The 566,276-nt window shown below is 40.8% G+C and overlaps 4 protein-coding genes and 2 pseudogenes across 7 annotated transcripts; 3 read left to right on the top strand and 3 right to left on the bottom strand.

Annotated features, from left to right (window-relative positions):
* Positions 1 to 8,035: 8,035 nt before the first annotated feature.
* Positions 8,036 to 87,002, bottom strand: VTCN1 (V-set domain containing T cell activation inhibitor 1). The gene is made up of 6 exons (XM_053592655.1): positions 86,888 to 87,002; positions 32,063 to 32,127; positions 20,521 to 20,868; positions 17,142 to 17,420; positions 12,132 to 12,301; positions 8,036 to 9,636 (listed from the first exon to the last, which is right to left on the bottom strand). Exons 1-5 carry the CDS (start codon positions 86,917 to 86,919, stop codon positions 12,177 to 12,179), a joined length of 849 nt encoding a protein of 282 aa, XP_053448630.1. The 5' UTR covers positions 86,920 to 87,002; the 3' UTR covers positions 8,036 to 9,636; positions 12,132 to 12,176.
* A 147,685-nt stretch (positions 87,003 to 234,687) lies between these two features.
* Positions 234,688 to 462,958, top strand: MAN1A2 (mannosidase alpha class 1A member 2). 3 transcript variants are annotated; one of them, XM_053590893.1, is made up of 14 exons: positions 234,691 to 235,483; positions 279,168 to 279,423; positions 282,215 to 282,311; positions 306,360 to 306,478; positions 313,358 to 313,438; positions 328,903 to 328,997; positions 355,696 to 355,819; positions 366,262 to 366,355; positions 404,296 to 404,411; positions 409,587 to 409,806; positions 419,451 to 419,623; positions 424,312 to 424,427; positions 457,255 to 457,367; positions 458,663 to 462,958. In XM_053590893.1, exons 1-14 carry the CDS (start codon positions 235,182 to 235,184, stop codon positions 458,671 to 458,673), a joined length of 1,917 nt encoding a protein of 638 aa, XP_053446868.1. In that variant the 5' UTR covers positions 234,691 to 235,181; the 3' UTR covers positions 458,674 to 462,958. The 3 variants fall into 3 exon arrangements, with proteins under 3 accessions (XP_053446866.1, XP_053446868.1, XP_053446867.1); XM_053590891.1 differs by lacking the exons at positions 457,255 to 457,367; positions 458,663 to 462,958 and adding an exon at positions 436,215 to 437,243 and having other exon boundaries at positions 234,688 to 235,483; XM_053590892.1 differs by having other exon boundaries at positions 234,692 to 235,483; positions 457,255 to 462,958.
* On the bottom strand, positions 258,514 to 259,190 carry LOC128585707 (60S ribosomal protein L13a-like). Its single transcript, XM_053590894.1, has one exon. It carries the CDS (start codon positions 259,159 to 259,161, stop codon positions 258,550 to 258,552), a length of 612 nt encoding a protein of 203 aa, XP_053446869.1. The 5' UTR covers positions 259,162 to 259,190; the 3' UTR covers positions 258,514 to 258,549.
* LOC128585706 (serine/threonine-protein phosphatase 2A catalytic subunit beta isoform-like) lies at positions 357,994 to 358,962 on the top strand (annotated as a pseudogene).
* LOC128586827 (uncharacterized) lies at positions 392,109 to 392,285 on the bottom strand (annotated as a pseudogene).
* Positions 462,959 to 544,418: 81,460 nt separating the features above from the next.
* On the top strand, positions 544,419 to 564,250 carry TENT5C (terminal nucleotidyltransferase 5C). 2 transcript variants are annotated; one of them, XM_053592634.1, is made up of 2 exons: positions 544,419 to 544,512; positions 562,333 to 564,250. In XM_053592634.1, the coding sequence occupies exon 2, from the start codon at positions 562,359 to 562,361 to the stop codon at positions 563,532 to 563,534; it is 1,176 nt and encodes a 391-aa protein (XP_053448609.1). In that variant the 5' UTR covers positions 544,419 to 544,512; positions 562,333 to 562,358; the 3' UTR covers positions 563,535 to 564,250. The 2 variants fall into 2 exon arrangements, with proteins under 2 accessions (XP_053448609.1, XP_053448610.1); XM_053592635.1 differs by lacking the exon at positions 544,419 to 544,512 and adding an exon at positions 544,536 to 545,265.
* The last annotated feature ends 2,026 nt before the right edge of the window (positions 564,251 to 566,276 follow it).

The raw sequence follows: 566,276 nt of genomic DNA on the forward strand, positions 1-566,276 counted from the left end.
GTATATTCTTTATCTTTGGGGTGGAGTGTTCTATATGCGTCTATCAAGCATAATTGTTCTAGGGTCTCTTTTACATCTCTTATATCTTTGTTTAATTTCTGTTTAGAGGATCTGTCCAGCTCTGTAAGAGGTGTGTTAAAGTCCCCTGTTATGATGGTATTATCAGATATCATATTGCTCAGACTGAGTAAGGTCTGTTTCAAGAATCTGGGAGCATTTAAATTGGGTGCATAGATATTTAGAATTGAAATGTCTTCTTGTTGTAGTTTTCCCTTGACCAATATAAAGTGACCATCTTTGTCTTTTTTGACTTTAGTTGCTTTAAATCCACATGTATCTGAAAATAAGATTGCAACTCCTCTTTTCTTCTGAATTCCATTTGCCTGAAAAATTGTCTTCCAACCCTTGACTCGGACCTTCAATTTGTCTTTTGAAGCCAGGTGTGTTTCTTGCAGACAGCAAATGGATGGCTTGTGTTTTTTAATCCAGTCAGCCAATCTATGTCTCTTCAGTGGGGAATTCAAGCCATTAACATTTATGGAGATAATTGATAAGTGTGGTAGTATTCTATTCGTCTTATTTGGTGAGAGTCCATTGCTTAGTTTTATCTTTTGCATCAGTGTGGAGGTTAGGTTCTGTCCTTTAATTTCTGAGTTCTTACTTTGCTGCTGATCCATTGTGGTGGTCAGTGTGCAGAACAGGTTGAAGTATTCCCTGTAGAGCTGGTCTTGTTGTGGTGAATTTCCTCAATGTTTGTATATCCGTAAATGATTTGATTTCTCCATCAATTTTGAAGCTTAGCTTAGCAGGGTACAGAATTCTGGGCTGAAAATTGTTCTGTTTAAGTAGATTAAAGGTAGATGACCATTGTCTTCTTGCTTGGAAAGTTTCATTAGAGAAGTCTGAGGTCACTCTGATGGATTTGCCCCTGTAGGTCAACTGGCGCTTACTCCTGGCAGCTTGCAGAATCTTTTCTTTTGTCTTGACTTTGGACAGGTTCATCACAATGTGTCTTGGAGAAGCTCGGTTAGAGTTGAGGCGACCTGGGGTCCGATAGCCCTCTGAAAGCAGTGTGTCAGAATCTTTGGTGATGTTTGGGAAATTTTCTTTTATAATATTCTCTAGTATGGCTTCCATTCCTCTGGGGCATTCTTCTTCCCCTTCTGGAATTCCTATAACTCGTATGTTGGAACGTTTCATAAAGTCCCATAATTCTGACAGTGAACGTTCTGCTTTCTCTCTCTTCTTTTCTGCCTCTTTTACTATCTGAGTTATCTCAAAAACTTTGTCTTCTACCTCTGAAATTCTTTCTTCTGCATGGTCTAACCTGTTGCTGATACTTTCCATTGCATCTTTAAGTTCCCTGATTGACTGTTTCATTTCCTTCAGTTCTGCTATATCCTTTTTATATTCTTCATATCGTTCATCTCTGATTTGATTCTGTTTTTTGATTTCCTTTTGGTTATTTTCCACTTTATTAGCAGTTTCCTTCATTGTTTCCATCATTTCTTTCATTGTTTTCAACATGTGTATTCTAAATTCCCTTTCTGTCATTCCTAACATTTCTGTATAGGTGGAATCCTCTGCAGTAGCTACCTCATGGTCCCTTGGCGGGGTTGTTCTCGACTGGTTCTTCATGTTGCCTGGAGTTTTCTGCTGATTCTTCCTCATGAGTGATTTCTTTTATCTGTTTCCTTGCCCTAATTTTCCTTTCACTTCCTCTTGCTCTTTAAGTTCTTGTGCCTGTGGACTAAGGGTTACAGGACCAGAAAGGTGAGAAGGTTGAAGAGCAAAAAAAGGATGAAAGAAAGGAGGACCGAGTGATAAGAAAAAAAAGAAAGATAGAGAAAGGAGAGGGGGTAGGGATAAGGAATATTGACAAAAAGAAGAGAGGCACAGAAAGAGGGAGACAGGGCAATATAGGTGTACAGTAGGGTACTTTGACACAACCTTAAAAAACCCCACCTTCTGGGGGTTGGGTGCCCAGTTGGGTGGTTCCCTTGAGGTCAGCAGCTCTTTGCTAACCTGGTCAGACACAGTACCCCACCTCCACCAAGTAGAGAGGAAAGACAAAAATGCTATAAATCAAACTAAAACAAGCAAACAGAAAACTTTATGGCGATAAAATTGGGTGAAAAACCAAGTGATAGCGGTAGAAACACTAGCAAAAATGAAGTTGTAGTTATTAAAAAAGGCAGCAATGGGAAATTATAATTAAACTAGAAAAATTGAGAAAGAAAAAGGGATCTGTATGGAAAAGATTGAAATTAAGAAACAAAAGAACATCAACAACGTCAAAATAAACAAACAAAAAAACCCAACCAAACAAAAAAAAAAGAAAAAAAAATACACAACCAAAAACAAAGCAGTTTGTATATGTTGTTGAATTTTGTCTGGGCAACACGTGGTCTTTTGGGGTATGAGATGTTAGTCACAGTTCTGATACGACTGGAGGCTGCTGATTTCTCAAACCCCAGCAGGTAGACACCCTAAATCTCTCTTCAGCCCACTTAAAAGGCACTTTGAACTTGTAAACTTGCTGAGCAGAAGCTTTCCCAGCTTTCTCGCTGGAATCACTGCTGAAGTGGCTATCCACTTACTCAGTGTGCCAAAACCGGTCTCACTCTGCCCCTGAGGGTTAGGGCTGCAAGGCGGCTCAGACCCCACCCTTAGGCTACTTGGTTGCTGGGTTACCAGCTCCCACCCGTTTCTAGCTCTGCTACCCTGAGGGCGGAGCTTGCCGGGGCAGATCACTGACAATGGATCCGTGTGACCCACCGCCAAACACTATTAGCTCCGTCTGGCTCAGCGGCTCAGACTGGGGCCCTAGACAACGGCCAAAGTTCTCCGCACTCCCACTCAGGCCTTCCCCAAGGCAGTTCAACTCAGTGCCAAGTCCAAGGACATTATAAGAGTTCACAGGTAAGGTCTTTCTGGTTTGCAGTCTCGCTGCTACTGAACTTACAGTTGTGGGCGGGTTTAGACGGGTTGAACACACGCGACCACTTGCCGGTTTTCCACTGTTTTAGTCCTCCTCTTGGGGTCCAGAAGTCTCTCGCTGACTCCCTGTATCCTCATAGGAGTGATGATAGGCAGTTCCCACCAGCCAGAGATGCCTGGAGTCCTATCTCCCCAGACTCACGGTGCCCAGATGCAAGGAAGCTGTTGCTCGGCTGCCATCTTGCTCCGCCCCCCTCATTTATGGTTTCTTAAAATTCATTTGCTGGGCCACCTGCACTTAATAATAACTAAGTTTGGCTAGTTTCTTCACATATGCCTGTGCTATAGATTGAATTGTGCCCCCCCTAAATTTATATGTTGAATTTCCGGCCTCTAGTATACCTCAGGTTGTGATTGCATTTGGAGATAGAGCTTGTAAAGGATCATGGGTGTGTTCAAGTCCAGTATGACAGGTGACCTTATGTGAAGAGTCAGAGACCCCAAGGGCACGCACACACAGAAAAAGTCCTGTGAGGACACAGCAAGAGGGCAGCTGTCGATGAGATAAAGAGAGAGGCCTCGGGAGAAACCAAATCAGACACCTTGATTTCTCAGCCTGCAGAGTGTGAGAAAATACATTTCTTTTGCTTGAGCCACTCAGTCTGTGGTATTTGTTCTGAAAGCCCTAGGAAACTCATACAGCCAATGGCATAGTAGCTGCTTGTTATGAATTATCTCATTTAACTCTCACAGTTGCCAAATGAGGCAGGTACCCCTCTGATAGGGGCTTCCAATATAAATTTTGCCCATAGCAGCAGCTCCGTGGAGAGTACTCTCTGGCTTTGACCCTGAGAGGAGATAAATAGAATATACCGCTTCACAGGTGGATGAGGTGGGGTGAGGAATTGGTTGGAGCTGAGCATTTTCCTGCACACGTATGTGCATATATCTGTTAACCCCTTGTTTGTTGAAGGAGAATTGTCACACTCTAATTTGCACCCGGAAAAAATTCTTAGATGGGTTTATTTATTGAATTGATAATTCCTTTTTGACTATTCACTATACTTTCTAATTTTTTCCTGTATTTTGTTTTCTTTCTTACACATCTTCAGGAAATAGCTAGGTGAATATATTTGCACATTTTTCCTTTCTTGTATATGCTGGCTAAACCTGTAGGTCTCAAAGGTTATCAAAAGTTGAGAAACAGAAATATGTGTAAGAATAAACAGCATAATAAAATATGTCATTTTAATGACAATTTAAATTGTCATTTTAAATCATCAGAAGGATGAATTAACTTACAAATAGTATTGGGGATCAATTGAACAAACAATAGTTAACTCTCTTACTGCATAGACTATACCAACAATTAATTTCAGATGGATTAAATATTTAAGTGTTAAAAATAAAACATGGAAATATTAAAGTGTAAAGATTACATAACGTAGCGGGTGTGGAGGTGCATCTAACCACATATAAACATAGGTATACTAAAGGAAGAAATCAAAATAGAGAAACACGATGGGTTTTACCACATAAAAGCAGTGTGGTTGGTCACGACAGAGTTGATAGGACCATATGTGATCTAGGTGTCAACATTAGTAGATTCAAGGAGGATTTTATTATAATTAAATCTGTTCTTTCTAAGTATAATTGATGTGGAACAACAAAGAATCTATAAACTGGTCTCAGTTTACGTCATCTGGTAAAGACTTCTATCTCAGGAAGTTACAGATTACATCTCAAGTCTTAGACACAGCCCCCAAGGAACTGTCTCTAAGGCCTGTAGTGTCCTTAGAGTGAGCTGAGGGGAGCTTACAATTTCCCTGCCAGCCCCTGTGTGTATCAGGGAAGACCCAAGCATAACTGAGGAACCATGGCTGTCATGAGCAAAGAAGCTGAAAACTCACAGCGAATCCTCATATTTTAATACAAATAAGAACAATGATAGGAAATGTCTATATAATGTTTTAGATATTTTATAGCACTTTTATACATGCTCACACTCTTTCAGAATTGTATGGGTTGTAATGATAGGTTTGGGTTTGAATTCTGGTTAACCTGTTAGCTATGTGCTGCTGGGTGAGTTCCCTACCTTTCCCAAACCCCTTTTCTTCTCTATAAAATGGTAATGGTGATGGTGCTAGGGTCAAAACTTATAGGATAAGGATTGAATGAGAGAAATCCCTAGTATGAGGTTTGACAAGTAGGAGGCATTCAATTCCCTTTCCTTCTGTAAAAGTAGTGATTTGCATCAGTGGACCTTGGATTTCCACAACGGTTATGCATTTATAGGCAACCCCTTGTGACTATCTCATTTTACACAGTCATTCCTAACCCCACCAGTGGGGTGTGGGTGTATAATGTATGTATTTCAGCTCCCTCCTCTCTGAGGATCACTATCTACACTGTGATACCCCAAGAATCTCTGACAGTTGGATATGTGTGATACCTTATCTTTTACACTTAATAGCTTTATTTCAATGAAGTAAGGATTTGCCTCCATGAAAGGGCAATGCATTAAGCTAATGAAAAAGTTAGTTGATAAACTATTTTCTCCTGTGTAGCTAGATGCCAGAGAGCATTTTGAGGGAAGGATGGGAAAGTTTTGATGGAAATAATAGTAGAAAGATGGAAACTACTCAGGGCTTAGAGGAGGGTCAATTGGGCCATACAGGGAAAATGGATAAAAGGGAAGGTGACAGGAACTAAAGACAATTGTCATTTTTCTTGCAGAGCCTCATTTAGCAGGGTGTGATGGGGCTGCTCTGGGAGCACCTGCTGCCTCTCACTAGACACTGCTGTATTTATTCTGTGACCCTGTCACACATCCCATCCCACCTTCCCTGTGTATGAGATGTAGACCCACCAGTTGAGTCATACACGGCTACCTTAACCATCTTATTTAAGTCAGATTAAATACCATAAGAACTTTTATACATGCTCATACTCTTTCAAAATAGTAGGGGTTGTGATGATAGTTTGGGTTTGAATTCTGGTTAATCTGTTGGCCATATGTCCCTGGGTGAGTTCCTTACCTTCCCCAAACCCCTTTTCTTCTCTATAAAATGGGATGGTGATAGCAGAATTTCTTTTGTTAAAATCTAGATAGTTCCTCCTACGATGATACATGAATGTTACAAATAAAGTGTGATAACTGCAAAGATGGAAGGCTACAGAGAAAGAAAGTGGTCTCAGTCTGCCATGAACAGCTCATAGTCTAGATTAACTGAAGATCATTTCTTTGAATTGTTCTAAGGAAAGGATGTATAGGACCAAAGTGTCCATAAAGTTCTTATTTAAAGTAATTTTTAGAGTTCAGAGTAGAGGATCTTTAAATTGAAAATACTAAGAATATCTCTTAGACCAGGCAGTCAGGTTTGAATTGAAGAGATACCATAAAGTTGAAGGTCAAAGTCATGGCTTTGACAAGAGTTGGGTGATACCATCACCTGGGGGAGTTATGCCTTCCAGGAGACAGAGGCTACTGGAATGACAACTGCAGAATCCCCTTTTCAAGCTGCAACTTCACTGCTTCGGTCTAGCAGACATCTTCAGTCAACAAGCCTTCCTAGGGGGTATACTTGACCCTCTTTGACAGAGCAAACTTCCGAAGACTCCCTGGGTCCTCATCCTTATAGTCCCATCATTTTCAAGGGAGTCCAAATGCACAGAAATGAAAAAAAATTGTGTGTGATTTTGTGCTCAGATGTATGTGTAGAATAAATGTAGGAGTAAGATTACGGTTATTGGACCACTCAGGGAGAGCTGCATGGGGAAAAAAGAATTTTTTTTGGACCTTGTTGGTGAGTTAAATTTAAAGAAAGATGGGCGAGAGCACAGCTAGCTTCTGTTTCTGTGACTCTGTTTATCTTCACTGATGACTGCCATATTGAAATTCGTGGGAATGAATCACATGAAAGAGGAAATTTGCCAACACTGGAAGGAGTAAGCAGTTCGGGCACATGCTCTGTCGGAATAAAAGCAGCACAGTGATGTGTGGACACTTCACCAGCTTGGACAGTGCAAGTTCCTTCAAGAAAGTCAAAGCACACTACATATGTCACAGAGTAGAGGCCTTATGATGTAGCAATGATGCCCAGCACACTACTCTCCCTCAATTAACAACACGCAGATTAAGATCACTGTGAACTTAACACAAGTCTTTGTGCCACCCGGGAATAGACATTTGTTCCATGAGATGTTTCTACTTCTGAAATGCTATGGCCTTTGGCATTTAAGTTTGAGCATCTCCAGATGTCTATGATGCACATCATATTCTAGTCCTTGCAGTTGACCCGATGTGATGTCCCTTTTTTTCTAATGCATCAGTGGTGTGCTCATGGGCAAAGCCAAAGAATTGACCTGGGCTGTAATTGTTTAGGCTTTCATAGTTTGCTCTCTCGATTGGATGCAGCATTGGTCTCCTCTTGCAAAAGGCCCTAAAGGCCTGGGACTAAATTAGGAAAGTTGGTGTGAAAGTCACTTGGCAATTGCATTTTCTATCGATTACCTCCCTCCACCAATTACTAGTGCAGCTTTGGAAGGTCATTTAACCTGTGGATAGCCAGTTACCCACACTTCACTGTGGGCCTCTGGGTCTATATCTAAAAAATTTAATAATTCCCTGGCAGTGAAAGGCAGAAGTTTGTCCACATACATATTTTCTCACCTCAAAATCATTGCCATCACTATTTTCCCAGATGGAGACATGCCAGGCTGGTGTAAGCCTAGGAAACTGGTCCCAGCCGCCCAACTCACCACTCACAGGCTTGATCTTTCCCTCCCATTCATTTCCCTATTCAGTTCAACAAGCATCTACTGAAGACCTGTTATGTATTAGGTGCTGATCTTTAGAAAGTGCTTTATAGATTTTTTTTTTTTTGCAGTTATTTTTTCGTTTGTTTGTTTTTGTTTTTCCTTTTTTGGCTGGGTGTAGGTTTGAACCCACCACCTCCAGTATATGGGGCCGGCACCCTACTCCTTGAGCCACAGGCGCCTCCTTACTTTATAGCTTTTTGATCCATCTTCTCTTTCACTTACTTTCTCTGAAAAACCAGGCCAACAACAGTGTAGGAAATATATATTTAATTGTTTTCTTGAATGGTTAGAACTCTAAAATCGAGTTTTCTGTAATACAGTCATGATGGCTTCAAAATGCCAGGAAGGCAGCAGTCGACACATGAACAGCATGGGAAGGGTTGGGAAGGGGGCTGGAAATGAAGCATTCTTTCCCATTACAATTTCATTCCTCAAGGTCTCGTTTCAAAGGGTCATTGTCCCTGCTTTCTGAAGGGATCTCTGAAATCTCTGTGCATTGGAAGGAAGGAACATGTTTGGTGCCTTAATTTGAATTTTGGCCAGGCAGGGTCTGGAGATGTTGAGTGAGAGAACTTCAGATGGAACTCAGGTAACTCTCTTACAGAACCTGGTTTGTAGGGGAGGGTGAAGGGAAAGAAACTTAGAAGCTCAACAAGCTGAATATAATCTCATCAGGAATTTCCCTCAGGCCTTGTCAATTCTATTCTCTGAAAGATGTTATCCTGGTTGCCCTACAGAATTCTGGCTCTGTGCGCTAAGGCGCAGCCAGAGACAGAATCCCTGCTTGCCTAAATCTGTTTGCTCTCCTCTTCTTTTCAAGTACCTTTTCTACTCTATGTCAGGGTTTCTTAACCTTGGCATAGATGACATCTGGGGCTGGGCAATTCTTTGGGAGACATCCTGTACACTGTAGGATGTTGAACCACCTCCCTGGGCTCCATCCACTAGATGCCAGTAGCACCTATCCCCTGTCCAATTTGCAACAACTAAAATCATCTCCAGACACTGCCAAAAGTCTCCTGGGAGATGGGGGAAGCAGAATCACCCCAGCTGAGTCCCACTGTTCTAGATGATGTTGAAGCTGAGGTCAGAGCTGTCCACGTAGGATAGAAAGCAGAAGCCTCAGACCTTGTGATGACATAAGGCCACTTAGTCAAGGTGAGAGGTCGTTCTCTGTACCATCCATGGATGAACATCATCTGAGAAATAAAATGGCTTTTGTTGTTTTAAAAGGAAAGGCTCAAATTATTTATAAAATCAGTGTTACCAATTATTTTATGATACAATTATGATCATTTTGTACATGTTTGGCATTTTTCAAGTGGGAGGATATAAGCCAAAGCTTATGATGTTTTGGAAACATCATAATGCAAAGTGAACCATTTGACCCACCACTGAAATGCAGCCAGCCTGAGTTGTGACGTGGCAGCCGAATCAGCTTCTCACACCATATACTACAGTAGTTTAATTCGTGGAATAGAAGATGTGGCCATATTGTGACTGAAACTTTCCAAGAACTTCATCAGAGCAACATTACAGAACGTATAATTAGGGATTCAGACACCACAGACATGCGGTGCCCCATCCTCTCGCTCTCCAAGAGATAACAGGCCAGGGCAGGCCCCTGAGACCTCCACGTGCATTTTACTTAACAGTCTTAACACACTTCTCTAGTTCAGATGAATAATTTTCATAACTTTTAATGTCCTTAAAGATAGATACATCTTTCATCCTGGAGTCTTTGATGGTTGCTTTTAGCTTCTTTTTGTTCTTTGTTCTTGTTTGTACACTCCAGACTTCCAGAGATGAATTCATTTTCCCACAGAAATATAGGTCATAGCTGGTGGTGAAAAAGTTCTGTAGATTCCTGGGATTCTGAAAATAACAGCAATAAGATACCATTAAGTCCATTCGGCAAACAAGTACTGAGCACTGAGAGTCTCCCAGCCACTGTGGGGGTGCATGTCTTATTTAGAAACGGGCTTATTTTTCTGTATTTCAATGTTGGTTTATTGAGGCCACTGGGTCTTGTGGGTTGCTGGGGGGAAGAGAGATGGCTTGAATCTCTCCACAAGGGTATCATCCAGGGACAGTCTCAGGGGTAAGACAGGTCCTCGGAGCAAACAGGAACTGAGAGAGGAATTCTGGGCAGGCTCCTGAGTAGAGGCGGAAAGACAGTTTCTGCCTCAGTTCCCAACTGAGAGCACATTTGATTTAAAATGCCCTGATTCATTATAATACATGTTGCAAATAATGATCTAATTTTTTAGTTAAAAAAAAAATCTACTTGACTCAAGGTTATTCCTCTGGGGTTCTAGGGAGAAAGAGGCGGAGTTGCAGCTCAGGGGTAATAAACGTGTAAGACCCATGCACTGCGTGTGAGCACCATCCATCACACACCAGTCACAGCTTTTAAAGAAAAGGCTGCAGGTTATTACTCTTAGGGAATCCAGGGTGACGATGAATCAGCTGTACTGTCTGGGTCATATCATCTAGATGCAGGTTGGTAAAAGCTCAATTACATTGTTGTGGGGAATCAAGGAAAGAAGAAAATGTTCCTTCTTCTCTGAGTAAGATCCCCGAGTGACAGTTTCCTTAGGGAAATCTCTCTCTACTGACAATCGCAGAGGACTGGGAATCATGGAAATGGGAGGGTTTCCTTACAGAGGCTACTTTGTGTACTGCACTCTAGTAAAGCTTGGGGAACAAGAAAAACAATGAAAAGAAGCAGAAAAGTAGATCTATGTCTGCCCCTAAGGACTTAACGATCTAGACAATGAATATACGCGCCTTAGAGGGTATTAAGATATAAATCATGTGTGCCAAGAGGATGTAAAACAGAAAGACTTGCCAGGCACGGGGGCTCACGCCTGTCATCCTAGCACTGGGAGGTGGAGGTGGGATGATCACTTGAGTTCAGGAGTTCTAGACTAGCCTGAGCAGGAGTGAGACCTCCTCTCTACTAAAAACAGAAAAACTAGTCTGGCTTCAAGGCAGGCATCTATAGTTCTAGCTATCAGGAGGCTGAGGCAGGAGAATCACTTGAGCCTAGGAGTTTGAGGTTGCTGTCAGCTACTGATGCCATGGATGACAGAGTGAGACTCTGTCTGAAGAAAAAAAAATCTACTTTATAAGTCAGGAACAGTGGCTCTTGCCTGTGGATCCTAGCACTTTGGGAAGACTACTTGAGCCCAGGAGTTTGAGGTTGCTGTGAGCTATGATGATGTCATGGCACTCAAGCCTGGACAACAGAGTGAGACTGTTTCAAAAACAAAATAAAACAAAAAAAAAAAAAAAAAAGGAAGAAAAGAAAACCAGAAAAACACAAAGACCCCCAGGAAAGGGCGCTATAAGCTAAGAAGCATTTTCCTGAAATGGATGAAGGAAGTAGCGGCTATGAATTGCCACAGGGTGGAGGAGATTTCCAGGAAGGAGCAGGGCGGGAGGGAGGCTGGAGCGGAGGCTGCACGCTGAGAGAAGGGGGAAGCTCAGGGAGAGACACTGAGAAGGGAGGGACTTTAACTTGGCTGCAGTAGTGCCCAGAGCGACTCTCCAGGGCAAAGGAATGCTGTGATAAAAACACTGTTTGAAGGCTTTGATTCTGGCACCAAGTTTCCTGTCAGCTGAGACGGGGGAGAGGGAGGAGCAAACACAGGGTCTTAGAGCTGGTCTGGGTGCAAAATGATGGAGGCTGGCTTAGGGGCCACCTGAGAGACAACAGGGGGTGGTGAGGAACTGACCTAGGAGGGGAGGCAAAGCAGCTCTAAGGCTGCGAGCCTGCAGGCATGGTGCGGATGCCCTTGAGCAATGTGGGAGCGTTGACAGGAACTTTCCCAGCTCCAGCTCAGCTTGCTACACATTTCGTATGCAGAAGAAGATCCAGAAGGAAATGTCCTGACAGTGACTGGAGCCAGGACTGGAGCTACAGAGTCTCAGCAGGAGAGCTAATTGGTGAGTCATCTGCCAGCAATCCTGTCAACAGGGGCTTTGCTGGAAGGGTGGGAGAGAGAGGTCACTTATGTGAGTGATTCCGGGCATGTCGTTATGTTTTATAAATAACAGTGAAACCCAGGGTAAGTCATCAGGGCTATCCATCTCTTTCTCCTCAATAAGATGCTTTTCAGTTTGTTGATGACTCAGGAAATTAAAAGGCATTTGAGTTTATGCAAATATTTGAATTGTAAACAGCTGTTTCTCCTATAAGTTTGCCCGTGAGGTCTACACTATTCGGTAAGCTAACAAATGATTGCCTTTCACGATTCGAGTGGAAGTATTTCTTCTTGTGGCTGATACTGAGGGCTACTTGACTCTTGTTACGGGCTCAGGCACACACAGAACCAGTCTCCTGCGCCACTTGTGATTCTTCTCACCTGTTGGACCAATGACTTTGAATTCTTTTGTGTGGCCAAGGTCCATTATCTGAGCATCAGGCAGGGGGAGAGAGGCAGGAGTACCCAGCAGATGACAAGGAAAAAAGAGGCCCGTGGAGAAGCCCTTGAGTTCAGTAACTGTAGGTGACTCCGCCTTTTGATCTCAGAGTCTGTAGAGGGAGAGAAAAAAGTTCAGGATCCTATAGGTGAAGCTTCATGGCTGTTCTTATGACTGGTGAGTAAAGAAAATTACCCCCAAACAGAACAAGTTGTTCCTAACACAAGGAACTTTTTACCCCTTTCTCCACCTTTCTGTAATTGGCTTAAAAGAAGAGCTTTCCCTTTTGTGAAAGGCAGTCCCATTTGTGGTCCATTCCAGTAAGCACTCAGCCAAAAGAAAAACTAGACTAATAAAAAGATAATAGGCTAAACAGTCGGCCATGACCAGTCCTTGGATTCTGATGGATTTTTCCTCTAGGCAGTGATCTTTTCAGCATCTGTGTCCTTAGTTTACATCATACAGCTAGAAAGTGGCAAGGAAGTATTGTTCTCATTTTGGAGTAGAGAAAGGCAGAAGTGAAGAAATGAAATTACTCTTCTTCTGATTTATTTCCTCCCCAGACAATCCTCTCATTTAATTTCAGCTCTGTCACTTACTGGCTGTATGACTTTAGGTAAGTTACTAAATATGCTCTCATTTTTTCTCCTATAAAATACAGCCAAAATAATTGTAACCTACTTCCTATGGTTTTTATGAGGATTAAAATGAGTTAATACATATAGAGCAATTAGATCAGTACCTGGCTCATAGTATGCACTCAATAAATACAAGTCGGACAAATAACAATAATGGTAACTCTACTCAAGCATAATGCGCATTACTTTTGTGCTGATTATTTCTAAATCTGCTTCCTTAAAGCCTGCCTTGAGGTCCACATTTGGATGTCCAGCTGCTACTAGATACGCCCGTTAAAAACATTCAGTAAATATTTCTCAGTTACCCACACTGGGGTTCAATTAAAGGAGCCCAATAAATAACACCCACTTCCTTACCTTGGCTCTGAACCAATTACAGAGAAGGTAATTGGAAGACCCAGATATCACCTTCATTGCTGAAAAATCTGATAATAAGGAACAAGGCTTTATAGCTAGGTAAGTGGGCACAGCCTGGACTTCCCCAGGGACAGACAGAAGCAGACTGGGGCATTCCCCTTTAAGGACAGATTCCACCCTTGCTAGACTCCTGGCTTGGAGGAGCAGAGCAGAATGTGTAAGTACCTCCTGAGAGTCAGCCAAAGAGAAAGGGAAGGCGCTGAGCTACCCATGTCCACCTTCCCGTAGTGTGCTCTCTGTTCAGATACATCACTCCTCCCCTGGGGAAGAGTGAACGAAGGAGGGAGAGAAAGGCCAAGAAGGTCACATGGAAGGAGACACGTGGAGTACAGATGTAGCCTTCTTCCCCAAACCTATCACGTCTGGGCACTGTGCTAAGCAGTGGGTGTCTCCACTTGTGTGTACCATGGGCATTTTATTTTATTTATTTTTGAGGTTAAGGGTTTCACTATGTTGTAGCTGGTCCAGGCTGGTCTTGAACTCCCGGGCTTACGCAATCCTCCTGCCTTAGCTCCCAAGCAGCTGGGATTACAGGTGTGAGCCACCACAGTAAGCACCGTGGGCATTTTAAACTCAACGTTTCTAAAACCCTCACCTGCCCCTTCCTCTTTCATGTTGTGCCTGTGTTTTCATTGTGTTGTGGGAGCATTTCTCCTCTCCTAAGCATCCTGAGTAGAAATAGCAAACCCATGCTGACTTGTTCTTTCTCTTGACCTTCACATTTGCTTCTCTAAGGCATGTACAGTATTTTGTTCAAGTAACTTTCGATTCTTCTCCCTTTTCTTTTCCAATACCACTGCCTAGTTAATACCTTCAAAATTTCTCCCTTGGACTATTGGACTTTCTATTCTATCAAAACTATTTTTTTCCCTCCTTTAAAAGCCAGCTTGGACTCCGCCTTATCTCCTGGTCCACTGCAGTCATAATTAATGGCTCTTCCCCTTAGGTACCAAACCTACACTGAGACTAACTTCTGCTGTGATACTTCCCTGTTCATCTCAGTAGCTTATGGGGCTTAAAAAGTGCTCTGAACATATCTGGTACATAATAGATCATTGTTTCGTGAATGGCCTGAATTAGCAGAATAGTCAGAAAACACAAGATGTAAATCCCATGACCCCATTTAATCATTTAAAAACATGCATGGGACACCTACTTTGTGCATGGAAAGAAGAAATTCTGTGATCATTTAAAATTTTGAGCTAATTCAAGTTGTCTTTTGTCCTAATGTTGACACTCGGAACACTTGCTTTGAAGTATGCAATAAACACGGAGGGAAAACGGTTCTGCTCACTGAAGAAAGCATGTGCTGACTGTCTTTGTTTTGTGCAGTTATTCGCTCTGCTCTTAGAAGACAGTAGTTACACAGTTTGGAATTTTTTATTGACATCAAGCTGAGATGTCAACACCCATTGTTTTAAATGACCAATGCTTTGTTCTCTGCTTCTTTTCTGGGAAGACCCTTCAGACACTGCCTTGCTGGGCAGCTGGCCCAAGTCGAACCAAAGTCCTTCTCGGGAAGTAGAAGGAGACTGCTGGTTGGAGGCTCAGTCTGGTCACTCTCTCAAGTGAGAGAGATTTTTAAATATAGGAGCTCTTGGAAAGCACATTTTGCCACATATACTAAGATGAGAGAATAAAGGAGGAATGCGAGAAAAAGAAAACAACTGGAACTGAAGTTACTGGGTCCCCGTTCAAGCTGTTCCTCGGCTCAATTCTACTTTCTGTTTTTGGTTCCATGAAACGTCTCACTATCCTTTCAATAAATCACTCTTTTAAGTTATTTGAGTTAATTTTCTGTCATAGGAAACTAAGAACCCTAACCAGTGTAGTCGCCACTTCATTCCTCGAGACGGTGGAAGATCTCTCTCTCTCTCATATCTATATATACTTTTTGATTAGCTACTAAAAATTGTAGTTAAAAACAAAAAATGTACCCCCTTAGCCATTTTTTCTTTAACCATTTTAAAATGTAACAATTCAGTAGTGTTAAGTATACACACGTTGTTGTAAAACAGATCTCTGTGACTTTTTTATCCTGCAAATCTGAAACTCTATACCAATTAAGCAACAACCCTTCTCCCCTCCACCCCACTTGTGGTAACCACCATCTTATTTTCTGTTTTTGTGAATTTGACGACTTTAGGTGCTTCATGTAAGTAGAATCACACAGAATTTGTCTTTTTGTGAATGACTTATTTCACTTAGCATAGTGTCCTGTTGTGGTAGGTGATAGGATTTCCTTCTTTCTCAGGATAATACTCCGTTGTAAGTATTTACCACATTTTATTTATCCGGTCATCTACTGATGGACATTCTGGGCTGCTTCTAGCTCTTGTGAATAGGGGTGTGCAAATATCTCTTTTAGACCCTGCTTTGACTTCTTTTGGATATATCCCCAGAAGTGGGATTGCTAGATCATATGCTTATTCTAGCTTTAATTTTTCAAGGACCCTCTCATGCTGTTTTCTACGGCAGTTGTACCATTTCCCCAACAGTAGATGAGGGCCCTAATTTTTCCACATCCTGACCAACACTTATTTTCTTCTGCTTCTTTTTTAATAGTTGCCATCATAATGGGTATTAGATGACATCTCTTTGTGGTTTTGATTTGCATTTCTCTGGTGACTGGTAATGTTGAGCATCTTTTTCATGTGACTTCTTGCCATTTGCGTATCATCTTTGGGAAAATCTCTACTCAAATCCTTTGCCCATTCTTAAATTGGGTTATTTCATTTTCTTGCTGTTGAGTTAAAGTTGTATGAAATATTTATATATTCAGGATATTAATCCCTCATTAAATATATGATTTGCAAATATTTTCTCTCATTCTATAGGTTACTTTTATATTTATATATGTACATAATTTTATTATTATTATTATTATTTTGTTGTTGTTGTTGTTGCAGTTTTTGGCCGGAGCTGGGTTTGAACCTGCCACCTCTGGCATATGGGGCTGGCGCCCTACTCTGTTGAGCCATAGGCACCGCCCTAATTTTATTATTTTTTAAAATTGATATATCATATTTGTACATATTTGGGGGGTTTACATGTGTGTGTATACAATTTTAAATTTAAAAATCTGATAAAGAATAGGGTCCATTCAGTTAAATTCAGCAAACATTTATAGGGTACTTACAATATGTAAGATATTTTCTGCTCAGTTCTAAGCTTGATACAGACAGCAGACTCCTAACATACTCTTACACTATAGTTTGAATCCAATTTAGCACCAGGAGGGATGATTTTAAAAGTTGTCATTCAGTGTATGCATTTTCTTGATACTAGCTCTACCTAGGTTTTGTATTCACTAAAACACTGCAGGGAGGTAATAGTGCTGGGCCATGTCAGCCTGTTCTTAGCCAGGATGCTGGAAGGCCAGTTCAATATAGAGATTTCAGATTAATCCAGGGCCAAAATTATGGGGATCATGAATTAGTCTCATAAGGGAGAAATAAGCCTAAGTCACAGTCCAGACCTTTAGACTTTAGATTCAAAGCCTTCTCAAATTTGAGCAGGCTAGAACCAAACCAGTTTTAAGGGGCTTAGGTTATAGTACACTAGCTGATATATCAAAGGTGTCGAATAATTATCACTTCCCCACTACTACACCAAAGTAGTCCTGCTGAGTTAGACAGAGCCTCAGAATCCTAAACTCTGCTCTCCAGACAACCAATCAATGAGAAGGTACGTAAGATGAGGCTTAATATGCCATACATGTTGTTTTTGTTAGCTTTTCTCTTAAGTAATGCAATCCCTACTAGAATTATGATCAGGGTCATAGGAAAGAAGATTCTAGACATTTTTTGCCTGGTATATATTAAAGAAATTGGATTTTAATTTAGGCTTTATTCTCCCCCCCATGTAAGTTCATACAAAAAGTATGGAGGAACCCACCTGTCACTTTGATATCCCCTGTGGCTTTGGCAATGCCGTTTTCAATCATACAGGAATATGTGTTGTTGATTGTGACATTGTAGAGCACAGACACAACCTTCATGGTCACGTTCTCAGAGTTCAGCTCAAAGCTGGTGTTGGAGACTTCTGAGAAGTTGGCTCCCTGATCCACTTGGGACGCCCAGACCACAGTGGGCTGGGGGAACCACCGGGGAGCCTCACACCGCAAGCTCTCTGAACTGGCATTATAGTTCACATTCACCTCTGGCATGCTGAAGGCTGCAAGGTCAAAGGTCAAAAGAGGCAGGTGAGATGTGAGGGTCAGACAGATAAGACAAGATAGCCTTTGAAGTGCTAAGGCTCACAACCACAGTCATTTCCACTGCTGAAGTAGCTCAGTACTTTCCCAGGAGTCCATGTGTATAAGGTTCATTGTATTGTAGATGAAAATAAGCATTTGCTCACAGTATTGGCAAACATTGTAATCCTTTCATCAATATCATAAATCCCAAGGACCTAGGAATATAATAATATACCAAGTTCCAGGTATATTATTGTTACAACAGATCATTTCCTCCAAGTAAGAGGAGCTCCAGTGATCACAAAAATGCTATCCTTCATGGAAATTGGGTATTTTCCAGGGACCTATGAAGCCTTGAGAATTTTATGTATTTTTTTTTTTGCCTAGAGAATAAAGTTAGAGAGGGAAAGGAGAGGGAGAAGGAAAAAATAAACAGCATTGAGCCATCACCCACAAAAATTCCATACAGCCCAGGTGCAGTGGCTCAAGTCTATAATCCCAGCACTCTGGGAGGCCAAGGTGAGTGGATTGCCTGAGCTCAGGAGTTCAAGACCAGCTCAAGCAAGATCAAACCCCTCTCTCTACTAAAAATAGACAAACCAGCCAGGCGTAGTAGTGGGCTTCTGTAGTCCTGGCTACTCAGGAAGCTGAGACAAGAGGATTACTCAAGCCCGAGAGTTTGAGGTTGCTATGAGTTTTGACCTCAGGGTACTCTCTACTCAGGGTAATAGAGTGTGAAACTCTGTCTCAAAGAGAGAGAGAGAGAGAAAATAAAAAAAAAATTCCATACACAAGACTTGTCATAGTGGGGACTTGGGTGGAGACTGTCCAGCCCTGGTATCCTGTTTTCTTCTAAGATAATTCTCCTCACTGGGGAGGTAAATTGCATTTTGAAATTAAGACTAGCTTCAGCCTATATCTAGGTAGAGAGATGCTTATGGAAAAAATGTGAAGGCCATAATGGCAAAATACAATTTATTGACTTACTAATATTTAGCGTCTTCTTTTACCCAGGATGTGGCTGGTGCTGACTGAGTGGTGAAAGGCAAGCCCTGGCCTTGCTCTTAATGAGCCTGTCATCTAGCGGGGGAGACAAGACCCACCTGCCGGGAAGAAGCAGGGGACAAGCTCCTGGGAGAGGATGGGAGAAACTAAGTCTACCAGACAGCGAGTCACCATTGACTGAAGGTGGTGCCCTCTGTGCCAGTGCTGCTTTGATTCTCACAATAATCCTGTGGATATTATCACCTCCATTTAAAAAAATTAACTTGTAATCTTAGAATAATTTTAGATAAGCAGCAAAATTGCAAAGATAGTTTAGCGAGTTGTACCCAGTTTCCCTAATGTCAACTTCATAACCATGGTGCACTGGTCAAAACTGAGAAACTATCACTGGCACATTACTATCAACTGAACTCCAAACATCATTGGATTTTCTCCAGTTTTTCCATTAAGGCTCTTTCCCTGTTCCAGGATCCCATCCAGGATACAACAATGCCTCCTTAGGTTCCTCTCCTTCATGACATCTTCTCAACTTTTCTATGTTTTTTATGACCTTAGCAGTTTTGAGGAGTACCGGTCAGGCATTTTGCAGGATGCCCCTCTATTGGAATCAGCGTGATGTGTTTCTCATGACTAGACTGAGGCTACAGGTTTGGGAGAGGAAGACCACAGGAGGCAAAGCGCCTCCTCATCACACGGTATCCGAGGGTGCCGGCTATCAGAATGACTTGTCATAATGTGGTAACCTTGATCTCTTGGCTGAAGGAGTATGCCAGCTTTCTTTGGAAGCTGAACTTCATTAAGTCTAACACACCTGAATGGAAGGGGGAGGTATTAGCTCCACCTCCTGGAGAGGGAGATAGCTAAATAAGCTATTCAGAATTCATCTGTAAAGATTTGTTTAATGTCCTTAATTTATTCATGTAAGTACGGAGTCATGTGGGTTTTTTATGCTTTGAGCTTTACCTCCATACTATAGTATTTCTTCTGTTGCTTACATTGTTCTAGCTCTTCCATTCTATTGCCAGTGGAAGCTCTTTCGGTTGGTTCCAGCGTCCCTGGATATCACCTCATTAATGCTCATTTTAAGATGAAGAAACTAAGGCTCAGAAATAAAGCCTGGCTCGGCCACTGTACTTACACAGTTCTGATTCTAGATCTGTGCTTTGAGTATGGGTAATTACATATCCATGTTATGAGGTGTCCAAGAAAGGACGGTGCGGGTTAAGTCAGGCTGGGAGGGCTGGGTGCACTTTCTCCTGTCCTTTGAGGCTTTCTCAAATGCCATCTTCTCCATGGTGCTTTTCTGACCTTCCCTCCTGTGTACTTGGATGTGATCCCTCTCTTCCTCTGAATCTCTGAGTCGCTCTACTCAGATTTCTCTTAAAGCATTTGATACGATTTACCAATTATCCTTCCATTTACGTGCTTTATCCCTGAACCAACCCTCAACTCTGTGAGATCGACACTGGGCTCTGGGAGAGGAGGGACGCTCATCTTTATATTCCTCAGGGAATCTATCTGAGTCCTTGCACACAAATTCAGAAAATACACATTGGGTTGGCAAGGAAGGGTGTATGTCATTGGGGAGAAAAGAATTAATGAGTTTTTAGAACAATGTTGTTTTGGTTAGTTCTCTTCAAACTTCTAAAATGAGCGCACTGCTGTGAATCTCTAGAAGAACTGACTTGGGCCTGGGCCTGCTTAGCAGGGAGACATCCCAGGCCAGATTTTTGAGGTTTCTTTCAGTGGTGGTATTAGGAGCTACTGTAAAAGAAACTACAATTATTTTCATGAAAATACCTGGAAATTCAGAAGCAGCAATAGCCCGGAACAAATGATTTTAAGGCCTATGTTCTAGTCAGCTACTTTGGGAGTCAGTGTGGATCTTGGGCAAAAAATGGCAAGAATCTATGCTAGCAGAATTGGGAGGGCCTTTGATATTGGTCATTCTTGAGTACCATATTTCATCCTAACTTTTATAAAAGCCTCAGAAAGGTGATGAGGCTAACATCGTAACCTTTGAATTCACACATCTTTTGGTGCTTTCTTTCTTTCTCTCCAAAAGTCACTCACCTCCGGTTTTGTACTCGAGGTCAGCGTTCCCCTTGCCTTTGGAAGTGCTGATGTAACACTGGTAGGTGCCAGCGTCTGCGAGTTTCACATTTTTCAGCCTCAGAGAGGCATTGCCAACTATCACCTGATCAGCAAACACTGCTGTCCGGCCTCTGAACGTTTCATCCTGGTCTGACAGGTCATCTTTACCTTCTTTAAACTCATGGACCGAGCCCGAAACTCCTTCCTTCCGCCATTGTATCACAATACCAGAAAGCTTAATGTCAGGTTCAAAAGTGCAGCTCAGGATTCCATCCTCCCCAATGTTCCCCGCTGAGATGAGAGTAGTGACTGTGATGAAGTGTGTCCCTGCAATCCAGGAAGCAAGGATCAATCCAAGGGAAGCAATGGAACTTTTGAAAGTAACTAAACCTTTCATTACTAAAAGCCAAACAGACCCCCATGATAAATCAGAAATACAGAACAACAGGAGAGGCATGTAAAAAATAAGCAGATAGCAACCGAAAGAGCAGGAAGACAATAATTTTGGCATCTAGAGCTGATCTGCCCTACACAACAGCTTCTGCAAGACCAAGTAACCAGAGCCTTGGGAGGCCGCAAGAGAACACATTGGATTTGGGGTTTGAAGATGAGATTTCTAGTCTTAGCTTTGTCACTTAATAGCTGGGTGACCTTATAAGGACGTAACGATATTGTTTTACCTACCTAAAGGGGTTCTTGTGAGGATCAAATGAAATGGACATGAACTTGATTTTCAGACTACAATTACACATGTAAGGTATTGTTATTCTTAGTTAACCAGATGTGGCCGAGAAGTAGAACCTTACGATAACTAAGTGTGGCTAGTCTTTCTGAAGAAGACTGAATTACTAACAATTGCAATCAGTGTAACTGGCTTATTGTACCCTCAATGAATCCCCAACAATAAAAAAAAAAAAAAAAAAGAAGACTGAATTACTGTTCAGTGCTGTGACTTTTATCTCCATTTGAATGATGAAGAAAATAAGGCATGAGAAGATAAGTGACTCGGTCAAGGTTACAGTGTTAGCTGTAGCAAAATGAAGACTGGTACTTAATTTGCTTACTTTTGGTGTAAGATAAAAGCGATCTCTTTTTCTCTGAACATACTAGCAGCAGAAATATTAATTATTGGTGTTGGCTGTGTCAAACTGCTCTTTCCCCACTTGCCCAGCAGCGGCCCAGTCAGGAAAGGGGGGCTGTGCACTGGGGGCTGCTGACTGAAGATGCCTGAAAGGTTTCTGTGGTTTGCATGTGAAGCTAAGGAGAGGATGGCCTTGGAGCCCACGAGGAGGGTGGACTAGACACAAAGTTTAGGGGAGAGACGAAGACAGAGAGAGTCCTCTATTCCAGAGCAAGGCGGATCCTGAAGATGTTCCTGTTCTGACCTCTGCACATCCTATAAACAAACATCTTATACTAAATGATCTGCACAGGCCTCTCTTCCTCACAGCCTAAGAAGCCCAACATGATGGGGCCTGAGCACTTTCCAACCGGACTCTTCCTCTTCCTCGTTGGTATTTCTGCCTTTCATCTTCACCTCCATCCAATCCCCCTTTTACATGCATTCATCTTCCAGGCAGACCTTCTTAGAGTAGACTCGCAGCATGTCTGTTTTTCTAATCACTGATTGGCCATGGCCCTGAGGGCTGTGGAATGAGCTCCAGGTTTTCCAGCATGGTCTTCAAAGCCCCAGACTCCAGCGCACAGTGGACACTTCCCAGAGACCAGCTCGTGCTGCTTTCTCCACACACTCTTCACTACATCCACTCACAGTCCATCCTGTCTTATCTACAGCAAATGCTTTATTTTTTGCCTTCAATAACAAATACATAAAGCATATGTATGGGTTTTTCATCCAAATGTAAAAGAGAAACATTATGAAAACAGGGATATTTTTGGCACTTCTCTTCTTCCAGCCCATTAGGAGTTGGAATTGTTTAACAGTCACATCTCAAAGGGGGCTGTCAAGGACTGACCCTACCAATGCTTTGTTTTACATATTGTTTATGCAGGACGATAGAACACACAAAAACAAAGTATCAGTGGGGTCAGTCCCTGACCTTCCCGCCCTCTGGGAGGGATGCAACTGTTGACTCTGAGACCTTTATAAAGCAGATGAGGGTGGCCGGGTGTGGTGGCTCATGACTATAATCCCAGCACTCTGGGAGGCCAAGGCGGGTGGATTGCTTGAGCTCAGGAGTTCGAGACCAGCCTGAGCAAAAGTGAGACCCTGTTCCTACTAAAAATAGAAAAAACTAGCCAGACATAGTGGCACACACTTGTTGACCTAGCTACTCAGGAGGCTGAAGAAAGAGAATTGCTTAAACTTAGGAGTTTGACGTTTCTTTGAGCTGTGACGCCACAGCACTCTACCCAGAGCTACAGATGAGACTCTGTCTCAAAAAAAAAAAAAAAAAAAAAAATGAGAGTAATGAATAAATAACAGGACTGGAGAAGCAAAGCTAGATGAATTTGCAGTAGAAAGAACAGAGGGCTACTGATGGAATAAAAAAATATAACTAAAAAAAGAGAGTGGAAACAAAAACACGTGCATAGCCTGGGTTAGGAGGATGTTTAGGAGGCCTGAGAGCATGGGGGATGAGACCTTGGGAGCAACTGCCGTGCATGGCCATTCATGTGGCAGATTTGGGAGAAAAATTGTAAAAGGTGGTACTGCAAGAGGGAGGAATGCAACATACCTCCAGACCCTGCCTTGGCATTTTCTTGAACACTGCTTTAAAGATGCAGTTTGCTTTTCGATCATCTTCACTTGACAGATGGACAGCCAAGGCATCCCCAACTAGCAAATAATTTATTCACCATCACATCCCTGCATTGTAGGTGTGTGTTGCACCCACACCTCACAGTCCACACCTCTCCTTTATCAAATTCTACTTATACATGTGTATTTGGGTCTGTTTGGACAGCTGCCTTCCCATGAAACCTTTTAATCCATCAAGGCAAAATTTGTAGATTCCCTCTTTACCCTTCCTTAACATTTTCTTTTACCTTTCTTATAGCAGCTGTCTCCCTCTATCTGGTTTCTCATCTATCTCTGGCACCAACTTGTAAGCTTTTCAAGGGCAGAAGTTGTATTATTCATATCTGTAAGTTCCTGTTGTGCCTAGTGCTATGTTCCTACAGAGAAAAAGAATATTTAGTGACTGCATGAATAAATGAATGAATAAATGAAAATCAGTAGAAATCAAAGCACTGCTTGAGTGCTCATTATCTAAAATGATTGTAGGAGTAAGGGACATTTTGCAGGATTACCACATGTAAATTTTGGGGAAATGTGAGCCGATGGGGAAAAAAGAGTAATAAAAATACACAGAGATTCTCAGTAGAATCATGGACAAAATAAATGTAATGATGTTAGAGCAAGGGTAAATTTGATGGTTGTTGATAAATTGCCATTAACGTTGAATTGAAAAATTACTTTCCAGAAAAAATAAATGATTAGTGCAGTTTACAGAGAGACTGAAATGGTAATGACACAACTTATTAATTGTATTAGTGGATTAATTTTAATGTGTTGACCTTGAGCCCACAGGTAGGGTCAGTCAAAATATTTCCTGGAGATCTTAATGATTAAAGTAGGCAGCTGTGGGTGGTGCCTGTGGGTCAGTGAGTAGGGCACTGGCACCATACACCAAGGGTGGTGGGTTTGAACATGGCCCTGGCTAAACTGCAACAACAACAACAAAAAAAAATAGCAGGGCATTGTGGCGGGCGCCTGTACTCCCAGCTACTTGGGAGGCTGAGGCAAGAGAATCGCTTAAGCCCATGAGTTTGAGGTTGCTGTGAACTGTGATGTCATGACACTCTACTGAGGGTTACAAAGTGAGACTCTGTCTCAAAACAAACACAAAAACAAACAAACAAAAAAGAGCAAGACCTCATATCGACTAAAAATATAAACAAAAAAACAAAAAACAGTCAGACATGTGGTAGGTACCTACAGTCCCTGCTACTGGGGCGACTGAGACAAGAGGATCGCTAGAGCCCAGGAATTTGAGGTCGCTGTGAGCCTGTGAGCTATGATGCCATGGCACTCTACCCAGGTTGACAGAGTGAGACTCTGTTTCAAAATTAGAAAAAATAAATAAATTAAACAGGATGGGCCAGGCCAGATAAGGGATACAGCAAAGGATGGTGTATGAGAATATGTCCCAGGTATCAGGCTATCTGGGTTCAAGTCCAGCTCTGCCACTTATTAGGCTTATGACCTTGGACAAACTTTTTATTCTATAATTTTTTATCTGTAAAATGAGGATGCTTCCTCAGAGGGTCCCTAAAAGGATTTGAATAGATTGCACATCAGAGTCCCAGGAGGTAGGAAAGGCATGCTTTACTTCTAGTGACACATTGGAAGCCATGAGATGTACCTGTTTTATGAATGAGGATGAAGAGGCTCCCTGAGTTAGATCCTTACCCAGTGCCCTCTATCTATCTAGCAAGCAGCAGGGCCCGGATCAAACTTGACTTGTCTGGCCTTAGGCCTGTGCTCTCCCCACCACATTCTGCTATTCATTTGTTCATTCATACTGGGGCCCAGGTTGAGACATTGAGAGCTCCAACCCACCAAAATGATATCCCTACTTTACTTAAAAATAAAAACAATTAAAAACCATAATATAATTGTAAGATAGGCTAACAACTGTTTGATTATTTTTTCAGATGACTACAATTTTGAGGTGGGGAATATCAAATACTCTCCAAACAACTTGTGCAATGCTCCTGTTTGGGTGCCATAAGCACACACCTGGCTGTCTGATATCCAGCGTCTGAAGACGGGGCATTATTGAGAGGCAGTGTCCTGATAATTGGCTTCCTGCCCTGACCTCCCTAACTTCAAAGGAGACCTGTCCTGGTAGAACCAGGAAGTCGTGCAGCTCCTAGGAGGTACTACATGAATACATCCCTAACAGGGGATTTTTATTAATAGCATTGATGGTATCAACATGAATACCATCTTAATTCTCCATAGTACCCTACCTATTTTACCAGTGAGGAAGCTGCTTCTGGAAAGTTAACTTGCATCCCAAAGGACACACAGTTAGGGTTAGACCTGAGAGCAAAACGTCTCTGATACTTTTTTTTTTTTTTTTTGGCCGGGGCTGTGTTTGAACCTGCCACCTCTGGCATATGGGGCCGGTGCCCTACCCCCTTGAGCCACAGATGCTGCCCAAAACGTCTCTGATTCTTAAACTCTTCCACTACCCGAGCTGCTCACGGTACCCCTGTAAGAGTGACGGCACAGGAACTGGGCTAAGTGTGGCCAGTGCCTTTCCACTCCGTCTCCTTCCCTTTCGGAGGGCCATGCGCACAGGCTGCCCTTTACCAGGGCTTGATGGGATCCCTCAACCTCTCTTCCAGAGGCTCCACTTCAGATGAACTGTATATTTCCCGGCGCCCTTATTTAGAATTTGTGAGGAGCTGAATAACTATGAGAAGGCAGCATGACCAACATCAAGAGAGTTCAAAAGCAATAGAATTGGCCAGGCACGGTGGTGGCTCCCTCCTGTAATCCTAGCACTTTGGGAAGTGGAGGCAGGAGGATCACTTATGTGCAGGAGTTCAAGACCAGCCTGAGCAAGAGCAAAACCCCTCACTCTACTGAAAATAGAAAAACTAGCCGTGTATAGGTAGTGGTGGAAGAGGGTGAGACAAGAGGATCTCTTGAGCCCAAGAGTTTGTGGTTGCTGTGAGCTGTGAGGATGCCATGGCACTCTACCCAGGGCAACAGAGTGAGACTCTGTCTCAAAAAAAAAAAAAAAAGAAGGAAGGAAGGGAGGGAGGGAGGGAGGGAGGGAGGGAGGGAAGGAAGGAGAGAGAGAGAGAGAGAGAGAGAGAGAGAGAGAGAGAGAGAGAGAGAGAGAAAGAAAGAAAGAAAGAAAGAAAGAAAGAAAGAAAGAAAGAAAGAAAGAAAGAAAAAAAGAAAGAAAGAGAGAGAGAAAGAAAGGAAATTCTGTATTTGGGAACATTTCAAATCTTTGAAAGCTGTGGTCTCAGGAATCATACCTACAAGGCGAACCAGAAAACACCCTTCTGTGCCACAACTCTGTAAATGCTATCATTGATACAGGGTGGTGGGTAGGACTGTGGGTCCTGGAAGCAAATTTCCAGGACTTAAAACACAGCCATATCCACTTGCTAGTTGGCCTTACCCAAGTTTCTTATTTGAACATAATAACATTATCTACCATTATCTACCTCCTATTTATTGTCAGTAGTAAATCAGGTAATATACGCAAAGTTATTTAGTATGGTGTACAAAGAAATGATTTGAAAGATCTTATCATCATCATCTACTTAATATCAATGTTCTGTGTATTAAACCAGCTAACATTTTATTAAATTCATTTGAAGTGTGATAATATGATACTCTCTGGTAAAGGTTATAGTCCTTTATTTAACAGAGGTAATTGAAAAAAAATCCAACTGAATTGTATTAAATTAAGAAACTGCCAGTGTTCTCCAAAATAACTGGTTTTCACTCTCTGAAATAGGAGGAAAATAGGGCGGAAAATTTTCTCACTGGCAGTAAGGTTTTGATGTTATTGGTGGCACATTGCTGGATTGAGTAGAATATAACTTGTGCCCATTTCTTTACTCTTCCTTGCATCCATTCCACTGTTCATTCACAAAACACTTGAAGTACTTCCCCCACAAATTCGGGCAACTGAACCTGTTACTTGAAGTCACTATGGTTGTGCAGCAGGAAAAGGTGCAACTGACGAAAGTGTGACTGACCCGGGAAGCTGTGGCCGTGTGAAGACGTTTGCTGGGCAGTCAAACCACCAGCAACCAGAAGGAGGCACCCACATGTAGACCAACATTTGCACCTGTTGCTGGTGGAGGCCCATCCCCTTCCAGAAACCACACACTCAACGAAGAGTAGAGGAACCCTGAGAGGAGAGTTACTGTGGGTCCATAACTTTCGGAAGCATGGAATATACATTTAAAACATGATTGCTGTGACTGGGCAAATTGGGCGTAAGATCTGCGCTTCTAAGAGGTTTAGGAAGTCTCACATGTGCATTGAGGGTCTCCGGGGATTACTGGCTCCCACATACTGACCCAAACACAGGCTTTGAGCCTCCAGTAAGAGCTCTGGTTGGCAAAGCAGTAGTTCTTTCTCTTCCTGCGGCCTGCACAAAGCAGCAGAGAGCTCAGTGCCGGGATTGGGAACCACGGCAACCGAGCTCAGGAGCAGGGGCTGGCTTCTGCTCTGCGCTGAGCGGGAGTTCAGCACCTGGGCGTGGCACTGGCTCATCACACAGGGAAACCTCAGGATCCTGTGGTCATAGAGCCCATGCTCTCAGGCCAGAGGCTTTTTCCACTTAAACTTACAGGAGACAAACTGCTCTAACTCAGAGATTGTAAGAAAAATGTAATGGTGTCATTACTTAAGAATTTCTGAGTAATACTGACAGAGACAATCTTGCACAGAGATCTTTTGGTTCTGAGGCCAAGCCAGTTAGCCTTAGGCCCAAGAAGGTTTAGTCATCAACGTTTAGAGTGAAGAACAAATACTAGGGTTTTCAAGATCAGGAATTAGGTAAATTGTAATTAAGAGAAGAGTTAAGCCTTAGTGAGGAAGGTATCAAAATGTACCTTAGCATTAATATATTTAAAAGTTTCTAAAATATTTACTTCATCAGTCAATATCTTATTTCCTTATAACAAATACATGTGAATATTTACACACAAATGTATATATACACATATATCTTTATAAATATTTGTTATGTGTAAGTCTGTGCTGAACTATAACATACGGATATGAAAATCCACACATCAAAGCCGTACAGCTTGAAGAATGATCATAACTTTATCCATGTAACCATCACCACCCCAAGAGACAGCACTTTACTGCCCTCTCCAAAGTGCCTTCCTGTCCCTCCTCATCAGTATCCCATTACTATTCCCCAAAGGTAAGAACCGCTGTTTTCCTTTTAACAGAGACACATCTGCCTGGTTTTGAACTTTATACCCATGGAATTATTCAGAACGTACTCTCTGGAGCTCTTCTGTCACTCAGCGTTATGTTTTGCACATGAACATGTGCTCAGATCAAAATAACAATGAGGTATCATCTCAGCTGAGTTAAAACGGCTTGTATCCAAAAGACAGGCAAGGATGAATGCTGGTGAGGGTGCGGAACACGATGGAATATTATTCAACTACCAAAAGGAATGAAATCCTGTCATTTGCAACAATGTGGGTGGAAATGGAGGACATAAAGTGAAATAAGCTAAGGTCAGAAAGATAAATCTCGCATATTCTCACTCATACATGGAGCTAAACATTAAAAATAATTGATCTCATGGAGGAGAAAAAAAAATGTACTCAGTCCTGAGGAAAAAGAAATTAAAACCACAAGATTCCACAGAAACCTGTGTTGGCGAGTGTGGGAAAGGAATTCTGGGAACCCTGATAGGACAGCAGCCATTGTAGAGAAACAGGCCAGAAGGCAGCAACCCCTCCTCCCCAGACGCCTGCAGTGCCTCAGGCAGAGTTCCTGGGAACACCCTACCAGCCCCAAATCCTGCCCCCCACTGGAGGTGAGCCCCGGGCTTTACCTGGCAGCCCTGACACAAACATCAATCAGAAGAGAAGGACTCCAGGAGTAGATCAACAAACTGGTACATATATAGCAAGGAATACTCTTCAGCTATAAAAAGACAGCAGCTTTACATCTTTTGTATTTACCTGGATGGAGCTGAAACACATTCTTTTTTTTTTTTTTAGACACAGAGTCTCACTTTGTGGCCCTTGGTAGAGTGCTGCGGCGTCACAGCTCACAGCAACCTCCAGCTCTTGGGCTTAAGTGACTCTCTTGCCTCAGCCTCCCGAGTAGCTGGGACTACAGGCGCCTGCCAGAAAGACCGGGTATTTTTTTGTTGCAGTGTGGCTGGGGCCGGGCTCGAACCCGCCACCCTTGGTATGTGGGGCCGGCGCCCTACTCACTGAGCCACAGGCACCTCTCTGAAACACATTCTTCTTAGTAAAGTGTCACCAGAATGGAAAAGCAAGTATCTAATGTACTCAATACTAATATGAAGCCAGTAGACAAACAACTACACGCCCACGAGAGAAAAACACAGTATGTTCAAGTAGGGGGGAAAGGACACGGGAGGGGGAGAATAGCGAGCTCTCACCTGGTGGGCACAGTGTGAGGGTGCGCAGCACAGCCCTGGATGAAGGGCTCAACTGCAACTTGAACTTTATCTAGAAACCCAAACAATGTAACCTAATCATCTGCACTCTCATATTAACCTGAGATTAAAAAAAAAAAGACTGAGAAGGACTTGGTCACTGCCATTCCAACTGTACAGACAAGGCTAGCAAAAGCCTTTTGCAGCTATGTGGAGCTGACCCGACTCCGGTCAGACTCCGCCCTGCTCTGTCCTCTCCTCCTGGCTTCCCTTCTCCCTGGACCAGCCTCCTCTTCTTCCTCCAGCCCCGGCTCACACCTCTCAGTGAGGACACGGGGCACCACCTCTCTCATGCGCTTCTGGCGAAGGGTGAATTTTGGTAAAAATTCCGCGTGGCAGTATCTACTGAAAGCTATTTATCAGCTTTTGGACATGTCCTTTTATGAAGTGTTTGTTTTAAGATAGTAGAAAAAGAATTAAAAGGTGGCCAAGGAAAGTGGGAAGAGGAACGTTAACAAAAATAAAAGCCAAAATTAGTGAAAGAGGACAACAAATCAGAGAAAGTATATATAAACCAGTAAAAGTTGGTTCCTTCAAACCTACTGGAAAGCTAACAATACCTGTAACCTTGGTACCCTATTGTAATATGTGAGAGAGACACAGAGAGAATGACTTCAGGAATAGGAAAAGAGAGAAAATAACATTAAAAGGAAGTGAATTTTAAAAGAATATTAGGATGAAACACACTAGTGAATTGAAAAACGGATTCCCGCACATGTGGACACTTGACTTATGACAGTGATGGCATTGGAGAGAGAAGTGGGGGAAGGATGGTGTTTTCAATACATGGCGCTGGGTTTACTGGATGGCCATGTGGAAAAAGTGAATTCTGACCCCTACCTTGCACCAAGCATAAAATTAATTCTCGATGGCTTACAGATTATAAATGTGAAGGGTAAAACAACAAGGTTTCTACAAAATAACGTAGGAGAAAATCTTCCTGACTGTAGGATAGGCATAGATTTCTCAAGCAGGTTACACCAAGCTCTAAGTATAAAGGAAAAGACAAATGAATTGGACTAAATTAATAACTTCTGTTCATTGAACGACATCATTAAGCGATTGAAAAACAAGTCACAGAGTAGAAGAGACTCAACGATACATTCAACCAATTTGTGTCCAGAATATATAAAGAATCACCCACAATCAAAATGAAGAAGACCCAACAGACTAGTGGACAAAAGATAAAACATATATGTTTGATGTTAAAGGAAAAGGGGAAGGGTGCAAACACACCTACAGCAAGTGTTCATAGCGAAGGCCTTGTGACCCTCCAGAGTGACAGCACACCCACACAGGAGGGGGGTGATGGGGAGGCAGCTGGAATTTTAAAAACTAGTTATGAAGTGACAGCTTTGGTCACAGACTAAGTTAAAATAGATGTATCAGCCTGAATCAAGTGGTGTATGGGAAATAAAGCAAACAATGTGCCTCAGAGAGGACAGTGGCTGGCCTTAACTCACTGTCATAATTAAAGTGGCATCAATAACAGATGCTTCAGGGAAACGGCCTACGCAAAAGAGGAAGGAGAAGGCTCTTCCTGAAACTGACATCAGTCAGCTGCATTTGGAAACTAACCATTCACACCCCAAAGGCATCTGTTTCCTACAAGGTACAACAGTCACGACTAGTTTTTTCTTGACCTACCATGCCTTTGTACAAAGACTTGCTATCCTCTCACACTTCAGCTGAAGCTTCATGCAAAGAAATCAAGTATATGGGTCAAGTGCTGACAGAATGGGTCACACACAGCACTTGCCCCCGACTCAGAATGACAACTTCAGTGCTGACTGGTAGATAGACAACTGATAACATCTCATTTGGTTCTCTCAACTAGCTGCTAAAGAGGCATCACTTCTGCACTCTGTTAATGAGGAACTGAGGCCCATGGTGTTACGTGAGTAACATAGTAAGAACACCTGGTAAGTAGGAGCGCTCTCTGAAGTCTTCTGGGTTCAAGCCCCACATGGAGCGATAAGGGTTTTATCTTTTTTTCTTTTTTTTTTTTGAGACAGAGTCTCAAGCTGTCACCCTGGGTAGAGTGCTGTGGCGTCATATCTCACAGCAACCCGCAACTCTTGGGCTGAAGCGATCCTCTTGCCTCAGTTTTTCTATTTTTAGTAGAGATGGGGGTCTCATTTTTGCTCAGTCTGGTCTTGAACTGGTAAGTTCAAGCAATCCACCTGCCTCAGCTTCCCAGAGTGCTAGGATTACAGGCCTGAGCCACCACACTGGCTGAGATGAGAGTTTTAATGGTGAGGGGTGAATGGGTCTTAGTAACACAAGAAATCACATACCTGAAATACCAAAGCCAATGATGAGAACAATTGCTCCAGCCAAAATAATGATGATGCTAATAATGCTATGGAAAGAGAGACAGAGAAACAGGAAATTACTTATTCATTCCATCTGACACACTGCTCTATGACCTGGGTCATGTATAGGTGTGCAACAGAAGGCTTCTCAACTCTGCCTTCCATATAAGTGGCTTCCTAGAAATAGGTACCTTGGAAAGAAATCACAGCCATTCCACCTCCGTTCCACTGGGGCTCCAGGATAGATTCGCCACCTCATCCCACTGGGGGTCCAGGATAAATTTACCACTCACACCCCACTGGGGTTCCAAGATAGATTTACCACCCCCATCTGCCTGGGTCTCCAGGATAGATTCACCACCCCCATCCCACTGGGGGTCCAGGCTAAAATTACCACCCTCATCCCACTGGGGTTCCAGGATAGATTTACCGCCCCCGTCTGCCTGGGTCTTCAGGACGGATTTACCAACCCCATCCCACTGGGTCTATAGGACAGATTTACCACCCCCATCTGCCTGGATCTCCAGAATAGATTTACCAGCCCCATCCCCCTGGGCCTCCAGGATAGCTTTACCACCCGCATAACCCTGGGGCTCCAGGAGAGATTTACTACCTCCATCCCACTGGGTCTCCAGGATAGATTCACCACCCCATACCACTGGGTCCCCAGGATAGATTCACCACCCCCATCCCACTGGGTCTCCAGGATAGATTCACCACCCCATACCACTGGGTCCCCAGGATAGATTCACCACCCCCATACTACTGGGGCTCCAGGATAGACTCACCACCCCAATCTGCCTGCGTCTCTAGGATAGATTCACCACCCCCATCTCACTGGGTCTCCAGGACAGATTTACTACCCCCATCCCACTGGGCCTCCAGGGCAGATTCACCACCCCCATCCCACTGGGGCTCCAGGATAGATTCACCACTCCCATCCCACTGGGTCCCCAGGATAGATTTATCACCCCCCTCCTACTGGGTCTCCAGGATAGATTTACCACCCCAATCCCACTGAGCCTCCAGGATAAATTCACCACACCCATACCACTGGGTCTCCAGGACAGATTCACCGGCCCCCCAACCCCCTGAGTCTCCAGGATGGATTTACCACCCCCTTCCCTCTGGGGCTCCAGGATAGATTCACCACCCCCACCCCCCTGGGCTCCAGGATAGATTAAGCACCCCCACCCCCCTGGGCTCCAGTATAGATTAAGCACCCCCACCCCCCACCCCCCGGCCTCCAAGATAGATTCACCATACCCATTCCTTTGGGGCTCCAGGATTTATTTATTTATTTATTTATTATTTATTTATTTATTTATTGCAGTTTTTGGCCGGGGCTGGGCTTGAACCCTCCACCTCCGGCATGTGGGGCCGGTGCCCTACCCCTTTGAGCCACAGGTGCTGCCCTCCAGGATAGATTTAAAGCATGGCCCTTTTATCTGCTCATGCAATCTGACTTTCCTATTTCCAGGTCAGAGCAGACTGTTGGGTCTACTCTGGCAGGTGCCACCTGAGAAGGGACTGGTCCCATTACTCAGCCGCCCTGAGCACCACCGTCCCCCTTTTCCTATTGTTTGTTTCATTTGTCTACCTTTCTTATCCTTTTCCACAGCTTTTTTTTGAGACAGAGTGTCACTTTGTCATCCTGGGTAGAGTGCCATGGTATCATAGCTGACAGCAACCTCAGTCTCATGGGCTTAAGCAATGTCTTCCCTCTGCTTCCTGAGTAGCTAGGACTACAGGTGCCCGCCACAATGCCCGGCTATTTGTAGAGACGGGGTCTTGCTCTTTCTCAGGCTGGTCTCAAACTCCTGAGCTCAGGCAATCCACCCTCCTTGGTCTCCCAGAGTTCTCAGGTTAGGCCTGAGCCACCAAGCCTGGCCCCTTCTTTCCACAGATTTTAAACTCTGCTAAGGACAATGGTCCTGTCTTCTTCACCTTGGGTCTTCTATAAGTCATCGGGGGGCGGGGGGGTTCTCTTCTTAAAAATAATACATATTTATGGTAGAAAGTTTAGAAAATGTAAAGAAATAAAAGTAGGACAATAAAATCACCTGTAATCCCATCAACCAAACACAAGCGCTGGTCACTTTTTGATGTGTGTCTTATCAGTCTTTAATTAATAGATTAACAAACGACACATGAGAAATAAATAAGGCAATATTGCTTATTCCTACTAAGTGCTGAATTATGTGGTCATTCCAAGCAGCATTTGTAATTTGTATCATTTATCCATTCAGTACCCTTAGGAAAAGAACTAATCTCTCGTCTCCATTTTATAGATAAAGGAAGCGATATGAGAAGATGAAGCATCTTCCCTAAAGTCACGCAATTGGCAAGTGGCAGAGCTGAGATTAGAATCGTCACTTAAGCCTCTCAAATCGTCACTTAACTGACTCCCATGCCACTTCTCAAGAGTCAGGACTCTGAGACAGGGCATTTCCCTCCTCTCTGCCTAGGGAACTCATGCTCCATGAGGGGACACCAGCTTCACCTGATGAGAGTGACTCAGGCAGAGCAGAGACACAGGTCAAAGGGGGCTCTTGGGAAGGCTGCCCCCGGCAAACACCATGTGCCACCACTGCTGCCTGCCCGTGGGCCTACGTCCTCCGCCGGCATCCTCAGCCACCCTCTCACGCTGCTGCCAGACCACACAGTCCCCAAACCCACACTGATGTTGCTTAACAGGCAGGACAAAGGAAAGACACAAGGAGGCAAAGGACACTACAGAGAGAAAAGGAAGGACGGGGCATTTCCCTTTCAGCCCTGAATAGGCTCATTGTACCCAGCTCCCCTAGGCTGGGCTGGGCCCACCAGACAGAAACAACAGACTTACAAGAAACAACTTAAGTAAACAGTTCTCCTGGAGGTTGAGCCCTCATGAGGTGTAGCCCTGAGGACAGCAAGTGGAGCTTTTCAGAATAGGACATCTGCCAAATTGATTCAAGAGAAGCCTTCCTCTGACCACATCCTGTCTCTGTGCAGCCTCAGTTCTTCCTGGTCCAAGTGTGTGAGAACAGCTAAGTGACAAACCCATGGCGAGAGACACCATCCGGCTCTCCGCACTGAGCCAGACAGCCGACTTGCATTTGTGACCCAGGGTTTTCACTGACTTTGGGGGAGTTACTTTATCTCTCTGAGACTCAGTTCCTTTATCTGCAGGAAAGGAATGAGAGGAATTCCTGCTTTGCTGCTCAAAGGTATTTATGGACGGCATGTGTCGTCCCCACCAGCGCAAGTCAAATGTTGAAGTCCTAAGCCCCAGTACCTCAGAGTGTGACTTTACTAGTAGAAATGGGGTCATTGCAGATGTAATTTGTTAAGAAGTCACACTGGAGTAGGGTGGGGGTGGGCTCCTAAATCAACATGATTGGTGTCCTTACACAAAGGGGAAATTTGACACATACATGCAGAGGACACCCGGTGAAGATGAAAGCAGAGGCCTACAAGCCAAGGAACACCAAAGTAAGCCCCTCAAAGTTAGAAGAGAAGGGCACGACAAATTCTTTTTTACAACTCTCAGAAGGAGCCGACTCTGCAGACAGCTAATCTCCAACTTCCAGCCTCCAGAACTGTGAGAAATGTGTTTCCATTGTTTAAACCACCCACGTGTCTGTGGTACTTTGTGACAATAGCCCTACCAAACTAATACAAAAGGAGCAAATTAGTTAATGTGGCACTATTCACAAAGGGCTATTCATATACTACTTTTTTACTACAAATAAATTTGACCTGTAAGCTATTTGCTGTGAGTTCATTACTAAAAGCTGTTAACTTTTATGGAGTGGGAGTGCTGGACCGCAAAGACACCAAACAGATAGCTGGACGCTCACTACGGGGAGGGGGACAACAGAGGTTATGGGTTTCAGTCAAAGCAGCTGACCCCTCCTTCCCCCCCAGGCCCACATGTCGTCCTTGCTGAGGAAGCAGAACTTGCCATCTGTCACCAAGTTCCCTATCCAAGCACGAATCACCTTGAGGTTTTCCCTTGGGAAACAGCTCAACCTTCCAGAGCCTTGGAAAGATTAGCAGGAACTATAAGGACAGCCAAATTAAATAATTCCTGTCCGTTACTTATTAATTTTCTTTTGCTCATTATTTTTTTTTATTATTATTATTATTATTTTTTTATTGTTGGGGATTCATTGAGGGTACAATAGGCCAGGTTACACTGATTGCAATTGTTAGGTAAAGTCCCTCTTGCAATCATGTCTTACCCCCATACAGTGTAACACACACCAAGGCCCCACCCACCTCCCTCCTTCCCTCTTTCTGTTCCCCCCCATAACCAAAATTGTCATTAATTGTCCTCATATCAAAATTGAGTACATAGGATTCATGCTTCTCCATTCTTGTGATGCTTTGCTAAGAATAATGTCTTCCACGTCCATCCAGGTTAATACGAAGGATGTAAACTCTCCATTTTTTTTAATGGCTGAATAGTATTCCACGCTATACATATACCACAGCTTGTTAATCCATTCCTGGGTTGGTGGGCATTTAGGCTGTTTCCACATTTTGGCGATTGTAAATTGAGCTGCAATAAACAGTCTAGTACAAGTGTTCTTATGATAAAAAGGATTTCTTTCCTTCTGGGTAGATGCCCAGTAATGGGATTGCAGGATCAAATGGGAGGTCTAGCTTGAGTGCTTTGAGGTTTCTCCATACTTCCTTCCAGAAAGGTTGTACTAGTTTGCAGTCCCACCAGCAGTGTAAAAGTGTTCCCTTCTCTCCATATCCACGCCACCATCTGCAGTTTTGAGATTTTGTGATGTGGGCCATTCTCACTGGGGTTAGATGATATCTCAGGGTTGTTTTGATTTGCATTTCTCTAATATATAGTGATGATGAACATTTTTTCATGTGTTCGTTAGCCATTCGTCTGTCATCTTTAGAGAAAGTTCTATTCATGTCTCTTGCCCATTGATATATGGGATTGTTGGCTTTTTTCATGTGGATTAATTTGAGTTCTCTATAGATCCTAGTTATCAAGCTTTTGTCTGATTGAAAATATGCAAATATCCTTTCCCATTGTGTAGGTTGTCTCTTTGCTTTGGTTATTGTCTCCTTAGCTGTACAGAAGCTTTTCAGTTTAATGAAGTCCCATTTGTTTATTTTTGTTGTTGCAATTGCCGTGGCAGTCTTCTTCATGAAGTCTTTCCCCAGGCCAATATCTTCCAGTGTTTTTCCTATGCTTTCTTGGAGGATTTTTATTGTTTCATGCTTTAAATTTAAGTCCTTTATCCATCTTGAATCAATTTTTGTGAGTGGGGAAAGGTGTGGGTCCAGTTTCAGTCTTTTACATGTAGACATCCAGTTCTCCCAACACCATTTATTGAATAGGGAGTCTTTCCCCCAAGGTATGTTCTTGTTTGGTTTATCAAAGATTAGGTGGTTGTAAAATGTTAGTTTCATTTCTTGGTGTTCAATTCGATTCCAAGTGTCTATGTCTCCGTTTTTGTGCCAGTACCATGCTGTCTTGAGCACTATGGCTTTGTAGTACAGACTAAAATCTGGTATGCTGATGCCCCCAGCTTTATTTTTGTTGCAGAGAACTGCCTTAGCTATACGGGGTTTTTTCCGGTTCCATACAAAATGCAGAATCATTTTTTCCAAATCTTGAAAGTATGATGTTGGTATTTTGATAGGAATGGCATTGAATAGGTAGATTGCTTTGGGAAGTATAGACATTTTAACAATGTTGATTCTTCCCATCCATGAGCATGGTATGTTCTTCCATTTGTTAATATCCTCTGCTATTTCCTTTCTGAGGATTTCATAGTTTCCTTTATAGAGGTCCTACACCTCCTTCGTTAGGTATACTTCTAGGTATTTCATTTTCTTTGAAACTATGGTGAAGGGAGTTGTGTCCTTAATTAGCTTCTCATCTTGACTGTTATTGGTGTACACAAAGGCTACTGACTTGTGGACATTGATTTTATATCCTGAAACATTACTGTATTTTTTGATGACTTCTAGGAGTCTTGTGGTTGAGTCTTTGGGGTTCTCTAAGTATAAGATCATGTCGTCAGCAAAGAGGGAGAGTTTGACCTCCTCTGCTCCCATTTGGATTCCCTTTATTTCCTTGTCTTGCCTAATTGTATTGGCTAGAACTTCCAGCACTACGTTGAATAGTAAAGGTGACAGAGGACAACCTTGTCTGGTTCCAGTTCTAAGAGGAAAAGCTTTCAGTTTTACTCCATTCAGTAAAATATTGGCTGTGGGTTTGTCATAGACAGCTTCAATCAGTTTTAGAAATGTGCCACCTATGCCTATACTCTTCAGTGTTCTAATTAGAAAAGGATGCTGGATTTTATCAAATGCTTTTTCTGCATCTATTGAGAGGATCATGTGATCTTTATTTTTGCCTCTGTTAATATGGTGGATAACGTTTATAGACTTGCGTATGTTAAACCAGCCTTGCATCCCTGGGATGAAGCCTACTTGATCATGATGAATGACTTTTTTGATGATAAGCTGTAATCTATTGGCTAGGATTTTGTTGAGAATTTTTGCGTCTATATTTATGAGTGAGATTGGTCTGAAATTCTTCTTTTTGTTTGGGTCTTTTCCTGGTTTTGGTATCAGGGTGATGTTTGCTTCATAGAATGTGTTGGGGAAGATTCCTTCTTCCTCAATTTTTGGGAATAATTTCTGCAGTACAGGAATAAGCTCTTCCTTGAAGGTTTGATAGAATTCTGGAGTGAAGCCATCTGGACCAGGGCATTTTTTGGTTGGAAGATCTTTGATTGTTTCTTTGATCTCAGTGCTTGAAATTGGTCTGTTCAGGAGCTCTATTTCTTCCTGGCTGAGTCTAGGGAGAGGGTGTGATTCCAAATATTGATCCATTTCTTTCACATTGTCAAATTTCTGGGCATAGAGTTTCTGGTAGTATTCAGAGATGATCTCTTGTATCTCTGTGGGATCAGTTGTTATTTCCCCTTTATCATTTCTGATTGAGGTTACTAGAGATTTTACTTTTCTATTCCTCGTTAGTCTGGCCAATGGTTTATCTATTTTATTTATTTTTTCAAAAAACCAACTCGTTGTTTCATTAATTTTCTGAATGATTCTTTTGTTTTCAATTTCATTGATCTCTGATTTGATTTTGGAGATTTCTTTTCTTCTACTGAGTTTAGGCTTAGATTGTTCTTCTTTTTCCAATTCCATAAGATCTCTTGTGAGATTGTTGATGTGCTCTCTTTCTGTTTTTCGAATGTAGGCATCTAAAGCGATGAATTTTCCTCTCAAAACTGCTTTTGCAGTATCCCACAGGTTTTGGTAGCTTGTGTCTTCATTGTTGTTATGCTCAAGGAAGTTAATGATTTCCTGTTTTATTTCTTCCTGCACCCATCTGTTATTCAACAGAAGATTGTTTAGTTTCCCTGCCTTTGGGTGGGGTCGAGCATTTTTGTTAGAGTTGAGTTCCACCTTTAGTGCCTTATGGTCTGAGAAGATACAAGGTAAAATTTCAATTCTTTTGATTCTGTTGATATTTGTTTTGTGTCCCAGGATATGATCAATTTTGGAGAATGTTCCATGGGGTGATGAGAAGAATGTATATTCTTTATCTTTGGGATGGAGTGTTCTATATGCGTCTATCAAGCACAGTTGTTCTAGGGTCTCATTTAAGTCTCTTATATCCTTGTTTAATTTCTGTTTAGAGGATCTGTCCAGCTCTGTAAGAGGAGTGTTAAGGTCCCCTGTTATTATGGTATTATCAGATATCATATTGCTCAGACTGAGTAAGGTCTGTTTCAAGAATCTGGGAGCATTTAAATTGGGTGCATAGACATTTAGAATTGAAATGTCTTCTTGTTGTATTTTTCCCTTGACCAATATAAAGTGACCATCTTTGTCTTTTTTGACTTTAGTTGCTTTAAATCCACATGTATCTGAAAATAAGATTGCAACTCCTCTTTTCTTCTGAATTCCATTTGCCTGAAAAATTGTCTTCCAACCCTTGACTCGGAGCTTGAATTTGTCTTTTGAAGCCAGGTGTGTTTCTTGCAGACAGCAAATGGATGGCTTGCGGTTTTTAATCCAGTCAACTAATCTATGTCTCTTCAGTGGGGAATTCAAGTCATTAACATTTATTGAGATAATTGATAAGTGTGGTAGTATTCTATTCGTCTTATTTTGGGAGAGTCCATTGCTTAGTTTTATCTTTTGCATCAGTGTGGAGGTTAGGTTCTGTCCTTTAATTTCTGAGATCTTACTTTGCTGCTGATCCATTGTGGTGGTCAGTGTGCAGAAGAGGTTGAAGTATTTCCTGTAGAGCTGGTCTTGTTGTGGCGAATTTCCTCAATGTTTGTATATCCGTAAATGATTTGATTTCTCCATCAATTTTGAAGCTTAGCTTAGCAGGGTACAGAATTCTGGGCTGGTAATTGTTCTGTTTAAGTAGAGTAAAGGTAGATGACCATTGTCTTCTTGCTTGGAAAGTTTCATTAGAGAAGTCTGCGGTAACTCTGATGGATTTGCCCCTGTAGGTCAACTGGCGCTTACTCCTGGCAGCTTGCAGAATCTTTTCTTTTGTCTTGACTTTGGACAGGTTCATCACAATGTGTCTTGGAGAAGCTCGGTTAGAGTTGAGGCGACCTGGGGTCCGATATCCCTCTGACAGCAGTGTGTCAGAATCTTTGGTGATATTTGGGAAATTTTCATTTATAATATTCTCTAGTATGGCTTCCATTCCTCTGGGGCATTTTTCTTCCCCTTCTGGAATTCCTATAACTCGTATGTTGGAATGCTTCATAAAGTCCCATAATTCTGACAGTGAACGTTCTGCTTTCTCTCTCTTCTTTTCTGCCTCTTTCACTATCTGAGTTATCTGAAAAACTTTGTCTTCTACCTCTGAAATTCTTTCTTCTGCATGTTCTAACCTGTTGCTGATACTTTCCATTGCATCTTTAAGTTCCCTAATTGACTGTTTCAGTTCCTTCAGCTCTGCTATATCCTTTTTATATTCTTCATATCGTTCATCTCTTATTTGATTCTGTTTTTGAATTTCCTTTTGGTTATTTTCCACTTTATTAGCAGTTTCCTTCATTGTTTCCATCATTTCTTTCATTGTTTTCAACATGTGTATTCTAAATTCCCTTTCTGTCATTCCTAACATTTCTGTATAGGTGGAATCCTCTGCAGTAGCTACCTCCTGGTCCCTTGGCGGGGTTGTTCTGGACTGGTTCTTCATGTTGCCTGGAGTTTTCTGCTGATTCTTCCTCATGAGTGGTTTTTTTTATCTGTTTCCTTGCCCTAATTTTCCTTTCACTTCCTCTTGCTCTTTAAGTTCTCGTGCTTGTGGACTAAGGGTTACAGGACCAGAAGGGTGAGAAGGTTGAAGAGCAAAAAAGGGATGAAAGAAAAGAGGACCGAGTGATAAGAAAAAAAAAAAAAAGAAAGATAGAGAAAGGAGAGGGGGTGGGTAAAAAGAATATTGACAAAAAGAAGAGAGGCACAGAAAGAGGGAGACAGAGCAATATAGGTGTACAGTAGGGTACTTTGATACAACCTTAAAAAAAAAAAACCACCTTCTGCGGGTGCCCAGTTGGGTGGTTCCCTTGAGGTCAGCAGCTCTTTGCTAACCTGATCAGACACAGTACCCCACCTCCACCAAGTAGAGAGGAAAGACAAAAATGCTATAAATCAAACCAAAACAAGCAAACAGAAAACTTTACGGGGTAAAATTGGCTGTAAAAACCAAATAATAGCAGTAGAAACACTAACAAAAATGAAGTTCTAATTATTGAAATAAGCAGCAATGGGAAATTATAATTAAACTAGAAAAATTGAGAAAGAAAAAGGATCTGTATGGAAAAGGTTGAACTTAAAAAAAAAAACAACAATCAACAACATCAAAATAAACAAAAAAAAACAACCAAACCAAAAAAAAAAAAACAAAACACAACCAAAAACAAAGCAGTATGAATATGTTATTGAATATTGTCTGGGCAACACATGGTCTTCTGGGGTATGAGATGTTAATCACAGTTCTGATACGACTGGAGGCTGCTAGTTTCTCAAACTCCAGCAGGTAGACACCCTAAATCTCTCTTCAGCCCACTTAAAAGGCAGTTTGCGCTTGTTCACTTGCTGAGCAGAAGCTTTCCCAGGGAAGTGGTTGTCGCTGGAATCACTGCTGAAGTGGCTATCCACTTACCCTGTGTGCCTAAACTGGTCTCCCTCTGCCCTCAAGGGTTAGGGCTGCAAGGCGGCTCAGACCCCGCCCTTAGGCTACTTGGTCACTGGGTTACCAGCTCCCACCCAATTCCAGCTCTGCGACCCTGAGGGCGGAGCTTGCCAGGGCAGATCACTCACAATGGCTGCCTGTGACCCAGAGCCAAACACTATTAGCTCCGTCTGGCTCAGCGGTTCAGACTGGGGCCCTAGACAAAGGCCAAAGTTCTCCGCACTCCCGCTCAGGCTCTCCCCAAGGCAGTTCAGCTGAGTGCCAAGTCCAAAGACACCAAAAATGTTCGCAGGTAAGGCCTTTCTGGTTTGCAGTCTCGCTGCTACTGAACTTACAGTTGCGGGCGGGATTAGATGGATTGAACACACGCGACCACTTGCCGGTTTTCTACTGTTTTAGTCCTCCTCTTGGGTTCCAGAAGTCTCTTGCTGACTCCCTGTATCCTCTCAGGGGTGATGATAGGCAGATCCCACCAGCCAGAGATGCCTGGAGTCCTATCTCCCCAGACTCACGGTGCCCAGATCGCTCATTATTTTTTTTAAAAGATGAATAAAGTATTTCGCATAAGGTGTTCTTCTTACATTGGTTTCTGGTATTTACTCCTGGAATAATTTCTAATAACTCTGCTACAGGAAATTTTTGATGCAAAACTATGTCCTCTAATCACTGCAGTGAAATTCACAGTGTGTGTCCATCCCCCACCTCCTACAAAAGGGCCCAAATAAAAAGCCATATTTGAGGAAGACTTGTTCATTTAGGAAATATTGATTAAGTACCTTCTATGTTAAGACACGGTGTTAGGCAAGAGGAAGGGAATATAGAGATGAAGAAAATAAAGTCCCTGCCTTCAAGCAGCTTATAGTTAAATTGAGGTAACACACACACACTCCTATGTAACAATACAAAGCAGAATGTGGTCAGAGCTCCAATATAGGGAATTCTGGGGAGGTAGGAAGTATTCACACCTGGGAGAATCTAAGTGTATTTTCAAGAAAAAATATTAAAGAAAGTGAAGAGAAAGACTTTTTTCAGAAATATATTCAGCTGGCTGCGTGCAGTGGCTCACGCCTATGAGGAGGGGAGGTGGAGGCTGGTGGATTGCTTGAATTCAGGAGTTTGAGACCAGCCTGAGCAAGACCCTGTCTGCTAAAAACAGAAAAACTAGCTGGGTGTCCTGGCAGATGCCTGTAATCCCAGCTACCGGGGAGGCTGAGGCAAGAGGATTGCCTGACCCTAAGAGTTTGAGGTTGCTGTGGGCTATGATGCCATGGCATGCTACTCAGGGCAACAGAGTGAGACAGAGGAGGAGGAGGAGGAGGAGGAGGGAGAGGGGGAGGGGAGTAGAAAAGAAAGAAAGAAAGAAAGAAAAAAAGAAAGAAAAGAAAAGAAAGAAAAAAAGAAAAGAAATGAACTCCGCTGATCTATGCCACTACACACTCTGTCCAAGGTGAAAAGGTGCTATTTCTGCTGTCCCCGGCAGGGGTGTGGGGAGTCAGGGTCACACACTTCAGTACTCTGGGCTGGGAGGTACTTTCAGAGGCTGCAGAATTCATAGCTTCCCAAGGGAGGGACCAGCTCTGCAGCCTGGAATTTTGTCCCCACCTTCACCATCTCCAGTTCCTCCACGTGTCTTAGCTGCCACTGTCTCAGGCAGCACTTGAAAGGAATAGGGCATTTGTTCAAATGTGTTATGTGTGTTCCTGAAAAATCTCACATTCTTCAAGGTTGCACAATAAAGGGAAAGGGCTTGTAGGGGAAAAGCAGGGTTAAGAGCAGACTGCTCAAAACCTATGTGGTGACGACTCTGTACTAACAGAAACAGTAATTGGCACCTGGAGAGATAACTGTGCTAGCCAAGGCAAGCAGCTCAGTAGGACCAGAGGCTCCTTCTGGGAATATTAAAAACGCACAAATATAATACAATAAACATGCTGGCTCGTGGGTGCTGCGACTCAGTGGGGTTGCTGTGAAGCTGGGCATAGGGGAAGCATGACCAGGGAAGTGCCAGGCTGGAATTTGCTTCCACAGAGTGGAAGCCCCAAGCATAGATGTTCATTCAAAAATTTTTTAAATGAAATAAAAACAGAGCCGAAAGCCATGCTGAGTCTTTCCCACCGAGGCTGTCAATCTATTCTGCTATTTCAGCCCAACTTGCTTTGGAAAGAAAGGCACCCATGTGAGCCCGCACAACTTCCAGGTTCCCAGCTGTTATTCCTCTATTTTCCAACCGTACATGAGCTAATTGGAGCTGAGCATTGCAGCGTACAGACTGTGCTGCTGTGGTACACACCAAGAAATAAACTAGGACAGAGACACCTGGCTCTGAAGGACAAACTTCCATTGTGTCAGAGGTCCCTGAGGCTGGTGACACCACAGCTAATGCTCCCAGGGTGTTCTGTGTGGCAGTGCCCCACACACGGACTCTCGTTCAACCCCTACGACAGCCTGGGGAGGTAAGCACCTCTCTCACTGCCCTTTTGTGTGTGGGGAAACTGAGGCTTAGGTTAAGTAACAGATGCAGCTCTCACAGTTATGAAGTGGGAAAGTCAAGTTTCAAACCCAGGGAGTATAACTTAACAAACTTGAGCTCTTAGCTCTTAGAAAAAGTCCCTGGGTGGCGCCTATGGCTCAAGGAGTAGGGCGCTGGCCCCATATACTGGAGGTGAAGGGTTCAAAATCTGGTCCCAGGCCAAAAACTGCAACCAAAAAAAAAGAAGAAGAAGAAAGAAAGAAAAGAAAAGGAAAGATAAGAAAGAAAAGGTCCCATATGGCAATAGGCCACAGGTTCAGAGGCTCCTCCCGCCCCACCCCTGTGTGTTTCCTCTAGCTCCTTTGCTGAAAACAAGGGCTTTATGCATCTGCTATGGTATGTATAGAACCCTCAGTCTGGAAAACATAAAATGCTCTTTGTTTTATTCAAACATGAATGGTTTCTATGTTCTCAAGTTTCTGCCTCCTTCTCAGACACTGACAGGACAGAGAGATACCACATTCCTTATAGATTATTAGTTTAGCTCCATTTGTGTAATTGATATATGTTTAAAACCCTGAAAAGAAGATGAGGTTGGTGAATGTGTGATCAGTCTGAATATCCCAGGTTGAATATTTGAGTAAACCAAGTTGCGGTAAGCATATTGCTTTGTTCACAAACTAACAAAGTGAAGGTTTATAAAGAATGCTGAAATTGAAGACATTTATTTCAGCGTATCCAGAAAGGTACTTTCCCCCATGTTTTAAAACACTATGTAAAACAAAGCATTGGGCTTCAAGGTAAAACTAGCCATTTCCTGGGTATTGAATAGTATAGGTTTCGGGTTTCTGAGAAACTTAGATTGTTGTCTACTCAAGTTTCCTGAAGAATCCAGGGTATGGAGTATGTTTTTAGGTCTCTAACTCTGTCTCCTGTCTCTCTTTAAGCTGGTAAAGTTAAGGCCAGCTTCATTCCAGGGAAACAAGAGCAGGAACATCAAGAATGGTGAGCGGAGGCTCAAGAACTTGGCAAAGAGGAGCCATGACATGGGGTTGAGAGGTGCACGTGGAGGAGAGAGGCTTCCTTTCTGGGCAGCCCTGCTCTGTCCATGTGTGGGGTGGGGGGCTTTAATGGCAGCGATGGCCATGCTCTGTGTTGGGAAAGAGATTCTAGGAGAGTGAATATAAGAGTCTTGGCTGATGAGGTATCCTTCCAGCTGCCTCCAAGAATCAGGACACAGTACTGTGGATTATTGCTCCATAGCAGGGGTCCTCAAACTATGGCCCGTGGGCCACATGCAGCGGTGTGATTTTATTTGTTCCCATTTTGTTTTATTACTTCAAAATAAGGTATGTGCAGTGTGCATAGGAATTTGTTCATAGTGTTTTTTTTAAAACGACAGTCCGGCCCTCCAATGGTCTGAAGGACAGTGAACTGGCCCCCTGTTTAAAAAGTTTGAGGACCCCTGCTCCAAAGTATAGGCACTGGGCTTACATCATGACCTGGTCCCAGTACCACAAACCCAGGGAGATGTGACCAGCAAATGTTGGATGCCACAATGTTGCATGCCAAAAATCATCCAAATAATTAGTAGTGGTGGCCTAGAATATTGTGTGGGAAAGTTGCCCCTGGGGTCACAGGGAAAAGTGGCTCCATGAGCACACAGCCCTAGGCACGCATCCCCGGGTTACCAGCGCCACACAAAAGGGTGCTTTATCTGACCACGAACTACAGAACTACTGTAATCTCAGGCTAATCTAATAGAAATGTAATGACAGTACACTGGGGGTGCTGGCTGATGAACTTCTGCGTACATTTGTGGCCCACATTTAAGAAGAACACTGACTGGGCAGCGCCTCTGGCTTAGTGGGTAGGGTGCTAGCCCATATACCGAGGGTGGCAGGTTTGAACCTGGCCCCAGTCAACTAAAACAGCAATGACAACTGCAACAAAAAAAGAGCCGGGCATTGTGGTGGGTGCCTGTAGTCCCAGCTACTCAGGAGGCTGAGGCAAGAGAATCGCTTAAGCCCAAGAGTTGGAGGTTGCTGTGAGCTGTGACACCATGGTACTCTACCCAAGATGACATAGTGAGACTCTGTCTTAAAAAAAAAAAGGAGAAGGACACTGATACTGGTTAACATGTATATCTAGGATAAGGTTTCTCGACCTCAGTGCTAGAACAACTCTGGCTGGGTAACTGTTGGTGAGGGGCTGCCCGTGCCTTGTAGGATATTTAGCAGCAACCCTGGCCTCTTCCTTCTAGATGCTGTTGCAACAACCAAAAATATTTCCAGACAGGACACCCCAGTTGAGAGCCACTGATCTGGGAAAAGTGAAGCTGGGGTGGTGATTTGATTAGGAAATATGTCTTCTGAAAAATATTTGAAGGAACTGGAGTGAATTCATTTAAAGAAGAATACATGTAATGATGTCATTTCATGCTTGAACGGTGCTGTAGGGGTCTGTTTGCCATCACTTTGGAGGAAGGGACAAAGCCACAGAATGAAGAACACACAGAACCACAGAAGAACACACCATGCTCATGGATGGGAAGAATCAACATTGTTAAAATGTCTATACTTCCCAAAGCAATCTACCTATTCAATGCCATTCCTATCAAAATACCAACATCGTACTTTCAATCATTTGGAAAAATGATTCTGCATCTTGTATGGCACCAGAAAAAACTCCTTATAGCTAAGGCAGTTCTTAGTAATAAAAATAAAGCTGGGGGCATCAGCATACCAGATTTCAGTCTGTACTACAAAGCCATAGTAGTCAAGACAGCATAGTACTGGCACAAAAATAGAGACATAGACACTTGGAATCGAATAGAAAACCAGGAAATGAAACTAACATCTTACAACCACCTAATCTTCGATAAACCAAACAAGAACATATCTTGGGGGAAAGACTCCCTATTCAATAAATGGTGTTGGGAGAACTGGATGTCTACATGTAAAAGACTGAAACTGGACCCACACCTTTCCCCACTCACAAAAATTGATTCAAGATGGATAAAGGACTTAAATTTAAGGCATGAAACAATAAAAATCCTCAAAGAAAGCATAGGAAAAGCACTGGAAGATATTGGCCTGGGGAAAGACTTCATGAAGAAGACTGCCATGGCAATTGCAACAACAACAAAAATAAACAAATGGGACTTCATTAAACTGAAAAGCTTCTGTACAGCTAAGGAGACAACAACCAAAGCAAAGAGACAACCTACACAATGGGAAAGGATATTTGCATATTTTCAATCAGGCAACAGCTTGATAACTAGGATCTATAGAGAACTCAAATTAATCCACATGAAAAAAGCCAACAATCCCATATATCAATGGGCAAGAGACATGAATAGAACTTTCTCTAAAGAAGACAGACGAATGGTTAACAAACACATGAAAAAATGTTCATCATCTCTATATATTAGAGAAATGCAAATCAAAACAACCCTGAGATACCATCTAACCCCAGTGAGAATGGCCCACATCACAAAATCTCAAAATTGCAGATGCTGGCGTGGATGTGGAGAGAAGAGAACACTTTTACACTGCTGGTGGGCTCTTTTTTTGTTGCAGTTGTCATTGCTGTTTTAGTCCCTTTCTGGAAGGAAGTATGGAGAAACCTCAAAGCACTCAAGCTAGACCTCCCATTTGATCCTGCAATCCCATTACTGGGCATCTACCCAGAAGGAAAAAAATCCTTTTATCATAAGGACACTTGTACTAGACTGTTTATTGCAGCTCAATTTACAATCGCCAAAATGTGGAAACAGCCTAAATGCCCACCAACCCAGGAAGGGATTAACAAGCTGTGGTATATGTATTCCATGGAATACTATTCAGCTATTAAAAAAATGGAGACTTTATATCCTTCGTATTAACCTGGATGGAAGTGGAAGACATTATTCTTAGTAAAGCATCACAAGAATGGAGAAGCATGAATCCTACATACTCAATTTTGATATGAGGACAATTCATGACAATTAAGGTCATGGGGTGGGGAAGGAAAAGCAGAGAGAGGGAAGGAGGGAGGGGGCGGGGCCTTGGTGTGTGCCACACCTTCTGGGGGCAAGACATGATTGCAAGAGGGACTTTACCTAACAAATGCAATCAGTGTAACCTGGCTTATTGTACCCTCAATGAATCCCCAACAATAAAAAAAAAAGAAAGTCCTAGGAGGCGGGGCATGGTGGCTCATGCCCATTATCCCAGCACTCTGGGAGGCCACCACGGGTGGATTGCCTGAGCTCAGGAGTTGAGATCAGCCTGAGCCCAGAGCCAGACCCCGTCTCTAAAAATAGCTGGGTGTTGTGGTGGGCACCTGTAGTCCCAGCTACTTGGGAGGCTAAGACAGGAGAATCACTTGAGCTCAAGAGTTTGAGGCTGCTGTGAGCTGTGATTTCATATCACTGTACCCAGGGCAACAAAGTAATACTCTGTCTCAAAAAAAAAAAGAAAGCTCTAGATTACATTTAGATTCAATATATAGAGAAACAAACTTTGCAACAGAGCTGTCTGGTACTGGCCTGACACTGCAGACTTTCCTCCCAGTGGAAGGGCTGGGTAACCAGCTCAGGGAGAGCAGTGTGTAGGGAAGAGTTTCTAGCACCGGATGAAGATTCAAATAATTTTGAAAGTCTCTTTCAATGACTTAGTTGTATGCTTCTGTAATTGGATATTCCCTGGGATTTGCTCTGGCCTTGCCCTCGACACAGTTTTATATTCCGTGTATGTCCCCTTAAACCTTTGCTAATAATCTAACAATAATAAGCGATATTTATTTGCAAGCTTTGCCTCACTGAATCTCCACAACAACTCTGTGAAACAGAGTTATCTTTGTTTTATCCAGGAGGAAGTTGTGCCCTAAAGGTAAGTAACTCCCCTGAGGAAAGAGCCCTGGGAAATTAGAGCAGGATTATGAGAACACATGTGATGAAAAAAAGACGGAGTCAGGCAGGCAGGCTGACATGACACAGGGTCCGGTTGGTTTAGGTCCCACACGGCCTTCACCTCCTGTGTCCCACCCTTACTGTTCTGTAAATTTGACTCCCTCCCTAAGGATGCCCATCTTGAATAGTTTAGGGAGATTGATTTAGAAAATTACCTTTTGCATTAGAAATATTGTAATAGGTTATCACTGAGTTGTGCTGATTATTATGTAACATAATATTTAATGTGGTCCTTACTTTGAACCTTTATGTATAAAACTGTGGCTTTGGAAATGGAAGAACAGAGCAGTCTTGGAGAGGCAACTCTTACTGTTCTCCAGAATCGCTGGCCTTCTGAAGAATAAAGTTTGGTGACCTGTCCCCGTCTCTGCATATTGGCTGACAGTGACAGGCGGCTGGACTGTCTTTGGTAACAATTAGACTCAGATCTAAAATGCCATCATAGTTGGTCTTTAATCATCATCTTGTATTTTATATAAATCCAAAGTATTCTAAATCTCGGGGTTCAAATCAGTTGCCAGGTGTGTGTTCTGTGCCATGGTCACCCACGGAAGGACAGGACGCACAGATGAAACCATTCATCCCCCCACACTCCCAGGCATCTTTTTTCTGAGGCTCTGGAAGGAAAAGTGGAAGGGGATATCAGCTGCAAAATTCCAGAATGTTGATAAGTAGATACCTTTCCTTAAACAATATCCAGTCTGCGGCAGAGTCATTCCCTGGGATCCTCAGCCGCTCTATTCATAACTGTCCCCTGATGGCCCCAAGCGCACCGTTTTCCACCGCGCAAGCAGAGCGCGACCAAAGTCAACGCAAGGTTGATTACTAGTCCTTTCCTCATAATACCTGTATTTCCCGTTCCTCCTTATTCTCACTGCAGAGAAAAAAAAAATTTCCAGAAGATTCTTGCAGCAGTATAACTGATCCCATTGTGTCGACTAACAACCACACTCCAAACCTTTTATGGCCCTCCCACAAAGCGCCTGCACTGTTAGAGAAGCCCTTGGCAGTCGGTGTGGTCTAAACTGAAACAGCCTGATTGTTTTGATTCCAGACTGCGGGGTAGGCGAGGTCTCCGCGGGCGCTCACGGCACCGCAGGGCGGGAGGTCTGGCTGAAAAGAGCTCTCCCTTTCACGACCCGCCGGCCCCAGGTTGCTCTGACGTTCACCCGACTCCTCCCCACCGCGGCCCGGCCTCACCTGGCTCTGCCACCCCGCTTCCCCCGCCGGCCCCAGCCCAGCCGAGGGTCAGGGCGGAGATGGCCCGATGGTCTGTGGACACAGAGCGGGCGCCGCACCCCTCCCAGCAGATCACCCCGCTCCTACCTCCAGATTCCACACTGCCTTTCCACAGGGCTGTTGTGAAGGTCCAAATAAACGATCCTTTGTAAAGGATCTGTAAAATGCTTCCTAAAGTGTAAAAATTAGCTGTTACTTTTAAACTGTAAATGTTAATTTTTACTTTTACCCCTCTCCCCAAATTTAAATGAATCCAGATTGCTTATAAAGTTCAAACTGAACTTGGAAGTTCATCCTAAAATGCCCCCAAGCTATTTTTCTAACCGTTCTCCCCTTCTTAACACCCTGTGTTCTCATCAGGCCTAGCTGTTCCGGGTCCCCTGGGGCCCTCTGCCTAGAACAGCCTTCCACCAGTTCAGCTCCACACCCACTGAGGACCAGCCCAGAGCTCCCCCACCCCACCCTCACTCTACCTTCCTTCCCTAAAAGATCTAAGGGAATGGGCCAGGAAAGTGAGCCTGGGAAAGCTGGACCTGTGAGAGAGGTGGAGGGAGGGCTAGCCCTGCACCGGGTTTAGGAAAAGAGCTGGGCCAGGGAACCAGGCACCAAAAGTTCTGAAGGAAGGACAGAACAGGCTCCCTCTGGGAGAGTGCCCATCCTCCCATGTCACCATGGTCGTGAGTCACTGTGGTCATAAGTCACCCCGATCTGGGCCTCAGGCAGACGGCTGGCCTGACAGAGCAGGTGATCTATAGTCTAGTTACCTTTGCAGCCCCCTAAAGCCACAGGGACTGTGGGGACTTCTCCTTCCTTTTCTTGCTTCAGGAAACGCAGCCTGTCACTGAAGAGATTCAGACAAGTGCTTGGGCTGGTTGCCTCTCAGAAAGCCTAGCCCTGGGATTAGTTTGTTGTTTATTCATTAATAAAGCTGAAAACAAGTATATCTGTTCCCCTCAGAGCTTTTCTCTGTCAAAGCACATGCACCTGTCTTAGGCAGTCTGGTTCCTTTATGTTCTGAAACGGGGCACACTGTCATACTTGTAGACCCCAAGGCTACTGTCATCACTCTTTTTGTTTAGTAATGTCAAACAGTCTTCCCAGTGAAAAACAGGTCACTGTATCCTGGACATCATCAGGGGATATATTGCTCAGTCGCCCAAAACTCCTACCAGGAGTCTCACTACAAATCCCTGCCTGCCGGGACCAAATTCTCATCTTTCAGGCTTGGGCACAGTCTGGCAGATGTGACTGTATAAGGCTTGTGAGAACTGAGGTGTCACAATCAGGCTGCCAGACCCATCCCTTAGGGCTGGGCTTGCCCTGGCCAATTACCCCACTGAAGGGCAGCTCTGGACTGTGTCAACCCCTGCTTGCCAGACCAAGGACAGTTCTGAAACACAAGGCAGGGAGATACTCCTTGTCCTAGTAGGACAGACAGTCGTCCTTGAGTTGAACCCTTCTGTGGGCCTCTCTGCCACAGACATGAAAGAAGCATCCCTGGCCTTCCAGTCTGGAAACTGTAGCCTCCCTACCCCTTGAAGTGGGCCTTCAACCGCGACATCAGGATTTCCGATTCTGCTAGTTGGACTTTTCTTTCTGATCCAACCTGATTTCTTGGGGTACTGATCTTACCTTTCTCCCCTATCCTGCCTGAAGGGACTCCCAGCCTGATGTCCTATGCCTGAGCCTACGTGTCCCCTTCTACTCCTCCTGTTTCAGGTCTCTGCCCCCCATGGGCCTCCCCATCCCATTGCAGCCCAGGGCCTGGCACTGATCCAGGGAAGGCTTCTGATTCACACAACTTCTGTTTCACTTTTTGACAGACTTCTACACATTCAGATACCGTTTTTTAGAGGATAAGATTACCAAGTGTGGCTTAAGCATAGAAAGTGAAGAATACATAATAATCTTAAAATTTTTTAAAGTTGAACACAAATATACACTCAAGAAGAGTTTATGTAAATTTGTGAATATTTTATGCTATTTTCTTTTTCCCATTTCTGGCCTGTCACATTTATTATAGACTTCTCTGGGTCTCTAAATGTGCCAAGCCACCGAGTGCAGTGACTCACACCTGTAACCCTAGCACTCTGGGAAGCTGAGGCAGGTGGATTGCTCAAGCTCAGGAGTTCAAGACCAGCCTGAGAAAGAGCAAGACCTTATCTCTAAAAATACCAGGGCGTTGTGGCAGGTGCCTGTAATCCCAGCTACTTGAGAGGCTAAGGCAAGAAGATCACTTGAGCCCAAGAGTTGGAGGTTGTTGTGAGCTATGACGCCACAGCACTCTACTGACGGTGACAAAGTGAGACCCTGTGTCATATAAATAAATAAGCCAAGCCATATCTTGCCTTTTTATGTCTTTGTTCCTGCTGCTTTTCAAGTTCTTAGTACATGGTAGGAACTTACTAAACGCTTGCTGAGTAATGCTCCACCTTACAGACTGCTCTTTGCTGAGTATTTAACTCATAGTCTTTAAAATAGGTTAAATTAATGAATAAATAAATATCTAGCCTCTGCTGCCAAGGGAAACAACACATTCTTAGCTTTTGAGGAGCTACTTATGGGAGAAACTATTATTTATCTTCCTCTGTAAAGAAAATGGTCTTTAAAAAATTATAGTATATGAACTCTTGCTGATATTATAACAAAAAGCTTTGGAGGATTGTAAAACCTGTATGACAGTAGTCAGGAAAGGAACTTGGAGAAGGACTTAACTGATGATAATGGCCACACTTTTTTTTTTTTTTTTTTGAGACAGAGTCTTACTACGTCACCCTCGGTAAAGGGCCATGATGTCACAGTTCACAGCAACCTCAAACTCTTGGGCTTAAGCGATTCTCTTGCCTCAGCCTCCCAAGTAGCTGGGACTACAGGCTCCTGCCACAACGCCCAGCTATTTTTTGGTTCAAGTTCTCATGGTTGTTTGGCAGGACCGGGCTGGATTTGAACCCATCAGCTGTGGTGTATGTGGCTGGCACCCTAGCCGCTGAGCTACAGGCACTGAGCCAATAGCCACACTTGATTATTTGTTAAGCTTGAATCCTCTTGGTCATTTCTTTCCACAAATAGAGTGCAAAATAGCAATGTCCTTGTAAAAGAAAAAGAACTTTGTAGGGAATGAAGAATTAAATTTCTAGCAATAATGCATACTAAATATCCATTTAAAAAGAACAACCTTACTAAAAAACACTAAAAGTACTGAATTAAAGAAAAAAACAACAGGACAAAACTACACACACACTTTTGAATATTTTGATTTGCTGGCAAGAAAAATAAGGACATTTGCATGGGTTAAAAAAACTAAAACATAGGCTGGGTAGTGACTCACACCTATAATCCTAGCACTCTGAAAGGCCAAGGCGGGTGGATAGCTTGAGCTCAGGAGTTCAAGACCAGCCAGACCCCATCTCTACTGAAAAATAGAAAAATTAACCAGGCATTGTGTTAGGCACCTGTAGCCCAAGCTAATCAGGAGGCTGAGGCAAAAAGATCGCTCAAGCCCAGGAGCTTGATGTTTCTGTGAGCTATGACACCACAGCACTCTACCCACTCTACCCAGGGCAACAGAGTGAGACTCTCTGTCTCAAACAAAAAAAAAAAAGCCAAAACAGGAATCCACACTGGTAAGAGAGTGCGGAACACACTGGCCGTGTATTCCAGGGGCCAAAAGCTTTTGTCTTAAGTGCCATGCAGAACACCAGAGGCAAAGCTAGGACCACACAGACTGGGGACTCCCAAGTTAGGCCCCCCTACCTCTTCATTGCCAAAAGGCCACGACCTCACTTGGTCTTTGTTCTGAGTGAAGGAAAAAAATATTGCTTGAAATTGTGTATAAATACGCCAGTCACCACACAGGTTTGAGGCCTGAATTCACAGCACCTCTAGTCCCAAAGAATCTTAAACCAAGAATTAACTGGAAAGAACTCCTAGTTGGGAAAGCTGCAATGTTTAATAGAAGCAAAACCATTCTCTGAAGAAATACACCCTGGATCCAGGCCTCAGAGAATTCCAATAGATAATCCCCTAGAATATTCATAAATTCCTAATAATAAAAATCACAAAGTTCACAAGGAGAAAGCTACCAGGAGCAGGAATTGACAGAAACAAGGAGCAGATAGGAAATGAAAAGGCGTAAGATGTTGAAACCTTTAGATACAGGCTACAAAATAAGCCTTTTTAATATGTGAGAAGAAATGAATGAAAGAATGGAAAGTCTTAGAAAGGAACAAGAGACTAAAAAACCTGACCAGATGGGGTGGTGCCTATAGCTCAGTAAGTAGGGCACCGGCCCCATATACCGAGGGTAGCAGGTTCAAACCCGGTCCCGGCCAAACTGCAAAAAAATAGCCGGACATTGTGGCGGGCACCTGTAGTCCCAGCTACTCAGGAGGCTGAGGCAAGAGAATCGCCTAAGCCCAGGAGTTGGAGGTTGCTGTGAGCTGTGACGCCAGGCACTCTACCAAGGGCGATAAAGTGAGATCTGTCTCTAAAAAAAAACAAACAAAAAAAAACCCTGACTAGATGGATTTGAAGAAGAATCAATCTGAACATCTTAGAAATGACAAATAAATAATTGAAATGTAAAACTCACTGGGCGGGTTTAGTCCATGGATGCGAGTGGCAGAGAGGATTTGTTAAGCAGGAGTAGAAGGTGAAGAAATCACGCTGGAAGCAGTGTGGAGACACAGGAGGGAAATGTGGTAAGACACACGAGGACCTGAAATGAGAAATTTTAGCTTCCATCTACTCAGTGGTCCAGAAGGGAACACTTGAGTATGAACGAGAAACAATTTTCAAAAGAAAAAGACTGAGTCTTTATGAAAGCTTCTACTCTTCAGATTCAGGAAGGCCAAGGAATCTCAAGTAGGATAAATAACTGAAGAAGGACAAAGACCAAAAAGATATTAAAAATAGCAAAAGAATAGACAGATTACCTAAAAAGAAGTGACCATCAGACTAATAGCTTACTTTCCAAAGTAACGAGAGAAGCCAGAAAAATGATGGGATTATATCTTCTAGATGCTGTGAGAAGAGGAAAAGTGAGGCAGGAAGTATGGATACCTACAGGGGCTACAGACACCCATACGACATGTGAAGAAGGTGTGCCTCCCATTCATTAAGGCTTTATGTCCATTAGATGCCACCATAAAAGCAGGACTTTCACCAAAGGATAGAATCGGTCTTGATGGCTGTCCAAAGAATCTGTGTCAGGAACATTGAGTAAGTTGGAGAAATGAGTCATGAACAAAGCTTTCCTGTCCAGGGGTCCAAACTATTGAGAACTTCAAGAAATGGACCAAAACAAGCATTTACTGGGCCAACCTAAGAGTCCAGGGGAAGCCTGAGCAGTTGGGCTGCCTGGCAGGCGGACTAAGTTTGTCCTTCCAGCCCCAGCAAAGCAGGGGTGGTAACCTGTACCTCTCACCAAGGCCAACACACTCACAGAACGAGGCCTGAGATAAAAGCTTTGGTGAACTCATCTAGACATTTATAAGCAGGAAAACTAGAAGGAAGTGGGTTTTTAAAATTGTAGGTTGTGTGTACATTATTTGTTTTATACTTCAGTTTTCTTTATACTTTGAATTACAGACTGGTTGGTGGGAGCATTGCTGGGCACTCCTACCATTTTCTTAATACTTAGGGCATATCTCTGAGCTTAGAGGGAAAATATGTAAGAAGGGAGGGAACTATTAAGACCTTCTTCACTTGGTGCTTCCTTCACGATGTATACACGGGATGTCTACAGCTGCAGTTCCCAACCCCCAGGCTATGAAGACCATTGGTCTGGATCCTGTTAGGATCCAGGCTCCCTGCAGGAGGTGAGGGGCAGGCAAGGGAGTGAAGCTTTTCTGTATTTATAGCTGTTTCCCATCGCTCACATCACCGCCTGAGCCCCATCTCCTGTCAGATGGCAGCACCATTAGATTCTCATAGGAGCTTGAACCCTACTATAAACCATACATGTGAGGGATCCAGGTTGTGAGCTCCTATGGCAATCTAACGCCTGATAATCTGGGATGGAGATGTAGTGAGCTTGAATCATCCCGAAACCATTCCCCCTTACCCCATGGAAAAAGTGTCAATGGAAGCCATCCGAGGTGCCCTCCAAACTGGGGACCATTGTGCTATAGAATAACAGTCCCTGGCATGTAGCAGATGCACTAAAAATGTTGGTTCCCTTCCCTACTACCAAGGGGCCAAGGCCCACAGCAGGAAGCAGGGAGACTACAGATACAAAATGTATGGAATTTCAAAGCCAAAGGCATAGAGGGTAGAGTTTAGGGAGGAAGGTCTCATCCAGAGACACTTAGAGGCAGATTCTGCTAGGAAACAATTCTCCTGCCAGCAATGCCAACCCTTTGGTTCTCCTTTGGTCTGGAAAGTGACAGCTTTGCTTCTCACTAACCCAGAGATGATAAAAGGAACCAATGCTGGTTTGATGCTATAATAGCTAAGTCAAATCTTGACTTGAATTTAAGAAACTGGGATAAGAAACTAGCTCTGTTAGTTTTATATTCTTAGTTCCTCCTGCTTTTAAGATATCTTACCCAAACCAAAGACAGAAATAATTTTTCATATTTCAGTCAAATACAACAGTTCTGGTGGCACTGGACTGAGAAACCCAGGAAGGGCGGCAAGATTATGTGGTGTGGACTGGGGCCCTGGAAGGAAAGAGCTGGCACTATTGGTCCTTTTCCATCCGGGCAATTTTCCTGCTGCCTTGTGGAAACCACCTACATTCTCTCAGAGGAAGTTTCCACAGTCTGTCATCAGAATCAGAATCTAGCTAGGCTGTGGATCTCCTGGTCATTACCAAAGTGGCATTTATTGCATGAAATTCTGCTTTATTGCTCTGAAATGTGGTCTGTAGTTATGGAAGCTATGTTTTCCCAAACCTGGAAATGTGGTTCAACAGCAGTCATGAGTGCTGCTTCCAGATGTGAGAGGTCTGAAAGGCACAGTTTGGATTCACAACTATTGGAATTTCTGGACTATTTCAGTGGTTTGGAGAGATGCTAGGTAAAATAACTAAAATTAGGACTGTGTTATTAAATGTGAGGCTCATAGTCATGGTGTGGATGGACCCTACAGGATGCAATTTTTTCTTAGTGTAAAGTAGATCATAATTGCTTAGAAAACCAGATGAAACATCCCCCAGATTCTGGGACTCAGCAGCATGAACTTCAGGTAAGCTCTGACTGGTCACAGCTTCCTCCTTCCTGCCTCAGTAGTGTAAGAGGCACAAGCTCATTCTTAGGCTTTTTAGTATTTTCTTTGCAATTTTATGATGCCACATTTTATATTAGGATTGAAGGCTGGAAAATGAAAGAAACTATTTTATTGCAAAACAAACTAAAGAATTGGATGGGAGCCAGAATGCAGGGAATGAGAAGGTGGGTGTAGTGGATCGGTCCCTTAATTTCCATCCCCACTTCAAGTCCAGATACCCCTGTATGTTCAAGGATGCCGTGAAGCCGTGGGCTCTGTAGGGAGACACAGGTGAATTATGCAGGGCAGTGAACTTCTAAAATCCTAGATTCAGAGAGGATCACTATTTTTACATTTAGCTGCTAAGATTTCTGATCCTCCTGTCAAACCCTTAAAAAAGGATCTTTTCCCTGTATACTTTAACCGATTAAACAATATTACTGAAAACCTCTCATTAAATTGTGCCTTCAGGCACTTGAGTATAACTGGGTGACAAATTAGTAGCATTTGTTCTGAAGCATGCATGAAGTTCCCAAAGACATACACATCCTTTCAGCTCACTTATCAGCTGCACAGAGTCCTCATTCTTTAGTGCACGGCCTTCCCTCTAGATAATTTTTGAGGGAAACTCCCCACAGTGTGAATCAAAACTGTCTCTGAGTCCTTGTTGTAGCCGGTACGTTTCCCCATCGTGGACTTTCACACTGTATTGAAATTACCTGGTTACACATTTGTGTCTCCCTTCATCTCCTCTACATTTCTCAAGAACAGGGATTATACCTCTTCCCTTTTGCGTGAAGGATGTTAAATTTAAAGTTCTAACTGAGGTTTCCAAGATACAACAGATACTGCATACCAAAGTGAGGTACCACGTCACTGGGCAGAGTTCAAAAAGGAAATCTTTGACAACCATTCCGTAATTCTTAGCCACCTCACTCACTCTGACAATCATTTCCATAGTTTGCAGCCACCTCGCTCACTTTGACAGTCATTTCCATAGTTTGCAGCCACCTCGCTCACTTTGACAATCATTTCCATAGTTTGCAGCCACCTCGCTCACTCTGACAGTCATTTCCATAATTCGCAGCCACCTCGCTCAGACAAAGGATATAAAAAGGAGCCAGAGTAGGAAGAGAAGATTTTTGAAGATATTTTCTTTGGAGAAAAAATTTTTTTCTGTGCTATGAGAACAGATTCCTCTCTCTCCCCATCAGACAAATACAAAGCTTAACTTGAAGAGCTTGTTGTATGCTCCTGCCTGGGAGAAGGCGGGGGAAACCATGGATTAGAGTCTACATCGTACTTGAGAAGTTCAGTGTGGTCTGGGACAGATGAGAGAGAGAGAGAGAGACAGAGAAAGGAAACACAGAACTGCATTTGGGAAGTCACTACTCTTGTAAGGCAAGGAAGGTGCTTTTCCGGCAGCGGACACGTCTCTACAGCCATTCTGAGTCCTCAGCAATGGGACGACCTGGGAGAAGGGACTTGAGCAGTGGCGAGTCACTAGTGAAATGGACTTTTGGAAAACCAGGGGCTGAAGCCACAGCAGGTAGTTAAAGGAGAAGCCAGATTTTCATTAGAGGCTTCCAAAGTTCCATCCTGTATTTCCCTACTGAGTGCACTTTAAAAGGTCAGAGGGAAATAAAAAGAGATTTTTGCTTTGATTATAACTACAGGTCATGCTGAACCAATTTATTAATCACATTTATTTCACTAGGTGTCAGACATTGTGTCTGACTCATCCTAGGCATTTAATAAATGCTAAACTGAGATGACCTGATTTTGGAACACATTCTTTTTCAACTGTATCAAAATATGTCCACAAGACAGCCCAACTGAATGGCAGTCCAGATTTTATCTCAGGGTTATAGCTTCTTAAATTACAGTTCGGGGCAGGTTTTATGTGAACTTAACGACTAAATATAAGCACACATTTAGAAATCAGCTCTTAATTATCATATGTAAGTAGAAATTAGTTTTCAAGCTCCAGAGATTTGATCTTATTGTTACCCACGCAGAGTCCAGATGTATGGTGGTCCAGTTTTTGGCAATGTCATCGTAAAAGAAATATCAGTCCAGTGGGACAGTGTAAGTAGAAAAATACCAAAGGCTGAATATGGATAACGCATGGCAAAACTTCCTTTTGGAAAAATCCTCTTTGCCAACTTCTACCCTCCTTACTAAGCCCCCAAACTTTTCCTTTCCTGGAATTTCCCTCACACTCTCTCTGTAATCCGCTCCTCACCTCTCCTGCTGCTTCTGTTCCTCTCTGTCACTAGCAGGCCCACTATCTTCTGTCCTTGTGTTGGCGAATAGGGAGACTTAGCTGGAAATGTCAAGATTTTCATAAGATGTTGGGTAGAGAAAGAAGAGGATGTGAATATCTCATTGTATTTCACCTTCATGCCATGAAAGGGAGACTCAATAAAGGGTAGTGTCAGGAATGAGACAAACAGATGACCTCTGTTTTAGTAGCTCTGAGACCTTTCAAAGGTGACCCTTCTCCACCCTGTAATAACTTTCATCTTTAGCTTGATAATAAACTTCTAAAACAAGAAATGCATTCCTTTGGTTTTGTTCCCAATTAAAGTATATAGTATAATAGAATTTAGTCTGATCTAATTTTTAAAATTTCATTAGTCACTGATATCTGGAGAAATGATTATACCTTACTAAGATTAAGATAGGATGGTAAATCAAGAGGAAGAAGGTTAAGAGAAATGACATCAGCATGATGGTGGAATAAGAGAGTCCCCACTCTTATTCCTTCATCATAATAATAATTCAGTGGCTATTGATGGACAAACACGCCTTTGTGGGGGCTTTGGGATCCAAGTAGGAAGTTGCAAAATCCCAGTGAAGCCCAATACTGAGGGGGGCCATTGAGAAGGCAGACTCATGCCTAGGTGGCAGGCTCATCAACCACAGTTAGTTCCAGCTATCAATCTGGGAACAGCCCAATCCCCTGTAGATTCAGCTACAACCCTATTTGGCCTTGGTCTTGACATGGCACTATCTGCCAAGGGACACAAACAAGTCACACACAGTAGTGCCTCAGATAATAAGCCCATGGACCTTGGTCCCAATTATGGACCCTAAATCAGCCTGTGATCCAGCTCTAGTTCCTCTCAGCCACACTCAGGGAGAAGTTCACCCAGAGACCTGGTAAGAGACATACCTGTCCACACCCCCAGATGCAAGCTTGCTGACCTCAGTCCAACTACAGATCCTGAGGGACACCTATGGACTGGATTCAGCACTTCTCAGCTGTGGCTTGGAGGCATAATGGTAGTACTGCCTACCCAGGAACCTGGCACAGGCGTGCCCATCCATGCCTGTGGAGGCAGGCCTGCAAACCTCGGACTCATTGTGGATCCTGGAGTAGCACTGTGATTTGCTTCCATCCTTTCTTGGCCATTGACAGGGCCAATCCTGCCTGCCTGGTGACTAGGCAGAAGTCCTCCCAGGAACACAGTAGGAGCCATAACCATTCACATACCTGGTAACAAACCTACCATCTATAGGCCCCACAGCAGACCCTGAAGCAAGCCTTTGTTCTACTGTTAGCCCTACTGACCAATGTCTAGGAGGAATCCAGTCCACCCAGGGACCAGATAGGAGGAGATCTATGACCACCTGAACCACTGGCAGTATGCCCCTAACCATGCACTTCACTGCAGATATAGTTGCAGTTATGTGAACTGGTTCCAAACCTGCTCAACTGCAATCCTGAAAGCAATCCTATCAGCCTTGAGAATAAACAGGAGAATGTCTTTACCTACCAAAACCAATCTGTAAAGAACAAAAGGGGTTGTTTTATCCTTTCAAAGCACAAACACCAATGCAAGATTACACATATCATTAAAAAAATAGGCATGGGTGGTGCTTGTGGCTCAAAGGGGTAGGGCGCTGGCCCCATATGCCGGAGGTGGCGGGTTCAAACCCAGCCCTGGCCAAAAACTGCAAAAAAAAAAAAAAAAAAAAAATCAGGCATGATACTACTAAAGGAAACTAGTAAAACTCCAGAAACAACTCAAAATATGAAAATCTATGAATTTCTTGACAAAGAATTTAAAATAATCATCTTAAAGGAGTCCAATGAGATGCAAGAGAATACAAATATAGACAGTGACACAAAAATCAGGAAGCCAAGGCATGAAAAAATGAGAAGTTTAACAAAGAAATAGAAACCATAATAAAGAACCAAACAGAAATCCTGGACCTAAAGAATAAATGGCAGAATTGAGACATTCAATAGAGAGCTTCAAAAGCATGTTTGATTATGCAGGAAAAAAGCATCGGCACATGGGACCTATGGGACACCATTCAGTGATCAAATATATTTAAAGAATAATAGCTGAAAACTTCCCAAATCTTAGGATATACATGCACATCCAAATTGATGAAGCTCAAAGGATTGGATCTCAAGCAAGATCAACCCGAATAAGACATATTATTATCAATTTGTCAAAAATCAAAGACAAAGAGAGAATTTTGAGAGCAGAGAAAACAAATGGACTGGTCACATACAAGGGAATCATGTATAAACTATTGGTGAATTTTCAGCAGAAATCTTATAGACCAGAGGAATGGCATGATATATTTAAAGTGTTGAAAGAAGAAAATCTGCCAACCAAAAATACTAAGCCCAGCAAAACCATTGTTCAGAAATGAAGGAGAGATAGACATTCCCAGACAAACAAAAGCTGAGGGCTTCATTACCACTAGACCTGCTTTATAGGAAATACAGATGGTTCTTGACTCTGGACAAGACACATTACTGAAATTGTCTTTGGGTCTGATTTGTATGGAACTCAGATCCCTGATGAACAGCACATATGCAGCAATAACAATAATAATAACAATAATAATGGTTCGTATGTGGTAATAACACAGTATAATAATACAATAATAATAATAATGTCCCTGTAGTGTAATAAGTTATAGAAACTATTGTGTTTTTTCTTTTAATTCAAACAAACAGGATATAAAAAGTAAACTCATACAAAAATAGTTAGACAAGAGATAGGAGAAATTTCAAAGAAGAATATTAAAGGTTAACACTCACCTAACGTTACACCAACACTAATTAGGCCTATAGGAATTTTACATTTATTTTAATGTCCTAAAAAATTAATAATAAATTATCCATTTCAATACTTAATCCACTATGCTGCTTAGTAATAAGTGATGTTTTCATTGGAGCTCTGACTTTCTCATATTCAATTATTCTCAGTTTATCCCTTATAATTGTTCTAATAGTTGAGTGACTAAAAACTAATGCTTTCCCAGTGGATGATGGCATCTGGTTGTTCTCCAAATGCTTAATTATTTTTACTTGGGTTTCCATTGTAATCATCTTTCTCTTCTCTGCAGGGTCACTTGGACTTGCAGTGGACTTTTACTTTGGAGGCATGTTCATAATTGTAAACACAGACTCACAACATCAAATTAAAAAGTTAAGATGAAACTGATGCTATTTGTAAGTGATCATATAAACAATGAGGCCAGATGCTAGTGTAAAGATTCTGGTGTAAGCACCAATGAATTGCTTATACCATGTGAGTTTATTTTCATTCATGGAAGAGACTAGTTTCTGAATTACTAATTTATTTAATTATAAATTACCCTTCTGGAAGCCTTGGAAGCCCATTCATAAGTGTGGAATGCCATTAAGTCAGGTTGTTCATAACCAAGGGACTGCCAGTACTGAAGAAAGTTCTTCAAGTTGAAATAAAAGGGTGCTAAGTAATAATGTGAAATGATGTTTAAAAAGTATTAAATATAATGATAGCTATAGTAATTTGTTAATGGACACATAACATAAAAAATGCAAAGTGTGATATCATAAATGTGTGGAGGTAAAAATGTATAGTTTTATGTGCAACTGAAGTTAAATTGTTGGGTTAAAGTGGACTGTTACATTTTATGTAAGACTTATTGTAACTCTAAAGGATAAAATTCTAGTAGATGCACAAAAGACAGAAGGAAAGGAATCAGACGACCACTGCAAAAAAAAGATCAAATTACAAAGGAAGACAGCAAGACAGGAAGAAACAAACTACCAATCAAAAATTAACAAAATGAAATAGTAAGTACAACCAGCAGTCTGTATTCACAGGCTTCACATCCATGGATTTAATCAACCATGGCTCAAAAACCTTAGGAAAAATAATAAGAATAACAATATAGCAATAAAAACAATGAAAGCTTTTCCTTTAAGGTCAGAAATATGACAAGGGTGCTCACTTTCACTCCTGCTACTTAACGATAGTGCTGGCAGTTCTAGTCAGAGCAGTTATGCAAGAAAAAGAAAATAGGCATCTGAATTGGAAAGAAAAGAGTTAAAACATCTTTGTTTTCAGATGACATTATTATACATATTAACAACTCTAAACATTTCACACACACACAAACACACAAATAAGCTGGTAGAACTAATAAACAAATTTAGTAAAGTTGCAGGATGCAAAATCAACATATGAAAATCAGTTGCATTTTTATATGCTAACAATAAATTATCTGTAAATAAAACCCTCTTATCTACAATAGTGTCAGAAAGAATAAAATACTCAGGAATAAACATAACCAAGGAGTTCAAAGAGCTATACATTGAAAACACATTTTGAATAGTTTTGATGAAAGATATTGAAGAAGACACAAATAAATGAAAAGTTATTCTATGTTCCAGGATTGGAAGAATTCATAATGCTAAAATTTCCATACTACCCAAAGCAATCCACAGATCCAATGCAATTTCTATCAAAATCCCATGGTATTTTTTTCGTAGAAATAGAAAACAATAAAAAAATTACTATGAATCACAAAAGACTCTGAATATCCAAAGTTCTTGAGCAAAAATAACTAAGCTGGAGGCATCACATTTCCTGATTTTAAACTATATGACAAAACTATAGTAATTGAAAGAGTATGGTACTGCCATAAAAACAGACATAAAGATTAATGGAATAGAATAGAGAGCCCAGAAATAAACCCACTCACACACAATCAACCAGTCTTTGACACAGGCACCAAGAATGCACGATGGCAAAAGGATAGTCTCTTTAATACATGTTACTAGGAAAAATAAACATCCACTTGTAAAAAATTACATTGGACCCATTTCTTACACTATGTACAAAAATTAACTCAAAATGAATTAAAGATTTAATATTAGACCTGAAAGGTTAAAAATCCTAGAAGAAATATTAAAATAGAGCTCCATGACATTGATCTTGGCAATAATTTTTTAGATATGACACTAAAAGCATAGGTAAAAGCAAAAATGAAAAATTAGGACTACTTCAAACTAAAAAGCTTCTACACTGCAAGAAATCAATCAGTTAATTAGTCAACAAAATGAACAGGCAACCTACAGAACTAGAAAAAAACATTTGTAAACCTGATAAAGGATGGACATTAAAATACATAAGAAACTCATTCAACTCTATAGCAAAAAACCAAATCACCCAATTTGTTAAAATGCACAAAAACCTGACAGACATTTTTCAAAAAAAAAAAAAAAATATATATATATATCTAAATGGCCAACAGTGTATGGAAAGGTGCTCAACATCACTAATCATCAGGGAAATACAAATCAAACTCACAATGAGCTACCTGTCACCTCGTGCCTGTTTGGATGACCATTATCAAAAAGACAAGAGAGGCTGAGTGCAATGGTTTCAGCCTGTAATCCCAGTACTTTGGGAGACTAAGCTAGGAGGATCACTTGAGGTCAGGAGTTAGAGACCAGCCTGAGTAACAGCAAGACCCCATCTTTACAAAAAAATGTAAAACTTACTGGGCATTGTGACAAGTACCTGGAGTTCCAGCTACTCAGAAGGCTGAGGTAGAAAGACTGCTTGAGTCCAGGAGTTCAAGGTTGAATGGAGCTGTGATGACAACACTGCACTCCAGCCTGGGTGATAGAGTGAGACTCGGGAAGGAAGAAAGGAAGGGAGGGAGGGAGGGAGGGAGGGAGGGAGGAAGGAAGGAAGGAAGGAAAGGAAGGAAAGGAAGGAAGGAAGGAAGATAGGAAGGGAGGAAGGATTTAAAAGACAAGAGATGACAAGTGTTGGTGAGAGTGTAGAGAAGAAGATATCTTTGTATACTTTTGGGAAGTGTATAGTCAGTATGGAAAACAGCATGCAGACTCCTTAAAAAATTAAAAACAGAACTACCATATATCTAGTAATCTCACTTCTGGATATGAAGTGGGTGTGTATCCAAAGAAAATGTAACCAATATCTGGAGGAGCTATCTGTAACTGATGTTCATTGCAGTATTATTCACAAGAGCCAAGATACAGAAACAACCTAAGTGTCCACTTACAGATGAATGGATAAAGAAACTGTGGTGCACATATACAGTGAAATTTTATCCTTAAGAAAGAAAGAAATCCTGTCATTTGTGACAATATGGGTGAAGCTGGAGGATGTAACACTAAATGACATAAGCCAGACACAGAAAGACAAATAGCAAACTATAAGCACATATTCACTTGGATACTGACATATAATATCACTTACCTGTGGAATCTAAAGATGTCGAACTCATAGAAGCAGAAAAGACAATGGTGGTTATCAGGGGCTGGGAGTTGGAAGAAATGGGGAAATTTGGGTCAAAGGGTACAAACTTACAAGTATAACATGAATAAGTTCTAGGGATATACAGCATGGTGACTATAGTTAATAATATTGTATTATGCATTTGAAATTTGCTAAAATGGTAGACCTTAAATGTTCTCACCACACACACAAAGAGTCAATAGATGTGTTGATTATGGTAATTATTTCACAATGTATATTATGTGAAATCATCCAGTTGTACCACTTAAATACTGTACATAGAATTTTTATTTATCAATTATACTGCAATAAAGCTGTGGAGAAAAAAAGAGAAAGGAAGCCAAGAAATTAAAAGGAAAATCTCAAATATTAAAAAAGATGGGACTGGCTTGGTGCTTGTAGCTCAGTGGTTAGGGTTCTGGCCACATACATCAAGGCAGGCAGGTTCAAACCCAACCCAGTCCTGCTAAACAACAACAACAAAAAAATAGCTGGGCATAGGGTGGGTGCCTGTAGTCACAGCTACTTGGGAGGCTGAGACAAGAGAATTGCTTAAGCCCAAGAGTTTGAGGTTGCTGCGAGCTGTGACACTATAGCACTCTACTGAGGGCAAGATAGTGAGACTCTGTCTCAAAAAAAAAAAAAAAAGAAAGAAAGAAAAAAGAAAAAGTGGGAGCATTAGACAAAAAATTTCTTGCTTTCTTCAAAAAGGGGTTTGTAGAGTCTAAATGGCTGGTAGGAGTGTTGGCTGGTACAAATTTTAGGATAGAGAGGGGACAATTTGGCTACATGTATGAGAAGACTTATATTTGCAAAGCCAATTTGATCCAGTCACCCTACTTCTATAAATTCATTCTAAAGAACCAACAGGATGCATTTCCAAGGTTATCTCTGGTGTTGGTTAAAATTAATGCAATAATTGTGGCAAATAATTGTAGGCACTTAAATGTCCAATTACAGGGAACTGAATGAGTGAATTAAGGTTCAACATTAGTGGAATAATATGATTTACTTGCATTTGTAAATCATATCATGGAATAATAACTCATTATGTGAAAAATGTTCATAAAAATCAGTAAGTGGGCAAGGTTTCCCATTGTCTCCATTGCTCTTTAACATTGTAATGGAAGTTTTAGCCATTGCAATTAGGGAAGAAAAGGCGATCAAGGGTATCCACATAGGGTCAGAAGAGATCAAACTTTCACTCTTCGCAGATGATATGATTGTATATCTGGAAAACACTAGGGATTCTACTACAAAACTTTTAGAAGTGATCAAGGAATACAGCAATGTCTCAGGCTACAAAATCAACACCCATAAATCTGTAGCCTTTATATATACCAACAATAACCAAGCCGAAAAAACAGTCAAGGACTCTATTCCTTTCACAGTAGGGCCAAAGAAGATGAAATATTTGGGAGTATACCTATCAAAGGATGTGAAAGATCTCTACAAAGAGAACTATGAAACTTTAAGAAAAGAAATAGCTAAAGACGTTAACAGATGGAAAAACATACCATGCTCATGGCTGGGAAGAATCAACATTGTTAAAATGTCCATACTACCCAAAGCAATATATAATTTTAATGCAATTCCTATTAAAGCTCCATTGTCATATTTTAAAGATCTTGAAAAAATAATACTTCGTTTTATATGGAATCAGAAAAAAACTCAAATAGCCAAAACATTACTCAGCAATAAAAAACAAAGCAGGAGGAATCATGCTACCAGACCTGAGACTGTACTATAAATCAATGGTGATCAAAACAGCATGGTACTGGCACAAAAGCAGAGAAGTAGACGTCTGGAACAGAATAGAGAACCAAGAGATGAATCCAGCTACTTACCGTTATTTGATCTTTGACAAGCCAATTAAAAACATTCAGTGGGGAAAAGATTCCCTATTTAACAAATGGTGCTGGGTAAACTGGCTGGCAACCTGTAGAAGATTGAAACTGGACCCACACCTTTCACTCTCACTGGTTAAAAGATCTAAAATTAAGACATGAAACTATAAAAGTACTTGAAGAAAGTGCAGGGAAAACTCTTGAAGAAATTGGCCTGAGTGAATATTTTATGAGGAGGACTCTCCAGGCAATTGAAGCAGTATTAAAAATACACTACTGGACCTGATAAAACTAAAAAGCTTCTGCACAGCCAAGAACATAGTAAGTAAAGCAAGCAGACAGCCCTCAGAATGGGAGAAAATATTTGCAGGTTATACCTCCAATAAAGGTCTAATAACCAGAATCCACAGAGAACTCAAACGTATTAGCAAGAAAAGAACACGTGATCCCATCTCAGGGTGGGCAAGAGACTTGAAGAGAAACTTCTCTAAAGAAGACAGACACACAATCTATAAACACATGAAAAAAAGCTCATCATCCTTAATCATCAGAGAAATGCAAATCAAAACTACTTTGAGATATCACCTAACCCCAGTAAGAGTAGCCCACATAACAAAATCCCCAAACCAGAGATGTTGGCGTGGATGTGGAGAAAAGGGCACACTTCTACACTGCTGGTGGGAATGCACACTAATACGTTCCTTCTGGAAGGATGTTTGGAGAATACTCAGAGACCTAAAAATAGACCTGCCATTTGATCCTATAATTCCTTTACTAGGTTTATACCCAGAAGACCAAAAGTCAAAATATAACAAAGACATCTGCACCAGAATGTTTATTGCAGCCCAATTCATAATTGCTAAGTCATGGAAGAAGCCCAAGTGTCCATCGACCCACGAATGGACTAGCAAATTGTGGTACATGTGTACCATGGAATATTATGCAGCCTTAAAGAAAGATGGAGACTTTACCTCTTTCATGTTTACATGGATGGAGCTGGAACATAGTCTTCTTAGCAAAGTATCTCAGGAGTGGAAGAAAAAGTATCCAATGTACTCAGCCCTACTATGAAGCTAAATTAAAGCTTTCACATGAAGGCTGTAACGCAACTATAGCACAAGACTATGGGGAAAGGACCAAAGAAGGGGAAGGGAGGGGGGAGGTTTTGGTGGAGGGAGGGTAATGGGTGGGGCCACATCTACGGTGCATCTTAGAATGGGTACAGGCGAAACTTACTAAAGGCAGAATACAAATGTCTACATACAGTAACTAAGAAAATGCCATGAAGGCTACGTTGAAGGGTTTGATGAGAAAATTTCAGATTGTATATGAAACCCGCACATTGTACCCCTTTATTGCACTAATGTACACAGCTATGATTTAATAATAAAAATAAATAAATTAAAAAAAAATTAAAGAAAACCATAGTCAAAAAAAATCAGTAAGTGGGAACTACTTTCTAAAATACTATGTACAGTATTATACTATTTATTAACTACATATTCACACAAAAACCCTGGAAGGACATATTAATTGCCTTTTTTTAGTTTTGATTGTACTCAAAAGTTTTCAGTTTTTGTCTTATCCTATCACTTCAGGAGAACTGTTTAAAGAAAAAGAGCCAAGATCTTACAACTTTGTCATATGAATAGTCATTATTTCTGGGTTAGAAATGAATAGATTTTTTTCTTTGTGTCTTTCTGTATATTCCAAATTTTCCACATTCATTGAATATTACTCTTATAAAAACAAACAAGGGAAAACACGTCTTAAAAAAACACTGCTTTATTTTATTTCAGAGTTTGACCTAATTCTCTTTTAGATGATGGGCAAGCAAGCATCTCTCAGGCTGATGCCCCCATACAGCTGTTAACTTAGAACAGTTTCCCTGGTTATGGTTTGCATTTCCAGTAGAGTTCTCACGGAAAGAGCCAGTGCTCTTGTGAATACGTACTAGAAATTATGGATAATTTGTTTTTCTTTTTTTTTGATTTTTGGCCAGTGCTGGGTTTGAACCCGCCACCTCTGGCATATGGGACCCGCGCCCTACTCCTTGAGCCACAGGCGTCGCCTAGATAATTTGTTTTTCTTCATTTAAGTGAGCAGACATGTTCTTCATAACTCGATACAATGCTCACAAGCTGCCCCTGGCAATGATTATTGGGCAGGCTCAGTTCCAGAGAGCCCAGAAGAGCAGTACCTGGTGCTAGACTTTTTAGATAAATGGAACACTTCCTTCACAGGGCGACGCCTCTGGGGAACTCTAATGAAAGCTGCCATCTTGCACTCACTTCCTTACAACTGTATTTGCCTTACGGGCAAATGGAAGCTAGCAGGATCCTTTACTCAACAGATTCTCTTGTACCTCCCATATTTTCTGCCTCAGAAAATCAGCATTCACATTCAGACAACACATTTATTAAGTAGAATATGAGATTGGACAACTAAGTTTGCAATCTCATCCTAGAAAAAGTGCTACTTATCTCTTTGCTGAATATCACGTCAGTCCGTCAGATCCCCTTGGCCATCTGGAGATGGTAGTGATATTCAGCAATGAGAAATATGGCATTTTTTCTAGGATGAGTGTAGGAACTCAATTGTCTGACCTTGGATATTGGTGAAACTATAAGTACTTTGCTAAGTCGGTAAAAGTCAAGTATTTCATTGATCTATTTATTTGTCTATTTGAAAATATCAGCCTAGAAATAGGAGAAAAATACTTATCGCTTTTTTCAGTTTTAGTTGTATTAGAAAGTTTCCAAAGATTTAGTCTTATTCCACAGCTTAAGCACAGAAGTTTTGGGGGAACTGTTTAAGGAAACAAGTCCTCTGGCTCCCCAAAAGAGTCAAGATCTTGACAGCTTTATAATATTAAAACACCCTCTTTGTCTTACTAATATTGCTCTCCACTAACACTTTAGAGTTTCACTTCTCAAGGCATTTAAAGAAAGGCAGTGGAACATGGCATCTTGGGTTTTGGCACTGAGACTCCGGGGTGGCCAGTTTCCCGAGCTCTTACAAAGTGTAGCTGTCAAGCCCAGGCCCCATAAGATCCACGTTGGCCCCAGGTCCAGCACCCCAACTTCCCAGCTACTCTGAACAATCTTTATATTGAAACCAAACAGTCTTTTTTTTCTAAACTAGAAAAGGGTGTACATTTTGGAGGCAGATGGACTTGGACTTCATTTTCAGTTCCTTTTGCCTACATTGTACTAAATTGATGTGATAATGGATAGCAGTGAAACTGATGACTCCCGCAAGAAAATGGTCAGTCAGGGCCCTGTGGGCCTAGCTGGGTCCTGCCACGTGCCAGTGGCCTCCTGACCGCACTGTCTCCCTTTGCTCATTTGGTGTTGTTCTCAAAAGTGATTTGATTTTGCCTGCTGGTTTGCGCACCTTCTGGTCATCCTCCTAGGTATACCACTTTTCTTTCACATAGTACTAAGCCTTTATTTACTCAACTGCAGAATCAGGAGAATGAAACTCACCTCACTCTGCTGGCAGGGAGATCAAATGTGGCTCATGCTAATCTCTGCAGCTACCATTTCCGGCCCCTAAACTGCCTTCCTCTTTCCCTCCAATGCCCACCCCACCTCACAGCCCTTTCCCTTTGCCTGGGTGTCCTTCCCACCTCTCCTCGCTTGGCTCAGATTAGAAGCCACCTCCCCCAGAAGTCCCTCTAACCACACCCTCCCATCACCACCACCACCAAGACTGGCTTAGATGTGATTCCAGAGCATCCTGAACCTGGCTTCTGGCGGCACGTAGCACACTGTATTATACCTGTGTGTTTATCTGTCTCCCTCTGGTCTGTCCTGTAAACGATCGCAGGCCCTGTATCTCATTCATGATTGTCACCCTAGGATCTATGGTGCCAGGTACATAGCACACGTTCAGTGGACATTTCCCAAATAAATAAATAATGTATGCAATATTCCTCAAGGATGCTCAATAAAGATTTGTTAAATCAATGAATAACGAGTGCAGAACTCCTACAAGAGAGCTGGCCCACAGGAGCCTGACACTGATTATGAGGTGGTGAGGCCATCAGGCAACCCCATAAAGAAGGCTGACTCCAGAACTGACCCGTATCATCGGTTCGAAGATCCAGACATCAGGCCACACCCCTGATATACACAGTCTCTCAGGAAGCTGAACTCAAAGAGAAATGTTCAGTGGGGAATGTTTGCTCATTGCTTTTAAGACTCCTGCCTATTTTAAGGCCCAAACTGTATGGGACTTGTTCTTCCTTTTTTTAAAATTACTTTATTCCAGTGGGTAAGGCAGTTGTCAAGTCAAGATGTAGATGCCTGTGTGTAAGAGAGCCACGTGTTCATCAGTGTCATTGCCACAACCATCTTTTGCACTTTGTCACCTTTGATCCTCAGGGCAGTTCTAGAGGCACGTTTGTTGTCCTTACTTAACAAATGGGAAAACTGAGGCTCAGGGAAATCGACCAACACAGGAGAACACACAATACATTTGGAAAGGGATGTCAAGTCGGGCCCTACTGATTGCAAATCTTATTCTTTTTTTTTTTTCTTTTTTATTGTTGGGGATTCATTGAGGGTACAATAAGCCAGGTTACACTGATTGCAATTGTTAGGTAAAGTCCCTCTTGCAATCATGTCTTGCCCCCATAAAGTGTGACACACACCAAGGCCCCACGCAAATCTTATTCTTATTCTGCCATCAGGGCAGTAGAAATGCCTAGTGCCCCTGCCCTTTTTCAGTGCTGTCGGATCACTCAGGATATATTACTATGATTATTTGACTCTCACAGATAGAGGGCAAATGACATATGAGGACCTGAAGGATGACAAGGCCTATTTGAGGTTTACCAGTATTTGCTCATTCAGTGAGCCTAAGTCAAGGGCTATATTTCCATTTACACCTTGAGGAATCAAAAGGCTTGTTCCTACTCTTCCTAATAACTCATGTTTGAGTGATGCTCCCCAAAGTGCAAGAATTTCATTCATCACACACTCACTTTGGGCAGTGCCTTCCCCACGGCAGGAGCACGGAACTGTCAGGGCTCCACTGAGGGCCACTTCGCCCAGCCATAATCAACCACTTTAGTTACATTAACTCTGCGCTGTCACTGGGAAGCCACATCCTACCCTTCAGCTCTCACCTTCAACTTTCCAGAAGTGTCACAGTGGTTCCTACCCACACCTAACAACTGCTAGATGACCAGATTTGCAGAGTGATGCCAAAATGCCTCCTCACTCCCCAGAGCTGGTCAGACGAATGAATGACTATTAGCAAGTGAATGATAGATACTCCTGTTGGAGTCTCCCTCCTGAAAAGAATTCCAGATAGTGGGAAAGTGGAGTGAAAAACAAAGGGGTGCAGCACTGGGGATTTTGTCTTGGCCAAGCCACTGTCTCACTGTGCTCTGAATCGAGCTCCACCTGCATTCCATTCCCTGTCTTGGACATTTGGCTCCAGGGGCTGCAGCAAAGTTAATTTACATTCTGGCCCTGTGTGGCTTTCAGTGTCCATGTCCCTTACAGAGGCCCCCAGCCAGTGCTGCGTGTCCTCCCTGTGTCCAGACCAGCTTAACTCACCTCGTGGCTGCAAGCACATTAAACAAACACCTATAAACACTGTAAACTGAGATGATAATAATGAAAAGATAAACTCATTAATAATAACAATGAGAGGGCAGTCAAAATAATACCCGTGTTTATTTATTATAGTATGTCATCAGAGAAATAGGGAATGAGCCATTAATGCCACCTCATGAATCCTCCCTACACTTTCATGAGAGAGGAGAGAACACAGATTAGCTATGAAAAAGCCAGTCTGGGACAAGGTTAAGCAAGGAGGAATTATTGGAGAAGGGGAAAGTCTGAAACGTATGATGACTTTGGCGATCAAAGCTGGATGGGCATTCCTGGGCATCTGCTGGGCCAGCGCCTGTGTCCAGTTTGAATGAGCAGGCCTCCACGCTGCTCCAGGGCTCCCACGTTAATGTGCTTTCTCCTACTAGGGGCTTCTATTCTTTCATAATTACCCCAGCCCCTAGTTTCTCAAAAATGTCCTAACGTGTATTAATAACCATTATTTTTTAAAGGCTTACCTTTGCATGCTACTTGATCAATTACAATAAAACAGATTTCTTTAACTATTTGGACCTTTTTCAAAGCCTTTAATATGCTAATAAGCATAGTGAATGTGAAGAGGAACATATATTAGGTTGAACCATTCGAAATTACCATTTTTATAGGTCGAAACAACTGAGCATTGGCAATTTCATCTGGTCCAACCTAATATTATTCAGCACTTCCTAATTTGCTTGACTACAGAGTTTCTCTAGGCAACACTCAGTTGCAGTATGGGTGTCCCAGAACTCACTTTGGGAACCACTGTCTTAAGTAGTTAAATGTAAAGACTGTCAGGTGCTTGAGTCATGCAGGCCGTTTGGGCTCCACGCTCAGTGTGAACTTCACAGCGGGTTAAGCAGAATGGAAAGACCTCCACAAGACAGAGAGGGAATCTCATCAGGCCCTGGGGCTGGGTTTCCAGGAACAGTGGCCCAGTATGGTATTACCCAATCTAATAAAAGGGCCAAGATGCACATTACTATATAGAAACACAACTATTGCAGTATTAAGAAGCAAGGATTTGGCTGGGGGTGGTGGCTCACGCCTGTAGTCCCAGCACTGTGGGAGGCCGAGGCGGGTGGATTGCCTGAGCTCAGAGGTTCGAGACCAGTATGAGCAGGAGTGAGCCAGAGTGAAACCCCGTCTCTAGCAAGACCGAAAAAAGCTGGGTGTTGTGGCGGGCATCTGTAATCCCAGCTACTTGGGAGGCAAAGGGAAAGAGAATCACCAAAGGAAGAACAGAAAATAAAAAAAGAAAATTAAAAAACAAACAAACAAACAAACAAAAAAAACACTTCAAACGAAGAAGAATGGACGAGCAAGCTGGAATTAAAAATAAAAAAAAATTAAAAAAAGGAAGCAAGGATTCTTTGAACTGTAATATTGCTTTCCAATTTAGTTTTAATACATGAAGTTTCAGTGGAAAAAGTAGGGTATAAATAAGCATGCATTATATTAATAATTCTATAAAAATTATTTGTCGTTCAGATTGAAAAGGGGCAAAAAACAAAAAAGAAAGTAATCATGTACAAGGACAGAACTATGGATGACTTTTGATATGCTCTTTGCAAAATTTCCTTAAATGTTGCTATGACATTGTTTCACGGGATAAAAAATCCTCTCAGTTACTCATTAGAGTTTGGGCTCATACCAGCATGTCCTCTAAGAAAATCCCAGTGCACCCCTCCCATTCTTCCTGAGTGGGGGGGGTAGTGACAAGGAGAAGGTGACCTCCAGGCAGGGCTTTGCTCAACTGTGTCCTCTGGACTGCTCATTGAATGAATAGAGACACAGACGTAAGGGACAAGTAAAGTGTTGCCCTTTGAACAGCTTCTCGGCCTCCTTGCCCAGGTGAACCCATCTGCAGGGATCCCCAGCTGACAGGCATTTATTTCCCTATGGCTCCTTTCCAAAAGTTGTGAATAAGTTGGTTATTTGAGGTTTCCAATAGGGTCCTGTAGCAACACTACTTGTAAATGATGTTTAGCTTTCTCAGCAGACCTCAAACCTGCTGAAGTCCAAGGTTTCAAAAATATTGTACATTTATAATGGGAAAGGAAAACAGAAAACATCCCTATCACAAACAATTACGATTACAGTACGGAATGCGCTTTGGTAGGCTAACTTGGGGATCTAGCTCCCATTGATAAAGTTGTGTTGTGGGAATATGTCTTCCTAGTCTGGCTTAGGTTACTATCCTGACAGCCCCTCAGCAGCCACTGTCCAAGAGAATTCCTCTGTCCAGGCCTGCAGGCAAAGCTGGCCCACAGGGGACACTCCAGGTGCAGGACATCACAGAGCTGCTGACCAGAAAGGAAGGGTTACTGAGGAGCATCCTTCCTCCCCAGGGCTGACCGGGGCGTCCCTCTGTGTAAGGGATATTCTGGCACCATCACTCTCTCCTCTGATCATCAAGGTAAGAGCAGAGAAGCAAACACTGAGTTTGGCAACACAAAGGTGATGAGCGATGTTGATGAGCATTATCTCGGTAGAGTGGAAACAAAATCCACCTAGAGGGACTTGAGGAGAGAATAACAGGAGGCTGTGCCTAAGTGAGTCCTGATCCCCCCCAGCCTGGCTCCCCAATGCAGTCTTGCTCCTAGGCTCTGGACCAGCAGTGATTTGCACTCCCAACATTCCTTGCATACCACCTTGTGAAGGAGCCAGCAGGAATAAGTCCCCAAGGCACAGCACTCTGCTTTGACTGCAGAGCTGGTCAAAGGCAAACGTCACCACAGCAGAGGACTGGAAAACTTGGCTGGCTTTGGCTAAATTTCTATGACCCCGTATGTGTATTAAGGTCATTAGACATCCCCTGACCTAAGGCCACTAGAGTAACACCATGACTTTTGCTGGGGGACCTAAGGCTGCCACACACAAGCCCTTTCCCCTCCTCCGCCCCCTCTCCTCCTAAGACAAAGACAGGAAGGCTCTGCCTAGCTCACTCCCTGAGAAGTTTGGGCCAAAAGACCCTAACTTTCCAGGCAAGCTGTGGAATTTACCCACCCCCTACAGCCCTGTATAAAAGGGGTCTCCAACTGCCTCTGGGGACAGACGCCATCTTTGCACTGCTCAGGTGGGACACCCTCCCCCTTTCAATAAACCTGGCCGAACATCTCTGCAGCCTCGACTCTGGACGCCATCGTTTACACATCTCAACTTTCCCATCCACCCTGGCTGCTTCTCTCTTAGCTGCAAGGAGAGTCACCAAGACGTGATCTCTTTCTAAAAAAGGGAAGAAAGAAGGAAGAGGACAGGAAGCTGTTCCCTGGACGGGTAGAAGCTGACATTGAAGATCAGCTTCTTGGCTGGAGCATCTCCTAATTCTATCCTGCCGCAGGGCTCTCTGCCCAGACCTGTTTGGAAACACCAAGCTTTAAGGGCATGTGGCTGGAGCTCCTCTGGATTCTAAAAGAAGTTCTGTCCCACGCAGCACTTGCTATTACATAACTTACCCTATCATGCCTCATAGGACTTAATGAAGCTTACGTCAACTGCTCTAAAGCACAATTATCCTTATACTGTTATATTCTGTTCTTGGACCCTGAGGTGTTTTGGCAAAGGGTAGAGTCAATCCTCAAATATAGGAAGTGAATGAAATGTTATGTCCTGGTACCAGAGGCAGGTGCCCTGGCTGCAGAGCCTGGTGAGGCAGCAGAGGAGGAAGCTGCTACAATTAGACCCGGGTAGAGAAGCAGGTGAAGGGGAGAAGCAGTGAATCAAGAGAGGTTAGTGTCATGGAAACCAAGAGGACAAAGTGTTTCAAGGAAGAGGTAGAGGGACATGTGTTGAATGCTGTTGTGAAGACAAGGGCAGAGAAATGAACACAGAGTTTGGCGACACACAGGTGACGAGAGACATTGATGAGCAGTATTTTGGTAGAGTAGAAACAAAATCTACCTCGAGGGAGCTGAGGAGAGAGTAATAGAAGGATGGGTGTGGTTTATAAGTGTCTGCTGAGTGAGCTGTATGTCGTAGCTCACTTAATTCTCACAATCATCTTGGGATGTAGATTCTAATGTTATTTCCATTTTACAGATGAGGAAAATCAGACACAGAGGGTAAATAATTTGCCCAAGGTCACATAGCTAGAAAGTGGCCAAGCTGGGATTAGATGGACACAGACAGCCTGGCTCTAGTCTGCACTGGGAACCCCCACACCACACTCCTCCCACAACACTGGGAACCAACAGATCACTCACCCCAGACGACACTTGTAGCAAGGTTGCTGAGAGGGGGGAGGAGAGGTGCTGTGGGTAGCTGGAGAGGTTGTGAAGCTGACAGAGGGTTTTCTTTTAAACAGAACATCTGAACACACGAATTGCATGCTGACTGAGACGATAGATGTGCGGAGGAAAGATTGATGATGCCAGTGGGAGGCGCGGTGCCTGAGCTGGGAGACGAGATGGATTCAGGGCACAGAGGGGTTGACCTTTGGTAGGAGCTGGGCAAATCCTCTGGTACCCAAGGGGAGCTGAGGAAAAGGGCACAGAATGGTGAAAAGATGAAGGAGTGCCTGTCAGCTGGCTTCTGTTCTCTCAGTCAGGGATGAACCAAGATAATCATCTCAAACTGGGGTGGGGAGAAGAGAGGGGTGTAAAAGGACCGAGGAGAGAAGAGAGGCATGAAATGTCTATTCTGGGGGGGGGGGGGAGGTGCCCAGGAAACACAGGAGGAGGCGAGGTAGGAAGCAAAGAGAGAGGACAGTTCAATAGCCTTAAATTTCACGGATGCTCTCATTGTCTCTCAAATCTTTCATGGTTTTTGTTTTATGAAATTTTTCATTATAAATCTGCAGAAGGAAGAAGGGGAAAACTGCTCTTTTCCCCATTACTGCCGCCCTGGCAGGAGGAGGAACACATTTGGAAGTGATGTGACAGTAAATCTAAAGCATTCCAGGCAGATGGCTTGGGATTGTGGAAAGAGAAATATAACCTGGGTTTCTTACTGTAGAAACTTTGTGGTTTTTCCTTTGTTTTCATCAAGATCCATCTGTTGCTCTTCCCCACATCTCTTAAAGAGAAACACGGAATGAGAAATGATCCTGGGTGAGATTTAATCTACCTGAATTGAAGCCCTTCCTTTTCCTGAGGAATGGAAGAGCCCAGAGAGAGAGAGCTAATGCAGTGTGTTTTGAACTGGGGGGCTTGTTAAACCACACGTTGCCGCCCCCGCCCAGGTTCTGATACAGTAGGTCTGGGTGGGGGGATAGAATGTGCATTCTGATGGTTCCCATGTGATGCTGATGCTGCTGGTCAGGAAACCACACTTAGAGGAGCAAGTCAGGTGAGGGAAAGGCCTTAGAGCTTGGCTAGTTCACCACATCAGGTGGCTAAGGGTTTCCCCATATCTCACAGAGGAAGGACTAGGAAGAAGATCGAGTCTACTGAAATCCCAGAAAATTCCAGATACAAAGTTTTCCTCAAACCCAGCTGCTACTGTCAGACTTATCATTCCTCTCCCTCCCCTCAAGTCATTCTGTTATTTTGTCAAAACATTGGAGGGAATAACTTCTATAAGTAATTAATACATAAAGTGCTGACTGTATGTGAGACGCTGCTGCTCTGAGCTCTTTACACATATTAACACATTTTATCATCACAACAGCGCAGTGAGCTAGGTATGATTATTAGCACCCAGTTTATTGAGCAGAAAAGTGAAGACACAGAGAGGTTAAGTAACTTCCTTGAGGTCACTCAGCTAGCAAGTGGAGCACTGAAATACATGCGCAGATCAGAGTAACTCCAGTACCATTTTATTTCTACATCTTCCTATGTCACAGTTAAACATGGTGAAGCTTTGGTCTGCTAGGGTTCAACAGCTTTTAAATAGGGTCCCTGGGAATACATAGGTCACTATGAAAGTTTTGAGACAGACTGAATTATGGTCCATTATTTCACTTCCAAGAAACAGTTGACAGCATCTTCTCTTATTCATCTGTGCAAGCTCAGCTTGCTCGGCTTATGGGTGCTGCTGGGAGGGCTTCATGTCTTTCCCTCTGTGTGGGTTTCATGTTTCTGGAGTTCTCAAAACTTTTGTAATGACCCACATATAAGATCATAAAAATCCCCTGTTCTATTCTTTAACTACATGACCCTTGGGTAAGACGCATACTTTATTTTGATTATTCCACCAATAAAATGATGGGTGTACTGACTTTCTGGATTTGCAAGGCACATAGTTCTTACTGAGTTTCATCCGTCTCCTTCTCCTGTGCTCATCTACAGCGGCTGTATGAAACGGCACAGACCCACGACCCACAACCCAGGGCTCCAGAACTCCCGGGACAGCTCCCTCCTCAGCCAGCCAAGAACTCTTGTGCTGTGGCAGTCGCTGGTCACTGAGGATGTGAGCTTGGCTGGTAGCGAGGGCAGGAGAATAAGGAGAGGTGATCATAGAGGTCCATGTAGAAGACTGGGTATTAACTTTAGTTCCTGCCGCTGGCTGGCTGGGAGACAGTGAGCAAGTTATCTTGCCTCAACATTTGCATCTATGAAATGGGGATAATTAGGAATGTGAGGCAGATTAGCTAATTAACCATTACCAAGTACTTGATCCTAGTTGCATAACCCCAAGTGCCCCTGGAGGCTATTGTTTTTGGTGTCAGCAGTGCCTCAAAAGAGTCTCAACAGAGATCTAGATGCTGTGCTAGTCCTCATAAGGACCTCCCAGGCTCAGAATGCCTCACCCACCTTCCCTGCTACCTTCTAATGCTAGACACTGGCAGAGCCAGTCATTTATAAGGAGATTAAACCCTAGCCTCCTCAGGTGTAGAGAAAGATTATGTCTCAGACTCATGACAACAAAAGGCAGGGTAGATTTAATTTTTATTTTAAACAAGAATTTGGACAGCCCCATGAATATTCTCCAGAGTTTTGTAAAAGTTAACTGCCATTATGACATCCCAGGTGCAACTGATCCAAAGTATCCCCTAACTAGAACATCTACTGTATTTTGCTGTGTATAATGTGCACTTTTTTGCTCAAATTTTTGAGTGAAAAATAAAGATGTGCATTATACACGGGTAGTACCCTTGCAGTGGGGGGGGGGCAGCAGGCCTCCTGGGGCCCACCATGCCCTCCTGCCTGGGCCCACCAGGAATACAGTATTTCAGTCCCAGAGGGATCTGGAATTCCGTGGGAACAAGCCGGAGTGCCCTCTGCTGAGCATTGCAATCAGAGGAGGGACCACTGGTAGGGCTGGCGAGGCAGGCCATGGCTGTGCGGAGTAAGGGCTGAGGGCCATAGCTGTGCAGAGGGAACTGGGAGCCCTGTGGGGGCTCCAGGGCCTGGCTGCCTGCAGGCTGAGCGGCCTCAGAAGCTCCTGCTCTGCTGGCATCATATGTGGCCATCTTGGCCATGGCCGCCAGCGTGGCAGGGAGGAAAGGGCTCCAGGGAGAGTGGGAAGGGGCAGCCTTCACAGAGTGAGGGGCTGCTGGAGGTGGTGCAATCTGCACATTTACCAGGGCAGTGTTCGCCTTCCCCAGATGTGTTAGTGGCTTCCCCAGCCACTTTCTCAAAGGGTGTTTTCCTGAGAGTTTGGGCCTAAAACATGGGTATGTGTTATAGACAGGAGTGCATTTTACACAGCAAAATACAGTATTTCAGGGACAAAAGAGCAGTGGAATCGCAGAATTGGAAATAGCACATTTTTATGGAGAGCCAACCATGTACTGGGTATTGTAGAGGAAGTTCAAAATAATGACTAGAGCAAGAACTAGCATTTATGGAGCTCTTAGGATGTGCCAGGCGCATAACTGTCACATGTCATTCGCACAGCCCTGGGAGCTAGGTGCTATTATCAGCTCCATGTCATAGGGAAATTGAAACTCATACAGGGTAAGTGTTCATGAAGGCCCAGGACTTGAACCAGGCAGTCTGACCCCGGAGCACAGAAGCACAGCCAGAGTGCTGCTTTGCCTCCCTATAACAACGAGCAAGACCAAGTCCAGACCCTCCAGAAGCTGACCTTGGTGAGGGAAACAGATGCTCACCAACACACTGGCTGAGAACATAAAAGGAGCAATTACGGGGTGGTGCCTATGGCTCAGTGGGTAAGGCGCTGGCCCCATATTTATGGCAGGTGGCGGGTTCGAACCCGACCCTAACCAAACTGCAACAAAAAAATATCTGGGCGTTGTGACAGGTGCCTGTAGTCCCAGCTGCCCGGGAGGCTGAGGCAAGAGTATTGCCTAAGCCCAGGACTTGGAGGTTGCTGTGAGCTGTGATACTACGGCACTCTACCGAGGGTGATAAAATGAGACTCTGTCTCTAAGGAAAAAAAGGGCAATTAACGGCAATTGGAAAGATCCAGTAAGATTTCAAAGTAGAAGTGGCTTTTGAGCTGAATGTTGAAAAAAATAAGTGGCATTGCAGCAGGTGGAGACAGGGAAGCATCAAGCCCAGAAAATACTGCGTCCCTGCCACCTGGGTACATCTACCTTCTGATGTATAATTTGTCTCTCCAGATTCCTGTTCTCCTCATAGGATGGATCTGAGGGCTCTGAGGACTTGGATTTTATAGGCTCAGGGAGGCCGAGAGATGGGCCCATCTTTTCTTATCTCAATGAGATTTCAAGTGTCAGTATGGGTCTGAACTGAGATGTCCTCAGCTCAGGTCCAGGCAAGATTTCCCCCCAGGAGAGCTTTCATGGTACTGACAATTTTCTGAGACCATCAAGTTCTGAGATATCTGAGCCAAGCACCAGCTTGAAAACTTGGGAGAAATGAGAAACCAAAATTGCAAAGCAACTACCCTGAGCTTCCTTTGTTCTAGTCTCTCTCGTTCTCTGGTGGAAAGATTCCTGCTCCTTCGTTACCCAATACTTTCCTTCCTGTGTTATGCCTTCATCGATCTCATTGTCCTGGTGATTTCAGATGAAACGGGGCAGAGTTTCTTGAACACTAGCCCTGGTGCTCCACGGAGGGCTTCTTCCTGCCCTCTGGCCATTTGTCCCCAGCTCTCTCCTCAACCCCCCTTGCTCTGCCCACCCTGAGTGCTGCTGCTCCTCGGGCTCCACCCCAGCCCCTGCCCCTTTCCCTTCATGCACCGTCCTTAGAAGACATTTTTGACCATCCCCGCCTGTGAGCTATTGATGGTCAGGTTTATATCCTGAGCCCTAACCCTTCTAGTGTTAACCTCATGCCTTCTGCTGCCCCCAGCAGCTCCATCTCCAGGTCCCAGGGGAATCTCAGTTCAACACATTAACTGGCTCTCTTCTCTCTTTCCTCTCCCACAAGCCACTCCTTCCAATCCAGAAACATGGAAGTCATCCCAGGAGCCACCCCTGCCTCATCTACCTCTACTCCTACATACCCCTCCAATCACTTATCAAATATCGCTAGTTTCAAGCCCTAAATGCTTCTTGAATCCATTTTCCTCACCTGGATCTGTACTTTCACTCTCTATTTCACGTCCTTATCATTCTTTACACTCTGACAACTGTTTCCCAGCTGTCTCCTTGCCTCCAGTCCTGCTGCTGACCTAAGTATGAAAACCACCAGAATTCCCCTGTTTGAGAGACTGTGAGCACATGACCATCAAGTTCCAAGGCCAGCGTAGCCCCGTGTGACTTCTCAGCCTCATCTCTCAGCATTCCCAGCCTCAAACTTCATGTGGTGATGATAATACAGGGCACCTTGCAGCTTTCCAACACTCATGAGTTTTATTTGATTTTATTAATTTTTCACCCCGGCTACAGGGCAATGGCATCATCATAGCTCACTTCAACCTCAAATCATTGGCTTCAAGCCATCCTCTTGACTTAGCCTCCCCAGTAGCTGGGACTACAGGCACCTGCCACCTAACCTACCTAATTTTTCTATTTTTAGTAGAGACAGGGTCTTGTTCTTGAACCCATGAGCTCAGGCAATCCATCCACCTTGGCCTCCCAGAGTGCTGGGATTACAGGTGTGAGCTACCACGCCTGGCTCATTTCATTTCATTTCATCTCCTTCTGTTTCTTCTAGCTAGACTGTGCTTTCCATCCTTCTTCACTTGGATTATACTAACCCATTTTTTTTTTTTTTTTTTTGAGACAGAGTCTCACTCTGTCACCCTGGGTAGAGTGCTGTGGCATCATCACGGTTTACAGCAACCTTAAGCTCTTGAGCTCAAGTGATCCTCTTGCCTCAGCCTCCCAAGTAGCTGGGACTATAGGTGCCCACCACAATGCCTGATTATTTTTAGAGACAGGGTCTTGTTCTTGCTCAGGCTAGTCTCAGACTCCTGAGTTCAAGCAATCCACCCACCTTGGCTTCCCAGAGTCCTAGGATTACAGGTGTGAGCCCCGTGCCAGCCCTGACTCATTTTTTCAGATGCAGCCTAGCTATTACCTGGCTGAGGAAATCTACAGAAGCCTCAGTGCAGGGCGTGGTCCTGGGCTCACTGTATCCAGTGCTATGTCTCGTGACTTGTGAAGGGCACACTGGAATTATCTGCTTGGAAGTCTCCAGGCTCTGACCTTGACAGTCGTTTAGTCACCTTTCTCCACTGTTCAGGGCAATATCTAGCACATAATAGGTGTTCAGTTAATATTGCTGACTGGAATTTCACCTCTCCAGAGCAAAGGTATTCTGCACTTAGACCCCTAGCAGGCACTCGACAAACATTCCAGGCTGAATGGCACTGCCATTGGCAGCTGTGATGGGATGAGGGGAGGAGGGATTTGATCTCACAGCTCTGACCCAGGCCAGGCACGGCAGAAGCTACACACTGGCGTCCCGGTCCTCAGCAGTGTGACTCTGAGACTGAAGTCTGCAGGAATTAAGCTCTCAGGTAATTATGTAAGAGAATGATGCTCTGGGTTTGCACAGGATGGCAGCCCGTCTCTCGAGTCTTCCCATAATCCCAGGGTTACAACCACCTCACTGGGAGGTGTGTATATGAATTAAGGAAATTGTGACAAAGGCAGAAGGTTTGTTAGGACCAAGAGTTCCCCCATCCCTGGGGATGGTCCTAACCAAGAGTTAGGGGATCCACATGCATCCCTGGGACAAGCTTTCGGGATCCTGCTCCCCAGTAAAGCTGCTCGTTGGCCTTTTCCTGGCATCCCCTTTGCACAAGGGAGCGGCCACCTATGTGGCTGGTCAGCTGCTGCAACTGCAGAGCAGGATAGCTGAGGAGGGGACTGGGGCCAACAAGAGGAGCCTCTGTTGATCCCAGTGGGTTTCTGGAGGGTGGGGGCTCTGAGTTTTGAACACCCACCTCCTACTAATCCTCCAGCCAAACCAGTCAGGCTGGTTACAGTGCATTATTAGAGAGCCCACGTTTCCTGTCCTGGGAACAACAGAGCCACTTACTACGTGAGGAGTGCTTCACATTGTTGGGACCAAGGCTGGAGGAATGGGGAGGCTGAGACTGAGACGGGTGGGAATGGACTTGGGGTTTCCCAGGGAGATGGAGCAGGTTTCCAGCAGCCCTGCTCCTCACAAGTGGCCTTGTGCAAATGAGTGAACTTCTCCGAGTCAACAAACCTTCACAGGGAGTGGTGAGCACGGAGGATATGCTACTCAAAGGCACCGTCTGCAAAAGCACTGGCCCCCCTGACCCAAGTGCTTCTCAGGGACACTGTCTCGGGGCCAGCAAGTTTGGATGGAAGCCCCCCACACACACCTGCTGCTTCTCCAGGCATCTGATGGAGCACAGCCTCCTGCCAGGAACGGGGAGGAGAGCGCTGCCTGGGCAGCCCTCACAGCTGACAGCATCCCCCACCCCTGCCACGTGACTGGTGATTTCAGATGAACCTTCAGTTTCGAGGAAATGAATTTCCTAGGTTGCCTCTGGGAAGAGATATTGTTCTCTCAGTCTCCTCACAAACTTTTCACTATGAATCTGAGGTTTGCTTTCTTCCTGCCTTCCCGCCATCCCTCCCTCCTGCTTTTCCTCTTATTGGAAAAGACACATGGGGACTGGAGGATGACCCTTCAAATAACCTCTAGACCCAGCAAGGGTCAGCCTTCCTAACACTGTCCTGAGTTGTGACTGACATTGGATCACCACCTATTCAAGATGACTCTTCACTGTCCGTCTCTTTTCTTCCAGGAAGGTTAAATGCTGTTCTGAGGAAAAGCAGGGCAACTAGAATGTAGCTCAGAGAGGAAGCCGAAGGTAGGGGAGGGGCTTGTTTCTTTCTCCCTCTCTGGGGAGTTAGGTGGCAGCAAAGTCTCCTGTCCAAGGAGCTCCCAGGAAGGTGAGGAACCCTATCCTTGAGCTGGGGGGCAGGGAGGGGTGTTGGTGTGAATTGTTCTGCAGTACTGAGAAATCACACCCACACAGAAGAGTCAAAGACGGTCAGCTCCTTCGCCGGGGGCTGTGCCATAGGGGTCCCCTCATCCCAGTCAATGCTTCCCTTCCACGCCATGGTGCCCAGTGCCCCCACAGTGCTCAGAGCCTGACACCTCAGGGGAGCTCCCAGCCTGGTACACATGCCCCCCCACCCATGCTACCCCAGCAGGTGCCTGCCCTCCATGGCAGGCCACTGACCAAACACCTCCCTCTCTCAGAACAGGTGCCCCCAGGGCTGGGGCGTGATGTTAGGACCAGTCCAGTTAGGCCCTTTGTCTGGCAGGCTCCTCCGGCTCTGTGCTGGATCAGATAAGGACACAGGTGGGGCTCTATGGGACAGCCCAGCAGTGCTCAGCTTTCTCCCCCCGCCAGACCTCACCCCTGCTGCCTTCATCTGTAAGGGCAGAGAGAAGAGTACGCTACCTCCAGAAGATGATCTGCCCCAGGGAAGCCATGGCCAGGGGAAGGCTCCTGTCGGTGGCGCAGCTGGGTGCAGGGTGAGCGGAGCTGCTGCCACCTTCCCGGGTGCCGTGACTCACAGGCACTCCAGGGTGCTGGCCTTAAATAGTGTGCTCAGGTGGGGGTGGTGCAGGCAGTGGGGACGGCTCAGGTATGAGGAAACAGTACAGCCAGCCACACAGAATTTCCTGCAGTCCCAGGGGCTGCCTGCTCTTGGCCAGCCAATGAGGCCAGGGGCACAGAGCTGCCTCTGCAAGCCTGGACCTCTGTGAGAGGTGGGACGAGAAAGCGTCCCAGGCCCCTGCTGCAGGGGTGGGATTCAGCACATGTCTTTTCTTCCTGACTGTGGAAGGGAGCCCTAGAGAGGGAGATTTAACCTCAAAATAAGAAAGAACTGGAGCAACTCCAAGTGCCAGGAGGCAGGGGAAGGGGGAGCTGGGAGTCACCATCCCTGCTGGTAGATGGTGGCCAGACAGAGATCGGGCAGCACTGGCGGGGTGGGGGTGGGCGGGGACTCTCATGGGGGCAGTTCAGGCTAACGGACCTCAGAAAGGACATAAAGCCAAAGTGACAAGACTGCTGAGTCTGTTGCTCGGGACTGGTGGCGATGCCCTGCTGGCTGGCAAATCCCTTCAGGGGCCAGCTCTTCCCACCTCACAGTTCTTTTTGGAACTCCAAAAAGACGCTGAACGTGCATTGCATAGACGCTACAGCTGCCGAAGCTGAGTGGTTTAGCAAAATGTGTCTCTGACACATTCAGCCAGCACCCAGATTGCAACTGGACGGACGCTTCTTAAGGCATAAACCTTGCTGTCTTGTGCTGTTTCCTCCACACGCCCAGAACCGAGCAGTGGGTGCAGAGACAGCGGAGGGAAGGATCTATGGAGCCAAACAGCCCACACCCTGGTCCCCATTTAATCATGTGGCTTTGGGAACATCACCTCACCTTTCTTCAAGGCACCTGTACTGGGCTGGAGTGAGGAGTGAGCCGGAGGGGTCTGTGCGCCTTCCCTTCCCAGAGTAAGTGAAGAGCAACATCTTGCGGCCTGTAAAGTGTCCACGTTGCCGGTTCCGCCCGGCCTGGGAAGCTGAGGGTGGTGGGAATAGTGGTTTCCATAATTCTGAGCAAAGGCACAGGGATTCTGCCCAACCCCTGGATGAGGCTCAGAAGAATAGCCCCCCCTCAGACCTGTAGTTCCTGTCCTCTGACCATGCATCATCACTAAGGGAAGGTCCAGGGAAGGCCCTAGAGAGGACACCAAGACTGCCCGGAGGCGTGTCTCTGAGTGAGAGAGAAAGTGACCGGCGGACAGCTGTCAGGAGGACAGCTGGAGGAGCCCACCTGCCACCAGGCCAGTGTTATCTGGCAGGGATATAGACCCAGAAAGCATTCTGCCTCCTCTGGAGAAGCAAATAGACAGTACCCTGGTTCTAATTCCAAACACTAAAGAGAGGTACACACAAAATAATGGAGGAAATCATTGCAGAGCAACAGACAAGCTTGTGTGTGGGTGTGTGCACGTGTGGAACACAGGAGAGCCTACTGGTGCTCTTCTTCTCCAAGGCCTTGCACCCAGGAGGACAGGGCTCCCGAGGTTCTGTCTTCTTCCTGCCTTCCTGCAGCATGGGCGTCCTGGCCGATCTCACCCACTGCCCTGCTTCAGCTGCCCTCCACCTGGAGATGCCACATCTGCATCCCCTGCTCAGCCTCCCAACCCTACTCCAGCCCCCTTCCCAGTGATGACATCTCTGCTTTGTTGTCCTGTAGGGACCAGGAAGCTAGAGCACGTCTTCTCCCACCACTAACCTCGCTGCTTCTCCCGGGCTGCACCTCTGGGACACAGAGCACCAGCACAGGACTGCACAGTCAGAACCCCAGAGTCACCCTTACCTCCTCCTCCCCGGCTCCCCACACCTCTGTGCTCACCAGGCTCCCGATTCTTCCTCTTTGTATTGGAACCTTAGGGCTGCTGTAACAAAGTACCACAGACAGAATTCTCAAAGAACTAAACACGGACCTGCCATTTGACCCTACAATCCCATTACTAGGTATCTACCCAGAAGAAAAAGAAATCATTTTACCACAAGGACATTTGTACTGGAACGTTTGTTGCAGCTCAATTCACAATTGCCAAGATGTGAAATTAACTCATGAATGGATTAACAGACTGTGGTATACGTATACCATGGATACTGTTCAACAATAAGGAAAGCTGGAGACTTTACATCTTTTGTGTTTATCTGCATGGAGGTGAAACACACTTTTCTTAGTAAAGTATCTCAGGAATGGAAAAAAAGTACCCAATGTACTCAATACCAGTATGAAACCAATACATAAACAACTATAAGCCCACAGAAAGAAAAACGCAAGGATAGTCTGGTGAGGGGGAGGGGAGAGGAGAAGAAGGGGAGGGAGCTGGAGAGAGGGAAATTAATTAGTGGGATCTTACCCAGTGTGAGGGTGTTCAGCACACCCCCTGGGTGAAGGGCTCAAGTATAACCCGAACTTTACCTTAGAAATGAAAACAACATAACCTAGACATTTATACACTCATATCAATATGAAATACATAAATAAATAATTACCATGGATGGGGAGCTCAACCCACAGAAATACCTTTTCTCACAGTTCTGGAGGCTACAAATCTGAGCTAGGATGTGGGCAGGGTTCCTTCCTCCTGCAGCCTGTCTCCTCGGCCTGCAGAAACTGGCTCCTCCCCGTGTCTTTAGCTGGCCTTGCATCTCTGCATGTCTGTCCTAATCTCCTCTTCATGAAAGGACACTGGTCAGGCTGGATTAAGGTCCACACCGATGACCTCATTGTAACCTAATTACTTCCTTTAAAGGCCCTGTCTCCAGATACAGTCACATTTTGAGGCACTAAGGGGTGAAGACTTCACCATATGAATTATTCTGGAGAGACATAATTCAGCTCATCACAATCCTATGTGCCTCCTAAATCCGACCCTCCTCTCTAGCCCCCATATTGTTGCCCAAATTCACTCCTTCATCATCCCCCATTGGAATTAAATCACCAAGCAGCCTCTCACGTCCTTGTCCTATTCCCAGTCTGCCTCTGTCTGTCCCAATCCACTCACCTCTGCTGAGGTGCCTTTCTAAAATGCAAGCCTGCAGAGGCCACTTTCCTGCTGAGAGTGAACAGTCACTCCTCTAAGACCCATGACCTGGCTTCTGCCTGCCTCTCCAGATGTTCCCCCTTCTCACTCTGCAGTCCAGCCATGCTGAGCTGCTGGTTTGCTCTCCCCAGCCACGTGCCTTTATATCTGTTGCTCTCTCTTCCTAGAATCCACCCCTGCCCTTTGCTCATTTTATGTAAAAATCTACAGGGAATGGTCCCAGTGACTTCCATCTGGCAGGTGCCATGCTCCGAGCTCCCACATGAACTTTGTGCTGACTTCCATGTTCCTAAATCGGGACCCTTGACTTGCCTGTCTCCTTTACCAGACACACCTTAAAAATGGAAAAGTTGTCTTATTATTCATCTTCGTATTGCACACCAGCACAAGGCACACACAGAGTAAGCGACCATTAAACCTATGTTGAATAAAGGTACATTTTTCTTGCACAGCACACAGTACTATTTTCTGTTTATGCATCTGTCTTATTGCTAGTCTGTGAGCTCCTGGAAGGTAAAAATATGCCTCATTCATCTTTTTTGTCACCAGGTCCTAGCACCATGCCAGACATAAAAACCACTCAGTAGCATTTGATGGATGGATGGGCGAGCAGGGATCAACCTGGGGTGTCATCAATCAAACATTTTCTGGAGGAGCTGTCTTATGAGCGGGATTGACACTATTAGAGGCAGGAGAGAATAAGTCACATTTGATATAGAGGAAAGTCTTGGGGTTAGGACAAAAGGGAAAGCAGATGTGTGAGACAAGCACAAAGTCTGTTTTCCTCTTGTTGATTTTGGAAAAGAGAGACTGAAACTGAAACTAACTTAACAGACCTGGAACCAAATGTGTCCTCATAGATTTTTTTTTTTTTTTTTTTTTATTGTTGGGGATTCATTGAGGGTACAATAAGCCAGGTTACACTGATTGCAATTGTTAGGTAAGTCCCTCTTGCAATCATGTCTTGCCCCCATAAATCCTCACAGATTTTTTAAAAATTAAACAAGCCGGTCACCTAGAGCTCTATTTTCTCATCGTGTATCTGCACATCCTCCGGGGGATCAGGCTTAGAGTTCCCCAGAATCACAGCACATCCCGGCTGTGAGAGGAAGGGCACCCACTCACGTGTGGGGCTTTGCACTTTGCACGAAAGGCCCCGACTTCATACATAACCCTATGAAGTTTTACAAATGTGAAATTAAGTCTCGGAGATAAAGAGATTTGTTCAAGGTTAATTAACTTGAGTTTCCCCGGGCCTTACTGGCTCGTGTGTATAAATAGAGTCATAGTAATAAAAATAACAATTTCACTAGCTCTTGAACAGGACTTCTAAGGCAGAACCCCTAGCCCATCTGCAAGTTTTACCTTTGCGAGTCTCAGGACATGATACAAAGGTTCTCAGAGAACCAAATTGTAGAAGATTGATTCTTCCACTCAGGGCCCCTGAGAATCTTGCTTTCCCATATTTGTGCCTTTGTGCGATCCACACCCATGCTGACTCAGCTTAGCATTTGTGAACATGACACCAGCAGAGGCATAAAAAGTGCTTGTGCATTTGGGTCACCCTCTCTAGCTGCAGAGGACCTTTCTGCCACCATGCAAAAAAGCCTGTGGAGCAGGGATGGCTCCCAGCTGAGATCCCTGGGTCAACCAACCTTACTCACTGCAGCCACATGAATGACCTCAGGTGAAGATAAGAATCACCAGGCTGAGCCCAGCCCAATGTACAGGCCCACATGATCACGAACAAGTAAAATGTTTACTGTTTTAGTCCACTATGTTTGGGGTGGTTTGTTACATAAGCAACAGAAGACTGATGCTCTGTCCTTTCACCTTACTCTGCTTCATGTTTCTGTCTGACAGTCTCTGCGGCCACTTCAGATAACAGGTCACATCTGCTGCTGGGGCTAAGTCAACTTTAGTAAGCAAAAGTGCTCTCTTGCTTCCCGGTTGGAATGGTATCCCACGGAGTACCCAGTATGCTAAGACATGTTTTACAGACCCACACCTCTGCACACACACGAATGCCTCAGAATTTGAAAAAAATGAAAAGCCCAATTTATTGTTCAATCCGTCTGCAGGCAAGAAATGAAGAGGGACCTTCACTTACCAAAAGCAAATAGCACCTACATCTCTGTACCTTTTCATTAATATTTCAAGTTTTCTCCTAAATACGAAAGAAAGCTAAGACCCTCCCCGAGAAACACTTTCTTGTTAGCACGGATTTGGAATCCTGTAAGAGGAGGCGAGATCTTTTAACACTCTGCAGAGCTGAGAAGAGCAGACCTTGCAGTCTTAATACAGCAAACTTCAAAAGGCTAATTGGAAGGGATGCTGACATCTAGTAAAATATTAAAGAGCTACCGTTTTGTCTGAGACCTTGACATTCTTCTGCTAGTTACTAGTGCTGCCTTATTAGGGAAGCGCTGATTGCTGCACCACTGGCCAGGCTGGGCCCAAAGTCTGAGGCAGATGCCATCCCTCCCTTCCCCTCCCCCTCTCTCACCCTCCAGCCAAAGCCCTCTGGCATAGATTGCTAGCAGCCCTGCTCACTGGGTCTCCAGTTTACAAATCTGTGTGGCCCCTGTGGTCATCACTAGGTTAGTATGTCTGGGTGCCTGGGTGGAATTTAATATTGCTCCCCACCCCATGTTCATAGAAAACATTGCTAATTGATGTTGGGTCCCTTCCCTAGTAGTCTGAATGTGGCTCCAAAAATCCTGTCAAAGAAGCATTTGAGCAACCCCTACCCAGCAATTGGACATGGCCCCTGTGTGATGAGCTTGCTAGGGCTGCTGTGACAAAGTACCACGACCTGGGTGGCTCAAACCACAGACATTTATTACGCATGCTTCCGGGGACTAAAAGGTCGAAACCAAAGTGTTGGCAGGGCTGGTTCCACTGGTCTGTGAGGCCGTGTCTACTGCAGACCCCTCTCCTTGGTTCCACCAGGCTGTGAGGCCCTATCTACTGCAGACCCCTCACCTTGGTTCCACCAGGCTGTGAGGCCCTATCTACTGCAGTCCCCTCTCCTTGGTTCCACCAGGCTGTGAGGCCCTGTCTACTTCAGACCCCTCTCCTTGGTTCCACCAGGCTATGAGGCCCTGTCTACTGCAGTCCCCTCTCCTTGGTTCCACCGTGCTGTGAGGCCGTGTCTACTGCAGTCCCTTCTCCTTGGCTTGGAGATGGCCATCTTCTCCTTCAGTCTGTTCATATCCTCTTCCCTCTGTGCACATCTGTCTCTGTGTCCATGTTTTCCATTTTCATAAGGTCACTGGTCATATTGGATTAAGACGCTCCACCTAAATCACCTCTTTGTGATTTGATTGCCTCTGTAAAGCTTCTATTTCCAATCCAGGTCGCCTTCTGAGTTACTGGTGGGGTTAGGACTCCAATCCATGTTTTGGGAGGCTACAATGAACTGAATTGTTTCCCCACAATACACATGTTAAAATCCTAACTCCCAATGTGATGACATTAGGAGGTGAGGGCTTTGAGAAGTGACTAGGTTTTGAGGATAGAGCCCTGGTGAATGGGATTAGTGCCCTTATAAAAGGGACCCAGAGAGCTCTCTCACCTTCTCTCTGCCACGTGAGGAAACAACAAAAAGTCAATAGTCTGTGTCCCAGGAGAAGGCCCTCACCCGAACCTGATCATGCTTGCACCTTGACCTTGGAATTCTAACCTCAGAACTGTTGAGAAATAAATGTTTGCTGTTAAGGCTACCCAGCCCATGATATTTTGTTATAGCAGTTTGTTCTTCCTCCTGTTCTCCACTCTACTGCTCCTGACTACACACATGCTTTCCGTCCTGAGCAGGATGCAGAATCTGGGGAGAAAGGCCGAGTGTGAGACTAATTGGGCTGTGACCTGCATAACTACAGGTGGGTGGAGATGTGCTGGCCCAGCGTGTGAGATGGAATCTCTAGCCTGCTTCAGGCTCCAGGGGTCCCTTTTCCCAGAGCTGCACATCAGCAGAAGGACAATGATGGAGGAGGAAGTGTTGCTCCCAGACATTTGCTCTCCCTCCTTGGGGGAGGATAATACTTCCCAAGCCCATTAACCCTGGGTTTGGTCACGGGACTTGCTTTAGGGTGGGTCTTAACCCAGTGTGAACAGAAAGGCCGTGGGTTACTTCTGTGAAGAAGCTGTGAGAGGCAGGACTGGTAATGTTCTAGAATCTGAGATGGAGGTGGTCCATCCGCCTGGATCCTGGAGTAAAGTTGTTGCGGAGTGGAGTTTGTGCTGAACAGGAGGGGCATGTGGCATGAGCCTGAAATAAACCGTGCTGTTAGAAGCCACTGAGATGTAGGGGGTGTTTGTTATGGGGCATAACTCTATGTATCCCGAATGATACCACAACCTCCCCAGATAGAGGAGAACTATATGTTAGTGAAGAATATGCATGTGGAGTGAACACGGAGATAAATTCTAAATAGATCAGACTTCATTTTTTTTTAATTTATTTATTTTTATTGTTAAATCATAGCCGCGTACATTAGTGCAATCAAGGGGTACAATGTGTGGGTTTCATATTCAATCTGAAATATTCTCATCAAACTGTTCAATGTAGCCTTCATGGCATTTTCTTAGTTACTATATGTAGGCATTTGTATTCTGCATTTAGTAAGTTTTGCCTGTACCCATTCTAAGATGCACCGTAGATGTGGCCCCACCCATTACCCTCCCTCCACCAAAGCCTCCCCTCTCCCTTCCCCTTCCTTGGCTCTTTCCCCATAGTCTTGTGCTATAGTTGGGTTATAGCCTTCATGTCAGATCAGACTTTAAATGTAATAAATGAAGCCATAAAAACACTGTAAGAAAACAGGAATTACCTTTGTAACCTGAGCATAGGGAAAGGCTTTCTAATTATGACTTGAAATTCAGAAACTGTGAAGGAAAAGACTTCATTATATAAAAATTAATCACCTAGAAAAATAAACTAATGCCACCACAATAAAAAAAAAGAACTAAAAAACAAAACAAACCAACAAAGAAACAAATGTCATAAGTGGGGTAGATTGCAAAAATGGCCACAACTTTCCTTTCTGTTATTTATGCCCTTAGATATTCCCTTTCCACCCTAAGCCCAGCCTTAACCATGTTACTTGCTTTAGCCATCAGGACAACAACAAATGTTATTGGGAGCCAGGGTTTAAAGCCCCTGGGCACTGGCACTGGCTCTCTGGCTGTTTGGGAACCTGTGACCAATGAGCAATGAATGATTGTTGTGTAAAGTCAAAAATATTGGGATGGTTTGTACACAGAATAAAATAACTGATGCAAAAAGAAAAATCAAAAGGCAAAAGACAAATCAAGAGTTATTTGCAACCCATACCACAAACAAAAGGCTATGTTTCTAATATGAAATATTCCTTATATAAATTTCCTTATTAAAAAATATAACACCCCCCCAAAATGGCAAAGATTATGAGCATATAGTTCACAGTAAAGAAAACACAAATAGTTTTTTTTACTATATGAACACATGCTCAATCTCATTTATAATAAGATGAATTCAAATTAAAACTGCAGTGAGACACTATTGTCACCTGTTTGATTGGCAGAGTTTGACAATACACTGAGTTGGTAAAGATGGAGGGAAACAGGAATACTCTGCAGATGAGTAAAACCTCATAGAGCACAATTTGGCAATAGCTATGAAAATTAAAAATGTAGTAATGGACTGATAACAATCTAACTGCCCATCCTCAGAAAGCCAGCTGAATGAATTATGGCACATTCATATAATGGAATAATATAGAAGAATATTCCTTATCAAGAATAAGGAAGCCGGTGTGTTGTTAAAAAAAATAAAGCAAATTGCAGAAATATCTATATGCATATGTCTAATTATACATATATTTATATATACACACAGACACTTGGATTTGCCTCCATATACTTAAAAAGACTGAGAAAAGGATATATAAAAACCTAATAAAGGATTCACAGATGGCTTACAAGTGGTATTGGAACAGGGCACATAACAGACAGGGTGAGAGGGAAATTTCTCATCATATAGCTTTTAATATTTTTTGATTTTTGAAACATTATCTATTCCCAAAATTAAATAATCAAATTAAATATTTAGGAAAGAATGTAGGTGTGGATGTAAGACATTGACCATAGACCATAAAGAAGCTGAAGCTCAGAAAGGTTGTGTCCAAAAGAGTAGGTGGCAGAGTTGGCTTCTGAGCTCAGCTGAATCTGTCCCTAAAGTTAGGAACTTGGGAAAACCAAGGCTTCTCTAAGCTTTAGTTTTCTAAACTGTAAAGTGGGAATCACAGTCATACCACCTTGGCTTACCCACAGGATTTCTGGGAGGCTCTCTCTGATGAGTATGTGTAAAAGTTGTGTCTGTGCCTTTACAAACCATGAAAGGCTCCAACCAAGGAAGCTCAAGCAATTTCCACATTTTTCTGGTTTTGCTATTGCCAGAACAAAGGGCCTAGGTACTCTGATAGACAGATCTAATCCTCTTGTCAACTCTAGGGATAAAGTATTTTATTCCCATTTTAGAGATGAAGAAATGGAGACTGAGACAGGTTTGTTAACTTAGCTTGCACATCATACCTGTGGGATTTGAGTGCAAGTTTGTTTGATGCTGAAGCAATTGCCTCTCAGCTGTTAGAGGGTGTCATCTCTCCCAGGACTCAGGAGTGGGTTCCTCGATGCCTGACTGACACAGCTGGAATTCATTCCCATTTGTAGATTTGCCTGTGTGATGCTCCTTTGGACAGCCTCCTTTTCCTCTCTCCCTGTCCAAACACCCCTTGCCCATCCTTCCAGGCCCGTATCAAAATCAGCCTTCCATTTTCAGACTTTCACGACCACATTCCTTAGTCATGACCTCTTCTTTCTTTAAATTGTCACTACTGTTAATGTCCTGAGTTTTAAACGTGCTTGAAATAATGTGTTATCCTTTTGTGTGTATTTGCCTTATTTCCTTAAATGATGTTCACTTTTGTATGGTTAGGAATTACTTTATTTCTTTGTAAACAGCCTAGTCAGAGCTTGGTACACAGAAACTATTCAACAAATGGGGATTCTTTGGGTTTCCCTCACGGCCCCCACAACAATGCCTGGTGCCTCCTCCACAAACAGTTGCTGACTGAAAACATAGCTGTCCTGAGGACCATGGTGCACATAATAGAGAGGGACAACTCACGGTGGGGAGGCAAACATCCAGGCAAAGGACAGACAGTTAGCTGGATTCAGAAGTGCTGGCCCCATGTTATCAGTTCCCAGCTCATGGCCCTCTCAGAAAACCAGGTTGCCACACTCTGCTGTGGCTTCCCAGTGTACCCAATTCTCAGTGGGAATTCTTAGGCACAGATGACTTTAGTCCATGTTTACCAAACCCAAATAACTGGTGGAAGGTGTGGCCAAATGACTGTGGAAAGACCCCCACGAACATTGGTCTGGGCAAGGACTTCTTGAGCAATACCCTCAAAGCATAGGCAACCAAAGCAAAATTGGACAAGTGGGACCACATCAAATTTTAAAGCTTCTGCATAGGAAAGGAAACAACAAAGTAAAGAGACAACTCACAGAATGGGAGAAAATTTTTGCAAATTACCCATATGACAAGAGATTAATAACCAGAATGTGTAAGGAGCTCCAACAACTCAATAGAAAAAAGTAAAATAATCCGATTATAAATGGGCAAAGGATCTAAACAGAAATTTCTCAGAAGAAGAAATACCAGTGGGTAACAGATATATGAAAAAATAATCAACATCTTTAGTCATCAGAGAAATGCAAATCAAAACTACAATGAGTTACCATTTCATCCCCATTAAAATGGCTTCTATCACAAAGACAGTCAATAAGGAATGCCAGTGAGGATGTGGAGAAAGAGGAACCCTCGCATGCTGTTGTTGGGAGTGTAAATTAGTGCACCTACTGTGGAGAACAGTACGAAGGTTCCTGAAAAAAACAAAAATAGACCTACCATATAACCTAGCAATTCTACTGCTGGGCATATATCCAAAAGACGGGAATTCAGTACATGGGGAAGATATCTGCACTCCATGTTTGGTGCGGCTCACAATAGCCAAGATACGGAATCAAATTGAGTTGCCATCGATGGACGAATGGATAAAGAAAATGTGGTCCATATGCACAATGGAATATTATTCAGCCTCAAAAAAGACATAAATCATGTATTTTGCAACAACATGGATGGAACTGGAGAACATTATGTTAAGTGAAATAAGCCAGCATAGAAAGACAAATCTCACATGTTATCACTCGTATGTACGAGCTAAATATTAAAAACAATTGATCTCAGGAGGACAGTTACATATACTAGAGGCTGGGAAGGGGGATAAAGTGGGATGGTTAACAGGTGCAAAATTATAGTTAGAATGAACAATATTTGATAGCACAGCAAAGTGACTATACTCAATAATAAGTTAGGTTTACTTTAAAACAATTGAAAGAAGGTCAAAGAACCAGGTTACTCAATGAATCCTCAACAATAAAAAAAAAGAGAAAGAAAAAGGGCAGAATTTACATTCCATTTATTTATTTATTATCATCATTATTATTATTATTTTGAGACAGAGTCTCTCTATGTTGCCCTTGGTTGAGTGCTGTGGCGTCACAGCTTACAGCAACCTCAAACACTTGGGCTTCAGTGATTCTCTTGCCTCCGCTTCCCAAGTAGCTGGGACTACAGGTATCTGCCACAACGCCCAGCTATTTTGTTGTTGTTGCAGTTGTGATTGTTGTTTTAGCTGGCCCAGGCTGGGTTTGAACCCACCAGCCTTGGTGTATGTGTCTGGAGCCGTAACCACTGTGCTTCGGGCGCCAAGCCTCCATTTGTTTTCTGTATTACAAATCTCAGCATAGGCTCAGTAAAATATGTTGGTTGATTACAATACATACAATTAAACTAATTTAAAAAATAAATATTTGAGGGCAGTAATAATCCAAAGAGAAAAGTATTTTGGCTTCTAAAAATCTTCTCTGAGTAACATTCTTTATTTTCTGATATATTCAATTTAATATTTCTTGAGTTTTCACTATAAACTTAAGGAAAACACATTCTAAAGTTTTCAGCTTTAAATATTTTCTTTTGTCTGACTTCAGATAAAATTGGGTATGCCATTTGTTTTGTTTTAATATCACGTATTATTATGTATACACATCTATTCAAGTGTCCCATCTAGACATGTATAAATGCCTATTTTTTTAAACCAATAAGTTTATGCTGCTATCATTGGGGATAAAAAGTTTTCTGGTGAATCATGTTAATATGCCTAATACAGAAATAAAATTTAGTGTTACTCCTGGCAAGACTATGCAGCATTTTTCTTACAATATGACTATTACTTGTAAACGAAGAAATCATAAAATATTTTTGTCTGTTTGACTTTAATATGTTATTTGCTATTCCAAGTCTCGGTTTCTTTATTTGAAATTGTAGAAAATAATTAGCTCTCCTTCATAGGTTGGAAAAATTGAATAATTAATGTGTAAATGCTTAGAGCTCAGTACAATAACTGTATTAGGTAATGGTTACACATAAAGTTAATGTACCTTACTTTTAATAAAATGCATATTATTAAGAAAAAAATAACTGAAAGAGTGGAATTGGAATGTTCCTAACACACACAAAAAGAATATTACATACCTGAGGTGATGGATACCCCAATTACCCTGATTTGACTAATTCACATTGTATGCCTATATCAAAACATTACTTATACCCTATAAAGATCTACAACTATTATGTGCACATAATAATTAAGAAAATGAAAATCAAAAAGAAAGACTCCCATGAATTCAGAATCACAGACTTATGGAAGGAGACCTGTTGTGCATCCAAGATGCTCACCCATGCCATCTAATGCAATCTTCCCAACAAGCCTTGAAGTCAGAATGATCATCCTCACCTTATATGGGAGACCTTAGTGCAGCTAGGCAGAGACCAATCAATGGTTGGTGCACCATGTAACTCCTCAGGGGGTCTCAAGGAGCTTCAGCTTAGTAGGGAAGTGACTTATACACATAAAAAGAAACTAACCATACCGAAATCAAGTACATTGCAGATGAAACACTTCCCAGGTTGAAAGGGAGGGAAAGAAAGGGGCAGAGGGAGAGGGAGAAATGAAGCCAGCTAGAGAGGAAAGAAGGATGGGAGTGGCAGCTCGGCAGCTTCTACGATGGAGCAGGATCTGCCGCCCTAGACATTTACGAGGGATCACAAAAGAGGGACAACCCAAACCCTCTTAGATTGTTTCCATGGCTGGGTTCATGGCATCATAAGACTCTTGGGTAAACTTGGGCACTTTCTGTGACTCTCTTCTTTCAATCCTTTCCTCTCTTTCACTAGTGGTCACAGCCAACCTGTTCTTCAACCTTATCTCCCATCATGCCTCCTTCCCCGTACTCCCACACCCCACTACGTCCCCCTCACCAAAACCAAAATGCAAACAAAGGCAGGCTACCTGGCACCTTGGCCTCATGGGATATTCTTGGCATGGGGGCTTCCCAAGGAGGGGCCATTAGGGTCCCAGGGTCTAGAAGGGAAGAGAGGTTGATAGCAACTGGTCCTGTTGAGTCTGCTTGCAACCACTACCCACAGAGGGTCCTTGGAGGAAATGGGTGGAGGGGAAGTGGAGGAAGAATGGCCTCTTGCTATTCCAGGCAGTGCCAAAGCCTCTGCACCTGCTTTTAGGAGGAGTGAGGACCAAGGAGTAGCACTGAGCAACAGGAAGCGAGGGACTCTCTCCTAAAGTAGCTCTCAGGCTCCCTGATGCCACTCTTGTCCCAGAGTCTGTCATTTGCAGGGCAGCAGCCACAGTAATGGAAAGCAGATCACATCACACCCCTGCTATCAACCCTGCCAGAGGCTCCTGTTGCAGTTAGCTGCCTGGCCTGTAAGTCCGCCTCGGTCTGGTGCCCGCCGACCACCTCACACACTGTATCCTCTCATCTCCTCATCTGTAAAGTGGGAGCTAACATGACAACTTTTAGGACAAAACAAGAAGATACATGTCACACACAGACACATACACCATCACCACCAGGCCACGTCTTGGTTAAATCTGAACATTAAGAAATAATTAAATCATGCAGGTTTACAGCCACGTGGAGAATGATAGGAATGGTGACCTAGTACTTGGGAAAAGGTCAAGTTACAGGTCTGGTTAATTCATCTTTGAGTAAGACAACTGGATAAAAGTTGGGCGTAAAGGAGCAAATAGCCAGAGAAGGTGGGATCGTGAAGGACTAACAAGTGATACAAACCTTAGTCCTCAAAGTATGACCTGTAGGGAGTGCCTGTATTAAGCTTTTTATGAAAGCAAAATTATTTTTACTAATCATCTAGCACTTAAGCTATTAGGCCACTGGTGTCTGATAAACTCCATCATACAGTCTCAGCAGCCGTGTAACTCTTTCCGCCTGTACTAACACTAGTTGGCTTTTATCCATTAATAATGGTGTTTGAGACTAACAGTGATTCTATAAAGTTGCATTAGTTCTACCCAAGTTTTATCTTTAAAGTGAGCATTTTGGAGGATACTGATGCATAGAATAATTGGTATCCACAAAGCGTTGATATGCACTTGGTCCCTGCCAGAACTTTTAGGCCAGGCTTGGACCATTTGAATTTCCATTAATTGTGAATAAAAGATTAATGTGGCTCCCACCCAGGAATTTGTAGTCATGTTCCTGCTGCTAAGAAAAACTAAGCCCCTCTTCACTAGTTAAAACATCACATTTGGAATAATAATAAACATTTACCTGCCGGAGATCTCACTTGTATAATTTCATGCAGGGGCTTGTTGAATCTTTCAGGCCCAATTTCTAACAGTATCATTTCCCATCATGGTTATTATTTCTGGCTGCAGCAACCACTGTTGGCACCCAGTCCTCATCTTGGTCCCTGGTCTGCTCACAAAATACCCCACACCTTCCAGGCTAACATCTGAGGTTGCCATTGAACAATTACAGGGATCTAGTTCCTTAAGAAATGCTGGGTCCATTTCTAGTATAAAAGGTGAGGGAGAGACTATTTCAGAAGCCTATCAGGAAGTTTCTATGCACTTTAATTAGACCAGAAACAGAAATTAGTTAACTGGAAGAAAAACACAAAGCCAAGTCAGAACCTTAAGCTGAAACCATGGTTTCAAGTAACTATTTGTCACTCTGTGAATTTGCAGCCTTAGAATCTTTTCTTTTTGTGTCCCATCAGAGCCAAGGTTGCTGACCTCTGCCAAGGTCTTGTAAAAATCATTCTCTTACTCCAACAATAAAGCCCAGAGTTTATTCCTGGGCTCTCCATTCATGAGCTGTGGGAAAACAGACTCCAAGCTAACTCCACTGCTGTCAGTCCTCTTTGGAGTGGTTATGAGGCCACGAGGGCTGCCACTTGACCTGGCAGCTGAGTTGGCCACTGGCTTCTATTGCTATTAATTAAAGAAGGGGGGAAAGCAGGCATCACCCAAGGAGCCCTGGCCAAAGATTTAGGAGGTCATTTAAGAGATGTAGGGACTGTGTGTTTATTGCTGGGTTCACCTCTGACCCAACAATGTCGTGTGCAACCTCGAGGAAGCCCCTGCACCTTTCCGTGCTTCAATTTCTCCCTCTGTAGGGTTGCAGTGGTGATGAGCTCTCCACCCACTTACTCGATTCTTTGATAAACCAGGGACTCAGCTACTACCCCATTGGTTTCTCTTCAGAGAGGTGTGGCCTTTTCCATACATACTATACTCTATTTCCCAAATATAATGGACTGTTTTATAGTTGTGATTATTGGATTTACTGGCTCATTACGGTTTCAAAAATAGAGTCAGTCACGTAGAACTCCCACAAATTACCCCCTGAGGCTGATGGTGTTGGCAGCAAAGTGGCAGCACTTTCCTTTTCTAAACTTTGACTTGAAGGCAAAGGTTCACATGCAATCAAAGTCCTCCAACCTGTATCAGAGTGGAGTGGCTTGGAATCCTGACATCTGGGCCTGTGATCCGCTACCTCCTTGACTGCCTTTCCCTCCCCTTTGCCCAACAAAATCTTAGCTCCCTTTCAAGCTCCCTTTCAAGGCTTCAAAAACCTCCTTACGTTGCCTTCCCCAAGCCTTCTGGGCATGCTCCTGGATGGGAGGCTTTCTTTCCTCTCTGTAAGCACTCCTCTGCGCTACCATACAAGTTATGCTCTTGAGCTGAGGGCACATTGTAACATTGCATCCCTTATCATCTAAACTGGCATTTGCCTACAGAGGGAAAATGAATAAACAAGCAAATGGGGAGAATTTGGGGCACGAGGATTCACTGACTGGTTCTAATTTTCTCTCTCTTGCATGTCATGAACCCTCACCCTGTCTGTTCTGTTTTTAGATCTCAGTAAGTTAATACATTCAGCCACCTTATTGGATGATCTCATGGGCACTATGATAGGCTACCCAAGCCCCCTTTAGAAATGAAGGATTATTTTCCCTATTCCTGGGGGTGCTTCTGGCAAAAAGTCCTTAGCTGTCAGTCCACTATACGATTGACTAGCCTAAGAGAGTCTCTCCCCTCGTGGAGCATCCAATCTGCTGGGAGGAGAAGAAAACAGACAAATATATAATAAGTTAAAAGAGGCTATGGTCAAAATAAGCAACCTGCATGAATGAATGATCTAAGTGGGTTCGTAAAAGTCCAGACCCCCTCACCCAAATATGGTACAAGTCTGAAGGCCCATGCTATCTTGGATTGGTGGGGGCCTCCATCAAGACTGTATCACAGCCCAACTTCTCCCTCTGCCCAGTCCTGCTTCTTTCCCATCCCTTTTGCAGTGTTTGATCCCTGACTAGCAGAAGTCATGAACATCAAGCTCTGTCCCAGAGTCTGCTTCCCAGGGAACCAACCTGTGACAGGTGCCTACTCTGTTCCAGGTCCTTTTCTAGCTTGTGATTTAGAGTGGTGAGCAAGACCAGGCCCCGCCTCCATGGAGCATTCACTTATTATAGTGATTTTCAACCCAGGTGCCGTGGCACACTGGTGTGCTGTGAAAAATTTTAAAGATAATTAAATTATTTTCAAAAGAAGCCCAAAGCACAGTAAGTATATTGTTTTTTACTCTTTTTCTTTGATCACCATAATTTAAGTGCACCACAGAAGTTTAACTATATATAGGTTCAAGTGTGCCACGAGATTTTAAAAGGTTGAAAACACTGCTCTGTCAGAAACAGACAATAAACAAATACACAGATGATAAGTTGAAGGGGCTATGGTCAGAACAAGCAAGCTGGAAAGGGCCTCAGGAACTGGGGGTGAAAGTTATTCTTAACAAAGAGGTTGAGGAGCCTACACTGATAAATAACAACCTTAATACAACGAGGAAGAGAGGCATGAAGATATCTCAGAAAAGTGTATTCAGGCAATTAGATTATCAACTGCAAAGACTTAAGGACAAAGGAACAACCAGCAAGGAAGGTGGTGGCAGCTGAGGACCTAGTGAGTCAGTCCCCTGGGGCCTTGTGTCAATGTTCTATTTTCAGTACTGGGAAGGAGAATTATAGATATTTATTATATTATTTTAAAAAATAAATAAAAATTTCAAAGAAGGTCAAGCATTAATAAAAAATGAGAATGTCACTGATCACAAGTTAGGATTCTATGAACTTGAAATTCAAAGGAAGAAAGAGAGATTTCTATTCAAAATCCAAGAGAAGATGTTGGATACATGAGTCTTGAATTCAGGGCCTGGATATGCATTTGAGAGTCACTGGCATGGGGACAGGATGTGAAGCACAGGAGTGAGTGTGAGAAAAAAAGACATCTGGGGGCAGAAACGGAAAGATTCCAACATTAGTAAGCTGGAGTTGAGTAGGAACAAGCACATGTGACTAACCAGGAGGGGCCAGTGTCCAGGGAAGGAGGGAGGGATTCCCTGGTTGAAAGGTGCTTGAAAGGTCAAGGGAGATGAGGCCTCAGCCCTGGATTTGGCAAGGTGGAGCTCACTGGTGATCTCCAAGGAGCAGTCACAGGAGAGCGGTAGGGATGAAAATGCATTGGAGTGAAATAAAGAGACCGGGAGAAGACAGTGAGTACACAAGCAATGTTCTCGCGACTTTGCTATGAAAGGGTGTAGAGAAACGAGAAAGGTAGTTGGAAAAGATGTGGAGTCCGGAGAGGGACAAATTTAGATGGGAGATAAGCCTGGCACAGTGGCTCATGCTGTAATCCTAGCACTCTGGGGGGCCGAGGCAGTGGAAGGCCTGGCCTTGGGAGTTTGAGACCAGCCTGAGCAAGGGCATGGCCCTGTCTCTACTAAAAATAGAAAAAACTAGCCAGGCAGTATAGTGCATACCTGTAGTCCCAGCTACTCAGGAGGCTGAGGCAAGAGGATCACTTGAGCTCAGAAGTTTAGGGTTGCTATAAGCTATGATGACACCCTGACACTGTAGCTGGAACAACAGAATGAGACTGTCTCAAAAAAAAAAAAAAGATGGGAGATAATATTCATTCTTCAGTGAATATTTATCAAGCACCTGCTAGGTGTCAGACATAGAACACACACCGGGCAAACTACAGTAAACTCCATCAGTGGACACTCTGGGAGCCCGGGGCCAACCAAAAGGCAGCTCTGTGGGCGGTTCTGTGCCATGTCCTGTCCACACCCCATGCACATGCCAGAGCACCTCTGCTTCTCCACCTCAGGGCCTCCTATAAAACCTCTCCCTCTGCTGATTGGAATTATCCAGTTGAGAAAAAAAAAGTGATGATGCAGGTGAGAGAAAGATCAACCGTCAGGAGGGGCTGGGACCAGTGCACAGGTGGGAAGGGTAGCCTTAGACGGCAGCCGGGACAGGCCATCCTTGTGCTAAGTGGGCAGGAGCCAGAATGGGTGAGGTTGTAGTGGGCTGGTTGACTTTGCTGTGGGAGTGTATATAGATTAATTCCATTTTTACAGTGAAATAAGGAGCAAGGCTAACAGCTGCGTGTGAATTGTGGTGAAAAACCTTGGAGCCCAAGGAAAGAAGAGAGTGTGAAATAACTTTCCATAACATTCGCTGTACCAGCTGAATGCCAGGCACTATTCCAGGCACTTGGGATAGCGCAGAGACCCCCACCCGCGTAGATCTCACACTGCAGCAAATCCACTGGAAATGTGCCCCGGTGGCCAGGCCTCCTCAGACCCACGAGAGGCTGCAATCAAGGCTGCAAATGAGAGTGATCCCGAGACTGAGTGCTGGGCAGCTGCTCGAGGTCCTTGTTGAGTGTTCAGCTAAATGGGTTCTGCTGTCCAACAGATAAATCAAAAATAATACCCAACGCTTAAAAATATCCATCTAAAACTAAAGAAAACCCAACTGTATTTACTGAATCTGCCTCCACTCGCACCTTCTTCATACCCCATCTCTGCTGCTCTAGCCCAAACTCTCTGTTCTTGACAGAATCGCCTCAGTCGTATTTTAACTGATTTCTCCTTCCCATTATTTTCTCCCTTTAAGCCAGTCTATAAAACCTTGTTTGATGTTTCTTCCACAAATATAGTGGTCAGTGCGTCACTCTCCTGCTCTGAAGCCCGAATGGCTTCTCACTCCCTCCAGGACAGTCTGGACTTCTGTTTTCAGAGCTCTTTGCAATCTGATTCCCAGCTTGCCTGTGTCATTCTCCGGTGTGCGTGTTTTGAACATCTTGCTCCATTCAGACTAGTTTACTTCAGTGCCCTCATCTTTGTGTGTTCTTGATCAGCCCCACGCTCCTCACTTGACACATGACCTCTCTGCCTGTCAGAACGGACTTCCCTACACTTCGAGGACCTGCTCAAGGAGCGTGTCTCTTCTCACCTAAGCCTGCGGTGAGCGCTCTCCCCACTTTCCATTCCAGCAATTGTTTACACTTAGTTCTCTTACGTGCTACCTAAACCTGTAATGGTCTTCGGTATCCCTTTCTCACCTCTGCAGGTAGATTGTAAGTCCTTAGCAAGCAGAAGCAATGTCTTAACTTCTCCGGCTGACCCACAGCGATTATGCACTTGGACAATCAACCCTTTTTCAGTATTTCATCTTGTATGCTGACTCAGAGGCAGAAAGGATTCCACCAGGGAGCCCTCAGGCTGATTCTCAGATTGGTGGTTCCAATTACAGGAAGCTCACAAGAGAAGCCACCTCCTATTTGTTTTCACTCCATTAGGAAATTCTTTGTGTTAATTCAACATTTTGTCTTATGACCCATTAAATATAGCTCTGTTGGAAGCAACTTAATTAAAACCCTTGTGATGTTGCAAGATTGCCAAAAATTCTAGCCTTTCGAGGCAGAACTATGGCTTATAAAACGCAACATTTTCAGATATCAACATAGCAGCTGGAAGCCCAGCAACTAAAGCTTGTTTGAAGATCAAGTTCTGAGATGTTCCTCCCACATTGGTTAAGGTCACTTGGCTGGTAGACAGATTTTGCAAATGTAGCTTACTGTCAAAAAGCTGTAGCATTCCAAATACAGCCTCCCTTACCCCACACATATACACACACGCCCTCTCTTTCTTGTCTAAATAAATATAATAGCAACCTTGGTGTGCCAGCATAGCCCCAGCAATTATAGTTAAAAACAGCAATTACCACTTCATAGCATCTCAAGTTCTTGGTTTCTCAAATGGAAAGTCACACTGCTTGAAGCTGAGTGTTTTTTTCCACCCAGAATATTCTTTCTTTTTTGCCCAGTAAAGATTTACTGGGGGCTTACTGTTTGCCAAATGTAAACAAGGTTGGGAAAACAATGCAAAGAACAACAAGCCTTGGGTTCCACTTCTAAGGATTTATAATCTAAAGATCGGAGGCAGGTAACATAAACTCGTTTAAGTCCTAGAAGAAATGTGTAAATTGGAAATAGTGGGAATACATAGAAGGGGTAACTTAGATGGAAACAGAAAGGACAGTCAAAAAAATCTTCAGAGAGGATGTATTAAAAGATGCTGAAATGATTAACAGTTCCTCAATAAGTTAGGCATAAAATTTCCTTATGACCCAGCAATTCCACTTCTTTGTATATACCACCCCAAACTGACAACAGGTGCAAACAAAAATATGTGCATATAAGGTCTTTAAAAACAGGTGGGGCACTTGTCTGCTGTGGTATTTACCTGTGCTGTTGTAAGTTTGCATAGAATAGGCAGGTTGACCAATTAAAAGTTATTACTTTATTACATATGGCATTTGCTAAAATTCAGGAAATTACATTACAATGATAGTTTGTTGTGTCAGGACAAAAAGTCTTTATGATATTTTTACTTAAAGATAGTTTTGTAACAACACAAACTTGGAATATCACCTTATTTTATGAGATACTTGGACTTAGTATCTGAAAAAGACAAAATGTTATATGCATATGGACTACTTCAAGATTTTATCTGTCAAGTGATAAATAGATGCTATTGATTGGAATGGGACAAGCATTTTGCCACCCTATTTTTGTACCAAAATATTAATATTTCCAAGGGGACACAGACAAAAGGAAACCCAAGGTTAGAAATACTTAGAAACACTTTCTCAAAGGGCATCCACCAAACTAGTGGTTAGAAAGTAGCTTCAGGCTCTTAAAACACATTTCAGGACAACAGTTCAGCTTGGAACACAGTATCCTTGGGCTTTGTTAAAGTATGTGATATTGGTCAGAATTCCTTTATTCCTTTCTTGCTTACCAGGATATTTAAATTAGACTCTCCTTCCAGGAGAGTATTTTAGCTCATTGATTGATTGAAGGTCTTTTCTTTTTTTTTTTTTTTAAGACAGAGTCTCATTTTGTCCCAGGTAGAGTGCTGTAGGTCTTTTCTTTTTTTTTTTTTTTAAGACAGAGTCTCGTTTTGTCCCAGGTAGAGTGCTGTAGCATCACAGCTCACAGCAACCTCAAACTCTTGGGTTTAAGCGATCCTCCTGCCTCAGCCTCCCAAGCAGCAACCACACACCAGAATAATTTTTCTAGTTTTAGTAGAGATGGCTCTTGCTCTTGCTCAAGCCGGTTTCAAACTCCTGAGCTCAAGGGGATCCTCCTGCTTTAGCCTCCTGCTTTCCCAGAGTGCAAAGATTACAGGTGTGACCACCTCACTGGCTGATTGAAGGTCTTTAAAAACAGGTGGCACATGGTTTGGGAGCTGTAGAGCAGCGCCCCGGCCCCCAGGAAGAAACACAAGGCACGTACCACCTTTGTGGGTTCAAATGTTCTTGTAACCATTTTTAATAAGTAAAAAGAAACAGTTGAAATTAATTTTAATAGTGTATTATTCAACCAATACATCCTTCAACATGTGTTCAATATGAAAATTATTAATGAAAAAACAGGCAGGAAAGAATGTAGAGAGCTGAGAGAGGGAAGGAAAAAGAGTGGTTGGGAAGGATGGAAGAGAGCTGTGCAAGAAACTGTGACTGCCGGCACAAATACACGGCTCCGGAGACATGAACACAATTTCCTCTTAACAGACACCACTCTCACAGGTCCAAACCCACACAAATGTGCAAACACACTCATCCGCACATACACACATGTCCCTACAAGCGTGTAAATCTCCTCATGCTTAATTATTAATTAGTTAGTTAATTAATTATTAATTAATTAGTCTGGGTGTCAGACGCCATTCGCTTGTTCTCAGTTACCACCCTCGGCACCAACTCTCCCTTTCCTTCATCTGTATCAGTTCAGCCCACCAAGGCCCTTCTCTACCACTGACGTTCCTAACCGCCCATGTGCGTTATTATCTTCTGGTTCCCGAAGGGCAGCTTCCTTTTTGTCCCTCATCTAGTCAATAATACCCCCACCCGCCCTGTCTGCCAGTAGCCTCTTAGTTACACTGTCTGATGGCTTTCTCCAGTCCTCACCTCTGTAGCTTTTCTGTAGCATTGAGCTATTCAGTAATTCATTCGGAAGACATTTGTTAAAAGTGTGCTACATGCCATCCTGGTGTGAGGCATGAGAAATACCCAGACCAGGAAGATTTAAGACCTCTTTTCCTTTGGTTTCTATGTTATTACATTTTCTTTGTTTCTTCAATGTTCACTCTTCTATCTAAGCAAAAAAAAAAAATCTAGAAGTTTCCCGTAAGCTCGTTATACCACTTGTTGCCTTCAAAACTCATGTCAGGCTTGCCCGTCTCTCCTCACCTCTCTTGTTCTCATCCACAACTCAAGCACCGTGACCTCCTGCCAGAGCCAGCACGGTGGCTTGTTGGCTGGTTTCTAGCTCCAGACTTGTTCTCTATGGTCCACAGCAGCAAGAAGGTCCTTTCAAAAGCAAGTCAGATTATGTCACTCACCTCGGAACCCGCAATGAGGTCCCCAGCGCACCTGAGAGTAAACTCCAAGACTCTTGCCACGGCCTCGGAGACCTCGGCCAAGAGGCTGCCCTCCGTGCCTGCCTCCTGCTCCTTCTCTGCCCTGCCCTCTTCTCACACCGCCCTCCTTCCCACTCACTCTGTTCCAGCCCCAGACACCACAGACTGTTTCTTTTTCTTTCTTTTTGAGACAGAGTCTCACTATGTCACCCTCAGTAGAGTGCTGTGGCGTCACAGCTCACAGCAACCTCAAACTCTTGGGCTTAAGCCATTCTCTTGCTTCAGCCTCCCGAGTAGCTGGGACTATAGGCGTCCACCACAATGATGAGCTATTCTTTTTTGTTGGAGTTGTCATTGTTGTTTAGCAGGCCCGATCTGGGCTCCAACCTGCCAGCCTCGGTGTATGTGGCTGGCACCTGTTCACTGAGCTATGGGCGCTGAGCGGCACAGACTGTTTCTCATCTCAGAATCTCTACTCATTTTGTCCCTCTGCCTGGATACTCTTCCTCCAGATCTTCTTAGGATTGCCTTCTCTCAGGTTTCTACTCAGATGTCACATCCTGATTCTCCTCATTCACTCAAAAAGTGCCCTTTCACCCCCACTCTCCTTCCCTCCACCCCCAAATTCTACCATCCTTAGCCCTTGTTATGCTTTATTTTCTTCATGGCATTTTAAAACCTTGTTATTTATTTAGGTAGATTATTTTTCGTTAGAATGTAGGCTCCAAGAAAGCAAGGCCTTTGCCTATCCCAGGACCAGTGCCGTCCCAGGCGGGTGGCACGTGGGAAGAGCTCCAGTGGGAACTCCCCCTCTTCCCACCACCGGAGGGGGGGCTTCATAGTCATCCTCAAGAACCTCTTGTTCTCTCTACACCTTCTTGATAACCTCTATTTCCACAGCAGTGTTTCCCAAAGTGTGATCATCATGCTACCTCTATCCAAATCTCCTAAAATGTTACTTTAAAAATGTAGATTTCTGAGCTCAACACTGAATCTTTCTATCCACGGAGTGGAGGTAAAAACTTGCATAAAGCTCTTCAGGTATTTCTTGTACTGGGTAAGCTTGAGAACAACTGTCTTTGATTGCAATAATTATCTTTACAGATTGCCAAATCTGTGTTTCCACCTCTTGTTCCCAAAGGATCCCCCAAGGCTTGTTGATCCAGCATCCTGTGTGCTTTAATAGCTTTCGGGTCTCTTACCTGGCTCAGCTATCACCACTTTATACGAATCACTGCAATGGCCACTGAGCTCATATTGTCTGCTTTCTAAACCACACAGCTCACCCATGTTACTTTCTTCTTTAAAATCATCAATAGTTTCTATTCCCTCCCCTCTGGGTCTCTTTTCATCACTTTTTAGATCCTGTCTCTCTGACAAGGATCGGTTTAGGTGTCAATATCTCCAGAAACCTCTCTTTTTTCTGATGAACATGATGTGCCCACACCCACACCCAAAGAGCTCTGTCATCTCTGAAGGCATTTATTAATATATCTATAGTAGAGTTATTTGTTTATCTGTTCTACTTCCTCAAATTCTTAAGTGTCATGAGTTCAGAAAATGTGACTTATTTATCTTTGTATACTCTGAAGCACTTAGCCCAATGGTTGGTACTCAATAATGTTTACTGAATGAATGATTGAGCTCATATTGGGTTCCAAATGTACTCTATCATTCTATGTTTTTTCTCTTTCAGGAGTTAAGAAAGAAACCCACAAGATATTAATTCAAAAATTTAGTTCATTCATTTCTGCTAGAAGGGAAACACTGACAGCCAACTGCTGACACCCACTTGCGATATCAATATAGATAGAATAATAAATTTCAAAAACAAATTTATTATAATCAAGGGACATAAAACCATTTACTAGGTATAACAAAGAACAAAAAAAACTTTGAGTCTTCGATCATGGTCACAAAACTAAATGAGACCAAAGACAAGCAACCCTCTTAGAATATTCCGTTTACAGCATGATTTAAACATAGGAATGGGGAGAGTTGGCACTCAGAAATCCACCCTTCAAGGTAGCTTTTCCTTGTTACCCAGTCTGCAACAACTTTGCCTGTCTCAGGCAGATGTAAAGTTTGGATGAAGTGAGTGACTGGGACCACCTGCCCTGATCCCTTGCCACAGACTGTCCCCACCACTGCAGATCTGTTCTACTACTGGGCTGAGAGAGATACATCCCTGGCATCGCAGCTGCAGATGCAGAATGGAGTTTTTCTCCCCCAAGAAAATGATGCTATTAATGAGGGAAATATATCAAAATAAAAATGTTAATGATTTTTTTATATCTAGGGTTAAACAGGCTCTCAGAATCTAGCCTGGTAACCTGACCATATAACCCTGATGCTTTGGACAAATGCATTTTGCATTCCTACCAATGAACTTTTGAAACATCTTCTTTCTGAGGCTGGGCGAGGTGGCTCACACCTGTAACCCTAGCATTGTGGGAGGCCAAGGTGGGTGGACTGCTTGAGCTCAGGAGTTTGTGACAGAAACTGAGCAAGAGTGAGCAAGAGTGAGACCCTGTCTCTAAAAAATAGCTGGATGCTGTGGCAGGTGCCTATAGGCCCAGCTACTTGGGAGGCTGAGGCAAAAGGATCACTTGAGCCCAAGAATTTGTGGTTGCTGTGTGCTATGACTCCATGGCACTCTACCCAGGGCAACAAAATGAGACTTTGTCTCAAAAAAAACCTTTCTGTACATAATGACCAACTGGAAAATGTCCTCTCCTCTTCTTCCTTAGTCACATTGCCTTGCAAACTGGCTCTTTGGTGCTATGGCTTTTGTCGTGGGAGCAATGGAAGAGATATAAGTAGACAAACCATTTGCTGAATTACACTTGAAACCCCACTCAAGTGTCATTTCTTAGTAAGAAAAATAACATCAAAATGAAACTGTACGTATAATAAAAACATGTAAGATAAATTTTGAAATTTTCTTCCTGAGATTTGTTGCCATGATGTTCTATCATCTGTGCAAAGAACAATTTATTTCTCACATAGTTCGAATGAAACCTGTACTGTTGCCCTCATCTCCCCAGAAGTCATAAACTCACAGGGTTGGAAGAGTCCCTGGAGATTATCTGGTTCAACGCCCTCATTTTGCCTACAGACTTAAGGAAATTACTTCAGTTTTATCTTTGTTGTAAATTCTACATGCCACAAATGTTCTGAATGCTTCCTATGGGTTATAAATAAAGCCTGTTGGGTTCTATTTTGAATAAGCTTCGTTTACAAAATCATACGGAGAATTAATAGAAGGTGTCTCTTTGGATAATACAAGACAGAAAACAATGTCAGAATCAATTCCATAAAGTGGTATTCTGGAAATAAAAGACCATAGATTCAAAATTTTAAAGTAAGACTCTGCATGCAGAAAGAATAAACAGGAGACGCTGCCATTTAAACGCAGGTGGAGTAAATGAGTTAATTGGTGGCTCACCTTCCAGCCTCCTTGAATACTTTGCAGACACATTTATTCTTGCACCTAAGCTTATTTTTCTGAAACTAGCTTAGCAACTTGAGCAAATAGTCAAAGGCCTCTTTATGAGAACTGCTTTTCTCTGCGGTTAGAGATTATTTGTCTAAAACCTTGTGTTGTTTTTTTCCATGATGGGGAAATTTTTATGACATAGGAAAGCTATGAGCAGGGCAACAAGCTTCTGGTAGCACAGAAGAGTTATTTTGAGGATATCTCTTGATACAGGAGGGTTATAGGTGCTTCTAACCAGGAAGAGGCCAATGGCGTTTTCATCAGGTAGTGGAGAAGATGGAGAAACAAAGGGAGGTGGCAGAAAAGCAAATCTCTTATACACAGGATGCAGAAAGAAAGCTGTTGGGAATCGGAATGGTAAAATAGCCTCTGGATCAAATGCACTAACTAAGTCTGAGCCACATCAGTTCCCCCTTTAGCTAACTTATGTATTGAGATTCCTTATGATTTTTGTTTTTAAAAAGAGTGGCAGTAAGGAGTATTCAAGAAGCCTTGACAATCATTGATCTATTTCCGCTCCCTCTATTGAAATCAATGAAACAGACATTAATTAAGCACCTGCTACATTTTTGTGAACTCTGCTGGTTTCTAGCGATATAAAGATGAATAAGACATACTTTCTGCCCTTCAGAAGTTTATCATCATATGGGCAAGACAGACTCATTCATCACAGCAGAGACGATAAGAACTGTGGCAACACGGATGAAGGAACAATTAATTCAGCCTAAGAGAGCCAAATAAAGATATAAAAAGGCAACATCCAGGGACCTTTAAATATGCTGGAAGTTTGCCAGGAGGACAAATAGGATAAAAGCTCTCAAGGGCAAATGTGCCTGGGGGTTGGGTCTGCTGAGAATCTCTGCAGGGGCCACTGGGGCCAGGCTGGGAGGCGCCACGTTCAACCGTCACCAGTTGTCCATACTGTTGTTTTGAGAAGGGAGATGAAAGGATGCCATCGATCGGCGCTTTAAACGCGTAACTCTGGGACAGCATGGACAGTAGAAGCGCAGGGACAGGCCGGCCGGGGAGGCCTTACGGGAGGCTGCGCGCTCAGCGCGTCTGGGTGGGAGAACCGAGGCCGACGAGCGTGGGGGCGGAACGCGGCGCTGGGCAATGGGCTGGGTGCGAGGAGGAAGAGGAGCCAAACTGCACTCACCGGATTATTTCTCGGGAAGGGTGGGATGGTTCCATTGCTCTCTGTGCAAAGGACAGAACCCACCTTGGGCGAAATGGTAAATACATTATCCTCAGAATCCACACCAAGGTGCAGCTGGCCATCCAGAGCTGGAGGGCAGGTGGCACTGGAAGTGACCCTCCTCCCCTTCGCTTGCACCCCGCGCTTCCGCTTCTTTCCGTTTGCTCCCCTCATCTTGGACTTTTTGATAAAATGAACTGGCACATCTCAAGTGTGCCATCTGCTAAGTTCTGAAACACGTACACACCCTGGAAACCGCCACCACTTCCAGGGCAGGAGGCTCATCCATCACCCCCCACCCCGCCCACTCGCCCCTGGGTCTCTCGTGCCTCCCCCGAACCTCTCCCCACCTCTGCCCCACCCCCTGCCCAACAGTGACTGATCTGATCTTTGTCACTACAACTCAGCTCTCATTTTCAAGAGTTTGGTGTGAATGGGCTCATCCAGGATGTATTTATTCGTGTCTGGTTCGTGTTGTCCTGGGCATCTGTAGTTCATCCCTTCTTGCAGAAGGGTATTCTGTTTCTGCTTTGTCCTCTTGTTTTAGCCTTTCATTCCTGCCTGGCTATCTCATGCAGAAGGAAATCCCACCAAGGTTTATGTTTCTGTTTTTGTTTTGTAATTAAATCATAGCTGTGTACATTGATATGATCATGGGGCATCCTTCACTAGCTTCACAGACCGTTTGACACACTTTCATCACACTGGTTAACATAGCCTTCCTGGCATTCTCTCAGTTACTGTGTCAAGACGCTTACATTCCACATTTATCAAGTTTCACATATACCCTTGTAAGATGCACTGCTGGTGTAATCCCACCAATCCTCTTCCCTCTACCTACTTCCCCCCTCCCTCCCCTCCCTTTCCCCCTTCCCCCTATTCTTAGGTTGTAACTGGGTTATAGCTTTCATGTGAAAACCCTGCACCACGAACTGGTCTCAAGCTCAGAAATCCCTGAAAAGGTCTCTGATTGGCTGTATGCTGGGTCAGAGTCTCAATCCTGAGCCAAAGATCTATGGTTGGAGGGGCAGGATCATGTGGGGAATGCATAAAAGCCAGAGGAATCCTCTGAATGTTTGATTCCCCAGCCTTCAGGCCAGTGGGGTACAGCCTTCTGACCTCCGTCCTCGCCTCACTCCCCAGACTCACACTGAAGTGGGGTACAGCCTTCTGACCTCCATCCTCGCCTCACTCCCCAGACTCACACTGAAGTGGGGTACAGCCTTCTGACCTCCGTCCTCGCCTCACTCCCCAGACTCACACTGAAGTGGGGTACAGCCTTCTGACTTCCGTCCTCGCCTAATTCCTCAGACTCACGCTGAAGTGGGGTACAGCCTTCTGACCTCCATCCTGCTCACTTTCCAGACTCACACTGAAGTGCGGTACAGCCTTCTGACCTCCATCCTCACCTCACTCCCCACACTCACACTGAAGTGCGGTACAGCCTTTTGACTGCCATGCTGGCCTCAATCTCAGACTCACACTGAAGTGGGGTACAGCCTTCTAACCTCCACCCTGCCTCACTCCCCAGATTCACACTGAAGTGGGGTACAGCCTTCTGACCTCTGTCCTGGCCTCACTCCCCAAACTCACACTGAAGTGGGGTACAGTCTTCTGACCTCCATCCTGCCTCACTCCCCAGACTCACACTGAAGTGGGGTATAGCCTTCTGACATCTGTCCTGGCCTCACTCCCCAGACTCACACTGAAGTGGGGTACAGCCTTCTGACCTCCATCCTGCCTCACTCCCCAGACTCACACTGAAGTGGGGTATAGCCTTCTGACCTCTGTCCTGGCCTCACTCCCCAGACTCACACTGAAGTGGGGTACAGCCTTCTGACCTCAGTCCTGGCCTAATTCCCCAGACTCACACTGAAGTGGGGTACAGCCTTCTGACCTCCATCCTGCCTCACTCCCCAGACTCACACTGAAGTGGGGTACAGTCTTCTGACCTCCATCCTGCCACACTCCCCAGACTCACACTGAAGTGGGGTATAGCCTTCTGACCTCTGTCCTGGCCTCACTCCCCAGACTCACACTGAAGTGGGGTACAGCCTTCTGACCTCCGTCCTCGCCTCACTCCCCAGACTCACATTGAAGTGGGGTATAGCCTTCTGACCTCCATCCTCGCCTCACTACCCAGACTCACACTGAAGTGGGGTACAGCCTTCTGACCTCCATCCTGCCTCACTCCCCAGACTCACACTGAAGTGGGGTACAGCCTTCTGACCTCTGCCCTGCTCACTCTCCAGACTCACAATGAAGTGGGGTACAGCCTTCTGACCTCTGACCTTGCCTCACTCCCCAGACTCACACTGAAGTGGGGTACAGCCTTCTGACCTCCGTCCTAGCCTCACTCCCCAGACTCACACTGAAGTGGGGTATAGCCTTCTGACCTCCATCCTCGCCTCAATCCCCAGACTCACACTGAAGTGGGGTATAGCCTTCTGACCTCCATCCTCGCCTCACTCCCCAGACTCACACTGAAGTGGGGTACAGCCTTCTGACCTTCATCCTCGCCTCACTCCCCAGACTCACACTGAAGTGGGGTACAGCCTTCTGACCTCTGTCCTCGCCTCACTCCCCAGACTCACACTAAGTGGGGTACAGCCTTCTGACCTCCATCCTCGCCTCACTCCCCAGACTCACACTGAAGTGGGGTACAGCCTTCTGACCTCTGTCCTTGCCTCACTCCCCAGACTCACACTGAAGTGGGGTACAGCCTTCTGACCTCCATCCTCGCCTCACTCCCCAGACTCACACTGAAGTGGGGTACAGCCTTCTGACCTCTGTCCTCGCCTCACTCCCCAGACTCACACTGATGTGGGGTACAGCCTTCTGACCTCTGTCCTTGCCTCACTCCCCAGACTCACACTGAAGTGGGGTACAGCCTTCTGACATCCATCCTGCCTCACTCCCCAGACTCACACTGAAGTGGGGTATAGCCTTCTGACCTCTGTCCTGGCCTCACTCCCCAGACTCACACTGAAGTGGGGTACAGCCTTCTGACCTCAGTCCTGGCCTAATTCCCCAGACTCACACTGAAGTGGGGTACAGCCTTTTGACCTCCATCCTGCCTCACTCCCCAGACTCACACTGAAGTGGGGTACAGTCTTCTGACCTCCATACTGCCACACTCCCCAGACTCACACTGAAGTGGGGTATAGCCTTCTGACCTCTGTCCTGGCCTCACTCCCCAGACTCACACTGAAGTGGGGTACAGCCTTCTGACCTCCATCCTCGCCTCACTCCCCAGACTCACATTGAAGTGGGGTATAGCCTTCTGACCTCCATCCTCGCCTCACTACCCAGACTCACACTGAAGTGGGGTACAGCCTTCTGACCTCCATCCTGCCTCACTCCCCAGACTCACACTGAAGTGGGGTACAGCCTTCTGACCTCTGCCCTGCTCACTCTCCAGACTCACAATGAAGTGGGGTACAGCCTTCTGACCTCTGACCTTGCCTCACTCCCCAGACTCACACTGAAGTGGGGTACAGCCTTCTGACCTCCGTCCTAGCCTCACTCCCCAGACTCACACTGAAGTGGGGTACAGCCTTCTGACCTCCATCCTCGCCTCACTCCCCAGACTCACACTGAAGTGGGGTATAGCCTTCTGACCTCCATCCTTGCCTCACTCCCCAGACTCACACTGAAGTGGGGTACAGCCTTCTGACCTTCATCCTCACCTCACTCCCCAGACTCACACTGAAGTGGGGTACAGCCTTCTGACCTCTGTCCTCGCCTCACTCCCCAGACTCACACTGAAGTGGGGTACAGCCTTCTGACCTCCATCCTCGCCTCACTCCCCAGACTCACACTGAAGTGGGGTACAGCCTTCTGACCTCCATCCTCGCCTCACTCCCCAGACTCACACTGAAGTGGGGTACAGCCTTCTGACCTCCGTCCTCGCCTCACTCCCCAGACTCACACTGAAGTGGGGTACAGCCTTCTGACCTCTGTCCTCGCCTCACTCCCCAGACTCACACTGAAGTGGGGTACAGCCTTCTGACCTCTGTCCTCGCCTCACTCCCCAGACTCACACTGAAGTGGGGTACAGCCTTCTGACCTCCATCCTCGCCTCACTCCCCAGACTCACACTGAAGTGGGGTACAGCCTTCTGACCTCTGTCCTTGCCTCACTCCCCAGACTCACACTGAAGTGGGGTACAGCCTTCTGACCTCCATCCTCGCCTCACTCCCCAGACTCACACTGAAGTGGGGTACAGCCTTCTGACCTCTGTCCTCGCCTCACTCCCCAGACTCACACTGAAGTGGGGTACAGCCTTCTGACCTCTGTCCTCGCCTCACTCCCCAGACTCACACTGAAGTGGGGTACAGCCTTCTGACCTCTGTCCTCGCCTCACTCCCCAGATTCACACTGAAGTGGGGTACAGCCTTCTGACCTCTGTCCTTGCCTCACTCCCCAGACTCACATTGAAGTGGGGTACAGCCTTCTGACCTCTGTCCTTGCCTCACTCCCCAGACTCACACTGAAGTGGGGTACAGCCTTTTGACCTTTGTCCTTGCCTCACTCCCCAGACTCACACTGAAACTGTGAAAAGTAAGTATCCCTGTGGAAGGCCCCACTTCGGCATCATTTTCATTTCCTAAATTTCTCTGTTGTTTAGCATAATTTCTGTGTTGGTTATCTTAGTGATTTATACAGTTTTAAATTTTGTTATTTGACAGATCAACAGAACAGAATTAAGAATTCAGAAATAGACTGATAGATACAGGGATTTATTATAGAGTTGCCCTCTCAGATCAGAGGGGAAAATGATAGACTATCCAAAAAAGAGTGGTGGAACAACTGTGGGTCCATTTGGAAAATAATAAAGTTGGATCCATGCCTCATGCATTATACTGGGATCCATTCCAAATGAATTGACTATTAAATGTAAGAAGTAAGTCATAAGAATAAGTTCCTATATAAATTCAGATTGGGGAAGGCCTAACTATGAGACAAAATCTAGAAGGCACACAGGAAAAGATATGAAAATCAAAATCTTTGCTTGGCAAAAACTACTTGAACAAAGTCTGGAGACAAATAACAAATTGGGAGCAAGTGTTTGCAATTCATATTATAGGCCATGTTTAATGCCCTTATAGTTTAAAGGCTTACACAGTCAGAAAAAGAGCTCCAGAATACATAAGGAGCTCAAACAACTCAATAAGAAAAAATAAAATAATCCTATTTATAGGCAAAAGTTTTGAATAGATAATTCTTAAAAGAAGACAAATGGCTAACAGGTATATGAAAAAAATGTTCAACATCATAGAGAAACGCAAATCAAAACCACAATGAGATATGATGTCAGCTCCAATTAAATGGCCTTTATACAAAAGACAGGCAGTAATGAATGCTGGTGAGGATGTGGAGAAAGGAGAACCCTGATAATATATTGTCCCATTTAATCTTATCATTAACCCTTTGTCTATTTTACTGTCCACATAAGCTTTTCTTGTCCAGAGTAACACAGTTGACAAGTTTCAAACCCTGGCAATCTGACATCAATGCTTGCTCTTCTTACCACTAAACTATACCGTGCTGTCTTCCCAGAGATGCAAAGATTCATGAAAAATACAGTAGACCCTTGAACAAAACAGGTTTGAACTATATCCAGACTTTTTTCAATCAAATGTGGATGGAAAACATAGCATTTCTAGGATGGGACACCCATGTATATGAAAGGCCAAATTTTTGTATATGTGGGTTCTACAGGGCCAATGTAAACGTGTAGGTTTTGGTTTGTGGGAGTATCCTGGAACCAATCCCTTGTTTATACCAACTGGATAAACATTTCTAAGTGGAAACAAACTGAGAATTGCAACATTCCCAATCTGTGAAAGCTCAGAACTGTCATGATTGTGCAGTTTTTTAAAGCTCAGTCATTTAATGCTCAATGACCTCTATGCCCTTTCTATGAAGACCTTTAAGGATCAGGTAGCTGGCACAATTACTCATTTAAGCACTCTTCTCCTTTTTTCTGCCCCCAAAGATTATTTGTCCATCAAACAGGCTGACGTGTCTTTGTATGTGTGTGTGTGCATGAAATTCTCTTCTGACTTCGCATGGGAGGATGCTTGTCTGCAGACCTACTCTCAACTCAACTGTGCCCAGATAAACCAGCCCCAATTCTGCCAGAAAGCCATTTTCAATTATCCCAGGGAAGTGATTCTATTTGTTCCCTATGTACAACAAAAATGCATTTTAGGCACATATACACATTTCACATGCCCACAAAATCACTCCTGAGTTGTACTTTAGGGCTAAAAGAGAAAGGGAGCTACTGCTTTTCCTTGACTTCAAATTTACTGAATTCTGTCCTTCTAAATTCACACCACTGACCTGCGTGTGTATATCAGACTTTACTCCAAGCTACTTAAAGCTGGGGACTATTTTGCATTCACCTCTACCTCCCATAGTGCTTTGCATATAATAGATGCAAATGAATATTATTTTTAGATTTAGAAAATACTTTTTAAAATAAAGGACTACTTATTATTTTTCCCAAAACTTTCTTTGTATCATCAAAAATTCTACTGTCCTGCCAGTTAGAATAGCCTGACCTATGTGAAACCCCTACTTTGTGCCAGGAACTTTGTGCCAGATGCAGAGTAGATTTTTGGATGAAATGTAATTCCTCCACTCCAGCAGTTGGGGTCTGTTCTTTAGCCTTTTCCTCTGAGGGAGGTGTCTCATTGGTCCCTTAAGAGAGACATGCTTCTGAACTATAGAATTCTTCCCTACGTTTCCATGTCACCAGATGTAAGAACAGAGAAGACAATTCCAGAAACCGGAAAACCAGGCATCTTGGAAAGGAAAGCCAGCCCGTCATGCCAGTGCTCACAACATGCTTCTTATTGTTCCAGGTGGAAGGCAGAAGATCAAGGAGCCAGAGGAATGGCAGATAAAGCCTCTTAATTTGCTGGCAATTAATTCTTTCACTTACTTTAAATTAAAATGTTCAGCCTTTCCCAGTCACCCGTCAACAACTGTTAACACCAGTGCCTTTTCCGCATTTGGAAGGCTCTGAGTATAAACAGCCCATTATCTTGCAATGAAAGATAAATTATAAAACCTTGATTAAGCAGAATCCTCTGGGAATGAGTTTTCCTGGCTTATTGATTATTCTACTTATTGGAGACTTAGGCAGAAAATTATTTCTTTGTAGCATTCATTCATATCCACTCATTGGTACATTCCATCAGTTAATCAATATAACATAGGACCCAAGGTAGGTGCAAGTGCTGGAGCCAAGCTGCCTATATCTGATCCCAGCTCCACCCCTGGTTGGCTGATTACCTGGTTCACCACCCCTGGGGAAGCTGATTACCCTTTCTGTGCTTCTGTCTCCTTATCTGCAAGATGGAGATAAAAATAGTTCTTATTTCATAGCATTTATATGACAATCAGGTCGACATATGTAAGATTCATAAGACAGCACATGGTAGGTGCTATACACTGTCACTGTTATTATTATTGTCACATTCTCTGTTCTATGTTTGAAAGGGCAATGAGCAGGAAAAGTATGCTCTCTGCCTCACTATGAATTCCTACCATTACAACAGTATTGTAAATTAAAACAATATGAAATTATACAGAGTAAAATATGAAAGTCTACCCCACCTCTTCAACTTCTAGTTTCTAGAGGTATCCTTTCAGACTATTTTTCTAGGCATATTAAAATGCATATATAAATATCTGTTGTTTATTTTTACCAAAAATAGAATCATTTTACCAATAATAATTCATGGACAGTTTTGCAGGTGAGTTGATACAGACATATTTTCTCTGAAGTAGCTGCTTTTCCTTCTTTTTGTTTTTTAGAGACAATGTCTCCCTCTGTTGCCTAGGCTGGAAGATGGTAGTACCATCATAGCTCACTGCAACCTCCAATTCATGGGCTTAAGCGATCCTCCTGCTCAGCCTCCCAAGTAGCTAGGATGACAGATTTGTGACACCATACCCAGCTAATTTTTCTTATTTTTTTGTAGGGACAGCATCTTTCTGTGTTTCACAGGCTCATCTTGAACTCCTGACCTCCAGCAATCCTCATGCCTAGGCTTTCCAAGGTGCTGGGATTACAGATCTGAGCCACCACAACTGGACTTGCTTTGCCTTCTATAGAAGGATAAACTGTGCTTCAGTTAATCTTCCTTATACTGATGAGCATTAGGTTGTCTTCCATATTTTGCCGATGCAAACCACAGCACAGTAAACATACATATTCATGTAGTTTTGCACTTTTGTGTGGTATTTCTTTAGGATAAGTTCCAGAAAATGGGTATTGTAGTCCATTTCTTACCTTACTGCCTTTACACCCAAGTAGAATCTTGACAGGTAGCAATGGGTCTTGATCCTTTGGTAGAGGGAAGGGGATACTTCTCTGGGTCCAGCAGAACTTTCTTATGATTTCCAGCCTCAGCATCTTTGGCCCAGAGACATGAGAACAAATCGTTCAAAAAATGCTGTTGCTACAATGATGTAAATAAGATTATTTTGAACTGACAACAGTTGAGTAAAAAAAAAAAAAAAAAAAACAGAAATAAAAGCTCTCTACTGTCCTCCTATTTGCCTAAAAGCAGGGCATAAGTTTCCCTTTGTGAAGATGTTCCCCATCCCCTCTTCATGTCTGGAAGAAGAAAAAGCTTAGGCTCATAATTTCTGGAGTCTGGGAGAAATCTCCATAAGAAACCTTACAAAAATACCCCTATCTTTCATTAGCTCCCTTCATATAGTTACCTTCCAACAATTTACTGCCCCTAACAACTCAAAACTCTTTTTCTTTGTCATGTCATTTTTCCAGAAATTTATTTTCTTTTGTTAGAATGGTGTATAGGCTTCCAGATCTAAAGCTTAGATTTTTTTTAGATGTTTTATTTCATTTCTGTGTGCTACTCTAAATTCATATAGAATAATCCCGTTTCTCTTATTAATCTGGTTCTTGACAGCTCAATTTATAGGGTTCAAGGCAGCAAACTTAAGCAGGGAAAGGAAAAAAAGTCTGTTTCCTTCATGGCACAGGTGCCAGATAAAGTTCAAGTGTCTGATGATTGATTTCAGGTTTGTAAACTATTGAAAAACTCTTGGATGAAGTCTTTCCCGAGGCCAATATCTTCCAGTGTTTTTCCTGTGCTTTCTTTGAGGATTTTTATTGTTTCATGCCTTAAATTTAAGTACTTTATCCATCTTGAATCAATTTTTGTGAGTGGGGAAAGGTGTGGGTCCAGTTGCAGTCTTTTACATGTAGACATCCAGTTCTCCCAACACCATTTATTGAATAGGGAGTCTTTCCCCCAAGGTATGTTCTTGTTTGGTTTATGGAAGATTAGGTGGTTGTAAGATGTTAGTTTCATTTCTTGGTTTTCAATTCGATTCCAAGTGTCTATGTCTCTGTTTTTGTGCCAGTACCATGCTGTCTTGACCACTATGGCTTTGTAGTACAGACTAAAATCTGGTATGCTGATGCCCCCAGCTTTATTTTTATTACTAAGAACTGCCTTAGCTATACGGAGTTTTTTCTGGTTCCATACAAGATGCAGAATCATTTTTTCCAAATCTTGAAAGTACGATGTTGGTATTTTGATAGGAATGGCATTGAATAGGTAGATTGCTTTGGGAAGTATAGACATTTTAACAATGTTGATTCTTCCTATCCATGAGCATGGTATGTTCTTCCATTTGTTAATATCCTCTGCTATTTCCTTTCTGAGGATTTCATAATTTTCTTTGTAGAGGTCCTTCACCTCCTTCGTTAGGTATATTCCTAGGTATTTCATTTTCTTTTCTTCTTCATGAAGAAGACTGCCAAGGCAATTGCAACAACAACAAAAATAAACAAATGGGACTTCATTAAACTGAAAAGCTTCTGTACAGCTAAGGAGACAATAACCAAAGTAAAGAGACAACCTACACAGTGGAAAAGGATATTTGCATATTTTCAATCAGACAAAAGCTTGATAACTAGGATCTATAGAGAACTCAAATTAATCCACATGAAAAAAGCCAACAATCCCATATATCAATGGGCAAGAGACATGAATAGAACTTTCTCTAAAGATGACAGATGAATGGCTGACAAACAAATGAAAAAATGTTCATCATCTCTATATATTAGAGAAATGCAAATCAAAACAACCCTGAGATATCATCTAACCCCAGTGAGAATGGCCCACATCACAAAATCTCAAAACTGCAGATGCCGGCATGGTTGTGGAGAGAAGGGAACACTTTTACACTGCTGGTGGGACTGCAAACTAGTACAATCTTTCTGGAAGGAAGTATGGAGAAATCTCAAAGCACTCAACCTAGACCTCCCATTTGATCCTGCAATCCCATTACTGGGCATCTACCCAGAAGGAAAAAAATCCTTATATCGTAAGGACACTTGTACTAGACTGTTTATTGCAGCTCAACTTACAATCGCCAAAATGTGGAAACAGCCTAAATGCCCACCAACCCAGGAATGGATTAACAAGCTGTGGTACATGTAAACCATGGAATACTATTCAGCTATTAAAAAAAATGGAGACTTTACATCCTTCGTATTAACCTGGACGGAAGTGGAAGACATTATTCTTAGTAAAACATCACAAGAATGGAGAAGCATGAATCCTGTGTACTCAATTTTGATATGATGACAATTAAGGTTATGGGGGGGAGGAAAAGCAGAAAGAGGGATGGAGGGAGGGGGGTGGGGCCTTGGTGTGTGTCACACTTTATGGGGGCAAGACATGATTGCAAGAGGGACTTTACCTAACAAATGCAATCAGTGTAACCTGGCTTATTGTACCCTCAATGAATCCCCAACAATAAAAAAAAAATTAATTAATAAAAGAACTATAGAATAAAAGAAAAACTCTCGGATGTACCAGGGGGTAGTTCTTGGGAAGACATAGAGAAGGTTTGATCCCTTTGGAAAAGTTGAATGAATGTTATTTTTTAGAGCTGTTTTTTTGGGAAGTACAATCTAAAAGTTTCAAATTCTTCAATTTGTTTTTACGTCTTCCCTTTTGAGAAGATCAGGTTAGTGAGTGGCTCACCCAGGACATCTGGGTAGTGAATGAAAGCTGTTTTATCAGAGTCCAAAGTATAGAATTCTGAAGCCAGTGGTCAGAGAATGACAAAGCATTATAATGCCAAATTCACCAAAAACTACCATGGCACACATACCCAATCTGTAATAATTTTACTTGATTTTGCCAGAAATTCTATCAGACAGGCAGAGAAATATGGGCACAGAAAAAGAAAAAAAGGAGCTGCCAAAAAGTTCACCTAGTAAGGTTGTCTTCAACAATTTTCAAGATAAATGTGAAACAGGACTGAATTTGATAGATTTAGCGAGTGTACAGATGGTGCACCTTCCATGACAGAAAAACAAAGAGTTTATTGCACAGATAAAATAAAGTATTAACAAATTCATACACTCTCATTTTTCCTTATATCTTACATCAGCAAAATCTCTATGCTAAAGCTACTTTAAGTGATACTTTGCAATAAGTTATAAGCATTGTTAACTACATTCATGCAAATATAACAGTGTGTTCAATTTTGCAATGTGGTAAAGATGAACAATGAACCATTCAGTGTGGATTTGTCATATCATTCTAAAGTGCGTTGGCTAACATAGGGATGGGTATTAGCTAAAATTTTTATCTCTGTGAGAATAGTTAAATTTTATGAAGAACAGAATCAGCAATGTGAGTTATTGAAAGAAGATTTCTGTAGGAATACAGCATTTCTATTATCTATGTGAAATCAAAACAACTTGAATATTTCTTTGCAAGGTAAAACCAAGACTACATATAATATGTGGCAAAAAAGAAAAAAAAATCCAAGCATTTGAAAAAAGCTATCTTTTCTCAAAACACTCTTTCTTCAAACAAATTTTGGATGAAGATTTTGCCCAGTTAGCAATGGTCTTTGATGAAGAGGATGGCATATACAAACACAGCTGTTATAGACCTATTCATTGGAGAATACAATGAAAGATTCACTGCCTTTGAGAATCATGACACTCAAATGAACATTTTAACCTCACCTGTTTGAAATTACCAAGGCACCTGAAGAACTACAGATGAAATTGATTAAGGGCACAGTGGATAATATTTTAAAGTCATTGTTTGATTCCAATTGAAATGTGGAAAAATGCAATAGAATATCCATGCTTTTGGCAATGTGCCTAAGAAATGCTTTCTTACTTTTCAACCACTTATCACTGCAAATCTACTTTCTCCTACCTAAAGCAAATTAAGACTCCTTAAGGTCACAAATGAGTGAGCTCATTTGTGAAGGTCAACTGAAACTGTGGTCTTCCATGCTGCAACTGCATAATCAAATGCTTTCCAACAAAAGCAGACACAACTAAGTCCTTGGAAGGTCAGTTAACTTTAAACTTAATGAATAGTCATCATTTTTTGAAATTATGAAGTATATAGTAGAGTTTTACAAAATAATGTACATTTTTTCAGTATACCCAATTGAAGGTTCTTGAATGAGGTCTTATTGGATTACAGCTAAATTAATGCAGCCTTCCAACATGAAAAGATTTCCCACTCCTGATCTAGCTAGGAGTCAATGGATTAAGAGTCAACTGTTGCATCATTGATGTTTTGTACTTTTTTGTTTTCCATCTTGTTTGCTCTGAGATTTGTTATTTCTTTTCTTCTGCTAGCTTTGGGTTTACTTTGTTCTTCTTTTTCTGCTTCCTTGAGGTATGACATTATGTTGTTAATTTTGAACTTTCCGCCTTTTTGATGTAAGCATTTGAGGCTATTAATTTCTCCCTTAACACTGCTTTTGTTGTATCCCATAGATTTTTATGTCATCTTTGTCATTCAGTTTAAAAAATCTTTTGATTTACATCTTAATATCATCATTGACCCAAAGATCATTCAGCAGCAGGTTAGCATTAGGGTATCTAGTTTTATTCCACTGTGATCTGGGAAGATACATGATATGATTTCAACTTTTCTGAATTTTTTGAGTTTTTTTTTTTTTGGTGAGCTAACATGATCTATTTTGGAAAATGTTCCATGTGCTGATAAAAAGAATATATATTCTGCAGTTTGGGGTAGAATGTTCCATAAATATCTGTTAGGTCCATTTGTTCTAGAATCTAATTTAAGTCCAGTGTTTCTTTTTTTATCTACTGCCTCAGTGATCTGTCCAGTGCTGTCAGTGGAGTGCTGAAGTCCCTAACTACTGTAATGATCCTCCCCCTTCCCCCTTCCTTCCTTCCTTCTTCCTTCCTACATTCCTTCCTTCCTCCCTCCCTCCCTCCCTTCCTTCCTTCTTTAACACAGGGTCTCACTCTGTCACCTGGGCTAGCATTCAATAGTATCATCATAGCTCACTGCAACCTCAGACTCCTGGGGTCAAGTGATCCTCCTGCCTCAGCCTCCTGTCAGTCATATTGGGTTAGGCATATCCTAATGACTCATCTTAACTTGATTAACCCTTCAAAGACCCTATTTTCAAATAAGGTCACAGTCACAGGTACTAGAGGTTAGGATTTCGATATGTTTTTAGGAAGGGAACATAATTCATCTCATAACAATTATATAGACAATGGTTCTCAAATGCTAGCATGCCTCAGAATCACCTGGAAGGTTTGTTAAATACAGATTGCCAGGCCACACATCTGGAATTTCTAATCCAGTAGATCTGAGGTGGGGATTAAGAATCTGCATTTCTTAGCTCCCATCTGATGCTGTTGCTGTTGGTCCTGACAGCAAACTGTGAACAACGAGGACCTTGATGTTTGAAGTGCACAGACCAACACCAGCAAGCAGCACTTGTAGAAATGCCAATTCTCTCCTGTCCCACACCCCAGACCTATTGAATCGGTCTGCAGTCTAACAGGTGATGTGTGTGCTCAGGGAAACCCCCTCCCCTAGCACAAGCTGGAATGTCAGCCAGCCCTGCGTAGAGAGGCCAGGTTCTGCAAAGTGAAGCCAGCAGGCTCAGTACAGTAGAGTAAGCCTTCTCATGAAGACCTCTGAGAGCCTTGCCTGGGATCCAGCTCTCAGGGGAGTCCAGACCTTTCTTATAGGTTCCCACCTACACCTCTAAGTCTGCCCAGTCTTGGAACATACCAGGAAGTAGTGACTGAGGTTAAGTTTTCAGAAAAGAAACTGAATATCAAGTTGCTAAGGAGAAAATAAGTTTTATTCTAAGAAGCCAATGAAAAATATACTCAGCCATGGTGACAAGCCAGAGGGAATTGCAAGACCCACACGACATATAAAAGAGCCAATGAGTAAAATGGATTATGAGAGTTTTTTTCTGGGACCTGTTGTGCTCGATCCATTGACTTATTTTCATTTCTCTTAGTGCAGTTTTTATTTTTATGACTACTCTAATTGGAAGGTTTACTTTATTGTGATAATGTTTGTGCTTTAAAAGACAGAATAAGCAGGAAATGGGTTCTTCTGAACACACTGAAATATTGTGAAATTCTCTTTAGTTTCCGCTGATACTGTTTTGGGTGAGTTGTTTGCTCTGGCAAATAATGTTTCCATGTTTCTAAATAAGGAGCCAAGCCCTGGCCTGACCCCCCCCCTGAACTAATGTAAAGGACAGGGCTGCTCTCCAAAACAGCTGCGGTGACGTGGGCTACACCTCTCTTTACTAGTCCATCTTTCAGCTGCTCCAGACATGAGCCAGCCAGAGTCATTTGCTACTTACCTATTCATCTGCACCCATTGTCCACTGCCAAAGCCATCTCTCTTGTGAAAATTTGACTTATAAGCAGTAGCACAGGAGAATTTCTGAGCCAACACCCACCTTTTCACGTCAACTCTAATCTCTCTCTCTTTTACAGGGGCAGAGAAGGAAAGTGACTCAACATAGCACACACAGCCAGATTGTGGCAGAACTTGGAGTCAATTCCAGGTCTATAGTAACTTCCCAGCACTTTCCATGCCACCCTTTTTCCTGCCATCTCCCTTGGAAATGAACTGACTTAGAAATTAATCATAAACTAATTATCTACCACAAACTCTCAGCAGCTCACATGTGTCTTCTCTGTTCTTCACCAACTCCAGGATGGCATTAGCCCAGAATTCTGTTTGTAGGGCCACACAAAGTCAGGGATATACCTAGTACCCTAAAGTCATGGAACAGGGGCTATATAGCCAGGCTGGTCAGTTCAGAAGCAGGGAAGTCATACAGGTATGTGAGCAGATCTAGCCTGCTGTACTGGGTCCCACGGGGAGCTAGGAGTACATGTCCTCCCAGCAGGGAAACTAGTCCTTACCTCCAGTAGCCAGGAGCCTTTGGGTTTGAGAGTCCAATGTAGCCAGTCATATCTGTTTTTAAGAGATGTTAGAATTTGCTATGTGTTTATGTGTGAAATCGTTTGCATTTTAAATATTGGCTCATAATTTTAAATGTCTTATAAAACACTGGCAGGCTAAACAAAATCCAACCAATGGACTGCCAATTTAGCATCTGCAGCATAGCAACAGTGGAGGCTGAATGCTAAAGCCAGGCAGACCACTGTGAATTCTGACTCAGCCCCTCTCTGTGTGGCCCTGGGCAAGATCCTCTATCATGGGAAGAGCCAGTGAGATGAGTGGGTGGAGCAGCTAATGTGCTGCCAGTCACACCAGTGCTGGGAACACTGTCAGCATTGCCAATGTTACGACACTGACTCATGAAGACCTGAATGTCCACAAAGCAGAGCCCAGAAAGCTCTTGCAAGTGAGTCCAGCACTGCTCTGGTGAAAGCTCACCAGTTTCTGGACCAGTGTCCTGCATGGCTCTATGATCCGTGCTGGGCATTCAATGTTATGATAACACAGTACCGTAGCATGTAGTTCCCTATAAGCTGTTTCTGTGGAGCCGGGCAAATGGAAAGAATGGACCTGGCGGGATGCTCAGATCATTCTGGAGAGCTTTGGAAGACATGGGGACCTGGCTAGGGTCTTTGAGCCAGTGCAGAGGAAAGTACAGACTCAGCCAGAAAGCCTCAGGGTGTTTGATCCAGGACACAAACATCCTTCCAGGAACAGCTCAGATCATCTGATAGAGGAAAGCGGCCTCTGGCCCAAGACAGTTTTCTCAGCCAGTCAGGCATAGTGAAGTATGCAGCCAAGATTGGGATCTGTCTTGGAGTAATTAATGGGGGACATGAGTGTTAAAATGTTGTTGAAAACTCTTTGGAATGCTAACAACCAACTAGTGCCTTGCCTATTACTTAAATTCCCAGCAAGGACAGAGAGGACTTGAGCATCAGGGCTGCTGAACTAACCCTTGTGCTTTGGCATAGGTGGTCTCACAGAAGTACAGGCATTTCACTTACCAGGGGCCACAAATGGATTTCTTCAGTGGGTACAACAGCTGCTGAAGTAAGCAGAGCTTTGAAGGATACAACCCACAGTGGCATGTTAGGATGTCAGAATATGTAGAGGGCTACGAGGCAGGAGGTACTGAAACATTGAAAATGGCCTTGATGGTGTAGGGGCCAATTTCCCTTGGCCCTCTGAAGTTTCACTGAAAAATCAATTCACAAAAAACTGATTAATTGGTGAAAACATTTACAAGTTTATTTGATTATAGTTTAAAGGCATCAGACCTTCAAAATGAAGGCCTCCCCCAAGTGAGGCATGGAAGTTTACAGAAAGAATGGGGGCTTGGGTCCTGGCATAATAGGTTATGTGGGGGTGGCAGCAGGGGAAGAAGAAGAATTCTGTTGAAGGGCAGTAAATGATTATTAGGGAGAGTTCAATGAGATTAAAGAACATATAATGGCTGGGACAAAATCTGTTGGGCCCTCAGAGCACACAGTGGTGTGTGACAAAATTCTGTCTAGATTTGTTGACACGTTTTAGTCTTCTTTCCAGCAGTATAGGTTCAGTTAATGAAAACTGAAGGGACCAGTGGTCACTCTTGTCTTCTTTGGTAGGTTTGGATTTTAGGCAGATAAGGGAATTTTACAGAACAACTTTATCTTATGCTTTGGGAGAGATGGTGGGGTCAAGGGCAGGGGGCCTGGTCATTGAGACCTTGAGGCTTATTTCTCAGCTCAGCATATACAAAGCACCGTATTTGGAACAACCACTTGCTGACCCCAACAATAGCAATACCTTTCTTTTAAAGAAGTTTTAAAAAAAGATCACTATAAGTTATTCTGTTTAACATTGTCTGTGTGAACCAAAGAGGGTATTGAAATTACAAATTGTCCTCTACCTCTTGGGCAATAGACTAAGTCTATTTTCAAGATGCATTTTTCTGTGAATCATACCATCCTGAATAATTTCCAAATTCCTGATGTATTTGAATATTGAGAAATACTTCACAGTCTATTTCTAGTTCTTTTCATGGACATCAAAGAAAATAGACAAAGAGGAAGGGATTTAATATTTATGCTACTACAAATGTTCTGTCAATTTAAAATCATGAGATCTATAAATTTGGAATGAAGAGCTTTATTTCTTATAAAGAGTTGCAGCCTGCAGGCTAGCCACTCTATGGACTGGGAAGTGTGGCCTTTGCCAGAAACTGAAAGCAGAAAAGGGTAGAAATAGGAAGTTATGCTGAATGGGTTGGCTAAGTTTATGTACAGTAGAACTTATGTAAGGTGACCACCTAAGGAACTGTAACGAACTTATCAACATACAGAGGTTGTCAACATAAGGGACTGGGCCTACTGTACTGATATATACATGCAGTTAGCGTCTGGTCTATGAAAATTAGGTCAACTTCAGGAGGTGATCAACTATGGAGGTGCCACTACATTCAACAGTTGATAAAAGGTGCCATGAATATTCATGAAGGGGCATGCACACACATAGTAAGCAAACATGCATGTCACATATGTCCTGTGTTGAATTTGGAGGGGAGACTTTACATTTAAACACAGTAAAATTAGTCTTTATACATCAAAACATGAGACAGAGGACACAGGGTGTGTGTCTGTGCCTATACTCCTTGGGCCACCCCAAGTTGTCTTTTATCAGGAAGGAACTGGTCAATTGTGTTGAAACCACAAGAAGGGAGGGAAGTCAGGTTGTAGTGTCAGGAAGCTGATTGAAATCAGTGGTGAAGTGAATCTTTTGAAGGGACTGGTTTTTGCCTGACTCTTAGGAAAGAAAGACTAATGGTGATTAGCCAGGGAGAGGGTACAATGAAGCATATTTGACCTCCCATCCCATCATGGCTGAGAACTCAGTTTTAGGGTTTCTCTAGGGTCCTCTTGGCCAGCAGGGGGGTCCATTAATTTGGTCAGGGGCTTAGAATTTTATTTGTATACCTCGGTCTTTTATTTCCCCTAGAAAAAATACTCCATCACATCCCTTCCCTTCCCTTTTTGGCAAATCCCATTCTCTTCTCAGTGCTACAGAAGAACTCAATACTTATAGCAAAGGAAGCATGCTCTAGTATAATTGCAAAGAATGGTTGTGTGGTTGTTAATTAGCCATATATATATTTTTTGAGTTGGACAGAACTCAGTTTCAAATCTTACCCCACCACTTCCTAGATGTGAACTCGGGCAAATTACTTAACCTTTCTAAGATTAGTTTCTCACAGCTATAAAGTGAAGCTAATAATAGTATCTATCCGTGAAGACTGTTTTTAGAATCAAAAGTGCTAATGGGAGTAAAGCATTTATCAGCATCTGGCACGTCTTAAGTGCTAACTTAATGGTAGCAATTGTTAAAATTTTACCCAATTTAACTTTTTTAAAAATGTGCATTTTCAAAAACAATGTTTTCCTAAAGTGAATTATACCTATTCTCAACATATGCTTAAATTTCTAGTCATGGAACATTGAATAAATCTCTAGTCTACATTGTTAATACTGCAATTGGGATACAGTCTCAAAGCAGTCTGGCTATGCAGTGCCTGACAGCTTTGTCATACTTCAACAGGAGTCATGAACCTAAATTTCACACTTTTCCTGAGTTGGAACCATGTATTGTTAGGGCAAATACAAATCAAAAATAAGAGGCTTGTTCTCCCTGGTGAAAGTAAAGGAAGAGAATTTTCCCCCATCTTCCTTTTATTTATTAGAGTTTTTTCCTCTATCCTTTGCAAATGTCTATAAATCTTGCCTGTCTCAGGACTCAGACATACTTCCTTAAAGACTTTGTAGCCATCTTTTGATATGCAAACATCATGTAAAATTGCTTCCCTATCTTCTAGTTTCTGCTAAAAAGTAACAGTCTGATGGGGCTCAGGACACATCACTCCAAAATATCACTGTAGGAAAGCAAAATGTCTTCTTGGCATATTGATTATATTTATTTATTTATTTTCTGGTTAATATACAGGTACATACAAATAGGTTATATTGTTTGCATTTGTTAGGAAAAGTTCGGGTTGTATTTGAGTCCTTCATCCAGGAGGTATGCCAAATATCCCTACATTGTACATACTGATCATTTAGAGCTGGTTATTTTGAGAAACTGTGGATATAGAAGTAGCTCTGAAAATTTTCTCTTTTGTTAGAGAAATTTATATTTATAAAGGAAGGTACCATTTTTAAGAATCTTTTCATCTCTGCAACAGGAAAAGAAGAAAGACCAAATCTCTAGAGACTCTTAGACAGTGGAGAAGTCATCTACTTAAATCTATATAACAAACATTACTTTTGTTTGAGGTGCTTATCCTAAGCACGTCATCTCCATGTGGCCCAGGGAAACATGGTATCTAAGCCTGAAGTTAAAGTTTTTCTTGGAGATACACCCTAGAGATTGAATCAATTCTCTGGATTTTCTATCTATGTCAGGTATACATGTCCATTAACTTCTTTTTGTATTTCTGTTGTTGAGCTGACTTTTTTTTTTTGTAGAGACAGAGTCTCACTGTACCACCCTCCGGTAGAGTGCCGAGGCGTCACAAGGCTCACAGCAACCTCCAGCTCTTAGGCCTACATGATTCTCTTGCCTCAGCCTCCCAAGCAGCTGGGACCACAGGCACCCGCCACAACGCCCGGCTATTTTTTTGTTGCAGTTTGGCCGGGGCTGGGTTTGAACCCACCACCCTCGGCATTGTTGAGCTGACTTTTGTTACAGGGAGTCCCAGTTAAAAACTATGACCAATAAAGAAAATTATTTTTTTCCTCCCCGTCAAGCCAAAGTTTAGTGAATACCTTGCTCCTGTTTGCAGTATTTCCCATCATAAAGACATGAGATATTTGTTTCTCCTCAGGATAAAACCAACACAAGTGATATTTTTAATTACCATGATAAAATTAGCATAAACTATATCTGACAAAAGGTACACAATTCCATTTACTTAAAAACTAGTTATTTATCTTGAAAACATTCATAATGGGTTGGATCTCCTTGGCTATTGCTATGGTTTGAATGACCCCTCCAAAATTCATGTTGAAATTTAATTGTCATTATGATTTCGTTAGGAGGTAGGGCTGGGCTGGACATAGTGGCTCCTGTCTGTAGTCCTAGCACTTTAGTAGGCCAAGGCAGGAGGGGCACTTAAAGCCAGGAGTTTGAGTCAAGCCTAAGAAATATGGTGAGACTTCGTCTCTATAAAATACTAGAAAAATTGGGAGGCGGAGCAAGATGGCAGCCGAGTAACAGCTTCCTTGCATCTGGGCACCGTGAGTCTAGGGAGATAGGACTCCAGTCATCTCTGGCTGGCGGGATCTGCCTATTATCACCCCTGAGAGGATACAGGGAGTCAGCAAGAGACCTCTGGACCCCAAGAGGAGGACTAAAACAGTGGAAAACCGGCAAGTGGTCGTGTGTGTTCAATAGATCTAAACCCACCTGCAACTTCCACAGGCACGAGAACTTAAACAGCAAGAGGAAGTGAAAGGAAAATTAGGGCAAGGAAACAGATAAAAGAAAACACTCATGAGGAAGAATCAGCAGAAAACTCCAGGCAACATGAAGAGCCAGTCTAGAACAACCCCGCCAAGGGACCATGAGGTAGCTACTGCAGAGGATTCCACATGTAAAGAAATGTTAGGAATGACAGAAAGGGAATTTAGAATACACATGCTGAAAACAATGAAAGAAATGATGGAAACAATGAAGGAAACTGCTAATAAAGTGGAAAATAACCAAAAGGAAATCCAAAAACAGAATCAAATAAGAGATGAATGATATGAAGAATATAAAAAGGATATAGCAGAGCTGAAGGACCTGAAACAGTCAATTAGGGAACTTAAAGATGCAATAGAAAGTATCAGCAACAGGTTAGACCATGCAGAAGAAAGAATTTCAGAGGTAGAAGACAAAGTTTTTGAGATAACTCAGATAGTAAAAGAGGCAGAAAAGAAGAGAGAGAAAGCAGAATGTTCACTGTCAGAATTATGGAACTTTATGAAGCATTCCAACATACGAGTTATAGGAATGCCAGAAGGAGAAGAAGAATGCCCCAGAGGAATGGAAGCCATACTAGAGAATATTATAAATGAAAATTTCCCAAATATCACCAAAGATTCTGACACACTGCTTTCAGAGGGCTATCGGACCCCAGGTCACCTCAACTCTAACCGAGCTTCTCCAAGACACATTGTGATGAACCTGTCCAAAGTCAAGACAAAAGAAAAGATTCTGCAAGCTGCCAGGAGTAAGCGCCAGTTGACCTACAGGGGCAAATCCATCAGAGTGACCGCAGACTTCTCTAATGAAACTTTCCAAACAAGAGGACAATGGTCATCTACCTTTAATCTACTTAAACAGAACAATTTCCAGCCCAGAATTCTGTACCTTGCTAAGCTAAGCTTCAAAATTGATGGAGAAATCAAATCATTTACGGATATACAAACATTGAGGAAATTCGCCACAACAAGACCAGCTCTACAGGAAATACTTCAACCTGTTCTGCACACTGACCACCACAATGGATCAGCAGCAAAGCAAGAACTCAGAAATTAAAGGACAGAACCTAACCTCCACACGGATGCAAAAGATAAAACTAAGCAATGGACTCTCACAAAATAAGACGAATAGAATACTACCACACCTATCAATTATCTCAATAAATGTTAATGGCTTGAATTCCCCACTGAAGAGACATAGATTGGTTGACTGGAAAAACACAAGCCATCCATTTGCTGTCTGCAAGAAACACACCTGGCTTCAAAAGATAAATTAAAGCTCCGAGTCAAGGGTTGGAAGACAATTTTTCAGGCAAATGGAATTCAGAAGAAAAGAGTTGCAATCTTATTTTCAGATACATGTGGATTTAAAGCAACTGAAGTCAAAAAAGACAAAGATGGTCACTTTATATTGGTCAAGGGAAAAATACAACAAGAAGACATTTCAATTCTAAATATCTATGCACCCAATTTAAATGCTCCCAGATTCTTGAAACAGACCTTACTCAGTCTGAGCAATATGATATCTGATAATACCATAATAACAGGGGACCTTAACACTCCTCTTACAGAGCTGGACAGATCCTCTAAACAGAAATTAAACAAGGATATAACAGATTTAAATGAGACCCTAGAACAACTGTGCTTGATAGACGCATATAGAACACTCCATCCCAAAGATAAAGAATATACATTCTTCTCATCACCCCATGGAACATTCTCCAAAATTGATCATATCCTGGGACACAAAACAAATATCAACAGAATCAAAAGAATTGAAATTTTACCTTGTATCTTCTCAGACCATAAGGCACTAAAGGTGGAACTCAACTCTAACAAAAATGCTCAACCCCACCCAAAGGCATGGAAATTAAACAATCTTCTGTTGAATAACAGATGGGTGCAGGAAGAAATAAAACAGGAAATCATTAACTTCCTTGAGCATAACAACAATGAAGACACAAGCTACCAAAACCTGTGGGATACTGCAAAAGCAGTTTTGAGAGGAAAATTCATCGCTTTAGATGCCTACATTCGAAAAACAGAAAGAGAGCACATCAACAATCTCACAAGAGATCTTATGGAATTGGAAAAAGAAGAACAATCTAAGCCTAAACTCAGTAGAAGAAAAGAAATATCCAAAATCAAATCAGAGATCAATGATATTGAAAACAAAAGAATCATTCAGAAAATTAATGAAACAAGGAGTTGGTTTTTTGAAAAAATAAATAAAATAGATAAACCATTGGCCAGACTAACGAGGAATAGAAAAGTAAAATCTCTAGTAACCTCAATCAGAAATGATAAAGGGGAAATAACAACTGATCCCACAGAGATACAAGAGATCATCTCTGAATACTACCAGAAACTCTATGCCCAGAAATTTGACAATGTGAAAGAAATGGATCAATATTTGGAATCACACCCTCTCCTTAGACTCAGCCAGGAAGAAATAGACCTCCTGAACAGACCAATTTCAAGCACTGAGATCAAAGAAACAATCAAAAATCTTCCAACCAAAAAATGCCCTGGTCCAGATGGCTTCATTCCAGAATTCTATCAAACCTTCAAGGAAGAGCTTATTCCTGTACTGCAGAAATTATTCCAAAAAATTGAGGAAGAAGGAATCTTCCCCAATTCATTCTATGAAGCAAACATCACCCTGATACCAAAACCAGGAAAAGACCCAACCAAAAAGGAGAATTTCAGACCAATCTCACTCATGAACATAGACGCGAAAATTCTCAACAAAATCCTAGCCAATAGATTACAGCTTATCATCAAAAAAGTCATTCATCATGATCAAGTAGGCTTCATCCCAGGGATGCAAGGCTGGTTTAACATACGCAAGTCTATAAACGTTATCCACCATATTAATAGAGGCAAAAATAAAGATCACATGATCCTCTCAATAGATGCAGAAAAAGCATTTGATAAAATCCAGCATCCTTTTCTAATTAGAACACTGAAGAGTATAGGCATAGGTGGCACATTTCTAAAACTGATTGAAGCTCTCTATGACAAACCCACAGCCAATATTTTACTGAATGGAGTAAAACTGAAAGCTTTTCCTCTTAGAACTGGAACCAGACAAGGTTGTCCTCTGTCACCTTTACTATTCAACGTAGTGCTGGAAGTTCTAGCCAATACAATTAGGCAAGACAAGGAAATAAAGGGAATCCAAATGGGAGCAGAGGAGGTCAAACTCTCCCTCTTTGCTGACGACATGATCTTATACTTAGAGAACCCCAAAGACTCAACCACAAGACTCCTAGAAGTCATCAAAAAATACAGTAATGTTTCAGGATATAAAATCAATGTCCACAAGTCAGTAGCCTTTGTGTACACCAATAACAGTCAAGATGAGAAGCTAATTAAGGACACAACTCCCTTCACCATAGTTTCAAAGAAAATGAAATACCTAGGAATATACCTAACGAAGGAGGTGAAGGACCTTTGTAAAGAAAACTATGAAATCCTCAGAAAGGAAATAGCAGAGGATATTAACAAATGGAAGAACATACCATGCTCATGGATGGGAAGAATCAACATTGTTAAAATGTCTATACTTCCCAAAGCAATCTACCTATTCAATACCATTCCTATCAAAATACCAATATCGTACTTTCAAGATTTGGAAAAAATGATTCTGCGTTTTGTATGGAACCAGAAAAAACCCCGTAGAGCTAAGGCAGTTCTTAGTAACAAAAATAAAGCTGGGGGTATCAGCATACCAGATTTTAGTCTGTACTACAAAGCCATAGTGGTCAAGACAGCATGGTACTGGCACAAAAACAGAGACATAGACACTTGGAATTGAAAACCAAGAAATGAAACTAACATTTTACAACCACCTAATCTTTGATAAACCAAACAAGAACATACCTTGGGGGAAAGACTCCCTATTCAATAAATGGTGTTGGGAGAACTGGATGTCTACATGTAAAAGACTGCAACTGGACCCACACCTTTCCTCACTCACAAAAATTGATTCAAGATGGATAAAGGACTTAAATTTAAGGCATGAAACAATAAAAATCCTCCAAGAAAGCATAGGAAAAACACTGGAAGATATTGGTCTGGGGAAAGACTTCATGAAGAAGACTGCCATGGCAATTGCAACAACAACAAAAATAAACAAATGGGACTTCATTAAACTGAAAAGCTTCTGTACAGCTAAGGAGACAACAACCAAAGCAAATAGACAACCTACATAAGGGGAAAGGATATTTGCATATTTTCAATCAGACAAAAGCTTGATAACTAGGATCTATAGATAACTCAAATTAATCCACATGAAAAAAGCCAACAATCCCATATATCAATGGGCAAGAGACATGAATAGAACTTTCTCTATAGATGACAGACGAATGGCTAACAAACACATGAAAAAATGTTCATCATCTCTATATATTAGAGAAATGCAAATCAAAACAACCCTGAGATATCATCTAACCCCAGTGAGAATGGCCCACATCAGAAAATCTCAAAACTGCAGATGCTGGCATGGTTGTGGAGAGAAGGGAACACTTTTACACTGCTGGTGGGACTGCAAACTAGTACAACCTTTCTGGAAGGAAGTATGGAGAAACCTCAAAGCACTCAAGCTAGACCTCCCATTTGATCCTGCAATCCCATTACTGGGCATCTACCCAGAAGGAAAAAATCCTTTTGTCATAAGGACACTTGTACTAGACTGTTTATTGCAGCTCAATTTACAATTGCCAAAATGTGGAAACTGCCTAAATGCCCACCAACCCAGGAATGGATTAACAAGCTGTGGTATATGTATACCATGGAATACTATTCAGCCATTAAAAAGTGGAGACTTTACATCCTTCGTATTAACCTGGATGGACGTGGAAGACATTATTCTTAGTAAAGCATCACAAGAATGGAGAAGCATGAATCCTATGTACTCAATTTTGATATGAGGACAATTAATGACAATTATGGTTATGGGGGGAGAAGCAGAAAGAGGGAAGGAGGGAGGGGGGTGGGGCCTTGGTGTGTGTCACACTTTATGGGGTCAAGACATGATTTCAAGAGGGACTTTACCTAACAATTGCAACCAGTGTAACCTGGCTTATTGTACCCTCAATGAATCCCCAACAATAAAAAAAAAAAAATACTAGAAAAATTAATTGGGCATCATGGTGCACACCTGTAGTCCCATCTATTTGGGAAGTTAAGGCAATAGGCTCATTCAAGCCCAGGTGTTAGGGGTTGCAGTGAGCTATGATGACACTACTGTACTGCAGCCTAAGTGACAGAACAAAACACTCACTTAAAAACAAAAAAAAGCAGTTGGGCTTTTAAGAAGTGATTACAAGTGGGTTAGTTATCTCGGAGTGGGTTCTTAATAAAATGATGAGTTTGGCCCTTTTTCTCTCTTGTGCTTGTTCACCAGGTGATGCCTGCTGCCATGGGACAATCCTCATCAGTTGCCACAGTCATGCTCTTGGACTTTCCAGCCTCCAGAAGCATGAGCCAAATAAACTTCTATTCTTTATAAATTACCCAGTCTGTTATCACAGAGTCTATACCAGTCTATACCCAGTCTATAACAGAGGTAAAGATCTAAAAGAGGGCAATGAAACGTTTTACAAGTTGCCTTTTTAAAAACCCTTGCCCTTTTGGGGAAATAAAACCTGCATTCCTTCCTCAGGCCAGTAATCAAAAAGGCAGAAAAATGTTATTTGCCACTTGTTTTCTAGTATCTTAAACTATGAGAGATGGCTCAGGAGAATTGTCATAAGATCATAGTCGAAAGAGATAAAGTCTATGGAAACCACCAATTACGGTTAAATAACAATAACCTGAAACCATGACACGTGAAAATGGTCACACAGACATGAGCCCAACTGCCAAAAAAAAAAACCCCAAAACAAAACCAAAAAACCCTGTAAAAAGACCTGTTTTTCTCCTTACAGGCAGGATGGTGGTCTTTTGAGACGCTAGTCTACCATCCTCCTCCTTTGATGGCAAATTACTAAACTTCTCTTTCCTTTTCCTCAAACCACTCATCCTCATTCTTTCTTCCACTAACGCAGCCTTGGGGAGAAGTACCAAACTTACGATAATGATTCCTTTCTGCCTTTGCAATCTCTGAATGGATTTCTTGTGTCTGTGTCACATTAAGATTTAATGTTTATTCAATAATAAAATTGTTTTTTTTTCTTCCACTACATTTGTGAGCAGCTTTTTTGGGCTGAGAGATTTCATTTTTAATTATATTTTGGCAGCAGTGGCAAGGCCTTGTTTTTTTTTTTTTTTTTTCTTCCACTACATTTGTGAGGAGCTTTTTTGGGCTGAGAGAAGATTTCATTTTTCATTATATTTTGGCAGCAGTGGCAAGGCCTTTAAGTCCACCCCCACTTCACCCCCACCAATCAGTCACTGGGTTTGGGCCACCTTGAGGTGGCAGGGGCACTCTGCAGTGGAAGCAGCTGAAGGTCATCTTCCAACAGCACTCCCAGAAACAAGCCCTCTATTGAAGGGTAGCTAGATAATGACCACAATTTTCACTACAGCTTAGTTGTACTGTTTTGTGTTGTTAAACAGCATTTCTCTTCCAAACAGTTCCCAACACTTCACAAACAAGCACATTTTTCTCATCCACTTGCAGAAGGTTCTTGAGAAGTAAGGTAGGTGCTTCTTGCCCTGCTCCTTCCCATTTGTCATGTAATGAAAAGTGGAAAATGGCAAGTTTGTGACAGAAAATCACACAGGTCTGTGTTTTTGCTGCATATTATTACTTGCTTCTGTGCTGCGAAGCCAAATCTGTAAGTTATTTTTGGCTTTGTCTTATGGAGAATGACTTCTTAAGGCTCTGCCTCATCACAAGAGTTTCACGAATTTTCTCAAGCATTTTTTACTTTCACATTCCAGAATTAGGATTAGGTATGAATGGATGAAAGTGTGTTAGTCCATTCTCCGGGGAAACAGAGCCAATAGGATAGATATTGATATTTATGGGAAGAGATTTATTATGAGAAATTGGCTTATACAATTATGGTAAACAAAATTCAAAAAGTATCTGCAAACTGGAGTCTCCAGTATCTGCAAACTGGAGTCCCAGGAGAGCCAGTAGTAGTTCAAGTTTGAAGGCCTGAGGACCAGGACAACAAATTGCATAAGTCTCAGTCCAAGTTCAAAGGCCCAAGAACCAGGAGTACTGACGTCTGAAGACAGGAGAAAAAGGATTCCTTAGCTCAAGCAGGGAGAGCAAATTTTGTAAATTTTACAGAATTTGCTCTCACAAATGCCTTTTTGTTCTATTCAGACCCTCAACAGTTTGGCTGATGCCCACTGTCATGAGTGAGGGGGGGTCTTCTTTGCTTAGTCTACCTAGTCAGATGCTCAGCTTTCCCAGCAAAGCCTTCACAGCCACACCCAGAAATAGCATTTTCACCATCTGTCTGGGCATCCCTTAGCTCAGTCAAGGTGACACATAAAATTAATCATCACAGACACCTCGAACCACGGTTAACCAACTTAAGCCAGAGAGGATCTGGGTTATAGAACTTCTAGCCAACACACCCAGGCCTTTCTACACCTTGCCCCTTTTCCCTTAGCTCTGTTTAGGAACATGCCTGGCTACCTCAAATCCTGGTCAGCACCAGGGACATCTTCTCAGAAGAGTCAATTATATAATCCAGCATGAATCCCAACTGCAGTTACTTTGGAGACAGTGTTGATGTCAGGACATCGTAGGATATTACTGCACTCCTGGGGATTCCCCAATGGGTCTCCTTTATATCTTATAAGAGAAGCCTTTCAAACACAAAGTGCATTAAATTCCCCTTCAGATTCAGCTGGCCCTCAGAGTATCATTTTATTCCTTTGTGCACATCCGGAAAGGGGCTCCTGGAGCAGCAGAGCTCTAGGCCAGGGGTTCCCAGATTATCTCTTCAGACAAACACAGACAAAAAGGGAGCTGTGTGGTTTGTTTCAGACAAATAAAATTCATGACAAAAAGCATTATGTGGGTCAAAGTAAAACATTTCATACTGAACAAAGGTACAATCCACAATAAAGATCTAATATCTGGAGACTTTATGTGACAATAAAGTTAGAATTAAAGAGTTAGAATTAAAGTTAGTATGTTAGAAGCAAGGAAAAAAATGCTTGAAACACAATACTTGTGGAAGACACACATCTCACTCTGAGAGCTCAAATAAACAAAAAAAATTAAAAATAGAAAATATAAATCATAAACAGAAATTTTCTTTATAAAGAGAAAATATGCTATCTTTCTAAGCTTTTGTGGAACATTTGCACAAAATGATCATAAATAGGACACAAAGATAAACTCAATAAGTTTCAAAGCATAAAACTTACATGAACCATTATCTCATACCACAGAGTAATAAAACCGGAAATGGAACAAGCAAATAAGCCCTACTTTAAGATGGAGGGCAAACTCCCAAACAGTTATTATAGCATAATAAAATAAAAATTATGGATATAGGCTATTTTTAAAATAATGAAAATGAGAACGTTTTATGCATTTATGTAATGAACACTATTGATCACCTATTAGTTGCTCTACACTGTTCTCAGAATAGGGTACACAACGCTGAAAAGATCAATTCTCTTCTCACGGGGTTTACCTTCTACCACTTCAGTGGGAAAGACAGCTTAGAAACAAGTGCATAAATAAATAAGAAACTATCAGGAGGTGACATTTGCTTTCATAAAAATAAAACACAGTGATGTGACTGAAAGTGACTGGCACCATACTACGTACGGTTCAGAAGGCCTCTCTGAGGCATGTAAACTGGGATCTGAATATCAGGAAGAATTCACCTACAAAGATCTGGGAAAAGAACATTCCAGCAGACAGACAACCCACGCTCTGCATCAAAATTAGAGAACTGGATGTGGTAAATGCAAAAATTGTTAGTTCTAAATTTTCTCATTATTGAAGAAAGAATGCAAATAATTTAATTGTTCATTTAAGAAGTTAAAATAAAGATAAAAATATCTTTGAGAAGGGGAAAGAAAATAATAAAGATAACTATATAAATAAACAAATGCAAAAATAAACCAAAAGCTACGATTGATACACAAACCCAAGATTTAGTTATCTGGGAGCATAAGTATAAAAGGTAAGCATCTAAACAAGACTTTTTAAAAATGCATATGAATACAAAAATAAATATAAAAAGCTACCCAATTTTTTGCTTTTATAAAAATAAAACAATGAAAGCAAGAACTAAGATAACTCTAATATCAAATCTGACAGAAAGAAAGAAAAAGAAAGGAAGGAAAAAATAAAGAAAGGAAGGGCAAAATACATCAAATTTTAGACCAATCTTATTTTTACATCTGGAATTATAAACCTATTAGATTGAACCCACATTCTATTAAGTGACTCATGCTTCATAACACAATTCTATATATAGAATAACCATTATTCTACATACACAAGGATAACTTAAGATTAGAAAAGAACATTAATACAATATAACATTTTACATAATTGTTTTTCATAGTGAATAAGACCTATTTTATAGTCAGAATGAATGAATAAAGTCTTCTTTTTTCTTTTTTTATTGTTAGATCATAGCTGTGTACATTAGTGCAATCAAGGGGTACAATGCGCTGGTTTCATATACAATCTGAAATATTCTCATCGAACTGTTCAACGAAGCCTTCATGGCATTTTCTTAGTTATTGTATGTAGACATTTGTATTCTGCCTTTAGTAAGTTTCTCCTGTACCCATTCTAAGATGCACCATAGGTGTGGCCCCACCCATTACCCTCCCTCCACCCTAACCTACTCCCTCCCTTCCCCTTCCTTGGCCCTTTCCTCATAGTCTTGTGCTATAGTTGGGTTACAGCCTTCATGTGAAAGCTATAATTTAGCTTCATAGTAAAGCTGAGTACATTGGATACTTTTTCTTCCATTCCTGAGATACTTTGCTAAGAAGAATATGTTCTAGCTCCATCCATGTAAACATGAAAGTGGTAAAGTCTCCATCTTCCTTTAAGGCTGCATAATATTCCATGGTATACATGTACCACAATTTGCTAGTCCATTCGTGGGTCGATGGGCACTTGGGCTTCTTCCATGACTTAGAAATTATGAATTGGGCTGCAATAAACATTCTGGTCCAGATGTCTTTGTTATATTGTGATTTTTGGTCTTCTGGGTATAAACCTAGTAAAGGAATTATAGGATCAAATGACAGGTCTATTTTTAGGTCTCTAAGTATTCTCCAAAGGTCTTTCCAGAAGGAATGTACTAGTGTGCATTCCCACCAGCAGTGTAAAAGTGTGCCCTTTTCTCCACATCCACGCCAACGTCTCTGGTTTTGGGATTTTGTTATGTGGGCTACTCTTACTGGGGTTAGGTGATATCTCAAAGTAGTTTTGATTTGCATTTCTCTGATGATTAAGGATGATGAGCTTTTTTTCATGTGTTTGTAGATCATGCATCTGTCTTCTTTAGAGAAGTTTCTCTTCAAGTCCCTTGCCCACCCTGAGATGGGATCATGTGTTCTTTTCTTGCTATTACATTTGAGTTCTCTGTGGATTCTGGTTATTAGACCTTTATCAGAGGTATAACCTGCAAATATTTTCTCCCATTCTGAGGGCTGTCTGCTTGCTTTACTTATTATGTTCTTGGCTATGCAGAAGCTTTTTACTTTGATCAGGTCCCAGTAGTGTATTTTTGATACTGCTTCAATTGCCTGGGGAGTCCTCCTCCTAAAATATTCACCCAGGCCAATTCCTTCAAGAGTTTTCCCTGCACTTTCCTCAAATATTTTTATAGTTTTGTGTCTTAAGTTTAAATCTTTTATCCAGTGAGAGTCTATCTTAGTTAATAATGAAAGGTGTGGGTGCAGTTTCAGTCTTCTACAGGTTGCCAGCCAGTTCATCCAGCACCATTTGTTAAATAGGGAATCTTTTCCCCCCTGAATGTTTTTAATTGGCTTGTCAAAGATCAAATAATGGTAAGTAGCTGGATTCATTTCTTGGTTCTCTATTCTGCTTCAGAAATCTACTTCTCTGTTTTTGTGCCAATACCATGCTGTTTTGATCACTATCAATTTATAGTACAGTTTCAGGTTTGGTAGCGTGATTCCTCCTGCTGTGTTTCTATTGCTGAGTAATGTTTTGGCTATTTGAGTTTTTTTCTGATTCCATATAAAATGAAGTATTATTTTTTCAAGGTCTTTAAAATATGACAATGGAGCTTTAATAGGAATTGCATTAAAATTATATATTGCTTTGGGTAGTACAGACATTTTTACAATGTTGATTCTTCCCAGCCATGAGCATGGTATGTTTTTCCATTTATTAACATCTTCAGCTATTTCTTTACTTAAAGTTTCATAGTTCTCTTTGTAGAGATCTTTCATGTCCTTTGTTAGGTATACTCCCAAATATTTCATCTTTTTTGGCACTACTGTGAAAGGAATAGAGTCCTTGACTGTTTTTTCAGTTTGGTTATTGTTGGTATATATAAAGGCTACAGATTTATGGGTGTTGATTTTGTAGCCTGAGACATTGCTGTATTCCTTGATCACTTCTAAAAGTTTTGTAGTAGAATCCCTAGCATTTTCCAGATATACAATCATATCATCTGTGAAGAGTGAAAGTTTGATCACTTCTGATCCTATGTGGATACCCTTGATCGCCTTTTCTTCCCTAATTGCAATGGCTAAAACTTTCATTATAATGTTAAAGAGCAATGGAGACAATGGGCAACCTTGCCTGGTTTCTGATCTAAGTGGAAATGATTTCAATTTAACTCCTTTCAATATGATATTGGCTGTGGGTTTGCTGTAGATGGCCTCTATTAGTTTAAGAAATGTCCCTCCTATACCAATTTTCTTAAGTGTTCTGATCATGAAGGGATGCTGGATATTATCAAAAGCTTTTTCTGCATCAATTGAAAGAATCATATGGTCCTTATTTTTTAGTTTGTTTATACGCTGAATTACATTTATAGATTTATGTATATTGAACCAGCCTTGAGACACTAGGATAAATCCCACTTGGTCATGGTGTATAATTTTTTTGATGTGTTGTTGGATTCTGTTTATTAGGATCTTTTGAGTATTTTAGCATCTATATTCATTAGTGATATTGGTCTATAATTTTCTTTTCTTCTTGGGTCTTTCCCTGGTTTGGGGATCACAGTGATGTTTGCTTCATAGAATGTGTTGGGTAATATTCCTTCTTTTTCTATATTTTGGAAGAGGTTTAGTAATATAGGTACTAGTTCTTCTTTAAAGATTTGGTAGAATTCTGACGTAAAGCCATCTGGTCCTGTGCTTTTCTTTTTAGGGAGATTTTGTATAGTTGATGCTTTTTAGAACATGATATAGGCCTGTTCAACATTTCCACTTCGTTCTGGCTAAGTCTTGGTAGGTGGCGTATGTTCAGGTATTGGTTGATTTCTTTCAGATTTTCACATTTCTGAGAGTAGAGTTCCTTGAATTTCTGAGGGGTCTGTTGTTTTTTCATCGTTACCATTTCTGATAGATGAAATTAGAGATTTTACTCTTTTTTTCCTGGTTAGGTTGGCCAAAGGTTTATCTATTTTATTGATCTTTTCAAAAAACTAACTTTTGGATTTATTGATTTGTTGTATAATTCTTTTGTTATTAATTTCGTTTAATTCTGCTCTGATTTTGGTTATTTCTTTTCTTCTGCTGGGTTTGGGGTTGGAATGTTCTTCCTTCTCCAGTTGCTTGAGATGTCCCATTACCTTATTAACTTCCTCTCTTTTTGTTTTCTTGAGGAAGGCTTGCAGTGCTATAAATTTCCCTCTTAGGACTGCCTTTGCAGTATCCCAGAGGTTCTGGTAATTTGTGTCTTGATTGTTGTTTTGTTCCAGAAATTTGGTGATTTCCTTCTTAACCTCATATATAACCCATCTATCCTTCAGCATAAGGTTGTTTAGCTTCCATGTTTTTGTATGGGTATGCAGGTTCTTGTTGTTATTGAGTTCAACTTTTATTCCATGATGGTCAGAGAAGATGCAAGGAATAATTTCAATTTTTTAAAAATTTCCTGAGGTTAGATTTGTGGCCTAGGATGTGGTCGATTTCGGAGTATGTTCCGTGGGCTGATGAGAAGAATGTGTATTCAGTTTTGTTGGGATGAAATGTTCTGTAGATGTATGTTAAGTCCAGATGTTAAATGGTTAAGTTTAAATCTAAAATTTCTTTGCTTAGCTTCTTTTTGGAGGATCTATCCAGGACTGCTAAAGGGGTGTTAAAATCTCCAACTTCTATGGAACTGGAGGATATCAAGTTGCTCATGTCTGTTAGAGTTTCTCTTATAAAATGAGGTGCGTTATGGTTGAGTGCATAAATATTAATAATTGAAATCTCATCATGTTGAGTATTACCTTTAACAAATATGAAGTATCCATCCTTATCCTTCCTTATTTCGTTTGGTTTAAAGCCTATTGCATCTGTGAATAGGATTCCAACGCCTGCTTTTTTCTGCTTTCCATTTGCCTGGAGTGTAGATGACCATCCCTTCACCTTTGTATTTGTCTTTTAATGTAAGATGAGATTCTTGTATGCAACAGATATCTGGCTTGAGTTTTTGTATCTCGTCAGCCAACCTGTGCCTCTTTAGAAGACAATTTAAACCATTCACATTAATTGAGAATATTGATAAGCCTTTTGAGAGTCTGGTGGACATTTTTAATCCTTTTGCAACTGTGGAAGTTGGAATTTGATCAAAATTTTCTGGGTGGGTTTACTTTTGTGGTGGAGGATTATGCTGGTCTTTATGGAGGATAGGTCTGAGAATATCCTGGAGAGCTGGTTTAGTTATGGCAAATTTCTCCAACATGTGAATATCATTGAAGTATTTAATTTCTCCATCATGAATGAAGCTCGGTTTAGCTGGGCACAGGATCCTGGGTTGAAAGTTATTTTGTTTTAGGAGATCAAAAGTCAATGACCATCCTCTTCTAGCTTGAAAGGTTTCAGCAGAGAGATCTGCAGTTATTCTACTATTCTTGCCCTTGTGGGTGATGGTTTTCTTTCATCTGGCTGCTTTCAGAATTTTCTCCTTCATATTAACTTTAGTGAAATTGATTATGAAGTGTCTGGAGGATGTCTTATTTGGGTTGAGTCGTTCTGGAGTTCTGAAATTGTCTGCTATCTGAATTTCAGAATCTCTTGGCATGTCTGGAAAGTTGTCCTTCATAATCTCATGGAAAAGAGACTTTGTGCCTTGTAAAGCCACTTCGTCACTTTCGGGGATCCCTAGACAAATATTGGTTTTCTTTGAATTATCCCAGAGCTCTCTGAGAGAGTGATCTGTTTTTGCCCTCCAATTCTCTTCCTCTTTGAGAGTTTGGGAGCGTTCGAAAGCTTTGTCTTCAATGTCAGAAATCCTTTCTTCTGCTTGCTCCATTCTGTTACTGAGGGATTCTACTGTGTTTCTCAGATCTTTGAGCAATGCAACTTCTTGATTCAATGTGTCAAAATCTTTGGTCATTTGGTCTTTGAATTCATTGAATTCTTGAGTTATCTTTTGGGTTACTGTTTAGAATTCTAATTGGATCTTACTTGCTATCCAGATTCTGAATTCAATTTCTGACATCTCGGCTGTTTGTTTGTGCATGGGATCTTGTGCTGTGTCTGCTCCATTGATCCTGAGGGAGTTGATCTACTCTGATTATTCATATTGCTAGAGTTTTTCTGTTGATTTCACCTCATGATTGTTTTTCACCGTTGCCTCTGGCTGTCCTCAGAGTTGGGGAGGTGTCCCTCCAAGATTAGACCCCAGCGTAGTTATGTAGGGCGTGACCCTGTGTAGTTCCTCCGGGGCTGCTCTAGCTAGGGAGTTCTGGTTGTGGAAGCAGCTCTGGAGTCTGACACACCCGGATCCAACAACAGGGTGGGAGGTGGTGTGCACGGTTCTGGGAGTGCCTGGTGCCCAGTGACTTTGGCATGGAGACCCCAAGGCTCCAGCAGTCTCTGGCCAGGAGAAGGGCTCTGCGCAGAGGAGGGAGGGCTCCAGAGGGCACGCGGCTACCAGAGTCCCTGGTCAGATGAGCGGGCCGGTGTGGAGGCAGGGAGGGTACAGGAGGGAGGATGCAGGGTTGCGCAGCTCCCGCAGTTCCTGGTCAGGGAATGTGGAGGCCTGGCAGGCATGGGTCTCAGGTCGGGGGTTGCAGTGTAGCTCTTATTGAGGTCCAGGCTGCACCAAGCCCAGGAGTTTGAGGTTGCTATGAGCTGTGACACCACGGCACTCTACCCAGGGCAACAGCCCAAGGCTTCAGTATGCCAAAACCGGTCTCACTCTGCTCCTGAGGGTTAAGGCTGTAAGGCAGCTCAGTCCCCGCCTTTAGGCTGCTCAGCCACTAGGTTACTAGCTCCTGCCCAATCCTTGCTCTGTGACCCTGAGGGCGGAGCTTGCAGGGGCAGATCACTCACAATGGCACCCTGAGGCCCACAGCTGTACACTATTAGCTCCATCTGGCTCAGCGGCTCAGTCTGGGGCCCTAGACAATGCCCAAAGTTCTCTGCACTCCTGCTCAAGCTCTCCCCAAGGCAGTTCAACTGAGTGCCAAGTCCAAAAACACCGAAACAGTTCACAGGTAAGGCCTTTCCAGTTTGCAGTCTCACTGCTGCTTGTACTTACGGCTGCTGGCGGGATTAGGTTGATGGAACACACGCAACCACTTTCCAGTTTTCCACTGTTTTTGTCCTCCTTTTGGGGTCCAGAAGTCCCTTGCTGACTCCCTGTATCCTGAAAGGGATGATTATAGGCAGATCCCACCAGCCAGAGATGCCTGGAGTCTTATCTCCCCAGACTCACTGTGCCCAGTTGCAGGGAAGCTGTGACTCGGCCGCTGTCTTGCTCCACCAAATTCTTTTGATAAAATTCAACACTTTTCTCACTAAGAATTACTCTGGCAGCTCAGAAAAATAAGGTAATTGTACCCCTTGCTTTGTTCAATATGGAGAAATGGTAGATAATGTATAATACACACTTAAAAGGTAAGCTAGGCTAAAGGAAAAAAGAAAAAGAAAAACAATAAATAAACAGCTAGGGAACTTAAAGCCAGAATTATGAGATGATATAGAAGTAACTTCAGGGATAGAGGATAAAGGTATCAAATCCAGATATTGGCACTAATAGCCACACTGTGTGTCCCTTCATGGATAGGATACATATGGTTAGGGGCTTGCCTGTGGTGGGAGGCTACAACTAAGGTCATTGTACAAGACAGGGACCCTGGGAAGTGCACTCCAGTGAACTAGAAACAAGAAACAGATTACCTGGCTCAGAAAAGTGATAAGGAAATTTCAATCTTTCTAGGACTCTGATCAGAAGAATTCTCTCTTCCTTGAAAACCCAAATCTCAAGCCTTGCTTTGCAAGAGTGTGGAGTTCAAAAAACTGTATGTTATCCAGATGGTATAGGCTTCCTCAAGTCAAGAAATTAACAGACAAATGGTCTGGTGCTAGGAAATCCACTCACCAGGGGGAGGCGCATATCCCAACACTTACAGCAAAGGTCAGCAAGCCAGGTGTGAGCCAACTACTGCTCATGGCCTGCTTTGCAAAACCTGTGTGTTAAGCCTGTAGCACAGTGATTTCAGTGCCAGCCACATACACCGAGGATGACGGGTTCAAACCCTGCCCGGGCCAGCTAAAACAACAATGACAACTGCAACAAAAAAATAGCCAGGCATTGTGGCAGGCACCCGTAGTCCCAAGTACTTGGAAGGCTGAGGCAAGAGAATTGCTTAAGTCCAAGAGTTTGAGATTTCTGTGAGCTGTGATGTAACAGCACTCTACCGAAGACCACATAGTAAGACTCTGTCTCAAAAAAAAAAAAAAAAAGAATGGTCTTTACATCAGTTAAGAGTTGTTTAAAGAAAAAAGGAAGAGGAGGAGATGGAGGAGGAAGAGAAGGAGGAGGAGACAGAGATTGAATGTTTAAAATATTTTGGCCCTTTATTGAAAAAGGTTGCCAACCTCTGATTTACAGCACAAAGAAAGTGCAAAGGGGGAAAACATCACCACTGAAGATTAGCTTGCAGGAGAAGAAATTACACGTGACAAAATGATCCCCTTTTTAGGAAAGTCAGTAGATTCAACTGGTAGGAATAAGCAGCTTTGCAAATTTTAGACAACAGCACAATTTGAACAGATCCTAAAATAAGTATTTTAAATATAATTAACCTATAGTCTCAGCTACTTGGAAGGCTGACGCAGGAGGATTGCTTGATCGGGGAGTTCAAGGCTGTATGTAGTGTGCTATTTCTGTGCCCCAGAATAGCCAGAGCACTCTAGGCTGGATGATATGCAAAACTCCATCTTTAATAAATAATAATAGCAATAATTACGGGGAAAAGGAGCTATATTTTAAAAGAACTTTTATAAATGAAAAATCAAGTAATTGGAATTAAAATTTACAGGAAAAATTAAATAGCAGATGTAAACACAATTGAAGAAGCAATTACTAGAAAGTAAATCTGAGAAGATTAACCGGAATCTCACACTAAGTGCTAAAGGGATAAATAATGTGAAAAAGAAGTAAAGAGTGTGGAAGGATAGATTAAGAAGGAGCAATTAGTTGTAGCTCCCAAAGGTAAGATTAGAGGAAATGAGAAAGAAGAAACATCTAAAGAGAACATTATTGTGAATCATTTGGAAATGATAAAAGCCTGAATCCTTATATGCAATAAGCACGTTGAGTCTTCAGCAGGATAAAAATAAATAAATCCTAAAACTAGACACATTATGATAAATTATTAAATACAAAAGGAAAAGAAAAAAATTAAAAGTAAGCAGAGAGAAAACAGAAATCTCCTTTTTATGGCAGAGGTTGCTCTATAGCCACCTAAATATGTTCCAAATCTTCTGGAAAAACAGAGTTATAGTTGGGCATACAGATTTTAATGTTGGTGTTCTATGAATAAAACATGTCTTATATATTTGACTTTAGAAGCATGTAATATTTTACATAATTCTGAAACAAATTTAAAGTTTAAAAGAAGCGATTCCTAGAAGTAGAAAATAAAAGGAAACAATTTGAATTTATATCTAAACGGTAGCATGACTGCATGGAAAGATACTAATTGAAGTGACTTTCAGACATGGTAATTTGACTATAATCTTTAGAGGTTTATCCTCTAAGGACAAAAGCAATCACATGTAGCAATTTTAAACTATTTACAATATTCATCTTGTTAGTGATGGCAATGCTACTATGGTACTTTATTAGTCTGTTAGGTGGGTGGCTTAAACAGTAGAAATTTGCGTTCTCACAGTTTTGGAGCCTGGAAGGGCAAGCTCAAGGTGCCATCAAAGTTGGTTTCTGGTGTGGCCTCCCTTTTTGGCTTGTAGACAGCAACCTCCTCACTGTGTCTTCACATGGCCTTTCCTTTATGCTTTCTAGGGGAGACCTCTCGCTGCTCCTCCTTAGTCTATGAGAGAGAGAGACTGTCTCTTCCTCTTATAAGGATATCAGTCCTATCAGATTAAGGCCTCTCCCTCATGACTTCATTTCCCCTGGATTCCCACCCTAAAGGCCTGTTGTGTGAAATGGCCATCTATGCAAAGCAACCCCCAAATTCTGAAGGAGCCAAGAAACCAAAGAATGAGGGCAGCAAATCCAGTTTATGGGTACAGGATTCACTGGGGGAAATCTTACAGACCTGTTACTTCCCAGACCTGGGGCTTATATATACCACATTGAAAGGGTGCACGTGCTCTATAGAGATGAGTAAAGGCAAGAACATTGTAGGTATCATAGCTCATAATGTGTGCATTACCATCAAGGCTGACATATTATTATGCTGGGCACAGTAAATAAAGTAGGAATCAGGAGGCATTCATGGGATCCGGGTTAATCAGAAGTCAACATAGTAGACACCAAGATGGAGTCACTTTTGTCTCCACAAGGCCTGATCTCCACACATAGTCAGCACTTGGTATCTATGGTGGGGTTCCAGGACCCCTTCCCATACCAAACTCTGCAGATGCTCATCCTTATATAAAATGTATGTTATATATAAGATAGTAGTGAATATAACCTACCCACATCTTCCTACATGGATTAAATCATCTCTAGATTACTTACAACACCTTGCTTACACAATGTAAATGCTGTGTAAATAGTTGTTATAGTGTATTGTTTTTAAAATTTGTGTTATTTTTCATTGTTGTGTTGTTATTTTTTTTTTCTGAATCGTTTTGATACCCAACTGGTTGAATCCGTGGACACAAACCCATAGATATCAAGAGCTCACTGTGCAGTCTCTTTGGGGGTGAAAGCTTCAGCATATGAATTTTTATGAACACAATTCAGTCTGTTAACAGCTGTCATTGCAAAGGAAATTTTGTATATAGGAGAAAGGAAATGCAGATGTAAGATCACTATAGCTAGGTAAAAAAAAGTCTGTAGTCCTGAATTGAAGTAGAAACTGTGGTTAAGAGCATGATGCATATGTATATAAAATGTAAGATACTATATGTGATAAAATGTATACGCTGCATCTATTCATTGAAAACGCCTGGAAATAACCAACCCCATAGCAATGAGACCATTAGTCCCCAGATTACAGTTTCTAAACACCATTTCCTATGCAAATGAACCAGAGATTCTTAGAAAACTGTCTGATTCTTAGCCTGAGAAGGAAAATATGCAAGCTGAGCATAGAAAATCTTGTCATCCCAGGTAGCAACAAAGTTATCAAAGACACCATTTCAATGACCTGAGTAGTTTTCCTCTAGCTAAAGATGGAACAATTTGATTTTTAGAATCTATTTTGACTACAGAATATCTGAGCTTGATATTGCCCATTCTGACTATAATTCTATTAGTTACCGGATATTCTTTTAATAAATTCCTCTTCTGCTTTAAGTAAGTCAGAATTGTTTTTGTTACAACTAAGAAACCAGACAGATAACTTTGGGAAAGCTTGTCTAGCACAATGCAATGTACGTGTATAACAGTTGTTCAGTAAATGGTGACTTCCTTTCTTCCTAGGAGTCAAAAACCTGTAATAATTTCTTTTCAAATACTAAAAACTATACAAGAAATTTCCTCTCTATGAGGACTTTCCTGGCCCAGGAGGGAGCCTCTGCCCCTGTTCACGGTCTCGTAGCTCCTCTTCTCTCCCCTACCCAAGGGGATAAAATCTGTAAGCCTCTACTCTTCCCTATCCAAGGGGACAAAATCTGTAAGCCGACAGGTCACAGTCCAAGGTTTCGAGGGGCCCTGGATACCGTGACAGCATCGCTATGTTAAACATCAGCACCCAGTCTCTGTTCTCTGGCACTTTCTGCTTCTTATCCCCCAGTGGTGAGCAGACATGGGATAAGATCTCTTATCTCTTCCTCAACATAGTACAAGAGGGTAAATGGATTTAGTACTTCCTTTAGGGCCCAGATCTCTCTATCAACCAATATGTCTAAAATTCCAATTTGAAGAAAAGTAAAAATCCCAAGTAAACACTGAGGCGTAAGCCATGTGCTCCAGCTCACTTTTTACCAGAAAACCCTGCATTGGAACTTAGCAGGTGCTGGCTCAGCTATTGATAGTATTATGCGTTGATTCCCGTCTGCTGCTGTCCCTTGCCCTGCACCGAATTCCCTTGGGCAAGATAGGACTTGGAAAGGGAAGAACTCAGATATTCCTGGGTGCCCTGCAGAGCGGAAGAGCAGCAATGCCATCCAGTAACACCAAAGTCCCTCTCTCATCCTCACGGAATCACCAGAGAGAGGAAAAAGACAGGGCAAAAGAATACACCATGGGCACCAATACAGTCAACACGGGGACCCCGATGTTTATATTTGGGGGCTCTGACAGGTAGAAATAGGGTGGGAAGGAGGAGAGGAGGCAGCAGGTGGGAGGAGGAAGAAGGCAGAGTAGGAGGACAGCTCCGTTCATGCCTCACTCTGTTCTTTTCGCCCACATTCCTCTTTCCCCCATTAATTCCCACCCACACATTCAAGGAAGAGAGTGATAAAAAGGCTCATGAGGATGAGTCAAATTCAAAGGTATTTTATTGGCCACATCATTTTCTTTGGAGCTCATGTCTTAGTAATTTCTGTTTTGTACTTCTAGTGCATTAAAAGCATGCTTATTCCACCCATGCTCCAGATTTTAAAGACAGACTCATTTCTCTCTCCTGTTAGCCTGGTTTCCCATGGATTCATCTGTTCTTGCTGTTGGAAAGTTCAAATATAGAAGGCCAAGAAAGAGGTATAAACCTAGGGAGAAAGATGCCAAGAAGGTCACTTGAGCCTATTTTTAATGTAGAATTTTACCTTTAGATTAAGCAAAAGAATCCTTCAACAGTTATCCCAGCTTCTCCATGGCCTATAGTAGTGTTTGAGGCCAGAGCATCATAATAATGTGCCTGTATTTGCCTGGCCCTATCCTCTGAGCCTGGTGTCACCCTTGTGGACCTCACGGGCAAGGGCACAGCTCTGGCAAAACAGTATTTGGGTGTTCAGAGCCTTGGGCTGAAGCCTGATATTTACATATTCCTCAATGCCATGACATTCAAAATAAATAACATGGGTGATAATAGACCCAGCATGCTGAGACCACGTTTGGCTAATGGCTTGGCAGGTGAATACTCCACTCTGAGCTCACATGAGCAGTGGCTACACACACAGCTATCAGGAGGTTGCAGCTCTTGGGAATTACTGCTGTGATCTCCAGGCCTGCCCTTTCACTGGCTTTGCTTCACTGTTTTCTGGTATCTCCAACAGACTTCTTTCTTATGGACTCCTGGTGCTTCCCAACTTCGAGGAAACCCGTTTCTTGCGGAAGATCTGGGAAATGCATTGTGGTATGAGGCAATGGCTTCCAACAAGGGACCCTCATATTCTTAAGATGATGTGGCTGAAATATGAATGAATCACTGTGCTTGGGAGAGGACCTTTCTAAGACAGGCTACTGACCTTCTGCTTATCTTCTTAAGAGCTGCCTTATCTTCTTAGGTTTGTTCCCAAGTCACAGGGGCTTCAGATGCCATCACAGGTCCTCTGCTTCCCTCTTCTGGTCAACTGAAGAGAATCTTTATAGCCACTTAGAGTTCAGGAGAAGGATTAATATGATAGTAATAGAACCAAATCATAGTCTGCTAGCAGTCACTGTTCAGTTCACTAAAAGCTATACCCAAGAAGCAGATAATTGAAGGTAACATTATTGCATTTCAAGTATGCTCACTCCAGGGCAGTCATGACCTCTGTTCTTCTGTGCAGACCTGGAGGGTAGATGGTAAACCAGAAGTTCCAAAACATGGTATCAATGTATATGTCTGCAAAAAGGGTTCTATGATATTTGGAAAATCTTAAGGTAAAGTAAGTCTCACAGGTTTACTTACTTCAAAATTGCTTAGGGCCTTTAAATTGCTAACATGCTCTGTGAATTCCCTAGGAGAATAGAGTATATAGTTTTTGATCAATGAATTCTTTACTAGAGAAGATCCTAAGGGCTAGCATTCCATCCAGCAGAATACTCCAGAGGAAATGAGACTAGTGATTAAAGAGGTCAGCTACAAAGGAAAGATTTACACATTTTGAAATGACAGGTGTTATCTCATCCAGGCCAACATCAGGTCCGGTGAAGCAAATGACCACCGATACCTCTCTAGTTAACATTAGATTCAGTTTTAATCATAAAGCTTGGAGTAGAAACGGACCCTAAAGGCTCTAAAAGTCCCTCCCAGACCAATCCCTCCATTTTATAGGTAAGGCAACAGAGACTCATGTAGCTATAAAGACAGTATAGTCTCTAAACCCAAGGAAGAAATATCACTTCACTGAGGCAAGAGAATCACCTAGGCCCAGAGGCTGGAGGTTGCTGTGAGCTGTGACACCACAGCACTTCACCCAGGGTGACAGAGTGAGACTCTGTCTCTACCAAAAGAAAGAAAGAAATATCACTTTAATATCTATTTATGGGATTCCAGAAGGACTCATGACCATTTTGCCCAGACAAGCTATCTATTGCAATGAGTCTGCATTTTGATGTATTAGATGAATAGGTCAGAAAAAAAAACAAAAAACTGAGTTTAGAAGAGGATATATCTGGCCATCCACTTCACTGGAAAGATGTATGCAAAAAGTTATAGCGTTTGACAAAAGAAGATCCGACTTATTATTCACATGTAAACCCACAGAAGGCACTTTTATAAAAGACAACCCTGGTTCATGAATCAAATGGAAAGTCAGGAAATACAGTTTGTGTTAAACTCCAAAATGCTCTGATGCTTTTTCATAAACATTAGCACATTTGGGAGAGCACCATGACCTTCTGTGTTAGCTAAGACTGTGACAAGAGCCCAGCTTGAATGAGCATGAGCATAATAAAAAGGGGGGTGGGGAGTCATTTACTGGAAGGCTCACTAACCGAAGGAAGATCTGCAGAGCAACCAGGATCCTCACCTTTATCTCTTGCATGCTTCTCTGTCAGTCAGCCCCACTCTCTCCTACTGCAGATGGGGTTCTGCCACACTGTGGAGGCTGTCACTTGTTCATAGCCTCCCATCTTCCTCACCAGAAAGGAATAGTTTCAAGTTCAGCAATCCCAGAGAAAGGCTCTGAGGTGTTCTTTCTGAGCTAAGGGATATAGGGTCTTGGAAAGGCAGACAGCATGGAGGGTAAAAGTGTGGGTTCTGAAGTCCAATTGCTTGAGTTCAAATACTGACCCCTCTGCCTACCAGTTGCATGATCTTGGGCAAGTTCCTTAAGTTCTTTACCTGGGTTTACTTATCTGCCAAATAGGGACAATAATGGTATCTACATTTTATATCATGGTTAAATGAGTTTTTATACAGTACCTGCCATGAGGTAAACAATCAATAATCATTAGCTATTGTCATTACTGGTTCAACTTGGAATGTTGGGAGGCCGTGCTTAGAACAATCACTATGGCGATTTAGTGGAGAGATTAAGAGAATGAGCTCTCTGTTCCAACTCCTGCACAAACTGGCCATACCTTACACAAATTACTTAACTCTTCTGCACTTTTGGTTTCTTCATCTATAACATGGGGGTAATAATGGTTCCTACCTTGTGAGGTAATTGCATAGAATAATGATAATGTACATCAGACAGCATCTTGCCCAGCACATACTAAGCATGCAGCAAAGGTGTTACTGCTATACGAAAGTTGTACAGGTGGTCTATGGGAGGATGATAGCTTTCACTTGAATCATGGTAATAGGAGTATTTTATCCATTTGCTCATTCATGCAACAAATATTCATTGAGCATTACCGCTATGCTAGGCAATTTGCTAAATGTGGAGAATACAGAGTGTTGAACAAGACAGGCATGGCCTAGAGCTCATGAAGCATATGTGCTAGTATGGCTTTTAGAAGAAGCACATTGTTCTGGACAGAAAAAAAACAACACAAGCCCACTACTATACCTACCAACTATGAGACCCCTAACTCCTCTCTTAATAACCAGTCCTTCAGATTTCTTGTCCTCTGCCTTCCCTCAAAATCATAGTCACATTCACCATTATGTCTACCTCTTTCTTTATAAAGGAATACTTCTTTCTATTCTTCTTTTTTATTTTTATTTTTTCAGATAGAGTCTCACTCTGTTGCCCCAGGCTTGAGTGCCATGGCCTCAGCCCAGCTCACAGCATCCTCAAACTCCTGGGTTCAGATGACCCCTTGCCTCAGCCTCCCAAGTAGGGGGGGAGTACAGGTGCCTGCCATGACATCCAACTAATTTTTCTATTTTTAGTAAAGATGGGGTTTCACTCATGGTCAGGCTGGTTTCAAACTCCTGAGCTCAAGCAATACTACTGGCTCAGTCTCCCAGAATGCTAGAATTATAGGCATGGGCCACTTCACCCGGCCACTTCTTTTTCTACTCTTGATAGATAATTATGATTGTATGTATGCATGCATACATGTATTTGTATAGATTGTATTACAAAATTGTATATTTCTTATAGTATTTTAAACATATGTTAGATCACTTCCTTGGGAGACTTGCCAACTTGATTAATCTCAAATGTAGGAAAAGAACCAGAAGCTCAAATCCATCAAAAAAATGAAAGAATCCTTCAAAAATTGGTTAGTAAGCTCTTACCTCAATTATATACAATAGTCATTTTCAGGTAGATTGTAGATTAAACGAGGAAAGTAAAACAATAAAGCTTCTAGCAGAATAAGATGTCTGTATGAATTCTGGATCAGGAAAGTTTTCTTAAATAAGATCCCCAAAGCATTTGCCATGAAATAAAAGTTTGAAGAAGTTGACTACATTAACATAAAGAACTTCTGCTCACTAAAGTACACCATTAAAAGAGAGCAAAGGCAAACCACAAAGTGGAACGGCGTTTTGTAATGTGTACAACCAACAGGGGATTCATATACAGAATGCATGAAGAATTTTTTACAAATCTACAAATCAAAAAGAAAACAAAAACAGATAACACAATAAAAAATGTATAGAAGATTTGAATAGATACTCTACAAAAGAAAAACTACATAAACAATGAGCTTTAAAAGGTGCTCATCTTATTGGTTAGCAGGGAAATATAGACCAAAGTCCCATTGATATACCCCTGTACACTCACTAAAGTATCAAACAAGGTTGCAAGGATATAGAATATTAAGAAGTCAAATATGGGGCCGGGTACAGTGGCTCATGCCTGTAATCCTAGCACTCTGGGAGGCCAAAATGAGTGGATTGCTTCAGCTCAGGAGCTCAAGACCAGCCTGAGTAAAAGCAAGACACTGTCTACTAAAAATAGAAAATACCAGCTAGGCATGGTGGTGGGTGCCTGTAGTCCCAGCTACTCAAGAGGCTGAGACAAGGGGATCATTTGAGGCCAAGAGTTTGAGGTTGCTGTGAGCTAGGACGCCATGGCACCTTATCCAGGGCACAGAGTGAGACTCTGTCTCAAAAATAAAAAATAAATAAATAAATAAAAAGAACTCTGATATGCTGCTCATGGAAGTATAAATTGGCATAATTACTATGAAAAACAGATTGACATCATATAGTAAAACCTGGGATATGCATAATTTATAACACAGCAGTTCATCTCCAAGGTATATAAGCCCATAAAACATATGCTTATGTGCACCAGTATACATATTTAAGAACTTTCGTAGCAGTATTGAATAATAGCACCAAACTAGAGACAACCTAAATGTCTATCAAGAGTGGAATATATTTAAAAAATAGGGGGAAAGTACAGCTATATGACACCTAGAGGCTGAATCTTAAAGAGATTTGAAATTTTTTTTTTTTTTGAGAAGTACTCAGGATTTATTGAGAGAGTATTTCATAAAAAAATTCAAGACTGCATAAAATACTAGACATAAGGCAATTAATCAAATCTCAAGTCATTAAGAATGTTCTACCTTTTCCAAAGTACTTGCCCATGGACATGCTTATCAATAATAAGTATTCTTTGCTGAACTATTAGATAGTCAATGAATTCTATTACAGACCATACCAATGTCTGAATACATGTATTTCTCAAGAGACCTTTGAAATTTACCTTATTCCTTTTCCTTGAGTCCAACAAGGCTATAATTAAACTAAACACTATTTAGATTTTTTGAGTGGCCTTGAAGAAAGTAGTTACTGAATTTCCTTTAATAATACTGAATGTGTAATATTCTTTACTAACAGAAAATTAATTATCTATAAACTGAATCCCATTTGTTACAATTTCAATTCATTTTATATTGCCCTTCCTCAGCAAAAAGGAAGAAAACTTCATTACCATTTTCCAATAATACTCAGATCAAGAAATCAATCAATAGTTACAACTTGATGTGTCCTGTACTGTGATATGGTTTACAAGGTAAAATGTCTAGGAGATGATTCTTGTTCTCAGGAAATACCAAGTGGAGGTATACAACCAACCTCTCTGGGTCACAAAGCATTCCAGCGGATACATCAAAATGGCAGTGACCCCGTAACAAAACCTCCCAGATGTTACCAGATCTTCACTTCTGCGATAATTTTCAAGTCACCTTGGATGAAGCCATTAAATGTCAGATATTCACATGTAGCAAAGAGCACATAGACCGATACATACATACTATATTATGCAATTTACATTAAAAATTTTAAAGTCAAAATTAAACAACTTTTAGAACAGAAACTTTTAAAAAAGGGTAAGGAAGCAAACGTGAAAATCAAGAGAGTTTTTACTGCTAGAGAGAAAGAGGGGTGATAATCAGGAAAAGGTTTGTAAGAGTGTTAGTAATGTTCTATACCTTGACACAGAGGGTTACACGGGGTTTGTTTCAAAAATTGTTAAATCAAATTTATATTAAAAACTTTTCTCTGTGTGTGTGTGTTATATTTCACACGTTTACATTCACACGCTGGAGTAAATATATTATATTGCAGACACTGTGGACAGAGGCAGAAATAAATACAACCAGATAAAGGGTAGAATCACTCAAGTTCAAAGTCACCCAGCTCTCTGAGGTGGGCTGAGGGTCACCAGTTTAATCACCATCCCAGAACAACTTCTGATGCAACTTATTGCTAAATGGGGCAAGAGGTGTCTATCCAACCACGTTACACCTTCTATTGGTATAACTTGTAGAGATTTATTTATAGAGAAAATATATAACAAATAGTAAAGTTACAAATCATCAGGGCAAGAAATCCCCCCAAACTTCCCTCTGAGGGTTCATATGCAACTCCACAAACTTATAGTTGTCGGAGGGAAGATTGAAGTGACAGATGGATAGTGCCAGTCATCAGGGCTTCTGCTGCCAGAAGCTGCCACCTGTCCTAGCAGTCACCCTTCTGATTGAGTCTGGGCAACTGACTGCTCCCCAGATGCAACGGCTCCTCCGGGGGGGAACCGTGATTACTTTAGTGCGGCACCATGGCCCCAGCCCCTCACTGCAGTCCCGCACCATGGCCCCTCCCCCTCACTTCAGCCCTGCACCATGGCCCCTCCCCCTCACTTCAGCCCTGCACCATGGCCCCTCCCCCTCACTTCAGTCACGCACCATCACCCCACCCCTGTGATGTTGGAGTTTTGCCTCTTCCCTATCTTCCCCACAACTTTCAAGCCATGGAGGGGTTTTGTTTGTTGTGGGTTTTTTTTTGTGAGTACCAGGAAAGTTCCCACAGTACACATATGCCTCACATTCCCCTCACGCTGTGTGGTCCTCCATACATGGCTCTCATACTGCCCTTCATGCCTTTCCAGTGCCAGAGATTGTCCAGTACAACGTTCAACCTTTGTAACAATCTATGCAATGATGGGTTATTATCTTCACCTGGGCTTAGAGAGGTTAAATACCTCATTTTCATACCTCTGCTTCCCTGCACCTACATGTCCAATAATTTTTTAAATTTCTATTTTTAATTTTCTTCCTTTTTTCTTGTTTTTTTTTTTTTTTTTTTTTTTTGGTTTTTGGCCGGGGCTGGGTTTGAAATCGCCACCTCTGGCATATGGGACCAGCACCCTACTCCTTGAGCCACAGGCGCCGCCCTTAATTTTCTTCCTTTAAAGAGACTGTCTCTCTATGTTGCCCAGGCTGGTTTCACGCCCAGATTCAAGTGATCCTTCAGTCTCAGCCCCCTGAGTAGCTAGGACTATGGGCAGGGTGCACACCACTATGCCAGGCTATTTTTTAATTTTCTCATTAAACTAATAGCATAAAAATATTAAAGGTAATTTTTAGAGAAAATTTAATTTCTAATCTCACCATTCCAGCATGTTTTTTCAAAGTATTGCTATGTATAGTATGATTATGTTACCATTATAATATATAATTATAGTGGTTTTTAAATGTAATATATCAGAAATATTTTTTGTGTGCTTAAATAACCTTAAAAATTCCCATTTGGGGGTATTGTTTAGTATTCCATTGAAAAGATAAATAATAATTTGCCTAACCATATTATTGGGTAGTTAGGCTTTTTCAGTTGTAAATGATAAATTTTATGTGCCATAATACATTTGTTAAAGCAAAGTATTAAATTTTAAATTTATCCCTGTTCAATTTTCACTTCACTAGTTTGGGCCAATTACTATAATCTATCAAGAAATTTTTGAGTTTTTATTTTGCTATCTCATGTGTGATTCATGGATTTGGTGAGTCATTCATTAAAGCATTGAAAATGACAGCCCCAAGGACAGAAGCTTGCAGAGATGTATGTGCCAAAAAGTGTATGCTAGAATGTTCAAAATAGCATCCATGATGCTTCCAAACTTGTAACAGTCCCAATGTCCATCAGTTGTAAAATGGACAAATAAATTGTGGTATGTTCACTTAATGGGCTACTACACACGAATGAAAATGAATGAACCCCAGTTAGATCCATGGCTTGGATGAATCTCAAAACCATAATATTAAGCAAAGGAAGTCAGACACAAAAGAATACTTACTTTATGATGCCATTTTTATAAAGTTAAAAAGCAGACAAAATGAACTTACAATGCTCTGTATCAAGGTATCGCTTACCTTTAAGGAGGAGGGGGTAGTTAGTGATTGGAGAAGCAGGCAGGGTGGGCCTTTGAGAGGCTGATGAATATCCTGCCTCTAGACCCAGATGAGTACATGGGTTTTGTTCACCTGGTGATAACTCATCAAATGTGCACTTACGATTTGTAAGTTTTTTTGTATTTTACATTTCAATAAGAAGTTTACTTTTAAAAATAAAAATAATGAATTCACAGTTTCATAGCAATGCTAATAGTTATACAAAAATCCAAGAAAATAAACATAAATGCACAAAACTGGAGCTAGCTTGGGGAGGTAGATAGTAAATTCAGTGTGAACACATTGAAGTGTTGGAAGAATATGCAGGTGGACATGTCTAGTAAATAGTTGCATAAATATCATATATTAATGTTAATTATGTATAGGTCTAGGGCTCATGGGAGAGAAATATTTAGGAAGTCATCAGTGCATTGGTACTAATTGAACCACAGAAGTGGATGAGACCACCCATTAGGCAAACACAAAGCAATTGGAGGCGAGAACCTCAGGGGATCACCAAGACTCACAGATTGAAAGCTTCTGAAAGAGGGGAAGATGAGCATCCAGATCGGAGAAGAGCTGGGCAGAGAGCAGTGGGGCAGCCCAGGCCAGAGGGCAGCATGGGGAGAGAGCTGACCACCCATCTTCCAGCTCTTTGGTATATGCAACTTAAAAATTCTTAGTCTCTATTCAAAAAATTATAGGAGCCAGAGTGAGTATCAGTGGAGAGCTGGGCTTCGCACCAGATCAGGAGGTGGGGTAAACATTCTGTAAAGTGTGTTAGGGAGTCTTTTTATCACAGAAGGTAATGAAATTGAACAACAAACAGCAGTGGCTGCTTAAGCTTTAAATCTCGCAGTCCAAATGGTTATCTTTGTGTGATCAATTATTCTGTGTCCTCAGGTAACATATTTTTCTCTTTTCTCCCCTTCTGTTAACTATGTCTGCCCCTTGGGCGGCGCCTGTGGCTCAGTTGGTAGGGCGCCAGCCCCATATACTGAGGGTGGCGGGTTCAAGCCCGGCCCCGGCTGAACTGCAACCAAAAAATAACTGGGCATGTGGCGGGCGCCTGTAGTCCCAGCTACTTGGGAGGCTGAGGCAAGAGAATCGCTTGGGCCTAGGAGTTGGAGGTTGCTGTGAGCTGTGTGATGCCATGGCACTCTACCGAGGGCCATGGAGTGAGACTCTGTCTCTACAAAAAAAAAAAAACTATGTCTGCCCCTAGTTATCTAGCAATTCCACATTCTCATTAGTCCTACCCTTCTTCTGAATATAAATATTTTCTTTTTTCAGCTCCAAACTTCAGATTGTTCTTGAATTGTTGTTGTTGTTATCTACAAAATCAAAGCCAGTTCAACCTCCTGCATGGAAGACTGAGACATGTTCTGTTAACTTTGATTAACTGAGATTGCTGTGAGCTATAACGCCATGGCATTCTACCAGGGGTAGCAAAGTGAGATTCTTTCTGGATGAAAAAAAAAAGGTATATATATATATATATATATATGTATGAGGGAGAGAAGGATTAGACACACACACTCTCTCTCACACACAGAAGGTGATATTAAGACATAGCAGAGAGAAATTTGAAGATGCTGGCCTTGTAAACTGGAGTGATGCAGCAACAAGCCACAGGATGCTGGCAGCCAACAGAAGCTAAAGTAGGCAAGGAGTAGATTCTTCCTTAAAGGAAGTGTAGCCCTGCTGACACCTCAATATTGGCCCAGTGGTACTGATTTCAGCCTTCTGCCCTCCAGACCTGTAAGAGAATAAATTGCTGTTCCTTTATGTCACCAAATTTAGGATTATTTTTTACAGTAGCCACAGAAGACTAAGCATCTAGGAATTTGGGAAAAGCCCAACTCTCTGGAGGAGAAATGAATGGGTATGCTGACTTTCTCTCTCTCCCTGTCTCATACACACACACACAAACAGAGTTGAAGTGCATGCCCTCCAACAACAGAATTGTATGGGGTCTTGGTTCATAAGGCATCATCCGTGGTCATTCAGTGCCTCTCACTCAGAACTTCCACACGAGTCCACCTCATACACGGCACTGCCCATCACAAGACCCTGCATAAGGACTGAGCAGAACCTCAAGTTCAGCAAAAGACAAGATTTGTGTTGGGACTCTAGGAAGAAAGCCATTCTCTGAAATCTTTCTGGGGCTGGAGCACTAGTCAGAAATGAACAGAAAAGGAATAAAACTCACTTCTTTTTTGAGGAGCCCAGCTAGACAAGGTGTAGACCATGGCCAAGGCCTCCTCTCTTTGCTGGCCTGGGCAGAACTGGAGGTAACTCCGCAATGAAGAGGCAAGGAGGGCTCCTGAATGCTGGAAGGTTATAGATTCTAGGTGATGGTTCTTTAGTTATCACTGAAGCCTGAAGGATTGATTGATGATTTGTTGCATCTTTAAAAGGTAAATATTATTCAGTCATAGAAAGTAATGACTTCATGTAACTGTACTGAGGCAATTAGTAAGAATTTCTTACAGAAATGCCACACTAGAGCATGCTCGTAAATTCCCCCAGCATCATATTCCAGCTAGAGAGTTATCAGTGGAGATCTGTGGGTGGCCACTCTCAAAAGGTTACGGATATGCCTTTCTCCCCTGAACACCTCTAACTCCTTTAAAGTATGATGCAGTGGCACCGTTAGCAGCCACTGGTCTTACAATCCTTTGGTTGGAGGATTTAGGGCAAGAATTCTGGCCATTATATTTTCGGCTCAGGTGTTGGAAAAGGCAAGGCTTCCATTTGCAACTCAGTGCTACCTTGTAAAGTACTCACCCAGCAGTCCCTGATTAAGGTTTCTGTCAGCAGGAGCCTTGTCCAGGTGACAATTTGTTTTCTGGTGCCCTTCACTGTTGAGAAGAACAATGTGAGCTGTCCCAGTGACCAGTATATTATGCTACTTCTGATTGTGACTGCACAGCCTGAATTAACTTCCCTCTGATTTAGAAGCAGATGGGTCTGAATTTCATTATAGATATGACTTCCTCACTCTTCTCCTTGGCTAAGGCACAGGGATTCTCTTGGAAGGGTATTGTCATTACTATGCAGATTACTTTTCTATCATTTGATTGAACCTTCAGGAAGAAAGAAGGTCATTAATAGAACTTTTTCTTCAGTTTCTTATTTCAGGAAATCTGGGAAACAGAGCCACACATAATTCAGCATAACTCAGCCCACTGAGCTCTCCAGAGGAAGTATAAATTGAGCACAAAAGCTCTGAAATGGATTGTAACCAGTGCCAGAGGAATTCTCCAAAGATCCATTCTCTTGGAAATAAGTTTGCCGAGTGGGGCTGGATCCACAGCTGCCATCCAAGGTCTGTGTTCCCCAGAGCGTTGTCCAGGCAACTTTGCCTGCTTTGCCCCCCATTGGTGATGTGAAACAGAGGAGCTGGCTTCTCCGGCTCACGGCTGGGGCGTGTGGTGGGCACTGCAGGGGAAGGGCTGAGTTTGTGAGTCGCTCTATGGCTCTCTTCAGAAAGGGAGTGGCAGTGTGTCTCAGATCTGCAAGAAGCGAGAGATGCATTTCCTAGTGCACCATCTGTCATTCTCGCCCCAGAGCCATTTAACATCAGCCACCCTCATTAGGCAAGTTTGCTGGAGATGAGAGACTTGCCAGACCCTGTTCCCACCAGAGCTTTTAGCTCAGAGTGACCCGAACTGGACATTTCATTCTCCTTACCCAACCAATATACCAAAAAAGATATCAAGGACATTTACTGAAGTATCAGAATAAAACAAAAGACTGGTTAAATAAACTAGAGTACCTCCAAATTGTGGGAAACCACGTATCCAGTAAAAACAAAGAAGTAGGTCAACGTGCACCAGTGTGAAATTACTTCAAAATATGTTAATGAGAAGAACCAGGGCAGAAAGTATGTGGAGTAGGACTATAGGTAAAAACAAAACGATTCATGGATGTCTATATACATATTTGTCATTACAGTATGTGTAAATAGACATACAAATATCCTAGAATATTCAAGAAGTATCCAATAATGGTTGTTTTTAGAGAGATGGGGATTTTTATTTTTATTTCTTTATATATGTATAGTATTAATGCTAAGCATATATTGTTCTTAATTTGCTTTTATAACATTTTACCAAAGTCTCCCTGACCATCCTCAGAGGACTGTTCTAGGCTCTTCCTCCTGACTCCAGGGCAGTCTTCCATGGTTGTGTGGGTTGCATTCTGAAGATGAGCCCCCACCCCACAGGACGCAGTCCTGTCCGAGGCATACTTGCCTAGCTGTGAACCTTGCCACTGGGCTGCATCCACACAGAGACATATCTAATTCCCAAAGTGCCACCATATGGGCTGGTGGCCGTCCTGCATAGCTCTTCACTCTGCCTCTCACTACTGGTCACTCTATTTCCACCTCAATTCTTGTTTCTCCCTCTCCCTCTTTAATTACCCCTTCGGACCATCCCTCACATCCTACCTCTCTACCCCCGAGCCTCGGCCTGAGTCAAACAGCAGGCCCATCCCCTGTCATCCCCAGCCCAGGCCTGAAGTCAAGAAGCCCTTCTAACTTACCTGAAGTCAGGCAACCACGTCTGTGTAACCCCAACTTCTGTACTTGTGCATGTCACCTAACGTCCCTATGTGTGCCTGCCCATGTTGGTCATGCAGAATTTATGAGCAGGCAGCTGTAAATGATCCACATAAATGGCAGGGAGCCTTGGCACATATCATTCAAAGGAGTAGATAATCACAAAATTAGTGGTTTGGGTGGTTCATTGTTCTTGGAAAGTAATGGGTGATTCTTTTGGATATACATTTCCCCCCCATAGAGTTCCTTGAATTAAAATTAAATTGTATTCTCTGTTTCATATTTACTGAATACAGTAGGACTGAAGGAAGGGGGAGAGAATCCATCAGAGATTGAATCAACCAAAAACTAAAGACCTGTTTTGGATAAGCTGCATCAAGGGGGCTGAGTTAACTACTTAAAGTTACCCTTAGGTTTCTCTTTCTAACATAGCCGCCTGCAGAACTGAATACAGTGGAACCTCTGTGAGTTGACTACCCAGGAGACTGCAGCAAGCTGGTCGACACAGGGCCCTAGGCCTGCTGTGCTGATACGGACAGGTCAGTGCATGTCCGGTTCACTCAGGGAGGTGGTCAGCTATGGAGGTTCTGCTGCATTCAACTGAAAGCCAAAGTAACCTTTCTTCAAACTTTTTTCTTGTCTTCAATATAATTTGCATGTGTGTGTGTGTGTGTGTGTGTGTGGTATTAGAGAATGTGGTTTCACAAAGCACTGAAAACTTTCTCTTACTTGACAGTGGCCATTTGAATGTCAGCTTCAACTCACATTTTTCTGGTTCAATCTTCAGAAGAAAACATCACCAACTTACGAATGTTTAGTCCAGGGGTCCTCAAACTTTTTAAACAGGGGGCCAGTTCACTGTCCCTCACACCATTGGAGGGCCGGACTATAGTTTAAAAAAAAATTATGAACAAATTCCTATGCACACCGCACATATCTTATTTTGAAGTGAAAAAACAAAACGGGAACAAATACACTCACGCTGCCTCATGTGGCCCGTGGGCCGTAGTTTGAGGACCTCTGGAGGCTGTTGGGACTAAACACTGGTAATGAAGGCTTATTTCATTGTCACAACTACAAGCATACATGTAGCTTCTCATCTTGACTGTTGGTTGCGAGGAGGATGGAGGTTTTCAATATATTAGTTAGATGCACTAACTCTGGGTGGACGTATGTGTATGTTTGTTCATCTTTGGCAATGGTTATACCTGGTCTAGGATATTGGCATGTGTTATCAGAGTCATAGATCACTGCAGGGCAGTACCACTCCCCACGTGCCAAAACTTCATCCACACGCTCATGAACGGCCCCTCCTCTGCAAGGCATAAAATAGATCATCATGTTCCACAAGGATGGAAACAATAAGAAGCAGTGAGTTTTCTTTCTCTCTCTCTCTCCTTTGTTTTTCAAACTTTTTTTTTTTTTTTATTTTCATGAGGTTTCTACTGCCCGACTCTTGGCAGTCTATAGACTACAAATGACCCCTGAGTTTCTACCTGAGGAAGGAATATGAGGTATTTACTTGGACCGCAACGAAGATGTATGACTCTGACAGCACACTGTAGCTCATGGCTTACCGGATAAGCTGGTCAGGATGGAGCCGCCACTTTGGGCAGACGTGTTTCTCTAATACAACTTAGGGAGGCAGAATTATTGTCAAGGCACAGGAATTTCCATGAAAGTTTTGAATCCAGTAGAGAAGGAACCAGGAGGAACACACACCTCAGGGAACGAGGAAGGCATTTCATAATTCAGCAAGAAATTGATGCTTCCTGTCAGCCTTTGCTGCAAAGATTTTTAAAGATCAGTGATGATAGCACTAATTGTTAACAGTGATATCACGCAGAGGAGATGAGAGTTATTTTGTGATTAGAGGAACCTGGCTTGTAACTAACTAGCTTGTTGCTTCATGCTGAGAGCATGAGTTAGGCTTGTCACCTGATATGTGACCCTGGACATGAGGATAAGTTAGGCTTGTCACCTGCTATGTGACCCTGGACATGAGGCCCACTTCCTTACCTGTAAAATGGAGCTCACAATAGTGCCTACTTAGTAAGGTGACTAAATGATAAATAATATAAATATAAATAATAACATATGTAAAGGGTTTTAGCACAGTACCTAGCATACAGAAGTGCTCAGTAAAAATGTACTCATTCTGCATAAGTAATTGAAAGAGGTTTACTTTCTTAAGTACTTTCTAATCCACTTTGAATATTTTTCAACAAATGCTGTCTACGCAGAATGTATATGAGTGAACAATAGTCAAGTCCAGATAAAATTACCATAAATCCCATATTAGTCATGGCCTAAATAAATGTGGTATCACTGTTTTCTATTATTTATGTTAAAATTCCCTTCCATTGATACAAGTAATTGATAGCTGACCGTAATCTAAATAAAATGTTAGAGTTATAATGCCCAAGTTGAACTTATCCAAGGAGTGATTATGGCTAGAAAACTCGGTCTGTAAAAATAGCTCTCATCCTTACATCACTTGTCCCAGCAGCGCCTTCAAGTCTTCCTGACAAACAGGCCTGCCCCCCTGCAGACCCAGGGTTCTATTCTGCCTCTCACCCCCCAACCCCCCAACAAAACTGCCAGCTGAGTTCTAATTGCAGAATCTTCATTACCAGGGATGATTGAAACTATAAAAAGAACCCAGCTGAATTTCTCACATCCTGCTGGGTGAGCACAAGGACCAGCTCTCCTGCTCCTACCCCCTCCCCCTAGCAATTATTCTTGGTACATGTGTGGTCTGGCTTCTGCAGGAAGCTCTGAGCAATTGATAGATGCTATCTTCCTTCTCCTGCAAACCTCTCTCCCCAGGACATGGGTTGATGACCATGACAAGTATGCCACCCAGTCTTCCTCCACAGCTGCAGAGACAGGAGGAGGCAGAGATTTTTACTTTTATTTCTTAACCTCCCCACCTAAGTTTCTTGTCTAAAGTCATCTAAGTGACTAACCAGAGAGAGAGATCATAGCCATTTCTCCTAGCACCCCCCACCCTTGTGACAACCTACTGTGACCCTATCTGCAAATTAGCCTTTTTCAGTTACTTCCTTTTCTATTTCAGCCCATCAGTGAGCATTTATAAAACACCTGCTGGGTGCTCAGTACTGAGTTAATTGCAGTAAAGGGGGACATCCAGAAACAAGACAGCCACTAAGGAATTTAAAATCTAGTTGAAAGGCGACAGGGACTGCTCCTGGTTCTGTAGTTAATAACTTTAAGAATCAAGGGCATGGCTTGGTGTCCAGAGCACAGTGGTTACAGTGCCAGCCACATACACCGAGGCTGGCAGGTTCAAACCTGGCCTGGGCCTGTTGAACAACAATGACAGCTGCAACAGAAAATAGCCAGGCATGTGGTGGGCACCTGTGGTTCCAGCTACTTGGGAGGCTGAGGCAACAGAATCACTTAAGCCCAAGAGTTTGAGGTTGCTGTGAGCTGTGACACCATGGCACTCTATGGAGGGCAACATAGTGAGACTCTGTCTCAAAGAAAAAAAAAATCGAGGGAATGATTTATGCAGATTTTATATAAAATGTATGCAAAATCTTTTCTTTCTATCAGAAAGTGCAAGTATGTGTGTCTGTATATCTGGAAAGGGGAAAAAAAAAAGAGATCTCTGGAAGGATGTTCACCAGAAAAGTTAACAGTAGCCATCTCTGAGATGCAGTACCAAACGATTGAGAAGGTGGTCTCTGAAGTTAGCACGACGTGCCCTCGGTTTGAATCCCCATTTTGCCACTGACCATATTAACTTCCCATGTTCTATATCTAACCTCTCTAAATTCCAGTTTTCCTGTCTATGAAATGGGATGGTCATATCGTAGGGTTGTCGTGAGGATGGAAGAGCAGAATGTTTGTGGAACATTTAGCAGTGCCTGCCATTTAAATACAAGTGCTCAATAAATGTAACTGTTTCCAGTGATGGGATATTTATGAAGAGGCTGAGGAGGGAACATTTTGGAGAAGACAAGATTGAACTGGTCACTGGTAAGTGGTGAGAGTTGGAACAGTTAGAGGGAAGGTGAGGGGGCATTTGGGGTGAGGGAAACCTTCAGAGTCACACAGAGGCAGAAAGGAGCCTTGGCTATTCTCTAAAATAAAGAAGGATGTGCGTGAAGAGAGAAGCAAGGTTACGTAGGGAGACACACAGTGGAGGGCCTCAGAGAGCTCAGTTGATTCCCCTGCTACCCCACCCCCCACACATGCACAGTCTCCCCCACTGTCAATGTCTCTCATCCTAACCCTGCGTCTGTACAACTGATGAGCCTACATGGACAGATCATTATCACGCAGAGTCTGCATTTAAATGAAGGTTCACTCTTGGTACTGTACATTCCATGGTTTTGGACAAATGTCCAGTGACACATACTCAGATGCTGTGGTTTTTTTCATCTCCCTGACTCTCCTAACAAAGAAGAGACAGCAGCTAAGATAGCAAAGCAAACAAGCAAAGCCACCTGCAGATGACGGCTTCAACATAACCAGGTATCAAAGTATCCCCAAATATCAAGAAGAATGGGGCTGAGCCACCACGTAATAGGATCTGACTGGTGTCAGCAACTGACTGGAAGGAAGCAGGAGAAAGACAAAGGGCGTGGGAGAGTTCTAAGAGCCGGGAACTCAGAGGTGGCTAGCAAATACTCAGCCTCAGAAGGAGCGCATCCCGCAGGGTGAGGAATTGAACAGACCCACCCGAGACAGGGAGGGCTCTTCTCAGGCTCCAATTTGTGGTTGATAGTTGGCACATGACCAAGTCTGCTTCAGATGGAGACTCAAGGGGGAGGAAAACTTTAAAAATAATTTTTCCTGCCCAACACTGAGAGACAGGAAAACTGAATTCTCTGCCAGTAGAGGGGCAGTGAGCAGTGAGGAGGAGGGATGGGCAGCAACAGAAAGAGACAGGTCTGTGTCCCTTCCTCCTGCCTTCCTGCCAAGAGAGTAGAACACCTTAAAGAAAAAAAAAAAAACCCATGCCAGTGCCTGGAGCCGAGACATGAGGACTTAGATTATGGGGGGTGGGATGGCTTTATGAAGAGGCGGCAATCAGGGATGGTGAAACCCAGACTCTGATCCATTGAGTCTCTTCCCTCTGGTGCCCTCTGAGAGGCTGCCTTGAGGCTTTTCCTCACTAACCCTGCCAATACAGGTGCAAGACAAAAATGAAATTACAATAAAACATACCACATAACTGAGGAATACAAATACTAAGTGATGAAGGGATAGGCTATTGTTAACAGGAAATGAATACAAATTTTTTTTTTTTTAAGGAGCAAGTAAAAATACCAGGTAGAAAAAAAAATACCGTAATTTAATTAAGGAATTCTATTAAAGAGAGAAATAATAGACTGAATAAAGAAAAATGTGAATAGGATAGAGGACTAGGTTGAAGATCTATCTCACGGGACATCAGGAATAAATGAGTGAAAAAAATACATTAGAGTAGAAATGTTAACATCCACGTAATAGAAGTCCTGGAAATAAAGGAAAAGGAAGCATAGGAAGAGGAAGCCAACTATGACGGCATGCCCAACCCCCCCCCCCCCCAGTGAATCACACCTCTTAAAATGCACAATCAGTCCCATGTCACATGGATGTTGAGCTCAGTCATTCTCCCTACTTTGGTCAATGGGGTATCAATAAAGGTGATGCAAACAGAAGTGTGTGAAGTACATGTGCCTTGGGAGTTATATGTGGGGGTGGTGGGGGTGGGTGGGACACATGATCACGTGACCTATTTTAACCAATGAGATATCAGAAAATTTGTAGCAAACGGAAACTTAATAAGCACTGTGCCAAAAGCTGCCCTGAGCAGGTGAGGAAGCCTAGAGTAGCCTGCTTGAGGATGAAGGACCAGATGGAGAGAGAGGACTAGCCATGCCAGCTGAGCACTTGAGTGCAGCCCCCTGGGTTCTCTTCAGCTGAAAGCAGAGTATTCCCAAGTGAAAACAATAGAACCACCGGGCCAAACTCACAGAGTCATAAGATATAATTGTTCTTTTTAAGTCACAAAGTTTGGGGGTAATTTATTACACATGCAGCAATAGATACTTGATACAAGAGATAATATAGGGATAAATAATGACCTAGAATTCCCAGAATAAAAGATTTTAGACTGAAATAAATATTTTAGATGGAAAGATTAGTAGTACAGTGCCAAAAAAATAAGAAAAAGAAAAGGGGGAAAATAAAAACCTCATCTAGGATTTATAGTACAATGTAATTCCAAAGGCAATTCTAAAATCTTGCAGAAAGAGAATATAAGACTTACAAAGTAACAGGAATATGTTTGGCATCAGATTCCTCGATTGCAACAATGAGATCAAGAAATTAATGGAGTATTATTTTCAAGGAGTAAAAATAAAAGGACTAGAGCTAAACTATCCCATTTTACTGGAAGATTCAAAAAAAGATATTTTCAGATAAACAAGGCTACGGGAATTTTAACATTCAAGAGACTCTCCTTAAAATACTTTGTGACCAAAAACGGATAAGTTAACTCATCAACTCAAAAAGTTAAATACAATAAAGAAGAAAAGTAAAACAAAAAGGTTTTTTCATTTTTCAAAAAAAAAATGTATAAGTTGACAAATCTCTGGCAAGAGTAATGAGGGGGAAAAAAGTAAGATGATACAAATGAATAAAATATAGAACTAAAATATAGAAAAAAATTCTAACATATAGAATAAAAAGACACAAAGTTTAAATGTAAGAAAAGATTATCATGAAGTTGTATGCTAATATATTTGATTGCATGGATAAAATGGATGGGGATCTTCCTCAGGCAAACTTATTGAGGCAAGAAGAAATGGAAAATTTGAATAAGCTACAATAAATTAAAATAGTTATCAAGAACACTATTTACACACACACACCCATGCACATGGGCGCACACATATGCCTCTCGTAAATTTTATCAAACTTTTAAGAAATGAATAATGTCTATCTTATCAAAGATGTTGCAGAAAAACTTAAAGAACTGAAAACTTCTCAACTTACTTTACAAAGCATATATAGAAAGGCCTGACAATTAAGTCTGCAAACTTATCACCCTGCCCTTATGTTGGCAGCACAGGGTAAAGACCTAGGTAAAGTTTCATAATGTTGGTATATCGGTGTCTTACAGCTGTGTTTGTGTTGGTGTATGGTGGTGTCTTGCTGAATGGCATTCATTACTGTTGTTGGGTGTCTCTGTGTGTCATATAACAACAGCTCTGATGGTTATTCCAGAAAAAGAGTTCTAAAGTTGTTTTGAAGGGTGGACAAGTCACTGGTGTTGGTGCAGAGCTTCCTAAGGGGAGGACTTCAAAGGTGACCACAGCAATGTTCAGCAATGAGATATGCCACATTTTTTCTAGGATGAGTTCTCAAACTTAATAGTCAGACTTCATAAACCAAAAATCAGAAAGGTACAAGAAAGCATTGTCTGTGCCAGCAAGAGCCAACTGTAAAGTGTAAAACAAGATACTACTTACAATATCAACAAAGTAATAAGAGATCTAAGAATTAACCTAAGAAAAAAGAACTTCACAGATAAATTTTAAAACTCTATTAAAGGATTGAAATGATTATGCACAAATCAAAAGATATACTATGTTAGAGCCAGGCACCGGGGCTCACATTGTAATCCTAGCACTCTGGGAGGTGGAGGCAGGCAGATGGCTTGAGCTCAAGACTTTGAGACTAGCATGAGCAAGAGACACTGTCTCTACTAAAATAATAGGAAAAACTAGCTGGGCATTGGGGTGGGCGCCTGTAGTCTCAGCTACTTGGGCAGTGAGGCATGAGGATCGCTTGAGCCCAAGCGTTTGAGGTTGCCGTGAGCTATGGTGACACCATGGTACTCTACCCAGGGCACAGAGTGAGCCTCTGTCTCCGAAAAATACATAGTTAATATATTTTTATATTATATATAATTAATATAGAGAGGTATTTCTCCTCCAAATTAATCTGCCTGATACAATTTCAATAATATTTTAAGATCTTCGATAAAATAAGTGCTCGTACATAGTAAGCCAGTTTTGAAAATAATGGGCAAATGGCGAGAGGGAGGGATGAGAGAAGAGAAATAGGGCAGGGCTTGCTGCTGCATATGTTGGGCATGTAATATGAGGTTGTAATGATAAATATAGAGGTAACTAAGAACACATGAAGGTGGAGTGGAGGCGGTGAGATCAGCTGAAATCTCATGATTGTGACAGCACAGGCAGGGGACGGTGACGGTTAGCACCATCTTGGAAGAATGGCCCCGGGAACAGCATAGCAAGGGTAACTATGAGATATAGTTCATTAGAAACGTGGGAGGAATTCTGACTGAATATAGAGCTTAAGGAAAAGAAAAGATTGAGTTTCCTTTCTTTGAGTCTGCAATAGGAGACAACAACTGTGCAGGGCCTCCGTACAAAGTTAATCTTAGGTTCAGTGCAGGGGCGGCATAGAGAAATCAGCAGAGAAAGAGACCAATTAGGCTAATTGGAGAACCCATTGATTAAACTCTTATAATTGTCAGGCAGAGAATGAGGGACTGAGTGAAGACCATGGGAACTAGGATGGGAAGAGGGAGGTAGAGAAAGGAGATATTACGAATGTTAAATCTGAAGGACTTGCTGGATTAGATAAAGTGAGTGGTGGAAGAGGAGAAGGGTTTAAAAAAACCCTTGAGTTTTCTAGTTTTGTTAGAAGGTAAGCAGTAGCAGCATTCACTAAGATAGGAAATTCAAGGGGCACGGTTTCAGCCAGAAACTAATCTGATTTTGAATGTACAAGTTTGGGTGCTTTCACAATTACACAGTTCTAGTGGGTAACTGGAAATGAAGTTCTGTAACTTCAGAGAGAGGCTAGGATAGAGAAGCGAGCATTTGCCCAGAGTTTGAGAAAGTAACTGAAACCATGGATTTGCCGAGCATTTCACAAGGAGTGAGTACAAAAGGCAAACATCACGTTCTCCAGGAATCCGGTACAAAGGCAGAATCCAGCACCACCTTTGAGAGGCTCAGGGAACACTGGGGAAAGTGAGATCCACATTTGGCAACTGTCAGAGCACATCTGCTTTCTGCAATGTGGTTTCTTCACTGACAATCAGAATACATAAATATATGGAACATCAAACAGACAAATCCACTCTGCACAGATCTGCCTAAATATTTAGACAGAGCAAAGCAGTCACAGAAATGTTTAAGAAATTGAAATTCTAATCACTGAAGGTGATCGGTGAAACAGAGAGCAGCTCTCATTCCATCCTAATTCTCATCATCGCACCTGTGGCTGACTTGGCACTTCCAGAATGAGGGAAGAACAGCACAACAAATACAGGAGGTTCTCCAGAGGACACAGTGTGTCTGTGGAGGTCTTTAGTTCTCCTTTGATGAATTTCCTTCTCGTGGCATCCTACCATCATACTGGGGAAGGGAGCAAAGGGCAGGGAATAGGTACAGTCAAACAAATATTAAATTTGACATCAGATTATTGAGTTCAAGCCCCAGTTCCACCGGCTATCTGTTCTTACCTATAAAATAAAAATAATAATTCCTAACCTACCCATCTCACAGGCCATGTGACATCAAGAGCTAATATATGTCAGTGATTTTTGAACTGTGTCCATCCTTTAGGGTTATAGGCTGCCTTAGTGGTCTCTCAGAAGTCACAGTTAAGAGGGGTGTGAGGGTAGGAGTTAGTCCCAGAGGCAGGGCTCTGACTTCCCCTCCCTCCATGCTTGCTATCCCAGAGCAGCTTCACTTTAATCTGCTTTATATCCTGAGATCCCACAGGAGATTTTGTTTGAAACTATGTATCTACTGCTAAATACATCCTTGAAAATCACGGGTATATGTGAAAGGGCCACAAATAAATAAACATGAATTATTATCGTCACAGTAAATTCACTGCCCTGGATGAATATTGGATGAAAAAGAACCTATATCTAAAATGAGCTTTTTGGATTATGTGTACATTACCATTTCTGGAATCCTCTCTTAACCTTCATTATCAAGATAATTAAGACATCACTGTTTGTGAATTTTTATTATAATAATTTTAACTTGGCTCCGGGTACTACCCTAAATTGCATCTTCTTTTTTTTTATTTTTATTTGTATTAAATCATAGCTGTGTACATTATGTGATTATGGGGCACCATACCCTGGTTTCATAGGCCGTTTGACATATTTTCATCACACAGGTTAACATAGCCTTCCTGGCATTTTCTTAGTTATTGAGACATTTACATTCTACATTTACTAAGTTTCACACATACCCTTGTAAGATGCACTGCAGGTGTAATCCCACCAATCCCCCTCCCTCTGCTCCCCTCCCCCCCCTCACCTCCTTTCCTTCTCTTTCCTCCCTTTCCCCCTGCCCCCTATTCTTAGGTTATAACTGGGTTATAGCTTTCATGTGAAAGCCATACATTAGTTTCATAGTAGGGCTGAGTACATTGGGTACTTTTTCTTCCATTCTTGAGATACTTTACTAAGAAGAATATGTTCCAGCTCCATCCACGTAAACATGAAAGAGGTAAGGTCTCCATCTTTCTTTAAGGCTGCATAATATTCCATGGTGTATATATACCACAATTTATTAATCCATTCGTGGATCGATGGGCACTTGGGCTTTTTCCATGATTTAGCAATTATGAATTGGGCTGCAATAAACATTCTGGTACAAATATCTTTGTTATGATGTGATTTTTGGTCTTCTGGGTATATGCCTAGTAGAGGAATTATAGGATTGAATGGCAGATCTATTTTTAGATCTCTAAGTGTTCTCCATATATCTTTCCAAAAGGAATGTATTAATTTGCATTCCCACCAGCAGTGTAGAAGTGTTCCCTTTTCTCCACATCCACGCCAACATCTCTGGTCTTGGGATTTTGTGATATAGGCTAATCTTCTCTTATGTATTATAAGACTACGGACTTAGACTTACCTTGATGACATCTATGGACTGGGTGCTAAGTAGCCAGGGGAGGACTACCACCATCTTCCACTGCTCCTAGTTCAATTATGATTCCCCATTCTGCAGCCCAGTGGAACTTCTGGGAAGAGGAAATGTCCCAGCTGTTCTTCACTGCGAAGACACCATTAAGGAGACTGAAATCCCCGTTCAGCCCAGAGTGCCTGAGGAAGAACTCAATTTCCCTCAAAGTTTCAGCACGTTATTTCACACAGTTAGACCAAACTCTATCACAAAAGAGGGCGCCAGGGACAAGAAGCAGAACTTAGGTTTTCTGCAGGCAGATCCTTAATGACTTCACCCTGGTGTGTCTTAAAAGGGTTCCCAGGAGCTCAGGATTTGAGGGGTCTGTGGTGCTAATCGGATGGACAAAAAAATTTCAGACCTGCTCTAGTTTCAAAAGGAGCAGCATAAATCCTGATCATGGTGACCATAGGAGCTGGAGCTAGTTAATTATTATTTGTGTAGAAGAATATTGAGAAGTTACCCACAAGTCCCTCCTTGCATCAATAACACCCGCAAAGTGCCAGTCAGAAATAAAGGGAACATTCAATTTAAGAAAGCTCTTAAATTTGTAATTATCTCAGCCTCTGAAGGCGGCAGGGCTTTCCATCAACATCTCTCCAGGCAGTAGCTTTTACAGTCAACTCAGCTGTTTCCAATGTCTGTTCTGCCTCCTCCGGGATATGTCACACAGAGCTTGTCTCTCCTCAAGTGTTGCTTTCTTTTATGCCACCTGGTCATCCGGCCAGGACACTTGGGGGAAGTATTGAAGATCTTGTCATTTCTAGTCAAACCAGGGAAAAGGGAGGATTAAAATAATATTTCCTAAAGTCATGTGTAAGGCCTCAAGAGTCTATAACATTATAGGAAAATGAAAGAAGTTGGGTCACAAAGTATGGTAAGCAACAACATCTTGTGTAGGGGCTACTGGTAAATTCCAGAATCCTTCATTTGCCCCATGGAATAGGAAAGAGACACACAGCCGTGTTGGCACCTGGGAGAGCCAGATGATCCCAGCTCTCATCAGCTTGCGTCGTGCAGGTGTGGAGGGAGGACACTGTGGCTCTGAAGGATGGGGCCCAAGGAACAGGGTCCACACTGTCCGACCTCCCCCTGGGAACCTCCAGACACTCGCTCGGAGCTCCCCCAGTTGGTTCCTTATAGTTCAGTGGTTCTCAGTCTTCCTCATACCTCAACCCTTTAATACAGTCCAAAGGGGTCAGGACCCACAGGTTGAGAACTGCTGTTACAGTTCAAGAACACAGGAGTTGTCACGTGAACTCAAAACATTGGTTCATCCAGGTGAGAAGCTTTGTTATGAGAACTCCAGAGATGTGTTACAGAAGTGTGTGCTTTCTAAAAGAAAAATTTCCGTAATTTGGAAGAGCCTCTCTGCCTATGGACTGAGGAAAAGATGAGACTGTGGGAAGAAGTCCAGGATTTGTGGGAAATCTGTTTGGTCAAGGCCCTAGGATAGGTACCTTGTTTTTTGTTTTTGTTTTTGTTTGAAATAGTCTTACTCTGTCACCCTAGATAAGAGTGCTTAGCTCACAGCAACCTCAAATTCTTAGGCTCAAGCAATCCTCCTGCTTCAGCCTCTCAAGTAGCTGGAACAACAGGCACCTGCCACTACACTTGGCTAGTTTTTTCTATTTTTAGTAGAGATGGGGTCTTACTCTTGCTTAGGGTAGTTTCAAACTCCTGAACTCAAGTGATCTTCCCACCTCTGCCTCCCAAAGTGCTGGGGTTATAGGCATGAGCCACCCCACCCATCTTTGGAAAGGTGGTTTTAAAATGAGCACTTTAAAGGTTCCTGACATTACTATAAATTAGGTGTTACTACTCCCCATTTCCTAAATGAGGAAATGGAGACTTAGAAAGATCTGGCATTGTGCCCAAGGCTACATCGCTAATAAGGGGTGGAACTGAGATTTTCTCTCAGGCTTTACATTCAATTAACTAAATGCTAAGTCCTATTGGTTCTGCTTTTCGAATTTTAAGTCTCAAGCAGTCACCTCTTTGGCAATCTTCCACCAGTAGCCTTGTTCAGGCCTTCGTCATTTTGTATTGACCACTGCGGTAACCACGTAGCTGGGCTTCCTAGGGTCTCAGCAGGCATGCCTCTCCCCTTCCCTGCCCACCCCACTCCAGGCCACCCTGCCATCCTCCACACTGGCCAAAGTTTGTTCTTATCACTGAGTATAAACAGTGTTGGTAAAGTTTTTTTCCTCCCTTAAGACCCAACTTAGTACATCACCTCCTCTGTGAAGCCCACCCTGATATCACAGGTTGTCTTAGAAGTCCCTCTCCCAGGGCAGTACTGGAGAACTGGTACACCAGTTCATCCCGACAATGACTTCACCCTGTCATAACTGGCTCTTTAGGAGCCTGTCTGTATCAGCATCAGACCATGAGCTTTTTGTGGACAAGAACTAAGTCTCTTTTAATTCATTTGTCCCTTTCACTTACAGTGTCTTGCCCACAGGAGGCACTCCATAAAGAAGAGTTAAATAAAACGAGTTAATGAATGAGTAGATGAAATTTGTAAACACTTAGCAAATCGAAGAAATGAATAAATGAAATTTTAACAAGTGATCTCTAACTCAAAAGCTATACTAATAAAAGAATCTTAAATCAGCACTAGAATGTTAGATTTCTCATGTAAACACAAAAGGAACAAGAAATAATTACAAAGCAAATTTGATATGTAAAATTTGAATCTAAAAGAAAAAGTAATGTTATGCTTCAGCTGCAAAAAGTACACTCGGAAGCTTGATAAATAGAGCATACATTTACATAACACTTAGTTTTCTAAGGATGCTTAAATACTCTATTTATTTGAACTTAACTCATTAGGGTAAAGCAGGGGAGGTGTTTATTATCCTCGTTTTTCAGATGAAGAAACTAAGGATCAGGGAGGTTAAAGTGACATACCCAGCGTCACAGAGAGGCAGAGGTAGAAGACAGCCCAAGAATTCTAAGCGCAAGTCCAGTGGTCTTTCCTCTCTTCCAGGTGACCTCTGATAGCAGGCTTTGACCATTCAATTGGCAGTGAAAAGGTTCTATGATATTCCGGTTTACCATTTTCACAAACTTCTTTTTTTTTTTTTTTTGTAGAGACAGAGTCTCACCTTATGGCCCTTGGTAGAGTGCCGTGGCCTCACACAGCTCACAGCAACCTCCAACTCCTGGGCCTAAGGCGATTCTCTTGCCTCAGCCTCCCGAGTAGCTGGGACTACAGGCGCCCGCCACAACGCCCGGCTATTTTTTGGTTGCAGGTTGGCCGGGGCCGGGTTTGAACCCGCCACCCTCGGTATATGGGGCCGGCGCCCTACCGACTGAGCCACAGGCGCCGCCCCTTCACAAACTTCTAAAATCCCTTCCTGACAATAGGCAGAAGAGTCTCAGACATCCTAAAAAGCCAAAAAACTCAAGGCAGGCAAAGTCCCTCAGAGTCCAGACTCCACTCCCTTTAACATCCCTCCATCTCTCTAGTACCGCTGGCACTGTGATTGATGGAGGGGCTCCCTCCTCTCAAGCTTTAGGTTCTGAAGGCAGTGGCCAGAGGGTAGGTACAGCCAAGACAAGGCAAGGGTGGAAGCAGACAGGTAGTGAGGGAAAATAGCAGGAGGCAGAAAGACCTGGGGTCAAATTCCAGTTCTACCTACTCACTTTTCCACAGTTGTTCCAGCACTGGTTGTTGAAACACTTTTCTCCCCCATTGTACAGTGCCTCTGTTGGAAATCATTTGTCCGTCTGTATTAATGGTCTATTCTCGGCCACTCTCCTCTCTTCCGATGACTTACTTATTTGTTTCTCCTGGTGTTGTACCGTCTCGATAGTGTAATCATAAAGTAAATCTTGAAGCCAGGTAGTTCGGGTCCTTGTTTTCTTCAGCATTTCTTTGGGGACTTCTGGGCTCTTTGCATATAAATGTGAGAGTTTGAGAATTTCTACAACACCCCCGCCCCTGCGTGGGATTATAATTGGGATTGCTTTGAATCTATATAGATCATTATGGGAAGAATCAACATCTTAGCAATACCGAGTCTTCTGATCTTTAAATGGTCTTTAACATTTTCTCTTAGCAATGATTTGGAGTTTCCAGGGTAGAGCTCTTGCACATCTTTTGTTAGATTACTAAGTACTGTATGTTTTTGCTGTTATCGAAAATGGAGTTACAGATTTTATATTTTTTGTTTTCCAGTTGTACTAATAGCAAATGTGAATTTATGCCAGAGTTAAAAAGGCTTAAATTTTAGAGTTTCCCCTTGCAAAGGCCCTTTTCCAAACCTTTAGAAGCTGCCTGGCAATTTAATAATTGCCATAATAATAATTTTCTATTTTTTTAAAAATAGGACCTCCCAAAAGTGTAAAACATCCGGCCTACACAAAACCTGGCTCTATCCCTTGCCCGATAGTAATGTTCTTGCCTGGAGTCTCAGTCTTACCTCTAAAGCCATCTCACTCCTAGGGTGATTTTTTTTAATGTGGTATAAAGCATCCATAACAAAATTTACTATTTTAACTATTTTAAAGAGTACAATTCAGTGACATTAAGCACAGAATGTTGTGTAGTCATTGCCACTATTTAGTTCCAGAGCTTTTTTATCAGCCCAAAAGGAAGCCCTGTGCCTGGTAAGTGACCACTTCCCAGTCTCCTCTCCCCTCCTTCCCCGGCAACCACTAAGCTTCTTTCTGACTCTATGGATTTGCCCTTTCTGGACTGTTCATAGAAATAGAGTCATACAATTTGTGATCTTTTGTGTCTGCCTTCTTTCATTTGCATAATATACATATTTTTTTGAGACAGAGTCTCAAGCTGCTGCCCGGGCAGAGTGCATGGCATCCTAGATCATAGCAACCTCTAACTCAGGCTCAAGCGATCCTCTTGCCTCAGTTTTTCTATTTTAGTAGAGACAGGGTCTTGCTTTTGCTCAGGCTGGTCTCAAACTCATGAACTCAAGCTATCTACCTGCCTCAGCCTCCAGCCTCCCAGAGTGCTAGGATTATAGGTGTGAGACACCGCACCTGGCCCAATTTGCATGATATTTTCAAGGTTCATCCACGTTACCGCACATACATGTATTTCATTTGTTTTTATGACTAATATTCTATTGTAATATACCATATTTCACTTAACTGTTCATCCACTGATGTACCTTTGGGTTGTTTCCATCTTTTGGCTACTGTGAATAGTGTTGCTGTGAATGTTGTGTACAAGTTTCTGTTTGGACACCTGCTTCCAGTTCTTTGGGGTATGCATCCAGGGATGGGATTGCTTGGATCATATGGTAATTCTACATTTAACTTACTGAGGAAACATCAAACTGTTTTTCCTCCTAAAGTTATTTTGAGGAACAAACAAGACATTTGTAAAGCTTTTAGTATAATGCCTGACATGGAATGGAGCTCAGTAAATCATTGCTAAAAGATATAATTCAAAGTACACCCAAGTTATCAGCAAGAGAGTACATCTGTTGTAAAATGTGTCACATGTTGGAGGGAACAATTGGTCCCCACCCCTCATCTTTTTGTGTGGAGGCACCCCCATTAGAATAACATTCCAAGCCGCTTTCTCTATCGCCTGTGGTACTCCTTCCAAGAGAAGAATGATTTATGCTCTGAAAGACCAGACCACCTGTGGGGAGCATGCATTCTCATCTCCTCTACTCATCCAAGCCATGAAGTTTTAAGGGTCGCATCCCTATAACAGATATCTGAGATTGTTCAGCTCTAAAATTGGCAGAATGGTGTGTAACTACAGAATGGTGTGTAACTACAATCTGGGGCATGGTGCCAGCAAGCATACTTGCAAACAGAGACAACCTTTTTTATGAGTAATGAAGATTACATTTTCAATTTTCATCTGCCTTTCCCCTGTGTGTCTTACATGATCGGTTCTGTCAATGGAAAGGAAGGGATATTATATACTGCTCCCCTGTCTAAAAAACCAAACCAAATATAACCAGTAAAATTAACAAGCTTATTTTCAATTCCCAAGTTCTTTTACTTCAAATCTAAGTAGGTTAAAAAAACAAACTTTAAGTTGAGATCAAATATAATGAGTGACTATTTGTCTTTTTCAGAGTTTTTTATTCTTTGATCTTGGAAAAGTTGGAATCAAAATAGATAGGCTTTGGGCTATTCCGTGGCATTGTTGTTATAAATCTTGATTAGAAAATGCTTTGCAAGTGATTCTCCATTGCGAAGAGGCTTCATTTTGGAGTCCCGTGTACTTAAATTACCAACCTTGATATGGTGTTTGTTTTCATTTTTGCACTTAATAGAGCATAATATCACATTCATTCTTTTCTCTCCTGGGGTGAAGGCAGAATTTATAAGTAGTCAATGTCTTCTTTTTACGTCAATTCAATAAACACTCATTGAACACCTGCCATGTGCCAGGCATTGTGCCAGCTATTTTTTTTGAAACCAAAATGAATAACCTTCAGTTTCATATGCAAGGAGCTTCTAGTCTAGTGACAAGTGAAGAAAGATAATTACAGAAGTAAATACAAGGCAAATTTTAGTTGATCTGGCTTTAAATGAGTTTCAGCCATTTGGTTTAGAGATGATTAAAATCTAATACATCTCACCAAAGGTAATTGGATTCAGAATTTTTATTTCTTTTACTATTCCCATGCTAGTTATCCTCCCTTCTGTTGGGCTAAATTTCTCTCTTCCTTTAGATAATAACATGTTTTCTACAGTTGCAAACATATTCCAACTTGTTCAATTTATTTATTAGCTTATTTCATCTTTATGAATCAATACTCTAAGTAGCTTAATTGTTCATTTTTTTGCTGCTATTTCTCAGCCAGGTAGCAGGCAACATCAGGCTAATGACTGAACAAATTAATGAATAAAGAAAATTCTGGACTGAGACTCAGAAAATCTGAATTTTAATTTCATCTCAAATATATCCCTTAGAAATTTCTTTCCCCAAAGTCACTTCCCAGGATTCCAGATCACACAGTGTGAATGTATGTGGCAGGTAAATCAAAAGATGTAGAAAATAGCATTTAGAGTAGACAGAGACAGGTACACTCAAGGCCCTGGTGAGAGGCAGCTGCAGCAAATTTAAATGGGGTTCTGAAGCCAGACTGGTCAGCCATGAATCCTGGCTCTTTCTCCTACTAGCTACGTGACCTTGGATAAGTAAGGTGACTTGGTTTCCTCATCTATAAAATGAAGATAAATGATAGTGTCAGTGTCATAAGTTTATTATGGGGTATAAAAGTGAGTTAATGTTTACAGTGTGCGTGGACAGTGCCTCACCCAGGGTAAGGACTTTTGGCACCTCAGTTGAAAGACAGTCATGAGTAAGGAACACAGAAGAATGGATTAAAAAACAGAGCCCCCAAAGGACATGAAGAAGACAGAATGTGGTGGAATGGGGTGAAACAAAAGACTGGGCTGAATGAAGAGACAGAAAAGAAAAGAACACGGGGCAAGTGCCTGAGAGAGGTAGTGCCCTTCTGCTTCCTGTGTGACCTTGTACAACACACTTGACCTCTCTGTTCCTCTAATTCCTCCCTTGCAAAACAGATGAAGCAGTAGAGAGTGGTGGTTAATACCAGCATTGCCACTGACCAGCCATGCGACCTTGGGCAAGTTACTTAACCTGTCTGGGCCTTAATTTCAGCCTTCTCCAAAAGGATATGGATACACATAGTTCCTAATGTTGGAGGTTTAGAAAACAATACTCCAAAGTCTGCTGCTTCGGCATGCTGAGTCTTTGGAACTAACAGAGACTGGAAGGCTTCAGAAGCAGCCTCAGATCTGCTCCTGCCCACCTATCTCTTTCCCTTTCTTTTCTCCTGGGGCAAGTCTTAGGGACCAGAATTCCTCTTCAAGGAGGTGGGTCATAGAAGCTAAAAACCTCACTCCTAAAAACCAGCTATCAAATCTAGAAATATTACCCTAACCATCCCCTGACTTCCTGTCATAAAGAGGAGACCAGGAGCTGGTCATAAAGAAATTCTCTGACCTACCTTGTTTGACAGTAGATCGTAAGACTTTCATTCCAGAAGGTCCTGCCCCATAGCAGGACAGAAGGAGGAAGGAATGCAGCGCAGAGAAGTGGGGAAGAATCTGGACAGGCAGGCCTTGCTGGGCTCCTCCGCCAGCCTGTTACCAGTAGGTCACACCCTTTGTCTAAGCAGTTTTCTACATGGCTGTCCATTCCTCATCAAACCTAAGCATAAAAATAGACACTTTCCCCCGGGTCTTTGGCTCTTCACTTCTGAATGCTCCCATGTCACATAAAACTTTGATTAAATAACTTTGTTATGCTTTGCTCTTGTGGACCCGTCTTTTGTTACAGAAGTGTCAGCTTATGACCCTTATGACCTGTGAGGAATGTATCACACCTTTTCTACCCCCACAGGGTGGGGCCAGGAGTGTGTGTTTAACTCAGGAAGACTCAGTCAGTTGCATCTAAAAGCATTTTGAAGCCACATTCTCCATAAATATCCAGAATTATTATTGCCTTCAAATTTATTTACTGTTTTGCGTTTAGATGGTGACATGACCTAAACATTTTCTTTTGGTCTTCCATCCGGCTGCTTTTTAAAACAAATTGAAAATCTCTGTCAGTAGTAAGATTTCATAGCTTCTATCTCTCTTTTCTGTGGGCTGACTTCCTAGCTAATTCTCTCCCTCTGGATAGCTGTAAAAGCAAGAACTACTGCCAGGACAGCTCTTATCAAAATATTTTAGCACTTTCGCATCTGGTCCTGGCCATACAATAGAAGTGAAGAAACACTTATGTAAAGCTCTCAAGAGCTGTGAAGGAAAAAGAGAGCTCTTATTGGCTCTGGTTCATATATCTCCAGGACAGCAAAGAAAAAATAACTTAAAGATTTAAACCAAAAGGGCATTCAGTGAAAGAAACTTAAAGATATAACATGAGCACCAGCAACTAAGATAAACAAGAGGGGAAAAAGAGTGAATGCTGTTGTGTGAATTATCTTTCCACTGAGCTCTGTGCAGCTCTGTGTACCAAGTAAACTAATGAGCTGGGCCAGTGGGAGAGCTCAATGAGCCCTATGCTAACAAATCAGCTCTCCATGCCATGCTGCCCACCCCTGTTGGCTTGCTGTGCTGGTGGCCCCACATGCATACCAGTGAGTCCCCCAGGCCCCAAACCTCTTCCCTCCATTTTCTTCTGCAGCCAACTTCTATCTGTCCCAGCCCTTCTAGGGATCAAATAGGAAATGGATAACAAAGACAGCATGCATTTAATATTTACTGGTTATCTGCCATGTTCCAGACACCGAGCTAGGGTATGGAGGGTATAGATAAAAAGACAAAAGTCTGCACTCCAGGAGTCTCTGAGTGACAGGAGAGACATCAGCAGTGCAATGCAGCAAGAACGCATAGGTGGGGTGCCCTGGATGCCCAGAGTACGGGGTTACCACTCTGAAGGAAGTGGGAAAGACAAAAGCCTCCTCTGGCATTTCGTATGTCAGTCGTCCCCTGTGATGCTCATGACATCTCTCATGAGGAAGATGTGATTGTTATCACTTTATAGATGAGGAAACTGAGACTCAACAAGATTAAGTAACTTACTCTAGGTCATCAGGGGCTGAATCTAAATCTTACTCCAAAGCCTCTGCGCTTCTCAGTAACCTGGTTCTGTGTTGACATCGGACAGGTTGATAAGGCTGGTGGGATACAGAGGAAAAGAGAAAGAGCAGGTAGGAAACCCGACGTGAAACTGCGAGTGATTTCGTGGCAGAGAGGGAGGGTAATTGGAAGAAATAGGGAGGAGTGAGGCGAGCGATAAGAAGAAAATGAGAAGGAAGCAGTGGTATACGAAGCCTGCCCTTACCAACTCACAGTCAGGAATTTCGCTACCTGGTTGTTAGACCCTTGCAATCCACAATGGCGGGAGTATCTGCAGGACAGAAATTGGCAAATGTTACAAACCAATGTCTCTTTCCCCCAGAGAGCCAGTTAACCGGCACAGCCCCAATGGGCAGGCAGGGGAGAGAGTGTGGATGGCTTCTGAAGCATTTACAAATAGGCGATTATGCGGAAGGGGAGAAGACTAAAGTCTTAACTCATACACATCCCCCCTTCATGTCCTCCATTTCTAGTGATGGAAGAAGCACACTGAATAGCGACCCTGGTGGGTAAACCCGAATTGACATGCCTTTTCTCTCTTTCACCTGCTGTAATAGTCAGGTTCTTTGGACAGCAAATGACAGAAATCAAACTCACACTAGCTTACCCCCCAAAGAAGGATTTATTTGCTCAGGCAGTCTAATCAGGAAGCCCAGGGAAGGAGTTGACCTCAGGCTCCCTGAGTCAGAAAGTGCTGTCAGTTGTCAGCTCTAGATATTTTTCTTCCTTCTCCATTTCTCACCTTTATGTCTGGGTATTTGCCTTGTTCTATTTAATTGCATAGAAGCTTTCTATACTCAGGTGGTGAGGAGAAGCAAGTCCACGGTGGGACAGGGATGAAGTGGCCCCCGACATTGTCTAGCTGGCATATTAGTTCGGTGACCCCAGTGGAAAGAGGCAGCTCCTCCCTTGCAGCATCCAACTCTATCCCAGGCTACAACTGTGATAATTTTGGCTTAAGTGATACACCACGTAGGGCTAATCACCGTGTCCAGAGGAAAGAGATGTCCTGATTGGCTACACCAGAGTGATGTCCATACAGCTGAGGCCAGGGGAAGTGAGATTCTGTTTGGTAGATGCCCCCTGGTGCGGGGTGGGTGAAGGGGATACAGTTACCAGAAGAAGTATGGGAAAGGTAAATTAAGTGGACCAGACCAAAATCTGTTCATCTTGTTTTCAGAAGCATTGCCATTCTGGATCTTCAAGGTATTTTAAATGAGGCAAGAGCACCAAGGGATAAGTATCCAAGGTCTGACAATTAAATTCATGAACTTGTCCCTGTGCCTGTACATTGGCAGCCCTGTACAAATAACTCAGTGAGGTTTCACAACTTTGATATATTCGTGTCTCACAGCTGTGCTCGTGTCGATGTGCGGCAGTGTCCTGCTGACTGGTGTCGTCATGTGTTTTGTGTGGTGTCGTGAGAATGTTGGAGCTTGAAGTGGAGCAACGAACAAACATTGGTAAATTTTTTACTAAACTTGGCAAGCGTGGAAGTGAAATCAGGGACATGTTAGTCCAAGTTTATAGAAATAAAGCCATGAAGAGAACAGCAGTGTACAAATGGATGAAATGTTTGGCTGAGGGGAGAGAAAGCCTCACTGATGAAGAGAGGTCAGGGTGGTCAGTAACAAGCAGAGCTGACAAAAACATTGCAAAAATTCATCAAATTATGTGTCAAAATCTTGGCTGACTATGAGAAGCATAGCAGACCAAGCAAACATTGATAAAGAAACGGGAATATCTTAACTGAAAATCTCTCTGGTGTGACTTTACATCATGATAATGTGCCAGCTCACAGGGCACTCTCTGTGAGGGAGTTCTTAGCCAGTAAACAAATAACTGTTTTGGAACACCTTTCCAAAGACTTTTTTTTTACATGATGATAAAGGAAACATTATAAGGAAGACATTTTGGTCACATCCCGGACATCAAGGATAATACAACAACAGCTTTGATGGCCATTCCAGAAAAAGAGTTCCAAATTTGCTTTGAAGGGTGGACTAGGTGCCAACACTGGTACGTGGCTTCCCAAGGGGAGGACCTCAAAGGTGACCACAGTGATATTCAGCAATGTGGTAGGTAACACTTTTTCTAGAATAAGTTTGCAAATTTAATTGTCAGGTCTCATATACTAATGCGAACAGATTTAGGATATTACCAAGGAATTTATCTGTCTATTCACAAAATCTGGTATCAGAAGTATGACTTTAACACAAAGGGGAAAAAACCGAGATGAGCAAAATATTTATGCCTAAAGTTCTTCTTTATTTATAATAAATAAAGAACTGTGAGAAAAAGCAGTTTTAATAAAAAGAGAAGAAATAAGATGTCTTTAAAAATCATGATTGTTTAAAATACTGAACTGAGAAAATCATCATGCTATATTGCTATATAAAAAATGGAGGACATGAAAATAGCTGGAGAGAGGGGAAAACAAAGGGCTGACTTCTTTACAGGAGATTTCTAGTATGTTATTAGACATTTTTATTCTTTTAAAGGTATGATTTTATGAAACCAGCAATTTTCAAAAAGAACATACTGCTTTCCTGTAAATATTTTCAATATATTTGTTTGCATGGATGGTATATTTTGCAATGGAATTTTTAAAAATATGATTGGATAATTTGCAATAACTTTTTTTTCCCTCTTCTTGTATTTTCTTTCTTTCTTTCTTTCTTTTCTTCTTTTCTTTTTTTTTTTTTTTGAGACAGAGTCTCACCATGTCGCCTTGGTGAGAGTGCTGTGGCATCACAGCTCACAGCAACCTCAAACTCTTGGGCTTAAGAGATTCTCTTGCCTCAGCCTCTCGAGTAGCTGGGACTAAAGGCGCCCGCCACAATGCCCAGCTAGTTTTTGTTGCAGTTGTCATTGTTTAGCTGGCCCGGGTCGGTTTCAAACCCACCAGCCTTGGTGTATGTGGCTGGCACTGTAACCACTGGGCTACGGGTGCCGAGCCAGCCTTCCTGTATTTTATAAAAGGACAAAATACATATGAAGTTTTGCAGATCTGTATACCACACAGAGGTCGGGTACATTAGTCCTCATGTAGACAGGGTGGAATACCTGCAACTAAATTAAGAAGTTGTCCACCGATTATCTAGGTGGAAGGAGGAAGTGGCAGGGTACAATCTGGAATCAACTTTAAGGTTTCTGTCAGTGAAATCTGGCCTTGTTTAATTAGTGAAGGAGCTCATTTGTCAATAGTGGTTTCCTGAGTTGTACAGGCAAGCCTCATGATGAAAAACGGAAATTATAGATGATGAAATGGATATTTAATAGACAAGAAAAGCTGATATGTAGAAAGTGGGATGCTGATTCATAAACTGAAATGCAATTTAATTATTAGGGGTAATCAGTAAATCTTTACATCTGCTAATGAAATAAAATACAAATTACATAGTCAGCACAACGCAGGGCTTATAAGCTCTGAGGATAATGTAGAACAATAAAGAACAGCAGCTAAGTTAATTGACCATTTCCGTTTTTATTTATTGGAGAACTATATGGCAATCATTTAAATTGAAAAGAACCATTTTCAATTTCGTATTGTCTGAAAAATACATTTTTACTGTTATGGGCACTTTCTTCACTAAAATATTTTCATCCTGCTATTAGCTTATTTTTATTGTTGGTGCTCTTTTTAAAAATTAATTAATTAATTATTTTTTGAGACAGAGTCTTACTCTATTGTCCTAGGTGAGTTTCCTCTTTTTTTTTTTTTTTTGAGACAGAGTTTTACTTTGTCTCCCTCAGTAGAGTGCTGTGGCATCACAGCTCGCAGCAACCTCCAACTCTTGGGCTCAAGTGATTCTCCTGCCTCAGCCTCCCAAGTAGCTGGGACTATAGACACCTGCCACAATGCCTGGCTATTTTTAGAGATGGAGTCTCACTCTTGCTCAGGCTGGTTTCAAGCCTGTGAACTCAGGACAATCCACCCGCCTCAGCCTCCCAGAGTGCTAGGATTATAAGTGTGAGCCACTGTGCCTGATCTAAGAAATACTCTTGCCTCAGCCTCCTGAGTAGCTGGGACTACAGGCACTGGCCACAATGCCTGGCTTTTCTACTTTTAGGAGAGATAGTTCTTGCTCTGGCTCAGGCTGGTCTCAAACTCCTGAGCTCAAGCAATCCACCCACCTTGGCCTCCCAGAGTACTAGGATTACAGGCATGAGCCACTGAGCATGGCCTGGTGCTCTTAAAATTAGAAATATAGGCTCGGTGTGGTAGTACACACCTGTCATTCCAGCTACTCAAGAGGCTGAGACCAGGAGGATCACTTGAGCCTAGGAGTTTGAGGTTGCACTGAGCTATGATTGCACCTCTGAACTCTAGCCCTGTAAACAGAATGAGACCTGGTCTCTAATAAATAAATAAATAAGCACAGTATCTGGGCCTTCATTTTCTCATCTGTAAAATAAGGATGTGGGAGCACTGGTTGAGTGTTTCATTCTATGTGAGTGCTACTATAGGATTTTCATAAACATTCTATTCTATTTTATGGAAGCTAGTGTTGACATAGGCTGTGATTGTATTCTGTATCTCTGGAATCCAATTGTTGTAATCAATAAGCCATATGATTTTATTGATAAGTTTTATAATAAGTAACCATTATACATTTGAGCTTATAAATTTGTTCTGATGTTTCAAAATTGTTTAACTCACTGGGTAGAGTTTTACATAAGAGTTTGTTGTGGGAAACATGGCTTTACTGCTTGCACAGCAACAATAACTAAGTTTGAAAACTATTGAGCTTCAAGGTTGTATGAACTTAGCTTCTGATAATATGCAAGCAATATTGCCAAGTTTCTAGTTCCAAGAGGTATTAGAGCCAGACCTTGCCCCAGTCTAGCTCATCACCCTGAAATAAAACCATGGAAGGACCAGGGCTCCACACTACTTTTCACTTTTGAAAAATCACTCAAAGGATTTAATGGTCTCTTTGCACTTTCAAACCATCCCACAAGGGAAGAAGTTCAAGTGATATTGTTAAATGATAAAAACAGGATACAAAAAAATATGAATACCTCTATCCCACTTTATAAAATAAATGGCTGACTCTAGATAAGAGAAATTATAGAAAGTTATAGATTATGTTACTTTTACAGATATAGCAGGCACTATTTGAAACACCTTGTACACATTGACTCATGGTTTGCCCTCATTCACTCAGTGAGGGGGTAAACTATTCTTACCTTCATTTTACAATAGGAAACAAATGCACAACAATTAATTACATAACTTTCCTGAGTGGGTTACCTATACAAATGCATAGGAAAGATTTCTGGAAGGCATTTGCTCTAAGAGCTATAAGATTATGGATGATGATTGCTATTTGGCCTGTGTATCATTTCTACAAAGAATTTATATCACTTATGTAAATTGTGATACAAAATGAAAGGGTTTCTTTCAGAGTTTCCATGCTCATTTTTCCATGTTCTCATTTAAAGTCTAAGTAACGGGGAGCTCAGGATCATAGATCTAGCTCTGCTTGGGAGTGGGACAATGGTCCATTGGGATTTGCAGATGGTTCTTTGCTGTGTGTAACATGGAATGGTAGCAATTTCTACTCGGTTGGCAGGAGTAATTGATTACCCTGGAAAGGACCCTTGCCCTTGCAGGCTGCTTAGCTTTCACTAAGGGCTACCAGGTTAGGACTGCCCTGTCAGGCTCAGGCCCCAGATAAACCAGGCTTGCAGAAATTACGTGTTCATCCACCAGCTCCATGAGAACCACAGATCTGGGGCCAGCTCATGCTGGTATTCTATTGAACTGCTTATTTTTAGTTTGTGTTATTAATCTGCTTTAACTCTCTGTGCTTAATTTCTTCAATGAGATTGTAAATTATTGGGATGGCAGTGATGCTCTGGGAAATACATCCTCATTTTTCCCAGAATGATTAAACACAGAAAATGTTTGTTAATAATAGTTGAATGCAGTATAATGTAAATGTAATGGTAGATTTTGGCAACTTGGAATATTTATTTTCTGTAATTTATACATAAATAAATAAATAATCAAAGAATAATAAGATCTTCCTTTCCCCTCCCCTTCCCTGTCCTTCCATTCTCTTTGTTTTTCTCCCCTTTCTCTTTCTCTTCTCTTCCCCTTTCTGAACAATTCACTCCTAAATCCATTATATGGGGCAGAGCAAGGTAGACATTCATTCTGATGTGGCCTGGTGTGGGATGTCATAGCCTAAGCAGGGTGGAGGCTCTATTCAGGGAAAGGGACAGTAGTAATTAAAAATAATGAGAGCCAAGTTTCTCACTGTTAGCAGAACAGAGTTAGCAATAAAGAAGGAGAGAAAACTAGAATGAACACTGTGTTGTTAAATTGATATTGGAGATATCAGTGTGAACTCATGTATTTCAGTAAATACCAGGGGTGCCAAAAAGAAGTATACACATTTTAAGAGATGTTACTATGTATTGCTTTTTGAAGTTGAATTGAATTACAGTCTCAATGTGTACTGTGACATTCACAGCACCTCCTATAATTGCAGAAGTCACATATGACCTGTATTCATCTTTTGCTATTGGTATATATGGAGTATTACAATTTTAATACAATTTTTTCCTTTCTTAAAATGGTTATATATTTTTTGGCTCCCTCTGTGTATACTGATATGGAAAGAAATTTAGATGTCAATGTGTCCACGTATGTCTCTGTGTGTATATTTATATAAAATATTCCTCACCTACTTTTTTGACTTTGTCATATTTTCAATTGCACATTTAATTCATCTGGGATTTATTTTTCTGGGCAGCATGAGATGGGGCACCTCATTCTTTGGACCAAACTGCCAGCCCATTTCCTGAATGCTATTTATTGAATAATTCATCTCTTCCCACTGATCTGAGATCTTCCACTTTTGTATATGTGCATTAGGTTGACTCTAAAATGCTTTGAAATGCAAAATCACCTCAATAAGGGGGCAATGCTGACATGTCCTGTTTCTCCTATTCTGACATCTTTGGGTGTCAATGGCCTATTTCCAACTGAGTGTTCAAAAGACATCCTTAAGCTGCACACTTTCTAGATTTTTTTTTTTTTTTTTTTGAGACAGAGTCTCATTCTGTCACCCTGTGTAGAGTGCCGTGGTGTCATCATATCTCACAGCAAGCTCAAACTCTTGGGCTCAAGCAATCCTCTTGTCTCAGGCTCCTGAGTAGCTGGGACTACAGGCATGGGACTACAGGCACCTGCCACAGTGCCAGGCTAGTTTTTTTTTTTTTTTAGAAACTGGGGTCTTGCTCTTGCTCAGACTGGTCTTGAACTCCTGAGCTCAAGTGATCCCCCTCCTTAGTCTCCCAGAGTGCTGGGATTACAGGCGTGAGCCAGCATGGCTGGCCACACATACTTTCCAGATTAAACTGATACCACCAGTCCTCACGAATGTCACCATCAGCCTAGCAGCCCAGTGATGTCTTAACTACTCCAACCCTGTGCTCCCCTCTCACTATGAAGTCCCTTCCTTCTTTCCCTAGTTTACCATGTCCTGACTTTTCTCTTTAGCTATTACAACAGTTTTTAAACTCCTACCCTTTCTAATCTATCTTTCATACCAATTCTTGAATCATAAATAGAAACAATAAATTTGTAAATATAATATAATAATAAGGGCCTGTCCCTATGACTCTGCAACTCACGGACCTTCCGGCCTGTGCCCGTCTCACAGTGCACAGCTGAACGTTCGAGGCCGCTGAGACTGGCCTGGTAGCTTCTCAAGCTCCCACCTCACTGGCATGCTCATCACTCATACTGAGCTCATGCCTGGAGCATGCCAAATATTTTCCCAAGTTTGAACTGTTTTGCCTGGCCTAGAAAGCTGTCCCTTTCCCCTTTATCAAAAATAAAATCATTACCTTTTAAGGCTTTGCTTAAAGGCAACCCTCTTCCGTAAAGTGTTTTCTGATCCTCTGGGTAGAATTCCTTACTTGCCAGCTGTTCAAAGCACTTTGTTTCTACTGTGTGATACTACATACAGGGTGGCCATAAAGTTCATGTGCAATTAAAATAGACAACTCTTTCAAAAAAAAATTGTTTAAATAATAGTTGTCTATTTTAATAGTGGCACATGAACTTTGTGGCCACCCTGTATTTCATTATGTCTGCATACAAGTGCTATACACCGTGGTTTCCAGTTCCAGATTTTTTTTTTTTTGTAGAGACAGAGTCTCACTTTACCACCCTCGGTAGAGTGCCATGATGTCACAGGACTCACAGCAACCTCCAGCTCTTGGGCTTCCGCGATTCTCTTGCCTCAGCCTCCTGAGCAGCTGGGACTACAGGCGCCTGCCACAACGCCCAGCTATTTTTTGGTCGGGGCTGGGTTTGAACCCCCCACCCTCGGTATATGGGGCTGGCGCTCTACTCACTGAGCCACAGGCACCACCCCCAGTTCCAGATTTTAACCCGTGATGGTACAAGTACATCTTTGTTGCCTCTTAGCTCTACCCGAAGCTGCCAGTTTTAGCCCACACACTCTGGCACCTGGGTAGGTGCTTTTTTCTTCTTTCCTTTCTTCTTTCCTCACTTCCTCCCTCCCCCCATGCTTCTCTCCCTCTCTTCCTTCCACACTTATTTAATCAGTAACAATGTATACTGGGGACAGCACTTGGGATACTCTGCTTAACCAGACGAGCTTCTTGTCCTCAGGTAGTTTATATTGCACAAAGATTCTTATTTAACTCTATCAAGAATTCTACGACACAGCAGCTTTTAGTCTCTCCCAGTGAATTCTTCCTTACGAGCAGTCACACATTGGTAAGAGGCAGAGAAGTCAAACTCAGGTTTCTGTGAGACTGCTTGTCCCTAGCACCATGCCTTGTTGAGATATTTGTGGAATGGAAAAGAAATTTGGTCCTTCAAGAGGATTATGTAGAGTACACCTCTTTAGAAAACAGTTATGTGTCACTGTCAGAGAAGTCATGACCCCCTTTGCAATCTCCATATGCTCAGGAAGTAAATATAGAAACCAACTCTTACAGCCGTATTTGATCTTTAGTTCTGAGGGCCTGTGTTGCTTTGTTACAGAACATTGAGAGGAAAGAGAAATTTATATTTTGGGGGGTAGATGTATCTACATACTTTATTTTTAAAAAATCTGCACATGAATAATGCAAGGTAGATACAACTGTCTCCATTTTTGCAGGTGCAGAAACAAACCCATGGGGTTAAATAATTATCCACAATCACATAGCTACTTCTGGCTTTATGTTTTAAACGGAAATTTTATAAATCATCATATATAGAACATGTATCCATTCACATGTTCCAAACATGTATCCCATCTTTTAAAATGTATATGGAGAAGTTGCTATTTAAAGGACTCCTATAAAAGGTAGATTAATTCAATAAATGGTAATGGGATTTACTGACTTGCCATTTAGGGGTAAAAATAAAGACAAGTAAAACTGAATCCTTATTTCACCTCTTATACCAAAATAAATTCCAGATGGATCAAAGATTTACATGTAAAACATGAAATCACAGACATCCTAGAAGAACGCATGGATGCATATTTTTATAACCTTAGGAGCAGCAAGACTTAAAAAAAATAGAATACAAAATCTGGAAGTTATAAAAGATTAGTAAATCTGATTACATAAAAATTCAAGTTTTAGGTAACAAGCTTTAGTCTCTTAAAAAAGGCAAAAGGCAAAAAAAAAAAAAAAAGGAAGAAATTAGAGAGAAAAAATATTTTCTTTTGTTTTAGACCTTAGGTAGATCTCGTCAAAGGACTTCATCAGAATTTGGAGCCAAATCCCTCCTCGTAATACAGAACTCTGCTGCCTGGCTGTGTTTCTCTACACACATGGGAAAGTCAAGTGGCAGCAGACAGCCAATGAAAAACAGACTGAGGATCAATATTCTATATTTTGTACTGTTTCCTGCTGGTCTCAAATTATAACTCACAATTATTGCTTGGGGACTTAATGTAGGAAAATATGTTGTGTACTATTAGAGGCTTCAAAATTTGGAAGAGTGGATGTGAAAAGAAAATATTTGGATCGTTCGACAGTCAGTGCTGGTTTGATGAATCTGAGGGACCAGATCCCTGGAGCTCCTGGTCATTCCTCCTTGAATCTGGGTTGCAGTCTGGAAGACGGAAAAAAACCAAAAATGAAAAGGCAGGTGAAATCTCTTTCGTACGGGTGGAACTAGATTTTCTGCACAAAGTAGTACTTGGCTATTTTTAAAAGATATTTACTTGAGTTGATGTAATTTTTCTTAGCAAAATCATAGACTGTATCAATTTAGAAAATATTAAAAACTGGGTTCAAGGTCTCTAGAGGAATTGCCATGTTATTTGTTGTTACATTTGTATTTGCAAAGTGCATGTTCTCTATTAAGCTATTTCTCAAGTATGACAAACATGAGCTTATTTGGATTGAGCAGTAGATATTTTTTATAAATAGCTCCTCTTTTATTCTCTATAGTTCCATAATAATTTATTTTCTATCAAGACTGTGAATAACGCTGAAACTTGACGAAAGGAAGATCAGTGATTAGGAAGGCCTTTCACTCACATAGTCTAGTCTCCTTTTGTTTGTGATAGAACTTGGGTGTTCGGGCCATTTGTGTGTGTGTACGTGTGCGCGCCCGCATGTTTAAGAGTCAGAAAGGTAGTTGAAGGGCAGCACAATTCGAAGAGTCCTAACACTTTGGGGGCCCGAGCAGCTCTAGTGGGGGATAGCCCTGAACATGACCCTGGCAATCTTTCCCTTTGCACTTCAAAAAAGATTGCTGGGCTGTCATGGAACCCTGAGAATGAGACGTGAGGTGAGGGGGAGATGGGAAACGACATGGATCTTCACAACTAGAAGTCTGAGTTAGAGGTCAAGGGAGATAAATTCCCAAGCACGCCCTGTCAGGGCAGACAGTTTCTGAGGGCCACCCTCATCAACAAGCCAGAGAAGATGGGTGCCAACACTCAAAGGAATTCATGGAGACAATTTAAGAGTGGAACCAGGAAAGGCTGCACTTAAGGCAAATCAGCAGGGAATGACGTGAGGGCAGAGTGTGCTCAGAGTCACTGCAATCTGGGAATAAATGCCCATATGGCCTCACAGGCTATTGAAGTCTACATATTGTTATATTGGGGGTTTCTTCCAGGATTTCTGTGAATCCTAATGCCGTGCACATCTGTAGCAAGGACTAATTATTCCCCCTATGAATGATGGCCAGTTGGCATTTGGAAATGGCAGTGATACTGTCTATAGGAGACCTAACGCACGAAAATGGGTGTGGATCCTCATATCATCTTGAATAGCAGCAGTGTAGAGTGAAGAGCCTGAAGTGAAAAACACCCAGCAGACTGCTTTAAAGATCGTGGAGAGGGATAAATTGTTTGGCAAGTTTTTCACAAAGGAAGAGAAAGCAAATGCAGCCTTACTAGAATTTAATTACTTTGGACCCACTGGAGACACATTGAGAACATCTCTGGAAAGTAACCTTTCAGCCCTGTCCTCTCTACCTTGAATACTGAATTTCTGTCCAGACCGAACCTATTCCTATGTCAAGATAGGCAGTGCCTGCCAGGCCTGACCAGAGTCCTTGCGTAATAACTGTGTGTCACATGTTCTGGGACTGACATGGTAGAAGCTCTGGGCACTAGGGTCGTGACCCACAGGAACTGTATTAAAGGGCTGCAGCATTAGGAAGGTTGAGAACCACTGCTCTAGAGTGTCACTGCTGCACTGGGGAAGAGATGTTTAGACTCTGGATTAGGAAAAACGAGTGACACTGCAAAACCAGCAATCACCAGAAGTCAGATGAGAGTAGCCCCAAACACGATCCTAACCCTGGCTCCCACGTGCTGATTGCTGCTAGGTTTCCGACACTACAGAGTGCTTTCTAGGCATTATCTCATTTAGGCAATTGAACGATGTCGATGAGAACACTGGAGGCGTGCTGTTTAAGGCCTATACATCCTCAGGTATGTAGTACTTCAGTAAATGTGACTAAATGTTCGAGAACTCTTGAGCAAGTGCTTAGTAGTATCATCAACTATAGAGCTACATGGGTAAAATTGCTAAATTATCAGTGAACACATTTTTTTAAAAAACTTACTTTTTAAAACTGGTACCCTATGATAAAAGATGGTGAAGGAGAAAGCATGGATTAGGCTGTCTGTGAACAAGCGATTACTTGGTTGCTTTGAACAGAGCACTTCAATCAAACTTTCAGCTGCCAGTCCAAGGACAGGCTCCGAATTCCCTCCTGCTTCTAAGAATATAGATAAGGAGCAGGAAATGTCCATCCAAATCAGGAAGGAGTCACCCAGAACAATTGGGACCGTCACTGAACTAGGAAGGCAAAGGCGTGACGTCAGCCCTGGGCTTCTGAGAAGCTCTGACAGTAGCCTCTTGATAGCCAAAAGGGTCAGTTGGCCAAGAAAAATATATGCCCATAAAGCTGCCAAGCAAAGCTGACCTTTGATGGATAGTGCAAGAAGCAAGGCTATATGCAAAAAAGACTGTGGTCTTTACTATTACTTTTCCCAAGGTAAACTTTACTATTTCCAAGGTAAACCAGCATTATGGAGAGTCAGACATGGCAATGTGGCCCAAGATATGAACTGGCACCATCACAAGAGCATCTCTAGGCAGGCAGAGATTTGAGGGCGTCAGCATGGAGCTGGAAAGGAGCAAAGAGGGATTTGGTGTTTGAGCAGGGCAGGAGAGTGGATCACAGGCAATTATTATCTCCAGTCTCTCTGTGACTACCACTGATGCACCTCTCTTCACTAGAATCAGTTGGATGAGGATTTTTGTGGTTTTAGCGTAAAGGTGAAAGTTCCGCAGTACCCACAGTTCCAAGGCCTGGGTTTTCTGAAGGACACATAGAGGTGGATGTGTTTTTTTTTTTTTTTTTTTTATTAAATCATAGGTGTGTACATTAATGCGATCATGGGGCAACATCCACTGGTTTTATAGACCGTTTGACACATTTTCATCACACTGGTTAACAGAGCCTTCCTGGCATTTTCTTAGTTATTGTGTTAAGACATTTATATTCTACATTTACTAAGTTTCACATGTGCCCTTGTAAGATGTACCACAGGTGTGGTCCCACCAGTGACTGTGTGCTTGAAGCTAGAAGGTAGGGCCGGGAGAAGCTGCATGGGTAAGACCTGTGCCTGTTTATCACCAGTGTGTCTTTCCCACTGTGGGCAGCAGGTTGGTGTCACAGGGAACTAGACAGTTTCCTCACTGCCCCTACAGACTGAAGCCCACGGAAGATAGGCTTGGGAAAGAGCCAAAGGCATCTACCCCTGAGGGTGTCCCCAACTGGATCCCCCCAAAGAAACTTAGAAATCTTAAAGACTTCCACTGCCAGCTGAAAAGAGAAGATGAGAGGTTGAGATTTTATTTCCCTAAAAATAAATGTTCCCCTGATATCCATGGGACTTAGTAGTCTTTAAGGAAAATAGCAGAAGAAAGACCCACATGAAAAGTTTGTGAAGATCACATTGCTTGGATTAATAAGGTCATATTGAATAATTCCTGACTGATAAAGGTCAAAGTTTTGAAGTCTTGTGTTTTATATGCTTCCTCATCATGCCAGTGGAGGGATTGGGGGTGTAAAAAAATGTACATTTCAGCACACCGAATGGATGAATTAAACCAGACCACTGCGCACAATACCTGCCCCAGACAGCCTGCTGGATGATCAGTGATTATCAGTGTCTGTTTGAGGAGAGGGTTGTCAAAACCCAATGACTAGGCTGGGTGCGGTGGCTCACGCCTGTAATCCTTGCACACTGGGATGCCGAGGGGAGTGGATCAGCTCAGCTCAGGGGTTCAACACCAGCCTGAGCAAGAGCAAGACCCCATCTGTACTAAAAATAGAAAAAGCTACTTGGGTGTAATGGCAGGCACCTGTAGTTCACAGTTACTCGGGAGGCTGAGGCAAAGGAATGGCTTGACCCAACAGCTTGAGGTTACCGTGAGATATGATAACCATGGCACTCTACCTAGGGAGACAAATTGAGACTTCGTCTCCAAAAAAAACAACAAAAAAACCAAAAACCCCCAGTGACTAAAAGGAATCTAAAAAAGAGCATGAAATACTCCATGTGTAATTTTAATTGAAGAAATTTGGAAGTGGAATGACTTATCTGTAGGCATAGATGTTGTTAACAAATATGCTTTTAAAATAGCATCTAATGCTATAAAGCAATAGGAAAATAATAAAAGTTAATGGAATGGTTATAGGCAGGTACTTCCCAAACTTCAGTCATTCTAATGCTGTTACTTTCAATAATTTTTGCCATATCCTTGTACTTAATGTTTTTCTTTAAATTGGTGTGCATCTTAAACTTACACATACCTTTTAGAGAAAAAGCTTTATATCATGACTACAAAAAGAAAACCAATATCATTTGCCATAAATAGGTAACAATAAAAACAAGTACTTATGTAATAAAAACCAAAACAGTGTTATAAAACTCTAGCAAGATATTATTACAAGCTCCAGGCTCTCAGCCTGAGGCCTGCTCTCTCTTTTAAAAAGGAAGATTAACAAGTGATAGACATGCAAAAACCAAATGGAAACTTTCTCCTTGAAATAATGAGCAGGAGTATGAGAGAATGGGAAAGGGATTCGCTCTCTTGCTGTCTGATCCCATGACATTTAATGTTGGTGTCTGGGTACCACTGATAATCATCTCCAGTGTCATCTAGGCCCAAACCATGATTTGTGTCCCATACATGAAGGGAAACACTGTTTCTTGACTCTCCTAAGATGATGTAAACCTCATCTACCCTGAAAGCAGAAATAAAGTGGAGAATCAGAGAAAGAAGGCCTAACAGAACGTCTAAAGAACAGATGAGGAGGATTAAGGAGCACAAAGCAGGAGCAAAAGACACACAACACAAGGCAAAACGCAAAAGAAGCTGGGCAGATGGACTTCCCGTTTGAGAGTAAGCGAAGACACGTAGCTAACTGGAGGGAGAAGCAGAGCTAAGTGAAGACCGAAAGTGGATATGAAGCGACATCACATCCAGTCAAGATGAGCATGAACAGAATGCAGAAAGTTATCCAGGCTAAGTCTGTGGGCCACATCCCCTGCCACTCAGGGACCTCCATTCTGGGGGGAAGCAGAGCGGGTGCCAGAGAGATGACTGATGTGTCTGTGCACAGTGAGGTCATCACATGGCTGAACCAGATGGCTAAAGTGACAGGCTGGACTGGTAAGTCAAGTATTTCAACTACTTTAAAACAAACACATTCTTCATTTTCCCACAGGGGAAAAAAAGGGAATTTATCCAGCTGAGTTTCACCTTTCAGATAGCTGTTTTGCATGTGGAATTTGAATTACCCATTATTTAATTTGTTTTTCTAGAAACTAATAAAATGTAATTTACAACTGGTAGGTTTAGTGGCCAGCATAAACGATAAAATTCCAAACCCAAAGCATTGGTGTTCAGCACCTTCCGCTATTCCACTATATAATCTAGTTTACAGCAAAGCAAAGATGGGTCACTTGGGGCTCCTATAGTCGCCATTTATGCCTTAGAAAACAATTTTTAATGATTGGGGCAGGTAAATAAATAGAAGAACAATAAAGCTCAAGGTAAAAGCTATGTTTAGATCATGCCAGAAGCTACACATGTTCTAACAAAACTGTATCTGGTTTTAAAAGTTCCATGATCTGGATTATAACAGTGACTCAGACATAATAAATAAACATGTAATAGTACACTTAATATATATGGTATAAAAATACCTTAATATAGACTAGTGTCTGTGGTTCAAAGGAGTAGGGCATTGGCCCCATATACCGGAGGTGGTGGGTTCAAACCTGGCCCTGGCCAAAAATTGCGAAAACTAAATAAATAAATAAATAAATAAAAATACATTAATATAGTTTAAGTTTCAAATGGTATTTCTCAAGTACTATTCCAAATGTGGATTTCTGAATTTTCAAAGTCCCTTTCAATTTTTGTTTATTCTCACATTGACAATATGAAGTAGAAACCATATTTGGGTCAATTTCCAAGATTTTAATGTAAAAAAAATCAATAAATAGGGTGGCGCCTGTGGCTCAGCGGGTAGGGTGCTGGCGCCATATACCGAGGGTGGCGGGTTCAAACCCAGCCCCAGCCAAACTGCAACAAAAGAATAGCCGGGCGTTGTGGCGGGTGCCTGTAGTCCCAGCTACTTGGGAGGCTGAGTCAAGAGAATCGCCTAAGCCCAAGGATTTGGAGGTTGCTGTGAGCTGTGTGACACCACGGCACTCTACCGAGGGTAATAAGGTGAGACTCTGTCTCTACAAAAAAAAAAAAAATCAATAAATAATACTTTGCATTTATATAGTGTATTACAGACCATAAAGGATCTTCACATATCACTTAGCCCTACTGACTTTGACCCTGTAAGGCAAGTAGACTTTACAGAGGAATTAACAGGCTCATCAAGATTAAATGACTTGCTCAAGCCCACACCGCTGGTAAACCAAGTTGATATTTAAAATTGAGCATGTGTTGGGTGACGCCTGTGGCTCAGTGAGCAGGGCGCCGGCCCCATATACCGAGGGTGGAGGGTTCAAACCCAGCCCCGGCCAAACTGCAACAAAAAAATAGCCGGGCGTTGTGGTGGGCGCCGTAGTCCCAGCTACTCTGGAGGCTGAGGCAGGAGAATCGCCTAAGCCCAGGAGTTGGAGGTTGCTGTGAGCTGTGTGACGCCAGGGCACTCTTCTGAGGGCAATAAAGTGAAACTCTGTCTCCACACAAAAAAAAAAAAAAATTGAGCATGTGTTGAAGCTGGTGTATTGCCAGGGAAGAAGAGGCAGGCTGTGTCTTCAGAAGCCTCACAGATGATGTTACTTCATGGAGTCCCCAGGTTGTACGATCTGCCCCTGGCTTGTCAATGTCCCAGAATCTTGTTCTCAAAGTCAAATGATGCATCCTGACTAAACGCATAGGCGATGGAAATCTAAATCAAAAGGAAACTTTATTTATCGTGAGAAACATTACCGCCATGTGAACCAGGCAGAATGCAGCTGCTGGTAGAACCAGTGTACTGTCCCCGGTAGGCAGAATTACCTGGGGTAACAGATTACTGTCATGAGATGGAGCAATGGGCAAGAGTGAAGGGAGGGCAGGAGGCAGATGCCGAGCTCAAGGAGAAAAATGACATGTATTGATACTTACAATGTGCCTGTCATTGTCATTATCAATGTCAGTGTTACTAGGCTTATTATCTTCAACTGTCCCCTTCCAGAAAGGAGGAAATTTAGACATGAAGACCTTAATCAACTTGCCTGAGCATTTGTTTTTGTTTAATTTCATTTCTAAGTATTACTTCTTGAGGTGGTGTTCTCACTCTTGAGCCAGAAGCTACTTCTTTAATTATAGCAGTTAAAAAGAGATTTAAAAAAAAAAAAAAAAAGATTCTTTTTTTGTAGGTTGGGGTGTACAAACTTGTAAGGAGTAGCTCTGTCTAAGGGTACAAACCCCACGTTAAGGGCCAGGTTGATTTCCTTTGAGTCTTGGCTCCTTGACTGGCAGCATCAGTGAATTTATGCTATGAATTTATGTAAATGGTACCCTCTGAAACGCAGTCCTCTCCATAGATGCTCTTACATAATGGAGCCAGACAGGAGGTGGTTCAGGACTGGAATTTAAATTTTTCGAAAAACTTTTTGTAATTCTTTATTAAAGAGTTACATAAATACCCTATTACTAATATTTAATTTGATGAGCAGTAATAGGGGACCCTCATCGCTTCTCCTTTTGCAATTTTATAGCTTCTATATTATTTTTTAGAGCTTTAAATATATCATCTCTTCACGACTTTGTAGGTTTTAATTATCAAAGCAGCTACCTCAGTTTTTACCAAAAGCAGAGTGACCTTATTTTATAACTGAAACAAAGCCCAAAGCTTAGTCCCAGCAGCAGACCATTAATAGGTCATTCCATAAAGATTTATATATTCTTTGTAGACAGAGACAGAATTTCAAATAGGGTAAGTCAAACGTAGGGACTCACTATCTTTCATCACTTTCAGCAAGTTAGAATTTAACTCAATTAAAGGATGTATCCAGACTACATGAGGTTTGTTTTTATGAAGACTCAGAAAAATACCACCATTAGACAATTTAGAAAATAGTAAACTCAGCAACTAATCTTAATAAATATGCAGGGAAAACAAACAGAAACCAAGTTTTCTTTTGTTTTAGCATAAAGGTAGTGTCGCCGTGGGACTAGAGAAACAGGCAGTCTTTTATAATTATATCTATACTCCTGACATAAGGAAATACTCCTCCAAAGTGAAAGTGAAAACTAGGGCAGAAATAGCTGAGTGTTAGAGGGAGAGGGTGAGGGACAGGCTTCTTTTACTTCTCGGATCTAACAAGATCAATTATCAACCTGTCTTCTAGCTCATTTTTGCTGCGGTGAAATTCTTTAGGAAAAATATCTGTGATTAAAATCCTTGCTCTTTGCACCCCCATTCCCACATCCACCATCCTCTTCCCTAAAAAAAATTCTCTTGCCAGTGCCCTTTCTGTGATCCTTTCTTGTGTAGGTTTTCTCTCTGGAATAACAGCTAAATCAGGAAAAGGTCTTGGGCACAACTCACTGCTTCAGTGATTACCTTGAGGCCAGCTGGGCACCAAGTCTCTAGCCCCGACCAGTTGCCACAGATGCAATTGCTTTGAAAAGCAGAGTTTCTTCTCTGCTAACCTCATGCAGAAAAATGAAAATGGGAAATGCAGTGATATTTTATTCTGTTTTCTCCTGCTCATTCTAGGAAATAGAACCGAGGCAACGTATGATTGGAGTGAAATGTGGTTTTTCTTAGCAAATAAACATTCCCCATGCAAAATCAGTACAAAATGTGATTTAGAGAGTATTCTAAACACCATTAAGTGGCCATTCTCCATCTTCCTATCAGTGAGGGGCTGGTGGTGGCAGAAGGGGGTATAGAGGATAAATGGTTGACACTTAGAGAATAGGCTTCATTATGTTCATATTAAAACCTGGCATTCAAACATGTATAAGCTTTATAAATTATAATTTTGCCACTACAGAGAGAAGCATGTTTTTGATGAGGTGTGGGGAAATGTGATTGTTATGATGTTTTGAGATCTTTTAATTAGGACAGTTAGAATTTTCTGCAACATAAGGTATCCTTCGTCTGTGCTCTGAGCCCCAGAGTACCTTCTCTAACAGGTTGGGAGATGGAGAGGGGATGTGTTTCAAAATGAGAAAGAAACAGTCACAAGTGGAACGGACATGGTGGCTCGCTACCAAACAGAATCCACATTTTTTAGCCCCCTACAGGGCGAATGCATGCCCCTTATAACCTGCTTTATTCCTGGCTCTCTTTCTCCCTATAAGCTTGTACTACTGGTCAGTACTTTCTTGCATCTGTCTGCGTGGCTGTGTCCCTCACTAGGGACCTGGGTACCTAAATGAGCAGAGAGCGGAGATATCCCGTCTAAACTTCCATGTGATCACTGCATTCTCTCCACTGCACGGAGGACAAGGGTAGGCTCCCTACAATCTAGATGTCATGTGAATCAGCAGTAAGTATCAGCCAGATTCATCAGACTGAGAGAGATGCTGCTTAGCTCAGAAACTAGAAAAGCTCAGCCTCAGGGAACCAGACTCCAGAATGGGAGTCAGGATAACGCGAAGTCAGGGTGGGGACCAGACCTGCCCTGCCGGAGGGAGAAAAATGGCTGACATCTTGGGAGGTGAGTTGGGTGTGCTGGTTATGACTCCAGGCTGTCCGGTCCCACAGTCTTCCTTCTTACTAACCACTTGATCTTGAGGATATTTCCAAACCTCTACAGTATCAGTGGCATTCCTGACTTTCTCTCTAAAATGGAAATTTCCTAGCGTGAAAGGGGCTTAATGAAGAAAAATTTAAAAATTAAAAAATAAAAATAACTATGTTCTAAAAATTATAAAAGATAAGGTATGCAAATTGCTTGACATGTAGTAAATACTCATGTATGTTAAGTATTATCATCAAAAGCAGAAAGACGTGAATTTTTTAAATGGCATCTGGCGTATGACCGATGTTTCTTTAGCTCCTGAGCCCAGGTTCTTGGATGGGCAAGTAGAGAGGCATTTTAGTTGGGCTTTAAATCAGTGGTCCTCATCTTTTTTGGCACCAGGGACTGATTTCATGGAAGACAATTTTTCCATGGTCTGGAAAGTGGAAGTGGAGTGGGGAATGGGTTTGAGGGTGGATAGTGGAGTGGGGAATGGTTTGGGGATGATTCAAGCACGTTACATTTATTGTACATTTTATTTCTATTATTACTACATTGTAACACATTATGTATATGAAATAGTCATACAACTCCCCGTGATGCAGAATCATTGGGAGCCCCGAGCTTGCTTTCCTGCAGCTGGATAGTCTCAGAGCTAGCATTGCCACCAGCTCCGTGCAGATCACCAGGCATGAGATTCTCAAAAGGAGTGTACAACTAGATCCCCTGTACACACAGTTTACAGTAAGGTTCACACTCCTGTGAGAAGCTAATGTTTCCCTGGCAGGAGGTGGGGGCCAGACGTGCTGCCAATGGAGGGAGCAGCTGTAAACACAGATGAAGCCTTGCCCACTGGCCAGCTGCTCCCCTCCTGCTGTGCAGTCTGGTACCCGTCTGTGGCCTGGGGATTGGGGACTACAGCTTTAAATTGTGTCTTTTACTTCAGTCCTACAAATGTGGATTTCGTGTTGGGTTAATTTCTGTAGAAAGGAGCTGTCATGAAGGCAGGTTAAGCTCTCAGTTGTCCATTTTCCCCTTATGTTCTCCCTGGTTGGTACATCTAATGAATATTTATAAATATTAATACGTATCAGCCTTAGAGAATTTCAGAACAGTAACTTCTGACCTTTCACCTCATCTTCCCTGTTTCTGGGGGTTTGATAGAGACAATTAGGGTTGTGCCATCCATTTTTATTAAATAAGGAAAGAAATATAATTAAGAAAGTGAAAGGCTTGTGTGCATTTGGCTGTGCTGTTGGGTTTTTTGTTTTTTTTTTAATGTATCAACTATTAATGTCAACTTTGCTCTGGTCACTCTGCTAGCTGCTTTCCTCATGCTCTTTTAGTCATTGCAGTGACCTATGAGGAATTTATTGTATTTCAGCTCTACTTTACTAGAGATCAGAGGAGTTAAGTAGCCTATTCCAAGTTACACTGCTGTACGTGGCAGAGGCCCTGTCCATCAGGACTGGATAGCTAGAGCTATCTATTCACTTCTCAAATATTTCTGGGATGCCTACTCTGTGCTGTTCACCATACTAGGTGCTGAGGGCATAACAAAGAGCAAAACAGACTCCATCCCGGTCCCCACAGAGCTGCCAGGCTAGTGAGGAAGGCTGACGGTGAATAGGCGGGGCGACTCCATCTCACAGGTACAGGGTGTGGGGTAGCACAGGCATCTCAGGGGCAGAAAAGAGCAAGGCGCTCCAAGGGAACTTGAGGAGATTGCTACAGTGCTGTATAATAAATAAAGGTAGAGGCAGAGGACCGTGGGCTCTCAGGGGAGGAAGCTACTATCTTTGTCCGGGGAGTGCTGTGTTGAGTTTGAGTTTATTTGAGGAATTGTGCTGTTAGATTCTGATGTTTTGCAAAGCAGTATTAATAGGCTCTGGGGATGATGTTCATTTCTCTGATTAGAGTTTTCCAAAAAAGAATGGGACTCAAAGCTTTTCCGGGTTTTTTCATGTTCCCGTGCCCCAACACGAGCTGAAGGTCATAGCACACCAAATGAGAAATGTGTGTGGAGGGGATGCATCTGGGAAGCCCCTGTAAGATCTTGATGTCCCAAAGGGGCAGAACATGTCTCCTAATAACTTCAGTTGGCCCTGTACACCTAACACTTTGTGGGAGGCTGCGTTCTTGAGCTGGTCAGGCATAGACTCACTGAGGTTTCATAATAACCCGGTGAGGTGGCAGTAATTACTCATGATGTGAACCAAAGCACAGAGGAGTTGTGTAAGATGCCTGTGCTTGCCCAGCGAGTAGGGACGCCAGCCTGCTTTAAACCCAGGGCACTATGGCCCCGGAGCCTGTGCTCCTCTTCACAGTCCTGCCCCCCTCCCACCCTTTGTTGTTGAGAGCATAATAGAGCTGTCAGAAGTTCATGAAATCATTTATGCAAATTATGAAAGATAAGCCATACTTCTGTACTCTGGCAATATGAGGTCTGACAATTAAGTTTTCAAACTCATCCTAGAAAGAGTGCTACCACCTCAATGCTGAATATCACTGTGGTCACCTTCGAAGTGCTCTCCTTGAGAAGCCTTGCACCGGTGCTGGCACCTAGTGCACCCTTCACAACAATTTTGGAACTCTTTTTCTGGAATGGCCATCATAGCTGTCATTGTATTACCCTGAATGTTATCAAAAGGTCTCCTTTCAATATTTCCTTTATCTTCAGATAAAGAAAAAAGTCATTAAGGGCAAGATCAGGTGAGTAGGGAGGGTGTTCCAATACAGTTATTTGTTTACTGGCTAAAAATTCCCTCCTAGAGAGTGCTGTGTGAGCTGGTGCATTGTCATGATGAATTGTTGGTGAAAAGTTCAGGTCACTTTCATGCATTTAACGTTTTCATGCACGCTTTGCAGCACTTCCAAATAATACAGGTGGTTAACTATCTAGTAGGTACAAATTCACAATGAATAATCCTTTTGATATCAATAAAAGTTAGCAACATTTTGACTCTTGATTTGGACTGATGGAGTTTTTTGGTCGTGGAGAATTGGCTGACTTCCACTGAGCAGTTTGATGCTTTGATTCAAGGTTATATTGGTACACCCATGTTTCATCACAGTGATGACACGGCCCCAAACATCGTCTTGCCTCTCCAAAAGGTCTTGTCCAAACCTTGACTCTCCTTTGCTTTTGTTCATCCATGAGCTCCTTTGGGACCATTTTCATACACATTTTTCTCATGCCAAATTTTCAGTTAAGATTTCCCTAACTTTTTCTGTATGAATGTTTATTTGGTCTGCTATGCTTCTCTCAATCAGCTGACGATTTTAAAGCACAGGTGATGAATTTTTGCAATGTTTTCATCAGTTCTGCTCATTACTAGCTACCCTGACCACACTTTATCAGACACATTTTTTTCTCCTCTCAGAAAAATGTTCAATCCGTTTGTACACTGCCATTTTCTTCAATGCATTATCCCCATAACGTTAAACTAACATGTCCCTGACCTCACTTCCATTTTTGCCTAGTTTAACCATAAATTTATGAATGTTTGTAAATTGCTCTAATTCAAGCTTTAACATACTCCTGATGACACACAAAAACAAAAACACACAGCAACAATAATGAATGCCACTCAGCAAGACACTGCCACACGTCCACACGGACACAGTTATGAGACACTGATATACTAAGGTTATGAAACCTTATGGAGCTGTTTGTACAGTGCTGCCAAGGTAAGTGCATGGTTGCAAGTCTGCAAACCTGATTGTCCAACCCCACATGTGAATCAGAACCATTTATGGGCAATCTCAGGGACACACTCACCACTACCCACACCTGCCCCTAGTGCTTTTGACTCATCACCTCTACACCTTCACTGAACAACGAGATGTTGAAAAGCGGCTTACCTGTGGTAGAGCAGTAGGCAAAGGCATTCCCCTGGAACCTTGCCTTGGATTATGCAAGTGGAGTCCTGCCTTTAGGCGGGTGGGTTTTCTCATGCAAGCTTGTAGTGGGCTCCTCTGAGAGCTTCAGAAAGATTCAGACTAAGATGGATGGCAGTAATATTCTGGTAGCACTTTGTTCTCATTGAAGCACTTTGGGTTTTTTATGTGACCAGCTTCCACCCCAGCAGATACTAATCTGGTGGCTGAGGAAGAGGCCGAGGCATGCATATTTAAAAGACAAAACAAGGTGCTAGGTGTGGTGGCTCACCCTGTAATCCCATCACTTCTGGTAGAGGCCAGGAGTTTGAGACCATCCTGGATAACATAGTGAGATCTTGTTTCTACAAAAAATAAGAAAATTAGCCGGGCAGCTACTCAGGAGGCTGAGGCAGGAGGATTGCTTGAATCTAGATGTTGGAGGTTGCTGTGAGCTATGATGACCTATGATGATTCTACTACACTCTAATTAGTCCATGAAGTCTTAAGACTTAAATTCTCCCTAATGCTAATTCCGTTAGAAATGAAAGTATTTGGGGGTCTATAGTTCCCAGCCTTTGCTGTGTTACAGTGTCACCAAGAGATCCATCTTTTATGGAAATTTATGACCTGACTTAAGTTAGTTCCCTCTGTTACTTCACTTATATTTGACTCTGCTCTGTGCTTCTTTGTCCAGGTTCCCTACAAGTTTTTTACTCGGATTTCTCCCCAGTGTTCCTTTTTCTATATTTATGCGGAGCATAGTTTGATTGGTTATCTTGGGATTCCTCAGCTCTACATATTATATATATATATATATAATAATTAATTTTTTCTTCCACTGTTGCAGGAGCCTTAATGAACCAGATGCCCAGGAGCTGCTGTGGCTACCATTTCCCCCATCACCTACAGGAATCACCAGTAGAGAAGTTAATTTAAGACAGAAGAGAAGCTCAGTTTAGATGCAGAAAACAACTTTGCATGAAATGGTAAGCCAGACATTTGAGGAGTCTTCATTTCCCCCAGATTCATAGAAATAAGATATTTATTGTCTCACAGGGGCACTGTGGATATTTTGGTGAAAAATGAGAGAAAGCACTAAAAACCTCCCCAGGTTCCTTGTTACTAAGTTATTATAGTGATTAACTTTGCTTCTGAGAAAATGATACTAATGTATTTTTTCCTGTTGGGTGTGATTTTAATCTTCAAATCTTGAATCTTTCTGGGTAGTGTGTGTAAGTCTTGTGCAAACACATTTACTGGTACATCTTCCTGCCTCCCTCTCTCCCTCTCTCCTTCCTTCCTTCCTTTCCACATACATTTATAGGAAGCACAAAGATTAGAAGGAAATATTACCACCAAATATTACCACAAAAACAAAAACCAACTTTAATACATTTCTAGCTCAACTGCAAATATAAAAGGCTATCATTTTATTCTTGTGGTTTTATTTTTTCCATGCTGTTTAAAACCATTAAATAATGCTAATTAAGAAAAATGCTGGCTCGGCGCCTGTGGATCAAGTGGCTAAGGCACTAGCCACATATACCTCAGCTGGCAGGTTCGAATCCAGCCTGGGCCCACCAAACAATGACGGCTGCGACCAAAAAATAGCCGGGCGTTGTGGCAGGAGCCTGTAGTCCCAGCTACTTGGGAGGCAGAGGCAGGAGAATCACTTGAGCCCAGGAGTTAGAGGTTGCTGTGAGCTGTAATGCCACAGCATTCTACCCAGGGTAACAGCTTGAGGCTCTGTCTCAAAAAAAAAAAGCAAAAAAAACGCATAGTGTGTCCATTCTTTCAACTTACAAGGAAAAAGAGCCCTACAACAATTTTATAGCAGGACCTCTATGTTTCTCAAATAAGTGTTAATGTTAAAAATCCAACACAAAGAAAGGTTTTGTTTCTTCAAAACACATCTTTGCCATCATTTAAGAGGCAATTCTAGAGCCAAACATCTCATTACCAGGAAACTTCCAGTCTGCAGATTCCAAGCAAATTCCCTTTAATGGTTCTAAAATGTTTTGTGCCTGTTTGGGCAGATCTGTTCTGGATTACTGGCTTATACTTTACTCAATTTTTTAGCCTATTAAGGTGAAATTGCACTGTGCACTTGGAACTTTAAAATCTATATCTCATTTGCATTTTGGAATTGCCATACAATAAATATAAGACCTTAAAATTAATAATTGGAAATCTGTAAGTCCTTTAAACCTTTTTCATGCTTGAAGCTACTAAATAAAGTGCCTTGGTAATAAAACTCCTTAATTTTCAGATTTATTAGTAACCTCAGTTTGCTTATATGGTATGTACCCGCCCCACTCACTCCAGTCAATGCAAAATCATTGTTCTTTGAAGGATGCACACACATTGTAAACCCAAACATTAGTTTAAGGTAATTAATTGCAACTAGGAAAAGGAAGTGTATGCACCATCAAATCTATGACTGTTCTTACAGGTCAAAGATTGGCTTGCTTGTTAATCATACCTGAGCGGTAGGGAAAGGCATGACTACTTTAGTACTTCAGTGGATAGGCATCAAGGCGTGTTTGAAAATCAGTTATATAGAGAGAAGTATGAAAATCTGCAATACAAGTAAAAATAATCTTCAAAAATTATCATCATTTTTTTTTTTCTTGAAGACAGAGTCTCACTCAGTTGTCCTGGGGTAGAGTGCTGTGGTGTCACAGTTCACAGCAACTTCAAACTCTTGGGCTTAAGGAGTTCTCTTGCATCAGCCTTCCGAGTAGCTGGGACTACTGGCACCTGCCACAATGCCCAGCTAGGTTTTTTTTTGTCTATTTTTAGTAAAGACCGGGTCTCCCTCTTTCTTTATGTTAGTATTTTGATAATTCATCGCTTGACTCAAACTCCTGAGCTCAAGCAATCCACCCACCTCAGCCTCCCAGATTGCTAGGTTACAGGCCACCTGTAACCTAGCAATCTGGGAGGCTGAGGACCACCATTATAATACAAAAAGAACCACAATATAATACAAAAAGAACCACCATTATAATACAAAAAAATTAGTTAGAACACACACACATTTTTCTGATATTGTTAAAGTATGACTTCTACATTATTGAAAAATCCCCTAACCACTAATAGTTTAAAATAGAGCACTTTTTAATAGATAGTTAAAAAAATTGACCTACACATTCCTTGTGTTTTGAATATAATTTAAATCTTTAATGAACTAGTTTGAATGTCAGAATTGAGGAGCTGAGAGTTAGTGCTATATTCAGAAACAAGGAAACCATGTCTCCCCTCATCCCAAACCTGCTTATCTTCCATATTGCTGGGCATCAAGCTGTCTAGGGCCAGAATATGAATGCTATCTTTAATTCCCTCCACCACCATCCGATCAACTACGTTATATCAATGACTCTTTAAATGCCTGCTCTTCTTTGCTAGTTATACTACTATAGTTCAGGGCCTTAATATCCCCTGTTAGATGGCAGGAAGAGTTTTCTACTTGGTCTTTCTGCCTTGATGTTGCCTGACCACTCCAAAGTCCATTCTCCATTTTATAACTAGAGAAATCCTTCCAAAAATGCACACCTGATCTAATCATTCCTCTGCTTAAAACCCTTTAATGGCTTTCTACTACTCTCAGAATAAACCCAACTACTTAACACGCCCTCTTTACAGGTCTTTTATGATTCAGTCTTTATTATTTGCTTTCTGTCTGCCTGGTCTAATTGTGTCTGACTGTTGAAATCTGCCATTCATGGGGGCTGGAGCAGTGGCTGACAACTGTAATCCCAGCACTCTGGGAGGTCGAGGCATGGGGATCTGCTGAGCTCAGGAGTTCAAGAGGAGCCTGAGCCAGAATGAGATAGCCAGGTGTTGTGGCGGGTGTCTGTAGTCCCAGATACTCCGGAGGCTGAGGCAAGAGAATTCCTTAAGTCTAACAGTTTGAGGTTACTGTGACAAGTGAGACTCTGTCTCAAAAAAAGAAAAAAGAAAAAAAAAAGAAAGAAAGAAATCTCGCAATCTCGCATTCATATGGTGGGCTTGCCAACTTCTTGCCATAACTCTGGTGGTTTTGCTTTTCATAACTGAAAGGTATGCTGTTGGGGGTACACTAAACTACTTCGTAGTGATCCTCTTTATTTCTATTAATACATTTGGTTTAAAAGACTAATTTTGTTTCATCAGCTTTCTTTATGTTAGTATTTTGATAGTTCATCTCTTTTTTTTACCCCAGTACATCCAGTCTTTCTGCAGTTTAGTTTTGTGTTATTTAAAAAGGCAATCTGATAATCCCCATCTTTTAAAAAGTAATTTAAACACTTTGCTGTCATGCTTATCAATACATATTTGGACTAAATACTACATTTTTGTGTGTGTTTTGGTTGCCATAACTTTCTTTTTCTGCTTTCAGCTGAATTACTAACTTTCTTTCTTTCTTTCTTTTTTTTTTTAGAGACAGAGTGTCACTTTGTCACCCTCGGTAACAGGCTGTGGTGTCACAGCTCACAGCAACCTCCAGCTCTTGGGCTTAGGCGATTCTCTTGCCTCAGCCTCCCGAGTAGCTGGGACTATAGGCACCCACTAAACGCCTGGCTATTTTTTGTGGTTGTTGTTGCAGTTTTGGCTGGGGCTGGGTTCGAACCCATCATCCTCAGTATATGGGGCTGGTGCCCTACTCACTGAGCCACAGGCACCACCCAGAATTACTAAATTTCTATATTAAAATTTTCCAATCCTTGGCCACTCTTTTCTCTCTGTTGATGAAGAAGCTCAAGGCAGATTTATAAATATAAAAATCTTAAGTACAAAATATGCAGAAAAAGTCATTATTTTTAGCCCTCTCCCTAATATGACCGAGGCCTGAGCTTGCTTTACCCATTTTACACTGCCTTCTTATTTTTTTTTAATTTCTTCTTGAACTTTATTTATTTATTTTTATTTTATTTTATTTATTTATTTATTTTTATTGTTGGAGATTCATTGAGGGTACAATAAGCCAGGTTACACTGATTGCAATTGTTAGGTAAAGTCTCTCTTGCAATCATGTCTTGCCCCATAAAGTGTGACACACACCAAGGCCCCACCCCACTCCCTCCTTCCCTCTTTCTGCTTCCCCCCCATAACCATAATTGTCATTAATTGTCCTCATATCAAAATTGAGTACATAGGATTCATGCTTCTCCATTCTTGTGATGCTTTACTAAGAATAATGTCTTCCACGTCCATCCAGGTTAATACGAAAGATGTAAAGTCTCCATTTTTTTTAATGGCTGAATAGTGTTCCACGGTATACATATACCACAGCTTGTTAATCCATTCCTGGGTTGGTGGGCATTTAGGCTGTTTCCACATTTTGGCGATTGTAAATTGAGCTGCAATAAACAGTCTAGTACAAGTGTCCTTATGATATAAGGATTTTTTTCCTTCTGGGTAGATGCCCAGTAATGGGATTGCAGGATCAAATGGGAGGTCTAGCTTGAGTGCTTTGAGGTTTCTCCATACTTCCTGCCAGAAAGGTTGTACTAGTTTGCAGTCCCACCAGCAGTGTAAAAGTGTTCCCTTCTCTCCACATCCACGCCAGCATCTGCAGTTTTGAGATTTTGTGATGTGGGCCATTCTCACTGGGGTTAGATGATATCTCAGGGTTGTTTTGATTTGCATTTCTCTAACATATAGAGATGATGAACATTTTTCATGTGTTTGTTAGCCATTCGTCTGTCGTCTTTAGAGAAAGTTCTATTCATGTCTCTTGCTCATTGATATATGGGATTGTTGGCTTTTTTCATGTGGATTAATTTGAGTTCTCTATAGATCCTAGTTATCAAGCTTTTGTCTGATTGAAAATATGCAAATATCCTTTCCCATTGTGTAGGTTGTCTCTTTGCGTTGGTTATTGTTTCCTTAGCTGTACAGAAGCTTTTCAGTTTAATGAAGTCCCATTTGTTTATTTTTGTTGTTGTTGCAATTGCCATGGCAGTCTTCTTCATGAAGTCTTTCCCCAGGCCAATATCTTCCAGTGTTTTTCCTATGCTTTCTTTGAGGATTTTTATTGTTTCATGCCTTAAATTTAAGTCCTTTCTCCATCTTGAATCAATTTTTGTGAGTGGGGAAAGGTGTGGGTCCAGTTTCAGTCTTTTACATGTAGACATCCAGTTCTCCCAACACCATTTATTGAATAGGGAGTCTTTCCCCCAAGGTATGTTCTTGTTTGGTTTATCGAAGATTAGGTGGTTGTAAAATGTTAGTTTCATTTCTTGGTTTTCAATTCGATTCCAAGTGTCTATGTCTCTGTTTTTGTGCCAGTACCATGCTGTCTTGAGCACTATGGCTTTGTAGTACAGACTAAAATCTGGTATGCTGATGCCCCCAGCTTTATTTTTGTTACAGAGAACAGCCTTAGCTATATGGGTTTTTTTCTGGTTCCATACAAAACGCAGAATCATTTTTTCCAAATCTTGAAAGTACGATATTGGTATTTTGATAGGAATGGCATTGAATAGGTAGATTGCTTTGGGAAGTATAGACATTTTAACAATGTTGATTCTTCCAGTCCATGAGCATGGTATGTTCTTCCATTTGTTAATATCCTCTGCTATTTGCTTTCTGAGGATTTCATAGTTTTCTTTATAGAGGTCCTTCACCTCCTTCGTTAGGTATATTCCTAGGTATTTCATTTTCTTTGAAACTATGGTGAAGGCAGTTGTGTCCTTAATTAGCTTCTCATATTGACTGTTATTGGTGTACACAAAGGCTACTGACTTGTGGACATTGATTTTATATCCTGAAACATTACTGTATTTTTTGATGACTTCTAGGAGTCTTGCGGTTGAGTCTTTGGGGTTCTCTAAGTATAAGATCATGTCGTCAGCAAAGAGGGAGAATTTGACCTCCTCTGCTCCCATTTGGATTCCCTTTATTTCCTTGTCTTGCCTAATTGTATTGGCTAGAACTTCCAGCACTATGTTGAATAGTAAAGGTGACAGAGGGCAACCTTGTCTGGTTCCAGTTCTAAGAGGAAAAGCTTTCAGTTTTACTCCATTCAGTAAAATATTGGCTGTGGGTTTGTCATAGATAGCTTCAATCAGTTTTAGAAATGTGCCACCTATGCCTATACTCTTCAGTGTTCTAATTAGAAAAGGATGCTGGATTTTATCAAATGCTTTTTCTGCATCTATTGAGAGGATCATGTGATCTTTATTTTTGCCTCTGTTAATATGGTGGATAACGTTTATAGACTTGCGTATGTTAAACCAGCCTTGCATCCCTGGGATGAAGCCTACTTGATCATGATGAATGACTTTTTTGATGATAAGCTGTAATCTATTGGCTAGGATTTTGTTGAGAATTTTTGCATCTATATTCATGAGTGAGATTGGTCTGAAATTCTCCTTTTTGGTTGGGTCTTTTCCTGGTTTTGGTATCAGGGTGATGTTTGCTTCATAGAATGTGTTGGGGAAGATTCCTTCTTCCTCAATTTTTTGGAATAATTTCTGCAGTATGGGAATAAGCTCTTCCTTGAAGGTTTGATAGAATTCTGGAGTGAAGCCATCTGGACCAGGGCATTTTTTGATTGGAAGCTTTTTTATTGTTTCTTTGATCTCAGTGTTTGAAATTGGTTTGTTCAGGAGGTCTATTTCTTCCTGGCTGACTCTAAGGAGAGGGTGTGATTCCAAATATTGATCCATTTCTTTCACATTGTCTAATTTCTGGGCATAGAGTTTCTGGTAGTATTCAGAGATGATCTCTTGTATCTCTGTGGGATCAGTTGTTATTTCCCCTTTATCATTTCTGATTGAGGTTACTAGAGATTTTACTTTTCTATTCCTCGTTAGTCTGGCCAATGGTTTATCTATTTTATTTATTTTTTCAAAAAACCAACTCCTTGTTTCATTGATTTTCTGAATGATTCTTTTGTTTTCAATTTCATTGATCTCTGATTTGATTTTGGATATTTCTTTTCTTCTACTGAGTTTAGGCTTAGATTGTTCTTCTTTTTCCAATTCCATAAGATCTCTTGTGAGATTGTTGATGTGCTCTCTTTCTGTTTTTCGAATGTAGGCATCTAAAGCGATGAATTTTCCTCTCAAAACTGCTTTTGCAGTATCCCACAGGTTTTGGTAGCTTGTGTCTTCATTGTTGTTATGCTCAAGGAAGTTAATGATTTCTGGTTTTATTTCTTCCTGCACCCATCTGTTATTCGACAGAAGATTGTTTAATTTCCATGCCTTTGGGTGGGGTCGAACATTTTTGTTAGAGTTGAGTTCCACCTTTAGTGCCTTATGGTCTGAGAAGATACAAGGTAAAATTTCAATTCTTTTGATTCTGTTGATATTTTGTTTTGTGTCCCAGGATATGATCAATTTTGGAGAATGTTCCATGGGGTGATGAGAAGAATGTATATTCTTTATCTTTGGGATGGAGTGTTCTATATGCGTCTATCAAGCACAGTTGTTCTAGGGTGTCATTTAAATCTCTTATATCCTTGTTTAATTTCTGTTTAGAGGATCAGTCCAGCTCTGTAAGACAAGTGTTAAGGTCCCCTGTTATGATGGTATTATCAGATATCATATTGCTCAGACTGAGTAAGGTCTGTTTCAAGAATCTGGGAGCATTTAAATTGGGTGCATAAATATTTAGAATTGAAATGTCTTCTTGTTGTATTTTTCCTTGACCAATATAAAGTGACCATCTTTGTCTTTTTTGACTTTAGTTGCTTTAAATCCACATGTATCTGAAAATAAGATTGCAACTCCTCTTTTCTTCTGAATTCCATTTGCCTGAAAAATTGTCTTCCAACCCTTGACTCGGAGCTTTAATTTGTCTTTTGAAGTCAGGTGTGTTTCTTACAGACAGCAAATGGATGGCTTGTGTTTTTTAATCCAGTCAACCAATCTATGTCTCTTCAGTGGGGAATTCAAGCCATTAACATTTATTGAGATAATTGGTAAGTGTGGTAGTATTCTATTCGTCTTATTTGGTGAGAGTCCATTGCTTAGTTTTATCTTTTGCATCAATGTGGAGGTTAGGTTCTGTCCTTTAATTTCTGAGTTCTTACTTTGCTGCTGATCCATTGTGGTGGTCAGTGTGCAGAACAGGTTGAAGTATTTCCTGTAGAGCTGGTCTTGTTGTGGCGAATTTCCTTAATGTTTGTATATCCATAAATGATTTGATTTCTCCATCAATTTTGAAGCTTAGCTTAGCAGGGTACAGAATTCTGGGCTGGAAATTGTTCTGTTTAAGTAGATTAAAGGTAGATGACCATTGTCTTCTTGCTTGGAAAGTTTCATTAGAGAAGTCTGCGGTCACTCTGATGGATTTGCCCCTGTAGGTCAACTGGCGCTTACTCCTGGCAGCTTGCAGAATCTTTTCTTTGGTCTTGACTTTGGACAGGTTCATCACAATGTGTCTTGGAGAAGCTCAGTTTGAGTTGAGGCGACCTGGGGTCCGATAGCCCTCTGAAAGCAGTGTGTCAGAATCTTTGGTGATATTTGGGAAATTTTCTTTTATAATATTCTCTAGTATGGCTTCCATTCCTCTGGGGCATTCTTCTTCCCCTTCTGGAATTCCTATAACTCGTATGTTGGAATGCTTCATAAAGTCCCATAATTCTGACAGTGAACGTTCTGCTTTCTCTCTCTTCTTTTCTGCCTCTTTTACTATCTGAGTTATCTCAAAAACTTTGTCTTCTACCTCTGAAATTCTTTCTTCTGCATGGTCTGACCTGTTGCTGATACTTTCCATTGCATCTTTAAGTTCCCTAATTGACTGTTTCAGTTCCTTCAGCTCTGCTATATCCTTTTTATATTTTTCATATCGTTCATCTCTTATTTGATTCTGTTTTTGAATTTCCTTTTGGTTATTTTCCACTTTATTAGCAGTTTCCTTCATTGTTTCCATCATTTCTTTCATTGTTTTCAACATGTGTATTCTAAATTCCCTTTCTGTCATTCCTAACATTTCTTTATAGGTGGAATCCTCTGCAGTAGCTACCTCATGGTCTCTTGGTGGGGTTTTTCTGGACTGGTTCTTCATGTTGCCTGGAGTTTTCTGCTGATTCTTCCTCGTGAGTGATTTCTTTTATCTGTTTCCTTGCCCTAATTTTCCTTTCACTTCCTCTTGCTCTTTAAGTTCTCGTGCCTGTGGACTAAGGGTTATAGGACCAGAAGGGTGAGAAGGTTGAAGAGCAAAAAAGGATGAAAGAAAGGAGGACCGAGTGATAAGAAAAATAGAGAAAGGAGAGGGGGTGGGTAAAAGGAATATTGACAAAAAGAAGAGAGGCACAGAAAGCGGTAGACAGAGCAATATAGGTGTACAGTAGGGTACTTTGACACAACCTTAAAAAAAAAACCACCTTCTGGGTGTGCCCAGTTGGGTGGTTCCCTTGAGGTCAGCAGCTCTTTGCTAACCTGATCAGACACAGTACCCCACCTCCACCAAGTAGAGAGGAAAGACAAAAATGCTATAAATCAAACCAAAACAAGCAAACAGAAAACTTTAAGGGATAAAATTGGGTGGAAAATCAAATAATAGCGGTAGAAACACTAACAAAAATGAAGTTCTAATTATTGAAATAGGCAGCAATGGGAAATTATAATTCAACTAGAAAAAATTGAGAAAGAAAAAGGATCTGTATGGAAAAGGTTGAACTTAAAAAACAAAACAAAAATCAACAACATCAAAATAAACAAAAAAAACAACCAAACCAAAAAAAAAACACAACCAAAAACAAAGCAGTATGTATATGTTATTGAATGTTGTCTGGGCAACACGTGGTCTTCTGGGGTATGAGATGTAAATCACAGTTCTGATACGACTGGAGGCTGCTAGTTTCTCAAACCCCAGCAGGTAGACACCCTAAATCTCTCTTCAGCCCACTTAAAAGGCACTTTGAACTTGTTCACTTGCTGAGCAGAAGCTTTCCCAGGGAAGTGCTTGTCACTGGAGTCACTGCTGAAGTGGCTATCCACTTACCCTGTGTGCCAAAACTGGTCTCCCTCTGCCCCCGAGGGTTAGGGCTGCAAGGTGGCTCAGACCCCGCCCTTAGGCTACTTGGTCGCTGGGTTACCAGCTCCCACCCAATTCTAGCTCTGCGACCCTGAGGGCAGAGCTTGCCGGGGCAGATCGCTCACAATGGCTGCCTGTGACCCAGAGCCAAACACTATTAGCTCTGTCCGGCTCAGTGGCTCAGACTGGGGCCCCAGACAAAGGCCAAAGTTCTCCGCACTCCCGCTCAGGCTCTCCCCAAGGCAGTTCAGCTGAGTGCCAAGTCCAAAGACACCAAAACAGTTCACAGTTAAGGCCTTTCTGGTTTGCAGTCTGGCTGCTACTGAACTTACAGTTGCGGGCGGGTTTGGATGGATTGAACACACGCAATCACTTGCCGGTTTTCCACTGTTTTAGTCCTCCTCTTGGGGTCCAGAAGTCTCTCGCTGACTCCCTGTATCCTCTCAAGGGTGATGATAGGCAGATCCCACCATCCAGCGATGCCTGGAGTCCTATCTCCCCAGACTCACGGTGCCCAGATGCAAGGAAGCTGTTACTCGGCTGCCATCTTGCTCCGCCTCCCCTTCTTATTTTTTTTTAAAGAGTGTTTATTGTGTTTAATTCTATGACATATTTTATTAATTTCTCCTCTCACTACTCTTTCCTGTATTCTAGGCTTTCTCACTGGGCTTATCTTTTCTTTGGTAGTCCATCTGGTGCAGGTCTGTTGGTGGCAAACTCTCTCAGTCTTCTGTGATTGAAAGTGTCTGTTTGCTCTCTCTCTTCAATGAGAGCTTATCTGGAAATGCATTTCTTGGCTGGCAATGTTCCATTCAACACTTCTAAGATGTCATTCAGTGCTCTTCTCATTTCTATTGCTGCTTCAGAGGAATCTGGTTGTAGTTCCTTTGTAGATAATCAGTATTTTCCCTGTGGTAACTTGAGATTTTATCTTTATCCTTATTGTTCTGTAATTTCACTATAATGTGACAAAAGTGTTCATTTACTTTTATGTGCTCAGCGCACATGATGTTCTGATGTTTTCATTAGAAAATCTTCAGCCATTTTTTTTTCTTTAGGTACAGTTTCTCCACTTTTGATTTTAGTGTTTCCATCTGAAGCTTCTATGACTTGCTTGTTGGAACCACTCAGTCTAACCCCAGAAATCTGAACTTTTCTTTTACATTTTAAAATCCCTTTATTTTTCTAAGCTCTGTTCTGGGTGACTTCTTCAGTATATTCCTTTAATTAAATACTTTTCCCCTTCAACTTTGGTTGGCTCTAAAGAATTTTTGATTTTAAAGACCAATTTTTATTTTTCAAGATTTCTGATAGTTCTTTTTCATATATACCTGTTCTTTATTCAGCTTATGCATCGTTTTTCTTGTCCTTCAAAAATGAAAACTGTGCATTCTTATTTTTGCTTCGAGAGTGCAAAAATATTTAATTTAAAAATCTTTGTCAGGGCCCGGCACGGTGCCTCCCATCTATAATCCTAGCACTCTGGGAGGCTGAGGCAGGTACATTGCTTGAGCTCAGGAGTTCGAGACCAGCCTGAGCAAGAGCAAGACCACATATCTACTAAAAATGAAAAACCTGAGGCAAGAGGATTGCTTGAGCCCAATAGTTTGTGGCTGCTATGAGCTATGACACCATAGCACTCTACCAAGTGTGACAAAGTGAGAACTCTGTCTCAACAAAAATAAAAATAAAAAATAAACAAACATCTTTGTCAAATAGTTCTATAGAGTTAGTTTTGAAATAAGTTCATATTCTGAGTGCTCATTTTATTGGTGGTCCTTCTTAGTATTAGATACTTTAGTGTTTGAAACTCGGTGATCAGGCTCATGTTGAGGGGAAAGTTTTTATTTGCTTTTTTTCCTGTTTGATTTTAGTTTATTATTTTTCTCTTACTTCCTCTGTGCTTACCTCTCCATTTTTAATGATTTTTGCCTCCACTTGCCTCCCCAGACAGACCTCATTCCAGAATTAGGTCTAAAGTTGACATTTTGATGCTCCTACCCCACAGTGATGGGGATACCACAGATTGAGTTATGTGGCCAGCTGTTTGGCTTGGTTCCTGATTCCAGGGCTGAGTCTTTGTCTTTCTGCTTCCCTAGGCAGGAGGTTAGCAGCAGTTTATTTTCAGCCTCCTTTCACAAGCTCCTGGCTTTAGGCACTAAGCCTGGCTCCCGTCCTCCACCTTGTTTGAAGCATCTTTAGTCACTTTGGAACAGACGAAAATCTTGGCTTTTGAACCCGGGACCTCAGTGGGCCTGGAGCTTCAGCCTTGCTGAATGCTTCCTGGTTTGGTTTCACTTATGATCCATGAAAATGTTTATTTTATTCCTGAACCTGGCTACGTCTTTTAGGTTTTCTCTTTCTATATTTTAGCCATCATTGCTATTTGTTTGGAGGAAACAGAGTGGATCAAAGTATGACCTTACTGCACCAAGTAGAACAGAAACATTTTTAGATATTTCTCCATCATTATCTCTCACCCTCCTCCTTTACAGTCTGTGTTCTGGCCATAATGAACTACTTCTAGTTTCTAGACGGTCAATAAATTGCATGACCTTCCCTCAACCTTAAGTTCGGATGAAATAAGACAGGAGAGGACAAATGAATGGAGATTTTTTTTTTTAATGTCATCTTTAACTAATAAAGAACTAGGTTCTAGATCTGTAACCCAAAAGGGCTTGTCAATATTCTCTGCTGACTCCCAACCCCCACATAATCTAGCTTCTGAACAGCATAATAAAGGGGAGCTTGGGTCGGCAGAGCAAATACATTTACCCAAAATCATTGTCTAACACTGATCTGAGGCAGAAAGAAAAGAATGAATCCTCACTAAGTGGAATGTTTTACTAGATTAAAGAACTATGAGCTAGTGAGCTGAACGGTACTCACCAATCAAGGAACTCTCTTCTAAATGTGAAGAAAGTGATAAAAACCACAGTGGTACTCCAGTGGGAACGCTCCTGTCCCAACAAGGGAATGGAGGGGGGCCAAAGGAAAGGAGGCTCCCTTAACACACAGCAGACGCTCTCTCCTGTGTCTTTTCAAAGGCTCTTCCCACCTCTCTTCATCTGCCAGCACTTAGTCATTCTGATGCCTATGATAAAAGTCATAGTTATTATTTACTGAATCTCAATTGTGGGAGAAGCATCATTGCATACATTATTTCATTCAGTCCTCATAACAATCCTATAAGGTAAGTAATTTTAATTTTAATTTCATGGATGAAGAAAACTAAGAAACTAAGGAAGCTTTCCGTTGTTTCCAAGATGACACAGGTAAACGGCAGAGGCAGGCTTAGGCCCAGGTTTTTCCAGCCCCAGAGCCCATGTTCACTTATTTTATTCATCTTCGGACTCCTAGAACACAGCATAGCACCTGGCAGAGAGGAGGTGCTCAATACTATTTAATGAATGAATTTACAAATCATTGAAGCTAGCTGCCTAGAATGGATTTAAAACAACTTTTTACAAAGAATGTTTAACTAACCTCTTTTGGCATCAGATTCCTCTTTGTAAAGGTGACTGTGAGGATCTGGTGTTCAAGTTTCTATAAGGGTTGCCGGGTTTGACATAGTTCTCCTGCTGCTCCTGTCCTCCCCTCTTGGTTTTCCATCTTCTTCCCCTGTCTGCCCAGGACCCAGTTGCTCTCCTGGTTCCGTCCTGCTTTTGCCCCTGGCCTAAGCTTGTTAGCCACCTGAAAGAGCAGGTTCCTTCTGGTCCCCAATCCTTGTGTAAAGTGTAAAGACACTTGTGAGACTAATGCTGCTTCTTATACTTTGGCAGCCACAGTACTTACACACAAAGGCTGTGTATTAGTCAAGACTCTTGATTGCAAGCCACAGAAAACAATTCTGACTGAAAAAGAAATGTATAGGCTTGTGCAACTAAGAAGTTCAAACGATGAACTAGGGTAGTTATGGCTAGATTCACAGCAGAAGCAGATTTACTATGAGCCTAACGAAGTTTAAGCTTCCGGGTTCTCATTGCTTGGTTTGGGGGATCATGGTAAAGTTTACATAACAATATGTTTTTCTAAATTTTGCAAAAGTAAAATAGTCAAATCACAATTAATTAAGACTGTGATACCTTCTCCACTTTGACTTCCTATCTGTCACACTCCTCCATGGGTCGCATGGGTCAGGCGGTGTTGGTGTGACCTCTGGCATTGTGAAGAAATATGTGGTTTCTAATAAAATTTGGTTTAAACAAAATCCACTTGTTAATTCATTTTGCATTTATGATTTTGTGTTCTTTTTCTTAAAGATGATTCACCAAGTTATGTATGTTTCAGGCCCCACAAAATCCAGATCCTCCTTGAGCCAACGGCTTCAGAAACGCCATGTGGATACATTCTCTCCCAGTGTCTCAGCTTTTTTTTTCTCTGTCTCCTTCCTTAGCAGGCAGACTTCCTCATATGGTGACAAAGAGGGCCACTGGCAGCTCTAAGGGTACAGCTTACTCAGGTAATTCTAGGCAGAAGACCCCTTTTACTGACGATACCAGTAATAACCTAAGGAGGATTCTGATTAGCTTGGTTAGAGTCACATGCCCTTCTCTGAACCCAATCATTACAGCCAGGGAAATGAGAACATTGATTATTTAGATCTTAGATGCATACACACCCCTGGATCCAATTGTTTGGGGGGAGCAAGTGCTATGGAAGTAGTCGGAAGGTCATCCCAATCTAGACCAATAGACTGAGACTGGGGAAAAGAGAGTTTTCCAAAGAGATGCTAGGCAAACTAAAATCTCATGTCTCCAAGTCACACAAACATTATAACCATCAGCAACTTATTATTTTGTATAGAACTAAGAAGTGTTTAGAGCATTTTGGAAACAGTAGGTCATTTCATCCTTAAATAGTTCTATAAAATAGGCAAAGATTATTACATGTTCTATAAAGGAAGACAGACGGAGATGGGTTTGAAAGCCATGCCTTCTGACTCCTACCTCAGTACTCTGTCCATAATCCAAGGTACCTCTTCTTTTTGAGACAGTCTCACTCTGTCCCACTAAGTAGAGTGCCCTGGCATCACAGCTCACAGCTACCTCAAACTTTTGGGCTCAAGTGATTCTCTTTACTCAGCTTCCTGAGTAGCTGGGACTACAGGCACCTGCCACAATGCCTGGATTTTTTTTTTTTTTTTTTTTTAGAGATAGGGTCTTGCTCTTGCTCAGGCTGGTCTTGATATCCTGAGCTCAAGCAATCCACCTGCCTTGGCCTCTCAGAGTGCTAGGATTACAGGCATGAGCCACCAAACCAGGCCTATGGTACCTCTTTTATACATTTGAATAGCCTCATTTTATGAATGGAATTAAAGAGTTGAAACATTGGTGTGAAATAACAGAGTATTGCCTGCGTAAAGGCTTTTGATTACAGAAACATGTTTATGATACCATTAGCCATTCTGAACCCATTTTGCTTACAATGTAGTTAATCGTTCTGTCTTACCATTTTCACTTTCCCAGTTCAAGAGTATTGGGAGAGTATAGGGCCAGGCAAGCTATTTTTGGAAGTATTCTGGGTACATAGTAGGAACAGCCAGCTATGAGTGCCTGTGCCTGTTCTGCTCCCTGGGTTGGAACATGACCCTTCTGGTTAACTGAAGGCTCAGCTCAGGTGACAATTGATCAGGATGCTTCCCTGGCATACCTCCTAATCTACCTCCCCTTACTCTGTGTCCCTTCATTGTTTCTACAAGCTGCTGGCACTTTATTCTAAGAGCGTCCTTCCCACTGTCTTGTAATTGTCAGTGTTCGTATATTTCCCCCATACCAGACTGTAAGCTCTTTGAACATAAGGATTCCAAATTATTTCTCCAAATCTGTAGCACCCAGTAGAGGATGTGTCACACAGTAGTCCTTCAACAAATTCCTGTTTGTTAAGCAAATGAGCCTCAAGTACTTTGGCTTACTGAGGCAGCAGAAGCTTTTTTGGCTTTACTGACTTTCAGGGAGCTAACTTGAGATCTTCATCGCATTGAAGAACAGCTTATCTCCGACCTCTGAGGGAAGTGTTTTGTGTGGAAGGAGCAGGACCAAAGCCTTGCTATTTCCCTACACATTTAGTGGTGTCCAGTAATTTCTGCACACGCACACGTAATAGGTTATTAAAATTGTTTTGATAATGGAAAAGTCAATATATGATTGAACAGATACAAGTAACATTTACACAGCAATACATGAGTCCATCTCAGAAGTGGTCCTATAAATCTGAAATCTGTAGGAATACATTTTGTTTTGTTAGTAATTTAATAATTTTATTCCTAAAATATTAAGTAATTTATATAGATTTGCAGAAGAGAAATCACCACTTTATCTGCCATTTTGGAATCATTGATCAAGCTTAACTACTCTTTGAAAATGAAACATTCTCTTTAGACTCTCGAAATGAAATCTTTCTCTGTTGTATGTACATACTTACACCCACACATATATAAAACAGTTTGCATATTCTCTGCTTCCTGATTTCTCTTAGATGGACTTGTCTATGTGTCCATTTTGATATCACGGAGTCCACCTACTTGAAATCTAACACTAACTTACTCAAATACCAGTTTTGCTATAAATTTTTATTTATAAATGTTATGTAAACAGAACATAATAGGGAAAAATTATATGTAACACCAATATCTTAACACAACAGTTGTAATCTTTTTCAAATACTCCCTTTTAGTATTTTTATATGCTTATCTTTATGTTAATCATAATTATCATTATTAATAATAATTATGAACAAATTTACAACTTCCTTTTTTTAAAACAGTACAATTCTTTAAAAATTGGAATGTCTCTAGGAGAATACATATATATGTCATATAAATGTTTCTGATGCTGGTATAATAAAGAGTGTAATAAAATAACTGATGGCATCACCTATGGCTTTAAAATTTCAGACTCATTTAGACATCTGCAATAACCACTTATATATATATATATATATATTTTTTGAGACAGTCTCATTCTGTCACCTTGGGTGGAGTGCTGTCTGTCGTGTCATCATAGCTCACAGTAACCTTAAAATCTTAGGCTCAAGTGATCCTCTTGCCTCAGTCTCCCCAGGAGCTGGGACAACAGGTGCCCACCATAATGCCCACTTAGGTTTTCTATTTTTAGTAGAGATGAGGTCTTGTTCTTGCTCAGGCTGATCTCCGACTCCTGTGCTCAAGTAATCTACCTGCCTTGCCCTCCCAGCGTGCTAGGATTACAGGTATGAGCAATCATGCCTGGCCCACAAATTTGTTTTTACTCCCACGAAACAAAAATGAATTTTGCAAAATAGGCAAGCAAAGAAGAGAAGGAAAAACATATAAGCCTTCTTCTCTACCAGCTATGAGGTTAAGCCTGCTTAATCACTCTTGTCAACTAGGTTATTGCACATTTCATATGATTGATATCTCCTATAGTTAACAATTTGGTGTCAACCTAGGCAATATTTACTTTCCAAGACTTATGTAACTTGTCTTATCGTTCAGAGGTCAACATTTATTTTTCCCTGAACTTTTCATGGAAAAAATAATGACCTCAACAGTAAGGAAGCCAAAGTGTTTCTTTTCCTTTGGCTTACAGAGAATCTCAACATTAGAGCCTTATTCATGTAATTGGCACATTTTATATGGATACATTGGGAAGGCATAAAGTTTCTTACATCTACTCCTCACAAGTGTCCAACACAATTTTCACTTTTGAGTGGGCCCTCTTTGCTGTCAGCCTGGCTCAGCCAACTCATCAGACATTGCCCTTAACATTTGTGTCTTTGTTTTACTTGGTGAAGCAGGGTCAGTGACAATGACTTTTGTCATGTAGGTAGTCAGATGTGCAGAGCTTCTAGAAATAGTGTAGACTGGTATATTGGAATGCAGTTATGAATTGTGCCAATGACCATGAAGCTTTTATGCTTGTTTTTTAATTGAAGGCTGACTTTTACTCCCTTGATATTTAAGTGCCTCCTTTTCAATCATGTACAGGGAATGACAATGTTAGAATGAAAACACTTAAAGTAAATTGGATGCAAGAATATAGACATGAATGCAAGTTAATTTTTTGGCTTAATCCCCACATGGTTCTTCTTCCCAATATTACGGAGAACAGAATTGACTCAGATCGTTTTCAAGTCAGAATTTAAACGTTGTTGTTCTTTTTGGGTTTTAGCATCTCCTCATTTTTACCCCTATTATCTTTTTAACGGGAGGGTTGGTTGTGAAGAACGTAAAGATGACACAGAACCACAAGGAGGCTTCTGTCACACATAGGTGCCTAGATTCCTCAGAAAGTAAATCCCTAGATTCCTCAGAAAGTAAATCCCTAGATTCCTCAGAAAGTAAATCCAACCGAAAGGGCAAGACCGTCATTTTATTTTTAACATAGATCTGGCACAAGGTTGGCGCTCTCTATTAATTGAGCCTCGGTGCCCAACAACGTGCACATAGGCTGCAGGGAAGTTTGAGACCCTATTGTTGACCCCATACGTGAAGTCAAGGCTTCCACAGAGCAAGAAGAAACGTTCGCTCTAGACAATCTTAGCCATCAGAATCCGTTAATTCCAGTTAATCCAATTTCAGAGAAACCTTTGAGACCCGAGCCCTCGCTCCCTGTCCCAAACGCCGGGTCAGCCCCAACAAAAGGCAAAGCTCCGGGCATCAGTGAAGTTCTCCGCGCAGCGCAGATCGGCGACCTTCTCGCCCGGCACGCCCGGGCTCCGCGGCAGCGGGACGCTTCCGGTGGCCGGAGCCCGCGCGGCGCGAGGCCGGAGCGCGGGCCGAGCTGGCGGGCGGGGCGGAGGAGGGGCGGCGGCGAGGCCGGGAGCGTGCGCGCGCACCTTACACTCTGCCGCCCGGGGACGCCGGCTGGCGAGTCGGGGCCGGTAGGCCGGCCCGCGCACCCTCGCCCCCTCTCACGCTCCGCTCTTTCTCAGGCGTGCGCCCAACGGGTAGAGGCCCCGCCGCTGTTCTGCGCTCACCAGGCCCGGGGAGGCAGGGGACTCAGACCGGGCCGCAGCCCCGCGCCGCGTAGGCGCGCTGCCTCTCCAGCAGCCGCCGCCAGGGCGAGCAAGTGCGAGCCACCGGGGGCAGCGCGAGGACGAGGCCCTCACGGCGGCCGCCGGTCGTGAGGGAGACGGAGCCGACCTCTGTCCGCCCGAGGCGCGGCTGCTCCCGCGCGCTCGGGGCCGCCCGCTGCCGTGAGGCCGAGCGAGGAATGAGCAGGCGCCTGCCCACTGCTCTCGGAGCGAGGGCCGCGGCTCGGCTTCTTCCCACGCTGCGGAGACGCGGGGGCTCGACCACTGCGGCCGGGCGCGGCGGGGTCAGCGGCGGCCTCGCTCCCGGAGCAGGCGCCGGGACTAACTGAGCCTGCCGCGGACTGGAGGAGGAGGAGGAGGAGCCGGGCTGGGCGGTTGCCGCGTCTCCCTTCCCCCCGCACACGCCGGGGCTGCTCAGTGGCCGCCGAGGAGGAAGTTCCGCTCCCTGACAGACCCGTGCGGTGGCAACAGCGGCGGCGGCGGCTTGCGGGCTCAGGTATTTCGGACGCGGCTGCCCGTCGCACCAGCTGTCGAGTGGGCAGCGTCGGAGCTCTTGCCCAGAGCCTCCCCGGCAGCGTCGGGAAGCGCGGGCACCCGAGAGGTCCTTCCTGCTACTTCTCTTGGCGCCGCCGCTTCTGCCTGCGGGAGAGGTGGGAGACCTTCCTCCCTGTTTGCGGACTTGCGCGGACACTCTAATTTTCCACCATTGAGGAGCGGAGATTAAGAGAACCAGCTACAACTCCTTGGATCTCACCAGGCTCCCTTTTGCGGCGAAAGACCACATTTGAGCATCTCGCCGAGATGCGGGAATGGAAGAAGCCACCTTGCAGCTTCTCCGCGGTGTGGCTTGCCTGACTTACCCCTAGGAATGAAGAGGAGACTTGTAATAACCCGACGAGGCACTGAAAACCAAATGGCAAAGAAGGTATCACAGGACATTTGGGAGGAACACACACCTTTGTGAGTGTAATTGGACGAGTGGGAAAGAGGTTCCCTCTTAAAAAGCACAACAATCCTTTGAGAGAAATTGAGTTTCCCCATTTTGCCAAGATATTGAAGACAAATCAATGTATTGTACGTTTGATGTAAGATGAGAACTTTATGAAGTTTTCTGTCCAAGAGCTTAAACGATGACTACCCCAGCCCTGCTGCCCCTCTCTGGACGTAGGATACCACCTCTAAACCTGGGGCCACCCTCCTTCCCACATCACAGGGCTACCTTGAGACTTTCTGAGAAGTTCATCCTTCTCCTGATTCTTAGTGCCTTCATCACCCTGTGTTTTGGGGCATTCTTTTTCCTACCAGACTCTTCAAAACACAAACGCTTTGATCTGGGTTTAGAAGATGTGTTAATTCCTCATGTTGATGCCATGAAAGGGGCTAAAAACCCTGAAGTCTTCCTGATCCATGGACCCGATGAACACAGACACAGGTTTGTTCATTTCAGAGTTCTGGTACCAACATTTGGCCGAACAAGGTACAGGTATCGCATCAAATCTTTTTTTTGGAGTGCTATTTAAATTTTTAAGATTAGGTAAGAGTTGTAATAGAGTTCTATTTCAAAACTGGCCGAATAGAACTGAAGACTGGAAGGATTCCTAAAATCCCACCTAAAGTTCAGCTCGATCGATCATTGTATGTAGGAGATCATTTGTGTTCAGAATTGTGTGTGTTGTGGACAGTTGGGAATGGAGGTAGAAAACTTAACCTGAAGAAATAGTGACATAAGCTTGCACTTGTATTTATTAAGAATGAGTTGCTTTCAATCATTGTGAGACAATGTGAAATCAACACTTAAAATCTTGACAGCTCCTTTGGGTTTGTCCTCCCAAAGGGCTTTCATTTTCTGGCTTGTAGTTGAAGCTTAGTGGTGAAGCTTAGCTCTTTAGGATGACAAACAGGAAAAGAATACACCTGTCATTGCTTAACTTGTGAAAATACCTTAATTTTGTTCTTTCCAGGGGATGTTTGTTGGTCCTCTATAGGGAATCTGTTCAAGGTATCATCGAATCCTAAGCCATTTCTCTTTGTGAGACTTAGAGACAAGATTTTGTTATTTTTCTGAAATTAAATTTTGCTCTGATTTTTTTTAAAATGTAAGAGATGGACTATGTGAAGTAACTATTAGACTTTGAACCCCTATTAAGGGGTTCATATTCTTCTAGATCAAATTTGAAGTGAGCTCTTGGGAGAGTAAAGCCAAATTAGGATAAAACAGGAGCACTGATTACAGTTCTTTTAAGTCATTTATATATTTTTATTCAACAGTTTGGAGAAGTAGTTTACTTCAAACCTACCCTCTTTTCTCAATCTCTTAATTCTTGAGTTTGTGAAAGAAAAAGCATGTATTTGATTTCACTTTTCAACCTATGTTAGTTTCAACTTTTTATTGAACATGAGGTATTTGAAAAAGCTTAGGTTCATATGTGAGCCTGAGTTAAATATTTGGGAAAATGCACTGTTTTAATGAGGACTGTTTTTTCTTTTTTCTTCTCAACCTGGTTGATTCATTACTTGCATGGTCCTTTGACTTTTGACTGAACCTTAAAGAGTAGTTACTTTTAGCATTGTTTTGTACTATTCTTTTGTAACTAAGTTAATCTAGTTAATCTGAAATTTTTGACATTTTCAACTTCTGTACTCTTAGATTTCTTTACTTTTCCTCTTTGCTTTTTGTGACTTAAAAAAAATCTGATACGATTTGTGAAATATGTTACTGAAAAATTAACACTGAAAGTACTGTTTTCCTTGAAAACTTTATTTCCCATGGTGTTTGTATAATTTCTGATGAATGTTTGAAAAAAAAAGGTGTTATTTAAAACTGGCTTCAGAGCTCTTTGATAGTAGCCATGCATTAAACATTTAATTCTATTATTTTAGTAATCTGTCCAGTTAAAAAAAAAATTGGGTGGCCTAAAAGTTTAAAATATGGCCATGTTCTAGTTTAAAAACATTTACATAGAAAAATTCTGAATTAAGTGGAGTTAAAATATACAATTTGAATGAAAATAGAGATGTGCATTTTATTCACTTTTTTTATTGTTAAATCATAGCTGTGTACATTAGTGCAATCAAGGGGTACAATGTGCTGGTTTCATATACAATCTGAAATATTCTCATCAAACTGTTCAACGTAGCCTTCATGGCATTTTCTTAGTTCTTGAATGTAGACATTAAAAAGTCTACTTAAATCATTTACAAAAGAATTCTTAAATTTATATAGCCTGTGAATATACGTGCGTGTAGCTATTTAAAACTACTGGGTTCCTGAATTTGGAGCAAGAAATTGCTCATTGAGTTCTTTTAGGAAGGCTTGTGGGCATGGTGAGTGAACCAGATCTTGAGTTTGGTATGCGAAGAGTCTGGAGAGCAGGCGATACATACGAGAATGTTTTGGAATCTGTTTGATTCCTGAGGTTTGAAATCGAGAATTCAAATAGGGTTTGGTTAGTAAGAGCTCTTTGTTTATCTCTGTACATTTCTGTGGTTATATCAGTTAATTTATATCTTTGCTTAGTGTGTTATTTGGTGTTTATTATATGTGAAACAGTTTGTAGTAGTAAACATTTTTTTTTACTTTGAGCAAAGAAATATGGTATAGGTTTAAAATATTGAAAATGTGAAATCACAAAACATTAATGTGTAGCATTTACAGAATTAGTTGGTATTAAGGTCATACTTATTCTAGGCATGGGCCAAAGAAACCTTTATTTAGAAAATACAGATTGATGGTTTATCTTAAATTGTGTGGGTGTAGTTAAGGGTACAGGATAGAAAGTTACTATTAAGTAATGGAAAATAAATTATAGCCATTCTTTCTTTTTTTTTTTTTTTTGCAGTTTTGGCCAGGGCCGGGCTTGAACCTGCCATCCCTGGTATATGGGGCTGCCCCAGGAGCTGCCCTGAAAATGTGAAATCACAAAACATTAAATTAATGTGTAACATTTACAGAATTAGTTGGTACTAAGATCATACCTATTTTGGGCATCGGTTAAAGAAATCTTTATTTAGAAAATACAGATCTGTGGTTTATTTTAAATTGTGTGTGTGTAGTTAAGGGTACAGGATAGAAAGTTACTATTAAGTAATGGAAAATAAATCGTGGCCATTATTTCTTATTCACAGTACTTGTTGAATTGGCATTTCTTTTTTTTTTTAAGATACACAATATGCATTTTATTTAATTTGAATGAGAAAAAAATCATCCTTTTTGTCAGAAGCCAAATTTCTAATGCATTTATATCACTAGCAGAAACCTTACTCTTTGCTTACTCATTTTCACAAGTGTTTGTGGTATTTACATCATATTACTACAATTAGGCAACCATTACAATGAATTTTTCCATCTATAGGATATATGAAATGAGTTGGCATTTATTTTTTAATGAACTAGTTTAGTGTAATATTTTTGGTATTTAAGCACTGGAGTCAGATTGCATGGATTCATACCCTAGTTTGCCACTGATCAGATGTGTGATCTTGAGCAAGTTTTTAAACTCTATGCCTAAGTTGCTTCCTCTGTATAACAGTGGTTTCTACTTTATAGGTTGTTGTATTGAAAGAGATAATACATGCAAAGCACTCAGCATAGTTCCCAGCATTTAGTAAATGCCCAGTAAATGTTAGGAATTAGTAGTACTAATTAAAGTTGTAATGGAGTATTTTAATTCTGGCTCCGATTTGCTTTGAGTACTGTATGTTTCTGAAAAGTTAAAGTTTGACTAATATTTTAAAAGTACATCAGAATCTTACTGTGTAAATAAACAATACATCACCAAAGTAGTTAGCAAGAATACATATTGCATATGTACTGTGTCAGGCAGGCCCTGATTTTATAGAGGAGGAGATGATGGGCATTAAATAAATAAATTTTATTTTGAGGTGTGATGAGAGTTATGGAGGTGTACTTAGTGCTCTCTGAGCACATGAACTGGGTGACCCCTGCCAATGGAGTGCAGGTGGAGGGAGCCGTGGGAATAGGGACACTTCAGAAACAGAATGAGTAGGACTTTGCCAAGTGAAGCAGAGGTAAGGGTTGGAGGGAGAAGTGGTCAAAGCAAAGGACTCATATTTGAGAGCCCTAAGGTAAAAAAGCCTGACATCCACAGGAGGGTCTGGGGAACGCAGTATGGCTCATGTAGAGAGCAGCTATGTGGGGTTAGGTAATGAAACTAGATAGGAGGTCAGATTTGGGTTGCATACAGGTTTTTTTGGCCTCCTTATCCTTGTCAACAAAAGTTTGAATTAGTTGTCAGCATTCACAAATCAGGAGATTTCACATGAAAGTCTAGATTTCTTATTTCTCATGATAAATTAGAGAATATGGCAACTGTCAACTGTATTTTCAGAAGATAACAGTCAACTGGAACCAGGTAGCAGCTGCTTCCTAGAGCTGTGGTCCCCCAACCCCAGGAGGCGGGTGTGTGTGTGGGCAGTATTTCTCCTGGCCTGTGGCCTATAGATCTATTAAGAACCGCATAGCAGGAGGTGAGCAGCTGGTGATCAAGCAAAGCTTCATCTTTATTTACAGCCCCTTCCCATCACTCACATTTTAGCTCTGTCTCCTGTCAGATGAGTGGTGGCATTAGGTTCTCACGAGAGCACAAACCTACTGTAAACTGTCTATGTGAGGGATTCATGCACACTCCTTATGAGAATGTAATGCCTAATCTGAGGTGGACCTGAGGCAGTGCTGCTAGTGCTGGGACCATCTAGTTTCAGGAAAACAAGCCTAGTCAGGACTGCCACTGATTCTGCATTACGGTGAGTAGTATAATTATTTCATATATATAACGTATTATAATGTAATAATAATACAAACAAAATGTGCAATAAATGTAATATGCTTGAATCATCCCACAACCACCCCCTCCACTCATCCCTCTCCCCTCCATGAAAGTTGTTTTCTATGAAACCAGTCCTTAATGCCAAAAAGGTTGAAGACCACTGCTCTGGAGGGTCATGTGCTCTCCATTTTATGCCACTCAGTTAAGATGGCAAATAAGTAAATATAATGAGTCAATACCTAACCTGGTTGTTGAGTTTGCAATTTCTAGGGAGATCCTAGAGAATTTGTAGTTAAATATTTTGGTCTTTATCCTAAATACTATGTGAAGACATTGAATGGTTTTCATAAAAGCAGAGGAATGACATTATCATTTTAATTATGATATGAAAAGGAGCAGGAGGTAACAAGTTAGAGGGTCTGAATGACAGAGTATGTTGGCTTCATGGTGATAGTGGAAGAGAGAAATTAGTGAAGAAGAGTGGTTGATTCAAGAGATGTTAAAACTATTAAGCTTCACAGACAATGGTGATTTGTTGAATGTGGCAGCTAAAGTAGAAGGATGAGGGAGTCCAGGATAACTTTTAGTTTTTGGGTTACATGGCCATGGATTGCTAAGAAATACAGTATACACTACTTGTAATTTATGCTTTAATTTATATAAATGAACTTAGTATATTTCATGAGGAAACTACTATGTTCCTTCTATTAAATAGTTTATAAACAATCCAGAATTTTAGAACTGTCAGCACACACATACCTTTTAGATGATAATGACATCAAATGTATAGCTTGGTATTGATTATGATAATTTTTTAGTGTCTATGAGTTTTGAAGTTCCCCAAACAGAAATTGATTATAATATAAATGAATGTTGTTATACACTGATAGACATATGATATAGTGTTTGTAATTTTTGTATATAATACATTTAGATAATTAAAAATTTACTTATAAATTTTTTTGTTGTTTTGAAACTGACATTTGTCATTTATTTTATATAATGACACGGCATTATATAAATAGACTTTTTTTTTTTTTTAACATTTATTTGAACAGCTGTGGGTTTCATCCCCCAGTCAGGATGTTTTTAGTCTGAATTGAATACATGAGGGTCAGGTATATATTTACCTCTGAGAATTTCTTTACAGGGAACAAAGGGAACCAAATATAGGCTTTGGAGTCAGAAGGACCTAAAGTTGCATCTTGGTTCTACTACCTAGTTGTATGACATTGTATTAGACAATCACTCATGCTGACCAGTGTGGTAGCCACTGGTCACATATGGCTGTTGCACTCGAAATGTGGCTAGTGCAGATCGAAATGTGCTTTAGTGAGAACTTCTCAGTTTTTTCATGTCATGATTTTGTCTTTTGATTCAGTTTTGCTTTTTATTACAAGAGTAGAGATTTTAAATTACTACAGTGAATTTAATTTTCTTGCCATTTTTCTTCATCTTAATCCCTCTTTAATGTCTTTTTCCCCCCTATCCTGTTGTTTACTTATATAGCTTTCTACTCCTATTTGGGGAGAGGTCACACCATTTTATCAACTAATAAATCTGCTGGGTTTTCTGTTTCACTTGTATTTCTCTCCATTGGTTCATGGTTATTTTTCCCACTTTGCTTTATTTGGTTGCGAATTATTATGTAAGGTCTGTTTACATTTGACCTTTGCCAACAATAGTTTGTGGTATTATAGATGTCTTCACCGCATTTTCTTTTTCGTTGTTGTTGGCTTATCCATTGAGTGAATACCTTTTAGCTCTGTAGTTGATCTGTACAGCTCTCAGTCTAGTGTCGGCTGTTCTGCTCTTGATAGCATCTTTAGTAGTCTCAACTGTTTGGTACTGAAGCAGATTTTTTTTGTAATTCCCAAGTTCAGAGTACACTTGACAGTATGGACAGCCACTAACATTCTTTTTGTTTTGTCCCTCACCACCCAGAATGGGACTTTGCTTGTACCTATCCGAGAGTTGCTCTCTGACAAAATGTAGCTACCCTGTTTCCCCGAAAATAAGACAGTATCTTATATTAATGTGTGCTCCCAAAGATGCGCTAGGTCTTATTTTCAGGGGACGTCTTATCTTTCCTGTGAGTAGGTCTTATTTTCGGAGGATGTCTTATTTTCGGGGAAACAGGGTAGTTAGATAATAAGTAACTATGTGGAAAGGGAAGTTAAATAGTGCTCTGCATAGAGATTTCAGTCCCATTATCTCATTGGGACAGTCATTGGATCCCTGAGATAAGGTACAATTGGGGAGGGGAGTAGTTTCTGGCTTTTTTTGTTTCATAAAGTAAGGTTTAATTATGTAAAAATCTAAATTATAAGTTAAAGAGTCCTTTCAGATTCTGACATTAGCTTCATGATGGCTCTTCTTTTTTTTTTTTTTTATTGTTGGGGATTCATTGAGGGTACAATAAGCCAGGTTACACTGATTGCAATTGTTAGGTAAAGTCCCTCTTGCAATCATGTCTTGGATGGCTCTTATTTTTTTGATAGTCTTGAGTTTTTGTCACTTTTAGGCTTTATTTGGGGACAGTTCACCAGATATTTTGTATACTTTCGTTTAAAGTCTGATTTTGATGTGAAGCAAAATAATGTGACTTTGCTTTTATTAGTTAAACATCATAAAATCACTGACTATATTAGTGTGTTTTTCCTCCTCAGAAATGAAGACTGTCAGTATGGCATTGTTAAAAGGTATAATGCCAAGGTGTTAAGTCCTATGACACTGAAGGAAAGTGACTCCTAATGCTGTGAATCACTTGAAGTCCAAGTGAGTCCTAGTTTTGCACAAGAAAGAATTCAGGAGCAACAGTGTAGAGTGAAAGTGAGATTTATTCAGAAAGTGTGGAGGGTTTACTCCACCGACAGAATATTTCCCCGGGGTTCCTTTTGCCCTTTTATTTTAGCAGTGGCTTAATTATAGGTTAAAGAAGGGGAGGAATATTCATATTATTTCTTAGAAAGGAGTGGTATTTTCTTGGAATCAGGGGGACTCTCTCTTTTGATTACATACGGTTAAACAGGAAGGGTCATGGTGTCAGGTGCATGATTTGGATGGGAGGGATCTTTAGAAACTTTTATGGTAATGACGTTTTTAGTGTAAGATCAAGAAATGGTCAGTTTCTCTGCCATCTTGGTTCTAACCGGTTGGAGCTTTTTCCGCCTCCATCTAGTTTTGATCAGGGTAGTTCAGAACATGCTTTGGAGGCTTCAGTTATGCAATGGCTGCACGGTTAAGCAATGGCTAAAGCAATACCTGAAGCAGTGCCTGCCAGTTTTCTCTCAACACAATGCAGTGCCCATACGGGGTGTCCTACCTGAGAGCCGCATGTGAATTATGTGAGAACTTTTTTGCTTAGCTGTAGGTGCCGATATCACCAAAATTTTGTACAGTTTTTTTTTTTTTTTTTTTTTTGCTAATCAGCTTTCATTAGTGTTTGTGTACGTTGTGTGTGGCCCAAGACAGCTCTTCTTCCAATGTGTCCTAGAGAAGCCAAGAGTTTGGACACACCTGTTAGGTGAACAGTGTTTATTGGATGTAGAAACATGTTTCCAGGAAATTTGTTTAAGCACTAGTTTATTTGCTCTAAAAAGTAGAATAGCCTTTATAAATTTCTCATGGGTTTTATAAAAAATTTCCAGAGAAAATGTTTATTTTCTCTTATTTATTAGTATTTTTTGGGGACTTTTTTTTTTTTCTTTCAGTTTTTTGGCCGGGACTGAGTTTGAACCCGCCACCTCCAGCATATGGGACTGGCACCCTACTCCTTTGAGCTACAGGCGCTGCCCTCTTTTGGGCCTTTTAATTAAAGTTTCAAACATACTATCTTTGAATATTTCTTCTAAAATATTAACATAGATTTATTAAGTTATTTGATCTCCATAATATGTAGTATGAGATTTTATTTTCTATCATCACTATTTTATATCTGTTCTTGAATTATTTGGAGTTATTTTTATGTTATGTTATTCCATAATAGTATTTCTGATTTTCAAGGTTTTTGTTAATATTATTTTGCTTATTAATAGCTGAGATAGCCCAAATCCACATGGCTTAGTCCATTTTGTGTTGTTACAACAAAATACCACACACAGAGTCTAAACAATAGAAATTTGTTTGGCTCATGGTTCTAGAGCAGTGGCTCTTCACCTTCCTAATGCCATGGCCCTTTAATACAGTTCCTGTGGGTCGTGACTCACAGGTTGAGAACCGCTGTTCTAGAGGTTGAGAAGTAAGTCTAAGCATGGTGCTGACACTTGATGAGGGCCTTCTTGCTGTGTTATGCAATGGTGGAGGGCAAGGGAGTGCATGACAGGGAAGAGGAAAAGGTAAACTCATCCTTACATCAGGAACCTGCTCTCGTGATAATTAACCTGTTCTGGTAACAATAGTATTAATCCATTCATGAGGGCAGAACCCTCGTGACCTAAATACCTCTTGAAGGTTCTCCTCCTCATCACTATGGCATGGGGGATTAAGTTTCCGACACATGAATTTTGGGGCATCATCTAAACCATACTATCACATAACAGACTCATTCCCTTACTTCCCCTGCCATTAGGAAGCTTTTTTTTTTTTTTAATTTTAACCTTTCTCATATATTATCTATGATTGCATGTTGACAGGGTTTTATCATCATTTGCTTACTTTTCTGCATCTTTCCGTAGAAGGGCTCAGTGAGGAAAAATGACTGCAGTTGGGTTACCTTTGTCTTTCCAATGCTTGAAGTACATTTGGTCCATGATAAAAGTATATGTCCCTTAAATAAATGTTTTCTATGACAAGGTGACAAATTCTACAAGAGAACAAAATACAGAGGAGTATTGAAAGGTAAGGTGTAAAAGCAGGAGGAATTATGTCTTAAACTGGGAAGGGTATAGTCTTTAATTAAGGGCTTTTTATAAAAAAAAGGTTGGGAATAATTCATATGGCTCTGTCTAGAATGTACTTATTTCTGTAAATATATTTAAAGTATTTTGCATATCCTATATTGAATTTCTCCTTGTTTAGGAAAAAAGGGAGAAAACAGTAGAGAATATGTAGTGAAATGTTTTCCTATATTTTACTTTTCTTTAATTTTTACATCAGATCTGTAAATTAGGTATCAGTCATCTCATTTTTATAGATATGGGTAGTATAAAATTTAGATCATACCTAAAGTTGGAAAGTTGGTAACATAGAAATCAGTAGTTTACATGGTAAACATTAATTAATTGATTTTTAACTGGAAGAATGTTATGTTCACTACTGTTTGAAAATTATAAAAATGCTAACTATAGTTTGAACTGACTCCACATATTCCTTGGCTAGGAAAATATTTTTTGAAAAAATAGTGTTATTTTTTCTAACTACAAATTCTGTCAAAAAGTTTATTTTGAATGCCATAGAATTTTTGTTGAAACTTTTTTTCCTATTAGAATATGATTATAACAAAGTCTGTGATGAAGATTTGTTTTCAGATTGGGTTCTAGGATTTTTCATAAAGAAAAATGTCCTTCAAAGGGCATCTTTTGCAATGCTTTGTCTTGGAATTTTACATGGTCCCAGAAGGAAGGAATTATTGTATAGGCTGAAGTTAAGAGATAGGGGCTTTAATTTCAGTGTTGTCTTTGCTTGTTGAAGTGTATTTAGATAAGCTATTTAACTTCTTCGTGCTGCGATGTCCTTATTTATGAAATGGAGGAATTGATTGAATCTTTTTAAGATTCCTTCTAGGGCGGCGCCTGTGGCTCAAGGAGTAGGGCGCTGGTCCCATATGCTGGAGGTGGTGGGTTCAAACCCAGCCCCGGCCAAAAAAAAAAAAAAAAAAAAAAAAAGATTCCTTCTAGCTCATGCATTTGAAATACAAGTAATTTTATAAGATATCTAAAGAGTGTGCAGTAATTTAGTTCAGACATTATGAATACTATAAAGATGAAATGTATTTTTCTAAATAGTAATTAGTATCATTTTTGTATACACGTACAAAAATTAGGACTTTAAAAATTATTTTAGAAATGACTAAAGTTTATTTGCATAATATTACATGATTATTTAAAATTATTTAAAATTATTTATTTAAAATCTAGACCAATTTAAAAGTGATAAAATGAATGAAATGACTTTCATACGTTTGTTTCTCATTCATTTAAAAGTATAATTTATTGAGTATTTTATGTGCCAGTCTGAAGGTAATGGGTATATTACAAAAGCATTTTCAGGTGTCATTTTTGAGCCCAGTTAACAATCACACTTCATTTCTTATCTTAGACTTTAGTATAGATTTGTGGAAAACGGAGTCCTTGAGTATTGAGGCCTTAGACACTGCGAAGACTCTTACTACTTCTGAGGCACATTTTTTTTTAAAGACTATAATTTACTAACTTTAATATTGAGTGATGCCACTGAAAGTATCTGTTTTCTTCTTCTTGTAACAAGAACTTTTAGGACAGATTATTCAAATAGTTTAAAAAAAGGGAAATGAGGTTATCCAGAGACCATGAAGAACAATGAAGATATTGTTTTTTCTTTTGACACTTTTTATGCAGTATTTACATACATGGCATTATATTATCAACCTTTGTTACTTACGTAGATCTCTTGGCTGCTCCATAATCATAATTATATTAACATTTTATTTTTTATTTATTTATTTATTTATTTTTTGTAGAGACAGAGTCTCACTTTATGGCCCTCGGTAGAGTGCCGTGGCCTCACACAGCTCACAGCAACCTCCAACTCCTGGGCTTAAGCGATTCTCTTGCCTCAGCCTCCCGAGTAGCTGGGATTACAGGCGCCCGCCACAACGCCCGGCTAATATTAACATTTTAAACTATTGGTAACATTCATTTATTCTGCAAGTATTTTTGAGTATTATGTACTAAACATGCTAAGTATAGGAGATTATTGGAGAAGATTATAGAAGATTAATTTTGACCAGGGGCATAAATTCTAATCTTAGATTCAAATCTTAACATCATTCATAGAGCATGTTATATTTGGAGTCAGACTCTAGGGATCTTAGTGATACATTCCAGCTATGTGAGGTTCTGATATAGGTCATAGGCATTTCTTTGAGAGTTTAGATAAATTATTGCTTATCTTTTTTCATTTTTTTCCTAATATGCAATTATATCATTAATTTATACATTTCTGGATATAGACTAGGTTATCTGGAAATAAGAGGCAAATATCCTTAAGCTTTTTTGATCCAGACCAGGCCCTGGGTTCTGAAAAACAATGCCAAGCATTGTGCTAAATTGAGATCTGGCACAAGTGTATGCACAGTTAGCACTCTGTATCCATGGGTTCTGCATCTGTGTATTCAACCAATCACAGATTGAAAATATTTGGAAAAGTAAAAAAGGATGGTTACATCTGTACTGAACACGTCCAGACTTTTTTTGGTCATTATTCCCCAAACAATACAGTATAATCATTTTTAACATAGTGTTTATATTGTATTACATTAGATATTATAAGTAATCTAGAGATGATTTATTTTATAGAAGAGGAATTGTGTAGGTTAAATGCAAGTTCTATACCATTTTATATAAGGAACTTACGCAGTCGTGGCTTTTGGTATCTGTGGTATCAGCAGGGGGTCCTGGAATCAGTTCTCCATGGATACTGAGGGATGACAATATAGCGCTGTATATAATATAGCTGTATGTAGCTTTATTACAGATAGCTGTATATGGTTATATTTATACATTTATAAAATCATATGTACATATGGGACTTTTTCAGTTACTTGGTAATAAGATGGCATCTAATATGAAGTTTGGTATACTGTGTCTGTTACATATGTAATAATAGTGAATTATTCTCTGTTAATTTGTGATATGATTAGTAAACATTTTCCTTTGTATAACCTAAATATTTTTCCTTTACTTAAAAAGACTGGTAACACCTAGGGTAAGGTGAACATTGAGCAGCTGTTTCTTCCTGCAGATCGTTTGTGTAAATGTAAATTAATAAAATTTCATGAAGAGCAGTTTAATTATTTCAGCTAATTTAAAGTGCATATTCTTTGATTCAGCAGTTCTTATAGAAACTTAAACTTGGAGGCAGCGCCTGTAGCTCAGTGGGTAGGGCACCGGCCACATACACTGGGGCTGGTGGGTTTGAACCTGGCCCGGGCCAGCTAAAACAACAATGACAACTGCAACAACAACAAAATAGCCCGGCATTTTTTTTGGTTGCAGTTGTCATTGTTGTTTAGCTGGTCTGGGCTGGATTTGAACCAGCCAGCCTTGGTGTATGTGGCTGGCACCGTAACCACTGTGCTACGGGTGTCAAGCCTGTTTGTTCAGTTCTAAGAGTTCTTTACATTTTCTGGACACTAGATCTTTATTAGATAACACAGATCGCAAGTATTTTCTGCCTTTCTATACGTTGTCTTTTCACTTTATAATGTCTTTTGATGCACCCAAGTTTTAAATTTTGATACTGTCCAATTTATTTGTTTTCTTTTGTTGCTTGTCCAAGGTCATGAAGACCCCTACCCTTTTTTTTTTTCTAAGAGTTGTTATATTGATTCTTATGTTATTGATACATATTGAATTAATTTTTGTGTATGGAGCGAGAGGTCCAATGTAATTATTTTTTATGTGGTTATCTGGTTGTCTCAGTACCATTTGTTGAAGAGATTATTTTTTCCTCATCCAATGGTATTGGCATCCTTTACTTCTGGACTCTTAGTTCTTTTCCATTTGTCTGATTTTATGCTAGTATACACTATTTTGATTACTGTAGCTTTGTAGGAAGTTTTAAATTTGGGAAGTGTAAGTATTCTAGCTTTGTTATTTTTCAATGTTGTTTTGGCATTTCAGGGCCACTGGGTCCCTTATGAATTTGAAGATCAGCTTTTCAATTTCTGCCAAAATGGCTTTTAGAATTTTGACAGGGATTATGTTGAATGTGTAGCTTGCTTTGGGTACTGTTGTCATCTTAACAATATTAAGTCTTCCAGTTCATGACCCAGGGATACCCTTCTATTTGGGGGGGTTTTCTTTAATTTCTCTCTGCAATGCTTTTAATTTTTAGTGTACAAGTGTTTAACCTGCTTTGTTAAATTTATTCTTAGGGATTTTATTGTTTTGTGTGGTATTAAAAAGGCAATTGTTTTCTTAATTTTCTGTTTTTGTTTTTGTTTTTAATCTGGTATGTAGAAACACAAATGATTTTTTTTCTTTTTTTTATTGTTGGGGATTCATCGAGGGTACAATAAGCCAGGTTACACTGATTGCAATTGTTAGGTAAAGTCCCTCTTGCAATCATGTCTTGCCCCCATAAAGTGTGACACACACCAAGGCCCCACCCTCCTCCCTCCTTCTCTCTTTCTGCTTCCCCCCATAACCTTAATTGTCATAATTGTCCTCAGAAACACAAATGATTTTTGAGTGTTGATTCTGTATCCTACAACTTTGCTGAATTTGTTTATTAGCTCTAGTAGTCATTTTGTGGATTCTTTGGGAGATTTTACATATATATAAGATTGTGTCATTTGTGAATAGAGATAGTTTTACTTCTTTCCAATTTGGATACCATTTTTTTTTCTTGTATCGTTGTTCTGATTAAAACTTTCAGTACCAGTGTTGAATAGCAAAGGTAAAAATGGGCATCTTTGTTTTACTATTGATCTTAGGGGGAAAGCTTTTAGTTTTTTGCCATTGAGTATGATGTTAGCTATTTTTTTTTTTTTTTTTTTTTTTGAGGCAGAGTCTTACTTTGTCACTCTTGGTAGGGTGCATGCAGTAGCATCATAGCTCACAGCAACCTCAAACTCCTGGGCTCAAGTATCCTCTTGCCTCAGCCTCCCAAGTAGCTGAGGTGACAGGTGCCCACCACAATGCCTGGCTAATTTTTTTTTTAGAGCCGGGTCTCACTTTTGCTCAGGTTGATCTCAAACTCTTGAGCTCAGGCAGTACACCTACCTTGGCCTCCCAGAGTGCTAGGATTACAGGAGTGAGCCACCCTACCGTCTTTCTCATGTTGAGGAAGTTCCTTCTGTTCCCAGTTTGTTATGTATATTTATCATAAAGAGGTATTGAATTTTGTTAAATGACTTTTGCATCAATTGAGATGATCATATGTCTTGTTCTCTTCATTTTATTAATATGGTATTATATTCTTTTTTTTTTTTTTTTTGAGACAGTCTCACTATGTTGCCTTTGAGTGTGTGGCTACTCACTGAGCTATGGGTACTGAGCCTTGATTGGTTTTCTTGTGTTGAACTGTCTCTGCATTTCTGGGATAAAGTCCACTTGCTCATGTATATATTACTTTTATCATATTGTTGGATTTAGTTTGCCAGTACTTTTTCGAGGCTTTCTTTTGTTCTTTTTTCTTTGAGGCAGGGTCTCTCTATATTGCCCATGCTAATCTTAAAACTCTTGGGCTCAAATGATCCTCCCACCAAGGTCTTCTGAGTAGTTGGGGATTATAGGCATGCATCACTACCTCTGATATTTGTTTGTTTGTTTATTTATTTTGAGACAAAATCTCCATGTTGGGCTCAAACAATCCTCTTGCCTCAGTTTTTCTATTTTTAGTAGAGATGGGGTATCGATTTTTGCTCAAGCTGGTCTCAAACTCGTGAGCTCAAGCAATTCACCAGCCTCGGCCTCCCAGAGTGCTAGGATTACAGGTGTGAGCCACCATGTCTGGCCAGTGTCTGGCGGATTTTGCATCTATATTTACATGGGATATTGGTCCATAGTTCTCTTGTGATGTCTTTTGCTGGCTTTGCTATCAAGGAAGTTCAAGCCTCATAGAACGAGTTAGAAAGTGTTACCGCCTCTTACTTTTTTTTTTTTTTTGAGACAGAGCCTCAAGCTGTCACCCTGGGTATAGTGCTGTGGCATCACAGCTCACAGCAACCTCCCAACTCCTGGGCTTACGCGATTCTCTTGCCTCAGCCTCTAGTCCCAGGGAGCTGGGACTAGAGGCGCCTGCCACAACACCTGGCTATTTTTTGGTTGCGGTTGTCACTGTGGCAGGCCCGGGCTGGATTTGAACCCACCAGCTCTACTGTATGTGGCTGTCGCCTTAGCCATTTGAGCTACAGGTGCCAAGCCCCCTCTTACTTTTTTAAAAGAGTTTGAGAGGTATTGGTGTTAATTCTTTAAATGTTTGGTTGAATTCACCAGTAAAGCCATCTGGTTCCAGACTCTTCTCTTTTGGGAGTTTTTTGATTTCCTGATTCAGTCATCTTACGTGTCATAGGTTTATTCAGATTTTCTATTTTTCTTGAATCAGTTTTTGTAGTTATGTATTTCTACATTATCTTCATCTAGATTATCTAAGTTTTTGTACAATTGTTCTTAATACTTTTTAATCCCTTTTATTTTCTGTAAGATTGGCAGCAATCTCTCCATTTTCACGTCTGATTTTATGTATTTGCATCTTTTTTTTTTTTTTTGGTTTTTGGCCGGGGCTGGGTTTGAACCCGCCACCTCTGGCATATGGGACCGGCGCCCTACTCCTTGAGCCACAGGCACCGCCCAGCATCTTCTCTTTTTTTGTTAATTAGCTAAAGGTTTATCAATTTCGTTGATCTTGTCAAAGAACCAACTTTTAGTTTTCTTGATTCTATTTTTTTAAATTCTGTTTTGTTTATTACTACTCTAATTTTTATTCTTTTTCTCTTTTGCAATTTTTAGGTTTAGTTCTTATTTTTCTAATAATTCCTTAAGTTGTAAAGTTGCATTATGACTTGAGACCTTTTATTTTTATTTTTATTTTTGCAGTTTTTGTCTGGGGCTGGGTTTGAACCCACCACCTCCGGTATATGGGCTGTTGCCCTACTCCTGTGAGCCACAGACGCTGCCCATTGAGACTTTTTAAATGTAGGCGTTTACTATTGTGACTACCTTCTTCTGAGCACTGCTTTTGTTGTATCCCATAAGTTTGGCTATGTTGTGCTTTGGTTTTCATTCCTCGCTAAGTATTTTCTAACTTCTCAAATGATTTTGATTTCTTCTTCAACCTGTGTAAAAGAGTGCATTGTTTAATTTCTACATATTTAAGAGTTTTCATTTCTCTTACTGATTTCTACTTCATTTCATTCATTGTGGTCAGAGAATAGACTTTGTGTAATTTAATCTCTTTAAATTTATTGAGACTTACTTTATGGCTTAAAATATGGCTTATCCTGGAGAGTGTTTCATGTGCATTTGAGAAGAATGTGTATTCTTTTGTTATTGGATAAAGTGTTTTGCACATGTCTATTAGGTCTCATTTTATAGTATTATGTAAGTCTTCTTTTTCCTTACTAATTTCCTTTCTAGATGTTTTAATTACTATAGAAAGTGGGGTTTTAAAATCTCTATTATTTTATTTTTTAAAATTGTTATTATTTTTAAATTGTCTGTTTTTTTCTTCACTCCTGAAAATATATTTTCGGTTCTTGTGTTTGGTGTTTATGCTTGTAATTGTTTTATCTTTTTGATGAATTGGTTTCCATAAATATTTTGACAGATGTAATTTGCAGAGTCCGAGCCCTAGCATCGTGACTTATAAAGTATAAGAGAGGATTTGGAATTGGGGATTTTGGTTTACTCACCCATGCTGTTTGGCTTTCTCATTTTTGAGTGCAAGGACTTTGATTAGGTCTAGATGAGCAGTCAAGTGGAGCTGTCTGGGAGGAGTCTCTTTCTTGTAGGATTGGAGTTGAATAGTCAGCAGTTCACTCCAGGCAAAATGGATGCCTGTCAGAGTGCCCTTTTCTCAGCAGTCTTGCAGAATGATATGACGTATCTTCAGGTGATAGTTTTCTCCCAGGTAGATGGGCAGCAGGAGAGCCCCTTCCAGGAGTGACTAAGGCAAATTCTCTTAGCCTGTGGTGGAGGACACAGCAGTTCTTAACTCAGGGCACATGAGTAGCCTTGCAGGAATAGTTGAGCGACAGGCTCGGTCCCAGGTCTCTTTCCCAGATTCCTGAAAGGGTTTTCTATCTGGGTGTGTAATAGTAATTAGTTAACTATGGGCTGATGGACTGCCTTCTTGCATTCCACCTTATTCTCATCTACACCAGATTCAGAGTAACTTGGGGTTTTAAGCGTGTTGGTGGGGTGCTTTCCCGTTCTACACTGTTTGAATTGCCTTAGTAAGAATTAAGAGGAGGTGAAGTAAAGGCACATGATTAGGTCTTATTCCCAGAATGCTTCTCTGTTTGCATTTCAACAAATTGCTGGAGAGGAATCTTGGGTACAAATAGTAGAAACCAATTGTGTAACGTGCAAACAGATACTTATTGAAAGGATACTGGGTTGCTTTCAGAATTAAAGTCTGGAGAACTAGATTTAGAAAATATGCATTAAATGAAGCCAGTATGCTGAACCACAGAGAAGATTAAGGAATGGTCATGATACCACTGTCTGTGGGGTCTCTTTACACTGACGGGATACATCTGCTTTTAGAGTGATTTCTTAAATTGAGTCTTTATTTCTTTACATCACTTGCTTCAAGCGTATAGTTCCAGCCAGAGCATCTAACTGCCTATGCATATGTGATAGACCCCTGCCCTTGCTGAGAGAGGTTAGGATTAGGTATCTTGAACTTTCTGCGTTTTGTAGGATGAGAAGGGATTCTGCTATCAATATTCTAATGAATTCCTGAATGTTTTGGCAGCTTGAGAAACATGAAATAAACTGAAAAAGACCTTAAGTTTTATTACAGTGACTTGTGATAAAACAAGGGAATGAAGTTCTTACTTGTCCTGTGCTGTTTGGAAATATCAATATAAATAAACTTTCTGAACTTTTCAGCACTTTCTGTTGAGGAGTTTATCCATAGTAATGAGTCAGTACTACTCCCGCCCTTCCTCAGAGGGAACTTGGAAACATGGGGGCATTTTTTGGTTGTCATAAGGATGGGGGTGAGTGCACTATTGGCTCTTAGTGGATGGGGACCAGGTATGCTAAACATCCCTTAGTGTCCTGGTGGTTTAGCACAACAAAGAATTGAATTATCCTCCTTATAATTTTAGTAGTGCATGTGAGAAACATTAGGTTAAGGTGAATAATCTTTTTTTTTTTTTTTTTTTTGTCCGAGACAGAGTCTCAAGCTGTCGCTCTGGGTAAAATGCCTTGGTGGCGTTACAGCCCACAGCAACCTCAAACTCCTGGGCTTAAGCAAGTTGCTTGCCTCAGCCTCCCAAGTAGCTGGGACTACAGGCGCCTGCCACAACGCCCAGCTATTTTTTTTGTTGCAGTTGTCATTGTTGTTTGAGCTGGCTCTGGGCTGGGTTTGAACCCACCACCCTGGGTGTATGTGGCTGGCGCCCTGCCGACTGAGCTATGGGCGCTGCCCTATGTGAATAATCTTGATGAGGGGCTGCAGGTTATTACTGTCCTCCTTTGCTTCACTGTCCACGCCTTCTGGCTTGAGTGTTATTTTTCACTTCCTTGCTTTGCTGTTCTCTTTCCTTAGTTTTAGGGACTTGATTCCTTTTCAAGGTAAAAAAAAATTAAAAAAAACAAAAAAACTAGCTCTAGTGGCGTACAAAAATTAACTCAAATGGATCAGAGACCTAAATGCATGCACTAAAGCTATAAAACTCAGAAGAAAACTGGAAAAGCTTCATGATCTTGGATTTATAATTTGTTAGATATGATGCCAAAATACAGATAACAAAAGAAAAATATGTAATTTGGATTTTATTAAAATCTGATACTTTTTCTTTGAGATGGAGTCTGTCTTTGTCACCCTTGGTAGAGTGTTGTGGCATCATAGCTCATAATAGCCTCAAACTCTTGGGCTCAAGTGATCCCCTTGCCTTAAGCCTCCCAAGTATCTGGGACTGTAGAAGCCTGCTACAATGCCTGGCTGTTTTTAGAGACGAGGTCTTGTTCTTGCTCAGGCTGATCTCAAACTGCTGAGCTCAGGCAATCCACCCACTTTGGCCTCCCAGAGTGCAAGGGTTACAGGCGTGAGCCAACATGTCCGACCTAAAATTAAAAACTTTTATATGTCAAAGGACACTATAATCTATTAACTATCAGCAAACGAAAAGCCACCCCCACAGAATGGGAGGAAATATTTGCAAATTTTATATTTGATAAAGTCTTGATGCCCAGTATATATAAAGAATTCCTGTAACCCAATAAGCTGATAAAAAAGTAGACAAAGGACTTGAAAAGATGTTTCTCCAAAGAAGATGTATAGATGACCAATAAGCACACATAAAGGTGCTGAACGTCACTAGTCTTTAGGGAAACGTAAATCAGAACCACAGTAAGATACCATTTCACGGGCAGCGCCTATGGCTCAGTGAGTAGGGTGCCGGCCCCGTATACTGAGGATGGCAAGTTTGAACCTGACCCTGGCCAAACTGCAACCAATAAAATAGCTGGGTGTTGTGGGGAACGCCTGTAGTCCCCGCTACTTGGGAGGCTGAGGCAAGAGAATAGCTTAAGCCCAAGAGTTTGAGGTTGCTGTGAGCTGTGATGCCACGGTACTCTACCGAGGGTGACATAGTAAGACTCTTGTCTCAAAAAAAGAAAAAGATACCAATTCACATCAATAACAAGTGTTGACAAGGTGGTAGAATTATTGGGACTTCTGTGCATTCCTGTAAAAGTGTAAAATGGTGCAGCAGCTATGGAAAGCAGTATGGTGGTTCCTCAAGAATAGAATTACCATATGATCTAGCCATTCCCCTTCGAAATATATATACCCAAAGAAGTGAAAGCAGGAAATCACACAGATATTGTATACCCATATTCATAGCAGCATTCTTTTTATAGCTAAAAGGTAGAAGCAACTTGAGTGCCTGTCAACAGATGAATGGATAAACAAAATATGGTGTACACATAACAATGAAATATTATTCAGTCTTAAAAAGGAAGGACATTTTAACACATAGTACATTATGGTTGAAACTTGAAGACATTATGCTAAGTGAAATCAACCATATGGAAAAGTATAAATATTATTGTATGAGGTACCTAGCGTCAAATTCATCGAGACAGAAAGTGGAATGGTGGTTGCAAGGATCTAGGGAGAGGAGTTTAATGAGATCGTAGTTTCTGTTGAGGAAAGTTAAAAAATTCTGGTGATGGGTGGTGGCAGTGGTTGCACAGCAGTATGAATAGACTTAATGCTACAGAACTGTACATTTAAAAATGGTTAAAATGGGGTGGCACCTGTGGCTCAGAGAGTAGGGCGCTGGACCCATATACCGAGGGTGACGTGTTCAAACCCGGCCCCAGCCAAACTTCAACAAAAAATAGGCGGGTGCCTGTAGTCCCAGCTACTCAGGAGGCTGAGGCAAGAGAATCTTCTAAGCACAGGAGGTTGCTGCGAGCTGTTGACGCCATGGCACTCTACCGAGGGCAATGAAGTGAGACTCTGTGTCTTAAAAACAAAAATGGTTAAGATGGTAAATTTTGTTATGTATATTTTATCACAGTAGTAATGATAAAATTCTGGCTTCATTCCAAGTCCATGTTCTTTAGTTTTTCTTTAAAAACTTTTATAGAAATATCACTCAATATGTGGGTGCATTCTTTGTGTAGCACCCAAATCTATTCTTTGATTAGAATAGTTGTGATTCTAATCAAAGTAGCAGTTGGTTTAAATGCAACTGGTATAGATTGTTATGATTTGAATTAGGGGATGCTGGCAATGTGTGGCTCTTAGTGTCTGAGGGAACAAACGCTGTAACTGTCTCATCCCTGTCTTACGTGAGTGATATGAATCATTCCACATCATTAAGTCCAGTAACTCAAATGGAGTGAATTTAAAACAACATAAAAGGTAGTTTTAAATGCAAAAGTATGGGTTTAGAACCATGCCATTAGTTTTTGGGCTCCAGGGCTTGAAGCTCAGGATAGGAGACTGTGTTTGTTTGGTCTGCCTTAACAAAATACCATAAACTGAGTGGTTTAAACAATGGATATTATTTCTCACAGTTCTGAAAGCTGGGAAGTCTAAGATGAGGGGCTGGTTGATTTGTTTCCTGGTGAGGGCTTTCTTTCAAGTTGGTAGACTGCCATCTTCTCCGTGTGTTCCCATGTGGCCTTTCCTCTGTGCATGCACGTAGAGAAATCAGCTCTCTTTCTCTTCTTCTTGTAAGGCCCTACTCTAATCCTAATTATCTCCCAAAGTCCCCACCTCTAAATACCATCCCTGGGGTTGGGGGGGGGGTAGGGATCTAACGTGAATTTTTGGGGACACAGACATTCAGCCTGTAACAGGGATAATCTGAGACAGAATGTCTTAGGAACATCAAGGTCTATGTGCAGACCACAGAAACAAGCTGTCAATTTGGAGAGGCTAGACAGAGAGGGAGGATGTGAGCCAGTAAGACCATTAACAATATGAAGAGAGGGAAGGTTCCAGGCCAGCGAAGAAGATGGCAGAGCTTTGAGCAATTATAACAAGGAGAGATGGATGGCTACAGTAGGTTTTTTGCTGAGTTCTTACTGCCTCGGGTATATGTAGGCTGAAAAGACTTGATAGAAATGCTTATAGTCTTCTGGGCCTGGGGCTACACTAAAGACTGAGTAATATTTTATTTCACAGGAACATAATAAATAGCAGAACTCTTTAAAAAATAACATTTAAAATAAATTTTTATACCTTGACAGATGACCTATAATGAGTTTCTATTTTGATTTAAGGATGATTTCTTAAAATCAGCAACTGGTGTATCAATGTTCTTTCTGGCCTCTCTCGTTTGTTTATTCATTTATTATTTATTTTTAAATTAAATTTAGAAACAGGATCTCTAAATGTTGCTTACGCTGGTCTTTTTTTTATTATTTTTTTATTAAATCATAACTGTATACACTGATATGATCATGGGGCATCATACATTCGCTTCATAGACCATTTGACACATTTTCATCAAAATGGTTAACATAGCCTTCCTGGCATTATCTCAATTAATGTGCCAAAACATTTACATTCTACATTTACCAAGTTTCGCAAATACCCCTGTAAGATGCACCGCCGGTATGATCCCACCGATCCCCCTCCCTCTACCCCCCCTCTCCGTATTTGGGGCTCTCACATGAAAGCTATAACCCAACTTACGCTGGTCTTGAATTCCTGGGCTCAACTAATCTTTCTCTTTCAGCCTCTTAAGTACCTGGAATTATAATCTTGAGCCACTGTGCTTCTTCTTCTTCTTTTTTTTTTTTTTTTTTTTTGCAGTTTTGGCCAGGGCCAGGCTTGAACCCACCACCCCCTGGTATATGGGGCCGGCGCCCTACTTCTTGAGCCACAGGCACCTCCTGTGCTTCCTCTTTTAATGGTAAATTTTGATGAAAATTATGAATTTTGGGGAGAGAATCTTTACAATGACCAGAAATCTACTCTAACTTTTATCCTTTATACTGCAAGATATCAGTAAATAAGGCCTACTTATAATACCAAGTCATCTCCTAAGATTAAAAAAACAACAGAAGTCTCAGAAGAGACTGAAGATGTTGAAGCCAAAAGAAAGGAGGGAGTTATTACATGCGTAATAGTTTCTCCTTTTTCATGTGTGTGTTGTACTTTCTTAAATTTCTGAATAGGAAGTCTAGGCTTTGTTTTGTTTAGAATCTGTATACTTTTTTCATTATGTGTTTTTAAACTATAACTAAACAATTTAGAAATCTTACAAGGTTTTTTTATAATGAATTTTTATAAATGTGGTTCAGTTATTCCTGTATCTCCATTAACAGTGCTTAGATTTTTTTTTTTTTAAGGAATAAAGTCTTTATTGGGCTCAGACCAGGAGTCCGTGGGTCTTGAGGACCTCTGTGTATTTGTTAATTTTCTTCTCCACGTTCTTTTCAGCCTGTTTCCGTAGCCTCATGAGCTGCTTTTTCTTCTGGTAGTGGATCTTAGCCATCTCCTTCCTCTTCTCCTCCAGGATTGCTGTCACTGCCTGGTACTTCCAGCTAACTTCATGTGCCAGGTGCCCCAGGTAGGCAAACTTTCTTGTAGGCTTCAGTCGTACAACCCTGAGGGCAGCAGGAACCACCATCCATTTTTTCTTGTCATAGGGTGGTGGGATCCCATCGAACACCTTGAGGCTGTCCAGGGCAGCCTGGCCATGCTTGGTGTTGTGGGGCAGCATGCCTCTCACAGTGCGCCAGAAAATATGGCTGGGGGCCCGGAAATGGTAGGGTCCACGAGATGGGTTGGTATTCATCTGTTTGCGGAGGAAGGCCAGGTACTTTAACTTATTTCTGTAAAAATTGCCAGAGATGTTAATGCCCTCGCAACGCACAACCACCATTTTCCGGCCCAGCAGTACCTGTTTGGCCACAATGGCCGCCAGGTGCCCCAGGAGATGGCCTCTGCCATCCAGCACCAGGACCTGCCCCTCCACCATCTTCGGCGGCTGCCTGGGAAAGCAACAGTGCTTAGATTTTAATTCAGGCTATAGGGAAGGCTGAAGAAGAGAAGTGAATTGACAAAACATTGTTTTCCCTTTCAAAACAATTGGTAATAATTTGCTTGATTGAAAAGAAGATGCAGGGGTGGCACCTGTGGCTCCAAGGGGTAGGGTGCCGGCCCCATATGCCAGAGGTGGCAGGTTCAAACTCAGCCCCGGCCAAAAATAAAAAAATAAATTAAGAAAAGAAGATGTATTAGAGAAACAATTAAATGATTAGGAAGGAAACAGAAACTTACATAGCATTGTATGTATTGTAAAGATGATGAAATGGTTTAGTCAGTGCTGGTAACCAACCTATATTAATAGGGTCTGACATACCATGACAATTAAAGTGGCTCTCCATGTGATCACTCAGTCATTTATTCATTAAATAGTTATTTACTACTGCGTTTCAAACAGTGGGGATATAACAAGGTAAGATATTGCCTTGAACTCAGTGACCTCAAGAGCTCAGAGAAAAATGATAAATATGAAAATTAGACTTAGGCGGCGCTCATGCTCAGTGGATAGGGTGCCGGCCACATACACCGAGGCTGGCGGGTCTGAACAAGGCCCGGGCCAGCTAGACAACAATGACAATTGCAACAACAACAACAAAAAAAAACAGTTGGGTGTTGTGCAGGTGCCTCTAGTCCCAGCTACATGGGAGGCTGAGGCAAGAGAATCGCTTAAGCCCATGAGTTTGAGGTTGCTGTGAGCTGTGATGCTACAGCACTCTACTGAGGGTAACATAGTGAGACTCGGTCTCAAAAAAAAAAAAAAAAGAAAAGAAGACTGATGTAAAAGGGGTATGGGAAAATCTGGAGAATGTAGGACTGTGATAACATGTGAGTGAAGTTTTAAAGAATGTATGAACTCATCAGGGAAGGAGAGGAATAAAGGAGATTCTAGGAGAGGATTACCATGTACACGGTCTGAAAGATTTACAATTGAATATGTTTAGAGGGTGGTCAGAAGCTGGAGCTTAGGGTATTTTTCTAGATGGTAGGAAATGAGGGCTGGTAAGAGTGGTTGGATCCTTAGTTTAAATAGGGATTGCCTGACATACTAGGAATCTGGACTGTACTGTATAGAGAAGAGAATGTAATATTTGTTTTTCCATTTTAACAGAAAAAAGTATACACAGCTTGATCAGGGAGTTGCAAAAGCAGAAAAGAACCAGTATTACCAGTCTTAATATATTTCTAGCCTAAAGAGGTAGGGAGGATAACTGATATTGGTCATTTCAACTAACTAATTGCTAGTTGCTACAGGCTTGAAGATGATGAGGAATGTTTCCTTGCTCCAGAATGTGTTACTGTCTCATTAAATGCAAAATGGACACTCTTCGGAAGTCAAGGCATTTGACCTTCAATTCTATATAGTATATACTAGTACAGCTGAGGAGATTAGGGCATAGAGTTTAACTTGCTCCAGATCACATAGGTTTCAAGTTTCCCTGACCTTAGAGTTGACTGATATTTGTAAATTAATCTGTAGTACGTATAAGATTTTCAGTAGACTTTTCAAATATGCAGAATATCTCAAGGGTCTTCATTGTTACCATAAGGGAGTCTTGACCCTCTGTGAATCCCAGATTGGAACAGTTTTTTTTTTTTCATTTGCTTTTTATTTTTGAGGTCAGAATACAGCCTTTGAGAAGACTGTCTCCTTTTTGAATTGCACATAGTATTATATTCTGTGGATACTCAGAGTCTCAATACCATTTGTGCAAAAGGAGACTACTTTTTCCATTGACTTGCCTTTTCATCTTTTCAAAAAATCAGGTGACCACATATATATGTCTGTTTTTGTACTTTTTTTATTCTGCTCTTTTATTGTGTTATTTAAAATTTTTTTTTTTTTTTAGAGACAGAGTGTTATTTTATCACCCTCGGTAGAGAGCTATGGCATCACAGCTCATAGCAACCTCTAGAGTTCTACGCCGTTACAGCTCCCAGCAACCTCCAACTCCTGGGCTCAGGTGATTCTCCTGCCTCAGCTTCTGAGTAGCTGGGACTACAGGCACCCACCACAATGCCCAGCTATTTTTTTTGTTGTTGTTGCAGTTTGGGCCTGGTTTGAACCCGCCACCCTCAGTATATGGGGCTGGTGCCCTACCCACTGAGCCACGGGCACCACCCATGCCCAGCTATTTTTTTGTTGCAGTTGTTTAGCTGGCCCTGCCAGGATTGAACTCACTACCTTCGGTGTATGTGGCTGGCGTTGTAACCACTGTGCTACGGGCGCTGAGCCTATTATTGTGAGTTTTTATGCCAATAACTACATTGTCTTCATTGCTGTAACTTTATAAGAAGTCTTGAAATCCAGTAGTCTTTTTCTAATTTTGTTTCTTTTTTTAACAGTTGTTTGAATATTCTATGTTTTTCAGATTTCAGGTAAATTTAAAATCACCTTTTTAATTTTTCTAGTAAAGCCTGCTGAGAATTTTGTCTGGATCAATTTGGGGAGACTTGACATCTTAACAATATTGAGTTTTCTGAGTCATGAACATTGGTATATCTTTTCACTTATTTAGATTATTTACAATTTCTTCTAGCAATGTTCTGTAGTTTTCACTGTACAGGTCTTGCATGTCTTTTTTCAAATTTATTCCTGAAGTAATTCATTTTTCGATGTTCTTATAAGTGGCATTTTAAAAAATTTGCTTGTTTTTCTTTGTATATAGTTTGTAAAAATTGACCTTATACTGAGTAATCTTATAAAACTAACATACTATATTTTGTGGCTTTTTGGTGTAGATTTCACAGGCTTTTCATATAATTATGCTGTCTATGAATAAATATTATTTTACTTCTTTCTTACTAATCTACATGCCTTTTTTTTCTTTTTCCATTACACTGGCTAGAACCTGTAACACATTGCTGAAGAGAAGTGATGAGAGTGGACATCATTCCCTTGTTTTTGGTCTTAGTGGGGCAGCAGTCAGTCTTTCAGCATTAAGTATGATATCAGCTGTAGGTTTTTAATTGATACCATTTATCAGATCAGAAAGTTCCCTTGCATTCCTAGTTCATTGAGAGTTTTTATCAGGAATGGATATTGGATTTTGTAAAATGCCTTTTCTACATCTATTAAGATGATTATAGGGTCATTCTTTTTACGTCTGTTAAAATAGTAAGTTACACTATTTGATTTTTGGATGTTAAACACTATTTGGTCATTACATATATTAATTTTTTAATCCTAGAAACAGTTTTCTATGTTCATGAAGGACATTAATTTTTTTTTTTTTCTTTTTTTTGTAGAGACAGAGTTTCACTTTATTGCCCTCGGTAGAGTGCCGTGGCGTCACACAGCTCACAGCAACCTCCAACTCCTGGGCTTAGGCGATCCTCCTGCCTCAGCCTCCCGAGTAGCTGGGGGGACATTAATTTTTAATTTAATTTATTTTTTGTATTTGTTTGATTTGGTGTCAGGGTAATGTTGGATCCCATGAAATGAATTTGGAAATGTTTTTCCTTCAGTGTCCTGAAAGATTTTTCATAGAAGTGGTATTAATTTTTACTTAACCGCTTGGTAGAATTCAACATTGAAATTATCTGAATCTGATTTTTCTTTGTGAAAGGTTTTTAACTACGTGTTTAGTTTCTTTAAAAGGTAAAGGCTATAGATTATAATCTGGTTTTTGAGTTCACTGGGGTCATTTTTTTTAACAAGAAGTGTAAATAATTGAATTTTGGTAAAAAGTTGTTGCTAATAGTTCCTTGCTGTCATTTTAATATTCGTAAGATTGTAGTTATGCAATGGGATATTGGTAATTTGTGGCTTTCCCCCCCATCTTCTTATCAGTATTGACAGAAATTTATCAATTTTATTGATCTCAAAGAATTAGCTTTTGGTAAATTGTTTTATCTCTATTCTTCTGTATTTTGTTTCTTTTTGCTTTTTATTGTTCTACTGACTTTGGCTCTAGTTTTTTTTCTATTTTCTAAGTTAGAAACTGAGGTTCTTGATAGGAGAGATCCTTTGCCCCCCAAAAATTATGAATTCTTTTCTTCACAGGCATTTAGTGCTACAAATTTCTAAGGATTACTTTAGTTTCATTTGCATTTTCTTTTGCGTTCAAGGCACTTTATAATTTCTCTTTATAAAGTATAAAAGAAGTATAGTTCACCTACCATCCAGTTCACCCCTTTAAAGTGTAGAATTCAGTGGTTTTTCAGTATATTCACAATTGGATACTATCACTTAATTTTACTACTGATTTCTTCTGTGATCTTAATTATTGAGAGGTGTTAGTTTCCAAATATTTGGAGCTTAGATAGGTACCTTCCAGTTACTGATTTCTACTTTAATCTCATTATAGTAAAGAACATACTTTGTATGGTTTGAATCCTTTCTTTTCTTTTCTTTTTTTCTTTTTTGAGACAGAGTCTCATTATGTCGCCCTCAGTAGAGTGCTGTGGGGTCACAGCTGACAGCAACTTCAAAACTCTTGGGCTTAAGTGATTCTCTCGCCTCAGCCTCCCAAGTAGCTGGGAGTACAGGTGCCTGCCACAATGCCAAGCTATTTTTTTTTTTTTTTTGTTATTGTAGTTGTCATTGTCTAGCTGGCCCAGGCCGGGTTCTGTTGTCTAACCCCGCCCGAACCTGACAGCTTGGGTGTATGTGGCCTGCGTCCTATCCATTGAGCCACGGGCTTCGCTGGTTTGAATCCTTTTCAATTTATTGAGACTTATTTTATTGCCCAGAAAATGGTCTGTATTCATACATGTTCCATTTACATTTGAAAAGATATGTGTATTTTGTTGTTGTTGGGTAGTGTTCTATACATGTCAGTTCAAGTTGGTTGGTCAGAATTGTTCAAGTCTTACACGTTCAAGCTAGTTTTTCTTCTATCATTATAATCATTGTTTATTGATTTACATTAAAATTTACCCATGTAAGTGTACAATTCATTAGGTTGGAGTTTCAACTGCCTCCTTTAGGCTGATGATTTCCAAAGCTGCATCTTCAGCCTTGGATATCTGAACCAACACATCATCTGCTTTGTTGACTTTTTATTTTTTTTTTTTGAGACAAGAGTCTTACTTTGTCGCCCCCGGTAGAGTGCTGCAGTATTATAGCTCACAGCAAACTCAGACCCCTGGGCTCAAGCGATTCTCTTGCCTCACCCTCCTGAGTAACTGGGATTATAGGCACCTGCCACAATGCCCACCTGCTAAATTTTTAGAGACAGAGTCTCCCTCTTGCTCAGGCTGATCTCAAACTTCTGAGCTCAGGTGATCTGCCTGCGTCAACCTCCCAGAGTGCTGGAATTATAGGCATGAGCCACTGTGCCTAGCCCTTTTGTTGACTTTTTAAATTTAGCATGTCTAAAGTCATATTAATTTATCTCTTTCCCTTCATCTCAAAGAATATTTTTTTCCTTCATTATTCTCTGCCTAATTAATTCATTGTACCTCTTTCTATCCAGTCAGTATAGTGAAAAAAATCTATCATCATTAGATAGATCATCATCCCCTTTCCTGTTTATTTATTTATTTGTAGAGACAGAATCTTACTTTATTGCCCTCGGTAGAGTGCCATGGCATCACACAGCTCACAGCAACCTCCAACTCCTGGGCTTAGGCGATTCTCTTGCCTCAGCCTCCTGAGTAGCTGGGACTACAGTCACCCATCACAGTGCCCGGCTATTTTTTTGTTGCAGTTTGACTGGGGTTGGGTTTGAACCCGCCATCCTTGGTATATGGAGCGGGCGCCCTACCCACTGAGCCACAGGCGCTGCCCCACCTTTCCTGTTTAAACACTTAGGTAAACTTACTTATTTTACCTTTCTAAGATCTCTTATATTTGGTCCCTCTTCTCCATATGTACATTAGATGCATTTTATTAGATTCTTTTAATGTTTTGCCTAGGGACTGCTATAACCTCCTAACTCCTTTTCTTCCAGCCTTGTATCATTTCCCTTCGTACTCTTCCCTGCTCCCAAGTCAATTCTGAGGAGGTTGTTCTTTCCAAGAGTGAAGTACTGTTGTGCCATTTTCAAGTTGAAGTGCTCTATTGCTTGGTTTTGTCTTTAGGATGCAGTGTAAGCTCTGTTCATGATGAGTTTTCAGTCTATCCTACTTTACTGCCTTCTCTCCCATCCTGTGCACAACTTTAGTGACTGTACTAAATCACTTGCCAGTGTGCTGTGTCATTACTTCTTTGTCTTTGTACACTATGCTTTTTATGCCTAGAATACCCTAATTTTCTTAGTCTGCCTGGCAAACTTCTATTTTTTTATGATTTATTTATTTTTTGTAGAGACAAGAGTCTCACTTTATTGCCCTCAGTAGAGTGCCGTGGCATCACACATCTCACAGCAACCTCCAACTCCTGGGCTTAGGTGATTTTCTTGCCTCAGCCTCCTGAGTAGTTGGGACTACAGGCACCTGCTGCAACACCCAACTATTTTTTGTTGCAGTTTGGCAGGGCCGGGTTTGAACCCGCCACCCTCAGTATATGGGGCCGGCGCCTTACTCACTGAATCCCCAGCGCCACCCACTTCTATTTTTCAAATTTGTTTTTGAAGATCACATATTTCTTCTGCTATTTCCTTATGTGAATGTGCTTTGTATGATTAGCAAATGGCTATTATTTTCTATGTCTACCTTAAGTTTCTTATAGTAGTCCCTGATATTTACTGTCTTTGTTGTGATTCACCCATTTTGTACTTACTTTATTTATATATCCGTTAGATTGGGAACTCCTCTGGGCAAATAATGTATTCCCTGGGTACTAATTCAGTGCCCCTCACATTTGGTAAATGTTGGTTGAGTTTCATTTTCTTGAGGTAAGCCAACAAGTGACTGATAACCATTAATTTAACCTGAAATTACCATTAACTCAAACAGAAATCCTGTTATAACCCAAGTTAGAGTATTCTGTAACAGCTCTCTACCTAACTAAACTTTAAGATAGAGACAGTGAGTTTGTGTTGACATTCCATCACTGCTTTGTTAAAAGAATGGGAATGTTAAAGCATTTGGTATTTTTTAGGAACCACGTGACCAAAATAGTTGGATTTGGCATAAAATCTTGGGGTTCAGTGGATTTCTCAGAGCTGAGCTTTGAATTTTCTTAGCCTTTTTTTTTTTTATTGCAGATTAACTTGAGAGTACAAACAATTAGGTTGCAATGTTTGTGTTTGTTAGGTAAGGTCGCTGCTGTTGTGTCCCACACCCAGGAGTGTGCCACATACCCTTACATTGTGCCTGTAAGGTGGGAGCAAACCAGTCCCTCCCTACCTTCACCTCCCTCCTTTCTCCAACTTGAAGTGTGTTTTTCTCTTGTGTGGGAGTATATTAGTTCGTTTACTGGCTTCATATTAGTATTGAGTACATTGGATACTTGTTTTTCCATTCTTGTGATACTTTACCAAAAAGAATGAGTTTTTACCTCCATGTAGGTTAATAAAGAAAATGTAAAGTCTCCATCTCTTTTTAATGGCTGAATAGCATTCCATGTATACATATGCCACAGAGTATTAATCCATTCAAGGGTGGCGCCTGTGGCTCAAAGGAGTAGGGTGCCGGCCCCATATACCAGAAGGTGGCAGGTTCAAGCCCACCCCGGCCAAAAACTGCAAAAAAAAAAAAAAAAAAAAAGGGCGGTGCCTGTGGCTTGAGGAGTAGAGTGCCGGCCCCATTTACCCGGGGTGGCGAGTTCAAGACCAGCCCTGGCCAATAACTGCAAAAAAAAAAAAATCATTCATTGGTTAATGGGCACTTAGGTTGTTTCCATATCTTGGTGATTGTAAATTGAGTTCTGTGATAGTGCAAATGCCTTTATGATAAATTGATATTTTTTTTCTTCTGGGTAGATACCTAGTAATGGGATTGAGGGATCAAATGGAAGACCTATTTTGACTTTTTTGGGGGTTCTCCACAATTCTTTCCAAAGAGGCTGTTATTAGTTCGCAATCCCACCAGCAGAGTAAAAGTGTTCCTTTCTTTCCACATCCGCTAGCACCTGCAGCTTTGAGACTTTGTGATGTGGGCTATTCTTACGTATCAAATTCTTTTGATTTACAATTCTCTGATTATTAGGGATGATGAGCATTTTTTCATGTTTGTCCATTTTTTAGCCTCCTTTATGTGGCTGAAGGAGGCTAAAATTGATGAACAGTTGGGCTTCTTTTAGCATACTGTCTCAAAAATGGGATTGGCTTTTATGGAATGGGGAATTCAAATGTGATACAATTTGTCCTGTTTGATTTTGAAATACAATCAATACACTGGTAAGTACATAATTTGGCTTAAAATGATAACATTCAGAAAGTTCTTTGTCATCTGTATAACAGTTATTTTGTGCAAAAAGTTTACATTCATATTGAGAATCATCTTAGATGGAATTTGTGAATGATTCCCTTGTAATAGTTGGCACCATTTTACCTCTTAGTTATCTCCAAGTTTAAGGAGTTGTTCCTTCATGACCTTGAAGTTGTGACTTTTTGTTTTTTGGTGAGGGAGGAAAGTTTTAAATTTCTTTGAGCACTTGCTACTAAGCTGTGTAGAATTCTGTTGTTTTAATACTTTCTGTACCACTTTCTAACTATCTTTAGTCATTTCCCAAACCCAATCTCAGCCTATGTTGTGCAGAAGTACCTATTTACACAACCGTTTCAACTGTTTTTTTTTGTGTGTGGGCATACACACACTTTCTTGGATTCTCTGAAATTTCTTTTGAATATTATTAAAATATAGGATGTTTGAGAGGGTTATTTATTATCCAACTTTGTCATTAAGAATTTGATAATATAGGCCATTGTAATTTGTCTTTTAAAAGATAGCTTTGCATTGTTGACTCACTTCATCATGCTTATTTATGTTTTTAGAGACAGAGTCTCACTTTGTCACCCTTCGGTAGAGTGCCATGGTGTCCCAGCTCACAGCAACCTCCAACTCCTGGGCTTAGGCAATTCTCTTGCCTCAGCCTCCCGAGTAGCTGGGATCCCAGGCGCCCGCCACAACACCTGGCTATTTGTTGTTGCAGTTTGGCACCAAAAAATAGCCATGTATGTTGGACCGGTGCCCTGCTCACTGAGCTACAGGCGCCGCCATCATGTTTTTTAGTAAATGGAGTAATGGTGAATTCTTTGAATTTAGAGATTAGTTAAAGTCAGTTTAGTCAAATTTACTTAAATGGTTGAAAATAGTTATTTGCCAAAGTCTTTTTTTTTTTTTTTTTGCAGTTTTTGGCTGGGGCTGGGTTTGAACCCACCACCTCTGGCATATGGGGCTAGCGCCCTAGTCCTTTGAGCCACAGCACTGCCCATTTTGCCAAAGTCTTTAAGGGCTTTCATATTTCTTGGTTCTAAATCTGAAGAAGGTGGCCTGAAAATTGTAGCAAAGAAGTAATTGATGTACACGAAAGCCAATGTGAGCAGTGGCATTACCTTAAAAGAAAGACTGTATTTAAAGAAGCTTGATTTCTTAGAGTCTAGAAAAATGAGACCCAGTAGATAGGAAGTGAAGGACATTATATTTACTGAGTATCCGGTGTCTGCTAGGTAGTTTCCTTTCTGGCTACATCCTTATTTATAATAATTAGGATTCCTTTTTATTAGGAAATGAAGAAATTCTTTTTCTCATTTGATTTGAAGTTTTGATGTTAGGAATGAATTTTATCACTTTCTGTTTCTGCTGACTGAGAGTAAGAGCAGAAGTGACCCAAAGGATGGAATATGACATTTTTGGGATGCATTGAAGATGGTAAAGCCAATAATCAGAGGCCTGTTGGAAACGCAGATTTGAGCAGGAAGGAGTTTCCAAGGAAGGACAAACTTGGTTATCAGTTTTTACCTATGGGATTAGAAGAGTGTTATGATGTGTAGGAAGTGGAAACAGCCAAGTGTAGTGTCTTTGGAAAAGCATGATGTTGAAAGGAAGGAAGAGAGACATCATTAGTGAAGGCGAAGTAGACAGTTTTCAGGGGAATTTTTATTTATTTATTTATTTATTTATTTATTTTTTGTAGAGACAGAGTCTCACTGTACCGCCCTTGGGTAGAGTGTCGTGGCGTCACACAGCTCACAGCAACCTTTAACTCTTGGGCTTACGCGATTCTCTTGCCTCAGCCTCCCGAGCAGCTGGGACTACAGGCGCCCGCCACAACGCCCGGCTATTTTTCTGTTGCAGTTTGGCCGGGGCTGGGTCCGAACCCGCCACCCTCGGCATATGGGGCCTGCGCCCTACTCACTGAGCCACAGGCGCCGCCCTATTTATTTATTTTAAAGGATAGGTGAGACTTCATGTTTGTAAGTAAAGGGTAAAGAAAGCTCTAGGAGAGCAGCAGAAAGTGAATTTAAAGGAAATATTTGTATCCACCTATATTTTTGTCATACAAGATTTCAGTGTAATTTTGTATGTCTCTGTGTAATTTAGGGTCATCCAGAGTGCTTCCAAACATGATTTATTTAAATATTCTAATTGGAGAAGGAAATCTACTACTGTTATTTATTTCTGTCAAACTAACACTCAGATACTAACAAGCTTCAGTGGCTTAAGCAAGATAGAAGTTAATGTCTGATCACACACATAAATTGTACATGGCAGTTACAGTAAGAGAGACTGAAAAGTAGAGTTTTTATTTAGCAGAAGCTTGGGTGGCGTAGCTAAAACTTGAGGACTCTAGAACTGAGGATAAAGAAAGAAAAGATACTGGGAGACAGTTATTAGTATCAGTACATTAATAGGAAACAAATTCTTTTTTTTTTTTTGAGACAGAGTTTCACTATGTCGCCCTCAGTAGAGTTGTGTGGTGTCCACAGCTCACAGCAACCTCCAACTCTTGGGCTTAAGCGCTTCTCTTGCCTCAGCCTCCCAAGTAGCTGGGACTATAGGTGCCCACCACAACGCCCAGCTATTTTTTGTTGCAGCTGTCATTGTTTAGCTGGCCCAAGCTGGGTTTGAACCCGCCAGCCTTGGTGTATGTGGCTGGTGCCATAATCACTGAGCTATGGGCGTCGAGTCACAAATTATTTTTTTTTGGGATAGAATCTTACTTTGTTGCCCTCAGTAAAGTGCTTTGGCATCATAGCTCGTAGCAACCTCAAACTCTTGGGCTCAAGCAATCCTCTTGTCTCAACCTTCTGCATAGCTAGGACTATAGGCACCTGCTACAACGCTCAGCTGTTTTTAGAGACGGGATCTCACTCTATCTCAGGCTGGTCTCAAACTCCTGACCTCAGGCAGTCCGCCTGCCCTGGCCTCCCAGAATGGTAGGGTTATAGGTGTGAACTCCTGCGCCTAGGCTAGGAGACAAATTCTTAAATAAAATTCATCTCTCACGTGAAATGCAGATGATGTTTAAGAAGTCAAAATGCATTTGTTTGTAGCTGGGCTTTACTTAGTAGCCTATGGCCCTAGACAGATTACTTAATTTTTCTCTTTATGCCTTAGTGTTTTCATAATAAGGTGGAAGAGAGATATCATTAGTGAAGGCGAAGTAGAGACAGTTTTCAGGGGAATTTTTATTTACTTATTTATTTACCAATCATGTGGTATTTAATAGCACTTCATAAATTGGTATAGGAATTAAATAAGATAATCTTCATAATTGACTAAACCATTGCCTGGTACATCTAAGTTATAATAACTAGTTTTGTTGTCATTTGCCTTTGCTTTTCAGGGATCAGGGATGTGCTGAAGGACAAAAATACAAAAAATAAGACAACCAAAAATTAACTCACTTTTGGATATCCCGTAAAGGTTTTAAGATACAATTGAAAAGAGTAATGGAAATAACGCGAGAACTTGTAGATTTAAGACTAGTATTGAAGGTACCCAGAGTCAGTCAGACTTCACACTTTGAGTGAGTCTTCCTCAAGACCCCTCTAACTTCTGACACCACCTGCATATTCAGAGGGCTTCCAGCACTACCTTTATGTTCAGTAATTTGCTAGGGCGGTCACAGAACTCTTTGAAAGCTGCTAAACTCATGAAAGGATTACAGATCACAGGGATACAGATTAAAATCAACTAAAGGAGCTGCAGATGCTGGCATGGATGTGGCTAGGGGAACACTTTTATTTACATTCTTGGTGGGACTGTAAACTAATACTGCCTCTTTGGAAAAAAGCATGGAGAATCTTCAAAGAACTCAAATTAGATCTCCCATTTCACCCCATAATCCCACTACGAGGCATCTACCCAGAAGAAAAAAAATCATTTTATCATAAGGACATTTTTGCACTAGATTGTTTATTACAGCTCAATTTATAACTGCCAAGATGTGGAAGCAACCTAAATGCCCGTCAACTCAGGAACAGATTAACAAATTGTGGTATATGCATACTGTGGAATACTATTCAGCCATAAAAAGATGCTGACTTCGCATCTTTTGTAATATCCTGGATGGAGTTGAGACATATTTTTCTTCGTAAAGTATCACAAGAATGGTAAAGGAAACATCCAATGTACTCAATACTAATATGAAGCCAGTAGACAGTCTAATTCATGTCCACATAGGAGAAAAACTCATTTCAATTCATGTTGAAGGGAGAGGGGAGGGGTTCCGAGGGGGGCAGAGCCGGGAGGAGAGGTGGCGTGCCCTCGCTGAATGGGCACGGTGTAAAGGTGTATGGCACCCCTTTTGAGTGCGGAACAAGAGGGATTCTACCCAACAAAATAAAATATTTTGACCTGGTTGTTTGTATCCTTACATCAACCTGAAATAAATTTACTTTTCAATCAAAACCCCCCCCCCCCCAAAACTCAAAACCAACAAAGAAGGTAAGAGAAGAATTGCACAGGGCAAAGTCCAGGAAGAGTGCGTATGTGGAGCTTCTGTTGTCTTCCGTGAAGTCAGGATATGTTCTTCCATACCAGTGTGTGAGAGTACTCAGGAGTATTGCCAACCTGGTAAACTTGCTGCAGTTTCAGTGTTCAGGGTCTTTGTGGAGGCTTCATTATGTGGGCATGCTTGGTTGATTGCCTATGGAACTCAGACTCCAAATGGACTGATACTGTGTGACTCAGAGCCCTCATAGTTTCCTAAAATTATTAGATGTGGCCAACTCTACTTGAAGATTTTAGCACTCAGTATAAACAAGGGCACTTGTATCCAGTATGATGGATAACTTCTCAGAAGTTGAGGATAATGTAGACTTCTTGTTGGCCTAGGCCAAATTCTGTATTACACGGGAACATATAAACATGAAAAGGAAAAAAGGTATTTTCAGATGGAAGTCCAACATGATTGTCTGTTGAGGATATCAAAGTTAAAAAAAAATCTTAAAAATATGTGAAGAAAAGAAAGATCATTCAAGAAAAAATATCCCAAAAGAAGTGACCTAGTTGGTGTAGATTAAAATATAATAGAGATTAAATATGTCTATTAAATATACATCTATAACACATATTAATAAGATTAAAATCTATAAATTAGGCTGCTAAAGCAAAATTTGAGAAAACATTTGAACAGATGAAAATAAAAATAAAATTCTGAGTAACACAGGGAAGAAAACTAGCTAGAAAATTCATAGTGCTGCTAAATGATTATTATGAAAAGATACTCTTAGGAAGAAAGGAAATAAAGTACACTGTTTGCTTTGGCAGTTGTGAGGATTACTGCATTCATTTGTATTTTAGAACAGAGAGGTTAAAAGAATTTAAATAATGATTTGTGTGTGTACAGATCATTATAAAATTTACTAAGGACTTTTACTTACCTCGGATAAACTAGGGGATCCAAGGTAAGTAAAAGTCCTTAGTAAAAATATTATAGTACTTCTAAAGTGGTACAGTCATGGTAGTAATATCATGTTTTCCTGTCTCTGTTGATGAAGCTACTGATCTTGGAGGTTTTTTTAGTGATCTGCCAGGTTGCAGAGTGAGTTGGGGGACAGAGCTGAAACTAAAATCTTTGTCTGCTGACATTAGGGTTGAGTACCTTCTGCCACCCAATACAAAGTGATTCCCCTTGGAGCCCAGCTACAGGAGGTAAGATTAAATTCCTGGAACTTTGAATTCCTAAGGACTAGACTGGCTGGTCTCTCTTTGAACTCCAGTTGAGGCTGTTTATTGTGCAATGGTTAGTGTATCACTAAACTCTTAAATAGTGACTTTTGGGGGTTGAATGTAAATAACTTTATAGATTATTTTGATTTCAAAGTGTCTTTGAAAAAGGCTCTGCTTCACAATAATAGCACAGCAGCATAGGTTCTCATGAACTACGTTTGACTGCCATAACAATAACTGAAGTGGGATACAGCGAACGAGGCTTTTTTCTGGAGCACTAAAATTTAGGGGTTCAATTTTTTATTCTGAAAAATAATTACAAAAATTGTATATGTAAATTGTTTGCATGTACATGTTGCTATTAAATATATTTCTTCCCTTGTGGAGGAATAATTGATCTTAGCATTTCATTAATAAGAACAGTAAATGAAAATAGAAAACTATCACATAGCAATGTTATTAATAACACTTAGGGTGTCAGTGGAACACAATGTCATAGTGGAACACAATGTCATAAATTCTAATACGGATTTTAATATTTAATATGCATTAATAATTCTTAAACTGAAATCAGAATTACTATTCATGTTAATAGTTTTTTTGACTGTTTATAGCCTCAAGATTCAGGGGTGTTCAACCTGTGGCCTGTGGGCCTCACCACCTGCAGATTATTTGAGGTCTGTTTTGCTTATCTGTGGTGTCAGATATTGGGAAAATTATGCGTGGGCCTTTTTTTTGCTTAGTGACTTTCATTAGTGTTTGTGTATTTTATGTGTGGCCCAAGGCAACTCTGGTTCCAATGTGCAGCAGAAAGAAAAAGGTTGGACATCCCCACATATCATAATCAAGTGGGGTCTTGGAATCTGTGTCCGATTTAAGTAATTTTGACCACTTATTAGATGCCAGGTGTTGTGCTACGCATTGGGGGATATATTAGAATAGAAATCACTTAAGAGTCTCTGCACTTATGGAGCTTCTGGTCTTATCAGGAGAGACAGACACTAGTCAATGAATTACACATGATAAGTACTAAGGTATACGGTGCCCTGAGACTGTATATTAGGGAGATTTATCTAATCTTGGAGATACCTGAAGAAGTTATGATTGATCAATGATTTGAAGGTAAAGAAAAAGGTGTCAGTAGTATTTTAAATAGTGGAAACATCATGCTGAAGAGGCTATTGGTGGGAAGGAATATGGCATTTAAAAGAACTGAAAGGTATGTGGCTACAGCACAAAGAGCTAGAGGAAGATGTGTGAGATGAAGTTGGAAAGAGAGAGTGCACACCATATGGGATTTCTTAATAGGCCATAATAAAATTCCTTAGGATTAGGGAAGCCATGCAGCATTTCAGTGAGAGAGTTGTATAGTCTGTATAATTTCAGAAAGCTCATTGGGTCTACAATATAGATGGAGGACAGCTTGCAGAAAGTCCAGAGTGAATGTTTGAAGACTACTGGGAGGCTATTATACTTGTCAGGTAAGGCATGATGGTGGCCTGGTTCTATTGGTGGTGTTGGAGATGGAGCAAAGTAAATAGCTTTGAGAAGTGTTTAGGGGGTAAAGTGAGAGGAATTGCTATTGAATTTGATCTGCAGGGTGAGAAAGAGAAGTAAGATTAGGTTTTTGATTTGAGAACTCTGATAAAAATGAAGTTGCCATTTACTGGATGAAGAAAACTGGCAGAAAGGTGGGGTTTGGGGGCTAGAAGTAAACTGTTCTATTTTGGATTTGTTAAGTGGAGCCGTGAAGTAAGGCAGTTAGATACACCATTTTGGAGTTGGGTGAAAAGTTGGAATTTTCTTTTTTCTAAGCGACTAATGCTTTTTTTCTTTTTGCTCATTACTTCTGAGTTCTTTTTCATACATGTGTATTTAAAAAAAAAAACAACAGCTGCAATCAAAGAGACTGTGGTTCAGGAGATTTACTACCTATACTTGTGTGCTATTGTTCAGACTTTGTAGGAGGATTTTAAAAAGGCCTGCTCAGCTTCTGGCTTAAGGGAGGCCATGTAAGGGTTTGGTCAGGACAGAGCCCTCATGGGTCAGAGAAAGTGGCTGCAGTAGAGTGGACTATAGGTTGTGAGGTCCCTGGGAGTTTGAAGTTGGTTAGCCTGTTTCTAGGGACTCTGAACAGTTCTCAAGCCATCCAGAAACAAAACACAAAGAATTTCTCCTCATGTTCATTTTTCCAAAGATCGAGGCCTTGTGCTCAGTAAATGTGGGCTGAGGGCTGCTATTTGAGGTGATTTTCCAGGATCTAGGCACTGGCCCCTGAGGATGCGGATGTTAGCATGAATCATTAAGGGGCTGTTTGTGTGTATGGTTGTTGGGGATGATGGTGATGAGGATGGTAGGTGGTGAGGAAGGAAACTGAGTTAAGGACTTTGCTGGGATTTTTCAACCCATATGTCATCTAATCCTCAGCCTCATCTTGTGATGTTGATGGGGGTTTTGTTTTTATAGATGAAAAAAGGGGGCTCAGAGAGGTGACAGGAATCTAATGTCACATAGCAAAAATATGGCAGAGTTCTACCATGGGTTTGGCTGATGGCACAGAAACATTTCCTCATTCTGTTCCTTGGTATGTAAAAGGGGGATGCAAAAAAGGGGGCCATGACTAAACAAGTTTGAGAAGTATTGTATGAGGCATCTCTATTGCAGAACTTGTCAGGGCTCTTAAAAAGCTTTGTGAAGCTCTGGAAGGAGCACATGGGATGTGTCGTGGCCTTGCCCCCCTCAGGGTGAGCTGTAGTAAGTGGCCTGTAATACCTGCTTATGGAGATTCACTGGTGAGTTAAACTGCTTTCAGAATGATACCTATGAGCCATTGCAAACATGGTGGAGGCTTCCACATGCCGTCTGCTGTTTAGTCGTAACGGATTAACACGGTGCTTGGAGCTAGAAATGGAAAGCTTGGTTTCCTGTGAAGATTTCCCCCTCCGCCCCCCCAAACACACATACACTTGTCATCAGGATGGAAACTGACCTTGAAAGAACTGGTCTTCCTTGTTTGATGTTGTTCTTCCTTGGGCCTAAGTCCCGGGCCCCCTGCTTTCCTCAGTCTGTGTGCGTGTTACACAGTGAATAGCTGAGTTGAGAAAATTCTTAGCTGCAAGTGACAGAATACCCAATTGACAGTTATTCTGCAGAATCATTCATATCTGAGGACAGGCAGTTAAGGGCCCTGGCAATAACTTAACGATTGCAAGCACTTGCCTCTTTCTCTTCTTTTGTTGAAGAACCATGAACCATGAACCATGGTGGCCATTTTTCCTCAGGCATAAGCTATCATAGCTATAGGCTTCACAATTACATTTGAAGACAGGGATAGGTGGTTGGGTAGGATTAGACTTAGCAGCTAAAAGGCCCATTTATCAATTGGTTCTGTCCATTTTTTAATCCATAAAGGAAAATGGTCCCTGGTAGTCCCTGGTTGAAATGGAGTTAGGTGGCCACCCCTAGCTGCAAACACAGCTGGGAAATACTTGATTGGCATAGATAGATTATGATTTGTTCTCTGGGGATAGCCACAGCGTTTCTCTGTTGAAAAGAGGTGGGGCAGGACTTAGGGAGGCTCTGGGGTTGTTTCTGCCTTGGTTATCTTACCTAAGATTTCATTGAGCACTATGTGCTGGTGAGGACCTCATCTGTCTCAGTCTCCTGAACAGATCAGCCACAAGTCAGTTCCTCTTGAATTCACTCAGCAGCCACTCTTGGCTTTTCCCTGCCCTACTCCTCCCACATCCAGTATGTCCGCAAGCCCCATGGATTCTTGCCTACGGAATGATCTTGTATGTTCCTGACTCTCCTTGCTGTGTCCCCTTCTGCCACTTTTCTCTCTCCTGTTTTATTTATCAGCACCTCCTATTGTTAGCAATTCAATTTTCTTTTTCTTTGAATATTTAACACTTATTTTGTTTTACTTTTTTGTATATGTGTAAATGATTTAATTTTATGTATTTATGAGACTTTTCATATAAATCAATTCACAAATGAAAGAGAACTGTGTTTAATTAACATTTTATTTTTAATATTATAAATTGATATTTTGCTTTTAATATACAGGTTTATGATTTAACACATGTACACATTTGTATAACTACGACCATAATCAAATAATATCTATAAGTCATAACGCTATCATTCAGAAAATTCTCTGTGTTATTCCTTTGTGGTTAACCCCTTCCCCATCCGTAACTTTTGGCTTCCCTACATTTTTGTCTTCTTTGAAAATATCATATAAGTGGAATCATACAGTATACAGCCTTTTAACACTGGCATTTTTCACTCACACAGCCTTTGAGATTCTAAGTTGTGTGTATAAATAATTCACTTACTTTATTGCTGATTAGTATTCCATAATGTGGATATACCACAGGTTAACTGTTGACTTGTTGAAGAACATCTGGATTGTTTTCACTTTTTGTCTGTTATAAATAAAGCTGCTGTAACATTTGTATATAGGTTTCCTTCCCTTTTTTTTTATTATGGCAAAATACATAGTACAATTAGTATAAAATTTATTGTGTTAATTATTTCAAAATTTATAGTTCAGTGGTATTAAATACATTCAGATTGTGTATATACCACTACCATCCATTTGTAGAACCTTTTTCATCTTGCATCTTGAAACTCTGCCCATTAACTTCTTGCTAACTTCTTATTACCCCTACCCCAAACCCCTGGCTCCTATCATTTTTCTTTGTGTTTCTAGGGTTCTCCTTCTCTAAGTACACTATATAAATAGTATTTGTCTGTTGAGACTGGCTTATATATAAATTTTGTGTGAGCAAGTCTGTATTTCTCTGAGATAAACGCACAGGAGTACAATTGCTGGGATTCTATGATTGTTGCATATTTCCTTTTTTAAATAAAACATCCACTTTTCTTGAGTGGAAAGTTTATTTTATATTCTCATCAGCAGTATTATAAGTCCAGCCATCTTCAGATAGTGAATTAAATTTCTGGAAAGGTGACTGTGGTCACTGTTGGGTTAGAATAGAATAGTCATCATTAGCTGATTTGGGAAGTAACGGTTCATAGTAATCTATGCTGTTTTCAAAATTTAAAGTTTTAGAAGCATATACTGTACTACATGAATGAAAATGTTCACATCCTTTTGTCTTTCCCATTTAGCTTTTTCTTTGGCTCTATGTTTATATTTTTACCCTCTCTCAGATGCTTAATTCTGTTTTGTTTTGTTTTTTGTTGTTTTTTTCTCTCCTCCATTTAGTTTTTAGCTCATCTCTGTTTTTTGCATACATCTATGATAATTTACTTAATACTGTTTTCTCTGTTCTTACTTAGCCCTGAAATTATAACTTTGTTTCTGGGTTTCTTCTTCCTCTACTGCTGTGGTCCTCAACCCCTGGGTTGTGGCCTGGTGCTGCTCCCTGGCCTGTTAATAACTGGGCTACATACCAGGAGGTGAGCGGCTGGTGAGGGAGCAAAGCTTCATCCACATTTACGGCCACTCCTCTTGCATTGTTGCCTGAGCCCCACCTCCTGTCAGATCAGTGGGGACATTTGGGTTTCATAGGAGCGTGAAGCCTACTGTAAACTGTGCATGCAAGGGATCCAGGTTGTGTGCTCCCTGTGAGAATGTAACACTAATGATCCAAGGTAAATGTAATGTGCTTGAATCATTCTGAAACCATCCTCCTCTCCCGGCCCCCATCTCCAGAAAATTGTTTTCCATGAAGTTGGTCCCTAATACCAAAAAGGTTAGGGACTGCTGCTCTACTGTATAAATTGTTTGCTCTTCAGGTTCATCCTAGGTTCATTTTCTTTCTTTTATCAAGTTATATGTATTTTGTTTTCTGGGTAGACCAGTGTCTCACTGAATATTCTTACCTTTTAATAGCAAAAGAAGAAAACAACTATCAGGATTTGATAGAGGGGATTTTAAGTTTTATACTTAAAGGTTGAAGTTCCTAAGAAGGCCACTTTTACCAGTCTCTCTTTTTTTTTCTTTTCCTTTTCTCACAGGGAAGAAGAAGAACGTCTGAGAAATAAAATTCGAGCTGATCATGAGAAGGCCCTAGAAGAAGCAAAAGAAAAATTAAAAAAGTCAAGAGAGGAAATTCGAGCAGAAATTCAGACAGAGAAAAACAAGGTAGCTCAAGAAATAAAGAGCAAAGAGAAGAAGCCACTGCCACCAGTCCCTATTCCAAACCTGATAGGAATAAATGGTGGAGACCCAGAAGATAATGATACGAGAGAGAAAAGGGAAAAAATTAAAGAGGTAATGAGCTGAGATTTATGATGTGAAGTAGTTTTGGATATGTATTTGGGGAGACACATGCGTACACATACACAGTATCTTTGTTGTCATTCTTTGATCTTGTCATCTTGTTTCTTCTTGGGTCATAGTTGAAGTTCACTTTCCAAGTTGGCAGTAAGGACTAGAACTCAGTCTCTTTCTTGATATTGATTCTAATACAATTATTGGGCACTAAAACATTTTATATAATGTTTGGATAGTTACATCACTCACCTGTGTTAAGAGATCTCTTGAAACTCCGATTTTATAAATTATAGATTCATGTATAATTTCTCATTGAATAAGCACATTCTTAATTAAATGTTCAGTTATAAAACTTTGCTACATACTATACAAATCTCATAAACATGCTTCTAAAGAGGTAATATTATATGGCGTTCTTTTAGGGAATATGTCATTATACCTCAACCATACTGTAGAATAATAGCACATTCCTTTCAAAGAGTTTCCCTGGATTGAAGAATGAGGAAGAATTGATCTCAAATTTAGAGTATTTATCCTGAGAAGTTTTTCCATTTGTGATTCTTTAATTTAGAGATAAAAATACCACAGGGGAAATATCTAGCGAATATTTGAGTTAAACTTTGTTAATTAGACCTTTGGAGGAGGTTTATGGTTATACTGGTGCAGAGACGAAGGTTTTGTCAAAGTATAATAGCATCAATCATATTTCAAAAGGCTTGTTTATCGTAAGATAAGATTTAGTTCAAACAGTCAAGAATCTCTTCAGATATATTCCCGTTATATAGATAGAAGGTTTAGCAGATATTTTAAAATTGGCTCTATAAATTATTATAAAACCTTGACCTCGATGGAGTCAAAATAGGGCTACACTCTGATTTTACCTCACCTGTAGAATCTATGTTTTATTAATCTATATACAAACTGTTCAAGGATGCTTTCTTTGAACACTATTCAGGAGAAACATTGATAGATTTTTTTTTTTTTTTAGATGCTTGACTTGGTTTATTTAGATGTCATAATTTATTGAAATACTTTCTCGTATACATAGCAATTCAGATGGATAACTATGTGTGTTCACAGGATCCCAAGACCATCCTTAGGCTCAGTAATTTGCTAAAAGTACTCACAGAACTCAACATATAGAAATACATTTGATGTTACTTTATTAAACTTGTATCTTCTTGCTTTACTGAAGTCATTATTCTAGTAGATTTTTTGTAGATTACTTGGGATTTTCTTTGTACATAGTTATGTGTCCTTCCTGTATAGAAGTACTTTTCCTTTTTTCTTTTTGATTTTTATACTTTTTATATATTTTTCTTGTCTTACTGCAGGGCTAGGATTCCCAGTACATTGTTGAAAAGAAATATGAGAATGGACATAACTATATTTGTTCCTGACTTTAGAGGTTAAGCATTTCGTTTTTCATAAAGAACATTGAGTGTGATACTTTGTCATTTTTGTCGAGATTATTGTATTTTTTTCTCTTACTTTGTTTTAACATAGAATAATATTGATTGTTTTTTGAATGTTAAATTAGTCTTATTTTCCTGGGCTAAACTGTACTTGGTCATGGTATAATATCCTCCTTATATTTTGCTAATTTTTTGAAGGAATTTTATGTTTGTGTTCCTTGAGATACATTGGTCTTGAGCTTTTTGTTATGTCTGCCTAAATTTGTTATCTGAGTAATGTTGGCTTGGTAAAACAAGCTAGGAAATTTGTTTCAATGAATAGTTTGCTGTTTTTTTTTTTTTTGTGTGTGTGTGTGTGTGTGTGTGTGGTTTTTGGCCAGGAATGGGTTTGAACCCACCACCTGTGGCATGTGGGACCAGTGCCCTACCCCTTTGAGCCACAGGCACTGCCCATAGTTTGCTGTTAAATGAAAAGATTTTTGGTACAGCATAATCTACTATTACATAATTCAGCTGATATACATAATTAAATACTCTGCAATTGCATAGCTCAGAACTACTTGTATTGTAACTCCTTAGCTTAAACTAATTGATATAAAAATATTAGTTTAGTGGCTTCAGGCTTGGTTGAATCAAAGTCTGTAGATGTTATTCTCAGTATTATGTATCTGTCTGTCTCTTTAATTTCTCCATGTTGGAAGGAAGTTAGTATCATATATCACATAGACCTTGAAATCACAAAAGGAGAGAGGCCCTTTGTCTCCTACTGTCTTTGTCAATATGTGTAAAAATAACTTGTTTGTCCCTACCTGAATTGCATGTACCCAGTCACTGTTCTAGGGTAGGAGTTGACCATCTACAATGTGTTGGCCATAGTCTGCCTGCTGCCTGTTTTTAAACATAAAGCTATGCCCATTTACTTACATGTTTTCTTGGACTGCTTTTCTATTACAATAGCAGAGTTAAAGTTTGCTTATCTCTGGTCTAAGGGTATAGCCAGGCTGAGTTTATTGTTGGTGGAACTGTGGCCCGTTGACTGACAGTTCTGTCACAATCCCAGTAAGGTAAGGGGAGCTGTTCCCCGAAGGACTGGCAGTTCTCAAAAGGGAAGAATACCAGGCAGATATCTTCCTCCCCAAGAAAAAGAACTTGTCTATTACACTCATTTTTTTTCTTCTGTTAAGTAGGTTGAAATTAAACATCATTATGTATGTGTTCACAATGATAAGAATATTAACTGAATAATATACTAAGGTAAGAGGTCTAGGAGAATGTGTATGGATATAGGAATAGAACCATAAATTACATGAAATATAAAAGTAAGAGTTTGTGAATAATTTAAAATTGATGGATTATACTTTTTCTCTTCTCAGATGATGAAACATGCCTGGGATAATTATAGGACATATGGGTGGGGACATAATGAACTTCGACCTATTGCCAGGAAAGGGCACTCCACTAACATATTTGGTAAGTTTACTTTTTCTAATTACTATCTACCTCCACCTTTTTTTTTTCTTCAGATTAATATGAGGGTACAATTAGGTTACATTTGTTTGGAGTTTTTAGGTGAAGTCCACGTTGTAGTTGTGCCCCTCACCCAAGAGGTGTGCCACATACCCTTACATTGTGTCCATTAGATGGGAGCACACCAATCTGTCCTACTCCTCCCCTCTGGAGTTTGTGTTTTTCTCTTGTGTGTCCACCTCCATCTTTTGGAACAAGAGCTAGCTTTTTAAAGTACTTTCTAAAATCTGAGTATTTCTTTGGAACTATAATTTGAAGAAATATGTATGTTTTTTATAAGTTTGCATCAAGATTTAGTTCTTGTGGCTTTGGAATACACAGATGAGGTAAATTTTCTGTTTACATAAGGATGTTTTAGTAATTTATCTCAGTATTTTGAAGTTTTTTCATACCTTCCTCAATGTCAGGAAAGGTATGCACCTATTTGTTATTTTTTTCTTTAACACATTACCAATTCTTATACATTGTACAGGAAGAAATGAAGGATAGGAAATTTGAGCAGTGCTGTCTGTGTACATTAAATGAAACCCAAACACGTAGCATGCCCACGATGATTTTTTTTGGCAAATTGAGTGGGTTATATTGTACATTCACAGTTCTTAAGGAAAAATTAACAGTGAATGTGAATTAAAATTTTGGGAAGACCTGTGTTTGTTTTGAATTTGTTCTTTCTGCCTCTTGTGAACATACTCTACTTGTTAAAATTCCCAGTTTAACTGACTTGGGGAGTAAGTTAACTAATTTAGCTAACAGCTTTTACTAAGCCAAAGATACGAGGTCTTCACTTCTTTCCCTAATTGTAAATACTTGATGTGATGGTTATCTTTTAAGTATCAATAGCTGAAGGCAAGAAAATTTTAATGGAGAAAGAAGATACATTCGCTAGTTATAGGCAATGTAGTTTTCTTTATTACTTACAGTATACCATCACAGTAATACAAGTAATAGCAATTATCTTTATGACGCTGTGGAAAAACTTTTCTTATAATTTGTTATTGCTTAATTTCTGTCAGAAAAAATGTCTTAAAAATAATTTCAGTTATCACATAATGAAATAAAGCATATTTCCTCAGCAGGGGTTATAGTTTGGAAAGTTTCCATTGCTTTGTGGATTTGTAATATGAGGCATTAGTGTACTGAAAGATATTATATTCGATAATTAATTAAAATTAGATCCTGTGTTTGTAATTATCCCTTTATATTAAACTCAATGATAAACTATAAGCACTTTTAAGGGATTCCAGTATAAATATATTAAAAATAAGAATTGGATGTTTTACTGTTTTGAACCATATTTCTTAGAAGGTGTAATGTGTTAACATTTACCAAATAGATACTGGTCCTGATACTGCTTTAGTAAACTTAAAAGAGAAAACATTTAATAGGAAGTTTTCTATTGTGTTTAATGTTTTCTAGTGTTTTCTGTGGTGTTTAATGTGTTCTAATGTTTTTAATAGGAAACATTCATTGTGAGAAGAAAGTTATAATGAAGTGATAGAAAAGGCAAAAATTCAATGTGCAGAATTTTTGGTAGTCAAAATTAAGTGCTTATATTTTTATTGAATTTATTAAGTGATTACGGTTCTTTTCTAGTCAGGTAAGCTAAGTGGGAATAGATTCTTTATTACATGTTGTGTTTCATGTTTGTAGAAAGACTTTTAGTTGGGTGGTGCCTGTAGCTCAAGCAGCTATGGCTCCAGCCACATATACCACAGCTGGTAGGTTCGAATCGGCCCGGGCCTGCCAAACAATCACAACTATAACCAAAAAATAGCCGGGTGTTGTGGCTGGTGCCTGTAGTCCCAGCTACTGGGGAGGCTGAGGCAAGAAAATCACTTTAGCTAGCCCAGGAGTTGGAGATTGCTGTGAGCTGTGATGCTACGGCACTCTACCCAGGGCTATAGCTTGAGGCTCTGTCTCAAAAAAAAGAAAGGCATTTAGTTTATTGAAGGATTAATTTTTAAATTTAAGATTTTGTTTTCTACTTAACTGTTTCTTTCGTGTATTTCATATTCTTCTTGGTGAGTACAATTTGAATGTAAAATAGCAGTCTTTTTCTTAAATAGAAAAAGTCAGAGTCTCATTTGACATCCCAAACTCAGTATGCCTTTATAGAATCAGAGTCTTAGAGTTAGAAGAAACTTAAAAGTCCAACCTCTCAAAAAAGACCAGGAAAAAAAACAAAAAAAGTCCAACCTCTCTATTACTGTAGGAACATACAGGTGGGAAATGGACCTTTATTTGCAAACTCCTAGATTATCAGAGAAACATTAACTTAAAATTTTTTTCTTTTTCTTATCTTTGACTATTAAACATTTCTTTTATTTGGTAACTGAACTCAGCAGTCCTCTGACTTTTATGTATTTAGCCCTTGGCATCAGAGGACTCTTTATGTGAAGATAACAGAAAATCCATTGCAAAATTTCTTAAACAAGAAAAGAAGTTTTGGGCGGTGCCTGTGACTCAATGGGTAGGGTGCCAGCTCCATATACCAAGGGTGGCGGGATCTAACCCGGCCCCTGCCAAACTGCAACAAAAAATAGCCAGGCCTTGTGACAGGCACCTGTAGGGGAGGTTGAGGCAAGAGAATCACCTAAGCCCAAGAGTTTGAGATTGTGTGAGCTGTGATGCCATGGCACTCTACCAAGGGCAATAAAGTGAGACTCTGTCTCTTAAAAAAAAGAAGAAGTTTCATCAGCTCAGTGAAATCCTGGTGTAGATCTGATTCCAGCTGATGTATTTTTATCTCTTTTCCTCTGTTTTCCTCCTCTCTGTGTTGATATTGTCAAGCTGGCTTCTTAGCAGGATGGCTCAGCAGTTTGAAGTTTCTTATCTTCCTGCTACCTATGACCGTAGAAAAAGGAATGCTGTCAAGACAAGGGCACTTGGGTTTTTAAGAAATATCATTGATGGGCTCATTGTTTCTTGTCTCTGATTGGGTTTTGTGCTGATAGTTGAACCAAATGCTGTAGGTAGAGAGATGAATACATTCCTTGGTTTTTCCTGACCAGGGCCTCTGCAGCTTGTGAGTGGGTACTCACTAGACATAAGTTAGACTGATACTAATTATTATAGTTGTGATTAACGGACTGAATTCTTTTTATCTGGATATTGTGGACAATTGAAAGAGTTCTGTTGGGGATAGGTCTTGTTACATTTAAAAAAACATTTGCAATACTTTCTGAAAGGATGCTTTTCATTTTTCTTGTGTGTATATATAGATGGATGTTTGTGTACGTGTGTGTGTATACATGTTTGTAAACAAATTCTTTTTTTAAATTGCCAATTTAACTGTGATCTGATTTACTGATATTTTGTTGGTGATACTTGCTTTTTTATTTATGAGAGATAATTATTCTGTACTTTTCTTTTACTATCTTTGTCTTGTTTTGGTTTGAGGGTAGTGCTGACCTCATAAAATAAGTTGGGAAGTGTTCTCTGCTCTGTGTTCTTCTGTAAAAGATTGTTTAGGATTGGTTTTATTTTTTTTTTCTTAAACGTTTGGTATATTTTACTAGTTTGTTAATTTTATAGGTCTTTTCACAGAAGCAGTTTTTATTTTCAATGATCTTTTTAATATTTTTTGTGTGTTTTCATTTTTTTGATTTCTCATCTTTTTTGTTTTCTTCCTTTTGCATGATTTGGGTTGGTTTTCCTCTTTTTAGTTTCTTAAAGTAGAAACCTACATTATTGATTTGAAATTCTTTTTTTCTAATATAAATATTTAGTACTATAAATTTCCTAAGTGCTGGTTTAGTTGCACTCCAGAGATTGTTACTATATTTTAATTTTCATTGAATTTGTATGTTTAAACATTTTCCTTGAGTAAGTTAAGTTTTGAGTGTTTAGAGATTTGTTTTTAGCCTTTTGTTGTCGATTTCTAATTTTAATTCCATTATGATCAGAGAATATACTTTGTATGATTTCAGTTCATTTAAATTGTTTTAGGTTTGCTTTATAACCCAGTATATTGTCTATCTTGGTGAATTTCCACTGGTGCTTGAGGAGAGTATATAGACGTGTATTCTGCTGTCATTGTGTAAAATGTTCTGTTGATATCAGCTAGATCCCGTTGGTTAATAGGATTGCTCAGGCTTGCTTTGTCCTAACTGGCAGTCTGTCTACTGGTTCCTCAGTTACTTGACAGAGGGTTATTGACGTCCACAGCTCTCAGTTTTAGATTTGTCTCTTACTTTTGTTAGTTCTGTCAGCTATTATTCCACGTATTTTGAGGTACTCTTGTTAGGTGTTTATATATTTAGGATTGTTGTATGTGTTCTTGGTAGCATCACTAAAGTGCTAATACAAAAAATCAAGCCAAGATATTATAAGAAAAGGAAACTGTAGTCTAACAGACATGAAATAGATATAGAAATATTTAATCAAATTATAGTAAATCTAATTCAGTAATATAGTTGTCTGTAAGTATCCACGGGGGTTGATTTCAGGATCTCTGAAAATACTACCGCCTGTGGATGCTCAAGTCCCTTACACATATAAAATGGCATAATATTTGCAAATAACTTAAGCATTTTCTCCCATAAACTTTAAATCATCTCTGGAAGATTAGAATACATAATACCATGTAAATACTATGTAAAAGTAGTTATACTGTTTTTTTATTTGTATTGTTTTTAATACTTATATTGTTATTTTTTATTTTTCCCCCAAATAGTTTTGATCCATGGTTGGTTGAATCTGTAAGTGTAGAACCTGGAGAAATGGCATCTCTCTCCCTATATTTATGTCCTTTTACATTTCTCGATAAGGACTTAAAACTTTTTAGTGTATAGGTTTTACTCATATTTTGTTAAGTTTGTACACACATTGTTCGTATTTTTGATGTTATTGTAAGTGACATTTTAAAAGTTGCATTTATACATTTATTGATACTCTATAGAAATATAATTGAATTTGCACATTTAAATTGTATTCTATGACCTTACTAAATTTGTTTTTTCATTCTAGTACTTTTTTTGTTTCTTTGGGAGAATCTTTAGAATTCTCTTCGTGGAAAATCATGTACTTAAAAAAGGAAGACAGTTTTTTACTTCTTTATTTCTAATCTTTATTCTTTTCTTTCTTGCCTTTGTGTACTGGCTAAGACCTCCAGTACGCTATACACAGAAGTGAGAGAGCAAATATCCTTGCCTAGTTCACGAACTTAAGGGAAAGCATCAGATCTTTCAATATAAAGTATACGGGATTTTTTTTTTTCCCCCAATTTTTGTTTGTTTTGTAGTATTGTTTTGAAATTCTCTTTATCAAGTAAAGAACTTTTCCTTTTAGGAAGCAGAGTGCTGAGAGTTTTTTTTATCACAGATGGATGTTGAATATTGTTAAATGTTTTTTCTGCATCTGGTTAGATAATCATATGATTTTTCATTAATATCTTTCCTTAATATCTTGAATTACATTAACCAGTTTCCAAATGTTAAGCTAACTATACATCCCCAGGATAAGCCCCACTTAATCATGAAGTATTATTCTTTTTTTTTTTTTTTTGGTAGAGATAGAGTCTCACTTAATCGCCCGTGGTAGAGTGCCATGGCGTCACACAACTCACAGCACCCTCCAACTCCTGGGCTTAGGCAATTCTCTTGTCTCATCCTCCCTAGTAGCTGGGTCTACAGGTGCCCACCACAACGCCCAGCAATTTTTTTTTGTTGTTGTTGTTATTGCAGTTTGACCAGGGCCGGTTTTGAACCCACCACCCTCGGTATATGGGGCCAGTGCCCTACTCACTGAGCTACAGGCACTGCCCTGAAGTATTATTCTTTTTATATAGTCTGCCTCTGTATCTGCAGGTTCTATGTCCAGGGATTCAAGAGAATCCCTCCCCCTCCCCCCCCCAAAAAAAAAAGAAACAGAGATAAAGATAATTTTAAAATCTTTAAAATAGTTTAAGTTATTATTCTAAAAATTTCAAATAACAAGAGTAAAGAGAATTTCGGTCTCCACAATAATTTTTTTTTTTTTTTTTTTGAGATAGAGTCTTGCTTTGTAACCCTTGGTAGAGTGGTATGGCATCATAGCCCACAGCAACCTCAAACTCCTGTGCTTAAGCGATTCTCCTGTGTCAGCCTCCCGAGTAGCTGGGACTACAGGTGCCTGCCACAATGCCCAGCTATTTTTAGAGACGAGGTCTCGCTCTGGCTCAGGCTGGTCTCAAACCTCTGATCTCAGGTAATACACCTGCCTCACCTTCCAAGTGCTGGGATCACAGGCATGAGCCACGGCCCCTGGCCCTCCCATAATTAAATGTTAGTGAAACATAGGCACACCTGTTTATTTATTGTCTATGGTTTCTTTCATGCAGCAACAGCATAGTGGAGTAGTTGCAAGAAGAGACCGTATTGCCTGCAAAGCCTAAAGTATTTACTATCTTGCTATTTACCAAAAAAGTTTGCCAGCCCTGATTTATTACTTTTTTGAGACAGGGTCTTGCTCTGTCACCCAGGCTGGAGTGTAGTGGTATGATCATAGCTCACTGCAGCCTCAAATGCCTGGTCTCAAGGGATTCTCCTGCCTTAGTCTCCTGAGAAGCTGGGACTATAGGCATGCCCCACCATGTCTGGCTAATTTTTTTTCTCTCTCTCTTTCTTTTTTTTTTTTTTTTTAATAGTGATGGGGTTTTGCTAGGTTGCCCAGCTGGGTCTTGAACTCCTGGCTCCAAGCAATCCTTTCACCTCAGCCTTCTAAAGTACTGGAATTACAGGCATGAACCATTGTACTAAGCCACAAACTAATTTTTAAAAGGAAGAAAGTTGAAGGATTTATACTATGTGGTTTTAAGATTTCCATAAAGCTATAGTTGAAGACAATATGATTTCAACATAAGAATAAACATAGAGATCAGCAGAGTAGAATAGAAATAGAACTACACATACATGGTTAATTGATTTCAAGAAAGGGTAGTAAGTACATAGTTTAGAATTGGTAAAAGTAAATTGGGAAAGTAAAATTTAAACTACAATGTAGTATTGCTGCACACCCATTAAAATGTCTAAAATTCAAAAGATAGCAATATCAAATATAGACAGTGATACTGGCAACTGTCTCATGTTGCCTTTGGGAGGATAAAATGACATACTCTGTAAACAGTTTGTCAGTTTTTTATAAAGTTAAACACAGACTTACTATATAGCCTAGTGAGTCTATTCCTAAATATTTCTGTGATGCTCATAAATGAGTTCAGATGTAGTTGCATTTTTCTTAGTTAGGTTTTTTTATCATAAATGGTGTAAAGGATTTATAAATTGAATTTTAGGCTTTTTTTCTGTGTTCTGTTAAAGTTTATGTAAGAATTACTTTGGAAATTAAAGTAGAATTCAGTCTGCGAAATTTTCCAAATATAATTTTATTTTATTTTTTTTTTTTCCGAAATATAATTTTATAGTGCTAGGTAGCACTTTGAAAACTTCTTAATTTCCTGTATGTTTCTTGGTCTGTTTGTTTAAATTTTTTTTATAAGCCAAAAATAATACATATTATATGTGAAATCATCAATTCCACTCATATTTTCAAATTAATGGTGAAAGTATGCATGAAGTAAGCTTTATATATACAACTAAAAAGTTTGTTACATTATTATTTTTTGTGTTTTTATATTCTTGTCTACTTTTAACAAATGAGGTTAGTGGCAGATTTATTATATTTTTTTCATAGAATCGTCTCTTGAATTTATTTATTTATTTTTTTTAATTTAATTTTAATTTTTATTTTTTTTTTATCGTTGGGGATTCATTGAGGGTACAATAAGCCAGGTTACACTGATTGCAATTGTTAGGTAAAGTCCCTCTTGCAATCATGTCTTGCCCCCATAAGTGTGACACACACCAAGTCCCCACCCACCTCCCTCCTTCCCTCTTTCTGGTCCCCACCCATAACCATAATTGTCATTAATTGTCCTCATATCAAAATTGAGTACATAGGATTCATGCTTCTCCATTCTTGTGATGCTTTACTAAGAATAATGTCTTCCACGTCCATCCAGGTTAATACGAAGGATGTAAAGTCTCCATTTTTTTTAATGGCTGAATAGTATTCCATGGTATACATATACCACAGCTTGTTAATCCATTCCTGGGTTGGTGGGCATTTAGGCTGTTTCCACATTTTGGTGATTGTAAATTGAGCTGCAATAAACAGTCTAGTACAAGTGTCCTTATGACAAAAGGATTTTTTTCCTTCCGGGTAGATGCCTAGTAATGGGATTGCAGGATCGAATGGGAGGTCTAGCTTGAGTGCTTTGAGGTTTCTCCATACTTCCTTCCAGAAAGGTTGTACTAGTTTGCAGTCCCACCAGCAGTGTAAAAGTGTTCCCTTCTCTCCACATCCACGCCAGCATCTGCAGTTTTGAGATTTTGTGATGTGGGCCATTCTCACTGGGGTTAGATGATATCTCAGGGTTGTTTTGATTTGCATTTCTCTAATATATAGAGATGATGAACATTTTTTCATGTGTTTGTTAGGCATTCGTCTGTCGTCTTTAGAGAAAGTACTATTCATGTCTCTTGCCCATTGATATATGGGATTGTTGGCTTGTTTCATGTGGATTAAATTGAGTTCTCTATAGATCCTAGTTATCAAGCTTTTGTCTGATTGAAAATATGCAAATATCCTTTCCCATTGTGTAGGTTGTCTCTTTGCTCTGGTTATTGTCTCCTTAGCTGTACAGAAGCTTTTCAGTTTAATGAAGTCCCATTTGTTTATTTTTGTTGTTGCAATTGCCATGGCAGTCTTCTTCATGAAGTCTTTCCCCAGGCCAATATCTTCCAGTGTTTTTCCTATGCTTTCTTTGAGGATTTTTATTGTTTCATGCCTTAAATTTAAGTCCTTTATCCATCTTGAATCAATTTTTGTGAGTGGGGAAAGGTGTGGGTCCAGTTTCAGTCTTTTACATGTAGACATCCAGTTCTCCCAACACCATTTATTGAATAGGGAGTCTTTCCCCCAAGGTATGTTCTTGTTTGGTTTATCGAAGATTAGGTGGTTGTAAGATGTTAGTTTCATTTCTTGGTTTTCAATTCGATTCCAAGTGTCTATGTCTCTGTTTTTGTGCCAGTACCATGCTGTCTTGACCACTATGGCTTTGTAGTACAGACTAAAATCTGGTATGCTGATGCCCCCAGCTTTATTTTTGTTAGAGAACTGCCTTAGCTCTACGGGGTTTTTTCCGGTTCCATACAAAACGCAGAATCATTTTTTCCAACTCTTGAAAGTACGATGTTGGTATTTTGATAGGAATGGCATTGAATAGGTAGATTGCTTTGGGAAGTATAGACATTTTAACAATGTTGATTCTTCCCATCCATGAGCATGGTATGTTCTTCCATTTGTTAATGTCCTCTGCTATTTCCTTTCTATTTCATAGTTTTCTTTATAGAGGTCCTTCACCTCCTTCGTTAGGTATACTCCTAGGTATTTAATTTTCTTTGAAACTATGGTGAAGGGAGTTGTGTCCTTAATTAGCTTCTCATCTTGACTGTTATTGGTGTACACAAAGGCTACTGACTTGTGGACATTGATTTTATATCGTGAAACATTACTGTATTTTTTGATGACTTCTAGGAGTCTTGTGGTTGAGTCTTCGGGGTTCTCTAAGTATAAGATCATGTCGTTAGCAAAGAGGGAGAGTTTGACCTCCTCTGCTCCCATTTGGATTCCCTTTATTTCCTTGTCTTGCCTAATTGTATTGGCTAGAACTTCCAGCACTACGTTGAATAGTAAAGGTGACAGAGGACAACCTTGTCTGGTTCCAGTTCTAAGAGGAAAAGCTTTGAGTTTTACTCCATTCAGTAAAATATTGGCTGTGGGTTTGTCATAGATAGCTTCAATCAGTTTTAGAAATGTGCCACCTATGCCTATACTCTTCAGTGTTCTAATTAGAAAAGGATGCTGGATTTTATCAAATGCTTTTTCTGCATCTATTGAGAGGATCATGTGATCTTTATTTTTGCCTCTGTTAATATGGTGGATAACGTTTATAGACTTGCGTATGTTAAACCAGCCTTGCATCCCTGGGATGAAGCCTACTTGATCATGATGAATGACTTTTTTGATGATAAGCTGTAATCTATTGGCTAGGATTTTGTTGAGAATTTTTGCATCTATATTCATGAATGAGATTGGTCTGAAATTCTCCTTTTTGGTTGGGTCTTTTCCTGGTTTTGGTATCAGGGTGATGTTTGCTTCATAGAATGTGTTGGGGAAGATTCCTTCTTCCTCAATTTTTTTGGAATAATTTCTGCAGTACAGGAATAAGCTCTTCCTTGAAGGTTTGATAGAATTCTGGAGTGAAGCCATCTGGACCAGGGCATTTTTTGGTTGGAAGCTTTTTTATTGTTTCTTTGATCTCAGTGCTTGAAATTGGTCTGTTCAGGAGGTCTATTTCTTCCTGGCTGAGTCTAGGGAGAGGGTGTGATTCCAAATATTGATCCATTTCTTTCACATTGTCAAATTTCTGGGCATAGAGTTTCTGGTAGTATTCAGAGATGATCTCTTGTATCTCTGTGGGATCAGTTGTTATTTCCCCTTTATCATTTCTGATTGAGGTTACTAGAGATTTTACTTTTCTATTCCTCGTTAGTCTGGCCAATGGTTTATCTATTTTATTTATTTTTTCAAAAAACCAACTCCTTGTTTCATTAATTTTCTTTTTCTTTTTTTTTTTTGTAGAGACAGAGTCTCACCTTATGGCCCTCGGTAGAGTGCCATGGCCTCACACAGCTCACAGCAACCTCCAACTCCTGGGCTTAAGCAATTGTCTTGCCTCAGGCTCCCGAGTAGCTGGGACTACAGGCGCCCGCCACAACGCCCGGCTAGTTTCATTAATTTTCTGAATGATTCTTTTGTTTTCAATTTCATTGATCTCTGATTTGATTTTGGATATTTCTTTTCTTCTACTGAGTTTAGGCTTAGATTGTTCTTCTTTTTCCAATTCCATGAGATCTCTTGTGAGATTGTTGATGTGCTCTCTTTCTGTTTTTCGAATGTAGGCATCTAAAGCGATGAATTTTCCTCTCAAAACTGCTTTTGCAGTATCCCACAGGTTTTGGTAGCTTGTGTCTTCATTGTTGTTATGCTCAAGGAAGTTAATGATTTCCTGTTTTATTTCTTCCTGCACCCATCTGTTATTCAACAGAAGATTGTTTAATTTCCATGCCTTTGGGTGGGGTCGAGCATTTTTGTTAGAGTTGAGTTCCACCTTTAGTGCCTTATGGTCTGAGAAGATACAAGGTAAAATTTCAATTCTTTTGATTCTGTTGATATTTGTTTTGTGTCCCAGGATATGATCAATTTTGGAGAATGTTCCATGGGGTGATGAGAAGAATGTATATTCTTTATCTTTGGGATGGAGTGTTCTATATGCGTCTATCAAGCACAGTTGTTCTACGGTCTCATTTAAATCTCTTATATCCTTGTTTAATTTCTGTTTAGAGAATCAGTCCAGCCATGTAAGAGGAGTGTTAAGGTCCCCTGTTATGATGGTATTATCAGATATCATTTTGCTCAGACTGAGTAAGGTCTGTTTCAAGAATCTGGGAGCATTTAAATTGGGTGCATAGATATTTAGAATTGAAATGTCTTCTTGTTGTATTTTTCCCTTGACCAATATAAAGTGACCATCTTTGTATTTTTTGACTTTAGTTGCTTTAAATCCACATGTATCTGAAAATAAGATCGCAACTCCTCTTTTCTTCTGAATTCCATTTGCCCGAAAAATTGTCTTCCAACCCTTGACTCGGAGCTTTAATTTGTCTTCTGAAGCCAGGTGTGTTTCTTGCAGACAGCAGATGGATGGCTTGTGTTTTTTAATCCAGTCAACCAATCTATGTCTCTTCAGTGGGGAATTCAAGCCATTAACATTTATTGATATAATTGATAAGTGTGGTAGTATTTTATTCGTCTTATTTTGTGATAGTCCATTGCTTAGTTTTATCTTTTGCTTCAGTGTGGAGGTTAGGTTCTGTCCTTTAATTTCTGAGTGCTTACTTTGCTGCTGATCCATTGTGGTGGTCAGTGTGCAGAACAGGTTGAAGTATTTCCTGTAGAGCTGGTCTTGTTGTGAATTTCCTCAATGTTTGTATATCCGTAAATGATTTGATTTCTCTGTCAATTTTTAAGCTTAGCTTAGCAGGGTACAGAATTCTGGGCTGGAAATTGTTCTGTTTAAGTAGATTAAAGGTAGATGACCATTGTCTTCTTGCTTGGAAAGTTTCATTAGAGAAGTCTGCGGTCACTCTGATGGATTTGCCCCTGTAGGTCAACTGGCGCTTACTCCTGGCAGCTTGCAGAATCTTTTCTTTTGTCTTGACTTTGGAGAGGTTCATCACAATGTGTCTTGGAGAAGCTTGGTTAGAGTAGAGGCGACCTGGGGTCCGATAGCCCTCTGAAAGCAGTGTGTCAGAATCTTTGGTGATATTTGGGAAATTTTCTTTTATAATATTCTCTAGTATGGCTTCCATTCCTCTGGGGCATTCTTCTTCCCCTTCTGGAATTCCTATAACTTGTATGTTGGAACGCTTCATAAAGTCCCATAATTCTGACAGTGAACGTTCTGCTTTCTCTCTCTTCTTTTTTGCCTCTTTTACTATCTGAGTTATCTCAAAAACTTTGTCTTCTACCTCTGAAATTCTTTCTTCTGCATGGTCTAACCTGTTGCTGATACTTTCCATTGCATCTTTAAGTTCCCTGATTGACTGTTTCATTTCCTTCAGTTCTGCTATGTCCTTTTTATATTCTTCATATCGTTCATCTCTTATTTGATTCCGTTTTTGAATTTCCTTTTGGTTATTTTCCACTTTATTAGCAGTTTCCTTCATTGTTTCCATCATTTCTTTCATTGTTTTGAACATGTGTATTCTAAATTCCCTTTCTGTCATTCCTAACATTTCTGTATAGGTGGAATCCTCTGCAGTAGCTACCTCCTGGTCCCTTGGCGGGGTTGTTCTGGACTGGTTCTTCATGTTGCCTGGAGTTTTGTGCTGATTCTTCCTCATGAGTGATTTCTTTTATCTGTTTCCTTGCCCTAATTTTCTTTTCACTTCCCCTTGCTGTTTAAGTTCTCCTGCCTGTGGACTAAGGGTTACAGGACCAGAAGGGTGAGAAGGTTGAAGAGCAAAAAAGGGGACGAAAGAAAGGAGGACTGAGTGATAAGGAAAAAAAAGAGAAAAATAGAGAAAGGAGAGGGGGCGGGTAAAAGGAATATTGACAAAAAGCAGAGAGGCACAGAAAGAGGGAGACAGAGCAATATAGGTGTACAGTAGGGTACTTTGATACAACCTTAAAAAACAAACCACCTTCTGGGGGTGCCCATTTGTGTGGTTCCCTTGAGGTCAGCAGCTCTTTGCTAACTTGATCAGACACAGTACCCCACCTCCACCAAGTAGAGAGGAAAGACAAAAATGCTATAAATCAAACCAAAACAAGCAAACAGAAAACTTTACGGGATAAAATTGGCTGGAAAAACCAAATAATAGCGTTAGAAACACTAACAAAAATGAAGTTCTAATTATTGAAAAAGGCAGCAATGGGAAATTATAATTAAACTAGAAAAATTGAGAAAGTAAAAGGATCTGTATGGAAAAGGTTGAACTTAAAAAACAAAACAACAATCAACATGATCAAAATAAACCAAAAAAAACCAACCAAACCAAAAAAAAAAAAAAAAAGAAACACAACCAAAAACAAAGCAGTATGTATATGTTATTGAATGTTGTCTGGGCAACACGTGGTCTTCTGGGGTATGAGATATTAATCACAGTTCTGGTATGACTGGAGGCTGCTAGTTTCTCAAACCCCAGCAGGTAGACACCCTAAATCTCTCTTCAGCCCACTTAAAAGGCACTTTGAGCTTGTTCACTTGCTGAGCAGAAGCTTTCCCAGGGAATTGCTTGTTGCTGGAATCACTGCTGAAGTGGCTATCCACTTACCCTGTGTGCCAAAAGTGGTTTCCCTCTGCCCCCGTGGGTTAGGGCTGCAAGGCGGCTCAGACCCCGCCCTTAGGCTACTTGGTTGCAGGGTTACCAGCTCCCACCCAATTCCAGCTCTCCGACCCTGAGGGTGGAGCTTGCCGGGGCAGATCGCTCACAATGGCTGCCTATGACCCAGAGCCAAACACTGTTAGCTCCGTCTGGCTCAGCGGCTCGGACTGGGGCCCTAGACAAAGGCCAAAGTTCTCCACACTCTCGCTCAGGCTCTCCCCAGGAGTTTCTTGGCAGTTCAGCTGAGTGCCAAGTCCAAAGACACTGAAACAGTTCACAGGTACGGCCTTTCTGGTTTGCAGTCTCGCTGCTACTGAACTTACAGTTGTGGGCGGGTTTAGCCGGATTGAACACACGCGACCACTTGCCGTTTTCCACTGTTTTAGTCCTTCTCTTGGGGTCCAGAAGTCTCTCGCTGACTCCCTGTATCCTCTCAGGGGTGATGATAGGCAGATCCCACCAGCCAGAGGTGCCTGGAGTCCTATCTCCCCAGACTCACGGTGCCCAGATGCAAGGAAGCTGTTACTCGGCTGCCATCTGGCTCCGCAGGCTCGTCTCTTGAATTTATTTTGACAATTTTGTTCATTTCTAATTCATTGATTTCTGCATTTAGCTTTACTATTTCTTCCATTTTATTGTTCAAGCTTATTATTTTTAGTAGAATATTGTATTTATATTTATTTTCTTGTGCTTATTAAATAGTATAAATATTTTACGTTATTAATTTTTCCTTTGAGAATTATTTTAGTTGATTCCCGTGTTCTCATACTAATATTTGATTGATATTTTGTATACTCTACAATGTCATGTCTTGGTATTTCTTTGACAGAAGGGTAGTATTAGACCTTCTCATTTATTCCAGTCAGAATCTTGAGCTGTCTCGATAAATGATCATAGTTTTAGCTAGTACTTTCAATTTTGCCTGTCTCTTCCTTGAGCTTTTTGCTACCTCATGGCAACTTGTGGAACTAACCAGGACTGGCAGAGACTGGGTGGTGTCAGGTCTTTTTCCATTTCAGAGTAGTTGATATTTTAGAGGAATATGCCCTTTTAGAACTAAATAAATAGATAATTGAGGAGCATAACGACCTACAACAATTAAAATGAACAAAACAGTGTTCTCAATGATTTAAAGTAAGTTTGATAAAGGTTATTTATGAAAAACTAAAATAAAAAAAGATGCATATTCAAGCAGTTATGCAAGTAATATGGGTATATAGGTGATTAAATGGCTGGATAAAGTTTTTATCTTTATAAAAATCTAAGGAACAAGAAAAGTAAGAGAAGGTGCGCAATAACCCAGAACTAACATTCTAGATAATATCAGCATGAAGGGAACTGAGTAGAAAGAAGAACAAGGAGTTTATCAGAGTGTATTGGAGTACATGTTAGTGGGAAGATGCAAGAACTGATAAGTTGAAGAAATTTTTAGCACATAAACAAAAGAATAGCATGTAAGTTAAGAATAGCCATCATAAGGACCGATTTGTGTATCTTTAAGAAATTGATTTTTACCCAGCAAAAGGAGGATGGAAAAGAGAGAAAAGAAAAGAAAGAAGAATAGATGGAAAATGTCAGCTAAGTAATGTTGAATGCTGGCGTCAAAAAGGCACCCCAAAACTCTGCTGATAAGACAGTTGTTAATGCTTACTGTTGTAAGCAGATCACTACTTCACCAGAGCCTCAGTAGCCTTTCAGAGGGAGGGGAGGACAAAGTCAAAGTATTTATTGAGATTTAAAATCTGGTTTAAGGTGAACTTTTTAATTGGGGCACAGATAATGGTTATGATCAGGTAAGGATCCTAATATGTGTGTAATAGTTTAGAATTGGTAAAGGGAAGATTTTGTCAAGGAGTTCAGAGTCTTGAGGTATAAATCATCATTTAAGACCACATCTGCTGTTATTTATTCTTTTACTACACTACGAGATTTGTTTTGCTTCTATTTTATTCAGGATTTTTGCGGTTATTTTCATTAGTAAGATTGGCCTTTTGTGTTTACATTATTTCGTTTAGTGTTAGGCTGACTTTGAATTAATCCCTCCCTCCTCCTCTGGAACATATAAGATCAGGATTATCTCTTTCTTAATGGTAGGTACAGCTCATTATTTTGTTTTTCTCTACACTGATTTTGTTTTGTGGTTTTCTTTGTTAATATGATCTACTTGCTTTTTTATTGTTACAGATTACCAAGTTTCTGTTCTGCTATGGTTGTATATTTATTATTGTTATATATTTATTTTTATTTTTAATAAGTCATAACTTAGTACATTGATGTCTTTATGGGGTTCAGTGTACTGCTTTGATATACAATTGATATACAATGTGAAATGCTTACATTGAACTAAGTAACACATCCATCACAATTATGCTCATTTTTTAATAGTTTTGAAATGTACCATTGCATCATGCACATTAGGTGAGGTGAGGTACCCCCAAATACCCTCTGTCCTCCCATTTCCCTCCTCTCCTCTCTCCTCTTCCCTTCTACTTTCTGGACTATAGTTATGTTTTGCCCTTCCTATGAATGTGTAGATGAGTATATGTTGATTTCTTAGTAGTATTGAGTACTTTGGATAGTTTTTTTCCCCATTCTTGAGATACTTTACTAAGAAGACTATATTCCAGCTCCATCCAGGTAAACATAAAAGATGTGAAGTCTTCATTCTTTTTTATGGCTGCATAGTATTCCATGATGTACATAGCCACAATTTGTTAATCCATTCATGGTTTGGTGGGCCCTTGGGCTGTTTCCATGTTGTGGCTATTATGAATTGGGCTGTATTAAACATTCTGGTACAAATGTCTTTGTTGTAAAATTTTTGATCATCTGGGTATATACCTAGTAGAGGAATTGCAGGATCGAATGGTAGGTCTACTTTTAGTTCCTTGAGTGTTTTCCAAACTTCTCTCCAAAAAGGTCATATTAGCTTTTTGCCACCAGCAGTGTAGAAGTGTTCTCCTCTGTCCACATCCACGCCAACATCTGTAGTTTGGGGATTTTGTGATGTGGGCTAATCTTACTGGAGTTAGATGATATCTCAAAGTGGCTTTTATTTGCATTTCTCTGATGATTAAGGATGATGAGCATTTTTTCATGTGTTTGCAGGTCATGCACCTGTCTTCATCAGAGAAGTTTTTGTTCAAGTCTCTTGCCCACAAAGAAGTGGGGTTATTTGTTCTTTTCTTATTGATTAGTTTGAGTTCTCTGTAGATTCTAGTTATCAGACCTTTGTCAGAAGCATAACCTGCAAAAATCTTCTCCCATTCTGAAGGTTGTCTGTTTGCTTTACTTACTGTGCTCTTGGCTGTGCAAAAGCTTTTTATTTTGATCAGATCCCAGTAATGTATTTTTGGTGTTGCTTCAATTGTACAGGGGCTGGGGGGTGATCCTCCTCATAAAATATTCTCCCAGGCCAATTTCTTCAAATGTTTTCCCTGCCATCTCTTCTAGTATTTTTATAGTTTCATGTCTTAAGTTTAAATCTTTTAGACAGGGAGAATCCGTTTTTGTTAATGGTGAAAGGTGTGGGTCCAGTTTCAGTCTTCTACAGGTCGCCAGCCTGTTCACCCAGCACTATTTGTGAAATAGGAAGTCTTTCCCCCACTGAATATTTTTGATAGGCTTGTTGAAGATCAAATGATGATAAGTGGCTGAGTTCATCTCTTTGTTCTCTATTCTGTTCCACAAATCTACCTCCCTGTTTTGTAGCAGTACCATGCTGTTTTGATCACTATAGATTTATAGTGTAGCCTGAAGTCTGGTAATGTGATACCTCCTGCTTTGTTCTTTTTCTGAATAATGTATTTGCTATTTGAGGTTTTTTTCTGATTCCATGTAAAACCAAGTACTATTTTTTCAAGTTCTTTAAAGTATGACAGTAGTGCTTTAATAGGGATTGCATTAAATCTGTAGATTGCTTTGGGTAGTATGGACATTTTAACAATGTTGATTCTTCCCAGCCGTGGCATGGTATGTTTTTCCATTTGTTAACATCTTCAGCTATTTCTTTTCTCAGAGTTTCATAGTTCTCTTTATAGAGATCTTTCACATCCTTTGTTAGGTAAATTCCTAGATATTTCGTCTTCTTTGGCACTACTGTAAAGGGAATAGTCCTTGACTATTTCCAGCTTGACTATTGTTGCCATATATAAAAGCTACTGATTTGTAAGTATTGATTTTGTATCCCGAGATGCTGCTGTATTCCTTGATCACTTCTATGAGTTTTGAAGTTGAGTCCCTGGGATTTTCCAAGTATAGGATCATATCATCAGTGAGGGGTGAGAGTTTGATCTCCTCTGACCCTATTTGGATACCCTTGATCACCTTCTCTTGCCTGATTGCGATGGCTAAGACTTCCTTTACTATGTTGAATAGCAGTGGAGACAGTGAACATCCTTGCCTCATTCCTGATGTGAGTGGAAATGTTTTCAATTTTATACCATTCAATATGATACTGGCTGTGGGTTTACTGTAGATGGCTTCTATCAGTTTAAGAAATGTCCCTTCTATGCCTATTTTCTTAAGTGTTAGGATCATGAAAGGATGCTGGATATTATCAAAGGCTTTTTCTGCATCAATTGAGAGAATCATATGGTCTTTGTTTTTTATTTTATCGATGTGATGTATTATATGTATAGATTTGCATATGTTGAACCAACCCTGTACCCCTGGAATAAAACCAACTTGATCGTGGTGTATAATTTTTTTGATGTGTTGTTTGCTAAGATCTTATTGAATATTTTTGCATTGATATTCATTAATGATACTGGTCTATAATTTTCTTTCTTTGTTTGACCATTAATGATATTGGTCTATATTTTTATTTCTTTGTTTCTTTCTTTCTTATAGACCATTAATGATATTGGTCTATAATTTTCTTTCTTTGTTGGATCCTTTTCTGGTTTGGGGATCAGGGTGATATTTGCTTTATAGAATGTGTTGGTAAGTATTCCTTCCTTTTCTGTGCTTTGGAAAAGGTTGTATAATATAGATACTAGTTCCTTTTGAAAGGTTTGATAGAATTTGGATGTGAAGCCTTCTGGTCCCGGACTTTTCTTTTTGGGGAGATTTCATATTGTTGATGCTATTTCAGCGATTGATATAGTTCTATTCAAGATTTCTGATTCTTTCTGGTTGAGTCTAGGAAGGTGGCGTGCTTCCAGGTATTGGTCCATTTCCTTCAGATTTTCATATTTCTGGGAATAAAGATTTTTGTAGTAATCATTGAGGATTTTTTGAATTTCTGAGAGGTCTGTTTCTGATAGACAATATTAGAGGTTTTACTTTTCTATTTGTGGTTAGGTTGGCCAAAGGTTTATCAATTTTGTTGATGTTTTCTAAAACCAACTTCTTTGATCTTCTGAATGATTCTTTTGTTTTCAATTTCATTTAATTCTGGCCTAAGTTTGGTTATTTCTTTTCTTCTACTTGGTTGGGGATTGGAATGTTCTTTCTTTTCCAGTTGCTTGATATGATTTATTAAGTTCTTGGCTTCCTGTCTTTGTTTTCTTGATGTAGGCTTCCAGTGCTATAAATTTCCCTTGTAGGACTGCCTTTGCAGTATCCCACAGGTTTTGATAATTTGTGTCTTCATTATCATTTTGTTCCAAAAATTTGTTGATTTCCTTCTTAATCTCGTCTTTGACCCAGCTATCATTCAGCCTAAGATTATTTAGTTTCCACGACTTTGAGTATGAAGATTCCGTTGCTGTTGGGTTCAACTTTTATTCCATGGCAGTCCGAGAAGATACAAGGGATAATTTCTGTTTTTTTAAGTTTGCTGAGGTTGGACTTGTATCCTAGGATATGGTCTATTTTGGAGGATGATCCATGGGCTGATGAGAAGAATGTATATTCAGTTTTATTAGGATGAAATGTTCTGTTGAGGTCTGTAAAATCCATTTGTTCTAGGGTCAGGTTTAAGTCTGATTTTTTTTCTTTTTTTTTTGTAGAGATAGAGTCTAACTTTGTCACCCTCAGTAGAGTGTTGTGGCATCACAGCTCACAGCAACCTCCAGCTCCAGGGCTTAGGGGATCCTCCTGCCTCAGCCTCCCCAGTAGCTGGGACCACAGGCGCCGCCACAGCGCCTGGCTATTTTTTGTTGCAGTTTGGCCGGGGCCGGGTTTGAACCCAGCACTCTCGGTATATGGGGCCGGTGCTCTTCTCACTGAGCCACAAGCACTGCCCAAGTCTGATATTTCTTTGTTTAGTTTAGTTCTTGGAGGATCTATCCAAAACTGTCAAAGAGGTGTTAAAATCTCCAACTATTGTAGTGCAGGAAGATATCAATTTTTTCATATCCATTAGGGTTTGCTATTGAGGAGCATTCTGGTAGGGTTATCGAAATTTCTTCATGTTGGGTGTTTCCCTTCACAAATATGTAGTTACCATCCTTATCTTTCTTTATCTTTGTTGGTTTAAAGCCAATTGTATCTGTAACTAAAATTGCAACCTCTGCTTTTTTCTGGTTTCCATTTGCCTGTATTATAGAAGTCCATCCTTTCACCCTGAGTCAGTTTTTATCCTTTAAAGTAAGACAAGGTTCTTGTATACAGCAGATATTGGGTTAGAGTTTATGTATCCAGTCAGCCAGCTTATGCCTCTTTAGAGGGTAATTTAAACCATTTACATTAATTGAGAGAATTGATAAGCCTGATTGTGTTTTGGGTGTCATGATTTTTGGATGTTCAGTGGACATTTTTTTTTTTTTTTTTTAACAAAAGACACATGGTTTATTTTTTCAATAAATGTTTGCTGAGTATAGACATTGTGTGTCTGCACTGTGGTAGACTCTGGATTCACAATAGTGGGTAATAACAGCAGTTATGTTCAGTGGACATTTTTAATCCTTTCACCATTGTGAAAGTAGGGTTTTGTTTAAAAATTTCTGGATGAGTTTACATTAGAGGTAGAGCATTGCCCTGGTCGTTGTAGAGGATGCATCTGAGAATATCCTGGAGAGCTGGTTTAGTTATGGTGATTTCTTCAACGTTTGTATGTCATTGAAGTATTTAATTTCTCCATCACAAATGAAACTCAGTTTAACTAGATATAAGATCCTGGGCTGGAAGTTGTTTTGTTTTAGGAGATTGAAGGTTAATGACCATCCTTTTCTGCCTTGAAACGTTTCAGCTGAGAGCTCTGCAGTCATTTTGGTATTTCTCCCTTTGAAGGTGATGCTTTTCTTACGTCTGGCTGCTTGCAGAATTTTCTCCTTCCTTTTATCTTTGGCAAAGTTAATCACAATGTGCCTAGGAGGTGCTTTATTTGGATTGAGTCTTGCTGGGTTTCTGAAACTGTGTACAATCTGAAGTTCTGCATCTTTTGCAATGCTTGGGAAATTCTCCTCCAAGATCTCTTGGGGTATAGCATCTGTACCTTTAGGACCATTCTCTTCTCCTTCAGGAATTCCTGTAAGATGAATCTTTGATCTTTTGGAGTGATCCCACAACTCTCTCAGGGAATGATCAGTTTTTGTTCTCCATTTGTCTGCCTCTTTGAGCATTTGGGAATGTTCAAAAGCCTTGTCTTCAGTTTCAGAGACCCTGTCTTCTGCCTGGTCAACTTTATTACCGAGGGATTCTACTGTATTTCAGAGCTCCTCAACTAACTTTTTCATTTCCTTGAGCTCTGCTATCTCCTTTCTCATTATGTCCATATCTTTGGTGACTTTGTCTTTGAATTCATTGATTTCTTGAGATAATCTTTGGAATTCAATTTCTATCTTTTCTTCCATTCTATTTATCTTATTTGCCGTCAGTATTCTGAATTTGATTACTGACATTGCTGCCATCTGTCTATTTACGGCATCTTCAGTTGTATCTCCTTTTTCATTTCTTGGGTGGGGGGGGTGTTGATCAACTCTGGTTATTCACGTTGCCAGAGTTCTTCCGTTGGGTCCGCACCAGGTTTATTTTCAACCGTTTGGTTGTTAGAACTGGTAGGGTGAGATTGAATTGGGGTTCCTAGGTAGTAGAATTAGCCCCTTACCAAAGTGCTAGGCTTTTTAATTGTGGCTTATCTCCTACAACCTTACAAAGACCCCTTTCAGAGTTTTGGCTGGAGATTCTGAGAACCTACTTGGTGAGATAGTGCAAGCTAGCTCTGTTTTGATATCAGCCAACCACTACTCTATCCTAAGAAGCCACAGTATTAGATTTAAATCTTATCTGTGGAGAGATACAAACAGCTGCGGCGCTTAGCCCACAGCCTTTAGTTCTTTTCTGCCACATAACTTTGAAGGTCAGCCTTAGAATGTCCCCGAGTGGACAGCCCCAAACACGAGTTTCAATTATATTGTCTCAGGCAGTGCAAACCCTGCTCAACAGAAAGGGATTTAAGGGTCTCCAACTGTACAATTGGAGCCAGGGATCCATTCTCCCACCCGCCAGACTCACTCCACACTGTTGTCCAAATTTTCTGCTCACAGGCCCAGCTGGAGACAGGGGCCCTGCCCTGCTCACCGGTCTCAGTCCACACCCAGCTAGCCTCTGCTTGCTAGACCAGTTGGAGTGAGGGGACCATGCCCCCACCTGCCAGTCTCAGTCCACTGCCTGGCAAGCCTTTGTTGGCAGGCTCTGTTGGAGTCAGGGCACCACACCCTGCCCGCAGGTCTCAGTCCTCACCTGGTAAGCCTCTGCTCACCACCTGGCTGGAGACAGGGGACCAGGCCCTTGCCCTCAGGTCTTGGTTCACACTCAGGAAGCCTTTGCTCGAGGGTTCTATTGGAGTCAGGGACCACGCCCTTGTGCTCAGGTCTCAGACTATGCCTGGTAAGCCTCTGCTCACAGACATGGCAGGGTCTAGGGACCAGGGACCCCCTGCCGAACTCAGTCCACATGGGGCAACCACCTATGCACTGTGGGTGCCATTAGAGCCCAGGGGTGCTGCACCCGTCCCACCAGACACAGTCCAAACCGAGGGTCAATACCATTACTGGCGGCATAGTCATAACCGGGGGACTGCTCCTCCTCCTGCCAAGCTTCCCTTTCTTCCCCCTCTTTCTTCTTCATTAGTCACAGATTACATCCTGATGGTTGGTGGTCCACACTATGCCCAGATCTCTCAGGAAAAGAACAAACACTGCATTCTGCAGGGCGCAGAACTTCAGACCGCCATGTAAGGAGGGAAGGGTGGACTGGGAGTTTGGACTTGTGGGGGAAAATAACTGTTCAATTTTATGCCTGGTGGGGTGGAGTTTAGGTTCATAAATGGGACCTCCCTGGAGAAAGAGACCTGATGCTTAGTGGCTCTAGCAAGGTAAAATGAGAGGTCTTTTGTTCCCTGCTCCCTTGCAGGCTCTGCGGCAGGCCTCCTGCTTGGGGGAGGGGTCTCCCGTCCTCTAGTCCATAGGCTTTGTACCTGTAATTTGTTTTCTTGAATGCTCTTCTTTGGAGTTACAGCTTGCCGAACTTCTTTCTTGGCTCAGCTCCTCTCCTTTGGCTTCATAGAGTCCGATTTTGTCCAGTTTTTCTCCCACTTGTCAGGAGCCTCTGCTGAGGGTTGCTACCAGTTAGCCATCTTCCCAGAATCCCCTGTTATATATTTATTATTTTTAAATATATTTTGTTATGCTTATTATTATTTTTAAGTTTTTTTTTGTGCTTTGTATGAACTTGGATTAGAAGAGCATGGTTGTTTTATGATTTAGCTTGTCATCTTAAACAACTTTTCTCTTTACTTGAATTAATCCTCTCTCTTTTTTTTATTTCATATCAGTTAAGTAGGTAGGGATATTCTCACTAGGCAGAAAATTAAGGATAATTATTCTTTTAGTTTTCTTTTATCTTCCTATTGAAATGATACTAATGTGCCATCTTTAGTAAAATATATTAAACTCTGAATTGTTACCTTTCGAGTGGAAAAGTGACCAATGTTGGGTATTTTTTTTTTTGGTCTTTAAATTCTTACTTGAGTTTATATACACAAAAATTAAAATAGAAATAAATGTTCCATGAAGGAGATCTTTGTAATGCCATTTTTTTTTCCTCCTAAATATAGGAAGTTCACAAATGGGTGCTACCATAGTAGATGCTTTGGATACCCTTTATATCATGGGGCTTCATGCTGAATTTCTAGATGGGCAAAGATGGGTTGAAGAGAACCTTGATTTCAGTGTGGTGAGTATATGATTGTAATTAATCTTTGAGATTGTGAAAAGATACAGTGTCTAATTGCTGTGGTCTGAATGTTTGTGTTCTCCCAAATTCATATGTTGAAACCTAATCACTAATGGAGGGTGTTTGAAGGTAGGGCCTTTGCAAGGCAATTATGTCATGAGAGCGGACCACTTATGATTAGAATTCATATCTGTATAAAATATGCCCCAGAGAGCTGCCTTGCCCCTTCCATCATGTGAGGACGTAGTGAGAGGGCATCATCGTGAATCAGAAAGTGGATCCTCACCAGATACTGAATCTGCTGGTTCCTTTATCTTGGATTTTCCAGCCTCTAGAACTGTGAGGAATAAATTTCTAAGCTTTCCATTTTATGGTATTTTGTTATAGCAGCCTGAATGGTCCAGTATTCTAACAATAGTTGTTTTGAGCATTGTACTAGGAGTTTAAAGAAATCTTAATACTAAGTTGCCTGTCTTCTTTTGAGATTATCAATTGCTATTTAATTTTTGTATAAAATATACACCCTTTCTCACTATCTTCCTTTTACTTTATCATTTGAGACATTGTGTTAAATGTGTTAAGACAATAGTCAGGAAGAAAAAAAGCAATGAATTAGAAATATCAGAAAACCATAACTACTTTATAAATAAGTGCTTTTTTTAAGAAATAAAGATTTAAAGATTTGGTACAACATAATGAACCTTCATTAGGCCTATGCCCATCTGTCCAGCACTTTGTGTAATTGTTAAGAGGTACTACTCAGGTTCGAAGACCAGCACAGCTGCATTCTAGCTGTGTGACTTGGGAAAGTTCTTGTTCTTTCTGAACTTGCCATAGAATTGCTATCCCAGTGTAATATTGTGATGATTATTTGAGATAATCTAATGTATATCACGTGCTCAGTAGAAGGTAGCAATTATTTTTATTATTTTCATTGTTAATAGTCTTCACCCAAAAGATGTGTGGACTGTTGTGTCGTATTCATTATCATCTTTCAGAATCTTTGGGCTTGCTGTTCCTTTTGCCTGTAGTATCCTTCACTCCTCTATGTGCTTTTCTTTCTGGTAACCTCTTCAATATAACAGTTTTTATTATCTGTTATATTTAGGTTTGGGTATGGAGTGGCAGAAAACCTAATGTAAAATGGATTAAACAAGATAGATGTTTATTTCTCTTTCATGTAAAGCAGTTCAGGCCTGGTTTTGGTAGCTCTTTTATCAATAAGGACTCAGGATCCTTTGTCTTGTTGTTCTGTCAACTCCAGTGTATGTCTTTGACTTCCTGGTACAAGATGGTTCCTTGAGAACCAGGCATCTTATCCACCTTCCATTTGACAGCAAGGAGGAAGAATCAGAAGAAAGACATGCAACTATTCTTATTATACTTCTCAGGGGTTGGTCCCCCTATTTTTGTATAGTCTTTACTAATATAGCCTTCCCTATCTATAAAGGAAAGCTGAGAACTGTTGTTTTTTTCTTAGTAGCTAGGTAGCCGGTATACATTGTGCTTTTTGTATCTTGTTTAAGAAATTCCTACCGTTAGGTTATGATGTGGGTCCTTACAAAAGTTTTAAGATACACAAAAATCAAGAAGTGTAAAATCTGCACAGAGGGAAACAAATGAAGCCCTTCTAGTAACACTGATAAGTAGAGCAAGTTGGAAGTTCCATGAGTGAATCAGAAAGGATACTGTGGACTGTGTTTCTTGGAAGTGAAATAATGGACCATAATACAGTCTGTCTCAAAACTTTCTTAGTGACCTTTGTATTTTATTTACATGTTCTACAGTTTGTTGCTTTTGCATTTGTTTTTAACTCATATGAAATTGAGTTTTGTATATAGTGTAAAATAGTAAGTTACCAATTGATCTTAGGATTATTTATTTCCTGCTATTTTTACATGCTACATTAGTCATATTAGTTTATTATTTTCCATTGCCTTTTTCTTTATCCCTATATTAGTACTAAACGGTCCTAACTACCATATTGTTATAAGAAGCTTGATATCTGTACCTGAATCTTGATGTCTGATCTTGTTTTACAAGAAAATTATCCTAATTCTTAGTCCTTTGTTCTTTCAAGTTCTGAAAAACCTTGTTGAAATTTTGATGATGATTGCATTTAATTTACTGATTAATTTGGAAAGAATTCATCATCTGTGCAATCTCAAATACTCTCATTCATTAACATGGCAGCTTTATCATGGCTAGTAATTCCTTTGTATCAGTTAGAGCTCCATCTGGAACCAGAAGTGTACCATCTATTTTAACTAGAATATTTAAGGTCTAGAATTGTTAACCAAGTAATAAGGAACCAAAATGGCAAAAAGAGAGCATTGTGATATCACCAGAGGTAGTAGCTGTACGAAATAGGGAACAGTTTCCACCCTTGGGGCTGTGAAAACAATGGGAAGTAATTAGGATCATTAAAATTTAATACACAGTCCCCGAAAATAAGATATCCTCTGAAAATAAGACCTACTTACAGGAAAGATAAGACGTCCCCTGAAAATAAGACCTAGCACATCTTTGGGAGTACACCTTAAAATAAGATACTGTCTTATTTTCGGGGAAACAGGGTAGCTTGGGCTCTGTAGAATGAGTGCTCAGTGTTGTCCAGGTGTTTCTGGTACCTTAGGAGCTCTTAGAAGGGCTGTCTCAGATTTGGGATTCAGACCTCTTGAGAGAGGGCACCTAGTTAGGAGTTTAACATCTCTAGGGGGCCAGTGAGGCTGGTGGGGGGCCGGGTTCTATGTATGTGTGCAGAAAATCTGTGTCTAGACCAGCTACCACTGACAGGATGAAGAATCTGTGGCTGGCGTGACACCGAGAAATTAGAAGTAAACAGGAAGAAATAAGTCCCTTTTCTTTCCCCCAAGTTTTGTATTGCCTTTTTAGAACTTCTATTGGTAAGGCCTAAAAGGGAGTCAGCTGGTAAATGAAATAAATTTGTAGAGTTCCAACTTCTGGTATACCATCACAGAGTATAGAGGAATGGATTTGAACTAGAAGGAAATAGTTTAATAATCAGCACATTTTTCATCCCATTACTTTCAACTTTTCTGTGTCATTATGTTTTAGTTGTGTGTTTTGCATAAACAAAATTGTATATCTGAATTTTGATTTTTATACCCAGTCTTATAGTCTTTTTATTTTAACTGTTAAGCTTAAAATATTTACATTTGTTGCAGTAACATATATTTGGGAGTTAGGTCTTTCTTTTATCTTTGTTTTGCCACCCGTGTTATGCTTTTCATTTGCTTTTATTTTCTGTTTGCTTCTTTGTTTTGGATTAAATCATGTCTGTTTTATCCTCTACTAATTTAAACATGTGTATTTTTATTTCCATTCATATTGGAGTTACTCTAAAAGTTTTAATATGCAGGTATGTACTCAACAAAATTTAAAATTAATCAATGTCTTTATCTTCCTTCTGAAGCATATATATATCTTAGAACATATATATATCTTAATTTCCCTCTTGTTCTTTGTGTACTTATTATTTAGTTAATTCCAGTTTATATTTGAAACTTCCAAGTTAAGTAATAGCTAAGTAAATAAATACATTTATTGAGTGCCTCTTCTGTCTTTTCTAGATTCTGTGGCTATAGTAATGAACAAAACAAAGTCTTTTCTCTTTCTTTCTTGTTTTTGTATTGTTGGGGAATCACTGAGAGTACAAAGAACCAGGTTACACTGCTTGCAATTGTTAGGTTAAGCCCCTCTTATAATTGTCTCCTGCACCCAAGAGGTGTGTCACACATTGTGACCCCCAACCCACCTCCCTCCTTCCCTCTCTCTACTCCCCTGTTCCCCCACCCCCACTGTGTACTAGCATCAGATTCCCTCATATCAGAATTGAGTACATTGGATTCTTGCTTCTCCATTCTTGTGATGCTTTACTAAGAATGTGTTACTAAGAATAGCATTCCATGGTATACATACACGACAGTTTGTTAATCCATTCCTGGATTGGTGCGCATTTAGGTTGTTTCCACAATTTGGTGATCGTAAATTGAGCTGCCATAAACAGTCTAGTGCAAATGTCCTTATAATAAAATGATCTTTTTTCTTCTGAGTAGATGCCCAGGATTGGGATTGCAGGATCAAATAGGAGATCTAGCTTGAGTTCTTTGAGAATTCTCCATACTTCCTTTCAAAAAGGTTGTATTAATTTGCAGTCCCACCAGCAGTGCCTTTTCTCTTTTTTGAGTTTACATCCTAGTGTTGGAAGAAAAACAATAAAGAGATACTCAAGTTATATGTAGTATGTCAGGTGATGATAAGTGCTGTGGAGAGTAATAAGAAAAAGTAGGATTGGAGTAAATAGTGGTAAGTTACTGCTGTTTTACATAGGTGGGTTTTGAAGGACTTTTGGTTAAGTTGACATTTTTGACAAGATATCCAAGAGAACCCATATGGACATGTGGCTCTCTCTTAATAGATACTATAGCTGAGAATAGAATTAGAGGTTGATGATGATTTTCTTTCGGTTAAAGGTAGAGTTCCATTGTCCTTCCTGTTTCTTTTATGCTGTTAAGTATGTTATCAGTCTAATTTTTAAAAGATCTTATATATTTCCCCTTGTTTTAATATTCTCTTTTTCACTTTGTTGATGTGTCTGATGTGCAAGTTATTCTTTAAAGGACTCATAATGTTTCATCAATTTGAGCACTTACATTTTCATCAATTTTAGTGGATTCTCAGTCATTACTTCTTACAGTAATGCCTCTCCCATTTACCCCTTCTCATCCTTTAGAACAGTGTTTTTTAATCTTTTTTATCTCATGGCACACTTGCACCTATAGTTAAACTTTTGTGGCACACTTAAATTGTGTTGATCAAAGAAAAGAAGTAAAAAGAGAATATACTTACCATGCTTTGATCTTCTTTTGAAAAGAATTTAATTGATGATCTTTAAATTTTTTCATGGCACACCTAAGATCCTCTTATGCAGGAGTTCTTAACCTTCCTAATGCCGTGACCTTTTAATACAGTTCCTGTGGGTTGTGACCTACAGGTTGAGAACCGCTGCTTTTAATGGCACACTGGTTGAAAATCACTGCTCTATAACTTGTGATGTCTTCTTTCTAGTGAAGCAGCAGATAAATTTTACACATAAAAATATATTATTGCTATATGATTATTGTATAGTAATCAGATGATAACAAGTGTCAATTGGGGGAATAATGTAAGGAAGGGAAGGTATTAGTGATGGCAGATTATAGTTTTATATTGGGTAGTCAGAAAAAATTTCTGATGAGGTGACATTTGTTCAAAGACATGCAGGGAGTAATAGAGTGATTCCTTCAGCTATGTGAGGGGAAGACATCTAGACAAAGGGTAACAGGTGTAAAGACTGACACAGGAGTCTTAAGTTTGACTGTTGTGGAGACAGCAAGTAGACACATGTAGTTAAGTGAGTCAAAGAGGTACGAGTGGGCAGGATACAAAGAGCTGGTAGGGTATCTGAGCACGTTGGGCCATTTTACTCTGAGTGTAATGTGAAGCCCTCGTAGGAGTTTGCAAAAGTTACTGATCTAAACTGACATAAGATTTAAAAGACTTACGCTAATTGTAAGGCAGTGAATGGAGTGTAGGGAAGAAGGTAAGTATGAAAGCAGGGTTACTGGTTAGAAGGTTGTTGTTACAATTCTGGAGAACGGTGGAGGCTTTCTTTCCCTCTTTCCCTTCCTTCCCATATTTTTGGAATGTATCTTTTGTGCTCTACAGTATATGTTGGGAATGTATGAAATAGTATCAAGCACTTTGCTTTTGGTGGTGGGGTGGGATAAAAGCCAGGTTACCAAAAATTACATTTTGTTGTGAAAGTGCTATCGTGTAGAAATATACGAGCGTTAGTGAAGGATGTGTTCTGCCTGTGAATGCTGGAGAGACTTTAGAGTAATGTATTTTTTCTTTTAATTTTTGTTAAGAATTAATTATAAATATTTTTATATTAGTCAATTGTATATATTCTTTGGATTCTTTGGTTGTGTTCGCTGACATTACTTTTCTTTCCATGTATTTGAATTTTTCTAGCAATATCTTTTTCCGTGTCTACCTACAAACATAAACTCTTTGTAGTGAGATTATTAATGTTGCTATATTTGTAGCAAATTTGTTTGCCTTTTAATTTTGTTCATGGCTTTATTTTTGCATTTAAGGAAAATTTCAATATGTTTTTGAAACTTGATTTTGTGGTTATAACTTTTAAGCAAGTTTATATATTGTCACTTATTGTCTACTTTTGTATTTTTTTCCATTTATTTCTAAATAATTTAGACTTCATTTTGATATACAGGGTGGCTATAAAGTTCATATGCAATTTAAAATAGCACACAAACTTTATGGACACTCTGTCTATGCAAAATGACATTAATTTCTTACCTAGGAGCCAGTTTTCTCAACATTACTGATTTCATAATACATCATTATGCCATGTTCTTGGTGCCTCCTTTAACAGTTTTTAAGTTATTATGTATACTTCAAAACATATTTAAAATTCATGAGGAGATATAAATGTAAAAGTTAATGCTGCAGTGATTAAAGGAGAAGGAAAGATCCAGCAGTAGAGAGTGCTATTACAGAAGTGAATGCTTTCACGAAGAAGGGACAGTAATCAATAGTGTCAGACCTCTTGGAGATCTTGCAGTACTGTGTAAGGTATGTGCAAATGGCTCATTGTTTTTGGCAGATACGAAGCTGTGGTGACAGTAATGGGGAGTTCAGTAATGGTGACAAAAAGGAGGTGAGAGAGCAATTGCATGAGAAATGAGAATGCAGAAGTAGAGCAGCATTTTCCACAGGACGTTTGTGAGAAACAAGTATTGAAAATGTTTTGAAAACTATAAAGCATGTGTATATTCAATGTTTTCACAGAATTCAGAGGTGTCTGTGTTTGAAGTCAACATTCGATTTATTGGAGGCCTGCTTGCAGCATATTACCTTTCAGGAGAGGAGGTGAGCAAAATCAAGTAACATGTTTGTTTTGGAGGAGGGGCTATAAATGGAATTTAATAAAATGAAAGATTTCCTTAGCAGCATATCATTTTTCAAAATTGAATAATATTGAACTAATCTAAAAGTTTGCTGAAAGAACTGGATGCTTTAGGTAGAACTTTCCCTTGGGAATAATAATTTTTGAGAATAAAACAAATTCATCACAGCTTTATATACAGTACATCTCCTTTGCAAGAGTGATTTTTCTCTAGGATTTGCATGGTCCAAATGAAGGGGAAAAAGAAACTAATAATACCGAAATTAAAGAATGAATAGGAAGAATCAGACCCTCCAAAAATTAATTTTTAAAACTTCCTATTTAGAAATTAAATGCAATTTATTGCTATAAGTAATGATTATTTAAAAACCTCCAAATTCTCCTCTCTAGAGTCTTGGCACAATATATTTGGGACTGAGGGTAGTGGGGAAGTGGGTGTGGGAAATTTCTTTTTACTTTTGAGATAGGTTAAAAGGTGAGGTTGAAGAATGGGAGAAAGAGAAACTAAGGGAAGAGGTTATAAGTCATTTCTATTTCATATGTTTAGGGACTACTTTACCTATGTATGTATTTTTTTTCTTTAGAAACAGAGTCTTGCTTTGTGGTCCAGGTTGGAGTGTAGTGGCGTGATCATAGCTCACAGCAACCTCAAACTCTTGGGCTTAATTGAACCTCCTGCCTCAGCCTCCCAAGTAGCTGGGACTACCCGTGCGTGCCACCACACCTGGCTAATTTTTAATTTTTTTTTTTTGTAGAGACTGTGTTGCCCAGGCTAGTCTAAAATTCCTGGCCTCTCTCTTTGGCCTCCCAGAGTTCTGGGATTATAGATGTGAGCAACCATACCTGGCTATTCACCCATATTTTTAAAATGGCTTGTTAATCTAAATGATTTATAAGAGCTCTTGGTGGATTTAAGGAGGTTCATTTTTTTGTTATATGTGCTGAAAAAAGTGTATTTTTATACTGTCTTTATTTTGTTTTGTTCTTTTTTTTTAAAGTTAAAGTAGTCATTTTTTTTTTTTTTTCACCCTTAATGGCTTCTAAATTTTGGTCTTGGAAAGCCTTACCTACATCTGCATTATTACTAAACAAAAATTTCCTCTTTTTCTGTGTTTTTATGACTTTGTACACTTACATTCAGTTATTTCATCAATGTTTATATTCTTGTGTGTGTAAAGAGTGGCCTGTCCATTTATTGCTTTTTAGAGAAGAAATATGTTTGAAGATGCTTAATGTATTAAGATATTAATATATAATATTACGTAACATTTATCTTACTTAATATGTAGTTTTATTGTCAAATTTTATTCCGTAACTTGGTAATATCTCTAATCTATGTTCTATAGTCAGAACATTTCAGTTCATATTTAATAAAGTAGAAAAACATGATTTATACTCTGGCTAGAAGATTTTCAAACTTCATTGTGCATCAGAATCACAAAGGTGTTTTTAAAAAATGACTATTCCTAGCTCTGGTCACAAGAGTCTGACTCATTTGGTTTGGTGTAGAGACCGGTACACTACATTTCTTGTCAAGTACTCCTTGTTAAAGGTGATTTTGGAAATGATGGTTCTATATTTTGAGAAACTCTGACTTACCTCCATAGGCATAAAGTCACTGTAAATTCATTAATAGAATTTTTTTTTAGTCAGGTTTATTGAGTTTATATTTACATAGATGAAAATTCACCAATTTTTGTATATAGTTCTATGAGTTTTGACAGTACTCTTGATAGTCTTGTAAACACCAGCACAGTCAAGATAGAGAAGAATTTTATCATCCTAGAAAATTTCTCTTTATGATTTTATAATCACCTACCCCCTATTGCCTGCCCCTGCCTACTGTGTCTACAGTGAGTAATACGAGCTTCTTTAATTTAGCACACCGCACTGGAGATTTATCCGTGTATTAGTAGCAATTTACTGCTTTTACTTCTGTGGAGTATCATATCATACAGATGTAACATATTTTATCCATTTGTCAGAGAGATTGTTTCTGGTTTTGGAGACAATGAATAAATCTGCTATGAGTATTTTGTTATAGATTTCTACGGGAACATACATTTTCATTTCTCTTGGGTAAATACATAGGAGTGTGATTGCTAGGTCAAGGGTAAATGTATATTTGAAGACACTACCAGACATTTTCCTAACATTTGCCTCTCTTGGTGACCACTTCTTGGTATTGTGAGTTTATTATTTTTAACCATTTTAATAATTATATAGTAATATCTCATTGTGGTTTTATTTTGCATTTCCCTAGTGCCAAATGATGTTGAGCGCTTATTTATCATCTGCATATCTTTTTGCTCAATTGTTCAGCTCTTTTGCCCATCTAAAAAAAAAATCTTTGTTTTCTTATTTTTTATAGTTTGTATATTTTGCGCATAAGTGTTTTATAACTTGTATGTTTGCAAATATTTTCTTTCTGTCTGGCTTGTCTTTTCAGTGACTATCTTTTGAAGAACTAAAGCTGTTACATCTTGAAGAAGTACAAGTTTATAAATTTTGTCTTTTATGGTTTATGCTTTTGGTATTATACATATTTAAGAAATATTTGCCTAATCCAAGATCACAAAGATTTTTCTCTTATGTTTTCTTCTAAAAGTTGTATAATTTTTTACTTTTAAATCTATAATTTATTTTTAGTTAAATTCCATATGTGCTGTGAAGTATAAGCAAGGTTTATAATTTTAACAACTTTGTGCGTGTATATGTGTATTTTGCATGTGAGTAATGTTTGACCTCATAAAATGACCTGGAAAATGTTTTTTTTCTTCTGGAGAAATTTATGTATAACTGATATTATTTCTTCGTTAAATTTTTGGTAGAATTTCCCAGTGAAGCAACTTGAGTTGGAGTTTTTTTTTCATTTTCTTTTCTGTGGTAGATGTAGTATGATTCGGTTCTTTCTTTCTTTCCCTCCCTCCTCTCTCTGTTTCTCTCTTCTTTTCATCTCTTACTACATAAATGTGCCTTCTCAGATATGTCCTATTACAGTATTTCAGTGTTGGAGAATTGGCATTTAATGGGTAGGGCCGCTCAGGAAGGTATTTTAAGATATTTTTGGGGGGAGGAAGTTTTGGGTCAAGTGGAGAGTTGAGACCTAAGAGTAGGTATTTCATCTTCCTAGGGAAATCTAAATCTTAAAAGTTTTTATGAAGAAAGGCACCTCTCTCAGTGACCTTAGGAGAATATCCCAGACTTATTGTTTGGCAGAGGGAGAGAGAAGATAGGGTGAAGTAGCAGAATGCAGATCCAAGGCAGAGAAATGAAACGCCATGTGGGAGAGCTGATGGGACTGAACAAGCCTGGAGGTCCAAGTCATAAATTCCACTCCTTCCCATGTCTAGAATGGAATTTTCGGTACAGGGACTAGCTGTGTTCTAGGTCACAGAGAGGATAAACCAGGTAAAGATCTCACAGGTAGTAAAAGTGGAGAGTTAAAGTAGCAGACCAAGAGCTAGATTTTCCCATAATGAAAATTCACAGGCCAGCAGTTTTGAAGCCATATGCCAGTATTATGGTTGAGAAGGAAACTGTGACTGAAATACGAAGTTTTGTTAAGTCCTATCCAATAACATTTAAATCACTGTTTCTTCTCCTTTGTTCCTTCCCCAAGAGCCCCCTTTCCAATCTCCTTTTTTTTTTTTTTTGGCAGTTTTGTTGTTTTGGACGGGGCTGGGTTTGAACCCGCCACCGCTGGTATATGGGGCTGGCGCCCTACCTCTTTGAGCCACAGGCACCACCCCCCAATCTCTTTTCTAAGATGGAGAACAGGGCAGTAATGAAGTAAGAGAAAATGCTGCGGCCAGTAAGTGGGCCTCCAGCTAATAATTGGGTAAGTCTCTACCCACTCTCACCCCCACAATTCTATAGAAAAGAATCCTCTCATTTCCTCCCTCTCCTTGCTGGATACATGGGCTGTTTGTGTGTTAGGTTTGCCTGGATGTTCAGTCTCCTGTTTCCCATTGTCCAGAATAAGTTCAGGTACTGAGTTGAGCTGAGGACAGTGATCACTGATACAAAAAGCATTCACACATGTAACATTTATTGCAGAATGAAAGTAAGTCTCAGAGGGAGAGACAGTCATTCTCTGTGAGTGGAGAAAGACCCCAAAGTCTGGCACACATTGTCTTTTCTATGCTTTGTCCACCTTTCTGGATTGGTTGTTGTTCCCCACCTTTGGGGCGATTGACGGATTGGAGTTATACAGGGTGGACAGCTATTTTAAATTGCACATGAATTTTATGGCCATCCTGTATAACAGATTACATAACAGGTTAGGTTATATAACAGTTTCCTTACAATGCATGCCCCCTCCTAAAATCCTTTATGAAAACTCTCCCTATGCTATTCTAATTAGATAATAATGAGCCCTAGGTCAGTTAAAGGTCACTAGGAACTCCTTACTATGTGTGTTCCCACCAGGGGAACATATTTTCTCTTTTCTTCCTATTTGATTCCTGTGTTATTTAGAAGTGTGTTGTTTAATTTTCAAATAACTGAGAATTTTCCAGATATCTCTTTATTATTGATTTCTAGTTTGTCTTATGAGCAGGAAATAGGGAGTGCATGTTTGGATTTGTTGGTGTTTGTTTCCTGAGTCAGAATATGTTCTATCTTAAAAATAATGTATGCTCAAAAAAAAAAATAAATAATAATAATGTATGCTCAAAAGAATGTGTTTTCTGCTGTTGTTGGGTTTAAATATCAATTAGGTAAAGCTAATTAATAGTGTTACTCAGATCTTCTGTAACTTTACTAATTTTCTTTTGAATACTGTGTGAGAAATCTTGAAAACTCCAGCTGTATTTGTGGGTTTATCTGTTTCTTCTATGAATTGAGCTTCATGCATTTTGGAGCTCTGTACTTAGGTGGGTATATACTTACCATTGTTTTATCTTTCTGGTGAATTGATCCTTTTATTGTTTTTATTGTTTCTTAGCTTTTCTCTTTTTCATTGGTCTTCAAGTCTAGTTTGATACTAATACAGTAGAACCTCCAGATTGACCACCTCCCTACATCGATCACCTCCTTAAGTTAACCTAATTTTCATAGACCAGACACGTACCACATGTATGATCTATTAGAACAGTAGGCCTAGTTCCTGTGTTGACCACCTCCATATGTTGACCATTTTGTTAGAGTCCCTTGGGGGATCAACTTGTAGAGATTCTACTGCAGGGTGATTCTAACTCTCTTTAGGGTATTTATTTTTTTTTTAACACATATGTTTTTATATTTAAAATTTACTGTAGATACATTTGACAGTCTTTTTAATTTGTATTTTTAGAACATTTGCATTCAGTATAACTATTGACATAATTGTATTAAAATCTCCCACACTGTTAGTTGTCTCCTGTTTGTCCCATCTGGCTCATCATTCCTAATTTTCTTTTTTTTTCCTATTTTTGTGGTGCTAGTTTACCTGTACAATTGACTTACTTATACTTAAATATTTTTTAATGGTTGTTTTTTGTTCACTGTCTACATCTTTAAGTTGGTCTACTGTCAATCAGTATTATACTGCTTCACTTATAAGAACTGTACAACAGTATATTCCTAATTATTTTTTCTCTTCTTGTATACTACTGTAGATTTTAGTTTTATGTATGTACAGGATGGCCATAAAGTTTGTGTGAACATTATTTTAAATTGCACACGAACTTTATGGCTAAAAATACATTATACATTGCTACTATTTTTTAGTTTAGGTGATCAATTATCATTTAGAGCTTTTAAAAATAAGAAAAAAAAGCCTTTTTATTTTTCTTAATTTTAGTCATTTTCTTTGTTCTTCTTTTCTTTTTGCAGGTTTATGTTTCTTCTAGTAATTTAATTTTTTTTTTATAAAGTACTTCCTTTAATATTTGTTTTATAGTCACATCCATGGCTAGTGAGTTCTTTCAGTTTTTGCTAGTCTAAAAGTCTTCATTTTTGAAATAATTTTTTGATGGGAGTAAAATTTAGATTTACTCTAACTTTAGATTTAGTTTTTCTTTTCAGCACTTTAAAAATGTCACTGGATATCTAATAGCTTGCATAGTTTGTGATGAGAAATCTGCTTTAATTCTTTGTCCTTCTGTATATAATAGATCTTTTGTTTCCTTTGGCTGACTTAAAATTTTTTGTTCATATTTTGTTTTGTATAAAGAGTCTCAGTGAAGATGCAAGGTATAATTTCTATTTTTTTAAGTTTGTTGAGATTTGATTTGTGTCCTAGGATATGACTAATCTTAGAGACTGATCCATAGACTGATTTTTTTTTTTTCCTCTCTTTCAACACTGTAAATACTTTACCCTATTATCTTTGTTTGCATGGTTTCTGAGAAGTTGTAAAGGATGTAATTCTTTTTTTTTTTTTTTTTTTTTTCATTTTATTTTATTTTATTTTATTTTTATTATTATTTTTTTTTATTGTTGGGGATTCATTGAGGGTACAATAAGCCAGTTACACTGATTGCAATTGTTAGGTAAAGTCCCTCTTGCAATCATGTCTTGCCCCCATAAAGTGTGACACACAATAAGGCCCCACCCTCCTCCCTCCATCCCTCTTTCTGCTTCCCCCTCCATAGCCTTAATTGTCATTAATTGTCCTCATATCAAGATTGAGTACATAGGATTCATGCTTCTCCATTTTTGTGATGCTTTACTAAGAATAATGTCTTCCACGTCCATCCAGGTTAATACGAAAGATGTAAAGTCTCCATTTTTTTTAATGGCTGAATAGTATTCCATGGTATACATATACCACAGCTTGTTAATCCATTCCTGGGTTGGTGGGCATTTAGGCTGTTTCCACATTTTGGCAATGGTAAATTGAGCTGCAATAAACAGTCTAGTACAAGTGTCCTTATGATAAAAGGATTTTTTTCCTTCTGGGTAGATGCCCAGTAATGGGATTGCAGGATCGAATGGGAGGTCTAGGTTGAGTGCTTTGAGGTTTCTCCATACTTCCTTCAGAAAGGTTGTACTAGTTTGCAGTCCCACCAGCAGTGTAAAAGTGTTCCCTTCTCTCCACATCCACGCCAGCATCTGCAGTTTTGAGATTTTGTGATGTGGGCCATTCTCACTGGGGTTAGATGATATCTCAGGGTTGTTTTGATTTGCATTTCTCTAATATATAGAGATGATGAACATTTTTTCATGTGTTTGTTAGCCATTCGTCTGTCGTCTTTAGAGAAAGTTCTATTCATGTCTCTTGCCCATTGATATAAGGGATTGTAGGCTTTTTTTCATGTGGATTAATTTGAGTTCTCTATAGATCCTGGTTATCAAGCTTTTGTCTGACTGAAAATATGCAAATATCCTTTCCCATTGTGTAGGTTGTCTCTTTGCTTTGGTTACTGTGTCCTTAGCTGTACAGAAGCTTTTCAGTTTAATGAAGTCCCATTTGTTTATTTTTGTTGTTGTTGCAATTGCCGTGGCAGTCTTCTTCATGAAGTCTTTCCCCAGGCCAATATCTTCCAGTGTTTTTCCTATGCTTTCTTGGAGGATTTTTATTGTTTCATGCCTTAAATTTAAGTCCTTTATCCATCTTGAATCAATTTTTGTGAGTGGGGAAAGGTGTGGGTCCAGTTTCAGTCTTTTACATGTAGACATCCAGTTCTCCCAACACCATTTATTGAATAGGGAGTCTTTCCCCCAAGGTAAGTTCTTGTTTGGTTTATCAAATATTAGGTGGTTGTAAGATGTTAGTTTCATTTCTTGGTGTTCAATTCGATTCCAAGTGTCTATGTCTCTGTTTTTGTGCCAGTACCATGCTGTCTTGACCACTATGGCTTTGTAGTACAGACTAAAATCTGGTATGCTGATGCCCCCAGCTTTATTTTTGTTACTAAGAACTGCCTTAGCTATACGGGGTTTTTTCCGGTTCCATACAAAACGCAGAATCATTTTTTCAAAATCTTGAAAGTACGATGTAGGTACTTTGATAGGAATGGCATTGAATAGGTAGATTGCTTTGGGAAGTATAGACATTTTAACAATGTTAATTCTTCCCATCCATGAGCATGGTATGTTCTTCCATTTGTTAATATCCTCTGCTATTTCCTTTCTGAGGATTTCATAGTTTTCTTTATAGAGGTCCTTCACCTCCTTCGTTAGGTATATTCCTAGGTATTTCATTTTCTTTGAAACTATGGTGAAGGGAGTTGTGTCCTTAATTAGCTTCTCATCTTGACTGTTATTGGTGTATACAAAGGCTACTGACTTGTGGACATTAATTTTATATCCTGAAACATTACTGTATTTTTTGATGACTTCTAGGAGTCTTGTGGTTGAGTCTCTGGGGTTCTCTAAGTATAAGATCATGTCGTCAGCAAAGAGGGAGAGTTTGACCTCCTCTGCTCCCATTTGGATTCCCTTTATTTCCTTGTCTTGCCTGATTGTATTGGCTAGAACTTCCAGCACTATGTTGAATAGTAAAGGTGACAGAGGACAACCTTGTCTGGTTCCAGTTCTAAGAGGAAAAGCTTTCAGTTTTACTCCATTCAGTAAAATATTGGCTGTGGGTTTGTCATAGATAGCTTCAATCAGTTTTAGAAATGTGCCACCTATGCCTATACTCTTCAGTGTTCTAATTAGAAAAGGATGCTGGATTTTATCAAATGCTTTTTCTGCATCTATTGAGAGGATCATGTGATCTTTATTTTTGCCTCTGTTAATATGGTGGATAACGTTTATGGACTTGCGTATGTTAAACCAGCCTTGCATCCCTAAGGATGTAATTCTTATCTTTGCTTCTTTGTAGTTAGGGTGTTTTTTCCCTCTGGCTTCTTTTTATATTTTTTCTTTACATTAGATTTTCTACATTTTAAATGTGATAGGCCTAGGTACCGTTTTTATGGCTTTTATCCTGCTTATTGTTCTCTTCTTCAGACTGTGGGTTGATGTTTGACATCAATTTGGGGAAATTTTCAGTTATTAACGTTTTATATATCTTTGTTTCTGTTTTCTTCCCTTGCAGTTTCACGTTATATGTATTTAGACTTTTGTAATTGTCTCACAGTTCTTGGATATTTTGTTCTTTTCTTTTTTTTTCTATTTGCTTTTTAGTTTTAGAAATTTCTGTTGAGAAATTCTCAAGTTTAGAGATTCTTTTCTTAGCTATGTCCAGTCTACTAATAAGCCCATCAAAAACATTCTCCTTCTTCTTCTTTTTTTTTTTGAGACAGAGTTGCACTTTGTCACCCTTGGTAGGGTGCTGTGGCATCACAGCTCACAGCGACATCCAGCTCTTGGGCTTAGGTGATTCTCCGGCCTCAACCTCCTGAGTAGCTGGGACTGCAGGCGCCTACCACAACGCCCAGCTATTTTTTGTTGCAGTTTGGCCAGGGCCCGGTTCGAACCCATCACCCTCGGTATATGGGGCCAGCTCCCTACCCATGAGCCACAGGTGCCGCCCACATTCTTCATTTTTATTACAGTATTTTTGAACTCTAGCTTTCAGTTCTTAGACCCAGTCTATCTCTCTGCTTATATTCTTTGATCATCTGTTTTTGCATGCTGTCTCCTTAGTCCTCTGGAGCCTCTAGCATAATAATCGTAGTTGTTTTAAATTACTAGTCTGATAATTATAACATTATTGGCATATCTGAATCTGGTTCTGATACTTGTTTTATCTCTTCAAACTGTGTGTTTAGTCTTTAATGTGTCTTATTATTTTTTCTCAATAGTTGGCCATGACATACAGAGTAAAAGGGACTATTGGAAATAGGCCTTTGGTGATGTGAGAAGGTTTGGGGAACCTTTCTGTAGTCCTGTAATTAGGTCTCAGTCTTTCAGTGAGCCTGTGCCCATGGTCTGTGATCTTCATACATGGTTCTCAGTATGTCCCAACCCCCTTAGATGGGACAGGGTGGCTAAAGGTAGCTGGAGTTGGGCATTACCCTTGTCCTACATGGAATGTTGAGGGGGCTAGAGTTTGGTATTTCCCTTCCCCCCGGTTCATTTAGGCTCTGATATACCATCAACAGGTTAGGCTCTGGTTAACTAGTTTCTTCTGAGGGCACACCTTCTTAACATTTTGGTATATCACAAAATGTTTCCTTTTCTCTTCATCTAGCTAGAAGCATGATCAAATTTTCTATAATAGTCACTGTAAGAACCAGGTAGAACTCTAAGAGGTAAGTATTAGAAAATTGTGCACTCCTCTGATGGCTCGGGTCCTCTGAGAGTTGTCCGCCATTCATGGACAGTAGTTCAGGTTTCCTGACTCAGGTACTGGTTCTTGCATGGGTTTCATCTGCTGAGTTTCTACTCCAGGCTTTGATTCTTTGTATTCTCCTGTCTGTCTCTCTTATTTTGGGGACAGTGGTTTGCCCTATGACCTCATTTCTCTTAACAGTTTGAGAAGAGTTGTTTTAGCTTGTTCTGCTTTTTATCTGTTAGGATGGCATGGTGATTTCCAAGATTCTTACATGGGTGGACCAGAAACCAGAAGGCCTCTGTCCTCCTTGTGTTTTGTTTTGGATAATTTGTACACTTATCTTAAAGTTCATTAATTTTTTTCTTTAGCTGTGTTTAATGTAATTGTGAACCTGTTGAAGGCGTTCTCCATCTGTTATTTTGATGTGTATCACAGTCACTTTAAATTCTCTGATTGTTTCAATCCTTTGAGTCTGGTTTTGTCACTTTGTCTACAGACAGTGGTTAATTTTTCTTATATATTTCATAATTTTCAACTGAATGCTACATATAATTCATGGAACAGAAAAGAGAGAGGTAAATAATATTTTATGTCTGCAATGGCATTCCTCTACTGTTAGTATTGGAGGTTGAGTTTATTTATTGTGCTTATCTGACTACATCGAGGAAGTACTAAATTTTTTGCATGTAGTTGGTATATTTGATTAATTTTCATAACAATAGCTATGTGATCCAAAATTATGAGCAGTTTGTGAAAGAGAAGCTTCCACCTTGGCTGTTTTACATTACACTTCCTACCTGAAGGTTGAAGCAAAATGTTGACATTTTGGTTGCAGTTGTTGTAGATAAAACTGAAATGCAGAAAAACTGCACAATGTTACCAAGTATTTCCATTTTTATATTTTTTTATGCCTCAGACTTTTAGAAGAACATTTTGAGGTGCTTATTCTTTGGGGTTTGAGGTTTGATTCCCTGCCTCACCCATCCTGTATAATGGTATTCAGCAAGTTCGTTACCTTCTGTAACTTAAGTTTCTTCATCTATGAAAATGTGAGAAAGTTCACTTGAGAGTTGTGAGGATTAAACGATATGAAAGTTCCCTATGCCATAATGCCTGACTCGGTAGGTATTACTTTACTTTCCTTCTTCCTTTGGGTTTTCTCATGTGGTAAATATTCCACTTTTGTAACAGGTAAAAGATCCTTTTATTTATTTTAAAAGAAATTACATAAATTCATTTATGGTACAGTCTATTTTGCCAAAAATGTAAAGAGCCCAATTTAGTTTCTTCCTGATCATTTCATTCCAAAAGCTCTGATCCAAAAACTGCTGTGACTTCCTCACATGGACCTCTCTGGCTTTCATTGTCTTTTGTGTGGCTGGCCTCACTTTCCTTCTTTAGTCCCAGTCCCTTTCCAGGACATTGCTGCCTTCCCCAGGAATACCTTTTGGGTGCAGGTGGCTGACCTTAGGAGTTTCTTTTTTTTGGAATCTAATCCCTGAGATGAGCTAAAAATAAATAAAACACAGAAACATAATTTGAATATAACACTATTCTCATACTGGATTTGCAATAAACTCCTCTATCTCATATAAGCCAAAATATTAACTACAATTTATAATATGACAAACTGCCTTTGTTGTGTTAATATGTAACTAGAATAAAGAACATTTTACATGTATTCTATTTTTTGGCATAGGGAATCATATTGACATAATATTCCTCTCTTCTTTTGATTTATTAATATCATAAATGTGAGGCTTTATCATTTTATTTTCTCAAAACAAGACTGTTTATATTAAATATTCACAAGTTAAAAAATCTTGATGATTTATTATGTTTACTTGCTGTTAGCCTCAAATATATGACATTTCTTTTACAAGATTGTCTCTTTTCATTTTTTTAATGGTTATCAAAGTGGCATTCCTTCCTGAGTAAGATTATAACATAATTTATGTGGACCTAAAACCTAAAACCTGTCAGATAAAATAGAGAAATGATAATATAGAGTTTAATGCATATTCACAGATAATAAAAACAAAATAAAATGAAAAAATAGCAGCAAAACCTTTTTTTTAACTAAAACACAAATGTATTCTATTGCCTATAGGTAAAGAATTCCTGAATAAATTCAGTGATCTTTTTAAAGACAAATAGAGAAGAGTTGTTAAGCCTCACATTCTCTAAGTAATGTTATGAATAATAAAAATGAAATGTTAGAATGTTATATTTTCTCGGTTTAAATATTAGACATTATTGTGCTTATTCCATTAATTCTGACTTATTTTTGGGAAACCTGATTTTGCTACCGAGATTGCCGCTATTATACTTCCTTTGAAAATTTGACCTTTTTGTTGTCTATAGGTGTGCTGGTAATTGGGTGAAACATTCCACTAAGCTTTGCTGATACAGAAATATTTTTAAGTATAATTTTCAACATTTTCCTCATAAATGTAGAATATGTGTATTCATTTGAACACATTCATATATATTAAAAGTCACAGTGCTGGTAAATGACAATTCATAGTTGATGCTTGTCGTATGATTACTGACTTGATGAATCAGAAAACAAGTTTGGATTTACCACAGTAGCTAGAAACTTAGGAGTGAAATCTAGGACGGGGGAGCTACAGAGGAGAAGCCCTCAATTCTGCATATAACTTTGCCATTTCTCTGGCCTACAAACACATGAAAAAATGCTCATCATCCTTAATCATCAGAGAAATGCAAATAAAAGCCACTTTGAGATATCATCTAACTCCAATAAGATTAGTCCACATCACAAAATCCCCAAACTATAGATGTTGGCATGGATGTGGTGAGAAGGGAACACGTCTACACTGCTGGTGGGAATGCAAGCTAATACGGCCTTTTTGGAAAGTAGTTTGGAGAACACTCAGGAACTAAAAGTGGACCTACCATTTGATCCTGCAATCCCTCTATTAGGTATTTACCCAGATGATCAAAAATCTTTTTACAACAAAGACATGTGTATCAGAATGTTTATTGCAGCCCATTTCATAATTGCCAAGTCATGGAAGCAGCCCAAGTGCTTGTCGATCCATGAATAGATTAACAAATTAGTATTATGTTCCATGGTGGTATATGTACACCATGGAATACTATGCAGCCATAAAAAGATGGAGACTTCACATCTTTTATGTTTACATGGATGGAGCTGGAACATATTCTTCTTAGTAAAGTATCTCAAGAATGGGAAAAAAGTATCCATTGTGTTCAACGTACTATGAAATCAGTATGTAATCACCCACACATTCTTAGGAATGGTATAAAATAACTATAGTCCAGAAATAATGAGAAAAGATGAAGGGGAGGGATGAGGCTGGGAGGAGAGAGGGTATCTGGAGGGACCTAACCTAATGTGCATAACACAATGATACATTTCTAAACTATTAAGAATAGAGTATGAATGTCTTACCACAACAAATAAGTAAGCGAGGAGATGGTTATGTTAATCATTTAGATGTAAGCATTCCACATTGTGTATCAAATCAGCATAATGTACCTCATAAATGCATTAATGTACATAGTTATGATTTAATAAAGAATACAAATAAATACCCCCCAAAAAGGGGATTTGAATTTTATTTATTTTTTAATTTAATTTATTATTTTTTTTGAGACAGAGTCTCAAGCTGTTGCCCTGAGTAGAGTGCTGTGGCATCACAGCTCACAGCCACCTCCAACTCTTGGGCTCAAGCAATCCTCTTGCCTCAGTTTTTCTATTTTTAGTAGAGACGTGGGTTTTGCTTTTGCTCAGGCTGGTCTCGAACTCGTGAACTCAAGCTATCCACTGCCTCGGCTTCCCAGAGTGCTAGAATTATAGGTGTGAGCCACCACGCCTGGCCGATTTGAATGGTTTTTGAGTTATCTGCTACATTCATAATAAAAAATGAAAATAAAAGTATCAATGTACTGTTTACTTCATCACTGAATATCATTACAGTTACCAGATGGCCAAGGGGGGTACTTCCAAGGCAACCGTAGTAATATTCAGCAATGAGGCACTGTTTCTAGGATGAGTTCATGAACTTAATTGTCAGAGCTTGTAAAACCATAGCTCTGATGGCCATTCCAGAAAAAGAGTTCCAAAATTGCTGTAAAGGGTGAACTAAGCAGTTGTATCAATGCATAGCTTCCCAAAGGGAGTATGTGGAAAATAACCATAATGATATTCAGCAATGAGGAATGTAGCACTTATTCTAGGATGAGTTCACCAACTTTAATTATCTGACCTTAATTAGCTGTGTGAGTATAGCTAATTAAAAGTTTTGCTAAGTAGCTTTTGCCTAATTTAAGGAACCTTGGAACATCTTAATGTCATATTGGTCTACTTGCACATGTCCTCTCTTCTGACCCCAATGATGTTGGTATGTTTTGTTTAATCTCAACTCAAAACTTAACCTGTTCCAGATCACCTAATTATTATTAGAGGAATCTAATAATATTTTATCACAGGTAGAACATTAACTAACCAATTTGGAAGCCATTTGAGAGGGGGTATGCTTGAGGCATACATGAGACTGCAACTTTTCCTAATAGAATGTTATGACCCCCCCCACCCCCGATCCTAGTTTAGAGTCTAAGTCAGTAGGCTCTTAAGTGGGTACACAAACCAATCTGTTGGGAAATGCTAAGAAAATAGTAGAAATTTTGCTATCTACATCTTGACAGTAGTGCATGACTTAAAAGTTTGGAAAACTGGAATGTTTAGGCAATTTATTGTTTTGAATACCAAAAAAGCTGTTGGGACTAAAAGGTGAAACATGTGCATGTATAACTCAAAGTAAACTTGGAATGTGAATTCATATATGTTCTTTCCTTTTTATAATTTAGCTAAACTACTTGACGAAGAATGTTGAGACATTAGCATGTTTACAGTGATTCAGAGGCATTTATCCAAATTGGGTTACATTTTTTAATGTTAATAAACTTGTATATTTGGGATGAAATTCCCCATAGCCTAGTGTTTTCTCTTAGTTATTTTTACCAGCTGAAGATACAGGTAATATTCAAACCAAGACTGTGTCTTTTCAATTAATTGTAGTTTCAGGTGTTTGCATGTTTGCTACCGTCCCTCAGTGTCCTGTTTAGGAACATTTTCTGATTGCTTTATGTTCGTGGTACCAGTGAGATGCTTCCCAGCCATGCTTCCATGTACCCAGCACATTGTGGTGTGCATACTGTGAGAGATAGCAAGATGTAAATCCTATCAATGGCTATAATTAATGAATATTCATGTTTTTATCTCAGATATTCAAGATTAAAGCAGTGCAATTAGCGGAGAAACTTCTTCCTGCCTTTAATACACCGACTGGGATTCCCTGGGCAATGGTGAACCTGAAAAGGTAAACTATATTTTATGTGGGTATTCCTATTCTAGAAGAATTAAATTAATTGCCATTTTGATCTTTTTAGTCTTAGAAGTTTCTAGTGATTCACTGTTACCATGCTTTTTAGGTCTTAAATTGGTTTTCTCTGTACTTACACAGAAGCACTTTTTTTTTTTAATATGTGATTTTTAAAATATATCCTTTATGTTGAAACTGGTCGCTTGCCTTAACTTCATTATAATTTCTACTACTTGTTTCTCTTAAGTCTCGATTTCTTGTCCTCACTTGTATAGTTATACAAAATTTGTTTCTTTAAATTTGCTTATTTATTTCCACTTACCGCTGTGATGTGTTCAAAGCACTTTCCCTCGCTTTTTGTATCTTCTAAGTGAAAATGAATAACAGTATGCCTCCAAATTAGGGCTTGCCGTTGCCGAATGTCTCATCATAATAAGGAAAGATATAATTCATGATGTTGACTGTTGGGCTTTTTATTACAGTATCTACACTTTTGAAGTTCCCAGTGAATTCTGAAGTATCATTCTTTGCATTCTGTTTTTATTCTAATAGAAAACATTGGTTTTTATTTAGATGAAGTATTTTCTTTGGAAAACTTTATAAATCATATAAATATATATAATTAAAATTTGAATAATATCAAAAAATGTGTTGTAACTAGCATTTAAGTATGCTGACTGAAATTCTTCCTGCTCATTTTTTCTTCTGGTAAAATTTATTACTCATCTTAATGTTGGAGATTGATATTAGGTGGAAATTTGTTGTTCTCCTTGCACTTAGACCATTTAGAATAAAAGGAGCATTTATTTTTCTAGAGATGTGAATCAGTGACAACTTCATTTGAAAAACAAATCTATTTTAGTCATTTTTTTCTTGTTTTAAATTTTAATGCTGAAGTCAGAGCTTTTAGTGTGCATCGTCAGTACACTAGTGTGTCTGCCCACACGCCCCCCTTCTTGATGTCCAGGGTCCTTTACATCTGTTTGTGTCCATGTGTGCCCATCAGTTAGCTCCCAATTATTAATGAGTACATAGGATTCTTTCTAATGAAGAACTTTATAGAGTTTAGATTTTTATTGAGAAGTCAACATTTAATACTGAACTTTAAATCTAACTTCACTATTCTCTGATTTCATGCACTATTTATAATGCAGATTACCTCCTTTGTAAGGAAAAAGCTGGCTAAAGTTTGAGAGCAACCTCCACTAAAGGATATGCCTAGTGATGATGTGTACATACTTCTCTTTCACTGATTTCATGACAGATCTTCTGCTATTTCCTTCACCATCGCTGTCAGAGTCATACGGCTTTCTTAGATAATGATGAAAACTTAATTGTGGTAAGAAGAGAAACTAGAGGTCTTTTGTTGTCTACACAGAGGAAAAGAACTGAAAAAAAATAAAATTAAATTGCAAAACTTCTGTGAATATTTTCACACAATCACATAATTTTACTTGTGTTTTTATATCATAAATGTAATCATTTACATATTTTTAAAGGTTTATTTTTTTTTTTCCTCTTACTGGCTAGTCTACACGTTTCCTGCATATAGGCCTTCCCCAATCATGCTGCCTGAAAGCCATCCTATTTTAACAGTCTGCAATATTCATCTTCTACAGTGTGATACAGCATACAGAAACTAAAGCAAATATACCTGTTAGAGCTTCTTAAAAGAGTTTATTTGGTTTAATGTTAGTGTTTTTTTTTTTTTTTTTTAATGAGACAATCTCACTCTGTTGCGCTGGGTAGAGTACTGTGGTGTCATAGCTCACAGCGACCTCAAATTCCTGAGCTCCAGTGATTCTCTTGCCTTAGCCTCCCTAGTAGCTGGGACTGTAAGTGCCCACCACAATGCCCAGCTAATTTTTGTATTTTTAGTAGAGACAGGATCTCACTCTTGCTCAGGCTGGTCTCGAATTCCTGAGCTCAAGCAGTCCACTGGCCTTGGCCTCCCAGAGTGCTGGGTTTACAGGTGGGAGCCACCCCACCTGGCTGGTTTACTGGTTCAGTGGCTTATTTTTCTGCTTCTTATTTTCTCTCATTCAGTAATACCTCATGGAAATACTATTGCAGGCCATCCAGTAGAGTTCTTTATTAATATTTGTGATGATTACATTATGAGTTGCTGAGCTGAGGTGTTAAAATATCCCAAGTACAGGGCAGCGCCTGTGGCTCAAGGGATAGGGCGCTGGTCCCATATGCCAGAGGTGGCAGGTTCAAACCCAGCCCTGGCCAAAAACCAAAAAAAAAAAAAAAAAAAAAATCCCAAGTATAATTGTGGAATGGTCTGTTCTCTCTTATTTCTGTCAATTTTTTGTTTCATCAACTTTGTAGCTTTATTTGTAGATACTTAACACTTTTACAATATGCCTTTTTGATGACTTGACCCTTTTCATCATTCTGATATGTCTCTCTTTATTTCTGGTAATATTTTTGTCTTGAAATTTAGCAGAAATTAATGTAGCTGCTTCACGCTGCTTATGCTTACTGTTTTAATGATTTATCTTTTTTTGTCCATTTGTTTCCAGCCTCACTGTATTACTTCGATATAGTGCTGCTTTTGCAGACAGCCTTTGGATTTTGCTTATGTCAGTCTTATAATATCTATATTTCTTTTTAAATTTTATTTTTTTAATTTATTATTTATTTATTTATTAAATCATAGCTGTGTACATTGATATGATCATGGAGCATCATTCACTAGCTTCACAGACCGTTTACCAAGTTTCACATATACCCTTGTAAGATGCACCGCTGGTGTAATCCCACCAATCCCCTTCCCTCTACCCACCTCCCCTCCCTTTCCCCCCTTCCCCCTATTCTTACGTTGTAACTGGGTTATAGCTTTCATATGAAAACCCTAAATTAGTCTCATAGTAGGGCTGAGTACGTCGGGTACTTTTTTTTCCATTCTTGAGATACTTTACTAAGGAGAAGATGTTCCAGCTCCATCCATGTAAACATGAAAGAGGTAAAGTCTCCATCTTTCTTTAAGGCTGCATAATATTCCATGCTGTACATATACCACAATTTATTAATCCATTCGTGGATCAATGGGCACTTGGGCTTTTTCCATGACTTAGCAATTATGAATTGGGCTGCAATAAACATTCTGGTATGAATATCTTTGTTATGATGTGCTTTTTGGTCTTCTGGGTATATGCCCAGTAGAGGGATTACAGGATTGAATGGCAGATCTATTTTTAGATCTCTAAGTGTTCTCCATATCTCTTTCCAAAAGGAATGTATTAATTTGCATTCTCACCAGCAGTGCAAAAGTGTTCCCTTTTCTCCACATCCACGCCAACATCTCTGGTCTTGGGATTTTGTGATATAGGCTAGTCTCACTGGAGTTAGATGTTACCTCAAAGTAGTTTTGATTTGCATCTCTCTAATGATTAAAGATGATGAGCATTTTTTCATATGTCTGAAGGCCGCGCACCTGTCTTCTTTAGAGAAGTTTCTCTTCAAATCCCTTGCCCAGCCTGCTATGGGATCCTTTGTTCTATTCTTGCTAATGTGTTTGAGTTCTCTGTGGATTCTGGTTATTAAACCTTTGTCGGAGACATAACCTGCAAATATCTTCTCCCATTCTGAGGGCTGTTTGCTTGCTTTACTTACTGTGTTCTTGGCTGTGCAGAAGCTTTTAAGTTTGATCAAGTCCCAGTAGTGTATTTTTGAAGCTGCTTCAATTCCCCGGGGGATCCTCTTCATAAAATACTTGCCCAGACCGATTTCTTCAAGGGTTTTCCCTGCACTCTCCTCTGGTGTTTTTATAGTTTCATGTCTTAAGTTTAAATCTCTGATCCAGTGAGAGTCTATCTTAGTTAATGGTGAAAGGTGTGGGTCCACTTTCAGTCTTCTTCAGGTTGCCAGCCAATTCACCCAGCACCATTTTTTAAATAGGGAATCTTTTCCCCACTGAATGTTTTTAATTGGCTTGTCAAAGATTAAATAACGGTAAGTAGCTGGATTCATCTCTTGGTTCTCTATTCTGTTCCAGACATCTACTTCTCTGTTTTTGTGCCAATACCATGCTGTTTTGATCACTGTCAATTTGTAGTATAGTCTGAGGTCTGGTAGTGTAATTCCTCCTGCTTTGTTTTTATTTCTGAGTAATGTCTTGGCTATTTGAGGTTTTTTTTTGATTCCATATAAAACGAAGTATTGTTTTTTCAAGATCTTTAAAGTATGACAGTGGAGCTTTAATAGGGATTGCATTGAAATTATATATTGCTTTGGGTAGTATAGACATTTTAACAATGTTGATTCTTCCCAGCCATGAGCATGGTATGTCTTTCCATTTGTTAATATTTTCAGCTATTTCTTTTCTTAGAGTTTCATAGTTCTCTTTATAGAGATCTTTCACGTCCCTTGTTAGATAAATTCCCAAATATTTCATCTTCTTTGGCACTACTGTGAATGGGATAGAGTCCTTAACTGTTTTTTCCACTTGACTGTTGTTGGTACATATAAAGGCTACCGATTTATGAATGTTGATTTTGTAACCTGAGACGCTGCTGTGTTCCTTGATCACTTCTAAGAGTTTTGTAGTAGAGTCCCTAGTGTTTTCCAAATATACTATCATATCATCCGCGAAGAGGGAAAGTTTGATCTCTTCTGACCCTATATGGATACCCTTGATCTCCTTTTCTTCCCTAATTGTGGTGGCTAAAACTTCCATTACAATGTTAAAAAGCAATGGAGACAATGGGCAGCCTTGTCTGGTTCCTGATCTGAGTGGAAATGATTCCAGTTTAACTCCATTCAATATGATATTGGCTGTGGGTTTGCTGTAGATAGTCTCTATCAGTTTAGGAAATGTCCCTTCTATACCGATTTTCTTAAGTGTTCTGATCATGAAGGGATGCTGGATATTATCAAAAGCTTTTTCTGCATCAATTGAGAGAATCATATGGTCTTTGTTTTTTAATTTTTTTATGTGCTGGATTACATTTATAGATTTACGTATATTGAACCAGCCTTGAGACCCTGGGATGAAACCGACTTGGTCATGATTTATAATTTGTTTGATGTGTTGCTGGATTCTGTTTGTTAGGATCTTGTTGAATATTTTTGCATCTATATTCATTAGTGATATCAGTCTATAATTTTCTTTTCTTGTTGGGTCTTTTCCTGGTTTGGGGATGAGGGTGATGTTCGCTTCAAAGAACGTGTTGGGTAGTCTTCCTTCTTTTTCTACCTTTTGGAACAGGTTGAGTAATATAGGTACTAATTCCTCTCTAAAGGTTTGTTAGAATTCAGACGTGAAACCATCTGGTCCCGGGCTTTTCTTTTTAGGGAGGTTTTGTATGGTTGATGCTATTTCCGAACTTGATATGGGCCTGTTCAACATTTCCACTTGATTCTGGCTAAGTCTTGGAAGGTGACGTGCTTCCAAGTATTGGTCAATTTCCTTCAAATTTTCATATTTCTGAGAATACAGTTCCTTGTAATATTCATTAAGGATTTTTTGGATTTCTGCGAGTCTGTTGTTATTTCGTCTTTGTTGTTTCTCATTGATGAGATTAGAGATTTTACTATTGTTTTCCTGATTAGGTTGGCCAAAGGTTTATCTATTTTATTGACTTTTTCGAAAAACCAGCTTTTTGATTTATTGATCTGTTGTATTATTCTTTTGTTTTCAATTTCATTTAATTCTGCTCTAATTTTGGTTATTTCTTTTCTTCTACTGGGTTTGGGGTTGGAATGTTCTTCCTTTTCCAGTTGCTTGAGATGTCCCATTAAGTTGTTAACTTCCTGTCTTTCCGTTCTCTTGAGGAAGGCTTGCAGTGCTGTAAATTTCCCTCTTAGAACTGCCTTTGCGGTGTCCCAGAGATTCTGATAGTTCGTGTCTTCATTGTCACTTTGTTCCAAAAAGTTGGCGATTTCTTTCTTAATCTCATCTCTGACCCAGCTATCATTGAGCACAAGGTTATTTAACTTCAATGTTTTTGTATGAGTATGCAGATGCCTGGTGTTACTGAGCTCAAGTTTTAGTCCGTGGTGGTCCGAGAAGATACATGGAATAATTTCTATTCCTTTAAATTTACTGAGGTTAGACTTCTGACCTAAGATGTGATCGATTTTGGAGTAAGTTCCATGGGCTGATGAGAAGTATGTGTATTCAGTTTTTGGGGGATGAAATTTTCTGTAGATGTGTGCTAAATCCAAATGTTGGATGGTTAGGTTTAAATGTAAGATTTCTTTGCTCAGCTTCTTGTTGGAGGATCGATCCAACACAGCCAAAGGAGTGTTGAAATCTCCGACTATTATGGAGCTGGAGGAAATCAAGTTGCTCATGTCTGTTAGAGTTTCTCTTATAAATTGAGGTGCATTCTGGTTGGGTGCATAGATACTAATAATTGAGATCTCATCATCTTGAGTATTACCCTTAACAAATATGAAGTGACCATTCTTGTCCTTCCTTACTTTCGTTGGTTTAAAGCCTATTGTATCTGCAAATAAAATTCCAACACCTGCTTTTTTCTGATTACCATTTGCCTGAATATGACAACCATCCTTTCACCCTGAGTCTGTATTTGTCTTTTAAGTTAAGTTGTGACTCTTGTATGCAACAAATATCTGGCCTGAGTTTTTGTATCCAATCAGCTAACCTATGCCTTTTTAGAGGACAGTTTAAGCCATTCGCATTAATGGAGAATATTGATAAGTGTGGTGAAGTTTTGGGAATCGAGTTTTTCAAAAGTCCAGTGGGCATTTTTATTCCTTTCGCCAGTGTGGAAATTGGAGTTTGATCCGAAGTTTCTGAGTGAGTTTACTTTTGTGGTATAGGATTGGGTTGGTCATTATGGAGGATAGGTCTGAGAATATCCTGAAGAGCTGGTTTGGGTATGGCAAATTTCTTCAACATAGGAATATCATTAAAGTCTTTAATTTCTCCATCATAAATGAAACTCCGTTTAGCTGGATACAAGATCCGGGGTTGAAAGTTATTTTGCTTTAGAAGATTAAAAGTTGGTGACCCCCCTCTTCTGGCTTGAAAAGTTTCAGCAGAGAGATCTGCAATTACTGTAATATTCTTCCCTTTGAAGGTAATGGTTTTCTTTCTCTTGGCCACTTTGAGAATTTTCTCCTTCATATTAACTTTAGTGAAGTTAATTATGATATGCCTTGGGGATGTCTTATTGGGTTGAGTCGTGCTGGTGTTCTGAAGCTGTCTGCTATCTGAATTTCAGCATCTCTAGGCATGTCTGGAAAATTCTCTTTCATAATTTCATGCAGAAGGGCTTTTGTGCCCAGCGAGGCCACTTCATCTGTTTCTGGAACTCCAGTGATTCGGATATTCACCTTCTTCGAATTATCCCAGAGTTCTCTGAGAGAATGATCCTTTTTTGCTCTCCATTTCTCTTCCTCTTTGAGAGTTTGGGGGCGTTCAAAGGCTTTATCTTGGATGTCAGAAATCCTTTCTTCTGCTTGCTCCATTCTGTTGCTGAGGGATTCTACTATATTTTTCATATCTTTGAGGGCTGCAAATTCTTGCTTCAGTGTGTCTAAGTCTTTGGTGGTTTTGTCTTTAAATTTGTTAAATTCTTGAGACAACTTTTGAATTTCCCCTCGAATTCCTAATTCCACTTTGTTAATCTTGTCTGCAATCCAAATTCTGAATTCGATTTCTGACATCTCATCCAGTTGTTTATGAAGGGGATCTTCAATTACATGTGCTGTATCTTTCCTTGGGGGGGTTCATCTATTCTGGTTATTCATGTTACCAGAGTTTTTCCGCTGATTCCACCCCATGGTTGTTTTACTCCCTTTGATTTTTTTCCCCCTGGGCTTTGTTGAGGGCCTGTACAGTGTTGTGGCCTGAAAAACTGGGGCCCTGTCTGGTGTGGTGGGGCTAAGTGGTTGTGTCTTGTTTTCAGCTGGTTTCTGTTGCACCATAGTGAAACAGATACTCTGGATTGAAATCTCAGCTGTGGAGAAATACAAGTGATTAAGTCACCCCGCCCCCCACTGGCAAATAATTGGAAAAGAAAAGTCAAACCTTCCTACCACCGTGCGCCCAGAGCACCACCTGATTTGTACTCAGGCGATTGGTTCAGTTCAAAAAGTCGAAATCAATTGTCTCAGTGTGCACCTGTCTCGGGTGAGAGAGTTTAAGAGGTCTCTGGGAACCTGATCACTGGGGTCTGGTGACTATTCTCGTGTGGCTTGCCCCTGTGCTGCGTGGAGTCAGGAGGAGCCACCCAGCCAATAGATCAGTCTGGGAAGGTTGCTGCCTCCTTCCCCACCTTACACCACTGTCATACCCAGTCACTGATAGCCCTGCAGTTGGCTGACCCAATTGCCTATAGTGAATCGGTAGTCCAGTATCTTGCACCTGCCTGAATCACAAGGAAGTTTGCCAGACGGCTGTGCTCTGCCTCTCTCCTACAGGAGGAGGTGAGGCCTGACAACCTTGGGTGCTTGATGAAGGTTGGGGGGTTTTCACTCAGGTCCAGTCTCTCCCCTGATTAATGTTACTGACAGAACAGAACAGAACAACTCTGCGGTTCCCCAGCAGAACAGAAGCTGAATTGAGTTCCAAATCAGCTTGTCTTTGCTCTTGTATTGTCTGTAGGTTGACGATCCCCTGAAGGCCAGGTGCGTCTTAGGTTTAGCAAAGCGGACCTCTGGGTCTACCCCACCCTGGCAGTTTCCCTGGTTTGCAAGTTGGAGTTGCCTCAGGCAAACTCAGAGCCTCTGGTTGCCCAGGGAGACAAGGGGTGTGGCTGGAGAATATTCAGTAGTGAGCCGTATTGCTAGCACGTATTGCTGTTTTATCTCTCAGGCAACCGCTGCTCTGGTGTAGCTCCCTTCTGGCCAACCGTCCTCTCTCCACTCCCGTACCCCAGAGTCTGCACCGACCGGTTGCAGCCCAGCACTCTCTGCACCCCTCGAGCAATCGCTCAAGAGTCTGGACCCCTGGGGGACAGGCCTCCAGACCTTGGAGTGAGAGCAGAGGGGAGCGCAGGGAGCGCTGTGAGCCTGGGGCTGCGGGCAGAGAACACACACAGCTTAATACAGTTTTATGCCTGGCCATATTTTCACCAAAAGACGGCTGTCGCACTGTGCCTCAGGGAACTGCCACTCTGTTGTGGTCCCCCTCTCCGCCGACCGGGACTGGCCTCCAGACTTCAGTGTGACTGAAGGGGAGCGCTGGGAGCTCAGAATTCCAGGTAGATACTATATACAGTTTATACAGTTTTATGCCTGTCAGGAGGACGCTGTGGCACCCTAGTAGGGGAAGTAGGTCCAGTTTTTAGAGGGTCTCTCCCGTGGAGTGTAGTGGGAGGACCTTTGAACTCTGCCCATTTGTTTGTGGGGCACTCTGAGCCGTTCTTATGGGGGAGGGAACTCCCGTCTGCTTGGTGATGGATTTTGTAACTTTTGTTTGTATCCTTGTGGTCGCAGCTCTCCTCAGCAGGGTTGACATGCGTTCCACAACCTTCTCTCTTAGTGCAGCTCAAATCCACCAGGTTACTTGCTGAATTTTTGTCCTTTAACTCTCCTTCTGGATGGGATCCTCTGTGGAAAGCTAGCTTCAGTCAGCTATCTTGTCTCCTCCCCCCGTTATCTAGATTTTAGTTGGAAAGTTTAGTCCATTAACATTAATGCAGTTACTGATACAATTTGATTTAAGATTTTTATTTCTTCTCTTTCACTGAAATGTTTTGAATTGACGAATATATTTGAGAATTCTATTTTAGTATTAGCTTTTTTATTTATTTGTTAGCTTTTTTTAGTGGTTTCTATAGGAATCACATTACATATAATTCATTTTTTCTTTCTTTATTATTTTTATTGTTGGGGATTCATTGAGAGTACAAGAAAACAAGTTACACTGATTGCATTTGTTAGGCAAAATCCTTCTTACGATTATGTCTTGCCCCCAAAAGGTGTGGCACACACCAAGACCCCACCTTCCTACCTCCTTCCCTCTCTCTGCTCTTCCTTTCACAATCACTCCCTCCTTCTTTCTCCCTCTGCTCTCCCCTTCCCCCGCTGTGTCATTAATTGTCATTAATTGTCCTCATATCAAAATTGAGTACATAGGATTCATGCTTCTCCATTGTTGTGATGCGTTACTAAGAATAATGTCTTCCACTTCCATCTAGGTTAATGCAAAGGCTGTAAAGTCTCCTTTTTTTTTAATAGCTGAAGAGTATTCCATGGTGTATATATACCACAGCTTGTTAATCCATTCTTGGGTTGGTGGGCATTTAGGCTGTTTCCACATTTTGGCAATTGTAAATTGAGCTGCAGTAACAGTCTAGTGCAAGTGTCCTTATGATAAAATGATTTTTTTCCTTCTGGGTAGATGCCCAGTAATGGGATTGCAGGATCAAATGGGAGGTCTAGATTGAGTGCTTTGAGGTGTCTCCATACTTCCTTCCAAAAAGGTTGTACTGGTGTGCAATCCCACCAGCAGTGTAAAAGTATTCCCTTCTCTCCACATCCACACCAGCATCTGCAGTTTTGAGATTTTGTGATGTGAGCCATTCTCACTGGGATTAGATGGTATCTCAGGGTGGTTTTGATTTGCATTTCTCTAATAATTAGGGATGATGAGCATTTTTCATGTTTGTTAGCCATTCGTCTGTCTTCTTTAGAGAAGGTTCTATTCATGTCTCTTCCCCATTGACATATGGGGTTGTTGGCTTTTTTCATGTGGATTAATTTGAGTTTTCTATAGATCGTAGTTATCAAACTTTTGTCTGATTCAAAATATGCAAATATCCGTTCCCATTGTGTAAGTTGTCTATTTGCTTTAGTTATTGTCTCCTTAGCTGTACAGAAGCTTTTCAGTTTAATTAAGTCGCATTTGTTTATTTTTGTTGTTGTTGTAATTACCGTGCAAGTCTTTTTCATAAAGTCTTTCCCCAGGCTGATATCCTCCAGTGTTTTTCCTATGCTTTCTTTGAGGATTTTTATTGTTTCATGCCTTAAATTTAAGTCCTTTATCCATCTTGAATCAATTTTTGTGAGTGGAGAGTGTTGTGGGTTCAGTTTCAGTCTTTTACATGTGGATATCCAGTTCTCCCAGCACCATTTATTGAACAGGGATTCTTTTCCCCAGTGTATGTTTTTGTTTGGTTTATCGAAGATTAGGTGTTTGTAAGTTGTTAGTTTCATTTCTTGGTTTTATATTCAATTCCAGACGTCTCTATTTTTGTGCCAGTACCATGCTGTCTTGACCACTATGGCCTTGTAGTATAGCCTAAAATTTGGTATCCTGATGCCTCTGGATTTGTTTTTATTACTAAGAATTGCCTTAACTATACAGGTTTTTTTCTAGTTCCATACAAAACACAGAATCATTTTTTTCCAAATCTTGAAAGTACCATGTTGGTATTTTAATAGGGATGGCATTGAATGTGTAGATTGCTTTGGGAAGTATAGACATTTTAATAATGTTGATTCTTCCCAGCGATGAGCATGGTATGTTCTTCCATTCGTTAATATCCTCTGCTATTTCCTTTCTGAGGATTTCATAATTTTCTTTGTAGAGGTCCTTCACCTCTTTTGTTAGTTATATTCCTAGGTATTTAATTTTCTTTGAAGCTATGGTGAAGGGAGTTGTGTCCTTAATTAGCTTCTCATCTGCCTGTTGTTGGCGTATACAAAAGCTACTGACTTGTGGACATTGATTTTATATCCTGAGACATTACTGTATTTTTTGATGACTTCCAGGAGTCTTGTGGTTGAGTCTTTGGGGTTCTCTAAGTATGAGATCATATCATCAGCAAAGAGGGAGAGTTTGACCTTTTCTGCTCCCATTTGGATGCCCTTTATTTCCTTGTCTTGCCTAATTATATTGGCTAGAACTTCCAGCACTATGTTGAATAGTAATGGTGACAGAGGACAACCTCGTCTGGTTCCAGTTCTAAGAGTCAAAGCTTTCAGTTTTATTCCATTCAGTAGAATATTAGCTGTGGGTTTGTCATAGATAGGTTCAATCAGTTTAAGAAATGTGCCACCTATGTCTATATGCTTCAGTGGGCTAATTAGAAAAGGATGCTGGATTTTATTGAATGCTTTTTCTGCATCTATTGAGAGGATCATCTGGTCTTTGTGTTTGCTTCTGTTAACACGGTGAGTAATGTTTATGGACTTGTTTATGTTAAACCAGTCTTGCATCCCTGGGATGAAACCTACTTGATCATGATGAATGACTTTTTTGATGATAAGGTGTAATCTATTGGCTAGGATTTTGTTGAAAATTTTTGCATGTGTATTCATTAGTGAAATTGGTGTGATGTTTTCCTTTTTAGTTCGATCTTTTCTTGGTTTTGGTTTCAGGGTGATATTTGTTTCATAAGAATGTGTTGGGGAAGATTCCTTCCTCCTCAGTTTTTTGAAATAATTTCTGCAGTACAGGAATAAGTTCTTCTTTGAAGGTTTGATAGAATTCTGGTGTGAACCCATCCAGACCAGGGCATTTTTTTTGGGAAGATTTTTTATTATTTCTTTGATGTCAGTGCTTAAAATTGGTCTGTTCAGGAGCTCTATTTCTTCCTGGGTATGTCTAGGGAGAGGGTGTGATTCCAAATATTGATCCATTTCCTTCACATTGTCAAATTTCTGGGCATGGAGTTTCTTGTAGTATTCAGAGATGATCTCTTGTATCTCTGTGGCATCAGTTATTACTTCCCCTTTATCATTTCTGATTGAGGTTACTAGAGATTTTACTTTTCTGTTTCTAGTTGGTCAGGCCCAGGGTTTATCTATTTAATTTATTGCTTCAAAAAACCAACTCCTTGTTTCATTAATTTTCTAAATAATTCTTTTGTTTTCAATTTCATTGATCTCTCATTGATTTAATTTTGGGTATTTCTTTTCTTCTGCTGGGTTTAGGCTTAGATTGTTGTACTTTTTCCAATTCTGTAAGATGGCTTGTGAGTTTGTTGATACACTCTCTTTCTGTTTTTCGAATGTAGGCATCTAAAGTAATAAATTTTCCTCTCAAAACTGCTTTTGCAGTATCCCACAGGTTTTGGTAGCTTGTGTCTTCATTGTTGTTATTGCTCAAGGAAGTTAATGTTTTCCTCTTTTATTTCTTCCTGCACCCAATTGTCACTCAACAAAAGATTAATTTCCATGACTGTATGTGGGGTTGAACATTTTTGATGGAGTTGAGTTCCACCTTTAGTGCCTTGTGATCTGAGAAGATACAAGGTAAAATTTCAATTCTTTTGATTCTTTGAGGTTTTTTTTGTGTACTAGGATATGATCAATTTTAGAGACTGTTCCATGGGGCCATGAGAAGTATGTATATTCTTTGTCTTTGGGATGGAGTGTTCTATATGCATCTATCAAGCACAGTTGTTCTAGGGTCTCATTTAAGTCTCATATCTTTGTTTAATTTCTGTTTAGAGGATCTGTCCAGCTCTGTAAGAGGAGTGCTAAAGTCCCCTGTTATTATGGTAGTATAGGATATCATATTGCTCAGCCTGAGTACGGTCTGTTTCAAGAATCTGGGAGCATTTCAGTTGGGTGCATAAATATTTAGAATTGAAACATCTTCTTGTGTTTTTCCCTTGACCAATATAAAGTGACCATCTTTGTCTTTTTTTGACTTTAGTTTCTTTAAATCCACATGTGTCTGAAAATAAGATTGCAACACCTCTTTTCTTCTGAATTCCATTTGCCTGAAAAATTGTCTTCCAATTTTTGACAGTTTTAATTTGTCTTTTGAAGCCAGGTGTGTTTCCTGCAGACAGCAAATGGATGGCTTGTGTTTTTTAATCCAGTCAGCCAATCTATGTCTCTTCAGTGGGGGATTCAAACCATTAACATTTATTGCGATAATTGATAGGTGTGGTAGTGTTTTATTCATCTTATTTTGTGAGAGTCCATAGCTTAGTTTTATCTTTTGCATCATTGTGGATTTTAGGTTCCGTCCCTTAATTTCTGAGTTCTTACTTTCCTGTTGATCCATTGTCATGGTCAGTGAGTAGAACAGGTTGAAGTATTTCCTGTAGAGCTGGTCTTGTTGTGGAGAATTCCCTCAGTGTTTGCATATCAGTAAATAATTTGATTTCTCTGTCATTTTTAAAGCGTAGATTAGCAGGATATAGAATTCTGGGCTGGAAATTATTCTTTTTAAGTAGATTAAATGTAGATGACCATTTTCTTCTTGCTTGAACAGTTTCATTAGAGAATTCTGCAGTCACTGTGATTGATTTGCCATAGTATGTCAACTGGCGCTTAGCCCTGGCAGCTTGCAGAATCTTTTCTTTTGTCTTGACTTTGGACTGGTTCATCGCAATGTGTCTTGGAGAAGCTCTGTTGGAGTTGAGGTGACCTGGGGTCCAATATGCCTTTAAAAGTAGTGTGTTAGAATCTTTGGTGATATTTGGGAAATTTTCATTATTACAATATTCTCTAGTATGGCTTCCATTCCCATGGGGCATTCTTCTTCCCCTTCTGGGATACCTATAACTTGTATGTTTAAATGCTTTATAAAGTCCCATAATTCTGTTAGTGAATGTTCAGCTTTCTCTCTCTTCTTTTCTGCCTCTTTAACTATCTGAATTATCTCATGAGCTTTGTCCTCTACCTCCGAGATACTTTCTTCTGCATGGTCTAATCTGTTGTTGATACTTTCTATTCCATCTTTAAGGTCTTTAATTGACTGCTTCAGTTCTTTCAGGTCTGTATGTCCTTTTTATATTCTTCATATCGTTCATCTATTTATTTGATTCTGTTTTTGGATTTCCTTTTGCTTATTTTCCAGTTTTATCAGCAGTTTCCTTCATGGCTTTCATCAGCTGTATTCTAAATTCCCTTTCTGTCATTTCTAACATATCTTTATAGGTGGGATCCTCTGCAATAGGTACCTCACAGTCCCTTGGTGGTGGTGGGGGTTTGCTCTGGACTGTTTTTTTTTTTTTTTTTTTTTTTTATTTGAGTTTTGGCTGGGGCTGGGTTTTGAACCCACCACCTCTGTCATATGGGGCTGGTGCCCTACCCCTTTGAGCCATAGGCACTGCCGTGGACTGGTTTTTCATGTTACCAGGATTTTTGTCTTGATTCTTCCTCATGAGTGTTTTCTTTTACGTATTTCCTTGCCCTAATTTTCTGTTCACTTCCTCTTGCTCTTTAAGTTACCGTGCCTCTGGCCTAGGGTTTCGATGAGTCCTTTTGTTTACAGGACCAGAACGATGAGAGGACTGAAGAGTAAGATGGAAAAAAGATTTTAAAAAGAAGGCAAAAAAGAAAAAAGAGAGAGAGAAAGGACAAGGGGTGAGTAAAAGGGAATATTGACAAAAAGAAGAGAGGCACAGACAGAGTGAGAGAGGAGCAATATAGGTGTATAGTAGGGTATTTTGACCCACCCTTAAAAACTCCCAAGCTCTGGGGGTGCTGGGTTGGGAGGTTCCCTTGAGGTCAGCAGCTGTTTGCCAGCCTGTTCCGACACAGTACTGCACCTCCACCAAGTAGAGAGGAAAGGCAGAAATGCTATAAATCAAACCAAAACAAGCAAACAAAACTTTACGGAATAAAATTGGGGAGAAAGTCAAATAATAGGGGTAGAAACACTACCAAAAATGAAGTTCTAATTGTTAAGGCAACAATGGAAAAATTATATTTAAGGTGGAAAAATGAAGAAAAAAGAAAGGAAAAGAAAAATCTAGGGGGAAAAATGTTGAAATTAGAAAAAAAAGCAGTCTATATCTCTTGCTGAATATTGTCTGGGTAACAGGTGATCTTCTGGGGTATGGGATGTTAATCACAATGCCAATACAGCTGTATGAAATGGAGACTGGAGGCCTTTGCTGATTTCTCATACCCTGCAGTGTGGAGAGCCTAAATCTCTCCTCAGCTCTCTTAAATGTTACTTTAAACTGTCAACCTTGGCTAAGCAGAAGCTTTCCCAGCAAAACACTTGTCGCTAGGATCACTCCTGAAGTGGCTGTCCACTTACCCAGTGTCCAAAACCGGTCTCATTCTTTGCCCCTGAGGTCTAAGGCTGTAAGGCATCTCAGTCCCCGCCTTTAGGCTGCTCATTCACTAGATTACTTGCCCAAGGTCTCCCACCCAATCCTCGCTCTGGGACCCTGAGGGCAGAGCTTGCCTGGGCAGTTCTCCCACAATGGCTCTGGCCGGCTGTGGGCTGAATACCATTAGCTCCCTCCAACTTAGTGGTGCAGTCTGGGGCCCTAGACAATGCTTAATGTCCTCCATCCTCTGGGCCACGTTTTCCCAAGGTAGTTCAACTGAGTGCTAAGTCCCCCCCATAAAAACAGCTCACAGGTAAGGCCTTTCCAGTTTGCAATCTCACTGCTGCTCTACTTAACAGCTGTGGCAAGATTAGATCGAACGAACACATGCAACCACTTGTCAGTTTTCCACTGCTTTTGTCTTCTTCATGGGGTCCAGAAGTCTCTCACTGCTTCCCTTTGTCTCCAAAGGGATGTTTCTGGGCAGATCCCAGCAGCCAGAGATGCCTGGAGTCTTCTCTCCCCAGTCTCACCGTGCCCAGTTGCAAGGAAGCTGTTACTTGGCCGCCATCTTGGTCCTCCTTACAATTAATTTTTTCAATTGACTTAGAGATAGTATTGTACTACTTCACATAAAGTATAGAAATATTGGAACCATACCCACCCATGTACAGCCTTTCCCACCCTTCAGTTGTATAGTACCTATGTATCTAAAACACTATACATCGCAAAATACATTTTAAAGTACTTTCTTTAAACAGTCCCATGTATATCCATGACATTAAGAGGGGAAAATAGGAATTTAATACATGTTTACCCAAGTATTTAATATATTCATTGTTCTTAATTCCTTTTTGAAGATCTGAGTTTTAATGTTTTCTCTTCCCTTCAGCCTGAAAAACTTTTAACTTTTTATGTAATGTTAGCTTGTAGGGATAGATTCCTATAGTTCTCCTTTGTTGAGAGGTCTTTATTTTTCCAACTATTCTTTCTTTAAGTTTTTCTTAAAAATATAATTATGGTTGTATGGTTGTATATCTTTTTTTGTGTGTGTGTGTGTGTGGTTTTGGGCCGGGGCTGGGTTTGAACCCACCACCTCCGGCATATGGGACCGGCGCCCTACGTCTTGAGCCACAGGCGCTGCCCTATGGTTGTATATCTTTATAAGTTACATGTGATGTTTTGATACAGGCATACAATGTGCATTAATCAAATCAGGGTAATGGGGGTATGCATCACCTCAGGCATTTATTATTTGTGTTAGGAACATTCCAATTCTAATCTTTTCATTATTTTCAAGAATACCCTAACTTACTGATCACTTTGTTGTGCTGTCAAATATTGTTCATTATATCTAACTTCTTACTATACTTTTATACCCATTAATCATTCATTGCCTTTTTATTCCCTTTCCCAGCCTGTGGTAAGTACTACTCTACTCTCTGTTCCTGTGAGAGCATCTGTTTTTATGATGCTCATATGAGTGAGAACATGCAAGATTAGTCTTTTTGTGATTGGCTTATTTCACTCAACGTAATGTTCTTCAGTTCCAAGCCTGTTGTTGCACGTGAAAGAATTTCATTTTTTGTGGCTGTATTAATATTCATAATTGTGTATATATATCACAATTTCTTTATCCATTCATGTTAATGGACACTTAGGTTGATTCCAAATCTTGCTTGTTATGAATAGTATGCAATAAGCATGTGAGTAAGATCTTTTTGATATACTGATTTCCCCTTCTTTGAATATATACCTAGCATTAGGAATTCTAGGTTATGTGGTAGTTTTATTTTTACATTCTTGAGGAACCTCCATACTGCTTTACATAGTGGTTGCACTAATTTATATTTTCTACTAACCGTGTGAGGGTTCCCCTTTCTCCACATCCTTACCATCATTCATTATTGTGTGTGAGGAAGTCAATTTAACTGGGGTGAGATGGATACCTCATTGTAGTTTGATTTGCATTTCTCTGATGACTAATGATGTTGAGCATTTTTTCATATACCTGTTGCCCATTTGTAAGTCTTCTCTTGGTGTGATTTCTATTCAGCTCCTTTGCCCATTTTTAATTGGATTATTTAATTTTCTGTTATATTCTTGTAATTAATCCCTTGTCAGATCAGCAGTTTACGACTGTTTCTTCCCATTCTATGGGTTATCTCTTCCCTTTATTATTTCCTTTGCTGTGTAGAAGGTTTTTACTTGATATCCCATTTGTCCAATTTTGTTTTGGTTGCCTGTGCTTTGTGGGGATTACACAAGTCATTGCCCTGACCAATGTCCTGATGTGTTTTCTCAATGTTTTCTTTCAGTAGTTTCATAGTTTTAGTCTTAGATTTAAGTCTTTAATCTATTTTGACTTGAATTTTATGTATAGTGAGACATATGGTTCTTGTTTTATTCTTCTACACATGGATGTCCAGTTTTCCCATCATTTATTGAAGAGAGTCTCCTTTCCCTACTGTATGTTCTTGGCACCTTTGTTAAACACAAGTTCACTGTAGATGTGTGGCTTTGTTTCTGGATTCTCTGTTGGTCTGTAGTTTTATTTGTTGTGTTCTTTTGTGGCTTTAGTATCATGATGATACTGGCTTTTTAGTATGAGTTGGGGAGGAGTCTCTCCTTCATGATGTTATGGAATAATTTCTACAGTGTGAGTACCAGCTCTTCTTTGTAGGTTTGATAAAATTTGGACCAGAATCCATCTGCTCCAGGATCTTTTTGTTAGAGAATTTTTTATTACTGCTTCTATCTTGTTCATTTTTAGTCTGCTCATGATTTCTCTTTCTTCTAAGACTCTAGTGAGTCATTATTAATTAGTGAAATTATTAACTCATTATTAACTCGTCTCTAGTGCATCTTGGTAGGTTGTGAGTTTCCAGGAATTTGTCCATTTCCTCTACTTTTTTGAGGTAGATTTTCATAGTATTCATAGATGATATTTCGTATTTCTGTGGTGTCAAATGTATATCTCTTTTTTCATTTTTGATTAAGCTTATTTGGGTCCTTTCTCTTCTGTTCCTGATTAATCTAATCAGATGTCTATAAATTTTATTTATCTTTTCAAAGAACCAACTTTTTCAAAGAACCAACTTTTTGCTTCATCATTCCTTTTTATATGTTTGTTTTTCATTTTGTTTAGTTCTGCTCAGACCTTAGTTATTTGTATTCTTCTGCTGGCTTTGAGTTTGGTTTGCTCTTCCTTTTCTAGTTTCTTGAGATAAATCATTTGCTTGTTAATTTGTGATCTTCCTGTCTTTCTGACGTAGGCATTAAGGTATTTACCCTTTGGCCTGCTTTTGTTGAATCCAGTATATTTTGGTAGCTTGTGTTTCCTTTGTCATTAACTTTAAAGAATCTTCTGATTTCTTCTTAATTTCAATATTGACCCAATAATCAATCAATTGGCAGATTGTTTAATTTCCACGACTTTATGTAGCATTTTGAGTGTTTATCTTGGTGTTTATTTCTAGTTTTATTCCACTCTAGTCAGAGAAGATGATTTCTAATTTTTATTAATTTGTTGAGACATGTTTTGTGTCCTAAAATATGATGAGTCTTAGAGAATACTGATGAGAAAAATGCACATTCAATTGTTGGGGCGGGGAGCTTAGTGTCTGTTAGACCTATTTGTTCTAGAGTTCTATTCAAGTCCAGTGTTTCTTTATTCGTTTTCTGCTTGGATGATGTGTCCTGTTTTGTCAGTGAGGTATTGAAGTCCCCAGCAATTTATGGTACTGCTGTTTATCTCTTTGCTTACGTCTAGTAGGTTTTGCTCTGTGAATCTGGGCACTGCTGCATTAGGTGCATAAATACTTAGGATTCTTACGTCTTCTTGTTGAATTGCTCCCACTACTATTATGTAATGATCTCTTTTGCCTTTATTTACTACTGTTGATTTAAAGTCAATTTTATATGATAGAAGAATGGCTACACCTGCTTCCTTTTGGTTTCCATTTACTTGAAATATTTCTTTTCTATCCCTTCATCTTGAGTCTGTATGAATCCTTGTGAGTAAGATGTGTTTTCCTGAAGACAGCAGATATTTGGATTGTATTTTTCATCCATTCAAGCAGCCTGCATCTTGAGTGGATCATTCAGATTCTTCATGTTTATTGATATAATTGATTTGTGGGATGCTGTTCTGTTCATCTTCTTGGGTAGCACCTTATTGCTTTTATTTATTTTTTATTTTTTTGACCGCATGTACTGTTGTTTCATGTGAGCTGTAAGCTTTAGGTTTTGGATGGTTTTACTCTGGTGGCTGTCTTGTATGCTGATCCACCTATAACTTAGTTGTGAGTATTTTCCTCAGTGTTTGCTTGTCTGGAAAAGTCTTTATTTCTCTATCACATGTGACACTTAGTTTTTCAGGATACATATTCTAGGCTGGCAACTGAAAATGGGGCCCCCATCCCTCTGACACATTAGATCTCAGTTGAGAAGTATGCAATTAACCTGATAGAATTTTATTTGTACATTAACTTGAGGTTTTTGCAGCTCACAGGAGGCTCTTCTTTGTGTTCTGTTTGTGTCTTGTTGATTGTCTCTTTGCAGTGAACCCCCGCGGTTTTCTTTGAGCTTCTTGTACCTGCATGACTAAATCTCTAGCAAGACCAAGGAAGTTGTCCTTAATGGTTCCTCAGATAGGATTCCCAGCCATTGCGCATTTTCTTTTTCACCCACAGGGATGCTGATTATTCTTATATTTGTCTGTTTTATGTAATCCTGTATTTCTTGTAGGCTTTGATCATTCCTCTTAATTCTGTGTCTTTTATTTTTGACTTAGTTAATTCAAAAGATTAAGCTCCAAGATTCTATGTTAATGCCTGATTGTGTCTATTCTTAAAACTTCCCACCTATTTTGTATCTCATTAAAGGAATTTTTTATTTCCAAAAGTTCTAAATACATCAAATCCTTAGTGAATTTTTAATTCAGTTCCTGGATTATTGCATTTTTTTTTTAGTTAGTTTTTAATTTCTCTTGAATTTTGTTGAGCTTCCTAACAATCCATATTTTGAATTCTTTATCTGTAATTTCAGTATTTTCATTTTGCTTGGTATCCATCACTAAAGAACTATTGTTCCCATTCTGGGTTGTCTGTTCTGATTCTTCATATTTCCAGAGAAGATGTTCAGAAAAATTATAAGTGCTACTCCAATGAACACATAAATGATATAAAGGCAAAGCAGCTTTATTGCAAATATGGAGAAAGTTTGAGCAGCCATGACATTCATGTAAGCCCAATCATAATCCAGAGCAAGGCCCTACCTCTCTTCAATTCTTTGAAGGCTTAAAGAGGTAAGGAAGCTGCTGAAAAAAAGCTTGAAGTTAGGAGAAGTTGGTTAATGAGATTTAAGGAAAGAAGCTATCTCCATAAGATAAAAGCACAATGCGAAGCAGCAAGTGCTGATGTAGAAGCGATAGCAAGTGATCCAGATGATCTAGCTAAAATAATTGATGAAGGTGGCTACATGAAATAACAGATTTTTAAGGTAGATGAAGCAGCCTTCTTTTGGAAGAAGATGTCATCTAGGACTTTCATAGCTAGAGAGAAGAAGTCAGTGCATGGCTTCAAAGGATGGACTGACTCTTGTTAAGGGCTAATGCCACTGATGAAGTTAAGTTGAATCTATCACTCATTTACCATTCAGAAAATCCTAGAATACTTGGATTGATTGTACCCTGCCAATGCTCTTTGTGTGAGTAACAATATTTTGAATATTCTTTCAAAATATTACTGCTCATTACAGGTCACACAAGAGTTGTGATGGGAATGTATGGGGAGATAAATGTTGTTTTCATGCTTGCTGACACAATTTGCATTCTGTAACCTATGGGTTGAGGAGTTGTTTTGACTTTCAGATCTTAATATTTAAGATATACCTTCTTTGTTGCTGTAGCTGCCATCGATCATGATTTCTCTGATGGATCTGGGCAAAGTAAATTACAAACCTTTTGGAAAAGATTCACCATTCTATATGGCATTTAGAACATTTGGGATTCATGGCAGGTGATTACAGTGTCAGCATTAACAGGAGTTTGAACGAAGTGGATTGCAACCCTCATGGATGTTGTTGAGGGGTTCAAGACTTCAGTGGAAGAAGTAATTACAGATGTGTTGCAATAGCAAGACAACTGGAAATAGAAGTGGAGGTGGAAGATGCGACTGAATTGCTGCAATCTTATTATCAGATTTGAACAGATGAGGAGTTGCTTCTTATGGTTGAGCGAAGAGAGTAGTTTCTTGAGCTGTACTCTGCTTCTGGTGTAGATGCTGTGAACATTGCTGAAATGACAAGGATTTAGACTATCACATGAACTTAGTTGATACAGTAGTGGCAGGATTTCAGAGGATGGACTCCAATTTTGAAAGAAGTTCTACAGTAGGTAAAATGCTATCAAACAGTGTCACATGGTACAGAGACATCTTTCATGAGAGGAAGAGTCATTTGATGTGGCAGATTTCACTGTTGTCTCATTTTAAGAAATCCCTTAGCCACCTCAGCCTTCAGCAGCCACCACAACCCCGATCAGTCAGTAACCAATACCATCAAGGCAAGACCCTCCACTAGCAAAAGGATTACTGCTTGGTAAAGGCCCAGATGATTGTTAGTATTTTTTAGCAATAGCACATTTTTTAAATTAAGGTAATTTAACAATATAAATTAAATTACATTGTTTTTCTAGACATATGCTGTTGCATACTCAGTAGACTGCAGTGTAATGTAAGCATTTGTATGTACTGGTAGATTAGACAATATGTGTGACTTGCTTTTTTGAGATATATGCTTTATTTCTGTGGTCTGTAACCGAATCTGCAATATGTGTTAAGTATGTTTGTTTCTGAAGAAATAATGTCTAAAATTTTTCCAAATTCATTGAACAACTGTAAACCCAAAGACTCCAACATTTGAAGAAACCGAGGAGGTAAACAAGGAAACATTATGTCTGAATATCAATGAAAATTTAAAAATCTTAAAGGTAGCTAAAGGAAAAAAAGATTAACACTCAGAGGAAGAAAGACAGAAATGCTTCTTATCTGAAGGAATGCAGGGTGGCAAACAATTGAATATATCTTAAAACTGCTGTAAGAAAGGTCAATCTAGAATTCCTTACCCATTGAAAATATTCTTCAAAAATTTAGGTGAAATTAATACATTTTTAGTCAAACAATAACTTACAAATAGAATTTTTTATTTTGTTTTAGGAAAGAGCCCCGAAATGTAAGCTCAAGTTATTTAAGTTCTCATGTACATTTTTATTATGTCACTATTTGTGTGTGCAGAATATCCCTAGAAAATTTTGAAATTTTAAGGGCTCTTTTATTCATTAGGTAATTGAATTCCTATTTTGACTGATATGAGGAAACCTACTAACAGGTATGGGTGTCCTTGAAAATCCTAATACACAAAAGGGGTTGTTCTCCAGCCCCCAATGTATTGTCAGATGCTACTACCTGAAAATAACCCCCGGTGTTAGATACAGCGATAAAACAAATGATGCTGTCGCTGGGATTTTGATTAGAAATAAGTTTGAAAATCTTTGCAGTGTTTAAAATATTAAGTCCTAGAATGTATTTTTTTTTTTTGTGTGTGTGTGTGTAGAAAAGTTAACTTAAAAAATATTGAAAATAAAATGTGGCTTATATGAATTTTCACTATTTAAAATAAATAATACATGTAAAAAAAGATAGTGTAACTTAAACATTATTTGAGTGTTTTTATTTATTTAGTTCATTCCTTGATTTTGTTATGATGAATTTCAGCATCAACCTCTTTTTAGACTTTATTTCTAATTGCAGTTTACAAAAAGCTTTACTTTATTCTTTGAATACATTGATTAAAGATTTTTAAATAACTGTAGAAAGCATGAACCAAAATATAGATGACTAATCATCAAAAGAATTTAATAAGTAGAACAGTTAGGTTGATTTACTATCAAAAGCTTATCAAACATTTCTTCCCTGTTGCTGTAGTCAGCTAAGATAGAAATCTTTTTTTTTTTTTCCTTCATTTTTGGTATTCATTGCAGGTTTTTTAGTTGTTCAGGCTCATTGAAAATATACCAAAAAATACATAAATTTTAGCATCTGTATCTTGATTTTCCATCGCATTTGAAATACAAAGATTTTACCATGGCTTACGGATTCTTACATAGTGTGGGTCTCTAATCCCATCCTGTGGCATTCACTTCCCATATGTTCTGGGCTTTAGCAACACTAGCCCACTTTAGTTCCCATTGCATTTGTTGTTTTCATTTTTTACTTCTTTTTTTGCGGTTTTTGGCCAGGGCTGGGTTTGAACGCACCACCTCCAGCATATGGGGTCGGCGCCCTATTCCTTTGAGCCACAGGTGCCGCCCCTGTTGTTTTCTTTTCTTCCAATTATTTTTATCACTGACTCCTTCTTATTCAGGTCTTTTTTCAAATTGTGTCATTTCCGAAACACTTTCTCTGACTGTAATATATAAAGAGTTTTTCTTACAACTCAATTTTTTCCCCTTGTACTTAGTATTCTATTTACCTATTTAATTTTCTTCAACTATCACTATCAGCAACTATCACTATTTAAAATCATCTTATTTATTATGGGAGCAGGAATGTCTCACATCAGGTTCATGACTATCTTTAACAGCATAGTAGGCATTTTTAATTTATGAAAGGATGGCTATATTACATAGTTACTATACCCATATTCCTTCTCCAATTCTCATCTTTATCTATTAAAAAATCTATTAGTGGTATTTGCCTTCCACATTTTCAGACAGTGTAAAAATGTACCAACCAATGAACAAACTTCAAGCAAGGTAGTGACATATTCTAGTACCTATTTTATTATTTTCTAAACACAGATAAATAAAATATAGCATATTGAAATGCCAGTATACAATTGAATATAAGATGAGAAAAAGATTTATATTTTTACTTCCTCCTAATAGTAATAAAAGATGCTAGAGAATGGTTTAGAGTTCTAATACGAATAATCTATAAACTTGGCTTCTTGAATAATTCAGTTCCAAACATGACACCCTTCTACTAAAATCAACCATAAAATCTAGACAAAATATATGAAACGAAATGGTTTGAAGGCATTGGAAAGCAGCTAGCTCAGGTAGGTAGGACTGGAGGTGCTATTATCTTAAAAGAAGGTCATCTCCTCATGAACATTGGCTTTTTCCTTGAGAACATGTTCCAAATCATGGAGCAGGCAATACCTGCAAACCATACCTAAAGTGATAGTCACTTAGGACAGGGGAGACAGACGGTTGTTAGGTTTTGGAACTGCTAAAATAACTGAGACATAAGGACAAAATTTGAGCCAGGAAGGAATTGCAGAAGAAAAGCCCCACGTTTTTTTGTATAAATTTCTGTGTAGTCATTCTGTAATTGCAAATGCCTGGGGCAAGACTCAAACCCAGCAGAAAATTACAGAAGGAGCCTGAAGGGCTAATGGGAAAATTTAATATCCAATTAGTACAGAGGAGGCAGAGGTTAGTATTTAAGACTGCCAAAGAAGGGGGCCCTTGGTAAACAACCTTGGCTTGCAACAAAAATCACAGAGGGCCACTTTTAGAAGCAGGGGTGTAAAACTAAAATTGACTATTCTTAACAACACCTAAATTTGAGATGATTACTTGTACTCAACCTGTGTTCAGGAAAAAAACTTTGCCTTTTTAGAAGTTAACATCAGCTAAAGCCTCTGCAGTTTTTTATTTGTATAGTCTGGCTTTAAATAAAAAAATATGATACAGGCTAAAAATTTTCTAAAAAAGCAGGAGCATATCTTCAAGAGTATAGATACACAAATGAACTGTGCACATGACTATTTATTATAAACATTTTCTTTTTTTTTTCCTTTTTTTATTGTTAAATCATAGCTGTGTACATTAGTGCAATTGCCTGTACCCATTCTAAGATGCACCATAGATGTGGCCCCACCCATTACCCTCCCTCCACCAAAACTGCCTATTATAAACATTTTCATGATGAAAAATATTGGAAATATCCCAAGGAACTGGCCATTGGGGATTGATTAAATAAATTGTGCCATTTTATACATAGCAATAGTTTTCACTCAGACACTATTAGCATTTGGGGCAAAACAGTTCTTTATCATATGCTACTTTCCCGATCATTATAGGACAGTCTACATCTTTGTTCCTAGCATAGTAAATGCCGGGTGTACCTTCAAGGTTTGAGACAACTAAAAATGCTGTCACACATTTTCATATGTCTCTGTGGTATAGCATTCCAGCTGAGAATCATCAATGTCATGGAATTCTCTGCAGCCTAAAATAATAAAAACAAAGTGAGAAAACTTGAAATGGTATGGAAGAACCATTGACATGCATTTTGAGGGTAAAATTCAAAGTACAGAGCAATAAGTATAGTTAGCTATGGAAGAAAATAAGAATATATATCTGTGTTGCTTATGTATGCATAAAAATTCTATACTAATGCATAGGAAACTAATAAAAATGATTATCTGGGGCCTGGTGGGGTGAAAGGAGATGAGAATGGATGAAATAAATTTGCTGTATAATTTTTTAATATTATTTTGATTTTTAGAACATGGAGGTAATATTCAAATTTTTAAATAATAAAATAAAAATTTAGATATTAATGAGTTATTAGGTATAATAATTTCTAAGAGATTAATTTAAAATTTACATAGTCATTAAAAACTGCCTCGATCTTTCCCTAAAACTGTCTCATTTTACCTTCTCTTTCATTCAGTGGAGTAGGCCGGAACTGGGGCTGGGCGTCTGCAGGTAGCAGCATCCTGGCTGAATTTGGTACACTACATATGGAGTTTGTCCATCTCAGCTACTTGACAGGGGACCTGGTTTACTACAAAAAGGTTAGTTTTCTGGACTCTTTTCTTTGTTTTTTTATAAAAGTATCCGATTAATGCTTAAAATGTTTTAAGCATTAATCAAAGCATATTTCTAGATATATGTTTATCAGGGCTGTGACTTTTTTTTTTTTAATTATCCAGAGAAATGTCCTTTCCATTTAGAACTTATTTAAAATAGATATTGTTATTTGAGAAGTTGTAACCTCTACTAGATTTTTAAAGAATAACGTTGCCATTTCTAAGCAGCATTGTGCTACAGTTCCTAGTCAACAGGGTTAAGACAAGAGAAACAAAATAAACAAAGGTTTAAGAATTGAACAGGAAGAATATTATGCAGCCTTAAAAAAGATGGAGACTTTACCTCTTTCATGTTTACATGAATAGAGCTGAAACATATTCTCCTTAGCACAGTATCTCAAGAATGGAAGAAAAAGTATCCAATGTACTCAGCTCTACTATGAAACCAATTTATAGCTTTCATATGAAAGCTATAATCCAACTATAGCCCAAGAAGAAGGGGAAAGAGGAGAGGGAAGGAAGGGGAGGGGGGAGGATGGGTGGAGGGAGGGTAATTGGTGAGACCACACACTTACAGCACATTTTACAAGGGTACATGTTAAATTTACTAAGTGTAGACTGTAAATGTCTGAAGACAATAACTAAGAAAATATGGTGAAGGCTATGTTAACCAGTTTGATGAAAATATTTCAAATGGTATATAAAACCAGCACATTGTACCCCATGATTGCATTAATGTACACAGCTATGACTTAATTTAAAAAAAAAAAAAGAATTGAACAGAAGGCTGGATGCAGTGGCTCATGCCTGTAATTCTAGCACTTTGGAATGTGGAGGTGGAAGGATCACTCTGGGCCAGGAGTTTGAGATCAGCCTGAGCATAAGTGAGACCCTGTCTCTGTAAAAAATAGAATTGGCTTGGTGCCCAAAGCTCAGTGAGTAGGGTGCTGGACACATACACTGGCCCGGGCCTGCTAAAAACAACGACAACTGCAAACAAAAAATAGTCGGGCATTGTGGTGTGTGCCTGTAGTCCCAGCTACATGGGAGGCTAAGGCAAGAGAATTGTTGGAGCCCAAGAGTTTGAGGTTACTGTTAGCTGTGACGCCACAGCACTCTACCAAGGGTGACATAGTGAGACTCTGTCTCAAAAAAAAAAAAAAAAAAAAATTAAGGCCTGGTGCAGTGGTTCTTGTATGTAATCCTAGGACTCTGGGAGGCCAAGGTAGGTAGATTGCTTGAGCTCAGGATCTGAGCCCAGCCTGAGCAAGAAGAGCAAGACCCTGTCTCTAAAAATAGCTGAGTGTTGTGGTGGGCACTTGTAGTTCCAGCTACTTGGGAGGCTGAGGCAAGAGGATATGAGTTTGAGGTTTCTATGAGCTATTATGTCCCAGTTCTAACAAGGGCAACAAAGTGCGACTCTGTCTCAAAAAAGGAAAAGAAAAAAAGAAAAAGAAAAATTGGCTGGGTGTGGTGGCTGGTACCTGGTAGTTCCAACTATTGGAGAGATTGAGGTGAGAAGATAGCTTGAGCCCAGGAGTTTGAGGTTTCAGTAAGCTATACTGAGGCCACTACACTCCAGCCTGGGCAAAAGACCAGGTTACTATCTAAAAAAAGAAAAAGAAAATAATTATTGACACACTATATGATTATCTATCTCATATGTTAATAGTCTACAATTAAATTATTAGATTTGATTTTTTTAATCAATAATTAACGTAGATATTAAAAATTAGTATTGGTTCTCTACACTACCTACAAAAGGCAAGGCATTATCATTTTATAGAAAGATACCTTGTGTATTAGGAAAAACAGTATACATTTCCTGTAACAAAGATAAAGTTCAAAACTTTTTTCAGCTACACCGAAGAATAAAACCCTATTTATTTGCAGCAACATGAATGGAATTGAAAGACATCATGTTAAGTAAAATAAGTCAGGCAAAGAAAGATAAATATCACCTTCTTACTCGCAAAAAAAAAAAAAAACAACTCAGAGGGGGCGGCGCCTGTGGCCCAAAGGAGCAGGGAAATGGCCGCAGCCAAAAACTGCAAAAAACCCCAAACAACTCAGAGAGGAAACCCCCAGAGGGGAGAGAAAGAGCCAGAGGGAAGGAGGGCGAGAGCCGACAGAGGCTAGCGGCGGGAGGCGTCGGGGAGTGGGCCTCGGGCGGGAGCTGCGCGGAGAACCGGCGCCCCGCGCGACCCCTTCTCCCCGCGCCCTTCACCGACTCGCGGGACGCGTGGCCGGGCGGGGGTTTCCTCAAGGCCGCGCGCTCGGAGCCGCCCGCTGGGCTTGGGCGGGGCTGGCGACCGCGTTCCCCGGTCCCTCTCCTCCGGTCGGGAGCCGGCCGCGACGGGGTGCCATGGGAGGGGAGCGCGCTGCGGTGGACACTAAGGCGTTCACCAAGGACCTGGACCAGTGGGTCGAGCGGCTGAACGAGTGTAAACAGCTGAGTGAAAACCAAGTGTGGGCGCTGCGCGAAGAGGTGCGTTATCCAGAACGCATTACAGTATTAAGAGGAAATCAAGAAAGCCGACAAATTACCCAAGTATATAGCTTTTACGATGCATGTCTACGAAAATATGGGAATGCCAATGTTTGGAAATACTTTACCGATCTATTTGATTATCTTGCACTTACAGCTTTAGTAGGTGGACAGATATTCTGCCTCCAGGGTGACCTCTCTTCATCGATAGACACACTGGATCATATAAGAGCCCTGGATCGCTTACAGGAAGTACCACGTGAAGGCCCAATGTGTGATCTGTTATGGTTAGATCCGGATGATCTGGGTGGGTGGGGTATTTCACCACGTGGTGCTGGCTACACCTTTGGACAAGACATTTCTGAAACATTTAGCCATGCCAATGGCCTCACTCTAGTTTCTCGTGCTCACCAGCTTGTGATGGAGGGATACAATTGGTGTCATGATCGGAATGTGGTTACAATTTTCAGTGCGTTTAATTACTGTTATCATTGTGGGAACCAGGCTGCTATCATGGAATTAGACTTTAAAATATTCCTTCCTTCAGTTTGACTCAGCACCTCGTCATTACCCGGTGCACCCCTTACTATTTCCTGTAAATTCCTCCTGAGAAAACCTGCCTTTGTTTGTGGAAGTATACCTGGCTTTTTAAAATAAATATATATTTAAAAACAAAACAAAAAAGCAACAGTAATCTATGTGTTTCTATAACAAACTGGGATCTGTCTTGGCATTAAGCCACATTCTGGACCAAAATGTGCCACACTATTGATAGCATTTAGCACAGTCTCAGGCTGAAATCGACACACTGTGTTTTAGATGGGTCAGTCTCCTGCTGTATTTGTAGTAACCATTTTCCTCTGGACTGTTCAAGCAAAAAAGGTAACTAACTGCTTCCTCTCCTTTTCCACCTACATGGAAATTTTAGTTATAGTGTTTAACTAGCATGGATTAATAGAGTTGGAGTTTTATTTTTTAGGCCAAATACATTTTCTTTATTTATGCTACACACATGAAGCAATACATTTCAGTCCTGCAGGGGTGACTGTTCACCCCGATTGTGTCAAGAGTTAGTGAGATACTTTTATAGCCATCATCTTAGAGTCTGGGGTAATTTCTCTTCTGCTTTAATAAAAATGACAAAGTAGGTCAATTTCATTTGTCTTTGACATATTTTTGAAAGAAAAGGCAATTTTGCAATTTTTTAAAACTGTGTTTATTTGTGTGCTTACCTAAGAGTAATACATGTGTGTTCTAGAAGCCACAGGCAATAGAGAAGGTGTGAAGAAGAACAAATGAGGCCTCCTGGAGTTGTGTAGTACATGATCTGTGACGCTGTATGTGGCAACCTTATACAGAGCCCAAAGCATAGACATTAAAAATCCCCTCTGAGGTCAGTGCAGTGGCTCATGCCTATAATCCTAGCACTCTGGAAGGCCAATTGCTTGAGCTCATTCCAAGCAATCGGCCTCCTGGGTAGCTGGGACTACATGTGCCCAACAGCCTGAGAAAAAAGCAACTTCCACAAACCTGTATTGTATTGAAATGTATATTAACTGAAGAAAAGATTCTTTTTGGGAGTATGTTGTTGTAACATTCAAAGAGATTTCCTTTCATTTAAACTAGGTTACTGTTTTATGGTGATCTGCATATTTCTGTATATTTGTCATGACAGTGCTTGCATCCTATTTGGTGTACTGGGCAAATAAACTTTGCATTTTAAACAAACAAACAAAACAACTCAGAGGTAGTGAATAGAATGGTCGTTACCAGGGCAGTGAGGTGGGAAGAAGATAAATTGGATAATGGGCACAAAATACAGGTAGGTAGGAGGAGCAAGATCTAGGGTTTGATAGCATGGCAGGGTGACTGTAGTTAACAGTAATTTATTATGTATTTCAGAATAGCTAGAAGAGAAGATTGGAATATTTCCTGTACAAGGAAATGATAAATGTTTGAGGTGATGAATATTCCAGTTACCTAGATTTGACCATTATACATGATATGTTGGTATTAAAAAATCAAATGTACCACATAATTATGTATAGCTATTATGTGATTATGAAAATTAAAATTAAAAAACTTTCTTGAGTAACATTGAAGAGGACCTAAATAAATGGAAACATGTATCATAATTATGGATAGATAAATAATACCATAAAAATTTCAGTCATTCTGAATTTTTCTGCAGCATCAATTACATGCCAATCAAATCTCCGTTCTTTTTTCAAAAATGAAATTTGACTTTTGGAATTTATATAGAAGAGAATTATTTAAGATGTGACTGAAGAAAAACATACTGGGTAGATATGTGTTACCCAGTAAATCAATGTTGACAGTGTAATATTTGTACAGATAGACTGGTGAACAGAATATAGGCCTTGAACAAACCTACATACATGTGGAAACTTGCTATTACAAATGTAGCCTTGTGGATTATAACTGTTAATTACAGGGAGCATTAAAGACTTAACTTTAAAAGATAAAACTTTGGCACTTTTAGAATGAAAAATATATGTCGTTGGGAGTAAAGAAGGATTTTTACAACAGAAAATTAAAAATATTAACTAGTAAATATACATATGGTTATAAGGCAGTAATCCAGCACCTCCATTATTTGGTGTGTACATTTAATTTATATCATATACATAAAAGCATTGTTTGTATTAGCAGTTCATGTAATAAAATATACCACAGTAGTGAAAATATGAATTATAGTTACGTTATCATTTAAAAGAGAAAGATACAAGTTTTAAAAAGGTCAAAACAGATGAACAATATATTGTTTAGGAATTCAAAGGGGTTTTTATAAAGTTGTCAAAGTTCAAATAATATGTAGAAACCAATCTTGAAATTAAATGTTTTATTTGGGAATTACAGAATTATTTGGAGTGTACACACAGACCTGGATGGTCTTCAGCATGTCTAAAGAGAAAGTGTGGGAGTTTTATTTAGAAAGAGAAATGTTATGAATTGTTTTGAAGTAAAACTTATTGCCAAAGCATTCGAGAGCTGTGAGGCTCTCTGGTGAGTGACAGTGCAAGGTAAAACTAGTCTTAGAGTCATAGCAGGTCATTACAGCAATTCCTAAATTAGATTGGTCTTTAAGGTTACAGCATCTGGGCTTGGAGAAAATTTAGTTTTCAGGGCTACTGTGATGCACCCTGAGTGCTTTCCCCCCTGGGCCCTTGTCTGCTTTAATTGGGCATGATAAGAATGACCCAGTGTATATAATCAACTTTCACAAAGTCAAAGTAATGATGAATGTGAAATTCAGTACTGTGAATAACATCTGGGATACAGGGGGTGATATGTGAATGGGTAGTGGTAAACAGATCATCAGTTCGAGGTATGAGTAGAATCCATATATATTCCTTTCTCTGTATGAAATGTTTCATCAACTGAGAAAAATTTTCAGATAAAGACAACAAAATAGAGCCAGATCTCACAATTTTCCCTCTCCTGCCTAAATGAATGACGACAAAATATTGAAGAAGTGTAACTTCATGTCATAAACATTAGCAGCCAGTGAAAACCCAAAAAGAAGCAAATGATTTCTGGTAGGGTACTTAAGTTTGTTTCCCACCCTGTGCTGAAAAGAGAATGAGTAAACAAATTTCTGGTATTTCCCATCAACCTTGCAGAGTGCTTAGGGTATCAGTTAGGAAATTGCCACATCTCCTGCAGAGTTCTCATCTTTTACCCTCTATGAATACATAGACTTCGGGAGATCAGAGGGTATACTAGTATGCTGTATCTCAGGTTACATCTAGGAGGAGAGGGCCACATGCACACACAGTCAGAAGGAACCCAAGGAGAATTCAGTGAAGTCCACATCAGATCTGACCCTGTTAACTAAGAGCAAGATGAAAAGAGAAAGCATGGCAAAACACACAGCAGGAAACAAAAGCAGTGTGGTACCTAGCATGTAAAAGCCTGATAAAGAACTCACTTTTGAATTTTAAAAACAGTCAAAGAAAAAAGTCACCATGAATAATTCATGCTTTAATAGAAATTGCATTTAGGCTGGATGCCATGACTCATGCCTATAATCTTAGCACTTTGGGAGACTGAGGTGGAAGGGTCATTTGAAGCCAGGAGTTTGAGACCAGCTTGAGCAAGAGGGAGACCCCGTCTCTGCAAAAAGTAGAAAACCCTAGCTTTCCACACCCAACCTATAAAGTCTCAGAATTACAGTTGGCAGGCTAAGCAAGAAATACAGAAGGAAAGAAAAGGTTTACCGCATGCTCCTGTGGAATGGTACAGCTGCCCCTGAAGCTGTTCCTAACTGGGAGATGGTAAAAGAGCAATCTCTAAATCAAGCTCAGAGATTGGAGGATTCCACTGTATTGGACATCCAAATCGGACTGTGGTTTGTGATTTAAGAGTCATAGACCTGCCAGGGTTTTCAAACATAAGAAGGGGAAAACTTCCCTCACTAAGCAGGTTTAAATGAAAAGTCTAAGACACAAAAAATTAAATTAAGATGTGATTTTTTTACATCCCAAAACCAACCAAAAAAAAACAAACAGAACTAGGCATGGTGGTGTGTGCCTGTAGTCTCACTACTTGAGAGGCTGAGGCAGGGAGGATAGGTTGAGCATAGGTTTTTGAGATTGTAGTGAGCTATGATAACACCACTGCACTCTATCTAACGCAGGTGACAGGAATAAAGAAAAGTAGTTTCATGTCTTAAGTTTAAATCTTTTATCCAGTGAGAATCAATTTTTGTTAGTGGTGAAAGGTGAGGGTGTAGTTTCAGTCTTTTACAGGTCACTAGTCCGTTCTCCACAGCACCGTTTGTTAAATAGGGAGTCTTACCCCAGTGCATGTTTTTGTTAGGTATGTGCTTGGGTTCGTCTCTAGGTTCTCTATTCTGTTCCATGTATCTACATCTCTGTTTTTGTGCCAGTACCATGCTGTTTTGATCACTATAGATTTATACTATAATCTGAAGTCTGGTAGCATGATACCTCCTGATTTGATTTTATTTCTGAGTAATGTATTGGCTATTTGAGTTTTTTTCTGATTCCATATAAAACAAAGTACTATTTTTTCAAGTTCTTTATAGTATGACATTGGTGCTTTGATAGGGATTGCATTAAATCTGTAGATTGCTTTGGGTAGTATGGACATTTTAACAATGTTGATTCTTCCTAGGCATATAAGCATGGTATGTTTTTCCATTTTTAACATCTTCAGCTATTTATTTTCTCAGGGTTTCATAGTTCTCATTATAGAGATCTTTCACTTCTTTTGTTAGATAAATTCCCAGGTATTTCATCTTCTTTGGCACTACTATAAAAGGAATAGAGTCCTTGACTATATTTTCAGCTTGACTATTATTGACATATATAAAAGCTACTGATCTGTAAGTATTGATTTTGTAACCTGAGACTCTGCTGTGTTCCTTGATCACTTCCTGGCAATTGAAGCAACACCAAAAATATATTACTGGGATCTGATTAAGCTAAAAAGCTCTGCACAGCTAAGGGCACTGTAAGTAAAACAAATAGGCAGCCTTCAGAATAGGGGAAGATTTTTGCAGGTTATAGTTCCAACAAACATCTGATAACTAGAATCCACAGAGAACTCAGACTAATGAATAAGAAAAGAACAACAACCCCATTTCTTTATGGGCAAGAGACAGGAACAGAAAGTTCTCTGAAGATGACAGTTACATGGCCTACAAACACATGAAAAAATGCTCATCATCTTTAATCATCAGAGAAATGCAAATCAAAACCACTTTGAGATATCACCTGACCCCAATAAGATTAGCCCACATTACAAAATCCAAAACAGCAGATGTTGTCATGAATATGGTGAGAAAGGAACACTTCTACACTGCTGCTGGGACTGCAAAGTAAAGCAGCCCCTTTGGAAAGAAGTGTGGAGAATTCTCAAGGAACTAAAATTTGACCTACCGTTTGATCCCACAATATCATTACTAGTTATCTACCCAGAAGAACAAAAACCATTTTACAACAAAGACATTTGCACCAAAATATTTATTGCAGCCCAATTCACAATAGCCAAGTTGGAAGCAGCCCAAATGCCCATCAACCCATGAATGGATAAACAAATGGTATATGTCTACCATGGAATACTATGAAGCCATAAAAAGGAGGGAGACTTCACCTCTTTTGTGTTTACCTGGATGGACCTGAACACATTATTCTTAGTAAAGTATCTCAAGAATGGGAAAAAAAGTATCCAATGTACTCAATACTATTATGAAACCAACATAGATACACTTATATATAGATAGGAATGATAAAACACAAAGATAGTCCAGAAAGAAAGAAGGTGGGGGTGAGTGGAGGGAGAGTATTTGGCAGGATCCTACCTAATGTACACAATGCAAGGGTACATTTCAAAACAACTAAGAGTATATTATAAATGTCTTATCACAAAAATAAGTGAGGTGATGGTTATGTTAATTAGTTTGTTTTAAACATTCCACATTGTATATCAAATCATTACATTGTAACCCATAAATGTATACAGTTATGATTTAATAAAAATTAAGTTAAAAAAAATTGAATTCAATAAAATCAGAACTCAAACACAAAACAGTAAAGTGGTACAAAGATTGTAGAGCTAAAGAAACAAATTAAGATCTAAAATAGTATATTTCTATAGGTATTAAAATGAAAAACAAGAAAGAATTGACTGTACATAGTTAAAAATGAATTACTGACATGGAATAAAAGTAGAAGTATATTCATAGTAAACATGAAAAGCATAAAGAGGTTTAAAAGATAATAAATGTGTTAAAATAGTGTTATCTGACCTTGGTATTTCTTTCTTTCTTTTTTTTGTGACAGGGTCTCACTGTGTTGCCCTGGGTAGAGTGCCATGGTGTCACAGCTCACAACAACCTCAAACTCTTGGGCTCAAGCGATTATCTTGCCTCAGTCTCCCAAGTAGCTAGGTCTACAGGCATCCGCCACAACACCTGGCTATTTTTGTTACAGTTGTCATTTATTGTTTGGCAGAGTTGGGCTGGATTCAAACCCGCCAGCTCCAGTGTATGTGGCTGGCGCTCTAGCCGCTGAGCTACAGGCGCTGAGCCTAACATTGCTATTTCTAAAGCAGAGGACCTATCATCTAGGAATTATATCTAGAGGTGAATCAAAATAAATCCTTGGAAAAGTCTCTAGCCTCTTAATATACAGTAGAACCTCTCTAAGTTGACCACCAAAGGTACTATAATAAACTGGTCAAAATACAGAGGTGGTCAACATAAGGACCCAGGCCTACTGTACTGATAAGTATGTACATGTGGTATATGTCTGGTCTGTGTGAACTGAAGGAGGTGGTCAGCTATGGAGCTTCTACTGTATTCATGACCTCCTTCTGCAACTCCCAAACCTGAAGGAGATTTTTTAGGAACTGAATTCTGGGAACTTAGGGATAGCTATTGTGGGAACATACTTAAAATTAAGCAATTTGTTTTACATTATTTACTTTAATCTACTGAATTTATATTAATTTAATACTTTTTGAAATACAAATGTCATGTTATAATTCCTTTTGGTAAAATTATTTGTTTTTATATTTGAAATATGTACATATTGAATATGTCTGAAATGATATTTATCACTGAAGTTTCTGATGGCTATTTCTGGATAGTAGAATGTTAGGATTTGAAATGGTATTTCTTTGTATTGCTTTTACTATTTGATTTTTAAGTTATGATCACATACTAGCTTATAAAAATAATGAGTCATTTGAAAAATAGGTTTTTCTAACCATTATAGAAAAAGGTCTGACAATGGTCCTGATAGCAGCAAAAAAAAAAAGTAGGGAGTAAGTGTAGGTTCAGCATGAGGAAAATGCACAAAACCTAGATTATCAAGCCTTGATGACATTTATTTTTGTTAATTTTTTAATTATTTAAAATAATTCTTGATTTTTTTTTTTTTTTGCTTAGGTCATGCACATTCGGAAACTACTTCAGAAAATGGATCGTCCAAATGGTCTTTATCCAAATTATTTGAACCCAAGAACAGGACGCTGGGGTCAGTGTAAGTATTTCTAGTACCACTGATGCTTTGTTAAAGGCTGTTTATCTGAAAATTCTATGCTTGATGTAGTGAAAAGTACACTATGTGGAATTAAAAATCCTCAGCTCGTGTTTAACCCTGTGATCTACTAGTGCTGTTATCTTTGACACATTTCTCATCTCTTAAGACTTTAGTTTTCCTGCTCGTAACATGGAAACATTCTGTCCAGAAGAGTATTTTATTTCATGTATTTAAGTACTTTGCTAAAATATAGTATGCCTGTTTGAAGGATTATACTTTAACATTTATCTTCAAGAACACTGCTTAGGAGAGGTATTTATAGGCGTATAAAAGACAAATGAGCATATTAAACGACTAATGGAGAACGGTTGCTCATGGACACAAAATGTCTAGTCATTCATTTTAGAAGAAGGTATCATGTCATCCATTATTTATCAGGTTCTATGCCAAGTTCTTGGATTAGGATGAGATGGGAAAAGAACACATAGAGCTTGGCCTGATTTCAGGGAGCCTATAGGTTAGTGGATAGGCAGACATACTTAGAAGTAGTTGTAATAAAATGTGATAAATGTTGTATATAGAAGGGGAAAGTACCAATTGTATGGGAAACGGGGGTATAATTGATTCTTTCTGCCTGAGGGGAAAGTATCTTGTTTGGGGAAGGAGTAATTTTTCTTATTAGACATTTAGAATTTATCTTTGAAGGAACTGATTTTTAAAAATAACAAATGTTCATATGAAAATATGGAACTTACAGAATTTTAGTAGATATGGGTTCATCAATGCTATTCTCTTCTAAAAGGTAGGAAAATAAGAACAAATAATGGAAGTTGCAGTTTTGCTCCTAATAAAACACAATTGGGTTATTTTTGAGACTAGTAAAATCATAATAGAGTCATAAATAAGAGACAAAAGTAACAATCATTGCTGAATCTGCCAGTGAGAAAATGTGCTGGTGTGAGTATGAAGCGTAGGGAAAACATTTGCTGTGAAACTGTCTTTTATGCTCCTTTCCTGGAAATTATCCATTATTTTATGAAAGGGAAGTGGATTGATTAATGTAGTGCTTTTCATGGGTCTGAAATAGGATCTCAGTCTGTTGACTTTTCTTACTTTTTCTCTTTCCTGAAATTCTTTACAAGTAGCTCATTTTTCTTTTTGCTTTGAAGAAAATACAAGATCCAATGCCTAGATGGAGTGCAAATGATACTTTCTGAGAAAACAATTCAGAGAGCTGTATTTCTAAAACTAAAGATGCATCTTCTTTTAAAGAGCTTTATAATTCATATAGGACATTATTCACCCAAAGTGCACAATTCAATATGGCTTTTAACATATTTACAGATATGTGCTATCATTGCATACTATAATTAACCAATTTTAGAACGTTTTAATTACCTCAAAAGTTAGCTCTTTAACTGTCATCCCCTGCCAAATGTGCTCACAGCCCCACTCTTCTGAGCTCCAGGCGATCAGTAACTTGCTTTCCATCTTTCTAGATTCCCCTATTCTGGACTTTTCATAAGAATGGTGTCCTAAGTATGGGAGACAGATTTTTACTTTGACCCTTTCAGGGTTTTTTTCAGGTGGGCTTTTTTTTGGTTTGTTTTTTTTTTTTTTGGAATATTATATGGATACAAGTGTTTGGTTACATGAATTGCTTTTATAGAGTTTGAGACAAACTTCTAAGTGTATCTGTCCCACAGATAGTGTGTGTTTTACCCATTTGGTGTGAATCCACCCGTCTCCTCCACTCCCCTTCCACCTGCCTCGTTTCCTCTGAGTTTTACTTCCATGTGTACCCAGTAAGTGTTTGAATGATTGGTTCCAGTTTAGTAGTGGGCACCTGTGGTGGTGCTTTTTCTATTCTTATGATACTTTACTAAGAAGAACGCTCTCCAGTTCCAGAAGGTATAAGTTCACCATTTTTTTATTTTTAATGACTGAGTACTCCACGGTATATATATATATACCACATTTAATTAATGCACTTGTGTACTGATGGGCATGTGGGTTGATTCTACATGTTTGTGATTGTGAATTTTGCTGCTGTAAACATCTGAGTGCATGTGACTTTTTATAAAAATTACCTTTTTTTGGGCAGTGCCTGTGGCTCAGTAGGTAGGGCATCAGCCCCATATACTGAGGGTGGTGGGTTTGAACCTGGCTCCAGCCAAACTGCAACAACAAAATAGCTGGGCATTGTGGTGGGCACCTATAGTCCCAGCTACTCAGGACTATAGCAAGAGAATCGCCTAAGTCTGGGAGTTGAATGTTGCTGTGAACTGTGATGCCATGGCACTCTACTGAGGGTGATAAAAGTGAGACTCTGTCTCTAAAAAAAAAAAAGAAAAAAAAATTACCTTTTTTTCCTTTGGGTAAATCCCCTGTAGTAGTGGGATTGCTGGATGAAATGGTAGCTTTAGTTTTAGCTCTTTGAGGTATCTCCATACTATTTTCTACATAGGTTGTACTAGTTTGAAGTCCCATTAGCACTGTGTAAGTGTTCCTTTCTCTCCATATCCATTCCGGTATCTGTTGTTTTGGGATTTTTTGATGAGTGAGATTGTCACTGGAGTTAGGTAATATCTCATTATGTTTTTTATTTATTTATTTATTAAATCATAGCTGTGTACATTGATATGATCATGGGGCATCATACACTCGCTTCATAGACCATTTGACACATATTCATCACAATGGTTAACATAGCCTTCCTGGCATTATCTCAATTACTGTGCCAAGACATTTACATTCTACATTTACCAAGTTTCGCAAATACCCCTGTAAGATGCACCCCAGGTGTAATCCCACCAATCCCCTTCCCTTTACCCACCTCCCCCCTCCCTCTCCTCCCTTTCCCCCTTCCGCCTATTCTTACATTGTAACTGGGTTATAGCTTTCATGTGAAAGCCCCAAATTAGTTTCATAGTAGGGCTGTGTACATTGGGTACTTTTTCTTCCATTCTTGAGATACTTTACTAAGAAGATGTTCCAGCTCCATCCATGTAAACATGAAAGAGGTAAAGTCTCCATCTTTCTTTAAGGCAGCATAATATTCCATGGCGTACATATACCATAATTTATTAATCCATTCATGGATCGATGGGCACTTGGGCTTTTTCCATGACTTAGCAATTATGAATTGGGCTGCAATAAACATTCTGGTACAAATATCTTTGTTACATTGTGATTTTTTTGTCTTCTGGGTATATGCCCAGCAGAGGAATTACAGGAGTGAATGGCAGATCTATTTTTAGATCTCTGAATGTTCTCCATATATCTTTCCAAAAGGAATGTATTAATTGGCATTCCCACCAGCAGTGCAGAAGTGTTCCCTTTTCTCCACATCCACGCCAACATCTCTGGTCTTGAGATTTTGTGATATAGGCTAGTCTCACTGGAGTTAGATGATATCTCAAAGTAGTTTTGATTTGAATTTCTCTGATGATTAAAGATGATGAGCATTTTTTCATATGTCTGAAGGCCGCACACCTGTCTTCTTCAGAGAAGTTTCTCTTCAAATCCCTTGCCCAGCCTGTGATGGGATCCCTTGTTTTTTTCTTGCTGATGCGTTTGAGTTCTCTGTGGATTCTGGTTATTAAACCTTTGTCGGAGACATAACCTGCAAATGTCTTCTCCCATTCTGAGGGCTGTTTGCTTGCTTTACTTACTGTGTTCTTGGCTGTGCAGAAGCTTTTTAGTTTGATGAAGTCCCAGTAGTGTACTTTTGAAGCTGCTTCAATTGGCCGGGGGTCCTCCCCATAAAATACTCGCCCACACCGATTTCTTCAAGGGTTTTCCCTGCACTCTCCTCTAGTATTTTTATAGTTTCATGTCTTAAGTTTAAATCTTTAATCCAGTGAGAGTCTATCTTAGTTAATGGTGAAAGGTGTGGGTCCAATTTCAGTCTTCTTCAGGTTGCCAGCCAGTTCACCCAGCACCATTTGTTAAATAGGGAATCTTTTCCCCACTGAATGTTTTTAATTGGCTTGTCAAAGATCAAATAACGGTAAGTAGCTGGATTCATCTCTTGGTTCTCTATTCTGTTCCAAATATCTACTTCTCTGTTTTTGTGCCAATACCATGCTGTTTTGATCACTATCGATTTACAGTAAAGTCTGAGGTCTGGTAGTGTGATTCCTCCTGTTTTGTTTTTATTTCTGAGTAATGTCTTGGCTATTCGAGGTTTTTTCTGATTCCATATAAAACGAAGTATTGTTTTTTCAAGATCTTTAAAGTATGACAGCGGAGCTTTAATAGGGATTGCATTGAAATTATATATTGCTTTGGGTAGTATGGACATTTTGATAATGTTGATTCTTCCGAGCCATCAGCATGGTATGTTTTTCCATTTGTTAACATTTTCAGCTATTTCTTTTCTGAGGGTTTCATAGTTCTCTTTATAGAGATCTTTCACGTCTTTTGTTAGGTAAATTCCCAAATATTTCATCTTCTTTTTCTTTTTTTTTTTTTTTTACTGTTGGAGATTCATTGAGGGTACTATAAGCCAGGTTACACTGATTGCAATTGTTAGGTAAAGTCCCTCTTGCAATCATGTCTTGCCCCCATATAGTGTGACACACACCGAGGCCCCACCCACCTCCCTCCTTCCCTCTTTCTGTTTCCCCCCCATAACCGTAATTGTCATTAATTGTCCTCATATCAAAATTGAGTACATAGGATTCATGTTTCTCCACTCTTGTAATGCTTTACTAAGAATAATGTCTTCGACGTCCATCCAGGTTAATACGAAGGATGTAAAGTCTCCATTTTTTTTAATGGCTGAATAGTATTCCATGGTATACATATACCACAGCTTGTTAATCCATTCCTGAGTTGGTGGGCATTAAGACTGTTTCCACATTTTGGCGATTGTAAATTGAGCTGCAATAAACAGTCTAGTACAAGTGTCCTTATGATAAAAGGATTTTTTTCCTTCTGGATAGATGCCCAGTAATGGGATTGCAGGAACAAATGGGAGGTCTAGCTTGAGTGCTTTGAGGTTTCTCCATACTTCCTTCCAGAAAGGTTGTACTAGTTTGCAGTCCCACCAGCAGTGTAAAAGTGTTCCCTTCTCTCCACATCCACGCCAGCATCTGCAGTTTTGAGATTTTTGTGATGTGGGCCATTCTCACTGGGGTTAGATGATATCTCAGGGTTGTTTTGATTTCCATTTCTCTAATATAGAGAGATGATGAACATTTTTTCATGTGTTTGTTAGCCATTCATCTGTCGTCTTTAGAGAAAGTACTATTCATGTCTCTTGCCCATTGATATATGGGATTGTTGGCTTTTTTTCCTGTAGATTAATTTGAGTGCTCTATAGATCCTAGTTATTAAGCTTTTGTCTGATTGAAAATATGCAAATATCCTTTCCCATTGTGTAGGTTGTCTCTTTGCTTTGGTTATTTTCTCCTTAGCTGTACAGAAGCTTTTCAGTTTAATGAGGTCCCATTTGTTTATTTTTGTTGTTGTTGCAATTGCCATGGCAGTCTTCTTCATGAAGTCTTTCCCCAGGCCAATATCTTCCAGTGTTTTTCCTATGCTTTCTTGGAGGATTTTTATTGTTTCATGCCTTAAATTTAAGTCCTTTATCCATCTTGAATCAATTTTTGTGAGTGGGGAAAGGTGTGGGTCCAGTTTCAGTCTTTTACATGTAGACATCCAGTTCTCCCAACACCATTTATTGAATAGGGAGTCTTTCCCCCAAGGTATGTTCTTGTTTGGTTTATCAAAGATTAGGTGGTTGTAAAATGTTAGTTTCATTTCTTGGTTTCAATTCAATTCCAAGTGTCTATGTCTGTTTTTGTGCCAGTACCATGCTGTCTTGAGCACTATGGTTTTGTAGTACGGACTAAAATCTGGTATGCTGATGCCCCCAGCTTTATTTTTGTTACAGAGAACTGCCTTAGCTCTACGGGGTTTTTTCCGGTTCCATACAAAACGCAGAATCATTTTTTCCAAATCTTGAAAGTACGATGCTGGTATTTTGATAGGAATGGCATTGAATAGGTAGATTGCTTTGGGAAATATAGACATTTTAACAATGTTGATTCTTCCCATCCATGAGCATGGTATGTTCTTCCATTTGTTAATATCCTCTGCTATTTCCTTTCTGAGGATTTCATAGTTTTCTTTATAGAGGTCCTTCACCTCCTTCGTTAGGTATATTCCTAGGTATTTCATTTTCTTTGAAACTATGGTGAACGGAGCTGTGTCCTTAATTAGCTTCTAATCTTGACTGTTGTTGGTGTACACAAAGGCTACTGACTTGTGGACATTGATTTTATATCCTGAAACATTACTGTATTTTTTGATGACTTCTAGGAGTCTTGTGGTTGAGTCTTTGGGGTTCTCTAAGTATAAGATCATGTCGTCAGCAAAGAGGGAGAGTTTGACTTCCTCTGCTCCCATTTGGATTCCCTTTATTTCCTTGTCTTGCCTAATTGTATTGGCTAGAACTTCCAGCACTATGTTGAATAGTAAAGGTGACAGAGGACAACCTTGTCTGGTTCCAGTTCTAAGAGGAAAAGCTTTGAGTTTTACTCCATTCAGTAAAATATTGGCTGTGGGTTTGTCATAGAGAGCTTCAATCAGTTTTAGAAATGTGCCACCTATGCCTATACTCTTCAGTGTTCTAATTAGAAAAGGATGCTGGATTTTATCAAATGCTTTTTCTGCATCTATTGAGAGGGTCATGTGATCTTTATTTTTGCCTCGGTTAATATGGTGGATAACGTTTATAGACTTGCGTATGTTAAACCAGCCTTGCATCCCTGGGATGAAGCCTACTAGATCATGATGAGTGACTTTTTTGATGATAAGCTGTAATCAATTGGCTAGGATTTTGTTGAGAATTTTTCCATCTATATTCATGAGTGAGATTGGTCTGAAATTCTCCTTTTTGTTTGGGTCTTTTCCTGGTTTTGGTATCAGGGTGATGTTTGCTTCATAGAATGTGTTGGGGAAGATTCCTTCTTCCTCAATTTTTTGGAATAATTTCTGCAGTACGGGAATAAGCTCTTCCTTGAAGGTTTGATAGAATTCTGGAGTGACGCCATCTGGAGCAGGGCATTTTTTGATTGGAAGCTTTTTTATTGTTTCTTTGATCTCAGTGCTTGAAATTGGTGTGTTCAGGAGGTCTATTTCTTCCTGGCTGAGTCTAGGGAGAGGGTGTGATTCCAAATATTGATCCATTTCTTTCATATTGTCAAATTTCTGGGCATAGAGTTTCTGGTAGTATTCAGAGATGATCTGTTGTATCTCTGTGGGATCAGTTGTTATTTCCCCTTTATCATTTCTGATTGAGGTTACTAGAGATTTTACTGTTCTATTCCTCGTTAGTCTGGCCAATGGTTTATCTATTTTATTTATTTTTTCAAAAAACCAACTCCTTGTTTCATTGATTTTCTGAATGATTCTTTTGTTTTCAATTTCATTGATCTCTGATTTGATTTTGGATATTTCTTCTCTTCTACTGAGTTTAGGCTTAGATTGTTCTTCTTTTTCCAATTCCATAAGATCTCTTGTGAGATTGTTGATCTGCTCTCTTTCTGTTTTTCGAATGTAGGCATCTAAAGCGATGAATTTTCCTCTCAAAACTGCTTTTGCAGTATCCCAAAGGTTTTGGTAGCTTGTGTCTTCATTGTTGTTATGCTCAAGGAAGTTAATGATTTCCTGTTTCATTTCTTCCTGTACCCATCTGTTATTCAACAGAAGATTGTTTAATTTCCATGCCTTTGGGTGGGGTCGAGCATTTTTGTTACAGTTGAGTTCCACCTTTGGTGCCTTGTGGTCTGAGAAGATACAAGGTAAAATTTCAATTCTTTTGATTCTGTTGATATTTGTTTTGTGTCCCAGGATATGATCAATTTTTGAGAATGTTCCATGGGGTGATGAGAAGAACGTATATTCTTTATCTTTGGGATGGAGTGTTCTATATGCGTCTATCAAGCACAGTTGTTCTAGGGTCTCATTTAAATTTCTTATATCCTTGTTTAATTTCTGTTTAGAGGATCTCTCCAGCTCTGTAAGAGGAGTGTTAAGGTCCACTGTTATTATGGTATTATCAGATATCATATTGCTCAGACTGAGTAAGGTTTGTTTCAGGAATCTGGGAGCATTTCACTTGGGTGCATAAATATTTAGAATTGAAATGTCTTCTTGTTGGGAGAGGCGGAGCAAGATTGCAGCCGAGTAACAGCTTCCTTGCATCTGGGCACCGTGAGTCTGGGGAGATAGGTCTCCAGGCATCTCTGGCTTGTGGGAACTGCCTATCATCACTCCTATGAGGATACAGGGAGTCAGCGAGAGACTTCTGGATCCCAAAAGGAGGACTAAAACAGTGGAAAACCGGCAAGTGGTCGCGTGTGTTCAATCCGTCTAAACGCGCCCACAACTGTAAGTTCAGTAGCAGCGAGACTGCAAACCAGAAAGGCCTTACCTGTGAACTGTTTTGGTGTCTTTGGACTTGACACTCAGCTGAACTGCCTTGGGGAGAGCCTGAGCGGGAGTGCGGAGAACTTTGGCCGTTGTCTAGGGCCCCAGTCTGAGCCGCTGAGCCAGACGGAGCTAATAGTGTTTGGCGGTGGGTCACACGGAACCATTGTCAGTGATCTGCCCCGCCAAGCTCCGCCCTCAGGGTCGCAGAGCTAGAAACGGGTGGGAGCTGGTAACCCAGCAACCAAGTAGCCTAAGGGTGGGGTCTGAGCCGCCTTGTAGCCCTAACCCTCAGGGGCAGAGTGAGACCGGTTTTCGCACACTGGGTAAGTGGATAGCCACTTCAGCAGTGATTCCAGCGAGAAAGCTGGGAAAGCTTCTGCTCAGCAAGTTTACAAGTTCAAAATGCCTTTTAAGTGGGCTGAAGAGAGATTTAGGGTGTCTACCTGCTGGGGTTTGAGAAATCAGCAGGCTCCAGTCGTATCAGAACTGTGATTAACATGTCATACCCCAGAAGACCACGTGTTGCCCAGACAATATTCAATAACATATATAAACTGCTTTGTTTTTGGTTGTGTATTTTTTTCTTTTTTTTTGTTTGTTTGTTTATTTTGACGTTGTTGATGTTCTTTTGTTTTTTAATTTCAATCTTTTCCATACAGATACCTTTTTCTTTCTCAATTTTTCTAGTTTAATTATAAATTCCTATTGCTGCCTTTTTTAATAACTAGAACTTCATTTTTGCTAGTGTTTCTACCGCTATCATTTGTTTTTTCACCCAATTTTATCCCCATAAAGTTTTATGTTTGCTTGTTTTGGTTTGATTTATAGCATTTTTGTCTTTCCTCTCTACTTGGTGGAGGTGGGGTACTGTGTCTGCTCAGGTTAGCAAAGAGCCGCTGACCTCAAGGGAACCACCCAACTGGGCACCCCCAGAAGTTGGGGTTTTTTAAGGTTGTGTCAAAGTACCCTACTGTACACCTATATTGCCCTGTCTCCCTCTTTCTGTGCCTCTCTTCTTTTTGTCAATATTCCTTTTACCCACCCCCTCTCCTTTCTCTATCTTTCTTTTTCTCTTATCACTCGGTCCTCCTTTCTTTCATCCCTTTTCTGCTCTTCAACCTTCTCACCCTTCTGGTCCTGTAACCCTTAGTCCACAGGCACGAGAACTTAAAGAGCAAGAGGAAGTGAAAGGAAAATTAGGGCAAGGAAACAGGTAAAAGAAAACACTCATGAGGAAAAATCAGCAGAAAACTCCAGGCAACATGAAGAACCAGTCTAGAACAACCCCACCAAGGGACCATGAGGTAGCTACTGCAGATCATTCCACCTGTAAAGAAATGTTAGGAATGACAGAAAGGGAATTTAGAATACACATGTTGAAAACAATGAAAGAAATGATGGAAACAACGAAGGAACCTGCTAATAAAGTGGAAAATAACCAAAAGGAAATCCAAAAACAGAATCAAATAAGAGATGAATGATATGAAGAATATAAAAAGGATATAGCAGACCTGAAGGAACTGAAACAGTCAATTAGGGAACTTAAAGATGCAATGGAATGTATCAGCAACAGGTTAGACCATGCAAAAGAAAGAATCTCAGAGGTAGAAGACAAAGTTCTTGAGATAACTCAGACAGTAAAAGAGGCGGAAAAGAAGAGAGAGAAAGCAGAACGTTCACTGTCAGAATTATGGGACTTTATGAAGCATTCCAACATACGAGTTATAGGAATTCCAGAAGGGGAAGAAGAATGCCCCAGAGGAATGGAAGCCATACTAGAGAATATTATAAAAGAAAATTTCCCAAATATCACCAAAGATTCTGACACACTGCTTTCAGAGGGCTATCGGACCGCAGGTCACCTCAACACTAACCGAGCTTCTTCAAGACACATTGCGATGAACCTGTCCAAAGTCAAGACCAAAGAAAAGATTCTGCAAGCTGCCAGGAGTAAGCGCCAGTTGACCTACAGTGGCAAATCCGTCAGAGTGACCACAGACTTCTCTAATGAAACTTTGCAAGCAAGAAGACAATGGTCATCTACCTTTAATCTACTTAAACAGAACAATTTCCAGCCCAGAATTCTGTACCCTGCTAAGCTAAGCTTCAAAATTGACGGAGAAATCAAATCATTTATGGATATACAAACATTAAGGAAATTCGCCACAACAAGACCAGCTCTACAGGAAATACTTCAACCTGTTCTGCACACTGACCACCACAATGGATCAGCAGCAAAGTAAGAACTCAGAAATTAAAGGACAGAAGCTAACCTCCACAGTGATGCAAAAGATAAAACTAAGAAATGGACTCTCACAAAATAAGACGAATAGAATACTACCACACTTATCAGTTATCTCTATAAATGTTAGTGGCTTGAATTCCTCACTGAAGAGACATAGATTGGCTGACTGGATTAAAAAACACAAGCCTTCCATTTGCTGTCTGCAAGAAACACACCTGGCTTCAAAAGACAAATTAAAGCTCTGAGTCAAGGGTTGGAAGACAATTTTTCAGGCAAATGGAATTCAGAAGAAAAGAGGAGTTGCAATCTTATTTTCAGATACATGTGGATTTAAAGCAACTAAAGTCAAAAATGACAAAGATGGTCACTTTATATTGGTCAAGGGAAAACTACAACAACAAGACATTTCAATTCTAAATATTTATGCACCCAATTTAAATGCTCCCAGATTCTTGCAGCAGACCTTACTCAGTCTGAGCAATATGATATCTCATAATACCATCATAACAGGGGACTTTAACACACCTCTTACAGAGCTGGTCAGATCCTCTAAGCAGAAATTAAACAAAGATATAAGAGATGTAAATGGGACCCTAGAACAACTATGCTTGATAGACGCATATAGAACACTCCATCCCAAAGGTAAAGAATATACATTCTTCTCATCACCCCATGGAACATTCTCCAAAATTGATCATATCCTGGGACACAAAACAAATATCAATAGAATCAAAAGAATTGAAATTTTACCTTGTATTTTCTCAGACCATAAGGCACTAAAGGGGGAACTCAACTCTCACAAAAATGCTCAACCCCACCCAAAGGTATGGAAATTAAACAATCTTCTGTTGAATAACAGATGGGTGCAAGAAGAAATAAAACAGGAAATCATTAACTTCCTTGAGCATAACAACAATGAAGACACAAGCTACCAAAACCTTTGGGATACTGCAATGCAGTTTTGAGAGGAAAATTCATCGCTTTAGATGCCTACATTCGAAAAACAGAAAGGGAGCGCATCAACAATCTCACAAGAGATCTTATGGAATTGGAAAAAGAAGAACAATCGAAGCGTAAACTCAGTAGAAGAAAAGAAATATCCAAAATCAAATCAGAGATCAATTAAATTGAAAACAAAAGAATCATTCAGAAAATCAATGAAACAAGGAGTTTTTTTTTTTAAAAAATAAAGTAGATAAACCATTGTCCAGACTCACTAGAAATAGAAAAGTAAAATCTCTAGTAACCTCAATCAGAAACGATAAAGGGGAAATAACAACTGATCCCACAGAGATGCCAGAGATCATCTCTGAATACTACCATTAACTCTATGCCCAGAAATTTGACAATGTGAAGGAAATGGATCAATATTTGGAATCACACCCTCTCCCTAGAGTTAGCCAGGAAGAAATGGACCTCCTGAACAGACTAATTTCAAGCACTGAGATCAAAGAAACAATAAAAAAGCTTCCAACTAAAAAATGCCCTGGTCCAGATGGCTTCACTCCGGAATTCTATCAAACCTTCAAGGAAGAGCTTATTCCTGTACTGCAGAAATTATTCCCTAAAACTGAGGAAGAAGGAATCTTCCCCAACACATTCTATGAAGCAAACATCACCCTGATACCAAAACCAGGAAAAGACCCAAACAAAAAGGAGACCAATCAGACCAGTCTCACTCATGAATATAGATGGGAAAATTCTCAATAAAATCCTAGCCAATAGATTACAGCTTATCATCAAAAAAGTCATTCATCATGATCAAGTAGGCTTCATCCCAGGGATGCAAGGCTGGTTTAACATACGCAAGTCCATAAACGTTATACACCATATTAACAGGCAGAAATAAAGATCACATGATCCTCTCAATAGATGGAGAAAAAGCATTTGATAAAATCCAGCATCCTTTTCTAATTAGAACACTGAAGAGTATAGGCATAGGTGGCACATTTCTAAAACTGATTGAAGCTATCTATGACAAACCCACAGCCAATATTTTACTGAACGGAGTAAAACTGAAAGCTTTTCCTCTTAGAACTGGAACCAGACAAGGTTGTCCTCTGTCACCCTTACTATTCAACATAGTGCTGGAAGTTCTAGCCAATACAATTAGGCAAGACAAGGAAATAAAGGGAATCCAAATGGGAGCAGAGGAGGTCAAACTCTCCCTCTTTGCTGATGACATGGTCTTATACTTAGAAAACCCCAGAGACTCAACCACAAGACTCCTAGAAGTCATCAAAAAATACAGTAATGTTTCAGGATATAAAATCAATGTCCACAGTCAGTAGCCTTTGTGTATACCAATAACAGGATATAAAATCAATGTCCACAGTCAGTAGCCTTTGTGTATACCAATAACAGTCAACATGCGAAGCTAATTAAGGACACAACTCCCTTCACCATAGTTTCAAAGAAAATGAAATACCTAGGAATATACCTAACGAAAGAGGTGAAGGACCTCTATAAAGAAAACTATGAAATCCTCAGAAAGGAAATCGCAGAGGATATTAACAAATGGAAGAACATACCATGCTCATCGCTGGGAAGAATCAACATTGTTAAAATGTCTGTACTTACCAAAGCAATCTACCTATTCAATGCCATTCCTATCAAAGTACCTACATCGTACTTTCAAGATTTGGAAAAAATGATTCTGCGTTTTGTATGGAACCGGAAGAAACCCTGTATAGCTAAGGCAGTTCTCTGTAACAAAAATAAAGCTGGGGGCATCAGCATACCAGATTTTAGTCTGTACTACAAAGCCATAGTGGTCAAGACAGCATGGTACTGGCACAAAAACAGAGACATAGACACTTGGAATCGAATTGAACACCAAGAAATGAAACTAACATCTTATAACCACCTAATGTTCGATAAACCAAACAAAAACATACCTTGGGGGAAAGACTCCCTATTCAATAAATGGTGTTGGGAGAACTGGATGTCTACATGTAAAAGACTGAAACTGGACCCACACCTTTCCCCACTCACAAAAATTGATTCAGATGGATAAAGGACTTAAATTTAAGGCATGAAACAATAAAAATCCTCCAAGAGAGCATAGGAAAAACACTGGAAGATATTGGCCTGGGGAAAGACTTCATGAAGAAGACTGCCATGGCAATTGCAACAACAACAAAAATAAACAAATGGGACTTCATTAGACTGAAAAGCTTCTGTACAGCTAAGGACACAATAACCAAAGCAAAGAGACAACCTACACAATGGGAAAGGATATTTGCATATTTTCAATCAGACAAAAGCTTGATAACTAGGATCTATAGAGAACTCAAGTTAATCCACATGAAAAAAGCCAACAATCCCATATATCAATGGGCAAGAGACATGAATAGAACTTTCTCTAAAGAGGAAAGATGAATGGCTAACAAACACATGAAAAAATGTTCATCATCTCTATATATTAGAGAAATGCAAATCAAAACAACCCTGAGATATCATCTAAGTCCAGTGAGAATGGCCCACATCAGAAAATCTCAAAACTGCAGATGCTGGCGTGGATGTGGAGAGAAGGGAACACTTTTACACTGCTGGTGGGACTGCAAACTAGTACAACCTTTCTGGAAGGAAGTATGGAGAAACCTCAAAGCACTCAACCTAGACCTCCCATTCGATCCTGCAGTCCCATTACTGGGCATCTACCCAGAAGGAAAAAATTCCTTTTATCATAAGGACACTTGTACTAGACTGTTTATTGTAGCTCAATTTACAATCGCCAAAATGTGGAAACAGCCTAAGTGCCCACCAACTCAGGAATGGATTAACAAGCTGTGGTATATGTATAGCATGGAATACTATTCAGGCATTAAAGCAAATGGAGACTTTACATCGTTCGTATTAACCTGGATCGAAGTGGAAGTCATTATTCTTAGGAAAGCATCACAAGAATGGAGAGGTATGAATCCTATTTACTCAATCTTGATATGAGGACAATTAATGACAATTAAGGTTATGGTGGGGGAAGCAGAAAGAGGGATGGAGGGAGGTGGGTGGGGCCTTAGTGTGTGTCACACTTTATGGGGGCAAGACATGATTGCAAGAGGGACTTTACCTAACAATTGCAATCAGTGTAACCTGGCTTATTGTACCCTCAATGAATCCCCAACAATAAAAAAAAAAAAAAAAGAAATGTCTTCTTGTTGTATTTTTCCCTTGACCAATATAAAGTGACCATCTTCGTCTTTTTTGACTTAATTGGTTTAAATCCACATGTATCTGAAAATAAGATTGCAACTCCTCTTTTCTTCTGAATTCCATTTGCCTGAAAAATTGTCTTCCAACCCTTGACTCGGAGCTTTAATTTGTCTTTTGAAGCCAGGTGTGTTTCTTGCAGACAGCAAATGGATGGCTTGTGTTTTTTAATCCAGTCAACCAATCTATGTCTCTTCAGTGGGGAATTCAAGCACTAACATTTATTGAGATAATTGATAAGTGTGGTAGTATTCTATTCATCGTATTTTGTGAGAGTCCATTTCTTAGTTTTATCTTTTCCATCAGTGTGGAGGTTAGGTTCTGTCCTTTAATTTCTGAGTTCTTACTTTGCTGCCGATCCATTGTGGTGGTCAGTGTGCAGAACAGGTTGAAGTATTTCCTGTAGAGCTGGTCTTGCTGTGGTGAATTTCCTGAATGTTTGTATATCCGTAAATGATTTGATTTCTCCCTCAATTTTGAAGCTTAGCTTAGCAGGGTACAGAATTCTGGGCTGCAAATTGTTCGTTTAAGTAGATTAAAGGTAGATGACCATTGTCTTCTTGCTTGAAAAGTTTCATTAGAGAAGTCTGCCGTCACTCTGATGGATTTGCCCCTGTAGATCAACTGGCGCTTACTCCTGGCAGCTTGCAGAATCTTTTCTTTTGTCTTGACTTTGGACAGGTTCATCACAATGTGTCTTGGAGAAGCTCGGTTAGAGTTGAGGCGACCTGGGGTCTGATAGCCCTCTGAAAGCAGTGTGTCAGAATGTTTCAATTTTCATTTATAACATTCCCTAGTATGGCTTCCATTCCTCTGGGGCATTCTTCTTCCCCTTCTGGAATTCCTATAACTCGTATGTTGGAATGCTTCATAAAGTCCCATAATTCTGACAGCGAACGTTCTGCTTTCTCTCTCTTCTTTTCCGCCTCTTTTACTGTCTGAGTTATCTCAAGAACTTTGTCTTCTACCTCTGAAATTCTTTCTTTTGCATGGTCTAACCTGTTGCTGATACTTTCCATTGCATCTTTAAGTTCCCTAATTGACTGTTTCAGTTCCTTCAGGTCTGCTATATCCTTTTTATATTCTTCATATCGTTCATCTCTTATTTGATTCTGTTTTTGGATTTCCTTTTGGTTATTTTCCACTTTATTAGCAGTTTCCTTCATTGTTTCCATCATTTCTTTCATTGTTTTCAACATGTGTATTCTAAATTCCCTTTCTTTCATTCCTAACATATCTTCATAGGTGGTATCATCTGCAGTAGCTACCTCTTGGTCCCTTGGCAGGGTTGTTCTGACTTGTTCTTCATGTTGCCTGGAGTTTTCTGCTGATTCTTCCTCATGAGTGATTTCTTTTATCTGTTTCCTTGCCCTAATTTTCCTTTCACTTCCTCTTGCTCTTCAAGTTCTCGTTCCTGTGGAAGTTGCGGGCGGGTTTAGATGGATTGAACACACGCGACCACTTGCCGGTTTTCCACTGTTTTAGTCCTCCTGTTGGGGTCCAGAAGTCGCTCGCTGACTCCCTGTATCCTCTCAGGGTTGATAATAGGCAGATCCCAGCAGCCAGAGATGCCTGGAGTTCTGTCTCCCCAGACTCACAGTGCCCAGATGCAAGGAAGCTGTTACTCGGCTGCTATCTTGCTCCGCCTCCAATATTTCATCTTTTTTGGCACTACTGTGAATGGGATAGTGTCCTTAAGTGCTTTTTCTTTTATTTATTTATTTATGTATTTTTGTAGAGACAGAGTTTCACCTTATGGCCCTTGGTAGAGTGCCATGGCATCAGACAGCTCACAGGAACCTCTAACTCCTGGGCCTAAGCGATTGTCTTGCCTCAGCCTCCCGAGTAGCCAGGACTACAGGCGCCCGCCACAACTCCCAGCTATTTTTTTTGTTGCAGTTTGGCTTGGGCCAGGTTCGAACCCGCCACCCTAGGTATATGGGTCCTGCGCCCGACTGAGCCACAGGCGCCGCCCTTTAACTGCTTTTTCAACTTGACTATTGTTGCTGCATATAAAGGCTACCTATTTATGGATGTTAATTTTGTAACCTGAGACCCTGCTGTATTCCTTGAGCACTTCTAGGAGTTTTGTAGTAGAGTCCCTAGTGTTTTCCAGGTACACAATCTTATCATCTGCCAAGAGCGAAAGTTTGATCTCTTCTGACCCTATGTGGATACCCTTGATCACCTTTTCTTCCCTAATTGTGGTGGCTAAAACTTCCATTACAATGTTAAAAAGCAATGGAGACAATGGGCAGCCTTGTCTGGTTCCTGATCTGAGTGGAAATGAATCCAATTTTACTCCATTCAATATGGTATTGGCTGTGGGTTTGCTATAGATGGCCTCTATCAGTTTAAGAAAAATCCCTTCTAGACCAATTTTCTTGAGTGTTCTGATCATGAAGGGATGCTGGATATTATCAAAAGCTTTTTCTGCATCAATTGAGAGAATCATATGGTCTTTGTTTTTTAATTTGTTTATATGCTGAATTACATTTATAGATTTACGTATATTGAACCAGCCTTGAGACCCTGGGATAAAACCGACTTGGTCATGATGTGTAATTTGTTTGTTGTGTTGCTGGATTCTGTTTGTTAGGATCTTGTTGAATATTTTTGCATCTATATTCATTAGTGATATTGGTCTATAATTTTCTTTTCTTGTTGGGTCTTTTCCTGATTTGGGGATCAGGGTGATGTTTGCTTCATAGAATGTGTTGGGTAGTCTTCCTTCTTTTTCTACCTTTTCGAACAGGTTGAGTAATATAGGTACTAATTCCCCTTTAAAGGTTTGGTAGAATTCTGACGTGAGACCATCTGGTCCCGGGCTTTTGTTTTTAGGGAGATTTCATATGGTTGATGCTATTTTCGAAGTTGATATGGGCCTGTTCAGTATTTCCACTTGATTCTGGCTGAGACTTGGAAGGTGACGTGCTTCCAAGTATTGGTCAATTTCCTTCTGATTTTCATTTTTCTGAGAATAAAGTTTCTTGTAATATTCATTAAGGATTTTTTGGATTTCTGGCGAGTGTGTTGTTATTTCGTCTTTGTTGTTTCTAATTGGTGAGATTAGAGATTTTACTCTTTTTTTCCTGATTAGATTGGCCAGAGGTTTATCTATTTTATTGACCTTTTCAAATAACCAGCTTTTTGATTTATTGATGTGTTGTATTATTCTTTTGTTTTCAATGTCATTTACTTCTGCTCTAATTTTGGTTATTTCTTTTCTTCTACTGGGTTTGGGGTTGGAATGTTCTTCCTTTTCCAGTTGCTTGAGATGTCCCATTAAGTTGTTAACTTCCTCTCTTTCTGTTATCCTGAGGAAGGCTTGCAGTGCTATAAATTTCCCTCTTAGAACTGCCTTTGCGGTGTCCCAGAGGTTCTGATAGTTCGTGTCTTCATTGTCGTTTTGTTCCAAAAAGTTGGCAATTTCTTTCTTAATCTCATCTCTGACCCAGCTATCATTCAGCATAAGGTTATTTAACTTCCATGTTTTTGTATGAGTACGCAGATTCCTGTTGTTACTCAGCTCAACTTTTATTCTATGATGGTCCGAGAAGATGCAAGGAATAATTTCTATTCCTTTCAATTTACTGAGGTTAGACTTGTGACCTAAAATGTGGTCAATTTTGGTGTAAGTTCTGTGGGCTGATGAGAAGTATGTGTATTTAGTTTTGTTGGGATGAAATGTTCTCTAGATGTCTGCTAAATCTAAATATTGGATGGTTAGGTTTAAATCTAAGATTTCTTTGCTCAGCTTCTTGGTGGAGGATTGATCCAACACTGCCAAAGGAGTGTTGAAATCTCCGACTATTATGGAGCTGGAGGAAATCAAGTTGCTCATGTCTGTTAGAGTTTCTCTTATAAATTGAGGTGCATTCTGGTTGGGTGCATAGATACTAATAATTGAGATCTCGTCATATTGAGTATTACCCTTAACAAATATGAAGTGACCATTCTTGTCCTTCCTTACTTTTATTGGTTTAAAGCCCATTGTATCTGCAAATAAAATTGCAATACCTGCTTTTTCTGATTACCATTTGCCTGAAATATGGATGACCATCCTTTCACCCTGAGTCTGTATTTGTCTTTTAAGTTAAGATGTGACTCTTGTATGCAACAAATATCTGGCTTGAGTTTTTGTATCCAGTCACCTAACCTATGCCTCTTTAGAGGACAGTTTAAGCCGTTGACATTAATGGACAGTATTGATAAGTCTGGTGGAATTTTGGGTATTGAGTTTTTCAAAGGTCCGGTAGACATTTTTAATCCTTTTGCCAGTGTGGAAGTTGGAGTTTGATCCGAAGTTTCTGAGTGAGTTTACTTTTGTCTTATAGGATTGGGTTGGTCTTTGTGGAGGATAGGTCTGAGAATATCCTGAAGAGCTGGTTTACTTTTGGCAAAGTTTTTCAACATAGGAATGTCATTGAAGTATTTAATTTCTCCATCATAGGTGAAACTCAGTTTAGCTGGATACAAGATCCTGGGTTGAAAGTTATTTTGCTTTAGTCGATTAAAAGTCGATTACCACCCTCTTCTGGCTTGAAAAGTTTCAGCAGAGAGATCTGCAGTTATTCTAATATTCTTTCCTTTGTACGTAATGGTTTTCTTTCGCCGGGCTGCTTTGAGAATGTTCTCCTTCATATTAACTTTAGTGAAGCTAATTATGATATGCCTGGGGAATGACTTATTGGGGTTGAATCGTGCTGGGGTTCTGAAGCTGTCTGCTATCTGAATTTCAGATTCTCTAGGCATGTCTGGAAAATTTTCTTTCATAATTTCATGCAGAAGGGCCTCTGTGCCCATCGAGGCCACTTCATCATTCTCAGAAATTCTAGTTATTCGTATATTGATCTTCTTCGAATTATCCCAGAGTTCTCTGAGAGAGTTATCCGTTTTTGCTGTCCATTTCTTTTCCTCTTTGAGAGATTGGGAGCGTTCGAAGACTTTATCCTCAATGTCAGAAATCCTTTCTTCTGCTTGCTCCATTCTGTTGCTGAGGGATTCTACTGTATTTTTCATATCTTTGAGGGCTGTAAATTCTTGCTTCAGTGTGTCTAAGTCTTTGGTGGTTTTGTCTTTAAATTTGTTAAATTCTTGAGACAACTTTTGAATTTCTCCTCGAATTCCTAATTCCATTTTATTAATCTTGTCTGCAATCCAAATTCTGAATTCGATTTCTGACATGTCAGCCAGTTGTTTATGAATGGGATCTTCAATTATATCTGCCATATCTTTTCTTGGCGGGGTTGATCTATTCTGGTTATTCACCAGAGATTTTCCGCTGATTCCGCCCCATGGTTATTTTACTCCCTTTGATTTTTCCTCTGGGGCTTTCTCAAGGGCCCGTACAGTGTTGTGGCCTGAGCAACTGGGGCCCTGACTTGTGTGGTGGGGCGAAGTTGTTCTGTCTTGTTTTCACCTGGTTTCTGTTCGAGCCTATTGTAACATTTACTCTGGCTTGAAGTCTCAGCTGTGTGGAAAACCAGCAATTAAGTCACCCTTCCCGCCCACCTCTGGCACCTATTGGAAAAGGAAAATCAATCCTTCCTTCAACCGCATACCCAGGGCACCGCCTGAAAAGTCCTCAGTCTTTTAGTTCAGTTCAAAAGGTCCAAATTGATTGTCTCAATTGGCACCTGTCTCGGGTGGGAGAGTTCAAGAGGTCTCTAGGAACTGGATCACCGGGGTCTGGTCACTACTCTGATATGGTTTCCTCCAGTGCTGCGTGTAGTCAGGAGGAGCCACCTAGCAAATAGATCAGTCTGGGAAGGTTGATGTCTCCTTCCCCACTTTGCTCCTCTGTCGGACCCAGTCAGTGGTATCTCTGTAGATGGCTAACCCAGTTGCCTATAGTGAACAGATACTCCAGGGGTTTGCACGTGCCTGAATCGCAAGGAAATCTGCCAGGCCCCTGTATTCTGCCTCTATCTAGCAGGAAGAGATGGGGCCTGACATCATCTTTGAGTGCTTGATGCAGTTGGGGTGGGGGGGGAGGTGTTCACTCAGGCTTAGCCCCGTCCCTGATTGAAGTTGCTAACAGAACAGAACAGACAAATTTGTGGGATTCTGTCTCTGTTTCTACTAAAATCACCTGCAGAAGACAGGCTGTTCTGAGTTCAAACGTCTTTGCTGCTGGAGGTTTGTTTCCGATTACCAGTCTGAGTCGGCCCTGCCCTGGAAGTTTCCCGGGTTTGTGAGCAGTGTCAGGTAAATCCTTTGCTCACTGGTGGCCTCCCCCTGGGAGACAGGGGGTGTGGCTTCAGAATATCCAGAAGTGAGCCTTTTTGCTGTTAAAGAAAAACGGCTGTTGATCTGCCTCCAGGAATTGCTGCTCTGGTGTGGGCACCCAGCCGACCCTTTTCTCCTCTTTCTCGCGCCCCAGAGTCAGCACTGACCAGCCGCAGTTTATGCTCTGTCCACACTCCTCGAGAGATCTCCCAAGAATCCAGACTCCTGGGGGTCAGGCCCCCAGACCCCCCAGTGAGAGTTGGGGGGAGTGCTGGGAGTTCAGCGCTGGAAACGGGGAAGCTACAGTTTTACTCAGTTTTATGTCTGGCCGTATTGTTGCCCAAGGAGGGCTGCTGCACCGCTCCGCAGGGAAGTGCCCTCTCCTCGCTTGCGTGTCTCAGAGTTAGCGCTGACCAATCGCAGCTCGGGCACTGTGTAGTCCCCTTGAGAAATCACCCAAGGATCCGAACTCCTGGGGTACAGGCCCCCAGACCTCGAGTGAGAGTGGGGGGGAGTGCTGGGAGCTCAGCGGGGAAGCTAAGAATTTCACTCAGTTTTATGCCTGGCCGTATTGCCCAGGGAGGGCTGCTGCACCGCACCGCAGGGAAGTGCCGCCGAGGCGTGACTCCCCCTTATCCGGGTGCCCTCTCCTCACTCGCGTGCCTCAGAGTCAGTGCTGACCAGTTGCAGCTCGGGGAGTGTCCACTCCCCTTGATAAATCACCCAAGAATCCGAACTCCTGGGGGACAGGCCTCCAGACCTCAGTGTGAGTGGGTGGGGAGTGTTGGGAGTTCAGGGTTGCCAGTAAAGGATATTTAAAGTTTTGTACAGTTTTATGCCTGGCAGGAGAACGCCATGGCACCCTAGTAGGGGAGGTAGGTCCAGTTTTTGGAAGGTCTCTCCTGTGGAGTGTAGTGGGAGGGCCTTTAATTTCTGCCCGTTTGTTTGTGGGGCTCTTGAGCCGGTCTCATGGGGGAGGGGGACTCCCGTCCGCTTGGTGATGGATTTTGTACCTTTTGTTTGCGTCCTTGTGATCACAGCTTGCCTCAGCGGTGTTGATGTGCATTCTTCAACCTTCTCTCTTGGTGCAGCTCAAATCCACCAGGATACTTACTAAATTTTTGTCCCTTAACTTTCCTTCTGGACGGGAGCCTCTGTGGAAAGCTGGCTTCAGTCTGCCATCTTGTTGCTCCCCTCCCATTATGGTTTTGATTCTCATTTCCATGGTGATTGGATATGTTGAGACTATTTTCCTAGGTTTATTTGCCACTAGTCTATATTCTTTTGAACAGCTTCTGTTCTCTGGGTAAAAGAATAAGTGGCGTTTAAAAAGTTGGATAACCACATGCAGAAGAATGAAACAGGATCTGCACCTCTCATTACTCATAAAAATTAGTTCATGATGGATAACAAACTCAAACCTAAGACATGAAGCTATAAGAATTCTACAATTTTTATGAAGAAGACCTCCAAAGGCAATCACAACAACAACAACAATTGTTGACTTTTCTTATTGTAGATAAGGGTGACTACCCCTTGGAATTGTATTAAGGTTTGGAAATGTTAGGATAATTAGAATGGTATAACAATATACTAAAATTATGTTCAGTTCCTGCCTTGTGTTATATGCGAGGATATATTCTGTATGATATAACTATTTAAGTATAAAGAAGTCATAAAAATACAAAACAATTGTTGAATATATGATCAAGAAAGCCTTTGCTAAGCATGTCACATAAAGCAGAAACCATAAAGACAAAGGAGTCAGTTAATACTGTATATAAATGTTAACCTTCTCCATTTTGTAACAATTAACAAGTTACAGACTTAGCAAATATATTTGATACGCAGTTTTCATATCCTTCCTACATAAAGACCTCCCTAATATGATAAGAAAAAATGATCACCCCAATAGAAAAGTAGGCTAAGAAGAGTTACTTCATGCACACACGCAACACAAATGGGCAAAACCAGATGTTCGTGTGTAGCCCTAAAAGTGTAGTGATAATGAAGACAACTTCATTACCTTGGAGACAATCTAATGTGACGACATCAAACCCTAGCCATTTTCATGTTGGAAGGCCGCATTCATTTAACTGTAATCAAGTAAGGCAACATTTAAGAAACTTCACTTAGATACGAAGTCTGACAATTAAGTTCGTGAACTTGCCACTGTGTGCCCTTTGTTTGGCAGCACTGTACAAACTCAGTGAGATTTCAGGGCCTTGTTGTGCTCATGTCATCATGGAGCAGTGTCTTGCTTAGCTGCTTTCATAATTGTTGTGTGTTTTTGTGTGCCATCATGAGAATCTCAGCACTTGAATTAGAGCGACAAACAAACGTTAAATTTCTGTTGAACTTGTCAAGAGTGGAGGTGGTATCAGGGACATAGTAGTCCAAGTTTATGGGGATACCGTGAAAGAAAATGGCAGTATATAAGCGGATTGAACATCTTCCTAAGAGGAGAGGAAGTGTCACTGATGAAGAGTGGTTAGGGTGGCCAGTGATGAACAAAACTAATGAAAATATTGCAAAAATATCTCAAATTGTGTGTCAAAATGGTAGGCTGACTGAGAAGTATAGCAGACCAAGTAAACATTGAAACTCTTGTTTCAAGTTAAGAAACATGAAAATCTTAATTGTAAATCTTTACCAACAGTTCGTGGATCTTGTATCGTGACACTGCACCAGTGCTCAAGGTACTGTGAGGGAGTTTTTAGCCAGTAAACAAATAACTGTGTTGGAACACCCTCCCTACTTACCTGATCTGACCCTCAATGACTTTTTTTCTTTACCCAAAGATAAAGGAAATATTGAAAAGAAGACATTGTGATGACATTTAAGACACCAAGGGTATTATGACGACAGCTTTGATGTTCAATCCAAAAAAGGAGTTCCCAAGTTGCTTTGAAAGGTGGACTAGGTGCTGGACTAGTGCATAGCTTCCAAAGGGGAGTTCTTTGAAGGTAACCATAGTGATAATGAGTTATGTAGCACTTCTGCTAGTATGAGTTTGCCAACTTAAATATCAGACCTTGTACACGTAAAAATGTACGTTATTTTATAAAAATCTAAGTACTCTGTATTTAATATTTCACAAAACAAAAACTATTTGTTAATTTTAAAATTACCTTACCTTTTAAAATGACTGCCGTCTCTGCTTTTTGTTGGAAAACATTTGAATATTTAGTTACAACATGGAGGTTCACAGTTTCAGTTGATCCTCTACGTGGGTATCCATCATTTGTGACCTTAAGGGAGTCTTGATTTGGGTTAGGTAGGAGAATGTAGATTCTCAGCAATAAGTGTTTGAAAACAAGACAACATTTTTTAGGTATGTTGGTAAAGGCATGGATATTCTGCTGCATCTTTCCATGTTTCAATTTGATTTTTCTTAGCATCATCAAACAATTACTTTAAAATGTCATCTACTGAGAGCTTAATTCATTCCATCTGTAGTTCTTTAGGTGCTTTAGTGATATCAACTAGGTGAAGCTGAAATGTTAATTTGAGTGTGATGTTACGATTCTCAGTCAGTGAAGCTTTGTTCATAGCACAGGTTGAGAAAGAATTCTTGACACAAAGATTAGGATAGGTTTTAAAGAAAAGTTAATTTTATTTTGTAAGGGAGGAAAGGCATGGCATGAAAGAAAGAAGTGCCAGCTCTGAAGGTTAGAGGTTTGAGGTTTTTGTTGGGATAAAGGATATGGTGCTTATTGTTGCAAAGTGATAACAGGAGGCAGCTCTATTTTTTTTTTTCTCTGCCAGGCTGGCTTTATCAGTCTGTTTGAAATGTGTTGTGCCAGGAACCGGGGTAGGGTCCTTCTCCTTCTATCTGTGCAGTTCTTTTCAAAGGCTATAAAAACAGATTCTTAAAACCACTACAAGTTAAGCCACAGGTGGTTCATCAAAGGGCAGTTGTGCACTGTATTCTTACTTCCCCCCCCCTTTTCTGTTAGATAATTTATTAGCAATGCTGTCCTTTCACCTTTCTTTGTACATGTATTCTCTAATAGGTCTATAACAGCTACATATTCTTCAAATGATTTATATATATCATCCTTCTCACTAATGACTTCTGCTAACTGGGGAAAATGTTCATCTAAAATTTCCTTTTGAAGAAGTGTTTTGAAAGACGTAACTTTTTGTGAAATGGTTGGCTTTTTTGCCACATATCATGTTTGGACTTTGTTTTAACACCTGTTCCTGGTATAGGCTACAGCACTTTGGAATGATATGGAAAATCCCCACTAAATATTGGCATGTTGCAAAACTGATGATTCTGTGTTGCATTTGCAGGAATATAGTTAACAATACTTACAACTTGTTGCAAAGTGTCACTGAAACAGTCACACACCGGTTTCCCCATGTTCTTAACCCCCTCTTTCATTTGTTGGCAACTTAAAATGGTAGCTTTACCACAGAAAATTTTCTGATGTAAGATACAATGAAAAGAAATGGGAGCATCTGGATCTATTAACAATTTATTTTATCTGTGCAATAAATCTTTCATGTTTTCTTGTCATAGAAGCTATACTGTCTGTACCTATACCACTACATTTAGCAAATTCAATCCAACTTTGTAACATTTACCTTTTTTTTTTTTTTGACCCCCCCCGAGAGGGATGTACCATTTCTAGAGATACTGAAATAGCAGGTTGATGGTTGGGCTCTTATTCCATCTTTGTGCTCCCCAAATCTACTGAATATTTTGTCCTTGGATAGAGGACATATCCAATATTAAATAGATAAGAACAGATACTACACTTGACCTTAGCCAGAAGGCCAAGAAATAGTCATGACATTTATCTCGAAAATTGTTGAAGATATTTACTCCCTGTGTTCTGTTCCTAAGAATGCCCAAAGTGAATAACTCTTCTTAGCAGGGAAAATCTTCTGTTTTGACCCAAAGAAAATATAAAAGCTTCACCAAGCTAATAGCTGATATTATCCAATACTTCTTTTTGAAGTATTGCATGAAGTTGTTCTGGTAGGTTGAAGGCTAATTTACACCGCCAGTGAGTCATGGTTCTCCTTGAAAGAGGCAGTTATTTGTACTTTGAAACGTCAGGATCTAAGCCTCCTACAACTTCAGCAATGCATTCTTTCCCACTTTCTGCACCACTGAATGGCTTTCCTTTTGCCTCGAGTAAATTCCTTTGTAAGTGACTTCAGGGTCATTATTTCTAGGTGTTATTGTTCTTCAAAGAATTGTCTTTGCTTTTTTCTATTCATCTTTTAATTTCTGCAATACAACTTTTCACTTTTTCCTTCTTTAAACTGTCTGTGGTCTCTGTGAATATTATAATGTTATAGTGAACATTGAATTTCTTTAATGTTGATATTGCAGTATTGCAAAGTAAACGAATCATCTTACGTTTCACAGAGACAAGATAATGCTGCAACAATTCCCAATCCTGATTAAAAAATCTATTTTCTTCCTTCAGTATTCTCTTGGTCTTCTTTGCCAGAATTTAAAAATACTGTTAAGCTGTGTAGCTACTCACAAATTCCACTTTCAACAGAAACACAGTGACCATTGTCTAAAGCTTCTAACAGACTGAGGTACTCAATCACCAGAAGCTCTAGCCAACCAGCTTCATGCAGGGGAAGTTAGAAATAAATTAGAATCATAGCAGCCATATTTCAGCCCTTAATGGGACTGGGAGGAAGGAATTGTGCCGGTCAATCTGTAAGGATTATTTTGTTGAAACTTATTTTTATTCCTGTATTTCAAATATGTTCATTTAAAAAACATAATAAAAATACGAAAGATGAACAAAATTGTCTTAATAAAAACAGAAGAATTTGTTTTGTAAAATTTAGATTCAGTTAAAAGTCTGCATCTAAGGACCTAGAAAGCCACAGTTCCCCACCCCTAGCATGGACTGCTGTGCCTACACTAGTATTTTAAAGAGTAATCTGTTTTCTGGCATCTCCCTAGACTGGTCACCAGAGACCTTTGTCTCTCTTTTTCCCTCTTTTCCAACCCCTAATCAAATCAATGAAACTTTTAAACAGAGACACTGTTCTTTGATTCTTATATAGGACAAAGGTGTGCTTACTTTGCCAAGACATCTACTAAATTGAGAAAGGAAATTGAGAATTTCCGCACCTCACTGCTTCAAAGAGTATGAATATTAGAATGTCCTTTTCACTAGTAACTCATTCCCAGAAATTTATTCCAAAGAAATTTTCAGAGCTTATATATTAAAAATTATTTACAACAACTTTGTTGTTTTTTATAATAATTTGACAATATCCTAAAGCAACCCTGTCCAACAGTACTGTGATGAGGAAAATATTTTTTATCTGTATTGTCCAATACAGTGTTATTAAACACTTGAAATGTTGCTAATATGACTGTAGAATTACATTTTAAATTTTGTTTTCTTTCACTTAATTTAAATTTAAATGGATTCTTGTGTCTAGTCCTGACACATTGGACAGTGCAGTTTTTAAACAACTTACAGTAGGAATTTGGTTAAATAAATAATTTTCCTTCAGATGTGGTGTACTGTCCAGCTATACTTTTATGGCATAAAGTTATGGAGTACTTCCCATAGGTAAATATGACCTATCCAGAAAGATATTTAGGGAAAGGAAGCAAATGCTACAAGAATTGAAACCAAAGTGTCATCTGTGGTTTTCTCTGAAATCTGGTTTTACATTTTCCTTTTTGTTTACCTTTATTATCCAAATTTGACAATGAATGTCTATTCCTTTTGAAGTGAGATTAAAAACATTTTTAAATTAAAAAAGAGGATGCCTCCTTCCCTGCTAAAATTTTAGGATGCTAAAAGAAATAAATCACAGTTTGAGAATTGCCAGCCTTGAAGTGAGCAACAATAAAGCATTGAATACAATTGTTAAAAAAAAACTTCCTTTAAAGTATTGAGAAATCTGGACAGCCACATGAAAAAGAATGAAGTTGGACCCTTAATGTATACCATTTACAAAAATTAACCCAAAGTGGATCAAAAATGTTAAATTTAAGAGGCAGAATTTTGAAACTATTAAAAGAAAACATAGGAACAAATCTTCATGATTTTGGATTTGGAAATGGATTCTTCATTATGATACCAAAGACATATATAACAGTAGGAAAAAAATAGGTAAGTTGGATTTGATAAAAATTAAAAACTTATATGCCTTAGAGGAGATACGATCATGAATGAAATGATAATCCCCAGAATGAGAGAAAATATTGCAAGTCACATATTTGATAAGAGTATATATTCAGAATATGTAAAGAACTCCTACAACTTAATAACAAAAATATAACCCAATTAAAAATTGGCAAAGGACTTGAATAGTCATATCTCCAAAGAAGATATGAAAATGGAAAATGAGTATATGAAAAAGATGCTTAATGTCATTAGTCATTAGGGAAATGAAATCAAAACCACAGTAAAGTACCACCTTACAGCTCCCAGGATGGCTGGGATGCATTGGCCAGGATGAGGAAAAAGTGAAACACCACACATTGCTACAGAAATTTAAAATTGTGCAGCCACTGTAAAAAAACATTTTACAGTTCCTCAAAAAGTTAAACATAGTAGAATTACTGTATCACCCATAATTCAACTCCCATATACCCAAAAGATTTGAAGACAAGGTCTCGAACATATACTTGTATGCCAGAGTTCACAGAAATATTATTCCCAATGGCCTAAAGATGGAAACAGCCCAAGTGTCTGTCAGATGAATGGATAAACAAAATGTGATATAAACATACAATGGAGTATTATTTAGCCATAAAAGAAGGAAGTTCTGATCGATAGATGAACTTTCAAAACATTATGCTAAATGTAGAAAGCCAGTCACGTAGTTGACGACCTCCCTACATTGACCACTTCCTTAAGTTGATCTAATTTTTCTAGATTGGACATACACCACATGTACCTATAAATACAGTTCTTTATGTTGACCACTTTTGTATGACGATCAGTTTGTTACAGTCCCTTGTGTAGTCAACTTACAAAGGTTCTCCTATATTGTATGATTCCATTTAGGTCAAGTACCTAGAGTTGTCAAATTCATAAGAGACAGAAAGTAGATTAGAGGTTACCAGAGGCTTGAGTCAGATGGGAATGGGAAGGAGAATGGACAAAGTTTCTGTTTGCAATGATAAAGATTGGAAATAGGTAGTGGTGATTGTTATATAGCAGTGTGAATATAATATTAAATAAATGGCATTGAATGGCACAGTTACAAAATAGTTGAAATGACAACTATTATGTTGTATATATTTCACCACAATAAAAAAGTACAACCAAATAAAGATATTCTTTTCTGCTTTTCCCCACAAAATAAATTCAATTTATTTTGTCATATATTCAGTCTCAACAGTTTTTAATTTTGGAAATGTTATATAAAGAGCTATTCATTGGTTATTTTGGCAGGAGGTCTTAAAACTCCTAGGGAGCTGCCCTGATACCTCTTTAGCAACTACAATTGTTACTAAATTGTCCGATTTGTTCCTTTTAATGTTTTTGTGTATTTTATATCAGCTTCTGAAAAGTATATAAAATTCCATTATCTTTGAGCAGTATACATCTGTCATATCTATAAATAGTCTGCAAAACAAACATTTAATGGAACTGAAATTTAACAATTCAGCTTTGGCTAACTGTATTATAATTAGAGTAATGATAATGTCTGTGACATGCGCATGGCAATCACAGAGAGTAATTACTGGTAATTACCTTCAGGAAAAGTACTTGGCAACAGATACAAAAAATATAGTAAGGAACCTAGATTTAAAGGCAAATGATTTGCATTTTTCTTTCTTTCTTTCTTTCTTTTTTTTTTTGCAGTTTTTGGCCGGGGCCGGGTTTGAACCCACCACCTTCCGTATCTCCTGTATATGGGGCTGGCGCCCTACTCCTTTGAGCCACAGGCACCACCTCATTTTTCTTTCTTCTTTAACTTTACTTTTTAAGTAGTTTTTTAGGTTTTAGACTATGACATTTCATGATTAAAATGGAAAAATACAGGAAATCAATCATCACTGATTCATAAAATTTGACACTATTAAATTTAAAATGTTGGGAAAAGTGAGAATGTGTGTATTACTTGTAGTTAGAAGACTAATTCTGGCTTTCTTGCTTAATAACTTAGATAACTTATTTAACTTATGCCTCTGTTTCTTCATCTGTTCTAATTTTACTTATTTAATAGAATGGTCATGTGGGTCATACTTATGAGATAATGTATTTGAAAATGCCTCATTAGCTTTTATTCGAGAATTTCCTGCAATAATGCTTCAAAAAATACCTTCATTTAGAAACCTGCCATCAACTGCATGTCATGCTGAGATAGATCATGCAAGTCATTACTATTTAAGAGTGCCTTATAATGCATTATCAATTTCTGAATATCAAAGGGACCTTGGAGTGACATGGTTCATCACAGTGGACATGTAGGCAGGCATAGTTCAGTGGTGTAAGTAAGAAAGCCAGTTTACTGGGTGATGAATTCCATAATTACCATGGATCTCAGGCTTCTGCTGTGTATCCATGTGTTAACCATATAATCTTTCACTGTAGCAGCTGCCTAGAAGAGCTGCAAATTAGGTAGGAGAGGGACTAACCTAAGTAACCTATGACTAAATCTGTAAACCCTAGCCATGATTCCCAGATAAAAAACATTTTTCTAAACTGTGATGATGCCAAAAACTTTTGCCTTTTCTTGCTTTTTACTCTTTTATTTTCTTTGATTTTATCTTTTAAAATCATTTATTGTCCTACTCATTTATTAATTCTTTTGTTAGATCTAGAACATGTCCAGAAATAGATGTCTGAAGCTCAAATGCAAAATAGGAAAAAAAATGACTTTGTTACATGAATGGCTCTTACTTGTATATATGTTCTGCTGAGGCTTCTTGTGTGTGTTCTATGCTGGAACCTTCAGTCTGTGTCAAAGCAAAGAGACAAAAGTGAGCAGCATCCTGATCTTTCTCCAGTAGGTATGAAGCTAGGGATAGGTTTTTCTGTAGATGGCCTTTATGAGGTAAGGGAGTTTGTTTTTCTGCTTTGCTGAAACTTTTTATTGGGAGAGGATGTCAGATTTTGTCAAATGCTTTTTCCGCATCTATTTTCTTTATTAGTTTGATAATATAGTGAATTACATTGATTGATTTCAGATGTTAAGCCTGCCCTAAATTCCTAGGATAAATCAGACTGGTTTATGATGTGTTATTCTTTTAAAAATACTTTCTTGGATTTAATTTTGTTGAATGGAAAATATTTTTCTGTAGCTTTCTTTTTTATCGTTGCCTGGTTTTGGCATAATTATAACGGTGACCTCATAGGATTCACTGCGAAGTCACTTATCTGCTATTTTCTGGTAAGAGTTGGTACAGCATTGATAGTGGTGCTTCCTTAAATTACCAGTGTAACCTTCTGGGCCTGAAGTTTTCTTGTGGAAAGGCTTTTAACTACAGTTTCAATTTCTTTCCACAGGTAACGGATTATTCAAGTTATCTGTTTATTCTTGAGTGAGTTTTAGTTTTTTCTTAGCACTCACTCATCTCATTGTCCTAATATTGGCATAAAGTTGTTTATAGTTTTCCCTTATTGTCTTTTTAGTATCGATGGACTCTGTTTCAGTGATTTTTGCCCTTACTTTTCACGATTTTCTTTTCTTCGGGTTGAATTTACTCTTCCTTTTCTAGTTTCTTAAAGTTGGAGCTATGGTTCTTGAGATGAGAATTTTATTCTTTTCTGATAAGAGTTTCATGCTGTTAATTTCCCCCATAATGCTGTGTTAGTGGCGTCCCACTAACTCTAACATACTGCGTTTATTTCCTTGTACGTTTGTAATTGTCCTCAAATTTGGATCATTTGGGGCCATTGGTTCTTCAGATGATTTTTGGCTTCCCTCTCCTTCAGAGACTCAGCTCATTGATGTTTATTTTTCCTTTCTAGTTTTTAAAATAGTTTGTATTACAGCGCCTTCAAATTCACTAATCTTATGCATTGTCCAATCTGCTCCTAATCACATCCAGTATTTTTTTTATCTCTGAAATAATTTTTATCTTTAGAAACTCAGTTTCTTTCTTGCTTCCACTTAACTTTTGGAACGATGTTAATGTTCTTCTCTGTTAGTTCTGCCGCCTGCGTCGGTGCTGGATCAGTTGTGACTGCATCTTGCTCTCCTCGTACGCTGTTTTTCCTGCTTCTTTGCATACCTGATAGACTTTGACTAGATAGTCACATGTTGTGAATTTTACCTTGCTGGGTATTTTTGTATTCCTATAAATCTTGAGTTTTGCTTAAGTATGCAGTTCAATTACTTGGAAACAATTTGACCTTTTTCTTGTCTTGCTTTTATGATTTGTTAGGCAAATCTGGTGCGTTGCTCAATCTAGAGCTAATTTTTTCTTGTACTGAGGCAAGATCTCCCTGAATACTAATGTCCTATGACTTACGAAATTTTCTAATGTGGCTGGTAAGAGTGGGTACTATTGCCAATAGACTCCTTGTGAGCAGGAGGCAGTGAGAGTTCTTGCTAGTCCTTTCATGCCGTTCTTTCCCTAGTCTTAGGTAGTTTTCCTCACATGTGTGTGCTGCTTGGCACTCTGCAGATCTCCAGGGTTCTCTTTCTGTGAAGGTCTGCACTCCCGGGTACACTGTCCGGTGAACTTTAGCTGTCTTGTTCTTCCTGGAATCTCAGTTTCATATTTTCAGCTCAGGAAGTCCATAAGTCTGTGTCTCAATCCTCCTCTTGCTGCCTCTGTCTGGAAATTTTCTTGAAGCAATAATTGAAGGTTTGAAGAAGAAGGAAAAACATTATATACATGTAGTATACAGGCATACACACATACACACACAAAAAAGAGCTACCTGGAAAGTATCCAGCAGTTGTTAATACTATTTTTCATATTACATGATTGGATACTTTATGGACAGCCCCCGTGTGTGTGTGTGTGTGTGTAAATAGTTTCCATCTTTTCCTGAAAGTTGTCTTTCAGTTTTAACTTAATCCCAAGTGTTTATATTTTTCTAACGCCATCTAGAATTATTACTGTATCTTCCCTCTGAATAAAACAAAAACTTGAGTATGCCTTTACTATTATTATTTTTTACTATTTTACTATTCCATAGCCTCATTATGAATTTCTGGTCAAACTGTTGATTTCTCTGTTCATTATTGAGTCTTCCATGTCTTACTTTATCATCCTGGTTAAAAAAAATAGTTCTAATAGTTTTTAAGGTTGGTCATCATACCCCTTTCTTCACTCCTATTGAAATGACCTGCTTTCTAAATCAGATCAGGGAATCTCTTTAACTGTAAACTCATTTACTTACTCACCTGGTTTTACTTGAATTTTTCCATTTTCAGAGAATATTGCATCTTGTTATCCTGTCTAGTGTTTGTCCATTGACCTGTATTCTAGATTGTCTCAACTAGAAAAACTCTCAACTCTCAAACTCTTTTTTTTTGGTGGTATTCCTGTTTAACTATTCTGTGTATTAGATTTTCTAGTTCCTTTCTAATAGCAGTAAATCCCTCTCCATAGCCCCCTTCTGGGAAACACTCCACATTCCTTCTTCCTGCCTTGATAAAACCTTTTGAAGGAATAATTTGTATGTATTGATTTTTCTTGTTTGGCTTTGGTTCATTTCTCAATACATTGGATTCTGGACTCCGACTCCCTATCATTCCACTAAAAGTAATTTCTTTTTTTTTTTTTTGAGATAGAGTTTCACTTTGTCGCCCTGGGTAGAGTGCCATGGAGTCATAGCTCGCAGCAACCTCAAACTCCTGGGCTCAAGCAATTCACTTGTCTCAGCCTCCCAAGTAGCTGGGACTATAGGCGCCTGTCACAACACTCAGCTATTTTCAGAGATGGGATCTTGCTCTTGCTCAGGTTGGTCTTGAACTCACGAGCTCAAGCTATCTACCTACCTCAGCCTCCCAGAGTGCTAGAAATATAGGCATAAGCCACTGCACCCAGCTAAAAGTAATTTCTTACATGATCCAGTTACTATCCTATAGACTGTCCAAAAACACAATGTATTAGTTAGCTATTGCTGTATAATAAGCCACTCTAAAATGTAGTGGCTTAAAACAAATTATTATTTCTCTGCAGTCTACAGATAACCTGAGTGGTTCTTCGGATCTGGTTTGGGCTCTGCTGTTTTTATCAGGACTTGTTCATATGTCTGCTATTAGCTGACAGGTTGGCTGGAGGTTGCCATGAGCTAGCTTGGCCCCATGTGGGAGGACTCCACTCTGCTTCATGAGGTCTCTCATCTTCTATCAGACTATACCATGGTACTTTAAATGGTAATACTGGAGTTCCATATAAAGAAGTAGAGTGGGCCAGGCGCAATGGCTCATGCCTGTAATTCTAGCACTCTGGGAGGCCCTGGTGGATTGCCTGAGATGACAGGTTCGAGACCAGCCTAAGCCAGAGCAAGACCTCATCTCTAAAAACAGCTGGGTGTTGTGACAGGTGCTTGTAGTCCCAGCTACTTGGGAGGCTGAGGCAAGAGAATTGCTTCAGCCCAAGAATTTGAGGTTGCTGTGAGCTCTGACGCCACAGCACTGTAGCGAGGTTGACAAAGTGAGACTCTTGTCTCAAGAATAAAAGAAAAAAGAAAAAGAAGTGGAGCTTGCAAGACCTCTTAAGGTGTAGGCTTGAAAATAGCACACTTTACCATGTTCAGTTGGGCAGAGGAAGACAAAAGACCAGTCCACTTTCAAGGAATGGGAATTTGTTTCATATACTTCACTTAGCTTCTTAAATGTTCGTACTCCCAGGGATTCTTCTTTCTAACCCTTTCCATTTTGCCTCACCAATCTCATCTCTTTTTATAGCATGAATTGTATTCTCTGTATTGATGAGAACTAAATGAGCAATCAGCAAACTATGGCACGTCAGCCTGTGGCTTGCTAGCTTAGACTGGTTTTCACACTTTCAAAGGCTGTTTAAATAAACATCATCAACAACAAAAACAACAAAACAGAGGAATATGCAACAGAGACTGTAGGTTATTTGGCCCTTTGCAAAAAAACTTTGCACCTCCTGCCCTAAAAATCAATATTTCAGTACTGATCTTTCTTCAGCTTCTATCAAACAGGATTTTGTGAATATCATGTAGGTACCTTAAATGTCTCATGTACAGACTGAAGATCGTATCCTCATTTTAAAACTCTCTTTTCCTCTTGATTTCTTATTTACTCACATTCTACATGGTCTGGCCTGTGCCATTGTTTCTACTTAGTCACACACAAATCTATTTCTTCATTTCTTATACTCTTAGTTAATTTAGGCCCTTAGTTCAACATCACCTCATACCAATTCAGCCTCCACAATGTGTCTTTTACTGTTTAATCACCTTATTTTCATACTTGAAATTTATTTGATGTATTTGGACTGAGAAATGATTGTTGTACTGTAGAGAGCCATTTTGGTTTGGTTCTGTGGAATAGACCAAAGCTAGAATGTAGATGATTTAGGGAGCAATTAGGTTATGAGAAAGCAGCAGTTAACTCTTTTGAAAGAGGAAAGGAATGGAATTGTGTAACCTGTATTGTATTGTATTGTATTCCTTTGAGTATTTTTACAGAATACATTTCTTATTACAGTCAACTGAGTAGTTTGAAATGTTTTATGTGGTGGGCTATAAGAGAGCTTAAAAGCTCTAGGCACCAAGATACGTTTACAAAATATTAAAAAGTTCTAAAAGGGGCCAGGTGTGATGGCTTACAATGAACCCATTCCTGATTCTGAAGCAAAGTTTTCCACTTAGACCGCTCTTCCTCAGCTTTGCCTACACAAAAAGCTCCAGTCAGATTTCCCACTCAAGGGAGAGACTCAGTGACGAATAGTCTACTCAGCAGGAGGAGCATCTGCTACTGAAGGGAGGAAACCAGCACTGGCAACCCAGAACTTCATTCTTAATGCTCCATAATTAGTGATGGACTAATACCGTGGGGTATCATGAAGAAATGCTAATATATGATACACAGCTATACTCAACAACGTGGTTGAATCTTACTAAAATTTGAGTTATGGAAGCTAGACATGAGAAGATGATTATATTGAATTCATGTATTAAAAATGTATCAATAGGCAAAACAAAACTGTAGTAATTGGGACAGGGTATCAGATGGCAAATGTGTAAAAAAGTCAAAGAAATGATTACTTTAAAAGTTAAGACAATTATTACCTTTTGAGGAGGTCAGAATTATGATAAGGAAGGGATACATGGAAGGTTTGGGGAAGATACTGGCATTGTTCTGAGTGCAGGTTACACAAATATTCTCCTTACTATAGAGAACATTTATGTTTTATATACTTTTCTGTATGCATATTATACAATAAAAAGTATGTAAAGTCAAGAAAGGGATCCAGAGGAGACTGAATTAATTCTATAAATAAACATTATAAATTCTTTATTGTATCCAAAGAACTCTGAGACTATATTCTGTTCATAAAATAAGAATAGGATGCTGTGAAAAAAGAAGCAATTTAGAGAATAAGAAAGAGCTCAGATTGAAAGTATGATTGCTGACATTAAAACTTTGGTGAAAGGACTAAAGATAAAATTGATTGATAAAACATCCCAGAATGTAGAGGAAGACGACTGAAAGTCTAAAATTTGAGAAAAGAATAATAGTCTACGGCCATACAACCCTGAACGCGCCTGATGTCGTCTGATCTCAGAAGCTAAGCAAGGTTGGGCCTGGTTAGTACTTGGATGGGAGAAAAGAATAATAGAAAATCAATCCTGATACCCAAACCAGGAAAGGACTCAACAAAAACAGAAAACTACAGACCACTATCATTAATAAGAATTTTAGTTCCAGCAACCATGAACTTGTCAACATTGGCTGTTATCAATCTTTTAAAAATATTCCCTGATCTAACAGACAAAAATGAGATCTCATTATTTCACTTTGCTCTGATCACTAGTGGAGTTGAGCATCGTTTCTTGTGGTAATTACCAGTTTACTATTCCTTTCTTGTGTATTTCCTATTTTAACTTTTCCTTATTTGACATAGGTCATTGTTTAGGGCATTAATCCTTTATGCTTATTACAAATATCTTCTTCCATTCAATTTTTGTCTTTTAGATATATATTTCTTTTAGCTTGTACCTTATGAAGCTATAACTTTTTCCTTTATGACTTCACTATATAGTTTGGTTAAGATCATTTACAAAAAATACCAGAAAGTTCATGTGACTTGCTTTGTTGCTGTGATGTAGAGCTGCATCTGCTGTGTGTTTGAAGTGTGCCTGTACTAATAGTTGTATAAATAGTAATCAAGGGCAGGAATTCAACAACTAATTATATTTATTTTATGCAAAATCATATTACAAAGGAATTCTTAGGCTTTTTTTTTCTTTGTAGATGTACTTTAATATATTGCCTATGGCACAGGAATTATCAGCCATCATAGTGAAAAATATTTGAGTGAGAATCTTTGGTCAACATCCGATTTAAACGTATCTTGCACATTTAATCATAGCTTATATATTTAAAGGCATTAATACATGAAAGGTATTTATTTTCTGTTTTGGAAAAGTCTGGATGTATAATAATTTTGCTCAAACTAAGAGAAAGACTACTTAATGTGTGAAGTGCCACATCCAGAGGAAAAAAGATATTCTAGAAAATAGGATGCATGTGTCCAGTTGAACAACTGTAGTTTGAAGTGTGTTGTAAGTAGGGCTATGAATATAATTTAAAATTACTGACCTGCAACATAGTGATTATCATGGAAAGATATTACTTTATTTTTTATGTCTTTCTCAACCTCTCTTCTTCATCTTCTCTTTTTTTACAGATCATACATCAGTTGGTGGTCTAGGAGACAGTTTTTATGAATACTTATTGAAAGCATGGTTGATGTCAGATAAAACAGACCACGAGGCAAGAAAGATGTATGATGATGCTATTGAGGTGACTATTGTCTGAGCATTTCTCTACCTAGTGTATTGAATATGCAGTGTATTTGATAGTGACTAGATTAGTATCTTATAACCTTTATGTTTCTTGAAGTGTATATGATAGGTATAAGCATTGTATTATATGTATTCACTATAGAGCTTATTAGTATTTTAATAGAGGAGCCATATATCAAGTCTTCTTTTATTTTTGGGATTTTAAAGAAATTGTTAAAGAGTTTATTATATTTATGAAAATTGTATTTTAATTAGTTCTAGTTAATGCCTACAGAGACTGGAACAACTTCTGCCTCCACATGTTTTCATAAACATTTCTTCTTTCAAATGACCCTTTTAACCTACACATTGAGAGCCTTATAAGTAAATCATTACAATAATGACAAAACACTTACGTAGTGCTTTCTACATGCCAGGCACTGTTATAACACTTTTTACATATATGAGATTATTTAATTATTATCATCATTTTACACAAAAGGATCTTAAGGCATAATGAGTCACATTCCAATGGGGGGTTGTCCAGGACTGACCCCACCTTAGTTTACTTTCATACATTCTGTTGTCTTACTTATAAAGATGAACAAAAACCCTCTTTGGTGGGGTTTGTCCCTGCTGCCCCCTGGGAGTGTGATTAAGTAACTTGCTTAAGGTCCCAGCTGGTAAGTAATGGAGTCTAGAAGTAAACAGTGTAGCTGTAGAGCCTTTATTTTTAACCACTGTATTATATTGTTTCATATTTACATAACTTCATGCCACCATGTTGTGATGGTTTAAAATTGGAACAAGATTCATTGTAGTAAGGATTTTTATGAGATATTTCCAAAAATTATGAAATACAAAAGTGTGTTAAATAAAAGTGTATTTAGTAAGTTGTTAGCTTTCTGATCCATTATAAACCCATATCTCCTTAATTATTTAATTTACTTTCTAAATTGTGTTTGCACATAACAACACAATTGTGCTGTAGTCAGAAGTCACTTTTCACAGTTACAGAGGAATTCCCCTCCCTTCCATTAAACTATGGATCTTAATTACCCATTTTTATATCCTTACTTTTTGGAGAACTAATTCTTATTCCCTACAGTTGTTTCCAAAAATGCACAGGAGTTGAATTTAATAAGTGGCTTGCAGTGTTTTGTCCATTGTAGGCATTCAATAATGAGGGATTGTGTTAACTAATAAATTGAACTAAATTAAGGTGCAAGCAAGAATATAAATTTTGATATGTGACTTCTAAAATTCTTTTTGAAGTATTAGGTTTTGAAAAGTTTGAGAGTTTTAGTCTTTGTTATTAAAATTTAAGCATAGAAGTTTTTATGATCCATAAAAAGTCCTAATTTAGGAAGAATTTAATATTCTTAGAACCACAGTGTTGAAAACAGCCCTTCGTTATTCCCACTGTACTATGGGCTCCTTTGAGGGCAGAGTCTAATTTGTCTATCATTATCTTGTCACCTAGCACAATATCTGAAACATAATAGGTATGTAGTAAGTGTTTGATAAATGAATGAATGTATTTAATATTTTTTAGTTTTTTAATTTTTTTGAGGCAGAATTATTGCTCTCTTTCCCTAGGTAGAGTAGAGTGGTGTCATCTTGTAGCCCACAGCAACCTCAAACTGCTGGGCTTACGTGATCCTCCTGCCTCAGCTTAAGGTAGATGGGACTCTAGGAATGTGCTGTAATGGCCAAGTAGCTAAGTTTTCTGCTTTTTGTAGGACCAGAACCTTGCTCTTGCTAAGGCTGGTCTTGAACTCATAAGCTCAAGCAGTCCACTCTGAGAGTTTTAGGCTTACAGGCATGAGCCACCATGCCAGGTCATTATTTTTATTTTTGAGAAGGTGTGACTTGTCCTATATGTAACCATGTTTTCTTCTTAGATTGGTATTTTCTCATAGTAGTCTTAATCTAAAACCATTTTTTCTTTGTTTTGTTTTGCTTAATTTTTGCAATAGAAAAATTTACTTATATTTGCTATTGCTTTTAAAATTATATATATTTGAAAGGCATGATATTTTTCTTGAAAACTAACATTAAAAATTAGTTTTCATGATTCATCTGCTATATAAGTTATGCGTTCTATAAATGTTTTTTTCTTTGTTTTGTTTTTATCAGTTCTTAAGTCCAGGGCACTAAGTGTCTTTAGAAACAGTTGATAAGCCTTGGATTTTGAGGCAGGACCTCAAGTATGCAGTTTTTGCCATGTTAACTTAATTATCTTCAGTAACTATTCCATTGGGATACAGAGTGTGTACAAATTATAATAAAATGACATATTTGGGCGACACCTGTGTCTCAGTGGGTAGGGTGCTGGCCCCATATATCAAGGGTGGTGGGTTGGAACCCAACCCCAGCCAAACTGCAAAAAAAAATAGCCAGGCATTGTGCCGGGTGCCTACTTGGGAGGCTGAGGCAAGAGAATCGCCTAAGCCCAGGAGTTGGAGGTTGCTGTGAGCTGTAATGCCATGGCACTCTACCGAGGGCAACATAATAAGACTCTGTCTCAAAAAAAAAATAAAATGACATACAGAACATATGGAAGAGACAGGAATGACAACTTCAGTAACTATCTTCAGTAATTATTCCATTGGGATACAGAGTGTGTACAAATTATAATAAAATGACATATTTGGGTGACACCTGTGTCTCAGTGGATAGGGTGCTGGCCCCATATATCAAGGGTGGCAGGTTGGAACCCGGCCCCAGCCAAACTGCAACAAAAAATAGCCAGGCATTGTGGTGGGTGCCTACTTGGGAGGCTGAGGCAAGAGAATCGCCTAAGCCCAGGAGTTGGAGGTTGCTGTGAGCTGTAACTCCATGGCACTCTACTGAGGGCGACATAATAAGACTGTGTCTCAAAAATAAAAATAAAATGACATACAGAATGTATGGAAGAGACAGGAATGACAACATATTTTAATATTATTCTAATTAGAAATAAATGATTTTTTTTTTTTTTTTTTTTGTAGAGACAGAGTTTCACTTTATCGCCCTCAGTAGAGTGCTGTGGCCTCACACAGCTCACAGCAACCTCCAACTCCTGGGTTTAAGCGATTCTCTTGCCTCAGCCTCCCGAGTAGCTGGGACTACAGGTGCCCGCCACAACGCCCGGCTATTTTTTGGTTGCAGTTTGGCCGGGGCCGGGTTTGAACCTGCCACCCTCCGAATATGGGGCTGGCGCCTTACCGACCGAGCCACAGGCGCCGCCCAGAAATAAATGATTTTTAAATTTGTCTTTCTGAGTTATTCTATTTAAGTTATTCCAGCCCCACTCCTCTGCACTTGTAGAAACCTGTGCCCCTGGTCCCTACATCTTAGCATTTTTAAAAAGGTTATGTAGGTTTTGTGGTCTGATCAAGTTTATATTCAATTTTTACTTTTTGAAATAATGAAGAAAAATATACCTTTTAAAGTCCTTGTGAAGAAATAAGCTAAGTGCTAATGTTAGTGAGGATTTGTTTACATTATTTAATAGAAGAGTGATAATATTCTTAACGGCTCTTATTATTTCATTCAACAGTTTAGTATTTTATATAAATTGAATTCCTAGGCACTTGTCATATTTTATAGAGAAGAGAGCCATATAGGCAATTTTAAGCATTCATAAGTAAATTGGTAGTAAAAAGCCCTATCTTTACCTCCCTTTTACTTTAATCTTAGTAAGTCCATGGGGATAAGCTTGGATATTTTTTAATTATAATGTGGTAAGATTTACATTATAATGAACAGAAATGACAAAAATATTATATAAAAATTCAGAACCATAAATATAGATTATCAGTCTTTACCCATTTATGGAGACATTACATACAGAAAACATGGTAGGATAGTATTATGAGGGCCACAAAGATGAGAAACAATTGCCCCTGTACTCAAAAAACTAAGGTTTTCATTTGTGCTGCAGAGTACTACAGTTAAAAACTTTAATATAACAAAAACTTTTAATATAATGGTAGCCCCGTATCATTTTGGTTGTCAACAACCTCTCATTCCCCTAATAGTTCAATTACAATTATCTAAGGGCACCATTCATTTATAAAATTACTTATTAGTTAAACATTTATTGGGTGTATACTATATTACAGGCCTTTGGGGTGTAAGATGATGTATAAGGCCTAGTCCTTCCAGTTTTCTAAAACATATATGATAATAACAGAATATAGGTTACATTTTTTTCAAAGCTGATTGCTACTGAGCTTGTCAGAGAATAACACAGTAAAAATGTGGATTCATTCTTGTATGACATAATCCTTTTTATTTTGAGAAAGAAAAGTATAGTCATTAATCATATTCAATAATTTCTACCAAAGAAAACTTACTTAATACAATTTCTTATTCTTTTCAATAGAAATATCTGTAAAGGTAAGGAATTAATTCGTAGCACCTCTCAGCAAAGTCTTGAAAGCATAGTCCAAATGAGCAGAGCTCTTAAAGGTCTCATTTAAAAATGAAATGTGAATCTTAATACTCTATCTTAGATTTAAGTTTAACGTAGAATGTTCTGTCACCATCCCCTCATCTTTAGAATAGCATGGGCGAGAGGATGATGTGTTTAGCACATGGTCTTTCTTATTCATGACGCGCCCTTTAAAACAAGTGCTTAAGTTTGAGAAGTAAGGGACTAAGGGCTTAAGGGATACATTTAAACTTTCAATTAGTTTGAAAAGCTTTATAAAGTGTAGGGTTGCTCACCTAATGGTACCTTTATAAAATACTTTGCCAAGTAGTGTAGTTTCATGGAAAGGAGAAACTGTGAACTAATTATTAAAATCATATGTTCTTATTAATTTGAGTATTCTTTCTGTTCATTTTTTGTTGTATGAAACAAAAAAAAAAATGGTGAAGGCTTTGGGTTATAACATCATCCTGATCTCAGTTGACTGATTATTATGAATTTGATTGAGCTCAAGAAAACAATGCTTATAGTGTTTCTATAGAAAGGTAATCGTTAGATCAAATCTCTCCTCTCCTACTGATAAGGGTGTTTGTTCCACATTGTATGCAATTTGATCACACATTCCAAATTTATTTATTGTAAATGAAGTCTCTCAATTTGGTTTATGGAATATCATATTACCAAGGTTTTATGATAGCCAGGAGGATATAGTTAAGTGTTAACACTAACTAATGGTTTGTTTCTAAAATACTGAGTATCTTCTCTTTTCTGTAGGCTATAGAAAAACATCTTATTAAGAAGTCCCGCGGAGGTCTTGTCTTTATTGGAGAATGGAAGAATGGACACTTGGAAAAGAAGATGGGGCATTTGACCTGCTTTGCTGGGGGAATGTTTGCACTAGGAGCAGATGGTTCCAGAACAGATAAAGCTGGTCATTATTTAGAGCTAGGGGCGGAAATTGCACGTACATGTCATGAATCATATGACAGAACTGGTAAGAATTTTAATAAGGCTAATTACTTAGTCTAAAATAAGCTCTAAGTTAAAAATATGTCCAGGCAATTTTCACTTCTATATAGTTTAACACAGTAAATTGTTTTCTTAAGAATTTGAATTTTTGACTACAGAAGTGTGTTTCTGCATCATTTTTTAAAATTTTAAATTCTGCTACTGTTTTCATTAAAGATTTTGAAGAATTTTAAAGATGAGAGGTAGGCTATTTAGGATTTGTGGACTAACATTTATTTCAAATAGTAAGGATCCATTTTAGCTATTCATTTCAACTTCTATAAAACCAATCACTTAAAAGAACACCTAGTTGAGTTATTTAGATTATATTGACTTGCCCTACCCTCTTGTGAAAATTAGAATAATAAAAAGATAATGGTAGTTATCTTGTATGTATATTTGGTATCTAGCTAAGTGGTCATTTATCTCTTAGTTCATCAGTCATTGTTGGCGTTGGTTGTGCCTTTAACTAAAAAGATCCTCTGACATTGCTTTTGGTAATAATGTAATACTTTTGAACTTTAGTGTCCTTACCTAGGAAATGATATGATTCTTAATGGTGACAGAAATTGGTTTTGAGGGTGTAGTAAAAAATAATCTTACTCTTTTTATGTACAAAGCATATATATATATATATATACACATACACAGTCATAAACAGATATGCAGTATATATTTGATATTAAAATTTCATAGATGGAGAAGGCCATTAAGTTTTTTTAAAACACTGAAAAAGACTCCTAAGGCTGGGCTCAGTGGCCCATGCCTATAATCCTAGTACTCTGAGAGGCCGAGGCAGGTGGATTGTCTGAGCTCAGGAGTTTGAGACTAGCCTACGCAAGAGTGAGACCCCATCCCAACTAAAAAATAGAAAAACTAGCTGGTGTGGTTCCAGCTACTTGGGAAGCTGAGGCAAGAGGATCACTTGAGCCCAAGAGTTTGAGGTTGCTGTGAGCTGTGATGATGTCATGGCACTCTACCGAGGGTGACAGAATGAAACTCTGTCTTAGAAAATAGTCTCCTGAGAGGTTCAATAATAAAGAAAGGGTTAAGAAACACTGGACGAGACCTTCTGAGGGTTTTTCTAGCTTTAAAAATGTATGTTTCCGCCAGGTGCACCTATAGTACCAGCTACTCCAGTGGTTGAGGTAAGAAGATTGCTTGAGGCTAGAGTTTCAGGCTGTGTAGTGTTCTATGGTCAGTCTGGTGAGTAGCTGTTGCACTCCAGCCTGGGTAATGTAATGAGACCCTGCTCATAAAACAATAATAATAAAATAAAAACGTGTGTTTCTGTATGAAATAATGAATAACAAATTCACTGAGAGCCTAGAATCTAGTAATTTCTATTTGTGATTTCACAAGTTGAATTATTGCTTTTATTAAATAACTGAATTTCTCCTTTGAGGTTAATTTATCATTGGATGCCATGACACAAAAGTGATTTACTTAAAAGTTATTCTAGTTTATAAATACGTCAAGTTATTTTTATGTAATAAGGAATTGAATTTAGAGTGAAGTTAACCCTTTAGTTTCTCATTAAATCAAGGATTCCATTTCTTGAAAAAATATAACTAAGTTATATAACCATAGCTCAGTGGTTAGGGTGCCAGACACATACACCAAGGTAGGCAGGTTCAAATCCAGCCCGAGCCTGCTAAACAACAATGGCAGCTACAACAACAACAAAAAATAGCTGGGCATGGTGGTGGGTACCTGTATGTAGTCCCAGCTACTTGGGAGGCTGAGGCAAGAGAATCGCTTAATCCCAAGAGGTAGAGGTTGCTGTGAGCTGTAATCCACAGCACTCCACCAAGGGCAACATGATAAAACTCTGTCTCAAGCAAACATTTTTATATATGTATATATAAACTAAGTCAAAAGAACATTGAAGTAGTGTTATTTTAGGGTGAGTTAAATGTTGGAATGTGACAAATACAATATAAGTCATTGATATGTGAGTTAGAAATAGAAGCTAAATAGGTTATCATATTGATGATATAGATTGTCAATTATGTAATTAAAATTTAAAGAAAATTAGTAATGCCTTGAGGACCAGAATGGATATTCAGTGCTTATATTAAGATCCATGATAATAAGAATTGTTGATCTGTAGATTTTGACCATAAATGAAATAATAAATCTGTAAGAGTAGAATTTCATATAATGAGATACTAAAAATTGATATTACGTGGTTATTATAATGAATTATTATTTTTTTTATTTTCTCTATACATGTACATGTGTTTATTTGGTTTCCACTTTTTGCCTTCACAAAATTAAAGAGGCTTAAAATTTAATAACAAGTTTAAGATACGGACTAGAAACAAAAACCTCATAAAGAACGAACGAAGATAAATACATTCTGAAAAGAAATCAGATAATTGCTGCAACGAAATATTGAGCAATACTAATAATAGTAATAATGCAAAGAAAGTAACATTCACATAATGAATTATTTACTCCATTAAACATGAGGCACCCGTTCTATGCTGGGTATTATGCTGAATGCTTACAAGTTAAAGTGCAGGTGAAGTGTTTTCCCTGCCTTTTAGCTGTTCACAGAATGACAGAGTTATGAAAGACTTTCCTTACATTTTTCTGACTTTCACTTTTCACAATGACATTGCTAAGATTATATCTACATGAGTTTGATTATTATTCTGATTGTCTTTTCCACATTGCAAGTTGATGAACCTGTGACCCTCTTTGTCATGGTATACCCGAAAAAGATTGCTATTTGATTTGTGTCCTGTATTTTCAGGTCTTTCACTGTTTTGACTTGTCTTTACTTTCGGCTTAGATCCTTTCATTAAAAAGTGCAATCCTGGTTTTGCTAACTTCCCACCAGGTTATTACATCTTCTTATCTTCTTCATCTGTGTTTTCTTGCAGCTGTGCTATAATTTTTCACCACTATGTTTAAAAATATCCATCCACTTCTCCTTAGTACTTACCCTAATTATACTACAATTATTGCCTTGGAATTTCACTTTCATTTGCTGTTGGAATTAGAATTACCATTAATTCAAAATTTGGTAATCTTACTATATTCCACCATATTGGTGAGTGTGGCATATTTTAATGTTTAGCTGGGCTTATGGGAAATATTACTAAATCTGTTCATGAAACTGAGTAGTAACTCATTAGTAGTTTTAAAACTAATATGTCTTCATGAGAAGCTGTATGTTAGCAATGATTGATGTATTGTTTACTTTATTTTGAAGAATAATGCAGAATTGGTGCCAAGCCTGATCTTATATTTTCAAAGGATACACCTTTCTTTTTTGGGGGGTGGGGGTTATAGTTTTCTTTTTTAAAATTTTCTGAACATTACTAAAATATTGATATTATAAGCTTTAATTTACTTTATAATGAAATTTGGTAAACTGCTTTCTCTAGACAATGTGCTGCCACATTCTGGGGAAGAAATTGTATCTGTTAGATACATGTAACATACCCAGTGCACACATTTGAAGAGTTCCTATGACTGTTTTCTCCTTAAAGGCTGTTAGTAGGAAGGAAGTACATGAAAATAGTTCTTCCCTTACTATATTTGTCCATTCCAACTGTAATCAGATTGCTTGTCTCAGAATATTCCTTATGCCTTTTCTTCTGTTACTTTTTTTTGTCTGCTTGTTGAATTTCTTTTGTCTGCTTTTCCCCCTCATCTGTAGATTCTCATGTGAATTACATTTCTTCATGACTTTACAAACTAATCTGTGTCGTCTTTGAGTTTCTCTTTTAATGTCCTGTTACTGACTTTTATCACATTTGCTATTTTGTTATAATTTTTTATTTGTGTCTCTTTTTTTAACCTATGTTTTATGTATGTATGATTTTTTTCACAAGCACTGATTTATTTATTGTTTTGACTCAATTTTTACTTCTGGATTAGTTATTTTCCTTTTCAAAGTAAAATATCAAATGTTCAGGGGGAAATTAGGAGAGGAAACGCAATTAAGTACATAGTAAAATGTTACAATTTTCTTTTTTACAATATTTCTTAAAAGAGTACCTAAGAAATAATGTCCTTAAAAATATGAAACCCGTGGGGCGGCGCCTGTGGCTCAGTGAGTAGGGCGCTGGCCCCATATGCCGAGGGTGGCGGGTTCAAACCCAGCCCCGGCCAAACTGCAACAAAAAAATAGCCGGGCGTTGTGGCGGGTGCCTGTAGTCCCAGCTGCTCGGGAGGCTGAGGCAAGAGAATCGCATAAGCCAAGGAGTTAGAGGTTGCTGTGAGCTGTGTGACGCCACGGCACTCTACCCGAGGGCGGTACAGTGAGACTCTGTCTCTACAAAAAAAAAAAAAAAAATATATATATATATGAAACCCATGATTTATGGCCAAATTAATGGATGTGAGAGAGACACACACACACACAGAGACATACAGTACAATACCATAGTTAACTATCTTTCCACATTAACCACCTCTTTAAGTTGACCTAATTTTTTTTTTTTTTTTTTTTTTTTTTTTTAGAGACAGAGTCTCACTTTGTCATCCTTGGCAGAGTGCTATGGCGTCACAGCTCACAGCACCCTCCAGCTGCTAAGCTTAGGCAATTCTCTTGCCTCAGCCTCCCAAGTAGCTGGGACTACGGGCGCCCACCACAACACCTGGCTATTTTCCTTTTCCAGTTTTGGCCAGGGCCGGGTTCGAACCCGCCCCCCTCGGTATATGGGGCCAGCCCTACTCACTGAGCCACAGGTGCTGCCCAGTTGACCTAATTTTTACAGCTTATACATATACCAAATTATGTATGAGTACAGTAGTAGGCCTAGTTCCTTTGGTTGACCCCCTCTGTATGTTGACCACTTTCAGTCCCTTGGGTGGTCACTTTAGAGAGGTTCTACTGTATATACATCTGTATAATTTATACTTCTGCAGTTTTACTCACCAACTCTTTATAGGACAAATATGTTATCTTTTTGGTATGTTTTATTTGTGAAGTTATGAATGGCCACTAAGCCAAATATGATTTTCAAATATTCTGTATTAGTTTTATACAGCCAGTTTCTATTCCAATTCAGGTGATTTTATCTTAATTACAGAAGTTATCTGTCATACTTTAAAATTAGCCTTAAGATTATCATCTGAAAACACCATCTAGTCATCTCTTAGCACTTGTAGTCTGAGGAGGGAAGGGCAAATCTAGACAAAATGACCTACCGTACTTCTTTATTAAGTTACTATCATCTCAGTGCTTATGATGTTTGACTTTTTAAAATTTATTTTTTAATTGTATAAATGTCAGGTATACAACATAATATATGAATACATACAGGGTTTCCGTAAAGTTTTTATGTAATTTAAATTAGTTGTCTAATTATTTCACATAAAATAATTACTATATTCAAGTTTACATCTCTATGACTTTACGTGTTACTTTTTTAATGTTTATATGAGCACAAAAAATCTATTCTCTTAACACATTTTCAGTGTGTAATACAATATTACTAACGTATCCTTATGCTGTATGTTTTTTCTCTAGACTTATTCCTCCTATATAACTACAAGTTTGTACCCTTTGATCTGCCTTTCCCCATTTCTTCCTCCCCCACACCCTTGGTAACCACCTTTCTTTTGTTTCTATGTATTTGACTTTTCGTATAATAGATTCCACAGATGAATGGGATCATGCAATATTTTTCTTTCTGTCTGGCTATGTCACTAAGCTTGACGTTCTCCAGGTTCACCTGTGTTGTTGCAAATGGCAGTAACTCCTTCTTTTTTAAGGTTGAATAATATTGTGTGATATGTATCATAATTGCTTTATCCATTCATAAGTCAGTGGACACATAGGTGGTTTCTATATCTGAAGTAGTGTGACTAATGCTGCAGTGAACATGAGAGTGAAGACACCTCTACACGGTGCCAGTTTGGTTTCCTGTGGCTACATACCCAACAGAGGTATTATTGGGTCATGTGGTAGTTCTATTTTTAATTTTTGGAAGAACATACTGTTTTCCGTAATGGCTATACCAATTTATATTCCCACCTACTATACACGCCTTCACTAACACCTCTTATCTGATTGGTAATAATCATCCTAACAGTTGGGAGAGGATCTCTCATTGTGGTTTGGCTTTGGATTTCTTCAATGATTAGTGATGTTGAGCATCTTTCCACATACCTATTGGTCATTTTCATGTCTTTTTTGGTAGCTATCTTTTCATTTTGTTGTTTCCTTTGCTGTCCAGAACCTTCTTAGTTTGATGTAGTCCCTCTTGTTTATTTTTGTTTTCATTGCCTGAGTTTTTGATGTTATGTCCAAAATATAATTTCCAAGGTCAGTAATCAGGCACTTTCCTACTATGTTTTTTTTCTAGGAATGCTGTGGAGTTTCACATCTTTCCTTTGCTTAGGTCTTGATCCAGTTTGAGTTGATTTTTGTGTATGTTGTAAGATGAGAATCCAAGTTTAATTTTTTGTTTGTATATCCAATTTTCCCAGCCCCATTCATTGAAGCAACTACCCTTTCCTTATTGTGTCTTCTTGGTGGATTGTTGAAAATGTGCTTGGGTTTATTTTGGGGCTATCTATTCTGTTCTGTTGGTCTGTGTGTCTGTTTTTTATGCCAGTGTCTTATTAGATATAGGAAAAACATTTGATGAAGTTCAACACTTTTTCTTAATAAAAATTCTCAACAAAATTAGTATAGAAGGAAATTTCCTCAACATAGTAAAGGCCATATGTGAAGCTGCCAACAGCTAACTTTATAATCAATGGAGAAAAAAAACCTGAAAACTTTTCCTCAAAGATCTGGTACAAGTCAAGGATGCCTACTTTTGCCACTTGTATTCAACATAGTACATCTTGTCAGAGCAGTCATACAAGGAATAAAAGGCGTCCAGATAAAAGAGGAAGAAGTAAAATTATCTCTACTTGCAGATGACATGGTGTTATATGTAGAAAAACCTAAAGACTCCACAAAAAGTCTATAAGAACTAATAAATGAATTCATTTAGAAGCAGGACACAAAACTGATATACAAAAATTAATTGCATTTTTATACCGATAACAATCTATCCAAAAAAGAGATCAAGAAAACAATCCCATTTATGATATCTCAAAAAGAGTAAAATACTTACAGATCAATTTAAAGAAGTGAAAGATTGATACACTGAAAAATATAAAATGTTGATGAAAGAAATTGAAGACAACATAAACAAATGGAAATATATCTCGTATTTATGGATTGGAAGAATTAATATTGTCAAAATGTGCATGCTACCCAAAATCTACAGATTCTGTTCAATCCCTATGAAAATTTCTATGGCATTTTTCACAAAAATAGGCAAAAAAACCCCAGACTTCAGACTCGGTAATAAGGCAGCACTCCCAGGAACTTATTCTCACTTTCAACCAACCAGGAGGGACTGAAAAGCCCACAAGAAATAAAAAAACAGAAAAAACAGTTTTAAAATTCATATGGAACCACCAAAGCCATAGCAGCCTTGAGAAAGAAGTTGGAGGCATCCCATTCCTTGATTTCAAATTATAGTGGAACCTTCATTCCCTACGTGGACCACCTCCTTAAGTTGACCTAATTTTCACAGACCGGACGTGCACCTTATGTGCTTTACAGTAGACCTGGTACCTTATGTTGATCACCTCTGTATGTTAACAGTTTGCTATAGTCCCTTGGGTGGTCAATGTACAGAGGTTCACTGTATATTACAACCCTATAGTAATCAAAACAGTAAGATAGCACAGAAATAAATAGGCTTCTATAATCATTTTTAAAGTGTTTATTAAATACCAAATTCTGTTTCATACTATGCCAGACCTTGTCATTCAGCTGGATAGATATTTCCTTACAACATATTATTTTTTGTTACTTGTAAGCTCAGATCCCTGTGAAGATTGGTCAGAGCTTTACACAAAAAGTTCTGCAAATAATTTCAGAGCACTGTCTCCCTCTTCCAAGGCCTGCTGTAGAGTTCATGACTCTCAGGTGAAGAACCCCTGCTTGGTTTCTGCTCTAGTTCCCTAAGACTTAGAAATAAACAAACTGTGGTTATTAATTCTTCTGGATTCACATATTTTGCTCTTAATAGAACTATCTGCTATCACTATGGTGTTTTTGGTTTTCTGGATTTTTGTGGGAACTGGTGAGTAAGAATCTATTTTTACCGTCTGTAAATTCTGATTCTTTGGAGCTGTCATTGTCACCCCTGTAATGCTGAAATTTGGCCACAGCTAATGGCATGATTTTATTTATGCTCCACTACCATTACAGTTCTTGTGCTGTACTTTCTCTACTGAAAAAAAATTCATTATTTCTCATCACTTGAGAGACCTTGAAACCTATAACTGTTGCTACCAGTACAACCTAATAAGAAGAAAGAAACGTGGTGTTTGAGAGTTGTAATTGTGTATGACCCCAACATCCCAGTGGGAGATTACCTTATATTGCCCAGATTTAGGTACTGAGTGTGATTAGAAAAAGGTCCATCTTAGTCCATTTTATGCTACTATAGAATACCCAAGACAGGGTAATTTATAAAGAATGGAATTTATTCCTCACAATTTTGGGAGCTGTAACTCTAAGATCAAGGTTATGGTAAGGTCCTTCTTTCTGTGTGTTCACATGGCACAGGCAAAATGGTGAGCTAACCACGTACTACATAAAGCCTCTTTAAAAAGAGCTGTAATCCAGGCGGCGCCTGTGGCTCAAAGGAGTAGGGTGCCGGCCCCGTATACCAGAGGTGGTGGGTTCAGACCCAGCCCTGGCCAAAAACTGGAAAATAAATAAATAAAATATAAGAGCTGTAATCCTATTAATGAGGGAGGCCTGGTGGCCATAACTCTAAATACTATGACATTGTTAACACCTGAGTTGTGGATGGGACACATTCAAACCATAGCAAAGTCCTTAAGAAGGCTTTTTTTGTAGTGCTGTGTTCTAGCTTGAATGGAAATCCTATCTTTCAAGGAATAGTATATAATGGTGAAATAAACATATGCATAATGGCCATGTTCTATTCAAATGCATAAATGAGCAAGTTACTGATGAAAGTCTTAGTCATTGGCAATTTGTACCTTTACTATCGCTACAGGGGCTATAGGTGAGAGTTTATAAAATTGCTTTAAGTTTTAAAATAATGCCATTTTTATAAATTATACTTTGCTTTAAAACTATATGTTATACAACTAAATTTAATTCAAGATTTAAGCCTTAAAAATTTCTTACGTGCATATATTATATCAAAAGGTCTTTAAAATTACCTGACTTTTTAAAAAAAAACAATTACTGCACAGTATGATTATCTGTGTCATTTTATTTTGGACCACAGCAACTATACAACGTGCTTTTGTCTGGCTTTGTCATTTGTTTCCCAAGGATTTCTAGGACTGTTGCTGGGAGAGTTAGATTTAGTAGCATGTTGATATACATTATTCTGAGAAATATTTCACGTCAGAATAATAGGAATATTTATAGGTCTGTTTCATTAAGAAAACCAAATGTGGATCTTTTGAAGTGACTTATTTTGCACCAAGTGCAAACAGAAACAAAAATAAATAACAAAAATCACTTCATACCCTATTGTTTCAAGGGAGAAAAATTCTTAACAATCCAACACAAATCTTTCATTTTACTCATGTAATCCTTTTGTCCTGTTACAGCATTAAAACTAGGTCCTGAATCATTCAAGTTCGATGGTGCAGTGGAGGCTGTGGCTGTCCGGCAGGCTGAAAAGTATTACATCCTCCGTCCAGAAGTAATTGAAACCTATTGGTACCTATGGCGATTCACTCATGATCCAAGATACAGGCAGTGGGGCTGGGAAGCAGCACTGGTGAGTAAGCCAGTATTTCAGTGTATCTGCAAGAGTCTTAAATCAAGCCCTCCTAGTACTGCATATCCTCATCCATATTACCTTATTTTCAGTAATGATAGAGCAATTTTCATTTATCTGATGAAGAAACTCTGTTAGTCAATTGAAATTTCTTGAGCAGTAGAAATAAAACAGTTTTGTTCTCTGCTAAGACTACTTTCCTACTAATATTCACTTATTCCTATTGAATAACTACAAGGAGTTATTTAAAAGGTGATTTTTTTTTTTCAGTACAATTGTAAAATAAGTAGTTTAATTCTCTACACCGTCCCCTTAATGCTTAACCACTAGGAAAAAAAAAAATCATTGTAAAATTGCCCAGGTTTATAGCCTGGGTTGATGACCTAGCTATTGACTTCACCTTGTGTTCTGAATAATGCCTTGCAGTGGTTGTCAACCTTCCTAATGCCGTGGCCCTTTAATACAGTTCCTGTGGGTCACAACCCACAGGTTGAGAACCGCTGCCTTAGTGGATCACCATGAGAAGGATCAATAAATTATTAAATTTATTCCTAGATTGAAAGATATATATATATATTTAAAATAAGGAATTTTTAATGCTTAGGAAGTAAGAGAAGCAAATGGCTTACTCTTAAATTATTCTTAAAATACTATTCTTCACAGAACTCCATGGCCATCAGTACCTGGGGAGGAAAAAACCATTAGTCTTTTAGGAAAGTATAGCTTATTTCTAAGGGGGAAGGGTGGCTTTGTTCTTTGGAATTTGCTAATTATGAAGACTATTCATATCAAAATTGTTTAACCTAAGCTTACAGTCTAAATATAATGTCTGAGGACATCCTGAATGAGGTAAGTACTGCCAATAAATTGCCCAGACAAAAAATGCGAGATATATTTTAGGGCAGGGTGTATACAATTTATGTAAAGAGAATGTTCACGGTAGCAAAGGGAAAGAGAAGGTTGAAGCCATTGTATAAATAGCTTCATGTGCCAAATCCAGGGCACCTTATGTAGTTGTTTAGCGAATAAGACATTGTATGCATGCGCAGACACAATGCCCAACACTTCACAGTTAGTAACTTCTGTCAATTATGCATAATTCTCCTATGGGAGATGGTGATAGAAAGTTCTTTGCTTATCTGAAAAGCCCTTTGGATCTTCTTCATTTTTTCTTACCATCTCCTATACACGAAAGCTCCCTGTTTTGGGGAATTTATTGATAGAACTATTAAAGGTTTTTCAAGGGGAAAGGAACTACCCAAGGCTTTTTTTCAGAGGGAAGTAACAAAAGGATCTGATTGTGTTTCACAAATTGGCAGGTTCTAGAGATCATTGAGATAATCTAGGAATAGTGTGGTATCTTAAACTAAGGATAACACTTAAGTGTCATCTGTCATTCAGGCCTAGGTAGACCTCATGGACTTTAAGAGAAGTTTAACGGTTACCAGGACAGGAAGAGATGCAGCATTTATTGATGCTCCTTTTCTCTGGCCCCCTGGGTCCAGAATTGGGGGCACAGCTGCTAGTGAAACTGTACAGGAGGGACCCGCCACAGTTGAGAAGAAAGCCAGACTCGCCACAGTGGTTTGGAAACGGGACACATACACTCTTCTGTTAACAGTGACTTACTAAAGCTTATGTAATTCAAACAGTATTTTTTGTAAGGGAAATAGGTGAAATAGTTCTGTAGTGAATCTGTTTGACTTGATTGTCCCTTGATATTTAATGGCGCTTATTTATAGGAATCAGGAATATGTATCTGAATAATGTTAGAGGAGGGGTAGAAGGTGGTGGCAGAAGATCTTCCTGTCATTGAGAAACATTATAGCATAATTATTCTTATCCTCAAGTCCTTTTATTATTTTGTATGCTTTCTTAAAGTACAGCCCCACTCATACCTGTTAAGAAGAGGTTTGACAAATTCAGACTTTCCAAGAGTGTCCAACCTGTGGCCCACAGGCTACATGCAAATTGTTTGAGGCTTGTTTTGCTTATCTGTGGTGTCAGATATCGTGAAAATTATGAATGGACCTTTTTTTTTTTTTGGCTCGTCTTCTTTCATTAGTATTTGTGTATTTAATGTGTGGCTCAAGACAGCTCTTCTTCCAGTGTGTAGCAGAATTTTTAAAAAAAAGTTTGGCCACCTTGTAAGTGTCCCGTATATCCGTCTGAATTTGAACTAGAGGAATTAGAATTTTGCTTTTTTAACTTACATGGACATAAAGTAATGTGGACTCAAAATAATTTTTTAAGAACAAGAACTGGAAGAACTGTGCTCTAAATTCAAGTTTCAAAAGTGTGCCATGATGAAAAAGGGGGAATGGATACAAAAGAAGTGGTTTCACATTGCATATAGAATTTGCTTGCCTATCCGCATTGGCCTCCTCTGTTGGGTGTGAAGAAAGTCAAGGGAAGGCAGGAGAGTCAGAATGGTGGTAGTACTGTGTCTTCTATAGCCTTAGCTGTTCTATTTACATATTAAGACTTCCACACTTGAGTATATTATGAATGAAAACTTACCCTCAAGAAATGACTCTAAATGTCTTAAAGATTAGTCATTCCTTCTCACTACTTTCTCAGTATTCTTTAACTAGTGTGATAGTTCATGTGATGGTAAAGACACATGATCCTTGTGAAGAATACTACTTAAAAACTTTGTGTTCAAAATATATGAAAATATTTAGATATAGAAAAGCACCGAACCCTTTGGTAAGAAGACTGTAAAACCCAGCTATAATCAAAATGGAGCTATAAAACGAATAGTTTGGTTAAATAAACACTTTTTAGTGTTAATTGGCTTTTCAATTGAGAGGAAGACCAAAGATTAAGAAAAGCACCAAGACTAAGAATAATGAGCCACAATAGACAGCAGTGACCAGTAAAGTAGTCACACCCTCCTTGGATGGTGTCTCGGGGCGAGGTAGAACAGAGAAAGAGAAGAACCACGTGTACTTTAAGCTTTTCATGGATAGCTTGACGTTGGAGTGTGATATAGCTGCATATGCAGCATATTTGGGGGCTTTGAATAAAAAATAGGATTGTAAATAGATTCCATTTGATTCAGTATATTTTATTTAGGCCTGTTCAAAAATGCAAAAAAGAGATACAATTTTTTTTTATTGTTGGGGATTAATCGAGGGTACAAGAAACCAAGTTACACTGATTACATTTGTTAGGTAAAGTCCCACTTACAATTGTATCTTGCCCCCAAGAGGTGTGTCACACACTGAGACCCCTCCCCCCTCTCTCTTTCCCTCTCTCTCTGCTCTCCCCTTCCCCCACCCCCTAGTGTGTACTAGGTTATTAATTGTCCTCATATCAAAATTGAGCACATAGGATTCATGCTTCTCCATTCTTGTGATGCTTTACTAAGAATAATGTGTTCCACTTCCATCCAGGTGAATAAAAAGGCTGTAAAGTCTCCGTTTTTTTAATGGCTGAATGGGATTCCATGGTGTACATGTACCACAGCTTATTAATCCCTTCCTGGGTTGGTGGGCATTTAGGCTGTTTCCACATTTTGGCGATTGTAAATTGAGCTGCAGTAAACAGTCTAGTGCAAGTGTCCTTATAATAAAAAGATTTTTTTCCTTTTGAGTAGATGCCCAGTAATGGGATTGCAGGATCAAATGGGAGGTCTAGCTTGAGTGCTTTGAGGTGTCTCCATACTTCCTTCCAGAAAGGTTGTATTAGTTTCCAGTCCCACCAGCAATGTAAAAGTGTTCCTTTTTCTCCACATTCACGTCAGCATCTGCAGTTTTGAGATTTTGTGATGTGGGCCATTATTGCTGGGGTTAGATGGTATCTCAGGGTGGTTTTAATTTGCATTTCTCTAATAATTAGGGATGATGAGATATGGAATGAAATTTAACATATATAAAGCTCATCGAAAAACCATCTGCATAGTAAATATTTTATAATTGTTAGCTCTTAATTAATACTATAATTATTACAGTAAGTGTGTAGGTGGGCTCTTCCTGCCCGTAGGTCCTACAATGCATAACTCATGGGATTATACTAGTACAACGTTTTGTACATTTTCTCTCTTTGCTATTACTGTAGAGAGCTTATAAGTATCACCTTTTTAGCATGTTGTAGATTATTGTCCTTGAAAGTGACAAAGTTGCTATTCACATTTTTAATGCAAGCTAACCTCCAGCTTGACTTGTCAGAATTAATGAGACTTTATTGTGCCAAACAAGTTCCCTAATTTAAAAGAATAGTATAAATTTGACTTCTAAATTAAAGAAAAAAATGAAAGATGTTTTAGAAAGATTAAAGAGTTTTGGAGAGGAAGAAATTCCATAGGAAATAGCCCGTTCCTGGTTAATTGAGTTAATTTAAGGCGCCTAGCCTTAAAAATAATTTTTTTTTCTGATGGACAGTTTGAGAGTTAGTCATCGGCATTATGATATTTCTGCAATAGCTTTTAAGAAAAGAGCATTGTCTTACATAATCTCAACTCCACATTTAGGAACCTTAATATTCATGCAATACTAGTGTCTAATGTACAGTCACATTAATTTATCCCATGAAAGAGATTATTTCCTTTTTATAATATACTATTCTTAAACCGTTAAATTTTCGTATAGATCTCTGTGAATTTTTTACTATTGTCCTTTAAAGTTTCATTCTTTCAAAACTTGAAATACCATGAAATTGATTCTTTTGTCTGATCTTTTTTGTAGGCCATTGAAAAGTATTGCCGAGTCACTGGTGGATTTTCTGGGATCAAGGATGTATATTCCTCTATTCCTACACATGATGATGTACAGCAGAGCTTCTTTCTTGCTGAAACATTAAAGTAAGTAGATAACTTTTAAAAATTATCTAATTGTAGCCTAGTTTTTCTATGTGATCATTAGACGATGGACTATAACTATGTGATATGTTATACATTACATTTACTTCATTACACATGTCTTTTTATGTAATTGCATCTGGAAATTTTTAGCTGTGTCTCAAGAAAAATGTCTTAGACTACAGGTAGATAGTTTATTAATTAAGTATTTAGTACTTTTAAAATCACCTGGAAAGCTTCTTAATGGAGCCCATATTCATAGAGCTTCAGTAAATCTGGGGTGCAGCCTAAGAATTTTCATTTCTAACAAGTTCCCAGGTGATACTAACACCTGAGCTCCCTGTTCTAGCTATTGAAATGTTCATAATGTTAAGAATAATCATGGAGGGCGGCGCCTGTGGTTAAGAATAATCATGGAGGGCGGCGCCTGTGGTTCAAAGGGGTAGGGCGCCAGCCCCATATACCAGAGGTGGCAGGTTCAAACCCAGCCCCTGGCCAAAAAAACTGCAAAAAAATAAAATAATAATAATCATCATCATCATCATGGAGTTTTGATGGTAGTAAATTATATATATATAAATTATATCTCTCTCTATATATACATATATATATATACATATATAAATTATATCTATGTCCATCCCAGTGAGGTTCCTTGTAAAGATACACATAAAGGAAATGACAGAAAAGAAAAAGGACAACTTTATTATTTGGAATTATACTTAGAACCCCTGTAAACTTAACCTGGAAGAAGGTGGAGACTAAACATATTCACTTCCCTGAAGACCTACAAAGTAATATTTGTTTGTACTGTCTCTTAAATTTCTTATTACTGTTTCTTGTGTATCTGTACCTGAATGCCTCATAAACACTTCATTTGTTTAACAGATGTTTATTACCAGGTACTATCCAAGTCAGCAGACAAAAGGGACAAAAATTCTACCCTCCTGGATTTTACACTCTAGTATACTTACAGTTTATATTGGTACATTCCAATGGAAATGTACATGTCTCAAACTAAGTTCCTTATCCTAAATGTCCATCTTATTCCAATTTTTCTTTTATTATCCCCAGTACTGTTGTTTTACTATCTTTTCATCTTTATACGTTAGTCATTTCTGTCATCTTCTTCCAATACATGATTGAGTCTTTATGCTACTTTCTTTTATATTGCTTTTTCACATTGCTTCTTTCTTTCCATATCTGCAGTTGACACTAATCCAGACCCTAACAACAGCTGAGATGGTACCCAGTTTCCTACCTCTGGGCACTCCGTGTTCTGATTTATCCTATATGATTAGGCTTGAGACTGTGAGATAGTTGAAAGAGCACTGGAGTAGAAGATAAATCAACAGGAACTTCAGTTATGCACATGCTGTATTCTAGCTGAGTGAATATGTCAAAAGAAAATTTTGTAGCTTTCAGTTTAATTTGTGGAAGGTGACCCAGATTACACAGGACCTCTTCTTCTTCTTCTTTTTTAATTTCAAGACTTAAGAAAAATTGGAAGGTAGGACAAGATTGTTTGCATGCTCTTCACCTAGTTTTGCCACATTCTCTTCTCTCTGTGTTTCCGTGAAAACACTCACACACACACACACATATAGTTTTACTTATTTAAAAAAAAAAAAAATTTTTTTTTTGAGACAGAGTTTCACTATGTTGCCCTCAGTAGAGTGCCTGAGGTCACAGCTCACAGCAACCTTCAACTCTTGGGCTTAAGTGATTCTCTTGCCTCAGCCTCCCAAGTAGCTGGGACTACAGGTGCCTGCCACAATGCCTGGCTATTTTTTTGTTGTAGTTGTCATTGTTGTTTAGCAGGCCTAGGCTGTGTTTGAGCCCAGCAGCCCCGGTGAATGTGGCAGCACCATAATCACTGAGCTATGGGCGCCTAGCCTTAAAAATGAATTTTTTTTTCTGATGGACAATTGGAGAGTTAGTCATCGGCATTATGATATTTCTGCAATAGCTTTTAAGAAAAGAGCATTGTCTTACATAATCTCAACTCACTTATCACATTTAGGAACCTTAATATTCATGTAATACTGGTGTCTAATGTACAGTCACATTTCTTCAGTTCTTCTCCTAATGTACTTCACAAGTACTTTTTCTATTCCAGTCCAGGATTCAGTACAAGATCATTTGTTGCATTTGGTTGTCATGTCTCTTTAATTTCCTTCAATCTAGAACAAAGTTTCCCTGTTTTTTCGTCTTTTATAAAATTGACATTTTTGAAGTATTCAGGCTAGATGCTTTAAAGAATTTTCTGATTGTTTTCTCATAATCAGGTTTAGATTAAGTATTTTTGGTATGAATGACATATCCTTATCGTTGCATCCTATAAAGAGGCATATCATAATAGTTTAGTCTGTTACTGGTGATTTTAAGTTTGATCTTAGGTGTTAGATTTGATTAGTATGTTTATTGTCCAGCAAATAATCTTTTTCCTTTTTGTAATAAGTTATCTGTGAAGCTATAACTTTGAGATTATGTGAATATCCTTTTTCTTTTTCTTGTGTATTCTATCCTTTAACCAAACTAATCTGTTTGGTTATATAAAAAATATAAATTTGTTTCTTTGCACTGAATTGTGTATTTTATATTTCATTGCTTCTGGCAGGAGTGCTTACCCTTTCTATCAATTAATGCTGCTCTTACATTTCTAAATTCAGTTTAAATCTTAACTGGCTTTCATAATTCTCAAATGCCTCATTACTATAGACTTTGAGCACTTTAGCCCCTGGCAGAGGGCTGGAAATACATGGCATGCTGCCTCGTTCCTTTCCATTGTCTATGAGGAATATTACAGTTCATCTTGGTACTTTCCCATGCCAGATTCAGGAGAATCTTTCTCAAGACAGCAGCACACTAGGTTTCCAGTCATTTACAGACTGGGCATGTGTGTGTATAAAACATTTTCTACAATACTTTATTTCAGAAAAACGTAAACATTTAGATCAATAAAAGTGAAAAAGATCAAACAGGAGGAAACATACACATACAACAACATCTAGGCTAAGAAAATTAATCACTGACAAGCAGTACACTCAGTATTGAGCTTCTTGGCAGCTAAAGCAAAACGAATAATTTTGTACAATGTCATTGTCATCTTTGATAGTCGAGGGAGCATATTGCTTTGACACATGAGACAAAATTTTTCAGACTCCTAAATTGTAAGATGACTTAAATTACACAATTTGTTATAAAAAATATTGAACTAGCCATCAGCATTTTAGTGGCTTACTTTTAAACATTAATAAACACTAATGACTTAGAAATGTTTATCAAATGATATATAAGATTTGTGCATATTTGTGTGTAAATGGTACACATGTACTTTTTAAACTTTATTTTAAAAATAAAATATGAATATAACAAGATAATTTAAGAAACTATCCCAGAACTGAAGAATATGAGTTTCCAGCTTGAAAGAAACCATCAAGATGCCAGCCCAGCGAATGAAAACAGACCCATACCAAGGTACCACACCAGGGAACTTCTGAACCCCTGGGATACAGCTTCCAAAGAGATGAGGAATGAAAGTCTTACAGATCCGGCTTTAGAGTGGCTGCAGACCTCTCAAGTATAGTCATGAAACCTGGAAGCAGTGAAGCAGTTTATTCAAAACAGAAGATTTGTGAGAAAAAATTAATTCAACTTAGAATTCTAACTTTCTAGCTTTGCAAGATCTCAGAAATCAACTTCCATATCTTGTTCAGTAAGTTTTTGGAGGATATTCTCCATCAAAACTGGATATAAACCAAAACGGAAGACATGAAACTGAGAACAAGTGAAAGGAAGATTGAGAGGATCTTCCATTAACCCTGAATAGGACAAAGGCTCTGGGAGAGATTTCTGGAAGGTGAAATTTGTAGAATGTTTATCTAAGGAAATCAGACAGTTGGTAAAGATTCTAGGTGCATTATTAGTGATAAATACAGCCAGCCTGCTTTTCAGTGGAGGGAATTATGCAAGAAAGGAAAAGTGATGAATAGTTTTTCAGTTAACATACAAATTTACTTAAAGATATGTGTTTGGGGTCTTGGTTGTTTTGTAAAAATGGGCAAATGATAACACTCTGCCACATTTCTTTAATTGCTAGAAGGAGAAATACATTCTTTGATAATGGCTTTGTTTCCTCCACGAATTGTCTGTTCATTGATTTTAGTGAAATTGCAGTTGGTCAAAAGTCCCTTAGGTTAAAAGAATTCCAAGGAACATAGCAGATGGAACACCAAGACTCGTAGGAGCAGTCCTCTAGTGGCAGCCCTTAAATTGTTTAATGAATTATTTCCCATTGGATTTTCTGTAGTTCTGTCACTTTGTGTCATTTGCTGTTATAAATCAATTCCTCTTCACAAAGATTTTGAAGGAGAGATATATTACTTTATATGAAGATGCATTTCAGCCAATTTTTCTGAGTTCATATATATCAGGCATTAGATAGCCAAGAGAAATCACAGGTTAATTAGAAACAGTCTTCTTAATAAATTTGTTATTAAAGGAAAGAGAAATAGCATAAAATTAAGATGGAGTTTAGCACAAGAGTGTGCTTTCGCTGCCACCAAAGTCTCTATGGCAGTAATTATGTCTGTGTGCCTGTGCTATTAAACTATAACTTTTTAGGGTCCTTAATTCTGCCTTTTTGTTTTTTATTTGAATCTGAGCTCTTTATCTACTAAGTAATTGGTGATCAAAATATAAAGATGTTAAATGTAATATATGAAACAGTGTATCCAGCAAATGTTTATTACCTACCTGGTACAGGCCAGCTGTTTTTCATGTGCTAGGGATATACCAGTGAATGTAACAAGAGAACAATCCCAACATCTAGGAACTTAAATCCTACAAATCTCATTTGCCCTCCCCGGAGCTTATCATCCTTGTGTGTTCTGAGTGCCTGTGAAAATACGCCCTTGAGTATCATCTGTACCCTCCATTATTCTCACCCCTTGCCCTCCATTATTTTTCTTTATAGCACTGTTACCACCTTGAGCTAGGTGTGTGTTTTTTGTGTCTTTTTCAAGTAGAATGTAAGCTCCATTTTTTTTTTTATGCAGCAAATTTTATTTAGCATAATCAGTCCCAACATTCAGGACAAAAAGTTTACAGAGGATAGAAAGTGCATTAATAAAAGCCAGTCTTTACTAAAAGAAAACAGAAAATACATTATTGATTCAAAATATTTTACACTTGAATGCTAAACTACAGTAACCTATCCTGGGCACCTACTAATGTGAGAGAGAAAGAGAAGAAGAGAAAATGTTTTTTTTTTTTTTTTTTTTATTGTTGGGGATTCATTCAGGGTACAATAAGCCAGGTTATACTGATTGCAATTGTTAGGTAAAGTCCCTCTTGCAATCATGTCTTGCCCCCATAAAGTGTAACACACACCAAGGCCCCACCCACCACCCTCCTTCCCTCTTTCTGTTTCCCCCCCCATAACCGTAATTGTCATTAATTGTCCGCATATCAAAATTGAGTACATAGGATTCATGCTTCTCCATTCTTGTGATGCTTTACTAAGAATAATGTCTTCCACGTCCATCCAGGTTAATACGAAGGATGTAAAATCTCCATTTTTTTTAATGGCTGAATAGTATTCCATGGTATACATATACCACAGCTTGTTAATCCATTCCTGGGTTGGTGGGCATTTAGGCTGTTTCCACATTTTGGCGATTGTAAGTTGAGCTGCAATAAACAGTCTAGTACAAGTGTCCTTATGATAAAAGGATTTTTTTCCTTCTGGGTAGATGCCCAGTAATGGGATTGCAGGATCAAATGGGAGGTCTAGCTTGAGGGCTTTGAGGTTTCTCCATACTTCCTTCCAGAAAGGTTGTACTAGTTTGCAGTCCCACCAGCAGTGTAAAAGTGTTCCCTTCTCTCCTCATCCACGCCAGCATCTGCAGTTTTGAGATTTTGTGATGTGGGCCATTCTCACTGGGGTTAGATGATATCTCAGGGTTGTTTTGATTTGCATTTCTCTAATATAGAGAGATGATGAACATTTTTTCATGTGTTTGTTAGCCATTTGTCTGTCGTCTTTAGAGAAAGTTCTATTCATGTCTCTTGCCCATTGATATATGGGATTGTTGGCTTTTTTCATGTGGATTAATTTGAGTTCTCTATAGATCCTAGTTATCAAGCTTTTGTCTGATTGAAAATATGCAAATATCCTTTCCCATTGTGTAGGTTTTCTCTTTGCTTTGGTTATTGTCTCCTTAGCTGTACAGAAGCTTTTCAGTTTAATGAAGTCCCATTTGTTTATTTTTGTTGTTGTTGCAATTGCCATGGCAGTCTTCTTCATGAAGTCTTTCCCCAGGCCAATATCTTCCAGTGTTTTTCCTATGCTTTCTTTGAGGATTTTTATTGTTTCATGCCTTAAATTTAAGTCCTTTATCCATCTTGAATCAATTTTTGTGAGTGGGGAAAGGTGTGGGTCCAGTTTCAGTCTTTAACATGTAGACATCCAGTTCTCCCAACAGCATTTATTGAATAGGATGTCTTTCCCCCAAGGTATGTTCTTGTTTGGTTTATCGAAGATTAGGTGGTTGTAAGATTTCTTGGTTTTCAATTCGATTCCAAGTGTCTATGTCTCTGTTTTTGTGCCAGTACCATGCTGTCTTGAGCACTATGGCTTTGTAGTATAGACTAAAATCTGGTATGCTGATGCCCCCAGCTTTATTTTTGTTACTGAGAACTGCCTTAGCTCTACGGGGTTTTTTCCGGTTCCATACAAAATGCAGAATCATTTTTTCCAAATCTTGAAAGTACGATGTTGGTATTTTGATAGGAATGGCATTGAATAGGTAGATTGCTTTGGGAAGTATAGACATTTTAACAATGTTGATTCTTCCAGTCCATGAGCATGGTATGTTCTTCCATTTGTTAATATCCTCTGCTATTTCCTTTCTCAGGATTTCATAGTTTTCTTTATAGAGGTCCTTCACCTCCTTTGTTAGGTATATTCCTAGGTATTTCATTTTCTTTGAGACTATGGTGAAGGGAGTTGTGTCCTTAATTAGCTTCTCATCTTGAATGTTATTGGTGTATACAAAGGCTACTGACTTGTGGACATTGATTTTATATCCTGAAACATTACTGTATTTTTTGATGACTTCTAGGAGTCTTGTGGTTGAGTCTTTGGGGTTCTCTAAGTATAAGATCATGTTGTCAGCAAAGAGGGAGAGTTTGACCTCCTCTGCTCCCATTTGGATTCCCTTTATTTCCTTGTCTTGCCTAATTGTATTGGCTAGAACTTCCAGCACTACGTTGAATAGTAAAGGTGACAGAGGACAACCTTGTCTGGTTCCAGTTCTAAGAGGAAAAGCTTTCAGTTTTACTCCATTCAGTAAAATATTTTGTGTGGGTTTGTCATAGATAGCTTCAGTCAGTTTTAGAAATGTGCCACCAATGCCTATACTCTTCAGTGTTCTAATTAGAAAAGGATGCTGGATTTTATCAAATGCTTTTTCTGCATCTATTGAGAGGATCATGTGATCTTTATTTTTGCCTCTGTTAATATGGTGTATAACGTTTATGGGCTTGCGTATGTTAAACCAGCCTTGCATCCCTGGGATGAAGCCTACTTGATCATGATGAATGACTTTTTTGATGATAAGCTGTAATCTATTGGCTAGGATTTTGTTGAGGATTTTTGCATCTATATTCATGAGTGAGATTGGTCTGAAATTCTCCTTTTTGTTTGGGTCTTTTCCTGGTTTTGGTATCAGGGTGATGTTTGCTTCATAGAATGTGTTGGGGAAGATTCCTTCTTCCTCAATTTTTTGGAATAATTTCTGCAGTAAAGGAATAAGCTCTTCCTTGAAGGTTTGATAGAATTCTGGAGTGAAGCCATCTGGACCAGGGCATTTTTTGGTTGGAAGCTTTTTTATTGTTTCTTTGATCTCAGTGCTTGAAATTGGTCTGTTCAGGAGGTCTATTTCTTCCTGGCTAAGTCTAGGGAGAGGGTGTGATTCCAAATATTGATCCATTTCCTTCACATTGTCAAATTTCTGGGCATAGAGTTCCTGGTAGTATTCAGAGATGATCTCTTGTATCTCTGTGGGATCAGTTGTCATTTCTCCTTTATCACTTCTGATTGAGGTTACTAGAGATTTTACTTTTCTATTCCTCGTTAGTCTGGCCAATGGTTTATCTATTTTATTTATTTTTTCAAAAAACCAACTCCTTGTTTCATTAATTTTCTGAATGATTCTTTTGTTTTCAATGTCATTGATCTCTGATTTGATTTTGGATATTTCTTTTCTTCTACTGAGTTTAGGCTTAGATTGTTCTTCTTTTTCCAATTCCATAAGATCTCTTGTGAGATTGTTGATGTGCTCTCTTTCTGTTTTTCGAATGTAGGCATCTAAAGTGATGAATTCTCCTCTCAAAACTGCTTTTGCAGTATCCCAAAGGTTTTGGTAGCTTGTGTCTTCATTGTTGTTATGCTCAAGGAAGTTAATGATTTCCTGTTTTATTTCTTCGTGCACCCATCTGTTATTCAACAGAAGATTGTTTAATTTCCATGTCTTTGGGTGGGGTTGAGCATTTTTGTGAGAGTTGTGTTCCACCTTTAGTGCTTTATGGTCTGAGAAGATACAAGGTAAAATTTCAATTCTTTTGATTCTGTTGATATTTGTTTTGTGTCCCAGGATATGATCAATTTTGGAGAATGTTCCATGGGGTGATGAGAAGAATGTATATTCTTTATCTTTGGGGTGGAGTGTTCTATATGCGTCTGTCAAGCACAGTTGTTCTGAGGTCTCATTTAAATCTCTTATATCTTTGTTTAGTTTCTGTTTAGAGGATCTGTCCAGCTCTGTAAGATGAGTGTTAAAGTCCCCTGTTATGGGTATTATCAGATATCATATTCCTCAGACTGAGTAAAGTCTGTGTCAAGAATCTGGGAGCATTTAAATTGGGTGCATAAATATTTAGAATTGAAATGTCTTCTTGTTGTATTTTTCCCTTGACCAATATAAAGTGACCATCTTTGTCTTTTTTGACTTTAGTTGCTTTAAATCCACATGTATCTGAAAATAAGATTGCAACTCCTCTTTTCTTCTGAATTCCATTTGCCTGAAAAATTGTCTTCCAACCCTTGACTCAGAGCTTTAATTTGTCTTTTGAAGCCAGGTGTGTTTGTTGCAGATAGCAAAGATGGCTTGTGTTTTTTAATCCAGTCAACCAATCTATGTCTCTTCAGTGGGGAATTCAAGCCATTAACATTTATTGAGATAATTGATAAGTGTGGTAGTATTCTATTCATCTTATTTGGTGAGAGTTCATTGCTTAGTTTTATCTTTTGCATCAGTGTGGAGGTTAGGTTCTGTCCTTTAATTTCTGAGTGCTTACTTTGCTTCCGATCCATTGTGGTGGTCAGTGTGCAGAACAGGTTGAAGTATTTCCTGTAGAGCTGGTCTTGTTGTGGTGAATTTCCTCAATGTTTGTATATCCGTAAATGATTTGATTTCTCTGTCAATTTTGAAGCTTAGCTTAGCAGGGTGCAGAATTCTGGGCTGGAAATTGTTCTGTTTAAGTAGATTAAAGGTAGATGGCCATTGTCTTCTTGCTTGGAAAGTTTCATTAGAGAAGTCTGCGGTCACTCTGATGGATTTGCCCCTGTAGGTCAACTGGCACTTACTCCTGGCAGCTTGCAGAATCTTTTCTTTTTGTCTTGACTTTGGACAGGTTCATCACAATGTGTCTTGGAGAAGCTCTGTTAGGGTTGAGGTGACCTGGGGTCCGATAGCCCTCTGAAAGCAGTGTGTCAGAATCTTTGGTGATATTTGGGAAATTTTCTTTTATAATATTCTCTAGTATGGCTTCCATTCCTCTGGGGCATTCTTCTTCCCCTTCTGGATTTCCTATAACTCGTATGTTGGAATGCTTCATAAAGTCCCATAATTCTGACAGTGAACGTTGTACTTTCTCTCTCTTCTTTTCTGCCTCTTTTACTATCTGAGTTATCTCAAGAACTTTGTCTTCTACCTCTGAAATTCTTTCTTCTGCATGGTCTAACCTGTTGCTGATACTTTCCATTGCATCTTTAAGTTCCCTAATTGACTGTTTCAGTTCCTTCAGCTCTGCTATATCCTTTTTATATTCTTCATATCGTTCATCTCTTATTTGATTCTGTTTTTGGATTTCCTTTTGGTTATTTTCCACTTTATTAGCAGTTTCCTTCATTGTTTCCATCATTTCTTTCATTGTTTTCAACATGTGTATTCTAAATTCCCTTTCTGTCATTCCTAACATTTCTGTATAGGTGGAATCATCTGCAGTAGCTACCTTATGGTCCCTTGGCGGGATTGTTCTGGATTGGTTCTTCATGTTCCCTGGAGTTTTCTGCTGATTCTTCCTCATGAGTGGTTTCTTTTATCTGTTTCCTTGCCCTAATTTTCCTTTCACTTCCTCTTTCTCTTTAAGTTCTCGTGCCTGTGGACTAAAGGTTACAGGACCAGAGGGGTGAGAAGGTTGGATAGTAAAAAAGGGGATGAAAGAAAGGACGACCGAGTGATAAGAAAAAAAAGAAAGATAGAGAAAGAAGAGGGGGTGGGTAAAAGGAATATTGAGAAAAAGAGGAGAGGCACAGAAAGAGGGAGACTGAACAATGTAGGTGTACAGTAGGGTACTTTGACACAACCTTAAAAAAAACCCCACCTTCTGGGGGTACCCAGTTCGGTGGTTCCCTTGAGGTCAACAGCTCTTTGCTAATCTGATCAGACACAGTACCCCACCTCCACTCAGTAGAGAGGAAAGACAAAAATGCTATAAATCAAACCAAAACAAGCAAACAGAAAACTTTACGGGATAAAATTGGGTGAAAAGCCAAATAATAGCACTAGAAACACTAGCAAAAATGAAGTTCTAATTATTGAAAAAGACAGCAATGGGAAGTTATAATTAAACTAGAAAAATTGAGAAAGAAAAAGGATCTGTCTGGAAAAGGTTGAACTTATAAAACAAAACAACATCAACAACATCAAAATAAACAAAAAAAAACAACCAAACCAAAAAAAAAAAAAAAAAAAAAAAAAACACAACCAAACCAAAAACAAAGCAGTATGTATATGTTATTGAATATTGTGTGGGCAACACGTGGTCTTCTGGGGTATGAGATGTTAATCACAGTTCTGATACGACTAGAGGGTGCTGATTTCTCAAGCCCCAGCAGGTAGACACCCTAAATCTCTCTTCAGCCCACTTAAAAGGCACTTTGAACTTGTTCACTTGCTGAGCAGAAGCTTTCCCGGGAAAGTGCTTGTTGCTGGAATCACTGCTGAAGTGGCTATCCACTTACCCAGTGTGCCAAAACTGGTCTTACTCTGCCCCTGAGGGTTAGGGCTGCAAGGTGGCTCAGACCCCGCCCTTAGGCTACTTGGTCGCTGGGTTACCAGCTCCCACCCAATTCTAGCTCTGCAACCCTGAGGGCGGAGCTTGCCGGGGCAGATCGCTCACAATGGCTCCCTGTGACCCACGCCAAACACCATTAGCTCTGTCTGGCTCAACGGCTCAGACTGGGGCCCTAGACAATGGCCAAAGTTGTCCGCACTCCCGCTCAGGCTCTACCCAAGGCAGTTCAACTGAGTGCCAAGTCCAAAGACACCAAAACAGTTCACAGGCAAGGCCTTTCTGGTTTGCAGTCTTTCTGCTAGTGAACTTACAGTTGCGGGCGGTTTTAAACTGATTGAACACACGCGACCACTTGGCGGTTTTCCACTGTTTTAGTCCTCCTCTTGGGGTCCAGAAGTCTCTCGCTGACTCCCTGTATCCTCTCAGGGGTGATGATAGGCAGATCCCACCGGCCAGAGATGCCTGCAGTCCTATCTCCCCAGACTCACGGTGCCCAGATGCAAGGAAGCTGTTACTCGGCTGCCATCTTGCTCCACCTCTCCCGAAGAGAAAATGTTCTAAGAGGAGCTGAATCTCCAGCTGGTATCAGAGAACTGACAGAGGTCACTAAAACCAGCAGTCTTAATGCTGAGTCGGAACTTTTTTTTCCTTTTTAACTACTCTGTCCTCCCCAGCAACCCAGCGTATTAGGTAAATAGCAACCCAGTAAATATATATTGACCTGGTTGAATAAATCTTTAGTCTTCATTATGTAAGAAATTATGTAAGAAAAAAAGTTGGTTACGTCAGTGTCTACTCTGATCACTCTTAAGTAGTAGTTTTAAATTTTATTATTTTGAGCAATGGTGGCAGCCATGTCCAGGACGAGTGAGAGTTCCAACTTTCCTACTGCTCTGGGAGGCCTTGGGCACAGAGGGCGCGACGTCAGAGGAAAAAAACAGCCAGTAGCCTTGGGTCTTTCATTGAGGACGATGAGTTGGAGGAGTTCCCTGCTGAAGACTGGGCTGTTTAGGTGAAGATGCATGTGTCTGGGAGGATAACTGCCACGATGACAGTGTAGAGGATGACTTCTCCCGTCAGTTACGAGCTAACCTGGAGAAACTCGGTTCTAAGGTGGAGACTTCATAGCATCCAGAAGTGCTGACGTAACCTAAACTGGAACTGTTCATTAAATTCTTAGACAGAGAACCAAGGATGAAACTTAAAAATGTATGTGTATTTCATTATTTGATTTATTCATTCATTTATTTTTAGTTTTAAAAATGTATTTTTTAAATTTTTATCAAAATATCTAGAAGTCATTTTTGTATATAAGACAAGGACCACATTTGGGTTTCTTTTTCCCCCATATGGGTAGTCTAAAATGCCAGCACAACTTATTAAAAACACAATCCTTTTCTATTGTTATACAATACTACTTTTTAAATAAATCAAGCATCTATACATGTGTGAGTCTGTTTTTGCACTCTAGTCTGTTCCCCTGGTTTGTCTATCTTTGTACCAATGCCACACCTTGTGCCAGTAAGTCTTAACATCCAGTAGAGCAACTTATTTCTTGTCTTCAGTGTTGTTTTAGCTACATCTGGCTCTTTGCCATTCTATTTACATTTTGGAATCAGGATGTTGAGTTCCACAAAAAGTCCTGTTTTTATTGGGATTGCATTGAATTAATTTGGAAAGAATACACATCTTCACAATATGAAGAGGGGATGTTTCTTCATTGAGATAGGTCCTCTGTGGTATCTTTCAATCAAGATTTTGTAAGTTTTTCGATGAAGTCTTGAACATCTTTTGTCAGATTTATTCCTCGGCATCTTTGTTGTTGTCACTTTCGTAAATGGCATTTTTCTTTTTCTTTTTTTTCTTTTCATATGCATGTGTTTATTAGGTGATTTATTTTTGTTTTGTGACCAAAAATGTTTTGATCTAAAAAAATTTATTATTTTATCATTTTTAATTATTACGTATAAAATTTCAAAGTGCTCCTTTATTCATTTTTCCCTACTTTACTTTTCCCTATAGCACCTGTCTTCTAACATAGCATGTAATTTCTTTAAGCATTCACCAATCATAACATAAGCTCTGTGAAGGGTTTGTAATATTTTGGTTATTATTATATCTGCAACATCTACAGTGGAGCCAAACATGCATGTTTTAATAGTAAATGTTGGACAAAGGATTGAATCATTTTATTCTCAGAAAGACAGCTACAAAACAGCAACTTTATAAGAACTTATAAAGATGGAAGTGGAAAGAAAAAGAAAATAATAGACGTACTTTATTTCCTGGTTGAGGGCTCGGGGATTGATCTCAAAATTCAGTTAGTACTAGGAATTAGCTAATAAAGAGTCAGGGCGTTGTTAAAGCATCAAGAAAGGGCTCAAATATAAAAATGGGAATACAGAGGCACAGATCTGTTTTCATTAGAGTCCAAAGTTCAGATGCTGACATGAAGGAGAAAAGCAGAAATGGTACTAACTTATACTTCTTTTTTTTGCAGTTTTTGGCTAGGGCCGGGTTTGAACCCACCCCCTCCAGTATATGGGGCTGGCACCCTACTCCTTTCAGCCACAGGCACTGCCTCTAACTTGTACTTCTTGTTAGAAATTACACAAAATTGGTGACCTAGAGAAGTGGCTCTCAAACTTGATCCATACATCAGAATTACCTAGAAGACTTCTTAAAATAGAATACTGGACTCTATCACCAGAGTTGCTGATTAATAGGTCTAGAGTGAGGCCTAAGAATTTGGGTTTCTAACAAGTCCCCAGGTGATGCTGATGTTGCTGGTCAGGAGAATCACCATTTTGAAAACCACTGACATCTGTGATCCAGTAAAACATTTATAGAAGCAATTAAGGGATAAAGTAGTTAACTGTACTTACAAGGAAACTAGCTCACCATGAAGTCTGGTAGACAGATCATTGCTTAACTGCTATATTTATGTAGTCCTATGGTCACTACACTTTTAACCCCCTCCCCCCCCCATTAGGACCTGGGGAGTACACAGTGAATTTCACTTGTACTTTATAATGTAATCACTTTTTCAGTTTCAAAACAGTATGTTGAAATATCCTTGCCAATTTTTTTTTGTTGCAGTAGAGGGAGCTATAACCCAAATTTTGTGTATGAGTAAAACAGAATGAGGTTATTTTCCATTCCCATCTTTGTCCATTTGTCTTTTTTGGTTTTTAACTTTTAAAATCATCTTTATCAAAGTATTTTAAGTATACATTTCGTTGCATTTTGGCAAATGTGTAAGCCTGGGTAACTGCCACCCTTGTTAATGTCTAGAACTTTTCCATTCCAGGTTATAGTCAGTTCTACCCCATCCCCAAACTCCTATCTACTTTCTGTCACTATAGAACTCTAAAAATGCCTGTTCTAGAATTTCAAATAATTTTACAGTGTTAGACAAGAGGAAAAGGAGAGTTGCTGTTGAAAGGGTGTAGAATTTTGGTTTTACGAGATGAATAAGGTGAATGTACTTAGGACTGATGAACTGTACACTTAAAAATGGTTAAGCTGGGTATGGCGGCATATGCCTGTAGTCCCAGCTACTTGAAAGGCTGAGGCTGGAGGATTAGTTGAGCTCAGGAGTTTGACGCCAACCTGGGCAATACAGCATGACTTCGTCTCTTTAAAAAAGAGTAAGGATGGTAAATTATGTGTTTTTTACCACAATAAATTTTATTTTGTATCTAACACATTTCCAGCATAATATTTTTTAGGTTAATTTATGTTGCATTTATCAGTTATCCATTCTGTTTTATTGATGAGCGGTTGTTTGGGTATACCCATTTTGTTCATTCACTTTTTGATGGTTCATTAATCGTATGTTTTTTGAAGGGATCAGAAAAATAAAAGGAATTGTTTATTTACCATTTGATTACACTTAAGTATCTTGCTCTTTAATTTTTTCTTTCTAGTAATTTTTTAAATTTTTCCCTTAAAAGTAATTTTATCTAATTTGCTTTCATATTTTTAATATGGTGCTTTTTCCCCAGATTAATATGAGGGTACAGATGATTAGGTTACATTGTTTGCATTTGGTAGGTAGGGTCCAAGTTGTAATTGTGCCTTTACCCAGGAAGTGTGCCATATATCCCTACACCCTGGTACTTGGGTGAGAACACACCAATCCCCTCCCTTCCTCTTTTCTCCACCCCGCTTGAGTTTGTGTTTTTCTCTTGTGTGGGTGTGTATTTGTTCATCTACTGCAGCAGTTCTCAACCTGTGGGTCACAGAATTAGGAAGGTTGAGACCACTGTTCTACTGGTTTCATGTTAGTATCAAGTATTGAGTACATTGAATTCTTGCTTTTCCATTCTTATGATAATATGATACTTTTTAAAAAAGCAGAAATGTAGGAGCTAAAGCTGTGGCAAAAGTCTTCTCAAAACTCAAGTAAATATTGTCACCTGCAGTTTATTGTCCTTTGTCCTGGTTTTAAAAAAATTCCATCAGGACTTCTAGTTCTCCTTTTGCAAACAAATTTTTCTTGATACTTACCCTGGATTGCTAATTAGGTGCTTTTTTTTTTTTTTTTTTGCAGTTTTTGGCCGGGGCTGGGCTTGAACCCGCCACCTCCGGCATATGGGGCCAGCGCCCTACTCCTTTGAGCCACAGGTACCGCCCCTAGGTGCTTTTTAAAAGAAAGAATATGTTAGTATTATAAAGAAAGCTAGTAATACATGAATAAAAGATTTGTGATACAGCAAATACACCAACTTGTAGCATACTTGTAAGTATATATGAGTTTCACTATGCAGTTCTTTTAACTTTTCTATTTGAAGGTTTGATAATAAAATATTGGGGAGAAAGGGAGAAATATATACAGGACAAGTATATTTACTGATGTTGTTATCATATCCTCTCATACTTATGGTTCTCTTATTTACTGTTACCCGCATTTGCCTCTGACAGTCTCAATATAAGCAAAAGACTGCATAGTTAGCTAGCTATCAGACTGTTAAAGCTAATTCCTCAGTGGTCATGGTTTTGAAGTAAGTTTAAAGACAGTTCTAATAGTGGTTTTGTCACTAAAGCATCAAAAATAGTATGACTTTTAAGTTTGTAAGCAAAAGTGTCTAAGAGATATATTTGGGAGAGAAAGGGAACTCAAAAGGGAACATTGAGGGTGAGGATTCTTGGATAAGGGAAAAATAGGCAGAAGGGGGGAAACTGAAGAAACAGCCACTGTTCCCTTCTGTTTATCTTTTGTCTTGTTAGTAAATGGATCATGAGAGGACTGTTTTTCCAACTGGATAAGAAAAGTAGCATCAAGTTCCCCATTCTCTGCTATTCTCTGCTCACTTACCTCTGGAGGCAAACTAAGTCAAATCAATACCTATTTATTAAGAAACTGCTTTCTCAGAATTGTGCTGTTTGAGAATTAAAGTGTGTGGAACAACTTTTTGGAAAGAACTATGGAGAAGGGCCAGGCTGGGTGGCTCACGCCTCTGATCCCAGTACTTTGAGAGACTGAGGCAGGTGGATTGTTTGAGCTCAAGTTTAAGACCAGCCTGAGCAAGAGTGAGACCCCGTCTCTAAAAAAAAAGTAGCTCGGTATTGTGGTGAGTACCTATAGTCCCAGCTGTTAGGCAGATTGAGGCAAGAGGATCCCTGGAGCCCAAGAGTTTGAGGTTGCTATGAGCTGTGATGTCATGGCACACTACAAAGGGCAACAAAGTGAGACTCTGTCTCGAAAATAAAAAAGAACTATGGAGAATCCTCAAAGAGCTGAAAGTAGACCTTTCATTTAATCCCACAATCCCATCGCTAGATCTCTACCCAGAAGAAAAAAAAAATCATTTTACCATAAGAACATTTGCATTCAAATGTTTATAGCAGCTCAGTTCATAATCACAATGATGTGGAAACCACCCAAGTGCCCATAAGTCCATGAATGGATTAATAAACTGTGGTATATGTATACCATGGAATACTATTCAGCCGTAAAAAGATGGAAACTTCACATCTTTAGTATTTAGCTAGTTGGGGTTGAAGAACAGTCTCCTTAGTAAAGTATCTCAAGAATGGAAAAACAAGCATCCAATGCATTCAATATTAATTTGAAACTAGTCGACAAACAACTGCACACCCACGTGAGAGGAAAAACACAAATGCAAGAAGGGGGTCAAGGCCTCAGTAAGCTCCCACCTAGTGCATACAATATAAGGGTATATGGCACACCTCCTGGGTGAAGGACTCAGGTGCAACTCTGACTTTTCCTAACAAATGCAAACAAGTGAGCTAACTGTGTGCATCCTTACATTAATCTGAAATTAAAATAAATGATAAAATATATGAAACATATGAAGGCTGTCCAGAAAGTATTTATCCATATAATTTGAAAAATAGTATTAATAGTGGCTGGAACTCTGCACTCACCCCTTGTATATACTACCGATGAGGAGCTTGAAGTCTAGTTAAGAAATCTAGGCATGGACAAATTTAATAGAAATAAAAAGTATGTACGGTATACATTTGGCCTCCTTGTATCCCTGGGTTCTACATTCATGGATTCAACCAACCATAGATTAAAAATATTCCAAAAGAAATTAACTTTGTACTGAACATGTACATACCTTTTTCTTGTCATTATTCCCTAAATAATATAGTATAAAAACCATTTACATAGCATTTATATTATATTAGGTATTATGAGTAATCTAGAGATGAATAAAGTATATGGGAAGATGTGGATTGGTTCTATGCAAATGCTGTGCCATTTTATAACAGGGACTCGAGCATACAAGGATTTTGGTATCTATGAGAAGTCCTGGAAACAATCCTCCATGGGAACTGAGGGACAGCTATACTTGATGCTAAATAGAATATAAATGTTTTAGGAATTCAGAGAAGGAAACTTTGGTGAGGGCTAGAGCAGTCGTGAAGAAAGACTGAAATGATGCTGACTATTATGTAAGATGTTAATAGGTCAGGTAAAACAGAAAGTCTTTTCTTTGTGAAGAGAGGGGTCCAGCTTCAGAAAATTACTTAAAAAAAAAAAAAAGTAAGAAAAGAAGACCAACTCAAGTGTATTCACTTGGAGAAGTAGTAGAAAATAGAATCCCAGCATCAAAATCAGGGTGGCAACTAAGGATGATCCTTAAGGACATCAAGCTAAGAGAAATAAGCCAGTCACAGAAAGAAGACTGTATGATCCCACTTACATGAGAGATCTAAAAAAGGTCACATTTGTAGAAAGAGAAAGTAGATGGTGACTACTAGGGACATGGAGCTGTAAAGAGAAAGAACCTAGGAGACCTGCCTGAGATGAGGGAGAGAATTAAAGGAGGTTTTTGGCCTTCACACAGGGCCAGGAGCAGTGCCTGTTGCTAGAAACCTGACTCGAAAAATTCATAGTTCAGGGGCTCCAGGGAGAGTACACAGAAGGTTCTGCCTCAGCATTGGGGAATAATCTTTTGCTTTTGGATCTACATAACAAGAAATGAAAATAAAACTTGAAAGGATCAAACTGTTTCTAATTACCCAACTATATATCTGAACAAAATTTAAGATTTATAAAAATATAAAAATACTCAGTACCCAAAAAGGTAAAATTCACAATGTCTGGCATCTAGTTAAAAATTACTGTGTATGCAAAGAGAACATAAAATATAACTAGTAATGAGAAGGACCAGTGGAAATCAACTTAGAACTAATACAGATAATTACAGTTAGCATACAGTGATATTACAATGGCTTTGATAAATATGTTCTATATAGGGAAAAAGTTAAGGGGAGACATGGGAGATATAAAAACCCAAACCAGATTTCTAAAAACAAAAACTATAATTTCTGAGTTAAAAAATAGACCAGATGAGATTACTACCCCGTTTCCCCGAAAATAAGACATCCTCCAAAAGTAAGACCTACTTACAGGAAAGATAAGACGTCCCCTGAAAATAAGACCTAGTGCGTCTTTGGGAGCACACCTTAAAATAAGACACTGTCTTCTTTTCGGGGAAACAGGGTAGCATATTAGCCATTCCATAAGTAAAAATTAGTAAACTTAAAGACTTATAATAGAAATTATCCAAAATGAAATAAGAACAACAAAAAGTCTTAAAAAGAACATCAGTGAGTTGTGTGACAGCTTAAGATGGCTTAAAATATATAAAATTGGAATCTCCAAAGAAGAGAACAGAGATGAACAAAAAAATACTTGAAGAAATAATGGCCTTTTTCCAGACTTAATGTAGAGTATACACCCACAGATCCAAGAAGTTTCAAAAACTCTAAACAAAAAACATTAAGAAAACTTCATCATGGTACATTATAATCAAATTGCTCAAAACCAGTGATAAAGGAAGAAAACTTCAAAGCAATTAGAGGAAAAAGACAAGCTAGTTAAAAAGGAACAAATAGGGGGGAGGAGACAAGATGGCTGACTGAAGCCAGCTTTACACAGAGGCTTCCGTCCAGTAGGAGAGTTAAAGGACAAAAATTCAGCAAGTAACCTGGTGGATTTGAGCTGCATTAAGAGAGAAGGTTGAGGAACGCACGTCAACCCCGCTGAGGTGAGCTGCGACCACAAGGATACAAACAAAAGGTACAAAATCCATCACCAAGTGGACAGGAGACCCCCCCCATGAGAATGGCTCAGAGTGCCCCACAAACAATCGGGCAGAGTTCAAAGGTCCTCCCACTACACTCCACGGGAGAGACCCTCTAAAAACTGGACCTACCTCCCCTACTAGGGTGCCACGGCGTCCTCCTGCCAGGCATAAAACTGTATAAACTGTATATAGTCTCTACCTGGAATTCTGAGCTCCCAGCACTCGCCTTCACTCACACTGAGGTCTGGAGACCAGTCCCGGTCAGCGGAGAGGGGACCGCACCGGAGTGGCAGTTCCCTGAGGCACAGTGCAACAGCTGTCTTTTGGTGACAATACCGCCAGGCATAAAAATGTAAAGCTGTGTGTGTTCTCTGCCTGCAACCCCAGGCTCCCAGCGCTCCCCGCATTCCCCTCTGCTCTCGCTCCAAGGTCTGGAGGCCTGTTCCCCAGGGGTCCAGACTCTTGGGCGATTGCTCGAGGGGTGTAGACAGTGCTGGGCTGCAGCCAGTCGGTGCAGACTCTGGGGTATGGGAGCGGAGAGAGGACGGTTGGCTGGAAGGGAGCTACACCGGAGCAGCGGTTGCCTGAGCCATAAAACAGCAGCCCTCTTTTGCTAGCAATATGGCTCACTACTGATTATTCTGAAGCCACACCCCTTGTCTCCCTGGGCAACCAGTGACTCTGAGTATAGGATTTGCGTGAGGCAACTCCAACTTGCAAACTGGGGAAACTCCCAGGGCGGGGCTGACCCAGAGGTCCGCTTTACTAAACCTAAGACGCACCTGGCCCTCAGGGGATCGTCAGCCTATAGACAATACAAGAGCAAAGACAAGCTGATTTAAAACTCAATTCAGGTTCTCTTCTGCAGGGGAACCGCAGAGTGTTCTGTTCTGTTCTGTCAGTAACATTAATCAGGGGCGAGACTGGACCTGAGTGAAAACCCCCCAACCTTCATCAAGCACTTGAGGTTGTCAGGCCTCACCTCCTCCTGCTAGAGAGAGGCAGAGCGCAGTGGCCTGGCAGACATCATTGTGATTCAGGCAGGTGCAAACTCGTAGAGTGCCGATTCACTACAGGCAACTGGGTCAGCCAACTGCAGGGCTATCAATGACTGGGTGTGACAGCGGTGCAAGGTGGGGAAGGAGGCATCAACCTTCCTAGACTGATCTATTGGCTGGGTGGCTCCTCTTGATGCAGCACTGGAGCAAGCCACACCAGAATAGTCACCAGACCTCTGTGATTCAGTTTCCAGAGACCTCTTAAACTCTCTCACCTGAGACAGGTGCAAACTGAGACAGTTGATTTGGACTTTTTTAACTGAACCAATCGCCTGAGGACAAATCGCCTGAGGTGGCCTGGGTGCACAGTGGTAGGAAGGTTTGATTTTTCTTTTCCAGTTGTTTTCCAGTAGGGTGTGGGGTGACTTAATTGCTGATATTTCTCCACAGCTGAGACTTCAATCCAGAGTATCTGTTTCACTAGGGTGGAACATAAACCAGCTGAAAACAAGACAGAACCACTTAGCCCCACCACACCAGACAGGGCCCCAGTTTCGCAGGCCACAAAACCTGTACAGGCCCTCGACAAAGCCCCAGGGAAAAAAATCAAAGGGAGTAAAACAACCATGGGGTGGAATCAGCAGAAAAACTCTGGTACATGAATAAACAGAATAGATCAACCCCCCCCAGCCCCCCGCCAAGGAAAGATATGGCAGATGCAATTGAAGATCCCATTCATAAACAACTCGCTGAGATGTCAGAAATCGAATTCAGGATTTGGATTGCAGACAAGATTAACAAAGTGGAATTAGGAATTCGAGGAGAAATTCAAAAGTTGTCTCAAGAATTTAACAAATTTAAAGACAAAAACCACCAAAGACTTGGACACACTGAAGCAAGAATTTGCAGCCCTCAAAGATATGAAAAATACAATAGAATCCCTCAGCAACAGAATGGAGCAAGCAGAAGAAAGGATTTCTGACATCCAAGATAAAGCCTTTGAACACTCCCAAACTCTCAAAGAGGAAGAGAAATGGAGAGCAAAAATGGATCATTCTTTCTGAGAGCTCTGGGATGATTCGAAGAAGGCGAATATCTGAATCATAGGAGTTCCAGAAACAGATGAAGTGGCCTCGCTGGGCACAGAGGCCCTTCTGCATGAAATTATGAAAGAGAATTTTCCAGACATGCCTAGAGATTCTGAAATTCAGATAGCAGACAGCTTCAGAACCCCAGCACGACTCAACCCCAATAAGACATCCCCCAGGCATATCATAATTAACTTCACCAAAATTAATATGAAGGAGAAAATCCTCAAAGCTGCCAGGAGAAAGAAAACCATTACCTTCAAAGGGAAGAATATTAGAATGACTGCAGATCTCTCTGCTGAAACTTTTCAAGCCAGAAGAGGGGGGTCACCAACTTTTAATCTTCTAAAGCAAAATAACTTGCAACCCTGGATCTTGTATCCAGCTAAACGGAGTTTCATTTATGATGGAGAAATTAAAGACTTTAATGACATTCCTATGTTGAAGAAATTTGCCATAACCAAACCAGCTCTTCAGGATATTCTCAGACCTATCCTCCATAACGACCAACCCAATCCTATACCACAAAAGTAAACTCACTCAGAAACTTCGGATCAAACTCCAATTTCCACACTGGCGAAAGGATTAAAAATGCCCACTGGACTTTTGAAAAACTCGATTCCCAAAACTTCACCACACTTATCAATATTCTCCATTAAAGTGAATGGCTTAAACTGTCCTCTAAAGAGGCATAGGTTAACTGACTGGATACAAAAACTCAGGCCAGATATTTGTTGCATACAAGAGTCACATCTTAACTTAAAAGATAAATACAGACTCAGGGTGAAAGGATGGTTGTCATATTCAGGCAAATGGTAATCAGAAAAAAGCAGGTGTTGGAATTTTATTTGCAAATACAATAGGCTTTAAACCAATAAAAGTAAGGAAGGACAAGAATGGTCACTTCATATTTGTTGAGGGTAATACTCAATATGATGAGATCTCAATTATTAGTATCTATGCACCCAACCAGAATGCACCTCAATTTATAAGAGAAACTCTAACAGACATGAGCAACTTGATTTCCTCCAGCTCCATAATAGTCGGAGATTTCAACACTCCTTTGGCAGTGTTGGATCGATCCTCCACCAAGAAGCTGAGCAAAGAAATCTTAGATTTAAACCTAACCATCCAACATCTGAATTTACCAGACATCTACAGAACATTTCATCCCAAAACAAAACTGAATACACATATTTCTCATCAGCCCATGGAACTTACTCCAAAATCGATCACATCTTAGGTCAGAAGTCTAACCTCAGTAAATTTAAAGGAATAGAAATTATTCCATGCATTTTCTCTGACCACCATGGAATAAAACTTGAGCTGAGTAACAACAGGAATCTGCGTACTCATACAAAAACATGGAAGTTAAATAACCTTATGCTGAATGATAGCTGGGTCAGAGATGAGATTAAGAAAGAAATTGCCAACTTTTTGGAACAAAACAACAATGAAGACATGAACTATCAGAACCTCTGGGACACCGCAAAGGCAGTTCTAAGAGGGAAATTTACAGCACTGCAAGCCTTCCTCAAGAGAACAGAAAGAGAGGAAGTTAACAACTTAATGGGACATGTCAAGCAAACGCATTAGCAAGAATAGAACAAGGGATCCCATCACAGGCTGGGCAAGGGATTTGAAGAGAAACTTCTCTGAAGAAGACAGGCGCGCGGCCTTCAGACATATGAAAAATGCTCATCATCTTTAATTATCAGAGAGATGCAAATCAAAACTACTTTGAGATACCATCTAACTCAAGTGAGACTAGCCTATATCACAAAATCCCAAGACCAGAGATGTTGGTGTGGATATGGAGAAAAGGGAACACTTCTACACTGCTGGTGGGAATGCAAATTAATACATTTCTTTTGGAAAGAGATATGGAGAACACTTAGAGATCTAAAAGTAGATCTGCCATTCAATCCTGTAATCCCTCTACTGGGCATATACCCAGAAGACCAAAAATCACATCATAACAAAGATATTTGTACCAGAATGTTTATTGTAGCCCAATTCATAATTGCTAAGTCATGGAAGAAGCCCAAGTGCCCCTCCATCCACGAATGGATTAATAAATTGTGATATATGTACACCATGGAATATTATGCAGCCTTAAAGAAAGATACCTCTTTCATGTTTACATGGATGGAGCTGGAACATCTTCTTAGTAAAGTATCTCAAGAATGGAAGAGAAAGTACCCAATGTACTCAGCCCTACTATGAAAATTAGGGTTTTCTCATGAAAGCTATAACCCAGTTACAACCTAAGAATAGGGGGAAGAGGGAAAGGGAGGGGAGAGAGGGGGGAGGTGGGTAGAGGGAAGGGGATTGGTGGGATTACACCAGCAGTGCATCTTACAAGGGTATATGTGAATCTTGGTAAACGGTCTGTGAAGCTAGTGAAAGATGCCCCATGATTATATCAATTTACACAGCTATGATTTAATAAAAAAAATAAATAAATAAAAGGAACAAATATAAGAATGATAGCTGAGGAATAATCATGAGATTTTAAAATTCTCTCCTGTTATAGAAAGTTGAAGGGATTGAAATAATTTTACAAAGGATCTTGTTGTCAGAGCATCTCATGAATTTGATAAAAAGAAAAATATTTTCCACTTAGGATTGACTCAGAATGCTGAATAATCAAGAATTTACTATAAAACAACAAAAGAAGCTCATCAGATGACCTAATAAAAATACATAATTTAAAAAATGCTCAAAAGGTATCAAAGTGAACCACCTGAAAATAAAAGAAAACCTTATTATTTAGCAGCAATGGGTAATGAATATTTGAGAAAAGATAAAACTTTGTACTTTTCCCATTGTTTTTGGAAAATCTCTATTCATTAATCACTTTTACATGTGTGTATATATATACACTAATAAAAATGTTACCAAAGAGGATAAGGTATATTGTAAATTGTGTATGGTATCATGATTCAGCATAGCAACTGGGCCACATTTTTTGTGAGGTGAAACCATTCTGTAAAAAGTAAAACTATTAGCACAAAAAGGCAAAATTGATTAAATAAATAAATAAAACAATAGGAGGAGAAAACTTTTACAAAAGGAATGAGCAAGTTCTTATCAGAAACGAAAACTGTGAACTCATGTAGGTAGGTATAACTAAACATGATTTTCTCAAACCAGATTTAACAACATATTCAGCAGGTAATACATAATGTACAAGTGGATGTATCCCAAGTGTGGATGGTTGATTGAACATTTGAAAATCAGTCAATGAACAAAGAAAATTGTATGACCACCTCAAGACAGAGAAGAATCCTTTTGAAACATCTAACATCCATTTCTGATACAAATTCTCAGCATACTAGGAAAAGAAGGACGTGTATGAAAAACCTGTAGTTAACATCATACTGAAAAACCGAATTTGTTTACTGCACGGTTATGAACAAGACAAGGACATCTGCTCTATTCACTTCTGCTACGTTGTATTAGAGATTGTAGCTGATGCAGACAAAAAAAAAAAAAAAAAAAAAAAAAAAGAAGAAGAAGAAGAAGAAGAAAAGAAAGAAAGACTTCCAGAGTAGAAAAAAAGAAAAACTATCTTTTTAAATAGAGACTGTGCTCATCTACGTAGAAAATCCTATGGAATTTACCAAAAAGGTACTAAAGCTAATAAGTGAATTTAGCAGAGTAAACAGATAAAAGATTAGTGTCTTAAAATCAATTGTAAATGCTGGCAATGAGCAATCAGAAATTGGAGCTATTAATTACAAAAATCACAATAAGATATTCACAATAACATAGAGATAGGGACTATTTGGGGGTAAGTCTTGATAAAACCTGAAAAATCTGTACCCTGAACACTAACATCATTACTGAGAGAAATTAAAGAAACCCTAAATAAATGGAGAGGTACACTCTGTTCATGGTTCTGAAGATTTGATGATTTTAAGTCTCACCAAATTGATAAATTCTGGGTGATCTCAATCAAAATCCCAGAAACTATTTTTTTGGTCGAAATTGACAATCTGTTTCTAAATTTCATATGGAAATACAAAGGAGCTAGAATAACCAAAACAAGTTTGAAAAGGAACAAAGTTGGAAGCCTAATACTGATTTGAAAACTTAAAATGAAATTGTAAAATTTTCCAAACAGTGTGATATTGACGTGATGACAGACATGGACCATTAGGGCAGGAACTGATGTCTGACAAAGGTAATTCAGTGAGAAAGGATAGGCTTAGAAGGTTCTGGAACAACTGATGTCTGACAAAGGTAATGCAGTGAGAAAGGATAGGCTTAGAAGGTTCTGGAACAATTGGGTTTCTCTAATCATATACAAAACTCAAAATGGATCATAGACTAGATGTAAAGCTTAAAAAATACAACTTTTAGAAGGAAACGTAAGAGAAAATCTTTGTGATCTTAGGCTAAGCAAAGATTTCTTAGCTATGACACAAAAGCATAATCCATAAATCAATCAATTGGTCTCAAAATTGAAAACATTTCTTCTTTGAAAAACATTGTTAAGAGAATGAGGAAAGCCACAGACTGGGATCAAATCTTTGCAAAGCATTTATTTGATAAAGAATTTATACCTAGAATATTTGAAGAATTCTCAAAAGTCAACAATAACATGCAGTCCAAATAAAAACCAGGTAAAAGATCTGAGCAGACAATTCACCAAAGATAATATAAGGATGACAAATAAGCACATGAAAAGATACTTAACATCAGTAATATAAATTAAAACTACACATCTATTAGAATGTCAATCAAAGTAGACCCTCACCTGAAGTTGCGGTGCCTTTTCCTTTTTTTTTTTTTTTTTTTTTTGTAGAGACAGAGTCTCACTTCATGGCTCTCGGTAGAGTGCCATGGCATCACACAGCTCACAGCAACCTCCAACTCCTGGGCCTAAGCGATTCTCTTGCCTCAGCCTCCCGAGTAGCTGGGACTACAGGCGCCCACCACAACGCCCATCTATTTTTTGGTTGCAGTTCAGCCGGGGCCGGGTTTGAACCCGCCACCCTCGGTATATGGAGCCGGCACCTTACCGACTGAGCCACAGGCTCCGCCCACCTTTTCCTTTTTGATGTTAAACTTTTCATGTTGCTGTGTAAGGCATGGAATTTATTATAAACAACTCTCCAAGAAAATCATGGAGATTCTAATTACTGGGTATTATGTGTGTGTGACTCTGTCCCTTCCAAAATTCAAGTGTTGTCAATGTGATATTATTACCAAAAGGGACCTTTAAGAGGTGATTAGGCCATGAGGGTTTCTCACTGAAGAATGTGATTTGGCACTCTTATTAAAGGGCTCTAGGGAGTTCATCCTGCTTGCCCTTTCATCTTCCACCCCACGAGGACACAGGGCTCCTTCCCTCTGGAATGCAGCCTTGTCAGGGCCAAAACTGCCTACATCTTGATCATGGACTTCCCAACCTCCATAACTATGAGAAGTTAATTCCTGTTCTTTATAAATTGCCCATTCTTGGGTATTTTTTATAGCAATACAAAACAGACTAAGATACTGGGGGATAAAAATAAAAATAAAATCTCCTGCTAGTCTAGAAAAATCTGTTCACGTATGTAACAGAGAAAGAAAACAGTTTCATTATTGAATGAATATTAAACTAGATCACAATTCACATTACAGGCAGTCCACTCATGGAGATTGCAAAGACAGAAAGAGATCTCACCTTTCTGTATAACCAGGCAGATACAATCCATTACGTACATATTCCGAAGATAAATGATAGCATGTCCTTTTATAAGAGTACTTGATAGCACCATTTATTACACACAGTTCATTCTGAATTCACATGGTAAGTGGGTTGGCCATTTATCCAAAGGAAAAAAAATAAAACTTTCTGTCTTTCTGACAAGGAGGTAGTTACAATTTAGAGAAAGATACCTGAGCTAACATCCAGCAGTGACCCGGAGATAGGGATGCTATCTTCTGGATATTTATATTTCAAAGACATGGCTTCTGGGCCTTCAAATACACCTGGGTTGTAGAGCTCACTAAAGTCTTATTTAGGTTTTAAAAAGATTTGCATACATATCAGTGAGGCAATTTACAAGTTTTCTCAAAGCAAGATGTAAGAAAATGGAGAGAAGAAAAGGTCTCTCCCTTTTGCTACGAAAAAATTTAATATTTTTTTATTTAACTTTATGAAACCTAGAACTGAATTGACCACCTTTTTTACTATCTATCTCTGGGCTGTTAGAGGCAAAGTCATCCCAGTTTATTTAACCTGTGAAGGCAGAGGAAAATAAATTCTCCCCATCTCCCTTAGATCTGAAGACAAAGCCTAAACCAGTGGTTTTTTTTATTTTTTATTTTATTAAATCATAGCTGTGTACATTAATGTGATCATGGGGCATCATACACTAGTTTCATAGACCATTCGACACATTTTCATCACACTGGTTAACATAGCCTTCCTGGCATTAATGCCGTGGCCCTTTAATACAGTTCCTGTGAATCACCACCCACAGGTTGAGAACCACCAGCCTAAACCATTGTAGCATACCAGAAATGCCTGCTTCCTCCAGATAATTGTAAAATTATGTACGTGTTCCATTTGAATCCATTATATGCCTACATTTGTTTTAATATTTTTTTCTTATGCCTTATTCCCCAGAAACAAAGATTTGAGGAAGATGTCAGGGAAGGCAGAGAAGAACAAATCTTTTGGAAAGGATATGATTATATGTTTTATTGCATCATCTTTTAGAATATAATTTCCGCTGAGTATCTTCAGTTCAATTTGATGGGTTTTTTAAATCAGTCCATTCCAAAAGACAGCATTTAGGCATTAGAACTATAAATGAAGTGGAAATTTAAGTAAATTATAAATGAAGTGGAAGATTTAAGTAAATTATTTTTCAAACAATGTAAGTTTTCCTTATGAGTTACATGTCCTAATGCAAGCCTTTTTTAGAGTTGTAACCTCTGTAACATGCTGAACATTGCTGTTGCATTGGTAGTTGTAAAAAAGAATTAAAAAGTCCTCAGGGTTATTAAAGGACTAAGTAAGAGCAACTTGGTGGGTAATTCTTATAATCTTAGCATTTCAAAATAGATTCTTGAGATTTGTTGACTTCTTTCTGTAAAACTTTTCTATTTTTGGTGACAACCAAAACTTAATTTGAGATAACTTCTGGTACTACCACCTCTGAATGTCTTGATCTTTAGATAAGAGAAAGATAAAATATGCATGTGAATAGCATTTAAAAATAGCTGTAAAGAGTAAGCAAGAACTAAAAACATCAGGTAAACTATGAGGTACTCAGAAGCACCTTTTTATATGCTTTTACAGGCTTTTGTCAATGTCATTTGTCATCTGTCGTCTAACTTTTAACTTATTGCAAAAAATATCCTTGCTAGAGGAAGAAAATCTAGTACTTTGATAGTTGATTTAGATTGTAGACCAGTGGTTCTCAACCTTCCTAATGCTGCGACCCTCTAATATAGTTCCTGTTGGTCGCAACCCACAGGTTAAGAACTGCTGCTGTAGACTTTTCTCAACTTGCACAGCAAAGATCACACTACTTAATTTATTTTAATACAAGTCAAATATTTTAAATTTAAATCAGTGATAGTGTACCATATCATAGAATGTATAATTCAAAGTTAAAAAGAGTTGGTCAGCTATTTTACTTTAGTTTCAAACATTGATTTTTGTCATAAATTTTGATATTCATAATGAAACACATATATTTAGATACAAAGTCTAGCATCCCCTGTTTTCTAGGGATTATTTGATTCTCCAAGAAGTGATCAGTCTTGTTCCAAACCCCAGAAATGAGCAGCAGTGCTTAATGGCAAGGAACAGCAGTCCCAAATCTTTTGGGCACCTGGGACCAGTTTCTTTCTTTCTTTCTTTCTTTTTTGAGACAGAGTTTCATTTTGTTACCCCATATAAAGTGCTGTGGCGTCATAGCTCACAGCAACCTCAAACTCAGGCTCAAGCGATTCTCTTGCCTCAGCCTCCCAAGTAGCTAGGACTACAGGTGCCCACAAGGCCCGGCTATTTTTAGAAACAGGGTCTTGCTCTAGCTCAGGCTTGTCTCTAACCTGTGAGCTCAGGCAGTCCACCTGCCACGGCCTCCCAGAGTTCTAGGATTATAGGCGTGAGCCACCGAACTTGGCCCTTTGGGACCAGTTTCATGGAAGACAAATATTCTGAGAATGGGGTGGATGGTTTTGATATTAAACTGCAAGCAAGTGATTTATTATGGTCTGTGTGCAGTCAAAGCTCTCTGTCAATGATAATCTGTATTTGCAGCCACTTCCCAGCACTAGCATCACCACCTCATCTCCATCTCAGATCATTAGGTATTAGATTCTCATAAGGAGTGTGCAGCCTAGATCCCTCACTTGCACAGTTTATAGTAGGGTTCACGCTGCTGTCAGAATCTAAATGCTGCGCATCTGACAGGAGGCAGAGCTCAGGAGGTGATACCAGTGATGGGGAGTGGCTGTAAATACAGATGAAGCTTTGCTTGCTGCCTGCTGCTCAACCTCCAGCTGTGCGGCCAGGTTTTTAACAGGCCACAGACTGTTACAGTATGACCCAGCCTTGGGCAAGGGGACTGCAGTTGTAGAGCGTAGGAATAGAAGTTGTGTTAGTTTCCTAAGGCTGCCATAGCAAATTACCACCAACTTGATGGCTTAAAATGACAGAAATTTATTCTCTCAGGATTCTGGAGACCAGAATTCCAAAATCAGGTACCTCTAAAGAGAATTCCTTGGCTTGTCGCAGCACAACTTGAATATTTACCTCCATCTTCGCGTGGCCACCTTCCCTGTGTGTCTCTAGGTCCAAATCTCTCTCTCCTTTTTCTTATAAAGACGTCAGTTGTTGGATTTAGGGTCCACCTTAAGTTCAGGAAAATTTTATCTTGTGATCCTTTAAACAAAATTGCAAAAGCCCTATTTCCAAATAAGGTCACGTTCTGAAATTCCAGGTGAACACAAATATGGAATGGGGGTGCTGTTTAATCCACTACAGTTTTTAAGATTCTTTTATTTAAGAGATGATTTTAAAATAATAACAATATCACTTTCTATTATCTAAAACTTTCACATTTATTATTGTACTGATTTTCATAACATTGTTTACATGGAAAGGAATCATACTTTAGGAAATTCTGTATTTTTTTCTTTCTGATCCTTCGCTCACTTCTCCCACAAGTGGTAAGATTGGGAGATAGCTGACACCTTGTAGCCCACATTTAACCCGGAGGCAGGGAAACGGCATGGAGTTGTTCAGAACATAGCTGCCTTGGACATGCATGCACCCAGGACGCCAAGCCTGATGCTCTGGTCTCCCTGCCATAAGCAGACCAAGCGGAATCTCTTGCTATGTCCAGCCAAGTTTGTGTTTCCATTTAATAGTTCCAGCTTCTCTGCCTGCGAGCTGATGGGTAAATTAGAGTTAGGCATCTCAAGGTCTGGGATTGAAGAGTGAAGTAGGAGGCCCTATTGCTCTCCATTCTAGCTTTGCGAGTCACAAAGTTGATATGTAATTTCCATTTACCTCAGTGCTATATGTTTTTACTTTGTCTTCCAATGCTCTGACAGTAATTCAAATAGATATTACTATGCCTATTTTTTTGTTTCCTTTTTTTTTTTTTTTTACTATGCCTAGTTTAAAAATAAATTCTTTACTGAAGCCACATAAAGCCCACCTAGTTATTACAATGATCAGGAGTTAGAACCCAAGCTTGTCTGGCTATATATGGTTGGGTTTTTATGTTCACTTTGATGACCCCCTAATAGAATTGAGAGCGGAAGTTTTCCGACATTATAGGTAAGGATCATTGTGTATATTGACAGTCAACATTTTTTAATTTCCAAGTGACTACTGTGGCTGACAGTGTTCATGGAGAGGTCAGGATCCTTGCCTTCATATAAATAGCTATATTACCTGTTAAGAGTAGTTAATAAATTATGAAACTTCTGTAAATATATAGTTTCCAAAACCTTTTTTTAACAGCTCACCACACCTGCATCAATAACTGAAAAACTATAGCTACCAATGTATTAAGAGGGTATTGTAAAAGTCTTTATTTATTCAAATGGTATACTTTGATCATTATTTAATAAATATGGATTTTGTTTATTATTTAAATTGTTTAATAAATATGGATTAATTCCTAGTTCTGCTATGAGCTCTCTAAGTTGCCCAAACATGTGATTGATATTATATGTGATTTTAAAAGAATTTCTTTGAATAATTATGAAATGGTTGGTTTTATGCTATTTTACAGCTTTGTTGTTTTGTGTGCTTCAGAACAAAACATGTGAAATTATTTTAGAAAACTATTCTATTGCCTGTAATCCTAGCACTCTGGGAGGACAAGGTGGGTGAATTGCTTGAGCTCAAGAGATCGAGACCAGCCTGAGCCAGAGTGAGACCCCATCTCTAAAAACAGCCAGGCGTTGTGGCAGGTACCTATAGTCCCAGCTACTCAGGAGGCTGATGCAAGAGGATTACTCAAGCCCAAGAGTTTGAGGTTGCTGTGAGCTATGACATAATGGCACTCTACGGAGGGTGACAAAGTGAGACTGTCTCAAAAAAAAAACTATTTTATTTCATCAGGTCTAGTTTTTCATCTTGCTGGGTATTCTTATGCACTATTCTGGAACATACTGTTGTTGTGTTTTAAATCATTTGGGTGACTGAAGTTCATTTCTGTCATGTTTTTCATCAAAGGTACTCAAAATAGGTTATTAATTATTTTTTTGCCATTATTAACTAAGCTGACTTGATCTCTTTGTTTATTTCTAACTGAAGCTCATTTTCTCCCCTTTTTATTTTCAGATATTTGTATCTGCTGTTCTCTGGTGATGATCTTTTACCTTTAGATCACTGGGTGTTTAACACAGAGGCTCACCCTCTGCCCGTGTTACATTTAGCCAACACCACACTTTCAGGTAATCCTGCTGTTCGATGAAAGCAGCTCCAGAAGGACGATTCTCACCGGTGTTTTGTTTACATGGACCACTATAGAAATTAGTCTGGAGAGGTGGCTTTTGAAAACCTGGACCTCTAATTCAAAATGGCGGGGTAAAACTCTTCCCCTGAAAGACTTTTCAACTTGTAGATATATCAACTTTGAAATTATTCCATTTTATACCTGACCAAAACGTGTTCTGGTATGTGCTTTGATTCTCTGTGAGGTGGTCATATGAGAAGTGATTCCGATTACAACTAGATTGTTTTTAGAGTCCCGGAGGCTAGACTTCCTAACAGCAACCACGATTACAAAGGACCTTGAGAAGCTAAGGATGGCCTTGGAACCAGTTATATATTTGTTTCCTCCTACGGTGGAACAGCTTTCAAATCAAATATTTACACATTGTTTATCCCTTTTTTTCTTCATTGTAATAATGGAATGAACTAGGATAAATAAGAATGAAAGAATAATATAATTGCATCAGTGACAAGAAGACTTGAAAAAAGAACAGAGGTATCTGTCCCTGTCTGAATTTTGAGTTCCCCATTGGATAACCAGACTGGCAATCATTTCAAATCCCAATCTGTTTTATTGAAATCTTTTGATTAAATTTAATTTTCTCAGGAGGTATGATCTCACAAAGAATACTCTCTGTCTTTGTCTCCCTATGAAGCTGCTGTTGGTCACACCCACTGCTTCCCGGCCTGGGTTTGGGGTTTCGTGCATGTAGTACAGTCTCGTGTTGGTAGCATGACAACAAGTGGGGAAAATGCCGCAGTTTATTGCCTTGAAACCTGTTCTAAAAGAAGGCCTTGGTTTTATTGGTAGATTATTTTCTGAATTTCATCCTCTTAAATGTCATAATAAAGTGAGTAGAGTCATTCAACTTACAACTTTATTTACGTGGCGTGGCAAATTGACTATACTGTTATGCAGCTCTGAATTTGCCTTGATAAGCTAAATTAGTTTTATAACTTACTAGATCAAGAATAAAACAGTGAAACTTTCTGAAATATTGTACCTGGAATGGGGATAGGGGATTCTTTATTATGTCATCAGATGAATGAGCTATTCACAAGTATTTTATGTTTTTTATTTTCTCTAAGGACATTTATAGAAATCCAAAGAATTAATGAGAATAGCTTAAAAATAATTTTTAGTGATCAAAGTGTGATATGATTATATCACACTACAATTGGGTTATGTTTATGATACTTTACCATCAATAGGTTTTTCTTTTTAAAGAAATACTATTTCTTTATATTTTGGCAGGAAGAAGTTAAATTTTATCAAGAACTATAAGATTAATACCTCGTGCTTATAAATTTTCTGTCCCTTGAATTTAATGACAGTGTAAGGCGCTTTTTTCTATTTTCATTTAATACAGACAACTTCATTGATGTTAATAAAAGTTAGAAACAGTTTAATTAGTCTTTCATTTATTCTGAATTTGAAAATTTCATGAAACAAAGTTTATACAAGAAGCCCACCTTGGAATTCTGCAGACCTGTTTCCTTGTTTGATAGCTATTCTCCTTAACCCACAATTAGCTTGTAGATTTAAGTTGGGAAAAGATTTAGCAAGTTATTTAGTTAAACATTCCAAAAATTGATTGTCCTATACCGCAAAGGATCAGCTATACCTTATAGTTCAGCCAATGATCTACAAGTGAAAGCCATCCCCAATTTAAGTCTTTAAGAGAGTTAAATTTTAGCACATATTTTGAAATGCTAAATGTCTTTTACTATTAGAGCATATAAAATTTTAAATGAGAATGGTAGGTGACTATCACTTTAGAAAAGGGACAGTATTTGGTTCTCAAAAAATAGTTAGCCTTACTCTTAAAAATAGCACAAGCCCACTTATAAATCACCAAAAAAAAAAAAAAAAAATCAAAAAACTTGAGTTTTGGCAAAGACCCAGAGCAGCTGTTCAGATGGCAGTCAACTCTCATTTTGTTTAGGAGAATGCGGAGTAAAGGGACCAAGGTTCCTCGGGAACTTCTCAAGGGATGAGGGGAAAAAAACCCTGTCCCCAAGTGCTCAGTTAGTATTACTCAGATGACCAGAGGTTGACAGAAGGGAAAGTATACAAGCAAGGTCAGTTATGGTCCAGACAAAGAATTTGAAAGGGACAGTGGGAGAGTCTTCCCCTTGACCTCACCTTCTTTGTGATGGTAAATCTAGAGCTTATAACAATGGTTGTGTTTTCTTTTCTGAATACCAAAGGCAGTTGAAGTCAGCTACAAGTGACTTGCCAGTGTTGTTTTATTTTTGTTATGAATTTTTTAAGTTATTTCCTCCAAGATCAATCCATCCCACATTCTGCTTAGTTTTCAAGAGTATTCTTTACTTTCTTCTTTCCTTTACAGTTCTTTGCATTTTGTAGACCTTTTTTCTCAGGTTAAGTACTCATTGCATTTATAAGATTCTCTAAAAGAACCCAGAAATGTTCCTTTCCAGGTGCCACCTCAAAGGGTTGACACCTCACCTTGTGACTTTGGTACAAATGTGCAGAAAAGATAGATCAGTTGGAATATTTTAAAAAAAAAATGGGAATGTCAAATTCTCCTCTGCCTTCTACATTTATTTCTTGTCAATTTAGAATTACATTTTTGGTTCAAATCAGATTTTTTTTTTCATTTAACCAATAAAAAGTTATTAAAACCAAGAGAATGGGGCCCTAAACAAAAAGAAATCTCAGTGTAGAAAAATAAGTCCCTAGTCAAGAAGTTCTTACTTTCTGGTAGGTTGCATATTTAGGTCTCTCTAACACCAACCTATTTCTGCCTTTGAGCAGATGTTTATATGTATAAGTAAAATATGGGTATTGAAGGAATACATTTTTTGTGTATGGAATATTGATCCTGATTCCCTATGATGTCATCTAGGGCAACCCAGGGCTTCGCTTAGTGGATTTTAACCAAGCAGTGTGAAATGTTGGTGATTATGGTCTCATCTCCACTTTCCATTGCCAAAGTCCCTATCAAGCCTCCAGATTTGCTGTTGAAAGATTGTGCTTGCTTTTCTCATAATAATGCAGTTTCTCCTTAAGCCAGATTTCTTTGAATGAGTGTATGAATAAATGAGAGCATGAATAAACAAACATTGGTGAAGTACCTAACACATGCCTGGCACTTTCAAGCATTAGAACATTTTATGTGAGTCCAATGGCATTTTCTGTATGAGAATAGTTCAAATCATTTTAAATGTTGTCCAGTATGAATCATGTTACAAAATCCTTAATTTTGTATTTCACATAAATTAAAGAAGAAAAGGTTTATAATATATTTTAAACAATGTGTTACTATATACTACTACTAAAGTCTCTTGGAAAATATCAAAGAAATACTTGATTTCTGATGCAACTTTGCTAAAATATTTACTTTAGAAATAAAATGCTCTTATTTTACTATATCACTTTAATTACATAATTAAAAATCAATGTTTTATAGAAGTGCTGATTTTATATTCAAAGGTTTTGTCATGTAATTCATGGTTGAAACTTGTAAATTGTCTTTGCTCTGGTGTGGGTCCTACTGATGGTCCCATGCTGTTAAATATAAAGGAAAACATACTAAAATATTTCCAAGTTCCAAATAACAGTTCCTAGTAATAATATGTTTAGTTCTTATTTTCTTTTAGGTTTCTTACACTCATACTGGCCAGCTCTTATCCTCTCTTTATATAGCTATATACATAAATACAATTATAGAAAGTTTTTTTATACTCTTTGTTAATTAACACACACAGTTGATAACTGGTTTTGGCTTCACAAATTATAAGCAGAATATTAGAGTAGTCACATATGATGTGGAGATATTTCAATCCACTTATTTTGGTTCAAGAACATTGGTGAAGATGATTTTCTATTCATCTCATTCAGATCATTATGGAGATGCTCCTTTTGATCTATAACCAATCAGCAAGCTTTTCTGAAAAAGGAAAGATGATAAATATTCCAGGCCATGCAAGCTGTATAGTCTCTCTTACTACTCAATTCTAGCATGAAAGCAGCTATTGATAATATGTAAATGAATGGCTGTAGCTGTGGTCCAGTAGAATTTTATCTATAAAAATGGAGGGCTGAATTTGTTCCATGGGTCATAGTTGCTGACCCTAGTCCCAAGTTTAATTTGTGTAAGATCCTTTAACCTTTGATCTGTATCTTTTTTGATTTTTGATTTAAGTAATTCATTTTTGAAACAAAAAGATGTGCATATGTATGATTGTATGTATTGGTATAACCTAAAGCTGTATGGTTTGTTGTCTTGAAAGAACATAGATATACTCTTCCTGGAGTCTGTTCAGGTTTCAGGATGATAAGATGACTAGGCATGAAAGAGGCAGAAAGTGTGTGTGGGGAGGTGGGTGTGCTATCTGTCAGCCCTTATTCTCGCTTGGTCATTTGATGCCCTAATTCCAGATTCCCATGTAAGAGGAAGGCCTGTGTGTTGTCAGATGTTCTCTCCACATTCTGCCGGCTCACTGACCCTTGGACCAGGACTCTCCACAAAATTAAGATAAATTTCTGATGTTTGTGCTATAGAAGCCAGTCCTCTGAACAATTCTAAGCCAAAAAAAAAAAAAAATGGTTTATGTGCCTCGTTTGCCACATGGCAAGCCTCTGTTCCTTTTTTACACTGTAGAAGGGCACTGCCCCTGTGACCTCTAGAACATCCTAAGACTGAGGAGTGCTGAGAAAAGATACGTCCAAAAGAAGAGCTCCCTTTGTCTTTTCTTGCTTGACTTTCCTCAGTTCCTTTAAAAGTCAATAGCTTTTTTTCAGAATATCAGTTATGTATTTTTCAATTGAAGCATACGTCAGCCTTATACTTTCATTTCTTAACACCTAAATCCATTTCAAACTTGGTTTGAGCCCAGCAATTACAATTACAAAAATTACATAAAATTGCCCATGGAATTACATAATACCATACTCCTAGCATACATGTTTCAATGACAGATGATAGGCTTCTCACTAAGACATTTATCAAATATTTCACTATTTTTTGAATTTCTAGAGGAGGGGACTCCTATATTCAGAATGATAGAGGAAATAGTCTCTCTTCCACATTATAATATACACGTGGTCTTTCTCGGTCTAACACACTGTAAGGTTGCTTCAGCTCAGTGTGAATATTAAGTGTGGGCATATACCATATACATACACGTTAATATGCAGAAGATTTTAAATATATTACTACAGAATTCTACTGCAAGTTGCATACCAGAAAACCTCATGAAGAAAATAAGCTCAGCTCTTTGGTGGAAAAAGTTATTTTTTTAGAAAATTTAGAATTTTTTGCTGAATTAATAAGTACAGTATCCCCACTTTAATTACTGGATTTGGAAGTTGAAATGCCATTCTTCAATCTCACTGGTCTCGAATTCACTGATAAAAAACTTTCCCGAAATGAGTGAGTGGAGTAAATAAGGTGTAACCTCCTAAACTGGGACCAGCCACTGGCTGCTCCTGAATGGATTTCTAGTCATGTCCTCCATTATGTGATTTTTACAAGTTAAAAGTAATGTTCTATATTAAAGATCAAATAAAGATGTTCTTTAAGTGAAATATCTTTGTTTATCCTTCATTTTTGTCCACTAATATCAAACAGTTCATTCTCTTTCTCTTTGTAGAAGAGCGACTTTGGCTTTTACAGCAACTGGTAGTCTTCTATCTTTCATTCAGAGTTTTTCTTTTGGATCAACTAATCTCTGTATTTCTGATGCTATAAAAATTAAAGCATGCTTAGAAGGTAATTTTTGTAGCAACTTAAGAAAAACTATAGGCTAATGTGACTGTGCATGTTATGTCTAAGATTTTGTCTAGCGTTGCCTCTGAGGTGATGAAACTTAGAAATCGCCTCAATCACTGGACCTCATTCTGTCACATTAAAATCTGACCTGACCCTTAAATGATTTGGGGGAAAATATAGGCCTAACAGGCTTGAGCAATACGATCAGCTGGACTATAGATAGTGGTTTGTTCTGTCAGTACTGTGAAAGCACAAGATATGTAAAACCCAGTGCCCGTGGAGTGTCCAATAAGGTAGTAGTAGGTAAAGCCTTCTGAAGTAACAGCCAATTTGTATCCTCAAGGTCTAATTCTTCTTGGCATAGTGGATTTCAACTTGATGAAAATGTCATTCATTCATTCATTCATTTATTTATTCAGAGACAGGGTCTTGCTCTGTCTCCTGGGCTTAAGGAATTTTCCTCCCTCAGTCTCTCAAGTAGCTAAGCCTATAGGTGTTCACCATGTCTGGCTAATTTTTTTAATTTTTTGTTCACCCCATCTATCGCCAAAGCTTTTTCGTCATTCTAAACAGAAACTCTGTAACCATTAAGCAATAACTCTTCATTGCTCTCCTTCCCCAATCCCTGGGGATTTTTTTTTTTTTTTTGAGACAGAGTCTCAAGCTGTTGCCCTGGGTGGAGTGCTGTGGCATCACAGCTCACAGCAACCTCCAACTCTTGGGCTTAAGCGATTCTCATGCCTCAGCCTCCCAAGTAGCTGGGACTACAGGTGCCCACCACAACACCCAGCTGTTTTTTGATTATAGTTGTTGTCGTTTGGTGGGCCCAGGCTGGATTCAAACCCACCAGCTCCAGTATGTGGCGGTGCCCTAGCTGCTTAAGCTACAGGTGCCGAGCCTCTAATTTACTTCCTAAGATAAATTTCTTAACTGTACTAGATCTCAATTTTTTTGCCTCTATATTTATAAGGGGGATAAATACAGGATTTTTAGAAGAATTAAATGAGAAGAATCTACATGCCTAATCCAAATTTAAAATTTAAACTTTAAATTTGGATTAGGTTTTTTGTTAGCAACCTAGTAGTCATTTCTTTTTTTTTTTTCTTCTTTTTTTGTAGAGACAGAGTCTCACTTTTTTTGTAGAGACGGAGTCTCACTTTATCGCCCACGGCTGAGTCACACAGCTCACAGCAACCTCCAGCTCTTGGGCTTATGCGATTCTCTTGCCTCAGCCTCCCAACCAGCTGGGACTACAGGCGCCTGCCACAACGCCTGGCTATTTTTTTGTTGCAGTTTGGCTGGGGCTGGGTTTGGCTGGGGCATTAAATGCCTAGTAGGGGCTGGCTAGGGCCCTTGGTATATGGGGCCAGCGCCCTACTTACTGAGCCACAGGCGCCGCCCATAGTAGTCATTTCTAAAGGGATCAAAAAAAAAAAAAATAGTTGAAGGGCAATTAGAATAGGGCAGTGAAGAGCCAAGAAAACCATCCAGTTCTACCTCCATACATATATAAGGAAATTGATACCCAAATGGGAATAAAATGAAGATATCAGACTTTAAGATGGTCTTCCAGTGTTAACCATTCATGATTCTGTCAAATAAGACTTACGTAGTTTTTATTGTTATAGAAAATGTTTAATGACCTGCAAACACATTGATAATGCTTATGAACCAAGCAATTTAAAAACTACATAGTAGATGTCATTTTCTGTTAGATACGCAGCAAAAATGTATCCAGGCAGACCCTGGGTTATAAACAAGATAGTTTCTGTAAGATCTTAAATTTATATGTAATTTGGAACAGGTGCATTCCCCTATTACCTGTAATAACCTCTTTTCATAAGTGTGAGTTGTATGTCAGGTGTTTGTAACTTGGGGACTTCCTGTACTAAAGTTAATAGCAGCCATCTTTGGGTGGTAAGGACATAAGAGAATTAATTTTTCACTATTGCCTTGTTAACTTCTCTTAAAAAATTAGGTTATATTGTGATACAATTTACATGAAATATTCCATTCTAAGTGTATAATTCAATGATTTTAGTAAATTTATAAAGCTCTGCAACCATCCTACAGTCCATGCTGTGAATTTTCATTTCATCCCAGCCCCTGGCAACTACTGATCTGCTTTCTGTTATGGATTTGCCTTTTCTGGACATTTTATGTAAATATGGTACTTTTGCTTCTGGCTGCTTTAAGCTAGCATAATTTTTTGTTTTTTGAACATTGCTTTTTATCCTGAAAATATTTCATTGTATAGATATACCATAGTCTATTTGTACATTTACCAACTGATAGACATTTGGATTGTTTCCACTTTTTGACCATTATGAATAATGCTATTATGAAGATTTGAATACAAGTATTCATACATATTTACATTTTCATTTCTCTTGGATATATAAGGGCTGTCTGGAATGTATCCAGCCATGTACTATGAAAAATAGTATTAAATGCTTAGATACTTCCTGGACAGCCCTTGTGTACCTAGGAGTAGAATGGCTGAGTTACATGGTAAAGTCAGACATAATTTTTTCAGCAATCTCCACACTTTGTTCCTGAGTGACTTTTTTCATTCCCAATGGTAGGGTCTGAGGGTGAGGATACCAGTTTTTCCACATCCCCACTGACACTCATCCCTCTCTTTTATTGTCTGCCTTTTTTATTATGGCCATTTTAATGGCTATGAAGTTGCCTTTCCTTGTGGTTTTAATTTACGTTTCTCATGACTCATTTCTCATGCTGACCTTTGTGCTGTTAGCCATGCATGTCTTGGGTAAAATATCTGTTTCACTATTTTGCCCCTTTTAAAAGTTAGATTGATTGCCTTATTGAGTTATAAGAATTCCTTATATATCCTGTATTTATCTTCTCTAACACTATGGTTTCTCTTTTCAAATTTTTATTAGTATCTTTTGAAGTGCAAAGGATTTTAACTTTGATGAAGTGCAATTTATCTCTTGTTTTCTTTTATGGGTTGTGCTTTCTTGCCTAATTCAAGGTGACCAAGAGTTTAGACCTATCTTTTCTTCTAAAAGTTTTTATAGTTATAGCTCTTACATTTAGGTCTAAGATCCATTTCAAGTTAATGTATCATGTATGTGAAGGGCTTAACAACATTTTTGTGTGTCAATACCCAGTTATCGCAGTATTATTTATTGAAAAGATTATCCTTTTCCTTTTAAATTGTTTTGGCACCTTTGTGAAATATCACTTGCTCATTAATATAAGATTTTAATTTCTGGATCCTTATTTTGTTCCATTGATATACGTCTTTTCTCATTCCCACACCATGCTATGTTAATAGCTGTAGCTTTAGAGCAGGGGTTCTCAACCAAGGGATGATTTTGCCCTTTTTCCCTCTAAGAACAATTGGCCGCATCTGAAAACGTTTTTTATTGTTGTGACTGTGGGCAGGAGGAGTTGCTTCTGGCATCTAGTGGGGTAGAAGTCAGGGACTTTTCTTCCCCCGAAAGTAGACCACTCTTCCTGTTTCTTTGCATATCTTGTGATTTTTTGTTGAAAACTGGACATTTTAGACATTATTGTAGCAACTCCGGATTCTGATCCGATCGCTCTGACCCAGGGAGGTGGTAGTTGTTTCTACTGCTGCTGTGTTTGTTGTTTGTTTAGTAATTTGCCTAAACTAATTCTATGGGGACTGTTTTGTCCCAAAGGGTGCATCCACTTTTTAAGCCTGGCTTCCTAGGAGTCACCTCTGAGTCAGTGCAGCTTAGTGGTCAGACGATGATTTGTCAGCAGTTATACTCATATATCTTTAGCCTGGAAGGACATCTACCCTTTGCTAATGGTTCTCTGAATAGGTTCAAAGTTTAGGCAGCTTACAACTCTTCCTCAGCTTTTACTTTGCCCCATACCCAGTTTCATGGCCTCCCGCTCCGTCAGTAATGAATGGAAGTAGCTGGGGCTTTCCCTGGTCTCTCCTGAAGGTGCTCAACCTTATGTGCAACCTTCCAAGCACCAGAGACAACGTGGTAAGATACAGTATGGCTGTTTCATTCCAGGGATCTCTCTGTTAAATTTCTGGCTTGTCTTCCACTCTGTCTCTTGCCTCAACCATAACCCAAATCTCAGGCTAGCTGCATTGGCTTTCCTATTAATCTGCGACTGAGAAGGCTTGTTTCTAACAGTACCCAGGGACATCAGGTAATGCCTTCACAGCTTGTCCTGCCCTGAGAGCAGTGCCAGCTGATGGAGCTGGAAGGGGATGGAGCAGTCCCAGTCTAAAAGGCCACAGACATAGTCTTCTTTCTGAGGTTCAGGAGTTTTTCTTGAATAAATGCTTATCAATTTGTTGTATGCCTTCAATCAATTTTTAGAATCCTAAAATACATATATTTTACAATTTTGTCCATTTTATTCCTTTGGGGGAAAGGAATTGAGCTCCTTACTTTGCCATTTGCTATCTAGGAATGAATAAATAGATATACCTGGGAAGGTGAGCAGGCAGGTAGACTAGATAAGCATAGTGAGTGAATAGATAGATATATATATATGGATATTCTTTATAAATTCCTCTACAAATGTCAGCCTGTTTTAAATTTTTCTGCCCACATATGAAAGGCCCTTACTCACTTCCATCAAAATCCTACTCGTCCTTCCTGTTCTTACACAAGGAAAACTTTCACAGAACCTTCCCTGACTTCCCTGCCTTTCAGTGATTCTTCCACGTTTGTACCTCCGTAGTATGTGTTCAAATCTCTAAGAAACTCATCACAGTCATTCGTCGACATGCTTTTCCCTCCTAGATTGTCAGCTGCTCAAAGACAGACAGTACCTAGTGATTCCTCTTAACAACTTACATATTTGTTAAATAAACACCCCATTCTCAGAAGCTAGTGCTCTTTCCACCAAACCACAGTGTTCCAATGGGGGATGCTTATAGTCCATTTCTCTTGATTATAAGTTTTTCGGTTTTCTTTCTTTTAAGACAAGAGTTTCACTCTGTCTGCCCAGGCTATAGTACCATGGTGTCAGCCTAGCTCACAGCAACCTTAAACTCCTGGGTTCAAGCGATCCTCCTGCCTCAGCCTCCCAAATAGCTGGACTACAGGTACCCACCATTACATCTAGCTAGTTTTTTGTTTTTCTTTTTTTCTAAGACAGAGTCTCACTCTGTTGCCCTGGGTAGAGTGGCATGGTATCATAGCTCACAGCAACCTCAAAATCATGGGCTCAAGGATCCTTTTGCCTCAGCCTCCCGAGTAGCTGGGACTACAGGCACCCAGCTATAGTTTTAGAGACAGGGTCTCACTCTTGCTCAGGCTGGTCTTGAACTCCTGAGCTCAAGCATTCCACCTATCTTGGCTTCCCCATGTGCTAGAATTACAGGCATGAGCCACCATGCCTGGCCTTGAGTTTTCTATTAGTAAAAACTTTTTATCAAATCCATAAACACTAAGAAAAGTCTAGATATTATAAGAGAGAAATGGCATGTATTGAGTCTTTTTTTCTACAAATGTAGAAAATGCACGTGCTGTTGGTGCACAGAATGTCAGAAAGTGCCGGTAGAAAAAACAGGATCCTTCACTAGTCAGGAGCCCAGAATCGGAGTCCCTTGATCTTCCCCTAACTCACTGATTGTAAGGCCTTAGGCACGTTGTTCAGCTTCTCTGGGCTTCAGCTTATTTCCTCTAAGAAGACTAGAATATTTGAAAGTGATTCATGAGATAATACTGTTTTCTATTCCACACACATTTTTGAACTTTGACCCTACCGTTTGCCAGAAGCCCTAATATGTTTCAAGTTGACAGAAATCAAAGTAAATGTTCTACCTTCAGCATGGACTGGCTTGCTTCATGTTTTGCCAAATGTTATGGTATGCTTTCAATATTACAGGGGCACAGTAGGGTCCTAATCAAGATTTGGGACAGGAAGGGATAATCAGGAAGGAGTCTTGAAGTGACTGACACGAACTGAATGTAAAGACGAAGGGCAAGGGAGCTACATGGTAAGGCAAAGACACTGGAGGAGCAGGGCTGGTAAGAGGAGAGCAGGAGTGGGGAGACCGGGCTTGAGTTGAGCAGGGCCCCCCATCCATCTCACTGAGAGCCAGGAAACGATCCTCAGGCAGTCCTTTTCAGACCCTGAGGCCAAGTGCATTCTCTTTGACCAAGCGGGTGCCAATGAGGGTACCCCCCAAGATCCCCAGGAGTGGTTCTCCCTTCTGAAAGTCTGGATTTAATCCTCCTCCAATACCAAAGAGCCCATGTGATAAAAAGTGAATGTTATTTAAGAAGAGGTTAAGGGATTCCCCTGGGATTAACTTTGAAAAAGACTCAACACTTTTGGTCAGTGGTTTTCAAACTTTTTTTTTTTTTTTTTTTGTAGAGACAGAGTCTCACCTTATCGCCCTCTGTAGAGCGCTATGCTGTCACAGCTCACAGCAACCTGCAACTCCTGGGCTTAGGCGATTCTTTTGCTTTGGCCTCCCAAGTAGCTGGGACTACAGCCGCCCGCCATAACACCCGGCTATTTTTTTCAAACCCGCCACCCTCAGTATATGGGGCCAGCACCCTACCCACTGAGCTACAGGCACTGCCCTCATTTTCAAACTTCATCTCATGGCACACTTGAACCTGTAGTTAAACTTCCATAGCACACATAACCATGTTGATCCAAAAGTAAAAAAGAAACTACCATGCTTTGAACTTCTTTCACAAATAATTTAATTAATGATCTTTAAAGGTGTTCACAACACAGGTAAGATCCTCTCGTGGCACACAGGTTGGAAATTGCTGCTTTAAGTGAATCCAAAATGAATTGCCACAGGACCAGCAAGGGCACAGTTCATCAGTAAGAGTCCGGAAATGCAGGCCACCAGGGGCCAGTAACAGCTCTTTTTTTTTTTTTTTTTTGCTCCTTCAAATGTTCAGCAGGTGAAACCCCAGGAGGCTAGAGGAGCAGCACATGGTGGTGTTGGCTGCCCAGAGGATACCTTTGCTTCTGGTCTCTCAGGCCAGCCAGTGGCTGGGCGGGGCCTCAGCAGCCCCATTGTGGAATCCTGCTGCCCCTGGGCTCATGCCCCTCGTTCAATGAAATATTTTCCAAACGACAAATCCTGCATAAAAAGACTTCCTTTTCGTTCAAAGTGTGACTGCTGTGCCTTCAAAGGCTTCCAGCTAATAGGCAAGATGAAAAATATACCAGAAGGTAGGCCTAGAAAAATTCTAATTTGAGCCTTATCATGATTTTAACTCCTGTAGAACAATAGATATGTTGTGGAATCATGTATTTAATGATGCAAGTCAAATTGTAATTGCTCGTAGTTATTTTTATTTATACAACTCTGCTCAAGTCCTTTGGGAATTATTTTCCTGTAAACGTTTATTGGACATCCACCATGTGGCTGAGAACTGGGACGCTGGCGATGCAGAGCCCACCATGGCACCTAGTTTGTGGAGCTTCTGGGCTCAGAGAGGACAAATAGGCAAACCAGAAGTTCTGTCCAGCTAGTAAAGGTATGGGCTAAATGCTACTGGAGTGTGGGAGGATTCAGATTGTGGAGGGCACAATGAGGGATTTTTTTCTTGAACATGGGAATTGTTAAATTCCTGTTAGACATCTACCTGGACGCGGTGAGTGAGTAGGTGACCGTGTGAGCCTGCAGTGAGGAGAGGTCTTGGCTGGAGAGCGAGATGGGCCAGTCATCTGGGTGCAGCTGTAGGCTTGTGGAGCTCCCTTAGGAAATGAGGCCACTTAGAGGAGATGGTATAGAGAAGTCCCTGAGCCCTGAGGCCCTCCAGCTTTTTTAGAGGTATGTGGGTTGGGAAGGGAGGGGCTGTGGAACCGAGAGGGAGTTTAGGGATTTCCTTCACGGTAATAGCGGGGGGAGCCAGCCCAGTGCAGTGGCAGCAGTAGGAGTGCGGGGAAGTGCTCTCCCGACTGCTTTTGTTGTCTCAGTGAGATTAGTGGGAGCGGGATTGGGAAAGGTGGTGTCAGGATTTAAGGAGAAAGGAGATGAGGAAAAGGAAAGATACAGTAGATCCTCTGTAAATTGGCCACCCAAGGGACTGTAACAAACTGGTCAATATACAGAGGTGCTCCATAGAAGGGACTAGGCCCGCTGTACTGATACATACGTCTGGTGCAGGTCTGGTCTATGAAAATTAGGTCAACTGAAGGAGGTTCAGTGTAGGGAGGGGGTCACTGTGGATGCTCTACTGTAGTTTCAAGGGAAAGTGGGGGTCCAAAGGACTAGGGAAACGGCCTCATCTGTCAAACTGGATAAACGATGTTACCCACAGACTACCCTGTTTCCCTGACAGTGTCTTATTTTAAGGTGTGCTCCCAAAGATGTGCTAGGTCTTATTTTCAGGGGACATCTTATCTTTTCTGTAAGTAGGTCTTATTTTGGGGGAAACAGGGTACCAACCCTCTCTCTGACAACTTAAAAGACTTAAGTGAAAACTTTTTAAAAATAGTCTTTTAAAAATCACTGAGGGACTAAAAGCTGGTGAAGGATCATCAGATCAAAATCTAGGTGGAGTGAACCCAAAGCAGTGACCTGTCGGGTGTTCCAGACTGCCTTTGATCTTGGGGCGTGTGCTGCTAAGTGAGAAATCCCCGGGACACTGAGCTCCTCAGCAGTGCCTGGAGGGAAGCATCACAGCCGGCCACCCACCTGGCCCGTCCTCTGGGCTCACCTTAGGTTCTGCCTGCGTTTATGGGGCACTATAGGGAGAGGGACAGGTGCTATTCTTGCCTTGTACTCTGGTGGGCCTGAGCTGGGGAGTCCAGGCAGCTGTCCCTGAGGGCCCGCATGTAAATGCACGTGAATGACCTGTTCCATCTCATCCGCCTGGGGAAGGGTAGGCTCCTGCGGGATTCAGCACGCAGGCTTGAGGGCACAGCGCTGCAGGACCTCGCATCTGACACTGCTTCACAGGCAATCCATACAGGCAGCGCCCAGCCTTCAGACTGGCATAGCCCCCTTTTGTGCTCCCCCAAAGTCTGCGGGTTTTCCAGTGTCCTCACCTAGACGTCCCCTGTCTCACAGTTCACACTGTTCCAGCACCAGAAGGGACAACTCAGATGGCTGATGGAGAAGGGGGATAAACTGGGTCATGGAAGCCAGCAGGACAAAGAATGTGCACATGCAGGGGCACACGTGGGTGCCCATGTGGGTATACGTGAGGGGTGTTCATGAGGAGTGTAAGTGGAGTGTACAAGGGGGTTCACATGAGGGGTGTACATGAGGGCAGGGTGCATGTGTGGGTGTAAGAGGTATACATGAGGGGTACATGCAGAGTGTACGTGGGCATTCACATGCGGGGTGCACGTGAGGGGTGGACACGAGGGGAACATGCAGAGTGTACGTGGGCGTTCACATGCGGGGTGCACGTGAGGGGTGGACACGAGGGGAACATGCGGAGTATACGTGGGGGTTCACATGCGGGGTGCATGTGAGGGGTGGACCTAAGGGGAACATGCGGAGTGTACGTGGGGGTTCACATGCGGGGTGCACGTGAGGGGTGGACCTGAGGGGAACATGCAGAGTGTACGTGGGGGTCACATGTGGGTGGGGAATGCACTGGTGCAGTGCTGCACTTGGGAGGAGCTTGTGTACCTCAGGTGCATGCTTCACTGTGTGACCAGGGGTAAGGGCTATGTGTAAGGGTGGGTGCACAGGGGTGGCCCCAGCACTCTACTGGAGTCCTGCTCTGCTTGACTGTGCAGCCAGGTGTGGCTGGGGCTGGGCGGGCAGCACAAACTCCTGGGCTTCAAGCCCAAGGGGGCAAGCCAAATGTGGCAAACTGAAGCCTGGCCTGCAGCACCTCCTTCCGTTTCCCAGTCCAGACAGGCAGCACTGCTGAGGGGGCGCATGATGGCTTCAGTCTGTGTCTGTCAGCGTTGCGCTCCTCAGTGCCAGGAGTGGGAACTGACTGTGGCCTCTTAAGCAGAAGGGGTTTATGAGAAGGGTATATTGGGGCTCAATCTGCAGAAAGTTGAAAGCCTAGGCCGAAGAATGGGTAAGTCACCAGCGGTTCAGGAGGCCAGGCCACAGAAACCCCTGGGCAGGGCAGGCAGCCACGTCCAGACACAGCCTCCTGTCAGACTCACCCCACACCTGGTCTTAGTGTCCCCTTGCTTTTCTGTCTCGTGCAATGTTTAAAGTTTGTGTTTTAGGCAAACAGTGGTGAAGGGTCCAATTGCTCACTCTGGCTGCCTGGGAGAGGGAGCTTGCTGCCCATTGAGACAAAGTAAACAGATTCCCTAAAACGTGTGCTAGCAAACAATAGCAAAAAAGACAGATATTCCCCACAAAGTCAACCCCCAGGGCTGTTGCATGTTCACCAGGTGATCTTGAGCCACAACTATAACAGTTTTCTCCAAGCCTCAACTTTTTCATCTGAGACATGGGATAATAATACACGTCTTACATGGTGGTGTGTCAATTAGATTATCTACATGGTATAACTAGGCTGGACGGGCTGAGACCATCCTTCCCTCCTTGACAGGTGTCTTGTTGGGTGAAAGTCCCAGGCAGATGGTCTGGGTCTGGGTCTGGGTCTGGGACTTCCTCAGAGACTCACCCCTCCGCCCTGCCTTGCTCGGCACTTCCCAAGACACCACGGCTTTTAGAGGTGGAGAGTGGAGATGTCCTGTGAAGACTGTGAATCCTGTGAAGACTGTGAATCCCTCTACAAGACAGGCTCTTGTCGTTCAGCTAACAATACCCTTGCATTCTAAGTGCTTTTAAAATACCAGGCACTCTGCCAATCACACTGCAGACTAGTTTCGTGTAATCCTCACAATAAACCGCAAGGTGAGTACTAGCCTGGCTCCCATTTCCAGATGAGGAAACAGCCTCGGAGAAGCTAAGCAGCTTCCCCACAGTTACTTGAAAGAGCGTATCCGCCTAACAAGAGCGTATCCGCCTAACCATCGGGCAGTGCCACCGCTGACACTGCCTGTGAGCGCCCTGGCCACTTGAGCTTACTGCCTGGACTGGCCCTCCCTGACCGGCGCCCACTGGGATCCTGCACTTCCCATCGGAGCCGGATAGGCCTATTCTTCCACAGCGTGGTCCAAGTTTGTTGCCAGGGCTAGGGGCATCCTGCTGGACCTCTGGGGCTGCAGCTGCTGGCAGCCACCTCAGCCCAGGTTCCGCAGCACAGAGGAGGTATGAGCAAGGAAGTTGTGCCCTGAGATCATTCAGCCTGGAGTGGGGGTTAAGGGCTGTGCTGTGGCTTCCAACAGCCGAGCAGTACCTGTTTCCATCAGTGCCGTCCACAGAGCAGGTCCTGAAGTCCCAGAGACTGCTGGAAGTACGTCAGGGACGTGCAAAGGGCACCAGTTGTGCTTGTGTGACATGCTCGGGGCCTTACCTTTCTGAAAACCAAACACTGGGAAACGGCAGCCCCGTTTGTGTAGGACACAGGGAAGCAGCTCCCACCTGGCTCCAGCTGAGATGGCATATTGCATTTGACCCTTTTTTGACCCAAACAGTTGATGAAATGTTTCTAAGAAATACAAAATGCAACATTCTGAGGGTTCGGTACTTTTCTGCTTAGCAAGTGTCTGTGATTTCTAGGGCACTTCATGAACCTCACCTACTCTCCACATGCAGTCAGCCCAGCTGGGGCAGAGGGCCTCAGAACAGCCTTTGGGCACGCTCTGCTCACAGGGCTCTCCCGGTGCTGGGAGCCCCAGAGCAGCCAGCCTGAAGCATGCAGCCTCTCGCTCCCCAGAGAGGGCAGCTTGTTGCTCATGGGATGGCGAAGTTTCTTGAGCAGGAAACAGATTACTCCTTGGCCTCTCCAGGAGCCAGAGAACAACAGAAGAGACCCTGGTTGAGGATGGTTCCTAGTTTCCCGGCAACATTGGGAGGTCAAGGATGCAGAGGGCACATCCCCTGGTACACATTAGCCCCAGAGTGAGGCTTCCCAGAGCACCCCCATCTCTGCTGCACTTAGGAACCACTAGGCTCCTCCTAAAGGAAACTATAACTATTGAATCGTGTACCTCCAAGGGGGTCCTGGAGATCATCTTTGGGGACAGTTTGCAAATTAGAAAATCAAAGAGGGGGGATCTTTTGTTTTTAAAGTTCATGCAACAATTGTTTACTCGCAAAGCACATTGGTAATCATGAGTGTTGAGTTCCTGGAGGGTTTACAAAGTTTGTGTTTAGTCTCTACCATCAAGGAGCTCTCAGAAAATTGTCATTTCTACTTTTCTCTCATGCTGCTTTGAATCAGGAAAATTGCCCTGGAAAGGGCTTCAACCCTTTTTTTTTTGCAAATAATTTAAAAATCTGGTTTGTGACCAGAGATGTTGGCGTGGATGTGGAGAAAAGGGAACACTTCTACACTGCTGGTGGGAACGCAAACTAATACGTTCCTTTTGGAAAGATGTTTGGAGAACACTTAGAGATCTAAAAATAGACCTGCCATTCGATCCTACAATTCCTCTACTAGGTATATATCCAGAAGACCAAAAAAATCACACTTTAATGAAGATATCTGTACCAAAATGTTTATTGCAGCCCAATTCATAATTGCTAAGTCATGGAAGAAGCCCAGGTGCCCATCGACCCACGAATGGATCAATAAATTGTGGTATATGTACACCATGGAATATTATGCAGCCTTAAAGAAAGATGGAGACTTTACCTCTTTCATGTTTACATGGATGAAGCTGGAAAATACTCTTCTTAGCAAAATATCTCAAGAATGGAAGAAAAAGTATCCAATGTATTCAGCCCTACTATGAAACTAATTTATAGCTTTCATTTGAAAGCTATAACCCAATTATAGCCCAAAAATATGGGGAAAGGGAGGGGAGAGGGAGGGGGAGGATGGGTGGAGGGAGGGTGATTGGTGGGACCACACCTACAGTGTATCTTACAAGGGTACATGTGAAACTTACTAACTGTAGAATATAAATGTCTTTACACAATAACTAAGAAAATGCTATGAAGGCTATGTTAACCAGTTTGATGAAAATATTTCAAATTGTATATAAAACCAGCACATTGTACCCCATGACTGCATTAATGTACACAGCTATGATTTAATAAAAAAAAATAAAAAAGAATTAGGGGCAGAGCAGAGTTAATTCAAACATTCCTTTAGTTATAATGTTCGAGGTATTTTGTTGTTCCCCTCCCCCACCAAGGAGAATGATGTTACTTCTGTAGTTAAATGTATCTATAAATAATTTTTAACATATTAAAAAAATAAATCTTGGTGAAAGATTCTAAGTAAAATTACTAGATTATGCTCTTCAAAAAAAAAATCTGGTTTGTGTTGGTGAAAGTGACTGGCAATTAGGCTGAAGACATTTTTGACTGAATCAGTGTAGCTGGTATGGGTTTAATTCAACTCAACAGGCATCAAGATCTGTTCTTTGACAAGGACTGGGATAGGCATCCCAGGTGAAGAGGTGAATGAGAGATGATCCCTGTTCTCAAGACCACAGTCTAAATACACCCAAAATACAGGCGAGCTCTGCGGAGAAAAGGCCTACCATGCTGTGGGAAGAGAGCTGAGTACTAGGAAGCCTTCATGGAGAATGTGGCATTGGAGAGTTAAAATAGGCCCCAAACCCTGCAACTCCTTTTACCTACATGTCCTCACCTTTTCCCCTTCTGAACCTGGTCTGCTGCTTCATTTGTGTGATCACATAATTTAGACATTCACAGAATATTCACTAAGCCCCATGATGTCCCAGCACAATTCTAGACATGAGGAGTGGTGATTTAGTAGGGTGGGGATGGATGACAGCTGCCAACAAATGTATAAACTGATATGTGACAATATCAATGACAATGAGTGTTGTAAATAAAAGTAAAAGAGGGTGAAAAGACAAAGTGTGAGTGCAGTTGGGGAAGGCACGTGTGCTATTGAGCACAGCCTTGGTGACAGAGTGACACCTGGAAGCTGTGGCCAAGAGTCGTCCCAGCAGGGAGGATGGCGAGCACAAAGATTTGGGCAGAAACATCTTTGATGCCCATGACAGGGAGGAGGCCAGGTCAGGAAGGGCCCAGGTGAAGAATTGGGCGTTTTCCTTAGTGTGGTAGGAAGCCACATGTCGTCTGATCTGTGTCTTGGGAGATTATTGTGGCTTCGGGGTTTAAGAGGTCAAAAAGAGGAGCAAAGAGAACTTGTGGAATATTTTTCATTTGTGACATGAAAAACAGGGTCAACCTTTCTGATATAGGGAAAACAGCCAGAGGATTAGGTTTGGGGAAGGGGGATTTCCCGGGTTCAAATTTGGACATGAGATATTTGAAATGCTTATCAGATATCTGAGTGGGGATTTTGACTGGGTAATTAGGATATTTGAATCTGACATACAGGGAATAGTGAAAAATACCTGCTGTCACCCACCAGAAGGCAAATTAGATGAGGACTAAAAAAAGTGTTTTAAGAGTTGATCCACAGTAATTTACTGGAACATCCTTTGACAGACTAATGTCAGTAGAATGAGAGTCTCAGCCACGTTGTAGGGCTGAAGGCAGAAAGTACAGGTTATCCTTTCAAAAGAAACAACTTTCAGCTTTGTTAATTCTGTTTTTCTTTGTTTTCTATTTCGTTGATTTCTACCCTCACCCCAGTTATTTACTTCCTTCTACTCTCTTTGGGGCTTCTATTGTTTTTCTAACTTAGGGTAGAGACTTACCTAATTAATTTTCAGTTTCTCTTCTTTTCTAATACAAGTATTTTAGGATTGTAGACATTTGTTTGAAATGCTTCTTTCAAATGTTCGTTTCAAACATTTGAAAAAAATTTCAAACACCACATATGCTACAATCCCATAAGCTTTGATGTATGGTGATTTTACGATCATTTGGTTCTAAGTATGTTTAATTTTTTTATGAGTACTTCTTTGACCTTGCCTCCTGTCTTATCCCAAACGAGGATGCCATTACAAAGTTGAGTTTACTAAAGAAAACCAGCCAAAATGACAGACAGATTTGAATAACAAACAAATGGAAACTCTAGGAATGAAAAATATAACCACTGAAATGAAAAACGTGGTCAATGGATTAAACAAAAGATCAGACACATTGAAAGAGAATTTGTTTAGAATGCAGCGAAGAAATAAAAGAATAAAGAAAAAAATGAAAGAGAAGTTAAGAGTTAGCAAAGATATTAAAGAGTCAGAACTAAAATATTCTAAATATTACCATGAATTGAGGCCCAGAGAGGCCTGGAGCTAAATTCTAGGCAAGGAAGGGAGATATAGTTCAATTTTAAGACCGTAAGATAAACATGTATGGTAAGCTTTGAGGTAACCACTAAAAGAATGGAAATAGCATGTAAACATTCCACATCTGCAGAGAGAAAACAATGAAGTGAAGGAAATAGCTTGGTAATTTTTATAAAAAGCAAAGACAGGCAAGAATTTTCAGGTTAAGATAAAACAGTGATGTGCTATTTATGTGAGACATAACTAAACGATAAGGGCCTGGAAAGTTAAGGCTGTAACACCGAATGCAGGAAAATAAGACAGAGGCAAACGTTAGACACAGGAAGATTTCACCAAGCCTGGGCCTGAGTGAAGGCCCTGGCAGTGACAGTGGGGACAGGCAGGGTGGGCTGGGGACATGACAGGGCCTTCCAAATTATCCCCAGATAAAGGTAAAGGCTGCGTTCTTACAGGTTAAATGACAGCCATAGGCTTTTGGTCTCAAACAGGGAAATGCAAGCTCTTAACTCCAAATCAGGTCTGGATTGTAAGCCTAATGTCTACGCTGGGAAAGTTTTTGAGTCTGACCTCTGTCCACTTCAAAGTGACACCATCAGCGCTCAAGGTATCTGAGCCTTCTAAGCCTGTTATTGAGGGAGGTGGTAGTCACAGTGAAAACCTGTCTCTAGAATTGTCATCTGAGGCTCTACTCCCTCAACAATTTCTAAAACAGTGTTTCTCAACCCTTTTTTTTTTTTTCCCCAGACAGAATCTCACTTATCACCCTGGGTAGAGTGCGGTGACATCATAGCTTACAGCAACTTTAAAATCCTGGACTTAAGCAATCCTCTGGCCTCAACCTCCTGAGTAGCTAGGACTACAGGCGCCCACACAATGCCCTGCTATTTTTAGAGGCAGGGTCTCGCTCTTGTTCAGGCTGGTCTTGAACCTGTGAGTTTAGGCAATCTACCTGCCTCAGCCTCCAGAGTGCTGGGATTACAGGCCTGAGCCACTGTGCATAGCCCACTCAACCTCACAGCACATTTAACCTATATTTAAACTTTTGTGGCACACTTAAATTATGTTGATGCAAAAAAAGTAAAAAAAAGAACACACTTACTGGTGCTTTGAACTTCTTTTGAAAATAATTTAATGAATGATCTATAAAAATTTTCCCAGCACACCCAATATCCTCTGGTGCAACAGCCATGGCACACCTGTTGAAAATCAGCGTCCTGGAGGGAGAAGAGAAACACAGTATCTGAAAACTACCAACCCTCATGTGGTAGCAATAAAAATAATTTCACCCACTCAAATAAAGCTTGGTTTTACATGTTTGCCCTCACAGGTTCACACGTCACCATGTGAGGAAATGCTATTATTTTATCAGGCTGGACAGGTATTATTTTTCACATGTCTACAGATCCAGAGAGTTGATGTGGCTCACCCAAGATCACTCAACAGGGTAAACCTCAGAATGGAAATCAGGGTGCCTGGTGTGGGCCCAGCTTCTGTCAGTGCTGGCAGGGGTGGACTCGTTTTGGTAACATGGAGGAGTCAGAAGAAGAGACTGGCCAACTCCAGTCCATATCTCCTTTCTCCCCCACCCACTAGGCTTCCTTCCTCTTTATGTAAAGGGGTTTGTTTTTTTCCAACAAATAAAAATTTTGAGATAAATATAAAACCCTGCATTTATATTTTAACATATATTACTCAAGTTGAAGCTGGTGGAAGCAGTTCTTGAGAAAAAGACCAATATCCTAGTAATAGTAGTTCCTGAAAGAGAAAATATAAGCGTAAGTCAAAGAAATAAAAAAAAAAAAAATTCCCAGAACTAAAAAAAAAAAAAAAAACCCAAACTTATGAATTTACACATTGAAAGGACCGAGTATCCATCACAACAGGTGAAAATAGACTATGTATCTGAAACTGACATTTCTGAGCACTGTGAATAAAGAAAACATCTGAAATGCTTCTAGAAAGGGTCAGAGGAGAAAACCAGTCAAATAAAAGAGATCAGAAATCAACATGGATTCGGATTTCTCAAAAATAACCCTGGCAGCCAGAACATAGGGACCACTGCTTATGGTGTTCTGTGGGAAAATGATTTTCAACTTAGAATTTTGTATCCAGACAAATTATTGAGTGTAAAGTTAACATAAAGGTATTTTCAGACACAGCAAGGTCTTAAAAATTTTGCCACCTAATCACAAATGGCCAAGTTGAAATCAATATTTGGCTGAAGCCAAAAGTCGCCATGGAATAAATGGATGAAATTGAGTGAAAATCTGAGACACACGATTAAGGCAGAAATTTTCTTTTTAAAGCTTGCTTATTAATATAATTTTGTTGATGAGTTTTAGAGTCACTTTTTAAAATTTGGCATTGTAATACAGGAGTAACAATTCATCAGCACTTCAATCTACTGAATTACTCCTGTGGTCATTATATTTGTTGTATACACAGACTCTCTCACTTTTAACTGAGGCTGGTAAAGGAATGAGCAATATTTTGTAGTGTCTCCTCACTGGTATAGGGTGTCACTGCTGGCGAGGTTGCTCCCAAGTAATAAATCTTTTCTCTATAATAACCAAGATAAGGCTTATGTTCTTTTCTGCTCCTACTTGAAAGAGCTAATTGCTGGTAAATATGCTATTTGGTTAAAGCAGACTCCCAAACTTAAGCGTTGTATTGTCTGAATATTTCAGAAGACTTCAGATATTTGTTCTCATGTAAATTGTGTATTTCTTTAAACATAGACAAGAATGTAATGTACAGAGATTTACTAGTGCTTGGTGGAGCAAGATGGAAGCCGAGTAACAGCTTCCCAGCAACTGAGCACAGTGAGTCTGGGGAGATAAGTCTCCAGGCATCTCTGGATGGTGGGATCTACCTATAATCATCCTTTTGAGGATACAGGGAGTAAGCAAGGGACTTCTGGACCCCAAGAAGAGGACAAAAACAGTGGAAACTGTCAAGTGGTTGCATGTGTTCGATCAACCTAATCCCGCTGGCAGTCGTAAGTACAAATAGCAATGACAGTGAAAAATGGAAAGGCCATACCTGTGAACTATTTTGGTGTTTTTGGACTTGGCACTCAGTTGAACTGCCTTGGGGAGAGCTTGAACAGGAGTCTGGAGAACTTTGGGCATTGTCTAGGGCCCCAGACTGAGCCGCTGAGCCGGATGGAGCTAATAGTGTTCGGCTGTGGGCTACAGGGAGCCATTGTGAGAGAACTGCCCCGGCAAGCTCTGCCCTCAGGGTCATAGAGCAAGGATCGGGAGGGAGCTAGTAACCTAGTGACTGAGCAGCCTAAAGGTGGGGACTGAGCTGCCTTACAGCCTTAACCCTCAGGGGCAAAGTGAGACCAGTTTTGGCACACTGGAGCCTTGGGCTGTTGCCCTGGGTAGAGTTCCCTGGCGTCACAGCTCATAGCAACCTCAAACTCCTGGGCTTGGCACTACCCGGACCTCCATAAGATCTTCGCCGCGACCCCCGACCTAAGACCCACACCTGCCGGGCCTCTACATGCCCTGACCAGGAACTGCGGGAGACGCACAACCCTGCATCCTCCATCCTGTACCCTCCCTGCCTCCACACCGGCCCGCGCATCTGGCCAGTGATTCTAGTAGCTGCATGCCATCTGGAATCCTCCCTGTCTCTGCACAGAGTCCATCTCCTGGCCAGAGACTGCTGAAGCCTTGGGATCTCTGTACCAAAGTCACTGGGCACCAGGCACTCCCAGAACCGTGTGCACCACCCCCTGCCCTGTTGCTGGATCCAGGTGTGTCAGACTCCAGAGCTGCTTCCACAACCAGAACTCCCTAGCTGGGGCAGCCCAAGAAGAACTACACAGGGTCAGTCCCTACAAAGATCCAGCAACAATAGAGTGATCCCGTTGGGGTCTAATCTTGAACACACACCTCCCCAACTCTGAGGACGGCCAGAGGCAACCGTGAAAAACAATCATGAGGCGAAATCAATAGAAAAGCTCTGGCAACATGAATAATCAGAGTGGATCAACTCTCCCAAAGATGAATGGGGCAGACACAGCACAAGACCTCATGCACAAACAAATAGCTGAGATGTCAGAAATCGAATTCAGAATCTGGAGAGCAAATAAGATCAAATTAGAATTCCAAGCAGTAACCCAAAAGATACCTCGAGAATTCAATGAATTCAAAGACCAAATGACCAAAGATTTTGACACATTGAGACAAGAAGTTGCAGCCCTCAAAGATCTGAGAAACACAGTAGAATCCCTCAATAACAGAATGGAGCGAGCAGAAGCAAGGATTTCTGACATTGAAGACAAAGATTTTGAACACTCCCAAACTCTCAAAGAGGAAGAGAAATGGAGGGCAAAAACAGATCACACTCTCAGAGAGTTCTGGGATAATTCGAAGATAACCAATATTCATCTTATAGGGATCACTGAAAGTGACGAAGTGGCTTCACAAGGCACAGAGTCTCTTCTCCATGGGATTATTAAAGAGAACTTTCCAGACATGCCAAGAGATTCTGAAATTAAGATAGCAGACAATTTCAGAACTCCAGCATGATTCAACCCAAATAAGACATCCCCTAGACACATCACAATCAATTTCACTAAAGTTAATATGAAGGAGAAAATTCTGAAAGCAGCCAGACAAAAGAAAATCATCACCTACAAGGGCAAAAATGTTAGAATAATTGCAGATCTCTCTGCTGAAACCTTTCAAGCTAGAAGAGGATGGTCATCAACTTTTAATCTCCTAAAACAAAATAACTTTCAACCCAGAATCCTGTACCCAGCTAAACTGAGTTTCCTTTATGACGGAGAAATTAAATACTTTAATGACATTCACATGTTGAAGAAATTTGCCACAACTAAACCAGCTCTCCAGGATATTCTCAGACCTATCCTCCATAAAGACCAGTGTAATCCTCCACCACAAAAGTAAACCCACCCAGAAAATTTTGATCAAATTCCAACTTCCACAGTCACAAAAGGATTAAAAATGTCCACCGGACTCTCAAAAGGCTTATCAATATTCTCAATTAATGTGAATGGTTTAAATTGTACTCTAAAGAGACACAGGTTGGCTGACTGTATACAAAAACTCAAGCCAGATATCTGCTACATACAACAATCGCATCTTACATTAAAAGACAAATATAGACTCAAGGTGAAGGGATGGTCATCTATACTACAGGCAAATGGAAAGCAGAAAAAAGCAGGCGTTGCAATCCTGTTCGCAGACACAATTGGCTTTAAACCAATCAAAATAATTAAGGATAAGGATGGACACTTCATATTTGTTAAAGGTAATACTCAATATGATGAGATCTCAATTATTAATATTTATGCACCCAACCAAATGCACCTCAATTTATAAGAGAAACTCTAACAGACATGAGCAACTTGATTTCCTCCAATTCCATAGTAGTTGGAGATTTTAGCACCCCTCTAGCAGTGCTGGATAGATCCTCCAAAAAGAAGCTAAGCAAAGAAATCTTAGATTTAAACTTAACCATTCAACATCTGGACTTAACAGACATCTACAGAACATTTCATCCCAACAAAACTGAATACACATTCTTATCATCAGCCCACGGAACATACTCCAAAATCAACTACATCCTAAGCCAGAAATCTAACCTCAGCAAATTTAAAAAAATAGAAATTATTCTTTGCATCTTCTCAGACCATCATGGAATAAAAGTTGAACTCAATAACAACAGGAATCTGCATACCCATACAAAAACATGGAAGCTAAACAATCTTATGCTGAAGGGTAGATGGGTTATAGACGAGATTAAGAAGGAAATCACCACATTTTTGGAACAAAACAACAATAAAGACACGAATTACCAGAAGCTTTGGGACACTACAAAGGCAGTACTAAGAGGGAAATTTATAGCACTGCAAGCCTTCCTCAAGAAAATGGAAAGAGAAGAAGTTAATAACTTAATAGGATATCTCAAGCAACTGGAGGAGGAAGAACATTCCAACCCCAAACCCAGCAGAAGAAAAGAACCAAAATAAGAGTAGAATTAAATGAAATTGAAAATAAAAGAATTATACAACAGAACAATAAATCCAAAAGGTGTTTTATTGAAAAAATAAATAAAATAGATAAACCTTTGGCCAACCTAACCAGGAAAAAAAAGAGTAAAATCTTTAATTTCATCAATCAGAAATGGTAACGATGAAATAACAACAGACCCCTCAGAAATTAAAAAAATCTTAATGAATACTACTAGAAACTCTACTCAGAAATATGAAAATCTGAAAGAACTCGACCAATACCTGAAAGTACACTGCCTACCAATACTTAGCCAGAATGAAGTGGAAATGTTGATTAGGCCTATATCAGGTTCTGAAATAGCATCAACTATACAAAATCTCCCTAAAAAGAAAAGCCCAGGACCAGATGGCTTTATGTCAGAATTCTACCAAACCTTTAAAGAAGAACTAGTACCTATGTTACTAAACCTCTTCCAAAATATAGAAAAAGAAGGAATATTACCCAAAACATTCTGCAAAGCAAACATCACCTTGATCCCCAAATCAGGGAAAGACCCAAGAAGAAAAGAAAATTATAGACCAATATCACTAATGAATATTGATGCTAAAATACTCAATAAGATCCTAACAAATAGAATCCAACAACACATGAAAAAAATTATACACCACGACCAGGTGGGATTTATCCCAGGGTCTCAAGGCTGGTTCAATATACGTAAATCTATAAATGTAATTCAGCACATAAACAAACTAAAAAATAAGGACCATATGATTCTTTCAATTGATGCAGAAAAAGCTTTTGATAATATCCAGCATCCCTTCATGATCAGAACACTTAAGAAAATTGGTATAGAAGGGACATTTCTTAACCTGATAGAGGCCATCTACAGCAAACGCACAGCCAATATCATATTGAAAGGAGTTAAATTGAAATCATTTCCACTTAGATCAGGAACCAGGCAAGGTTGGCCCATTGTCTCCGTTGCTCTTTAACATTGTAATGGAAGTTTTAGCCATTGCAATTAGGGAAGAAAAGGCGATCAAGTGTATCCACATAGGGTCAGAAGAGATCACACTTTCACTCATTGCAGATGATATGATCGTATATCTGGAAAACACTAGGGATTCTACTACAAAACTTTTAGAAGTGATCAAGGAATACAGCAATGTCTCAGGCTACAAAATCAACACCCATAAATCTGTAGCCTTTATATAGACCAATAATAACCAAGCCGAAAAAACAGTCAAGGACTCTATTCCTTTCACAGTAGTGCCAAAGAAGATGAAATATTTGGGAGTATACCTAACAAAGGACGTGAAAGATCTCTACAAAGAGAACTATGAAACTTTAAGAAAAGAAATAGCTGAAAATGTTAACAAATGGAAAAACATACCATGCTCATGGCTGGGAAGAATCAACATTGTTAAAATGTCTATACTACCCAAAGCAATATATAATTTTAATGCAATTCCTATTAAAGCTCCATTGTCATATTTTAAAGATCTTGAAAAAATAATACTTCATTTTATATGGAATCAGATAAAACCTTGAATAGCCAAAACATTACTCAGCAATAAAAACAAAGCAGGAGGAATCACGCTACCAGACCTGAGACTGTACTATAAATCCATAGTGATCAAAACAGCATGGTACTGGCACAAAAACAGCGAAGTAGATGTCTAGAACAGAATAGAGAACCAAGAGATGAATCCAGCTACTTACCGTTATTTGATCTTTGACAAAGCCAATTAAAACTATTCAGTGGGGAAAAGATTCCCTATTTAATAAATGGTGTTGGGTGAATTGGCTGGTGATCTGTAAAAGACTGAAACTGGACCCACACCTTTCACCATTAACTAAGATAGACTCTCACTGGATAAAAGATCTAAACTTAAGACATGAAACTATAAAAATACTTGAAGAAAGTGCAGGGAAAACTCTTGAAGGAATCGGCCTGGGCGAACATTTTATGAGGAGGACTCCCCAGGCAATTGAAGCAGTATCAAAAATATACTACTGGGACCTGATCAAATAAAAAGCTTCTACACAGCCAAGAGCACAGTAAGTAAAGCAAGCATACAGCCCTCAGAATGGGAGAAAATATTTGCAGGTTATACCTCTGATAAAAGTCTAATAACCAGAATCCACAAAGAACTCAAACGTATTAGCAAGAAAAGAACACGTGATCCCATCTCAGGGTAGGCAAGGGACTTGAAGAGAAACTTCTCTAAAGAAGACAGACGAACGATCTACAAACACATGAAAAAAAGCTCATCATCCTTAATCATCAGAGAAATGCAAATCAAAACTACTCTGAGATATCACCTAACCCCAGTAAGAGTAGCCCACATAACAAAATCCCAAAACCAGAAATGTTGGCGTGAATGTGGAGGAAAGGGCACACTTCTACACTGCTGGTGGGAATGCCCACTAATACGTTCCTTCTGGAAGGATGTTTGGAGAATACTTAGAGACCTAAAAATAGACTTGCCATTCGATCCTATAATTCCTTTACTAGGTTTATACCCAGAAGACCAAAAGTCACAATATAACAAAGACATCTGTACCAGAATGTTTATTGCAGCCCAATTCATAATCGCTAAGTCATGGAAGAAGCCCAAGTGCCCATCAACCCACAAAGGGACTAGCAAATTATGGTACATTTATACCATGGAATATTATGCAGCCTTAAAGAAAGATGGAGACTACCTCTTTCATGTTTACATGGATGGAGCTGGAACTTATTCTTTTTAGCAAAGTATCTCAGGAATGGAAGAAAAAGTATCCAATGTACTCAGCCCTACTATGAAGCTAATTTATAGCTTTCACATGAAGGCTATAACCCAACTATAGCACAAGACTATGGGGAAAGGGCCAAGGAAGGGGAAGGGAGGGGGGAGGTTAGGGTGGAGGGAGGGTAGTAGGTGGGGCCACATCTACGGTGCATCTTAGAATGGGTACAGGCGAAACTTACTAAAGGCAGAATACAAATGTCTACATACAATAACTAAGAAAATGCCATGAAGGCTACGCTGAACGGTTTGATGAGAATATTTCAGATTGTATATGAAACCAGCACATTGTACCACTTGATTGCACTAATGTACACAGCTATGATTTAACAATAAAAAAAAAGAATGTAATGTACATACAGTAATATAAGGAGATAACAAAATCTGTACATTTACATTTGTGTGTAAGATGTCATTGCATGCACCCCAATATAGGCATCTTTTCTAAAGTAGAAGGAAAAGAGGATCTTTTCAACATGTATAATTCAAGAAAAAATTTTCCTCTCAAAGGCCCACCACATTGATTACTTCTTCGGCATAGTCCAGCAAATTAATTAATTTCTCTGCAATCTACCTTTGGGTGTTAGCAGGTCTCACTACCTTAATACAGAAATATACAAGAAACATACTAGAAACATACAGCATTAGGGCATTTTTTTTATTGAGCCTTTTTTTTTTTTAAAGACAGAGTCTAACTTTGTCACCCTTGGTAGAGTGCCATGGCATCTTAGCTCACAGCAACCTCAAACTCTTGGGTTTAAGCGATTCCCTAGCCTCAGCCTCCCAAGTAGCTGGGACTACAGGTGCCCGCCACAACACCCGGCTATATTTATTTATTTATTTATTTTTGCAGTTTTGTCCAGGGCTGGGTTTGAACCCTTCACCTCCGGCATATGGGTTCAGCGCCCTACTCCTTTGAGCCACAGGAGCCACCCCTATTGAACTTTTTTTAAATATGTGATGGCTGCTATGCCATCTTCTCTGACCATCTCATATAAGTCAATGACAAAATAGTTCCAAAGTCATGTAGTTTCTCTTGGACTGAAAAAGAATGATGAGAAGAGCTCATTATCTTCTTGCTTTGGCCTTTACTTTTGTAAAAATATACTGTTATAATTACATTTTTTAATGTGCAACTTAAGGAAGCGTGCAGAATGTTCTGATTAGGATTTCCAGATCATCCAGGGCCTTCCCCACGGAATCGCTGTCAGTCTAACTCTATGAATGTTTCTGCCAAGTTTACCATCCTCTTGGTGACATTGCCTTCCCATGCTCACCCACCTCATTCCTTTTCATTCATTCGTCATTAATCCATTGTAGTGACAATCTTTAAAAAACAAAATCTTCTGCCTGTTTCTGCACATCCAGAGTACAGAAGTCGCACGCTGAATGACATTAGTAAAGTTTATACTTCTGATAATGATTGGTTGACTGGTTGCACTCTAGCCCCTCACCACCAAGAAAACTTATAAGAGCAAAACAAAATACAAAAATAAATGTCTTTGAAACATTAGACAGCTAGATGGAGAGTCAGAGTTAGGTGTCTGGACTTGTGTGGCCAGAATATCAAAGGAATATATGATTTTGAGATGAACCCAGAATTCTACAGTGCTTTTCCCCTGAGGCACTTGCAATTTAGAAGCAGCACAAGGCTAAAAGTCTGGAAAGCTGAGCGGAGCTTTCCCGAGTCTCATAAAGCTAAGGAAACAAAAATTTGAGTTCAGGGCCTTAACACTCTAGATCTCCCATTAGGACTCTTGAAAGCTATACTGTAGGAGTCAGGATAAGCCAAAAACAAGATGACGTTCAAAAAGACTAAAACCTGTCTTGACAAGTGCAATCCCAAACCAGTTAATTTAATCTGCTCCTTCTCTAACTCTACCAGAAAGAAAAAGTCCTCTTTGAGGGAACATAGTATCAAGCAGAGATTCTAACCCTTTCTAAAATTGTTTTATGTACAATATTCAGCATTTAGTCCTAAGGAAGATAGAAAATAGAATCAAATGACTGAAAGTTAAGAGAAAAAACTTATAGTCTCTTCGACCATGTAGATGTCAGCATTATCTGAAATAATTTTTAAAGTGTGTTTATTATTTGTAAGGAAAGATGACAAAAAGAAGAGTTTCACTGGAGAATTGGAGTCTATTAAAACAACTCCAGTGGAAATTGTGGAACAGAAAAAATAAAATAACTAAAATTAAGGGTAACGTAGATGGCTGTAACTGTAGATATACACAGAAGAAAGGAGAATTCCCCAGCAGAAGGATAGACTAATTGAAAATACCCACCCTGAAGTGCAGAGACAGAAAAAAGAGATGGAAAATCCAGAAAAGAATGGGAGACATATGTTATACAAGGATGAAGTCTAATATATAACAGCACATAATCAGAGTCTCGGGGCAGACAAAATAGGGCCTAAAGGATGTTTTCAGAGCCACACTTCACACGTTTTCTAAAACTGTGAAAAAAAATTAAACAATAGATTCAAAAGTTCCATAAAACCCAAGTATCATAAATTCATAGAAAATCATTATTTCACGCATAAGCATAAGAGACTGAACATCAAAGACGCAGAGAAAATTAGAGGCCGTGGAAGGAAAAAAAAAAATGTCTTCGAGGAGCAACAGTAAGTCTGAAGGTTTAGAACAAAAACAATGGAAAAGAGAAAGCAGTGGCCTGGCGTCTGTGAAATGACGCGTGCAGACCAACTGGAAAGCTCAACGAGCCTTTAAAAGTCAATATGAAATGAAGAGATTGTCCAGGGGGAAAACTGAGAGAACTTGCTACTATCAAAAAACCAAATATTTATTTAGGAAGAGAAAATTATCTCACATGGAATACTGAGAGTGGAGAGGAATGGGGCGCAACAGACAAGATAAATATGTAGGTGAACCCAGCGACCATGGATGTATCAAACAGTAATAATATTAATAGTTTCTTATAGGGATGAAAATACACAAAGCGGTGAAATACATGACAAAGATGTCACAAAAAGCACAGGGAGTAAAGGGAGTGAAAGCCGCACAGGTCCTTACCCTACCTGGGACGCAATAGAAGTACTAATTTATGGTGGATTTTAATAAGTTGAGGACATGAGTTGTAAATTACAAGGGTAATCATTAAAAGAAAAGTAAAAGTTAATGCACTGGGGGGAAATAATTTTAAAATCATGATTAATTGAATGGAAGATAAGAAAGGAGAGAAAAAAGTCAGACAAAGCAGGGAGCTAAAAGACTTGAATCCAAATACCTCAGCAGTTATGTAAAACATACGTGAACTAAAAACCACAATTAAAAAAGCAAATGTTGTCAGCCAGAATTAAAAAATAAAACAAAACTCAGCTACATGCTGTTTACAAGAAATTCAGTTGAAATATAAGAACCAGAAAGGTTAAAAGAATTGATAAGATGGAATTGGAAACACCATGGAAATACTAATTGAAAGAAAGCTGATATAAGTTTATTAATATGAGAGGAAGCTCACTATAATATTAACTTTTTTAATAGGTATAAACATGAATACAATGAGGAATGTGTTTTTAAAATCACCTGGAATTCATAGTTTGAACAAATTTCAACAATCATATTTAATTGCTGAAAATTGATCACAGTCTATTATGTTTCTTCCAATAAGTTGATTGTTTACATTTTTAACCTCCAAGAACTCAAAACTATAAGAAACTATTTTAAAACACTTTTGTGATGTCTGTTACTTTAATACTTGATCAGTGAGAAGAAAATGTGTTTTGCTTACCTCATTTTTTAAATTTTTTTTTTTTTTCTAGAGACAGAGTCTCACATCTCACTGTACTGCCCTCGGGTAGAGTGCCGTGGCGTCATACGGCTCACAGCAACCTCCAACTCTTTGGGCTTACGCGATTCTCTTGCCTCAGCCTCCCGAGCAGCTGGGACTACAGGCACCCGCCACAACGCCCAGCTATTTTTTTGTTGCAGTTTGGCCGGGGCTGGGTTTGAACCCGCCACCCTCGGCATATGGGGCCGACACCCTACTCACTGAGCCACAGGCTTACTTACACCTTTATTATATCTAGGTTGGCGATGACTTATCACGGAGGATGTTGTATATTGTTTGGGAGGTTCTTTTCTTCTCATGAAATGTTGAGAGAACAAAGTATATCCTCACAAACCATGACAAATTTTCTTGAAATATTTTTTGGCCTAAGGGCAAATAAGTAAATTAAATTTAGTTCTTAAAGTTTATTTTGTTAATGTTATGAGAGCTAGTACTTCAGATATTTCTTTAATGATTTGAATCATGATATAATCTAATCGTTATTCTTCTTTCCTATATCATTTAGTTTAGTTTAATTTTGTTTTTTTGAGACAGAATCTCACTCTGTTGCCCAGGCTAGAGTGCCATGGCATCAGCCTACCTTATAGCAATCTCAAACTCCTGGGTTCAAATAATCCTCCTGCCTCAGCCTCCCGAGGAGCTGGAACTACAGGTGCCCACCACTACACCTGGCTAATTTTTCTGTTTTTGGTAGAGATAGGGCCTTGCTCTTACTCAGGCTGGTCTCAAACTCCTGAGCTCAAGTGATCCTCATACCTCAGCCTCCCAGCTAGGATTACAGGTATGAGCCACCAGGCCTAGCCACTATTTAAATGTTTTTAATATTTTTTTCATATATAAAATTACTCATTAATTATTGTGACATTTTAATTTTTCAATATACAAATACATTTATATTCACTGACTTAAAACTTTAAGCATACAAGGAGATTCTCACTTCAAAATATATCTGAAATGATTACTTACATTGGAAGGTAACTATTCTAATATTAACAATAATTTGAATAGCATGGCTTATTCACATTACTGACATTAACATTAATTAGATATGACGGTAATGTAACCCTCAAGGTCACATGATAATTGATTATCTGAAATTCACAGATGCCATCAATTATGTTGAAATAGGCATTTGACTCTTTGGCCTTTTTAAGGCTGAGGCTCACTAGTAAGGCCCATTTGAACTTCACTGTACCTTGCTTGTACTATGCGCCCTTAGAAGGGCTCCTGTAAAACAAAAGTATAAACCAGGAAAGAAGAAAATATAGAATTCAGGAAACCGTTTCAACTTGAAAAGGGGGAAGAAAATGATGGTGAAAAGAGATTTGGGGCCGACATCTAAGCACCAAGTGTACAGGCCAACCAGTCCCAAGTGGAGCAGATCAAATGGATCCAGAGACAGAGCTGCAGGAAGCTGGAGATGTTTGAATGAGTGAGAGGAGTTTTGGATGGATAGGTGGAAGCTGGGGGTGTGTAAGTCATAAGTATATGGAAAGTTGTATTAGACACAAACTCTATAAAACTTGTTCTAGCTATTTATGTGGCTGGGCTAGCTAGCCATTCTCCCAGAGTTTGTTTCCTCCAAACTCTCTCCTATTGTTGGTTAAAACACTATACCTCAGGGTGGGAAATCCATATCCCAAGTGGGCAGCCCATGAAGGGACTGGATGATGCAATGTGGAAGTGCACGGGAATAAATTCATGGGATGAACTGTACCAGGTAAGAAACCAGAGACAAAAGGAGGCAGGCAGATAAATCACTTTTTTTTCTCTGGAGGACACTGAGGCATGGTTTATCCCCACAGCCCATCTGGAGAGATCTCAGGTGCTAGATGGACACACCTGCTGGGCAACCTGCTGTGTGGTTGGGTGGCTCCTTATGCAGCAGTAGCCAAGTGTGGTGACATCATTTTTCTTGCTTCACATCGTTCCCTGCCTCCCTTCCTTTCTCCTCATCCTCAGGGGTCTGGTTTTGCGTCTCCCAAACACAGTCTGAGCACTTTAATTTTTACTTCAGACTCTGCTTTTTAGTATAGTGTGAACTAATAGAGGACCTAGAGATAAGATTAAAATTAAAGCAAATAGTTAAACAAGAAACTTCAAGGAAAACCAAAAGTGGTCCAAGAAAGAAAAAAATAGTGACAGGGCAGTGCATGGCTCAGTCCTTACTATATTAATAGAATTTAATACTAATGTTATAAATGCTAACCTCCAACAACAATTTAGATATCACGACACCAGAAGGGTGGAATGGGGGAAGAGATACTGGTATTGCAACAGTGGTGGTTAAAGAGAACTAAATCCTCACCTTCCCTAGAAAAGTTAATCAGACTGAAAAACCTGAAAAAGTGAAAATAAGAAAAGACTAATGGAATTGAAATGATTAGCCTCTTGGCAAAGGGAGATAGGGAGTCGCAGACAACTTCTCTTTTTTCAAGTCTTATGAATCATGTACATTTATAACACTGATTTTTAAAAAGCAGATTTCAAATGCTAGTTACTGATGAAAGCATGTCATTTTATTCCTGTAAGCTGTACAATCAAATGAAGGGAGATGTTTGACTTTCGAAGAAACTCCCGTTTTCTGAAGTAACTCCACCATTTTACACTCCCTCTAACAATGTCTGAGAATTCCAGTTGCTTCACATTCTCACCAACATTTATTGTCTACTCGTCTTTAAGCATTTGATATTGTCTTTTTTTATTTTTGCCATCGCTGCTGGTTTGTGGTGGCATCTCTGTGTGGGTTTAATTTGCATCTTGCCTGGTGACTAGTGAGGTCGAGTGCTCTGTCATGGGCTCCTGGCCATTTGTCCATCTTCTGTGTTCTTTTTGCATTGGCTTGTTTGATTTATTATTCAGTCATGGGAGTTTCTCTGTATGCTTGGTATAAGTCCTTTTGTCAATTTTATGTGTTGCAAATATCTTCTCCCAAGCCTGTGGCTTAAGTATGTATTTTCTCAATGGTGTCTTTTATTTAGCAAAAGTTTTAAACATTTTGTTGAAATCCAATTTATTAATTTTTTTCTCTTATGGTGATACTTTGTGAGTCCTCTTGAAGAAACTTTTTCTTACCCCAAGGTCAGAAAGATGTTCTTTAATGCTTTTTTTCTGATAACTTTCTAGCTTTTCCACAATCCATTTGTTAAAGTGATTTTCCTTTCCTCATGTATCAGTAATCGGTAACAAATCGCCACGAACTTAGCAACTTAAAACAACATATATTAATTACCTCACAGTCTGTGTGAGCCGGGAGTTCAGCACAGGTTGGCTGGGACCTGTACTTACCTGTTTTCCCGAAAATAAGACAGCGTTTTATTTTAAGGTGTGCTCCCAAAGATGTACTAGGTCTTATTTTCAGGGGACGTCTTATCTTTCCTGTAAGTAGGTCTTATTTTCGGAGGATGTCTTATTTTCGGGGAAACGGGGTAGGTCTCACAAGAACAGAATCAAAGTGTCGTCCGGGCTTTGTTTCTTTCTGGAACTTGGGGTCATCTTCTAAGCTCACGTGGTTGGTGGCAGAAATCAGTTGTGGTTGTAAAGCTGAGGTTCCGCGTCCTTGGTGGCTGCCAGCTGGGGGCTGCCTGCAGCTTCTAGAGGCCCCTATATCTGGTCTCCACATGGCTGTCTCCCAGAACATCGCAGCTTTCTTCTCTGAAGCCAGCCAGGAGCTCTCACTCCATCTGCTACGGTGGAGGCTTATTCCATGTGATGTAATCATAGAGGTGACGTCCACTTCCCTTAGAAATAAGTCAGAGATCCTCCCCACACTCAAGAGGAGAAGACTGCACAGGTTGTAGGGCCAGGAGGCAGAGATCATAAGGGCCATTTAGAATTCTGCCTACCACACCCTGTTTCAATGGCCTATGACACAAGAGAAATGAGGACATATGTGCACAAATGGTCAAAGCTGCTTGGTTCAAAATAGCCCAAAACTTTAAACAGCCTGATATCCATCAATGGGAGAACAGAAAACAAAACTATGACATATTCATGCCATGAAATACTACTCAGCCCTAAAAAGGACTGAACTGCTGACACATACTTCAATGTGGACGAATCTCAGAAATGCATGAGAGAAAGAAGCTGGCCCCCGAAATGTACCCGTTACCTGTACTCAGTGATATGAGGTTTGAGAAGAGGGAAGACTAGCCTGGGGTGATGGAGTCCGAGGAGCAGTGTTTTGGAGGTGTGGATTGTCTAGGAGGGCAGGTTTGGATTGACCCCACCTTCTGGAGTGATGGGAATATTCTGTGTCTTGCATTGCATTCATTAAAACTGATAAGTTTGAGATTCACTATGTGTAAGTTATACCTCAACTAAAATAAACTCAAGTTATTTCAGAGCAAGCAAGTATTAAACATGGGATCTGGGTCGGGTCCTTAACCTTCAACGTGTACAGGAATCATTTGGGATGCTTGTTAAAGTGCATGTCGCTAGGCCTCACCCAGAAGATTCTGGTGCAGGTGTTCTGCCATGGTACTGAAGACTTGCATTTTTTTTAGAGAAAGGATCTCACTCTTTCTCAGGCTGGTCTCAAACTCTTGAACTCAAGCAATCCACCTGTCTAGGCCAAGTAACTCAGATTATTCTGATCCTGCCGGCCCCTGGCTGCAGCTTAGAGGAGCACCGTTTTTTTTTTTGTTTGTTTGTTTTTTTGCGGTTTTTGGCTGGGGCTGGGTTTGAACCCTCCACCTCCATTATATGGGGCCAGCGCCCTACTCCTTTGAGCCACAGGCACCACCCGGAGGAGCACTGTTTGTTTGTTTGTTTGTTTTTTGCAGTTTTTGGCTGAGACTGGGTTTGAACCCTCCACCTCTGGTATATGGGGCCGGCGCCATACTTTTTTGAGCCACAGGCACCACCCGGAGGAGCACTGTTTTGATGACTACTCTCAGTGCTGGCTTGGTCCTCCCTCATTCTCTTTTTCAGCCTGGTGGGGAGACCTCAGGACAGATAGCTTGGATCCAGCAGAGAGAGGGGGAGGGATAGCATGATGCACCCTGCTGGACCCTGGCTGGCCCAGGGACCCCTTGCTCTTGGACTGTTTATGTATAAGAGAGGGAAACTCTCTCACATGAAGCCTTCTGGGCGTAGCTGGGAAAGTGCGGATACACTGCCAGGCAAAGCCATTTGCTGGAGAAGGAGCAGCTGCCTCCTCCCCCATTCGCTGGGGACCACCCCAGCCCTGAGCCTGGGGCACAGGCTCTGTAAGCATCAGATCAACTGCAGCTGTGGCCGCAGCCTATCAGGCCTCAGGATGGGGCACCCTTAGAGTGACATCTGGGGAGCCCTGTGGCTTCCAGGGGCTCTGTGTCTGCACTATGGGTTTGGCCCTAGTTGAAGTTTTACTGTGGCTTCATAGTCAGCTTGAGACTTCTCCCACTGAAACCTCCTCAAAGGCATAGCCATCTTTTCAGAAACTCCGGGCAAACAGCAGCAGGTGGGGGAGCCGTGTTCCCATCCGCAGTGATCATAAGGCTGGAAACATTTATGAGCCAGGGAAGGTGCTCTGTGAGTCAGACTCGGTGGGCACCCCTCGCCCCAGGCCACCCTTGGTGTCAGATGACACAGAGAGGGAACACTTGTGATGCCCGAGGTGCTAAGTGCCCTGCTGGGTGCAGGGCGGGCATTGTCTCTCCATTTTGCAGATGAGAGTCAGAGTTTCAGAGAAGTTAAGTAACTGGTCAAAAGGCACACAGCATTAGGTAGGAGATCAAGATCCGTCAACCCTCAGGGCCCCATATTTCTCTACTGAAGTTTTCCTGGCCCCTTACCAGAGAGAGGCCTGAACTACTCAGATTGAGAACAGAGGTTCGTGCAAAGATTTCCAGGGGCAATGTCCAAGAATCTGTACGCTCTCAGATCACTGCCACAAACCTGGGCTAGAGGATCCTCAGCTGGACAGGGATACCTGGAAAGCTTCGGCAGAGGCTGCCACCTTCGTCGCCACCACCATGTCCTTATTGCTGCGATGCTGGGCTGCTTGACAATGAGGAAACCCTTGCACATCCCCTCTTTTATCTGAATGCACAATGGTGGGAAGAGGGTGTTGCTTTTCTGTCTATTTTTGGAAAGAACAGAATGAAGCTGAGAGCAATCCTGTACTCGTGGACCCCTCCTTTCTAGTGAGCGACTTCGGGGCCACAGAGTTCTCAAGGCAGCCCCTCTCGGGTGGGATGGGAGGGCGTGGAGCAGGCTCCCCATTCCGGTCAGCAAGGGCCTTGCCAAATATTTGTGGGTGTGAGTCCTCACCCAGGTGAGGGAGGAAGAGGCCAGGCCGAGTGGATTACTGAGCATTTGAACTGAGCCTCAGAACAGCAAATATTGATTCAAGAAGCTGCCCAAAGGAGCTGACATTTTTATAGTCAACAAATACAGCCAGCCCCTCCCAGCCCCCCTTAGTCAAAGGCCCTTTCTCTCTGCAGCTGCCTGGGTACATTTCTGTCATCCGTGCCTGAGAAGAGGAGGAAGAGCTGGTGGGAAAAGTCCACAGGGGCCTGGCTGACGTCACCACTTCACCTTTAGAGAGAAGTGGGAGCCCCAGGCCCCCAAGGTGAGACCTGGGGAACCAGCCAGCCAGCCGACAAGTGCCAGAGTCCCTTGGGCAGAGCAGAACCTGGCCCTGGAGCTCCCAAAGACGACAGCCACACCTTGCACACACAGCTGCCCCCTGCGGTGGCTCTGGGCTACCTACGCAGCTCTGGTTCCCTCATTCATGGATGAGGGCGTCAGGCCCAGAGAGACAGATGACTGTCCAAGGTAAACAGCCAGAGCAGTGAGGCCGGCCCTGCTCTTCTGTTTCAAGCTAAGCTACTCAGCTGGTAACCAGAGCTTGTCCTCTGCCAGGCAACTGTCCCTGCCCCTGGGCCCGGCCTGCGTGACCGCGGCCTGGTGTCCTGCACCTGCGTCACGCTTTGGTGAGTCCCTTCACCTGGAATCCCTATCCAAGCTCTGCTCACCTGTCACCTCTGCAGGAACTCTTTCTCCCCTCCCGCCCTCACACCCACCCTGGGCAGCAGAAACCACAGCTCCTTCCCTGGTGCTGCTTCCCTGGTGCTCCCCGCACAGGCTTGCTCTGACTGAAGCACTTGTGCTACTTCCTGTGGGTGGATCATTCACGGGCACTTGTCTGTCAGTCCTTCTGGGCCAAGAACTCCAGCAAGAGGCACGCGTGTCTGTTGCCCCAAAGTGCCCAGCAGAGAGCCCAGCTCTGGCAGGTTCTCAGTCAGCTCGGTGCTTGTGTAATTGGGTTAGAACAATGCAAGACTTGTGGCTAAGAAACCAGAGCTGCAAACTCAGGGGCATCCAGCCGCACGGGCAGGCCTCCCGCAGCGGGGAGGCTCCAGCAGTCCCAGAGCTCTGCTGTTAGTTCCTGTGCTCACCCACCCACCTTTCCATTGCTCCATCTGTCTGTCCCCCAGGGCTGGACTTCTACTCTTACTGGTCCTGAGTGGTGTTAGGAAGGCAGAGGTGAGGGGCATGCAGTCCTGGACCCTGTCTGGAGAGTCTATGGCGTGCCAGGGCATGTGGAGACCTGAAGAGGCCTTTCTGCTTCCAGACTGGTTTGCGGACCAGCTGTTGTGTGTCAGGGCTCTAAGGACTGTGGCTTTCACCCTTCATTTAGTAGAAGACAACTCTTCTCAGGACTGGCCCGGGCAGGACTGCGAAGGAAACCATTGTGTTATTACTGCTACTCACCAAAGGCTCTTTACCTTCCAAGCCCGTGGCAGGATTCGAGGTCCTGGCCCCTTGTGGTTGGGTGCATCCATGGAGCCAGCTCAGGGCAGAAGGGGCGCAGAGCATTTCTGAGGCAGATATACAATTGGTAAAGGATGCTTTTCTCTTGAGTAGACAACTCTGTGCAGTGAGATGGGCCTGGGAGATGGGCCCTGGCCCTGCTGCCCTCCACAGGAGGCCTCCAGGCGGGAAGGGGAGTGAGGGCAGCAGCTCTGTCTTTAGAAAGGTGACATAGAGGTGATTGTGTTCACATCTTTTAGCCTAAACTTTGTCACACAGCCACATCTACCGCAAAGGAGCCTGAGAGATGCCATTTATAGTGGGGCAGGTATGTGCCCAGCTTAGACTCGGCCATGTTTATTATTAAAATGAAACAAGGGAGAATGGATGCTGAGACAATTAGCAAGCTTTAACTTCTGCCTTGCTTGTCTCACTGTAAATAATTGTGCCCGATTCTCCCAGACAGAATACTTCCTGGCTGCCCACAGCCCTTTTCCCAGGCCAGCTGGAGCTCTGGACCTTCTCTCTCCTTCCACCTTCAGACTTTCAGCTTCAAATGACCCTGGAAAACCTCTTCTCTTCCCTGGGCTTCCTCTTACCTGTCGAGGAGGGTTCAGACAAGCTGATCACCAAAATTCCTTCCAGCATTGAGATTTGGTGGCTGAGCTTATGGGCAAGTCATCTAACCTCTCTGGGCTTCCATTTCTTCATATAGAAAGTAGAGATAAAAATATTGCTTATCGGGCGGCGCCTGTGGCTCAAGGAGTAGGGCGCCGGTCCCATATGCCAGAGGTGGTGGGTTCAAACCCAGCCCCGGCCAAAAAAAAAAAAAAAAATTGCTTATCTTGGAGGGTCATTGTGAAATCATCAGGATTATGCCTGACATGTGGGAAATAATCAATAAATGTTTGCTGTAATCAAAATGATATGAGTTCCAGTTGTCAGCTTCTTAGAAGAATCTGATATACTCATTCAAACTAAGGCCTAAGGCAAGGTCAGTAAGTACTTGGCCCACACGTGGCTATAATCTTCCCTTCTGTAGCAGACATTGCCGTCAGGACAGTCCCTTCTCAATGTGGTGCCCAGCAGCCCCTCCTCCAGGGGCTCTGGCTCAACCCCAGGCAGGTTGATAAAAAGCAGCCAACACATACCCCTATCATGGCTGTTGTTGTGTGATATTATAATTTTCCTTTTACTTGGTAGTGGCCCAACTAGGTTGTGGGTTCCACGATCAGGGACTACAGTCAGTTTTCCATGGCCTAGGTCAATGCCCACAATCCTGCACGTGTTCAAAAAAGTGAATTCTAGATCCTGTGGCTGGAAAGGAGGGGAGGTGTTTGGGGGTGGGGCAGTGGGCTCTGGGACCACCTAATGGAAGACCATTTTCCCTGCCTCTGGAGGTGGCTGCAGGAGCTATTGGGGCAGGGGCAGACCTCTCTGGCCACATTTCCCCTGCCAGAGAAATGCAGTACCAACTGGTCACCTCCAAGTGACTGGGGCAGCCAGCACACATGGGGAGAAAGCAAGGCCAGCAAGCACAGGGGCATGAGACTCCGAGAGCTGCCCTTCCCCAGGCCCCTGTGTCTGCCTGCACCTTGGGCTCCAGGAGTCAGGGCAGCTTCCAACTTAGCAACTAATGGACCTGGGAGAACCCAGCACCTGTTTTCTGCTCTTGCAGAAGACCCATGCTCAGCATCACCTTGGTGACAGAGTGGAAAACAGAGTGGGCTGGGGGAGCTGCCATCTGCCTGATCCACCCAGAGAGATGCTCACTGCTGAGCTCAGGCAGGACACAGGAGGGCAGGCAGTGGCCACACTATCTTTGGGGGATCCTGTGGAGCTGAAGGGAGCGCTCATAGACACCAGAGACTCGTGGTAACTTAAGACCCTGTTTCCAGTGTCATGGCTTATGGCCTGGGTTGGATGTGACCATGCACAGCATGTGATATGAAAGCGCTGAGAAGGCCTGCGTGTGCCACATGTCCACCCTCTGGCCTCTCACTGGCCCTAAAATGCCAGAATCAGGGCAAAGCCAGGAAGATTACCTTGCTGAGAATACCTCCTGGCTACCCATCTATTATTACAGCCATTTTTAGATGAAGAACCTGAGACTCAGGGAAGATCAAGTGGCTTCCAGAGGTCACAGAGCTTGGAAACCAGGCCACATGCCTCTAGGTGTCTGGCTGGCCTCATGGACCTGCAGGCCTCCACAAGGGTCCTCTGTTCTAAGAAGTCCTGGATTCCATCTCTGCAGCAGAAAGAGAATCTGATGGGTGAGGATCACTTGAGAATAACTAATATTTTTTAAAATATTAAAATGTTTCTGTCCATGAACTCAAGTGATCCAAACAGCACCCCTTGACCAGTTGGGATTATTAAGACAGAACAAGCCTTGGACTCTGACCCCCAGGACCTTGAGGCTGGGGGTGGACTGGAAACTACTGATGGTGGTGCCTAAACGCATTCCATGAGGGGTTGGCGGTATCTCCCCTGGCATCTGTGGATAAATAACAATAATAATTAACATTAATAGTAATAGTCAATCATATAGGGTGCACCCGTTAAGTAGGGGGAGTATGTGCTGACGACACAGCCTTCCCATCTTCCCCTCCCCTTCCATGTCTGCCACCAACCTTCTCCAGGTTCCACCGGACGAATCTGTGCTTTGGGGAGAGTTGGGATGTTCCAGCAGGAATGCAAAGGAAAGAAAATCATCGTGCAGGTTGTTGGTTTCTCAATGAGGGTCTTAAGGCCTCTTTCAGAGGCAACGTTGTAAAAATCATTGCTTTTGATTTACAAAATCAAGGAATATTGAGAGGAAAGTAGTTCCTCTCCTGGGGGACACTGGCCAGCTTTGCCCATGCACCTGCAGGCTCCCATGGATGAGAAGGTGCCAAGGAGTGTCTCTGTAGTGCCTGGTGTCTGTGCCAAGAACTGGAACAGCCTCTGGGGAACCCACTGGTCCCAGGCCACCAGGAAGAGGGGTGCCCTCTACACCTCCAAACTCAGCTCAGGCCCTTTGACCCTGTGTGGCAACACCTCCTCTGCGAGAACCCAGGACACTTGTGAGCCTCCCTCCTCCCCCAAGAATGGGGCAGGATTGCAGAGAAGCTGTGTGAGCTCTCTCTCAGCCTGCACACAGGAATCACACCTTCAGTCTGGAACTGTCCAATTCACATCATTACATCACCCGCTGCCGGTGACCTGCTCACGGTGCTACCCACATTTGTGCCCATGATACTGTCATTATACCCACTACATACAGAAAATTTAAACTCCAGGTATTTGACTCTTTACCCAAGTCATCTGTCACAGCTGGGATGCAGCCCACATCTGATTCCAGACCTCGGAATCCCTGACACCACACCACACGAGCTTCTTCTCAGAAAGTTCCTCATCAATGTACTAATTTTTCTTTTTCTTTTCTTTTCTTTTCTTTTCTTTTCTTTTCTTTTCTTTTCTTTTCTTTTCTTTTCTTTCTTTCTTTCTTTTTTTTTATTTTTTTGAGGCGAAGTCTCACTCTGTTACCCTAGGTAGAATGCCAGGGCATCATAGCTCACAGCAACCTCAAACTTGGGCTCAAGTTTTCCTCTTGCCTCAGTCTCTCAAGTAGCCGAGTCTCCTGCTACCCACACAACGCCCTGCTAGTTTGTCTATTTTTATTAGAAACATGTTCTTGCTCTTGCTCAGATTAGTCTCAAACTCCTGAGCTCAAGTGATCTATCTGCCTCAGCCTTCCAGAGTGCTAGGATTATAGGCCTGAGTCACAGCACCCAGCCAATCAATGTACTAATTAACTATGGTGGCAGAGGAGGAAATTTGTTGCTGGCAGAGCCAGGGTCCAAAATGTTCTTCTCTGACCAGAGCAACAGTGACTCTGTAAAGATGATGTTTAGAAGACTTTAGAAAGATGGTGGCCGAGTAACAGCTTCCCTGCAACTGGGAACAGCGAGTCTGGGGAGATAAGACTCCAGGCATCTCTGGCGGGTGGGATCTGCCTATAATCATCCCTTTGAGGATACAGGGAGCCAGCAAGGGACTTCTGGACCCCAAGAGGAGGACAAAAACAGTGGAAAACTGGCAAGTGGTTGCGTGTGTTTGATCGACCTAATCACGCCGGCAACCGTAAGTACAAGCAGCAGTGAGACTGCAAACCGGAAAGGCCTTACCTGTGAACTGTTTCGGTGTTCTTGGACTTGGCACTCAGTTGAACTGCCTTGGGGAGAGCTTGAGCAGGAGTGTGGAGAACTTTGGGCATTGTCTGGGGCCCCAGACTGAGCCACTGAGCTGGGCGCAGGAAGCCATTGTGAAAGAACTGCCCCAGCAAGCTCCGCCCTCAGGGTCTCAGAGCAAGGATTGGGCTGGTCAAAGTAACCTAGTGACTGAGCAGCCTAAAGGCGGGGACTGAGCTGCCTTACAGCCTTAATCCTTAGGGGCAGAGTGAGACAGCTTTGGCACACTGGAGCCTTGGGCTGTTGCCCTGGGTAGAGTGCCGTGATGTCACAGCTCATAGCAACCTCAAACTCCTGGGCTTGGCGCCGCCCAGACCTCCATAAGAGCTGTGCAGCGACCCCCGACCAGTCACCCACACCCACCGGGCCTCCACATTCCCAGACCAGGAACTGTGGGAGCCACTCAACCCTGCATCCTCCCTCCTGTGTCCTCCCAGCTTCCACACTAGCCCGTTCATCTGGACAGGGACTCTGGTAGCTGCGTGCCCTTTGGAGACCTCCCTGCCTCTGCACAGAGCTCTTCTCCTGGCCAGAGACTGCTGGAGCCTTGGGCTCTCTGTGCCAAAATCACTGGGCTCCTGGCACTCCCAGAACCGTGCGCACCACTCCCAGCCCTGTTGCTGGATCCGGGTGTGTAACAAACCGGAGCTGCTTCTACAACCAGAACTCCCTAGCTAGAGCAGCCCCAGAGGAACTACACAGGGTCACTCCCTACAAAGATCCAGCAACAATAGAGTGATCCCGCTGGGGTCTAATCTTGGAGAGACACCTCCCCAACTCTGAGGACAGCCAGAGGCAATGGTGAAAAACAACCATGAGGCGAAATCAACAGAAAAACTCTGGCAATATGAATAATCAGAGTAGATCAACTCCCCCAAGGATCAATGGGGCAGAAACAGCACAAGACCCCATGCACAAACAAATAGCTGAGATGTCAGAAATTGAATTCAGGATCTGGATAGCAAATAAGATCGAATTAGAATTGCAAAAGTTATCTCAAGAATTCAATAGATTCAAAGACCAAATGACCAAAGATTTTGACAAATTGAGACAAGAAGTTGCAGTCCTCAAAGATCTGAGAAACACAGCAGAATCCCTTAGTAACAGAATGGAGCAAGCAGAAGAAAGGATTTCTGACATTGAAGACAAAGCTTTTGAACGCTCCCAAACCCTCAAAGAAGAAGAGAAATGGGAGCAAAAACAGACCACTCTCTCAGAGAGCTCTCGGATAATTTGGAGAAAACCAATATTCGTCTTATAGGGATCCCCGAAAGTGACGAAGTGGCTTCACAAGGCACAGAGTCTCTTCTCCATGAGATTATGAAGAACTTTACAGACATGCCAAGAGATTCTGAAATTCAGATAGCAGACAGTTTCAGAACTCCAGCATGACTCAACCCAAATAAGACATCCCCCAGACACATCATAATCAATTTCACTAAAGTTAATATGAAGGAGAAAATTCTGAAAGCTGCCAGATGAAAGAAAACCATTACCTACAAGGGGAAGAATATCAGAATAACTGCAGATCTCTCTGCTGAAACCTTTCAAGCTAGAAGAGGATGGTCATCGACTTTTAATCTCCTAAAACAAAATAACTTTCAACCCAGGATCCTGTACCCAGCTAAACTGAGCTTCATTTATGACGGAGAAATTAAATACTTCAACGCCATTCACATGTTGAAGAAATTTGCCACAACTAAACCAGCTCTCCAGGACATTCTTAGACCTATCCTCCATAAAGACCAGTGTAATTCTCCACCACAAAAGTAAACACACACAAAAAATTTTTCATCAAATTCCAATTTCCACAGTCGCAAAAGGATTAAAAATGTCCACCAGTCTCTCGAAAGACTTATCAATACTCTCAATTAATGTGAATGGTTTAAATTGTCCTCTAAAGAGGCATAGGTTGGTGGACAGGATACAAAAACTCAAGCCAGATATCTGCTGCATCCAAGAATTGCATCTTACATTAAAAGACAGATATAGACTCAAGGCGAAGGGATGGTCATCTATATTCCAGGCAAATGGAAAGCAGAAAAAAGCAGGCATCGCAATCCTGTTCGCAAACGCAATAGGCTTTAAACCAATCAAAATAATTAAGGATAAGGATGGACACTTCATATTTGTTAAAGGTAATACTCAATATAATGAGATCTCAATTATTAATATTTATGCACTCAACCACAACGCACCTCAATTTATAAGAGAAACTCTAACAGACATGAGCAACTTGATTTCCTCCACTTCCATAGTAGTTGGAGATTTTAACACCCTGTTAGCAGTCCTGGATAGATCCTCCAAAAAGAAGCTAAGCAAAGAAATTTTAGATTTAAACTCAACCATTCAACATCTGGACTTAACAGACATCTACAGAACATTTCATCCCAACAAAACTGAATACACATTCTTCTCATCAGCCCATGGAACATACTCCAAAATCGACCACATCCTAGGCCACAAATCTAACCTCAGCAAATTAAAAAAAATAGAAATTATTCCTTGCATCTTCTCAGACCATCATGGAATAAAAGTTGAACTGAATAACAACAGGAATCTGCATACTCATACAAAAACATGGAAGCTAAAAAACCTTATGCTGAAGGATACATGGGTTATAGATGAGACTAAGAAGGAAATCACCATATTTTTGGAACAAAACAACAATCAAGACACAAATTACCAGAACCTCTGGGATACTGCAAAGGCAGTTCTAAGAGAGAAATTTATAGCACTGCAAGCCTTCCTCAAGAAAACGGAAAGAGAGGAAGTCAATAACTTAATGGAACATCTCAAGCAACTGGAGAAAGAAGAACACTTCAACCCCAAACACAGCAGAAAAAAAGAAATAACCAAAATCAGAGCAGAATTAAATGAAATTGAAAACAAAAGAATATACAACAGATCAATAAATCCAAAAGCTGGTTTTTTGAAAAGATCAAAAAAACAGATAAACCTTTGGCCAACCTAACCAGGAATAAAAGAGTAAAATCTCTAATTTCATCAATCAGAAATGGTAATGATGAAATAACAACAGACCCCTCAGAAATTCAAAAAATCCTTAATGAATACTACAAGAAACTCTACTCTCAGAAATACGAAAATCTGAAAGAAATTGACCAATACCTGGAAGCACGCTACCTACCAAGCCTTAGCCAGAACGAAGTGGAAATGTTGAACAGGCCTATATCAAGTTCTGAGATAGCATCAACTATACGAAATCTCTCTAAAAAGAAAAGCCCAGGACCAGATGGCTTTACGTCAGAATTCTACCAAACATTTAAAGAAGAACTAGTACCTATACTACTAAACCTCTTCCAAAATATAGAAAAAGAAGGAATATTACCCAGCACACTCTGCGAAGCAAACATCACCTTAATCCCCAAACCAGGGAAAGACCCAACAAGAAAAGAAAATTATAGACCAATATCACTAATGAATATATATGCTAAAATACTCAATAAGATCCTAACAAACAGAATCCAACAACACATCAAAAAAATTATACACCATGACCAAGTCAGATTTATCCTAGGGTCTCAAGGCTGGTTCAATATACGTAAATCTATAAATGTAATTCAACACATAAACAAACTTAAAAATAAGGACCATATGATTCTTTCAATTGATGCAGAAAAAGCTTTTGATAATATCCAGTATCCCTTCATGATCAGAGCACTTAAGAAAATTGGTATAGAAGGGACATTTCTTAAACTAATACAGGCCATCTACAGCAAACCCACAGCCAATATCGTATTGAATGTAGTTAAATTGAAATCATTTCCACTTACATCAGGAACCAGGCAAGGTTGCCCATTGTCTCCATTGCTCTTTAACATTGTAATGGAAGTTTTAGCCATTGCAATTAGGGAAGAAAAGGCGATCAAGGGTATCCACATAGGGTCAGAAGAGATCAAACTTTCACTCTTTGCAGATGATATGATCGTATATCTGGAAAACACTAGGGATTCTACTACAAAACTTTTAGAATTGATCAAGGAATACAGCAATGTCTCAGGCTACAAAATCAACACCCATAAATCTGTAGCCTTTATATATACCAACAATAACCAAGCTGAACAAATAGTCAAGGACTCTATTCCTTTCACAATAGTGCCAAAGAGATGAAATATTTGGGAGTATACCTAACAAAGGACGTGAAAGATCGCTACAAAGAGAACTATGAAACTCTAAGAAAAGAAATAGCCGAAGATGTTAACAGATGGAAAAACATACCATGCTCATGGCTGGGAAGAATCAACATTGTTAAAATGTCCATACTGCCCAAAGCAATATATAATTTTAATGCAATTCCTATTAAAGCTCCATTGTCATACTTTAAAGATCTTGAAAAAATAATACTTCGTTTTATATGGAATCAGAAAAAACCTCGAATAGCCAAAACATTACTCAGCAATAAAAACAAAGCAGGAGGAATCACGCTACCAGACCTGAGACTGTACTATAAATCCATAGTGATCAAAGCAGCATGGTACTGGCACAAAAGCAGAGAAGTAGATGTCTGGAACAGAATAGAGAACCAAGAGATGGCTCCAGCTACTTACTGTTATTTGATCTTTGACAAGCCAATTAAAAACATTCAGTGGGGAAAAGATTCCCTATTTAATAAATGGTGCTGGGTAAACTGGCTGGCAACCTGTAGAAGATTGAAACTGGACCCACACCTTTCACCATTAACTAAGATAGACTCTCACTGGATAAAAGATTTAAACTTAAGACATGAAACTATAAAAATACTTGAAGAAAGTGCAGGGAAAACTCTTGAAGGAATCGGCCTGGGTGAATATTTTATGAGGAGGACTCCCCAGGCAATTGAAGCAGTATCAAAAATACACTACTGGGACCTGATCAAACTAAAAAGCTTCTGCACAGCCAAGAACATAGTGAGTAAAGCAAGCAGACAGCCCTCAGAATGGGAGAAAATATTTGCAGGTTATACCTCTGATAAAGGTCTAATAAGCAGAATCCACAGAGAACTCAAATTTATTAGCAAGAAAAGAACACGTGACCCCATTTCAGGGTGGGCAAGGGACTTAAAGAGAAACTTCTCTAAAGAAGACCGACACAAAATCTACAAACACATGAAAAAAAGCTCATCATCCTTAATCATCAGAGAAATGCAAATCAAAACTACTCTGAGATATCACCTAACCCCAGTTAAGAGTAGCCCACATAACAAAATCCCCAAACCAGAAATGTTGGCATTGATGTGGAGGAAAGGGCACACTTCTACACTGCTGGTGGGAATGCCCACTAATACGTTCCTTCTGGAAGGATGTTTGGAGAACACTTAGAGACCTAAAAATAGACCTGCCATTCGATCCTATAATTCCTTTACTAGGTCTATACCTAGAAGACCAAAAGTCACAATATAACAAAGACATCTGTACCAGAATGTTTATTGCAGCCCAATTCATAATTTCTAAGTCATGGAAGAAGCCCAAGTGCCCATCGACCCATGAATGGACTAGCAAATTGTGGTACATGTATACCATGGAATATTATGCAGCCTTAAAGAAAGATGGAGACTTTACCTCTTTCATGTTTACATGGATGGAGCTGGAATATATTCTTCTTAGCAAAGTATCTCAGGAATGGAAGAAAAAGTATCCAATGTACTCAGCCCTACTATGAAGCTAAATTATAGCTTTCACATGAAGACTATAACCCAACTATAGCACAAGACTATGGGGAAAGGCCCAAGGAAGGGGAAGGGAGGGGGGAGGTTTTGGTGGAGGGAGGGTAATGGGTGGGGCCACATGTATGGTGCATCTTAGAATGGGTACAGGCGATTGCACTAATGTACACGGCTATGATTTAACAATAAAAAAATAAATAAAATGTTAAAAAAAAAAAAGATGATGTTTAACAGGGGCAAATGTGGGATTATGATTTGGGGCCAGCAAATCCCAACTACAGGTTTGGGCTGCAGGTTGGCATGTAGGTGGCCAGATGCCCAAGGTATCCCGGTCAGCCACTCAGTGTGTGAGGGCCCAGTGGGACGTGAAGCCAGAATGGTATGTCTGACCCTCAGCCATGCTGAAGCCTAGATGAGAAAGAAAAAAGTCATTTTGCTCTGCATTTATCAGCCCACATGGGGAAGGTGGAAAAATTGGAGCCTATTCAATAGGCTCCAATAAGGACAGGCTTGGGTTTCCACACCTCTCATACCTGCATGCGATCTTGGGCACGTTGCTGATCTCCCCAAGCTCCAATTTTCTTGTCTTATGAAAGTGGGGTTAGGATCCCACTCTACCTGGTTGTAGGGATTAGGGCTAAATTATATATAGAAGAACTGGTCCGTGTAAATGGTATTATTCAAAAGGGAAGTGATCGAGATTTTGAAAGCTGACTTGTTGAAAATCAGTCACTGTGAAAAGGACTCAAGATTTTTCCATATAGAACTAGAACTAAAGAATGGTTGGAAGTAAAGAAGAAGTAGGTATTGGTTAGACTTGAGGAAGCAATTCCCGGCAGGAAGATCTGTCTGCAAAGGGCCGGCTGCGTTAGGGACGGGGAAGAGGCATGACCTGTAGCTGGTTGGCCCTCATAGGGACCCGGGGAATTAAAGGTGCTGTGGGAACAGAGCACTGACAGCTCTTTCTCTTGAGGAACCCAAGATAAGCTAGTGTAGAAAGGACATTAATGTAAAAAGACTTTCTCATTGTCTTCAAATCCAAGAGAAGATGCTTGCACACAAATCTCTGTCCTCAGAATGGATTAATACAAATGGAAGTCCTGGAGCGGTGCCTGTGGCTCAGTGAGTAAGGCGCCAGCCCCATATGCCGAGGGTGGCGGGTTCAAACCCAGCCCCGGCCAAACTGCATCCAAAAAATAGCCGGGCGTTGTGGCGGGCGCCTGTAGTCCCAGCTGCTTGGGAGGCTGAGGCAGGAGAATCACGTAAGCCCAAGAGTTAGAGATTGCTGTGAGCCGTGTGACGCCACGGCACTCTACCCGAGGGTGGTACAGTGAGACTCTGTCTCTACAAAAACAAAACAAAACAAAACAAAACAAATGGAAGTCCTGGATCAAAGGGCACCATCACTTTTAATACTTGTGCCACATGTCACCAACAAAGAAACACTGGACTTCAGAACCAATGAAACTAACAGACTCACACAGAACATTCTATTTCCCAAACTGCAGAATACACATTCTTCTCATCAGTGCAAGGGACATTTTCCAAGAAACTTCATATGTTAGACCACAAAACAAGTCTTAGCAAATTTAGAAAAGTCAAAATCATCCATGTAGCTTCTCAGACTACAGTGGAATAAAACTGTCCACTGTACCGGCTGGGTACAGTGGACACTATTCTGGTGATGGGAACACTCAGACCTCAACTTCAACATTATACAATTCATCCATGTAACAAGATACACTCGAATCTCCTAAATCTATTGGAAGAAAACCAATAAACAAACAACAAAAACCATAGTTAAGCTTCCACGGCACACTTAAATTACGTTCATCAAAAAAAGAGAGTAAAGGTTCGGCACCTATAGCTCAGCGGCTAGGGCACTAGCCACATACACCGGAGCTGGCAGGTTTGAATCCAGCACAGGCCTGCCAAACAACAATGACAACTAAAACCAAAAAATTGCTGGGCATTGTGGCAGGTGCCTGTAGTCTCAGCTACTAAGGAGGCTGAGGCAAGAGAATCGCTTAAGCCCAAGAGTTCGAGGTTACTGTGAGCTGTGATGCCACGGCACTGTACCCAGGGTGACAGCTTGAGACTCTGTCTTAAAAAAAAAAAAAAGATATACTTACTATGCTTCGAACTTCTTTCAAAAATAATTTAATTAATGATCTTTAAAAATTTTCAAGATGCTGTCACTTCATAGCTGTGTGCTGTAGCACATGGGTTGAAAATCACGGCTTTAATGCTAGAGCCGGGCTCAGCAGTGTTTGAATCCTCAACCTTCCTCCACTAGATACACGATCCTGGGCAAGCCACCACATCTCTATAACTTCTGTCTACTCTTTTGCTAAACGGTTGTGAAAACTAATAGTCCCGTAGACCCCTGTGAGGAGCAATTGAGACCACAGTCATGAAGGGCTCTGCATACTAAGGGCCTTAACTCATCTTCAGAATGTCTCTCCTCTCTGTTGGTCAACACCTGGTCAGTGCTTAGGAGATGGCAGCAACTCCTAGTATCAGCAGCAGAAGTGAGATTTACCTGCTAGTGGGAAGTCAGAACTAATGAAAATGCTGTGAATGTGGTAAAATTGTCCTTCCCTAAGAGGGAGAAAATAGACGCCTTTGGCAAAAGTGGCCAGAACTACAGAGCTGGAAAGGGAGGAAGAGGCTGGTGACTAGACTGGTATGTGTGGGGTCTCACGTAGAAGGGGTGATTTGTCAACCCTACCACACGCACAAAGTTAAAACCGGACAAAAGGCATAAAATTTAAAGAAAGTGCTTCCTCTCCCTCCTGATGCCCCTCTTTCATTCTTGTGTGTCCAGCAGGAAATTCTTCTGGGCACATATTAGCCTAAATGGGTCTCTGAGCCTTTTCTCTGCCCTATCCCTGGGTCTACACCACTTACTGTTTACTTCTATGGAGGGACTACGCCGTACACCATCTTTCTCACCTCTGTCTCCACTCGGCATGCTGAGAGCTCGTCCCCAGGTGTAGTTGTAGCTCTGTCCTCTTCTCTGCCGTGAATCTCAGCTACCCTGTTGCATGAATGTACTTTACTTTTTAAATCTGACTTCTATCAGTGAACATTTAACTTCTTCCCAGGATTTTATAACCATGTTTTGATGTGTATCATTGTACATATAAAATAAGTAAATAAAACCAATCTCTGTGGGTGAGGCCTGGGCATCAGAATTGTCAGCATTCCTTGGGGCTGCTCTTCCATATAGCCAGAATTATAGGCACAGTGGTCTATTTTAACATTGTCATTTGCTTGCTAATTTTGTTTTTATCTATCTTGAGGTTCAGAAGTTTAAATGTTTATGTGTGTAGCCATATTCGTCTTACTTTTTCTTTAATTTTTTTAGTATCCTTTGTTTGGGAAATTCTTTACTCTTCAAATAGTCACATGGTTTCCCATGACGGCTTTACCCCTCCTTTACTCGTGTGATCTTAGGTAGCTGCTCTATGCTGCTGTTTCCCCAAAAGGTGGTGGTGGTGGGAGTAGGGCCTAAGACTTTCCCAAAAGGATCCAAAAGGTGGTGGTGGTGGGAGTAGGGCCTAATACTTTCCCAATGTCTTCCAAGATTATTTTTGGAAAAAAGGTCTCTGGCCCAATAAACTTGGACAATGCACATTAACAAGTCAAAAAGTTATGAGAAATAGTCCAGTAAAGAAAGCTTACCTAGCAATTCCACTCCTGGTAATTTTAATTTTTCAAGAAAATTAAAAACATACGTCACACAAAACTTGTATACACATGTTCATAACAGCATTGTTCATAATAGTCAAAAGGTAGATGATACAACCCAAATGTCTATCAACTGATGAATGGATAAACAAAATATCCATCCAATGGACTATTAGCCATAAACAGGAAGAAAGTACTGATTCCTGGTAAACATGAACAAATCTTGAAAACAAACAAAAGAAGCCAGTAACGTGGGATCACATAGCATAATTCCATTTATATGAGATGTCCAGATTACGTACATCTATAGAGACAGAGAGTAGCTTAGTGGCTGCCTGGGGCAGAGGGATTTCAGGGGGCTGGGAAGGCGTGCTGAGTTCACAGAGTGTATTTTGTGGTGGTAAAGATGTTCTATAATTAGATTGAGTTGTGGTTGCACAACTGTGAATATACTAAAACCACTGAACTGTGAATTTAAAAAGGGTGAATTTTATGATGTGAATTATCGCTCATGAAACTATTTTAAAAAAGAAAAGTTAAGTAGGAGTTTTATGTTCTTTCTTGTTAAAATGGGAAGGCTCATTCTTATTTCATGGAAGCTAATAATGGCAGCCCCTCCACTGAGTGCTTACCAAGTGGCCTGTCTCCTCCGGGCACAGGGCCGCTGGTGCCACATTTATGGCTCACTGCAGTCCTCTGAGCAAGGTGTGGTCACCCCTTCACAAAGGAACCAATGGAGGTGGCGCCTGTGGCTCAGTGAGTAGGGCGCCGGCCCCATATGCCGCGGGTGGCGGGTTCAAACCCAGCCCCGGCCAAACTGCAACAAAAAAATAGCCGGGTGCTATGGCGGGCACCTGTAGTCCCAGCTACTCGGGAGGCTGAGGCAAGAGAATCGCTTAAGCCTAGGAGCTGGAGATTGCTGTGAGCTGTGTGAGGCCACGGCACTCTACCAAGGGCCATAAAGTGAGACTCTGTCTCTAAAAAAAAAAGGAGCCAATGGAGACCCAGGAGCTAGAGGCCGATCTCTTTCCATTTAACTTTCTATCCATTGTTAGTCTTTGAAGAGATCATTCACGGCTGTGTAATCCTTTGTGTGGGCATGTTCCTCCTCTCTCCATTTCCCTATGTCTGACTCTTGTTCCTATTATATTTGAAAATTCAAACAATGCTATGATGGACAAACTCACATAAAATCCTGTGTACCTCTCTACTTATTTCCTTGGGGGAGTTCTTAGCAGAGAAATTACTAGGTCAAAGGGTATGAACTCATATACTGCTTTTGCTATGTTGTACCACGTGGCTTTCCAGAAAAGACAGGCTGAGCCCCCTGTCCTCCTGTGAGCAGTGTGGGAGGTGCCGGTGCAGGTGGGTAGGTAACCAGGTTCTGTCTCTGATCTCTCTCTCATCCATTCAGGTGATCCTCTGAAGACTAACCTTACCCAATCTCATACTTGTTAAAACGACGGTCACTAGTAAATTAAAATACTTAATTCCACTGGCCCACTCTATGGGTGTACAGAAGTCCCTGGCACCTGCCCCAGGAATCCTCATTGGCAAGGTAGACAATGTGTCTGGGGGAGTTAGTGGTCCTGCCAGAGGTCTCAGCCAGAGACTCTATGTTGAGATCTAAGGGGTCATTTTCCCCAGGAGAATACTGGAAATATAGCCAGTAGTAACCAATTATGACTTTTATTGAGCCTTTATCAATAAACTATGTGTATGGATTAATATAATCCTGATAATCATCCTCAGAGGTGGATTTTATGAATAGTGGGAAGGAACAAATAGGTGAGCAGGTAGTGAATTTGGACTGTTTCAGTCAGCCTGGACTGCTGTGCTGCCCGTCCAGTGGGCAGCAGGAGGTCTTGTCACCAGTCTGGAGTTTCTGGTAAACTCTGGTGAGCACAGCACTCAGCAGAAGCTTTGGCAACACAGCAACCAGATGAGTCAAGGTATAAAAAACAGATGGGACATGGTTTTTCTCCACTGGCCTTTGCATTTAGTAAGGGGTGACATTTCCTTGTCCCTCCTCCTCCCTGTGCTACCTAGCGTGACCAGAACTGAGAATCTCTGTGGCCACTAGCCTCCTGAGTCCTGTTCAGGCCACCCTGCCCACTCTGCTCTCTCCTCCACAGGCTGAGGAGCGTTCTGTGCCCATCAGGCTCCTTTCTGGTGCATTGCTGAGCCCTGAGCCCTGCATGGTAGGAAGTGTCGGGCCAGCCTGGGATGGTGGAGACTCAGCATGAGTTCCGAGAGCAGGATGAAGAAGGGAAGGGCCAGATGTGTGCATGGATGCTCGGCACCATGGAGACCCCACCAGTTCCCACGAGACTGTAAGCTCCGTGACGGTTGGGGCCCTAGAACCTAACATTGTATGACACGTGGTTCAGAGTGCAGAAATGATAGGTGAGCGGTGGTAGGTGCCACGGGATTGTCACGCATATGGATAAAGTGTTCTGGGTTTTGGAATTAGGAAAATAGACCAAGTCTGAGGAAGGGAGAACAGTGGGAGGAAGTGAGGTAAGATGCTGAGTGTGGGGACCAGGGGTGACAAAGGGAAGCCTGGAGGCACCAGCATCTGCCTGCTGGAGTGATGGCAAGGGGACATGCCAGCAGAGGAGGCCACCTCAGAGTCCCAAGAGGTCTTGTTGAAACACAGATTCCTGGGCCCCACCCCCAGAGTCTCTGGCTGAGTGGAATCAGCTTTTCTAACCAGTCCTACAGTTGCCACTGCTCTGAGTTCAGCCTTCCTGCCTGCCCTGGGTACCCCAACCTTCATCCTGGCTGAGCCCCAGGGCCCCAGAGGATTAGCGCTGGGGACGCCCCCAACCCTGTCAGCACAGGAGGCCGCCCTTTGTGGTGAGGACGGATGAGGCCTGAGGCTGCCTGTGGTTTCCTGCCCATACACTGGTCTCATCTGTCTCACAAGCGGGGTCCTTGCGAGAGTGCTCAAGGGAAGGAGATGTCAGGGGCAGTTCGGAGCAGACCAAGGGGGGCTCTCCTCCCACTCGGGTGCTGGCCGTGGGTGGGGCTAGGGGAGGTGGGGTGGAGACGAGCCTCCCTCCAGGATCAGGTTCCTGTGAGGTGCTGGGCAGGACGTCCACCTTCACGTGCTCTGGATGAGAGAACCAAGACAGTGGCCAAGCCCTGAGAAGCCACGTTGGCCTGAACTCCTTGTCCTGCCATGCACTGGGAAGTCCCCTGCCCAGCTGAGGGGCTGGGGAAAGGTAACCTCACACTGAAGACCTGGGGAATCCTGGCTGAGGCCAGGAGAAGGCACCTGAGAAGGATGAGGCAGCCGGGTCAGGAGTGGTGGGTGCAATCCTGCCTCCTCCTGCAGATTGGAAGCCAGAGGCCTCCTGCCCCAGGCACAATACTAACTATCAGAAACTGTAACTGCATCTGTAAAACCAGGACACTAAATTTCCAATTCTACAAGGTGGACATACGGATAATAGAGGATCAAATGTTTACAGAGACCTCTGGGTGCCCCAACAGGTGTTGTTTCAGGAGCCTGTATGTGGCTGTGTCCAGGCCCGGGTCAGCTCCTGGGCTGTAGGTCTGGGAAGGGGCTGATGGCCCAGGAAGCCAGGTCACAGACCCTGCAGGCAGAAGGGCAGCTCACAGGGCTGCCTTTGGTCTGTGGGGTTTCCCTTCAAGGGAGGGCCTGATGCACAGACTCTCACCACTCCAGCCTCCTGTACCCTCCAGTGCACAGGCTGGGGGTTCTCAGCTCCTCTCGGTGTGGCTTTCCCCGATGCCGAGGGTGTGGGTGTCCTGTCAGGGATTCCATTAGGCTGCGGTTCTCAAACACGGGTGTGTGCTGGAATCAGCTGGAGGTTTGTTAAAAACAGATTTGGGGGCCCTACCCCCAGAGTTTCTGATTCAGTAGGTATGAGGTAGGGCCCAAGAATCTGCACCTCTAACCAGTTCCTGGGTGAGTCACACCTGGAGAGTCGACTGTGTTAGGCTCATCTCTGCCAGGCATTCTCCCAGATCTGCGCAAAAGGGTGCCACAGCCTGGTCACCGTGAGGGCCTCTTAGGAGGCTGCGGGCTGGTGACAGTGTGTGGCTCCTCAGTGGGCCCCAGTACCTGCTGCCGCTGCAGCAGCTGGTTTTGGTCTTGCTTCTGTCACATGGGCTCTGTCCTTCCTGACATTCCTCCCCAGACCACCTCTGCTTCCTTTAGCCCCTTAAACCCGGACTGAGTGTGGGGTTCCCTGCCTGAGGGAGAGGAAGAGCCTTTCACCTCTCCTCCTTTAGCCTTCCAGGCCTCTGCAGAACTTCCTTCCTTGGCTGAGCCCACTATGCACAGCCACCCTCACCCAGGATTGCCTCTCTTCTCTCATGCCCTGTCCCTGGGGCCACCCCGTCCCTGAGCCCCCTCCTTCAGCCTTCCTGTCTGCCCCACCCCCCCAACTCTGGGCAGCTTGGGCCTTTGTCTTGCTGGGCAGTGTTTGTCCAGGGCCACTCATTTGGAGCTTCTCTCCAGCCCTGAGAAAAGGGGACAGTGAGACAGGGACAGGGCAGAAGGCTCAGGAATGTGCTTGTCCTGGTGGGAGCGCTGGCCTCCTGCAGATCCAGCTGGGAAGTACACGTGAAGCACTCACTTTTCCTAGGGAAAAGGCAGCACAGGAGCACAGCAAATACAGTTCAGTGAAGGAAGACAAAAGCTACTTTCTGTGATGCATGCTCAGAAACACCTCTTTGGAAAAAGTGCTTTGATTCTGCAAGAGCCTTGCAGGTGTGCATGGAAAACCCTTGATGGATTGACCCAAAGTGGGGAGATGGGAATTCCCTAAGTAGGAAACTTCTGTCACAGTGATTTCCAGGGAGTTCTGTGGCAGTGGTGTCCCAGGCTCACAGCTGCTGCACATTCAAAAAGGTCCTGGGAATAACACATCTGGAAGGTAAATAATAAAGCTGGTCCCTGTACTGGGGGCACTTCTCTGAGGCTGGAGTGGGGAGGGCTTGCCTCAGGCCATTCTTAAACCCATCCCAGGAACCTGGTCAGTAGTCAGCCAGTGGGAGCCACTGGCCTGGAATGGAGCCCTTCTGCCAAGTGGTTAGTGGACATATGGGTGTGGGCCTCCTATGTGCTCCTGGGCCACCCTCCATGTGCCCATCATAGCAGCCCCAGCCTGGAGACTGCCGGGTGATTGGCCCTCTGTGCCCCATTTGCTCTGCCCCTGCGTGCTCTCCTGTCTGCCTCTGCAGCCCTCCCCCTTCCTCCCCAATCCCAGTGCCATCCCCTCCTGTCTTCCTCCTCCATCTGGGCTTGCTCCCGTGTCTGGAGTCTTAGCAGGCAGAAACCAGTGGGACATAAAGGGAAGGCTGATGCTGGTGAGGGTGGAGGGAACCATTCACATCCTCTAGGCTGCAGTCCCCAGGCCTCTGCTCAGAGACACAGACCCCTCATTAGACAGGCAAGGATGTGGCCCCTTGCCTCCACCACAGCAGTGCCGGCCTGCAGGACCACATTTGTATAATAACAACTATGGTTCCTGTTGCCTAGGCCGGTGACCTCAGGAAGACCATTTCAGGCCACCCTTCAATTCTTGGTGGCCCTCATTATTTTTAGTTTTTGTGGCCTCCCTGAGCCACAACCTCTCTGACAGACAGCCAGGGTGAAATGTCTACAAAACCTGGAGCCCACAAGAAGGGCTGCTCTGTACAAAAACTGTCCCTGAGAGACACTGTCCCTGGGGTCTTACAGTCAGACAACCCACCTGCTGGGCAGCTGGAGCACAGGCACTGCGCTGGCCAGGCAGGCTGCTGGCACGGTTCGGGCCTCCCAACTGGATTTGCTCCTAGTTTCTAGGTGTCCATAAAGCTGTTCAGGTCAAATTATTATGCAAAAGAGAAGGGAGGATGCAATTTCTACCAGGAACCTGGGGCTGCCTTAGCTCATCCCTCCAACCTGACAGGGCAGACAAGGGTGATGGGCAAGTTGGGAAAGTCCCCGTTGTCCAACGCCCTTCCTGGGGCCTGTTGTCTGGCATCTGGGGCTAAGCCTGAGGCTTGAGAAGGGCTCACTCCAGTCTCTAGCACCTTGGCTCTCCCACTGTGAGTCAGGGGCAGTGATGGGACCTCTTTGGAGTCACCGGGAGGCCACTGTGGGTCACAGGATCCTATGCACTCCAGAGTCACAAAGATGCTATGGGAGTTTCAGACCATAAAATCTGAGGGCTAGCGCCTTTTGAGATTAATGGATTCCTAGCTCGGCGGAAGAACCAGGCCAGGACTGGGAGGGCCCCAGCAAGAGAGGTGAGAAGGCACCTGGGCCCAGCTCCCCACCTAGGATTCCTGGTTCCTTTTCAGGCTCTCAGAACCTGCTGGGCTTCACTTGCGCATGCAGGGAGGTCTGCACGCCCGCCCTACAAATTCCGTTCACCCACAGTACTGCAGGAGGGCCACGTGTATGCAGCAAGGCCCCTCCCGGCCCAGGGTTTGAGGTGCTGTGTGAGTGGGAGTCGGGCCCCTGGCCGGCTTCTCAGCAGCTGGACAGGAAGGCACTGGGGCAGCATGGAGCCAACTGGCTCTCAGCACCCAGACAGCAGGGCGGGACCTCTCAGAAATGCTAAGCCTAAGCTCCTCCCCCTCCCACCAAAGCCTTCACAAACCTTCCTCCCATTGTGCTCAGAGCCAAGGCCCTGCCTGGTCTGACTCTCCCACACTGCTCTCACTCCTCACTCCTTCCCGCCCACTCAGCCCAGCCACACTGCCCATCCTCCCACCCTCACTAACTTGCTTCCCTGAGTGGGCCGCAAGGCTTCATGCCCATTAGGTTTTGGCTTCTCAGAGAACCCCGGGGCCAAGCTCTGTAAAGGTTTTCTTGGTTGGATGGATGGAAGGATGGATGGAAAGACAGATGGTGGATGAGTGGATGGATGGTGCATGGTTTTCGCTCTGCATGTTGGCCATTCTCAGAACCAAAATGAAATGCAGGCCCCCAAACCAAATGACCCCTTCTGCTATTCAGGCCTTTTGAAGGTATGCAGACTTTTAACACAAGCAGGCAGGGGAGAGGGTAGTGAGTTGGCCCCATCTTCTTGCTGCATGACCCCGGGCAGTCACTTTCCCCAGGCTTTTCCCTCCTCTGCCCTGATGCCTTACAAGGCTGGTGTTGCAGTGGGATGTGGTCACGTGTGGACACTTGTAAGTGTACAGTGCCCAGCCGTAGGGCTGCCACGGCACTCATGCCACATTGGGGGCTGCAGGTGTGGGGCTCACCGTACTCAGGTGGAAAGTGGAGTCTCCCCACTCCTGTCTGTTCTGTGCTCTCTTCTAACCCTTGGCTTCAACCCTCTTCTGGGACCACCATCCTTTCTTTGGGCTGCCCCTACTTCATCTCCAGGCTCTACCAAGCGTACTGCTCCTGGGCCTATGGGAGATGTTGCCTTCTGTGCCTGGAGCCCCAGGCCCATCCCTTGGCTTCTGGCCCAAACAGCCTTTTTGCAGCGACCGGGGCCACGTACCCCGTCCCTCCAGGCAGCTTCTTTCCTAGCAGCAGCCCCTTCCTTCCTTCACCTCTGCTCTGAGGTGATGCTGACTGCGAGGGCACACTAGCTGTGGGCAATGGCTCAGAGGACCCAGTGCCCTTGCAGGCTGTCGTGAAGATACCACAATGACATATGTGAAGTGGGGCTTGATGCCGAAAACATGACACTTGCTCCAGACAGAACACTTGCTCCATGACACTTCCTATCCTTTGGAAGCCTGCCTTTTCCTCACAGCCCTGCTCTTCAGAATCTCCAACGTCATGTAGCCCAAGTGCGGTGGGCAGTTGTGCTCAGGTGGGTTGGGAGCCAGGGCTGCCACGTGGAAGGGTCCTGCTGGGGTCAGGCCTGGGATGGGGCAGTGGAGGTGCTCTTTGAAGAGGGAGTTTCAGTCCTGGTGAGATTCCTACCTTGGAAACTGCCTTACTGGGCTCTAGAGACCCACAGGGTAGGTAGCAGTCATCAGTTTCTCCTCCAGGGCCGCTCGCCCAGCCACTCCCAGCCTGCAAGTGGCTCTCAGATCCAGCCGCACGCTGCTACTGCGCTCTGCACACAGCTAGCGTTTCTCATCTCCACTCTGCAGGGACTCCCCTCCCTCAGGAGCATCCATGGGTGATTCTGAGCCCCCATGTAGCTTCCTACTGACTCAACCCTCCCCAGAGTGGGCATGACCTGGCGCCTTCAGGAGGCTGTGTGCAACCTTGTCTTGCGTCCTTGTCTTGCGTCCATCTTAGATGTTTAACCGAAGACAGATCATTTGGCTTGGGAGATTACATTTGCTTTGCCAGGAGGCCATGAGGATTAGTCAGATGTGCTTGTCATCCATTTCAGCATATTTTAGCCAAGCCTTCACCTGGTGCCAAGCTCTGTGATAGGAGCTGGAGAGGTGGAAAGAAAGAACAAGACACATTTTGCTCTGAGTAGTGTGGGGACCACAGGGAAGATGGGCCAATAAAACACAACGCGGAGCATATGAGACCAGGTGGGCACCGTGGGACCCCACAAGAAGGTGCGACTGACTGGGAGGGAGCGTTCAGGGAGGCCTGCTGGTGGAAGTGGCATTCAAACTTGGTTTTGAAGGATAAGTAGGAGTCACTCCTGGTGCCTTTGAAGGCATTTCAGGCATGAAGATAGCTTCTGTAACATCTGGAATGACTGCAGGAACATGAGGGGTTCAGAGCTGTAACCACTGATAAGGACCTTGCTGGATTGCAGGAGTGACCGAGAGCAGCCCAAGAGGGCAGGGCACTCACGTTGGAGAAAAGTTTGGGCAACTCTGTTCTGATTGCTTTGCAGGCTCAAACTGCGTCTCATCAGCTTTCCCTGGAGTTCTGCTTTGCTCTTTCCCACGTCTTTCTCTTTCCTTGAACTCCCTTGCCTTTCTCTGGCTCTGATCTTCCATGATAGTCTGGTGGTAGGCACAAGGCACTACAGGGCTTTCTCCACCCTGGCCACACACCAGGGCCTGAAAGGATGAGATGTGGGGCCAGGATCTCCGGAGGCTGTTGATGCTCAGGGCACTGGGGGAGACCTGTCTGTAGGTGACAGTCCCCAGCCATGCAGAAAGGCTGCAGGAAGGAGGGCAAGTGCCTTCCCCGCTCCCTGATCCATAAGTGGGACTTAGAGCAGGGCTCCACCTGGGGAGCCAGGAGTGACTGGGGCAGAGCCTGTGGGATAAGCCCGGGGTGTGGCAATGCATCCTTTCTGGGTGCCGGCCCGGGGGCTCAGCAAGGGGCACTGGAGCCCTGTGTGGGGGTGCTGGGCAGGCTGCTGGGTGTGGTTCCTCTGACGTAGTTGGCTGAGCCCTCCATAAGGCTGGAGCCCTCAGGCGGGAGGGAAAACAAGCTCAGTCACCTCAGGGAGGGGAGTGTACCAAACACTTTGGTTGTCTCCTCCAAACGGTATTGATGATGTGGCAGGTGTGGCCAGCCTGATGTTTCACATTAATACTGAGTATTTGTTGGAGTGTCTCAGGTGCCAGGCACTGTGCTATGTGTTTGGAAAACCTTGTCTCACGTAATCTTCACACCAACTCTCTGTGGAAGGTGGTGTTATCCCTATTTCAGAAACAAGACAGCAAGGCGTGGGGAAGTTTCCGAATACTGCCAAGGCCCAGCTGTAAGTGTGGGGCAGCTAGGGCTGCACCTCTCATCAAGACATGGCCTGGCCACCCACCTGCCTCTAGGGCACTTTTTCCCTCCCTCTGCTCCCCATTTTGCTGTGGCAATTTGGTGACAGGCGGGGTGGGGGGCACTGGGTCATAGTCATGGGTAGGGGTGGGGAAGATGGGGCTGCTCAGGGCTGAGCTGACCTGTTCAGCTCTCTCCTCACCCCCAGCTAAGCACAACCCGGGGCCTGGATGTCCATAAATTGGGTTGGCCTTCCTGGAGCTGAGAAGCCACCGGAGCTGAGTCACAGAGGATTTCCTTCGGATTAACAATCCTCTGAGGTCCATGGTACCTGGTTGTGGTTGAAGCAGTCGGCTCTTCCAGGCAGGCATTAATCCTAGAGAAATACTTGGTATTTCCAGTCATTCCAGCTGGAATTAAACTTAAATCAAGTCCAAAAAAGCTAAGCCAGGAGAATGTGAGCAAACCCGCCAACGAAACCAGGCATCTGGCCTGCCCTGGCTTCTCAAATGCTGGCCTCAGGAGCTGAGGGCAGGAGGGGGGCAGAGCACCCCACCACACTCCTGGGTTTCCTGCCACCACAGGCCCTGCAGACAACAGGCAACTCGGCCGGTGAGTTGGCAGAGCCAGGTGGCCCAGGGTCAGGAGGTCTGAGATGGATTCCTCACTCTGCTGCTGTAAGTGCCTCCGCCCCAGTCACACATCACATTTGGTGGCAGAGAAGAGGCAGCCATTAGCAGGTAGGAGCACAGACACTAGATCCAGTGTGCCTGAACCTGACCCCACCATCCGCTGTGTGACCACTAACCAGTCACCCCCCTGGCCTTTGTAAAACAAGGACAATAATAAGTGCCTATTTGGGTGGTTGTGAGCATTAAACGAGTTAATACGTCTAAAGAGCTAACAGCTGGGCCTGGCATATTGTGGGCACCACGAGTGGGCCTTACCACTCTCTGGGTCTCGGTGTTGCCACCTGCAAGAGCACCCAGGGCCCTCTTCACATCGGTGTCCTCTGGCTGTGGTGCAGCATGAGCCCCAGGCCCTCAGAGGGCACTTGCCTTCCAGGGGCAGCTGGACTTCTGGCATTACAGGCTCAACAAGCCACACCCCACCCCGTGGCTGTGCAGGGAAAGAGTGTGTGCGCGTGTTTGCATGAGTCTGTGTTTGTGGATGTATACAGTTGACCCTTGAACAACACAGGGATTGGAGTGCCAAACCCCCTCACAGTCAAGTAGCCCTGTATGGCTTTTGACTTCCCCCAATTTTAACCACTAATAGCTTACTGTTGGCCGAAGCCTTACCGATGACATGAACAGTTGGTTGGCACGTATTTTGTGTATGTGATATCTACTGTATTCTTGCAACAAAGTAAGCTGGAGAGAAGACAATGTTGAGAAAATAAGGAAGAGAAAAAAAAGTTTCTACCCATTATGTGGACGTGGATCATCATCCAGTTCTTCAGTGTCCATGGCATCCCGTGTGGGAAGCTGAGGAGGTGCAGAGGCCGGTCTGAAAATCCGAGCATAAGTGGACCCGTGTAATCCAAACCTGCGTTGTTCAGAGGTTGACTCTACGTGTGTGTTTGTGTGTGTGTATTTACATGTGCCGCATGTGTCTCTGTCTGTGTGTATGTATCTGTGTGCTTGAGTACACGTGTTTGTGTTCACACATGTATGTGTGAACACACACATAGCTTCATGGTCATGTAATGTGCTTGTATGGATATGCATGTGTTTGTGTGTAAATGTGGCAGTGTGTATACATGTGAGCTTACATGGGTGTGTGTTTTACATCTGTGTGCGTGTGTATGGTACGTGTGTTTGTGTGTATATGTGCAGGTGTGTGTCCACACATGTCTTTGTGTGTGCCCACTTGGGTTCTCTATTGGAGCACAGAGGGAATGTGCCCCACCTCATCTCACAACTTGGCATGCACCTGTCTCAGTGGGGAGTGGAAGTAGCCCAAAACCAAGACAGAGGGATGGGGAGGATGGGGTGGCACAGAAGGAGAGGCACAGAGGTGTTTGGGCCAAACAAATGCAGCAGGACTTGGAGTGGAGGAACTGAAGGCCAGAAGGAAGGCCCGCAGATCTGCAGGCCCTTTGCACTAGACTGTACTCTAAGCTCTGGGGCTCTGTGTCATAGACAAGGAAAGAAAAGCCCAGAGAGGACAAGGAAACTGCCTCAAGCTGTGAGTGTCAAGACAGGACTCGAGCACTGTTCTGTCTGACCCGCAAGCCTGGGCTCTCCAATACCCCAGGCTGCCTCTCGAAGAATGGGAGACAGATGGGGCAGGACAGTCACTGTTCCCTCACTGTGCACAATGCATGTGTGGGAGGCGCATCAGTGCTCCATGTTGGGGAGGGCACCTGGCTCCACAGTGCAGAGCTTTCAGTGTCAGGAGCTGAAGAGGAGACTCCAGAGGGCTGGGGGACAGTGCCCCAAGCCTGGAGGAGGGGAGCTGCAGAGCAGAAGGGAGCCCTGGGGCCTCCAGAGGCCAGGGCAGGAGAGAGGGCAGTGGGTTGAAGAAGAGGACCCTGGCCTAGACACCAGGGACTTTATATTTTAGTTCTTTCCCAAGGTGTATGTTTTGGGTAAGTTAAATCCCCCTCCTAAGCCTCAATTTGCACGTGTGCCAAATGGGGCCATTGTCCCTACCCAGGCTACTCATCATGAGAAGCAGTTTAGGGATGGGGCTAAGTGTGCAGCCTCTCGTGCATCTGGGTTGAGCCCCAGCCCCGATCCTCAGCAGCTGCATGACTTCAGGCAGGTCACTCTCCACCTCAGTCTGGGTTTTCCCGACTGTGAAACGGGGATAGCAATGGTCTCTGCCTCATAGGGTTGCTGGGAGGGTTGACTCAAGTAATGCCTGCAAAATACTCAGAAAAAACATCTGGCGCAAAGAAAGGAGCTGGTCCATACTAGTTCCCATTTACTCTGCTGCTGTTTCATTAGACTGCTATAGAGCAGAATGAGCTTGCACAGAGGACGTGACGACCTTCACAGGGGACCCCTGGGATGGAGGAGGACATCATTTCTGTGGGTGTTGACTCATGCCCTCCTTCCTGGGAGAATGACACGCAGCCTCACCCCACCAACTTCGGACTGGACCACGTGACGTGCTTCAGCCCACAGATGTGAAAGGATGTGCCCTGAGCCAGGTCCCAGCGGAAGCTGTGGCACCAGCTCGCTTTGTCCTGACCCAGGTGGGGTGGCTCCTATGGCCTGAGACTTGGAAAGAGAAGCCAAGGGGCAGCGCCCCAGAAGCCAGAGCTGCCAGCCTGAGTGAGAAGCAAAGGTTTGCTGCTGCAGCCCTTGAGACGTGGGGCTGCTTGGTATCACGGCCAGACGGACGCACGCAGGCAGCATGAAGAAGAATGGTCTCCACGGAGGTGTCCCACAACCTGCTGAGCAGGAGCAGAGCCTGAGACATGGGCTGCTTGGTATCACGGCCAGACGGACGCACGCAGGCAGCATGAAGAAGAATAGTCTCCACAGAGGTGTCCCACAACCTACTGGACAGGAGCAGAGCCGAGTCCCGGCAGCTGAAGTCCAGGAGCAGACTGGAGCAGACAAACACACCCTCCCATGCCATACAGAAGCCCTCAACATCATCTGCCCTTTCTTTCCATAAGCTGCTGTGGTTCTCAGCAGCTCCCTGAAGCCAGCCTACGTTCCCATGGGGTCTCCTCTTCCCCACCTCTGCCCCACCAGCTCCTGCCCTGCTCTTGGCCCTGGTCAGGTCCTTCCCATTGAGAAAGGCCAAGAAGCCCTTTGCGTTGGCCTCTGTTCTGTTTGCTCTTACTTGTGCCATCCTGCTGCAGACAAGAAGGAAGCTCGCCAGCCCCAGCCCCCACCACAGACCACAGGAAACATTTCCTGGCCTCCAGTTGGCCGTGGTTCCCTTCCCGTGGGTCTTCTTTCCAGAGCCAGGTCTGTAAGCTTAGGGAGTGGATGGTTTGTTTCATAGTCTGCCCAGGAGAGGTTTTCCTCACAGGGAACCCAAGAGGGAGGGACAGAGGCCTGTGCTGTGGCCCCCAGACCACGGTCCTCCCAGAGGTCACAGAGGCTCTGGCCGGTGCGTGCGCCATCTTGCTTTTTGGACTTGGGCTGCTCCTGGGCTGTGACCTCACTGGGCCGGGAGAGTTTCCACTTGGAGCAGTTTCCCTCCAGGAGGCAAAGCACACATCTGGCCGCACGGCCGCTTGTCCCCGCCAGCCATCCCATGTGGGGATTCCAGGCATTTGTTCCATCGTTTCCCCATTTTCTTTCCATACCATCTCCCTGAGCTTCGGTGGCTGCACTCCTCCCTCCCATGCGCAGAGCCATTCACAGCCTCATATCAGCTCCTGGCCCTGACAGGAATTTTCCTGCGGCTCTGTGGTCTCCAATCCTGTAATTTACCACCCAGCGCTTGCAGGAGCTCACTGCACTGGAGACTTTCTGGTCCATGTGGTGGCTCTGGTAATCGTCACAGAAAGCCTTGGAGAAGCCACCTCTGCGGCCAGCAGCAGCCGGCCCCACCCAGCTGGTGGAAGCATGCCTGTCGTCACTGTGCTCCATGCTTTCAGATGCAAGGACCAGCAGTGCACTCAGGCAGCCCCGGCAGGAGGGGTGGAGAGGGGCCGAGCTCGGGCCACCTCAGAGGCACGTGACTCCTCTGTAGCTGGTGCCCTGCTGTCCCAGCTCTCCTGGTGTCTCCGCCACCCCGTCACTCAGCTTCTCTCCGGCCCTGCCCCGATCCGTCTCTCTCCCCTCTCCTCTGTCTTCTTTGCTTCCTTTAGCTCATGACGCCCAGTGCTTTGTGGCCTTCGCTGACCACCATCTTCAGTGGACTGGCTCAGTCTTGCTCCTCTCCTCTGAGGGGACCATCTGTGTGTGTGTCCTCCATGTGGCTGCCCTGCAGACTCCCTGGGGCATGTGCTCGGGCAGTTGCTTTTCTCCGGCATCTAGTTCTGGCCGGACAGAGTCCGGGGATAGGCCATCTCCTGGCTCTCTGGGATTCTCATGACCAGCCCATGGATGGCTCTCTTTAGAGTCAGAGGCTGTGCTGCAGTCAATTGGTTATTTATGGCCAGAGTCACAGGGTCATATGACCCCAGCCTAGGGGATGAGGAACTGGCCTTGGCTGCACTGCTTGCACTGGGTGTGGGTGGGATGGGTGGCCATGGGCTCCTGAGATATCTGACAGCACCCCACTGCTGGTCCCTGGCTAGCAAGCTGAGCCTGCCATTATCTGCCCCACTGAGGCTGGCTCCCCTTTCTCCTATTGCTGGACAAACCCCCTCCCTCAGCTTCTCATGGGCACCCCATTGCCCCCTGTGCAGGTTCATCCACCTCCTACTCAGCCAGTCCAGTTCCTCAAAGTTTCCTTCAGGCACACAGGGCGCCTGTTCCTCTGCAGCTGTCCTTGCCCACGGCCGGCCCTGTGCCGTTTTCCATGTGTCATCCCCACATAAGAGCCACAGCAGGGTGTCAGTCCAGCCCCTGCAGACACAGAGAGGAGGGAGACAGGAGCCCTGTGTCTGCTGGAGAGATCAGACAGGAACCCAGGCACAGGTCAAGGGTAACAGCAGTGTTTGTGAAATCACATTATGTCACCTCTGTGCTTGCAACCTGGTTTCCATTTGTACCGAGCCCTCAGGGTGGCTGGCAGCCTCCAGCAGGGCCCAGCCCTGCTGACTCCTTCAATCTTGTCTCAGTCGCACCCCCACCCCATGCCCCTGGCTGTTAGTTCCTCAAAGACACTAAACTCTGCCTCTTCAGCTGATCAACAAGGTCTATCCAACAGAGATGGGGCTTTCTGGTTTCTGCAATCCCCAAAATGATGCTAGGACATGTCAGTGTTCAGTTCATACTTCTGTGCCCCTGAATGAGCACCTTGTACACTGAAATGTGAGGGGGTGAGCATCAGGCACACATGGGGCACAGGGAAGGGGCTGGCTGGCCACGCGTAAGGGCTCAGAGGGCTGTGGCCTGAGACCAGGAGACAGGGGCTTTGGGTCAGATTGTGAGGCTTCAAATAATGGGCCCTGTGTCTGGCTCTGGTGCGGCCCCTGCAGGGAGGAGCTGGAAAGTCTTGCTGAGGAAGGAGCAGGAACAATTCAGGTGGAGACCTTTGGCAGCTGCCTGCAGGGCAGACTGAAACAAAAAAAACTTGGGATCTGGGATGCCGGTTGGGAGGCACTGGGAGCATTCTAGGCCTGGCTGAGGAGTCACACGGACTAGGTGGGGCAGATGAGAACACACGTGCACAGTCTGGAGAGGAACCAGCAGGACTTGCTCTTGGAGTTCAGAAGGAACCACACTCAGGGAGAAGGGACTTCAGGTAGAGGGGTCTGTGATTGCTAATTATGTGTCAACTTGACTGAGCTAAGGGATATCCAAATAGCAGGTAAAACAAGGGTGTTTCCAGAAGAGATTTGCATTTGAATCAGTAGACTGAATAAAGAAGGTCACCCTCACTGAAGGGACAGGCATTGTCCAGTCTACCAGAGGCCTGACAACAGCAAGGCAGAGGAAGAGTGAATTCCTTTGATCTCTTCTGGATCTGGGACATCCATCTTCTCTGCTCCTGGACATCAGAGGTCCTGGCTCTCATGCCCTTGGACTCAGACTGAATCACACCACTGCTTTCCTGGGTCTCCAGCATCCAGACAGCATATTGTGGGACTTCTTAACCTCCATGGTCATGTGAGCCAATTTCTATAATGAATAGATACCTGCATCGCCTATTGCTCTGTCTCTTTGGAGAACCCAGACTAATATGAGGTCTCTCCAAGGGTGCCACACTCTGTCTGTAGGGGGCAGAAGGATGGCAAGTCCCTGGGCCTGGGCAGGACCTGGAACAGGGGCAGATTATCAGACCAGGGACACAGGATGGTGGCCATGTCATGGTGGTGCCAATTGCCCCAGCTCACTTCCCATCTCTGTCACTTACTAGCTGGCCAAACTGGACTGATCACCTAATGTCTCTGCACTCGTTTGCCTTATCTGTCATATAGGAATAATAATGGTCTCAGTTGTGATGATTCCCTAAGGGAATGCAAATAGAAGGCACAGCAGAATGCCCATGTACAGCCAGTCCTGGGTTAAATATTAATATTTAATATTAATGCAATTAATATTATTAATAAAATAGTACTATGTTACAAAAACAGGAGGCTTGGAAGGACTCATGCTCAGAGGTTTAGGCACAGGAGCTCAGTTGCAGAAAGGGGGTTCCCAAGAGTATGAGCTGGAGCTGGGACACACTGTGGCCTGTGTCTGGGCTCTGACAGTGGAGACCAAGGAAGCTGAAGCTGTGGCTGAAGAGCTCGGGGACCGAGTGCATGCGTGGTGATCTCCACTCACTGTGAGGAGCTGGGAGTAGTGAGGACAGAATTGGCTCAGGGCACTGCTGCCAGGGCCCTGAGGTCCCATTCTATGTCCCCATGATCCTTGGTGATGCTTTGGACAGGATGTGGGGTGGGAGGCAGCAGGCGAAACCACTGCCCACAGCCTGGCCTCAGGTTTGGCTGAAGATGTTAGTCTCCCTGGCGCTCCCTTTCTGCAGGCTGGGACACACACAGGTAAACTGGGGTTGAATGACAGAGAAGGCAGTTTTTTATCAGCGGAGGCATTTTCCACCTATAGGTGGTACCATTTTTATGCCTCTGCTGAGTGTCTCTTCTTCATCTGCTTTTGGGAACGCAGGGTTTACCTCACATGGGTACCAGGTCACCGTGGTGTTGCACTTGCATGAGGCTAGCATTGGGGGAAAGGGGTCAACATTTTGATGCAGATGTAGCCCAGAGCAAGTCTGGCCCTGCTGCTTCTAAGCAGTGGGCTCTTGGGCCATTCCTGAGCTTCATTTATGTCTGACAAATAGAGATAATTCTTGCAAAGTCCTTGGTTTGAACATTAGTGAATGTTAGCCAATTATTTAAATTCATGAAAAGGCTGTTGCATAGGTGATCACATTTCACCCTTACAACGAAGTGGACAAAGCATTCTTTACTATCCTTGTTTTTCAGAAGGCATGAGGGTTTGAGAAGTTATGTGGTGGGCTGGATGGCCCACAGCCCAGGTCTTTCCACCCAGAAGCTCACTCTTTGTTCCCTATGCCAGGAACTCCCAAAGAATCCTCCTGCATGCTTAAGATTCTAGTTTAGAAGGCAGAAGGTGGGTTCAAGAAGTGACCTTTTAAATAGTCTCTCCAGCTGACAACCTAGGAGCATTCCTAGAGCGGGTACCAGATGGGCAGAGGCCCAGCCCACTGACTTGGCTCCTGGTTGAGGCTGTTACTCCCTGTTTCCCTCAGGATAAAAGGAACAAAACAGGTTTCACTGTGTAAACAGTATAAACTTCTCCAAGAAGAGGTCTGCTTCCCTCCAGACCTCTGTGTTAAGCTCCAAGAAAGTGGGGTGGGAAAGGACTACCAGAGATGTGCAGAAGGTGTCCAGGAGACATCCCTATTCTTCAGGAGTGGCCATCTCTGCAGCCAGGAGGCCTGGGTTGGAATCCTTTTCTCTGGCTTGCGAGCCCTGAGGCTTTGGTAAGCCATGTAATCTTTCTTCCCTCAATATTCCCAGGTGAAATAATAGATCCCACCTCCAGGAAATAGCCATGGTGCCTCCCAGGCACAGTGACCACTTAGTAACTGTCTGCTATTATTGTGGGCATCTTTCTAGCAGCTACCTGTCCAGTCTATGGCCAGATTCAGCCAGGAGAAAACAGACACAGAGGGCACATTGCAGAGAAGGGGCAAACCCAACAGAAAATTCAGGTCCACTTTGCTCAAAAGGCCTGTCATCCCCCACACCCAAAGCCTTTTCTCAAACAAGCGTGACAAGGGGCCCACTGAGGCAGTCCAGAGGAAGGGACAAGCTGCCTTCCCAGGCCAGGTCCCCACACTCTGTCACTGACACATACTGCCTCGGCAATGACAGCCACTGAGAAGCTAGCCCCGCTCTCCTGGAGGTGAACAAGCACCATGGGTTGGGGCGTGGTGTGTGGTGCATGGTGCACAGTGTGTGACACATGGCTGCTCCTCCTCCTTGGAGCTGCATCCCCTCTGCACGGTGCCAGAGAAGCTGGGACACTTTCAGTACAGTGACAAAAAGGTACAGGTCAGGATGCTGTTTGGAGGCTTGTAACCAAAGCAATAGGTGCCTGGAAGAGCTGTCCACTCTTCCCCTCGATGTCCTGGTGTCAGGAAGGCTCAGCTGATGATTTTGGTGCTGGAAACTATGCCCTCATCCTGGACTTTCTCCATTACCACCAACCCTGCTCCTCTTGGATGGCTGCCCTGGGGAATTTGTTCAGTGCAAAACAAATAAAAATGTATTTCATATTGGATCATTGGCAGCAAGGATGGGTTCTAACTGTCCTCAAGCATGTTAAACCAGAACCAAGACCAAACGTCATTCCATGGAACCATGAAGGTCAGTCTTCCCACCCAGACATACAGACCACAGGCCAGAAGGGCCAAGGGACTAAGGGCTAATCCCTCACTGTGTAAATGGGAACCTCAAATCTCAGAGAGGAGAAGTAACTTGCCCAAGATCACACAGCAAATTAGAGAGAGCCAAGGCTGGCACCCACATCTCTGAACCCCTCTACTCATGTCCCTCACTGCATTTCGTTTGGGACAAATATAATTCTTGGATGTTTTCTAGAGCTTTAAGCTTGATGAGTAGAAGCTAGTTTACCTTGAATTCTAATTATTAGAAATGCCTGTTTAGGGATTCTCAGATGCAGACAGAATCATTGTTCAAAATGAAGACAACAGAGCTTTGGAAGATTTTAAAGTAATTTTCTAATCTCCAAAGATTAAATTATGTTTAGTGGAGTTTGGGAACTGCCAGATGCTGGGTATGATGTAGCCATCTTCAAACATTAATGTGCATAAAATTGGCTAAGCAACTAATTCGTGCCCTCTCTTAGAGAGCCTGGTTATTTAACCATATAGGATATCATATTTCTCCAGTGTCTGAATATCAGCTCCTGGAATACTACTTGAAAAACCAGAAGTCTAAGACTTAAGAGGACTCATCAGCTTCATGAGCTGTGCATACAGCTGGGATGTCAGTGTGGGGGACGCGTACTCCGGGCTGTTCTGTCTGGAGGTTGGGAGGGGTGGACTGGGCAACAGGGAGAGGGCTCCAGGATGAGGGTCTGGACCAGCTGAAAGAGAAAGGAGGATGTGAGTGTGCCTGGGGTGGGGCATGCTAGGGTTAACTTGTTTATCAATGAAGCCTTTAAATGGAGCATCCTAAGCTGGTGTTTCTTTAGGACATTAGAATTAACACTCATTCCTACCAAAAGTGTCCTTGACAAGTACAGTTCTGCAAGTGAGTTTTCAGACTCTGTCACACCTGCCACCCTTCCCAGGGCATAATAATCCTGACACCACTAGTCAACGCTAAGAGCAGCACCTCAGGTCACTCCTCCTTCCCCGTGGCTCAGTGAGGTTAACATTCTTATCCTCATTTCTCAGAAGGGACACTGGGGCATGGAGAGATGAAAGAGTTCCCAAAGGCCACACAGCCAGACCTTCCTGACAACAAAACCTTCACCCTAGACTAGGTGCTCAGAGTGTGGTCCTTGGTCATCTGGGTCAGAACTCCCAGGTGTGCTTGTCAAAATCAAAGGCCCCTGGGTCTCACTTACCCTGGGGCTGCAGAATAGAAGCCTCGGGGCTTGGGACATGGAGTTGAGCCTTTAGAATATGTGCCCACAGGTGGTCCCGGTGGTCTCAAACTTTGAAGAATAATGTCTTCAATGAAGGAATAAACTTAATGCCCAGAGAGGCGGAGCCTTCTCTCAGCCCTTCAGGTCAAGACCCAGGGGAAGTCCTTCCCTGGGAGCCCAGCACTATTTCCAATCTGAGAGACACATCTCTTCTCCAGGTGGCTGACACCAGGACTGATCCAACTCTGGGTATGAGACCCTCTCCATTTCCAGGGCAGCCTCACCCCCAGTGTGGGTCTTTAGTCTACAGCAGTGTTTTTCAACCTTTTTTTTTTTTAATCTCATGGAATGCTTGAACCTATAGTGCAACTGCCGAGGCACACTTGAATTTTGTTCATTAAAAAAAAAAAAGATTGGCGGTGCCCGTAGCTCAGTCGGTAGGGTGCCGGCCACATATGCGGAGACTGGCGGGTTTGAACCCGGCCCAGACCAGCTAAAGAACAATGATGACTGCAACCAAAAAATAGCCAGGTGTTATGGCGGGCACCTGTAGTCCCAGCTACTCAGGAGGCTGAGGCAAGAGAATCACTTAAGTCCAGGAGTTTGAGGTTGTTGTGAGCTGTGACACCACAGCACTCTACCCAGGGCTACAGCTTGAAACTGTCTCAAAAAAAAAAAGATTAAAAAGAAAAGAATATACTTATGGTGCTTTGAACTTCTTTCAAAAATAATTTAATGAATGATCTTTAAAAACTTTTTTGGCACACCTAAGATCCTCTCACGGCACCCTAGGGTGCCATGGCGTACCGGTTGAAAATCACTGCTGCAGATACAGTACAATGATAAGAGCCTCTTACGTCACACTCTCAGGGAGGCACATCCCCTGACGGCTGTGACTTTCCGCTATCCACACTGTCATGCCCTCCACCCATCTCCCCCAGTCAGCAAGAACAAGGAAGAGGTGTCACCTCACCAGGGTTTTCATGGTTGCCAACATGATGGCTCAGAAATTGGTTTTCTGAACATTGAGCAGGAAATCTGTCCCCTTATCTAATTTGGCACAGATTAGGACCAGAGTGGTTACAAAACCTCCCTTCCTTGGTGTCTGCAAGCACCAGGCCTGTGATTATTTAAGCTCTTTCATACAAAAACAGACCCTTTGGGAGACCAGCTTATGACAGCTCACAGATTCCAAGAGCACAAGAGTCCTTTTTGCTTTGGGTATGTCACCAGCCTGATGAGAACAGATTTGGCCTGGGATGGCTCTTTCCCAAAATAAGACAGTGAGGAAGGAGGGAGGGAGAAGCCCTTGGGAAGAGGTTGGAGAGCAGTTACAGCTGCATCACAGGACTGTTCATAGATAAAGAGGTGGCACCTCTGCCTCCTGTCTCCGCAGCTGATGGCTCAGTCTTGGGCTCTTGCTTCCTTTCTGCTGAGGGAAGTTTCCTGGGATGTGCCTCCAGCACTGTGCCTCAGTCTGCACCCTTTGATCCCACCCCTTTGCCCACAGGTGAGCACATTTAGCCCATGGACTTTCCACCTAGAAGCTTCCAGAGAGAAGTTGTATGCTCAAATAAAGTTGCTGGTACCAACTTCTCCCATCAAATTCTCTCCAGGAGTTTGGGTTATACATACCAAAGGAATTGAAAATTTGTGGTGGGAGAAGACTTTAGGAGTGAGAGTAGTCAAGTCTCACTAATCATCAGAAATCATTAATACGTTCCTGATAGAGCAATGAGAAAAATGGGTTCCTAGACCTGTCACAACACATTTTAGTCCCCAAGTTAGGTCCTGGGCACTGGGAGGTCAGCTTTCCCTTGATTTTGCCCAGGGTCCCTGTGGGAGTCCTGTCATCTCACTTCCCCAGCAACTTCCAGAAACATCTTTATTACCTCATTAACACGACTGCAAGAGCTTGTTTCACTGCAGCCTAACGTAGAGCTCTTTGCTGTTCTGTTCCTCATTGCAGTGCTGGCTGGTGGCCTCAAGTCCCCCAAAGAAGAAGAAAACAATATTCATGAGGCACTGTGATGACACAGATACTTTCGTGTGTCACGTGGGTTATTTTGCATAACCCTCATATTCTCTCTGAGACAGGGAGAGCGATCCGTGCTTTGCGGACGAGAAACCTGAGGCCCCACAGAATGACGCTGTGTGGTTAGACGCTCAGCCCTGTGCTCAGCCGGCCCTTGATGTGCGTCACGGGTGATGATCCACGTGGACTCACTGTCTCCCTACTGCAATTTCTATACTTGAAAACCAAAACGAAAGAACATCAACATCAATGTCTTCCACGAGGCTCCTGGAGACCACCTGGAAGGCAGCCCTGAGGGCAGAGCAGCCTCACCTCTCAACAAGAGGGTCTCTGAGTAGCCTCCTACCTCGGCTTCATTCTCTGCACATCAGGCCGGCAGGGGCCCTGGACACCTTCCGGAAGCCCCCTCCTTTTTCAGGAGAGGAAACTTAAGTCCCAGAGAGGAAAATCTCTTGGATAAAACTAGCTGTCATTTTCTGAAAACTTCCTGTTTGCCATACCTCCAGGCAAAGGAGCTGAACATGTATGCTGGGAGAAGACTTTCGGGAACACACAGTGCAGAATCAGGGCTGGCCTTGAATCGTCAGATTTGATGCTTTGTGTTTGTGTTCAAAACTTCTAGTTTTCTAGGACATGATTTAGCTCACTGAATCCCCACAATTTCGGGGTGAGAAAGGTACCCTCATTATCACCCTTTCATTACCTTGAGATGAGGCAAGCGAGGCTGAGCAACTTCAAATAACCTCCCCTTAGGAATAGGCAGAATTGGGACTTGAACCCAGCAAGTCTGGCCTGGGAGCCCATCCTTCCCACCACCCTGGGACCTGCCATGTTTGCTGAAGACCATACACAAATGACCGTCAGAATGCGTGCACCCCCTTTGAGGCCTCCCTTTTCCTCAACACTTGAGAAACTTCAGACGTTGAGGCTAAAGTTTCTATTGCTTGTTCACCACACAGTGAAAGAGGGAGGGAATGTTGATTTGGAAAGAAAAGTGGAACTGTTATAGGAGATATCTATGTGGAGGAGGGAGTAGAGGGACTTCGGGTCAAGGAAGACTTTGTTCATTTTGAAGGTTGGTGTCAGTGTGGATGATGTAGACTCAGGGTCGTCCTTAAAGTGTCAGATTTGATGCTTTGTGTTGATTCAACATGGCAGTTATATTTTTTTCTGTGATGGGATTTAAATATTGAAAAAAATGTTTAGTTATATCAGCTGCTCTTGGTTGCTAAGTGTCAGAAAACATAGTTAAGTGTACTAAAACATTTATGGCCGTGGTTCTCAACCTTCCTAATGCTGCAAGGTATTTTCATTGTCACAGGGTGAGAACTGCTGATTTATGGGGAGCTGAGCTGTAGGCTCCAGGAGGAGTCTGGGGCAGTTGGGTCATCTGGCTGGGTTGCTGTCTTTGAGTCTTTGGCTCTGCCCTTTACAGTGTGTAGATTTCATCCCGTCCTGGCGTCTCCCACGTTGGCAAGACGACAGCAGTCATGCCAGGCCTTCCTCGCCATACTACCCAGTCCAGACAAAGATCAACACTCTCTGCTCTCCTCCTCTAACTATGAATACAGTCATGAGATGCCTGCTCACCCCCGAATGACCACAAGGTGAGGGGATAGAATTATACCAATGATCTTACGTCAGTGAGGACCCAGCCCTGGGGTTGGGGGTGTGGATCCTACTCAAGCAGCCTGGCGGCTCCCCAGTTAAGGCAGAAGAAATAGATGCAGGACACCTGCCAAGAATGCCCACTGCAGGCATTGCCCTATTTCCTTTTCACTTTTTAATAAGGAGCACCAATTATTTTATATCACACCTAGTGGTAGATTCCAGCCTTCTACTGCTAGTGGCTAAAATGCATCTGCTACCATTCCTAACACACATTCATTACAAAGCAATTTCTATTACTTGTTCCCCATTTCACAGACTGAAAAAACTAGGGCACATTGCAAGCATGTTTTGTCTTAACAAATAATTAAAATTATACTCCTCTACTAAAAACCTTAGACTTTCACTCTCACAAATGAGATGATAGATATTACTGTTGTGGTCTTTAAAGTGGCAAACAAAATACCCTCGGGTCCCCTGGAGGATTTCAAACCCCAACCTGATGTGCACCTAGCCCAGGGGTTTTGGAACAGATCAGCAGGACCACCTTGGCAGTCAGTGAGCCCTCGAGGCAGCCAGGGGCAGGGTAGCCCTCAGCCCACCTGGAGCATCCTCCCCACAGCCAAGGGAATGGGCCAGACCACCTCTCTGGGTTCTCCGGGGCTCTGTAATTTTCTAGTGTAGAATCTGCTTTATATTCTCCCATGATTCAGGCAAGGAAGCCAGTGATAGTCATTTAATTTGACCTCATGATACCATAGGGTGCCCCTGCTCTGAACCTGCACAGGAAAATAGTAGTAGTGATTCTTCAACTCTTTGGTCTTGGGACCCCTTTATACTCTTAAAAATTATTTAGAATACAAAGAGTTTTTTTTTTTTTTTAAGTTATGCCCATGGTTATCTATTGTTCTGGAAACTCATGAAGGCACATATGAAATACACTGTGATATCCTCATAACTCTGCTGGGTCTCAGGAGGCTGACTCCTAAGACTGTGCTAACCTGACTGGGTTCTGCCAACGGAAGACACAGCAGGAGTGGAGAGGACAAGAAAAGAACTCAGGTGTTTACCTTCAGCTCCCTCCTTCCTGGGAGCAGATTAATCGTGGCTACGTTCTTCAACCAAAGGCCAATGCTGAGCTGTCTCCTAGCTATAGCAACTTTCTTCAGGTTCTGGTAACTTCTTCCTATCCTGTCGGGCTAAGGTAGAAATGGATCCCCACTTGTTGCCAACCCTAGGGCCAGCTGCGTCCCTTGCTAAGGTTTTCCTGAACCTTGACCCTGACGACGCTCTTCTCAACAACACAGTTCTGGCATCTCATCCATTTCCTCGGACAAGAATAGAATATGTATGTCCGTATACACACATACGCAAGTGTGGAAGGATATACGTGTGTCTGTACACACGCACATACACGAGTGTGGAAGGATATACGTGTGTCTGTACACACACACATTCACAAGTGTGGAAGGATAAATAGCAGCATGTTAATAGGATTGCTGCTGTGGAATTAGTAAAGATTTCTTCCTTCCTTTTGCTTCTCTGCATTTTCTAATTTTTTTCAATGCAATGTGTTTTTATGTAAAAACAAAATTGATTAAGAAATAAAGTAAAGGTTCATGCATTTTCAAAAACTGATTTAAAAAATCTAGTTGTTTCTGTCTGTGAAGATTAGGCTCAGGGGAGACTAGAAGCCCTCAGATCAGATCCTTTGGGGCCAGACCAGGGCCTTGATCTACTTTAGTGGAAGGAAACGAATGACACTGGATATTACCTCTGGCTCAGATGTCATGAGGATTAATGAGATAAACACGTCTGCAGCTAGGAATTCTTAAAATGATTAAAAAGAAAATAGGAAGCCCATTATCACTGCTTGGCTTTTGGAAGGCTCTTTCCCTGTGGCTGCCCCAAATCTCGCTGCCGACCTGGCTGTGCTATAACCACTCCAGGTGCAGAACAGAAGCAAGAGGACAAGTCTACCCCAAGATGGGAGAGTGCTCAGCCTGGCGGTTTTCAAGCGTCAGTGTTTGTACAATCATCTGAAGACATGTTCCAGCATATTCCAAAGCTTTATCCCCAGAAGATATGAGTCAATGGGGGAGGGGGGAGGGAAATGGGGCCCAGGAATCTGCATTTCAAAGGAGCACTTCCTCCTTGCTTCCCCACTCATACTCATCAAGAGGGACAGGATGCTTTGACCACAGAACTTTAGGTGCAAATCCTGCTTCCTTTGGCCCCTCATCCAGGGGAATGGGAGAAAGGGGTGAAGAATGAGAACCAGGCAGGTGAGAGGGGCAGGCAGAGTCAGGCTAAACCAACCTGGTCATCCCCAAGGAGGAAACCCGCAGCGGGACACTGAGCCCTGCCTGGGCGATTAGTGTTCCGGAAACCATGCGGACCCGTGGTTTTTGCAGCTTTTACTGATGCCGTGTTCTTTTCCATTTCTTCTCTAATTACATTGATCCTGTGCTTTTGCTGATGTTGTGACAGTCTAATTATAGACTTCTCGGCTACTGAGCAAACAGTCGTCCCCTCTCAGTAAATCTGCCTATTACACAAGTGCCAGCTCGGGGACACTGTCATTATGTGCAGCCAGCCCGATGAAGTGCTGTGGGTGGCATGGCCCCACAACCTTGAGGTCCTTGATGCTCACTGCTGGAGCTGGAGGCACTTTGGTCTAGCCAGGAAAGGCCTTGTCTCTTTTGTTAACAGATGTGGAAACTGAGGCCCAGAATAGTGCAGCTACAGATATCATATAGAGCCAGGAATGGAACCTGGGATTCGGTTATCCAAGGCTTCTTTCTTTTCTTTTTCTTTTCCATCAAACATTCACCCTTCCTATTGTAAGAATTTTGCAGTTTTTGGCTGGGGCTGGGTTTGAACCCGGCACGTCTGGTATATGGGGCTGGTGCCCTACTCTTTTGAGCCACAGGCATTGCCCTATTCTAAGAATTTTGAAGAGGAAAAATGTCACCTGGCCAAGAGTGGAAAGTATTGGTAGGGCAAGGCCAGTTAGGTCTCCATCCTAGAAACTCCTCAAGAAGCCATTTTCCTCACCTGCAGAGTCATAGGCTTCAGAGTCTTATCTGCATCTATGTCCCAGAGCCAGGAGGATTAAAGGCTGATGTTTCATTCAAGAAACGCTTGCAAGAGACTGATGTGCAAGGATGAAGGGAGCTGTACATGTCCTGGCTGTCCCGCGTGTGAGCGGCCTTCCTCTGTTTGGAGAATCCTCTGCCTTAACAGGTAGCACCTACTTCCCAGCATTAACTCTGAAAATAACAATAATCTCTCTGCCACCTTTTGCTGCCACCAAGGATTAGTCATGATTAGATGCCCCCACCCACCTGGAATTTTGAATCAGAAACTAGTGATGGGTAGATGCAGGGACAGAGGAACACAACAACTCCAGTTATCTATGGGTGGCACCATGGTGGTGGAGACAAATACATCCAGTTCCAGAGGCAGTGGCGGCAGTATTTGCTGCTTCTGTCTATGGTGACTTTATGGTGTCTTCCCTGGACCAGCTCTGCAGTGTGATTGTTAGGCCTCGTTCCTGGTAGCAACAGCTCTAATCAGGTAAATTCTCCAGCTATTCTGCTGACTCCCCAATATCTTTTAAATAAATTCCCTTTTGCTTAAATCCGCCAGAGTCATTTTTGATTGCTTGGAACTGAGAATCCAAAAGATACAAGGACTGGACCACCAAAGTATGAACACTGAGAACTTTACCTCTTGGGCGAGCTGGATATTCTGGGCATTTGGGAACAGCAGGAGTCTCCTCCCCAACAGGAATGGACTCCAGTGCTGGGAGCTTCAGGCATTGTGGCAGGCTGGCCAGAGAGCAGACTGGGCCTAAATGTATGGATAAGGCAGGTTCAGTGTGGACTCAGTGGTTGGTCATGAGATATGAAACGATCAATTTACAACTTACACTTTCACGGAATCCCTTTCCCCATCAGGGACATCTGAAAAACGTTAATCCTCAGATTCGAAAGCTGGAGCCCTAGAAGTGAAGGCAGCCACCACAAGGCTTGGAGAATTTACCCTCCTCTGCTATCATCTGACTTGCTTGTCAAGCCATCCCGACAGTAAAGTGAGAAAGGGAACATGGTTGGCAAAGAGACATATCTTGTGAATGGGACAACTGCTTTTACATGCATATAACTGCTTCCTTTGGTCTGTACACAACTCTCTGAAGCAGGTAGGCTCATTGCTATTATCATTTCCATTTTTGCATTAGAAGCTGAGACTTAGAAAAGCTGAACCATTTGCCCAAGGTTATACTTGGCTGTGACAGGGATATAGACATCTGACCCTATCTTATATCCTTTCTCCAACAACTGTCAGGGAGGTGGGCAGGAAAGGAATCTAAAGATATTTACCCTGGAAAGATGAAGTCCTTTTGCATCCTCTTTTCTGTGGCATTGCCACCATCGGCCCCTTCCTCACTCTAGACCCAATCCCACCCCCTTCATGCTGCCCTGGAAGCCGTGCCAGGTTCTAGCCTGCTGCCGTAGCCATGCCCAAAGATGCAGCTCCTTCCCCCTTCCTGTTCCATTAAATCAGACCAGTCCTAGGTTCCATTAATTCTAGACTTTGTTCCAAATAAAACTTACACTATCTCATTCCAAACCTGGCTCACTCTATGCAACACCTAAGAAAAATACTGGCCTAAAGAAGCCAGAGACGAGAGAGGGATTTACTGGTGAGAATTCTAGGTAGGAACAGGAAAGTCCTGTCTTGGCCTCACTAGAGACTCACTAGAATGTAGATAAGGGCGCTCAGTGCTTCGATTTCCTTTTGTTTCTTGATTTGTATGCTAGTGACACAGATTAATTTGTGAAATTCATTGAACTGTGCTCTTATGAACTGTGACTTCTCTAATGTTTATATTATTGTTATGTATCCCTAAAAAACTATACTTAAAAATCATTTAAGAAGGATAATACATTTAGAGGAGCGCATTTGAATAAGCACTTTACTGGTGAGCTAGCTACCTTAAGATAAAGTAAAATACAAAAACTCAAGACTTAAGAAACTGCTCAAAGAAACCGATAAATCAGGAGATAACGAGGCACTACACAAAAGGTCTTTTTTTGTGTTTTACAAAAGGACTGCGGTAGAATTTCTTTGCTTCTCTGGAGTACTTAAAATAAAATTCTATTGAGACATAAAACTTTCAGAATCATTGCTGCAAGTGCAGCACGCCTACATTTTAAAGGCTATCTCATGTCTCTGTCAGTTTTCCTCGGTGTAAATCAGAGAATCCCTCTGAATGCAGAGTAGTTTAAACCACTTTGATTGGATGTGCTCTAGGAGGGGCTAGCTTGGGCAAAAAGGAGATCCAATAATATTGGAAGAACACAGTTTTACCATCTGACTCCATGTGCAGTGGGTAGGACTTGGCAACTTTCTAAGACTCCTGCAGGCTCCCAGATTCCGGTTTTATGAGGTAGAAAGAACACAGTGTATCAAAAAAAAAAAAAAAAAAAGCCGAAACAAAATTCTAGAAAAGTCAATTAATGCCCCAGGAATAAAAAAAAAAAGCCCCAAATTACATACACATGAATGAATGATGAATTTCTTTTCTGACTCATAGCTCTTCCCTCTTCCCCACTATAAAATTGCCTAATTTTGTTTAGGAAGTTGAACACAATTTTAACTGAGAAAAGTGGAAAAAAAGAACTTCTGCCCTGTATTCTATCTTCAGGCTACCTGTGTTAATGATATCTATGAAGCAATGAAAAAATAGAAAGAGTCCAAAGGCCAGTTAGTTTGATTGTGATTGGAGGTTTATGAAAAGATGGTTAAGTTACTTGCCCAAGGCCTTACAGATAGTAAAAGCTAAAACAATCCAGTTCTTGAAAGAAAACAAAGGAGATTATCTTTATGGCTTGAGGATAGACAGAGATTTCTTAAACAGGAAATACAAAACACTAGTCAAAAGATAAGATTAATAAAGTGGACTTCCTTAAAATTAAAAAAATTCTGTTTATTAAAAGATAACATTAAAACAAATAAAAGTAAGCCACAGATTGGGAGAAGATATTTGTAATACCTATATGGGAGAAAGGACTATATCCAGAGTATGTAAAGACCTCTCATTGAATATTAAGACAGACAACTCCCCACAAACCGGCAAAAGACTTGAATAGACTCTTCACTAAAAGCGTATCAAAATGGACAGCACATATCTGAAAATTTGCTCAACATCACTGATTATCAGAGAAATGCACATTTAAGTCACAATGAAAGCCACACTCTTTTTTAAATTAAAAAGACTGGTAATGCCAATACTGGCAAAGTTGTGGAACAACTAGAAATGTCCTATCATTGGTTGGAACATAAATTTTATACCACTTTGGAAAATGCGCAGTGTATTTAAAACTTCATATGTGTACACCCTATGATCCAGGAATTCTAATTTTGGGTATATACCCAACATAAATGAATGCTACATCCACCAAAAGACATGTATAAGAATGTTTGCAGCAGTTCATTCATGAAAGGCAAAAGCTTGATGCAACTCAAATGTCCACTAACAGTAGAATGAGTACAGAAATCATTGAATATTATATAATGAAGTAATACATAGTAGTGGAAAAAGAATGAACCACTGTGAGAACAAGATGGATGAATCTCATTGACATGCTAGTAAGTGATAGAAGACAGACCCAAAAGTAGTGCATATACTATGTATTTCATCCTTACCAAGTTCAAACAAACATTGTGAAACACAGTGAAAGCTAAAACAGTTCAGGGTCATAGTGGTCAGAATAGACGTTACCCTTGTGGGAACTAGAAAGGGAAAGGGGGATAAACAAGATGGAAAGGTTCTATAGTCTTCTGACCTGGGTGGCAACTGCATTTTGTGTGTATATATAACAATTCATCATTTGCACATTTAAGATTCGTGAACTTTACTGAATATTGTACTTTAAAAAGCAAAAAAAACAAAAAAAAAAGACTGTCCTGATTTTGTTTCCAAAAATGGGTCACTGTGACTTTCCCTACCAGTGCTCATGAGAACCTCCTATCATAGGCATTAAAATATTCCCCCTCACCAGGGAAGACACACACAGTATTTGAAAACTCTTTACAGCCCAGCAGATACTGAGAACACACTTAATACTACATCTGGGAAGTACTCTTTTATCTCCAACTCCTAGTAGAGAATCACTACAAGCTCAATAAATGTTTGTCCATAAATAACGACTACCCGTAAGATACAAAAAGCATTTGCCACACGCTTTATGACAGGTACTGCTGCACTAATAGCTTTCCAGTATTTCCTTAATAGTTATATAACCTCGTAGGGTTTATGGAGAGTTGGTTAAGTTATTGGCCCAAGGCCTTGCAGTTTAAGTGGTGAATGGAGATCTCAAATCAGGTTAGCCTGGATTCAGAACTTGGGCTGTAAACCACGCGCTATGGAATGAATGGACGGCGTCCAAGTCCCGCCTGCAGGTTATATAACAGACTCGACTAAGCCCCGCGGCATTCCCAGTGGGGCTGAGCTGTGGTGGCCGCCAACACTGACAACAGGCTCCTGGAGCCCCTCGTCCCACTAAGTGCACACAGGTGGTCCCGGGCCGTAGAACCAACTGCGCTCTTATTCGAAAGACCACGGTTTCACCTTCAGCTACTGTGCTTTGGGAATCAGAAAGGTTCCCAGAGTCCAGAAACCATAGTTTTTTCCGACTTCAAAAACCCACACGGAGGTAGGCACCGGTGTTTCGCTCCATACTCCTGAAGAGAACCAGCACGAAAATCTCCAGAGAAGCAGAAGAGAAAGAGGCCTGCAAGGGAGCACTTTAGAGATGAGGAAAGGTTGGAGGGGTGGAGTTACGCGATAGGAGTGGCAGAAAAGCGAGTAAAGTATAAAGAAAATGTGTACCAGTAACTCCAAAGTGGGTGTCTATGCAGCCCTTCTCTATTGCGCTTGCGCAATGCTTCCTCCTTTTGCGTCCCCGCCCTTTCCCGCGGCCGAAGATTTACTCGTCTCCCGGCAACCATTCACTTAGACAGCCAATCAGAGTGCACCTTTTGCCCCGCCCCCTGCCGTCAGCGCCGGGCGGAAAGATCCCGACGGGACTGGCTCCGCCCCGCCCCGCTCCTGGCTCCCCCGCGAGGGCAGGCTTTGGGGCGGGGACGGGGGCGGTGGCGGCGGGCGGGAGCTAGGTCCTGCCGTATAAGAACCGAGGGGGCGGCGGCGGGACGGCTCACTCGGTGCCGCTGCCTGGGGGCTGTAGTGACCGCGCCGCTCCTCTGGGGGCTGCCCACGCCTAGGACCTGCGCCTGCCTCCTGTTACACCGCCCAGGTGAGTCCACAATTCCTTACTCTAAAGGTGCGAGGATGCGGCGGCGGCCCCAGTGAGCCGCACGCTCTGCCCCCGAGGGTCTATCCCCGCCAAACGGTGCTCAAGTCTTTGCCGAGCCAGGTCGGGCGAACGAAGGCCGGAGGGGAGGTGCGGACAGGTGCCAGGACTCGGTGCTCCTTTCCCCGTCCCTTCCGCGACGACCCCGCCCCTGAGAGCCAGAAGAAACGCTCCAAGGGGAGCTGCAACTTTCCGGAGTCTCGGGCCCGGGCTTGGCAAACTTCAGCGAGTTCCTGCTCCCGGAGTCCTGCGGACTGCGCTCTGGCCCGGCGCAGGCCTGGCGTCCGAAGAGTGTGATGGGCGCCTCAGGCTCCTTCCCCGGATCCGACGGCGCCCCCCGACACCCCTTCCTCGCTTGCAGCCTCTCCGGCTCGCGGGCGCGCACACCTTCTTTTGCGGACCGAGTGAGAATTCGAATTCGGCGGTTTCACAAGGCGCAGTTGGCGGCGCAGCGGTCAGGGGCTGGTATCTGGCCAGTGAGGGGAGGGGCGCTTCCTAGGCTCATTGCCTAGGCCTGGGTTTTAAGGAGAAGGGCGGAGAGCCTTAACTTTTCATGGATTCACTCCACCGCGGACACCGCGAGCAGCAAAGTGACCCAAGAGAGTGACTTGAGAGCTGCGCGTCTCGGAAACTTCTCGCGAATCCGGAGTCTGTGAAACCGGTGCCTCCCCTTTGGGAATGGAACTTGCTTACCGCGTAGGTTAAAAGTCATGACTAGTCAGTTGATGGGGATAGCGGTGCGGCTGGTGGCTGAGAGGCACCGCTGCCCCAGGAGGTGTTGCAGTTGGGGGACTCCTTTCGCTCTGGTGTCGAGGCAGGAGGCAGCGCGTTGGGGTGGGGGGAGTCGGAGAGGGAAGAACCTGAAGGGTATGCGTCGGTAGCCTGCGCTGCTAAACGCAGGAACACCGGCGGAGAAAACCGAACAGAACCGACTACCTGGAAGTAGAGGGGGACGGGGGGAGACTGGAGAAATGCTGAAGAGTTTCTCCGGAGAACCCAAGTCCTCAGGAAAACTGTTAGGGCTGGAGTTGGCGGGAGGGATCATCTCAGCCCCTTCTTCCCCACTTTTGTCCCGAGCGGAGCTTCTGCAGGGTTCTCACCAGTTTCTTGTCTTAAGTAGGAACCTGCTTCCTTTTTAACGTTTTCTATATTTTTATGGAGGCATAACATGCATGCAACGAAGTGCTTGAAGTGCATTTATATAGTATGTAAGCTTTTTATAAAGACTGTGTATGTGGTCGTTTGTATTGTGACAACTCGTTCTTCAGGATACTTGGTAAGTGGGTTAGGAGATTGAATCAGCCCAGGAAATAAAGTTAAGATGATTAAATCCTCCTAAAGTAGACTCCTGGCTGGCCCCGCTGCCCTCCAGCAGGATGAGGGTGGCCATTGTTGGCTACGCCAACCTTCCAATCTGAGTACCTTGGCCGGGAAGCAAGTTAGGCAGCTGGGAGGGAGGGAGAGAGGGGAGCATACCCAGCCTCTACTGTGCCTTAACTCCCCAGCGGTGTTACTGGGCAAGGGAGACCTACCCCATTGGACCCTACAGTGGAAGCGGGTGGGGTGGGGACTAAAGAGTGCTGAGATATCTCCTGGCTCTTAGGGAAGGGGTCAGAGCTGGGCCAACAGTGGTTCTGTCCTTAGGCATTCTTGTTTGTGAAGATGGAAAACTGAGTATCTCTGGAGCCAAATTTGGTTGACTTGAGTTAACTGAAAACTCATCTCTGAAGGTATATGCATAGCTTTATTCTCAATAAAGAGTTTTTAGAGGATTTTGGTGTAATTGTGTAGAATTGTTCAGGTAGTTGTCTTGTCGTTGTTGTTTTTTAAAATTTCTCTGCCAAGAGGCCTCTAAGTTGTTAACAAAACAGAGGTCCCTGATTTCATAAATTACTTTAGTGAATGTACCTAGAAACTCTTCCTGCCGAGTTTCTCCCACAATACCTGCCTTGTATCCAGAGATTAAATCCTCTGGAGGAAAGGATTTGGCTCTTAGCCTGTTTGTTAGAATGAGTGGGACTTAGTTGAGCACCAGTGGTTTTTCCTACTTAGTTTCTTCATGTCTACTATGAGTAGAAGTAGTCACCAGAATCTCATCCCAGATCCCAGCAGCCCCCTCCCCTCTACCTCTATCTTCCAGTACACTTATGTTGCACCCCCAGTGTTCAAGGCCAGGGCAGATAATCCACATCTTGCAGTACCCATCAGAGAACAGAGAATTCCTCATGCTTCCGAAAGTCCAGCAACAGCAGGGCAATAAACATAATTTAAATGTGGACCGTAGTGTTCTTGTTCTCACAGTACCATTAACCAAACACATTTGACATAAAACTAGAAAACTACATTTAAAATTGTGTGTGTGTTTTTTACTGTATAAATAAGTAGTAGCTTGTCTTTATCTTTTATCTTTGATATGTTGTGTTGATGGATGCACCCAAGGGTTCTGAAGGGTCATATTAAGCCTTTTTTGCTTAACAGAATGAAGTTGTAGAAGCCCAAGACTAGTTTCATAACAGATGTTAAAGTTGTGTTGTTGTGTTTGTGTTTCTTGGTCTCACATCTGACTTGGGGCTATATTTGTTATTTTGTGTGCATGTGTGTTTGGGCGTGAAGCGGGAGCAATGCAGTCTGAGGTTACTTGGGATAAAACATTACTCTGGTTAGATAAGGTCCATTGCTTTTTTCTATTGTCACTGAGGTAAGCAACGCAATATAGGAAAATGCTTTCTGCCACCTTGTTTTGACTGCAGCACACAGCTTAAATTGACATATATGATGAAGCAGATAGCTCTGTGTTTTAAGAAACATTGCTGTGTTTAAACCGACTTGGGCACATCAGTAGTGCTGACCTCTTGTGATGTTTTCAGGACATACAGTCTCAATTTTTTTTTTTTTTACCTTTTCATTACATGCACTATAAGGAAGCTTGTATTTAGAATTTAAATGGTTTGGAGGAAGCATCTTCATATGAACCAACTATATAAGGAAGCCTTATGAATTGTTTAGAATTAATAGATTTTGTACAGCTGGCCTTGGTAGCTTGTTCTAGAACTGTTTGAGAACTTCTTGGAACAACAGGAAAAAACCAGTATGAAAAAATAAGTGCTGATGTTAAGCAACTCTGCATGGAGGGTGTTTTTTAGTCTCAGAGCCTGAGACTGACTTCTTGGAGTCTCGGTCACTCAACTGCATAGAGCGTTGTTTATTTCTTGGATAACAGTGATTGAGTTAGTAAGTAGTTAAGTGCTTCCTGGGCAGCAGTTCGTGCCAGGTGCTGGGGAGGCCAAGGGAATGGTATTCGAAAGGCCTCGGGAAGCGCTGTGGACAGAGAGGGGCTGGGTTGGCTTCGCCACTCACTGCGTTTTCTCTCAGTTGTCTCAGCCTCTGGCATGTGAGCCCCAGGAAGGTGGAATCTGCCCCAGGAAGGTGGAACCCGCTCATTGCTGACTGCTCAGCGCCTGCTTCTAGAGCCAGCCTGGCACCCAGAAGGTCTCCTGTCATTTAAACACTTGGCTGTCAACCTCCATTCCTTGCATGGAAGGAGGTGGACTCCAAGTGGGTGTTCGCCTGGTGGGTCAAGGCAGGCGGGGTGGTTCCTGGGTCTTCTCAGCCGAGGCCTCAGGAGGATGGGTTTGGTGCAACGGCACTGAGCAGCAGCTGAAGCTCCTCAGGCCCAGCTCCAGGCCTGCTCCCTTAGGCACTGCCCATCCTTCCCACCCTCCCTGGCCTGGCTCCCTTGGCCTTTCTCTCCCCATGTTCACTCAGATGCTGGTTCTGCTGATTCTTTCTCTTTTATTTTTTGCTTCCCTTCCTCATCACTGACCTGATTGACCAGAGCAATAACTGAGCATGCCCCCTGCCTCTGGCCAGTGCTGCAGCCCTGTGCACCTGAACCCCGCCATCAGAGCTCATGGGAACTGCTCATTCCTCTTAAAGCTGATTCTCCTTTTCAAGACTTGTTACCTATTTTTGACCTCCCTTGCAGAGTCTTCCTAATTGCCCTACCTTGCCTCACAGGACCGGTCCTCAACTATTTGAACGCATGAATGCTGAGAATGGGGGATGAGGTGACCCTCCCTCTTGCCTGGCTGTCTTCCTTCCCCCCTCCCCCCAGACACACACACCGTAGATCCCTGCCCGCTGCTTGTCGTGGTTGGAGCTTGGCATTCGGACTCCTTTGGCTGTGTGGTCATGGGTAGCTCTGTCCTTCCCAGGGAACAGCTGCGTGGTAACTGCAGTCGGGAGTGTGCTGGTCCAGGAGAGACCAAGCGGATGCTAATTGGGGCATCTGACCTGTGTCCACTTGCTTGCTCAACTGGGGGACAACACTGCTGTCGTCTCCTGTGTCCAGGCCTTGTGACCTTTGTGTTTACCCCCTCTCTGCTTGTCAGGCTACCTTTCATGGTGTGGAGACCTGAGCTCTGGCCCTGGGTAAGCCTGCCTTTACGTTTTCTGGCTTCAGTTTCTTCATTATAGTCAGGACAATAGACTAGACCAGTGCTGTCCAGTGGAAATAGGAGAGGCACAGTTAACTGTCCAGTAGTCACATTGGAGTAAAAATAAATGGGTGGAATTCATTTTAATAATAAGCCTATTGAATCTATCACTGAATATCATTTCAATATGTAATGTATACCAAAAAGTCTAAAAGAGATCGTTTACATTTCTTTCACACTGAATTCTTGAAGTCCAGTATGTGTACATTTAGAGCACATTTCAGTTGAGGCCTACCTTATTTAGGGCATCAGAGGGTCTAAACCATCTGCAAAAATATTTCACTCTCAAATTCTGATTCTGCATGTGTGGGAGGCAAGAGATCATGACCCAGAATGATGGAGAAAGAGTGTGAACCAGGATCTATGCTCTAAAGGGCAGGGACTTTTGTTTCTTGCTTTCCAGTATTGTAAATTTTAAGAATAGTGCTCAGAACATGGTAGGCTCTTGACGTTTGAAAGAGTGAAAGGAAAGCCAGTCATGGCTAACTTACAGATAATCATTCACCCCGTGAGTCAGGTTCGACACTAAAACACGTGATGTCTGATTCCTAGTCCAGTGCTCATTCTTTTGTTAAGTTTCTTGGATAAAAATCATAAGGTAATAGAATTTCAAAGAACTGCTGATAAAAATCTACTGGCAGGGGACCAAGAATCGACCAATAATTAAATTTTATCAACAACAACAACCAATAATTTTTATCAACAACAACAATCAATAATTAAAATTTGAGTGACAATGCAAAAAGTCACTTTCAAAGAAAAGGTGTTTATGAGTTATCTATGGCAACAATGCATTTGTTGTGTGATAATGCTAAACTTGGCCTTGCTGCCATCCTCAGTACCTGGAGGTTAGCTACTATGTGAATGCTAACTATGTTAGCTGCTATGTGAATGCTAACTCCTTGGGGAAGGATCTACGCCAAACAAAAACCTGGATGGAACTGTATGTTAGCACCCCTGCTGAAATGGAGGCCAGCTCACATGCAGGCATTTGTAGATGGGTGTGTATATGTGTCTAACCAGTGATAAGTGCTTCATCAGAGGAACCAAGAGTGGCTTGTCCATTTCCTGATAAGGCCCAGGGATGCTGCTAGTGACTAGACAGGACTTTTCTGCTCAGAGCTCTAAGCTGGAAAGTTAGATAGTAAAGCAGCCTTTGATAAAACCTGTAGGCTGTCAGCTCTTAAGCCTGTGGATTGTATGTGAACTTGGTCGGGCTTACAATAAGCAGTCTCCTCTCTAGAATTATTCTATTTTTTTCCAATCTGGTCAAACTCTAAAACAGAAGGATCAGCTCTGTTTGGGGAGCTCTTTTTTTGAATGAATTCAGACCAGTAACACCTCTGATGTAGAAAGAAGCATTGGGTGGCGTGGGAGGGAGTTACCAAGTAGCAACAAAGATTATTTCCAGTTCAAATGGTGTGTATAGCACCTAATGCTGACACCTTGGAAAAACATCCAGGCCTAACTTCCATCTAAAGATGTCTGTGTTCTAACCTTATTGATATTTCCATTTACAGCAACTTTAGAGTGTTCCTTTCAGCACTTGAACTTGTGCGTGGCACCCCAGTGTTATGATTCTGTTTGCTGTTTCACAGCCCCCGTGTAGCGCTGCCAGTGTTATCTCTCTGCCCACACTTGCTTGAGCATCCTATTTTCAAAGGTTTAGGGTTGTCATGGGGTGGCTGTTTAAGGACAGAGCCCAGTGGGAAGAGAGGGTTTGTGAAGGCCCCTCTGACTCTGCCAGCCCAGAGCATGGTTTGAGTTCAGGACTCTGCTTTCCACAGCTCAGGCAGTGGTCTCATTGCCGTGAGAATCTAACCAAACCTTCTGACTCTAGTAAACATCTGTGTTAAATGGGGGGGAGGACACTGATAACCCTGAGAAAACAGGCTGCAACCTCCATCTGAAGGCGACAGAGCTGAGAGTGAGAAAGGAACAACTGTGGGGTTTGTTGTGCCACTGACTTAGAAATATTTGTCTAGGCAGTTATTTCTTTGCACTGAGGTTAGAATTTGAGCAACTGTAACAAAAACTTCTTGGGGAAAAAGTCAGTATAGAATGGATTTTGTTGTCCTTTAAAAAAAAATGCAGCCTTATTTTATCTGGTTCTATTGCGCTGGGCCATCTGCTAATCTAAACTCTTACTCCATGTACAGGAAACCCTGGCATGTGCCTGTGTTGTCTGGAACTTTTTTAATGTGTTGGAGCTATGGAGGAGTCTCTAGAATGTGGCCCCTTGCTGGTGGTGGGCCCAGCCCTGGAGAGGAGCTCACACTCCCCACTTCCCAGATAACTTCTGGCCTTAACCCCCAAGGAATTCAAGGAGTAAGGGAGGATTTCTGTTCATAAGTCCAGACCCACATTGACCCTGGTGTTTCTCCCTTCTACCCACTTATCTGCTGCTGCATACATCAAGCAGCTTGACTGATTTTCATGGTCATTCAGCATGTCTGGCTTTGTCTTATGGATGACAGAATCTCAAGGGTTAGATGGTCTACAGGTGGGGAAAGTGACAGGTGTCCAGTCTCAGCTTCAGCACTCATGGAGTCTTCCTGTTTATAGTTTTGTTCTAGCCCCTGGAGTCCGAGTCACTCCCTGCACATTTACCAGCTGTCTCCCTGCGGCTCCAGTTGGGTTAGTGGTTCTTTGATCTGAGAAGGTTGTCCTCTTGTCTGTAGGGAGTGTCCTGTTCTGTTGCGTTATCAGGGGATCAACACTCCTGATCTCCCAGCCACCAGAGCGAATCCCAGCAGTTGTTCCTTTATTCTATGAACAAAGCAGTGTGCCTTAGTTCTCTGGATCAGGATGGGTCCACTCCTACAAACTTCTCTCTTTATGCCATTATTTTTTCTTCTTAATGTTTGTCCGGCAAACTGTCCCAGCTCCTGCCGCTTCTGGGTTCTCTGGCCTGGACCTGCTTTCTTTGAAGTCACTGCTCTAAACACAGCCAGCATCTTAGAGCTCCCTCAGAAAGTTGGGGTCCTAGGTCATCATCTCCTAGCCATTGTTTCCTTCAAGCAAACAGTAGCATAACTATTAGAACTTCTTTATTTAATTATAGTCAGTTCTGATGGCTCTTGCTGGGCCGATACATCACCCAAATGGAGAATGATTTTGAGGGAAGGAGTTTCTGTACTGATAGTTGTTAGACACTTTGGTTCTAAATACTTTGGCCTTGCTTTCAGAACTTGCCATCTGCTTTTACCCACCATGAATGGCTTTAGCATATTTTGCTAAACTTCTTTCCCACCATCTCATTAAAAAATATCTTCATACCTTTTTTCGTTTTCCTTCCACTTGCGGCCATCTCCTTCCTACAACCAGCTCAGTAACCAGCTGTTCTTCAAGCCTCCTCTCCCTGAAAGCTATCCACTTCCTAGGAAGCCTCTTAAATCTCAATTCTGCCTCTTACCAGCCATGTGTCCTTAAACAGGTGACCAATTTTGTTCCCCAGTTTCTTTGTGTGTAGAGGGGGAATGCCTTGGACAGTGGTTATAGGAATCATGTGGGTTGATCCAGTTCCTGAAAGCACTGTCCTGCTGCCTGTTTGGGACTTTGGCAAACAGTTGTCACCTGGCTAAATATCTAGTCACATTTGGTGTCCCTAGGCCATGGCTGTGGCCGGTGCTGTAACGAAAAGCCCCTGGAGAGTTATGTACACATTAGTACCTGGCCTGGAGCTTCTGAGGAAGTAGTGAAATTCACCCTGTGGGAAAATGACCCAGGCAGGCCTAGAAGATCTTTGTGTTATGAAACGACTGATGTACACCCCATGGAGAAGTAGGACTTCCCACTCACCGTGGCAAATAAATTATCTTCCTTGACATCTTTCTGAGGAGTATTGCTAAGTTACGTTGGCGTCTTTTACTTTGTTAGAATCTACACAAAAGCGGACAGTATAAAGGGTGACTGACTCCAGCTTCGCTGTCTCTGGTGTGTACAATTGGGGTGGGGGGATGGAAAGATTATAACTGTGGTCATATTCTTAATGAAGATTGCTGTCTCCTTTCCTTTTTTTTTTTTTTTTTTAAATTAAGACCAACAAAATCTTTGCTTTAGAAAAGACTTTAGTAGCAGCAAGAACTGTTGGTTCCAATGCACATGTGATTACTACCCTCTCCCCACCTCCTACCCACCATGACTCCCACCTAAGAGGGACTGAGCAGGTCTAAGAGTTAGGACACTGGCTGCAGAGTTGAGGTCCTGGGGTCAATTCATTTGATTTTTTTTCTGACTCTCACTTCTTAATTGGTGAAAAAGAGACAGTTTCTTTAGAAGCTCATGAGGATTAAAAGGCAACTGGTGTGAAGTGGCTCATGCTAAGTATTATATTCTGCGCTTGTACACACACTTCTACCCCCCTTAATTTTACAAGCAAATAAGCAATAGGCCAGGATCTGCAGTTCTCATTCACTCAGCTCACATTCCCAACTACTTTGACTTCTGCTTAAATTCTACAACCCAAGTGCCTACTAATGCATCAGTAGATTAACAAAACACCATATGTACACACCATGGAGTACTACTCAGCTATAAAAAATGGTGACTGAGTATCTTTTGCAACAACCTGGAGGGATCTGGAAACTATTCTTCTAAGTGAAATGTCACCAGAATGGAGACACAAACACATGTGCTCAATACCAAATTGGAACTAATCGATCAACACTTAAGTGCACATATGGAAGTAAATCTCAGTGACAGTTAAGCTGGGGGAAGATGGAGGAGGGGATGGGTAAATTCACACCTGTTGGGTGCAGTGCACATCATCTGGGTGAAGGGCACACTTACTAATTTGACTCAGTCTGTACAAAAACAAAGCATGTAAACACAATGTGTACCCGTAATATTCTGAAATTTTACAAATGCAAAAAAAAAAAAATTCTTTAGGTTTTTACAAAATAGCCTTTTTTTTTTTTTTTTTTTTTTTTTTTTTGCCAAAGTGTCCTCTGTTGTTCATGAGGGAGAAGGGTTTGTGTGTAGAAGATGTGTGGGAAGACTCACAGGTGCGTCAGTGCCTCTCGGCCTGGAGCCAGGGATGGCAGATGTCTTGATTCCATGTACACATTCCTCTCAGAGTCTGTCACCAGGCTTCGTCCATTGCCCATGGGTGGAAAGTGTTACTGGGATCCACACTTTTGAGGTAGTAGCGTCCAGAAACAGTGAAAGGAATTCTTATCACCAAGGAATGCTGCACTGTGATGGTGTGCTTAAACCCACAGTGGGGTCGGAAGAGCTCAGTTGCCTCTGGACTGATGAAAAGCTTCAGTAGCCGAGAGCCTCAGTTGAAGCCTCAGCGTTTTCCTGAGACCTTTTAGACATCACCTTGATAGCTTTCATTTAACTATCACAGACCTAGACTCAGATATATATAGGCCTTACCTTCAAGGATGTCTACCAAATCAAGAACTTTGGACAGTTTCTGGGCCTAATGCCAGGCACAAAATAGGAATCTGTGTTGATTTGATAAGGCCTGTGGGCAAGTGTTACTGCTCTTAGCCCCCTTTCTCCAGCTCTTGTCTGTTTCTCCACTTGCTCACCTCGAATCTCTCCTGTTTTCTTAGTGGAGCTGTCACCCTTGCTTCTGGAGAACCTTGACTACTCCAGGGATCTGGACAAGCCTTGAAGCAAGACTAGAAATAGCTATCTCCCGCCCCCCGCCCCCAATTAATGCTCAAACATAGGTTTTCAGATCAACCTGTCTTCAGCAGCAGGAAATGGTAAACTAAGTTAGACATCAGCCTTTTCCTAAGGGAGTTTGGTCTGCCTTCTGGCCTAATTGTTCTTTTGCTCTTCCTTTTACTGCCAGCCTTACGAACCTGTCCTCCCTACACACCCCCACTCCCTGCCCAGAGTTTCTATTCTTCCTGTTGCAGTCAGATGACAGAAGGAAAGGGACTTCAAGGATCCCTGAAATAGTTGTTCATTGGGATCAAACCTTAAAACTTAGAAGATTAAGTAGTTTGGACTGAGTAGGCAGTTGGTCATCTTGACTTGTACCTGAATTTTCAAGTCATTGAAAAATTATGGTTCCTACCTTTCTTTTCTGTTGTGCAAATACAATGAATCTGATTCTCAAACAGTTAAAGGGAAATCAAACACTTGAGTTTGAATTTACTAGACTTGAAATTAATGTTTTCACTATAGTAGCCACTATTTTGTTAATTCTGCTAACTAGAATTTGCCTTTAACCAGGTCCTTTCATGAATTGGGAATGTGTGTTCCACGTGATTCTTTTATATGGGGATTATAACAGTGTTGATTTAATGTGGTTAATTAAAACTAAAACTGTTGCTCTAAGCACTGGGGTGTTATCTAAGCACCCAGGGCTTGTGACTTGAATTTATTCTAGTAATACCAATGTTTGTTCAGGTAACTTGAAAATGTGCTTTTGGTACTGAAGATTGTTTGGATGAGTGAGGTAAAATGAAGATTTCTTTCTGATAGGCACAAAACAGTTAACATGAACCTAGCCTAAATTTGTGCCTTTGGTAGATTGAGCTCCTCTCTACGTAAATCATGGAAAATTGAGAGAATTAAAAACTATAGCACAGATTTGTCATTTGTCACGTTCCACACTGTGCTTTTGTGTAGACTGCTTTTTTCCAAAACTTCATATGTGTGAGAAGTTGGCATGGAAGATAACCATAGCCATCTTGGATTTCTGAAAAAGTGTTTTATTGACTTTATTAAAGTTTTTACAACTGTAGTCAGTAATCAACATAGTATCTATCATGAGAGTGGCTACATGTTTGAAATGAGAAAAAGCAGTTCTATGAAACTGCGGAAAAAAAAAAAAACATTTTTGGATGACAAACAGAATGGGATAAGATGAGATGGTTTTCACTATTTTGAGAGTTTGTTTTGTTTTGTTTTTTTTTAGAGACAGAGTCTCACTGTACCGCCCTCGGGTAGAGTGCCGTGGCATCACACGGCTCACAGCAACCTCTTACTCTTGGGCTTATGCGATTCTCTTGCCTCAGCCTCCCAAGCAGCTGGGACTACAGGCGCCCGCCACAACGCCTGGCTATTTTCTTTTGTTGCAGTTTGGCCGGGGCTGGGTTCGAACCCGCCACCCTCGGCATCTGGGGCCGGCGCCCTACTCACTGAGCCACAGGTGCCACCCTTTGTTTGTTTTTTTAATAAACAATGACATCTTTTAAAGAGTACAGAAGTAGAAACTTGACTAAAAGTCACTTTTGGGGAAAAACAGTCCCTCTTTCCTGCTCATCCCCGTAGAAATCAAGATTTTGGGGGAGGGAGTAGAAGCTTGCAAGTGTATTTGATTTTTGGCACATGGATATGGGAGGAGGATAGGTGGTAAGAAAGGAATTGAAGAATTAAAGTGGCAGATGAGTAGAAGGCTCATAAGGGAAAGATTTTAGAACATGGACCATAAGATTTTAGTGTTTCAACTAATACATGTATAGGTTCCAAATTCAAAGGACACAAAACAAGTTTTCTTCTTCCCCTGTCCTTTGAACTAGAGGCGGTGTTTGGTAAATATTGAATTATTTCTTATGGATCTTTCCAAAGATTTTATATGCTTATATATGAATAGATGTTTACAGCCTGTTATTTCTTTTATTTTGTTTCTTCTTAGAAGATCTATCTAGAACTGACAAAAGGGCATTTAAATCTCCAACTATTACAGTGCAGGAAGATATCAAATTGTTCATATCCATTAGTTTTTTTTTTTTTTAATAAATTGAGGAGCATTTAGGTAGGGTGCATAAATGTTAATTATTAAAATCTCTACATGTTGAGTGTCTCCCTTGACAAATATGTAGTGTCTGTCTTTGTCTTTCCTTATATTTGTCAGTATAAATCCTGTTGTATCTGCAAATAGAATTGAAACCGCTGCTTTTTTCTGATTTCCATTTGCCTGTATTATAGATGCCCATCACTTCACCCTGAGTCTTTTTTTATCCTTTGAGGTAAGATGAGTCTCTTATAGGCAACAGATACCTGGCATGAGTTTTTGTATCCAGTCAGCCAACCTGTGCCTCTTTAGAGGACAATTTAAGCCATTCACATTAATTGAGAGAATTGACAGGTGTGGTAGTGTTTTGGCCATCATGTTTTTCAAAGGTCCAGTGGATATTTTTAATCCTTTCACCCTTGTGGAAGTTAGGTTTTATTTGATAAATTCTGGGTGAGTTTACTTTGGTGATAGACCATTGTGCTGGTCATTATGGAAAATGGGTCTGAGTATTTCCTGGAGAACTGGTTTATTTATGGCAAATTTTCTCAACATGTGTATGTCAGTAAAGTATTTGATTTCTCCATCACAAATGACCTCAGTTTAGGTGGATACAGGATCCTAGGCTGAAAGTTGTTTTAGAGAATTGAAGGTTGATGACCAACCTGTTCTGGCTCGAAAAGTTATTTGCTTTTCTATTAACAAATCTTGATGAACATTTCACATTTATACAGAAAGAGCAGATCCCATTCTTTTGAACAACTGCATACCTTTGTATGATGTTGTACACATGTATCAAATCACTTAACCATCTTCTACTGATGAATATTTACAGCTTTGTAAATAATTCTCCACTGACCACCTTGGTGCATACTTACAAATACATACCTGTAGGAAAAAATTCAAAGTAGACTTACTGAAAATGGAATTGCTGTGTCAAAGAGTATGTCCACTTAAAATTATGAATCTTGTGTTGTTCTCCAGAGAGCCCAAGGGCAGTATACCAGATGTGTCTGCTTTCCAAATGTGGGACTTATTATATTTGCCAATTTGATAGGTGAAAATGATACATTGAGGTTTTAATTTGCCCATCCATTAAGTAAGGTTGAATGTTATGTGTTCATGTCCTTTGATCCTTATCTGTTGGGGTCCTGATATTTCTGAATTCTAAAGTTCCTTCTTAAGGAAAAGAGCACTTTGCCAGTGATCCAAATACTTTTCTTATTTTGTTCTCTGACTTCTTTAGGGCATTTTTACCATATAGATACTTCTATTTTTATATATTCAAGCACATCAATTTTTGTGGCTTTTATGTGATTTATAAAGTACTATTTGTAAGCATATATAACTGCTGTCCTTTTTCCCCAGAGTTTCATCATTTTACACTTATGTCTTTGATCTATCCATCTAGAATTCAGGGTCGTCCAGCTTTGTTTTTATCTCTGCCATTGAAAGAATAAGAGTTGTCTTGGGCCACACATTAAATACAAAAACAGTAATGAAAACTGATTAGCAAAAAAGAAAAAAAAGGTCTGTGCATACTTTTCATGATATTCGATAGCACAGATAAGCAAAAAAAAGTCCTCAGAAAATCAACATGTGGCCCTTGGGACTGTAAGTTGGACACCCCTGAATTCTAGATCATAGTTTGGCATGAGATAGGGAGCCACCTTTTGTTTCTTTTCTTAAAATCTAGATAACTATCCAAAAGTCTTTTTCCCCCTTTACTATCTTGAAATGTTTTCTTTATTATATACTCAATCCCTTTATTTGATTTGATTTTTAGATTTTAAAGATTTTGTTCCATAGATTTGCTTTTTGAACCAATAGGCTAGTATATATCATTTGTTTTTTCATTTTTTTGAGACAGAGTCTCATTCTATCAACCTGTGTGGTATACCATGGCTTCAACACAGCTCACAGCAACCCCAAACTCTTGGTCTCAAGCAATTCTCTTACCTCAGCCCCCTGAGTAGTTGGGACTATAGGCATGTGACAACATGCCTGGCTAATTTTTTCTATTTTTAGTAGAGGTGGGGTCTTGCTCTGGCTCAAGCTAATCTTGAACTCCTGAGTTCAAGCAATTCACCCACCTTGGCCTTCCAGAGTGCTGGGATTATAGTGGCTCTGAATGTGAGCCACTGAGCCTGGCCAATTAATGTTATCTATTTCTTTGTTTGTTTGTTTTTTGAGATGGAGTCTCTATTGTTTCTTTCTTTCTTTCTTTCTTCTTTTTTTTTTCTTGAGACAGAGTCTTAAGCTGTTGCCCTGGGTAGAGTGCTATGGTATCATAGCTCACAGCAACCTCCAAATCTTGGACTCACCCGACCCTCTTGCCTCAGTTTTTCTATTTTTAGTAAAGATGGGATCTCGCTTTTGCTCAGGCTTTTTGTTCACGAGTTTACTCGTGAACTCAGGCAATCCACCTGCACTGGCCTCACAGAGTGTTAGGATTATAGGCATGAGCCACTGCGCCCAGCCTATTGTTTCTATTTTTTGTAGGTTTTTCCTGGCTATTCCTGACCTTCCTCCCATATGAACCTTACAAATGCTTAGTCTAAAATAGATTCTAACTTTGAATTTACTATAAGTTCACAGATTTTAAAATATGTGAAAATTCTCACTCATACATGCCCCCCCAAAGGGAAGGATTATTGCTTCCCAATTTCTCACTGGTCTTATATACCCTCCTCTGACTTTCTAGAGTAGAAGTTGTCTTGATTTAAGTCTATAGGGAACCCTCTTGGAACCTTTTTTTTTAAAAAAAAAAAAGAAAGAAAGAAAGAAAAAGGACTTGAGTCAAAAGTAATTCCTAGAGCTATTCTCCTCTGTAACATTATTGAGGTTCTTCTGGAGATTTTCTTAAAATTGTTACTTGAATGCTTAGTACTACTGATTGCACTGTGGCTTTTCTGTTGCTGTGGGCCTTCTCACACTTGTATCATAAACATCCTTGAAAGCACAGAGGTGGTATGGTGAAAAGCCAAGTTGTGTCTCTATACATAGGCCAACATATCTGAAATCTATGAACTCTGTGCCCCCAAATCATAGTCTGGCTGTGTCTCAAAACAAAGCCAAGGTCATACTTGGCAATAAACACAAATGCACTGTGTGCTAATCATAAAAGAGGCTACAGAGAGCTACTAGGCATGTAGGGAGCACAATGAAAAGAACCATTACAAATCTGCCTTGAAACAAATGCCCACTGCAAGAAACATTAAGTATTTCCTCACAAATTTTGCTTGGAGTCTGTAACTTAGGAGTGCTTTGCTAGGATGGTGTAGGTGGCCTACGACTTTTTAACACCATCTGAAGAGGTTTGAAGGTAAGCCTTTATCTTCTTCTTGACCGGTATTGATGAGTGAGCAGCGGAGGACTCTGATCATGACATCAACCTGCTGTTCTTCTGCTCAGCCCGGCCAAGAGCTCCTATTGCCTTTCTGTTGGCTTCTGCTCCCTCCCCATAAGTGAACTATTTGTGGCCTTCTCATTCACTCCTGTTAAGGGACATCCTTGTTCCGTCTTTTTATTACATTTTATTTCTACTGCTAGAACTGTCTGTACCGCACGCTGCCTTACATTGAGACCTTGTATTCTCACCCTCTTCTTGATAGGGAGCTGGGGAAAGCTCATCTCTGTGTGCCCACACAGTGCCCTGACACTACTGGGTGGAGAATCTCTGGCACCGGTGCAAGGCCAGAAATCCATGTTGGAACCCCAGGAGAATGCATGCTGATGTGTATTCAAACCCAGCAGCTTCCAAACAATGAAACTGCAGAAGTCATTGGGATGGATTTTGTGTGTGTCTAGCGAGTCAGAAAGGCGGGGAGTGGGGGGAGAACTTTGCACAGTGAAATTGGAGGACAGCACCTTGACTGTTTTGTTTGGGTTTTTACATCTACCCAGCTAGCATTTGACCTGTGTGGATCCACAGGAACTTTGACTTTTTAATGCATATATCAGTATTTGTTTTTACATACTAGAATTTCCAGAAATCCATTATATTTCCTTTTTTTTGCAAAGTACAATGTAGTTAAAACTTACTTGGGAAACTTTGTGGTTCTAGCAGGTGAAGTGTAAGAAGTGGTGGTTTTCTCCTGGTACTCAGTGCTGCCTCAGCCTCCTTAGGTAGCTTCTGTGTACTGGTTTTCAAAATACAGTGGTAAGATCACACCGCCCTGAGGAAGGGGCCCATATTCTTTGCTGGAAAGAATGGTTCCAGTGCATAGATGACTTTTTTTAAATTTCAGATTAATGTGAAGATACAATTAGTTTACAATGTTTGCATTTGTTAGGAGGAGTCCCTGTTATAGTTGTGTCTGGTACCCAGATGGTGTGCCATATACCCTTACATGGTGCCCATTAGGTGGGGAGAACACCAGTCGTCCTCTCTCCTTCCCCCCATCTTGAATTGAGCTTTTCTCTCATATGGATGTATATTAAATTGTCCACTGGCTTCATATTAGTATTGAGTACATTGGATACTTGCTTTTCCATTCTTATGATACTTTACTAAGAAGAATGTGTTTCAACTCCATCAAGGTTAATACAAAAGATATAAAGTTTCTATCTTTTTTATGGCTGAATAGTATTCCATGATATACCTATACCACAGTTCATTAATCCATTCATGGGTTGATCGACACTTGGGTTGCTTCCATGTTTTGGGGATTATAAATTGAGCTGCGATAAACAATCTAGTGCAAATAAATGTCCTTATGATAAAAGTATTTTTTTTCCTGCTGGATAGATGCCAAATAATGGGAGGATTGTGGGATCAAGTTCTTTGAGGATACTCCATACTTCCTTCCAAAGAGGCTGTATTATTTTGTAGTCCCACCAACAGTGTAAAGGTATTCCCTTCTCTCCACCTTAGATGACTTCTGTTGATCAGAAACCTAGTTATACAAACAACAACTTTGCTTCTTTCTTGGCTGACAGAAATATTTGTTATAGGACAGACCACTCCCATAAGTGAAATGGACATGGGAATCTTGCTAAGGGCACAGGCTTTATTCTAGCAGGTGTGGTCGCACTCTGCTTCTTGGTGAGGTCGCAGCCCAGAGTTGAGAACCTGCCTGCTCTGGGGTAGAAGTGTGTGGGTGGTTGGTGTGTTCTCTGTGTGGGTGTTGTTATCATTGGTTCAAAATGTAGTTAGGGAGCCAAAAGCAGAAGAAACTTCCAGACAAAACAGAACATTAACAAGCCGTTCAGGCCTCTCACTGTATGAATATTGTGTCTAAGGCGATTTGGTTTCCTTCACACCCACCAGCACACTCCACCCTCCCCACCCCCACACAGTTAAAAGGAGCAAAACAACAACCCACACAAAACAGAACTTGGTCTAGAAGTCTGTGTGTTTTTGTCCTCACTTGGTGCAGGTGCTTCTCTTTACCTGCTTAATAACTCTTTTCATGCTCACAGCAAGCAACCCTGAGCAGTAGATGTGATTTACCACTGTTTTACAGTAAAGTGTTCAGAAAGAAACCCGTATATCTGAGTTCCTTACTCAGCTTTGCCATGCGGAAGTGAACCCTAACTCTGTCTCCCACCTCTCGTTTTCAGTTTCCTCGGCCAGAACGTCCCCAAAGATGGCAGAGGAGAGCAGTAGTACCAGGGACTGCGTGTCCTTCAGCGTGCTCAGCTGGGATCAGGTCAGCCGGCTGCATGAGGTCCTGACCGAGGTCGTACCCATCCACGGACGAGGCAACTTTCCAACCTTGGAGATAACTCTGAAGGACATTGTCCAGACGGTCCGCAGCCGGCTGGAGGAGGCAGGCATCAAAGTGCAGGATGTCCGGCTGAATGGCTCTGCAGCCGGCCATGTGCTGGTCAAAGACAACGGCTTAGGCTGTAAAGACCTGGACCTGATCTTTCACGTGGCCCTCCCGACAGAAGCAGAGTTCCAGCTGGTCAGAGACGTGGTGCTGTGTTCCCTCCTGAACTTCCTGCCAGAGGGTGTGAACAAGCTCAAGATCAGCCCTGTCACTCTGAAGGAGGCATACGTGCAGAAGCTGGTGAAGGTGTGCACGGACACGGACCGCTGGAGCCTCATCTCCCTCTCCAACAAGAACGGGAGGAATGTGGAGCTCAAGTTCGTCGACTCTATCCGGCGCCAGTTTGAGTTCAGTGTGGACTCCTTCCAAATCATCCTGGATTCTTTGCTCTTTTTCTATGACTGCTCCAGTAACCCCATCTCTGAGCACTTCCACCCCACGGTGATCGGGGAGAGCATGTACGGGGACTTTGAGGAAGCCTTTGATCACCTGCAGAACAGACTGATCGCTACCAAGAACCCTGAAGAAATCAGAGGCGGAGGACTTCTCAAGTACAGCAACCTTCTTGTGCGGGACTTTAGGCCCACAGACCAGGAAGAAATCAAGACTCTAGAGCGCTACATGTGCTCCCGGTTTTTCATTGACTTCCCGGACATCCTCGAGCAGCAGAGGAAGCTGGAGACCTACCTGCAAAACCACTTTGCCGAGGAGGAGAGAAGCAAGTATGACTACCTCATGATCCTCCGTAGGGTGGTGAACGAGAGCACCGTGTGCCTCATGGGGCACGAGCGCAGGCAGACCCTCAACCTCATCTCCCTCCTGGCCCTGCGTGTGCTGGCAGAGCAGAACATCATCCCCAATGCCACCAACGTCACCTGCTACTACCAGCCAGCTCCTTACGTCAGCGATGGCAACTTCAACAACTACTACGTTGCCCACCCCCCAGTTACCTACAGCCAGCCCTACCCCACCTGGCTGCCCTGTAACTAACCTGAGAGCCGAGGGCTTCCACAGTGGGAGCCCCAATAGAGCCAGGGCTCTCAGGTAGGGGAGCCTCCTTCTAGATGTAGGTGTTTGGCTTTTAAAGGGGAACTCAGCTCTGATTCTGCTTTTTTTTTTTTTTCTTTGTATACCCATTGGAATGGGTCTACAGTATACCACGAGCCAACCCTAAAGGACCCATAGTAAGTGCCACTTTGGAAGATGCTGTAGGAAGTGTGACCTATCCACATCTTTCCAAGATAGACACACTAATGTGTCAAGTCCCAAGCATTAGCACCTGGGGGTTTGAGCTCTGCAATAATTGAGATTGGGAGAGCTTGGGCAGCATATGAGAAGTGTTAAGCTGCTTTTCTTCTCACTTCAGCCTAGAGCAGCCTGTGTTGGCCCTCACTTGGGATTCTCAGCAGTTACCTGGAAGCTGTGCTGATAATCTCTCATATCAGTTTTAGTCAGGCAAAAATGGTAAACATGAGGGTGCTCTTGTGACCCAATTTTTGTTCAAGGGACTAAATTGCTTATGATTATTCCCTGTCAGCAGAGCTGAGAATTTCTTTCATCAATAAACCAAAGCCAATAGCTGGAGAATTGAGATCTGGTTGGAAGTGGTTTATGGTTTAGATGCTGTGTGGAATTGTGAGATATTATTGAGAAAAAAATAACTTTTTCTTGAAATGTAACTTGAAAACAAAATAAAATGTGGAATATGTTTAAGTAGAATTGTGGTAGTGGTGGTGGGAGGGAGTGATTGTAAATAGGAAGTGTTGAATGTTCATTCTTTTTTTCTTTAAGGAATTCTTATTGGATAACATGTTTTTTCCCATCCTCCTCAGCTCTGTCATGGTTGACTTTTGTTTTGCTCTTCTTGAGACAGGACTGTGCTGGCTCTAGAGTTATTATGGGAACTGACAGGAAGGGTCTTCCCATGTTTTAATTGGAAACCCATTTTGGTCACATTCCAAGTATGACAAACTGTTTTTCTGGAGTACTTTGGCTTTTTTTGTTTTGGGGTTTTATTTTTGTATTTTTTTTTCAAAAATAGTGATTTCCTTCTCTAGGCGTTTTTGACAGCAGATGAATTCAGGAATTTCAGTAGAATCGAGTCGACCTGTGGAACTGCCCTGGCATCCCACCTGCTGTCTCCGTGCTGTGTGTGAAGGTGTGGGTTAGTGTCAAGTCTGGCTTGTTGTCATTGGAGCTACCAAGGAACTTTGAAGTCATTCCGGAGTGTTTGGGAAGAGTTGAGTGAATGGAAATGATCTTCCTTATTCTGGTAGATTAGACCATACTTGTTTATATTCTGCACTTTAGAAGGAAAACAGTGTTAATCTCTAGTCAAAAGCAAACTTAATTAAATGGAAGACTTCTAGCCACTGTTGCCTTTCCCGGTAGAGTTAGATAAGAGATTTTGTATTTTGAAACTTTTTGTGGGATCTCTTAGAAAGCATCACTTTAGGGTATCACTCAATATGCCAGCCAGCTTGGTTTCTAAAGTATGAAATCCATGCTTCTGATTCTTATTTTCTTCTGTGATCATAAAAAAATCCAAAGCCCTAAGTGGTTGCCTTCTCGTTTTAATGATCTCAATACAGACATACTAAATGAGTGGTTTACCTTTTCCTAAAAATATTTTCAGGTGATGTTTTGGTCCTCTTAAAAGCAGATCAGACGTGACTGAAACCCAAGGCATTTGTGTTGTGCTATGTGAGGAGATGGAGCAGTCACTTCTTAATGGAACCAGCTCCCATTTCCCTGCGAGCTTTAGGTATATTTGTATTTGCTGGGTTTGAGTCTAAGCTGGTTGTAGGCTGAGGGAAGCCAGGTTGTGTCTGTGTTAGAAGAGGGCCAATGAAGAGCGATCCCAACTTTGAAAATCCTCTGATCATCCATGACCTTGAAGAGCTGCCATTGTGGTCCAATGGCAACATATTTGCACAAAAATGAAAGATTGGTTTAACCAAGCTTTGAAATGGGATGAAGCCGCCAAGATAGGCACACTCGTTAACACAAATCAGTATTGCTTCTTCTAAGGAAGTTTGGGGCCAGGGTAATGAGGCACAAGATGAGGGTAGAATCTGCATCAGGTAATTACATTTCAGTTTGTCCTTGGAGATCTTTCTGCTTATATTTTTTTCCTGCCTGGTAATAGTTCTCCTATGAGGACGAAGGGAGGTCTGGAAATTTCAAGAAATTCTCAAGCCAGCTTTTTGCACAATGGCCTTCTTGGTTGAGTGTCTTCACCTGACCTCCGTAGTCAGCCCTACTCTTTTTGTCGTTTGTGAATAGACATGTGTTCTAAAACTATCAGGGTAAAAAGCTGCACTGACCAAAGATGCAGGTCTGTAACACATCTCCTGGACCAATGGGGTCTCCCCCTGTTCTAGGAGCCTTTTGCCAGCCTCAAGAATAGGCCAGGTAACCTTGAACGTCAGGTGTCTGGAAATTCTAGCTGAAACCTGCCTTTCACATGGCTCATACAACCCCTAGGTGCCCTGAACTTATACTTAGTCCAGTGGCTCTTATTTTTTGTGTGTTGAGTAACATGAAACTTGGCAGTGGAAGAGGACACTGAAGTTCAAGTGCAAGTTGTAATCTAACTTTAAGCAGTCTGTCTTTTGTGTCATGACTCTGAACTGTTTTCTGATGCCTGTTTCTTGAAGTCAGATGGAAATAGTACCTCTTCCCCTCTATTGGCAGAAGAGCACACACTAGATTCATGGCCTTTGAGCTTCA

Source organism: Nycticebus coucang, chromosome 5, assembly GCF_027406575.1.
Source record: "Nycticebus coucang isolate mNycCou1 chromosome 5, mNycCou1.pri, whole genome shotgun sequence".
NCBI classification, from domain to species: domain Eukaryota; kingdom Metazoa; phylum Chordata; class Mammalia; order Primates; family Lorisidae; genus Nycticebus; species Nycticebus coucang.

What these genes read in the sequence shown, in the direction of transcription:
- VTCN1 (XM_053592655.1), bottom strand. Translation starts at nt 86,919, where the DNA reads ATGGCTTCCCTGGGGCAGATCATCTTCTGGAG. An exon ending in GGGCAGATCATCTTCTGGAG is followed by an intron (nt 32,128 to 86,887) that starts GTAGCGTACTCT and finishes CTCTTTCCATAG; the next exon opens with CATTATTAGCATCATCATTA. An exon ending in AGGGGATATCAAAGTGACAG is followed by an intron (nt 12,302 to 17,141) that starts GTGGGTTCCTCC and finishes CTCCCTCTACAG; the next exon opens with ACTCTGAGATCAAAAGGCGG.
- MAN1A2 (XM_053590891.1), top strand. Translation starts at nt 235,182, where the DNA reads ATGACTACCCCAGCCCTGCTGCCCCTCTCTGGACGTAGGATACCACCT. An exon ending in AGAACCTTGATTTCAGTGTG is followed by an intron (nt 306,479 to 313,357) that starts GTGAGTATATGA and finishes ATGTTTTCACAG; the next exon opens with AATTCAGAGGTGTCTGTGTT. An exon ending in ACCTGGTTTACTACAAAAAG is followed by an intron (nt 355,820 to 366,261) that starts GTTAGTTTTCTG and finishes TTTTTTGCTTAG; the next exon opens with GTCATGCACATTCGGAAACT.
- LOC128585707 (XM_053590894.1), bottom strand. Translation starts at nt 259,161, where the DNA reads ATGGTGGAGGGGCAGGTCCTGGTGCTGGATGGCAGAGGCCATCTCCTG.
- TENT5C (XM_053592634.1), top strand. Translation starts at nt 562,359, where the DNA reads ATGGCAGAGGAGAGCAGTAGTACCAGGGACTGCGTGTCCTTCAGCGTG.